This window comes from Trichoderma virens, assembly GCF_000170995.1.
Source record: "Trichoderma virens Gv29-8 chromosome Unknown TRIVIscaffold_4, whole genome shotgun sequence".
NCBI lineage: Eukaryota > Fungi > Ascomycota > Sordariomycetes > Hypocreales > Hypocreaceae > Trichoderma > Trichoderma virens.
In genome coordinates this window covers 2,249,608-2,704,584 of record NW_014013745.1, presented here as the reverse complement: position 1 = coordinate 2,704,584, position 454,977 = coordinate 2,249,608, and the positions used below count along the sequence as shown (strand labels likewise).

The 454,977-nt window shown below is 50.6% G+C and overlaps 152 protein-coding genes across 152 annotated transcripts; 69 read left to right on the top strand and 83 right to left on the bottom strand.

Moving 5' to 3' along the window:
* Nucleotides 1–2,164: 2,164 nt before the first annotated feature.
* On the top strand, nucleotides 2,165–3,598 carry TRIVIDRAFT_129829 (uncharacterized protein; the record flags this gene model as incomplete). The annotated part of the gene is made up of 3 exons (XM_014103766.1): nucleotides 2,165–2,326; nucleotides 2,453–2,795; nucleotides 3,042–3,598. Coding segments are annotated over 3 exons (1,062 nt in total), but the record flags the coding sequence as incomplete, so codon positions are not given.
* A 196-nt stretch (nucleotides 3,599–3,794) lies between these two features.
* Nucleotides 3,795–7,324, bottom strand: TRIVIDRAFT_84921 (uncharacterized protein; the record flags this gene model as incomplete). The annotated part of the gene is made up of 2 exons (XM_014103765.1): nucleotides 3,795–4,396; nucleotides 4,450–7,324. The coding sequence occupies 2 exons, from the start codon at nucleotides 7,010–7,012 to the stop codon at nucleotides 3,852–3,854; spliced, it is 3,108 nt and encodes a 1,035-aa protein (XP_013959240.1).
* Nucleotides 7,325–7,855: 531 nt separating this feature from the next.
* On the top strand, nucleotides 7,856–9,051 carry TRIVIDRAFT_29904 (uncharacterized protein; the record flags this gene model as incomplete). The annotated part of the gene is made up of 3 exons (XM_014103764.1): nucleotides 7,856–7,882; nucleotides 7,950–8,460; nucleotides 8,525–9,051. The coding sequence occupies 3 exons, from the start codon at nucleotides 7,856–7,858 to the stop codon at nucleotides 9,049–9,051; spliced, it is 1,065 nt and encodes a 354-aa protein (XP_013959239.1).
* TRIVIDRAFT_208703 (uncharacterized protein) lies at nucleotides 9,033–10,537 on the bottom strand (the record flags this gene model as incomplete). Its single annotated transcript, XM_014103763.1, has 2 exons — nucleotides 9,033–9,826; nucleotides 9,873–10,537. The coding sequence occupies 2 exons, from the start codon at nucleotides 10,487–10,489 to the stop codon at nucleotides 9,316–9,318; spliced, it is 1,128 nt and encodes a 375-aa protein (XP_013959238.1).
* A 1,340-nt stretch (nucleotides 10,538–11,877) lies between these two features.
* On the top strand, nucleotides 11,878–14,559 carry TRIVIDRAFT_230091 (uncharacterized protein; the record flags this gene model as incomplete). The annotated part of the gene is made up of 2 exons (XM_014103762.1): nucleotides 11,878–13,989; nucleotides 14,040–14,559. 2 exons carry the CDS (start codon nucleotides 11,878–11,880, stop codon nucleotides 14,244–14,246), a joined length of 2,319 nt encoding a protein of 772 aa, XP_013959237.1.
* A 311-nt stretch (nucleotides 14,560–14,870) lies between these two features.
* On the bottom strand, nucleotides 14,871–15,873 carry TRIVIDRAFT_79190 (uncharacterized protein; the record flags this gene model as incomplete). The annotated part of the gene is made up of 2 exons (XM_014103761.1): nucleotides 14,871–15,438; nucleotides 15,493–15,873. The coding sequence occupies 2 exons, from the start codon at nucleotides 15,854–15,856 to the stop codon at nucleotides 14,942–14,944; spliced, it is 861 nt and encodes a 286-aa protein (XP_013959236.1).
* A 740-nt stretch (nucleotides 15,874–16,613) lies between these two features.
* TRIVIDRAFT_208701 (uncharacterized protein) lies at nucleotides 16,614–22,087 on the top strand (the record flags this gene model as incomplete). The annotated part of the gene is made up of 6 exons (XM_014103760.1): nucleotides 16,614–16,657; nucleotides 16,718–16,784; nucleotides 16,842–16,954; nucleotides 17,005–18,734; nucleotides 18,795–19,028; nucleotides 19,677–22,087. The coding sequence occupies 6 exons, from the start codon at nucleotides 16,614–16,616 to the stop codon at nucleotides 21,968–21,970; spliced, it is 4,482 nt and encodes a 1,493-aa protein (XP_013959235.1).
* Nucleotides 22,074–26,415, bottom strand: TRIVIDRAFT_54649 (uncharacterized protein; the record flags this gene model as incomplete). Its single annotated transcript, XM_014103759.1, has 6 exons — nucleotides 22,074–22,992; nucleotides 23,050–24,197; nucleotides 24,278–25,056; nucleotides 25,109–25,160; nucleotides 25,211–26,235; nucleotides 26,298–26,415. The coding sequence occupies 6 exons, from the start codon at nucleotides 26,413–26,415 to the stop codon at nucleotides 22,074–22,076; spliced, it is 4,041 nt and encodes a 1,346-aa protein (XP_013959234.1).
* Nucleotides 26,416–27,026: 611 nt separating this feature from the next.
* TRIVIDRAFT_168854 (uncharacterized protein) lies at nucleotides 27,027–28,770 on the top strand (the record flags this gene model as incomplete). The annotated part of the gene is made up of 3 exons (XM_014103758.1): nucleotides 27,027–27,339; nucleotides 27,399–28,386; nucleotides 28,439–28,770. The coding sequence occupies 3 exons, from the start codon at nucleotides 27,037–27,039 to the stop codon at nucleotides 28,606–28,608; spliced, it is 1,461 nt and encodes a 486-aa protein (XP_013959233.1).
* Nucleotides 28,771–28,811: 41 nt separating this feature from the next.
* On the bottom strand, nucleotides 28,812–30,087 carry TRIVIDRAFT_146238 (uncharacterized protein; the record flags this gene model as incomplete). The annotated part of the gene is made up of 5 exons (XM_014103757.1): nucleotides 28,812–28,992; nucleotides 29,064–29,180; nucleotides 29,257–29,565; nucleotides 29,621–29,690; nucleotides 29,748–30,087. The coding sequence occupies 5 exons, from the start codon at nucleotides 30,085–30,087 to the stop codon at nucleotides 28,812–28,814; spliced, it is 1,017 nt and encodes a 338-aa protein (XP_013959232.1).
* Nucleotides 30,088–31,532: 1,445 nt separating this feature from the next.
* Nucleotides 31,533–41,358, top strand: TRIVIDRAFT_79187 (uncharacterized protein; the record flags this gene model as incomplete). The annotated part of the gene is made up of 8 exons (XM_014103756.1): nucleotides 31,533–31,671; nucleotides 31,730–33,795; nucleotides 33,851–39,106; nucleotides 39,163–39,705; nucleotides 40,019–40,079; nucleotides 40,151–40,286; nucleotides 40,419–40,839; nucleotides 40,914–41,358. The coding sequence occupies 8 exons, from the start codon at nucleotides 31,533–31,535 to the stop codon at nucleotides 41,058–41,060; spliced, it is 8,769 nt and encodes a 2,922-aa protein (XP_013959231.1).
* An 868-nt stretch (nucleotides 41,359–42,226) lies between these two features.
* TRIVIDRAFT_190230 (uncharacterized protein) lies at nucleotides 42,227–44,068 on the top strand (the record flags this gene model as incomplete). The annotated part of the gene is made up of 4 exons (XM_014103755.1): nucleotides 42,227–42,364; nucleotides 42,543–42,636; nucleotides 42,715–42,852; nucleotides 42,921–44,068. The coding sequence occupies 4 exons, from the start codon at nucleotides 42,227–42,229 to the stop codon at nucleotides 44,066–44,068; spliced, it is 1,518 nt and encodes a 505-aa protein (XP_013959230.1).
* A 235-nt stretch (nucleotides 44,069–44,303) lies between these two features.
* Nucleotides 44,304–46,973, bottom strand: TRIVIDRAFT_178592 (uncharacterized protein; the record flags this gene model as incomplete). Its single annotated transcript, XM_014103754.1, has 1 exon — nucleotides 44,304–46,973. The coding sequence occupies one exon, from the start codon at nucleotides 46,971–46,973 to the stop codon at nucleotides 44,445–44,447; it is 2,529 nt and encodes an 842-aa protein (XP_013959229.1).
* Nucleotides 46,974–48,077: 1,104 nt separating this feature from the next.
* On the top strand, nucleotides 48,078–53,110 carry TRIVIDRAFT_178589 (uncharacterized protein; the record flags this gene model as incomplete). The annotated part of the gene is made up of 7 exons (XM_014103753.1): nucleotides 48,078–48,819; nucleotides 48,886–49,556; nucleotides 49,671–50,219; nucleotides 50,281–50,378; nucleotides 50,434–52,458; nucleotides 52,523–52,598; nucleotides 52,676–53,110. 7 exons carry the CDS (start codon nucleotides 48,078–48,080, stop codon nucleotides 52,910–52,912), a joined length of 4,398 nt encoding a protein of 1,465 aa, XP_013959228.1.
* Nucleotides 53,111–53,192: 82 nt separating this feature from the next.
* On the bottom strand, nucleotides 53,193–56,363 carry TRIVIDRAFT_54648 (uncharacterized protein; the record flags this gene model as incomplete). The annotated part of the gene is made up of 2 exons (XM_014103752.1): nucleotides 53,193–53,737; nucleotides 53,834–56,363. 2 exons carry the CDS (start codon nucleotides 56,361–56,363, stop codon nucleotides 53,193–53,195), a joined length of 3,075 nt encoding a protein of 1,024 aa, XP_013959227.1.
* A 1,555-nt stretch (nucleotides 56,364–57,918) lies between these two features.
* On the top strand, nucleotides 57,919–58,993 carry TRIVIDRAFT_61772 (uncharacterized protein; the record flags this gene model as incomplete). The annotated part of the gene is made up of 4 exons (XM_014103782.1): nucleotides 57,919–58,005; nucleotides 58,056–58,236; nucleotides 58,290–58,564; nucleotides 58,631–58,993. 4 exons carry the CDS (start codon nucleotides 57,919–57,921, stop codon nucleotides 58,991–58,993), a joined length of 906 nt encoding a protein of 301 aa, XP_013959257.1.
* A 252-nt stretch (nucleotides 58,994–59,245) lies between these two features.
* On the bottom strand, nucleotides 59,246–60,689 carry TRIVIDRAFT_230083 (uncharacterized protein; the record flags this gene model as incomplete). The annotated part of the gene is made up of 3 exons (XM_014103751.1): nucleotides 59,246–59,601; nucleotides 59,695–60,522; nucleotides 60,602–60,689. The coding sequence occupies 3 exons, from the start codon at nucleotides 60,639–60,641 to the stop codon at nucleotides 59,462–59,464; spliced, it is 1,008 nt and encodes a 335-aa protein (XP_013959226.1).
* Nucleotides 60,690–60,878: 189 nt separating this feature from the next.
* On the top strand, nucleotides 60,879–61,633 carry TRIVIDRAFT_215741 (uncharacterized protein; the record flags this gene model as incomplete). The annotated part of the gene is made up of 4 exons (XM_014103750.1): nucleotides 60,879–60,965; nucleotides 61,059–61,101; nucleotides 61,193–61,223; nucleotides 61,290–61,633. 4 exons carry the CDS (start codon nucleotides 60,942–60,944, stop codon nucleotides 61,381–61,383), a joined length of 192 nt encoding a protein of 63 aa, XP_013959225.1.
* Nucleotides 61,634–62,037: 404 nt separating this feature from the next.
* On the bottom strand, nucleotides 62,038–62,545 carry TRIVIDRAFT_30003 (uncharacterized protein; the record flags this gene model as incomplete). Its single annotated transcript, XM_014103749.1, has 2 exons — nucleotides 62,038–62,197; nucleotides 62,319–62,545. 2 exons carry the CDS (start codon nucleotides 62,543–62,545, stop codon nucleotides 62,038–62,040), a joined length of 387 nt encoding a protein of 128 aa, XP_013959224.1.
* A 454-nt stretch (nucleotides 62,546–62,999) lies between these two features.
* On the top strand, nucleotides 63,000–63,635 carry TRIVIDRAFT_30123 (uncharacterized protein; the record flags this gene model as incomplete). The annotated part of the gene is made up of 1 exon (XM_014103748.1): nucleotides 63,000–63,635. A coding segment is annotated over one exon (636 nt), but the record flags the coding sequence as incomplete, so codon positions are not given.
* A 548-nt stretch (nucleotides 63,636–64,183) lies between these two features.
* TRIVIDRAFT_126853 (uncharacterized protein) lies at nucleotides 64,184–65,309 on the bottom strand (the record flags this gene model as incomplete). Its single annotated transcript, XM_014103747.1, has 2 exons — nucleotides 64,184–65,072; nucleotides 65,152–65,309. Coding segments are annotated over 2 exons (1,047 nt in total), but the record flags the coding sequence as incomplete, so codon positions are not given.
* Nucleotides 65,310–67,498: 2,189 nt separating this feature from the next.
* Nucleotides 67,499–68,317, bottom strand: TRIVIDRAFT_30294 (uncharacterized protein; the record flags this gene model as incomplete). The annotated part of the gene is made up of 1 exon (XM_014103746.1): nucleotides 67,499–68,317. The coding sequence occupies one exon, from the start codon at nucleotides 68,315–68,317 to the stop codon at nucleotides 67,499–67,501; it is 819 nt and encodes a 272-aa protein (XP_013959221.1).
* An 843-nt stretch (nucleotides 68,318–69,160) lies between these two features.
* TRIVIDRAFT_84896 (uncharacterized protein) lies at nucleotides 69,161–71,224 on the bottom strand (the record flags this gene model as incomplete). Its single annotated transcript, XM_014103745.1, has 4 exons — nucleotides 69,161–70,383; nucleotides 70,493–70,641; nucleotides 70,709–70,742; nucleotides 70,812–71,224. The coding sequence occupies 4 exons, from the start codon at nucleotides 70,882–70,884 to the stop codon at nucleotides 69,332–69,334; spliced, it is 1,308 nt and encodes a 435-aa protein (XP_013959220.1).
* Nucleotides 71,225–72,127: 903 nt separating this feature from the next.
* Nucleotides 72,128–74,808, top strand: TRIVIDRAFT_113534 (uncharacterized protein; the record flags this gene model as incomplete). The annotated part of the gene is made up of 2 exons (XM_014103744.1): nucleotides 72,128–72,281; nucleotides 72,488–74,808. Coding segments are annotated over 2 exons (2,475 nt in total), but the record flags the coding sequence as incomplete, so codon positions are not given.
* Nucleotides 74,809–75,319: 511 nt separating this feature from the next.
* TRIVIDRAFT_72226 (uncharacterized protein) lies at nucleotides 75,320–78,040 on the top strand (the record flags this gene model as incomplete). Its single annotated transcript, XM_014103743.1, has 2 exons — nucleotides 75,320–75,470; nucleotides 75,526–78,040. 2 exons carry the CDS (start codon nucleotides 75,344–75,346, stop codon nucleotides 77,328–77,330), a joined length of 1,932 nt encoding a protein of 643 aa, XP_013959218.1.
* A 919-nt stretch (nucleotides 78,041–78,959) lies between these two features.
* On the top strand, nucleotides 78,960–79,899 carry TRIVIDRAFT_220458 (uncharacterized protein; the record flags this gene model as incomplete). The annotated part of the gene is made up of 2 exons (XM_014103742.1): nucleotides 78,960–79,578; nucleotides 79,643–79,899. 2 exons carry the CDS (start codon nucleotides 78,960–78,962, stop codon nucleotides 79,897–79,899), a joined length of 876 nt encoding a protein of 291 aa, XP_013959217.1.
* Nucleotides 79,900–80,546: 647 nt separating this feature from the next.
* On the bottom strand, nucleotides 80,547–81,148 carry TRIVIDRAFT_30210 (uncharacterized protein; the record flags this gene model as incomplete). The annotated part of the gene is made up of 3 exons (XM_014103741.1): nucleotides 80,547–80,668; nucleotides 80,752–80,879; nucleotides 80,970–81,148. The coding sequence occupies 3 exons, from the start codon at nucleotides 81,146–81,148 to the stop codon at nucleotides 80,547–80,549; spliced, it is 429 nt and encodes a 142-aa protein (XP_013959216.1).
* Nucleotides 81,149–82,039: 891 nt separating this feature from the next.
* TRIVIDRAFT_30751 (uncharacterized protein) lies at nucleotides 82,040–82,609 on the top strand (the record flags this gene model as incomplete). Its single annotated transcript, XM_014103740.1, has 2 exons — nucleotides 82,040–82,206; nucleotides 82,267–82,609. The coding sequence occupies 2 exons, from the start codon at nucleotides 82,040–82,042 to the stop codon at nucleotides 82,607–82,609; spliced, it is 510 nt and encodes a 169-aa protein (XP_013959215.1).
* A 75-nt stretch (nucleotides 82,610–82,684) lies between these two features.
* TRIVIDRAFT_84891 (uncharacterized protein) lies at nucleotides 82,685–83,820 on the bottom strand (the record flags this gene model as incomplete). The annotated part of the gene is made up of 2 exons (XM_014103739.1): nucleotides 82,685–83,352; nucleotides 83,416–83,820. 2 exons carry the CDS (start codon nucleotides 83,704–83,706, stop codon nucleotides 82,792–82,794), a joined length of 852 nt encoding a protein of 283 aa, XP_013959214.1.
* A 410-nt stretch (nucleotides 83,821–84,230) lies between these two features.
* TRIVIDRAFT_15810 (uncharacterized protein) lies at nucleotides 84,231–85,438 on the top strand (the record flags this gene model as incomplete). Its single annotated transcript, XM_014102917.2, has 3 exons — nucleotides 84,231–84,411; nucleotides 84,476–84,749; nucleotides 84,820–85,438. The coding sequence occupies 3 exons, from the start codon at nucleotides 84,231–84,233 to the stop codon at nucleotides 85,436–85,438; spliced, it is 1,074 nt and encodes a 357-aa protein (XP_013958392.1).
* A 185-nt stretch (nucleotides 85,439–85,623) lies between these two features.
* Nucleotides 85,624–86,462, bottom strand: TRIVIDRAFT_168825 (uncharacterized protein; the record flags this gene model as incomplete). Its single annotated transcript, XM_014103738.1, has 4 exons — nucleotides 85,624–85,853; nucleotides 85,920–86,225; nucleotides 86,288–86,307; nucleotides 86,396–86,462. The coding sequence occupies 4 exons, from the start codon at nucleotides 86,460–86,462 to the stop codon at nucleotides 85,671–85,673; spliced, it is 576 nt and encodes a 191-aa protein (XP_013959213.1).
* Nucleotides 86,463–86,769: 307 nt separating this feature from the next.
* Nucleotides 86,770–87,552, top strand: TRIVIDRAFT_91696 (uncharacterized protein; the record flags this gene model as incomplete). The annotated part of the gene is made up of 1 exon (XM_014103737.1): nucleotides 86,770–87,552. The coding sequence occupies one exon, from the start codon at nucleotides 87,379–87,381 to the stop codon at nucleotides 87,544–87,546; it is 168 nt and encodes a 55-aa protein (XP_013959212.1).
* Nucleotides 87,553–87,902: 350 nt separating this feature from the next.
* Nucleotides 87,903–92,903, top strand: TRIVIDRAFT_208689 (uncharacterized protein; the record flags this gene model as incomplete). The annotated part of the gene is made up of 6 exons (XM_014103736.1): nucleotides 87,903–90,866; nucleotides 91,368–91,379; nucleotides 91,437–91,456; nucleotides 91,562–91,926; nucleotides 92,015–92,370; nucleotides 92,443–92,903. 6 exons carry the CDS (start codon nucleotides 87,903–87,905, stop codon nucleotides 92,761–92,763), a joined length of 4,038 nt encoding a protein of 1,345 aa, XP_013959211.1.
* Nucleotides 92,904–93,066: 163 nt separating this feature from the next.
* Nucleotides 93,067–94,091, top strand: TRIVIDRAFT_91694 (uncharacterized protein; the record flags this gene model as incomplete). Its single annotated transcript, XM_014103735.1, has 4 exons — nucleotides 93,067–93,457; nucleotides 93,519–93,573; nucleotides 93,642–93,724; nucleotides 93,824–94,091. 4 exons carry the CDS (start codon nucleotides 93,447–93,449, stop codon nucleotides 93,915–93,917), a joined length of 243 nt encoding a protein of 80 aa, XP_013959210.1.
* Nucleotides 94,092–95,100: 1,009 nt separating this feature from the next.
* TRIVIDRAFT_18426 (uncharacterized protein) lies at nucleotides 95,101–95,760 on the bottom strand (the record flags this gene model as incomplete). Its single annotated transcript, XM_014102920.1, has 1 exon — nucleotides 95,101–95,760. A coding segment is annotated over one exon (660 nt), but the record flags the coding sequence as incomplete, so codon positions are not given.
* An 864-nt stretch (nucleotides 95,761–96,624) lies between these two features.
* On the top strand, nucleotides 96,625–97,844 carry TRIVIDRAFT_128281 (uncharacterized protein; the record flags this gene model as incomplete). The annotated part of the gene is made up of 3 exons (XM_014103734.1): nucleotides 96,625–97,186; nucleotides 97,247–97,449; nucleotides 97,506–97,844. Coding segments are annotated over 3 exons (1,104 nt in total), but the record flags the coding sequence as incomplete, so codon positions are not given.
* A 1,260-nt stretch (nucleotides 97,845–99,104) lies between these two features.
* TRIVIDRAFT_146304 (glycoside hydrolase family 15 protein) lies at nucleotides 99,105–101,562 on the top strand (the record flags this gene model as incomplete). The annotated part of the gene is made up of 8 exons (XM_014103733.1): nucleotides 99,105–99,235; nucleotides 99,296–99,615; nucleotides 99,701–100,144; nucleotides 100,199–100,633; nucleotides 100,693–100,716; nucleotides 100,770–100,952; nucleotides 101,005–101,217; nucleotides 101,285–101,562. The coding sequence occupies 8 exons, from the start codon at nucleotides 99,105–99,107 to the stop codon at nucleotides 101,560–101,562; spliced, it is 2,028 nt and encodes a 675-aa protein (XP_013959208.1).
* An 834-nt stretch (nucleotides 101,563–102,396) lies between these two features.
* TRIVIDRAFT_29873 (uncharacterized protein) lies at nucleotides 102,397–103,242 on the bottom strand (the record flags this gene model as incomplete). The annotated part of the gene is made up of 1 exon (XM_014103732.1): nucleotides 102,397–103,242. One exon carries the CDS (start codon nucleotides 103,240–103,242, stop codon nucleotides 102,397–102,399), a length of 846 nt encoding a protein of 281 aa, XP_013959207.1.
* Nucleotides 103,243–103,926: 684 nt separating this feature from the next.
* TRIVIDRAFT_72210 (COPII component protein) lies at nucleotides 103,927–105,547 on the top strand (the record flags this gene model as incomplete). Its single annotated transcript, XM_014103731.1, has 4 exons — nucleotides 103,927–104,063; nucleotides 104,147–104,188; nucleotides 104,333–104,448; nucleotides 104,528–105,547. The coding sequence occupies 4 exons, from the start codon at nucleotides 104,061–104,063 to the stop codon at nucleotides 105,282–105,284; spliced, it is 918 nt and encodes a 305-aa protein (XP_013959206.1).
* A 471-nt stretch (nucleotides 105,548–106,018) lies between these two features.
* Nucleotides 106,019–107,027, top strand: TRIVIDRAFT_30592 (uncharacterized protein; the record flags this gene model as incomplete). The annotated part of the gene is made up of 3 exons (XM_014103730.1): nucleotides 106,019–106,363; nucleotides 106,456–106,787; nucleotides 106,862–107,027. The coding sequence occupies 3 exons, from the start codon at nucleotides 106,019–106,021 to the stop codon at nucleotides 107,025–107,027; spliced, it is 843 nt and encodes a 280-aa protein (XP_013959205.1).
* Nucleotides 107,028–107,520: 493 nt separating this feature from the next.
* On the top strand, nucleotides 107,521–108,042 carry TRIVIDRAFT_220443 (uncharacterized protein; the record flags this gene model as incomplete). Its single annotated transcript, XM_014103729.1, has 1 exon — nucleotides 107,521–108,042. One exon carries the CDS (start codon nucleotides 107,521–107,523, stop codon nucleotides 108,040–108,042), a length of 522 nt encoding a protein of 173 aa, XP_013959204.1.
* A 197-nt stretch (nucleotides 108,043–108,239) lies between these two features.
* TRIVIDRAFT_215734 (uncharacterized protein) lies at nucleotides 108,240–109,201 on the bottom strand (the record flags this gene model as incomplete). Its single annotated transcript, XM_014103728.1, has 1 exon — nucleotides 108,240–109,201. One exon carries the CDS (start codon nucleotides 109,162–109,164, stop codon nucleotides 108,382–108,384), a length of 783 nt encoding a protein of 260 aa, XP_013959203.1.
* Nucleotides 109,202–109,872: 671 nt separating this feature from the next.
* TRIVIDRAFT_220441 (uncharacterized protein) lies at nucleotides 109,873–110,226 on the bottom strand (the record flags this gene model as incomplete). The annotated part of the gene is made up of 1 exon (XM_014103727.1): nucleotides 109,873–110,226. One exon carries the CDS (start codon nucleotides 110,224–110,226, stop codon nucleotides 109,873–109,875), a length of 354 nt encoding a protein of 117 aa, XP_013959202.1.
* Nucleotides 110,227–110,933: 707 nt separating this feature from the next.
* On the bottom strand, nucleotides 110,934–112,667 carry TRIVIDRAFT_190204 (uncharacterized protein; the record flags this gene model as incomplete). Its single annotated transcript, XM_014103726.1, has 4 exons — nucleotides 110,934–110,959; nucleotides 111,181–111,468; nucleotides 111,525–112,275; nucleotides 112,374–112,667. 4 exons carry the CDS (start codon nucleotides 112,665–112,667, stop codon nucleotides 110,934–110,936), a joined length of 1,359 nt encoding a protein of 452 aa, XP_013959201.1.
* Nucleotides 112,668–113,432: 765 nt separating this feature from the next.
* Nucleotides 113,433–115,203, bottom strand: TRIVIDRAFT_54636 (glycoside hydrolase family 47 protein; the record flags this gene model as incomplete). Its single annotated transcript, XM_014103769.1, has 2 exons — nucleotides 113,433–113,564; nucleotides 113,641–115,203. The coding sequence occupies 2 exons, from the start codon at nucleotides 115,201–115,203 to the stop codon at nucleotides 113,433–113,435; spliced, it is 1,695 nt and encodes a 564-aa protein (XP_013959244.1).
* Nucleotides 115,204–116,450: 1,247 nt separating this feature from the next.
* TRIVIDRAFT_190202 (uncharacterized protein) lies at nucleotides 116,451–121,263 on the bottom strand (the record flags this gene model as incomplete). The annotated part of the gene is made up of 7 exons (XM_014103725.1): nucleotides 116,451–116,736; nucleotides 116,850–117,196; nucleotides 117,259–117,394; nucleotides 117,457–117,493; nucleotides 117,595–118,080; nucleotides 119,126–121,014; nucleotides 121,073–121,263. 7 exons carry the CDS (start codon nucleotides 121,261–121,263, stop codon nucleotides 116,451–116,453), a joined length of 3,372 nt encoding a protein of 1,123 aa, XP_013959200.1.
* Nucleotides 121,264–123,256: 1,993 nt separating this feature from the next.
* Nucleotides 123,257–126,749, top strand: TRIVIDRAFT_112776 (uncharacterized protein; the record flags this gene model as incomplete). The annotated part of the gene is made up of 3 exons (XM_014103724.2): nucleotides 123,257–123,895; nucleotides 123,981–124,611; nucleotides 124,672–126,749. Coding segments are annotated over 3 exons (3,348 nt in total), but the record flags the coding sequence as incomplete, so codon positions are not given.
* Nucleotides 126,750–128,534: 1,785 nt separating this feature from the next.
* On the top strand, nucleotides 128,535–130,109 carry TRIVIDRAFT_145450 (uncharacterized protein; the record flags this gene model as incomplete). The annotated part of the gene is made up of 6 exons (XM_014103723.1): nucleotides 128,535–128,586; nucleotides 128,642–128,770; nucleotides 128,950–129,107; nucleotides 129,385–129,461; nucleotides 129,519–129,615; nucleotides 129,687–130,109. 6 exons carry the CDS (start codon nucleotides 128,535–128,537, stop codon nucleotides 130,107–130,109), a joined length of 936 nt encoding a protein of 311 aa, XP_013959198.1.
* An 807-nt stretch (nucleotides 130,110–130,916) lies between these two features.
* On the bottom strand, nucleotides 130,917–131,684 carry TRIVIDRAFT_30323 (uncharacterized protein; the record flags this gene model as incomplete). The annotated part of the gene is made up of 2 exons (XM_014103722.1): nucleotides 130,917–131,079; nucleotides 131,143–131,684. 2 exons carry the CDS (start codon nucleotides 131,682–131,684, stop codon nucleotides 130,917–130,919), a joined length of 705 nt encoding a protein of 234 aa, XP_013959197.1.
* Nucleotides 131,685–133,171: 1,487 nt separating this feature from the next.
* Nucleotides 133,172–134,896, top strand: TRIVIDRAFT_72203 (uncharacterized protein; the record flags this gene model as incomplete). The annotated part of the gene is made up of 3 exons (XM_014103721.1): nucleotides 133,172–133,585; nucleotides 133,728–134,512; nucleotides 134,591–134,896. The coding sequence occupies 3 exons, from the start codon at nucleotides 133,485–133,487 to the stop codon at nucleotides 134,719–134,721; spliced, it is 1,017 nt and encodes a 338-aa protein (XP_013959196.1).
* Nucleotides 134,897–134,910: 14 nt separating this feature from the next.
* TRIVIDRAFT_212408 (uncharacterized protein) lies at nucleotides 134,911–136,251 on the bottom strand (the record flags this gene model as incomplete). The annotated part of the gene is made up of 4 exons (XM_014103720.1): nucleotides 134,911–135,270; nucleotides 135,343–135,682; nucleotides 135,879–136,008; nucleotides 136,042–136,251. 4 exons carry the CDS (start codon nucleotides 136,249–136,251, stop codon nucleotides 134,976–134,978), a joined length of 975 nt encoding a protein of 324 aa, XP_013959195.1.
* Nucleotides 136,252–136,748: 497 nt separating this feature from the next.
* TRIVIDRAFT_215729 (uncharacterized protein) lies at nucleotides 136,749–138,171 on the bottom strand (the record flags this gene model as incomplete). The annotated part of the gene is made up of 2 exons (XM_014103718.1): nucleotides 136,749–137,081; nucleotides 137,162–138,171. One exon carries the CDS (start codon nucleotides 138,034–138,036, stop codon nucleotides 137,659–137,661), a length of 378 nt encoding a protein of 125 aa, XP_013959193.1.
* Nucleotides 136,889–137,628, bottom strand: TRIVIDRAFT_145416 (uncharacterized protein; the record flags this gene model as incomplete). Its single annotated transcript, XM_014103719.1, has 2 exons — nucleotides 136,889–137,081; nucleotides 137,162–137,628. Coding segments are annotated over 2 exons (660 nt in total), but the record flags the coding sequence as incomplete, so codon positions are not given.
* A 1,433-nt stretch (nucleotides 138,172–139,604) lies between the features above and the next one.
* Nucleotides 139,605–140,879, bottom strand: TRIVIDRAFT_208681 (uncharacterized protein; the record flags this gene model as incomplete). Its single annotated transcript, XM_014103717.1, has 3 exons — nucleotides 139,605–139,724; nucleotides 139,788–140,365; nucleotides 140,454–140,879. 3 exons carry the CDS (start codon nucleotides 140,656–140,658, stop codon nucleotides 139,605–139,607), a joined length of 903 nt encoding a protein of 300 aa, XP_013959192.1.
* A 4,866-nt stretch (nucleotides 140,880–145,745) lies between these two features.
* TRIVIDRAFT_220430 (uncharacterized protein) lies at nucleotides 145,746–146,081 on the top strand (the record flags this gene model as incomplete). Its single annotated transcript, XM_014103716.1, has 1 exon — nucleotides 145,746–146,081. One exon carries the CDS (start codon nucleotides 145,746–145,748, stop codon nucleotides 146,079–146,081), a length of 336 nt encoding a protein of 111 aa, XP_013959191.1.
* A 9,739-nt stretch (nucleotides 146,082–155,820) lies between these two features.
* Nucleotides 155,821–156,150, top strand: TRIVIDRAFT_220429 (uncharacterized protein; the record flags this gene model as incomplete). The annotated part of the gene is made up of 1 exon (XM_014103715.1): nucleotides 155,821–156,150. One exon carries the CDS (start codon nucleotides 155,821–155,823, stop codon nucleotides 156,148–156,150), a length of 330 nt encoding a protein of 109 aa, XP_013959190.1.
* Nucleotides 156,151–157,638: 1,488 nt separating this feature from the next.
* On the bottom strand, nucleotides 157,639–158,642 carry TRIVIDRAFT_186112 (uncharacterized protein; the record flags this gene model as incomplete). The annotated part of the gene is made up of 2 exons (XM_014103714.1): nucleotides 157,639–157,851; nucleotides 157,931–158,642. The coding sequence occupies 2 exons, from the start codon at nucleotides 158,119–158,121 to the stop codon at nucleotides 157,797–157,799; spliced, it is 246 nt and encodes an 81-aa protein (XP_013959189.1).
* Nucleotides 158,643–167,311: 8,669 nt separating this feature from the next.
* On the top strand, nucleotides 167,312–169,085 carry TRIVIDRAFT_30156 (uncharacterized protein; the record flags this gene model as incomplete). Its single annotated transcript, XM_014103713.1, has 2 exons — nucleotides 167,312–167,366; nucleotides 168,346–169,085. The coding sequence occupies 2 exons, from the start codon at nucleotides 167,312–167,314 to the stop codon at nucleotides 169,083–169,085; spliced, it is 795 nt and encodes a 264-aa protein (XP_013959188.1).
* Nucleotides 169,086–173,394: 4,309 nt separating this feature from the next.
* Nucleotides 173,395–174,765, bottom strand: TRIVIDRAFT_31342 (uncharacterized protein; the record flags this gene model as incomplete). The annotated part of the gene is made up of 4 exons (XM_014103712.1): nucleotides 173,395–173,575; nucleotides 173,645–174,020; nucleotides 174,092–174,247; nucleotides 174,327–174,765. 4 exons carry the CDS (start codon nucleotides 174,763–174,765, stop codon nucleotides 173,395–173,397), a joined length of 1,152 nt encoding a protein of 383 aa, XP_013959187.1.
* Nucleotides 174,766–176,121: 1,356 nt separating this feature from the next.
* TRIVIDRAFT_212406 (uncharacterized protein) lies at nucleotides 176,122–181,170 on the bottom strand (the record flags this gene model as incomplete). Its single annotated transcript, XM_014103711.1, has 4 exons — nucleotides 176,122–179,726; nucleotides 180,264–180,725; nucleotides 180,791–180,975; nucleotides 181,028–181,170. The coding sequence occupies 4 exons, from the start codon at nucleotides 181,168–181,170 to the stop codon at nucleotides 176,122–176,124; spliced, it is 4,395 nt and encodes a 1,464-aa protein (XP_013959186.1).
* A 599-nt stretch (nucleotides 181,171–181,769) lies between these two features.
* TRIVIDRAFT_220424 (uncharacterized protein) lies at nucleotides 181,770–182,126 on the top strand (the record flags this gene model as incomplete). Its single annotated transcript, XM_014103710.1, has 2 exons — nucleotides 181,770–181,862; nucleotides 181,923–182,126. 2 exons carry the CDS (start codon nucleotides 181,770–181,772, stop codon nucleotides 182,124–182,126), a joined length of 297 nt encoding a protein of 98 aa, XP_013959185.1.
* Nucleotides 182,127–182,204: 78 nt separating this feature from the next.
* On the bottom strand, nucleotides 182,205–183,380 carry TRIVIDRAFT_29790 (uncharacterized protein; the record flags this gene model as incomplete). The annotated part of the gene is made up of 2 exons (XM_014103709.1): nucleotides 182,205–183,265; nucleotides 183,344–183,380. The coding sequence occupies 2 exons, from the start codon at nucleotides 183,378–183,380 to the stop codon at nucleotides 182,205–182,207; spliced, it is 1,098 nt and encodes a 365-aa protein (XP_013959184.1).
* A 1,364-nt stretch (nucleotides 183,381–184,744) lies between these two features.
* TRIVIDRAFT_61737 (uncharacterized protein) lies at nucleotides 184,745–185,722 on the top strand (the record flags this gene model as incomplete). The annotated part of the gene is made up of 1 exon (XM_014103708.1): nucleotides 184,745–185,722. The coding sequence occupies one exon, from the start codon at nucleotides 184,745–184,747 to the stop codon at nucleotides 185,720–185,722; it is 978 nt and encodes a 325-aa protein (XP_013959183.1).
* A 2,097-nt stretch (nucleotides 185,723–187,819) lies between these two features.
* Nucleotides 187,820–189,456, top strand: TRIVIDRAFT_110756 (uncharacterized protein; the record flags this gene model as incomplete). Its single annotated transcript, XM_014103774.1, has 2 exons — nucleotides 187,820–188,503; nucleotides 188,564–189,456. 2 exons carry the CDS (start codon nucleotides 188,488–188,490, stop codon nucleotides 189,280–189,282), a joined length of 735 nt encoding a protein of 244 aa, XP_013959249.1.
* An 82-nt stretch (nucleotides 189,457–189,538) lies between these two features.
* Nucleotides 189,539–190,306, bottom strand: TRIVIDRAFT_61735 (uncharacterized protein; the record flags this gene model as incomplete). The annotated part of the gene is made up of 3 exons (XM_014103707.1): nucleotides 189,539–189,615; nucleotides 189,677–189,690; nucleotides 189,879–190,306. 3 exons carry the CDS (start codon nucleotides 190,304–190,306, stop codon nucleotides 189,539–189,541), a joined length of 519 nt encoding a protein of 172 aa, XP_013959182.1.
* Nucleotides 190,307–192,619: 2,313 nt separating this feature from the next.
* Nucleotides 192,620–195,551, top strand: TRIVIDRAFT_61734 (uncharacterized protein; the record flags this gene model as incomplete). Its single annotated transcript, XM_014103706.1, has 5 exons — nucleotides 192,620–192,688; nucleotides 192,829–192,966; nucleotides 193,030–193,111; nucleotides 193,183–195,275; nucleotides 195,348–195,551. The coding sequence occupies 5 exons, from the start codon at nucleotides 192,620–192,622 to the stop codon at nucleotides 195,549–195,551; spliced, it is 2,586 nt and encodes an 861-aa protein (XP_013959181.1).
* A 1,584-nt stretch (nucleotides 195,552–197,135) lies between these two features.
* On the top strand, nucleotides 197,136–198,073 carry TRIVIDRAFT_110755 (uncharacterized protein; the record flags this gene model as incomplete). The annotated part of the gene is made up of 1 exon (XM_014103773.1): nucleotides 197,136–198,073. One exon carries the CDS (start codon nucleotides 197,257–197,259, stop codon nucleotides 197,926–197,928), a length of 672 nt encoding a protein of 223 aa, XP_013959248.1.
* A 2,008-nt stretch (nucleotides 198,074–200,081) lies between these two features.
* On the top strand, nucleotides 200,082–200,815 carry TRIVIDRAFT_145449 (uncharacterized protein; the record flags this gene model as incomplete). The annotated part of the gene is made up of 2 exons (XM_014103705.1): nucleotides 200,082–200,335; nucleotides 200,491–200,815. The coding sequence occupies 2 exons, from the start codon at nucleotides 200,082–200,084 to the stop codon at nucleotides 200,813–200,815; spliced, it is 579 nt and encodes a 192-aa protein (XP_013959180.1).
* Nucleotides 200,816–201,025: 210 nt separating this feature from the next.
* On the bottom strand, nucleotides 201,026–202,320 carry TRIVIDRAFT_30659 (uncharacterized protein; the record flags this gene model as incomplete). The annotated part of the gene is made up of 2 exons (XM_014103704.1): nucleotides 201,026–202,131; nucleotides 202,218–202,320. The coding sequence occupies 2 exons, from the start codon at nucleotides 202,318–202,320 to the stop codon at nucleotides 201,026–201,028; spliced, it is 1,209 nt and encodes a 402-aa protein (XP_013959179.1).
* A 458-nt stretch (nucleotides 202,321–202,778) lies between these two features.
* On the bottom strand, nucleotides 202,779–208,206 carry TRIVIDRAFT_146580 (uncharacterized protein; the record flags this gene model as incomplete). Its single annotated transcript, XM_014103703.1, has 6 exons — nucleotides 202,779–204,812; nucleotides 204,871–207,327; nucleotides 207,418–207,506; nucleotides 207,557–207,937; nucleotides 207,997–208,063; nucleotides 208,129–208,206. The coding sequence occupies 6 exons, from the start codon at nucleotides 208,204–208,206 to the stop codon at nucleotides 202,779–202,781; spliced, it is 5,106 nt and encodes a 1,701-aa protein (XP_013959178.1).
* Nucleotides 208,207–208,632: 426 nt separating this feature from the next.
* TRIVIDRAFT_186107 (uncharacterized protein) lies at nucleotides 208,633–209,458 on the bottom strand (the record flags this gene model as incomplete). Its single annotated transcript, XM_014103702.1, has 3 exons — nucleotides 208,633–209,198; nucleotides 209,252–209,354; nucleotides 209,408–209,458. The coding sequence occupies one exon, from the start codon at nucleotides 209,068–209,070 to the stop codon at nucleotides 208,885–208,887; it is 186 nt and encodes a 61-aa protein (XP_013959177.1).
* On the bottom strand, nucleotides 209,292–210,626 carry TRIVIDRAFT_146596 (uncharacterized protein; the record flags this gene model as incomplete). The annotated part of the gene is made up of 6 exons (XM_014103701.1): nucleotides 209,292–209,354; nucleotides 209,408–209,472; nucleotides 209,603–209,738; nucleotides 209,798–210,115; nucleotides 210,169–210,469; nucleotides 210,547–210,626. 6 exons carry the CDS (start codon nucleotides 210,624–210,626, stop codon nucleotides 209,292–209,294), a joined length of 963 nt encoding a protein of 320 aa, XP_013959176.1.
* An 883-nt stretch (nucleotides 210,627–211,509) lies between these two features.
* On the top strand, nucleotides 211,510–213,231 carry TRIVIDRAFT_145896 (uncharacterized protein; the record flags this gene model as incomplete). Its single annotated transcript, XM_014103700.1, has 1 exon — nucleotides 211,510–213,231. The coding sequence occupies one exon, from the start codon at nucleotides 211,510–211,512 to the stop codon at nucleotides 213,229–213,231; it is 1,722 nt and encodes a 573-aa protein (XP_013959175.1).
* Nucleotides 213,232–216,142: 2,911 nt separating this feature from the next.
* Nucleotides 216,143–220,008, top strand: TRIVIDRAFT_61728 (uncharacterized protein; the record flags this gene model as incomplete). Its single annotated transcript, XM_014103699.1, has 4 exons — nucleotides 216,143–216,283; nucleotides 216,612–216,934; nucleotides 216,972–217,308; nucleotides 217,507–220,008. The coding sequence occupies 4 exons, from the start codon at nucleotides 216,143–216,145 to the stop codon at nucleotides 220,006–220,008; spliced, it is 3,303 nt and encodes a 1,100-aa protein (XP_013959174.1).
* Nucleotides 220,009–220,562: 554 nt separating this feature from the next.
* TRIVIDRAFT_72183 (uncharacterized protein) lies at nucleotides 220,563–221,548 on the bottom strand (the record flags this gene model as incomplete). The annotated part of the gene is made up of 3 exons (XM_014103698.1): nucleotides 220,563–220,862; nucleotides 220,997–221,202; nucleotides 221,396–221,548. The coding sequence occupies 3 exons, from the start codon at nucleotides 221,546–221,548 to the stop codon at nucleotides 220,799–220,801; spliced, it is 423 nt and encodes a 140-aa protein (XP_013959173.1).
* Nucleotides 221,549–222,068: 520 nt separating this feature from the next.
* TRIVIDRAFT_79167 (uncharacterized protein) lies at nucleotides 222,069–223,548 on the top strand (the record flags this gene model as incomplete). The annotated part of the gene is made up of 2 exons (XM_014103697.1): nucleotides 222,069–222,693; nucleotides 222,765–223,548. 2 exons carry the CDS (start codon nucleotides 222,260–222,262, stop codon nucleotides 223,546–223,548), a joined length of 1,218 nt encoding a protein of 405 aa, XP_013959172.1.
* Nucleotides 223,549–224,075: 527 nt separating this feature from the next.
* TRIVIDRAFT_230059 (uncharacterized protein) lies at nucleotides 224,076–225,383 on the bottom strand (the record flags this gene model as incomplete). The annotated part of the gene is made up of 1 exon (XM_014103696.1): nucleotides 224,076–225,383. One exon carries the CDS (start codon nucleotides 225,381–225,383, stop codon nucleotides 224,334–224,336), a length of 1,050 nt encoding a protein of 349 aa, XP_013959171.1.
* Nucleotides 225,384–227,266: 1,883 nt separating this feature from the next.
* On the bottom strand, nucleotides 227,267–230,612 carry TRIVIDRAFT_190180 (uncharacterized protein; the record flags this gene model as incomplete). The annotated part of the gene is made up of 4 exons (XM_014103695.1): nucleotides 227,267–228,232; nucleotides 229,296–229,589; nucleotides 229,640–229,965; nucleotides 230,030–230,612. The coding sequence occupies 4 exons, from the start codon at nucleotides 230,610–230,612 to the stop codon at nucleotides 227,267–227,269; spliced, it is 2,169 nt and encodes a 722-aa protein (XP_013959170.1).
* Nucleotides 230,613–233,111: 2,499 nt separating this feature from the next.
* TRIVIDRAFT_110754 (glycoside hydrolase family 16 protein) lies at nucleotides 233,112–235,279 on the bottom strand (the record flags this gene model as incomplete). Its single annotated transcript, XM_014103772.1, has 3 exons — nucleotides 233,112–234,515; nucleotides 234,583–234,848; nucleotides 234,947–235,279. 3 exons carry the CDS (start codon nucleotides 235,041–235,043, stop codon nucleotides 233,682–233,684), a joined length of 1,197 nt encoding a protein of 398 aa, XP_013959247.1.
* Nucleotides 235,280–242,527: 7,248 nt separating this feature from the next.
* TRIVIDRAFT_220405 (uncharacterized protein) lies at nucleotides 242,528–242,920 on the bottom strand (the record flags this gene model as incomplete). Its single annotated transcript, XM_014103694.1, has 1 exon — nucleotides 242,528–242,920. The coding sequence occupies one exon, from the start codon at nucleotides 242,918–242,920 to the stop codon at nucleotides 242,528–242,530; it is 393 nt and encodes a 130-aa protein (XP_013959169.1).
* Nucleotides 242,921–246,228: 3,308 nt separating this feature from the next.
* Nucleotides 246,229–246,945, top strand: TRIVIDRAFT_145171 (uncharacterized protein; the record flags this gene model as incomplete). Its single annotated transcript, XM_014103693.1, has 1 exon — nucleotides 246,229–246,945. A coding segment is annotated over one exon (717 nt), but the record flags the coding sequence as incomplete, so codon positions are not given.
* Nucleotides 246,946–247,503: 558 nt separating this feature from the next.
* Nucleotides 247,504–249,226, top strand: TRIVIDRAFT_168778 (uncharacterized protein; the record flags this gene model as incomplete). The annotated part of the gene is made up of 3 exons (XM_014103692.1): nucleotides 247,504–248,261; nucleotides 248,367–248,710; nucleotides 248,794–249,226. 3 exons carry the CDS (start codon nucleotides 247,895–247,897, stop codon nucleotides 249,034–249,036), a joined length of 954 nt encoding a protein of 317 aa, XP_013959167.1.
* A 616-nt stretch (nucleotides 249,227–249,842) lies between these two features.
* Nucleotides 249,843–252,299, top strand: TRIVIDRAFT_31499 (glycoside hydrolase family 92 protein; the record flags this gene model as incomplete). Its single annotated transcript, XM_014103691.1, has 3 exons — nucleotides 249,843–250,921; nucleotides 250,988–251,668; nucleotides 251,720–252,299. 3 exons carry the CDS (start codon nucleotides 249,843–249,845, stop codon nucleotides 252,297–252,299), a joined length of 2,340 nt encoding a protein of 779 aa, XP_013959166.1.
* A 459-nt stretch (nucleotides 252,300–252,758) lies between these two features.
* TRIVIDRAFT_29779 (uncharacterized protein) lies at nucleotides 252,759–253,832 on the top strand (the record flags this gene model as incomplete). Its single annotated transcript, XM_014103690.1, has 1 exon — nucleotides 252,759–253,832. One exon carries the CDS (start codon nucleotides 252,759–252,761, stop codon nucleotides 253,830–253,832), a length of 1,074 nt encoding a protein of 357 aa, XP_013959165.1.
* Nucleotides 253,833–254,495: 663 nt separating this feature from the next.
* TRIVIDRAFT_186103 (uncharacterized protein) lies at nucleotides 254,496–255,671 on the bottom strand (the record flags this gene model as incomplete). The annotated part of the gene is made up of 5 exons (XM_014103689.1): nucleotides 254,496–254,632; nucleotides 254,716–254,897; nucleotides 254,973–255,087; nucleotides 255,155–255,185; nucleotides 255,639–255,671. 5 exons carry the CDS (start codon nucleotides 255,669–255,671, stop codon nucleotides 254,496–254,498), a joined length of 498 nt encoding a protein of 165 aa, XP_013959164.1.
* A 2,352-nt stretch (nucleotides 255,672–258,023) lies between these two features.
* TRIVIDRAFT_31433 (uncharacterized protein) lies at nucleotides 258,024–258,975 on the top strand (the record flags this gene model as incomplete). Its single annotated transcript, XM_014103688.1, has 2 exons — nucleotides 258,024–258,290; nucleotides 258,364–258,975. 2 exons carry the CDS (start codon nucleotides 258,024–258,026, stop codon nucleotides 258,973–258,975), a joined length of 879 nt encoding a protein of 292 aa, XP_013959163.1.
* A 208-nt stretch (nucleotides 258,976–259,183) lies between these two features.
* TRIVIDRAFT_27146 (uncharacterized protein) lies at nucleotides 259,184–259,635 on the bottom strand (the record flags this gene model as incomplete). Its single annotated transcript, XM_014103687.2, has 2 exons — nucleotides 259,184–259,246; nucleotides 259,318–259,635. Coding segments are annotated over 2 exons (381 nt in total), but the record flags the coding sequence as incomplete, so codon positions are not given.
* Nucleotides 259,636–260,220: 585 nt separating this feature from the next.
* TRIVIDRAFT_215720 (uncharacterized protein) lies at nucleotides 260,221–260,800 on the top strand (the record flags this gene model as incomplete). The annotated part of the gene is made up of 1 exon (XM_014103686.1): nucleotides 260,221–260,800. The coding sequence occupies one exon, from the start codon at nucleotides 260,291–260,293 to the stop codon at nucleotides 260,564–260,566; it is 276 nt and encodes a 91-aa protein (XP_013959161.1).
* Nucleotides 260,801–261,156: 356 nt separating this feature from the next.
* Nucleotides 261,157–263,217, bottom strand: TRIVIDRAFT_30266 (uncharacterized protein; the record flags this gene model as incomplete). Its single annotated transcript, XM_014103685.1, has 3 exons — nucleotides 261,157–261,294; nucleotides 261,381–262,700; nucleotides 262,768–263,217. 3 exons carry the CDS (start codon nucleotides 263,215–263,217, stop codon nucleotides 261,157–261,159), a joined length of 1,908 nt encoding a protein of 635 aa, XP_013959160.1.
* Nucleotides 263,218–265,015: 1,798 nt separating this feature from the next.
* On the top strand, nucleotides 265,016–266,636 carry TRIVIDRAFT_199523 (uncharacterized protein; the record flags this gene model as incomplete). The annotated part of the gene is made up of 2 exons (XM_014103684.1): nucleotides 265,016–265,247; nucleotides 265,360–266,636. The coding sequence occupies 2 exons, from the start codon at nucleotides 265,016–265,018 to the stop codon at nucleotides 266,634–266,636; spliced, it is 1,509 nt and encodes a 502-aa protein (XP_013959159.1).
* Nucleotides 266,637–266,866: 230 nt separating this feature from the next.
* On the bottom strand, nucleotides 266,867–267,985 carry TRIVIDRAFT_61712 (uncharacterized protein; the record flags this gene model as incomplete). Its single annotated transcript, XM_014103683.1, has 4 exons — nucleotides 266,867–267,096; nucleotides 267,500–267,553; nucleotides 267,618–267,673; nucleotides 267,789–267,985. The coding sequence occupies 4 exons, from the start codon at nucleotides 267,983–267,985 to the stop codon at nucleotides 266,867–266,869; spliced, it is 537 nt and encodes a 178-aa protein (XP_013959158.1).
* A 384-nt stretch (nucleotides 267,986–268,369) lies between these two features.
* TRIVIDRAFT_178518 (uncharacterized protein) lies at nucleotides 268,370–270,531 on the bottom strand (the record flags this gene model as incomplete). Its single annotated transcript, XM_014103682.1, has 6 exons — nucleotides 268,370–269,016; nucleotides 269,087–269,121; nucleotides 269,366–269,960; nucleotides 270,045–270,116; nucleotides 270,171–270,191; nucleotides 270,264–270,531. 6 exons carry the CDS (start codon nucleotides 270,312–270,314, stop codon nucleotides 268,816–268,818), a joined length of 975 nt encoding a protein of 324 aa, XP_013959157.1.
* A 1,143-nt stretch (nucleotides 270,532–271,674) lies between these two features.
* TRIVIDRAFT_212394 (uncharacterized protein) lies at nucleotides 271,675–272,453 on the top strand (the record flags this gene model as incomplete). The annotated part of the gene is made up of 1 exon (XM_014103681.1): nucleotides 271,675–272,453. The coding sequence occupies one exon, from the start codon at nucleotides 271,960–271,962 to the stop codon at nucleotides 272,173–272,175; it is 216 nt and encodes a 71-aa protein (XP_013959156.1).
* Nucleotides 272,454–272,681: 228 nt separating this feature from the next.
* On the bottom strand, nucleotides 272,682–274,702 carry TRIVIDRAFT_178515 (uncharacterized protein; the record flags this gene model as incomplete). Its single annotated transcript, XM_014103680.1, has 3 exons — nucleotides 272,682–273,530; nucleotides 273,598–274,405; nucleotides 274,500–274,702. The coding sequence occupies 3 exons, from the start codon at nucleotides 274,700–274,702 to the stop codon at nucleotides 273,342–273,344; spliced, it is 1,200 nt and encodes a 399-aa protein (XP_013959155.1).
* A 4,996-nt stretch (nucleotides 274,703–279,698) lies between these two features.
* Nucleotides 279,699–281,162, top strand: TRIVIDRAFT_134374 (uncharacterized protein; the record flags this gene model as incomplete). Its single annotated transcript, XM_014103679.1, has 2 exons — nucleotides 279,699–279,902; nucleotides 279,942–281,162. Coding segments are annotated over 2 exons (1,425 nt in total), but the record flags the coding sequence as incomplete, so codon positions are not given.
* A 1,002-nt stretch (nucleotides 281,163–282,164) lies between these two features.
* Nucleotides 282,165–283,635, top strand: TRIVIDRAFT_31498 (uncharacterized protein; the record flags this gene model as incomplete). Its single annotated transcript, XM_014103678.1, has 5 exons — nucleotides 282,165–282,633; nucleotides 282,693–282,910; nucleotides 282,968–283,189; nucleotides 283,239–283,295; nucleotides 283,354–283,635. 5 exons carry the CDS (start codon nucleotides 282,165–282,167, stop codon nucleotides 283,633–283,635), a joined length of 1,248 nt encoding a protein of 415 aa, XP_013959153.1.
* A 946-nt stretch (nucleotides 283,636–284,581) lies between these two features.
* TRIVIDRAFT_54615 (uncharacterized protein) lies at nucleotides 284,582–285,616 on the top strand (the record flags this gene model as incomplete). Its single annotated transcript, XM_014103677.1, has 3 exons — nucleotides 284,582–284,626; nucleotides 284,762–285,392; nucleotides 285,426–285,616. The coding sequence occupies 3 exons, from the start codon at nucleotides 284,582–284,584 to the stop codon at nucleotides 285,614–285,616; spliced, it is 867 nt and encodes a 288-aa protein (XP_013959152.1).
* A 13-nt stretch (nucleotides 285,617–285,629) lies between these two features.
* Nucleotides 285,630–288,714, bottom strand: TRIVIDRAFT_208667 (uncharacterized protein; the record flags this gene model as incomplete). Its single annotated transcript, XM_014103676.1, has 3 exons — nucleotides 285,630–288,141; nucleotides 288,209–288,526; nucleotides 288,589–288,714. The coding sequence occupies 3 exons, from the start codon at nucleotides 288,712–288,714 to the stop codon at nucleotides 285,970–285,972; spliced, it is 2,616 nt and encodes an 871-aa protein (XP_013959151.1).
* A 576-nt stretch (nucleotides 288,715–289,290) lies between these two features.
* Nucleotides 289,291–290,980, top strand: TRIVIDRAFT_72163 (uncharacterized protein; the record flags this gene model as incomplete). Its single annotated transcript, XM_014103675.1, has 3 exons — nucleotides 289,291–289,618; nucleotides 289,680–289,833; nucleotides 289,890–290,980. 3 exons carry the CDS (start codon nucleotides 289,530–289,532, stop codon nucleotides 290,901–290,903), a joined length of 1,257 nt encoding a protein of 418 aa, XP_013959150.1.
* Nucleotides 290,965–292,738, bottom strand: TRIVIDRAFT_215716 (uncharacterized protein; the record flags this gene model as incomplete). The annotated part of the gene is made up of 5 exons (XM_014103674.1): nucleotides 290,965–291,230; nucleotides 291,292–291,944; nucleotides 292,007–292,089; nucleotides 292,146–292,431; nucleotides 292,660–292,738. The coding sequence occupies 4 exons, from the start codon at nucleotides 292,366–292,368 to the stop codon at nucleotides 291,212–291,214; spliced, it is 978 nt and encodes a 325-aa protein (XP_013959149.1).
* Nucleotides 292,739–293,674: 936 nt separating this feature from the next.
* Nucleotides 293,675–294,388, bottom strand: TRIVIDRAFT_30331 (uncharacterized protein; the record flags this gene model as incomplete). The annotated part of the gene is made up of 1 exon (XM_014103673.1): nucleotides 293,675–294,388. One exon carries the CDS (start codon nucleotides 294,386–294,388, stop codon nucleotides 293,675–293,677), a length of 714 nt encoding a protein of 237 aa, XP_013959148.1.
* A 4,080-nt stretch (nucleotides 294,389–298,468) lies between these two features.
* On the top strand, nucleotides 298,469–302,482 carry TRIVIDRAFT_199513 (uncharacterized protein; the record flags this gene model as incomplete). The annotated part of the gene is made up of 5 exons (XM_014103672.1): nucleotides 298,469–298,664; nucleotides 298,727–299,007; nucleotides 299,293–299,506; nucleotides 299,703–300,316; nucleotides 300,365–302,482. 5 exons carry the CDS (start codon nucleotides 298,469–298,471, stop codon nucleotides 302,480–302,482), a joined length of 3,423 nt encoding a protein of 1,140 aa, XP_013959147.1.
* A 494-nt stretch (nucleotides 302,483–302,976) lies between these two features.
* On the bottom strand, nucleotides 302,977–303,924 carry TRIVIDRAFT_30240 (uncharacterized protein; the record flags this gene model as incomplete). Its single annotated transcript, XM_014103671.1, has 1 exon — nucleotides 302,977–303,924. One exon carries the CDS (start codon nucleotides 303,922–303,924, stop codon nucleotides 302,977–302,979), a length of 948 nt encoding a protein of 315 aa, XP_013959146.1.
* A 2,457-nt stretch (nucleotides 303,925–306,381) lies between these two features.
* On the bottom strand, nucleotides 306,382–307,440 carry TRIVIDRAFT_61701 (uncharacterized protein; the record flags this gene model as incomplete). The annotated part of the gene is made up of 1 exon (XM_014103670.1): nucleotides 306,382–307,440. The coding sequence occupies one exon, from the start codon at nucleotides 307,438–307,440 to the stop codon at nucleotides 306,382–306,384; it is 1,059 nt and encodes a 352-aa protein (XP_013959145.1).
* A 565-nt stretch (nucleotides 307,441–308,005) lies between these two features.
* Nucleotides 308,006–309,827, top strand: TRIVIDRAFT_61700 (uncharacterized protein; the record flags this gene model as incomplete). The annotated part of the gene is made up of 5 exons (XM_014103669.1): nucleotides 308,006–308,093; nucleotides 308,148–308,594; nucleotides 308,660–308,922; nucleotides 308,976–309,091; nucleotides 309,191–309,827. 5 exons carry the CDS (start codon nucleotides 308,006–308,008, stop codon nucleotides 309,825–309,827), a joined length of 1,551 nt encoding a protein of 516 aa, XP_013959144.1.
* Nucleotides 309,828–310,440: 613 nt separating this feature from the next.
* Nucleotides 310,441–313,373, bottom strand: TRIVIDRAFT_30879 (uncharacterized protein; the record flags this gene model as incomplete). The annotated part of the gene is made up of 3 exons (XM_014103668.1): nucleotides 310,441–311,043; nucleotides 311,416–313,051; nucleotides 313,111–313,373. The coding sequence occupies 3 exons, from the start codon at nucleotides 313,371–313,373 to the stop codon at nucleotides 310,441–310,443; spliced, it is 2,502 nt and encodes an 833-aa protein (XP_013959143.1).
* Nucleotides 313,374–314,408: 1,035 nt separating this feature from the next.
* Nucleotides 314,409–315,332, bottom strand: TRIVIDRAFT_30850 (uncharacterized protein; the record flags this gene model as incomplete). The annotated part of the gene is made up of 1 exon (XM_014103667.1): nucleotides 314,409–315,332. One exon carries the CDS (start codon nucleotides 315,330–315,332, stop codon nucleotides 314,409–314,411), a length of 924 nt encoding a protein of 307 aa, XP_013959142.1.
* A 1,776-nt stretch (nucleotides 315,333–317,108) lies between these two features.
* TRIVIDRAFT_29778 (uncharacterized protein) lies at nucleotides 317,109–317,923 on the bottom strand (the record flags this gene model as incomplete). The annotated part of the gene is made up of 3 exons (XM_014103666.1): nucleotides 317,109–317,280; nucleotides 317,406–317,628; nucleotides 317,680–317,923. 3 exons carry the CDS (start codon nucleotides 317,921–317,923, stop codon nucleotides 317,109–317,111), a joined length of 639 nt encoding a protein of 212 aa, XP_013959141.1.
* An 887-nt stretch (nucleotides 317,924–318,810) lies between these two features.
* TRIVIDRAFT_54611 (uncharacterized protein) lies at nucleotides 318,811–319,473 on the top strand (the record flags this gene model as incomplete). The annotated part of the gene is made up of 1 exon (XM_014103665.1): nucleotides 318,811–319,473. One exon carries the CDS (start codon nucleotides 318,811–318,813, stop codon nucleotides 319,471–319,473), a length of 663 nt encoding a protein of 220 aa, XP_013959140.1.
* A 603-nt stretch (nucleotides 319,474–320,076) lies between these two features.
* Nucleotides 320,077–322,081, bottom strand: TRIVIDRAFT_30636 (uncharacterized protein; the record flags this gene model as incomplete). Its single annotated transcript, XM_014103664.1, has 5 exons — nucleotides 320,077–320,338; nucleotides 320,395–321,463; nucleotides 321,579–321,766; nucleotides 321,822–321,955; nucleotides 322,013–322,081. The coding sequence occupies 5 exons, from the start codon at nucleotides 322,079–322,081 to the stop codon at nucleotides 320,077–320,079; spliced, it is 1,722 nt and encodes a 573-aa protein (XP_013959139.1).
* Nucleotides 322,082–323,029: 948 nt separating this feature from the next.
* On the bottom strand, nucleotides 323,030–325,120 carry TRIVIDRAFT_31057 (uncharacterized protein; the record flags this gene model as incomplete). Its single annotated transcript, XM_014103663.1, has 4 exons — nucleotides 323,030–323,423; nucleotides 323,494–323,985; nucleotides 324,295–324,597; nucleotides 324,675–325,120. 4 exons carry the CDS (start codon nucleotides 325,118–325,120, stop codon nucleotides 323,030–323,032), a joined length of 1,635 nt encoding a protein of 544 aa, XP_013959138.1.
* A 2,044-nt stretch (nucleotides 325,121–327,164) lies between these two features.
* TRIVIDRAFT_18351 (uncharacterized protein) lies at nucleotides 327,165–327,711 on the top strand (the record flags this gene model as incomplete). The annotated part of the gene is made up of 2 exons (XM_014102919.1): nucleotides 327,165–327,357; nucleotides 327,485–327,711. Coding segments are annotated over 2 exons (420 nt in total), but the record flags the coding sequence as incomplete, so codon positions are not given.
* A 2,985-nt stretch (nucleotides 327,712–330,696) lies between these two features.
* On the top strand, nucleotides 330,697–334,585 carry TRIVIDRAFT_122654 (uncharacterized protein; the record flags this gene model as incomplete). The annotated part of the gene is made up of 3 exons (XM_014103662.1): nucleotides 330,697–330,982; nucleotides 331,128–331,825; nucleotides 331,928–334,585. Coding segments are annotated over 3 exons (3,642 nt in total), but the record flags the coding sequence as incomplete, so codon positions are not given.
* A 255-nt stretch (nucleotides 334,586–334,840) lies between these two features.
* Nucleotides 334,841–335,921, bottom strand: TRIVIDRAFT_186097 (uncharacterized protein; the record flags this gene model as incomplete). Its single annotated transcript, XM_014103661.1, has 1 exon — nucleotides 334,841–335,921. One exon carries the CDS (start codon nucleotides 335,867–335,869, stop codon nucleotides 335,525–335,527), a length of 345 nt encoding a protein of 114 aa, XP_013959136.1.
* A 305-nt stretch (nucleotides 335,922–336,226) lies between these two features.
* On the top strand, nucleotides 336,227–337,837 carry TRIVIDRAFT_215714 (uncharacterized protein; the record flags this gene model as incomplete). Its single annotated transcript, XM_014103660.1, has 1 exon — nucleotides 336,227–337,837. The coding sequence occupies one exon, from the start codon at nucleotides 336,323–336,325 to the stop codon at nucleotides 337,661–337,663; it is 1,341 nt and encodes a 446-aa protein (XP_013959135.1).
* Nucleotides 337,838–337,999: 162 nt separating this feature from the next.
* TRIVIDRAFT_138206 (uncharacterized protein) lies at nucleotides 338,000–338,863 on the bottom strand (the record flags this gene model as incomplete). Its single annotated transcript, XM_014103659.2, has 3 exons — nucleotides 338,000–338,367; nucleotides 338,451–338,564; nucleotides 338,689–338,863. Coding segments are annotated over 3 exons (657 nt in total), but the record flags the coding sequence as incomplete, so codon positions are not given.
* A 1,945-nt stretch (nucleotides 338,864–340,808) lies between these two features.
* On the bottom strand, nucleotides 340,809–342,027 carry TRIVIDRAFT_61688 (uncharacterized protein; the record flags this gene model as incomplete). Its single annotated transcript, XM_014103658.1, has 2 exons — nucleotides 340,809–341,549; nucleotides 341,970–342,027. Coding segments are annotated over 2 exons (799 nt in total), but the record flags the coding sequence as incomplete, so codon positions are not given.
* A 555-nt stretch (nucleotides 342,028–342,582) lies between these two features.
* On the bottom strand, nucleotides 342,583–344,625 carry TRIVIDRAFT_72154 (uncharacterized protein; the record flags this gene model as incomplete). Its single annotated transcript, XM_014103657.1, has 5 exons — nucleotides 342,583–343,204; nucleotides 343,262–344,052; nucleotides 344,124–344,246; nucleotides 344,312–344,335; nucleotides 344,536–344,625. The coding sequence occupies 5 exons, from the start codon at nucleotides 344,545–344,547 to the stop codon at nucleotides 342,814–342,816; spliced, it is 1,341 nt and encodes a 446-aa protein (XP_013959132.1).
* Nucleotides 344,626–345,510: 885 nt separating this feature from the next.
* On the bottom strand, nucleotides 345,511–348,061 carry TRIVIDRAFT_72151 (uncharacterized protein; the record flags this gene model as incomplete). Its single annotated transcript, XM_014103656.1, has 3 exons — nucleotides 345,511–346,950; nucleotides 347,011–347,091; nucleotides 347,152–348,061. The coding sequence occupies 3 exons, from the start codon at nucleotides 347,935–347,937 to the stop codon at nucleotides 345,565–345,567; spliced, it is 2,253 nt and encodes a 750-aa protein (XP_013959131.1).
* Nucleotides 348,062–351,392: 3,331 nt separating this feature from the next.
* TRIVIDRAFT_199497 (uncharacterized protein) lies at nucleotides 351,393–352,573 on the bottom strand (the record flags this gene model as incomplete). Its single annotated transcript, XM_014103655.1, has 4 exons — nucleotides 351,393–351,795; nucleotides 351,934–352,038; nucleotides 352,272–352,294; nucleotides 352,358–352,573. The coding sequence occupies 4 exons, from the start codon at nucleotides 352,571–352,573 to the stop codon at nucleotides 351,393–351,395; spliced, it is 747 nt and encodes a 248-aa protein (XP_013959130.1).
* A 1,304-nt stretch (nucleotides 352,574–353,877) lies between these two features.
* TRIVIDRAFT_122881 (uncharacterized protein) lies at nucleotides 353,878–357,024 on the top strand (the record flags this gene model as incomplete). The annotated part of the gene is made up of 2 exons (XM_014103654.1): nucleotides 353,878–354,620; nucleotides 354,681–357,024. Coding segments are annotated over 2 exons (3,087 nt in total), but the record flags the coding sequence as incomplete, so codon positions are not given.
* Nucleotides 357,025–359,068: 2,044 nt separating this feature from the next.
* On the bottom strand, nucleotides 359,069–366,109 carry TRIVIDRAFT_61684 (uncharacterized protein; the record flags this gene model as incomplete). Its single annotated transcript, XM_014103653.1, has 4 exons — nucleotides 359,069–365,232; nucleotides 365,282–365,369; nucleotides 365,432–365,981; nucleotides 366,063–366,109. 4 exons carry the CDS (start codon nucleotides 366,107–366,109, stop codon nucleotides 359,069–359,071), a joined length of 6,849 nt encoding a protein of 2,282 aa, XP_013959128.1.
* A 2,326-nt stretch (nucleotides 366,110–368,435) lies between these two features.
* TRIVIDRAFT_178499 (uncharacterized protein) lies at nucleotides 368,436–369,382 on the top strand (the record flags this gene model as incomplete). The annotated part of the gene is made up of 1 exon (XM_014103652.1): nucleotides 368,436–369,382. The coding sequence occupies one exon, from the start codon at nucleotides 368,582–368,584 to the stop codon at nucleotides 369,380–369,382; it is 801 nt and encodes a 266-aa protein (XP_013959127.1).
* A 126-nt stretch (nucleotides 369,383–369,508) lies between these two features.
* TRIVIDRAFT_29821 (uncharacterized protein) lies at nucleotides 369,509–371,396 on the bottom strand (the record flags this gene model as incomplete). Its single annotated transcript, XM_014103651.1, has 3 exons — nucleotides 369,509–369,922; nucleotides 369,981–370,284; nucleotides 370,351–371,396. The coding sequence occupies 3 exons, from the start codon at nucleotides 371,394–371,396 to the stop codon at nucleotides 369,509–369,511; spliced, it is 1,764 nt and encodes a 587-aa protein (XP_013959126.1).
* Nucleotides 371,397–372,440: 1,044 nt separating this feature from the next.
* Nucleotides 372,441–374,812, bottom strand: TRIVIDRAFT_31547 (uncharacterized protein; the record flags this gene model as incomplete). The annotated part of the gene is made up of 2 exons (XM_014103650.1): nucleotides 372,441–374,226; nucleotides 374,460–374,812. The coding sequence occupies 2 exons, from the start codon at nucleotides 374,810–374,812 to the stop codon at nucleotides 372,441–372,443; spliced, it is 2,139 nt and encodes a 712-aa protein (XP_013959125.1).
* A 4,616-nt stretch (nucleotides 374,813–379,428) lies between these two features.
* On the bottom strand, nucleotides 379,429–380,190 carry TRIVIDRAFT_29898 (uncharacterized protein; the record flags this gene model as incomplete). The annotated part of the gene is made up of 2 exons (XM_014103649.1): nucleotides 379,429–379,703; nucleotides 379,806–380,190. The coding sequence occupies 2 exons, from the start codon at nucleotides 380,188–380,190 to the stop codon at nucleotides 379,429–379,431; spliced, it is 660 nt and encodes a 219-aa protein (XP_013959124.1).
* A 523-nt stretch (nucleotides 380,191–380,713) lies between these two features.
* TRIVIDRAFT_72149 (uncharacterized protein) lies at nucleotides 380,714–383,112 on the bottom strand (the record flags this gene model as incomplete). The annotated part of the gene is made up of 3 exons (XM_014103648.1): nucleotides 380,714–381,135; nucleotides 381,196–382,301; nucleotides 382,381–383,112. 3 exons carry the CDS (start codon nucleotides 383,110–383,112, stop codon nucleotides 380,862–380,864), a joined length of 2,112 nt encoding a protein of 703 aa, XP_013959123.1.
* Nucleotides 383,113–384,209: 1,097 nt separating this feature from the next.
* On the bottom strand, nucleotides 384,210–385,189 carry TRIVIDRAFT_72145 (myosin regulatory light chain cdc4; the record flags this gene model as incomplete). The annotated part of the gene is made up of 3 exons (XM_014103647.1): nucleotides 384,210–384,486; nucleotides 384,577–384,810; nucleotides 384,884–385,189. The coding sequence occupies 3 exons, from the start codon at nucleotides 385,062–385,064 to the stop codon at nucleotides 384,458–384,460; spliced, it is 444 nt and encodes a 147-aa protein (XP_013959122.1).
* A 1,074-nt stretch (nucleotides 385,190–386,263) lies between these two features.
* Nucleotides 386,264–386,917, top strand: TRIVIDRAFT_230042 (uncharacterized protein; the record flags this gene model as incomplete). Its single annotated transcript, XM_014103646.1, has 2 exons — nucleotides 386,264–386,435; nucleotides 386,497–386,917. The coding sequence occupies 2 exons, from the start codon at nucleotides 386,336–386,338 to the stop codon at nucleotides 386,862–386,864; spliced, it is 468 nt and encodes a 155-aa protein (XP_013959121.1).
* A 727-nt stretch (nucleotides 386,918–387,644) lies between these two features.
* TRIVIDRAFT_61676 (uncharacterized protein) lies at nucleotides 387,645–388,468 on the top strand (the record flags this gene model as incomplete). The annotated part of the gene is made up of 3 exons (XM_014103645.1): nucleotides 387,645–387,730; nucleotides 387,761–388,109; nucleotides 388,172–388,468. The coding sequence occupies 3 exons, from the start codon at nucleotides 387,645–387,647 to the stop codon at nucleotides 388,466–388,468; spliced, it is 732 nt and encodes a 243-aa protein (XP_013959120.1).
* Nucleotides 388,469–389,380: 912 nt separating this feature from the next.
* TRIVIDRAFT_61675 (uncharacterized protein) lies at nucleotides 389,381–390,644 on the top strand (the record flags this gene model as incomplete). The annotated part of the gene is made up of 2 exons (XM_014103644.1): nucleotides 389,381–390,315; nucleotides 390,419–390,644. 2 exons carry the CDS (start codon nucleotides 389,381–389,383, stop codon nucleotides 390,642–390,644), a joined length of 1,161 nt encoding a protein of 386 aa, XP_013959119.1.
* A 1,138-nt stretch (nucleotides 390,645–391,782) lies between these two features.
* TRIVIDRAFT_190140 (uncharacterized protein) lies at nucleotides 391,783–394,656 on the top strand (the record flags this gene model as incomplete). Its single annotated transcript, XM_014103643.1, has 5 exons — nucleotides 391,783–391,926; nucleotides 391,988–392,281; nucleotides 392,337–392,446; nucleotides 392,502–393,543; nucleotides 393,772–394,656. 5 exons carry the CDS (start codon nucleotides 391,783–391,785, stop codon nucleotides 394,654–394,656), a joined length of 2,475 nt encoding a protein of 824 aa, XP_013959118.1.
* A 1,834-nt stretch (nucleotides 394,657–396,490) lies between these two features.
* Nucleotides 396,491–398,842, bottom strand: TRIVIDRAFT_146496 (uncharacterized protein; the record flags this gene model as incomplete). The annotated part of the gene is made up of 2 exons (XM_014103642.1): nucleotides 396,491–397,450; nucleotides 397,583–398,842. Coding segments are annotated over 2 exons (2,220 nt in total), but the record flags the coding sequence as incomplete, so codon positions are not given.
* A 1,660-nt stretch (nucleotides 398,843–400,502) lies between these two features.
* Nucleotides 400,503–401,125, bottom strand: TRIVIDRAFT_7774 (uncharacterized protein; the record flags this gene model as incomplete). Its single annotated transcript, XM_014102909.1, has 2 exons — nucleotides 400,503–400,789; nucleotides 400,870–401,125. Coding segments are annotated over 2 exons (543 nt in total), but the record flags the coding sequence as incomplete, so codon positions are not given.
* A 1,897-nt stretch (nucleotides 401,126–403,022) lies between these two features.
* Nucleotides 403,023–403,487, top strand: TRIVIDRAFT_31364 (uncharacterized protein; the record flags this gene model as incomplete). Its single annotated transcript, XM_014103641.1, has 3 exons — nucleotides 403,023–403,060; nucleotides 403,179–403,329; nucleotides 403,413–403,487. 3 exons carry the CDS (start codon nucleotides 403,023–403,025, stop codon nucleotides 403,485–403,487), a joined length of 264 nt encoding a protein of 87 aa, XP_013959116.1.
* A 673-nt stretch (nucleotides 403,488–404,160) lies between these two features.
* Nucleotides 404,161–405,370, bottom strand: TRIVIDRAFT_215706 (uncharacterized protein; the record flags this gene model as incomplete). The annotated part of the gene is made up of 4 exons (XM_014103640.1): nucleotides 404,161–404,481; nucleotides 404,603–404,716; nucleotides 404,892–405,024; nucleotides 405,219–405,370. 4 exons carry the CDS (start codon nucleotides 405,306–405,308, stop codon nucleotides 404,417–404,419), a joined length of 402 nt encoding a protein of 133 aa, XP_013959115.1.
* A 386-nt stretch (nucleotides 405,371–405,756) lies between these two features.
* On the bottom strand, nucleotides 405,757–407,112 carry TRIVIDRAFT_72141 (uncharacterized protein; the record flags this gene model as incomplete). Its single annotated transcript, XM_014103639.1, has 2 exons — nucleotides 405,757–406,559; nucleotides 406,627–407,112. The coding sequence occupies 2 exons, from the start codon at nucleotides 406,879–406,881 to the stop codon at nucleotides 406,056–406,058; spliced, it is 759 nt and encodes a 252-aa protein (XP_013959114.1).
* A 6,676-nt stretch (nucleotides 407,113–413,788) lies between these two features.
* Nucleotides 413,789–414,653, top strand: TRIVIDRAFT_31380 (uncharacterized protein; the record flags this gene model as incomplete). The annotated part of the gene is made up of 3 exons (XM_014103638.1): nucleotides 413,789–413,980; nucleotides 414,023–414,241; nucleotides 414,387–414,653. The coding sequence occupies 3 exons, from the start codon at nucleotides 413,789–413,791 to the stop codon at nucleotides 414,651–414,653; spliced, it is 678 nt and encodes a 225-aa protein (XP_013959113.1).
* A 609-nt stretch (nucleotides 414,654–415,262) lies between these two features.
* On the bottom strand, nucleotides 415,263–417,750 carry TRIVIDRAFT_31071 (uncharacterized protein; the record flags this gene model as incomplete). The annotated part of the gene is made up of 2 exons (XM_014103637.1): nucleotides 415,263–416,196; nucleotides 416,330–417,750. The coding sequence occupies 2 exons, from the start codon at nucleotides 417,748–417,750 to the stop codon at nucleotides 415,263–415,265; spliced, it is 2,355 nt and encodes a 784-aa protein (XP_013959112.1).
* A 2,508-nt stretch (nucleotides 417,751–420,258) lies between these two features.
* TRIVIDRAFT_199479 (uncharacterized protein) lies at nucleotides 420,259–421,327 on the bottom strand (the record flags this gene model as incomplete). Its single annotated transcript, XM_014103636.1, has 3 exons — nucleotides 420,259–420,459; nucleotides 420,546–420,981; nucleotides 421,050–421,327. The coding sequence occupies 3 exons, from the start codon at nucleotides 421,325–421,327 to the stop codon at nucleotides 420,259–420,261; spliced, it is 915 nt and encodes a 304-aa protein (XP_013959111.1).
* Nucleotides 421,328–422,738: 1,411 nt separating this feature from the next.
* On the top strand, nucleotides 422,739–424,008 carry TRIVIDRAFT_29781 (uncharacterized protein; the record flags this gene model as incomplete). Its single annotated transcript, XM_014103635.1, has 3 exons — nucleotides 422,739–422,885; nucleotides 422,950–423,058; nucleotides 423,170–424,008. 3 exons carry the CDS (start codon nucleotides 422,739–422,741, stop codon nucleotides 424,006–424,008), a joined length of 1,095 nt encoding a protein of 364 aa, XP_013959110.1.
* Nucleotides 424,009–424,346: 338 nt separating this feature from the next.
* On the bottom strand, nucleotides 424,347–425,984 carry TRIVIDRAFT_30160 (uncharacterized protein; the record flags this gene model as incomplete). The annotated part of the gene is made up of 3 exons (XM_014103634.1): nucleotides 424,347–424,878; nucleotides 425,011–425,680; nucleotides 425,762–425,984. 3 exons carry the CDS (start codon nucleotides 425,982–425,984, stop codon nucleotides 424,347–424,349), a joined length of 1,425 nt encoding a protein of 474 aa, XP_013959109.1.
* A 1,020-nt stretch (nucleotides 425,985–427,004) lies between these two features.
* Nucleotides 427,005–428,961, bottom strand: TRIVIDRAFT_84807 (uncharacterized protein; the record flags this gene model as incomplete). Its single annotated transcript, XM_014103633.1, has 1 exon — nucleotides 427,005–428,961. The coding sequence occupies one exon, from the start codon at nucleotides 428,861–428,863 to the stop codon at nucleotides 427,154–427,156; it is 1,710 nt and encodes a 569-aa protein (XP_013959108.1).
* Nucleotides 428,962–429,991: 1,030 nt separating this feature from the next.
* TRIVIDRAFT_168727 (uncharacterized protein) lies at nucleotides 429,992–431,493 on the bottom strand (the record flags this gene model as incomplete). The annotated part of the gene is made up of 5 exons (XM_014103632.1): nucleotides 429,992–430,283; nucleotides 430,361–430,501; nucleotides 430,596–430,895; nucleotides 430,964–431,133; nucleotides 431,193–431,493. 5 exons carry the CDS (start codon nucleotides 431,242–431,244, stop codon nucleotides 430,164–430,166), a joined length of 783 nt encoding a protein of 260 aa, XP_013959107.1.
* On the bottom strand, nucleotides 431,236–431,709 carry TRIVIDRAFT_139061 (uncharacterized protein; the record flags this gene model as incomplete). The annotated part of the gene is made up of 2 exons (XM_014103631.1): nucleotides 431,236–431,378; nucleotides 431,439–431,709. Coding segments are annotated over 2 exons (414 nt in total), but the record flags the coding sequence as incomplete, so codon positions are not given.
* Nucleotides 431,710–432,140: 431 nt separating this feature from the next.
* TRIVIDRAFT_61661 (uncharacterized protein) lies at nucleotides 432,141–433,034 on the bottom strand (the record flags this gene model as incomplete). The annotated part of the gene is made up of 2 exons (XM_014103630.1): nucleotides 432,141–432,890; nucleotides 432,972–433,034. The coding sequence occupies 2 exons, from the start codon at nucleotides 433,032–433,034 to the stop codon at nucleotides 432,141–432,143; spliced, it is 813 nt and encodes a 270-aa protein (XP_013959105.1).
* Nucleotides 433,035–433,612: 578 nt separating this feature from the next.
* Nucleotides 433,613–435,109, bottom strand: TRIVIDRAFT_30995 (uncharacterized protein; the record flags this gene model as incomplete). Its single annotated transcript, XM_014103629.1, has 1 exon — nucleotides 433,613–435,109. The coding sequence occupies one exon, from the start codon at nucleotides 435,107–435,109 to the stop codon at nucleotides 433,613–433,615; it is 1,497 nt and encodes a 498-aa protein (XP_013959104.1).
* A 676-nt stretch (nucleotides 435,110–435,785) lies between these two features.
* bip1 (molecular chaperone bip1) lies at nucleotides 435,786–438,399 on the bottom strand (the record flags this gene model as incomplete). The annotated part of the gene is made up of 5 exons (XM_014103628.1): nucleotides 435,786–436,114; nucleotides 436,176–437,423; nucleotides 437,495–437,735; nucleotides 437,803–437,987; nucleotides 438,058–438,399. 5 exons carry the CDS (start codon nucleotides 438,193–438,195, stop codon nucleotides 435,935–435,937), a joined length of 1,992 nt encoding a protein of 663 aa, XP_013959103.1.
* A 1,487-nt stretch (nucleotides 438,400–439,886) lies between these two features.
* TRIVIDRAFT_230035 (uncharacterized protein) lies at nucleotides 439,887–441,591 on the top strand (the record flags this gene model as incomplete). Its single annotated transcript, XM_014103627.1, has 1 exon — nucleotides 439,887–441,591. One exon carries the CDS (start codon nucleotides 439,887–439,889, stop codon nucleotides 440,490–440,492), a length of 606 nt encoding a protein of 201 aa, XP_013959102.1.
* Nucleotides 440,399–443,579, bottom strand: TRIVIDRAFT_208650 (uncharacterized protein; the record flags this gene model as incomplete). Its single annotated transcript, XM_014103626.1, has 4 exons — nucleotides 440,399–442,195; nucleotides 442,272–442,472; nucleotides 442,526–443,161; nucleotides 443,306–443,579. 4 exons carry the CDS (start codon nucleotides 443,577–443,579, stop codon nucleotides 440,988–440,990), a joined length of 2,319 nt encoding a protein of 772 aa, XP_013959101.1.
* A 675-nt stretch (nucleotides 443,580–444,254) lies between these two features.
* On the top strand, nucleotides 444,255–446,240 carry TRIVIDRAFT_208649 (uncharacterized protein; the record flags this gene model as incomplete). Its single annotated transcript, XM_014103625.1, has 4 exons — nucleotides 444,255–444,264; nucleotides 444,407–444,455; nucleotides 444,509–445,625; nucleotides 445,685–446,240. The coding sequence occupies 4 exons, from the start codon at nucleotides 444,255–444,257 to the stop codon at nucleotides 446,144–446,146; spliced, it is 1,638 nt and encodes a 545-aa protein (XP_013959100.1).
* A 6,303-nt stretch (nucleotides 446,241–452,543) lies between these two features.
* Nucleotides 452,544–454,613, top strand: TRIVIDRAFT_114294 (uncharacterized protein; the record flags this gene model as incomplete). Its single annotated transcript, XM_014103624.1, has 2 exons — nucleotides 452,544–453,612; nucleotides 453,649–454,613. Coding segments are annotated over 2 exons (2,034 nt in total), but the record flags the coding sequence as incomplete, so codon positions are not given.
* Nucleotides 454,614–454,977: the final 364 nt, after the last annotated feature.

The following is a 454,977-nucleotide window of genomic DNA, read 5'->3' as shown; positions in this document are numbered from 1 at the left end:
ATATTAAAAAAATAATAAAAAATAAATATTTATAAAAAAACTTATAAAAATAATAAAAATTAAAATTATAAAAATATTATATAAGTAATTTTATATTTTAAATTATATTTTTAAAATTAAAATTTTATAAATTTAAATAATTTATTTTTTAATAAAAATATTAAAATAATATTAAACTTTAAAGTTTATAATTTTATAATAATATTTAAAAAAAATTATTTAATAACTTTTTTTATAAATAATTTATAATTTTAAATTTTAATATATAAATATATTAAATATTTAAATATAATAAATTAAAAAAAATATTATATTAAAATTAAAATTATTAATTTTTTATATTAATTTTAAATAAATATTTTAAAATTTTATAAATATTATAATAAACTTTTATTATAATTTTTATAATAATAATATTTTATATTATTAATTAAAAATATATTAATAATTAAAAATATATTAATAATTTTTTTTTAATAATTATAATAATATATATAATATTTATAAAAATAAATTTTATATAATAATTAAATATATTAAAGTAAATATTATAAAAAAGTAATTTAAAAAACTAAAATAATAATTTATATTTTAATTCCTTAATAAAACTACTGCTTATTAATTATATTATAAATAATAAAAAAATATAAATTAAATTTATTAATAACTATAAATTAAATTAACTATATAAAGTTTATAAAGCTTTTATTAAATTATAAAAATTAAATATAACTTAAATTTATAATATATTTTTTTTTTATTTTTTTTTATAAACTTTACTTTATACTTTTTAGTTTTTATTTAATTTTATAATTATATATTTTATAAACTGTAAGCTTTTATAAACCTAAAAATAAAACCTTTAATTTAAGTTTAAACTTAAAACCTTAAAAAATAAATTTAATTATAAAAAAGTAATTTAAAAAACTAAAATAATAATTAATATTTTAATTTTTTAATAAAATTATTATTTATTAATTATATTATAAATAGTAAAAAAATATAAATTAAACTTATTAATAACTATAAGTTTAATTAATTATATAAAGTGTATAAAGCTTTTATTAAATTATAAAAATTAAATATAATTTAAATTTATAATAAATATATTAAAACAAATTATTTAAAAAATTTAAAAAAAAATATATATAATATATTATTAAAATATTATAATTATTAAATTTTAATTTTAAAAATAAATATTTTTATAAAAAATTTTATAATTAATTTTATAAATATAAAAATATAAATAAATAAATTTTTATTATTAAAAAAAATAATTAAAAATATTATAAATATTATTTTTAAAAACTAAAATTATTTTATTTTATTATAAATTAAATAAAACTTATATATTAAATTACATTTTTATTATAAAATTTTAAATATTATTATATAAAAAAAATATTATATTAAATATTTAAAAATTAAAATATAAAAAAAAAAATATATATTTAATTTTTAATTATAGTTTTATTATTTAAAAATAAATATAAAAAAAAACTTTTTTATTAAATAAATATTTAAAAATAAATATAAAAAAAAAACTTTTTTATTAAATAAACATTTAAAAATAAATATAATTATTATTTTATAAAGTTTATAATTAAGTTTATATAAATTTAATTATATTAAAAAATATATTATAATAAGTATAGAAATTAACTTATATTTTTATATAAACTAATAAACTTATTTTCTTAATTATGTTAAATTCTGCCTAAATAGTAAAACGTACTGCCAATGCAACAATACTTATAATCAAAAAGCTTAACTGTTAAGATCCAAAATTAAGCTCTTTTTTAGGCATCTAGCTCACTCTTAGTAAAGTGAGTTTAAGTGAACTTAAGAAAAGCTTAAGGGACCTTATATTTCCTCTACGATAGTTCAAAATGGCTAAATATCCAATTGGTATTAAGTAATTAGAATAAATGTACTTAATAGTCTCTACAAGTTGTGTGAGAAGTTATTGCCTGAATATCCAGCCCGGCCTATCCGCCATGAACCATATCCACGGTTTGTCCCTTGGGAATCTACGTACCTCTTAACTATCTACCTGTACGATTCGTCACAATTAAGCAAAATGGCAGCACTACATCATCAAGCTCTCTCACCTGCCCATGGTCCACAGCTTCGGGATCATTCTCGATCCAGGCTCACCTCGGCATCGGCCCTGGCGAGCATTGAGAAGCGGCGTCGGGACTTTGTGAGAAGCCTGGGCCCATGTCCAAGTGGATGCCATGATCTGGATAAACATGTCCTCCTTGGGGGGCTTGAGCGTGGGAGCGTCGTTGGGATCAGTGCCGAGGACGAGGATGGAGTGGGTGTGCTGGTGAGTTGCTGTGCTTTCTACATGAGCCTATGCGTGGGAAGTCTTTCTCGCCTTTGTCTATTCTCATGCTTATCTTCTGCTTTTGTGCTTGCCTCAAGATGCTAACTTAGTGTGTGGCAGTTGGGTCTACAAGTGCTGGTGTGTTCCCTGCTGGACAAGGTGGTTCATAAGGTACAGATTATAACGCCCAAGCCTCCTAGCACTATCGTCGTATTGCTCAAGAACAGCATCACGGCGGAGCTCAGGGCAAGAGGCATCACGGCTCTTGATGGGGCTGCGGTGCAGGAAAGAGATTGCCTTAACAGAATCATGCTCTCACGTGTCTTCGACATGGATGGGCTGTGTGAGGTGCTTGCTGACTTGGACGATGCGGCTACGTCTGAGGTCCGGAGGTGTGCCCTGAATAAGCCGGAAGTGGGTGACGCACAACCGGTAGAGAAGACGGAGGCCAAGACACAGCTTGGTGCCGGCGCTGCTCTTGTAGACGTAAAGCATGAGCCTCAGGGGCCGCCTGTCGTTGCTGAGATTCAGGATAGCCAGGATGAAGATGAAACGCCGCCTCCTTCGCAATCCTCAGCGACATTGCCTCAGCTCGAGGTACTTGATGAAGGACAAAGGAACGAGGTGATTACTTCTGATACAGAATCAAGAACTGACTCGTCTGGTATCAGTAAAATCGTTGCTGTCGCCAACAGCCACAATTCAACAGCGGCAACCCCTAACATCATTCTCATCACTCACTTCTCCTCCCTCCTCACTAGCTTCTTCACACAGCGCGACAATTCGGCCGCTCACGCAACCCTCCGCCTCCTAGCATCCCGCCTACGACGCCTCTCCAGAACACTCTCCTCCAGCCCTCTCATACTTCTCATCAATTCCACAGACTCCGGTGCAACGGCATCCACACCGGCGGCCCATTTCCCAGAGTCTCACAGCTACGACATCCCGCCACCAGAGCAACCATCCAAGCGGAAACCTTCCATTGACCCAACTCTCCGCTCTATTTTCAACCCGGCCTCTCCCTCATCTGGGCATGCCAGTGGATACAAGCTGAATAAGCCGACCTTTGGCCTCGTCTTCACACAACTGCTCGACATTCATCTCCTCTGCACACGAGCTCCACGCCCTGGCAAAGCCTCTTTACCGCGTGCCCTGACTCTTATCGAGGTGCTGCTGGATGACATTGGCCTGTGGGAAGGTGAAAGGGGCCTTAGAAGGAGAAGGGAACAACGTTGGACAGTGGTGGCTCCTTACAATGGCCGAATCATCGATGCCTCTGACGGTAAGAAGCTGATAGGAAAAGAGTAAGTGATTGATTCGCCATAACAGACTTGGGGTATGCACCATCCATTTTCAACTCTCCTCCTTCACCTCCCATCTCCAACGTCAAACCCCTTTAGTTGTTGTCTTCTACGACAGCACAGGAATATTCAAATGCAACAGTTTCGAGAACCTCAATGATATTATAATTTCTAGACCAGTTAAAAATTTATTAATATAAACTATATATCGCGTCTATTTACTCGCCCTTGAGTTTGTCTTGTGTCACACTGAATGCCATTTGCAAGAAGTCCTGCTCTTCCTTGGTATGAACATTCTTCAGACCAGTTGCCACGGAGGCGCTGGGATTACGACCAGCATACATGACGTGCTTGCGGTCATGGTGTTGAGTCTGGTTCAACAGCGTCTCAATACGCGGCTGTGTGAAGCTCCAAGCTCCCGCGTTGAGAGGCTCCTCCTGTGCCCAAACAATGGTCTTGGCATTAGGGTACATATCCAGGTTCTCCTTCAGCTGCTGCCAAGGGAAGGGGTTCAGCTGCTCAATGCGGGTGAAAGCCACGTTGTCAATCTTGTTGTCGGCACGATACTTGTGCAGACTGGCCCACACCTGACCTGTGCAGAGGATGACTCGGTCAATCTCTTCGGGAGCTTTGATGGTACCGGTCTGGTGCTCTGGGTCGGGAATGATCCACTGGAATCCAGCATTGGGGCCGGTGAAGTCCTCAATGTTAGACCGTGCCAATGGGTGGCGGAGCAGTGACTTTGAGAAGAAGATGACAAGAGCTGAAGAAAGCGTTAGTTTGTCGGTAAACTAATTTTCCAGGGAGAGGACTTACGTTTTCTGAACTGTCGGTGCATTTGTCGGCGCAGAACATGGAACAAGTTAGCAGGAGTAGTCATGTAGGCAATCTGCATGTTGCAATCTTGATGCTGTCGTTGAATCTTGTCCTCGGATGGGAAAACGCGGGGATCTTCATTGCAAAGCTGCAGATACCGCTCCAGACGGCCGGAGGAGTGCTCAGGGCCCTGGCCGTCATATCCATGGGGTAGAGACATGACCAAACCGGTTCTTTGCATCCACTTGACTTCACCAGAGGCAATGAACTGGTCGATGATGCACTGTGCATTGTTGGCAAAGTCACCAAACTGCGCCTCCCACATGACAAGCGCATTAGGAGACGACAGAGAGTAACCGTATTCGAAACCCAGGGCACCAAACTCGCTTAGAGAAGAGTTGGAGATGACAAACTTTCCTTGGTCTTTGCTGATGTGTTGCAGAGGGGTGTAAGTCTCCTCAGTCTCCTCGGTTTCTTGGTCATGGAAGACAGCATGGCGTTGTGAGAATGTACCACGCTCGACATCCTGACCAGAGACTCTTACATGATAACCCTCGGTAACGAGCGAGCCAAAGGCTAGAGCCTCGGCGGTAGGGAAATCAATGTTCTTGCCTTCGATGACTGACTTTGTTCGGTTGGTCAGAATTCGCTTCAGGTTACGATGGATTTGGAAGCCTTCGGGGGCCGATCCGATGACTTCACCAATGTGGTTTAAGGTGTTCCGATCGACACTGGTGTCATTGTGGGGGAGGATTTCCGTAGCGAGCTCTTTGGGCGATTTGAAGCCATTCCAGGCTGATGTAGTCCACTCCTTTGACGTGGGTTGGTAGTCTTTTGATTTAGAAAAGCTTTCTTCGAGCATGCCCCACACCCACTGCTTGTGCTCTTCGATGTCTTCCTTGGTGAAGGTGCCTTCCTGCAGCAACTTGTTGACGTAGACGTCAATCTGAGGAACCTTTTCCTGGATGCGCTTGTACATGAGAGGCTGAGTAAACGAGGGTTGATCTGTCTCATTGTGACCGTGCTTCCGGTAGCAGATTAAGTCAATAACAACATCATGCTGGAACTCGGCTCGCCAATCGGCGGCTAGCTGGCAGACAAAGTTGACAGCTTCGACATCGTCGGCATTGACATGGAAAACAGGAGCGTCGATGGCTTTGGCAATGTCCGTGCAGTAGGCCGTTGATCGGGCGAATCGAGGATCGGTAGTAAATCCGATCTGGTTGTTGACGACGAGGTGAATAGTACCGCCGGTAGAGAAGGCAGGCAGAGAGTGGAATCCAAGACATTCATACACAATACCCTGCGCAGCAAATGCGGCATCACCGTGCAACAGGACGCTCATTGCAGTCTTGTGGTCCTTCTCATCGTTGTTATAGTGCTGAATGGCGCGAGTCTTACCGAGGACAACTGGGTCTTCGGCTTCCAAATGGGAGGGATTGGCGACGAGCGAGAGCTGCACGCGCTTTCCAGAAGGCGTGGGTCGCTCGAAGTTCATGCCTAGATGGTATTTCACATCACCAGAGCCTTCATCCCCAGCAGTCAGCGTTCCGGCAAATTCGCTAAAGATAGATTCGTTCGGCTTTCGGACGACGTTGCTCAAAACGTTCAATCGACCACGGTGAGGCATGCCGATGACGATATCCTTAACACCGTAATCGACACTGCGATCGATCAGAGCCTTCATGCCAGGGACCAGGGTCTCGCATCCCTCAAGGCCAAATCGCTTGTCGTTGGGGTATTTGGTCGCGAGGAATGATTCAAAGCTGGAGCTCCAAATTAACCGATCGAGGACACGGCGCTTCTCATCGATGGAGTACTTGAAGGGCTGGGGAACTTCGAGGCGTTCGCGCAGCCAGTCACACTTCTCGCGGTCGGGGATGTGGATGAATTCAACACCATAGGAGCCAGAGTAGATTTTTTCGCATGCAGCAATGATCTCGCGGAGGGTCATTTTGTCGCGACCTTCCCGCTTGAATCTGGGCAAGATGCCAGGTCCAAGAGTGTACTCGGTATCGAGATCCTTCTCAGTGAAGCCATAATGCTCGAGCGTCAACTCCTTGGGCTTGATATTACCAAAGCCTGCAGCGGTGTTGCGAATGCCAAGAGGGTCGATATCAGCCTTGTGGTGTCCACGAGCTTGATATGCGCGCACAAGCAGCTGGACCTTCAAATGGTTCGTGACGTCGGAGCCATCCTCAAGAGCCAGGCCGCCAGCAAGACGAGGAACACCCCCTGTCATACCGGGAACAAGGTTCGGGGGGGGCTGGAATGCCTGTGAGATGGGCATGTCGCCGCTCTCCATGTTCTTGAAGTAGACCTGCCATGAGACGTGGACGCTCTTGGGGTCTTGCTTCCACTGCATGTACATCTCATCGACATAGTTGGCAGTGCTTCCCGAGAGAAAGCTGTCGCTTGGGTTGGGGGCCGAGTACGTGGCATTAGGCGCTGTCGCCGTCGTCGCGGCGTATAGTCTCCTGGTCGTTAAGGGAAGGGCTGTAAGCCTTGTTGCCCTGGTCGCCAGGCGGGTGCCCTGGACAACCCTTAGTGAATTTCTCCACATTGTGAACAGCTTAAGCAAGAGTAATAAAGAGTTTCTTTTGTATAAATGTATACATCAGATCCTATCCGTTGACCAAATCGCGAAATGAGCGGTAGAGTGGTAAGTCGTGAGGATGTGCGGCGGCCGGATTTGGTCGAGAGAAGTTAAGTTTGGGATTTCGGACTGTCGCAGTCAATTACCTAACTGCCGCGGGCCAGCAGGAAATCGGAAGGAATTGGCCGGGACTTCCCGGAGATTTCCCGGGCGTTCCTGAGACTCTTCTTGGAAATTTCCGTTTAAAGATAGGTAGTTCAAGGAAAATATAAATTGTATTATAATTCATCTAATTATGTAAAAAGCAAGGCATCGAGAAAAATCAAAAGTTATCCCAATTAGTCGCGGCTATCGAGTGTATTTAAGGCCAGCTGGATCAATCAGGCCTGTTCAACGAAATAAACGTCATTATATTTGATCGAGGTTATTCAGTTGATTACGTTGTTAAGGCTACTCAGATAAATAGCCGTTTTGACATAAGTCGGGGGAAGGGAAAAACATATGTAGGAAGCCGCGGAAATAAAACAGTAGAGTTATAAGAAATTAAAATTTTCTAGGCCTTTGATTGGATAGAAAGAGCGGGTCATAAATTGATGTAGCCGATTAGAAGACGACTTCCCGGTTTTATTGTGGCAATGGTTGTAGTGACGTATGTAGCATTTAAACAGCGCAAACAAACATCGCTGGTGCTACTCGCACTCTGTAGTACTCATCCACTGCGCCTCCCCGTATTGCTTAATCAGCCAAGTACACTGATTATTTCAATAACCAAGTATATTCAAACCTATCACGAAGCCTGGAAATATCACTATGTGTGGCCGATACTCACTAGCACTTGTAAGTCGTGCATATTATCAAGGGTCAGCCGTTTTATATCTAGTATAGAACATTGCTAAAAGTTTAGCCTCCCTCTTTAATTCGCCAGCTGCTGGAAGATGATGGCGTTCCAATAACAGATGTTCCTGATGACGAGGGCTTTGAGGCTCCCCATCAGTCATATAACTTTGCTCCTGGGTCTAACGGCGTTGTCTGTACGGCTGATACTCCCCACCGCGATTCGCGGTCCAGATGCAATGACTCTCGCATCACTGAAGGTGAAATCCCTAGCGGAGAAAAAAACGACCCGGAGGAAGTCAAATACAAACTTCAAGTAATGAAATGGGGAATTGTGCCTTCATGGTCGAGAAAGAACACTACCCCTACCCCGAAGGCCATAAACTGTAGAGATGATTCCCTGAGGACGCCTGGTGGTATGTGGCAGACCATGAAAACCCGCAAAAGATGTATCGTTGTAGCTCAGGGATTCTTTGAATGGCTTCATGTGAGCCCCAAGGAAAAAGTTCCACATTTTGTAAAGAGAAGAGATGGCCGCTTGATGTGTTTTGCCGGCCTCTGGGACGCTATTCAGCACGAAGGTAAGGACCTGTATATTCGCGAGAAACCTGCCAGCTAACTACTGACATTAATCTATTATCAAAGCCACTGGAGACAAAAGCTATACTTATTCAATAATTACAACCAGCTCAAACCAACAGCTCCGATTTCTGCATAATCGCATGCCGGTTATCTTTGATGCTGACTCCAAGGACTTTCGAGAATGGCAAAATCCACTACAGACTCGATGGACCTATGATCTACAGTCTTCACTCAAGCCTTATGAAGGAGAACTAGAGGTGTACCCAGTATGCAAGGATGTTGGAAAAGTTGGCCGCAGCTCGCCATCTTTCATCATACCGTTGAGTAAAAAAGACAACGAGCGTGATATATCGCGCTTTTTCCCCGGCATCTCTCAGAAGTCTCAGTCAGAAGGATCAGACAAGGTAGGGAAACATGAAAATGACGGTGATCAAGAAGCGAGCATTTCCAACGCGGAGCCCAGTTCCATTGGGAGAGCAGATGCCCACAAGAAGCACAAGATTTCCAGCGGTTACAGTCCTCCACCAAAGAGGAGGCAAGTTCAGCCAGGCCCACCAGGAGTCAAAAAAATAACAGATTTCTTCGGTTGATGATTGTCGCTACAAGACTGGGAACAATGCGTGGATTTTGATAGGGACAGACCTTGAATGCATTCGTCCTGTTTCAGCGAACACCGGTTGGTTACGGACGCTTATGAGTATATGAGGCGTGTCTCTACCGCCACACCACGGCTATTTGTTGCTTGCTTCCTTCATTGGCTTGACTAGCCATTATTTGCAACACACCTAACTGGGCGACGTAATGCCTGCTGCAACGATTCAATCCTTTTGTCTAGCTTATCGGTAGGCATGCGTTCAACCCAGGTGACTGTGCGATCTCGTCGTCTCTCTGCGAAGATCCTGGTCTAACACCTGCCTATTCTCATCCCAGGCGAAAAGCGAGCCGAATGGGAAATGCTGAATGACTGGGAATTTCGATAGAACCTCGGCATTGAACATTTTGATCATACCTTTATTGATTTTACCCCATCCATCTTTTATGCCAGAAATATCAAATAACATTGGGCTGTGCTCCCAGAATGGACCCTTTTTTACGTCGTTGATGAATGCAACAGCCGAGAAGTACATGTTGGTTTGTCTCATGTCTTCGACAATGGTAGGATTGGTAACATCGCTCGGTTTTGGTGCGCCCCTTACGGAGCCTTCAGTGGGCATCGAATCAAGCTCGCTGCTAATCGGGCGCGTAAGCTGCGCAGATCCGAAAATGTATGGAATAAATGAATGATCATCTAGACCCCATACACCGTGAGAGCCTGCCGGCTCAAGAGTATATGTCGATATGAGCTGCCTTACAATATCGAGATACCTAAAGCAGTGAGTTTATGCGAGTACTTCACGATCTCGTCACTTACGGTTCCACGACCAAGAGTACAATCTCCCTCTCAATGCCGCCGCCTTGTTTGCCGTCCTTAAAATGCCCTAGCTTCCAGAGACACCCAATGAAAGCAATGAAGTTGAGTTCATGCCCTGTTCCATAGTCTAGGCGCTGTGGGCTGCCAAATGCTCCTAGCAAGTAGCTTGCTACTTCATCTTTGGCATGCCCATTGCCTATTCGTAGAGTTTCTCCAAGCAATCCATGATCGAGCAAATCATCCAGTTCGGCATTCAACAGTTGATACCATTTACGAAAGCTTACGTTTCCGAATCTTTGGGATCCAGGATCTGGTGGTGCTTTGCCTATGAGATTGCGGATGCGCGATAGTAGCGTTTGGCAAGATTGGATGGAGGCTGTAGTGGTGGAACTGGGGCCAAGGGGAAATACAGACGGAAATGATGAGCCATTTGGTTGCCGCGGGCAAAGAGCATGATTGAGCTGAAGAATGAAGAGGCCGATGTCTCGATAGGCTAAACTGACAAGGAATCTGCCCACATCATCGGTCTGATGAATGCGCTTGACAGGAGTTTGGAAGACAGGAGGGGATGACGGGTCGACAATACCAAGAGAGGTCCAATTCTGCACATGGGACATCTTAAAAGAGGTGTCTAGCTCATTGAAGTGAGTAGAGTAAAGTGCTAGGTAATACACTTTTGAAGGAAAATTGGTAGGTACTAAGATGTTACTTAGATCCCTGCCTACCTAAATACAAATAAAATGTAAAAAGTAATTTCTACATTAGATTAATATTAATAATATTAATAATTTATATAAAAATACAAAAAATATTTAACTGATTTTAGATATTTATTATACTATAGAAAATATATTAAAATAATGTAAATATTTAAATATAAAAAGTTTAAGCTTGCTATTTATATGTATTATTAGTTCAAATATTTTAAATAGCATAATTAATATTATTTAAAGTCGCAAACTTTAAATATATACAAGAGGATAACCATACTTTCTTCCCTCGTGCATGTAGTATAGGATTATCCTAGTGGATTCTAAGTAGGGATGCGATACTGTCATGTGCTTCGCATCGCCGACCTACCTATGTCTCATGTTTTAACTGTCTAAAGAAGTAACGTTTCAAGATATTCGCGTTCACGTCTAATGAATAACGGCCTCCTCCTCCCATCAACTTGTACAAATTCCGATCTCACCCTGGAAATACTCTATACAGCGTCCTCATGTGGCGGTAGACCTCGTGACGACATCCCACTCAGGAGGTGTTTACTTAGCCCACCATCTGTTGCTGGTTAATCTCCAACTTGCTACCCGCGCATCTCGCTGCCGTGACCAACTCAGAATCAAGACTTCGAGAGTTGCTATCTAGAGCTAGAGAGCATAGCTGTACCGGCTTTTGCCCGGGGGTCCCGCCGCCTCACGGCCCTCACGCCACACTCAATAATGGTATGTTCTTCAGAGTGTTTCATGCCATAATGTAGAAGACGCCACCGAGTTGGAGTTCACCCAAATGCAGAACGGGACATGTCGGTAGCATGGCCGTGGCTACAATCAATTCAAGCATAATTAGAGCAGTAGCGATCTCGATTCTGCATCCGTCGCTAATGAGATCGGCGAATTAGACATCATCTCGACTTCATGGCGAAGTTGCCGGCACCTTTTCTACACGACGTGGCCATTCAAGTCAGCTCTCAATCTCAGATCCCAGCCATCACGTAACAGAGGCAATCGGAAACCTATATGACGAAGACGATGACCTAAGTTCCGAGACGAGTCGCCCGTTGAGTTTTGTCCCTGGTTCTGCCTACCAAGAAGGAGGACCTCAGCCACAGCATCCGCGCATTGAAAAGCCTTCCTACTCAAACAAATCGTCAAATCTCTTTCTTCAACCAACCTCAGATCAGCATGCACAACCAATATCCCACGCTGACAATGGTGTTTCGAAAACTTCGCCGATACGTCTTTCGATAGGAAACAATCAATGGGGCGACCAGCTGGACCAATATACAATGCCTTTAGCATCCCCTACCCTATCACTCCGCGAGGTCCATACACAGACTCCCGGGCAGCAATTTCCCCTGACCAATATAGATAACCCAAATGATATCGCTCAGGAATTGAGCAACTTGCAAGCGCTCAGGCGTTTATCTATGGATGTGGGCAACAGTATTGATCCAGATATACCGCCAATGTCATTAGCAGCAATGCCGGCCGTAGCGCCACGAGGAGGCGACGATGAAAATGACCCGTCGAGGTTGCTTTGGGTGCCAGCTAGGGTACACCCAGAGCTTGCCCCAACTGAATTCAAGACCTTCCTGGCAAGTCGCCTTCAGTCAATTCGGAGGAGATCCGGGGATTCATTTCTTTCCGTTTCGGATGAAAAATATGGCAATGAATCAGATCCTATAAACGCCTCATCATTAAGGAGAAAGAAGTCTTTACTTTCTCGCCAAATTGACAACTCAGACGAACGAACTCCTGAAGGATTCGCCGATGGGATAGACAGATCAGAGAGACATGGTTTCAAGGATAATCAGCAAGACCGAGAACTGAGTCTAGATGAGCTAGTAAAAGACCCTTCAAAAGCAGTTCAGAGGCTTGCTCAAGAGTCCCATAGCTATTCAGGCAGTTTAGAGACTGGAATGGATGATATGCCCATCCTCCCAGTTGCACCCAGTAGCGGATTACGGAGATCAACTCGGACAACATATCGCAAAGGAGGGAGTTTACGATTCGGGGACAAAGCATCGTTTTCGAAGCGAATGGCACAACGCCAACAGAGCGGCGAAACTATAGAGGTGCCCGTTGCGGCGGCTGAAGATATCTCTCGGGGATATCCGCTGATTAAAGTCCAATCAGAGCCTGCTTCTGAGAATTTCTCAAGGCCAACGCGGCCGGATCGAAGACAAGATAGATTTTCACAAGAACCGACAGCAACGTCAACAGATCTCGACAGTTCTTCGGCCTCAAGGCCATCTCAGTTCTCTGGCCGAGCTACCAGCAACATCATTAACCCAGATAAACCAAGCGTTTCTCAAGATAATCGGCAGCCAGAAAAATTCCCACAGCGTTCTTCATCTCAGGCCAATGCCGTAACAGATGAGGCTCAGTTTGAATCTACGACGAATAATGTTAGCGATGACTCACTCAACCACTCGAATTACCACTCTCTATCCAGCAATGCCAAACTCGAAGACAACAGTTCGCCTAGCTCTGCGAAATCATCTGTTCCGATTGTGGCGCAAACTGGTACCGCTGCTGTTGTGAGCCCGGTCCCATCTGGTGCTTCAAATGGCAACGCAAATCGCACTGACATCTCAACCGGTGCCTCGGCGCATACGCGAGACGACAAAAAATCAGACAAGAGATCGAAAAGAGATAAGGACGAGGACTCTCATAATTCCACCAGGTCTGGCTCCGCATGGAAATGGCTCAAGGGTGTTGCAGATGATAGAGACAAAAAGAAAGATGAGAGCAAGAAGTCTAAGCATAAATCCACATCTGAAAAAGTCCAGGATAATGTGCGATTGGATGTGATCCAAACTTCAATTGAAAAGACTGCTACCAAGGGTCGCGAAAGTTTAGTCCTTGACCGGGAAAGCCTCGATAATAAGCTTCCAGACGAACGAAAGAAAGAGAGCCATCGCAAAAGCGACTCAAAGAAGGAAAAGGATGGGAGTTTGTTCTCTTCCATCTTTGGTGGTGGCAAGAAACGAGAAGAGAAAGAGAAGAACAAAAAGTACCAGCAGCTGTTGCATGTTCCGGAAGACATCGTGCCTTACAAGCCTTTGCAACCAGATATTGATTATAACTGGACTCGCTTTCCACTTCTGGAAGAGCGCGCTATCTATCGAATGGCACACATCAAATTAGCAAACCCTCGCCGGTCACTCCACAGCCAGGTGCTTCTGAGCAACTTCATGTACAGCTATTTGGCAATTGTCCAAGCTATGCATCCCCAGATGAATGTTCCAATATCACCCCAACAAAAGCGGCTCGAAGAGGAGGCACGCCGGAAACGAGAAGAACAAGAATACATGGCTCAGCGTGATGCACAGGACGGCGCAGATGAACAAGACCAACACCAGAGTCTTGAGCAGTACGATTTTAATTATCATCGTGTAGGTTACCCCCTTTCCTATGAACTGGAAGTATACTAAGACTCTTTTAGACGGCAGTGCAATACGCTGATTCCAGTTCCGATAAGCCGGTCGAGTATGTGGATGATGCTCAGATATATGAAGATGATCACACACACGATAATCATGGAGGTTACGGTGATGACGATTCTGGCGGCTATGGCCAGGAGGTGAAGGATTATTATCGATATCAAAATGATGTCTCAGATCGACATACTGGCCAGGATGGCGTGTGGTGATACTTGAGCCATAGGATTGACTATCCGCCCAGTTTCACAGATTATTTTCACAGTTTGTAACATTTCCGGTGCGTGTTGTGGCGCAATGGCATGTATGTCTTGTATTTTTGGAGAAGAGGGGGATTGTGGGTGGCGGAATTCTAGTATACAGCGGCGTTTAAGGAGCTTTGGTGCGTCTTGGTTCTCCCCCCATTGGGAGTTGATTGGAGAGCGTGCAAGGCTGAGATAGCGGTGTCATGGCCATTTTTCGTGGGAAATAGATTAAACGACTAGAAGTCGTGACTATTAATCAAACTGATGGATATCATTGTCGAATTACGAGATTAAGCATCCTTGGATTGGTTATCTATTTAGCTGCATTTGGGATGTATGAGCATAGTTGTGTAATCGTCTTGGCACCCACCGCATTTTACGATGTCGAATATTTTCTTATTACACAACGGCCAAACAATGAGTTTCTCAATGGCTCAAATTATCTCACTGCGGCGAAGTATGATGGGGTACATGTAGCATATGACAAGAGCGACAGCCCATATTATACGTTGACGTATGAACTGTCATGCCGACGAACTGGAAGTTAGGAATCTCATGTTATGATATCACATCATCAGGTCGAGAAAGAAACAGCTGGAAATCGTGATTTTGATATCTGATAAAGATGAGTGTCTGATTTAATGGGCTTCCAGGTAACGTATCTACTGCTTCTTCTCCTCTGGTTTGGAAGCAGGTAGTTTGAAGGTCTCAGGTTTGCGATCTTCACCTGACCCAACTTGTTCCCAAGCGCTGGATCCTCCTTCAAAATTTCGGAAGGCCTGGGTAAGTTCCAGTGGCTCGGTGACAATTCTTTTCTTCTCCTCGTCGTAGCGAATCTCGGTATATCCTGTGAGTGGGAAATCTTTCCGTAGAGGATGACCCTCGAATCCATAGTCCGTCATGATACGTCTCAAATCAGGGTGGCCTGTAAAGAAGACGCCGTATAGATCGTACACTTCGCGCTCATACCAATTAGCGCCGCCGAATAAGCTGGTGATGCTTGGCACAGGTGATGATTCGTCGGCGTAGGTTTTGACTCGGATGCGAGAGTTGTATCGAACGGACAGCAGATTGTAAACAACCTCAAAGCGATTGCTGCGTGTTGGGTAGTCGCATGCCGTAACGGTACTAACTTGAGTGAATTCTGCAGCAGTATTATCTGGAGACATAGAAGGTCAGCCTCTGCCAAAATAGTAGAGGGCGGCGTACGAACACTTCAGGAAAGAAAAGACCGGGATAACTCCAGATGGAGAAATGTAAATGGTGAGCTCATCCTTCCAGACAGAGAATTGCTGGATGTACTTTGGAAGGCACCCCATCAGCCAGGTTCCGTATCGATGAAGATTGTCCGCCTTGCTTTGGTATTTGGCTGTCGGGTTGATGATCGGCGCTTTGAGGGTTCCAATTGCGTCTCTCGGAGCTTCTCTCATGTTATGAGCCTCCTGGGGCATTGCAACCATTCGAGGAGACGAGATTGATATCGCTCGGGTGATTTGTCCGGCGCGAGCTCGCGTCAAGGCCTTTGCAGGCTCAAGAGTTGAGCTCAGAGTCGCTCTCCATGGGACCTTGCTTGCCATAGCGAATTGCTTGCCAGGATGCAATGGCTGCGAGACTTGATTGAACTGGTGGGGGACTCGATTTGTTCAACGAAGCAATTAGCTCAGATCTCCGTGGACTCTGTTTGAATATCCGGTGATTTGCCGTTGGATGTCATAGTGTGTGACGGCTCGCACAGTGCATTATTTGTATTTGGTGGGTTACTAGGTACATTAGTACTGCCTAGGTACATACTAGGCAGGCAGGTTGGCATGGAACTCACCAGTGCATTTGTATACAGTATGGATATGAGATGCGCACCACCTGTAGGTACGCAAATTACAGGGTGAGATTAGTAGGCGGTACCTGTATGAAGCGTTGCCTCCGATACCTTGAACACAGTACCTACCTGTGAAGTATCTGTGCAATGAGTAGGTACCTAGCGCCTTTTTTTGTGTAGGCAGGTACTGGGTAGTATTTCAATAAAATTCAACTGGCCAATAGGTACCTAAGTAGGTGCTGAGTCTTCTCGTAGCACCAGCTGGCGCTTTAGTCATGTATTGTTACAGTATTGCTCTGAATAAGCCATGAGTTTATACCTGTTCCTTGCAAGAGTTAGAACGGAGGCAAGAAAATCACGTGATTGTGGAGCCTGTTGAATTTGGCACCAAGCAGTTGGCTCGTCCCACACCACGTTCTGAACAAACATCATCACGTAGCAATCTACCATTTGGCCAGCACAACCACGGTTTTATATATATATATATTCGACGATAATAGCATACCCTCATCATAAACATGGCGCCACAGGATTCTTTCATAGAGGAAGACGAAGATGTCTGGTATGTGAATGTGGATGAGCATTCTCATTGGGAAGAAGTCGCCCTCTAATGCCGTCACAGCCCTCTTTGCATCGAAGAGTTTGATTTGTCCGACCGAAACTTTCGCCCTTGTCCCTGCGGCTACCAGGTAACCACCCATTTGGTCTCAAACACAAATAATGTACACCCCTAACGGCATTTATAGGTCTGTCAGTTTTGCTTTAATAACATAAAAAATAACATGAATGGTCTGTGTCCGGCATGTCGACGACCTTACGACGAGAAGACCATTCAGTGGAAAGTCGTGACACAAGAAGAGTAAGCTGTTTAACTCTTTGACCAAGATTCCTTATGTTGACTCTTTATAGGGTTGCCGAGTTCCGTGCAAATATACAAAAAAATCAACGCAAGCGAGCTCAAGAACAGCGCCAGAAGGAGGTTCAAAAACGCGAAGCTGAAAAAGAGAATCGCAAAAACCTTATCGGAGTACGTGTTGTACAGAAGAATCTGGTTTATATTACAGGTTTAGCACCCACCGTCCGCGAGGATGAACTTCTGAAGACGCTTCGGAAGCCCGAATTTTTTGGGCAGTACGGTGTTATTCAAAAGATTTCGATTAGTAATCGGAAGAGTTCGGATGGTCAACACCATTCGCTGGGCATCTATGTCACTTTTGAAAAACCTGATGAAGCGACTAGGTGTATCCAAGCTGTTCATGGGTCACAGAACGGTGACCGGATACTTAAGGCTCAATACGGCACAACTAAGTACTGTTCTGCATGGCTCAAGAACGAGAAATGCAACAATCCTGGCTGCATGTTTCTGCACGAACAAGGCGATGAAGAGGACAGCTATACTCGCCAAGATTTATCATCCATGAACAGCATCCACACACAGCGGCCGCTGCCTGGAGGAAACAACAGCTCTTTCCGCACAACCCCTCGACAGCAAGCCTCGCAGCCGACCCTAACGGCTATTTCGCAAAGTATGGCGCGTTCTTCTAGTAAAGATGGCTCAGACTATGGACCAGATGGTTCTGCTTTGCCTTCTTCAGCCAATTGGGCTCGAAATCCCCAGCGCAGCCGAAGAGGTAGCCATGCAACAAGCGGCGCTCCATCCAGCCCTGCTATTTCGGCCTCCCTGCCTACTACGACAGAAGTTGCTCAAGAAGCTGTGGAGGATACTGAATCTCCTCCATCTACGCAACCGCCGGAAGATGATAAAATCTCAAATCAAGATCCTGTTGAAGAACCACAGGTATTGCCCTCAAATGGCTCCCTCGCGACCATTCTGCGGGCGTTGCAAAGTTGTACATTTACTAGCTTCGTTACTCCGCAATTCAACGAATTGGAACCTCCGTTATTCGATATCCGGGGAGGGAAGAAGCGGAAAGCCATGCGTGAGGATGATGATGCACGAATCGGTGGGGACCAGAAGAATGCGACCGAAGGACAAAATCAGTCAGAAGGCGAGGCAGAGACAGGCGGCAGCCTTGCTCTCGGTGGTGAACCCGAAGAGCGTGACGTAGTCGGTGATGGACAGGCGTTCGAGCACCGACATCTCAACTCATTCCCTCCAATCCAAAGAAGCAATGCCGATACTCTCTTCGGTCCTGCTCTTAGTGGCGCAAATTTCAATCCAGGTACAGGTCAGATGGGCCGAGGTGTCGCCCCTCAGCAGTTAATGTCACTGCGGCCTCAATCAGGGTTCAGCGATCAGGTCCCTTCGGGCCTATCTAGCCAGGCTACATTCCAAAATCAAGGTCATAATCGTCAATCATCCCGATTCGGCTTTATGGCTGACAGCCCGCCAGCAGCAACCAATCTCAAATTTGCCGCGAATCCAAGAATCATGGGCCAGCAATCGTCCATGATACCTAGCTCGTTGCAATCCTCAGGTAGCAGCCACTTTTTTGGCAGCTCTATGCCAGCGCCACCGCCAGGACTCAAGTCTACAAATACACCACCAAATATTTTTGGTCAGGGATTTGGCGGCTCGGCATTTGGGGCTGCAACGAAAGACGCATCTGGCGACTTGCTACAGAGTTTAATTAGTAGGAGCCGAGGCGGTGGTAACCAGCCTCATGATGGTGGAAAGCGTGAGTACATGATCTCTTCTTTTTCTAATCAGTATCCACCACCCTCAACCTCTACCCCAGCTCCTACTTCTGGCCTTTTGGCATCGCTCTACGGTAACCACCCCGGAGCATTCCAAGACTTTGGCTCGAAGCAGAAGAAGAAGGGGAAGAAGCATAGACATGCTAACACTTCCTCCTCGGGGGGGAGTGGTCTAGTGGATCTTGCGGACCCGAGTATACTGCAAGCGAGGATGCAGCACCAATCGCAAAGCAACACCGGAGTCAATCAGGGAGTTTTTAGCGGCCAGAGCCAAGGTGGGTATGTCCCGAACATGATGTATAATTCCAGTTATGCCCGATGGTAGCAGTACCAAGGGCATTGCATGAAATGATGATATTCATTGCACACTTTTATGTTGTACTAGAGAGGCGCTCAAGAGGACCTGCATTTGAAGTTAGGGACATTTTTATGGATTCGCGTGGCATACCTTTATTCCAGCGGGCCATTCACGATAACGGCTGGAGGAGCACTTTTTTTTCTCCTTTTTCTTTCGGACAATTGCATTAAAGCCAGCAAGGGTGGCCCTTATTTCTTATTTCATCATTTTCTTCCTCTTCTTCTTCTCCTTCTTCTTCTTCTACTACTACTACGGACCGAGTTTTATGGTTTAATGCAAGCCGAGTATCCAGTAAGGCAAACCATCATCGTCTTCCACACAAATCCTCCTGTATGTTAACGGATTGCTCGGAGACACCAGGACTGGTGTCTCCTTGGGTCGCAATATATAATACCGAACTTCTCTACCTTCCCCTCGTTGTTCCCCGTGGAAGACGATGATGGAGGTCGTAGGATGGCTCCTTTTGCCTTTGTATTATAAAACTCCCCAATCCGTAGCCCGCTATCCCGTCACTGCCCTTGTGTTAAGCCCTTATTGTACAGCACATTGCTAATGTGTTCTTTAGACCATGACCTTAGTTTACCGGACGAAGCAGAATTATCAGTGGATGCACTGGTCTCGGATGAGTCGTTGCCGGCCCTGGCATCATCTCCATCAGCTACTAACATAGAGTCCCGTCGCTTGGCTTCTTATTTGGATAGCCAGGATGCGCCTGTTCACTCAACTGCTAAAGATATACCGATTCAGGGACAGTCACAGCGTTCGAATTTGATTCCAACTACGCCGCATATTCCAACCTTTGGAGCTGTGTATGACCCAGCCTTTACTCAGGTGCCTTCGAAACTGGATGGCCTCGATCAAGAGGCCGACATCCGCACCAAGCATCATGCGGCAAAGGACTCTTCTCCTGGTGCAATACTCGGACCTTGGCCTACTTCTGCTAAAGGATCTATACTTCAGGAAAAGGATTTTCCTGCTTTAGGTGCGCCAAGGACAAACGACACTATGAGTACCAACGCCGGTTTAGCTACTTCCAAAACCATGCTATCGAAAACCATACCGACAACCAGGAGGCAACATGATAAAATTTCCGAAACTGTGCATGTGGATCATGGAGATGACATTAACACGGATGAATCTCAATCCACAAGAGGGAGCGACGACAAATCCCTGGGTCCCATGGCTCCGGGTTCTGGAGCTATTTTCATCTCTCCATCTAAAGAAGACCCTTCAAAAGCAGATGAATTGGCGGAGATTTCTAGATTCCCACCCCTGCCTACCCCTGCAGTTACCAGTGGAGTGGCTACACCCTCACGAAGTATGCCGAAAACGTTAAGAGTGGTTCCTTCATCAATCAAGACAGAGACTCGCCCGGCGTCACCGTCACCTCTTCCAATCTCCACTGTACCTGCGGCAGGAAAGCCCGTACATTCTCACCGGCCTGGCACCCCAGCCAGCGAAATGATCAGTGATACCGCCTCTGTTACCTCATTTTCGGTTTCCATTTCTCGAGCTGGGTCACCTCCCCTCAGCAAGGTTGGCACCGCTCCAATAAGAGGCACCACAAAGAGTCAGCAACGCAAACAGCGCAAAGATGTGTTGAAACAAGAAACGAAGACCCTCGCTGAAACACCTAAGACGGAAGAAGCAGAACATGCTCCTGTCATCGGACGCAAGAAAAAACAGAAGAAGGAGAAGCCCGCTAAAGAGGTTAATGTCTTGTCTTCGGCAGCTATTCCCGCAGAACCATTAAAGGACGAAACGAGTCCCCTATCTAAAGATGTTGGAAAGCGACTGCCTGATTACAACAATGAAGAATCGAAAACAGAGAGCACGGGATATACGCACAAAGAAAAACAAGATACGAGGAATTCAGCAAAAGAGGTAATCGAGATAACGGCTTCGTCACCCACACCGTCATTGCCCAAAGCAGCTGAACCTGCAGATAAGACTCTTGAAAGACCACAGTCAAGCCCTGCATCCGTCTTTGCCGATATAAGAGAGTCGCTCTGCACTGCTGCTCCCGATAAGCTGCAACTGTTAAAGCCTGTTTCTAGCAATTCATCCAGGCCAGAGCACAGCTCATTAAACCCATTGGGCAAAAGGGGAGATTGTAAAGAGAGCTCTTGCAGATGTGGTGAGATGCAAGATGCTGATCTTGCGGCACTACGAGCGGGAAGGCCTGTGCGTAAACAATTTCATACCGACGGCAGCCGCATGCTTATCACCCCCCACGGAGATTGCATCCGTGGGCTGACACCAGAAGAAGAGGACACCTTTTTAGCCCTCCAAACTGCCATTGCTGCGACGGCAGAGAATCCTGCTGCATTTGTGGCGCCAAGACACCAGCCGAGTAGCGGAGCTTTCTCGCTCATCAAGGGTCGAGCAGTTCCGAATGGACGACCGAACATTTTCCCCTCCACTGTGCAGCCACAATCTCAGGACCCCATTGGCAAGCTTCAACGAGAGGATGCTTTAAGTTACATCAATCAGTATGTGCTACCCAGACTAAGCCTTGGGGCTACTAGTATGGGATTCCCCAAGGGGGCATCTTCTACTCGGGACTCGGCAAGTCTCAACTCTCTCGCGCCCTATTTTTACGGCCCAGATGCCGCCGCCGGAGTGGGCATTTACAGCACTCCAGAAAGCGCTCGAGCTATACAGGATTTTGCTGCTCCTGGAATGTCACTTGATGAAATTGGTAAAGGTGCAGCAGCCAGCTCAATTGGAAATATGCCCCTGATGAGCGTTGAGGACGCGGAAGCAGCGTTAACGGCGGCAAAGAGAGAGACCGAGAAGCTTGAAAAGGGCCTGAACCTTGTCATCAAGCGGAACCGTAGGCTCTTACTTGGTGCTTGATGCACTCATGCGTATGCTCTTGAACAGCGCGCTCTTAAACAAGCGTGCTCTAGAACAGCGGTTCGCAAAATTATGTATTACTAGGTATATGTAACATGTAATTTTACCTAAAGGCAGCCTTCACCTCTACCCTAGGCCATTCAAAGAACACCTCCCCGCCATAGACGTCAGTAATAATCCTACCTATCCTGCTTTCAACACTGGTGTAGAATTCTTCACACTCTTGAAGCACCCTGACGACCAAGCCCCGACTGAGGGTTGGGTCATCTGCATCACCAAAGTGCTTTTCCACGCGTTTCCGTAGAGTTTCAATCCCTTTCCGCACTTCCTTCGCGTCATACGAGCCCAGCACTTTATTGAATGCCGTCTTGTTGTTTGAGGGCTGTCGTGCAATTGCCATTGCGGACTTGCCGGTTTGTAGCTGCGCTTCGATATTCTCAATCTGCTCCAGAAGTCTCCCAAGGGGTCGCCGCATCACCGCATTTAGATATAGCGCCATGTGTTCATGATATTCAGTGTTTGCTTGTGCTTTCCAGTTCTCAAGAACCTGTAGACCGCGAGCATCAGTCTCTTCGAGGAAGTGATTCATGTTTTCAATCAGTAAAATGTGAAAGTTCAACGCCTCCTTGTCCTCTGGATCAGCTGCTCCACCGGCAACCCCAACGACGGCTGGGTGCTCACGCGCAATCACCATTAGTGACTCAAACATCGTCTTTAGAATGCGATCATACTCCCGATTAACCGTCCGTCGCAAGATTAGGTTATGATCTAACCCAGCAACCATGTTCTCGACGGCGGCCATGAATGCAGGGAATATTCGTATGAAGGATATGACGCCCTTGCGCTTCTTGATTTTGACCTTTGTTTCCTCAATGGCTCGTATCTGCTCGTCAACAAATTTTCTGAATTGGCCCTCCAATGAGGCATGCAACTTCTGGAGAAGGGCATTGAGAAAATCTTGATTAGATTGCCCCATTTCAGACAACTTTCTCTCGAGTGTGGCGAGCACTCCAACCCCTTGGCTAAATCCCAATCAGTCAGTCTTGGCCGGCTTGGATTGAACATTTATAATAACTTACAGTGGATCTTGGGCGATTGCCCACTCCATCAATCTTCGCAACTCAGCCTCAAGGAATGCAAAAATGGCCTCCATGGATCGTGTAACCCGACGAGCAAGTTCTCGGTCAGGCTCCATGAGCCTGTGACGCTTCAAATCGCCTCCACGACGGTCTCGAGGAGGAGACGCTGCAACTGCCTCTGGGAAATCTGCTTGCTCTAGCGTTGTCGCGTGGAAGAAGTCGATGATAAAATTTTGTTCCATCTCAACTAGAGGCAAAAGATCTTCCAGGACCCCAGAGAAGATTTCGTACGGTAGGCTTCTGTTATCCACGGTATTCCTTTCCGTGGTGTTCTTTTCAACGTGCGCTCTGGTGCCACCATCTGCCAATGGCGACCGCAGAGCTTTAGCCAGCGTTTGGCTACGTTTGACGGTCAACTTTCTAGCAGCTGTAGCAACACCCTCCTGCTGCTTTTCAACTTGAGACGAGAAGATAACCTCTGCTTCATCTCCCGTTAATTTTCTCGCATTTTTACGCCAAACAGTGATTACATGCTGAAATTCATGCTTATACACGGGTGAGCTCTTGTCTTGATAAATCTGCATGAGGCGATTCCAGTTTTCTAGGTCCGCGTCTCTTGCGTAGAGCATCAAGGGGCTGTACTTCCACAGAAGATCTCTTCCAATGCTGTGGTGCGCAGGATCAACCTTTTTAGAAAGAGCGCCATCCAATGCGCGCTTCGTTTCGACATAAGCTTCTGCGAATTGGCCGGTCATGAAGTCCAGTAGTCGTTTCATGAAAAACCTGCTTTCGTGCAGGTACATTTCTCTCTTCTCTTGTACAATCCTCATCTTGCCGTAATTGCTGTTTAACCCCAAGGCATGATCAGCGTCCAGGGCCGCATCCATAGACTTTCCGGTTTCATCACCTCCAAGAGAGGGGTCAATCTTGATCATGGCTCTAAACAGAGTCACAAGGGAGAGTTCGACCTCTTCCAAGCCTCGAAGATTCTCCAGGGGCGCCTGTTGAAGTGCCTGGAGGTCGTTTGATGTAATAGCGCATGTTTCAAGCAATGACTCCAGCTCTTTCCTTAGCAACTTTTGGTTGGCCGTTTGTACCTGGAGACCTTGGCCCTGGGCTTCGATATAGGCAATATCGTCTGAGAGGGTCTTGACGCTGTCAGCTAGAGATTCAAAGATAGACACAAACGAACCAACAATGGGAACAAAGGGAAAGGGGGGAGGCATACCGAGAGCTCCACTGAATATAGCGTGAGTAAGTTATCCAGCTCTTCGCATTCACCCATGGCAAGGTCGATTCCTCGTTTGATAGTATTTACCCTCTCATCTTCTTCTCGAAAGCGTGCTAGCCACCCTCCCGCCTGGACTGTGTTTAATTCTCGTTCTAGATCATTGCCTATATCGTCCATATTCAAGCAGTGCATTTGATCACCGGGAACCCAACCAAAGAAGTCCAGCCATTTGCCGAATTCTTCACTGCGATCATCAAGTATAATGGGGTCAACACCCAGCCTTTGAAGATACCTAGCATCTTGTCCAACGACCACAGGCCGACGAGAGGCCTCTTTCGGAACGGTTGCGTCCTTCTCGGTCTCATTAACCTCTTTAGTTGGTGCTTGTACATTTCCAGGGGTGCTTGACTCAGCCACCAATATTTTGACCTCCGGTATTGTCAAGTCACTAATAGCCGGCTTGGGAGGTTCAATGGTCGGAGGGTTTGCGTCGCGAGATACAGGTCTCGGCGGTGCTGGGACAACGCTTGTAATACCATCAGGGCCCTCGTTTGCCTTGGCTTGGTTTTGACGGAGACGTTCTCCAGCTCCTCCCGGTCGCGGACGGAAAGCATTTGCAGCAGATGCAGCCTTCCAAAAGGCACCGGCAACATCCCCTTTGGATATTTTGGACTTTATCATAGGACCTAAACCAGGACGAGTTTCCTCATCCGGTGAGCTTATTGTTTTTTCAAGGGTTGGAGCATCCTTTGTTCCTGATTGATCTGGGGGAGTTACTTCCACCGGTGAGGTAGCAGGTAGATCTTTCAAGTCGCTGTTAATACTAACGCTCCCTGATTTTTGTTCCACGTCCTCCAAGGGCTCCACTACACGTGGCGGGCTTCCATCATGGCTAGTTCTACCAGCAAAAGCTATCCCTGGCTGTAACACTGATGGAATTGCTGGAGAAGCAACTCGATCGATGCTCCGTGGTGGAGGCGCCACCGGCTCCCTTTTAGCTGGTGAGCTCATCAACGGGGCAGGGACCAAATCCCTATCCTGCGGTCTTGAAGGATCCATAGGGGGGCGCCTTCTTTCAGGGGGGAGTTTGCTTTCCAGGGATGGGCGAGACATTGCAGGTATGGAATCGTGAGTTGAGTCAGGAATATCTCGAGGTTCGCTCAGCCCACTAAGGCCACTCGGTCCACTCATGCCGCTACGCGAACGCGGAGGGATGCTCGACGTATCATCGCCTTTTGTTGCAGTAGAGTTGGCAATAGAGTCTTGGCTTTTGTTGTTTTGGGTTGTCCATCGGGGAACGGACCGTTCTCTGGACGCAGTAGAGTCGAAACTTCCAGCGGGAGACCTAGTTTCATTCGGTGAAGGCCGGGCAAGAGGGGAAGGCCTGGGATATCGCGGGGCCTCTCCAAGAGCACTCTTGGAAGCGGCCGAGGATGTGGCGATAGCTTGTTGGCTAGTCGCCGGGTCAATCGTTTGCTGTCGAGGTGGAGTTCCGGCTGGGCGCTTGCCTGCTCCCAGAATTTGATCCAATTCCCTTTGATCGAACCCCGATAGCTCAGGCAATTTACCTCCTGTATATTTGCCATATATCTTGATTAAACTTGCGATGAAGAATTTCTTCTCCTTTTCGGTTTGAGCTTGCCAAAAATAGGGCTTTCCCAGTGTAACAAGGAATCCAGTCTCCCCAGCCCATTCTCGCAGGTTCGGGCTTACCTTGGGCCCTGTATAGGATTCGATATGTGAGAGGTCGTCCAGGTTCCATGTCTTGCCGATTGAGAAAGATCCACTATTGTTCTCTTTGGCTTTGTGGACTCGAACCCTTCCAGATTTTCGTACTGCCACGACAATAATCCTGGGCTTCTCGGTATTCTGACCCCGGGCTTCAGGAGGTGGTGGCATCGATGAATGCGAGGAGAACTCGGTGACGCGAATATGGGTAATATAAGTTTCATGAACTATGATAAAAGGTTAGTCAAAGTAGAATTGCTATAAGACACTTCATATTTGAGAGTCTTACGCAGGCCATCGGTATCCTTTTTGTTGAAACAGCTGTCAATGATTCGACGTTTCTCATCCTCGAATCGTTCCGCCCTGTTGGCGGCCGCGCTGGAGCCAGTTGCGCTTGAATAATCCATTTTGAAATACAGAAAAGAGACCACTAATAAGACCAATAGATTAGGTTAACAACTCAAACAAGCCGCCCGGCTCCAACATTGTGTGCAAGCAATGACGCGTGCAGGATCATGAGCAATGCTCCGAATACTGAAGCTGCAAGATCAATGTCACTCGCATTGGGGGTGTGGTGCCCCACAGTTATCCATATTCTACTTCACCCATAACATTATAAAGATACGCTAATTGAATATGATACAATTTTATTTCCAAAAAAAAAAATGCTTTTTAAATAGTTATTACGTATTATATATTACTAAGTCACGAGATATATGACATAAGTAAGATTGTATATATTTTGTTACTATTTTGCAATAAATACTATAACACGATATATATTATAATAATTATAAATTTTTATGGATTTATATATAGTAATTATAAAATACTAGATTATTTAGGAAATTTTCATAAGTTTAGCACTGTATTTGGTTTTGTCCCTCTTTAAATCTCTCAAGTATGGAAACTAGGCAGCTCGCCAGCCAATCAGAAAGCTCCATTATCAAATCCAATTCCGATTCAGAGTCTTGCCAGCGCTCTTGCTCTGTCATTCTGCCACCCTGCCAATCAATCGCAACGATACCATGCTGTCTACCCGAGCAACCTCCAGAAAGGCCGTCAGTCTCTCGCGAGGCGCCACGAGAGGCCTGGCCACTGTTCAGGATGCCCCCCCTGTGCGAACATATGGTGGGCTGAAGGACCAGGACCGGATTTTCCAGAACCTGTACGGGCGATACCCGGCCAACCTTCAGAGTGCTAAGAAAATGGGCGATTGGCATAAGACAAAGGAGATTCTGTTGAAAGGTGACGATTGGATTATTAACGAAATCAAGGCCTCCGGTTTGCGCGGGCGAGGTGGCGCGGGCTTCCCCTCTGGTCTCAAGTGGGTATGTCACGATCTTCGACCTCAATATCGACCTTGATGAGTCTCTAACCCCATAAACAGTCCTTCATGAACTTCAAGGGCTGGGAAAAGGACACGAAACCGCGGTACCTTGTGGTCAATGCCGACGAGGGCGAACCTGGCACCTGCAAGGACAGAGAAATCATGAGGAAGGACCCGCATAAACTCGTTGAAGGCTGCCTTGTTGCGGGCCGAGCAATGAATGCCACCGCCGCCTACATTTATATCCGTGGCGAATTCTACCACGAAGCGGCCGTTCTCCAAAATGCGATCAACGAGGCTTATGCAGATGGCTTGATTGGCAAGAATGCCTGTGGTTCCGGATACGATTTCGACGTCTACATTCACCGTGGTGCCGGTGCCTATGTCTGTGGAGAGGAGACATCCTTGATCGAGTCTATAGAAGGAAAGCCTGGAAAGCCTCGACTCAAGCCCCCTTTCCCTGCTGCGGTCGGTGTTTTTGGATGCCCTTCAACTGTCGCTAATGTGGAAACTGTTGCCGTTGCGCCAACTATTTGTCGCCGCGGAGGAAGCTGGTTCGCTGGGTTTGGCCGTGAGCGTAACCAAGGAACCAAGCTGTTCTGCATATCAGGTCATGTGAACAACCCTTGCACAGTTGAAGAAGAAATGTCCATTCCCCTTCGCGAGCTTATTGACAAACACTGCGGTGGCGTCCGAGGCGGTTGGGATAATCTGCTAGCCGTTATTCCTGGTGGTTCCTCAACTCCAATTTTGCCCAAGAATATCTGTGACGACCAATTGATGGATTTCGATGCCTTGAAAGATAGCCAATCGGGTCTGGGCACGGCAGCAGTCATCGTCATGGACAAGAGCGCGGATGTCGTACGTGCAATTAGCCGCCTGAGCCACTTCTACCGCCACGAGAGCTGCGGCCAGTGCACGCCATGCCGTGAAGGCAGCAAGTGGACGGAGCAGATAATGAGCAGGTTTGAGAAGGGACAGGGACGAGAGAGGGAAATCGACATGCTTCAGGAGTTGACAAAGCAGGTCGAAGGTCACACTATTTGCGGTAAGCGCCCCTCGACTTCCCACTGCGTATCTTTGATTCTAACATTCCCTAGCTCTCGGCGAAGCCTTTGCATGGCCAATCCAGGGCCTCATCCGCCATTTCAGACCTGAGCTAGAAGCCAGGATGGAGAGCTACGCCAAGGCCACAGGAGGTGCTGCTCTGGCTGGCGGGTGGCAACACGATTCAAGGGCCCATGGAAAACTGGTTTCTCCTGGTCAGTGATGATGATGGCTCTTACCTATATATAGATTATCTACTAGAGTGGTGTCGCCGACGGCTTAGCCCGCACGATAATCCACCTAGCTTGATATCGGGTCTTAATATGTATAAAAAAAATTATATTTGAAAGTAGATATAATTAAAACATGTCTCATTGTTGTACGTATGTTGGGTCTCAGCCCCCGTAGCAATCACAAATCTCATACTTATGTAACGGTATAGCCACCATCAACGCGAATATCAGCACCAGTTACATAACTGCTTGCATCAGAGAGTAGAAAAGCCACAGGGCCCATGAGGTCTTGGGGTAGGCCCATCTTGCCCTGAGGAATAAGTGATACCCATTTCTGTTTCAGCTCTGGATTCTCATCCAGGATTTTCTGGGTTCTAGATGGAAGTTCAGGTCAGCTAGCCAGTCTCACAGTACAATAAAAGGCACACTAGGTTGGATAACTCACAGCGCAGTCAGCATGTATCCTGGTGAAAGACAGTTAACTCGGATGCCAGCATGGGCCCACTCAACGGCAAGGGATGCTGCTAGATGGCGAACCCCGGCCTTGGAAGCGTTATAAGGACTAGTTCATACCCTTGTTAGCTGATCGAAGCTCTTTTCTCTCCTCATCATTGGTGAATGGGATCAGCATCACTTACGCTTGAGGCTGGGGGACGTTGACAATGGATCCCGACATGCTGCCAATCATGACCATGCTGCCAGGGCTCTTCCTCTCCATGAGGTGACGAGCAACCGAGGTAGCGAACAGATATGTGCCATCTACGTTGACAGCCCAAAGCTTTCGAAGGCGATCAATTGGGTAATTGACGGCCTCGAAATTTTCAGTGAAGCCCGCCGAAGTGACCAAGTTGTCTATCTTGCCGTGCTGCTGGATAATCTCAGCTATACACTTTTCGACAGAGTCGGCATCTGCTACATCGGCGTAATGCGCCGTGACTTTGGGAATGCTGAAGATCTATTAGACACGGCGTCTAAAGACACAAACCCGCATGGAGCACTAACCGTTGCGCATTGGGGTTCTCCTTGACGAAAGCATCTACAATCAACTTTGCCTGCTTCTCAGCCTCGTCCTCTGTTGCTACGTTAGCTGTCTGGGAGTAATGCGTTTAGCAGTGGCCTGGAATCTCACTGTTCATGTCGACCAAGGCCAGATCAGCCCCGGAATAGACCATGCCCTGGCCAATCACAAGCCCCAGTCCTCTTGCACCTCCAGTGACGACGCCAACCTTTCCGTCAAGGGTGAAGCTAGGGAGCGTAGGCTTGACATATTGGCCACCAGCACCAGAGACAGGCTTGCTGCTTGGAAGCTCATGCTCAGCGGGGTATTCAAACTCGACTTCAGAATCTGTTCGAGAGTGGCTTCCGGGCTTGTCCTGTCGTGGCGGCACACTATGGAGCTTTCTTGCTGCAGCCAATGGCAGGCGGCTGGCCGGTCTGAACGCAAAGGCTCGGCTCGCCAGCCGCAGCATGGACGCGGACGATTTCAGTGTCGCCACCATGTTTGTGGGGTTGGAGAAAGATGCTTCGAGAGCTCCAAGGTGGGAGAAAGGGATAATATATATATACGCTTACCTATGTATTACCTCCTATACCTGTATATCTCCCGATGTCGCTCTTACAGTGGCCAGTGGAGGCGGCTAAGAATTCCCCGTGGAAAATGCGGATTGCCACAGCGGTTGTGCTATAGACTGCTAGCAGTAGTGGTTGTGGAGGCAAGCTTTCTGCATTGCGACCCCAGTAGAACCTTACCTACCTATCAGCCATTTGGATCCTGTCCAAGATATTGTGTGTCTGTGCAGCTCTCTGATACGCTCCGCGTGAGGGGAGGGATAGCTTCCAACCTCACCTAGGATCGTATCTTCATGTAGGGCAGCCTTTGGTCTCTTGGTGATACTGATACGTACTGATACTCACTGCCCCCAGCTACCATTCCATCCTCTACTGAACGGCCAATGACCCTTCGTATATGGTTCGATTAGCTCGGGGTACCAGGTTCGAATTTTCCTGCTGGATTCCGGTCAAGAGCTTTCAGGCATCCTCCAATTTTAGGGTGGATAGATGGGTTAGCGTGACGCTCACCCAGGGAAACGAAGCCACTGGGACATCAGGCAGCAGAATAAAAATCACCCCTCAATGGCATGAGTTGGGAACTTGATGCTAAGCACTACCACCTAACCCCATGGGTATTATCGTGGAGGCACCATGCATCTCCTTTTCATATTAGTATTTTAATTTGTCTAATATATACATGGCTCTGGGTGCCTTATCTTGCAATACCTGTCTTTGGGTACAATTGGACGAGTCTAGTGATGTGGAATGGAGTGTGCCATCGTGAGCTTGGTGTCCAATTCTCTTCCCAAGCTCTTCGCCATGTCTAGAGTCCAACCGACTGCTACGTCCCAACCCACAAAGAGTCTGAGCCAAAGGTACCATGGCAAAGTCGTCAAGGAGGAAAATTCTAGTTGTTTAATGATCTGTACTCAATAAGGCTGGTATCTTATATCAAGAGGGCAACTCCTCCTAACTCCCGGGTCCCTGTTTACGCTATAGGGTAGCCCTTGGTAGTACTTTGCCGAGAGTTGCACCGAGAACTGCCAAGAATACTGTATAGGAGCGGCATTGTGAGGTGCTTGTGCCATCTATATCGCCAGCCATCACGTACGTCTTAGCCATCCGGTGCCCGTTAAGGTCCCTGTCGTGTGGTCTAAGCAGAAAAAAAGGTACGGGCTTTAGTACCTCTTCACAATGTGGTGCGGGGCATTTCTTGTGTGGTAACTGCGGGGCATTCTGAGCTAAAGCAGCAAGCAAGGTACACGGAAGAAATACTTGCTGGCTCACTATCGACATCGACTTGTCGAAAATTCGAATAGCCCGATGACTTGTCCACCACTACCTGCCAGGGTCGTGAATCGATATGTCTGAACATGCCCCCAGCAGCAACGCTGCCGAGGGCTCTATCGATCTGTCTCTATCTGCCCAAGCTCTAGCTTCGTCGTCCCCCGCGGTGCGCATCGCTGAGCTGCAGCTTGTGAGCGAGGCAGTGGCTCGGAAAAGTACCATCCCAACTTGCTTCAATTCGATACATCCCCGGTTAGCTGACCTCTGTCTTAGCATCTGACGACGAATTTGCCTCCAAAGCTCTGCAGCTCCTCTTCAACACCCATGCCGCTTACCAGGATCGCGAGTCTCGACTGGCGGCCCAAAAATGCCTGGTATCCATCGTCACGAGAGAGGCTAGCTCCTCAACACTGCAACTATTAGTGAAAACTCTACGACAGGAGTCCTCCAAGCAGGGCATTGCTACGTCCAGCGCCTTTGTATTGGTTGAGTGGTGTAGCGTTCTGCTTCAAAATCTAGCCGAATCTTCGTGGAAAGAATTCGGAAACGAAATTCTATTGGCATATGCAGATGTGCTGGAAAAGTGTCTACGACCGTCTTCAAAGCCTACGCTGGCACATTCCGCCACGATAGTCACTCGCAGAGCATTTCGAAAGCTTTTCAATTCGCCAACTCTGGGACCTCAAAATCTCAAAGATGCTGTGACGAATTTAACATCGAAACGCAGCGCGCCATCTGCGAAAAACTCTATTATTCTGGGAATCATTGCTGGAGTTGCTGTTCGCCGGCCTGCAGTACGACCTACGCTGGAATCTCTTAAGCCATTGTACTACGAATTCTACAATCGCGAGATTCTGGGCTCAAGGACTCCGCTGTCGGGACACATCTCTGCCGGTTTGGGCGATTTCTTTTCCGGCTTTGCAATACTTGATGAATTCCAGACTCAAATTGCTCCACCTCTGGAGAAAAGCTTGCTTCGCACGCCTGAAGTTATCTTGGACGGTGTTCTCCAGAGCCTAGTGAAAGATTTGCCTGCTGAAATCGATCTCTCGGACTTGTTGACCGGCAAGCTCTTGAAACAGCTACTTTCAAACGTCAAATCTACCAATGCTTTGATACGCGCAGGGGTCCTGTCTTCCTTCCGTGCTATTATTGCAAAATGCCACAACCCGGACTCAGTCGACCAAATCATCGAGGAGATCGGGAGCCCCTTGAAAGCGGGCAAGCTGGCCTCCGCTGATCAGCGCATTCTCCATGCAGAAATGCTGGAAGCAATTCCCCTGTCTTGTCCAAACGCTCAAAATATGACTACTATTTTGGCAACTGTTGCAGGCAAGGAAGGGAACGATGTAGCGTTGGCCGCCGAGACATTGACACTCTGTCGAGCTATCAATGTATTGATTAAGGGCAACAGCGAAATTTCGCAGCCTGCCCTAAGCGCATTGCTTAAAGGATTGGCAGATAAGAAAGCGACGACCCGCAAAATTTGGCTTCTTCGCGTAGGATCTATCTTCCAGGCCATAAATGGCGTGGACCTGAACGCTGCGTTGACCTCGTTCACGGAAGCGGTTATTCCAAAATTCATCGACAACTTCCATGAAGTTGTTGCCAACCCTACGCTAACTGCCCAGAACGGGACCATAGTTGGGGCGTATATTCTCACTGCTCTATCCCCTGTTATTCAACAATGGTCCACTGGCTCGAAGATTGGATCCGATCTGCTGAAGCTGTCGACCCCATCTCCTGCTCTTGCCTCGACACAGTCCTTTCTCTTGAACCCCAAAATCTTTAACAAGATTGGAAGTGAGGAAGACCTCCATTGGTTCCGTCTTGCTTTGTCTTCTGTTGCGGCGGGACTAAGCGCCAACACCGCGAAAGAGATCGTTCTTGCGTGGTCGGAGGCGATGATATATATAGTTACAGTCTCAACTGTGCCATCAAACGTGCGACAAGAAAGCGCCAAATCCCTCTCTACCCTCTATGCTCAGAACCCTAGTATGATAGCAGATATCATTATCAATGGCCTGTGGACGTATTTGACGCAGACCATCAATGTCGGGGACAAAGATTCGGCTATGGAGACGCGCGATTTGATTAAGGTTATAAAGTCGATTTGTATCAGCTCCAAAGAGTTGGAAGCCCTCGGGGGTAGCACCTCACAAGAGATGTTGGAGCAGCAAGCTTGTTCCTTACTTATTATCTGCCGTACAGAGCTGATACCCCGAGCCAATTGGATAGACTCTTGTATTCGAATGGGAGTCGACCCTGGAAAACTTGCAACAAAGTATGCCGATACATTACTCAATGAGATCAGCGAGCGTACGTCTGTAAATCAAAAGGTATGAATGTTTTCCATCTCAACAGCGGAACCGCAGCTGATAAAGAACTTTATAGGTTGATGTCATTCGGACTGCTGCATACAATGCAGCAGCAGAGCTGGCCTTTGTTGCTCCAGAAACTATTATTCCTCGACTAAAAGATCTTATATCCCAAGATCTAGATCCACAGCCGGTGAAAGCAATTGGGCCAGTCGACGCCGCTATTTTTAGGACTCAAGAAGGAACCTGCTTCGTGGATGTACTAAGCAAAAAGGGCCAAAATGACGCTCCAAATAAGAATACCAAAGATTACGACATCGTGAAATGGGAGAAGGAACTGAGAGATCAACTTGAGAAAAAGAAGGGCCCACAACGGAAACTCACGGCCGAGGAAACGTCTAAAGTGAATGCCCAGTTGAAGAAGGAAGCTCAGATACGGGCATCAGTTCAAGCGATCGAAGCCAAACTTCTCCGCAGCATCGGGATTATACACTCCCTGGCAGTGGGACCACCCACGGATGCGACACTCTGGCTGGGCTCCGCCATCAATTCACTTCTTGCTGTTATGGAAGCTGGCGCAAATCTCATTATAGGCGATGCTGCCTCCAAAGTCTACATCACCTGTGCCGAGAAAGTGAGTTCTAGGCTAGGGTCAACTCGCCCTGCTATTGGAATTGCTACGCTCAGGCTCCGAGACCTATCTTTAGAGGGCACCTATGGGGACGAACCACTCGCCGATCTTGCGACAAGGGTGCTATATCGTCTCCGGTTTGCTGGTGAGCAACGACCGTTTGATGCGGTGTCATTAATATACATCTTCCCACTCCTCTTTTATATTTTGAGAGAGGGAGGTGTTGGAGAGACCGTAGACGATCGGGATACCCAAATTGTACTGGCCGTGGAGTTTATCTCATTTCACAGTATTGTATTTTCTGATGAATCAATACCGCGCACAGAGCTCCTGGCTGTCCTTATCCATTCAATGCAAAGCCATGCTCAACACTACAAAATCATCAAAGATTGCTTTGCTGACATCTGCCGATGCATCGCACCTAACATCACTGCTGATGAGATGCTGGTCCTTTCTCAGGGGGTCATAGTACCACAGGCTAACGTCAGAACCGCTGTTTTGCAGTCTATTAGTGCAGACATTGATATGAGCGAACTCGGCTACAGCAGCGAGATTTGGCTGGCATGTCATGAAGACATAGAAGAAAACCAAGAGCTTGGAATGGAGATATGGGAAGAAAGCGGGTTTAAGCTTAGTGCTGAGGTCCCCATGCTGATGGTACCGTTCTTGAAGAGCAAAGATGGACAACTCCGTCGGGCTGCGGCACGCTCACTTTCGAAGGCTGCGGAAGTTGACAAGGAATCTCTCCTTACCGTGATCCCAACATTGCAGTCTATCTATTTGGAGATGGCGAAGCCAAAGGTCCAACTTCTTGATGAATTTGGGATGCCAAAGAAAATGGACTTGTCTGACCCATGGGAGGCGAGGCATGGTATAGCAACCGCTATCAAGGAACTGGCCAATGTCCTAGATTCTACACAAGTTAGTCCTTTACTCGACTTCCTGATTCAGTCTGGACCTCTGGCAGACAAAAACGCCTCAGTTCGAACAGAAACACTTGATGCTGCTATCCGGGTCATCGAATTCCAAGGAAGTGGCATAATTGATGAGCTGATGAAGAAATTCGAAACCACCCTGGAGCAGCCTGACAAGAATAGCGATGAAGTGGACCGTGTCAACGAGGCAGTGGTTATTATGTATGGTGCTTTGGCTCGCCATCTCCACCCCGGGGACAAAAAGATTCCCGTTGTGATTGAGCGTCTCTTGGCAACCTTGAATACGCCGTCTGAGATGGTCCAATATGCCATTGCCGAATGCTTACCCCCTCTGATCAAGGCCTATCCGTCAAAGCTGTCCGAATATATACAGCAAATGATGAACGAGCTTCTGAATTCCAAGAAGTATGCCACCCAACGAGGAGCCGCCTACGGTCTGGCAGGGTTGATCCTTGGTAGTGGCATATCTACTATCAAGGAACTTCGAATCATGTCAGATCTTAGGGGAGCCATGGAAAATAAGAAGGATTCGCATCAACGAGAGGCTGCTCTTTTGGCGTTTGAACTGTTATCTACCATGTTGGGCCGCCTTTTTGAACCATATGTGATTCAAATAGTGCCATTGCTCCTGAGCGGATTCGGAGATGCCAATGCAGATGTCCGAGATGCTTGCTTGGCAGCCGCAAAAGCTTGCTTTGGTAAGCTGAGCTCATATGGTGTCAAGAAGATCATGCCAACGCTTTTGGAGGGACTTGATGACCAACAATGGCGTAGCAAGCGAGGTGCTTGCGATCTTCTCGGTGCAATGGCATATCTTGATCCCAACCAACTCGCGACGAGTTTACCGGATATCATTCCTCCCTTAACCGGTGTGCTTAACGATAGTCACAAGGAAGTGAGGGCGGCCGCCAACCGAAGCTTGAAGAGATTTGGCGATGTCATTAATAACCCAGAAGTAAAGAGTTTGGTGGACGTGATTCTGAAGGCTCTCAGCGACCCAACCAAATACACCGATGAGGCATTGGAATCACTGATCAAGGTCCAGTTTGTGCATTACCTTGACGCCCCCTCTCTGGCTTTGATTACACGCATCCTACAACGCGGCCTAGGCGATCGTTCCAACACCAAACGCAAGGCAGCACAGGTGATTGGCAGTCTAGCCCATCTGACGGAGAAAAAGGATATTGTCATGCACTTACCGGTCCTCGTTTCTGGGCTTAAGATTGCGGCCGTTGACCCGGTACCAACTACTCGAGCGACGGCATCTAGAGCTCTCGGCTCTTTAGTTGAAAAGCTGGGAGAGGACGCATTACCCAACCTGATTCCCGAATTGATGCAGACTTTGAAATCCGATACTGGCGCTGGTGACCGTCTGGGATCTGCACAGGCTTTGAGCGAAGTCCTAGCCGGTTTGGGCACGAGCAGACTTGAGGAAACTTTGCCAACCATTCTTCAGAATGTAGAGTCCTCTAAGCCTGCAGTCCGCGAAGGTTTTATGTCTCTCTTTATTTTCCTCCCGGTTTGTTTTGGTAATAGCTTTTCCGCATATCTGGGTCGTATAGTCCCTCCTATTCTTGCTGGTCTGGCAGATGACGTGGAATCTATTCGCGAAACCGCTCTTCGCGCTGGACGACTGCTTGTGAAGAATTTTGCAATTCGAGCTGTAGATCTTCTTCTACCAGAATTGGAGCGAGGACTGGCAGATGACAGCTACAGAATTCGTCTTAGCTCTGTTGAACTTGTTGGAGATCTTCTCTTCAACCTCACAGGTGTGAAAGCTGGTGCTGAGCCAGGAGATGAGGAAGATGAGAATGCTAAAGAAGCAAGTGCTTCCTTGAAGGAAGTACTTGGGGAAGAGAAACGAAACAAAATTTTGTCAACTCTTTATATCTGTCGATGCGACACTGCTGGAGCGGTTCGTTCCGCCGCCATTTCGGTGTGGAAAGCTCTGGTCCACAGTCCCAGAACATTGAAGGAACTGGTGCCAACTCTCACAAGTCTTTTGATTAAGCGACTTGGAAGCTCGAACATGGAGCATAAAGTCATTGCTAGCAACGCGCTTGGTGAGCTGATCCGGAAAGCTGGCGACGGTGTCCTTGCTACTCTCCTGCCCACTCTAGAGATGGGATTACAAACTTCAACGGATACGGATGCAAAGCAGGGTATATGTCTTGCTTTACGCGAGCTTATTTCATCTGCGTCACCAGAGTCTCTTGAGGATCATGACAAGACGCTCATTTCTGTTGTCCGCACTGCACTCATAGACTCAGATGCGGAGGTTAGAGAGGCTGCCGCCGAGGCTTTTGACTCCCTTCAACAGATATTCGGCAAACGGGCAGTTGACCAAGTTCTTCCGTTCCTACTTAATCTCTTGCGATCCGAGAATGAAGCAGAGAATGCTCTATCGGCACTTCTCACACTGTTAACTGAGGCTACCCGGTCCAACATCATTTTACCCAATCTCATCCCGACTCTTACAACTCCGCCGATATCAGCGTTCGATGCAAAGGCCTTGGCTTCCTTGTCTAAGGTTGCTGGCGCATCTATGAACCGTCGTCTCCCCAACATCATTCAGTCATTGATGGAGAATGAGATCAATTGTAGCGACGACGATTTACGTGAGGAGCTGGCGACATCATTCGACACAGTGATTCAGTCAATTGACGAGTACGATGGCCTCAATACTGTGATGAATGTTCTTCTCAGCCTCCTTAAGCATGAAGATCACCGGCGGAGGGCCGCCACAGCTCGACACATGGGTAATTTCTTCTCTGTGTCGAGTGTAGACTACTCTCGATATAACCAGGATATCATTCGATCGTTGTTAAACTCGTTTGATGACGGAGACGCGGATGTCGTGAAGGCTGCTTGGGCTGCTCTCACCGAATTCACGAAGAAGCTTAAAAAGGAAGAAATGGAATCACTCGTTTTGTCGACTCGGCAAACACTTCAGCGCGTTGGTGTTGCAGGTGCTAATTTGCGGGGATTCGAGCTTCCCAAGGGAATCAGTGCCGTATTACCAATCTTCCTACAGGGCCTCATCAACGGAACTGTCGAGCAAAGAGTGCAAGCGGCACTTGGTATATCCGATATCGTAGACCGTACAAGCGAAGCATCGCTAAAACCATTTGTCACTCAAATTACAGGACCGCTTATTCGTGTGGTATCAGAACGTGCTACAGACGTTAAGTCGGCTATTTTGCTCACTCTCAACAACTTGCTCGAGAAGATGCCTACGGCCCTCAAACCTTTCTTACCACAGCTCCAGCGCACTTTTGCCAAATCTTTAGCGGATACATCTAGTGAAGTTTTGAGGACCAGAGCTGCAAAGGCTTTGGGGACTTTGATCAACTACACGCCTCGAATCGATCCGTTGGTAACCGAGTTAGTTACGGGAGCAAGAACTACTGACCCAGGTGTGAGGACGGCCATGTTCAAAGCCTTGTATGAAGTTGTCAGCAGAGCTGGCGCAAACATGGGCGAATCCTCCAGATCTGCTGTCCTGTCGTTGATTGACTCGGATGCTGATGAGAGAGACGAGGCCATGGTAGTAACCAACGCAAAGCTTCTCGGTGCCCTGATTAAGAATGTGACCGAGGATGTTGCCACAAGCCTGCTCCGGAACAGAGTCATTACTCCCCAGTCAAGTCACTCATCTACCTTGGCTTTGAACTCGGTATTGGTTGAATCGCCGAGTATCTTGCAATCAAGCGGTATAATTGATGAGTTGCCAAGCTTGCTCTGTGGGGGAATGAATGATAAGAGAGTAAGTTTGCCTCCAACCCCCCTTTCATTACCCTTAATCTCATAACATTTGTGCAGACGTATATTGCGGACAACTTCATTCTAGCTACAGGCAAACTTCTACTTTCATCACCTCCCAAGTCATTCGATGACATCAAGCAGATATTCGATGCACTGGCAGTTGTCATTCAACCTGGAAATGCCCCGGACTCGCGACGGCTGGCGCTGGTGATCATTCGTACATTGAGCAGGAAAAACGCCGATTTAGTGCGGCCTCACGTATCATTGTTAGCACCGCCAATTTTCGCGAGTGTCAGGGACCCAGTGATACCCGTGAAGCTATCTGCTGAAGCAGCATTCATTGAGTTGTTCAGCGTCGCGGATGAAGAAAGTCGGATATTTGACAAGTATATGGCAGGACCGGGCAACGATCTACCCCCGAATGTCAAGAGAAGCATGAGCGACTACTTCAAACGAGTTGCCATGAGACTAGGCGTCCAGGCTAGAGAGCGGAGGGAGGCTGAAGGTGGACAAGGAAGCTTGGGCTTGTCGAATGATGAAGTTGAAGATGAGCGAGAGATATGGAGCGTGGGGAAAGTGGAAATTGATGGAGAGACTTTTGTATGAGCAGAAACATGCAAAAATAGGCCATCTATTGCCGTAATAGTAAAAAATTAAAGGAACAATTGAGATGACGTGAATTAGCTGCACATTGCATTTTGCATTCTGATCTTGTATTAAGTGAAAATTTGGAGTGGGCAGAATAGTTGGGCTATTCCTGGCTTAATAAGGGCTTATTTGTAAACTGCTCAAGTACAGAAACAGCGTATTTTGGTCCAGACCACTACAGTCCTCTTCATATCCAACCATGTATAGTCGAGTATGAGGAGAGGCTTGGCGATTGTGATATTTCATATCTACAATTCAAACTTAGGGCGGGAACGTCGAGATTACGTCAGACTTGTCCCTCCAGTCACGTGATGCGATTCATGCAAGTGTCAGGCTAGTACTCATCAGAGCCCTCGCTTAGCCCACTCTTTGAAAGTGTGCTAAATTCCGGGCCTAGTGCACGTGAACCCACAAACTTTGAGCAGAACTGCTACGAGCCTCCGGAAATTCTGGCCTCGTAAACCCTCCCCCCAAACTTCATCCAACCTCATCGCCATCGAGGGCCGGCCATCAATACCGAAATTATTCAAGATGTAAGCCTACATTCTATTGTCGCTGGATGGACAGCAACTGGGCGATGAAGACGCCAGTCCTCGATTGAGCTCAAATCGTTTGGGGAGCAAGAGATGTGGTGCTGACACAAGTTTTTCTTCTTTGCGATTTAGGGTCAACCTGCGAACTCAGAAGCGCCTTGCCGCGTCGGTCATTGGCTGCGGCAAGCGCAAGATTTGGCTTGATCCTAGCGAGCAGAGCGAGATCTCAAATGCCAACTCTCGCCAGACCATCCGAAAGCTCGTCGCCGATGGCCTCATTATCCGAAAGCCGGTGACGATGCACTCGCGATCCCGAGCCCGCGAGCTTAACCTCTCCCGAAGAGAAGGCCGACACCGTGGATTCGGTAAGAGAAAGGGTACTGCCGACGCTCGTATGCCCACTCAGGTCCTCTGGATGCGCCGCCTTCGAGTCCTCCGACGCCTTCTGGTCAAGTACCGTGCCAGCGGCAAGATCGACAAGCACCTCTACCACGAGCTCTACCACCTGAGCAAGGGTAACACATTCAAGCACAAGCGTGCTCTGGTGGAGCACGTACGTTTATTCCTCTCTTATCAAGCCTGGGCCTTTTGAGAGAAAGCTGTACTAACAATACTTTCCCTTCTTAGATCCACCGTGCCAAGGCCGAGAAGCAGCGTGAGAAGGCCCTGAAGGATGAGATGGACGCCAAGCGTGCGAAGACCAAGGCTGCCCGTGAGCGCAAGTTGGAGAGAGTGGCGGCGAAGCGAAACGCTCTGCTGGCGGATGACGAGTAAAACCATTTTGAAGGACATTCTCGGTCTGAGGGGCTGCATTTGGAGTCTACGGGTTGGGTTTTTTTTCTACGCCCTTCTGGTTTCTACAGTCGTACCGGTGGGTTTGTGGCATGTAGCATTGAAAAAAAATGAAATGGTAAATGCTCGAGGTAATTCATTCGTTCATCTGTGTTGCACCATATCGAGCATGGCCAAATTTCGTGCCTGTGATAGCATAGGCAGGTATGACTTGACGACTCTTGGGTGACACTTAGACAGGAGTGATTTGAGATATGGAATGGATGCATAGTTTCTTATGAAGATAACCGTACGATTTAGCAGCGGGTGAAACGCAGCTTGTGAATGTAAAAGGGAGATGGAAAATCACAGCATCCCAACAACCATCTGATATCTAGGTCCGAGTCCGAGTGCCGTTTCGTAGCGGGGTATCAATTCTTGGCTGATTCAGGGTCCTCCAAATGGCCCCGTTCAAGATAAGGTGGTGAAGAGCGGCAGAGCACTTCGGCATGCTCCCGTGAAGCGAGAGCGGGATTCGAATGAGCAAAAGCCAACAGTCTCATTTCCCCCGAAAAGAGAGTACTACTATGTACAGGCATGATGCGTGGACCTGATGGGGAGCTGTGGGGAGGCGGGAAAAGGATAAGCCGACGTGAATCGAAAGTTGAGCAAGCTTGGTGGTTGGGTGGTAAAGTATACTGTATCGTATATGCTGCAGCTTCGATCCTCTGAACCAGCGGTTGAACTTTGTGACCGCTTTGGCCCAAAATCCACTCAGCAGATGAGAATTGAAGACATCCAGCCTCGATTTTTCATATTTTCTACGTAAAGGAGTTGTGTGTTATGTAATGCATTCCACTATGCCACAGAAACTATTTGTAACGGTGCACGATCCTGCTGGAGTAGTGCCCGGGCTCGTATGCGGGGGATGGATGGGACGAGACTTTTTGGAGGCGGATAGCCACGGTCAGGCTACGCAGCGCCGCTTTTGAGTCGCGCCGATCGGAACTGCGTGAGCGGCAAGCATCGCCGACATATTCCACGTTTTTTAATCTGTAATAACAGCCTCGCAGACGCAACTTCTTGCTCGTCTCGTCCCGTTCCGTCTCTTGTTGTTTCTTCTCTCCCCCCTTCTCAATTGAAGGCTGGTCCATTTATCCATCGCCATCATGGCAGCCTCTTATCTGCGAAGCACGACGATTCCTCTCAGCGGCCTGAAGCGATTAGCAGTGCGACCATCTGTGGCCACAACATGCCTCGTTGCTCGACGAACAAAGGCCTCGCTCGCCCAGGATGGCCAGCAACAGGTTGGCGAGGATTCAATTGGCGGTGACAGGCGCTTAGTGCTAACTGGAACCGACAGCTTCTTGCGGCGCATCTTGAGAAAGCCGACCCGGCGGTTTTTGACATCATTGAGCGAGTCCGTATCCCTGATTAGACTTGAAAACACACAGCAATTGTTGCGCATACTGAACCTTGGAGCAGGAGAAAAACAGACAGAAGCACTTCATCAACCTCATTCCGTCAGAAAACTTCACTTCCCAAGCTGTGCTAGATGCTCTGGGGAGTGTCATGCAGAGTAAGTCGCCGAATCTCTCCCTCTCCTTCTCCCTCGAATGACCACTCAAAGCGCGAGGCTAACAAATATTTCCTGCAGACAAGTACTCTGAGGGCTATCCTGGCGCCCGCTATTACGGTGGCAACGAGTTCATCGACCAGTCCGAGAGACTTTGCCAGCAGCGAGCTCTGGAAGCATTCGGCCTGGATTCCAAGTCTTGGGGAGTCAATGTCCAAGGCAGGTTTAACCCTGATATCCCAAAATATCTCGTCTTAGCAATCGATCTAACGATTCCCCGTCTTCAGCTCTTTCTGGTGCCCCGGCCAACCTCTATGTGTACTCAGCACTTATGGATACGCATGATCGACTGATGGGCCTCGATTTGCCTCACGGTGGACATCTTTCTCACGGCTATCAGACACCAACTAAGAAAATATCCGCAGTGTCCAAATACTTTGAGACTCTACCTTATCAACTAGATGAGCGTACCGGCTACATCGATTACGATAACCTTGAAAAAATGGCCACTATCTACCGACCCAAGATCATCGTTGCCGGAACCAGCGCCTACAGCCGCTTGATTGATTACAAGCGCATCCGGGACATTTGCGACAAGGTCAACGCTTACATGGTGGCAGACATGGCGCATATCTCTGGTCTTGTCGCCGCCAAGGTGTTGCCTGGCCCCTTCCCCTTTGCTGATATCGTCACTACCACCAGCCACAAGAGTCTTCGAGGCCCCCGAGGAGCACTGATCTTCTTCCGCAAGGGCGTACGAAGGCAGAACCCAAAGACAAAGGAGGATGAAATGTACAATCTTGAGGGCCCAATCAACAACTCCGTGTTTCCGGGTCACCAGGGCGGTCCCCACAACCATACCATCACAGCTCTTGCCGTGGCATTGAAGCAGACCCAGACCACCGAATTCCACGCATACCAGTCCCAAGTGTTGGCAAATGCTAAAGCTTTTGCTAAGCGCCTCGGAGATGAGAAGGGTAAGGGCGGTCTTGGATATAGCCTTGTCAGTGGCGGTACCGATAACCACCTGGTTCTTGTTGATCTCAAACCCCACGGCATCGACGGCAGCAGGGTAGAGCGTGTTTTGGAACTGGTTGGCGTTGCCGCAAACAAGAATACCGTGCCAGGTGATCGATCAGCTCTGGTGCCTGGCGGTCTTCGGATGGGTACGCCCGCCATGACCACTCGCGGATTCCACGAGGATGACTTTGTACGAGTGGCCGATGTTGTTGACCGAGCCGTCACCATCGCGACTCGTATCAACAAGACAGTCAGAGCGGCAGCAGAGGAGCGAGGCGAAAAGTCGCCTGGTAAACTCAAGCTTTTCGTAGATCATCTTGGCAACGGGGACAGGGATCCAGAGATTGTGCAGCTGAGGAGCGAAGTTGCGGACTGGGTAGGCACGTATCCTCTCCCCTGGGACTCAGCTGAGTAGATGTAATACCAAATGGTAAATTCCTCTCTGAAGCTATATTTTCAAAAGTACTATTTCGGAGACTTGCATCTCTTATTATGGGTATACAGGCTATGAGTCGATCATTCACATGTCGCTCTTACTTGTTGTTAAACAGTAAACACTAAGGATTGCTTTGTGGAGCTACAAAAGGCATTTATAGGTAGAGACAGTGTATAAATAGGGGTGGAAAGGAGGAGGGGGAAAAGCTGGAGCGCATTGAATCCAAACGTTACCATTCGACCATTCAACAAGGTCAGGCAAAAGAAAAGGCCCAAACTACTGGGTATTCAGGAAACAAAATATCAACATACTGGGAAGCACAGAAAATATGCCTTCTCCTTGCAGGCCCAGGAAATTATCGATTTCCCACAGCCGTGGCAACAATATCCAACCGTCGAACAGTTTCATAATATGTTCGTAATCCATCTAGACCCTTGAATGCTACATCTAGGCCATATTCTTCTACGATGGAGTACAAGACGGGCCATACGACAAAGTCGGGAAGGGTCAATTTGTCTCCACAAAGATATGGAGGACGTTTGTGTTTCAAGTTGTCAGCGATGTAGTCGTCCCAAACACCAAGCTCCTGCTTCAACTTCCCAGGCAATGCTCGACTATCGGGATCCCCATCGCTCTTCAGTTGCCGCCAGGTGTATAATAGGTTCAGCCCTTGCTGCATCTGGCTGAATAGCCTCGCAAGCTTTTCTGGACCGTGAGCAGCGGATTCTGCATCGGTAGCGGAGCCGGGCCCGTAGCGGGAGTGCAGATAGAGCATGATTGCAATGTCACCCTGAACAACGGACCTAGCAGCATCGTTGTCAACGAATTTTACAGGCGGAGACCAGAACGCTGGCAGGTTGGTTTGATCGCCGCTGCGGAGATCGTTGCCAGAAGCCATGCTGCCCTTGGCAAACTTAATACCAAGCTCGGCCAACATGAGCGCAATGCGCATGTTGATTACAGGATCCTCAGAGGCAAAGAATCTTGGAGAGTTGCTGATATGCAACACGTCGAAGCCGCGGCCGTAATGCGCCTGCCAGTCAAAATCCGACGAATGGTTTTCCATACCGAACGCCTGAATCATCTTCACAGCATCAGGGCTCTGGCCATTGTTTATCGCATGTGCAGAGGCGCGAGTCTTGCCAGTTGCCCCCTGGCCCCAGATAATAATCTCATCACGATCGAGGAATGTGCCGATATGCCTGAACGTGAGAGATATACGACGGCCTGAATAAGCCAGCTCGGCAGGTGACCTATCACGGTCTGCTCGCTTGTCTCGTCGGATGGCATGCAGCCATTTCATATTTGTCTGCAAGCCCATCCTGAAGAGTGAATTGTGCGAGAGTTTAGCACGTTCGATTTTTCGCTTTCCATCATTGGACGCCTCTTCAGAAAGATCCTTTTCCAGCTTCTTAGTTCTAAGAGTCATGGTTCTTTCCGCCCCAAGACTGACGTTGGCAATGTATGACCCCTTGACAATATCCAGGGTTTTATCGCTATGCTCGGAAATATAGTCATTTCCATCGCGATAAAACTGAATGAGGACATGGTTCAGGGGGTGGCCGAGATGCTTCTCTATTTCGGCTTTGATGGCTTTGACGGTTGGAGAGAATGGAAGCAGTGGTGGAGATTCATCAGCGGGATGACGATAGACTGGCATGGTGCCATCTTCGCCCACCTCGCCTTGAACAGCGACAAGTCGGGGAACCTCACCGCCCTGGTGTGACATCCTTTGCCATTGTACCTCCTTTTCAAGCTTTTCAAAAGCTTCATCCGCTAAACTACTTGGCAGCGCATTGAGAATGACATCGGCATCGCCCTCACAAAGCTTTTGTTTGGGGGAGGAATCGCTTTTGCTTTCGTAATCAGCAAGCGTGGTAGCTGGTTTAGCATGTTCCGCCGTGCCACCCTCAGTTGTCGCTTGGCGTTCCATATCTGTCTTCTTCGTTTGCACGTTATCCTTCTCGGGATTTTGAGATTGCGTCTTAGAGGTGGGCTTCGGATTTGGTTCATTCACAGTGGTAGCAGGGCCAGGTGAGCTGGGATCGAGCTTGAGTTCCAGAAGCGACTGTACAATATCCTTATCACTACTGGCACCAGCCGCTTTTGCTCGCGGAGCGGATGGCGTATTTGGTGCTTTCTTGGAGGCTCCAATCACCGACGGAGTTGAAGGTAAAGTACTGAGAACCTCTTTCGAGGATAAAATCTCACAACCGGTCAGTTCGACGAGGCTTTTTATAGCCGCTGCCCGCCTAGATTCATGACGATAGCCACAACAGTCTTCTATGACCGTAATAGCCATCCCATGACCTGCGGCGTCCATGGCGGTGGCGTAGACGCCAATATTGGCCAGGGAGCCACAGATAAAAACTTCCATGACCATCTTGCCCTGTAATGCGCGTAGTAATTGCGTGCCATGAAACGCGGAGTAATATGACTTTGTCAATTTCATATCACTCTTTTGGACGGCCTCCGCAACGGCTAGAGGCATGCTGCACCCTGCGTGCGAAGGCTTCACACAAAGAGGCTCCCCATGACTCAGAAAGGCCTCATGATCCAGTGAGTCATCAGTAGAAGCCTCAGCTGTGACGTTTTTCCTGCGGCTTTGGGCAGGTCCGGGCCGCAATACAGGTCCCTTCTCAGATAACACTATCTGGTCGCTCTCAACTGAACGGGCTTTGTCGAACTGGGACTGAATCCAGATGACATCTCCCACCGAGCGAAAAGCGGTTGCAATCTTGGTTGCGCGATCGACAAATCCTTTTGGATGGGTGACAGGCAGCCCGCCATCAACAGGATCAAGGAAGTCGTTTTGAAAGTCAACCAGGATGAGAGCCTTACGGGTTGTGAGTTGGGGTAGTGCGGCTTGGTCGAAGGCAAACATTGTATCCAGCTGATGAACGAGTCTAGCGATGAAGCATATCAGGGGGATACGAATAGGCAGGCAGCAAGGCGGAAATAAGACGCCTCCTTTACTCGAGCAAGATCTGCCTTCAGAGGTTGGTCCGGCAAGTACTGGTAAAGAACGGGCTGTTCAGCTGAACCTTTGACGTATGAACGATGCTCTGAGCACTTTGAAGCGCCGCTCATTGATCAACAAAGCCCAACGCTGGCGGTTTGAGATAGGAGAGCAAAATGACGGCGCGGTCAGCCAGCTGAATCAAAACGTGATATGGCCAAAATTACCAAATATACCTGGGCGTCATGACCAACTGACAAGGAGGCGCAGGTGTCCAAGTATTGGCTAGGTAGGTTCGCTAGTCGACACAATTTAGTGTAGCGCCAAGTACTAGGTAGGCGTTGACAGGGAGTTTTAACACAGCCGAGATGCCATTTAAGCGCGTTGACACAATGCTTGATTCTGCGGTAAGGAATACAAATCATAACTCGATGTGGAAGTGCCGGAGCGATCATGGTGAGGTGTGCTGGGGATGAGCGCATCCGGCATTTGCTCCTTGACCTCTTTATCCGTATCCCAAGCAATTATGCATGCCAGGTACGAAAGGCCATACAACGCTGTCACATGCGACTCCACACTGTTGGTGGCTAAAAATAGCTAAATGTTGTATTCTGGTGTCATTTTTAAAGAATAAGTTTAAGAAAATTATAAAGTTTTTTTTTACATCGTATATATCAACATTACACCTCATTATCTATATACATTTACACATAGATGTAAATTACATAAAACTAAAAAAATCTAGTGCTTTTCATGGGAAGATATTTATCTCCAATAACCATGATAAACTACGTCAGAATGCTTACATAATAAATTGAACATTATCGACTTATTACCGGGTAACCATAATAAAACAAACGCAGGATCATTATTGATGCATCACTGTTGCATACATACGGAGCGAGAGGAGTGAGAGTACTCATTTGCCCTTCGAATACCCCTGCCTTTCGAGCATGTGTTTATCCACAGGCACCTGTTGATACCGATTTCCCCCCCTCCAATCGCCGACGACTCTTCCCAGGCCACCTCATGGCTGGCGCAAAGAAGAAGAAGAAGCCGGCTGCCAATCCGGCGCGAGGCTTTGCGACGACCTCTGTTGCGTCCAAGCCTCGCCTGGAAATAGTAGAGCCAGCAGGATCTCCGTCCTCTTCGGGTGTCAATACTCCCAAAACTGCTCCTCCAGCTGGATCAGAAGCTACCCCGCCACCATCGAAGCAAACCGAACAGAGTGGCGAGCAAACGACAACCAAGGAAGTCGTCCTGAGCCCCGAAGAGTTTGAACGACAGCTCGAAGAATCCGAATTACAGCTGTTTGTAGAAAAGTACTCTCAGAAAGTCAAGCGAGATGCTCAACGCCAGTGCTCCCGATTGGAGACCGATCGACGCCTGCTTCGCAGCCAGGCTGAAAATATCAACACGCAAAAATGGCTGCCTCGGGAATTGATGGATCATATCCTCGACCTAATCAAGGCGGAAAGTCGGTTCTATGCATCAAGCCTGTCCTCTGAAAATGCTGGACCTGGGAAGATGCCATCCGAAGAAGATCTGGTGTCACGCATCTGGACTTTGCAACAGACTCTCTCGGGGGCTGCCTTTTCTGATAATATCGTCGAAAGCGCTATACAGCATATCTTGGATATCACACCAAACATATCAGCTGCTCCTCGAGACTATATATGGGGTCTAGAAGAAGCTCTCGAATGGCTCGCTCGTGAATCTCCGCTTGAAGATCTCCCTACGTACAGAAATAGGACCAAAACAGTTCCCAAAGGTCAGTATCCCATAGTCGATTCCAAGGTGGATCATCGCCTCATCATTCTCTGACGTATTCTTTTAGACGCTGCTGATGGTGCATCCGGCCCTCCATCTCGCACGAGTACTCCCAAATTAAACGCAACTCAAGCCAGCCGCACTGAGAAAAGCAACGCACCGAATAGCCGCCCTGGCAAGGCCCGGGCGTCTCCAATTGCTACATTCGATGGTGAAATTGAACCAGAGGATTTGATACCGGAATACATTGCCACAAAGGCAAAATTACTCGAGTTAGGCCATCTAGAAAAAGGAGCGCAATCTAAATCCACCAAGCAGCAGACAAAGGAAAACGAGACGGACATGGCAGCAGTGGCTTACCTGGAATCGAAACTTAAAACTATAGAATCTGATGTTCTGTTTGACAAATTCTTGGCAGAGCAACAATGGAAGAAAGAGAAAGTCGTTCTGGAAAAGCAACTCGCTTTAGCTAGGAAGAATGCTGCCACTGACTCAAACGACCAGCCGCAACCTGAAGACCCCACACCCACGTCAGAAATGGACGACGATATCACTGCTATAGCTGAGAAGATGGCTAAGGATATCCTCGCCGAGGGAAATGATGACGACGACATCGTGGGTCTATTCGAATCCCTCCCACAGAGCGAGGTCGACCCGACCACTGGGAAGCTCCAGACCGTAGTCAACTCTTCGGATGGAGTACGGCTTGTTATTCGAGAATTTGCCAAGTGGACGGGAGTCAGCCCGAAACGAATCTTGGAGGAAGCCTGCCGTTCTAGGCAAGTTGAAACACCATGTCCATCACTACTCGCAGTACTAACATTGACCAGAGACCCTTCTGTCAACATCAAGTATACAGTTATTTCCGAGGCTTCGTTTGCTAATCGTCATTCAGTGGACATTTCGTGGTCAAAGCCGCAGGACCCTGCCCAGATTGTGGCCAGCGCGGATGTTGAAGCAGTGGTTGATCCTTCTCACTTCAGGTTTACTATGACCAAAGTTGCTACACCAGACACGAAGCAATCAGAGGCCTATGTTGCCACAGCAGCGCTGTTCCACATATTTAATGGCAATCCCAAGGAAGAAAAAGTGAATCTCAGACTTCCGACTGTCTGGCGAGACTTTTGGTCTGAGATGGCCGAAGCTAAAAAAGGCCATTTTGATGCGCAGGATCGATTAGCTGTGAAACAACTCAAGGCTCTTGTCCGTCAAAGGCATGATCAGGAACTTGAGGATGGTGTTGTTCTACAGGGGGCGTTCCGGGGTCGCAATAATGCCAAGGCTTCACCAGAAACTGCTGAATCAGGACATGTCGAGCGATCAAAGCACATTGAGAGTGATGACAATTTGATAAAGTTGTGGGCATCAAAGTCGAGCAGGAAGAAATATGCAGCAATGCTAGTATGTTATCAACATATGCTCCTTCTGTCGCGGCGCCACAGCCTATTGACGCATATATCAGGAATATCGAGTACAGCTTCCCATGTGGAAATTCAAAAACCATGTTCTGGATGCTGTGGATAATAATCAAGTGATAATAATCTGCGGAGAAACCGGCTGGTAAGTTGACAATTCGTTCTTCTACCAGAATTGGGTCTTGCTTACAATTCTGTAGCGGCAAAAGTACACAAGTCCCAGCGTTTTTGCTGGAGCACGAGCTGTCGCAAGGCAGGCCGTGTAAAATATATTGTACGGAGCCTCGACGGATTTCTGCAATATCCCTGGCTCGTCGAGTAAGCGAAGAGTTAGGCGATGAAAGGGGTGACTTGGGAACCTCTAGATCCCTCGTTGGCTATTCCATCCGCCTTGAATCAAACACGTCTAAAGAAACGCGGCTTGTATATGCTACTACAGGAATCGTTATGAGAATGCTTGAAGGTTCAAACGACCTTGGCGAAGTCACACACCTAGTACTCGATGAGGTCCATGAGCGCTCCATTGATAGCGATTTTCTTCTCATCGTTCTTAAACGCCTCCTGAAGCGCCGGAAAGACTTGAAGGTTATTTTGATGTCTGCTACTGTTGATGCAGAGCGGTTTTCTGCGTATCTGGGTGGTGCGCCGGTTCTAAACGTCCCAGGGAGAACATTCCCAGTCATGGTCCGCTACCTGGAAGATGCTGTTGAGCTTACTGGCTATGCTCCCAACAATTCGGAATCTGATCGGCTTGTTGATCTCGATGACGATGCAGTCGAGACCGAAGTAGAGGGCCTAAAATCAGAGATGGCACAGAGCCTCGCAGGCTATTCAACCAGAACCAAAACTGTTCTCGCTCAGATGAATGAATACCAGATCGACCTCGACCTCATTGTGGAACTGATCGCTCGAGTTTCTACAGATGAATCGCTCCAGCAGTACAGTAATGCAGTCCTGGTCTTCTTACCCGGAATTGCAGACATAAGATCATTGAATGATATGCTATTGGGAGACCCTCGATTTTCCGCGGGTTGGCTTGTTTACCCTCTACACTCTACGATCGCCATGGAGGACCAAGAGGCGGCTTTTCTTGTGCCACCTCAAGGTATGCGAAAAATCGTGTTGGCGACCAATATCGCAGAGACTGGAATTACCATTCCAGATGTTACCTGCGTCATTGACACAGGCAAACACCGCGAAATGAGATTTGACGAGAAGAAGCAGCTTTCCAGGTTAATTGATACATTCATATCAAGAGCCAATGCGAAGCAACGAAGAGGACGTGCTGGTCGTGTGCAGAATGGGCTGTGTTTCCACATGTTCTCCCGGTACAGGCACGATACTCTTATGAGCGATCAGCAAACTCCAGAGATGCTCCGGCTCTCCTTGCAAGACTTGGCCATACGAGTCAAGATCTGTAAGATAGGCGGTATCGAAGAGACTTTAGGCGACGCTTTGGACCCTCCCTCGGCAAAAAATATACGTCGAGCTGTTGACGCGCTTGTGGATGTGCGAGCCTTGACTGGTACAGAAGATCTCACCCCTCTTGGCTACCAATTGGCAAGATTACCTTTGGATGTCTTTTTGGGAAAGCTCATTCTCTTGGGGTCTGTATTCAAATGTCTGGACATGGCCATTACTGTCGCGGCGATCTTATCGTCTAAATCGCCTTTTTCCGCCCCCTTTGGACAGCAAGCGCAAGCAAATAATGCGAGAGCAGCTTTCCGCCGTGCGGATTCGGATGTCCTTACAACTTACAATGCATACCTGGCATGGAAGCGAGTATGCCAAGCGAATGGAAATCTTGGAAAAGAATTCCAATTCTGCAGAAAGAATTATCTAAATCAGCAGACGCTCACTAACATAGAAGATCTAAAGGGACAACTGTTGACGTCTCTGGCTGACTCCGGATTCCTGTCCTTGACGGAGGAAGAGCGGCGGGCTTTATTAAAGCTTCGATTTTCCTCCGGAGGTCGCGGTCGTCGTCAGCAGCAATTTGTCGAGGTACCCCAACGAGTCAATCTCAACAGCGACAACGATGTTGTGTCGACTTCCGTTATTGCATGGAGCTTCTATCCTAAGCTCCTCGTGAGAGATGCGCCTGGTTCCAAGGGGCTCCGCAATATAGGAAACAACCAATCTATCAGCCTTCACCCCAGCTCTGTCAACCGTGGACTGTTCGAGATCAAATGGCTGTCGTATTATACTATAATGCAAACCAAATCGTGAGTTACCGTCCTTTTCTGTCTGCACGCCTCTCTGCCGGAGCATATCTGATTATGAATGTAGGATTTATCGCGCACATGAAACCAGTGCCGCAGAACCCTTCGCGATAGCACTGCTGTGTGGTGACGTACGATGCGATGTAAGTCAGGGGAATTTTTATATCCGGCCTCTTGCTTGTATCACTTGAATTGCAGTACTGATGCTATTTGTTTTTAGCTGTATTCTGGCGTCATAGTGTTGGATGGTAACCGGGGTCGCTTTGCTGTTCCGGACTGGAAAACAATGCTCGTCATTAAAGTCTTACGCACGAGATTGCGAGAACTACTTACGAGAACCTTCAAGCAACCCGGCAAACTGCTCACTGCACAACAAGAAAAATGGTTTGATGTGTGGCAGCGTCTATTTTCCCAGGACTTCAATCAAGACAAGACTGTCAACACCGTCAGTCTGTAATAGACTTGGGCCTGAATAGAGAGCATTGCATTTGGAGCTGGTTCATAGAGGCTAGCCACAGAATATAGACATACTAGGGCACATACACCTGGGGCATTGGGATAGGTACAACCGCTTGGGCGAAATGGCAATTTCGGAGCAAGATAACAAGGCAATACTAGGTTTGGAACTTGATAGACTTGATTTTGTCATTTCGGTAAAAAAAAAAAAAATACTATAACTACTTGCTCATAATATATAGTAAAGTTGGAGATATCCCGAGAAAACATACGCTGAGAATTTAGTCAGTCTTCTCGGCGTTATTCTTCGGGTTGGAACCTCTCAAAAATAGCTCCTTGAAGTCCGCGTTGCTCTTCGTTGCTGGCTTTGTACTTTCACCATCGGTTTTTACATTCGACCCGGGTGTTACTCTTGGGGCAGAGAAACCGAGCCCTCGCTTTGGACCTGGTCTTCCTAAGGTAGGCCGCCTCATAACCGACGAGGGCATGAAGCTGTTCGCTGTGGTGCTAGCTGGCTTGTCTTTCTTGGCCGAACTCTGGCTACGGGGGACAATGCGATCTTCCATTCTCCTGGCCTTGGCGTGACGGAGATCATCAGGAGATCCAACCTGTAGTTTGCGGCCTTCAAACTCGACGTTGCTAAGCTGTAGACTTGCCTTGCCCGTAGCAGAAGAGTCTGCGAATTCTATCTTTGCGCCACCATGGCCTGGCTGTAGAACTAGCTTAACAATGGGCCCAAATGGCTCAACAAGCGCTCGCACTCGAGCGTCATTAATCGTGTCAGGCAGGCCCATGAGGGCGATGGTGCGTGCGGCAATGTCGGCAGCTGAAGGGTTCGACGATTTGTCGCTGACAGACGCCATGTCAACGTCAGCATCTTCAGTTACCTGGCGTGCCGGAGATGCGCCGTCCTGTGACACACTATGAGCCGTGGGCTTCACATTTGAAGCCTTTGAAATCTCGACGTGGAGTATCTGGTTAAGGAACTTGGTCTTGTTCAGTTCTGACGCAGCCTTTTCGGCTTCGTCCTTAGTTGCAAAGTCGACAAACGCAAATCCCCGGCCCTTGCCGCTTATGTTTCGGGGAACGTTTATTCTCGAAATGGTTCCGTATTTTGAGAATATTTCGCGGATTTCATCTTCTGTAGCCGAGGGGCTCAATCCCGAGACATGAACTTCTCGGCCCTCAGCAACAGCACCCTCGCGGCTTTTTTTGCGATTGGGATCCGAGTACTTAGCCAAGAGCTTATATTTGTCTTCGAGAATAGTACCTTCTTTTGCCACTGCTCTGGCAGATGCTTCACTGTCACGGAAAGACACGTAACAGAATCGGCGATGCGTATTCACCTTCAAACTGGGCCATCGAATGCTCAAAATATCTCCGCAATCCTTGAACAACCGACGAATGTATTTTTCATCAGCCGCAGGCGGGTAGTTGGTTACGTAGATGGTTAAATCATGTGCTGATTGCACATCAATCTGGGACTGCCCAAAGAACTTGCCGTCTCTGAGTAATGCAGATTGAGCTTCTTCTGGAGTACTGAATTCAATCATTGCCGTTGATGAGTGACCATCTTCTTCTCGCACCAGTGCTGTAATATTATTGATGTGACCATACTCCTTGAAGTACTGGCGGAGCTTTGTCTGCGTGACCTCGGCAGGGAGATTTGTGACGAGTACGGATGTGTTCTCTCTGTCTCTCCGTAGTCCAGACTGTGTTTCACGCAATTCGTGGTCGTTCTTTTGGCGCTTATTGTTGGTATTGTCGGGTTCTTGGGAATCCACTGGATCTTCTCGTTTTCTCTTAGACTGGCCTGGGGAGACCTCTGAAACCTCTTCGTTATGGTCTGCTGGCTGCGTGCCATAATATGCAGCATAGGCCGCAGCCTTCTCCTCTTCTTCAAGAGCGCGTCGCTTCGCAATATTCCTTTCAGCTTTCTGCACGGCATCTGCCGCTCGGCGTACGGAATGCGATTGTTCATAATCGTTGCAATGCTGCATGTAAACCTCCAACACCTTTTCGGGCCAGTCAATAGTCTGCCGGTTTACAGCACGCTGAAGGACAGCGGTGGCAAGCACTGGTATCCGGAAATTGACTCCTCCAGAGGAGGGTGTGGGACTGTTGCTCGTGCTGGTGGAAGAAAAGATGAGCATCTCCCACATATAATAGCGAAACCAAAAATCGTGACTGTCGGCGTGGATTTGGGCCTTGGCTAGCTTATTCCACTGCATTCTTGCCTCGTCTATCGCTCGCTTCTTCTCAGTCAGGTACTGGATGTAGATACGCTCAAGTCTAAACTTGGGGTCGCCCTGAAAGTCTTTGCCGTACAGTCTCTTGCCCACAACCTCAACGTCCTCGAGAGCGGCACTCAGCCCTACATCAGCCACATCGACAGCCTCATCCGTAGCGCTCGCGTCCATCGCTGTTCGTTTTAGGAAACCGCACCACGCCACATACATCTCGATCATACTCTCCATGCCGTGCTTGTAGAGCTGATTTTCGCTCGTCGCGGCATGCTTGATTGACTCCACTTCAGCAAAATCCAATTTCGCCTCTTCCGCACATAGAATTAACCTATTCCATAAGCGACCAGACCAGGGGCAATGCTGAACGGCCCGGCGGAGGGCGTTGAGTAGATATTCAGGGGCTTTTGAATCGGCGTACGAGGATGAGAGGAAGACTATATGTTGGTGCCAAACCGATTCGTCGGATGCGAATATCCCGGTCAACGCTCTGGCATAGAGTCCACAGCAGAGGTTGAAATTGATGTCAGCAATGCCTTGTCCGTCATGGGTGCGTGATGTCTCCCATTCAAGATATTCAGTCATGATTTTCTTTTGGGCCTCCGTGTCGTCCGCTCTGGACGCCTGTTGCAATTTAAGCTCAAAGGAATCCCGCTCCGCCATTAGGCGCTTTGCGTCCTGGGATAGTGCGGTGACGTCTTTCATGGATTCCTCCCATCCGGCGCGATTGTATTCCGACAAGAAACTCGAGTACATTTGCGACGTGTCGTCCCAAGTGAGATGAGGCGTCGTCAGTCGGTCACGGTACAGATGCGTGATGCGCTTAACACCCTCTGGAGTTTTCGTCTTCTCCAGCAGCTCCCTTTCTAGCGATATCCAGCGGTTCCAGAGAATATGGCTGTCGTTGATGCGATATTTGATGGCCTCGTAACCTTGCTGCCACAGATCAAGGGCAGATCCAAACGAGAAAAGCTCGCGGCCCATCATTTGTTCCTCTTCTGGCCACCCAGCAGCATCAGATTGGCTGTCCGCCCAAAGAGACCAGAAGAAATTGCAGTATGCCAGCCATATTCGCAGGCTGCCAGGCTCCGCGCCGACAGCGCGTTTGAAAAGTTCGACGACATTTACGCGCTGCTCGAGATCGGAGGCGTTGCGGGTGGTTTCGTCGAGATAGGCCAGCCAACTCTCCTCGCCTACAGGATTGGCCATGGTCGTCTTCGGTGCGGCATCACAGTGCCTGCAGCATAAAGCAAGAGTTGCCGCAGTTTTGGACGTCGATGGCAGGGAAGGGGAGATTTGGTGGAAAAAAGGGCAGATTCGGATGTCGACGGTAAGCTTGCTTTGGGCCGATGGGATCTGCAGATGCAAAAAGCTGATTGTGCTGGTGCTACGGAGTACTACCAGGTACTAATACTACCTGTTTAAGGTACCTCTACCCAATGCAAGGCCGAGCTGCCGACCTTAGCTTGATGGTGCCTAGCGATGCTGAGCGGCAGGTACCAGCTTAAGTACTCTGAGCTTTTTGGCAGCCCTACTACCTACTACCTGGTAGTACCTTACCTTAGACGTACCTAGCTACCTGTAAGAGGCAGCAATTCAGCCGCGGCTGATGGATACGAGCACATGTACCTAGGTATGATTCAAACTTATGATGGCGTTTAGGCAGCCTTCAGAGTATACCGTAGATCAGTGGATAGGATTAATTAGATACTGCCAAAAATAATATCCATACGTTCTAAGTAGGTAGTAGGCAATAATACTTAGGTACCTACCTACCAGGTAGGTTTCGCATCTGGGAAATCAGTATTGGGTCCCGTTTTAGAGTTATAAATATACAAGGTCCCTCGTAACATTCGGACATGAAATTGTTAGCAATACCATCGTGACACTAGCAAGACCAAACTAGTCCTGTTTCCGCTACCTGTTCGGCGCCTGGAAGCCACAGTAGAAGGTGGCCTGCTTGTACGGTTCCATGTTTCAGATCAACCCCCCTACTTTGCAGAATGCAGCAGGTACCCAACCGCTACGGAGCCAGGCACAGCAGCACATTTGGAGCGCGTTATTAGCGCTGGCTAGGTGCTGGAGGTGGGCCCACAGACCGGGATTGCATCCCTATCATTAATGATCTACGGAGCCCAACACGGAGCTGGGGGTTAAAGCGACCACTGCAGTACTCGTACTGGCATTCTTTCCGCTGAATTTCATCCTCCATCGTGTCTTCCTGTAGCGACTGCGATTCGGCCTTTCGTTCTTCTTTTTTCTCTCTTGATCTTTACCACGGTCTTGTATAGACCACCCACGCTCCCTACGACTCTATTGCGAATTGCACTTCTTACGCTCCTTTTCCCTCCCTTTTCGAGCCCCTTCTATGGCCATTCCATCCGCGGACCTTGACTATTCTCATTAACCCTTTCTCCCTTTACTTGCGAGATCTGCATTCCACTCCTTCAGCCTCATTCTTTTGCTCGTACATTGCGCAACCTGTTACGAGTCCGTTTTCGATTGCTGTCTGACCGTGTGTGCTGGTAACTCTCGGTCGACATTTGTCCAGATTCCCCGTTCTTTCAACCTTCTTCTTCCGGATCTTCGTGGCGTTGTATTAGAAAGAGAGGGATAGAGGGATAGAGAGAAGGAGAAAGAAAAGTCTGGTGGTTCCAGCCTATCTTTCCGATTATCTAGTTCGTTCTAGAAGACAGGGTTCAATTTCTTCTCATATTTCAATCCCAGCGTGCAGGTGACGGCACCTAAGAGCCATCCTTTCGATATGCGTTACCTTCTCCCGGCAGTGCTCGGTGCACTGAGCCTGATCTACGTCGATGGTGTTGCTGCCCAGGACGTTCCCACTTGTGTGGTAGGTCAATTCAACTGTTGGTGGTCTAGCAATATCTGACCCTGTCACAGCCTGGTTGTGCAGACACTGTCAAAGGCCAATTCCCCCAGTATGGCTGCGTTAGTGCAGATGATGCTGCCTGTCTCTGTGCAAATGCCAACTTCGGATTTGGCGTTCGAGACTGTGGTCAGAGCGGATGCGGCGCTACGGATGTCCAGATCCAGGCCTTTCTAGCTGGGTCTTTTTGTCAGGGTAAGAATACAAAATGCATGGACGAGACCAGTCGTATACTCATCCATCCATAGGTCAACAGTTGGCGTTTACGCCTACTGACGCACAAGCTCCTCCGACGTCAACGTCTGCCGGCCCACCATCGTCGACGGCTCCTCCAGGCGAAACAACCCCAATCCCAACATCACCCTCGTCCACGACTGCTCCGAACTCGGAAACAGCACCTCCGTCTTCATCCTCGACCACGGCGCCACCAACCACAACAGCACCGCCCTCAACAGCACCTCCCACTCAGACCTCTGCTCCGTTGACAGCAACCCCTCCACACCAAAACTCCACGATCCCCGTGGTATGTTTTTCTTATCCCGATCCCATGACCTTGATCTTACAATGTTGCTAACGTTAGGTAACCTAGTCTACGCCAACATCACCGCCTTCTACCACAACCTCTGTTGCCTCTTCCACCTCTGCCGCCACTACATCAAGTCCCACTGCTAGTGAAACGTCCGCAGCTGCTCCGGCTGGTGGTTTGTCTCAAGGTGCGGCCATTGGAATCGGAGTCGGTGTTGCTGGTGGTGTAATTGCAATTGCGCTTGTTGGCGCCTTCTTTTTCCTGAAAAATCGCAGCCGAACTCACGATTCCTTCGACATCTCTCAGCCTCCTCCTAGCTCGGGGCGTGGTCAAGGCGCGTTCGAAAAGTATTCGAATGATCTCGAACTGGTTTCCAACCGGTACGAAGATATGATACCTCGGCAGCAGCCAAGAGCCATGGTGTAATTGCAGCTCGTGCCTTTGATAGTCCTCAAGCGAAATAGCTATCTGTACTCTGGTAGTGGGAATAGCTCACAATTGAGGGCCAGCTTCGATCCAATTTCCATTTGTTTCAACTGTATGGGTTATGTTGCAAACTCTAATCAAGAGCTCAAAGCGACGGCCGGAGACTAACGCCTTTCTTCTCCTGGAGTAAGCCTCTGTGTAATGTATTATCCGACACCTACTACAAAATACAATCTGTGACGGGCCATCTCAAGTTAATACTGGGTGTGTGTATTCTTAATTTCTTGAGTACGGATACTGTTCAAAGAGTCTGAAGTTACATGGTGCAGGAAACCAGAACTGATCAACTCTATCCAGTTGCCCGAGTGTGTTGTTTCTTTTCATTGTACATATGTTGATACAGGTACATGCTCATTGTCATGCCAACTCTATTGCTTTCGAATTTCAACCAGCCTCAGTCTCTTGTCTCTACCAGGAATAGTACGGTCTCTGGCCATGGACCTTGCGGTTCGGTAAATGAACCCAGGGGCCCTTTTGCGCCTCCTTGGCCTTCTCCTCTTCATATTCCCGGATTCTGGTCTTTTCCTCTTTCAGAATGACTGTAAAGCCTGCATCACCACACAAGTTAGCAAATTCGAACTCGAAACATGATCATGGCCATGACAGCAAATTGAAAGAAAGAAGGGCTGAGAGTGTCTTACTGGTGCTGGGATGCTGAATGACACCCATTCTCCCTCGTCCCTTATAGTCGAGCTCCTTTCCACGCCAGGGGCCTCGCCCAACCCATGACTGCGCAACATACAGGCGCGTCGGGTCCACAATCTCCATCCATTTGCCATCCTTGGTTCGCACCTTGCGAGGCTTGTCCAGGATGTCACCGTTGACCTTTCCAAGGCCCATGCCACGCTGGACAACGGCCATGTCCCGCGCCTCCTCCAAGTGATATTTAACTTCGGCCGCAAACTTCTTTTTTGACCACTTCATTTGCTGAATAGCTTCATCGACTGGCTTGCCGGCAATCTGTCGTGCCAACATAACCAGTTTCTTGACGCTGGTTGGGAAAAAGTCGCTCTTGTGAATGAGTTCGCGCTCGGTCATTTTGATTCTCTCCTCCCTCGTCAGTTGTCCGTTTCGGCGCACTGATTGGATGACTTTTCTTCGCTGCCACCGGATACGGCTCCGAGCATCTGGATCGACTACCATTGCCAGGCTCTCCTTCGTCCTTTCCTCTGACGTCTGGGCGGCTGGAGAATCGGGTGCCGGTTTTGAGGCCTCAATCTCGTCCTGGAAAATGTTGTCTTCAACTCCACCCCGCATATTCCTTTGCAAGAACTGCTGTCGCTTCTTGGGGTCGTCCAGTTCAGAGGCGGAGGGGTCCTGGCCTTTGTCGCCAGAGTCTTTGGAACTGGATTTACCCCATCCTTTGAACACATTGATCGACCATTTGTGACGACGCTGAGTCAGTACGCCAACACTTCCGTGCAAAACTCCATTGGCCGGCGCCAGCAATGAGGTTGGAGAAGATGGGCCTATGTCAAGTTGGTGATTTTCAGTTAGCCAGTGAACATTAATACAAAATGGTGATTTCTTCAGGCAAAAAGACATTACTTGACAGCGCCAGCCGCCGAGTGGCTAGCCGTAGACTCATTGGTGCGGAGATGCAGCAGCAAGAAGACGAGTCTCAACTAACTGATCTACAGCCCATTGAAGAGAATATATGATCCAATCTTCCCAATTTACTAAACCGTCGCATAGCTGGAGACGCTCTTTTTCGCACACCCGAGAATCCGCCGGCCGCCGGCATTGTGCTATCACGTGATCTGCCTTAGCGGGATTAACATCAGACCATACCATAGCAGATTCTCCATTTCCGTTATACCGAACTCATCAAACAGCCAAACAACGCATCTCACAGCTTCAGAACAGCTTGGAAAGCTCTCTATTCAAAATGGCTATCGCACCGATCACTGGAGTACGTCCCTATCCCGACCAATGGCGTAGTGTCGCACTGGAATCGCGGCAGGTCCCGCTATAAATTCATTGGAGTAGCTAACACAGGGTGCAGATGCTGCGGCGACAGCTCATCCTTGACCTTGGCGTCGGTCTTGGTAAATACTAACCCCCGATTTTCCGCAAAGCTTGTATACAGCTGGAGGACTTGATATTTTTTCCCCCTTGCTTTGGCTCACATCTCGTTAGGATCCGGATTCATCATGGCCAACTGGTACTGGTACGGGACTTGAATCTAGCGAACCGAATTGGATTTGCAAGGGAAGACTGTCTAATAACGGGATAGGTACGGCTACCACATGCCCCGAACCAACGGCCGAGACGCCTACTACGCCAAGAAGGAGGCCGAGCGTGCTGCCGCGCTGTCACAGGCACAGTAAGGGACAATTGCATATATGGGTGGACCGAGAGGGAATGCGACATGGACAACTGTTGGTCGAATAGAAGGTGAATGACGGGGCCAACGGACTGTTCGTTGTTGCAGGAGCATGGCTGCTTGGCGGATATCAGATATCACGGAAGAAAGGCAGCCAGGCGAACCTCTACTTAGACCAATAAGTCTCGGGGCAATACGATTCTATTATCTCGCTTGGCTTAGTATATTTATTGATGTACCGATTCCCCTTTGCATTATGCTGAGAACACTGCTGGGTGGTTATTCCCTAGATGTGGGCAAATTATGTGCCATGCGAAGCCAAATCTTTGTAGCCCCTCTTTGTAACAGTTGTAAGCTTTCGTGTGCCGAGGGGCATGCAACTTCCCCATTAGCATTGAAGCTTCACAATGAACGCTCAAGATCATATGCGCACAACTCCAGTTCGCCGAGTCTCTATAGTTGCTTCGCCGAGTCGGATGGCCGCAATGTGTGGCATTGTGTGAGCGTCTGGGCCAAAGATGGAATATGCTTAGGTCATGTCCGATATTGCTCAGCCTGCCCCCTCAGGGGTCGTAAATTTGGGTCAGATGGCCAGTACAGGGTCGTTAAAGGACCTGGACTTCACTGCTGCCTTTCGCAATACAAGAAGCAGGGTGCATCATGGCGATGCTTCGTCGGCATCATGCCAGCTCGATGACCACTGATGCGGCTTGGGCGGCTCCTTTGTCTTGGTGCCTTCAGAGCTGTTGTCCACTCTAGCCCTCTCCCCTTCCCATGCCGTTGTCTCTACAGTAAACGTCCCCTGTTTGTCTTTACACCTGTTTAATTCATTGTTAGTGACGATAGTATCAATTAGGCGACTCAATGCTTCAGCCGAGGGGCAGGCAGTGACGGCGCAAAACAAATTGAGCTCCTCCTGGTGGGGGTTCCAAACTCTACCTTCGAAACAGCCGATCGACAGCAAAGCACCTGACCGGGCTTTCGCGCGACAGTGGCCGCTGAACCTCGCATTTGTACTGCAGCATCTGAAAAAGCTCGCAGGCCGACAGATCAATCTTGCGCGACACAGAGCCCGCGCCATCAAGCTTCCGGCGCCGGCCCGAGGCGTCCTGCTGGATCCGAAGAGGCAGCTCTGAGGCGGGGAATGAGCGGCAGGGAGGCGTCATTTGCAGCTGGAGTGTATGCGAGATCCTGATTTGAGACCGGGCGGATGGAGGCGGCGATAGGCGGACAGTTGCTGAGCGCTGTTGAGGAGGCCAGTTTGGAGGAGGTGAGTTTGATGAGATTCCGACACTGGCGCTGGAAAAGTTTCTGTATGCCCCGACAGGTGTGGTTGGAGATGCGAATAGCCACCAAAAATGCAAAACATCGCCACAAATTTTACAAAGATGCGTTTTTCATGATACGATGGAGATGTCGAGATCTATTTTTCAAAGGATACAAGAAAATGAAGCAGATTAAAAAAAAGAAAGAAAGAAAGAAAAAAGAAGATGCATTCATTTCCCTCTCAACCATCTGCAGGCGCGGGACGAATCCTTATTGCATCCCTTTGAACTGATGCATTCATTCACCCGCAACCTCTTGGAAATAAGCGATACTAATATTGAATACTGGCTCTAGATTCTCGATAGCTTTCGCTCATCCCTTGCCCCAGAAAAGACTCAGGCAAGCGGAACCAGCACCAGGCGAGTCAAAATCACACACTTGGATCAACTTGATCACCTCGCTGCTCGGCAATTTCGAGCCACCCAAGCGCCCACAATATCCGTGTCTGGCCGTAGTCTCCCGTTGATATATAAGGTAATATCGACGCTCGTCTCGCCGCCCCATTCCATGGCATTATTCGTCCTCGATCTTGACGGCCGCTTCGATGCCACTCGCCTCGCATGCACAGATGACGACTTGCAACACGTCTATGTCCAGCAGCCGCCCTACGACGAAAGCTCCAGCACCAACATTGAACTGATACGATCGCTCATCGCAGATGCCGAGCGCTCCATGGTCTATGAAGGCGCTTCGGCGGTGTCTCTGTCTCGTGAATTTTGGGGCTCGATTGTGCTGGGCGGGTTAGGAGCGGGTGACTTAGTTGCCGGATGGAAAGGCTGGCTTCATGTTGAGCGTGATCACGTTGCAGAGTATTCGATGAGGGTAACTATGGAGGATGCATTTGAAAGACGCTCTGATAGACAGGAGGTCGTTGATACTGCTGGTTGGGCTGCAGCATCACCCTGGGGAAAGTTTACTTTCGATGATTGATTCACGTCACTTATGAACAGCAAAGGGCGTGGATCTTTTAGTTGGTCATGCATTCCATTGAAGACAACAATAATCTATAAGTCCATAGAGAAATCTATCTAGAAGACTGTGTCTAATATCTCATTCTTGTAATGCATCTAATATCAGTGTGATAATCGCTTGGGGGTATAATAAATGGGGCATCAGTCTGGCTGATGAGAAAGAAGGTGTAAAAAGAAGAAAGAAGAAGAGGAATCTAATTATCCCCCATTGTCATGATATAACTGTTTGCCAACTCGCATATTCTGAAACCAGTCTTAAAAAGAGAAAGTGAAAAAGAAAAAAAGAAAGAAAGAGTCAGTCATGTCGCATTAGCGAACCCAAGAGTTTCGATTCCCTCTTTTTTAAACTCCATATACTCCATCTCGTAATGTCTTTCCAGAAATGTTTGCTTCGTTAAATGTTTATGCAGCGACGAGAAAGTCCTCATCAACAATAGCCGGATTGTTCTCGGTTGCAGCAAATTCTGACTGGCCCAGAACGTCTCGCTTGAGCGACGACACCACCTTCTTGCGCATCTCACGCTGAATACCGTGGTTCACGGCATCAAGCACAGTGGACACGGTAGCGCGAGGCTTGTATGTCGGCTCTGTGCCATCCTGATACACGCCCGTTTTGACTAGGATGCTGTACCAGTCGTTGTCGGCAACGTCGTTGATGGCATTGGTGCCACGGATGTCGCTCTCCGGTGTATCACCGACAAAATACACCGTCTGTGGAGGACCAGAAATGCCGTGCTCGGTGCTTCGCCAGGTTTGCATCAGCCGCTCAGCAAATTCAAACGTCGAGACTTGAGGTTTGCCGAATGCGTGTGTGTGCAGCTTGCCCTTGCCGCCGGTGAGGTCTCTAAAGGTGATTTCGAACATGCGTCGGAGAGCGCCCATGCCGAGACGGACATGCTCGTGGGCAGCAGACCAGACGACATCGTTGTGGGAGAAGTAGAATGTAGGACCCTCGTCAAAGGTCTCGCTGCGAGTCCCAAGTCGGCCTCCCTGAGACATAGCCACATCCAGCATGATCTGAATGTCACCAGCCCAGTCTCGAGAGTCGGCAAACACAAAGACGGCATCAATGACAACGTCGTCAAAATCTCGCTCACGAGAGTTGGCGAGCTCCTCGGGCGTCAGCTTCCTGAACGGAGTTGTGGCAGCATTGTGCTTGATGATGTCTCCTGGCGTGACGACGTCTTTGAAGCCGTATCCTTCGGCGACAAGGCGGCATTTCTCGCCCTCGCCTCCAATGACCAAGACTGTGCCGTATTTCTCGGCCATTTCTCTCATGGGAGTGTGTCCGCAAATGAACTGGCCGGGCTTGATCTCTCGCTGAAGTTGGCGTGATAGATCTTGGCAGCGTTCTTCTTCAGTCTTGCCACCGCCGTTGGTAAGAAAAATATGAGGTCTAAGAAAAAGGTTAACGTTAGTCATGTTCTATTAAATGATATGGGAGGTATTGCACGCATGTGAGGAAGCCAACTTACATTTTCATTCCATATTCGTTCTCTCCATCAAGTACTTTCATAGCCTCGATGGCCTCTGGGATCGGTCGCCCGCCTCGGACAAGCACGCCGTCGATATCAAATGCAAAGACGAAAGAGTCGGCAACGACCGAGGAATCGATGGGTGATATGGGAGTTGAGATGCTAGAGACACTATCCCTAGAGCTGTCTGACGATGACAACTCAGGTGAGCTGGGCAACGAGTCGGAATCCGCTACTCTCTGATCAAGATCCTTCTTGACCCTAGCGACATTCTGGTAGAACTCAGTCTGTTGCTCCTTGCTAAGAGTTGCCATGTTGACGGTTTTGGTTATCTCCCGTTACTAGTGTGATGTTTGAACGATCTTGCTAGGTATGAGAATGGTAAGAGTGACAAGGAAATAAGAACTTTTCAAGGTATAAGTGAGTGAGGTTCCTGTGGATGCAATGATTCTACCGTCACGAACGGTGAGGATATCTGGGTCTTTATAGATCTCGCCGTCTCAATCTCGCACTCGATCTCGCACCCCCCTGAGTGCGCCCAGAGTTTCTGGGCCTCTCCACGTGGTTCCACTCGAGCATTGTTGAAGCACTTTCGAGTCATTTCATTCTCCAGGTTTTCTGTCTTCATCTCTGTATTTCGTCAAAAAAGTGGCAAGCAGCGATGCGTCTCCAATTGTTTTACCCACACTCAGGTTCCACACACGTGAAGTCCGCGGGCTATAGTAATGGAAAGATGACGGCGCTGTGGAGAACTGCGCGTAGCCACTACGTAGGCAGGCTGATGAGGCTTGCGGCTTGGGGTTTGAGAAGAGCCTTGGTGAAACTAGAGAATAGCCTAGGAACGAAGAAGCCAAGGAAGCCTCACGGTGATGACAGGTGGCGCTTTGACATGTCATTGGTGGTTACTTGAGTGAACAGGTAGTGATGTTGTATTTCTTTGATTGAGATGCCATACGAAATGCACTAAATAGTTACTATTGCAGTACTTGAGCTATACTTACCCTCCCATGGTATGTATACAGCAGCCTTCGGGTGCCTTGTTATCGGCTTCACGCATGGAAATAGTGGACGTGGGATAGTTGCAGATCATTACCATCTACGTCGTAATAAACACATGCGAACGGCGCTCATAGTGGCGAACGCCAAAAACAGGAGTAACGTACAGTACAAATACGTACCATGACACTCCCTCCAATCGCTCTCCCCGGTCATCGAAAGTGGATATCCTTGGAACTGCCCAGAGGCATTTTATGTATGAGTGAGCGAATGATAGCCAAGTAGCTGATAAGAGCGCAGTGACAGCTGGCTCGGATGAGGTGAGGCAAATGAAGATCTCATCGGCGACGTCTTGCGACCCCTGGACTCGTGTAACACCTGTGGTGGGAGGGGAAGGCAGCCTATTGGCTTGGACAGAACGAAAAATTTTACGAGGAAGAGCGCAGGCTTGGCAGGGTCGGCACGATAAGCAATGCCGTGTTGTGAGATTTTACAGATCACCTTAGGCCGTAGATCTGAGCGACATCTAGGAACAGGAGGATGCACGCCTGCAGCTTCGTGATGCTGGCAGCTAAAGCTACCTGGTATGACTTGATGTCTGGGGATATCTGGGGATGCTTCGAGGTACCACACAGTACCCAAAGCTCGCCAATATTCCGCAAAGATCGTCGTAAGCCTGAGGAGTACTTGTAGACCGCTTCTACTTCGGCCTGATGAATTGTGAAGAACAAGTACCTCCTTGATTGACACATGCAAAAGAAAAAAGCGTCGAGGCTGGCGGTCCCACCGTGACGTCAATCCCGGCCCACATCTTCCGGCGCGGCAGCCTGTAGCTGCTCAAGCTCGGCTCCGGAACGGGGCTGCGGATCCCCACCGGAAACCATCGGACAAGGGTAGCCTTTCTTCCAAGTGCGAGGCCAACAATGAAGACGCAAAGACGGTACCTGTACGGCGGATTGAGGCTCGGAGCATTGCCTGTCTAGGGTGTCTGCAGCATTGCATAGTCTTGATAGTCACCGCTGGCTGTCACAGATTTCAGGGGCCGGCAGGGATGGCGACAGCAAACTGTTGTGGGCTCGAAACACCACGAGCTCCATAATGACATACGGATACTGCGCGCTTTTTCCTTGATTTAGGATTATTTGTTGCAAAAGTACCGCCGCTGTTTCGTGAGACAAACCAACTGATAGTCTACTTGCAGAGTCAAGTAGATGGGATGGATTACCGTTGATGCAGTTGCCATCTTGGGCTTGGAAATCAGATCTATACATGTGTGCAGTAATCCTCACTAACTGCCTGAAACGACGCCTAATTAATTCATAACATAACTACGCTGTACAAGAGACCCAATCTACTGCAAATTGACAAACAGCCCGCCGTCCACCAGCAGCTGCGCACCCGTCACATAACCACTCAGCTCCTCGCAAGCCAGGAAGATAGCCGGCCCCGCCAAATCCGCCGGATCGCCCGTCCGTCCAAGCGGTATCCTGCCCTCCATGTAGTTCCGCTTGGCGTCATCAGCCAGATCCTCCTCGTTCAGCTGCGTGCGAATCGTCCCCGGCAGCAGCGCGTTGCAGCGGATGCCGTATTTGCCCAGAGCCACCGCGGTGCTCTGCATCAGACTCGTCACACCAGCCTTGGTCGGTGTGTAATGCGTCTGCAGGCCGCCGCCAACCAGCGCCGAGATGGACGACATGCCGATGATGCTGCCGCCTGGAGGGCTCTGGTGCAGCGCCATCTGTCGGGCGGCCGCCTGCGTGACGTAAAAGGCTCCGTCGACATTCGTCCTAAACGTCGTCTCGAGCAGATCTGGCGACAGCGTTAGAAAGTCGGCAAAGGTGCACACTCCAGCGTTGGAGACGCAGATATCGAGGCGCTGTGCTGGGCCCGAATGCTCAACAGCCGTGGCCACCAGCTTGGCTGCTGTTGCAACTTGACGCACATCCCCAGCCTCATGAGCAAGGCGACCAGCGGCTGGGTCCTCTGCTAAGATGGCACTCGCTTCAGCTATGAGCGAGTCTAGGTGCACCTGGTCCTTTTCCAGGCCGAGATGGTTGACAACGACGTTGCATCCTTGACGAAGATAGCCGAGGCAGATGGCACGTCCTATACCGGTTGTTCCACCTGTTATAATCGCGGTTTTGCCCGCCAGAAGGCCCTTTAGCGGCATAACGACAATGGTAGTGGCGGCTGTAGTCCTGTATCGATATGAGACGAACTTGGAATTTCCAGATAGACGTCAAGTCCAAGCGGTCAAGTTTCCGTATATAGAGCTTATTTAGAATCAATGTGCCGTGAGATGAAGCCTCTAGGTCTAATAGTAATCGTTTGATGTCGTCTGGTTATGGTTCATAATGCGGGGAAGCCGTCTAATTAAGCGCGTGCAAAAGGTAGATGCGGCGGCTAATGGCCCTTCTTTGCTGGTCAATTGCTTCTTTTACAGATGCTAGATCCGTCGTGAGGCTATTCCGATGGCCTTATAAATGCGGCTACAAGTTGACGAGATCCCTTAATATACGGCAGAAATCAATCCGAGCTCTCGGGGTCTGATAGGGCGAGGAAACCCCGACTAAGCAGCCACCGTTTTGCTTGGCCCACAATACGGTGGGATGGCGAACTATCGTGAAGTTCTGGATCCTCGGAGAGCGGGTCGAAACGCTCGAGGGCCACCGTAAAACTGTTCACGATCTCCTTGAATCGAGGGGAGTGAACGCAAAAAGCGCATACATGCAATCTCAATCTGGTGGGTCACGATGCTTCTTTCGCGACTTTCCCCGAAACTTCCCCAGGTTTTAGCACGATGCAATTTTATGGAGTACTATCTGTAGTATCTGTATGCTTGCTTCTGGGCACTTTACATTCTGTAATCGAGCTTCTATCACACAAGGAATAGAGGTATTTAACCTTGTTCCTCGGCGAGACAAGCAAAACGGGGGGAAAAGAAAATATCGTGTCAATAGCAAAATTGCAATGAGAACCTGGTTTTAAACAAGCTTGTACACATGTCTGAATTCTGATACAACTTTCTTTTGTTATTTAATAGGCTATCTCATGTTGTAAAAACTATTAACAATATTTTTAGCTTTGTGCGCTCGCTTGAATCGCCTGATGGCGCATTCATTATGTACATAGGCGTTCCTAATCACCACCCTCTAAACTTCTTTTTTCTAACCTACATCTTCATTCATGCCGCTGTCGCGTGTTCCACATTGCCATTGCCATTCTGCAGTTTGGCTTCGCCATTCACTGGGGGTGCGGGCTGCTGTACAGGCGGAGGGCTAAGGAGATAGTTCGATGGAATGAGCTTGGAGCGTGCGGCGTTGTTGATGGTCAACCCGAATCCAGGCTTATCCAGGTCGCTCGTTAGAAGATAGCCTTTGGTTGGAATGGGCTCGTCGATGAACAGGTCGCCGAAGACGGGTAAAACGCTCTTGCCATCAGGAGAGTTGGCGAGATACTCTTGAAACGGCGTGTTTGGTTGCGAAATGACAAAGTGGTAGCTGTACGGACCACTGGCATGCGGAACCACAGGGATATCGTATGCCGCGGCCATGGCTGAGACCTTGAGCAGCTCCGTCATGCCGCCTAGCCACATGACATCGGGCTGAATGATGTCAAGATTGCGACCTTCGATGAGTTTTCGGAATCCATAGCGAGAGTACTCATGTTCGCCAGTCGTGAACTTTACCGTTGGGTGCGCACGCTTGATTTGCTCGAAGCCATCAGTGTCATCGGGTGACAAGCACTCTTCCCACCAGTTGATGTTGAATTCGGAACACGCCTTGACCAACTCAATGGTATAGGAGACGTTGAGGCTCATGTAACAATCCACCATGATGGGGAAATCTGGGCCAACAGATTCACGGTGCTTACGCAAAAACTCGACATTTTTGCGCAGTCCTTCGTGGCCTTCCTCTGGGCAGAAAGGAAGCGGCACTTTGGCACCCCAGAAGCCCATCTCTCTGGCTGCTGTTGGCTCGGGACCAGTGCAGTAAAAGTTGAGGCGTTCCTTGGTAGCGCCGCCAATAAGTCGATAGACAGGCTCGTTCCTGACCTTGCCTAGCAAATCCCAGAGTGCAAGGTCGATGACTGAGATAACGGCAATGGGAAGCCCCTTGCGGCCATAGAACATAGAAGCACGATACATCTGCTCAAAGAGCAGGTTTGTGTTTCGCGGGTCAGCCCCGACCAAGAATCGCTCAAAATGCTGGTGAACCAGCCAGCAAGCAGGAGGGCCTAAGAGAAGGAAGTGGGTTAACATCATAGAATCCGACATAGCTCTAGTGTTTTTAAGAGAGATTCTGAAGCGATTCGAGTCAAGAGTCAAACAGCCAGCACTTCTTACCTCCGAAACCAGTTGCAAAGCCAACAGTCCCGTCAGAAGCCTCTATCTCAACCAGAAAGGACCCAAGGACGTTGATGCCCCAGCTAGTACGCGATTTGCGGTACTGAGACCATTGTGAGCATGGCGTAGAGATGTCGCTGTCGATAAGCCTATCGGCGAGTTGGCCAGTCAGAATCGCCCAGAAGTGCAATACGTCTTCATATGAATACTACATACCAGTGGCCTCCTTTAACGTTGTGATAATCACCGCCTATTTCACATCAATGGTAAGGACATGCAGAGTGAGGCCTGAGCTGGCAACATTGAAGTCTGTACATACCAGAGCCTACGCCGCCAATGACGTAGGACCGCACGGCTTTGATCGTGGGGAATTGTCTTACGGAGCCTTGCATGATGGTTAATGGGCAAGTCGACAGAAGGAATAACTTGCAGCAACAGAAAAAGGACGAGATCTGGAGAATTTAATTTGTAGAGATGGGTTTAAGGCGGCTACTGGAGATGCGGGTAACGGTGTACAAATCACACGTGTGGGGTGCTGGTGGTGTTGACGAGCATCGGCATGAGATGACCCGAAGGCCGCCTCATTGGACTGTGACGATTTGTGCTTTGGTCGAACGATGCAGATTCGGACCAGGGACGGACGCTTTACGAGTCGTGAAGAAGAGCTACAAGCGACGTAGATGGCGAATGAGAGGATAGGTAGGTCATATTACCCTGCGAGATAGTAATGTGAGATATAGAACTGGCTGGGATTGATCCATAATGCAGTGAGAACTATCTCTTATGCTGCTGCACAACATCAAACGTTACATGGCATGTTGACAGCCTGCTACACAGCCTGAATGCATGCCTCCAAGTGCTACCGTACACGTTCGATGAATACTACAGTACACGCCTTCATCTGCTGCATCTGCTCAGCCCTACAGCTCTCTTATTGGTTATGCGGGGGGTTTCTAAGCGCTTGGAGTGAGAAAGGCCGGGCACAGTTATGAACAGCCCTATTAGTGGTGGTTTCGAAATAGGTAGTGCGTATAGGTAAGGTACTATGTAGGCATAGCAGTATCTGGTTAGAGGCAATGACGACCTGCAGCCCAGCGAAATCGGCCTCAGCATTCGACAGCCTCCCATGTACATGTACGGAGTATAATATTTCTTGTCCAAAACTTCCCCTTCTGCTCCTCCTCATCTCCCCCAAACCCCATCAGTTCATTAATCTCCACATTGTGGATTCCGCACACTAGCAACCCGCAGTAGCCAGACCTCCGGCTCTCGTCAACTTTGGAGCCACCAATGAGCTGCTCGTCAGCTCTGCCGCGGCCTGGCTGCTCCGTCTCTGCCCCAGGACAAACATCAGCTCCGCATCATCGGCATAGTACATAGTATCATTGACCCGGACGCCCAACATCCTCCCGCTCGTCTTTATCCCGAAATCACACGTGCGCGTGCTCCAAACCATTCTCGCTGCTCGCCGCTCACCGCTCGCCGTCTGTCTGCTCGCCCCGCTCGCCGGCCACCCAATCATTAGGGTTGTCGGTGTCGGATCGTCAATCCACCGAAAAAGGCTTCTTTCTGTACCTTGGGCTCACCTTGCGAGGCTCCGTCTCGTGTCAGCCTGAGGCGTCCGTCATGCGCAGCGGTAGCGAAGATAACAAACGACCGTCGCCGCCGTCCTCCACCTCCGTCGCTGATCGCCAGCCTGACCCCGACAGCGACGACCAGAGCGACAATGACGCGGATCCTACCTCTCAGACAGCCAAGCGCAAGCGGCCCATCTCTGTTTCGTACGTTTGTCGTCCCAAGTCCTCCTCGGCGTCAATGCGTGTCCTTGTGTGGAATTCAGCCCTGGCGCGAAACCCTGGTTGGAAATACGACACCATGACTTGAATGTTCCTTGAATCGAGGCTACAACAAGCTGAATCTCGCTTGATTTTGTTCCAATCGCAATCTGTTGCTAACCACTTGCTTGACAGATGCGAGTTATGCAAACAGCGCAAGGTACCATTCTTTCTTCACATCTCTCCACTCCCCAGTTACTCGAAAACTTTACTTTATCTAACGCGTTTTCTCGTATCTTACAGGTGAAATGCGATCGGGGCCAGCCCTCGTGTGGTTGGTGCAAGCGTCATGGCCAGAAATGCGAGTACAAGGAACGAAAACCGCCGGGGTTGCGGGCGGGTTTTGGAAGGTTTCTGGAGAATCGAAGCCGTGAGATGGAGCTGAGGCTGGACAAGATGGAAGAGATTCTGCGGAAACACTCTGAATTGCTCCAAACATCACCACTGCCGTCGCTCCGTCCAGAAAACTCCGAAATCGGTGGCCAGGCTGGACGCCAAAATCTTGCGAGCGATCACGATACCCAAAGCGAGGCCAGCAATAATTTGGGCTCATCAAAGCTCTATCAGACATCTCACATGAACAACAATTTGTTCTACAATTCTCATCCAAACAATGGTCCTTCTGGGCCTGGGTCTGCCGAGCAGGCCCACAACGAATATCAAGGCCGAACGCCTTTGCCTGGTGGCTCCATCTCCGGGCCCGTACCAGACCTTCCGGCTCAGCAAGGCATGGCCATGTCGACGGTTACGCCTACACCAGGCGCGGCCTTGCCTTCTACCGATGCTGATGACTTGCCGCCCTACAATCTAGTGTACAATCTAGTGGACCTGTACTTCAAGCACATCAACACTTGGTGTCCAATACTTCACCGAAGGACTACTCTGGATAATCTGTTTGGAATCTCGGATCTTCAAGAGGCGGATAGAATACTACTGCATGCCATAGTTGCGACCACTATGAGGTTCTCCAGCGACCCTAGGCTTACTGATGAGAGGCGGCAGCATTATCACCGCGTCTCAAAGCAGAAAGTCTTGCTTTACGGCATGGAAAACTCATCTGTCAAGTCACTTCTGGCATTGCTCATCCTCGCCCTAGATCTGTGCGGCAGTAGCAATGGCCCTCCAGGGTGGAATATAATGGCCCTCATCACCAGGTCGGTGGTTCAGCTGGGATTGGCCGTCGAGACCAATTCTTTTAGTGTGGCCCCTCACTATACATCGATATACACTCTTCGCGCCATGATTCTTCCCGAGCCCAAAGATTTTATAGAGGAGGAATCACGCAGGAGGCTATTCTGGATGATATATCTTCTCGATAGATACGCAACTATTGCTACTGCCTTTGAGTTTGCGCTGGCTGATACGGAGATTGACCGAATGCTTCCTTGTCGTGACGACTTGTGGATGGAAAACCAAAAAGTAGAAACGCGATGGTTCGTCACGAGCGCTCAAAGCGTTGATGAGACTCACCAGCAGACACTTGGGAGACCTGAGAATCTGGGCGCTTTCGCCTACTATATTGAAATCCTTGGAATTCTCTCCAAGATCCACAAGTTCTTGAAGCAGCCAGTTGATATCGGCAAGCTTACCGACGTCGAAAAGTGGCAACTTCGCTACAAGGAGCTTGACAAGGAACTTACATCCTGGAATTTCGCCCTTCCCGGTGAGTTTGGAAACATGGGCAAAGTTTTTCAACCAGGAAGCAGAAATCTCAACTGTAATTGGATTATGCTCCATGCGACTTATCATACGGCCGTCATTCGACTTCATTCTTCAGCCGCCTACCCAACGACCCGGTCAGCCATCTTCACGCCATCATTCAGTGCGGCACAGAGATGCCACGGCGCCGTCGAAAACATATCTGCCCTAGGGGATTTTGTTGTGAACAATGGCTTCCTACCAAAACTAGGCCCGCCATTTGCCTTCACAATTTGGGTTGCTGCACGGGTGCTTCTGGTCCATGGTTCTACGGTCGAGCATAAGCTCTCGCCCCAAATTTCCTTCTTTGTCGACATTCTGCGCGAAATGGGACGGTACTGGCCTGTAGCTGCTGGATACTCTGGGCTATTGCAACGAGTACTTGATGAGCATCGAGACAGCGAAAGACAAGGCAACGGAGTCACACCCAGCTCGGTCAAAATCTTAGCCGACATGCGTCGGACGGCCTTTGATCTAGATTTTCTAATATCGCGACAGCCCAGAAGTGGCCCGCAGAGCCACGGTCATATAGGAGGCATGACTCCCTCGAGGACACCAGCACAGAACGAATTGGAGTATCTGGACGTTTTCAACTTCTTCAACGTCCCACGGTTGCCATTTGGCGGAGAGAACCTTTCTGGAGCCTCCGAAGGCCTAATGCCAAACGCCGACATACCTACGGGAAACGCGAGTCTGGATCACCCTCAATACCAACCAAATGAGTTTAACATCACCAACTTCATGATTGATGCCAACAGCGACTGGCTCTTTAAAAATGAAGGGCCAACATTCTGATCCAAAATTAGGAGAATCAAGCTGATTCAAGGCATTATTTCTTGTCTTCGTGGTGGTTTTTCTTCTTCTTTGGCATGCATGTATATACTTGTCGCCGGACTGAGAATTTGAGATGTCCGGGCTAAATTGATACCAAAAATGGCTACATATGTAGACTTCTATTGTAATCGGGGTTTCTCAAGCATTGCTTTAGTATTATATATTATTACACCTCTGGTCCAGGAGGAAATGCTACCAGAAAATAACATGACATCCGTGTGTTTGTGCTGCCAAACGTCAAGTACCTTGGAGAGGCAAAGTGGATCCATTTTTGGGTCTCAAATAGAGGCGCTTCTGAGATAAGATAAGGCGCTTCTATTCCACTTTAGTACTCACCGCCCGGCAATATTCCAAAAAAAAAAATTATTCTACCACTAGCAGGCGGCCCATTGATATCGGATATCTAGACTTTTGAGTCTGCTTGATTGTCTCTAAATAATCAATTTCGATTGCTTGTTGTGAAACAAGCAATACGTCAATCAAAATGGCTACCAAACCCCTTACGCACAATAGCAAGAGGAAGGTTGCCTCTGACGGAAAGGAGAAAGGTGATTTCAAGAACAAGAAGCCTCGTTTGGAGGAGACATCAAATGGGAAGGCATCTGGATCAGGTATGTTTAATTCCTCTCCCGTCACATTGTTGGCTTGTTACTCATTCAGTATTAGAGCAACAAACTTCTCGAGAGTCGCATGCGAAACAGAAGCAACTTGCTCTAGAGCGAAAAGCTGCCAAACCTTTAGCCGATGAAGTTCAGCGAACCAAGAAGATCTGGGAACGATTGCGCCTCAAGTCCCACGTTCCAAAAGATGAGCGACAGCAGCTGGTGGCAGAACTATATGGAATCATCACCGGCCGCATCCGAGATTTTGTCCTGAAGCATGACGCTGTCAGAGCTGTTCAAACTGCGATCAAATACTCCACACCAGAGCAGCGAAAACAGATTGCGCAGGAGCTCCAGGGAACCTATGCGCAGCTTGCCGAAGGACGCTATGCCAAGTTTTTAATCGGAAAACTTCTCGTCCACAATGACGACGAAATCCGCGACATCATCATCCCCAACTTCTACGGCAAAGTTCGAAAGCTCATAAACCACTCCGAGGCCTCGTGGATCTTGGATGACATTTACCGGACGGTCGCGACAAAGGAACAGAAGGCCCTGTTATTGCGCGAATGGTATGGTCCCGAATTCACCCTCAAGGAGTTGACCAAGGACATCAAGGCAACTTCGGATCTGAAGCAGATCTTGGAAGATGAACCGAGCAAGCGAGGACCCATCATGAAGAGTTTGCTGGACCTCATCAACTCACTTGTCCAGAAACGAATGACCGGCTTCACTATGCTGCACGACGCAATGCTTCAGTATTACACAAATACACAGCCAGGATCCGAAGAATTCAACGAGTTTATGGAATTGATCAAGGGCGATGAGACGGGCGATTTGCTGAAGAATCTTGCCTTTACCCGTTCTGGTGCAAGAATCGTCTGCCTGCTGCTGGCGTACGGTACGGCCAAAGATCGAAAGGTCTTACTGAAAGCTTACAAAGATACCTTTACGTTGATGTCGGGAGATCAATACGGCCACCTCGTGCTCTTGACAGCCTACGATGTTATCGATGACACTAAGCTGACCTCGAAAGCTATTTTCCCGGAGCTTGTTGGAGAAAAAGAGGAGGAGGTTGCACAGAACATTGTCGCTGCTGCCAACAACGCTAATGCCAGAATTACTCTTCTCTATCTGCTCGAAGGATTTTCCAAGTCGCTGTTCCCTGCCAGCAACGCTTATGACTTGGATGTGCTGAAGGAAGTTCACGAGATCCGCAAAACCACAAGCAAGAAGGAGGATGACGTTCGACGCAAAGAACTTTCAGCAGTGCTATCGCCATCCTTGATTGATGCAATTGCCGCCTCGCCTTCTGACCTCACCTCAACGCCATTCGGCTGCCAGTTTGTCGCCGATGTTCTCCTTTCTGGAATCGGAGACAAGCAAAAGGCGCTGGAGGCCCTTGCTCAGTCTGTTAGCGGTAGCCCCAAGCAAGAGCCGTCAGAAGACGAAATTGCTCCTAGATCGCACATTGCCAATACACCTTTTGGAGGCCGAATGCTCAAATCTCTCATCCAAGGTGGCCGTTTTGACAGGGCCACTGGCAAGGTGAAGCTGGTTGAGCCGCCGTTGGGCTTTTCTAACATTCTGTACCCCGTCGTGAAGAAGCACATCATGGATTGGGCTACTGGGCCAAGTTCATTTGTCGTGGTCGCTTTACTTGAGAGTGAAGAATTCACTAGTGCAGAAGAATTGAAGAAGACACTGAAGAAGAACAAGAAGGAGTTGCAAAAGGCGGCGACCGAGCCAACCGCGGAGCAAAAGGCTGCCAAGGAGGCTAGCGAGGGTGATGAGGCTGGGAAGAAGGGCAAGAAGATGGAGGCGCCCGTGGGCAACAAGGGTAGCAAGCTGCTGTTGGAAAAGCTGTGAAGCAGTACTGTGGATCAGCCGCAGATGGTCATCATATTCCCCATATCCTCAACGGAGCATGTAGCGAGAGCCACGTCTCCTATCAGCTCTATTCTTTCATTGCAGCAGCCTAATATAATGATTTTCAAGTGTTCGCAAACCTGATAACTGCCTTGAGGTGGAATGGATATATTAACCAAGAGTGAAGAAAAGAAAGACATCCAGCAAGGCGAAAGTTATTGTCACGAGGCTGTTTGTAACACAAAGCAAAGTATAGCGGGGAGGAGGTGATGCCTCGGTTGGTTTGCGTTTTGGATGTCTGCGAGGAGCCGAGTTGTTTGTTCCATGACGAGTCGTCCCCTGGCGAGTTTGAGATGTGTATGCCAGAGAACACTAAGAATATCGACATGTACAGCACAGGTACCACTCATGATTCCACTGGGGGGGTCACACAAAGGCAAAGGACCTGATGGAGGTTGGTCGGCGAAGCAGAGTAAGGAAAGCTGGGGATCGCAGATTGGTCCGAGTTGCTGCTCACGAGTTTCCGGATGCGTTTGGTTGTTGCTGAATGAGGCGATGCAAGGAGCTCCAAGAATAGAATTGGGAGAGGGCATTGCATGTTGGTAGACGGCAAAACTCGTATATTTTCGAAATGCTCAAAGAGATGCAGAGTAGTCGCACTTAGTCAACGCGTCGTAGCACAAGAAATCAAGGCAGAAGATCAAGAAACGAGGCAACCCCAACTCCACACTTGGCATGACAGAGATGCGGCCTCGCCGTTGGGTAACAAAGAACCGTCTCTGCAAGTGATTGGGCGCCTTGTTCCCTTTCTAACAATACAATACAGTACAATACAATTCGGCCGATGGCAGAATCAGGGATCATTTTCCCGCTGTTTAGGCCCTCGTTTCGTTTGTCTCCCGCCTGACGTCTGCGATTGTTCACCCTCAAGGTTCGCACTTACAGGCCTCCAAGTGTCAATCAAACGGGTGTTTTTACTTCTTCCTCGCTCAATTTCTTCTTCTTCTTTTCAATGATTTTTATTCCATCCTGATGAACCTCCGCGTCTATTTACTATAACGCTTACCGAGCCTTTCCCGCCCCCAACCGCTGCACGACCTTGGCTTCGCTTGACTCTGCATCACTGCATCACCAAGGCATTCTTCTTCATTATTCTTTGCCTTTCTCGCCCACCTGCATTTCTCTTCTTTGGAGTGTCTTCTGCCAGCTGTTCCACACAGCTACAGGCAGGAGACTTGCCTGAGAACAAGCTCTAAGACGTCGAATGTGACCTAGATGATTCGCCAGGGTCCTGAAAGTGCCAGCACAACCTTTGCCAGCTGGCCAGCAGGCCGACTTGATTGGCTCGCCCGCTCCATCTGCGTTTGGTAAACGACATAAAGGAAGAAAGAAAGAAACGAAGAAGAGTAGAAGCAAAGTTTCCTTTTTGTTCTCTCCTGCGGGAAGAAGAAACTTAACCGTCGCCATCGCCCCTCATCCATAATGTTCCCTGGCGTCTTTGTTTCTCGTCAAGAAGACCGCTGTGAGCCCGGCACAACGTTTTACGCCTGTAGTATCAACAATTTTAGAGGATGTTGCTCTACGGATCCGTGTGCCTTGCCTTTTTGTCCAGACTTTCCTGGAACAGAGATGCGCCCCAAAGACGGCAATGAGGATGATAATTCAACAACCTCGAAGCCTGAATCTGATGAGGCGACGCCAACTCCAGCTGACGATGATCAAAGCCAAGAGACAGAGTCAGCGGCCTCGTCGGAGACATCCGTAACCATGACGGACTCTGGCATAACTCATACGATCCCAAACAACTCGATAGTCACAATCACCAGGCACACAACCATCACTACGGGCAGACCACCAACGACCTCCTCACGCTCCACCAACACCGCACCAGCGACAAGCGGCACGCCAATCTCAGTATCAAGCACAGTGTCGTTGTCGGGAGTACTACCATCCTCACCCACTGCTAACAACGCCACAGCAACCCCATCTGGGGCCCCAGGGGCAGGGTCTCTGTCGGCAAGAGCCATCGCTGGGATAGCTGTTGGCGGTGCCACTCTCATAGCCATCGCCGTGGTCCTGATACTCGTGCTAGTACGCCGCAAGAAGCGTCGCGAATTCGAGACCAACTCCATTTTCCCACAGGATAACAATCGGGATGAAGTCGTCGAGGAAAAGCACTTCCCCAATACCGTATCAACTCACACCACGGGCACCCAAGGAAGCAGTGATCCCTTTGCCGCCTTTGGAGGTGAGACTTGCTCCCGTTTGCAATCATGGCCTCGTATCCGTCTTTTCTCACTAACAAGTCCTAGGTCGAGCAGATCAACCCGAAGATCCATACCGACCAGCTAGCGGTGCGTTTGAGATGGACGGGACCAGTGCCGCCCCAGTAGAATTGCCTGCCATGAGCGCCTCGAGTCCAGGCGCGACTGCTCCCAAGGCATCTCGCCTTGAGCCCGTTCAGGAGGTCACCCCTACGGACCCTCATGCTAACCTTACATCGGTACCGGCAGATGATGGCAAGCCGTTGTATGTCAACCACTGGAATCAGTACAAGAACATGGGATAAGATGTAGAGAAACGGATCGGATAGGTGTGGAGTGGGAGTAATAAGAAACCGGCATAGCAGTGACGATGCTTCTCGAAAAAGAGAGAAGAGAAATGAAGAAGGGCTGCCCGTTAATCATGTGTGAAGAATTTCATATTGCAAATTCGGAAGGTAAATTCTGGCGTTGGTACAGCTGTGCTTCATTAAGAAGGAGCAGCAACAAGGCGAAAGGGGATCTGATACAAATCAATGTTCAAATAACAATCGTTTTCTTTGTCTTTCATACCAACTCTGCAAGTTCTAGGGCAGGCACAGAGTGTACCTAGTCGACACCATAATATAATCGAATTCGTTTTCCCACAGATTATCAGGGGTATTTAGCTGCCCGGCCGTACTTTTACAATTGTCCGCGTGAAAAACAAATTATATGACCTTCTCCCAAGCGCCCAAGTAACAGGAAAAGAGAAAAAAAAAAAGTTGGAAAAAAAAAAAGCAAAAGAGAAAGATAATGCAAGTACCTGCAGCCCTGATCCGTCTGTATCCATCCGTCTTGCGGATCCGTATATCAGCAGTCTAGTATTCTCGGCTCCTCGTGGCGCAATATATCAACGATTCATGATGGCCATATAACCAGGTAGAGAGACAAAACGTAAACCCTCCCCTCGACATCATCGGTTCTGGAGCTTCGAAATCTCATCTAGCAGGTCTTGTAGGTCCTCATCCTTGATCTTGTCCGCTAGAGACGGAATCAGCGTCTTGGCCTCGTCGGCGTTTTCGCAGCAAAGCGACCCTTGTAAGGAAACCAATTGTTAGCCATTCTGTCATATATCCCCCTTCCCTTCTCTTCTCGCCGCATTCTGGGGGGTGTGGTACCAAGCTGTGCGCGTTCGAACTTCGCCAGGTCCTTGTGCGCACTCAGCAGGCGTTCAACGGCCTCGACGTTCTCCTTCTGCGTGAAGCGCGCAAAGTGATCCAAGTAATTCAGAGTTTGGTTGAGCATCCTACAAAGGAGGTGATTCCACGGTCAGCCATCTATCAAAGAGAGCGCCTCCTCCTCCTCCAACTAAAGGAACCAATCATTCTTCACATACTCCGTCTCGTTCACGTTCTTACGATCGTTTCGGCGCTTCGCGACCAGCGCATTGAGGACAAGCGCGGCTTCTGACAGAGTAAGAGTGTCGACGTGCTGAAATTCGCCCAGGTTCAGCGTCGCAGAGGCTTCCTCGTTGCCTGGCGGAGGAGGCTTCGGACGTGACGTGCGATTCGACATGGTTCCTCTGTATGTGTCGGGAACTGTACTGCAGTCTCTAGAAACCGACGGGCGATGCGAAGGAGAGTGCAATCGGGGCCGCTCTTTACGAATTCAAAAGACTGAGCAATCCCCGGAACATGCCGCTGCACAATGAAGCTCAATGGGGTGAGACTCTCGCAAAGTTCTGGCGACCAGCCGCTTTCTAAGCCTGTGGTCCCTAGGCAACAGATACGGTTTAGTGGCAGCCTCAGGCGCGTTTAACTTTACCTCAATAGGACTAGCCCGGCCGCTGCTGTATCTCTCGCTCCGTGGTCCGTGCTATTTCTCCGTATTGCAACTGCAACTGCATGCTGATAGTTTCAAGGCGCAAAGTGTACTTGTGTGATAAGATTTGGTCAAAATATAAAGAATCTGATTGGGATCCGTACTTTATTGAGTGTAAAGTTGCTTCCACCAAACCCAATTGTTGTTTGCCTCTGGGAACTTTGATCGGAGACGATATATACGGTCTATTTCCAGGAGACGATCCCATCTCGAGCTAAAAGCAGCGACGCTCTGTTCCACGGTCGCCATCTTCCCACCAGCAACGCCGTCGCTTGAAGGTGGCTTCAAGGCAGCCCATACTCTCTTCGATCAACAGCGCACGGAGGATACGATATATAAGGCCGCCGAAGAGGAGATAACGCATCAAGACAGGCTCAGGGGTGGACACAAGGTATGCGAACCCTTGCAGGTGGAAATGTCGGCCTGCTTCGTTCAGACATGAGCACCGAACTCACTCATCCCAGGATTCATGGTCTCACCTATATGGATTCATGAGCCTGCAAGGGCCTTATAGAACACCGCATTCCGCATCTACTCATACCCCAACTCAATTTACAACATGTATGTGCACATGCCCTGATTTCCATGAGCTGGACCCCGCCAAAGCTAATTCATATCCCACGTAGGACTGTCTTCTCTCTCATCATCATCAACAAGGCCGGAGGTCTGATATACAACAAGACATTCCACGAAGGCGGCCTCAACAAAATCAGCACAAATGACTATCTCGTACTAGCCGGAACTTTTCACGGGTAAGATGTCCGCTATTGAAGACAAATCTCCTTCAGAGGCTTATTTCTCCTTGTCTCTAGTGTTCATGCTATCACCGCGCGCTTGAATCCCGTCAAACCAGTCGCAACCCCCCCTACTCCCGGCACCAATGAGCTACCGGGCCGGCCAGAGCCTTCATCTGGACTAGAGGTCTTAGAGACAGAAAACTTCCGCATGCAGTGCTTCAATACTCTGACAGGCACCAAGTTCCTGCTCTTCACCGAGACCACCCAGACTAATGTGGATGTGACCATCAAGAGGATATACGACTTGTACGCTGATTACGTCATGAAAAATCCCTTTTATTCTTTGGAGATGCCCATACGATGCGACATTTTTGACAGAAAGCTACTGTCATACATCAGAGAGATTAACAACCGGTGAGAAGGGAGTCGCTAGGGTCGGCAGCTTGCGTGGAGTGGGAGAATCGGGGCATCAAACATAGACTCAATATCCAGTCCTCAAATTAATCGTGATTATCATGTCTACCGTTCTCCTCTAAGGTTCCACTGGAGCTGGATATTTAGTATACACTTTTAGTCAAGGCACCAAGACCGTGATGCGCATTAAGAAGTATCCATCTTATCACCGCGGTCCTTGTCCTTGTCCGCACCACCTCCACTGCCACTGGCTTCGTTCTCTTCCTTGACACTTTCTAGAGACGCCTTCTTCGCTTCCTCTTCTTGTTCTTTTGCCAACTTCTCTTGCCTGGCCTTCTCTTCCTCCATGCTCATGCGCAGAGCAAGAGCCAGCTCGGGTTCAATCGCCGGATCAAATCCAAACTCGAACTCATCGTTGCCACCAGCACCGCCGGCGCCCGCTCCAGCCCCTTCGCCAAGCATAATGGGCGTCGAGATCAGCTGGTCACTCAACAGCTTGCTGCTGGGCGGGATGACCACCAAGTGTGAACCCTCGTTGCCTTTGACAGCCTCGTTGAATGCCTGAAGCTTCTTCTGCGTGGCGTCATCGTCGAGGTCACCGAACAGAACGAAATCGACGGAAATGTTGCCTTTCTTCATCTTCTTAGCTAGCTGCACTAGCTCCTTCTCCTGGTCTTCGACGGGGGAGCAAACAAATGCTATTATTCGTTGGCGCTGGGATCGGTTCTGTCGGTGCTTGAGGGCGAGCTATGGTTCCAAGTTAGCGCACACAAGTCATCACGACATGTATGTACAACGGCAACACTATACCGTCGCAATTTGGATGCCTGTCTTTAGGTGAGACGATCCACCAATCTTCTTCTTTGTCCTGTGCAGGCCTTCCAGGATCTTGCCCTGCTCTGTGGTGAGGGTGACGAGCACTTCGGGGCCTTTCCCACCCATGCTCATCAGGCCGACAGATGACTCCGGGTTGCCCTGAGTGATGCTTTGAAACAGCACATTTACGGCGTCAACTTGTGAGTCAAATCTGGTTGGCTGGTAGTCTCCATTTCGGCTGCTTTCGCTGTTGTCCACAACCACCATAACAGCCTCGAGAACCATTGTAGCTGCTGATGAGGGCGCCGGGCCACTAAATCGTTTATTTGGTGACTTTGGGTATGGTATTCACGTCCGGAGACTCGATTTGCTGTCGGAGAGAGGGGGTGGAAGTTAGGGAGTCAAGGAGAGGTAGAGAGCTAAGTTGGTAATTTGATGTTCGGCAATCTGGTGTTGGAGCTTCGAGTGTCGTAAGGCCGGTTCAGCCTGGTAGGTGCAAGATCGGTGCATGCAGAAATGCTAGTAGGTTAAGTAACTATACCTAATGCTAAGCACCATTGCGCGTAATGTTGTCCCACTATAGGTACTAATACAAAATCGCTAACAAGCCTATTATGCGGGTCATCTTGTTTTGCTTACATAACGCATAGGTCACTCATTCATTTGGTTTGTTTACTTTCAAGTCATTGTTCCACTTGACGCACGGCCTGATGCACGCATTCGCACTCCCTTATTTGCATTGCAATTCCTGATCTCCCTCTCACCACAAACACATTCAAGGAGAGGCAAATTACACACAACCAAGAGCCATGGCTCCTACACGACCAAGAAAGCAGGGCTCGACCGAGTCGAGCTCTTCGCAAAAGAAACACGCGACATCGAGCGGCTCCGATACCCCTTCAACACCACAACGAACCCCCATCAAGAAACAACAGGCGGGGATCACCTTGCAGCAGAAGCAAGCCTTGATCGAGAACCTGCGACTAGAAAGTACGCGATTCCGGCCTCCGCATGTATCAAAACACGCTGACATTTGCATTTTCTTGCCTCTCAGTCACTGAGCGAGCCCGTAGACTACGCGCCCAATATCATCTCCAAGCGCAGGGCCTCAGGTCGCGAATTGAAATACGTCTCAACCGGATACCAACTGCACTCAGGAAGGCCACTATGGGCGACCTACTCCTCAAATACGCAGATCAGGCGCAACGGGGGCCCAATCGCCCGCTACCGCTTCCCGTCAAAGATCTGCCGATACTTCCAAGTCCTCAAAAGCCTATCCACCAAACCACTCGCGCGCCACAGGTTGGACGCGCCCAGAAGCGGTTGAGGTGAATTGCGTCTAAATACGCCGTACTTGTTGTTTCTCTTTCTTTCCTTCTAGACTAACTGACCTACTAGCAATGAAATTACTATGGATAAAGAGAATGAGCTTCAAAAAGGCGAGCGTCCTAAGAAGAGAGCTCGCGGCTCAGATGCTGGGCAAGTTCGCCCAGTACAGGTGTTATCACCTACCTCGTCCAACTCTCGTTTGGCAAACCGCAGCCGCGCAACATCCCCCACCAAGTCATATCTGTATAAATCCAGCTCTCCTCTGAAGACTGGCAGCCCATCTCGACCGGCAATTGCCACAAGTATATCAGATAAAGCAGCGGGGATGCGCACTGGAGGGTTCAGAAAAGTCACTACAACGTCCAACTCAAGCTCGAGCTCTAGCGGAGCAACACCGGCAGCGGCAGCGCGGACAAAGCGCACCGCAACGGCCATACCTAGAGGCCTTCGAGCTAAAGCCGGAGCTCGAACGACACGCAGGGCTAGTGACAATACCGAATCGAGTGACGGAAGCGCAAATACAGTGCTTCAAAAGACTGCAGGGAAGGGCAGTGGTACAATTACAAGAAAACCAGTCCCGGGGAGTGCAAAGAAACCCATTTCAGGAGGGATAGCGAAGTCAACAGTGAAAGCAGGAACCGCTATGTCGACCACTGCTACGGGGAGGACACTAAGGAAGAGAGGATGAGGATATGGGTTTGAAGCTTGAGGATTTCGGGAGTGTTTGGCATCAGGAAATTTTGTGTTAGAAGCCTCGGCAGCAGGCAGCCGGTAGGCATGATTTGTGGGAAACGGTTCAAGTGTGTTCTTATTGACACGGAGGGGAAACGGAGTTTGGGCATGTAGCAACACTATGCATTGTTGGACGAAAATCAGCGGGAATCAGGCGTTTTATTTCGATTGATTGCTTATAAGGAATATCATTTCTTCTTCTTGTCATCAACTAGCTCGATGTTGTCTTCTGGTACATCCTTGTACTTCTCCAGGATGAATTCTTCTAGTTCGTCGCTTACGTCTCCCTGAACGACAATTTCTTCACCGCCGCTGGGAAGCTTTGTCACAGAGGATCCTGTTGCAAACTTCTTTCCGAAATCCTTGGCAACCTAGAGCGAAATAACGGTTAGCGCTATTCCACTGTCAAAGGACGAGGCTGTACCAAGCAAACACACCTTTTTCAGATCCAGGCCGAACGCCTCCAGACCAATGACAGCCGTGACAAACTTTTTCTTGTTTCTCTCGATTCGCTTGATGGTTACGACGCTCGTGGCCAGCTTGGTAGCCTGTTTCTGCTCTGCGGCCTCGGCTTTGGCGGCCTTCTTCTGCGCGTCCTTGGCAGCTCTCTTCTGGGCATCTATCGAGAGAGACGAGGCGGCGGCCTCTAAAGCCTCCGGGGACCATATCCTCTCATACATGGCCGGCTGGTGCTTCTCTAGCCATTCTTGGCACTTCTTGACAGTGCCTCCATACTCGCAGTACTACTTGGTTATAGTTGAGCTCGAGACATCAAAACAGCGGGACTTTGTCGATTTTTTCATACCTCTGGAGGCAGAGTACACACTGCAGCAAGAGCACGGGTTAGAACCAACAGTCATGACGATTGAGCGCCTGGGAGAAAATATTCAGGGGGCAAAGGGACCTGTCGTACCTCCGCAGTAAATCACATTTCTGCTCTGGAGCTCCACGGGCGCTTCGGGCTGTTCTGTGTCTGCCATTGTTGGTTGCAGACGCTGGCTGTTCTGGAGCTACAGGAGCAAGACGCGTGCACCCTCTCCTTGTCTTCTCGTCAAGTCACAACCAGACCCGTGGCGGGGTAAATTCAGCGATGCATGGCGGGGCTCGACTTTGCTGGCGACGTCAATTGCTAGGGGTACATGGCAAATGTACCTTCGTACCTCGCGGCGCTGCTACCGGGTTCCTCCGTACTGGTGCAGTGGCTGGACACCTGAGGCCAGAAAGCACCAAAACGTTCACGTCAATACGAACTCCTCGTACTTACACACGTATCCATCGAAGACGTGTCGCAGTGCTAGCCGCCGTGACTGTTGTACAAGTAAAATGAGGAAATCATCACTCTTTTGTGCTGTTGACGACTTTATCTTACAGCGCTAGCAGCCTCTTCACCCAGTGATGAAAAATTCCTGGTGCATACCCGCGTCAGTAGCGCTGGGCGGTCGACGGTCAGCACACTGAAGCTGGCGGGCATCTACAGCAAGTGCTGCGACAAGCTTATCTTCCAGCTTCATCGTCTACCTCAGCCACTTCATTCTGCATCAATATCCGTTGTCACTTGGTTGCGAGCAAGGTTCCCAGGCGTCAACAACAAGCGATCTCGTCTATTGGAATTGGCGTTGCAATAATGCCTCCCCAGCTGCAGCTGCACCCTGGTGACGACAAGCATGTTAGCCGCCCAGCTTAGGCGGAAGCCATCGCCATTGGTCATTTCTCACGCTCGACTCCCCACGACGGCCAGAGTGTGTGTGCAGACGCCAGCCAGTCATCGCCGTGCCAAGACGGCGGCCAGAGAAATGTCTAAATATAGCAGCAGACATCGACAGCTGATTGGGCGCTTTCTCTCAATAGTGGCTTGACCACGATCTCGCCTACGATGGACATCGTTCACATCGGGTCATGATGTCCTTCAAGCCGCCCTCTGTCGAGGCATGGATGTCAGGATCAGATGCGCTGGCGCGGCGTCATTACCTGGCACTTTGCTCTGTCGCCGTTGCTGTCCGCCGCATCACCCTGTGCCCAATACGCACCGCCTCGTCATACGAGCAAGAGCTGGGCCGTCCATAGGCGCCGAGGAACCTGTAGCCGCCCATCCCCAATCGAGCGCCATCTACGGAGTAGCTTTCTAATAAGACCCAACCTTCCCGAACCAACAGCGTCGGCATTTCTGTCTCTTTGCCTATACTTCTCCATTCTCTTCTTTGCGGCGTTGTCTGTGTGCAGTAATAGACGCTTTGTTGATCGAAGCAGCCCATCGTTCGAGCTTTTGCCTATCGTCGCCGGCCGTCGAGCGTTTTTGAGTTTAATATTTTAATTATTTTACGCCTCAACTACGATATATATTAATTGTTGATTTTCTTATCTCTTTTTTTTTTCATCCAATCTTTTGTGGCCACTATCTGGAATAGTGTCTACGTTTCACAATGGCTGAGCCAACTCATTATATACCCAACAACCGTCAACCCCGAGAGTCTTCGCTGGATCGAAGATCACGGCGGTGTCTTAATCCCATAATAGAAGAGGAAACCGAGGATGTTCATGGTCAAGCCGGTGCAAAGGGGAAGCGGGTTGATACGTCGCATCTCAACATCACAGCATGGCTATCACCGATGAGCGATCATTTTCCGACTCCAAGGGGAGTACACTATCTTGCTGCCCCGATCCTTCCATCATCGCCATCGACAGTGTCAGCCGATGAGAGTTCACCGACTTCATTCTCCAACTCGAACTCGTGGAACCGAACCAGCTCAGTTACCGATGGTACCGAATTCGATGAGCTGTACGATCTCTATGATGTATCTGACGATGAAGCGAATCGGGGTCTGCGCCGTTCATCATCCGTACGAAGATCTCGAACGGCATCCATGGTTTTCGAGCCAGTTATCAGACAACCCACCCCTCTCGTCATCCCACCCACTAGAGACGAGAATGACGAAACCTGGACTGCCGTCGATGAGCTCAAGAAGATTACCTCTCCGCTTCCGTTGACCCCATCTGCGAATCTTCCAATGTCACCCGCGCAGAAGGATTTCTTCGGCAAGCAGCAAGCTTTGGATATCCCCACAATCTCAGCACCGCCGTCTCTTGATGGAAGCCTATCATCAGAGCAACTCGCTACCATGAGTTCTCCTCCAACTCCTGTGATCGGTAACGATGAGACCACTGCGGAAACCTCCTGGACAGGTGTACATTTGCAGCCCGGTGCTCTAGCAACGTTGCATGCTTTGTCTGGTGGGGATGAAGATGAAGACTTTAAGGACGAAGATGAAGCTGCTGAGTTCAATCAGGCGCAATCCCATCAGGTTCCAGAAATGCAACAGAGTTCTCTCCGACTTGTTACCAACTTTCTATCTCAGGCAACTCGGGAGAACATCCATTCCTCTAATCTCGCTCGTCAATCTTTGGCAGGGCTTACCAGGCTCAGCATCCCATCTCCCGGTGGCTTCTTTTCTGGATTGTCACCTCGAAGCAGGAATACTTGGCATCCTAGAACCCTCTCGCCGCTCGATTTAATTCCCCCGACGTCTACGACAGCGGAGCAATTCTATCGTTGCCCTTGGAATGCCAACGCCAACGCCGATGCATCCATCCCCCCGGTACCTCAGCGCGACGATGCAGAGGACTTTTACCGAAGCGTGGGTTTGACGTCGTCTGCCCCCGTTGAGCACATTGTGGAGGTTCAAGCCGATGAGATCAATGAAGATGATTTACCCACTGCTAGGCCCATCATTAGTCTTCAGACGAATACTCAAGCAAGCGAGTCCGATAAGTCTCCTGCTTCCCCCGATGCAGAAGTCATCCCTACCGAAATCGTCGAAGATTACGATCCTAGCTATGCTCGGAAGCAACAGCTCGAAGCGCTCTCAAATCTGGACCGCACTGAGCTTTGGCTTGTGGCACAGCGAGCATATCTCAAAGGCGTAGATGACGTTGAGACTAATGGCGCTTTGGAAACAATTGAGGAAGATTTGGACGAGGAGGACGAGGAGGAGACTAAATTGGAAATCAAAACTGAGTCTGAATCCGAGCAGAAACAGGGGCAAAAGGACGCCGTGGTAAAGAAAACCGTGCGATTTTCCAACATCATCACCACAACGGCGGTGCCAAAGAGCCTCCCATCTAAGCTCCTTCGTCAAGAATCCGCCTACTACAGAGCCTTCCAAGACTACGTGGTCCGAACTCAGCAGAGCGATGTTTTTGTTTCCCAACTTGCTCGCTTCGAGGCTCTTCAAGCGCAGAGAGTTGCACTTCGTTCTACTCACCACAGCCAACTGCTGGGAAAATATCAGCTTAGTGTTGTGCCCCAGTCCGCAAAGAAGCGCCTGAGTGCTAATGTCGTACGCGGCGACGATATCCTGACTGATGATCCGGAAACGCTGCGAAAGGAGAAGGAGGCTGAGGCCATGAAGCAAATGACCATGGCTACGTGGCATGTGGCCGCATTGAAATTCCTCAATGGTGGTAAACTCATTTCCGCGCCGGTTACCAAGCGTCTAGCTCGACTCTCACGAATGGCACCTGGCAAAGATGGTGTTGCTCGTGACAGAGCCAGAATTCTGGACCTTGGCGGTCAGTCAAGCTGCGATTGGGCATGGCACTGCGCTCTCCTTTATCCCAACACCAAGGTATACACGGTTACCACAAAGGCAGTTCGCCAGCTCTCCAACTCGAACATCCGTGGCCCACCTAACCACCGTCAAGTTGCAGTGGAACGTCTGACAAAGCTTCCTTTTGCGGACAACCAGTTTGACTTGATTTCCGCTCGCGAGCTCCACAGCCTGCTTAAGTTTATTGGAGAAAACGGTGAGGATGAGTGGGAGAATTGCCTTCGGGAGTGCATGCGAGTCTTGAAGCCTGGTGGCTACCTTGAGTTTTCTCTCCTCGACTCGGATATCATGAACGCTGGTCCATTGGGCCTTGCTAAGAGCGTGGAGTTTGGCTTCACCCTCAAGACTCTCGGTTACGACCCTAGTCCAACAAAGCTGTGGCTGGGCCGACTTGCTCGTGCTGGTTTTCACGATGTTCGCCGCGCCTGGGTATGTCTTCCTGTTGGAGCCAAGCCAGTGGTCAAGCCCCCCACTCCTCCCAAGGACAACCTATCTGGAGCAGACGTTCAGGTCTGCCAGATGGACGCAATGGTAATGGGGAGCACCGACGATATTGCTAGCGTCTGCAGCATCGCTGGCGGCTGGAGCTGGGAAAGGTGGCTTCTCCGATGCGAGATGGAGAAGGTTGCAGGTGAACTGAGACTTGCAGACACCGTGACTGCTAGCCCTGCCATCAAGGAAGCGGGCAAGTGTCTGGAGGGTGTCCATGCTGTGATGGAAGAGGGACGCAACTGCAGAGCAGGCTTCCGGATGCTCAACGGATATGCCAGGAAGCCTCAGGTTACCAAGGCATGATGCCCGTCGCTCTGTGAAATTGATGCGAGAATTTAATGAGCCAGGACGCTCTTTTTGCCTGTTTCTTTTGTCTCCCCCTTTTGCCATGCATTGCTTTGGGAGGTTATATCCAAGTTTGGTGTCAAGCTACCGGTGTTATTCGGTCCCTGGCTGGACAATGTGCTCTTGGGATGGCGAGGGATACTGGGTATTCCTCTGAGAGCTAGTTGCATTTGGAGCTATCCTTGGGGGAGTAAGGGGAGAAATGTGATGGTTGCACAGAATTCAAATTATATAACTACCCACGCTTAAATAGGAAAGAAAATGAATGGAATACGAGTACATAATTCAGGAAAGGATCCTAACTTGGATGTTTATCCGCCCAGTGACTTCAGTTCAAGTGCGAGATGCTGAAGAAGCATCCTTTTTTAGTTCTTCAAGCATCTGCTACTATTGCCACCTCCTTTTAGTATTTCGTACCATCACTATTAACCTTTCTCTAGGTAGATCTGGTATCAAGTAAGTACTAAATAAGGTTAACCATATTAACCATGAAATGAATCGCAACTTATCCAGGCATTCCGGATGCTTCTAGGGTAAGCTTCGGGGCCAACGCGGGGAAGAGTGGGCGCATGCCATTCGCCGAAATTTTGGGGCTGGTGCCGCCCGAGCTAGTTCATGCAGAAGAACCATCCGACTAGGTATCCAATCGCAAACATCATCAAAAGCGCCAGCCGGTTGATGCCTCGGGACAGCAGCAGAAACCGACAGCCACGACCTTCCAACTCGAGCGCGAACCAGGGCACAGCAAGAGGGCAAATGTCGAACCCAAACAACTGGCAGGAGGAGGCGATGCGGCGTCTGCGCCAGATGCAGACGCGGGGCGGGTATCCCGGACGAGGAGGACCGCAGATGCCCAGAGGAGCAAACGGCGCCTTGATTGGAGGTGTTTTGCTGGCGGGCGGCGCCTGGCTGCTGTCGAACTCGCTGTTCAACGTGGACGGTGGTCACCGTGCGATCAAGTACCAGCGGCTAAGAGGCGTGAGCAAGGAGATTTACAGCGAAGGTAAGGATATGGAGCTGGAGCTGTTGGAGCTCAATTATTATCATATTCAATGGCAGAAAGAAGAGCTGACCATGGGGATCTTTTCTAGGAACACACATCAACATTCCTTGGTTCGAGACACCCATCATCTACGATGTACGAGCGAAGCCGCGCAACGTCGCTTCACTGACGGGCACCAAAGACTTGCAGATGGTCAACATCACCTGCCGTGTTCTGTCAAGACCGAATGTCGAAGCCCTGCCCCAGATCTATAGAACACTTGGAACCGATTACGATGAGCGGGTGCTGCCATCAATTGTGAACGAGGTTCTGAAGAGCGTTGTTGCTCAGTTTAATGCCAGCCAGCTTATTACACAGCGAGAGATGGTTGCTCGATTAGTACGGGAGAACTTGTCCCGCCGAGCGGCGCGATTCAACATTCTACTCGACGATGTGTCTCTGACGGTAAGCTCCCTATAAAGCATCTCTCTGCGCAATGTGTATTTATCATGTTCTAATATCTCGTCTCCGAAATAGCATCTTGCCTTTTCTCCAGAGTTCACAGCTGCCGTCGAAGCTAAGCAGGTTGCACAACAAGAGGCACAGCGAGCAGCCTTCGTTGTCGACAAGGCCCGACAGGAGAAGCAGGCCATGGTTGTCAAGGCGCAGGGTGAGGCTCGATCCGCCGAGCTGATTGGTGAGGCCATCAAGAAGAGCAAGGCCTACGTGGAGCTGAAGAAGATTGAGAACGCCAGACTCATTGCTCAGCAGCTGCAGGAGTCTGGGGCCAAGAACAGGCTGATGCTGGATGCTGAGGGCCTGGGTCTGAACGTGTTTGAAGAATCAGAGAAGAAATGAGGGGAAAACTGGTGAAGGTGGAAGATAATCTCCGCTGCATGCTTGTCTGTACAATGAAAACTGTATTATAAGAACTATATGGAGGCTGTAATTGGCCCAGGGCACTGGCCACTGAAATATACAGATACGAATCCTCCCTCATATTATATCAGAGCAGTATCATGTGTATTGCTTTGGTGAACCTTGGAAGGTTCCAAGGCAACGGCCATATTTGTAAGGTACCCACCTACAAGTACCTGCCTATCATATTGGTGCTTTAGGCAGGCCTGCGAATGCGTCTGCACCGGAAGCCCTCGAGGTGATCAGGCATTCTGTCATCGATCCATATCCTTTATTTTCCCTATTTCTTTTATAAATTATTGTTCTTTCCCTCGTCACATTTTTTCTGCCGGAATATTTCTTTTCCTCTGTTTGCATGCCCAACCGCACCTTCTGGGTGGCGCAAGGCGCGCAACGGCAACCCCACCAGACCAGCTCCGACATCCCACCTCCAGCTTCCGTGCCGTCACTTTCAGCCTTGTGATCCAGACTTTATCAACTTCACCAACAGCCGTCACCGCCAGGCCTCGTTTGTGCAAGTAGAGCATCAAGGCATCTAGACTTGCAGCGGATAAACGCATACACGGTTCTCTTTCTCTGGATAGTCCGATAGACAATCAGTGCATCACGATACCACCGCCAACATGTTGATCAAGTGAGAGAGCTCGTTGTATTCTCCAACGATGTATGAGGCTGACCGAGCTTGAAACCTGTAGGGTGCGAACATTGACCGGCAAGGAGATTGAACTCGACATCGAGTCCGACTACAAGGTATATACACTCACCATTTACCACGGGTCCTGCGATCGGAAACGGCGACTGAATAGTATTGTGCACAGGTCTCCCAGATCAAGGAGAAGGTGGAGGAGAAGGAGGGCATCCCGCCCGTGCAGCAGCGCCTAATCCATGGCGGCAAGCAAATGTAGGGATTCAACTCTTCTATCGAGCGATTTCTCCAAACTCCGAAGCCAGGCGGGCGAACGAGAGGAGTGACACAATAGCTTACTAATTCGGGGTGCAGGACCGATGACAAGACTGCGGCCGAGTACAACCTTGTCGCCGGTGACACTCTGCATCTCGTCCTCGCCCTTAGGGGGGGACGGCACTTTCAATGATGAGCGACGGAAGCGAAGCGAGTATGTCGACATGTCTCTAAGGGAGCCGAGAGGAGAGCGGTAGATGGGGGAAGGCAAGTGCAGAAGGCAACATTTATGGTTTGATATACGGTGCCTTGTTGTCAGTTACGCACGTACATTTGGTCATTTGATAGATTGAGCTATACAAAGCATAAAAAGCTCTTCCTGGCACGATCTCTTTTCGCCGAGCCTTCGTTTGAGATAACGTTGGCTGTGATTTGCGGCAAATGGATGCCGAATAAACATTCAGAGTTGAACTGACGGGCACACAAGCAAACTGATAACATATATCTATGATACAGGCGGAAAGCACAGCGAGACAGAGCATTTGTCACTGGACGAACGAAAGACCTTGAGTTGATTGAAGTAAATAATTTAAAGTAAGTACTGTATGAAGCACTCCCTATTTGACACCGGTTCTTCACATCTCTAATATTTATCGTACATGCAGCTGCGTCGATTTGACGAGAGTCGGCTATCGAGCCTGCACTTGTGCTTGGGAAAAACAAATTGAAATTGAATAGACAAATTCCGTACTCCTTGTTCGAACTAAAATCTCAAAGCCTCGAGGGCTGTACCAAAACTCCCTTCACCATGCAGTCGGTGTGGGCATATCTCGCCCTAGGTATCAATAGAGAGAAAGACAATGAGAGACCACAACAAATCTCAACGACAAATGAAACAATGCCCTCCCTCTTGCACTCTACATCCTCCGCTTGGGTCGCATGAAAATGTCCACAGCTTTGCGCTTGCGAGGAGCTGGGGCTGGGGCTGCCGCGGCTTGGTGTTTGGCGTCAATAGCCTCTAGGAGTTCCTCGACTGACTGAGGCGAACTTCCTTCGTCCATAGGCGGGGTGGTTCGCGTCTGGGGTAAAAGGGATGGCGAGGTTTTTTGAGGGTCTTTTGCCGGCTTCGACTCCGGTGCTCTGGTGATGGTCGCAGGCTTGACCGAAGGCTTAAAACCTCCAAACTTTCGCTGAAGGGAGCTGGTAGGCGTTTTTGGTGCGGCCTTTGCAGCGGCTTGTTTTGCTTTGGGCAGAGCATCGTGGTCGTCATCGCCGTCATCTTCTCCTTCAGAATCAGAGACAAAGGTGGCTCGTCGTTCAAACTCCTCCAAGGCAGCTTCCAGGTGCGACATCTTTGCGGGTTCCTTTGTGGCTGGTCGATATGCCGGCTGTGCAGCCCTTTTATGGTCATTGACCATGGCCACTGGAGCCTTCATGACAGGTCGCTTCGAAGGTGCTTTGATGGGCCGTGAAAGGGAGCCGTGGATGTTTGCAATTTCTTTGACTTCGCGGCGGACCTTGCGCATCACGCTTGCTCCATTGGCTGTCTTTGTGCGGCTGCCACCGCCAAATGTCAGGGCGTTGGAAGAGCCTTCGCGGGGACCGGTATATCGTCTGATGGCAAACTTTGCAGAGCTGGGAAGAGCTTTGCCGCTGACAATCTTGCTGGTGTTCTTCTCCTTGTCTTGGCGGAGGCCGGCAAGGGCGGACTTGAGTTTGTTCTCGCTCTCTTGAAGCGCAGTGTCGTGCTCATTCTTGTACTTCTCCCAGACCTTGTACCATTTCTTGGGATCCCTTGGCTGATATGCCTTGGTTTTGGATTCCAGGGGGAAATCGCGCTCGATGAGCTTCAGCCATATCTCGGCTGTTTGCCCTTCGATTTGAGGTGAGTTGAGTTCAATCTGTCGGAGTTGGGCGGCATTGTCAATCTTGACCAGAATGTCGCGGACAGTCTCATAGCTGAGGAAGCCGATGTTGTCGATATCACGGATGTTCTTGAGGCAGGCCATGATAGCGAGTTCTCTGAGTGATTTGACGAAAGACATGATGGGCAGAATGGGTGTCGGGGAAGCCGACGACTTATATAGAAAAGTAAATAAGGAAAAGTAAACAAAAAGTGAATCGAACTCTATAGGCTTTTCAAAACGAAGTCAAAAAAACATCAGTTGTTGATAAGGTAAACAACGGATGAAAGTGGTGGTGAAAAGCTAGAAGTGAGTTCAGAGTGAGGCGTCGTCGCTGCAGTAGTAGAACGTGAGATCCAGCGAGTGCCCTGGCGATTCGAGGCTTGAGTCTCTCACCCCCCTAAGCCTTTCAAGGCTGTTAATTCGACACCGTGCAAAGCATCACGATAGTTTGAAATGTAAACAAAGTCATAAATGAGTCACGGACTCTTCGGGCGTGAGAATGAGGATGTATTAATGCGCGGTAATGATAATGGCTTGCAGTTGCTATGGCATCTGACGTCTTTGGAAAGGGTCAAACCGTCAGCCTCGTGCACGGACCAACACCGGATCTGCTAGTACTAAAGCTGTTGCTGTAGTTGGCGCTGCGAGCGTAAAGTACCGACACAGTATCGCAAAGTGCGCAGAGGCAGATTGTCACTGTACACAGTGCGCAGCAGCCTTGGATGGCTCTGCAGGCACTCAGCAGTGTGATAGTGCTTAGGAGCCACTGAAGCAGCTCCAAGAGTGGGAACCTCAGGCTAGCACCAGCGCATGTACTTTGTCACTGCCAAGCTCTAGCCCACGGTGACGCCTGGTGGTTTCTTCACAACCGCACATCTCAACACACAGTAGCTCGCCAACTTGCCGCAGCTCCTGCTTGCGCCGCCCCAATCGAATCACCCAACACAAGATCTCGAACCTCTGGAGAGAAGAATCGAGATGGCTGACTCAGGGTTCGTCAAGTCCGAGTTCGTGAAGCCCGAGCCGGCGGCGTCGCCAATGGCGCTCGACGAGGACGATCTCTTCGAAGATGCCGGCGACCTGGATTTCTACGACAAGTCAACACCGGGCAACACCTTTGAGACGCTGTATCTTGCGCGCGTCCCCAAGTACATGTGGGATGCTTGGATCAAGCTGACGGAGAAGCTGGGCGACGATGATGAGATCCAGATCGGCACGCTGCGGACCTGGAACGAGCCACAGATGGACACAATGCCAGATGGAAGCCCTCGAGAGCTCACGAAGCTGCGCATGCTTCTCACGGCAAACACCCCTGAGCATCAGCTTCTGCCTCGCGAGTACGACCTGGAAATCCTCGACCAGGATGTGAACAATTCCTTCATCTTCAGCGAAGAAGATTTACCGGGCTTCAAGTCCAAGAACAAGGCACGCGCTGATGCGGCCAGTGCTGGCATACCGCTGGCCCTTTTACGGTCAAGGGGAAATGCCAATTCGGAGAGACCAACCTACGATCGAAGGAGTCGGTACCAGCCCTATTACCGCAAAGCTATTCCAAGTATGTTGGCAATCTTTTGCATGGCAGGTATCCCTGCAGGATGCTAATTCTTTTCCACAGAGAAAACAAAAATATTTGGAAAAATCAGATATGACCTACGCGTTGAACCACGAAACCTTCGAGAGGAGGAAGAGCTCTTGGCGAAACGTATTTTCGAAGTAGAAAACTCCAAATCGAAGCTTCAAATCATCAGCAGAAACAAGGCGTCTTCCATTATCAACCCTGGATCTGCGGGTTCCGTCAGCTGGGGAGGCAACTTCATCGTGCGTGTGCCTGTTCCCTGCCTTAATTTGATGTTGCTGCTAACAAACTTGAAAAGAAAAATGCTCCCTCGACCGTCAAGCCCAAGAAGGGCGAAATCCTCAAGGCAACTCGTATTCCGAAAAACCAGCTTCTCGATCTTATTTTCGATTGTTTCCGACAGTATCAGTATTGGTCAATGAAGGCACTGCGACAAAGAACTCAGCAGCCAGATTCGTACCTTCGCCAGGTCTTGGAAGAGGTTGCCGTGCTCAACAAGAGCGGCCCGTTTGCCAACCACTATTGCTTAAGTGAAGCGTACCGAGACAAGGGTGGTAACGATGCCAAGGAGGCAGCCGCGGAGGCGATGGATGATGATGGCGATGATGACGAGGGAGAAGAAATGGAGGATGTTTTGGTCATGCAATGAACATTTCATCGATATATCCTCGCCTGTATTCTTATAAGGCAGTACATGTAAGACACTGAAGGGTGTTGATATCTCAAAGGAGGAGGTAACAAAAACAGTTAATTGTGAAAACAGGGTCAACGGTTATCTACTGGTGTCGAGGCGTTTGGGACGTCGGGATCATGCCGCTTGGAGCATTTGATACCCATTATGATAGATAATCCTAGCTAAGGGTATAGAACAAATCAAAGGATTATTACTGCCATTTTACCTACAACACCCATTTACCGCTCTGTTAGTCTAATATGGAGCTTGGTGTAAGAATGGTCCCTTGTCAAATAATATTAGAGATGAGAGCGCTCCAGCAACTAACCTAACCTTGTAATTCAACTATTACCTAATAGCCATGTTTTGGTAGTTAGATAGCTTAATTGATATTGCCCGATTTACTACTGGCAATAAACCTCTTGATTGGCCAGCCAGTGCTTTTGCTGTCCCGGAAGTAGCGGCGTTTTTTCACCTACGTCATGACAGAATCGAATTGCCTGGGGTAAGCCATCAATCTTAATTACGGACTGCATGCCATCGCCATTCTAGGTTGCATCTAGATGGTCGATTCAGGGACGGGAAAACCTGATAGATTTGATACAAGGAGCCCTTTGACTTGCTTTTTTGTGTATATCATATATGCATAGGCGTCTTGAGCTCGTGAGATACACGTAATATTGTAGCATCATACGTCATCGACGAGCTTCCATCGAGACTTCCACATCAGTAAAACCATTGGGGTCAGCTTGTGCTCCTTCCTTCCCTAGCTGCCATCCTGCGAATTGCCGTTCCCAAGATAGTCGCAACCTTGAAGCCATTGGTTGCCAACCCCTCACTACCCGATACGCAACCCCAACGTACTCCGTACATCAGAATGGCCTGGTAGTTGTTAGTGTTGTGGGTGGTGTCATATCACCACTTGTTAACATGCCGGTAGTTCTTCCTACTTGGGGAGGGATGCTCGCCAAGTATTCCCTACTCGCGCGGCAGGTATTGGAGACTGGTGCTATAATAGAACGGGAAACCGCCCTTCCGGAGTGCATCTGCCCTCTCATCGAAGCTCGTCTTTTTGTGAGAGAGAATCTACCTTAGTAAACAGAGCAGAGACTCAACCCAGATCATAACGTGAACATACAGCAATACAGCAATACAGCAGCTATAACCTCTTCGCTGAGCCACTGGAACATAGTAGACTGATACTACTGACTACTGGCCTGCACAATGGCGACACCTGCACCCAGTCGCCGTACTCAGTCGGGCGGGTATCTTCCCATTGAAGACTATGGCATCGTGGGCAATATGCACACATGCGCTCTTGTTGGTCTGGATGGGAGCATCGATTTCATGTGCTGGTGAGTTATCAAAGGTCAATTCACACTGCTGCGGTCCATCTCAACTTAAATTCGATGTAGGCCAGATTTTGACTCGCCGTCTGTCTTCTGTCGCCTTCTCGATAAGAACAAGGGGGGCTATTTTGGCATCTCCCCGCCTCATGAGCTCGGCTGCACCACGAAACAGCAGTATCTGCCTTCCTCGTGCATTTTACAAACCAGATACATCCATGAGGATGGTGTCGTTGATGTGGTAGACTTCTTTCCTCGGCCAAAGAGCGCCAAAGTCATGACCAAAGGCTACAAACAGAATGCCTATCGCGAGGCCACGAGTGTGCAAGAAGAGTTGAAGAAATGGACCGTCCGGCGTGTGGAGTGCATCCGTGGATCTTTGCCCATAGGTATGTTACCCTGCCATTTCCCATGGACAAAATATCAGGAGCAATTTGGGGAACTGTAGTAGGACTGATCTAACAACTGTCGCAGATGTTGAAATATTCCCTGCTTTTGGCTATGGCTTACACCCCCATGAGACAACGCTTTTACGGGCCACACACACGTGTGAGCATCGAGAAAGCAAGATAGGGACCTTCCACAGCCAGGATGTTAAACTTCAGCTTGATGTGGCGGTTGACAAGGAAATAGGGCATAATTATCCAGACATAACCTTTCAAAAAGTCAAGAAAGAGGAAATGCTGGGCGAGGGCTTAGCATCTCGGTTTACTTTGACAGCTGGCCAGTCCGTTTCATTTATTCTCAGAAATGACCTCCCCAACCATATCACGGAAGTCATCACGGATGAAGTCCTAGACAACCAGCAGCACGATACCCAGATGTTTTGGTACAACTTCATATCTCAGTCTCGGTACAAGGGGCGATGGAGAGAGGTGGTGGCTCGGAGCCTTATGATTTTGAAGTTATTAACCTATGGTAAACTGCTATGACGAACCCCAATGTTTTTTCAGAAGACATGCTAATAAGCAGCAGAGCCAACCGGCGCCATTATTGCTGCCCCTACCTTCTCTTTACCCGAAGATATAGGCGGCGTGAGAAATTGGGATTATCGTTTCTCATGGGTCCGGGACTCGAGCTTTACTATATACATTCTTCTCCGCCTTGGTTTCAAGGCTGAGGCAGACGCCTACATGGAGTTTATCATGGAGCGCTTCACTCAATCCATAGGACCAGATGGTGGATTGCCCATCATGTTCACCATTCGTGGCGAGACTGACATTCCCGAGATCACCTTGGATCACTTTGAAGGCTATCGAGGCAGTGCCCCCGTCCGCATTGGTAATGGCGCCGCTTTCCACCTTCAATTCGATGTATATGGCGAATTAATGGACTCCATCTACTTGTATAACAAATATGGGAAGCCAGTGTCTTGGGATATTTGGTGTGCTGTTCGGCGAATGCTGGGTCTGTATCACCCATCATCTTATCACGTATTACAATTTGCTAACCTAGTTACCTGGCAGACTATGTCTTGACCATTATTGGCAGTAAGTAAACTACTACTACTGTGTTCCGAGGCAGGTGAATTGACCAAGTATAGAAACCGACATGTCCATCTGGGAAGTGCGAGGCGATAAGCAACGTTTCACCATTTCGCAAATCTTCCTCTGGGTGGCATTTGACCGCGGTCTTCGGCTTGCTGACAAGAGATGTCTCCCATGCCCCAACAGAGCAAAATGGCTGGAAGCCCGCGACAGCATCTATGAAGAGATTATGGAAAAAGGTTTGTAACTACTTCTGTCCAAGGTTAATGCTGCATGCTCACAACGCTCTAGGATACAACAAAGAGATGAAGTCGTTCATCCAGAGCTATGAATCCAACACTGTGCTGGATTCGTCCATTTTGCTTGCTCCTCTTGTGTTCTTTATTGCCCCAAGCGACCCTCGTTTTACAAACACGCTCAATCGAATTATGCTGCCACCAGAGGAAGGAGGATTAACTAGCACCGGGTTGGTGTACCGATACGACACTGATGCGTCAGATGACGGTAAGCCATGATTCAATATGAAACCTGAATGTTTGATGGAGCTGATTATTAACGTATTATTGCACAGGAGTTGGAGGCAGAGATGGAGCCTTTTCGATCTGTACTTTTTGGCTCGTTGAAGCCATGACCCGTGCAAGCATCCACGAACCCAAGTATCTTCCACGAGCTTTGAATCTTTTCCAGAACATGCTCCAGTTTTCGAACCACTTGTCCATGTTCTCGGAAGAGATTGCACGAAGCGGTGAACAGCTAGGCAACACACCACAGGCTTTCAGCCACTTGTCGCTGATCAGTGCGGCATTCAACCTTGACCGCGTGTTTGAAGGATGGCAGGATTCTCGCTGATATTTATATCTTCTCAGTGGCGGCGAGATTTTCAATGCTTATTTAGTTATTGTGTATTCTTCTTTTTCTTTTTTTGAAGCTTGATTAAAGGCCCAAATGATAATTTCAGTATCTATATGTCTGTGCACGTGTCGATGATGTTCTAAACGCGATGTCGCATGTTGTTTACTTTGAACAATAGGACAAAGAAAATGAAACAAAAAAACTGCCCAAGTCTCTCTACCTAGCTTTCTCATTCTCAGTGTGATCTCACTCCTTCTTCTAACCCTGTACTCATGCTCATGACTCCTCTAAGATTGTAGATAGCCGTCGTTGGTGATAGATGGGAACGTCATGCTTGGCCGCACTATGCCCCCAATCGTTCAACTCTAGGTAGCGTCTGCAAAGAATTTCACGACTTTCGTTGGAATTAGTCATATTCAGGGTGATGTTATAGCGCAACGTGACACACCATTCGCATCTTCGAAGCGAACTTCTTGAGTGAAGGTGACGGTAGGGAGCCTCGATCTCAGCCTGGTCATTGTTGCTGCATGGCTTGAGGCGCTGATCCCGGGCTTTAATCTTGTGACCAGGTGATGTCAGTATGTAGACAGTCATTGTGCCTGTAAATTCCGCGTAGAGTGAGATTCCGAATAACAAAGGTCTCGATAATGATTGACGATGCCAAGGTAGAGAGCGGCGGGCAGATGTAGGAAGGGGGATGGCTTGACAGGCAGGATGTCGTCAGCCTTGAGAAGACTCGGAATATCTCTGTGTACGTAGTTGTAGACTCCGTTTTGGCTACTCGCTTGATTCAGATGGTGCTCAATCGCGAGGTCAACGTTGCTTCATAAATCATGGGCCTTTGGAAATGCGATCCAGCGTCTGGCTCTCCAAAATCTCGCGAAAGTCTCGTGCCCAAAAGATGTTTGCTCCGTCATCGGGGCTGCCGACGTGCGGGACGCGGATGCCGACTCGCTCGAGTGTTTGCATGAGCGACGACTTGGCGTCGGCAGATATGACAATGCCGTGGTGGGCAAGGAGGCATTCCATGTCGGTAGTTGAGTCGCCAAAGTAGACGGTTGGATGAGAGGAGTGCTCTTGTCTGGAGATGAGTTGGTTCAGAGAATTGGCCTTGTCGCGCGAGGTAGTTAGTCTGACGCCGTCGTTGAATTCGTCGGGGCCTTGGATTGTGCCATCAGCGGAGATGTTGTTGGTGATGATTGGGATGTTATGAGGATGAAGCACGCCCTCTATAAACGCCCTGGACCAATTCACGGAGATGACAGCAACATGCCACCCATTCTCACGCGCCATCTCAAGCATCTCGACGAAGCCCTCTCTAACGACAATGGATCCGCCGCAAACTTGGTCCCTGCCCATCTGAAACAAGTCCTGGGCCGTCAATCCTCTGAACAAACCCGACTCGTCGACTCTATCCAGCGACGCATTCTCCGTGTCCTTGAGGCTAGAGAGATAGGCGAGTTCCTGGCCTGGCGAGCGGCGCTCGTGTGAAGCCGGCGTAAAGGCGTTTGCAAAGGCCGTGTGGTCGTCGCCGTACGCTTTGACGATGTGGTCCCATGATGCTTGTAGATGTTTGCCGTCGTTGCGCTGGGACTGGACGGAGATTGCGGATTGGGCAAGCTGGAAGATCGTGTCTTTGACGGTGATTGTGCCGTCGAAGTCGAAGATGAGATTCATGGCGCTTTGGCTAGGTGGGGATGCTTGTGCGGCTGGGAGGAAGATTTTTGCAGATGTCGCTGGTCGTATTTGATGATAAATTATATTGAAATGTATACCGAGTTTGGATTGGTAATAAAGTTTGTGATTGCATGGGCGAAGATGAAGCGGAGGAGAGCGGTGGATCTGCAATGGCATCAAGATCCGTTGAGAGCCGGCGTATAGAGAGGTCACATGTTGTCCCATATTGCTTCTTGTCTGACCGTCTTCCACTCCTCTGTGTGTTGGTTGACAGCCCTTTTCCGAGCCACTCGGCGTATAATTGACGAGCTCATTTCAATTATTTGTTGCTTGCTGTTACTACTATTAGGTACATTTTAATACACTGGTCAACCAGGGTCCACGATGGCATACATGCATGACTAGACATCTATATTTCTCATATCTTGGGTAATGCATTGCTTTACGTCGTTTGCCTTGGCTTCACTGTCGTATAGTATATCGACCAATCAATCATCATTACTGAAAATTAGTTTCTTTTTATATATATAGTCGTCATGTTTGCTGCGATGCCCATTTACAAGGCACTGGCAACTCTGTAACAAACCACCCCTGCACATGTCCCGTCACGTGCACCGGCCAAAGCTCCCACTAGCCTTGTCGGTACCTTGTCAACTTGTCCATCTCCAATCGCAGTGGCGCTATACGTATCGGATCGTAGCTTGCTGGCAGGAAAGCAGCACAGGCCAGATTCGCCAGATCGCATTTGTCTCGTTTCTTGCTCCCGCAACCCCAATTCTCCCTCTATATTTCAGCATATTCGCAGTTGCACCTTCAAGATGGTAAGATGCGCAGCTCTTTGCAGCTCCTCCTTCCCCCCCATTGCGCAATTCTCGAGGTGGCTAATCAGGACATGTTCATCCAGGCGGCGCAGGTCATCTCCAACTCCGGCCATGATGATATGATTGTATGTTCGACCTCTACCATTGTTCACCTCGACTTAGCTTTGAAATCGCTATGCAATGCGCTTCAAACCTTTGCCGTGCTCTCTCTTTACGGCCGAACGACAAGCAGCAAAGGGTGCGCCTTGGCTAACTAGAATCCAATCTAGCATGATGCCGTTCTCGACTACTACGGACGAAAGCTGGCGACCTGCTCAAGCGACCGAACAATCAAGATCTTCGAGATTGAGGGCGAGACACAACGCCTGGTTGAGACTTTGAAGGGGTGAGACGACGCCTTGTCTTATATATGCCGACATTATACCCTCCCGCCAACATAGTCACTAACACGACATCTCCTTTAGTCACGAAGGTGCTGTATGGTGCGTTGCCTGGGCGCATCCCAAGTATGGCAACATTCTGGCATCGGCTGGTTACGATGGCAAGGTCTTTATCTGGAAAGAACAGGGCGCCCAGAACAGCCAGTGGCAGCGAATCTACGACTTCCCCCTGCACAAGGCCTCGGTCAACATTGTCTCCTGGTCTCCTCATGAGGCCGGCTGCCTCCTCGCCTGCGCATCTTCTGACGGCAACGTCAGCGTCCTCGAATTCAAGGACAACAGCGTCGACCATGTCACATTCCAAGCCCACGGCCTCGGCGTCAACTCTGTCTCCTGGGCACCAGCCACCTCACCTGGCAGCATCGTTAGCAGCGCCCCAGGCCCTGGCGCCACTGGTAACCGACGGTTCGTCACTGGTGGTTCTGACAACTTGATCAAGATCTGGGCGTTCGACCCTGCCACACAGTCATACAAGCAGGAGGGTGAAGCGTTGACGGGCCACAGCGACTGGGTTCGCGATGTTGCGTGGTCTCCCACCGTCTTGCAAAAGTCATACATCGCATCGGCTTCCCAGGATAAGACAGTCCGTATCTGGACGTCAGATCAATCCAGCGGCGGCCAGTGGGCAAGCAAGGTGCTCACCTTTGAGGCCCCTGTTTGGCGTGTTAGCTGGTCCCTGAGCGGCAACGTCCTCGCTGTTAGCTGCGCGGACAACAAGGTGTCCCTGTGGCAAGAGAACCTGCGTGGCGAATGGGAGTGCGTCAAGTCGATTGAGGAGTAAAGCAAGGAGAAGACAAGAGACAAAGGAATATGAAATTTTTGATATCATGACTTGGCGTTTGTTGGTGAGCTTGGTGTCCAAAGCAAGACGAGACAAAAAAAGAGAGGAAGCAATTATGGATAGGATAAAGTCGATTTACTATCCGTGCCCTATTCAGTGGAGAGAACGCAGCACTGCGGAAACGATGCCAGTGCCTAATGGCAAATTAGTCACGTTAGATGGAATCATTATGGCTACATACAATAATTCTTTGGAGAGCCTTTACATAGATGGTTAAGCACCGCTTTTCACTTTGAGCCAAGAGATATAATGAGTTTAACATGGCCACGATGCTAAGATCTCCTTATCCTTACTTGGTTTTGCTGATTGCTGACTGTTCAGTGAGTGTTGACAATTATGTGCTTTGTCCAGCATCGCCACTGAACTGACTTCGTCTGAACATCTATGGGCCAAGGCGATCTAGAACGTTCAAAAGCCATTTATAGCGAATGCGTTCAACGAAGAGAAACAGCAAGGGATTGAGGGACAGTTATGAAAGCCGCCAAGATGGTGTCCAACGTCAGAAATGAATGTGCATTCATATCTCGAAATGTTTAAGGCTTCGAACCAGTATAAATCCAGTCGAGTTGGCATATCCCAGTTGCCCTTTTAATTATTCGTCTTCTCAAATCCTACTACTATCACCTCCTCCATCTTACTCGCGCTTCATTCTCTCCTGAACAGCCAAGATGGTAATGTCCGCACCATACATCTCCATTCCAGGAGTGCCCAACTTTCGCGACATCGGTGGCACTCCCATCGCCTCGCAGCCAGGAAAGGAGGTTCGGCGCAATATCGTCTTTCGCTCAGCCAGGCCTACCATGGCGACACCTAGAGGACGAGCAAAACTCCAGATGCTTGCCATTACTCACACGTATGATCTCCGCTCAACGCAGGAACTTTCTTCACAATACTACGACCAACGCAAGGTGATTTGGGCGGGCATAACAACTCGAGCGTCAGTGCCAGTGTTCCGGCCTGAGGAATACGCTCCAGACGCTGTTGTTGCGAGGTTCGAAAAACACGGGGCAAGTTGCGAGGTACGTCCCGTCTCTCTACTTGGATGCTGAAGAAGATGCCACTTTCTACATTGAAACTTACCTGTTACTATTATACTGACCAACTCCAAAAGGGATTTGCCCAGGCCTTCTCAGAGATCCTCTTCTCGGCAAGCCATGTCCAGAATAAAGCGCGCCCATTCGCAACAATTCTTGAGCATCTATCCTCTGATACTAATGAACCGACTCCCATGCTGATTCATTGCGACCTAGGAAAAGACAGGACGGGCGTCATCTGCGCCTTGATTCTATCCCTCTGCAGCGTGAGCGACGAGGCCGTGGCCAAGAACTATTCCCTCTCAGACGAAGAATTGGCTCCGCATCTTCCGTCACTTGCTGATAAAATTTCAGGGAATCCAGCTTTTAAAGGCACTCGCAACGATGCAGAGATTTTGGTCCGATCACGGTACGTAGCTGTTCCCTCTTATAAATGCGAAAAGCGTCATGCGGACTTTTAGCTGACTGAAGGTTTTGTTGCAGAAAGGAGAATATGCTGTGCTTCTTGATGAAGCTTCGACAGAGGTACGGTTCGATTGAGAAGTGTGTTATCAAGCACAATTTGCTCCAGGCTGATAGCATTGCTCGACTGAGGCGCAATATGATTGTCGATGCCTCTACGAACCACTCGATCGTCGGTAAGCTATGAAGTTCTAAACCCCATCTTTTAATTTGCGCTGAATTCTGCTAATACTAGTCAATTGGGGAAGATGCGTGGGATGAGGCAGATTTTGTGTGATGGTCTGGTCTGTTGCCCAAGGAGCTGGATATATACTACGATCTGTGGTGTTTTGCGCCTAATTGATAACATGTAAACTAGATTACAAGATGCTAAATAGAGGTGTGTTTGGTTATCATATAATACATCGACAGCAATAAGATGATGTAGTATCAAGATATGCAAACTTCCGACTGCTGTTTGGCCGTCTAAGAACTAGCCCATTTGTATGCGCTTATTTGTATGTCCCCCCAAATGAGACAGATTGCTGCCTGCGCACGACAACTAGAGAGACAAAGACTTCAACGTTGCATATACCCTCTTCACTTTGTTTCTTCTCCTTTCTCACAGCTCATTCCTTCCGTATAGATAAAGTATTTTGTGTGAGAATTGTTTTGCCGTTCTCATCTCTCTTCATAATCCCATGGCAACTGCAAACAGCAATGCGCCAAATCACAAAATCATCGGCACCAGAGACCCAACCAAATCCTACACAGACCGCAAATCTACTCGCGTCGTGGCCCTCAAGCCCTCAGGTGAAATCGCAATAATCTACGTCAAAGAAGGAAACTACTACAAACTCCCCGGCGGCGGCGTCGAGGCAGACGAGAGTCACGCCGACGCCGCCCTGCGCGAAGTCAAGGAGGAAACCGGCGCAATAGTCGCTCTACGGAGCACCGGCTGCTTTGCCACGACTGAAGAATTTCGCTTCCATCAGCATCAGATTTCGTATTGCTATCTGGCTGATGTTGTTGATGATACGGGGGAGCCGAGTTTGACGGAAGAGGAGCTTGCGGATGGGTTTGTTCATCAGTGGATGACGGTTGATCGGGCCTTGGAAGCCATGTCTGCGGCCGAGCCAACGACGGAGTTTGGCCGTTTCGTTAAGGAGCGGGATGTCTATGTTTTGTCCAAGGCCATAGGGTATATCGAGGCATCAAGTTAGATCGTAAAAGAGTATTATGAAGGACTGCAGGAAAAGATGCCTCATGTCAAAGTTGCAATTCACGAGAACATTGCCTACCTTGATATATGATCAGTGGAAGACTTCCATCTCCTCTTGCTTATAGTTGGGTGTAATTGCTATGGGGCTTGTAAAAATTAGGATCATCACAGCCTTGATACATATGTGTGTGTGTGATTGTCGTGTCAGAATGATCTATTCCCAGATCCTAAACTTAGTCGGTGTCTGCTGTTACCAGTATGAACTATATAACATCAAAGTTCCTCATAGCAGAGCAGAGTGTCGCATTATTAGCGGTGAATTGCCATGTGCCCCATCCATTCAAGATCTCCAGCGTTTCCATAGTCGGGAGAAATCAAATATGGAGTAAGACCTCGTTTCCCCCCGCTCCATTGACACCATAAGTTTTCGCATCAGCGCTGAATCAGTGCCACTGGGATGGATTCCATAGACCGCCTCCGCCAGCATTCGCAGTTGCATTGGAAAGAGACGATCCCCGTAGTGCTCGATAATGTCGCTCTTCTCAACCGCGTATTGCAGACTTGACCATTGCGATGCCTCCATCCCCAAACGCACACAGGCTGCTTTTTTCTCCTTATTCCACCATGGGGGCAACAGGCCCGGGATAGTGCCAGCTTTTCGCAAAAACTTTTGAAAGCCGCGTAACCCACTCTTTTGATTGGCATAGAGGCTGTCCTCCATCAACTCTCCTTGGAAAACATAAGTATCCTCAACACGAAGACGGTAGGCGTCGATGAGAATCTTATATACGTCAGTTTCGGGGCGGTTGTGAAGCCATGTACCTTCATCAAGGCGAGTGAAGGGCATGGAGATGGGCTGCTCGAGCCCTTTCGGGGGAGATAGATGGGGGTTTTCCGAGTTCGACGATCCAGATGATGATTTTGATGATTGAGTCTTGCCGCGGGAACTTGTAGCATAGTTGCTAAGCGTCTGGCAGGTGTTAAGTGCGTATGCCACTTGAGGCATTCGCTTTGAACCTGGCCAGGGAAACCCCTTTGTTGGCCAATAACTACCTCGGCCGGCGCCCTGCCAATACCGTCCAGCCCTTGATGCTAAATTAAAGCCTCCCCTACGGATAGCCATTCTCTTTTCTGCTGGGTTCTGATTGTATTTGCAGATGCGATACACGGGAATGAGAAGAAAACTTGATAGCACCGCGTACAGAGCCGGAAACCAATATCCAAAAGGGCTGGTAGGATAGGAGTGAACCGAAGAAGCTGAATTGTGCAGGAGTTGAATTGGTCGTGCGTGGGAGGCCAACAACCTGGCAGGTAGGAAGGCTGAGCCTCAGATGTGAATCCTATGCGGCCCGCGATGTTTATTGGCCGAGCTCACATGTACACTGCATGTATCCTTGCCATGTGGCACCAATGAGCCGCGTTTGAGTCAGTGACAAGCGGATTACGTGTTTAGGGAGGTGTTTACACGGATATATCTAAACGGTTATAGTTCATCGGGAGGCGACTTTATTTGCATCGTCACTAGCTTCATGCGATTCACCCATTGTCTCACGACGCAATACATTATTCCATGGAAACCATCTTAAGCAAACTATTAGCCAATTCAATTAACAGTATTCTTGAAATCTCCAACAGATAAACAAATAACCAGTAGTTACTTATTCAGTGATTGTGTATGAATACGGTTGATAATACACAAATAGTGCCTTCCTCCCCTGACATGCTTCGTTATTCACCAGCAGCAAGCCGAAAATGATAACAATCCTGTTTCGCAACCGATCAAACAAACACTCAAGATTTAGCGGTCAAAACACGAACTTAACATGCCTCATCACCCAATAAACGGCACACTTCGTTGTTTCTCACTCTTCTTCGCAGCAAAATCGGCACGCTCAGCATCCGTCATAGGGGCAAGACTCAACGATTTCCGTCTAGCATCCTCCTGAGGACAGTCCGGGCACTCGCAGTCCGATTCGGTACCCAAATTTTCGCAGCACTTTGTGAACACGCCAATCTTATCGAAAATATCGCCGTCGCAGTTGCCATTGTTGAAGATTCCGCCGGTGTAGGTGCAGCAAGCGTGGGTGTACTCCGAGACGTGTCTTCCGTACGAGTTCCAGCATTTGCAGGCTTCAGCAGTAGAGAAGAGGGTGATGACAGCGAATATGGCAGAGTAGAGCTTCATTTTGACTGTATATGTTGAAAGAAGCCGGTTAAAGGATGATTCTTTAATTTGTGTAGATATTGGCAACAGGGAAATGGGTGCTGTTGAGTAAAAGGTGCTTGCTTTGGACAGCTTTTGAGGGGGCTTTTATAGTTCTTATTATTAAAATTCTTTTGGCGGAGACCCAGAACCCTTGAATTTTCATGTACACGACTTTATTTGTCTCCTGACTAGGTTTATGTGTCATGCCTCAGAGAGCACGGCGAGGCGGTAAGACATCTACGTTCTTAATCCATACCATTAGATCAAGAGAATATGCGTATTACACCCGATTTGAGACATCTCATGTAAATTAGAGTAGATGATCCAAAGAATGTGCACATGGGCCAGGTCTCGTTCAACGGCATGTTAAAAGTATCCCTAACCAAAACGTCATGTACATACCAACTCAAGATCTCTTGTCCTTGTGATGCTCATCAGAACCTTGGCCACCCGTCATTTTGGCTCCGCATGAATCAACTAAGTCCTTATTGCCTCAAGCTCTTGTCCAAAACTTGAACTCCGAATTCCTCGCCCCGACAACGTGGTGATCACGGCCAATCTATATTCATCACCATACGATCGCCCATATTGTTCAAGCTCTAGGATTAGGTGATTGTATCCTGAAATATTTTTACCGAACAGGCATCTGTTCAAATGATAAAAGAAGCAGATATAATAAGTTCATCTTACAACTCTGGAGGGTGCAAGAAGACTGTTTCCCAATCATTTATGTACTATTGACAGTATAATAAAAAGAGCGGAATACCTGTGAATCTCTCACAAGAGAAAAAGTGTAAACACACCCCAAGCCCATAAAAGCAGTTAAATATAACTAGAAAAAGTCGTCCACTACCTTACTTCAAGTAAGCAACAAACCTGCCAATACAGCCGCCTGGGCAACAGCCATAGTGCCAGGTCTCTCTGAGATTAAACCTCCCGCGGCATTGTTGCCATCGCCAGAAGATGCGCCACCAGCTCCGGTACTATTCGTTCGTTCGAGGACAAAGATCTCTCCAGTGGCATCAGACGAGAACCACAGGCGGCCAGAAGAGTCCCAAGCTAGTCCTACAGGACGGAAGCATTGATTAGGGCAGTTCGAAAGATCTGGGTTAGTAATGATGTCGGTAACAGCGCCAGTGCTATTCTGCAGAGCGGTGGGCTGGCCATCAGAGTCAAAGGCAACGGAGACAATGCGGTAGCCTGTAGGATCATTTCGGTTCCCTTTATTGAGTCAGTCAGCATTGGCATGCTTATAAATAACACAAATGATAACTTACAACTGCCGTGAAAGCTCACAAACGCCTCCGAGGCATTAGGACTGAATTTGATGTCCAAGGGAGCCGAATGCGCCTGGAAAGCAATCCGAGGAGCAACGAAATCAGCGTTGCAGCTTTGGTCTGTCACATTAGATGGCGCTCCATCGTCAGCAAACTGGTCTCCAACTTGGAGATCCCCTAGGTCAGGAAACCCAGATGTCGACCAGACGGTATAGCAGTCAGGATAGCCATAATTGCCTCCCTGGTGATCGCTAGAACCCAAAACACCATGGTAGTTGAGCTCTTCGCCGGGATTATCTTGGTGAATGTCCTGGTCGTGGCGTTGAAGCTGGTCGACGGAGTTTTCGACAGACCAAATACCTCCAGAAGAAGGATGCTCAGCAACGCCAACGGAATTCCTCAACCCCCAGCCAATGAGATCGCCATCGAGAAAGTCGAATGGCGAATCCCCAGGCCCGATCTTGGTAATGTTGTAGCTACGGATCTGAGAATGCCCGCTTGTGATATCACGAGCATCGTCATCTTCGTTGGAGTTGCTACCGCGGGAAACGAGAAGTGTATCTGGCTGTTTCTTGGATACGAGCAGCGTACGAGTCGTGTGATCCGAGTTACTCATGTTAGTAACAAGAGTGAGATTAGAAGACAGGTCGACAGAGATGGCCTGGCTATCATATGCGAAGGAATAGACACTCTCGGCCGTGGAGACGTAGACGGTCTTGCCACTGCCCGAGAGAGCAAGCCCATGGTTGAGCTGATGTTTCGTTGATTAGCGTAGCCCGACAACTCGTTGGATTTTGGACAAGCTCCATCCAGTCTCATGCTATAAAGGACCTGACACCCATCACTTACATTCTGATTCGCAATCAGCGTCTTGTTGCTCTTCACCGTCAAACAAGTCCCGCCCTCATCATTCAGCGTCAAATGCGTCAATCCAACCCCCGATTCCACAACCAAAAGCCCCCCAGCATCATCAAAGGCAATCCCCCTGGGCCTCTCCAGGCCATTCGCAACAAGCCGAAACTCCCAGCCACTCGCCGCCACCGGCGCGGGGTACGTAACGTTGAGTGTATTGGAGCATGTCTGCGCCCAAGTGCCCTGTTGGAGCACCTGCAGCAGCATCAATATCGGCAAGAATTTCGCCATCATGGCCGTGATCAACGGAAACAATGGTCAGAGCCTCGTCCGTAAAGGTTGTCGAGTTGAAACTACAACGGCAGCATTCTGAGGTTATGGGATATACATCAATGATGGCATCGCAGGAAGGGCACGGAGGGTTTGAAAGACCCGAGACACGCGTTCGCCTCGGACTAAAAGCAGTAGCTACGGGCCATTTTTCACCCTTTCCTACGCCTAAAATACATCCATCATTCCGTGGTTAATAACCCGGCAAGAGAGATCGCCGTCGCAGCGTCCAAAACAAGGGAGAGGGGAAAGCTGAAGGGATTGGAATTGTTGTCAATACAGGTAGCCAAGCTTTTGAGATCCCTGGATAGCCGCCAGCGGAGTGGGGTTTGCCCCAGATTTGGGCTAAATAGAGTTGCGGAATAAGCTGTTTAATATGCGTTAAGCATATAATGCAACCATCATAATGTGATAAATCATCGAATCAAACATTCTCCTTGGTCCATGTGCGCATTCGCAATGCTTGGGACACAAGTTCAAATACGTGCAAAAACTTAGAAAGCCCGATGAGGAGAGAGAAAAACAATATGTACTTAGCCAGTGTCTATGTGTTTGTTAACCAACATCATATAACAGCACATTTATACTTCATTTCTCATCAGTAAAAGCTCATCCTCAGCACAGCAAAGAGACATCTCTTCCTCAATATGTGGGTAGTAGTATAGAAAATTGCCAAGCCTAACAAAAGTCCAATCTCCTCATTCATTCCTACCTTCCCTCCCCGCTTCATCGCAACTCTACCCTCGGCCTCTTCAGCGGATGTGCTTCGGTATTGAACACATATTCATCCAGGCTGATAACGTCAGGAGGCGAAAAAATGAGGTAAAAATACTTGAGCGTCTCGGCCAGCCAAAAACTCTAGAAAGGATGGAACCACACATTAGTCAACGTTGTTCCCAAAGTAAAAAGTTCGTCCCAACAGCACAAAACTCACCTCCATCGAATCAAGCTTCTTCGTCGGCCCTAAAACAGTCACGTCCTCTATCGCAGAGTTCGCCAGCTCCGTCTCCGTCGCCTTCATGATGGCCTCAAACATGTCCCACGCAGTGTCCTGCAGATCCGCCTTGCCCGTGATGCGATACAGCACAAACAGGCTCTCAATCGCCTCCGGCCGTAAAATGTACCGCGTGTCCCGCGCGTGCTTAAACCCCTTGGGCATCATCCTGCCGCCCTCTTTCTTCCAGCGCGCCTCGTCCCACTCACACTTGTCCAATGTCTTGCACGGCACCATGCCGAAGATCTCGGGCATGATGCCCGTGGGAAACTGGCCATATGCCCAGCCGCACCCGCGCGCGAGACGCTCTCCGATATCGACGTGACCATCAATGTCAAAGAGCTTCCCGCCGAGGGCAAACATGCCTCCGACGAAGCATGTAAGGTGCTGGCTGTCGGCATCAAGCCCGCCGCCAGCACGGAACTCGCCGCTGAACAAGATGTCGTCTTGATCTGGCAGCATGGGCCTAAAGAGGAGATTCTTCACTGCCGCGTCCATGGCCGGGCGGTACAACTTCTCATAGACGTCGTCCACGCCCCCCAGCAGTGCGTGCATCTTGGGCAGATACTCGTACAGCGAGTCAGCCAATGCACCCAGCGTAAAGCTGCTATCGACAGCCGTCTCTGCTCTGAAGTTGAGCGTCGTCGGCCACATGCCCGGCAGCATCGTGTCGTTCTGGATCTTCTCCAGAAAGCGAGTCACACGATCGGTCGCATCGTAGTACTTGCTGTCGCCAGTCAGCTGCGACAGCCTCGTAAACTCCATGCTCAGCGAGCATGGCGACGCCGACGGATCATTGGTCCCAGCAACCAGCTTCCCCGACTTGGCCTTTTCAAAGTCGAGCCAGAAGCCGGGCATCCTGTTGGGCGTGTCGAAGCCCATATACAGCATCTCGCCCAGCTCAACAGCCTTGCGCAGCAGCACTCGCTCGCCGCTCAGGTCGTAGGCGCTCAGCAGCCCTCCCAGATGGCGGATCGTCGTCTCAAACATGTTGGCCGCCGTCGAGTCCGTCACCGACCAATCGAGCGTGCCCACAGCTCCCGCAGCCTCGGCGAACTCGTCCTTGAAGCCCATGATCCACATCGTATCAAGAGCGTCGACCAGCGTCGCGGCCCAGCCGCCAAACGGGTCCTTGGCCGATCCAGACACAGGCGTGAGTTCGTCCCTCATCCAGGCGTGCTTCTTGTAGGCATCGTAGCTGCGCTTGAAGGCACTCCGCACCGCACCGCGGCGCTTCTCATTGACCGCAGAACGGCCAAAGAGTCCGGCTTCCGCCTGGATTCGAGGAAGCGCCGCTGGCTTGCCCGTGGGCAGCGGCTTGATGTCCTTGACGCCGTGATGCTGCTGCACCGTCGACCAATTGAATGAGCTCGCCACGAAGACGGGCTGCGGTGTCCTGGCCGACGTCAGGTAGTACACAACCAGCGCGGTCAGCAGAATGGCGCTGAAGAGCACCAGACGCCCAATCCTCCGCGGCAAGCTTAGACCATTGATTATCCCCATCATGAGTCGATGCTGCTCTTCATCTCGACTGCAATTTGCCTCGAAAGAAGGAATGGAAGGAGAAGAAGGCAAAAAGAGATGCCAACCACTGCCAGTTTAGACGCACAACAAGGGAAAAGACGCCCGCGGTTCATATGCTGCTGTGCAGGTGTAATAATTCCAGTCAGCCAAACCCCAATTCAATCACGGCGCCGATCCCTAGTGTTTAAGGGGGGCAACCGGCCGAATCGAATCCGTGCCACATGTAGAGGGTGGATTCCCCACAGCGCATTCTGCCTGTACTTTACAGTATGTTTGCTTGTAAGCTTCGTTGAACGGCCTGAGTCAATAGTGCGGCATTAGCCTATATCAAATAAGGTACTCCGTAGTTTATGTATATGGCAACTGTATTTAGCCCGTCTGGACTGGCCCCCAGACAAGCAGATCAACTCAAGCAGAATAATATTTATAATTTTCTTGGTTTTTTATAAATAAAACATGAATATCAAGAAGAGAGAGAGAGAGAGAGAGAATTGAAAAAGAAGAAGAGGGGTAAAAAATCATCAGTACGTACTAGGATAGGGCCAATAAAGTCAGGAACATATGCATACAGTCAGGCTACTTCAGATAAAAATGCTAGGCAATAAAGAACAAGAAAATCGATGAAAGAGCGAAAAGGAAAAGACAAGAAAAAAATCCAAATTTGATGCTTTCCTTGTTCAGCACCAAGATTTGGTTACCACCTGCGGGACACCCGCAATCTCAGGATTCCATCTAGTATCATCTCAATATTCGCCATTACTCAACAGTTGATGAATTAATTCTTTGAGTTTCGCGCATTCCAATGCAGCTTGTATAGGTAATACGAGTACATAGTATGGAAATGCCAGATGCTAGATACCACCTGTATACAACAAAGACAGAGGAAACTCTTTAGAGAGGCTAGGGAGATGTGAAACAGGAAGAGAGACATGAGAGAATTGCCAAATTAAAGAAAAGCAAAACAAAACACAGCAAAACAAAACAAAAATTCATATAATCCCCTATAAAGCACACAAAATCAAAGGGTAGCTATATAAAAAGGGAATAAAAAGAAAGAAGCAACATGTAGCCCAGGCGTTCTGCGCTGGAATCGACACCAATCCGGATCTGTTGTATACCCTGACGCCCGTCAACAAGAAAAGAACAGAAAAGAGAACAAAAAAAAAATGCCAACAGCAGCAATCGCTTTTTCAATGAATTCTCAATTCCCCCTCCGAGCCCCGCTATCAGCGGAGCCCAATCACACTCATCTCCAGCGTCCACACTCGTCGAATCCAGACTTTGAGCTTGCCCTCGACGCCCTCAACGTTGTCCAGCTCGATGCCCTCCCACCAGCATCGTCTGGCCGGTTTCCGCCAGAACAAGAGCAGCTTCTGCGCCATGCCGACGGCATTGTTGCCCATTTCATTGCCGCGAATGTCGCTGCGCAATCGAGCTAGTGCCAGGCTGCAAATAACGGCCTTGTTAGGTTCGCCAGCCCGATGGCCCCAGCAATCATCGTGGTTAAAGCCACTGTGTAATACAAAGTTAGCCGACATCCTCCCTTTGACCAAATCAAGCTACAAGAAGAGCGTGGCTCCAAGGCGGGGGAAGGGTGAGGGGGGGATAATCCAATAATAACATACCCTGCCGTCAGCATCTCAATCAGGTGAGCTTCAGTCGTTCCGGGTTCATCGCTTCGTTTCAATCCAGAAAAGATGCCATCCTGCTTGAGCAACGCACGTGCCGCTGCGCGCTTGACTTCAATCATGTCAGGCTGGCTAATATCTGACTTGGGCGGGATAGCATAGAAGTCAAGATCTTCTCTTAGGACGATGATGCCGGCCCTCTTTGAGGTATCCTCTCGGGAGCCCATTGGATCCAGTGGAACAATTTCCCCGTCTTGAGACGTGCCGGGCGATGATTCGGTGGGGATTGACTGAGCAACAGTCCGGAAGAAGTCTAACATGTATTGCAGAGATGCAGGGTCGTACTGTGTTGCCGTTAGTAAGTGTGTCACTTCGATCAGCAATCTGAGATTGGTGGTTTACGAACATCAACCTGCACCGCATCGCTATCGGGAAACCCGCTCATGTGGCCTTCTGGAAATAGCCCGTTGGGAAAGAGGGATAACAGCACAAACTCAGGCAAAGTGAGTAGCTCGTCACGCGAAAGAACGAATCTGGTACCCCTGTTCTCGTTTGTTAGGCGCTTTGTCGCATGTCTTCTTCCGTTTCAAAAATTGCCACTTACCGTAGGTCCATCGTAATTGTCTCATCAGCGCCGACATCTAGGATACTGTTAACAAATTTGCTCTATTTGTTGGTTTCGCCTATCCCCTTCTTCCTTTCTTTTGGAATATTGAGATAAAGACTTGACAAGATAACTCACCTCCAATTGCATTGATAGGTGGTCCACCCTGCTGCACCTGAGTAATAATACTCGAAGCTCCTCCGGCGGCCGCCATTACGTATGAGAATGTGTGGAGAGGACTGTCCCCCTCAGAATATGCGGGCGGTGGTTCGGCGTCGTCGTCCTTACGACTTGACTCTCCCTTGGTGTCTCTGGGAAGCGCACGCTTGGTCTCGGCGACAGGGTCTTGAAAGGCGCGCGCAGCAGCTTGATCGGGGTCAAAGGGCTCCGGGGCGCGAGAGTCGTAGCCGTAAGCTGGCGCAGCGACAGATGCAGAAGCGCTTCCTTCGGGAACAACAGCAGGAAATTTCCCAAAGGGTTCACCACTGAGATGGTCCTGGACCGACGAGAAGAGCGACGAGAATGGCGGAGGGCGGGAAGATGAAGCCTCCGAGATGGGGTACTGTGGCGGCGGCGACTGCTCGGCCTCGTGGGCAGCACTCTCGTTCTCTGCGGCGTCGCGATCTAGGTCGAGATCCAGTTGTTGTTGTTGTCGGGCAGCGGTGGCCGTAGCGGCGTGCTTGTGATGCACCTTGGCCTCGATCAGCTCCGGGGACTCAGACGGTCCGGTTCCAGATTCTTCCGTCTCAGACAACGTGGCGGATTGTTCTTGACAGCAGAGGAGCTCGTCTCGGCGAGGTAGCGGTGATGGTGACGGCGATGGGGGCTGACAAGGGAGATTGACTCGGGCGGGTCAGTGCATCTGGCTCTATCACCGGCAAGAGATTGATGCTGCTAGTAGGCGTGCGGAAAGGAGGCGGGCATTCGCGTGCGAACAAAGGCTTCGCGGCGGTACGATCCAGCGGCTGAAGATGAATTTCCGTCTTCTTTCAGGGCCGAACTAAGTGCTGTGAGCCCGCTGATTGATGGTGCAGATTGGTCTGGTCGATTGATATGTTGACGATGGAGTTGCCGCTGATGAGATGATGGTTTGGGTGGAGACGAACAAGTCAACGCCATAGGCTGTCCACCGAACCAGTCCAGTGCATGATGCTCGTACCCAGCCCGGCGTTGGCCAGCGATGTTCCAGCATCCTTTTAGGGGCTCCTCTGCCAAATACAGGCGGGTTAGCCTCTCATCAAATGGTCATAAGCCCCACTGCAGATGGAACAGACAGCTAAATTGGGCACACTCGCCAGCCAATGGCAGAGCTCCAGCCACACCAAGCTTCACATTAGCCGCCAGAGCCAACAGTGATTGGGAAAAAGCTACAGAGCACCTGCGGAACCACCAATGAAAACGGGCAGGACGGCTCAAGGTACATCTGAAAGAGTATAGGGGCCAATTTCACGCCTGAAATTTTCCTCATTTTACCTGATCCGCTAGGACGAGGCTGATGAGCAAGATGCATCCAGATGTCAAGCCACAACTGCTACCTGCCCGTGCAAGTGCATTTAATACTCCATGTCATACTCCGTACTGTAACTCCATACTATAATTCTAATCCCATAAAACTCCAGTGCCTTGGCTGAATCAATGTCTTTTCTTTACCCGCTTCATTCGCTATCACTATCACCAAAAATAGCCCGTAGGACTGCGGCATTGGCCGTCTTTCCCTCAACAGCCTCATTGCGGTCTGGATTCACTTGGCTTTCGATTATGGGACTCTGCTTGCGCGGCTCCGTTGCTGTTGCAGCTGCTGTGTCCACGCCCACAGGAGATTCGTCCCGAGTTCGAGATGCCGAGAGCAAGGCCATCTGTACGTCTTCCATGGGACTGTCATAAGCCGGCCTCGCACTCGGGCCCGGGGCTGCTTTACCAACTTCGGGCTCATCGTCTCGGCGAGCGTGTGACGGCGGTTTGACATTGAAGCGCTTGCAGAGTAGTCGCGTAGGGTAGAAATCTTCCACCGATCTCGTCATTTTGCCAAACATGCCCATCTTGGCAGCCTCTTCTGCCGGGTCTGGAAGCTTTGGCTCGGGCACAGAGATCAATTCCTTCTCCTGGGCTGGGTCAGCCGAAATGCTATGCGGCGCTTTGGCCGTCGTAAACCTTGATGCCATGAAGCCAGTCATTGGTTTGAATATCCTCGCGCAATTATGGAACTCTGTCATCTCTCGAAGAAACTCGTCATCCGACATTCCCCTGGGCTTATCCGGAAGTGACAATTTGGGATTCGTATGGTGTTCCAGATAGCGTTTGTAACGAGCCCTTTTAGACTCATCGTCTGCGTACGGTCCTCGCAATCCCCTCGCAATGGCCGCTATTGCCGTTTCACGGTCGAGCTTGGGAACTTGCTCCCATAGCATTGTTTGCCTTTCTTCTTCTGACATTGCGAATTTCTCTGGGATCTCGCCTCGGCCGGGGGGCAAATCTGCTCTTCCTGACGCCACAGCCAGCTTCTCTCTGGAAGCGGCAGATATATAGTCAAACACGGATTTCCCAGGAAGGGCCGTTTCTCCAAGGATGGCGGCCCGAGATTTCGCATCGAGGGTGGACGACTTAGCTGCCTCGGCAGTGGAAACAAATGTGGTAGCTCGATCTTCAGCATTAGTGAGCTTAGATGACATCCAGCCGGGAGGAACTGGCGGTGGTGCATATTTGGCCATGGTAATTGTCAAATCTTGCATGGCATTTGCCAAGACAAACCCGTCCAGAGGAAGCCGTCCGTCCTGGCATTTCCGCAAGTTGCTACCAACTCTGGAAGTTTTTGGTATAAATGTCGGAACATTTTTTAGCGACGGGTTCGATGCGGCGGATAACTTCTTTCCTTTCTTCTTCTTTTCGCCTCCAACAACGCGATTATACCTAATCTTAGGTCCAATTTCGTAAGGGTCTTCGTCATCAGAGCCATTGTCATTGAGTATGCCGATTCCTATACCGCCACGCTGAGGCTTCTTCTTGGCGTCTCCCCGAGATAATATCGACAACGTGCTGTCGCGAGAATCAACTTCCTCGTCACTGTCCGCTTTGCTTTCACGGCGTAGTGAAGAAAGCTTTCCCTGCCCATTATGTCCCAGGCCCATACGATCTGTCTTGCGGACGAATCGCAGGACCTCGGCATTATCAGGTGCAAAGAGATGAGTTTCGCCATCTGCCGCATTAGACTTTCCGCCCAGGTCCAGGCGTGCACCTCGTCGCACTTTGGGTCCAATGCCCTGACCGTCTTTCCAGCCCATTCTCCGCAACAACTTTAGGCCCATTGTATCTCCGTCGGCTCTGAAAAGACCCATCAGCCCCCCGGCACGGAGTTCCGCCTGGGTGGACGACCCCAGCCCAGCAAATGCCTGGGTAGTCTTGAGCGTCTGGGCTTCCGCGGCATCCGCAAGGTCCTCTTCATCCATATAATCTTCGGCGCGCTGTTGGGAGTGACCAGCTTCATCTTTGCGGCGATTCGAGCGGCTCGACACAAAGGCAGACGGAGTCCATCCTTCCTTGGATCCGACCGTGTTGAAATAGCTTTCTTGATGGTCAGACGTTAGTGATCTAGGTTGGGGTCGAGAGAGCTGTGACTTACCCTGCGCTCCAGCCACCTGTAAAGGCTCCATGCAGTCTCCGCCTACCCTTTTCATCCCTCACCTCCTGCTTCCACAAGGGAAGATATGAGCCATCGTCGCGTTCGCCCTCCTCAGGCAAAGGGGTGCCGAAGATGGCGTAAGGCGCATGGAGGTCGGCCTCGAAAGTCGCCCGCGATCGTTTGTAGGACATAGGCTTTCGTATTCGGTTAAGTGCCGTGCAAGTGTCTGTGGCATTAGGGGAATTCGAGGCAGCTCAGATCATGGCGTATGCGCGTCAATCGGCGCTTCTGTGATGAGGCGGTCGAAGGGATGGCGATGTCGGTCGTGGGACGAATGAACAGGTCAAGTGTCGGGACAGTTCAGGAACAAGCTTGTCATAGATGCGCTATCGATAAAGTTGAAGAAATCCGACATACATAGAGGTACCAAGGTACCTACTAGCCCGCCAGCTGCCGACTGGTGACCCACTACAGCCAAGACAGAGTCCCAACTCGAGGATGACGGCACTCAGCTCCCTAGGTATGTCATTGCCTGTTGGGTACTAAGGTACTTGCTGCTGAGTGCTTTCAGCTGCTCCAGTGAAGTACTTGAATGGATCTAATCTAAAGCCAGTGCCCTCTTGTGTGTTATTTCCGTTTCCGGCTTTCTTTTGAGTTTGCTCAAGTGAAATCATCCACGATGCAAAGAAGAGGATGACCAATGTTTGCAAAACCCACTGCGCATGCTCTGGCCCTTGTGATACCTCACTCGTCAGCTTACGTGTCAGTGAGGCATCCGTTGTTCTTAGTGATGGTTATGGAGATGTGGTTCCAAGGCGGGTGATTCTGCGCCTAGTTGGAGCTATCGATGCCCTTTTGATTTGCGGGCTGCTAAGGCCACACGAGTCGCGTTTAGTGCAATTAGCTTTCAGCTCCCTAATACGATATAAGTGGTCTGCAATAGGGGGGCTTTTCTGCTGACAGCCCGGGCAGTTGATAACGCATTATCATCATACTGGTGGAAGTAGAAATTGGACGCCCAGCCACCTCGAGCACAATGATGAAATAGGGCAGAGGACGGGGTAAGACACAGACAAAAAGGGAGTCAGGAGCGCACAAAAAAGGGTGAACAATGGGCCAAGACAAAAAGAAAAAAACGGAAAAGGAAAAAAGAGCCCGGTGCATTGATGTTTCAAGTCATGTTTATCAGCGACAGGACGGACAGGGAGCGTGCTGGCATCCTCCGGACACTCAATGGGCCTTGTGGTGGGACGACAGCCAGCTGCAGCACAGATGCCCAAATGCCAGCTCAGGCGTGGACAAACAAACCTTCAGGTTCAATGACCCCATTCGAACGAACATGTGCTGTGGAGCCTACAGCCGTGACGGCGCTGAGGGGATGCCTTAGTAGATGAGCTGGCCCCAGCCCCCATCCAACCACTGAGCGATTCACGGCCCCTGGTGTGCTAGTTCCAGCGAGCCAGGTTGAGCCACGAGCCCTGCAGGCCCTGATGGAACAAGCTGGGCGAAAGGCGTCGAGTGTCGTGCTGTGTTGTGTTGTGAATGTCTACGGGTGTTTTTCTTTGTTCGTACGAGGGGCGTGGTACTGTAGCTGATGTACCTACCTTGGCCCTTGTACATACATGCTGAGTCGGGGCTGCTGTCTGCACAGGTCCTCACACGCAGGTACGAAGTACCGCCGTGGTGGATTCGCAGCGCTGGCTCGAGGTTAATGGATAGCACTGCGGAGCACCAGCTGCCGTACCCAGCCGTGCCAAATCTCGCCCATCTCGCCCATCTCTCCGTGTCTCCGTGCTGGCAGTACCTCTGGCAGTACCTCTGGCAGTACCTCTGGCACTGCCGCTCCGTGATATCTCGATACCTCGTGAGATACAGCCCCCCGGCGCTGCGTTACCTCATCCATCCTACCTGTACCCATTCTCACCCTGTTCTCCCCCAGCCCTCGCCCTGACAACGCGTGGATCTTCTCCTTTTTTATCTCGCAGCAGAGGAGGGACATTGATGCTTCCGTGACGCACGCGGGCCTTGCTTAATCTCGCCTCGCCCAGCGTTCGACGGCCTCTGTGAGCCTTTTTGCAGCCCGAGGCCGGCCCTGGCATCCCAAGCACTGCTTGACCACTTTGACCGCTCGCCATGACAACCACAGCGTCTCAAGGCTCCGACTTCTCCCACACCTCCCCCTCGCGAGCCCCATCCCGGTCATATTCCACACGCTCCTCCCGCCCCCCTCCCGTGCCAGTATCCTCTTCTGGCGGCGCGGCTACTCCGTCTCCCAACTCCAACTCCACGTACCATCACCATCACCATTACCAACCCCAAGCTCAAGCCCAGAGCCAGAGCCAGAGCCAACCTCAGCAGGCGCAGCAACAGCAGCAGCCTCGCCACCATCGCCGCAGCTCCTCATCGTCCCGCCCAGCTCAGGAGCCTCCGTCGGCTCAAAATGACTACGAAACTTCGCAACTAGCCGCATCCCAGTCCAAGCGCAGCTCCAGCCGAGATCGCCCACCGCTCTCCTCTAATAACAGGGCAGCGGACGCCTCTCGATCCCATCGAAGGAGCACCAGCATCCGTTCCGCACACACTCGTCAAGGCCACTCCGAAATGCCTCCCTCGGCCGTCGCCAACAATGGCAGCGCTGCCGCTGCGTCGCACAGCGCTTCACATGGCGCCGCCGACGCGACTCACGCCTCGTCCAGCGCCAAGCAGTCGAGGTCGCGCACCACCATTCCCACGCAGTCTGGCAAGTGGATCTTGGGCAAGACCATCGGCGCTGGCAGCATGGGCAAGGTGAAGCTGGCTCGCAAAGAAGATGGGAGTGAACAGGTTCGCGGCTACCCCCTTTGCTTATATTAAGCTTGATATACTTGGTTTATGACGTCGTCTGCTAACGCTGTTGGCTGTTTCAAAGGTTGCCTGCAAAATCATCCCTCGTGGCTCTACCGATGATGGCCACCAGAGTCGGGCGGAAAAGGAGCGCGCAGATCAGTCCAAAGAAATCCGAACTGCTCGTGAAGCTGCTATCGTCACCCTTCTCCACCACCCTCACATTTGTGGGATGCGGGATGTGGTCCGCACAAATTACCATTGGTACATGCTCTTTGAGTATGTCAACGGTGGTCAGATGCTCGACTACATCATTTCCCACGGCAAACTCAAGGAGAAGCAGGCCCGTAAATTCAGCCGTCAGATAGCCAGTGCTCTTGACTATTGTCACCGGAACAGCATCGTGCATCGCGATTTAAAAATCGAAAACATCCTCATCAGCAAGACTGGCGACATCAAAATCATCGATTTTGGTCTTAGCAATCTGTTCTCGCCTCGCGGCCATCTCAAGACCTTCTGCGGCAGTCTTTACTTCGCCGCCCCCGAGCTGCTGCAAGCAAGAGCATACACGGGACCTGAGGTTGACGTGTGGAGTTTTGGTATCGTCCTCTACGTTCTCGTTTGCGGCAAGGTGCCTTTCGACGATCAGAGCATGCCTGCTCTTCATGCAAAGATCAAAAAGGGACTTGTCGACTACCCAAGCTGGCTTTCAAATGGTGAGCACCCATAAATCCCCTGACATACAATGGAGTACCAGCTAACATTGATTTCTCTAGAATGCAAGCATCTCATGTCCCGAATGTTGGTTACCGATCCCAAGCAGCGAGCCACCATGCAAGAAGTTATGAACCACCCATGGATGGTTAAGGGATTCAGTGGGCCTCCAGACAATTATCTTCCAGTCCGAGAGCCACTTACCGCAGACCTCGAGCCAGAAGTCATCCATGCCATGCAGGGATTCAACTTCGGTTCGCCCGAAACCATACGCGCCCAGCTTACAAAGGTCATCGAGTCTGAGGATTATCAACAGGCCGTCAAGGCATACCAAAGAGAAAAGGATCAGCCGCAGCCCACCAAAGACAGCGAGAAGAAGCGCGGATTTGGCTTTGACTTTTACAAGAGGAGAAACTCCAACAGTCGTGATACCCTTAGCGGGCCGAGCTCCGAGGCGTTACAAATTGGCGCTGACCCCCTTAATGCGTTCAACCCGCTCACCTCCATCTATTATCTCGTCAAGGAGAAGCAAGATCGTGAACATGCGGAGATGAGCCCACCCCCGGCTACGGCACGTGACAAGGAAAAAGAAAAGGAACGCGAAAGAGAAAGAGAGCGCGAGCGCGAGCGAGAACGTGAACGGGAGAGGGAACGAGAACGTGAAAAGGAGAAAGAAAGGGAGCGCGAGCGCGAACGTGAGCGCGAGCGCGAACGTGAGCGTGAGCGTGAAAAACTACCAGAGCCCGTGCCAGATTTGGTACCCCCCCAAGCAGCCCATACTAATGCTGCAGCGTATGAAATGCCGGGCGAGAGACCTACAGGCGGGCGAACTCGACCTAGAGCTCGTACTCACGGCGAAGATGATGCGCCGGATTTGGTGAAGCAGCAGCATGTGCCTGTCGCACCCGAGACAAAGGCCGAACAGCTACAGAAGAAAGAGAGCACCACTGCCGGCATACTGCGGCGCTTCAGCACTCGAAAACGCAGGGAGCCTGCGGAAAAGGAGAGGGACCGCTCCCACCCACCTGTGGTGCATGTTCACTCGCCCCCCGAAGGTGCTCCTACAGCGCCTAGAAAGAGTTTCAGCATCCGACGTGGTCGGCGAGAGCGTGACGACCAAGGTCGCATCGCACTACCATCTGGCGGCAGCCAGCCGCAACATAGTGAGCTTCTGAGCCCCCCTCTATCAGCTGGCGGCGTTCGTGGGTCGCGGAAATCGGGTCTTGGACGATCGACCAGCGTAAATTCAGCAGACCTTCGTCGACGAGACAATGGCAGTATGTCAACGAGAGAGCCACCGTTGACGAGCGGTTCGGACCAATCCGTTTCAAACGACCAGTCCTCAACAGTACAAAGGAGCCATGGGCACTCGCAGTCGGTGGCAATGAGAGCCAAATCACTGGGACACGCACGTCGTGAGAGCGTTCAGCAACGTCGACTTCGTAGAGAAGCTGCCCAAGAGTCTAATGTACCTGAAGAAACGGACTTGGAGCAAGAGCAAAGCGGTGTTTCCACTGATAGATTAGACAGCGCTGAGTTAGCGAAACCGGTATACCTCAAGGGTCTTTTCAGTGTTTCAACCACCTCGGGCAAGTCGGTTCCGGCCATCCGTGCTGATATTCGAAGGGTCTTGAGACAGCTCAATGTCGACTATATCGAAATTCGAGGAGGCTTCAGCTGCAAGTACACGCCAAGCATCGACTTAAACAGGGTTCATGATGCACCGAGCAGCCCGCCATCTCAAACCCCGGGGCACCGCCGTCGCTTTAGCTTTGGTGGCCTCATGCGAGGCGAGGACCGTGATCGCGACGACATCCCCCAGATGGAACGATCTCCCGTAACGCCAAGAACTCCGGGACGACAGGATCGCGATCGCAACCGTGATCACAGCTACTCCAACTCCGAAGAGTCGGTGGATAGCATCCCCCGAAGGAGCGGAGGAGCATCGAGACGCGTGCCCGGAGAGACGACAACGCAGGTGCAAAGCGATCTGGGAGGCAGCATGGTGATGGAATTTGAGATATTCATTGTCAAGGTTCCTCTACTTTCTCTACACGGCATCCAGTTCAAGAGAATGACTGGGAACACGTGGCAGTACAAGAACATGGCAGAGCAAATCCTCAAGGAGCTGAGGCTTTGATTTGTTTTCTCTCTCAGGTCCTTTTAAAAAAAAAAAGCAAAAGCAAGGAAAATGGCGCATATTTTGGGCTAGCGATGTTGTTGGTGGACGCATGGAACAGCTGACTTGAGGTGGAGGCAAGGGGAGGAAGAAAAGAGGTATGGGAAAGGGATCCTCCATCTATTGCTACGAAGGGGAGTCTCTTTCGCCATATCGGCGAGTAATGACAATTATTGAAAAATAGAAGGAGAGGGCGCCTTTGTATATGGCATGTTGCGGCATTTCACGTACGTAGCCGGAGTTTTCTTTTCTTTCTTTCGTTTTGCACTTTTCATTTCTACCCTTGATAGTGTGAGGATTTCGGGACTGGCAGTCGGACGAGCGCCAGCGAAGGGATGAGAACTGTTTGGGGTGGCGCTTTAATCATCACATTGGGGAGCACATGAGGCATACATCTTGGTTACTTATCAACGCTTAGATTACGTACTAATAAATAGCAATATGATTCGCGATATGGGAGCCTTGCCTTTTACCTTTTTCCTGTTCATTTGGTTTTTTAATTGTAGCCATTGGAGTCAAGTTGAGTGTTGATGGGTGTAAATTACCTTACCCATGATGTGGAATTTGGTGATGGTTGCCAGTCATTGTCGAGAGGTATCAATGTTTCATGCAACGTGAGTTGCGCTAACATTTACAGAGTAGCACGGATGATATAATACCTGTACCGTCTGTACTACCAAGGTTTGTTTCACCCCGAAACACTGTTTGCCTGTGTTTCTCATTTGTCCATTGTTTGCGTATGGCATGAATGCCAAACAAGCCTCTTAGTGCTCCGTGCCATCCAGGTCGGTTATTTAGTAGAACATCATGCAGGTTGGCCATGTCAATTGGTAGGGGTAACGAGGGCTATGAAACCCTAGGAAGAGATGCTCGTACAGCAGAACCGCTGTTGGTTGTCTCATGCTATGCGTGCTTTTTCGACCATCAATTTGGATCTGCAAGGGAAGACTGAGACAAAGATACCATGTAAGTACCTCGCCAGGTACTACTCGCAGTCAGTAATAAAGCACTCATGAGGTACTTGGCAACAGGGCTCTAGCGCGGGCTGGATAAGGCAACTGCAGCCCAGGACAAGGTATACCAGGTAGTGCGAAGTACGTGTATGCGCGTGTAATTGGAAGCGACCTTGGACGGCACTCCATTGGTACTTTTCCCAGCGCCGCATGCACACCATCGCGCTCCGTACCTCCCACCTACGTAATCGGGTCCTCGCCTACCAGGTCGCCTACAGGCAAGGCAAGGTAAGGCAAGGCAAGGCACGGCAAGAGCATGCGGGTCTCGATTTGCATGGTCACCTGCGTCGCCGCGAGTGCACGCGGACGGCAGAAAAAAGGCCCGGCAGGTGCAGCGTTGTGACCCTCTTTTGCTCTTGCTCGTGCCTCTGTTTTTGCCTCTTTGCCGCTAGACACTCCAAACGCGGGGCCTGCTATGCTGCTTTCGGCGATTCTGCCGCCTCTGACCGTCCACGCAACCTGCAGCCGCCAGCCTCTTTCGCTCTTCCTCTCTCGCTTGATAGCAGCTTTGGCCTCGATTCTCAGCTCCTCACACTAGCCGCCGTCCGTTTCTTCATCCCTCAGTCGGCTCGGCCTCTGTGCTTGTTATTTCGCTCACCTGCCCTGTTCCTTGGACGATTCACCGGACTGCTGAAGAAAAAGGAACCCAGAACCAGATCCCTGGCCCAGTGCTCACGAGAAAGCACGAGATTCCGGACTCTACTACCAGAACGCGGACTCTAGGTTGCCCGCCATGACTGAGGTTTCATCCACCAGGCTGTACTTGGGAAACCTCCCTCGACATGGTCCATCTCCATTGCTTCCCGCTCCCCGTGGCTACCACTAACTGGCTTCCCGCAGCTACCAAGGCCGATGTCGAGGCTCACTTTGCGACCCACGGTACCGGAGAGATTACCGAAGTAAAGCTGATGAATGGCTTCGGCTTCATCGAGTACAAGGACGCAATGGACGCCCGCGATGTCGTCCCAGGTTCGCCCGCCCCGTCCAATCAACGCTTGCTATGGGGTCCATCGTTGCTAACCAGTCGCGCTTTCTTGCCGCCGTCGAATAGCCTTTCGTATGTCATCGCCCTAACATTTCTTCTTTCCCCGTCCAAAACCCCCGTCGCCTTCATTCCGCTCGGGTGCTAATTCGCGATTGAAATAAAGATGGATCCGATTTTATGGGAGAACGCCTCACCGTTCAGTTTGCCCGTGGAACTCGACACCGAGAGGGCGGTATGGGGCACGAGCGTGCTCCGCCGCGACCGCGTAGAACTCCTCATCGAATGCAGATCACAGGACTTCCGAATGATACCAGTTGGCAGGTCTGTTCCCTCTCCCAGTTTATTGCTCCTGGACTCCACGGGAATTGCGTGCCTTTTCTATCATATACTTGGAGCGTTTTGGTTTGCTATGCCTTGCTTTGGGTCGGCGCATGCACCCCGCATCGTCCTTCCCTCCCCCTTCGTTCTGGACTGGCGACTCCGGCCTGGCATCCCTGGTTCCTGACTTGATGGATTTTTTGGCTTGCCGATACGTGGACTTTTTTTTCTCGAGGCTTTTCTCCTCCTTGGCAACGACTTACATGGATTCTGCGAATAGGACCTTAAAGATTTCGCCCGTCAGTCAAGCCTTGACGTGGTGTACTCTGAGACTGGCCGTGACTCTAATGGTCGAGGGTGAGTTTTCATCAGCTGTTCAACTCATACGATTGCTGCTAACAAAATGACCCTTAGCTTTGTCGAGTTCGAGACTGCAGCAGATCTGAGAACAGCTGTCGAAAAGCTGGATGGCCGCGAGTTCAAGGGAAGTCGCGTCCAGTGCCTCGTCGACGTAAGTTGCTGCCACGACAGCCTCAGCCATGCCCCTCACACGGGCCAATTGCTTACCCATGTACACTTCAGACTCAACCCGACATGCCACCTGGGCCACGGGATCGTGGCCGATCCCGCTCGCCAGGGCGCCGGCCATACCCGCCTCCAGCATTTGATAACTATGACCGCCGAGGACCGCCTCACCGAGGATACAGTCGCGAGGCCGGCCCGTCGTATGGCTACCGTGATCGAAGCCCTCGTCGCGAGTATTACGATGACAGAGCACCCCGCTATCGTTCGCCCCCCCGAAGACCGGTGGAAGATTACCCGCCGCCTCGAGGACGTTATGAAGAGCCTTACCGCCGTGATTATCCGCCCCCTCCCGACCCTTACGCAAACGGAGGTCGACCGGCGTATGACCGGCCACCAAGAGAATTCCCCCCAAGAGAGCCAGCATACCCCAGAGAGGGTGGGTATGCGCGTGACTACGATCGTGGCGGGCGCTACTGGTAAATTCATTCTCTATTCCATCTCTTGTCTCAGAGCACACATCGTATAGCTTTTACTTCACCTCCCCTACCGCCCGAATTCTTTCTTCTTTTCGTGTCTCTTATGTATACACTCGCTCCCTTGGCGGAATTGGCCTTGACCAAAGGTGATAGATGACCACGGATTTTTTTCTCAATTCGAAAAGTTGGCCGCCTGGCCTGGAGAGACTGGTTCTTACGGGTTCGTAGCTAGTGCGGGGGGTGGGAGTTTTTGGACTTATCAATAGGTCAAACAGCCTGCTATTTGCTATTTCGATAGGAATGGATACCGGAGGAGGAATATCAGGACCGAAGCTCTTGAGGAGCAGAATGAACATGGGACTGCTAACCGGCTGGAGGGAGGAAACCTCCGGAACACATGATATCACATGGGAGGCAAGAGAGTCAGGCTGTACGATTTAACGGGATTTATGCAGGGTTCTATTTGGTCTTTTTCCTTTACACTTGATTTGCTTTTTTTTTATTTATTGTTTCTATCATACTTTGACACTTTTGCAACCAAAGATATGTTGACTCAGGCACGTGCTAGTCGAACAGTATATAAACAAAAAAACGTAAAAGATCCAAATATTTGACATGGACATGGTGAAACGCGATATAAAAATCCACAAATGACCGGTCAGTTCAGTTAACAATGCTCTCAACAGGAGAACTGGTCGTTGGTATTATACACAGGCCTTGTTTCTGTTTCGCTCCATTCTATCCGAGGATGGGCGCTGCTAGTACGGCAAACATGTATGAGAAGCTCCTTATTTGTCTCGAATGGGCCCGTCTAGGCAGTCTTCTTCCATTGAGAGTAGACGCCGATCGCGCTGCTGACAGTTCCGGCCAGGCCGACGAAGCCGTCATCGAAGCCTACCCAGCCGAGGGCCGCAGAGGGAATGGTCAAGTCGCAAACGTCGGAGATGAGTTGCAGATGGCTGGCGGCTCGCTCCCTAGAGGGATTACACACATTAGCTGGGGTTTTCTACAGGGATGATGTTTGGCGGGGAACTCACTTGAGGATCTGCTTGCTCTCGACGACGCCCTCGCCGTCCTTGCGGTCGATCTTGGCCTCGCGCTGCTTGAGGCGGTACAGTGTGTATGCCTGGCCGGCAATGCTGAAGATGAGGCCCATGGCCCAGAAGCGGTATGCATGCTGCTGCAGCGTCTTGGCCGCGTGCCACTTGCGAATGCCAGCGGCGTCGCCCACGGTCAGGGCATCGAAGGAGAGATATCCGGCATAGCCAATCTGGCGGCCGACGGCGGCGTAGCGCAGGAAGGGCTCGATGGCCTTTGCGTCGGCGGCCTGGGCGGCGGCCTTGATGTGCTCGACGTTCTTGCCGACGCGCATGATCTTGCGGGCGAGGCCGAACTGCTTCTTGATGGCGTTCCAGGGGGCCATCTGCGAGGGAGAGCCATTCGTGCGGAGGAGGTACCAGGCGAAGAAGCGGGCGAAGTACTGGAGGGTGCGGAGGATCTTGTCGCGGCCGACGGTGGTGGCGACGAAGCGCAGGTAATGGGCCACCGTGGGGTGGTAGACGAGGGTGTCGGCAACCATGTTGGAAGGTTTGGAGGGTTTTGAATGAAGTCTTGAAGTTTTAGGTGAGGTGGATGGAGCACGCGCTCATCAGACAATGGCTGCGCGATGGGGACTCGATGACGTCTCTTTTCTCCTAAAGTGAAAAAAAGAGAATATTAAAGAAAAAGGCGGTATCAAATTGAAGCAAACAGAAAAAAGTATGCAAATAAAAAAAGCAGAGGAAGTAAAAAAAATAAGAATCTCTGGTGAGGAAAGTTGGAGAGAAGGGTGATGGTTTAGCCGCGACTCTTCGTTGGAGTCGCAAAGCCGACGGCAGTGGTGTGGTGTGAAGGCCACATGCCGAGGTAACTTGGAAACTCGAGAAAAGAGATTCCCCCACAAAAGGCAAGGCCAGAGAGAGATTTGAGCCTTGGGGAATTTTTTCTGGGACGAAAAGCCGGGGCTGGGGTAAAACCGGGTTCCGGAGTAGACCCGCCCACAAACGGACGAGATTTAACACGTGAAACTAGATTGCTTATGTAAGTGAATATGGCTTATGTAAGGGGGTGAGCTTATGTAAAGAGCTGAGCTTATGTAAACTCGACCTCTGGACACGTGCTCCACGGAATTATACCGGATAAATTGCTGTGCCCCAGCCTTCTTCGCTTTTGCCCAGCTCAGCTCAGCTCAGCTCTAACAAAGTGGGCGCCTTATTAGCTAATCGCTCTCTTCTCCCTCTCTCTTACCCCCCCCATCTCGGCACCGCTCGGCTCCCCATCCCGAGCTGCAGCAGCCCAACTCACGTGGACCCTCTTCCGCCACAGCCCCGAAACGGGAAACTTTTTAGCTCAAGTCCTCCCCCTTCCTGTTCTTCCCGGGAAATCCTCTTACAAGTACAAACAAACAACTTTCGTTGGGCCCTTTCGGCAGTCTGGGCAACGAACGGGCTTAGCCGGGCGAGGGAGAGGGAAAAAGACTGACCCTTTTTCCGTCTGAGTGGGGGGAAGGGGGAACGATGTGAGTAGCAGAGAGAGATAGAGAGAGATAGAGAAGCTCCAAAGGGTCCGAACGAAGAGAGAAGGAAAAAAGCTCCCCTCATCCGGCGAATACCGTACGGGGGCCAAGTTCCGTGCCGGGTGGTCCCTTCGGTATAGTCGGTTAAGCATGACCACTGCTGTGTAAGTAGTTTGTCAACTGATAGGAGAGAACAAGGAAACCAAAAGTAAATGCCCAGAGACCCCTGGGGGCAAAAACAAAGGCCTAGAGTAGCCGCTCCCGTCAAACGAGCGCACAAGCCCCCAAAGGAACTTATCCTGGCCAACCCGGAGGAGGGGGACCTGCGTTTTTCAATGTACCTAGTCGTTCCGGCCGGATGGCAGCGCGCGGGTTTACGCGATCGCTTTTTTCGATTTTCGGCGTCTTGTGATCAACGTCCGTAGTCAGGGACCTTTTTTATTTTGGCCCCTTTTTTCTACTTCTTCTTCCTCTTCTTCTTTTATATGAAGTGTAGTTCCCCCCAAATCGTGCCCTCTTGAAACTCTCTCCAACAAAAACCCCACGATATACCCCGCGTCATCGCTTTGTATTGCCGAACTGTACCAGTGCTAGCCGCTACCTCACGGCAGACGTCCCTTTTTCTCCAACAAATCCCCAACCCTTTCCTCAAAGTCTCAATCCCCTTCAATTCGATTCATTCAATCCAATTGCTCCTCATAACCCCCCACGTCACCGAGATTTCCATCCAGGGACACGCAATAACCACTGCGAATCAAAGCTCCTCAGCTGCTATAGCCAAGCTCTCTTCCCCCAATTACATCATCGCCATACAAAACCGTCACCATGTCCGAGTCGGGCGAGAAAGTCAACACCCACATCATCACACTCACCCGCTTCCTCACCGAGGAGCAGATTAAGCACAAGGAAGCCACTGGTGACTTTACGTATGTCCAATTCCATCCACCCGCTGACTTATTGCACGAGCATTGAATAATACAATCCTTGCGCCGCACTGCACTGCACTGCCGCTGCTCCTCCACACAAAGAAGCAGAACAAGACTAACATCCAATGTTGAAATTGAAAAGATTGCTTTGCCATGCTCTCCAATTCTCCTTCAAGTCCATCGCCTACTACATCCGCCGCGCCACCCTAGTCAACCTGACGGGTCTGGCCGGCTCCTCCAACACCACCGGCGACGAGCAGAAGAAGCTCGACGTCATCTCCAACGACCTCTTCATCGAGGCCATGCGCTCCTGCGGCAAGGTCGCCCTGCTGGTGTCCGAAGAGGAGGAGACCGAGATCTACTTCCCCAATGCCGTTGGCGCCCGCTACATCGTCTCCTGCGACCCCATTGACGGCTCCTCCAACCTCGACGCCGGAGTCTCCGTCGGCACCATCTTCGCCATCCACAAGATCCCCGACGGCATTGACATCGCCCGGAAAGAAGACATCCTCAAACCCGGCACGGAGCTCGTCGCCGCCGGCTTCACAATGTACGGCGCCTCCGCTCAGCTCGTCATGACCATGAAGGGAAGCACCGTCAACGGCTTCACGCTGGACAATGGCGTCGGCGAGTTCATCCTGTCCCACCCCAACATGCGCATTCCCAAGTCGCGTGCCATCTACTCCGTCAACGAGGGTAACTCCCTGTACTGGGAGGACAAGACCATCAACTACTTCAACTCCCTCAAGCAGGCCCAGGCCAACGGCAAGCCCTACAGCGCTCGTTACATCGGTAGCATGGTTGCCGATGCCTACCGTACGCTTCTGTACGGAGGCATCTTCGCCTACCCGGCGGACAAGAAGAGCCCCAAGGGCAAGCTTCGTATCCTTTATGAGTGTGCGCCCATGGCCATGGTTTTTGAGAATGGTGAGTCGTCACATCATTCCCGCTTTCCCCTCCCCCCCTTTGTGTATTTGACCTGGAGCTAACTTTGGCATGTGATAGCTGGCGGCCAAGCTGTTGACAGCACAATGAACAGAATGTTGGAGGTTGTACCAGAGCACATCCACGACAGGTCAGGTATCTTCATGGGCAGTTATGATGAGATTGAAAAGGTCAAGTCCTTTTACAAATAAATAACACAATCAAAGGTAGCGGGTGAAAATGAGAATAGAGTGTGAAAGCATGACATGAGGAATTTGCATCATGGTCCATTGATTTGCACCAAGCATGACGTATATGTCTCCATCTCTTCTAGACGGGACCAAATCATATAAACTTATATAATTGTACAAATCTCAAATTATAACCATCTGCTTTTCTCTCCAAGTGCCCAGTCTCCAGGGAAGAGACTCCAAGGAGTTAAGGGGGTGAAACTCACCTGACGGGCTTACCAAAGTCTAGGTATCAGTCTCGGTGTATTCTTCTTCCACTCTTGATAGTCTTTTCTATCTCCATACCGCTTGTCATACTTTCCCTCGGAGAGGGGTATGCCAGACACCTTGAGGAGCAAAAATGCTGCAAAGGCTGGACTGACGAATGACAAGGTAGTGGTCGTGAGGATGCCCAGGGCACCTCCAGATAGACCAAGAGCTTGTTGGATGGGTGACCGGGAGAGAACACCGGCAGTTGCAGTGGCAAGACCAGTCCAGAGTGTGATTTCTCCAAAGTAGTTGGGGAACCGACTATCAAGTCATCCTTGTTAGATTCATGCTTTGTGCCCAACCAGGTTTTCAACTCATAGATTCTATACATGCCTCTTTGAGAAAAGCCCGCGCGCCATAAACTCTTCATCATGTAGCTTAAGCTTCTTCTCCTTTTGCCACTGGCTCTTCTGCACATCTGCCAGTACCTCGTACGCAAAGCCTGCCAGCCAGAGCGACAGGCCAAGCACGTCTGTGGCAACAATCGTTGGGAGAGCAGATGCCAACACTGCCGCAGGGACGGCGTTGAGCATAATCACTGGCATAAGCTCAAGTGAGACCCAAACGGCCTGGAAAAAGAAAGCTCGAGAAAAGCGAGCGGGCTTGTGGCGGATGGAATTGAATCTGGAATCATGGCCGGTGGTAAGAATGCGGTGGAAAAGGAACGAGCCAACTTTTTTTTGGTGGTGGAAGAGCAATTAGTTTCAAGCTTTTTTTTGTTTTTCAACCTAACAGATAAGGGGAGGGAGGGAGAGAGAGAACAGTGTGTGTCTTGTTGGAAGGAGGATGACAATGGGAGGGGGGAAGTAAATCGAACCTCCTCGGCTTTGAGGAACTTCGGGATTAAGAGATGGAGAAGGAGAGCTCACGCCGCACAGCCCAGGCCGCTGTCATTCCCGTCACGATGAGCTGCCTCCAGCTCAGCAATCCCGCAGTGACATCCGCACCCGCACCCGCACCCCCCCTCAGCAAGTCCAGCAGGCCCGGCAGGCCAGGAAGCTTCGCGCCGGCGGCATAAGCAGCAGCACGAGCTCGCAGGGCGGGGAGATATAAGCTTAGCGCGCCGACAGCCAGGAAGGTCGCGGACCCGGACACGTCAAAGAAACGCTCCGATCCGGCAAGCACTGAGGGGATCGCCACGGCGCCTTGGACAGCAAAGGCGGTGGCGATGCAGGGTGCCAAGGACCGCAGGAGGGGGGAGTGGAAGTCGGTGATGTGAAGGATGAAGCTGAGAAGTGGCATGGCTGCTGAGGCGATTAGAGTCTGACTGTGCTGCGTAGTACCGGATCGGATTATACCTAGTATTATAGTATTATAGTATTATAGTATTATTAGAGTGTTGTACTATTGCCGTAAGGTGGGCGCTGCTTGCGTGGCAGTGGTGAGAATTGCAAATCAACAAGCAGCCATAGAGTCGTAGATGCCTAGGTATAATCAAGTCAGAAGTGAGTGAGGCTTTAAAATGGGTTTGCCTTGGCAGCATTGCTGTGAGGAGGAAGGGCGTGCAATTTATCCGATACTGCGATGCGACATGGCGTTGGGAAGTTCAGGTTCGTTTGGGAAGGAGCTGAGCTGGGTTGCGCCTAAGTGGTGACGACATCGATGTGCTGCAAGCGCTGCGATCCAGCTGCAGGAGGTTTTTAACGCGCATCTGCTCATTGGGTGGACAATCTTGCATTTGGGATGGAGATGTTGCATTCAGAGCACGAGATAGTGCATTCAATGATTCAACAGGCGTTGATTAGCAGTGCAGTGTCTGTCTGTTTGATGTATAAGTTCCATGTTGTCGTAAGCCGTATACTCCGGCAACTTGGAAACTGTAGATTATATCCTTCATTATTTTCACTTGCCCCTCATCGATTCAATCGAAGCAGCTCCTTCAAATCAACCCGCATAGCAACCGTCGCAACCAACTTCGACGAGTCTGCGGCTTCTTCAACGCTGCAGCTTCCACAGCAGCAGCCTTGGGGTCATCGGCTTCCTCTTCCTCTTCCTCCTCCTCTTCAATCTCCCTCCTCGCCGCAATGGCGTGGATTTCGATGGAGAAATCTCCCTCTTGATCTCCAAAGAAACTATTAATCTCACCCCGTCAGTTACTGAATCTGCCACGCAACGAGCCATTTCATAAAGACCAAACTCTGGTCCTCCTCACCTTCGCATCATCAAACCAACTCGCTTGACATTGGACAGGTCCAACGGCTTCGCATCCGGCTTCGGCCTGCCTCGATACGTCGGCTTAAACGCACTCCACGGCAAAAAGACCGTCTTCAAGTCGTAATCCGATCTGCCCTGCGAAACCGTGAATTCGGCCTCCCAACTAATACCGGCCTCTTCACGCCCGTCGCCCCTCTTCGGAGGTATCTCGTCCTTGAGCGTCAGCGCGTAGCGTTTGCCATCGGCTTCGGCTACCGCAATGACGATGCCCTCGTAGCCGGAAAGGTCCCAGTCCAGCACGCCCAAGCTGTGCTGCGATGCGAAGCCGGCACCACCAAGCGTCTGGGTATCGAGATGGCCGTAGAAGCGGGCCTTTTCGGGGTTTATCACGGAGAGGTGGGACTGGCTGGCGCCTCCGCGGACACGATCATCTGAAGTGACCCATAGTGAGGAATCCCAGGGCCTTTTGGTGGTCGGGACCCCAAGGGGCGGGTTTCAGTTAGCCTCGAGATGCTTCCCTTTTTTTTTTTGGCCCGGACGCTCGCTCGCGTGCTCAAGTGGCTTCATCTTCCCCTTTCCCCAAGTCATGCATGCTCCCCCAAGGGGTGTGCTGCGTCTCCAAGAAAAGAACAAAGCAAGAATACCAAGCCACCGTCGCGGTCTAGATTTCTGATTCGCGTCCAACTCATTCCCAATCGAGCCAATGATCAAATTAGGGCAACGCAAGCTCCCACAGTGTGTATATCGTGAAGAATAGGTAGAGGGGTGAGGGGAAAAAAACAACGAGGTCATCACGGCGCAGGCAATGGATACAAGGCGGATAGAAACCAGCACAAACTGAGGGAGGGGGAGTCTCTTACTGGTCTCCACCATACAGATAGAGCAATTGCTGCCAACGAGTCGTGTTGTGCATCGTGGTCCTTTGCAAAGACAATGGGCGGGGGGCGGCGATTTCCTGTCGATATGGCATTATTAATGGCAAGCAGGAGATGGCGAGTTTCAATTGCTTCAGTCGAGCTGTAGCCTCGCCAGCAGTAGCCTTGTTTGGTCAAGAGTCGAGGCTGCAGCGAGTAAGTTGGCTCGGCTAGGCGTTAATAGCGGATACTCCAATCGGGCGAGGCCGCCTCCGCGGAGTATTCTTACTCCGGCATCTGGTCGGATCCCTTAGTAATTCTTGCAAACTCCCGAAATGGCCAACGGAGATAGAGTAAAGCCAGAGTGACAAACCTGTCAAACGGGTTGGGGGGGCGTTGCGTAGGCCAGCAAGTCCGATCAAGCCACGAGCCCACGAGCCACGAGCCAGCAAAAGCCAAAAAGGATGCCAAATGGGCGCGAATGAGCTCATCAACGCCTCCATTCCCACGTGCTTGATGGGTGACGGGGGTGGCTGTTCCTAGAAACAAAGGAAGCGTTAGTAGCAAATCCTCCCCACGCAATGGCAAAACAAGAAAATGCCACTTCGAGGCCAAAGAAAGCCTCCGCTTTTCCGGGCCAATTCTCCCCGCAAAACTTTCCGCAGACAAGCAAAAGAATATAGGGACAAAAGCAACGAGCCTTCGCTTGCGTTCCAAGCGCCGGGCACATGTGGCGCTACTATTTTTACCGCTGCGGCCGCAAACAAACTATCTCGAGGTGGCGTGGCCCGTCCACATGGCAGTTGGGCAGTGAACCAAGCCATTCAGTAGCGTCGCCGGTTCGTCCGTCGACTCGGACTTCAGATCACCAGTTACTTCTCTTTGTAGCCATGTAGTCACGATGCAGAGGAGAAGATGGTGTAAGAACAATGTGTTTTTGAATTTTGAGCACGCTTCTAGTGCCCGATCCGTAAAGTATTCCGGCGGGGATATCTAGTATAATCCAAAATGGAAAATGAAGTAAAAAAGAGAAAACACCAAAAAGCTGTATCCAACAAACCTGTGCTGAGCATCAGGTTAGAGTACATGTACCCAATAGACCAAGCCAGATGAGATGCTAATCACATCAATCCGTTGCTCCTTGGAACGCCCGCCAACCAAACCCATCTTTCAAGTCATCCCAATTTCCACTTCGTAAAGAACAAAGAAAAGAACAATAAAATATAAAAAAGGTGGTAACACAAATATTGAGCTCAACCAAGGCTCCCCAAGAAGAATGAACGAGACCCACAATCGCCATGCTATTTGTCCTCATAAAAAACCCTTTGCGCACTGCTAGTGCTGTAAAACCCCTTGCATAAAACCAGAAATCATTTTTCGTGATGTCAAATCACCACCTTGTTGAGCCCGATGATCGGACTCGATGAAGAGGCGGGATGAGTAGTTGTTTTGTGACTAGGTGGTGTATATGTACGTCGGTGTGTAGACGGAAGGATGGAAGGGTGATGTATTGTATGAAATCTGGTGCTTTTTTTCTTTTTGCGTGTTTTTTTCTTTGTTTTGCTTTTCTGTTTTTTTGCTTCCACTTTAATGCTGGTGCTGCATCATGGCCGGGGATCCAGGCATGGACAGCGGGGTTGTAGGGTACTCGAAGCCAGTCTCGGAGCAGGCAGCCGAGTGGTCGTATGAGTGCGACAGAGGAGGAGTCTGTGGCATTCCGAATCAGCAACGCAGATCCCGAGAGTAGGAGAGATGCCTAGCCGAACTCACCAGAGGGTTGGATGGGTCGTAGGGAGTGGGCATGCCCATGTCGTGAGTGGGCATGAAGCCATAGCCGATGTAGGGGCTGATAACGTTGTCGGGATACAGGTCCCGCTTGATGGGCTCGCTGTAGTGGCCCAGAGGCGGCAGCGAAGCTGGCATGGCAGTGGCCGTCAGGTAGTTGGGGTAGGCCTCAGCGGTGGTCATGGTGGGATAGGCGTGGGCAGATCCATAAGGGTTGATGAGCAGCTCATCGGGAGCTGGGTAGGTTGTGTAGGAGAAGACGGGCGGCGTGTTGGATCGCTCGCGCTCGTCGTGGTGGTGGTAGGCGGGAGGGGCAAAGGCAAGCTCCTCGTGCGACTCCATGGGAGGAGTGAATTGGCCCTGGGAGACGATGGCCTTGGGAGGAGTCGGCAGGCGAACGGGAGCAGACTGGTGAGCCTTGTGTGCCTTGGAGATGGACTGGCGCTTGGTGACCTTGTTGGGGCTGGCGGTGGACTGCACTGGGGAGGGCTGCTTCTCAGCATCACCCTCTTCGGATCCAGCGCGGCGCTCAAGGTCCTCCAGACGGCGCTTAAGCTTCTTGCCTGCAAATGAGTGTTAGAGGGAGAAAAGAAAGAAGAAGAAAAAATTGCGCTCCCAATTCCAAAGAGGGAATGTGAGGAAGAGACATACGGTAGTTGCGCTGAGCGATGCGGTTCTGTATTCTCCTGCGCTCGGCAAGATCTGAGATCTTGGTCCAATCCTCGTCAGGGTGGGCAGAGCTGCTAAAGGCGCTGCTGGTGCCGTGGTTTGAGCAGTGCCTGGGAGGAGGAGGAGCCGGTGCCGCAACTTGGGCGTAGGCGTAGGGGTGTTGTTGTGAGATGGCGTACATGGCCATTGTGATGTTGTGTTGTGTTGTGGTGGTGTTGTGTGTAGAGAGATAATGAGCCGATAATGGCTGTTTGGAGGGGTGCAGAGCAAGGCGGACTTGGGTGTAGTAGGCAAAGAGTAAGAGAAGCCTTTGAAATGAGATGTTGGGCGTGAAGAGTAAAGATGAAGATGGATGATTGGGATGAGATGTCGATTGGTATTATATAGCAGATGTGAGTCTGAGCAATTGTTGGATCGGAATGGTCATAACGGGCTGGAGCAGATGGGAGGATGACGAGAGTTAAATACTAGATGCCTCGACTTATCTGCCTGTGTCAGTCCAAAGCTCAGTGTGTATGCGACGAGACCCTGGACGGACGCTGCAGGGCTGCATGGGGCAGGCTTGAAGCCCGCCCAGCAAGGCTTTGTACTATGTAATTAGCGTTGTTCTGGAGGTAGTTGGAGGGGGTGGGGAGTGTGAAAGCTGTGACAGGCTCATCCCGTCCACTCGAGCAAGGTCGATCTGAGCCGGGCGTGGCGGTAACACGTCCAGCGTCCAGACACGAGGTCTTGGGCTGCGTGGAGCGGATCTGGCTGTGTTCTGGCTGCTTGACAGGGGGTGCGGCAGGAGTGGCCTTTGCTGCACTTGCTGCAGTAGGCACTTGTACATTCTATGTGGTACTGGTTGACTGGCACTGGTGGCAGGGGGGGTGTGGCCAGCACATCGATGCAGTGCCTGTAGGCGATGGTGTGGGAGACTGCAGTCGAACTTGCGAGTGGGATAGAGCGGATAGAGCGGGGGGGCCAAAGGTAGCCAGAGCAGCCAGAGCAAAGGCAACAAGGGGGGCGTGGCGCTACTGCCGCCTGTCGGGAGGCGTGAGGTAGAGCCTGTCTGTCTCTAGCTTTAGGGACGCGGACAGGGACTCCCGGGAGGTACTTTTCTTAGTGTCAGTGCTGCCCCCCCTCCCAATACGTGCCTAGCGCCTGTTTGCTGTTGTGCCGCTACTAATTGTAGCACCACATGGCTTTGGCTTTGCTGTGGTTTTTGTCATGAGCCAAATTTGCCCGGTTTTTTGACGCTGCACATCCCATCCCATCCAGTGCCCCATCCGGCAAGCATTCATTCATTCATTCAATGCTGTCTGTCTGTCTGTCTCCCTTGCCTTGCCTGGTATGGCATGGCATGGCCTCACTGCCACCAACTCTTGCCGCGAGTCCCAGAACAAGTACCAAAGCCAGCCAGCACAGGCCAGTCCGCCTCTCCCGCCTTTTCCCCCTACATGACTGCCCTCACCTGGCAGGTACACGCGCCGCCACTCATGTGCTGCCTGGTACAAGCCCGACTGCCACCCTCAGGTACTCGCACCTTACATAGTACTACTGTAGAGCATGATGAGCAGGATGCGACAGCCGGGGCTCCAGGCCGTGCGCCGGGGCAATTGTTGGGCCCTCTCCGCCTCTACGCCCGACGAATACCCGCTGGCTGTCGGCACCTCGTACTCGCCCAGGCGGACGCTGTTTCGCAACTCGCACCAGCATGGCCTCGTACCGCCATGTCCTAGGCATGATATGACACGATACGATGTGATGTGATGTGAAAGCTGCAAAGTTGCGGCATTGGGACTGTCGGTCTGCTAGGTTACCGACAGGCAGGCAAGTAAGGTACAAGTGGCCGGACTAGGATGCAGAGCCAACGCTGTGCCGTCGTCGTCATAGGGCTGCGCTGACATGGCTCTAATGCCATTCGATGCTCAGAATGCTAGCAGGCGCAAGCCTTGGGCTTCTCCTATCCTACTACATACAGTACAGCACTTTGGGGCATGGTCGGCGTCTGCTAGGCCCAAGCCATTGCTAGCCATTGCTCCTAGTCGGGGGGCCTTCTAGACGTCGAGACGTTGCATTCGAAACATTGCGCCCAGAAAGGAACACGCATGGCTGAGGCACCGGCCATTCCTTTTTGCTGTGCTAACGCTGTGGAAGGATCTTCGGACGAAATCGCATTCTGGCGTTCCACGCCTCGCATTGGCCAATCCGCCTTGGGAGGAAGGGCTTGCCGCCACCTGGTGGAAGAAGGGAATGCTCTGGCGGGACTTTTCCCGCGGCGGCCGTTCTCCGACCGGATGCCTGTGAATAGATACAGTACGGCAGTCCGAGGGAGCAGAAATGCCTCTCTCTGTTCGTGACCATTGCTACAGTATCTGCGAGCACAAATGGTCTTTTGCGTCCCACAGCCCGCTCTGGCACGCATGCATGGACGGCGCCGGTGTACTTTAGGCTTTCTACCGGGTCCCGGTAAAATCGGCAAATATGAAAACGTGCTGCTCAAAAGGCAAAAAAGTATAACGGTGCGGACTGGATACTGTGCCTGCCCCAAAATCGCTCTCACTCCCTCCGATACTGTACTCGTACTACTGTACGGTTATGGTAAACCCCGTCGCCGCCGTAGAACGAGTTATTCTTGTCCTGTTTACTGCCGTTCGCCGCTTCGGAGTTCGAATCGCAACTTGTCGCTGCTTAACCCGAGCCAAAGGATTGGGGCTCAAGTGCTCGAATCGGCCAAGGGGGGCGGCCTGGCTCCGATGCGGCCCCCCCTTCCAATCTTGTCCTTGTCAATCAATGCATGTCCCGCTCTTTTGCCCATGACTCGAAACAGCTTCCAAAACAGCGGCAGCACGAATAACAGCTGCTGTTTCTCCGGCATCTTCAAAGAGGGCCGTCTAAAAGGCATGTCTTTTTTTTTTTTTTTTTTTTTCTTAATCGTTAAGGGCAAGTGGTGGATGCGCGCACTGTAATCATGAGTGCAATGCCGGGCAGCTCCGTACAAATATGGCTCTGCGTGGGAAAAAGGTACAAAGCATCCATTCAAATCAAATCAAATTAAATCAAATCAGATCACTATCGCCAGGCGGGTGTGTCGTGGCTGCTCCACGTTTCCCTATCGCGGCCAACCTTTTTGCCGTCCTGGTGGCGAGCTTGTTTGTTGTCTCCCCCTCAAAATAAGAGCCAACAGCCCAACAAAAGCATGTATCCGTACCTTACTTTCTCCGGTGGCGTCGCTGTAGGGCTCATGCTGCTCCGCCCGTAGGGCCAATGGCTCAGGCGGCACATCACGATGGCTACGAGTACCGGACGGACGTAAGTTTTAGGTTGCGGCATCAGACAGAAAAAGTATGGAGAAGAGGTGACGGGCGTGCGACTGTGACCTTTTGCACGGTTATCGCTGTGAGCAGCCAGAACTGTGTCTTGCACATGTAATCAAGTCAAACGGTAACGCCCCTGGCGGCGTGGCGTTTCTTTCATCCCGAGACAACGGCCGACGTCAAATGAGAATCGTGGTTTGCAACAGCCATGGCGCGCCATGATAGGCGAATCTTGGCCAAACGTCAACGGTGACGCAGGATAGCCTCGTAAGGCGGCAGCTAGCAGCACGACAACGACTTGGAACAGCGGCCGGCTGTCGCCAAGAGAGAGCACCGCCCGTCCCCAAATCTCAAATCCTTCCCCCCATGTTCATGTTCACAAGTCCAGTGCAGTCCCCTTCACTGCTCGCTGTACTCCTACTCGTACACAGCACTGTACTGTAAATAGAGGAGCCAACTAATCACCAACTAACCAACGAACCAACTATACACCTGCCAATGCTAATGCTAATCAGGAGCTTTCTGGCGGGGAGGGGCGTGCGTGGCCACCTTGACCTTGGATTTGAGTTGAGGGAAAGCTTGGGCTCAGCCTTCACCGGAGACTCTCGTTGCCGGCCGGCGGTGTCCCAGACCTTTGCAAAGGGCGCCGCCACCAGGAGGTTGAATTCAGCCTAACCCGTGGCAGCACACGTGCTTGTGTAAGGGCAGCTATTTTTGGCCCGCCCATGACGACCATTACCAAAGCCATGCCAAAGAAACGGATCGGTAGTGGTCGGGCCTGTGATTGGCCTCGTCCGGACCTTGATGCGACTCCAAGCCCCCTCTCATCCCAAGCATCCCAATCATCCCCATCCCCCCCCCCCCCTGCCTGGCACCTCTTGCGCCTACGACTAACTTAGTACACTGGCGATATTGGGAACAGCGCGCGTTGCTTCCAACACCTGGCAATGGTCCTCCAAAAAGAGCCGCGGACAAGCGCCGAGCACCCCCAATCACGCCCAGTCCTACACGCGGACGACCTGGGAAGTTTTTCGCTAGCTCTTCTAATCCGCCGAGTCTAGCAAGCGAGGTGGGAATACTTTACTTGCGAGCATTGCCGGCTCAAAAGCTTCACGCTGACGCCCTCGTCGATGATCTCGTCACTGGTTCCTATGTATAGCAATTTCAAAAGAGCCTCTATCGCGTCCTCTGGGTTTCTGCAACGTTGGAGAGACTCCCCTCCCCACCCCCGGGGGGAGCCTCTTCATTTGCAGCACATGGCGATTTCATGGCACCACTGTCAGCGCCCAACCGTGCCGTCCCAACCACACCTTCCCCCATTCACGGTTTGCCAGTTGTTACAGAAGTACGGAGCACAGCATGCGTGCGAGATGCGCGTTGTCTAACCCGATCCGCCTACAACAAGCGCAAGCAGAGGTCCCCCCCCAACCCCCGTTCTCCCCGTGGGATGTCTGCTCTGCTTTGTCTGCTGGCGAGTCGAGCCCCATGGAGCCGCGCGGGGGATTGCTGTGTTGTACGAATGCCCGTATTGCTTGTATGGAGCTCTCCATATGTGCTTCTGCCAGACTTGCCTGGCCCCAATTAGACGACCCTGCTATCTGGGTCAGGTGGCCGCCCACACGTATATTGAAGCAATACTGCACGTACACGTACTTGTACTCCGTACCCAGCACAGAAATGGCTGGTCAAAGTGGATAGACCGGTGACTAATCCCCGTTGTCTGTGCGTGTACGGAGTACTCTGTAATCACGGTTTCCCCAACTGGCATCTGATACGCGGCTAGCGGCACATCTGCCTGCGAGAAGCGCAGCACGAGAGCCCTACGGTATAAAGTGTGAAGTAAAGAGGCCCAAAGCATCCACATCACATCTCAAATCCAGCCCCCGGGCCAAGAGGGGAGGAATGAGAAATGATTCGCATCGCCTCTTGCATCTAGAAAGCAAAGCAAACAGGAGACCAAAGAAAAAAAAATGACATGCTGCTGCTGCGAAAATCGATGCCATCTCCAGCAGGGCCACCAGCCAAATCTCCTCCCCCCCGGGAGGCAAGGGGCCAGAGCATCAGCATCATCATCATCGTGAGCACCCCTTTCATTAACTTTGGAGGTATTATGGGTCCGGTGTGCCGTGCCATGTGTGAGCATGTTGTGGTGGTTGGGCTGTGGTCATCCCACGTCCACCGCGGCAGCCCGGGAGGCTCTCCAAAAGATCCCGACCCCGGCTCGAATGGCCGTCGCAACAGACGACGGAGGTTGGGAGAGGACGGCGTATACCAGCAACGCCGGAACAACTCTGGCCACAGCACAAAGTAGCGGCGGCCGATCCCTTGCCTGAGCAGGGCCTTAGATCACTGGTGACCTCTTCTGTCATCATCCAAGCTCAGGGGTGTGGGGGCCCCGAGCCCAGCCAATGGGTCGTCTTCCCTAGCCGTCGGGACGCCATCTGCCACATGTCAACGTCTGCCGAGCCTCCCTCTCAGCCCTACTATCCCAACGCTGTGGATAGGCAAAAGCCCGGTTGGTTCTCATGCTGTCGTCAACGGGAAGAGGGGGGGGGGGATCGTAATCCCTTGGATCTGGTTCGCCCTATGAGACGCTCTTGTGCAGAGCTCAGCTCCTTAATTCTTACCACAACCGGCCATAAGAATCGGCGAGCTTCCCCCCTGAGTCTAAATAAAGCCTGCAAACAAATATGCAGGGTCGCGGGCTAGAGAAGCAGAATCGAACAAGAGGAAGAATAGAATAGCCGAGAAGAGACGACGGAAGCAAAAGGTGTCGCCGATAGCTTGTGATTCCATAATCGTCTCTCGTGTCTGCAATTTTAAAAAAGCCGCTCCCACCATCTCGAAACTGTCTGCCTAATATGGAATCCGGACTTAAGTCGTCCGGACTAATAATGTTCAAGTACGGGGTAGGAGATTGGAGATTGAAGATTGCCTAAGTGCCGTTCCAGTTTCCAGTAGTGGCGCCACCACACGCAGACGCTACCAGCCACAAAGCTGCGCACTGCCGCCTTTTTAAGTTGGCCAAGGTGCAGAAAACGGACGATGATGAAACGCGTCTAAGCAGAAGCTTTTGTTTCTACTACTACTACATACTACTACTGTAGTTTGACAAATGCAAATCAATGACGGAAATACGGGGTCCGTCGCTCTGCCTCATGGCAAATCTCGACAGCCGCGGATTCGCGGGCGCAAATCCCTCTGCATGGATTTCCAAGTAAAAGCTAGTTTTCTTTGTATTCTTTTTGCCCATTGATGAGGGGCGGTTTAAGATTTGATTTGGAAGAGGGGGATCGTCAAGCTACGACAGAGTGCCACTACCAAAAGCACGTACCTCTCTCTCTTTTGTCTCACGCCCATCACATGGGGGGCAAAAATGAAAGGGAAAAAAAGGGTCGTATCTGATACAGACGTCAAAGACATCGCTTAAGGTCGTTCAGAATGGCCCCCAAATTTCGCCATGTGAGCGAGAACCATATCACACGCATGGCCTGTAGAGTTGCCAAAAAGCAGGTTCGGTGTGCGCCCGCAGAGCCGGCTAGCTGCCCATGCGCAAAGCAAGAAAAGTAACATGTAACAACGGGCGAGGCGAGGCAAGGCAAGGCAAGGCGAGGCAAGCGAGAGCGAGAGAGAATTAGAGCGGGTGGGGGGAGGGTGTCCCGACAGAAGGGAACGATGAGATCGATGACCCAACGTAGAATTTCGTATGAGAGAGATTACAAAAGGGTTGTGGTTTCATGGGGGTGCTACTTTGGAATCGGGCCACGGCGGCGAATTTTTTTTTTTTTTTTCCCCTTTCTAACTTAACCCTTGCCTCTCTATTCTTGATCAAGACTGCAAACTAAAAAAAATTCAAGTTGCAATATCCCAGGTTTGATAACAGGACAGGGACGGGGCCCAGGCGTCCTAAACGAAAACGGCGCACATCAAACCCTAACCAGCCCGCCGGGAAGCTCAAGCATTGCCCGTTTAGGTAAGCCAAACGCCCTCTCTTTTCCTCTCTCGCAACTCTGTCTTGAGCCAGCAACAATTGGCGGATAACCGGCATTTTTGGCACGATCCACTCCCGGTGGACTGGATCCGTACGACTGGGACCCCTTGAGGGCGCGAGCAAGGGGAGGTGGATTTGAAGACAATACTATGTAGACGGCTGCCCCAATCGGGGGGATGGGCAGCGAGCTTTTGCCTTGCGACGATGGGCTATACTGTTGTTACAAGGCGTAGGCTGCGACTTTGCAATCTCCTGGGCGCTAGTGTGACGCAAATTGTCGATGCAAAGGCGCTGCCGAGCATGATGTGTACATCGGTAAGCTGCCAAGCAAGAACATGTTATCATAGCTACATGGGTGGTGACGACAAGGCTGTAGTTTGCGAGAGTCAGTCAATCAACACCAAAGGAGCCTTTACAGTAATAAAAAACAATATTAAATGAATAAATAAAATAAAGGCAAATAATTCGATAAATTCAAGAGGATTGAGGCATACGCGTTGCTTGTTCCTATCTCCGTTGCCACCTTCACAAGCCAAAACTCCCAAACTCCTAAAACACCAAACACCACAAAATCTTGCCGCAAAGTACCCTCAAAGTCGCTCTCCAGGCACATCACCACCAAACATCAACCTCCCAGATACACCAAAAACCCCCCCCTTGCGGCGCGCGCGGCCATCCGGCGGCATGAAATTGTGCGCCGGGCGAATCTTGCTCCGTGCGGGTGGAGTTTTCGCAGCGTCTCCAAACGGGGCTGCTTTGGCAATCGCTCGCCTGTCTCTAACACTGATTGGCCGGGCGGCTTTTTCCCGCGGCACAAATGGGCACTTGGACGTGAATTGATATGAGGTCGGGATCTCCATGCTCCACAGCGGTAGAAGAGGCCCAATCACAGCGCCAAGCGACAGCCGTTGGGTTGCTCTCGAGCCTGTTTCTGGTGCTGGGCTCTGTTCGGGACTCCGATACCCAGGCTGCTGTTCTTCATGTTGATTAATCTGCTGTCGAGCTTCATTTTGGAGTCTACGGAGCACGGCATCCGTACCGAGTACAGGAACCGACAATCTCTCTCTTGTACGAGTATTTGATTTTACTTTTTTTTCTTCAATAGCAGGGGGTTACCAGCCTTTTGGTTTAGTCCTGTCAGTGGCTCTAGCTTCATCAGGACAAAGCGTGCGGAAATGTTTGTTTCGACGTGTGCCCATTTTCCCACTTCCCCTCTCTCTTTTTTTCTTTGGCCCAGACGCCAGCGCCTCTTCGGGTTTCCGATCCTGGCAGCTTCCTCGTCTCTTTTGGGGGGGTGGAGGCTACCGGGGAGCGAGCTTGGGCTCCTCATATCCATGTCCGGCAGCTTGGAATCTATTTACGGACGGGGACGAGCTATTAGCTAGCTAAAAAAAAAAAAAAAAAAAAAAAAAGCAAAACAAAGAAGAAGGGCAAAAAACCAGTCTTTATCCGTAACAGCGCCCCTAGTATGAAGTCGTACGATTTTTGGAACACACTACCGTCCCGTGCGGCCTGTGTATTTTTTATTTTCTTTCCATAATGGCACTTCATTTATTTCGTGTGCCATTCCGGGATCGTGACAGGGCATGGCGCTTCTTTGTCGTGCAGGTTAGCGGTGCCCAGGATCATGTAAGTCAGTCAGTTGCTCGGGTCGCTCCACCCAATATTGAGTCAAGGGTCACGGCTTTACAAGGTAACGACACCTGCTCGCATCTCCGTGCAGTCCACGCAATGAGCATACGACAAGGCACGGTATGTCTTCCCAGGCAGCAGGGAGGTTTGAACGGAGTATACGGAGTGTACGGAGCTCCAGAAAGCCGGAATGCTCGCAGTATCGCCTCCCAACACTCCGTTGACCTTGCGTACTCCGAAGCCCAGCCTTTGGTTTGGCCCTTGATCGCCCACGAGCGTTTCCCCACAGGGCCTTATCGGGGAGCAAAGGGCAACAACCGACACAGCCTTATTCCCGACAGAGCGTTTCTCGCTGCCACTTGCGAGTGCCGCGGGCTTATTCGAGATGTGACAGATTGACACTTTGGACTTTTTGCTTTTGGATCCAGAAAGCCAAAAAGTCAAAACTCCGCATCTCGCTCGGTTTCCGTCTGACTTGGGTATCTCGTGCCGCGCAAATCAATCTTTTGGTGTACTTTGAGCCGTCCCGTTCAAATGTGCGCAAAAGGCCGCACGAAATCGGATATTTCGCGCTCCGTAACCTACACCATTTTCCCATCTCCCGCCCATCAAAAGCAGGCTAACTCGGGAATAAAGGCGACAGACTCGACTTAGTCAGAACTTCCCTCTCCCGTACCCGACCGACAGCCATACCATAAAGCTCCAATTTGCGCTCGGGAGATGGCCGAGTTCCAATTTACCCCTCCCCCTCTGGCCTCTTTTTAAGCTGCTCCAGGGCTTTTGATTGGTTCCCACACGCCCCCGTCTGTGTCCAATTGGAGAGGCGAACCCCCCGCGTTTGGCTCTCTCAGTTTGGTTTTTTGCCCTACTTTTTTGGGGCCCGGTTAGTCAGTGCTTGCTAAACCGATTCCGGCATTTACACATCGAGCTGCTAGCCAACCTTGCCTGCCCTGCGCCTTTCTCGCCCCCCACCTCCCGCTTCGATTTGCCGCCAACCTTGGGGGTTCTCCATAATTGGGGCTCGTGTTTTTTGGGCCTTGCAAATGAGGTCAATCAAAATTCCCCAAAGCAAATCTGCCGCACAGCAAAAAAGCCCAAAGTGCGTATAGCACAAAGCGTCCCCACTTTCGTCCGTCTGGGACTCCGTCTGGGACGCGGCTCGTCTTGTAAGTCCTTTGTATCTTTTTTAGATGGATGGGACTGGGCTCCATAACTCCATAACATTAACCTCGCTTCCGTCTCAGTGCCATGATACGTACCTGCGGCTACCGCTGTAGTGAGAGTCTTTTAAGTGGCGCCATTTAACTGTATGTACTGTATGTAGGTACGGAGAACTGTTGCCGAATACTATCGAGACACATACGGGAATACCCTGGAGTTGCCAAACTGGCGATGTGGTTTTTGCGGGTAGTTGTGTCATCACCGTCACCCTCGCTTAGGACAATTAACGGTGAACGACGTATCGATCAAATCAAAAAGGGATGACAGGTGGCACGCTGTTGCAGTGCTGATTAATACCAGGGGATGATTACAATTCAGCATCTCATCTCTGCATGGCCTCAGGGCTGATCTGTGTCCAATTTGGTCCGGTTCATCAACTTGCCATGGGGTTCGGCGTTCCAATGGGGAAATTATACTCTCGAGAAGGTACCAAAAGGCATCTGAGACATTCGTGTTCCAGGTCGTCGGAAGCGGCAAGCGACGGGAAGGGCATCACACACCACCCCCCCTCGCTTCTACAACGTGCTACGCGGGCAAACAGCAACGCTCCATTAATCTATTTGCCTTTGGGCTTTGTTCGCTTTAGGAAACAGGTTGCAACTTGCATGTCCGCAACCAGTTCCGGGGAACTCAAGAGCTTCAAGGCTGGCAGCTTGTAAGAAAAGAAACGCCGCCAATGAACGAGCTTCACTCGTACAAAACAGCAGATTGGCAGCATCCAGGCCCCCCTCTCTCCGTGGCATGCCGTGCTAAGCCTTGTCAGTGGTGCATCAGCACCAAGCTGGTTTTTAAGCCGCACGCCAAGTGCTTGCGCGCGCGCGCGCGTCTACAAGGTTTAAAGGTGAAGGGTAGGTAGGTAGGTACATAGTAGCAACGAATACAGTCCAGTACCTGTAAGAGTACATTTGTATAGTTACCTCGGACGCGATAATGGGATAAATGGGGGTGTGCGTCGTCGTTGGCGTCGAAATTGCATGGTTACGGTAATCAATCCTCGGGACTTGTTTCCCCCGGAAGCCAGATTCAAACGACCAGGCGCCGAAACGGGAAATTTGGAATTGGAAAGGTTAAAGCCAATAGATGGCATTCAAGATTTGGAATTGCGGCGACAGGCGGCCGCTGTAAGTGCACACAGCCTGGCTTTTTTTAGGGACTACCAAGACTACCTTGCTAGTAGGTGGGTTAGCAATTGGGACAAAATCAAGGTCCGAAAGCGTGCATGGACGATAGCCGTATAGCCAAGTACTCGTTACCCTCGCCGCTCGGCTACTCAACGCCAGAGCAGAGAGTCACTGATGACTTTGATATACAACATTCCGTCCCTATCCGTGTAGCCGTGTTGCCAAACAAGCAAGACAGACAGACAGACTGACAAGAAACAGAACCCACTCCCCTTTTTTGCGCGCCCTAAATGTACATGTCGTTCTCGCTTGCACACCAACTTTTGCTGTCTGTTCCACCCCCGTCATCCGGCTACCTTCTTTTACAACCTAGGTGCCACCTTTCATGGGGACATGGACATGGCATGAACGTGACATTTCTACCTAGGTATTTAGGTATTACAGTATCTTATCTTTTGCCTCAACGTGCGGCAGCGGCACTTCGCACCAACCGTGTGCCTAGTGCCTGGCAGAAGGCGCCCAAAACTGTCAACGTCTTGTAGTAATTTGCGGGTGTGTCTGTGTGTTCTGCTACTGCAGCTGCCGGCGCGCATCTCAGCCTTACCACGTCGTCCGGCACTGCCGTCCTAAAACAGCGCCAAAGAATGACAGCATCGTCATCAAACACCTCCTTTTCTGACTTGCATCTTTCCCCGAATGGCAAGTTTATAAGGTTCTCACGCGGATGATTGGCTGCTCTCCCTTTCCCCCTTACCATCTGATCACCCTCTGGAACGTTTCCCGTCCTTGGCAGAGCTGCATCGAACCATGGATGTTGTACCTACAGTACAAGTACAGGATGGGGGGGAAAGAGTGAAGTCTCATCACCAAAAAGAAAAAAGAAAAAAAAGAGATATCTACCTACGTAGTCAAGTATACGAAGCGGGCGCTGTGCTCTCCTCTCGTGCCGTGCTTCCCAAGCGAAGAGCTTAAAACAAAGAAATCAAGCACAGGACAAAAAGGGCGCAGTACATACACGGGAAGGGGAGGCCTGCCTGGAACGAAGCACTTCAAGGTGCTGCTAAACTAGACTGGTGACATCTCTCTCTTGGCGAGTGCGACAAGGAGGTGGCAGAATGGTCCAGAGTTCGAAAGGCCTTCACCTTGCCGCATCCGGTCACTACTGTCGCATGGTTGGCCCCCACGCCCGGGGAATCAATTGATGCTGTACTGCTTTGAGCTCGTACCGCACAGTACTGCCGCGGAAGCTTCAGATGGCCCACCGGAGGCAAGATGGGATGGAGAGATGGCCAGAGACAGCGCCCGTTTCACGCTGTTGGGTGCAAAGCCAAAATCTGGGAAATGTGGTGATGCAAGGAGTCGCAATGGAGTTTCCAGGGACACACAAACCCTCCGGCCTGGATATGCAGACCCGACGCTGCGGGCTTGGGACACTTTCCATGTCCCTTTTGGTTTAATTTTTTTTCTTTCTTTATTTTCCCCGGCCAACGGTTCATCTCTTCTTCTGTTCGGTAGGTCTTTCCCTCCGTGGCCGCGGCCGCGGGACCCCCCTCGCACGCACTGGTTAGATCTCGGTGATGCCATTAGAGAACTCGATCATCAACAGCCATGATGCCAAGCCCGGAGTCAATGCTTCTACTCCCCGAACGCTGCCCCTGCTGCAAGGGGGCCGCCAGCGCTTGCACCGTACGAATTCTCGCGCACTGGACCTGCCGAACATCGCTGTGAGCGAAGAGTATCACGGGTTCGTAATCTTGTCAGGAGGGAGTATGCCTCGGCCACAAGGCGTTCGCCGTCCATCTTGTCAACGGCTGGTTTAAGGTTCTTTTGTCCCCAGGGGGTTCGAGACCGCCTGGCAGGATTTGAGGCTGAAGCTTGTGCAGTCTCTGCTCTTCTTAATGCGGTGCCATTATTCATTCGTTCATACAGCTAATTTCCAAGGGCCATTGTCGTGGCCCTATCAGTCCCTTCGCTTTCGCGTCGACACAGTTTTATTAGCAGCACGAGCAGTGCTAGCAGTATCAACAAGACCCTCGTTTTGGGGGCTAGTTTGACGGGGTGGGGCCGGCTGCCCTCTTCCTTTGGCCTGGGAGAGGCGGGTAGATGAGGAGCAGCTTCTTGGTGACGGCACAGAGTTGCGAGTACTTGGTTGTTGCTGCCTTTCAATGTAGCTGGGTAAGTATTGAGTACTTATTTTTGGCAGCTGGCTCTCGCAAGCTTGTTCCAAAACAGCAAACCGTATTCAGGGCGGAGCCTGATTGGCGGCTCCAGAAATTGTGGGCTAAATCTTGCACGTCTTCCCAGGGCCGATCACGTGAGCCGCCAATTCCCCACGCCCATGGGGAGGGGTGGGTGCAACGCCTGATGCTTCTTCTCTCCTGCAGACGCCGCAGACGCAATCATGCTACTTTACGGAGTCCCAGACCCCCTCGTCAAGAATGCAGATTTGATCGACGAGGAGGCTCCCCCGTCGTACGATTTGAGAAACAGCTCATTGGCGCTGCTGCAGCTGCTGCAGCCCATCTGCTTCAGCCAGAGACCCTGCCATTGCAGCCTGTCGCTGTTCGACAACGCATCGTGGTGCCCTCCAAACAGACCGACACCACGGGGAGAAGGAGGAAAAGGGAAATAAAGTTAAAAAAAGGCAATACAACAAAGAGCGTCACTGAAATCACAAAGCAATCAGGTAAATGAGGGGGCCCCGTTTGCAAAAAAAGATGCTTTTGCTCTTTGTCTTTCGGGGAGCTAATCAAAGGGGAGAGCAGCTCACCGAGCATCGGATTAGTCGTCGTGCCTGTCGCGCCGTCAGGCTCACTCACACCGGTTCATCTGTCTGCCTGACCCAGAGTGTCGGTCGGTACTTGATTTCGGGCTGTAGGGCTGGGTGAGCAGAGATGCAACAATCTGGACCGTGGCCATAGCTCTTGGACGCCAGGTTGACTTTGCTACCCGATATAGTGCAGTGCCACGACAGAGATGCGGCCCCCAGCTCAAACTCACCCATTCTCTGTTGTTCCAGCGGTGAGTCTAGCAATTAATTCAACGTCTCTTCGGGGATGCCGAGCGGGACGCTGTGCAGCGGGCGTACGCGGTGCGGGAGGTCTGGGCAGGGATGTTGTTGGCCAGCAGAAGACCAGGGCTCCGTCCGAGGCCGCCTATTGGCTGCCCTGGCTGCATCCTGGCATCGCCCTGTGCTGTCTGCTGGGATGCGGTGCTGGTTCAGCCCTACGTTCTGTGCACTCCCCTCCCCTTCACCTGGTTGCCCCATGATCCTTGCCGTCGCATCTGTGCTAACCTCGTTTAGACGCGCCCCCCTCGCAAGGGTTCTTTTGGAACGGAGGCGCCAGAGCCCATTCAATGATCCAATGATCTGCCTCCGCTCCCCTCCCCGAACCCCTCTCCCGGGAAGCAGACAAGGTGCTGCGAGACCGTTTGGTTTCCATCTGCGGGCCAGGACAAGACGTGGCGTTTCCCCTGCCACTGGCCGCGTTACAACGGGTCGCCGTCTCGAAATCGGTGGTGCAGTGCCAGAGATTCGGCGAGCAACCAGGGGAAACTCTCCCCAGCCCGTTGGGTTTCCCACAGCACAGCTTTTTTTGCTCTGCTCAGATCCCCCGAAACAGGTATCGCGTCATGGCTGTCGCTGGACATTAGAGATGGCAGTTTGGGCTGTTTCGAGTCGCCGACATCCAGCTCCTACCGGCAATGGATGCCTTCCATTTAATTGTTTTATTTTATTTTATTCATTTTGCTTCTTGCTACCTTAAACGCTAGTAGGGGAATGGGGAGCCATCTTGAAGCTTTGTCCAGGGACTACGAAAGAGTAGGAAACGCTGCTACTACTGGTTTACTTGCTCGCATGGAGCTATTACATAGCATATTGCTAGCCATGTTGGCATCTCGGCTCCTGTAACACAGGACGGACACCGCCAGGTAGAGCAAAACAGCTCGCCGTCTTCCCTGGGACCGAGACTGGATTGCGTACGCAGCCCGGCGGCGATTGTTATTTCCGCCCCCCTTCCTAGCATTGCTTCTGCTCCGATGCTTGTCTGCTGGCTGTCCATCGCTCGCTCGTCGTCGTCGTCATGGCTCAAGGACCACCCCCAGCACCGAAAGGCGGCGTCGAAGCTTGTTCGACGACGACGACAGCTCGTGCCCAGTGCGCTCATGCCGTGCAACCCGTTCACGGTGCGTCAATGGTGCCCTGTCTGGCACCCCCGGCCACCATTGGTGGACTTTGGCCAGCCGGCCCCATCCTGACTCTCGTCGACTGCTCCCTGGTCGACCGCCCTTTTTCAGTGCGGGAGCTTCAGTTTTGCGGGAGAAAAGGCGGGATGGGCACCGCCGCAGCGGGCACGCCTCGTGCGCTGCGGTGCAACACACAGCACAGCACTGCATATGTGGGTTTTGCCTGAAGGTATGGAGCCCGTGACAATGCACACAAACTTTGGGAGCTGGTGTGGGCCTCCGACCACAGCGAGAGGCAGACGGACTGGCCACGGCAACAAGGGAACAAGCTGGCTGCATGCAACTTCTGCAGTGTCCACGTTTCCCTAAAGCTTCTTGCCTCCCCGGAATGCAGCTTCAGTCGCAGCAGCCTGCAGCGTACAGGGAGGTCCTCGACTAGTCTTGTGGAGGATGCCAACAACGCCTGGTGATCGGTGTCTCGCCGAGGCTAGGAGCATACCGTCTAATTTTGCTGGTGCTGCTTTGCGTCTCTAGTTATTCTTGCGGTCACTGCACTCCAGATGGCATCGTGATATCACAAATGATAACAACACCGCCTTCAGTAGCGGCAACCAGGCTGGCTATGTTTCATCAAGATGCTGCACGCTCTGCAGTGCTAGCCATGCATTTTGCCCCCCTCCCCAAGTCGTTGGCATAATACTATCCGTACTCCCGTACGGAGTACCGTGCCATCGCAGTCCCTTGTTGTTACAACCACTGCTCCCACTCCACTCGAGGAGGCAGATAGCAGTACCGTGCACAGAGCATCCAATCTTCTTCTGATACCGGGCAACTGGGAATAACACGCACAGTACTGACTGGCACTGCCGCCCGGAAGCTGGGGGACAGAGAGAGTCTGGCGAGTGCCGGGGAGAGCACGGCTCGGGTCTCACCTCACACAGTGTCATTGTCGAGACCACTTTATTATTATTTTTTTTGGCTCCAATGCCGACGACTCGACTCATCTATATCAGAGAACCCTGTCCGTTCCTTCTTGTGCTGCCTGAGATGTCGCCAAATTCATGTCGCTTTCTGCAGCTGCTTCTACTATCTGCCGCCCCAAATGCGAGTGCGAGCCAGTCAATGGGCGCCATTGCTCCTTTGCAGGACGCAACAGATGAGGTAATGGCTTTGTCCCTATCATTACTCAACACGTGCTGGCCTCTCCTCTAACCACGGCGACGCCGTATGCACCTGCCAGGAGCATCTTGCATACAGCGTTGCATACAGCATTGCATCCAGCGTCACATTCCGGCCCCTTTGGGCAACATTGACGATGTATTTAGATTGTACCTTTAGGCAGCGTCCACCGTCTTCGGAGCCGCAACTTTTACTCCCTGATACCTCCTTACTCTACCTCGCACTCTACATCGACCCATCGTCTTCCCACCTCTTCGTCTCTCTTTGTCTCTACTTCATACACGCCAGAAACATGTGGGAATGGGCTAGCCAGCGCCTCTTTTCCCCCTCACAGGCTTTCTCTCCATTTTTTCCCTCGGCACCGAGCAAGACCACATGATGTGGCGCTCAATGGACTGTTTCTCTTCAGGCAGCCACCAAACTAGCCATCAGATAAGGCCCTGGTTTTTTTTTTTTTTTTTTTTTTTTTTTCTTTTTTTACCCGTGCTCTTCTTTTTCCCTTCTTTTTAGGGGCCCGGCAGCTCCCCATCCCTAGTCAAAACAGAAACATTGGGGGATGGCCCAAGCCCACGAATGACAGGCGAAACTAGTCCCAGAAGCAAAACTAACCAGCTAGGTTGGGCTTCGGTGGCAGAAATAGTCCCGCCTGGCTACAGCAAAGACGGTCTCGAAATGTTAGGCACAAATGTCAAGCTTAATCGAACTCTCTTTTTTTGGGCGGGTTTTTGTGCGAGGTGGGGGAGTACGAGGTAAAAGCAGCGAGGGAGATCAAACCACGTTGTCCCCCCTTGGGCGAATCGAATGCAAGCTGAACTAATGCTGGATTAGACGTCTTTTGTTCCTCCCGACGGCACGCATCGGACTCGGAATGATTGCTTCTGTGATTGATGATCGACGGCGCGCGATCGTAAAGGTATACGATTGACTGAAAAGGGAATCTCGACAAGTCGCTTACCCCGGCGACGGATCATACGAAGGCACATCCACATCTCCGATGATGCCCCCGAAACGCTAACCATGGTTATTTGCCGGCCTACTATGTACGCCAATGGTCCTACGTACCGAACGGCCTAATTGACTATTCCTGCTCCGTCGCGTGCTAGCCTCATTCACGCTGATAGGATGGTAGGTTGCTACGTCCCGTGTTTTGGCGTGTTTCTGCTTCATGCGCTGGCGTTTTTCCATTCGACTTCTTTTTCCTTCTCCTTGCCTGCCACCCTGAAAATTGCGCCCTTTGTAACCTGTTGAAGCGTCCGGGTTGCGTTGGGATGCCCTAGTGCTGTCAAGGTTACCGATGCCTGGTCTTTTTTTTTTTTTTCCTTGGCCCTGGAACCCATGTTTTCATGCATGCAGTGATGGGCCAATCCTATATCATGTGTTCTGGGGTGTATGTGGTTTGTAAACGTAGTTTACGTTTTTCTGGCCATTGACCTAGTGTCAATTTTGGGGGGGGTTTCTGCCTGCCGAAAAGAGACATGTTACGTGACAAATGAAGAGTTGAGAAGACAACTAATCAGTGGCCGGGGAGGTTATTCTGTTCACAAAACAGGCGCGCGGGTCCTCCTTGCCTGTCAAGTGAAACTATCTTTGTCCATTGACACGGCATATAACCTCAGGGAGTCTCTTCATGAATCATGTTGCCGGGATGGAGTTGAAGCGAGTGTTGAATGCCGTTTCCTGTCTTGTTGCGGGGCCCAATTGTCGAGTCAGACTGTCAGAACCATATCTAAAACAGGCACGACAGGCGACTCATAGGCGGAAGACAAACAGCCGGCTGCCGCCGCGATATCCGGCAAGGTAAGGTCTATGCTTCAAGGAGTAGAGAGTAACAGTTGTATTCTTGTAGCAAAAACTCCGTAGTAGTATGGAGTATGTAATGAAATGTGGGCTGGCGAACTTGTGTTCCACTGGGCTCGCCCACGGTGGCAGCATGGGGACTGGTTTCCAGAAAGAGTCTCATGCATGGACATGGCACCTTGATGCTCGATTGTACACGGGCTGTGTCAAGGTGAAGTCGCCGATGTCAGTGAAGCGGCATCAAGGAGAAAGACGCCGTATCTACTGTAGGACTATCAGCAGCCAGTAATTCCCGGATAGGTCGGCGATGGCTGGGATGGTCGTGAGCATGGGGGTCGGGGAGCCGCAACCAGGGGCCCTGTCCTCTCTACGATACTAGTTGACGCGTTACTGCACGAAAGTCTTGAGCCAGTAAGGGTCAACTCAAGTGTCGGACCAATATGGAGCATTGGTACACACCATTTGCTCCCGAGAGAGATTTGGAGGGTTGGCAGAGCACGTGGTAATATGCAACGGCAGCGAGCCTAGTCGCCGGCTGGAGATTCTCTCACCAGGTTGACAAGGACGAGCAAGTATTTGCTGTACTCACTCGCACATGCCTGTTCTCGTTTAGTACAGTATGGTATTACAGTATGGTACGCGTATATGTGCAAGCTTGACGCCGAATAGACATGGGCTTCACCCATGGCAACCGTATTCCATGGAGAGAGACGAGGCTCGTGACCCAGTTCTAGCAATGACAGAACTGCCTCGTGGAACAATGCTACCGTGTCTTCGAGATGCACGCATACTGAGCTGAAAGAGCCGGCATGGTCGAATGGCATTCTCCAGAAGCCCCAGGGGTAAGACTGGCTAATCCAGGTACCAGTCGTGTTTAGTAAGGTAGTAAGAAAAGGGCTCGAGAGAGGGTGGCACTACTCTAGAGAACGTGGCAGCAGCGTGGGAGGGGATTTGAAGGATTAGATCCCCCCGAGCGCTTGCAGATGTGCGATGCGACTCTGTGTTAGCACGGCGAGTGAATTCGTGCACGGATGGATCTTGGCCCTTTTCTGAGGCTAACTGCACGGGAGTAAATGTGCGAAGTATTACATGCCTTCCAACTTAGTACGCGAGGAGGGAGGTGGCGCGCGATGCAACGTCGTGGGCCAGTTTGAAGGCTTCGTGGTGTATGTGCCGGGGCAGTGTCAACGCTCAAGACGGCATGTCGAAAGGCGATGGTGGCAGGCATTGAGGACTCGCGCGCGTCGCAGAGAATCCATTCCATGGGGAGTGTGCGTTGATTTGAGCCCGTCACGGCGGGTCGTTTGAGCTGAAGATTCAGACAGGACAAGGAGGTATGTCATGATCTCATTCTTGCTCTTCCTTTTTTGCTTGTTCATGGGGGGGTATGCGGATGCTGGATACGAGGCCAAATTGCAAAATGGCCATCTCTTGAGCTTAGAAAGGCGGTTTGACGAGGACCCCCATATTGGGTGATGAGATGGATGATGCCCCCATGTCTGCCGCGTCTCTGCCGGCTCGGCCTCATTCTAGACTCAACTAACATGCTGGCCTTTTTTCTCTCTCTCTCTATCAATTAGCATAAACTGGGAGGGACTTTTCTGCTGTACTCGTACCTGTCAGAGCATCGTGCCGTCATCAATTTTGCGGTAATTGCCTTACGCGGGACAGCAAGGTCTCCATAAACTCGCCAGGCCCTTTTTTGCTTGGTGGCTTACATGGGAGCCACGTACATTAGAGGCACAGGTAATCGCTGCATGGTGGATCGCATCGTATGTGCAAAGGGCTCAATTTGCCACCTTGTTTTGGGCGAGTTCGATTCTCGAGATATTGCACTAGATGTGCCAAGCCACCGGGAGTAGAACCGCGGAGAAGGGATGGGCAGGTAGGAGCAGGACTCGAGACTCCACGAGGAGCATCTTGTGATGTGTGGATCATGGATGGGTATCTGGCCCATGCTTTGGGGACCTGGGAGTGGTGCGAGTAGTTTTGGTCACTCTGTCGACATGGCCTGGTTGATTGATGGGAAGGTGGTCCGTGAGATGAAGAGGTCTGGAGAGAGGAGGAAAAAGAAGGGGGAGGAGAGAGGGATACCCCAGAATCCAGCTGTGATGGTGGTCTGTTGAAGTTTGCCTTTTTTCTTTTCTTTTTCTTTTCAATCTTGTATTTTCTTTGTTTTTTTCCCCAATTGAGGCTGCCTCTGTTTCTTGTGACATTGATTCCTCACCCCCTCTCATTATCTGTCTGATGCTGGCCAAAATGACCATGTGCTTACTAGCATTTCCCACGCTCAGCGGATCGTCGTCGTCCCTGGTCATCCTGCCAAGTAGCACTAGCATTTGGAGGGGACAGAACCAGACGAAAGAAGAGCAAAAAAAAAAAAAAAAAGGGCCAGACCAATGCCTGGTTTCGGTCATTTTGTTCCAAGGAAGTAAAATAAATTGCCCAGGATAGGCTCAACAAGATCGGACAGGGGTCACGCCACGTCCTGCCAGAGTTTCCCTTTGCAGAGAGCGTGGCATTACCTGTAGCGCACTAATTAATGTATGTATACGGGGATGAGGATTTGCCGGAACTGACAGGCAAGTGGGCTCCTTTGCGAATGGGCTGGTTCGAACAAGGTGCCGGCATTGCAAGCCGCTGCACAGGAATGAGTCTGGCGCCTTGATTGGAGGAGTGGCCCTGTCAGGGCGCCGGTTAGAGTTGATGGCACCTCATCTGGGGCTCGTGCGTCGTGGGCACTAGCAGTCGCATCATCTGCCCGTTCCGTCCGTATTCATCGTCGGGCGTGGAGTGGGATGAAAGATGGAGATGCGGGAGGGGAGACATGGGGGCGTGGAGGCTGATGAGAAGCACGCAGAGAATGAGAGAGAAAGAGAGAGGGAGAGGAAGCGAGCCGGGGCACGGCACGACTTGGCCAAGATGGCCGGTCAGACAGATTGCATCGAGCAGACAAATGGAGCAAGATGGAGATGGACGGCGAGGTGAATCCTTCCGAGGGGCATTTGGGAAGAATTCATGACATGGGAGGGGGGGGATGGGACAAGGCAAGGGGAGAAAAACCGCGCCAGTCTGATCCAAGACGACGACACCATGCCGCTTTTCTCTTGCTGCGTTCTCTCTGCTTGCCGTTGACGACGGCCTTGTGCTTCCTTCACGCCCTCCATGAGGGACCCTAATGCCACGTTCTTGCACGTTTCAGGGCAGCATTAGCGACCTGTGCCTTGTGCCTGGGGACGCCGGTTCGCGGCCGGCTTGTGTTGTCGGTATTGCCTCTCTGAGCTTTTGTGTCTGGTGTATTACATCTTGAAGGGGGGGAAGGGTTGCGAAGGGTTGCAGCGGAAGAGGGAACCCCGTGAGATTACCAGGAAATCTGGGTGTCAAAGCTCTTGGGAAGAACGCGTGATCTTTTGGACGGCGATTTGCCAGCTCTGCAAGGTTTCCTGGAGTGATATTGTCTCGCTAGAGTTGCTCTTTTCGAGCAAAGATCATGGATATGCAGCAACAGCGCCTGTTCGCTCGGGATCTGCGGGGAAAAAGGACAGTCAGAGATTGACTCTACTCTCCCCCTTCCTTCCTTCCCTTGCCTTGATTTTTTTGCCATGTGTAATTTTCTGCAAGATGAATCAACTCGGGGGAGGTCCGAACAACGGCCCCCCCTTCCCTCAATTCCTTCAATTCGCAATACGCAAGTAAAAAACTCAGCGGCAGGAAAAGTACGCAAGTCGATGCTCGACACACCACACACACCTCTCTGACGGACACGGAGCATGTCCTCCTACCCCATCTCATCCCGCCTGCGACGAACCCAAAGAAGAAGCAAAGAAGCAGCCGCAGAAGCAGCCGCGGGAGCAGAAGCACGGCAAAATGCGCAATGACATACGTTGTACCTACATGAGGTTCGTTCTACCGTAGGAGGATCAGAAGGCGGCCAATGAGGGCTGCTGGAGATCTGGCGATTATGCCCTTTGATAGGTAGCGACCACACTAGCTGATCCTTCGAGATGCGTGATTCGCTTCGCTTCGCTTCCCCTCCCCTCCCACTCACACACTCCCCTTGGGGGGTTCCTTTGGCACTTCCATTCCATGTCTCGCTTCTTTTCTGTGCGTGAGAAGCAATTGTTCTAGAAAACTCGGCTGCAGGAATCTACTGTACTGCGGCCGTCTTTGCTCACTTGCAGGGCTTTGAGCTGAGCTTGGGCTACATTTTCAGCTTCCTGTGCATTGTGCTACATTGAAAGAAACCAAGTGCTGGAAGCGAGGTTCAGGTGAGCTATAGGATGGGTGTGAAGGATCAGATGGAACGTGATTTGCCAAGGCAAGCAGCGACGGCATGTCCGTAACCCGCCTCTTCTCAATCTCAGAGGTCCAGGTCAATCTCGTACATCTCGCAAGGATCACCACAGTTAGCCCAGTACAAGCCCCGCTTTGTTGCATAAGTTAGTGCGCAAGTTCCTGTAGGTACTAAATTGTGTGTAAAGTAACAAAGTAACTAGCAATTGACACGAAACTACGTATTATCAGGAAAAGAAAAAATAAAGTTCCTTATGTATGTTATTTATCACACCAGAGCTTGACGTCTTTTTATTTTAGCTTATCCTGCTGATACAAATTACGATATAATGGGAGCAAGTTGTCGATTTGTCTTGTTACTCTACTACCTAATTTATAGGCAGTAAGCAAAGAATAGCGACTTAATGCATTACGACCCACCGCATGCAATAAAACGCGGCTTGGACCAAACTAACCTGTGATCCTTGTGGGATGTACGTACCTATGATAATATATCCTCGGGTGTATCTATATCTGTATCTGTATCTGTATCTGCATCTGCATCGCAAGTCCAGAAAGGCAAAACGGCAATTGACGGGCTGCCGGACTTGGTTATTCGCCGACGGCGACAGATGGATGGCCGGGGTGTTTTTCCCTCTTCGCTTTTCACTTCTCTTGTACCATCTGCTTTATCTCGTCGCAAGGGAAAAAAAGACGTGGAAAAATAAGCCCCAGATGGGAAAACGGACATCGGAAGTCGCGTGAGACGATTCCCGCGCCGAGGCCGCTTTCGCACAGCGGCACATGTCATGCCGAAGACCCAAAGAAGAATGCACAAGTACCGCAAGATAAAGGGCCAAGGCGAGGCAAATGGCAAAGACAAGACAAGACGAGCACACAATGGGGGAGGTAAGCTAAAGCAAGGTGCAGTTGAGGAAGAAACGGAAGGGATCCGATGGAGGGGCGTGTGTTGACGATGGGATTTGATGCATCTACTATCTGCACATGGGAGCATGGAAGAGAGGAACAAGTAGTACTACTGTAGAGAAATAAAAAATAATGGAATAATAACTAAAGCGCTGGGGCGGTATGTCTGGATTGAGACACGTGCGGAGGGTGCAGGATTGGGATGGACAAGGGCGGCAAGGCCACGTTTTTCAGTGACTCTTGGGGGTTTGATGCTCTACATTTTCGTTTTTGGCTTCTTCTTTCAGAATGCTCTTCTGTTGCAGTGAGAGATGAGATGAGTAAGTCATGTGCGGTTGGTTGGGTTACATCAGATTGGTTTTACATGAACCACTGGCACAAGCTCGCGCCGTACCATGGCAATGGGAAGGCATCATAATGAGTAGCAAGATTGTGAATCTACCGGTACATCAGGATGGAGTATATCGTGGCCATGGAGTAAGATATGGAGTACTACTACGGAGTACTATGTAAGTGCAAGAGGACATCAATGATACGACTTACTCTATTCGTCGACGGACAGGCCCACGCCGTGCCTTGTCTTGTCTTGATCTCTCCAAGCGCCAGGGGTGTGTTGAGTCTGTCTAGGTACTTACCTAGTAGCTACTGCATCTTACAGGCCTAGTGTAGTGCAAGCAGGGTCCAGCCCAGTCCTGTACTCGTAATAGGCAGAAAAGAGAGCGTGATTCGAGGGAGGGTATGTAGGACTTTGTTTGATCGCCCGTCAGCGCGTTTACTAGGTATTCTAGCGGGGGGGGGGGGGGGGGGGGGTTTCGGTCCCCCAGGATGTCTTTTCGGCACTCATCGTGCGAGTTTTGTTAGTCTCGTTACTGCGCCTCCTCTCGCCTATCCAAAAATACCTGATACGCCAATACGCCTGGCGCTGCCTACTATACTACCAGGTAGTCGCTTTTATCTTTAGAAACGAGCGTCAACATTCCAAATCCAATTGTCCTACGAGTATTTGCAATCGTCGTTTTTTTGTTACCTTTTTTTTTTTGGGATTCCCCCGGGTTCGTCCGGGGGAAATGGGGGAGTGCCGCTTTCATTGGCGAGTGTGTTTTGGATGTAACCTCGCTGCGACGCTGTGTGCAGGCAGAACGACGCCGATTGCCGCTGTGGGTGGAACGAGTTGAGTTGCATCAAGAATCAAGTTCCAAAAGGCCATGTAAGATGGGACGCCGTATCAAGTACTGTACTGTACAGTAGAATGCAGTGCTATCAAGTAATGGTAGTAGATGCAGATACGTGGACTTATCGAGCGCTTGCGGCAATGTATGAATGCATACGAGCCATGCACGGCGACCGACGTGGTCGGCCCTATGCGAAACTAGGAATGTCGAAACCAACGTGCTACAACTCTGTATCTTTGCTGTCTGTCCCGGTGATGAGGCACTGGGATGGGAGGGCCATGCAATGTGACTGTGCCAATCAACCAACCTCAACGTCCAGCCAAAACAAAACTTGGGAACGAACGCGAGGCCATTGCGTCGATGCAGACAAAACTCAAGCATCAAATCAACCGTGAACATGGGATAGGTGTTGGCGTCCCATCCAGAAGCAGGAGCAAGCATCTGTGCTCACTCCCCTTGTCTCTGTCTGTCTTTTGCCTCTTTTTGCCTCTTTTTGCCTCTTCGCTTTTGGCCCTGTCATTGCATCACAGGCCCTTGTCCTGCCTCCCTCCCTTTTTTTGTTTCTTGTTTCTACCTTCTCTCTTTTCAGTTCAGTCTTGTTTCTATTTTTTGCCTTGTTGCGTGCACGTCCCCCTCGTCTGATGAGCATCGTAGTGTAGTATTCGAGCAGGGCAGCAGCAGCAGCGGTGCATGTAGTTGTAGGTTATCACAATTTTACGGGGAAGCGGATAGTCGCCTCGCGCTGCCCTTTTCCCCTCATGAAGGAGAACCCATGCCATGCCATGCCATGTCATATCATGCGATATCCGGCGACTCAATTGATTCACCGGCGGGATTTGCCAAGTGCCGGGGACGGCCACGGGGTAATGGAAAGACGATCAAACCACCCGTTGGACAATGGATGCAGAGATAGACAAGATAGACAAGATGGACAAGATGGACAAGACGGATGGTTTGAACTTGACTAGCCTCTCTGTCGATTACCCCCCCCCCCCCCCCCCTTTCTCTCAACCCTGGACGTGTTGCCATGAAACTGTCTGCCGGCTTATACGTGTACTATACCTGTAGCAGAGAGAAGACGCGCGCGTGTTATTAATGCATTGATAGCGTCCGATGCACCTCTTGCAGAACGGGAATAGGCTCGTGCAATGATGCCCAGAGCCCAACTACAACGAATCAACACCAACTATGATTTACATCATACATATGCGTACAGCGAATATGCTGCCTGGTACTCCGTAGTATTCCAAGTACTGAGTATAACCAAAATACAGTAGCCTCTCGTAAGCATCCTCAAATCACCATTGCACGCAGTCTCGTTGCCACGTGGAGTCTCGTCCGCAACTGTGTTTATCAAAATACAACCAGCAGATACTGTAGTTACTCCGTAGGTACATGCGCACTGCAACCTCCGTGGAAAAGCACCTCTCTGGAGGCTGATTAATCCAAACGGCGGGCGCGCGCGGCAAAGGTAGTTGCTTGTGCTGTGCTGGAGTGCCCGGAGATGCTCCTGGTTATGTAAGTCGGGCGGCTGCTCGCTGCTGCTGATGTGTAATGTGTACAAGTAATCACTGTACCTAGGTACTCTGTAATGCCACCATCGATGCCCCTCCCTGACAAATACGGGAGATGCCGTTGCAACAGCTCGAAGCTTGAGGGCATTACGTAGGCGTGAATACCGGAGCTGATAGGCCAGAGCTGCTGCTTGATTGCTTGACTACTGCAGACCTCGATTCTGATCGGGCAAAGGCATGGAGGGGTGAAAAGAAGAAATAGCGAGAGGCTGAGAGTACTTATTAATCGATACTTGCCTCTCTTTTTTAGGTAGGTACCTAGGTAGTTCTGCTCCTCAATGACGACTCGACAGCTTCTCTCTCCTCTCCTCTTCTTCTTCATCTTTACCTTCAGCTCGCTCTTCAGCCTCGCCTCTTGCCGCTTACAATCACAACTGCAGGAGCAACAACCGCAACAACCGCAACAACCGCAACACTTCCTATTCGCTACTGCATCGCCTCAATCCATATCCATAAGCACAGCTGCAATGGCGCGTCCAACTGGTCTCATTGCCACAAAGGGCATCGAGCTCTTGACCTGGAGTAAGCACTCGCCTTCTCCACCAGGGTAGCCACCGCTTTTGTGCGCCTCCATTACTCGTGTCTCTTCATCCTTCACCCTTTCACCTGCCCATCTGCATCTACATCTACATTGCATCTGCATCTGCATCTGCACATCATTGGGTATACAGACAGCACAGTACAGCACAGCACAGTGCTAGCACTTTTGTACATCTACATCTACATCCACTGTACTGTACTGTACTGTTTGGTATCATGCTCTTCTTTGTCATCCATTCCTTTTTCACCGAAATCTCCAAAGGCCGGTCATCGCAAGCTATTCCTGCCCGGCTCTGGCCTGGCCCCTTGGCCTTGATACCAGCCCCCGGCGCCTGCATTGAGCCCGGCGGTTTTGAATACCCGTAAAGATGACAATGCTGGCGACTAGCTGGCCGCTACAGTACAAGGACAAGCATCGATGGCCAAGAAGCGCCCTGATGACGTACTCGAAGGGAGCATGCTGCTGTGATCTTCATCATGAGGCTAAGCGACTATCCACGCCCAAGCACCGGTCAAGGAGGGAGTCAAGGAGGGAGTCTAGAAGTAGAGTCCTGGTAGATGTGCAATGCAAATATGCAACGCAAATCAAACCGGCGCCTTCTTCTCCAAGCATCCTGGCAGCCTAGCTTTCAAAGGGCAGATGCCATTGACATTCTTTGGTCATTTCGCCACGGGTCCCGGCCAAGTGGTCAAACCCGTCACATGGCTCTTTTCCAGCCATAACCTTGTCTCGCCACGAGGAGAAATCAAAAAGTTCCTGCCAGGCCAAGACGCCCTCGTCAACTTCCCGTCGCTTCCGCCCCCAATGATAACAGTAGCGCATGCTTGTTCACGGGAAAAATATCCAATAGTCCCGGGGAAATACAAGATCCCCCCCCCGGCCCTCCTTGTTCGCGTGCACATCACAACCCCCTTCCTCGAGGATCAATTGTCACTGACCAGGGACTCTGTCCACGTACAGGCACCCCCAACGGCCACAAGGCCAACATTGTGCTCGAGGAGCTCAAGGAGGCATACGGGCTCGACTACACCTTCCAGGGCATCAACATTGGGCAAAATGTCCAAAAGGAACCATGGTTCACTGCCGTCAACCCCAACGGCCGTATCCCCGCCATTGTGGACCACGACAACAACGACCTGGCCGTATTCGAGGGCAATGCCATCCTAGGATACTTGGCGCGTCGCTATGATACCAAGAACCTCTTCTCGTTCCCAGTCGATTCAGATGACTACACACGCTCCGAGGCATGGATCGGCTGGCAGCACGGCGGCATTGGTCCCATGCAGGGCCAAGCCAACCACTTTGTGCGCTTCAGCAAGGAAAAGGTCCCATATGCCATGCAGCGCTACGTAGGAGAGACGGAGCGCCTCTATGGCATCCTCAACGGCCGGCTGGCCGACCGTGACTATGTCGTTGGCCCAGGCCGCGGCAAGTACAGCATCGCAGACATTGCCCTGGTCGGCTGGGTCAACGACCTGGAGCTCATCACTGCGTCATATGACCAGTTTCCCAACGTCAAGGCGTGGCTGCTCCGGCTCTGGAACCGGCCTGCCGTGCAGAAAGGATTCTCCCTCACTTCGGCTTCGTCTTATGACCCTAGAAAGGGCCGGAGTGCTGAGCAGGCCGCCAAGGTGGCCGAGAACAAGAAGATTGTCGATGCCGCGAAGGAGCAATACGGATACAAGTACCAGTCCCCATAGAATATCGAGACCAGACTGTAATGAAAAATGAAAAGCCGTTGATTTGACCTTTCCCACGTGTGCCCCTCTCTCCCCCGCCGCGGTGTCTCGCTTATAGCAGGGCACGCTGAAGTGCTCATGCTTCGTATTCTCACTATCTGTTGTACTTGACGCTGCATCTGTGACTTCTTCTTTGCTTTCTAGTGCAATACAGTCGGAATTTAAGGATTTGGTAGCCGTCGACTAGCTCGCGGCCGGCAATTGAGGGCTCCTCATCTGGGTACTCGTATGACGTGCAAAGGCACATGCTGTGATGGATGACACGTGTTGGGCGTTGGCTGTTGGGCGTTGGCTGTTGGGCGTTGGCTTCTTTCCTCTTTCCCCCTTCCCATTCATGAAATGGATGCTGCACATGTATGTAGGATGACGAGAGAGAAACGAGCTGGCCAATGGTAGCTCTTCGAAACGACATCTGGTCGAAGGATTTCGTCGCAGACGATTTGATCCCCTGCCGCCGCCATGTTGTTCCGCCGTATCTGTAGGGAAGAATACGGACCTGAGCTAGTCGAGACACTGAATCTCGCTCGTCTCATCTCCGCCCGAGCCTAGCAAGATGCCTGCTCTGATCATGACGCTAGCACGCACCGCATCGCTCTAGTGATGTGCCGGACGCGCGAAAAATAGCGGCCAATTTCAACGTGCATTGGGGTTTGCTCGTTCTTTTGTAGCTCTGGATTTGAAGCGTGGCGGGCCGATAGGAGATGCAGTTTTTAGGAGGATTCGAGGGCGGTGATGGCGAAGGGGAAGGGAAAAAATTGGGGGGGCAGAGGGCCGGTCTTTGTTAGTGCATTGGATGTGCAAAGCAAGTACCTGAAGCAGCAATTTTGAGACAATCGGTACCTGAGGACACGAGACTCCGGATTAAGGTCGCAGCCGATGCGATGCGATGCGATGCGATGCTACCATTCTAACCGCTATCGTCCACATCGTCCACCCTAACAAACAAACGTCCTTGAATCTGTTGGTGGCGCTTTTTGCTGCCTGTTTGCTGTACTCGTAGGCATCCCATTCCTTCAATCCTTCTTGTTTTAATTTCCGGCATCCCGCGAGATTTACCCGAGCGCCACTGCCTTTATTCCGTCTGCCTTTTGAGGGCGCAGAAAATCAACAGACTTGGTTAGCATCTACTCCGTACTGCAACCTAGGTATATATCCCTTATATATTATCCTCTGTGAAGGAAGGAGGAGGCCGTATTGCAATAGCACCACGGCTACGGCGCTATTATAACGCAGAAAATTAGTGAGGCACGGAATACGGAGCCCAAACATAGCATGGAGAAACGGAGCTTGGAAAATGGAAAATGGAGACTGGAGACTGGAGAAACGGGGTCCCTCCCTCCCTCCCATCCCATGTCAGGCCAGGCCAGGCAAGGCCACTTCGTATCTTGCATCGCCCGAGCTTCGTTGCGCGAAATCCTTCCGTATCAGCTCGCCCACGAACCAATTGCCGAGTCACGACCTGGAGCAGCGCGCATATACTGTACCATGTAGATAGGCTAATCCCTATTTCATCACGCCGTTTTGGCTCTTCTCGGTTTCGTTTCGGGTCGGTTCGCTGTGCGCCGAGCGTTAGTACAGGTAGCATCCATGGTTACTTTTCACATGGGATCGCATCTTCTTTCCTTTTGCCGGCTGGACGAGTGCCCTGGATGCATCTCTCTGCATGAGACAGACAGACAGATACCCTGATGGGCGAAAAAAAAAAGAGAATTGCATACGCCCCCCCTCCCCCTCTCCTCTCCTCTTCCCCCCTGGTGGCAAAACGAGATGAATCAAGAAATCGCAGCCAAGGCAAACAAAAGAACGCAGCGCACCAAATGATTCCTAAAGCAGATGGGCAAATACGGAAAATGCTATAGCCAGGTATGCAGCAGAAAAACTACAGGGAAATGCAATGAGATAGTGCCCGCGCACACACACCCCCCATTCCATAATTTTCCCACAGTTCGTATACTTGTACACGGGCTTCTCCATATCAAGGTAGTACCTCTATCTAGTACATACATCCAGTAAGGTAAGGTAGCTAGTATTTGTCAAAAATTAAAGATGGGTAACCCCAAAGCATACGCAGCAGCTTGCTCTTTTTGCGCAGGCGAGAGATTCCGAGATTCCGAACGCATTTCCAATTCAACGTGTATTCCTCATTGCCTCCGAGCTGTTTTTTGCCTCTCTCAGCAGCCCAAAAAATGTTAGGGCTCCTCAGGTAATCAGAATTGCCGTATCGGGAATATACCGAATAGGAAAAGTCTACCTCGCCGACTCTAACCACTCTTCGGCACTGATATATCCAGTATTGTAGACACCAAACCAAAGTCCCAAGACGGCTTAAAAACAAAAATAAATATACAACTAAAAACCGTAAAATCACGACAGGGGACGCTTGATTCAAGATTCCACCGAGCCAAAGAGAAAAAAGTAAATCAAAACACCCCCTTGCCCTAAATCTCGTCCCTATTTGCCTTACACCCCTCCTCCTCTTTCGCGGAGAGTTGCCCTCCCCGAGTCCTCTTTTTTTTTGCTATCCGCCCTCAAACTCGAGTCCATGCTTTTTGCCTCCTCGAAACTTGGTCCATCTCCATTATTTTTCTTTTCTTACCTCTCGCCACCCCCTCTTTCTTTCCTCGTCCGTCAACATACCTGCCTAGGCAAGGCACACGCCCCCCTTACCCACCTCATCAACGAGATCTGGATAGATGCTGTGGCCCTGAGCTTCTTGATGCTTGGTTCTTGGCTCTTAGCCTTGGCCTCGACGTCCTCAACGCACTGACCTGCCTTCAAAAGATCCAAAACACTCACACACCCTCCCCCTCCCCCCCCTTTCCCCCATCTACCCGCCCCCTCTAGCTAAAGAGCTCAAAAAAGAGAGGCGTGAGGGTTATCACAAAAGCTCATCGAACAAAAAGTCCCGGCATAGTGACCGCGGCCCGCCCACACCTCCCTTAAACACGCTCATCGTATCACATTTCGTCTGTGTCATCTTGCAGCTTCGGACTCTTGCCGGCAGGTACAGCCAACGAAAGAGGAAACATTCAGAAAGGCGCGGCAGTCTGGGCAAAACGGAGAAACATAGTCAGTCAGTCAGCCTCGGCTTGAAAGAGAAAAACACATAAGAAAATAGAAGCAGAGCGCCATGCCGTTCTGCTGTAATAAGCACGGATGAGGAGGACGGCATATGGAAATCTGACTTCGGCACGCGAGATAAAGTGATGAGCCTTATTTTCCTGCCAATAACCCGGCGCCAATTGTGACGTACGTGCGTTCGAATCCAGCTTGGCTGTCCCAATTGAGCCTGTCAGTCAGATCATCTGTAGACGAAATCAGTAAAACCTGCAGCTGTGCGCACATCAAGGCCCAAAACACACATGAGGCTGTAAGACAATACAGTTACATTCCCCTACCCATACATACAGACACTCGTACACACACACCTATCTACTCCCACAGTACTCCATTCTCGTCAAAGTCTCCCCAACTCCCGCTCACCTTTTTTCTTTTGGCCATGTCAAAAAAACCACACTATTCCACCCCTGCCCCTTTGCTAACCAACGCCTTGACCTTGACGCCTTCCAGGGCGAGTCTTCTCTCGCCGTCCAAGAGCAGTAACCTAGCGCGAGCCCAGATAACCGTGCCAGCAATCAACAGATCAACGCAAAGCTCATGTTTGCTGCTGACTGGAATCCTTCCTGCCAAGAATATCTTCGCGGTCCAAGAAGAGTCATGTGCTGCAAGCCCCTAGAATATGCAAACTTTTCCCCGCTAATATACGTTGTTATCTTCCTCCGTGTAAAAAGCGTAGAGAGAAGCGAGAAAAGGGACAAATAAAAACAATATAGCAAAAAAAATCACGAGGGAGAAAAAAAAAAAGGACGGGCACTGATCACAGTGCATACATCAGCCACCTCACCCTGGCTGTGAGGAAATGGTACATTCAAGACCTAGGGTTTGTCTAGATCTCTTTAGAGTAGGAATCCCGCACTCTTTGTGATATACCGAGGCAGAGGACGATGTCGAGCGCCTCGGAAGAAGATGGAGAGAAATATGCTGCGGTGAGATGTGTCGAGCAGCTGCGGGTATCAATAATGCAGATTACTTTTTGGGTCAACTGGTTCTTTTGCCGTCCGTAATGTCGTGAAAACCATTCGTCTAAACTTCCGTAAATCTCTCCCATCAATGCAAATTATGGTGTCCACTAATTCTGCGCGTCTCGTCTCCTATCTTCTGTTTTTTTCTGCTTTTTTTGGTTTCTTCTTACTTTCATTTTCATCTTCGCCTAAAGCGCAGATACGGCAGAATTAGGGTCCACAACATTGTCGGAGAGATTAATCAGAAGTTGAGCAAGGCATCTCTTAGTGGCTGCATCATCACGGAGGACAGACGAAAAGGTGGCATCCCGTAGAGGCTCTGGGAGACATTGTCGAAGAGCTTCACGTGCTCTAGCGTTGTCACTCAATCTGCATCGTTTTCATGTCAGTATAACTTGCCCCTTTAAGCACTTCTCTGTTGAGTTTGGGAAATCTTACCGAAGAAAGCATCTCACCACGTGCTTAAGCAGGCGAGCAGTCTGAGATTCGACGAGCTGAGCAACCATATTGCTCAGGACAGTGCCGACAGCATAGAAACGCTCATAGGTGGCGCAGATGTAATTGAGGCCATTGTCATCTAGCAGTATCTTCTGAACAATGAAGATGGCAACGGTCTTGCTGAGCTCCGATCCCGTCTCCATGATACGAAGGCAGAGAGGGATGATCTCGGTCGTGAGGAGGAAGTTGATGACCTCGGATGAGTCGTTCTTAACTAGGGCCCCGATGACGCCTAGGCTTGTCAGGCGGAGGTACTCAAACGGTCGCGACTTGGACGTCGTGTTCAGGAAAGGGTAGAGAAAGAGAGGGATGTGCGCTGTTGGAGGTCAGTAAGTCATCTGCAGCCCGATTTGCCATGTACCGGGGAGATTGTAGATTTGGGCTTACCGTTCAGGAACAGGGTCCGCGTATCGTTGTGGGATGCCACACACTGGAGGAGAGCTAGCGCGTTGCACACCCTGTTTGATGCAGCCGCCGTGAGCTGCGAAGGGTTGAGAAGCGTATATACAGAGATAATCTCTTGCAAAAGAGACGTCATGACGCCTGCACATAATCTCGGTCAGTACCGCCTCCGAAATAGCAGATATTGGTGTTTAGGAGGCATAATAGAGAAATTCCATACCAAACGAGTGCCATAATATCAGAGCCAACTCAGGCACCTGTTCTCTCTTCTTGCTGAGCTCCAACAAGGCCGCCTCTCTGGTATTCTCGCTCAAAAGGTCCGCAATATACGCCATTGTCCGTCGATTGTCCTCCGAGATGTTATCATGTCCGCCATCCTGCCCGTGAGACGCCGCAATGCTATTGTTGACGTTGGCGTGGCCGCCAGGCATACGTCCATAGTGAGGCTGCTGCTGCTGTTGAGCCTGCTGCTGAGCCTGTTGGGCTTGCTGCTGCTGATGCTGTTGCTGCTGGGCCTGCTGCTGTTGTTGAGCGGCGGCCGCGGCCGCAGCAGCTTGGTGGGCGTGTTGCTGGTGATGGCCCGCCTGCTGGTGCATCCAGGACGAATCCGCCTGGGGATTAAACTGGTGGTGGCCGTAGACGTGCGCGGATGGCATCATCCTGGCGGTTTCGGGGGCTGCGTAATGGACCAACAGTGGCTGGAGGAGTATTTTGGAAGCAAAATTGAACAGACGAACAGTCTCCTTGACGGCAGCGGGGGATGTTTATCTACTGCGAGAGATATTCTGCTCGAGGAATCCGTCGTCACCGTTCCCAAGGCGAGTCAAGGGAGAGAGAGGGTGTCGAGCAGGTCGCGGGTAAAGGCCGGGATTGCAAGGCTGAGGCACCAGGCTATGGCGGGAAGACAGGCAGCAGGTGGTGCCCCTTTGGCGAATGGCGTCCACGATTGTCGACCAGAGAGCCGAGAAGCAGGTGACCGGAAAGCAGGTGAAATAGAGATGCGTGTGGTTCTCGACGCAGCTTTGCTGGCAGATGCTGGTAAATGGCTGACGGCTCAAGCAGCCAGGAAACCCCCACCGCCCAAGACTTGCGAAGCCCACACGGATCGGGATTAATCAATCTCCGGTACCTGGGCAAGGCACGCATGAGGCTCTTGACGGGCTGAATAAGGCACTGTATCTATACATCTATACACGTACGGCAAATCAGATCTGCTGGTTTTGTTTTAATTGGCCAGCAGCAGATTTTATCACATTTCTTGATCTAGATTGTTGACAAACCCGGATGCTGCTGTGGTTATCTACATATTGGTGCGACGTAGACCCGGCAACTCGGGATGTGCCGAAAGGGCTTGCAATTTGCTAAAGCTGGGGTTACATGAGCGTGTATTGCGCCGATATGTCTCTTTCGTGGCAGATTTATCGTCTTTATTCTATAATATAATTGAAGATCATTGAGAGGCTTTACATCAGTTCATAATAGGTCTCATCTCGGCGTCATGAGATGAAACATAACAAACTTTACGTTGTACCAATATCTAAGTACAAAACACTCTCTATTGCAAAGACGGGCAATAATCTGAATCTGCATTAATTAAACAGCCAACCTTTTTGCATGTGCCTCCAAACAAATCGTCACACGTATCCCAATCACTAATAACAACATTCATCATACCGCTTCCTACCAACCGCTTCCAAATAAGCAAGCTCAGTGATGCCACACAAAATGTACCGGGGTCCAACAAGAGAAGGACGACGAGAGGAGGTGGCAAGGAGCATACGGGGATTGAACTAAACTGGAATACGCCCACGCCATGCTTCGTTAATGCTCAAAATGCCAAGCCAACATACGCAACGGATGCTCAGACAACTCTTCAAGCCTCTTCAAAGAGGACCGAGACAATCTCATCAAGTATCGTAAACACCAGATGAGAACTACACATTCGCTGATTAGAATACAACCTTTTATATACAAAGATAAAGGGTGTGAGAAGGAGGGGGGAAGGTAAGAGCATCTTACTTGAGCCTGGAGTTGTTAAACGTTGCAAAGAGGCGTCGGCTTGCCGCCTGAGCATTGACCCGCCCTACAACATTTCCCGCAAGGTCCGGAACCAGAGTTGCCAGCATTAGGCTGGCTTCCGTCCGCGTCTTCTTCTTCTCCGCCGTGGTACGTGGTTTTCGATCTCGAGCCAGCTCATCATCTGGCCACAGTGCGTTTCGTAGCATGGTCACATATCGCACCAGCGAGTCCTCCTGCACCGCCATCTTGATGTTTTCTCGAACCCTCTTCTCAATCGTCCCACCAAGCAGCTGCTGCAACACCACCACAACTGCCCTTCCCCGCAGCCAATTGTTCCCCTTGTTGAGCTCAAAGACTTCGAGGAATATGTCGCAAATGGGTTTGATGAACGGCTCTAGCTCCTTATTCTCAAAGGCGTCGAGCTCCGCCTCTGCCTCCGCAGCAGGAAATGCTTCTTCACTAACGTTGAGCGGCATCGTGTTGAGCTGATTGGTCGCAGCAGCAATGAGGCTCTGTCCCGCGACCGAGATTTGATCTAGCACCGGGATGTTGCCGAGGATATCCTCCATGCCGTCAGCTACCGAGTCGTACAAGCGGGTCATCATATCCTTCTTGTTCTCTCGGCCCATCGGGTCCTCGCCTTGCGCAATGGCACTCTGCGATAGAAACGCTCGCAGTTCGCGGCTGCGGCACACATCGGGTATAAGCAGGAGCTCCCGCAGATACTTCTCCAGCGCTGTACGCCTTTTGCGAAGGAAATCACTTTGGAATTTCATCACCACACGGCGACGGGGGAAATCGAGATTCCGCACTGAAGGATACATCGAGCGGAGCTTTTGGTGCAGCTCGTGAAACTCGCTATATCTTCTCATCACCGCCCAGGATGACGCTGGCATCTGCTCACCTGCGTTCCTCTGGACTTCAATGACATACAGAGCAAACTCTCGACCATCATCTTCTCTCCCCACCTGAATGGATTTGATCCTGATTTCTGATCTTCCATAGAGGCTGTTATCGCTTTCCTGTATCACGTATTGTTGCCGCTGCAGTTCCTTGCGCCTAATCTCCCTTTGTAGACTCGTCCTAGACTTTTTTAGAATTCGTAGCTCTGCCGCGTTGTTTGTAAGCTCTGCCTTCTTTGTCAGAGATTCTATAACCGCATCTTGTGCCACCAAGCGATCAATGTCGTTCGTCAGCGCCGTGATGGCTTCTGCCAGCCCAAGATCTCCAGGGGCAGCTTCGTGTATTTCATCCTCCTCGTCGGATTGCGCCTCTTCATCTACATCGTCACTTTCGTCTGGGAGATACTTGTCTTCATCTCCAAAGAGGTCGTCATCTACGAACACGCCGATTCGAGAGGCGGCGCTGACGAGGCCCAGCGACGACAGAGTGGGCTTACCAGCCTCTTTTGCCGTAATCAGAGGTTTGCCAGCGTCAAACGAACCTCGATTAGAGTCATTATCGTTACCAAACAAGCTCGACATGTTGTCTTCATTATCGAACAGAGAGGCTCGCAGATCCTCCGCGGTCTGTGGCCTGTCGTCCTCCAAGATATTGGTTAATGCCTGCTCTACGGCTTGAACAACTTGCTTGTCGGGTGTTTGCTGCCTCGACAGGTCTTGGTCTAAGCTCTGCACCGAATCCATCATCCCATAGTTATCCAGTTCATCATCGTCAAAAAGAGGGTTCGCAGATCGATCGTCATCAAGAGACCTCCGTGAGGCGGTCAGCGGATCCGAGCCATTACCATTAGTGTGAACGGATCTGAGATCTGAAATCGAACCAGAGAGTCGCCTGGACGGCCCGGCGGTCAACGGAGCGAACCGTGGCGCAGGCTTGGGCTTGGACTGATATGAGTGAGTCCTGGTTGATACTGAAGGGCTTTGGTGAGAGGGGGGCGGCGGTGACATGGTAGCACGCGACATCTCCTGCGATGCGAGGCATTTGTAGAACAAGTCTGATTTTTTGAATCCCTCAAAGTATTGAGAGCGCATCGTTTCCAGAACTCCACTTTGAGCCCTCAGAATGGCTCTCCTGGCTTTGTAATACTCAGCAGGCGTAGCAGACATACCGGCTTGGAGAAACTCCTTGACAGCCTTCTTAGCTATGTCCGGTACGTTAAGATCCGGCTTGGACAAATATGCTTGGTGAATCTGAAGCAAGTCTAGGCGATCCGAGTCTGTCCACATGGGCAAAGTAGAGGGAAGCTCGTCATCCTGGCCATCATCTTCCAGAGGGTTACGGAAGCCATCAACGACTAGCCAGAACTGAACCAAGGGCATCAAACGCTGGCGGTCCATGTATTCCATAAAGTATGATAAACCTGCCGGATCTCGCAACAGCTCTACGAGGGAGGCGTTTTCGAGCTTCGAAGTGGAAACGGGCGGCGCGGAGGGAGCTGGCAGAGGCGAATGGCGATTCCCTCCGGCAGCCAAATGATGTACCCTCTCATCGAGTAGCCGCTTTCCCATTTCCAGTCGGCGAAGATAGACTGGATCTTGGTTCTCCTGCAGAGAATCACGCTTGAGCTGACTAGCAACTTCGCTGCGGAACCGCCTTGCGTCAGATAGGTTATTGACCCTGCGGATGGCTCGAATGAACTTTTCAAACTTGCGCTCGTTATCCCCAGGCGCCAACCGCGGTGCTGTGGCTAGCTTGTTGGATCTTGGAGTAGGAGAAGCGTGCTGGTCCAGTGCTGCCCTGAGCTTGCGAACAGTAGATCTATCCTGAAGCATTGAGCGACCAAGGTTCTCAATCAACTGATTCCACATGTCGGGGTCGCCCAGCAGCTGAACGACGGGGAACAAGACCGCACAGCCCACAATCTCCCGCACTATGATAGAGACGGCCCGGCTGGAAAGCATCTTTTTGGGAAGGATCTTGGACAGAAGTCGTCCTACCAACGACCGTAAGTAGTCTTGCTGAACCATTTTGGTGTCCGGAAAGGACAGCGAAGCCGCGGGATGTAGCCGGCCATCTCTGAATTTGGACGCAATTGCAAGATCAAGCTCTTCAGACTCTGTGACGGATCGGTTCAGCTTCCTCCCTCGCACTGATTTCTCGGCTTCGTAAAAGTCGTGGAAATGGGCCGTCAAGATGGGCACAAACCGGCTCGTGACGAGATCAGCCAGGTCTTTGTTGCGGAGGGAGCCCAGGAGGCTTAACAGCGCCTGTCGAATGGTCTTGTCCACCTCGTTCTCGAATGACGGGTTCTGGCTGATGTGGGAATACCACGAGCGTACAAAGTCGCGGAAGATCAGATCCAGGACCTCATCGAGAGCTTGAGATGCCTGGGGGAAGCTGGGATCGAGGGGCTCCTTGTGGTAAGTCTGCCGTTGCCGCAGAGCTTCCGCTTCGGTGCGCCATCTCTGAGAGCTCAGAAACGAGACCCTGGCCGGCCGCGCCTGTCGATCGCCGCGAGGGGGTTGTGTGATTAAAACCAGAGCCGCGATAAGCGAGAGGAAGCTGATGACGATACCGCCTACGAACGCATATCCGACCCATCGCAGCGCAGAGAAGCAGCTGACGGCATAGCCCCACGCAATGAAGTAGGCCACTCCAGCAAGGACTACATCTCTACGCTTCAGGGCCATAGTCGCCTCTTGAGCATCATTGTTGAAAGACACGGTGAGCGAGGGTATCGTAGTGGTATATATATGGGGTGTAGCTTCGCGGTTGCGACGCTCTAAACAGGTGCGGTTGCAAGCCCCCCTCGTTATCGATTAGCCGCAGGTCCACCATTACGTAGCGACATGCAAGCACTCCATTCATAGCTGGAGTCCGTTTGTACCTCTATCCACAGCTTACAGGCCTTGAAAAGACGGAGACGAGCGCATGATGCTGCTGCACATGAGCCGACTTTCACCTGATATGCCATTTCCATCTGATTCGTCAATGGGATAGCATTTGTACATATTATCTGTATGTGTAGATACTATGATATGGGGTACAGCTCCACAGAGGCGCACCACACAGGTGGCTGGCTTTTGTAATTAGTAGGTAGTATTCCCTATTGACATTTCCAATCCTGCCTGCTCCATTCTGCATTCTGTAAGCCGATGATGGGCTTCAAAGGGTATTCATTCTTTCATGTGGCTTGCCTCAAATTCATCCAATTACCATGGGGGATCTTCCATACGGCGGAATAAGGCTACAAATTTATGTCCCTTGTTTCGTTCCACCTTTTTGCCCTCCTCCGTCTCGTTCAACATAACCTTGACGCACTCGTCGTTTTCCTCTTCTTCTTTGCTCACCCGCTCAAAGGATGGATGGGCGTCGAGATGCTCCACCATCCACTCGTGCAATGCCTCGACATCGGTGATGGTATAGACAATGCCGCCGGGCCGTAGAGCGTATGCGTATTCAGAATTGAGAGTTGTTGAAACAATTCGCGCCTTGTGCTTCTTCGTTTTAAAGTGTGGATCAGGGAAGCATATGAATATCTTGCTCAGCTGGCTCTTCTTGAAAAAGTTGGGCAGGAACTTCATGGTGTTTGCGCGGATACAGGCAGCATTCTGATAAAGCTTTTCAGAGCTTTGTGCACGTAAGGCCCATATCCTTTCCTGCACAAACTGTGTTACTGTAGTACGGATCTCCAAGCCTAGCAAGATGTCAGTTATATATCCTCGTGGCCCAATGGCGAATGACAGGAGAGGAATGACTCACCAAGAATGAGCTTGTCTGGTAAAATAGGTGCGAGGCCGACGAGGAGACCTCCGAAGCCACATCCAATGTCGACAATCTCAACATCTTGCTTCATTCGCGGAGGCTTGGACTCATCCCGTGACGCTTCTTCATCCACATAAGAAGGATAATAGGATGACCAATCCATATGCTCAGGCGATAGTGGGCTGTTAGCAAGTTAGCAAAATTGTATAGAACCCCCCAGAGAGGTAGACGTACTACTCTAGCATGTGGTCTGAGAAAGGGTTTGCATGAGCTCTCTGACGATAAAGCTTTTTCCGGGGCAGCAAAACGACGCCATCTTGGCCTCTTCTTTCTCTAAACCTGTCTCGCCTTTCTTTCTTATTTGCCTGGTTGCCCATTATTCTGGTTCAAAATCTTTGGCGGCAATTCGTGTTGAGCCTTGAGAGACAGCAGACTGAATTTTGTTGATGAGATTCGATATCTGACTTTGGTTGGCGAGGAAAGTTTGGTAGAGGCGAAATAGGAAAGCGGTCAAGCGCGGTGAGTGCATGCAATTTACGGCACAAAGCTACATTGGGTTTAGTCGCAGGATTGCCCACCTCGACAGCTTCAACTCAATCAGGTACCAGTGACTACAGTATCTGGCAACTTGGTCACCCCCTGAGAATGTAACATCTTCACATGTCAACCCGATATGAAGGCACAATCGGCTTCCCGCCAATGTCAGCTCACTGGTATGGAAGTCTAAGGCAATAGCGGTCTAAAGTGGCGAGATTTAGGTGGTGAGACCGGAGCTCCTGGAAAGCAAACCTGGTACGAAGCATAAAGTACCGAGTACTTATAGTGTTGCGACGGGACGGTTGCGAAAGCCAGCCTAAAAAAATACCTTAGCTGAGACAGCTCCTGAGCATCTCTTTGCTTTTGTTGTGCTCGCTCGGCAATGAACCCTTGGCTTTCTTTTCCATCATCGCGACGTCTTCTTCCATAGTTCTGCGCCATGGCCGTGCTACTCTGGGATGTCTCCGGCATGCTGGCATATCTGTCGTTCCCTGGCTCGGCGTTTCTCGTCAGCACCATCTCGTGGATTAGCGTGAGTACTGGCCGAGATGCCTCCTTTTTCTCGTCCCTTGTATCTGACTTCCAGGGATAGCTGGCCCTGGGCCTTATTTTCATTGTACCTTCTCTTCTTGCAGTCGTTTTCGATATTCTGCTATGGATCTGGAGAACGTTTTGCTCAGCCCAGAGTGCGCCAGATGCGCGGATCCCCGCCGCAGCCGGCTCGGCAGCAGCAATAGTCACTGCAACAACAACAATCGGTTCCGAACATGGCGATCAGCGAGCGAGACGACGATAAGCGATCATGACTCATAAACACTTGGTCTTTTTTTATTCTCGGATATATATAAGTCACATAGATATCATGGATATGGTTCTAAGCGATTTGCGAAAGCACCTTGATGAGGTCTCCTGTCACACCCATAGCCGTCACGTCTCCGCCGGCACCCGCGCCCTGGATAATCAGAGGATTGCTGCCGTACCTCTCGGTATAGAAGCTGATGATGTTGTCACTGCCCTTAAGGGAGGCAATGGGGTGTGAGCGATCAAATTGCTCCAGCCCAACCTTGACCTGCTGGGTAGCCACGTCAATACTGCCAACAAATCGAACAACTTTTCCGGCCTTTTCGGCGGCAGCTTTGGTGTCTTCCATCTGCTGGTCAAAGGCAGGCAGCTTGTCGAGGAATTCATCTCCGGTCGAACAGGTCTCCAATTCCTTGGGAATAAGGCTCTGGACAGGGAAAGATGTTGGCGATTCGACAGGCAGACCTGCCAAACGGGCCAAAATAGTCAGCTTGCGAGCGACATCAAGACCATTGAGGTCATCTCTCGGGTCTGGCTCGGTATAGCCGAGAGCCTTTGCTTTCTTCACTTCCTCAGACCACTTGCCACCCTGACCCTCGGTCGGCGCAAACGAATTGAAGAGGAACGACATTGTGCCACTGAAGACACCCTCGATCTTTGTCACCTTGTCTCCAGTGTCGACCAGATCCTTCAACGTGGAGATGACTGGCAGGCCAGCGCCGACCGAAGACTCATGATAGACCTTGGCGCCGGAGGTGGCCGATGCCGTGAAAATATCCTGCCACAACTTGTATGAGCCGGAAAAGGCCTTTTTGTTGGGCGTCACGATGCTGAGACCTCGACTCAAGGCCAGGGGATAAGCATCGGCGACATCCTGTGAGCTGGTGTTGTCGACCAAGACCACCTTGGCCGGGGCGGAGGCCAAATAATCAATCACTTGTGGCAGAGGAGGAGGGGCCTGTGTGGATGCAGCGAGGCTTTCGGTGACGCCCTCCAGGCTCACGGGGGAGTAATCGACATTGTATAAGGCCTTGCGACTTGTCGAGATATAGCAGAGGCTCAGCTTGGGGGACGGTTTGCGAGCAGCGAGCGCTTGCAATTGTGAGAGGAAGCATTTGCCGACACCACCGGCGCCTATTGTATAATCATGAGTTAGTTGAATCAATTGATCAAAACTACACCGAATATATCAAGAAACCCGGGAGCATGTACCGATGATGGCGATGTAAACTTGATTGACTGCAGCCATTTTTATCTTGAGGGTGAACGAAAGCTGCGAAAATAGCTTGGATGGAAGATGATGGGTTGCAGTTCCGATAGCGGGGTGATGTGATTGATGGTGGGGGCTTGCAAGCTCCCTGCTGTATCAAGTTAGGCTATGACCTAACCTGTAGTATTGATAAAAGAGGTTTCCTGTGTTCCAGAAAGTATTGATAGATGATATGTATGCCGATGTGTAAAATCTGCTCCATGGTGGATGCGGATCCTGCATATAGGCTCATATTGTGTTCATCCCGTTGATATGGGATGTGGTTGATCTATTCCTCATGCTGAGGCTGGTGCTATGAAGTCGTTAGACGCGCTACATTTTTACCTACTACTATTAATGCTCTCAGAGACATATTGTGGAACCCTCACCATTATTCGAGGCTCTCAAAAGTGATATAGATGGTAAAACTCATTCTGAATGAAGCTTGATGAACGATAAGACCTTGAGGTTCTTGCTCACTTGGGCAGTAACTTAACTTCCATTGTATAGTCCCACCAAAACTCATATCCATCGTACGTAGAGGGACAAGAATAATTTCCCTGTAGCAAAAAACACAGCGAAAGTTGCAAGATACAGATACAGATGCTAGTTGGTATCTAGAAGGAGCAAAAAGACTGGAGAATAGGGGATTTGAACCCCTGACCTTTTACAGACTTGCACTCAGACTGAACAAATGCAAAGCAAACGCGATACCCCTACACCAATTCCCCGAATCTTGGATTTTGGCCGAGCGCTATTCGACTGAAAGAGGTTCGAAAGGAGAGGCTTTTCCATAGATGGGAAATGGATCATTGGAACAACGGAGTGGCCAAAATATTGATAGTATAAGATTGATGAGATGCATGCTATGAAGCTGCATACGAACTGGATCTTGTGCTTTGAACGCTGCGGCAAGTGTGAGATTGATTGGACCCTGGCTTCCGATCCGACATTACATCCTTTTTTAACGAAAAAAAGATAAAAATAATAAAATTATATTCACACTTCAATATTCTCTCGCGGTGTCGCTGAGAAAACATTGCAGCCATCATATCTAGGTCGAGATGTTTGTTCTTGAACTCCGTAGGAATCAACAAAGACGCTTAGTCACCTAGACCCGTTGCTTTGGCGAGTGACGTCCAGCTTCCTGGTAGCGTGGCGGCGATAAGATCAATTTCTGGGCTTCATTTATTTGATGTCTGGAAATCAAACCATCCATCACGGTCTCTACGGCAAAAGTTTTGCTACCTAGCACTATACCCTGGAGAAAAACCCTCATTTTTGGGAATTGAATACGGCCTCTGGAAGTGCATATATGGGAGCCGCGGGAAAAGAAAGCTGCATCTGAAAAAAAATACCACATTATGCCCCAAGATCCGAATCTCTACGGCCAGAGGCCGCAAAAGCGACACAAACGAGAGGCGTTATCGTCGTCATTAGATTTTACTGCCCAGCTCGCGTCACTTATATCAAATGCCACTCCTCAGGGGTCAACATCAACAGCGTCTGGACGTGTGAGGCCGAAACAGGCTAAAGACGACATATTCCGCGGCACCAGCAAGTCAAAAAGGACAACCAAGGAGCGAGATGCCAAGTCAGACAAGCTAGTGCTCAAAGAGGTGGCTGGAACAGAGGAAGAGACGCAGGAACTCGAGCGCGCAAAGCGCAAGATGGAGAGCAAGGCACGGCTCTACGCCGCGATGAAACGCGGAGACTACGTGCCCAAGGAGAACGAGGCGGCACCGCTGGTGGACTTTGACCGCAAGTGGGCTGAAACGGTGGAAGGCAAAGACGACTACGAGACCAGCTCGGACGAGGATGCGGGTGGCAGCGACGGCGAGGAGATGGTGGAGTACGAGGACGAGTTTGGGCGCACACGGCGAGGCACGCGAGCCGACAAGGAAAAGATGGAACGTCGCATACGGCGAGGGCTGCTGGGCGCCGAGGAACTGGAGCGCATGTCAGCCCGGCCTAGCGCTCCAAGCAACCTCATTTACGGCGACGCGATTCAAGCAATGGCGTTTACGCCGGATGACCCGGACAAGATGGCGGAGCTGGCAAGCAGGCGGGATAGAAGCGCAACACCGCCTGAGATGAAGCACTACGATGCCGACCACGAGATTCGCACCAAGGGCGTCGGCTTCTACAAGTTCAGCAAGGACGAGGAGACGCGGATAAAGGAGATGAAGTCGCTGGAGGAGGAGAGGCTTAGGACCGAGGAACAGCGCAAGCAGCGAGAGGAGCAACGTGAGGCACGACGGCGCGAAATCGAACAGCGCCGCAAGGATATGGGGGAGCGGCGGGCCAAGAGGCAGGCCGACAGCTTCCTGGATGGGCTGTAAGAGACGGGAGGAAGTTGGTCCTAGAGGGACAAAGCACAAAGAACACCTAGTCCTCGTACCGTAGTCCAATGGTACAAGGCAGTACTCGTAGTCCTTTGTAGTGCCATTACGGAGTAGGCAGTAGGACTAACACTTGGTTGCATTTGATTCGGGGCACTTCTTGGTGCGTGCTCTGTATTGTGATTTGATTGAGCGGTGCTGTACATGGACCGGCGTGTCCAAAAGGCCAGGCACCTCCAACCAGAATTCTCATAGCCTGAGACGATAGTGTTGAAAGCAGCGCGCCATCGCTTCAGCCACACGGGTCAGACTCCATCGCGGGCTGGTAGCGGCAAAGAGGCTTTTCTTTTCAATTTTTTTCTCTTCTTCTTTTGTCTGAATATTTTCCCCTCGTCCCATTTAGCCATGGTTCTCACCCCGCTGATTGGCCGGGGTCAAGTTGGATGGGAGGCTGGACTGCAAGGAGCCAATGGAAGGCCTTCATGGTGCCGACGACGACGAGGAAAAGGAAGGGCAAAAACGAAGACATGTAACCTGCTCGTCTATCTAGTCCCAGCAGGGAGGAAGCGCTAGGGAATGTGAGGCGTCTGGTCGTATTTGTCGTCGTATAACAACCAGGAACAAGAGCATTCCAAGCCGCACAGTTGGTGGACGCGACAATCCATACGGAGTAATTTCAAACGAGGCCTTTTGCGGACAATTCTCCATGTGACGGCCTGCTTCCCCTTTGATTGCCGTGCAATGTGTCGTCGTCACAGCTTGCGTGCGCTCTGGGCCATTCAATGCGTGAGGCTACAGGGCATGTGCTCTCGGGCTCCGAAGGGCTGCATCGGCACCAGAGGATTTCCATCGTCCGGGGTTGCACCGCGAAGCAGGTTTTGCTGTGCCTCGTGCTGCGTCTCCCCCGAATGGCAGGCGAGCGTGGTTTTTGGTTTCTGCTTACTGAGACATCCTCAAACGGATGTTAATCTTACTGTGCTCATCCAGATCCAAAGAGTAAGATGAGACATGAGTCTGCGCCTCGGCGCTGGGCATTCAGACGGGCTTTCCCCATGTCGCTGTAAAATTGCAGCCGGTGCTCTTCGTCCTTGGTAATTCTGGCTCGTATGCAGAAGGCAGTGGTAATACGTATACGAGTCGGGTAACGTGCGTTGAAGCTGAAACTGTTGTGGTTTACGTGTTATCACGGGAAGCGTATCCTGTTGAGATCTACTCCGTAATATTGTCGACCATACAGTAAGCCATCTCACTGTACCGGCACAAGAGCACGGTGTACAAGGCAAGGCTTGGTTTCTGTATGGAGAAATTCGAGTAGGATTCGCGCTTGGCTTTGGAACTAGAGAACTAGCGAAAGGCGGCATGAAAGATTGCTAATCCACACAAAACACCAAAGAAGCGATTTTAGTACGATGGATTCTTGGTAGCGAGCGAGACTTGTTGCTTCAGTTTTTCTTTTCGTCTCGTTTCGTCTTTGTCTCTGCGCCCTTTGTCTGTATCGAGAGCCGTTATTAGTATCACATGTGAAATTGATGCGCTCAATTGGCATCAATCCGAATCAGCAAACGTGACATGTATGACTGTATAAACTGGTCGAATTAATGCCGGCAGAACGGTGCATGCAGCTGCATCGCGCAAGATGAGGCACTGAATTGGACAGTATGGCTCTGCACTGTGAGGCGCTCGCTGCAATCAACTTGGATCGGCTGGGGAAGACACAAAAGGCGTGGTGGCACCAACTGGGGCTGGCGCTGTTCCGGCCAGGCCAGAAGCGGCTTGGTGCCAGAAAGTGTGAGTCACCGGCGGGGCCTAGAGCGCTGGCAAGGGCGCCTGCCAACTGCGCAGCGCCCTCTACGTGCCTGTACTTGGTCGCCAGTGGTCCGCTCAGCAGGTGCCTAACAGCCTGGCAGGCTGCCTGGCGCCGTGCATTGTTAGGGCTGCACAAGCCCCCAGAGCCCTCGCCTTGTACCGCAGCCCGTGCCGCCCGGGTACGTACCGGCTGGTGCGCCGCTACGAGTTGCTGCCTGAGAAATACATAACCGCCACGGCCACATTTTTTTTTTGCCTTTTTTTCTTTCCTTTCTCCTCCACCCCCAAGCTTTCATATCACCTATTATACACAGCGTTAGAAGCCTCAGGCTGCCTTCAAGATGATCTAAACAAACCTCTCCCCGAGTGTTTCTTCCCCCTCCGTCAAAATTCAGTCCCAGGACATAAACAACATTCTCCCCACTCAATCTTCCCGTTCAGCTCACCATTCGGTCGACCTGAACTTCAGCACTGCTTTGAATAGCATCAGCACGAGTTCCCTCCTCACCGCCAACATTTCAGCTCAAGACTTTCCAGTCTTCACCACGGATTCCCAGTCAACATGGCTTCCCAACTCAGCTTCCGCCCTGCCGGCACCATCCGAGCACCTGTCCCTGAACCCCGTCGAGAATCCCCAGCAGGACTTTGTTCTGTTCGACAACCCTCAGCCTCGTCAACATAGTAGGAGTATTCCTCTTTCTAGCCAACGTCGTCACTCTTGTCACACCCGTCGCGAGAAGCACGCTTCACACGCAGTCCAAAATCAACGAGTGGCCCAGATACTCCAGGCTATTGGGCACCCATCTCTGTCTTCTGCTTACGGCAATCGTTTATCGAATCAGTTCTACGCATCCTCTGCTCCATCTTCAACTGTCTCTTTGAATCGGTCTTCTCGCACTACACGGCCACCAGTACCCCTGTTTAATCAGAACACTGGTAATCAAAATCAAGCCGCCAAGATGATGAACGCTGCAGGTTTGTGCAACCCTTCTAATTCGCTCCAGCTTGTTCACTCTTGCTCACGCCTCTCAATAGACGTCGATTTGGACGACTTCACCTTCTTTGAAGGAGGCGCCTCTACGGCCTTCTCTTCTCCGGCAGTCGCTTCCAGCTTTGACTTCAGCAGCGGCGCTTCTAGCGCTGCTTCTAATCTTGGCACCGTGTCTCCTCAGGATCTCTTGATCCAGGAGCCCTTCATGTCGGCGCCCAACTCTGCGGCGCTGACTGCCCTCACCTCTCCTTCGCTGTACAATGGCAGCCCCGAGTTTGATTCATATGATGTTTCTCCCAACTTTGGCACTGCTGAATTTGAGAACGGTCCTAGCGACCCCTGGTACCCACTGTTTCCTTCTGATGCAAGCGGCCAAGAGTTTGCCAACGCAAACGAGTCGCCTGCTCAGAAGCCTTTGGAATCAGAGCCTATGTACCGATCATCATCTTCTGGCAGTGGCAGTGGTAGCGGAAGCGGCAGGAAGAAGTCGTCTGGTGGCTCCCCTACGGGCTCCACCCGACACTCTTCCGTCTCCGGTGTTAACTCTCGCCGACGAGACAAGCCTCTGCCTCCTATCATTGTTGAGGACGCCAATGACACCGTTGCCATGAAGCGAGCTCGCAATACCTTGGCTGCTCGAAAGTCGCGTGAGCGAAAGGCTCAGCGATTTGAAGAGCTCGAGGATCGTATTGCGAAGCTGGAGGCAGAGCGTGATCACTGGAAGAGGATTGCACTGTCGCAATCTGGAGCATTGACGGAGTGAAGAAGTAATTAAGACGGAAGTTGTTTCACTTTCCTTATTCGCTATAATGTTTGACTAAAAACGGTTCCGAGGGAAGATTTGTACTGTTCGCAATGTTGCGCATCTGATACTACTAAAGTAGTTTTCTTTTTTCTTTTCAGATAGTAAATGTTCATTATTTCATTTGACATTGCTAAATTGCTTGTGCTCTGTGTTTGCGAACTTGAACTTGTTACTGTGTATTGGTGCTATTGATTGAATTACAACCCAAGTACCCTCAATCCCCCTGTAGCAGCGACGCTGGCCAACGCTGCATGTAGACCTGGAACCTTTCTAGAGAGGGTTCGAGCATGACTACACGTAGTCATGTAGGATCTGATGCAGTTAGACTGTGTTATCCTATCTACCTACACACCAACCATGGTATACCTATTGATGCCTTGTACTTCTAACCCATTTATATAGAATAAACAGGGTGAAAGAGTGTCGTTATCCATGATAGATCATCCTCTTCAAGCTCGTCAGTTGTATCTTATTTGTTCTGGGAAAAGCTCCTTGCTGAACTTGGGACATTGCATTTGTAGGTCTGGTCGTGTCATAATATCAAGTACACACACCCAAGTTTCGCACAAAATGTCCAAAGAACCCAGTCAGTCATAAACTGAGCCGTTGCCGCATTCACCCAAGCCGCAGCCAGCCAAACACGAGCAAACATGGCGGCGAATTCCATGGATGGGTTGGCCCTTCTAGTTAAAGGACGAAGTATCGATCCAAGAGTGTTTGAGCCGTCAAAATAGCGATCCGAAGAGATGAAACTGGGTATGAATAGCATGGTGATCAAAACATAGCTATATGCTATGCTCGTGGGGTAGTCGTGGCCGGGGACGATGTCTGCTGGAGGAAACATGCGAAAACTCGTCGATGTGGGCAGGCCGAGCATCCAGAAGATGAGGCTCTCGGCCCAGAAACCAGGCATGGCTATATAGCCCAGGATGCTGAAAAGAAATCTTAAAAAAGATTCAATCTGGCCAATCTGGTCCTCCATTTTTGCATTGCCGTGAAGTGTAGCAGATGGAACAGAATTTGGGTAGGTGGAAAGGATTGAAGGCGTTTTTAATAATTACCTAGGTACGATGGAGGTGCAATGATGTGTTCTGTATTTGCCTTTTATTCTTGGTTAGTACTAGATGGTTAAACCTACTCAGTATATCCTTTGCTAGGAAGTTTGAGAAAAGTTAATCGCCGGTTGGCGTGAAGTATTATAGTAATTACAAAGAGAGGCTTTGACCTGGGGTTCTGCCTGGAGGAGTAGAACTCTAACACCATTTACGGAGTACAGTATTATCTTGAAATATGCTCTAGCCAGACTATCGGGTATCTTAATGAGCTTATTAGACGCCATGGCTGATGATGGGAGCACGGACCACAGTTTGTTTCCAAAGAGTCTGTTTACTTGCTTGATGCTTCAAACTTTCTCGTCTCACAATACCTGCTATCCTTGTACTTAATTAGTTCATGTCGCCGACCTGGCATAAGGCGCTATCAAAAGAGGTTCTATGGAGATACCAAGTAACTCTATGTGGCTTGGTGATTCATCCCTTGGGGCTTCGAATGTTGAAGCCGACGGGCAGGGATCAAAGATAAGCATCTATCCACCCATGACTCTACCCAGTCATCCACTCAGCAATCACCCATCCCTTGCTTGCATTCCCCACGAAGGCGAATCATCTTACTAATGTATGGAATATCGCCAGGTAAAAAGGAAGTGGGCAATAGCACCAGACGAGACCTACAAGGGAGACACGCGCCTTGACCAGCTCTACGTCGGCCGTAGCTCTCCAACGCCTGGTATCGCCTGGCCGTCCGTGGCGAAGCTTGTCCCTCCCCAGTCTCGGAAAAGCTGGACTGGCTTCGACATGGAACATACCAGCATGGCCCCAAAAGTTCCCTTCTCTCCCGATGTGATATGTGCGTAGCCATACTCTATCTGACCGGCTGGTGTCTTACAAATGTACAAAAGGTGGAGCAAGGAAGATGATATCCCTAGCTGTGTTACGGCCGATAATTACGATATGAAATTGAGACACACGGCGACTGATACTTTTTCTTTTTTTAGTGTTATTTGCCCATGGTAATGTTCGAGACTGCTCCAAGTTTCATGCCGCCTCTATCTCTGAATAGTAGGTGGGCCATCGCACAAAAGAAACCTTCCCCATCGTCTCATAGAAAGTTCAGAGGCGTCCGCTTGCAATCTCCACGGGGGTCCCATGATTGGGTATCGAAATAAATCCCTCTCTGTATCTATTTCTCCGGCTTGTGGTAGAGGAGGTCATCTTGTCTCGGCTTGTGTTCCCGTCCAAATGTCCTGTGGTCCATGATTGACGCCTGGTATTGACATCAATATCTCTTGACACTATACTCTAGACATCCATTCCCAGGCATTCTTCTACCTTTTCTTATGTTATGTTTGATGCCTATTGGATATGAGGGGAACTACTATATCTGGACAACTAACTAGTACGGATGGAAATACAAAAAGTGTAAGCATATAACCCCAGATCAGAGCACCGGCGCTGCAATAGCCATCTATGAACTATTTATCATCCACCAGTGAATTTCGCTGATAGCAGATGGACTTTGGAACACCAAGTAAAAGTCCTGAGCATTCTAACCCCCAGGTCTCAGATAGGATAGCACGGCATCATTAATCTTTTACAAAAGGCCCCTCATGCTAAAACATCAATGTACTTTTTGTTTCTACCATCTGGCTGCGACTTTTTGCCACCCAGGCTGGTCCGCCCTTTGCCAATGACGAACACATTGACTCTTCTATTATAACGGCGATATCTCGGTTCACTTCCTCTGCATGCAGGATTGGGCTTTTATCTGTAGTACGGAGTACCAGTACCTACTATGTGTTGAACTACCCACTTGCTACCTCGTATTACTAGATAGATGCTATATTACTGTGTCGACCCAAACTTCCGGAGGATCACGAACTCTAAGTCATGTCTTAGACCAATACCAAATTGTGTGACACGGATATGGAGAAGGCAGCCCGAGAAAGGGGCAAAATATTGCCGCGTTTCAGCTTGCTTGTAGACTTTCTCTGCAATTCACCCCACGCCCGTGGCCATCTCCAGTGTAACCCTTGTTAATATCGGGTGTTTGTCTTCCCCATTACACTGCCTGGGGATCTCTATGCTGGCCCTACTTGCGCCTCGATTCAGACAGAAATCGCCAAAAGGTTGTCTGCGGCGGAACAGAGATAAAAAGTCGATTATGTCCCGTCTCACACAAATCTTTCACACACTGCTCGCCAAATGTCAAGCCATTGGAATCTCAAAGAGCCGCAGTTATGCCCGAGGAAGTCGAGAATACTGTCGTCCCAGAAACAATAGGTGGTGTTCTTGGTGAGAAGAGCGACGTATGTATCTCTTATGCTTCTATAATTCTATACTTCTATTATCACTGACATCATCACTTGCTTTCCCCTTCTTTTTCCCCATTACCCACCTATATAGCACATACCTTGAGACGATTAACCAACATCTCTTACTTTAATAGGCTTACAACGATTCCAATGAAGTCCCGTGTCTTACAGGCGAGGATCAAGCTGCAGAGCGTGACCTCCATGTCACCGATGATGACTTGCTAGAGGCTAAAGAGCTTGCAGCAACATACAATCTTGAAGAAGTGCGAGATGTAGGTGACCCATCATGCGATATTATTACTTTACGAAGCATTGACCTAACTCTGTTTGATTAGATCCTCAACACCTTTTATCGTCTTCACAAAAGAGACCCTAATTTCCCCTTGGATGTCATTGAGAAAATTGAAGATTTTCTTCGTAAGTTGCTATAATACCTTCTCTCTGTCCACATTTACCCTGTGACGCAACTTCTAAGTCGTTGCGTTTAGAAAATGATGGGATCTTTGCACAGCCTGAAAAGTACGAGCAGCAAATCTCTGAAATGAAGATCCAAGCTGCTCTCATCGTCAACAATAGCCCTTACGCCGAAGTCAGGAGCGTTGTTTCCCCTCACGATGACCCGACGATGCCATGTTCGACAATTCGAGCTTGGGTCCTGGGGATTCTGTTTTCTGGTGGCATTGCATTTATCAACGGCTTCTTTGGCATACGACAGCCTGCCATTATCGTCACGTCCAATGTCCCCCAGTTATTGGCGTATCCCCTAGGAAAACTACTGGAATGGTTACTGCCTGATGTAGGCATCACGCTATTCGGGGTCCGGCACAGCTTAAACCCCGGACCTTTCAATAAGAAGGAGCATATGCTCGTCACATTGATGGCCAGTATTGCAAAAAGCTCACCATACACTGACCACATCATCTGGATCCAAATTCTCCCGCAATTCTTCAATCAGCCTTGGGCCATCAATTATGGCTACCGAATTCTTATTGCCCTGTCGAGTAACTTCATCGGCTACAGTCTTGCTGGAATCTGCCGAAGGTTTCTGGTGTATCCATCATATTGTGTATGGCCGCAGGCTCTTGTTACCATTGCCCTGAATAGTGCTTTCCACGACGAGGGAAATTCCGCCGTTCTAGGTCCATTCGGCAAAATATGGCGAATGTCGAGATTCAAATTCTTCCTCTATGCATTCATATTCATGTTCATCTACTTTTGGTTCCCCAACTACATCTTCGGAGCTCTTAGCCTTTTCAGCTGGATGACTTGGATCGCCCCGAATAATGCCAGATTGAATCACATCACGGGTGCGGTCAACGGCCTCGGCATCAACCCCGTGACTACCTTTGACTGGAATGTCATGACGTCTAATATCGATCCTCTTATGGTACCGTTCTTCAGTACTTTCAATCTTTTCATGGGCATGTTTTTATCCATGTTTATCATTATCGCAATGTATTACACAAACACGTACAACACTGCTTATCTACCAATCAACTCGAACCAGCCATACGATCACTTTGGTAAGCGATATAACGTTACTTCCATCCTCGATGAGCGTGGTATAATCGACACCGAGAAGTATCAAGCGTATTCACCGCCATACCTGTCTGCTAGCAACATCACAATTTACATGTTCTACTTTAGCACCTATACCGCCGCTTTAGTCTACGGCTTCCTCTACCACCGAATGGAGATTATGATAGGGCTCAAAGACATTTTTAACAGCTTCCGCCCTTCTAAAAAGGGTAAAGTTGAAAAGTCACAGGTCCTTGATGTTCATAACCGTCTGATGAAGAAGTACCGGGAAGTTCCAGAGTGGTGGTACATGATTGTGCTTGTTATATCCTGTGCTCTTGGCTGTGCGGCAATTGCTCACTGGCCAACCCATACGAGCCCTGTTGTTGTATTCTACGGCATCGCTCTATGTCTAGTGTTCATGGTCCCTACCGGAATTATTTACGCCATGACTGGCGTTGAGATAACGTTGAATGTTCTGGCCGAGTTGATTGGTGGATCGTTTGTGCAAGGCAATGCCCTTGCCATGTGTTTCTTCAAGACATACGGCTACGTTACCTGTTCTCACGCTTTATCCTTTAGCAACGACCTCAAGATTGCCCATTACGTCAAAATACCGCCTCGATTCACCTTCTTTGCACAGATGGTGCCGACACTGGTCTCGACATTTGTCTGCGTCGGCATAGTCTCGTACCAAGTCCACCTGAAGGACATCTGTACCGACCAGGCACCGTTCAAACTCACATGCCCCTTTGAAAACTCATTCTTCACTGCTGCCGTTCTCTGGGGTACTGTCGGCCCCAAAAGACTCTGGGGCGTGGGCGGCCAATACTCGGAGACACTCATTGGATTCCCGCTTGGTATCGCCGTGGTGGTAATATTCTGGCTCTTGGGCAAGTATTTCCCCAGAAACCGCGTGATTCGCGCGACACATCCCGTCGCTCTTTTGAATGGAGCCCTTTACTGGGCGCCATACAATCTTTGCTATACTTGGCCGGCTGTGCCCGTTGCGTATATCTCCTGGATCTATGTCAAGAAGCGATTCTTGGCTCTGTGGTCCAAGGTAAGCAAGACACTTGTCATATCCCCATGCCGCGCGCTACATAGAGCTTGCTAACTATCCATCTTTTTGTAGTACAACTTTGTTCTATCTGCCGCCTTCTCTGCCGGCGTCGCCATCTCGGCCACCATCCAATTCTTCTCACTCACGTACCAGGGCATCACGCTCGACTGGTGGGGAAATAGTGCGGTATACATGGGGTGCGAAGGCACAGCCTGCCCTCTTAAAAAGCTGCCTGAGGGACAGTTTTTTGGACCTGCACCTGGCCATTACAACTGAGTTGTTTTGCTCTGGTCAAAAGGGAAGAAGGGGAAGAAGTTCCAGAGAGACGAGGATTTCTCGCCTTATTTTTCTTGAAGAATTTTATAGTGATATCCCTGGTTTCCACAGCTAATGAATTTATATATAGGGAGCACCCCAAGTTTGCTATCCACAATCCCGCGTCTCAAATTGGAAGATACTTGATAGGAAACGATGATAGCAGATACTAGAGGATAAAATTGGAAGATACTTGATAGGAAACGATGAAAGCAGATACTAGAGGAATATGTCCATAGTAGCAGAAAGTAGCGATAATAGCAGAAAGTAGCGATAATAGCAGAAAGTAGCGATAATAGCAGAAAGTAGCGATAATAGCAGAAAGTAGCGATAATAGCAGAAAGTAGCGATAATAGCAGAAAGTAGCGATAATAGCAGAGAGTAGCGATGGTAGTATAGCAACGTATGTATACATAGTTTGATATATAAACAATTATTGCATTCAAAATGCCATTTCGCCCGGTCAAAGGAAAAAAAACATCGTAATCCTCACTCAACTCAACTGAATTCGTCATCAACGGATCCTGGCTCCCACCAAACAAAATTCCCAAGTATGGGGTCAGACACTCGCCGTTGTTGGTCTGCTGTTACATTCTGCGAGATTCCCATGAGAGTAGCCATGCGAACCAACATCATGTCCGGCATCTGCCGAGGTTCCAAACAGGGGTTGACATGCATGATACGCCTAATGTTTGGAGCAATTACGGAGTAGACAGACCCTCAATGACTCGCCACTAACAGACCAAAAAAAAACCCCGAAGCTGCATATTAGCGTAATTACGGATGCTGACTCTTTTGAACAAACGAACATGGTTGATTTTACAGAGCGAGTTACATGCATGTTTAAGCATAGCATTACATTCAAATAACCTTGATTTTACTTCTCGGTGTATTAATATCCCGCGAGTTTCTTGGTCATGGGCAGAGTTTACTTTTGGACGGGCGCTTCGCAGCTTGAGTCGTGCTAGCTCCGGGTTTAGGTCTCATCGTTACTCCACGCACGATTCTACAGGTTTTTCCTTTTCCCTTCTCTCTTTTCATGTATTGCCTTTTATGGCCTGACGGTTCATGGTATATTGTAATTGATTTGTGCTCACGGCGAGCTTTCAAGTCACAGTGACATTTAAAGAGCAGTAGAAGAGCAAGTGGCAAAAGATGCGGGACTGTTTCGGACTGCGCCATGTCAAGCAATAGCGCCGTAACACAGCCAGCCCAGAAAAGGGGCACAAGTCGTGATAGATGTTCGTAAAGCAGGCAATGTCATCAAGTCGCCCAGGAGAGGCAAATACTGTACCAAATCAGGCAGCGAGTAGGCCATTTTCGAGGTCCCTGAGCCCAACCGTCCACTGAATCCAGGGCCCCGTGGCTCGGCGATTGCCTGAATGGGCTCGAGTTAGTGCCGTCTCATCTTGGGACCCGGAGGCGACGGACAAACTGGAGCCACTTGGCCCAGGCCTTGGGTTTGGTTAAAAAAGGGCGCCGTCACCGTTGGAAAACGCGCTTCTGGATTTTTGCCAGACAACTCCTCGTTGCCAGTCGCTCGCTCAATCGTCAAGATCGCTCCCGTGATCGTCCATTCTTTCGTTTGCCGCTAAAACTCAGGCCAGGCCATTGAATCCATTGTCAGCATCAATTTCCCTTGAAGTTCAATCCTCAAAGTCCCACCATGGCTGTTCGATCTCTTGTCGCGACTCTCCTTTTGGCCTCCGCGGCCTTGGGCAAGACTGACCTTGCCGGCTGCACTTACACCGACATCGTCGTCAGGCCCACTGACCGACCTGCCTACGATGCCTATGCCAGCCGCATCTGGTACGTTCCCGGCACTGGCGAGCTCTGCGACTTCCTGGACTGCGGTGGCGGCCGAGCTCCCCCCAAGACCGATGTCCCCGGCTGCCCTCTGTACTCCGGCACCGCGACCTACTCGCCCAGCTACCTCAACCTCCAGACCAAGGCTGCGGCTGCTGGTGAGGGTCAGGCCACTGCCACCGGCTCATCTGGCGCCACAACTACCGGCGAGTCCCAGGTGACGAGCAAGGCCACTACCGCCCCGGCCACGACCGCTCCGGCCACGACCTTGGAGACGACTGTGTCCAAGACGGCCTCTGAGACCGAGTCGGCTGCTCAGACCACCGCCGCCCCCGTCAAGTCGAGCGCCTCAAGCTCATCCACAGTGACCGCTTCCCAGGGCCTGACCACCGGTGCCCCTGGCCGTAACGGCACCGTCACTGGCGCTCACCCAACCAGCACATTTACCACCAACGGCGCCGCTCCCACTGCTGTTGCCATTCTTGGATCCTGCCTGATTGCTGGTGTTGCGGCCTGTGTTGGAATGCTGTAAGGAGATGGCATGTGTTGTCTGCTTGTGAAGGAAATTCCATCACGAGGGCCAAGTCATGTAGAGAAGGAGATGGAGATGGAGGTAGAGATGGATGGGATGGGAATCAATATTCAAGGAAACCCTTCCGTGGGGACTGTTTGACAATATCTGCCTTGCCCTGCACTTGGAAGTGACGCCAATGCAAATGTGCACCAGTGATGTATCGATGTGGTTATGACGTGTAGGTCTGTGTATGTGTTTGAATGCCTGTGAATGAAATCAGCCAATGAATGCGAGTTGCTGTCATCAATGCAAATCGTGATGCAAGTACCTCGTATTTCGTAGTAACAACAGCAAAACCGGAATTATGGATAAACCGAGACATTATGTAAGACAGCATCACGCGCTCCCAATAAGGCTAGCCCCATCACATCACACCAGCTACTGCGCAGTAGATGAGATCTCCCTTTTGAATCTCCCGAGCTGCTCCTCTGCTAAACCACAAGAGGCGCATCTCGTGCAAAGTATCGAAGCGGTGACTGTTAGGGGCTGCGACAAGCCATGCCGTCATACATATCGTCGGAAGAAGAGGCCGCATCCAATTAAGGGGCTGTCGCTGCCTTATCGCGCTGGCAGGTCGTGCAAATAACATTCATACGAGTAACAAACATGCATCTGCAGCTTCAGCTCACCGACCTTCTCAACCCTGAGCAAGGGGCCAGCACAAGGACGCGAGACGAGACAGCAAACACGGACGAAAGCGACAGATAGGTACTCGTACTCGTAGGTCCCTTGCGATATTAAAACCCGTGCGGGCCATCCTCTGTCAAGTCCCGAGGCTTCTCGACCAAGCAAAAGAAGCAAACCAAATCCATGCAGCTTTCTGCGACATCTTATCAACTCGCTCCCCTCACGCCGACAGCCGTATGCGTCGCTAGCCTCTCATTTTCTACCGTTAATCCCCCCTTCCGGTATCTATTCAGTGGTGTCCACCCATGCCGTCAGACCGGTTCGGTAACGCGGTGAAACCCCACACTCCAGCCGGCGTCATCCGCCACCCAAAAGTCCAAGATGCTTGGAGCTTGTGCTGCCAACGACACACCATGAGTATGTAATTATTGCCTAAGAGTTACCCTGTCAGGAAACCATGGCGGTCATGCTACTGGCGGTTGGAGATGCGCGATCTTGTCACGCCTGGTTTGCGAGGCCAGAGTGCCGGGCTCGCCAATGGGCGGTCCGCTGGCTCATCCGGGGGCGGTGTCCATGTGCTGGCTAGCAAACTGAATCGGAGAAGAGAAGTAGAGAAGAAAAGAAGAACAAAGGGCAGAAGAAGGATTCACACGTAATTTCGTATGAGCAACAGGGTCGTCAATCGCAGTACCAGGGCAGTATGCCGTCTCTCGTCTATCGGCCGGAGCAACAGCATCATCACAGGCACAGAGTCCGGAACTACCGCGACCTTCCTCATCCGACTCCGTGCGACCCGCTTCTCCGCCGTTTGACTTGTTTTGCAGCTTGTCTTGAGAATTAAACGCGATCGCCAGCCAGTTAGTGCCAGGCCCACGCAACACGCATCCAATGGGCCCAGAGCCGCCGTCCGAAGCAGTAAGTGCGTGCGTTGCGTGCGCCGCGACGGCTCCGGCGCTGTGCACCTGACCTCGTTCGTTGGGCACTCGTCAATAACACCGTAAAAGAGAGACAATCAATGGATAACGTAAAGGTCCAGATGACACCCTGGTCCATCGCTCCAAAGGGCCGTAGCTAACCGGCTAGTAAACGCCACAGGATTGGCTCGCGATGGAGGTAGCATGTATGGGTCATGGAGCTCCCCCGTGTTTCTAATCTTGGCCATCTATCTAGGTGCTGGCTGGGGGGAATAAAAGAAGCAGGGTGGAAGGCGGGAAGACGGGGAATCTGAAAGCGCCAGGGGGTCCATTGAGAAATAGGATGAGCCGGGGTCAAACTCTCGTCCGCCCAAGTAGACATATATCGTACTCCTGCCGCGCTGCCATCTCCCCCGTCTCCTTCCCACCTTGACCCTCGAAACATCTGTACGCTGTTGAAGAAGAAAAGAAGCAGAAAAGAACAAGTATCAGTACATAAACTACCCAGCCTAGCAAACCCAAGAAGCAAAAGACACACAGACAGCAACCATGGGCTCTCTCGTTTCCTCAATGGGTTCCCAATCCTCAAAGAGCTCCAAGGCCACCAATCCCGAGGGCAAGCCACGGTACTGGTACCGAGACAACTTCTTCCTCACAAACGACAAGGCGTATCTCGAGCCCCAGGCCGTCAATGCCGTCTTCGAATCAGACCTCATGTGGTGGAACGACCCGCTGCCAGAGCAGCAGATGCGCAAGATGCTGTCCAATTGCATGACGATGAGCATATATCATGTCCCCGAGTCGGAGAAACAGATGCAGAGTTCGTCACCCCCATTCTATTTGCCATTCCAGTTGGATGAAATCGTCGCTCGTGGATGAAACACACGGAACCATTTCTTCCACCACTCTCCTGTAGAGTAGAGTATTCAAGCTAACGGCCTCTTCTTTCAACGTGAACAGACAACGGAGCTCCGCGAAGACCATATGGCTCCGATGTAAAACTCGTCGGCCTTGCTCGTGTCGTAACCGACTACGTCACATTCGCCTATCTCACCGACGTCTTCATCATCGAGGAGTTCCAGAGACGCGGACTCGCCAGTTGGATGATGCAAGGCCTCAAAGAAATCGTCGACGAATGGCCCAACCTGCGAGGCCTCGTCCTCATGACACATGACCAGTCCGCCGCCAAAATGTACCAGCGCGAGCTGAAAGCCCTTGACTGGGACCAAGGTCCATCTGCGGGCTTGGTGCTGCTGGAGATGCCGGGCGGCGGAGTCAAGGACATCCCAGAGGATCACAAATGAGACTAGAGCTTCTTACTTTGTCTTGTCTTGTTTCCCCCATTCTTCTTCTTCTTTTTTTTTTTTTTTTATTGTCGCGTGTTTCAGCATTGCATAGTCTCGATCGACAGTCATCGACGAGGCACGGTTAGCTTTTGCATCTTGGGTTTTCTGGGATATTATTGGTTTTTTCTTTCTTTCTTCTCTCTCTTTTATACCTCCCCATGTGTGTCTCTACCTGGTAGTTTTAGATTGGCCAGCCCGCATCTCGAGAGCTCTCTTGTAAGGCGGCGCAATAGGAGGCTGGACGGGATCTAGCGAGACATAGTCTTCAGGCAACTGGTAGGAAGCGTCGGAGTCAAAAGCTGATAGATCGCCGCAAGCGATAAAAGGTGCAATCCATCTTGCTCCATTCTCCTTATGGTTGCCCTCCGTCTCGTCGTAAACTTCCACCTCTGTGATTCCGCCCTCGTGTGATGTCGCTGGCGCTGATTTGACGCTGCAGTCCCATGTCCCCCTGTTTGACTGCATGGTTGCTTCAGCGACAATGGGTAGCTGCATATCCCGCTCCTTCACCAGCCTATCCAATCGCTGCCCTACCCCGAGCGGCTCCTCCAGGCTTGCATGGAAACCCGCCGGCGGCCGGAAGTTCAGGCACACGATGAACGCCTCGACACTGCTCGCCCTGCTACTCCTGGGCTTCGCCACAATGACCTTTTCGAAGAATATCTTGAGTTGCGCGTATAGGATGTCCACGTTCCTTCCCCGGAAGATCTTGGCGACAAACTTGCCGCCCGGCTTCAGCACGCAAAGCGCAAGATTAAGCGCCGCGAAGAGGAGCTGTGATTGGACATAAATATCGAGGTCGTGCAGGCCCGTGACGTCGGGGGCGCCATCGCTGAGGACGAGGTCGACAGGGTGCTGCGCCTGTGTCCCTGCTGCGGTTGCAGGATCGTAAGACGGGTCGAGGGCAGAGAGGAGGAGAGGGACCGTTGCAGGATGCGTAATGTCTGCTCTAAGAGTTGTGATTCCCGCGAGGGGAGAAATAGGCTGGAGATCGATGGAGACGATTTTGACGTCTGGGTTGGCTGCTGTTGTTTCCACTCCGTTTTGCGCGGCATCATGGCTCGTCTCTTTTTCTATAGCCTCCTTCTGCTCAGCTGTGAAGGCCTCGGGGAAGACGCCGAGCATCTGCTGGCGGACTTTGGCGTCGCGATCCTGCCATGCCGAGCGGCCAAACTTCTCGCCCTTGATGAGCACGCGCGAGAGGACTTGCGACCAGGAGCCCGGGGCGGCGCAAAGATCGACGACGCGGGAGACGTTTGAGAAGAGGTCGAATTCTATGACACGAAGCTTGTTTCAGCGTCACGGCCCACGCAATTGGGAGTCTTGTACTCCCAAGGATGAAGGGATCGAGGGGCAGTACCTTCGTCAAGCTGCAGAAGCTTGAACGCACTTCTTGCGCGCCAGCCTTGCTCTTTGGCGAGCCGGTAGTAGGCGTCGCGCTTGTCTTTGGAGGATTTTCCCATTACAGGTATATGTATTATTTCTCTTCTTCTTTTTTGAAACTGAGAAGAATATGGGACGTGGTTGGAGAATCTTTATGCAGACGAAATATTGGATGTGCAACTTTTTTCTGCCCCGCGATGTCACTTTTTGGTGTACCTTTGTGGCATGGTGGGGGTGGATCTTTCCTGGCATGTGAGTGTGAGTCTACCCTGTATCAGGAGAAGAAAATCCCATCATAGTTCCTCATAAAGAGAATAAACCTATAGCCATCTGTTACTTAAATTAAAACGAATATTTTATAACTTAATCTTCTATCACCATTCTATCTAGTAGCCGAGCAGCACAACAATGATAGATGAGCACTTGTCTTCCCGTCATGGTGAGATGACCAACCGCTAAAACTAGTATTAATCGCAGAACTCTTGCATCTATTATGATAAAAGCACCCCTAAACGCTATAACGAAGCTCTTTCATCTTCTAAACAACTCCAAATTCGCCCCCAACAACGTCCAAAGCCTCCCTCAAAAGCGCCAGGACCTTTTCGTCGCCCTGCACCCTCAGTGCCTTCACAATCAAGGGGTACAGCCTCAGCAAGTGTTTTCTGGCTTCGCTTTGTGCCCCCTCAAGAGGGGGTATCGCCTCGCTCAGGCTCTGCAGACTAACCAGCTTTTGCAACGTCCAGAGCAATTCCTTCCTCTGGCTCAGAGGCTGCGGCATCTTGCCTCGGAGCGGCTGATCAGATACATACGCCCGAAGCGTCAACGCACATCGCAGAATCAGGAATGGGGCTGCGGTGCACGCAATGCGAGTTCTTGAAGCAGAATGATCCTCCATGGGCTTGGCAGCAGACGGCTTATGGGCAGCCGGCACGTCTGTTGAGATGAGCAAGAAAAGCTCCTCGAAGGCGACGTAGGCCATCTTTGTACGCTGCGTCGGTGGGACGGAAATTGTGAGTCCGGTCCGTGGCTGGTAAAGCTTAGAAAGACCGGCTCCTCCATCGTGAATGACGGCATTGTCGGCCGATGGAGGTTCATGAATGATTGATGTCTTGAACAGACTCCTAGTATATGCGCCTCGAGTCTCCTCCTTTACCTTTTCTGATCCCATTGACGGGATAATCAGTTCTACCAACTTGTGGAGCCATGCAATATCTGCCGCTTCATCTTCCGCAATGCTTGTTCCAGGGGGTGGATTGCCGCAATCTGCACTCATAATACCATCCGCAATCTCGGCAATTAGCTGCCAAATGCCTTGGATTGTATCCGTGGGTATGTTTAGATCGTCAAGCTTTGACAAAGTCGCCTCTATGATTACCAAAGCTGTTGAGGTCGCTAGCTTCCAGGGTTGGACTGACCTCGTAGTAATGGGGAACTGATATTTGAGAGCAATAGGTCTGAGAAGGGCAGATAAAGCTGCGCTAATTGACCCGCTCGTATAGATATCAGTATCGGTTGAGTGGCTCACCACGAGGCCCTCCAACATTTGCATACTGGCTTTCGACATTGCAACATATGTCCTTTTTGAAGGAGGCTGAGATTCATAATCTTGGTCGTAAGCCAAAGTAACAAACTCAGAGACCTGCTTGATCAATGCCGATGGAACGCCGCCAATGTCAGTTCGAATCATTTTCACGGCATCCAACACCTGTGACTGAAGCTGCGTCAGATTGTCAATATCTGTAGCATAACTTCCCACGGATGCTTCCTCAACGGTATGACGCAGTAAGCCAAGGATTCGCTGGACTCTCTCCACCGTTATATCAGACTTGATTAGCCTGTAAACTTCACGAAGAGCGGCCACGTAGGCAGTTAGACAATTTTGGTTGTCTTGAGCTTTTCCGCTGAGGGATTTTGTGATTGGGATACCTCGGGACCACAAGTCCCACGCGAACCTGACTGTTGTCTCGTTGAAGATGGGCTTTTCCTCATTTCCTGACTGAGATAGCACATGCCCTAAGGTCTTAAAAGTTGCCGTATTGATATCAAGGACCTTGAAATCAAGCAACGTAGCTAGATGCCCAAGCAGCTCATTCCAGAGCTCGTTAAAAGATGAGTGCGCTGTAAGTACTTCAAGGTTGTTCCCGAGCAAAGTTGATATGCCATTCAGCACAACGACTGCAGTATCATGCCACTCAGTCCTATCGCTTTCATCCACTTCTTCGTCCTGAGTGGTTCTCAGCTCTTCTTCAAGAGAGGCCAACAGCTTGAAAACCACAGATTTGATGCATATTGACCATGCTTCAGGGCTGAGCCTCTCGCCGTAGGCATCAAAGATGCGGAGGAGAGTTTGAATCGCCGTGTTACGAAGCTCAACTCTGTCATCAGAAGCGACAGCCGTGAGCCTTAATAGCAACAGCATCCACAACGCTGCGTCGGATCCTCGGCTGCCGTGATCTGCTGCCAGGTGCTCTAGCGCGTCTACTTCAGCATCTTGGAACAAGTCGATCGTAATATCAAGCGACTTGTCCTTGCCAGATAGAAAGTCGGAAAGAGCCCAGAAAAAGGTCACGGTCTAAGATAAAGTTCCCATTAGCAATATGATCAATGAGCTCTAATAAGCCAAGTCTTACCGTCAGTGCAATGTTGAGATCGTCATCTTGAGAGCAGAATTTGTAAAGCGTGTCGACCAAAATTAAGAAACAAGAGTTGGGTAATGAAGGTAGGAAATCCGAGCAGATCAGCTGAAGTGAGCTAAAAGAAGACCGTACAAGCTTCGACGATCGTGTACCGAGGTTTCGAGCACTGATGGTTGATTCGTGATCCTCCAAATCAGTTTCTTTTGTTGTAAAAACGCTTCCAATAATGTCAAACGTTACGTCCCAGCCGCTGACGAGAGTTTGCCCGCAGTCCTCGATAACGCCTCGCAAACCGTCAAGAATAATTCTATGAATATCAATATCGGTCGTAGCATTTGCAACAGAGATGTCCCGACCACCCTTCTGTAAAGGTTTCAACGAGTCTCGAAGGGCACCCAATAACCGAAGTTGAATCGTTCCGCGAATATCGGGTGGGAGGGTACCTGCAGCGTTAGCCGCTTCGAGCACCAGCTTAGCCAGGATCTCAGAGGCTCTTGTTCTGACTGATGCACTGATAGGACTCGAGTCTAACATCTGAATTAGCTTGTTCACCAACAGATCCCAGCCTGACTCCTTCGGATCATATGCCAACAGCCGCTCTAGATTAATCATGGCAATTTCTCCAAGTTTTGCTAGCGCAAACTGAAGTTCTTGATTGGATGCTGTCGACTGGCCAGAGAAGCTAAGTACCCGCCGATGTTGACCAGATGAGCTTCTCGCGTGCTGGCCCTGCCTTGTTTGCTCTTTGTTGTCTGTATTAGAATTTGCCTCGCCTTCATCTGGTAGCAAGCCGCATATGGCCTGAACCACTTCCACGAAAGACTCATTGGGGAAGTCAATGCTACTTTCAATTAGTCTGGACGCAGCTGTTTCAACAGATCGGACTTCGCTGCCGAAATTGGCCATGAGGGAATTCGCTTCTGATTCACTTTGATAATCCTGCCCGCCGCGACTTATAGATTGGGTTCTCCCGGGAGCCTTCCCCGTAACATAGAGCACAAAGTCTGCCTGTTGTAAAGTCTCAAGTATGATGCCCCAAGCAAGTCCAAGCGTCGGACCAAGGGCAATACCTAGATTAAGCAGGGCTCGCAGACAGAGGAGGTTCCGTGTATTTAGAGTTATCGATGCATCCATAGGCCCTTGCCGCTGTCTTTCCGTAGGGCTAGACACTTGCGTCAAGTTTTCGACGCTCAAGAGGCCTCGAGCATTGCTGAAAACGCTATTCGATGTTTCCGTCGGAGTAGTGGCTATAGATCGCGACTGCCCAGCGTTGAAGCACGCACTTAAAACATTGGGAGGCACTGCAGCTTTTCCAAGAGTAGACAAAAAGGCGTCTCGTGGCGTTGGGAGTTGCAATAATCCTGCCACATGAGCAAATCTCTGGAATGCTCGAACCAAGCCGTGGTAATACTCTGAATCCAAGGCAGCATATAAAAAGGTTGAGCAAGTTGCCAGGATAGCTGGCCAACACTCATTGACGATGTTAGAACACACCTTGACTTCGGAATAGGCAGGGTGATCTTCCAGTTCCAATGGATTGATTGGTACAGGGTTCTTCTTAAATGAGGCTGACCGCTCTCGCAAACCTCCGTGAGAAGGACCTTCAGCCTCCAGCTGAGATGGAGCAGGTGAGCTACGCCCCATATCCTGCTTTGAGGCCTTTTTCCGAGCTCGAGTCTCATTAGGGACTGTGAGCGGTAGAATAAACTTGGCAAGCCCATCTGATAGAGATGATAGACAAGCCAATATCAAACTGTAAATGTACGACTCAGGAATCGCTGGGGCCTCTGCTTTGTCCAGCTGATCTATACACGGAACTCGAACGGAGCTCCACGTTACGCTGATGCCAATATTGGAGGTCTCTGACCCAACAGAGCTGCTGATGATTCCAGTCACACTAGAAGCTTCGATCAATGCTTGGTCTGTAGACAAGCCAGAGCTACCAGATGGATCTGCGACCGGTATTGTAGATTGGTGACCTAGGCCAATGACTGCGGGCTTCTCAGTGCTGAGTCGAACGAAAGTCGCAATAAGTGTTTTAATGATGTCCTTCTCGCCCTCCTTTGCGTCGTACATGGCGAATATGCGACGCACAAGAGCATGTTCGGCAAATATGCCACGAAATACCTCCATGCATAACGCCCGCTTCCAGATGGTGGTATCTTGGTCCAAGAGGATTGTAAGAAGCGAAAGTGCATCACCACACTCTGAAGGTAAGATGCTGATATGGCGGCGCAATAGGGTATAGAGGATGCGAACGAGCCTCACAGTTGTGGCGAATGACGGTTTGCCCTTGAGTGCGCTCATCAAAAGAGGCATCACGCGATCGCGAAGAATATGGGCTTGTTCAGGGTGGCTGATAAAGACACTCGCGTGGTTTGTGATGACCGACTCAATGAGCTCTAGCCCGAATGTTTGTTGTAAGCCAGAGAAACGCAGGAATTCGGACCGCTGATTTTCTGTCAGGAGACATAGGTCATTGAATATCTAGCACTGTTAGCTTCAACGCTCAATGCATTTCTGGATGGATAAGTTGCTAACACGATAGGCATCTAACGCGGCTGCGCGGAGTTCTACTTTGCCGTCGGCCGATGGTGCCTCGCCTGCGATAGGGGCATCACCTCCATTCTCTATACAAGCGTCAGGATATGCATGCTGATGGCCGTATGAAAGAACTCACTATCTTCAGCGACTACTTTGTCAAAAACCGAAACGACAAGCTGCTGGAGAGTGGCAGCTGAGGTATTATTCACAATGGCATTCTTGCTACTTTGCAGGATGAAGCAGATATTCAGAGCAGTCACAAGAAGATTGCCATTCAAATCTGCAGAGTAGTTTTGCAACAGCGAAGGCAACGCTTGCAATATCTTTAATTGCACGTCAAGCCCAGCCGAGGATGCTTGCATCAACGCCTCCAAGACCTGGTTGAGCTTTGATCTGGGCAGCGCCTTGGCAACAATAAGCCTCTGCAGACAGACGATTGCAATGCCGGTGAACTTTGCATTCTTGGTGCCACACGCGATGATGAAGGGATTCACAAAGCTGGGCTTTTGCGAGAGCACTGGGGATTCAATGTCAACGAGATGTCACTTGGTCTTAGAAGGATCCACTGGCGCATACACTCAGGAGCTGCCGTTTCGGAGACATTGCCAAGGCTCTTCAGCTCTTCCAAAGATCTTTCGGCCGCCTAGAAGAGACAAGGAAGTGAGTTGATGCGCAAACAAAGGTCCCGGCTGAAGAATGAGTGCGTACTTGTCGAAGGTCATTGTGCTTCCTCTTGCTCTCCTGAATGAGATTAGCTAGCTCCGTGGCCAGAAGCTGCGTCGTCATCTTGGGTCCAGCCGAATAATCTGCCCATGGGCAATTAACGTACGGGCGCCGTTTATATCGCTTTCATACAGCTTCAGCGTCGTAATGATGAGGGAACACCGCGGTTTCATACTCCTCGCTCCAATCAGATCTCATTCATGACCGAGGACAGCGCATCAATAGTGTGTATAGGTGTTATGCTTGGTGCAGCATCAAGCCGGCAGAACTGGCTCACCGCCTTTCCGCTTATTGCCAGTTTAGTACTAGTTGCATGGGGACTAGCGCACGGGATACTCTTCTGGGCTATCGATGTATTAGATAGGTATTATACGGAGTACGGAGTACGGCTGCCTTCAATCCTCTTTGTGTACTGAAAATGTCATGCTGAAATATATATAATTAATTCAAATATCTTCTTATTTTTCCCCTTCCAGCTTAAATAGCTATAGCTTTATAATAATAGAATTTCCTGAATCATATAGCTGGTCATGTTATATACATGTACATATTGGTACCTACACGGAGAGAGCAGCCGTGAGTCACCCGCCAAGAATTTGCCTCATGTGTACATATTGCTCTCTGTCTTTTTATTGTGCTAAATATTCAAACATCGCAGTGTGCCCCTTGCGCCCAATATATTTCGTTTTCTGTAACCATAAGTCATCCAATCATCCCCTCGTCCGCTCCCTCAATCAAGTCTTATTGCAGCACTTGGTAGTTGCAGCATCGTTTGTGTGGGTTAGCCTGGTATGAAATACTCCCTCCAGCACTGAGACGCGCAGATCTGAGGCAGAACCTGCTCTGCGTAAAGGGCCTCAGCAGTTTAAGCAATGAAGAAGCTTCTGGTTGTACCCTAGATAGCCAGGACTTGTGTCGAATACCCATACGGAGATCAATCTAACCATCCTTGACAATTCGAAAAATACTTTCTCTCAAAAAAGGAATTTGGTGCACCTAATTATCCCAAGCATCGGTTGGTCGAGTATCCAATCGTCGCCATCCAAGACAAACAGCTTCAAAAAATATTAGCAGAGCTTTCAGAATCCGAAAATGTGCCTTCACATACTAAAGTGCTAAACCAATCAAATAATATCCATCTAGTCATTTTAGACGGGAACATTGGTGAAAAGGTATGACACCGATTCGCCATTGTGGGTTCGTCGAATAGCCTAAGAGAAGTTAACATCTATAAAAAAGGCGTATTCAGTAGAGATGAGCGTACCTCAGCAAGCGTGCCAGACACATCGATGACTTTGAGCTTAGGGCATCGCTCAGTTTTGTCGCCAACTACATCACATATGGTTAGGCTATAGATAATTGCACGAGGGGAATTTGATAAGACCTACGAGGGACAGCTAATTACATGTCAGTAATGCATTCATCAGAATAGAGAACAGTTTCATTCAAGGTCACTTACTGTTGGTGACGACAAGACCGGACAAATGAGAGTTGTTAATTGTGTCAATGGCAGTCCCGCTGAGGATGCCATGGGTGACAATAGCGAACACTTGGCGAGCACCGTGGTTGTTGAGGGTTTCCGCCGCCTTAGCCAGCTATTGTAACACCATTAGTTGCATGATTATGAGATTGGGAGATTGGTATAGTCACTTACAGTTCCACAGGTGTCGGCCATGTCATCCACAAGGATAGCCACCTTGTCCTGAACATCACCGACAAGCACCATGCGACCAACAACATTAGGTCGCGGGCGCTCCTTGTGGATCAGAGCAAATCCGGTGTTGAGACGGTCTGCAAGCGAGGTGGCGCGCTTCGCACCGCCAGCATCAGGAGAGACGATGACGCAGTTCTCAACGTCCAGATTCTCACTGATCCACCGCAGGACGGATGGCTCAGCATACAGGTTATCTACAGGAACATTGAAGAACCCCTGGATCTGTGAGGCATGCAGGTCCATAGTTATGATATGGTTCTAGCGCATGTTAGCTTCTTGATCAGAATCAAAAAGAGGCTGGTTTAACGCACGCAGCCGGACACCTGCAGCATGTTTGCAATCAGCCTAGCGCTGATGGGCGCACGGGACTTGTCCTTCTTGTCCTGGCGAGCGTAGGGGTAATTGGGAATGACGGCCGTGATACGTCTAGCAGAGGCAGTGCGGCAGGCGTGAATCATGATGAGCAGCTCCATGAGGCCATCGTTGACATCACCCGGCGCCGTCGACTGAAGGATGAAGACGTCTTCGTCTCTCACGGACTCTCCAATAGAAACACTAGTCTCCTGGTTGGAGTAGTTGAGGCTCATGGTGTTGGCGATATTGATGCCAAGTCTGCCGCAGAATCAGTCAAGTGACGATTGGCGCTATTTGTCTCATATCTCGTTCAACGACCATCTTGCGAGACATACCGACTAGCCACCAGAGCACTGAGCTCTGGGTGGGAGCTCCCAGAGATAAGCTTGATCTCGTTTGCCATTTGGTCCAGCATTGTTAATGAGGATATCAGAAGTCCCTTCTGCAGGAGAGAGAAAAAAAGTAAGAGAAAAAAAAAAGAGTGGGGACGAGGAGGATTGGGTGGTGTGCAGAGAAAAGAAGGATGAGTCTTAATTCTCGATATGATAGAATTAAAGAAGAAGCAAAATATGCTCGCTGCCGATGGTAGAAGGCGCCGTTATATGGGGTTTGAAGTTGAAATCTGTATGCCTCCCTGCTAAATTGACTTTTTTCGATGAAAGTTTGCACAGCTGAGACCGGTACCCAGTACCCAGTACATGAGTTACCTAACGCAAGAGTCATGACGCTTGGGGCAGTCATGTGACAGCCGGTTACGCCTCATTTGCACTGTACGAATTGCCGAGCGCCACTATAGAGATTGAGTGCGGAGTTTGAGCCTATCACGTAAATTAACCGCACAGTTACATCGACGATAACGAAGCTTCCTTTGAACCGCGAAATTCGGAAACATTCTTACCGGGGTGACGGAGACTAATGATGTGATAATTGATATTTCTCCTGAATTTTTTTTACAAGATCCTTCTCGTTTTATGATCTTTGACTCTGTAGACAACAGCAACTCGATGAGAAATATAAGATGCAAGCTGCAATTCGGAGCATGCCGTGAGATGTTCGGCAAAGATTCCATGACGGCACCGAATTGAATCCATCAAGAGTCAAATGACAGGCCAATTCATCGATGCTAGCTTTGGCTTTATCAGTTGAATATACAGTACTATTTACAGTGCTACGCAGGAGTATACAAGATATCTATATGTGCCTTTCTATTTTACAGGGCATAGTGTGTTGTCATAATTGCGTCTTTCGTCATGCAGTCTCAATCTCATCAACCTCCGCGGCCCAGCGCTACTGACATGATGGCTTGCTTTTCTCTACGCGAAGATTCACTGGATAGTCGCCCGTTGAGGATGCTCATCACGGCCACGGGCACGCGGCATTCGTCTTGGGCTCAACCGCTCGTGGTGCGGCTTTCCAAAGACCGTCGTATAGAGATGAGAGCGGTGGTTGATGATCCATCACCAAGGTTAAATCAGCTCATTATTACCATCCAAAATTCGCCCATAGCCCAGGAACAAGCCGGCCCAGAAGATGTATCTTCTAGGCGAACTGGGCTAAACATACACGACCTGGTCGAATGGGCCGATCTCTTAGTTTGTGTGCCGCTGGATGTCAAAAAAATTGAAGCTCTGTTAGCCGGCGAAGGTGACACTTTTCTTGATGACCTCCTGAGGAGCTGGAATGAGGGTCAGAAAGGTTGTATCATGGTTCCTGGAATGGACGACAACGCATGGTTAAATCCTCTAGTCCAGCAGCAATTGGGCGAAGTTCAGAGAAAGTGGCCCTGTATCCGTGTGATGCAGCCTATACTATGGCACTACGAAGATGCAGCGCATCCGCAGCAAGCAACGAACTGGAGTGGATTCAGAGACTTGCTAGATCTTATCCAAAATCAGGCCGATCTATTAAATCTCGGTCGGGATGGGGAGGCCACTACGGGGGTCATTGCCATATCCGACGATGATGCGCGAGCATCGCCAGGGCTACCATTCGAGTTATGGAGCAAAGTGTTAAGTTTCACGGGTGATTGGGAGCTGGCTGCTGCACTGGGTATCAGCACCAGTCTGCCCGTACCAACAGAATGGAATACCCGAGCCGAAGATTTGAGTGATCCTTTACTCATCTACTCACATGAGCTCGAGCGGACGGTCCTCACATGCAACACGGCTGCTATTTGTCGAAAGTTATCACAGGCACCAGCAGATTTTCAGATTTTACCAGTTCTGGTTGTGAAACTCGTCACACGATTCGCGTTAGTTGAAGTGCTCACTTTCCTCGAGAGCCACCATCCTCAGCTGTTCAAAGCATTTGATGGGGCTTTTCTTCCAACTAAAGCGTCTGCATATTATCCTCAGGTCAAAGTCTTAGACTATTGGAAGAATAGTCCTCATTTTCAAAGTCGGCATGTTTACGATACCGAGGCGATAGATGGCGCATCAAAGAATGGCCACGTGCATATACTACAGTGGTGGAAGCAATCGGAGTTACCGTTATTATATACCAAGGTCTCACTTGAACAAGCGAGCGGCAATGGCCTCATTTCGGTCCTTGAATGGTGGCGCGATGCTGCCGCCTTAGACCACAACATTGTCTTGAAGCCTGGCAGGTCGCTGTTATGGGCTGCGACGAAAGGCCAGCCAGATGTGCTGCGATGGTGGCATGCTTCTGGTATTCAAATGGGATACAGTGGTGGCGTGGCTTTTACAGCTAGTCGGTGGGGACATGTCCATGTCTTGGAGACCTGGCGAAAGCTGCAAGGCGATGACAATGTCGTATTTGATGCCGAGGAAGTCATATTCATCGCAACAGCTCGCCAGCACGTGGAAGCCCTCGAGTGGTGGCGCCAGTTTGCCCGGGGTATGCTCGATGGCATGAATGGGCGAGGAGTCAAAGTCAAGTTTCGAACGCGAAGAATCCAAGAGGCTGTTGAATCTGCTCCCAAGGCTCAAGAATGGTGGTTTCGTTATAGACTAAGTATTGGGAAGGATCAGGATTGGTGGCCTCTTTTCTTGCGTTTCTGAACATTACGACGGGTTACACCAGCATGATATCCTATTTAAACCATAATGGTGGACTTCAAAAAAATTTTTTTAAATTTTTTTTTAAATTTTTTTTTTAAATTTTTTTTTCATTTTTTTCATAAATGCTCTTATATGAAGACGTCGGGGGTAGTATCAGCACAAGGGGCATCGAGCCAGATTTTTAGGGGGTTTGTTGATCAAAGCGTTTGAGAGAGAGAGCTCAGACATGTAAGTACATGTATACCGCCGGTAGTAATGAAACTTGATGTTACCCCAGGACTTGTGATTTCGGATATTATAGCGCTGTTGTCTGTCAAAATTTTATGATTCCCCATTTTATCACATATCCTGGCATGTAACAGCTGTCAGATGTAGAACTAATGAGTCGAGGCACCTCGGTTTGTGGCGAGCGAGGACGCAAATAATGGACCAATTCCCACCGTAGCGGCCTCCACTCTGGGATTGAGTCATTCACGCAATGAATGCCCTGCACTCCGTACAGTATTCTGGCTTCCCTAAGACATCAGGCTACTAGAAATTAAAATGAGCTCGAGGGGCTAAGCTGTGGCTGACTGAGACTTGAGACCACACTGATCACATTGAACTCATGGCACAGTCTAAGGATCGTATAGACTAGCACTCTCCTCCGGATTTGTACAAGTACAGCAACAAAACAGAAAAGAAAAACAGGGCGAGTCCGACAAAAGGGAAAGACAGACAAAGATGCATGTTGTGAACGGACCAGTCAAAGGTACGTGCAGCAATAGATCGATCCCATTCCGGCAAGTCAGCGGGCTCCGCATTGAGCCGTAATTATTTGGACATGGATAAGGGGACGAATCACGCGCACGAACAGACAAGGAAAAAGAAAATGACGTCGGAGATGTACGAGTACGCGGTAGTGTCGGTGATAGACGACCAGATTGTTTTACTTTTGTTGCTGTCTTGTGGCAACGACTGAGATTCATGTCGATACAAGTGTTGACACAGATCCTGGGAGGTAGAATGAACCACGCCACACCTTTTCCCTTGAGGCGATGTCACCGGATTTTAAATTGGAGGCTTGGGTTGTAGAATGCTAGTACAAAACAATGAATGTTTCCTGTTTCAGTCGAACGGCAAAGGAAACGGGGTTAACGGCGGACAACCCGATCGTAGCGGGCTGAGGTTTGCGGGATGAAACATTGAACATTCAACTTACCAGGACAAACAAGCAGCCTCAACAATTGATGATGATGATGATGCATATATTTAGCATCAGCAATGCTTATCACGGCAGCCAGCAAGCGCTGACTATGTCATATCTTAGGCAGCTTGGCACCTGGTTGATGCATTTGATCCTTTATGTTGTCGGGGGACTTGGCCATCTTCCACAAGAGGACTGGCGATCTGCCGTGTTCCCTTGCCCTGTGAGGATCAAGCTTGCGTTTCCCTGCATATAACACACATTTATCGAATGTTCCCTGTACTGAACCCTAGGTACGTACGTGTTTGCAGGCATTTCTGCCTCGTATTGCGAGGAGTATGTCATACCTCGCTAGCAGACAAAGGAACAGCAATTTATTAGCCCAACACATCCCGGCGGCCATCGTTAATCTCATCGGGCGAGATTATTGACTCCACGAACAGGTACGGAGTAAACTTACCTAATTCGAACAATGGGGCAGACGGAATATGATTATCACAGCCACTACAGTTCAGTACGCCAACTTTGCGGTTGGTGAGATTGACGGAACTGCCGATACGGCAATTGACGGACGGGCATTAAAGGCATGGACCCAATGAGACGCTGAGCCACGAGAGCTGATGCTCCATTCCTACTGCCAACCGGATAGCTTACACGGATGGGGAGAGACACGTGGGCGCCCCAGACTCAAGGCAGGCGGACGAGGGGGCATGCCTGTATTCAATTTCCCTGCAGAAGCAGGAGGATGAATGATGTTTGCGGTGAGATGTCTCAGTTTTTGTTATCGTGTGAATCAGATGGCGTAATCAGCGTCAGATACATGAAGTACATGCGAAGTACTGCGTGTAAAACTGGCGGTATGTGTACAGACATGGGCATCTGTTGGGAGGAGCCGAGTCAATATCAGACAGCTCCGCAACAGCTGATTTGGGGGCGGCATCCCTCTTCTTGTATCTTGTGTGCGTGTACCAGATAAAGTACTGCGGGTATAGGTATAGGTACGATACAGATAAAGCCGGGCAATCATCGCGAGAAGTTGCAGCGGTGAGGTTCCAACGCATGAGAGACAAGGTCATTTGACTGGAATTGCTGATTGATCAAACAAACTTTGGCCATCTTCCAGTGGCTTTCAGCGGTTCTTCTAGGCTTTTCGGCGCGCCAAGGCCCTGGCAGTAGCCCCTACCTGCCCATGAACGGCCCGTGCAGGGGATGTCCGCCGACCTCAGGCCCAAGGACGGGCCTAAGAAGGGGAACCCCTGCTTGTCGCTGGTCTTGACTTCATTTCTCATTTCCCATTTCTGCGCTGCTCGCTCGTTGCCACCAACCGAGAGTCATCACATTGCTCGCCATGTGTCGCATCGCACTGCAGAAAGGCTGAGAAGCTCCAGCCAGCCCCCAAAGACGGGTCCCCGCGGAAATTAGACAGCCAATGCCTGGTCAGCAGGCGACACCGACTCGATCGACTGGGATGCAATCGCGTGCACAGTCGCGGGCCGAGAGGAAGAAGCAGACAGATGGGCCAAGCAAGCCTAGACGCACAGTGGTGATACGAGCCGATTTCACGCCTTCAAGTCATTGCGTGCTTGCTTTGATTGCCTTCGCTCCAAGTCACCACAGCCGCACAGGAAACTCTGCAAGCCCACGGTGCCCGGACCAGGTGGTGACAGGGAGACAGAGACTGCATGGGTCTGCTGCCGTGGAGATCGTGGCTAGCGTCACCCCAACATGGCCTCAGTCCGAGATGATTTGAGAGGTGGCCGCTTCGGCTTCACAGGCGCCAAGTACGAGTACCGACGCAAAGCATTGATGGAATGCACAAGCCCGTGCTGCCCCAAGGAGCTGTTGCTCCCGACGAGGGGGATTCAGGTGAGCTGAATGGCCACGTCCCAGAAGTTCTTACACGTCCTTAGCACCGAACCGAAAAGCAGACGCTACTCCAGTAGTACGGAGTCCAGCAGCAGCACCGCGGATGTGGTTGTAGTGCAAAGTACTTGCATGCTGGTACTCCGTACAGGTGGTATCACCACTGCAGTACTGCCGGTCAATTGCCTTCCAGCCTGCAGCGGGAAGCAGTAGCTCGACAAACCCTTGCCTTTGAGGAGACGATGGTGTTGCATCCAAGTCGGTGATCCGTCGCCAGGCCCTGCAAGGTTGTCGACATCGTCTGAGACTCCCATATTGCTGTCGACGGCAGCGCTATTTCCCTCCCCTCGTGATTCAGCCATGCCTGCTTCTCTCGCTTGTTCTTCCTATTGCGACGAAGGGAAACAGAAGAAGAAGAAGAACAGCGAAAGGCCCACTGTCGGCCGCCGGCTTCAACCTTCACCCGCAATCGCATCATTTCCCGAACCGTTTCTCTTTGCTCTATCAGCCGGAGCACGTACCTCCAACTAAGTGCTATGTATATGACAAGCACGCACGGCCAGACGAGCTTGACAATTACCCACGGCCTTATCCTCACATCTTGCTCGCCCTGGTCATTTTGATCGGCTGGTCGCATTGGCTATATTGCTCCAGGTAATTAGACTGTGGAGACTGGCTGCGGATTCTGCAGTGGCCTAATCCAGCATGGCAGAACACTAGACCTCGCTTCACCACATCCCAGGCGGTACCCGCAGCTTTTGTTCATTTACACGAGAGCCCCCATTCCCGATCTTGCTTGTCTCTTTTACAAACTTGCATCTTTCCCCGCCATTACCACGCGCCTCCCAGCCAGAGAAATCGTGTGCTCTGCTGCGTCGTCTTCTTTGCTTCTTCGCCTTGCGGTGTCTCCCACGGCCAAAGCAAGGCGAAAATACGCGATAAACGACCGGGGTTCACTGGCAAGCGGAATACGCGAACGACAAAATCATCGCCAGAGTTCCGTTTTCTGCGATTGCGAATTCACCGACGTAACCACTTCACACTCTCGACGTTTCAACCGAATTCCTGGTATCCTTGTGGATTAGAATACAGCTGCACAACTCAATTCGGCTCTTACATACGTTATTTAAAACATATTGTCAGATGACGGAGTAATAGTGTTTCAATTACCAGGGTTGGGACGGAACTTTTTTTTTTTTTTTTTCTTCTTTCCTTTTTTTATCCAGGCGCTTTGGGGGAAATCTTACAGGATGAGGAAGTTCAACTTTTCCAGGCCGGCACGTAAGAAGCCGCAGGAGCCTCCGCCGCCAATGCCCGCGATGCCTATGAGCAAAGCCCATAAAATCTTGGGTTCAACGCCGCTCAGCATCGACCCTTCTTCAATTCATGACGCCCCGCCGCCAACCGTGAGTGTTGGTATGTACGAAGACAATACCCTAAACGATATGGATTTGAATCTACGGCAAACAAGGATGACAAGAGCTGATGATGATCGGAGAAAAGAGCGCGGACCGTCCCCATCAAATCTGAGGCTGAGTGCCCTTACCGATAACATGAACTTTGGGGGAAAGCATTCGTCCGGTACTCTCAAGAAAGCCCAGTCGTCTTCTACTATCAAATCTTGGCACGACAAGTCAAAGCACTCCCGTTCTCTTTCCCGACAGGCCTCGATCCCGCTCATGAATACTGCCCTTTCATCAAACCCACATACTTTTTCAGATGTCGACGATACTGCCAAGCTAAGGAAGAAGCCCCCGAAACTCGACTTTGCGGCAATGGGACCGTCTCCCCGGGTGTCAAGAAAAGAGCCGGAGGCATTCAATCCCAGTGCATCTAACAATTCGATCAAGACCCCGACGGTATCGTCTCCATATTCCACCGCGTCCCATCGGCAGAGTGATCTACGGGGCATGTTCAAACGACGAACAAAGGACAGTTTCCGGTCTTTTGTGCATGATGCCTCGCCATCAAATGCTGCAGAAGCCCGTCGAATGACGACACAGCTTTCAGACAACGGGCTTTCTACGTTATATGACCACTATGAGCAGATGACCTTCCGACATGCTATTGACGATGACCCCGACGTCATGAGTAGCCCTGTCTACAAGAAGGGCCCAACTGACGGCCACAGCCAGGGTGAATCTGAATGGCGGGAACCACAGGGACGACAGAATCTCGATTGGCTTCACAAGCCGCTCAACGAATCGCACGAGTCGAAGGCAGTGGCCCATTCGGAATACTCATCATCTCCAGGTGATGGTGCTAGAAGTGTTTCAAGCAGACATACCCGAACTTCTAGGGCGTCTAGGCAGACCGACAGCGGCCTCCTCCAGGAAGCTGACTTCCATGACAAAAGCGTGTTGCTTTTGTCGTCCGACTCGGAAGAGGACGACGACGACGAGAAGTCCTCGACTAGAGACCACGTCCCTCTTCCCACGCGGCCATTACCAGAACCACCAAGTCAGAGACAATCGAGATCGTCACGATCACGACAGGTTTCAGGGCATGAATCGGGTGCTCTGCAGAACAAGAAGACGAGCTTCGCGCCATCCAACACCTATATCGCTATCCCCAGCGCCGAGAGAAAACGACTGTCACCATCTCCTTCTCGGCTGCACCCGCCTTTTAGAGACGGCTCCCGCTCTTCCTCGCCCAAGCCCTCAGTTGGATCTACGAACTCGACACGGTCCGGTTTAACTAGCCAAATCGGTTACGGCGCAGAAGACTCCGTTCCTACGACAGTTTTGCCGGCTCGCCGCCCATCCCAAGCGGAATTGGATCGGCAAAAGGCATTGGCAGCACTAACCAGTGGCTCTGGTCCTTCGTTGCGCCGGGTATCTGCAGCAACGTCATCAGACCAGCCCGATCAAGAACCAACACCACCACTGAGTCCCTCCTCGGTCAACTTTTATCTACGATCCGCCCGATCATCTATCGATGATTCCAATAGCCAAGGCCGCATCATGGCCCTTACTCGTCAAGAGGAGATGCTGATATCAGCCCTCCGCAAGAAAACACAAGCAATGCGTGAAAAATCGCAGCTTGGTTCTGCAAACAAATCCCAGTCGGATAGCCGTCCAGGCCGAAGACATGTCTCAAGTCCATCTCAAGTAATGGTGACGGATTCGATGCTCGACTTCGACTTCCCCGCGCCCCCATCTCACGGGTCGAGGAATCGGCAATCTGGGGCAAGTTCGATGTTGAGTGCACCCATTACGGAGCACCATTTTGGTGAAGATGAGCCCTACCGAGCACCTTCTCGTTTGACCGCGGACACTGGATCCGAAAGAGCGTCTTTCGTCTCTTCCATTCGTGGTCCAGAAGAGTTCGGTGAACAGCAGGATGTCCTGGTGTATCTTGACCAAAGCAAGCACGCCAGCGGTCAATGGAGTCAGACTGGAGGCGACGGTCAGGCTCTTGATGAGGCAGCCATGTCGTCAGGCTTTCACGCCGTTTCGTGGGATTACCCAGAGGACAAACGCACATCCAAGCTCAAGGGTAGAGCAACATCACGGCAGCAAATGCAAGCCGAGTGCATGTCCCCTTCCAAGCTTACCAGGCTCTCCGAGGATGGCGGCGAAGACGTACCCCGACCAGACAGCCCGATATCCAACGACACATTCCAACCGCGGCAGCAGCGCCGTGCTGTGCTCAATACAGCCCGTCTGAGTGCCGTCGGATTCGTGCGAAAAGATCCTGAGTTGGGGTGGTGGGGAGATGACGACTGAACGAACTCTTCGCAACCTCGCCTTCACTCTCCTATGTGCGATTATGCATTCTGCTTTTCGAGATTATGAACTGTTTCGTATTATCACAAACTACAACAAAGTATCTTCCGATTCATTACTACGCCACACAATTTTTACTATCTGCTACACCCTTTTAATATCATTTTTTCCTTTTATGTCGAACATTGCTATATAATATGGGTTGGTTGTCACTATCTTGCCGGCAAACACAGGCAAACTGATACCTGGAGCAAACTGCGTTATTGGGGAGAATCATCCTTCGTGTTCATCCTTTTTCCCTTTTCATTTTCTTTTCATTTTCCATCTTTCTTATCTATTTATATATGCATGACAGGGGATAGAATGGAGCGAAACAAAAGAAATACTGGTTGGATTAATGGTTGGAGCAAGCGGGAAGGAAGGTTGAGAAAACGGTATGGAATGAATGGGTGTCTGTGGAGAGTACGGGATTTCATGTGTTTGCTCATATAACGTCAACATATGGTCTGCTCATGTGCAACTATTTTAACTACCCGAGGAAGAAGTTGACGATTGGAATGAGAAATATGATTTTCGTGCTTCCCAAACTTTGAACAATATTGTGGATGAGATTTTGCGCTTGAAAGAAGATGCGCTACGTGATTCTTCGTGATTGACGGCGTGTGGTGGAACCATGTATTGTTGGCTGAAAGAGAGGTTCCACGTGTGTCTGTTTACCCTGTTTGCTTTTCCATCTACGAACGCCCCTCCTCTCCCTGACTTATGCGGCCCCCGGTATTGCCATTGGTGATTATGAGTATGTAGAGCCTTCGGGGGGCTGGGGGATCTTCTTGTTGGCGGGAGCGGCCATATATCTATGATGTCAAGTTAGTTTTGGCGGTCAAAAGCAGAGGTGCAAAATAGCTCAAGTGCCACATCATCCACTCATCCAGCCTCACCAAGACGGCAAAGATGGTTATTCGGGAAGAAGCAAGACATGTAAACCCACCTTCGCAGCTCAATCAAGACCATCTCCATGGTGTTCTCACGCTTCCACTGAGCCAGGCAGGGCAGCTGCTTGGGGTCGACGACGCCGTTGTGGGGGTTGACGCAGGGGAGGTTGACCTGGCTGACGAACTGGATGGACGGGGGCTCGTCAGGGTACTTCTCGCCGCAGTGCATTTTGAGGCTGTAGATGCGGTTTTCGTGGGCAGACTGTGGTCATGTTTGGTTAGCTTTTCTGTGCATGATTGAACTGGAGGAAAGCGTATTTGCATCCTGGACATCGGCGTCGGGAGGTGAAATCCAGCTATCCATACAACTACCAGAATCTGCAGTGCCGGACGCGTATAAGACGACGACAAGGGCGTTTGTGGAAGCAAAAGCAGATGCAGTGAGTCAGCCTTACATGAGGAGGTCCCAGGATGGTTCCGTTCCAGTTGGACATGAGCAAGTCCTCTCCGTCTTCTAAGCCGTAGCTGCAGGCCTCAGCTCCGAGACCCTTTTCGCCCTTTTCGAGCTCCTCTAGCAGGCGGAAGTTGCGCGGGACCTTGGCAGACATGGTTGCTATTTGATGCTCCCCTTCTTTCTCGTCTCGATGCGTTGCGTGCGATGCTGCTCGTAGTTGCGTGGCGCAGTAACCACCGGCGACTCTTGTCTATATGTGTAGATTCCGATTCTGTTGTCTTCGATCGAGCGGATCTAAAGCCAAAACGGAGGATATGTCGAATTATCGTGGTGTATCCGTACTGTCTGTCGCAGGTGCTGTCCAATATGGGATCACCGCAGCGCAGCTATCTATTCCTGGCGCGGGGCAGTTTTTGTATGCCGAGTCACTGTTATGGAGACCAGACAGTGAGTGATATGACGGAATGGCTCGGGGGTACCTTGCCTGAGGTACCCTGTCTGCGGCGCTACGGATTGTTAGTGCTTGTTGTGCGGCTGCCGCAGGACGGGTAAATGGCGGGTATCCGCGGGGGAGCACCGAAGCTCTCTGAGAAGCTGCACCTGCAAGCATTTCCCGAAGCGACAAATCATAGCCATCTACGACTCTACACCACTTGGTTCCTCGTACGACAGCACACGTTTTTCCTTTTGTTTTCTCTTCTGTTGGCCAGCTGCGACCCCCCCTGATCTTTTGCAGCTCAATTCGGCATTTGGGATACGCAGGCACACAAGTATAAGCTGCAAAGCAACGGCAAACCAGGGAGTAACTCGCAACTCTCGGCAGCCAAGCAGGCACACGCATACACGCAGCCACACATTCTCCACGATGCCCTCATTGCCACCCAGAGCCGCCCTCCGAGCGGGCAGGACAACCACGGCTCTCCTCCTGCGGCCACAATCGCACCTCTCCTTCTCCTCGTCCTCACGCACTCTCCTCCCCGCCACCTTCACCAACACCAGTGGCAGCTTCGGTGGCCCTTTGCCCTCATATTTCCAGAAGCCTCGGCTGCCCGCCAACACCATTGTGCGCTTTGTGCCGCAACAGACAGCATGGATTGTCGAGCGAATGGGCAAGTTCAGCCGCATCCTGGAGCCCGGATTGGCAATCCTGGCGCCTGTCATTGACCGGATTGCCTATGTCAAGAGCTTGAAGGAGGTGGCCATTGAGATTCCTAGTCAGAGTGCCATTACGGCGGACAATGTGACGCTGGAGCTGGACGGTGTTTTGTTTACAAGAGTGTTTGATGCTTACAAGGCTAGGTGAGTTGCACACTCCTTTATCACAGATCTACTGAGAGCAACGCCCGTATTAACGAAAAGTGCGTTTCCAGCTACGGCGTTGAAGATGCCGAATATGCCATCTCCCAGCTCGCCCAGACCACGATGCGATCCGAAATTGGCCAGCTGACTCTCGACCACGTCCTCAAAGAGCGTGCTGCTCTCAATACCAACATCACCGCCGCAATCAATGAGGCCGCTCAAGCTTGGGGCGTCACCTGCCTTCGATATGAGATTCGGGATATCCATGCTCCAGGAGCCGTCGTGGAGGCCATGCACCGCCAAGTCACCGCCGAGCGCTCCAAGCGTGCCGAGATTCTCGAGTCTGAAGGTCAGCGACAGAGTGCCATCAACATTGCCGAGGGTAAGAAGCAGAGTGTCATCCTCGCCTCAGAGGCTTTGCGTGCCGAGCGCATCAACGAAGCTGATGGTGAGGCCGAGGCTATCTTGCTCAAGGCCAAGGCCACTGCCGAGGGAATTGATGCCGTAGCTGCAAGCATTCTCAAGGGCTCTCACGGAGCCCAGGGCGCCATGAGCTTGACGGTGGCTGAGAAGTACGTCGAGGCCTTTAGCAAACTTGCCAAGGAGAGCACGGCCGTGGTGGTTCCTGGAAACGTTGGCGACATTAGCGGCATGATTGCCACTGGTCTCAACGTCTACGGCAAAGTCAGCGAGGCTCAGGCAAAGGTCTTGGCCAAGCAACTCGTCTCATCGTCTCCCAGCGGCGAAGCCGAGAGCGTCGCAGCGACGCCCACGGAAGAGTTTGCCAACGAAAACAAGGGCGATCTCAAGGACAAGGTGCTGGAGAGCTTCAACCAGGTTGCGGAGAAGAAATAAGGAAAGAGAGAAACGCCAAGCCATATAACTGAAAACACGAAACTATTTCTACAGATATAACGCATGGGCCAAATAGGGGCCACAGGATTACTTTATGGACATGCTATGGGGAGAGGGAGAGAGAAGGAGACTAGGAGTATGGAAAGGCGTTGTTGGCCCACGTCACGACTGCACTATAGGGAAAGCGAAGATTTGGGCAGACACGGCGTTTTTAATGCGCGTTTGTTCGCATGTGTGTGATTTTTCTTTTTTCTTCTTTTCTTTCTTTTTCCCCCCTCCCCCTGTAAAAAAATATCATCATACTACTATCATATTCTGCCTTTGCTGTTGCTTTTGCTTTTTTATTTCCCTTAGCTTGTAAAACTACAATGATAAAAGGGGGGCGGTGGAAAGAGAGACATATACGACGTTTGTATGAATAGGCGAATACCACTTTCTGTACGAAAGAGACTGCTGAAATTGAAAATGTCGATTCATTACGTGGAGAGGCAGAAACTGGACTCATAGAAAGGGAACACATATGAGTACGTGAGAGGTAATTAATGCATTAGAATCGTGTATATATCTAATGGCTATCCGAGGCGTCATATATCTGAACAGCCTGTCGGTTTCTCCCAAATATATAAGAAAAGAAAAAAGGTATCATTTCAATTTCCAATCCACCACCATTGTATTCCATTATTAATCATTACCAGATCATGTCCTTCAATATCAAGCATCGGCACATATATGCCAATGCTGGCTGCGTATATGATGCCCTTGAGCACCACAATGAAGAAGCAAGTTTATAGAACAAAGGGAACGAGGGCAAGGAGGCCGACGAGGAAGCTAGGAGTGTTGATTGTGCCACTGCTGCCTCCGTTGCCGCCGCCGCTGGAGCTGCCGCCGGAGCCTCCATTGCTGCCTCCATTGCTACCACCGTTGCTACCACCGTTGCTGCCGCCGTTGCTGCCGCCGTTGCTGCCTCCATTGCTGCCTCCATTGCTGCCTCCACTGCCGCCATTGTTTCCACCATTGTTGCCACCGTTGCTACCGCCGTTGCCACCGCTGCTGCTGCTGCTGCTGCTGCTAGTAGGGCTGGCAGGAGGAAAGGTAGGCTCAACAGGGCTTGATTCAGGAGTGGTGGTAGGACTATCACCGCCAAAGGGGTTCGACTCGGTCGAAGTAGGAGGCTCAGTAGGCTCAGGGTTGGGCGAGAGGCTGTATGTAGTAGGAGAACCGCCAGAACCGCCGGATCCTCCTTGGGAAGTCTGGCCACCGCCGCTGCCACCGCTGCCACCGCCTCCACCACCACCACCACCGATTCGGCATCGGAAATCGGTCGTACACGTTTGTCCGGCATCACAGTGGTAGCCGTTGTGGCAGCAGACACTGCCAGTGGGCATACACTCGTCGTCGCAGGGTTCGTATCCGGTTGGGCATCCGCCGCTGCCACCTCCGCTGCCACCTCCGCCACCACCTCCACCGCTTGAGCATGTGCCCTTGGGCACACAGAACTCGCCGCAGAGATCACGATCTCCCTCGCATCCTGTGGGCGGTCCAGTACAGACCTTGCCAACAGGACAACATCCGTCGCTCTCGCAAGTATAGCCAATGTCACAGTAAGCGCCGTTGCCCAGACCACAGCAGATGCCGGAAAGAGGCATGCAGTTGGAGTCACAGGTGGTCATTCCAAGACCACAGCCATCGGTGGCCGAGTGAACGCCAAAGGCCGAAGAACCAATGCCGGCGACGGTTACGCCTCGACCACTGGCCTCTCCGAGGTTCATGGCCGCCAGGTTATCAGCGGCGACGAGCCCGGCCGCAGCCAGGAGAAGAGCAGAGTAAACAGGCATAGTGGAGAAAAGAAAGCTGATGGTCGTGATGAAGAAAGACGACACACGCTGTTGCTAGGAAAAGGGATTCCTTTGGACCCCGAGAGTGTTCGATGGTGAAAAACGGGCAACAACCGGAGACCGGAGTGAAGCAGGCTCTCAGTGGCCTTTATATGCAGCTGCGCAAAGCTGCAAAAAGGGACTCTCAACAATTTCCGTTTTGAAAATTCCTGCAGTGGCCTGGGCTTCTCATACACGCATTGGGCTCCCCAAGAAGCCATCACAGGCTAGCAGGCCATCCTGTCCAGGGGTCAAAAACAAGCGACACACCATCCAGTCTTGATTGGCGAAGTACATGGACGGCTTGGAGTCATGGAAGGCCCATGCCGGCACTAATCCTTCAGCCCATTTCGCCAAGTATTCCTAGTAGGGCAGTGGGAGCCTCATGCCAGTGCGTCTCGGCCAAACGGTGGCTTGAGCTACTGCACATATTCATGCAGTCCAGTGAAATGGCTTCATGTGGCATTGCTTAGCCATTGAGTTATTGCCAATAACACCAACAATGAGGGGGGTTGGATGGCTGAATCTTCCCGTTCTCTTCCCAATGAGGCGGTCAGGTCAGCCTTGATGCGGTATGTTCGCCAGTAACAACAGAAGTCGCGGTGACCAAGAATATCGATTGCCTGCCATGATGGGGCCCAAAGTAGGAGGGAAAATATAGAGAGCGGGGTCGATTCTTTCAGCTCGCAGGGACCATGTGGACGGGATGAGCAATTCTGGGAATAGTGCGAGGCAACAGTTGGATGTTACAGTAGGATGTGAGACATGGGATTGCTCTAGCTCATTATAATGCCAGCGATAGCCAACTCTTGACCAGGGCTGGACCAGACCATTGCAGATGATCTTCCTGGAAAGCAGCCCAATGCCTTGTGGATATACCCCAGCTTGCCCAGCAATGGCAACGGCAGTCGCATCGTCAAAAGTCTAGGCCTTGGCGGGTATTCACCGACAATCCGTCTCTCGATCTTGTTGCCTGTAGCAGTCATTGTTCGCCTCTGAGTCTGGATGGGCAAACATCGGGCTGGTGACTCAGATTTTCGCCGTTCACTTGGGCCGCTTCCATTGAGATCATCGGCAGTAAAGAGTCGGATGTCGCAGTGGAGCCGCACTTAAGCTTAGCTACAAGACTAAGGCCAGCACAAGCCTCAGCCGACAAGTTCTCGCCAACTAAATCGTATATCGTATTTGTGCCAGTTGTGAAGGGGTGCCCATGAGACTTGTTTTCCAGTGGCAACCAAGAGTAGCCATGGGGCTGAAATGCTCCTTGTGCATCGACTGCTGGGTAAAACTCCATCGGGCTGAATCAGGCTCCGGTCTAGTAAACTGTGGCCCCTGGGCCGAGAGTCTCGGTTGAGTCTCTTCTTCTTGAATAGTTTCGATGTTATTTTTCAACTGCAAGCGAAGAATTGCGTTTGACTTGCTCCTTTCTGAATTTGTCTGCTTCATTGTTTCCTATTCCTCTTCTCTTTGCCCTTCTCTTGGCTCGGCACGTAGTTCCTCCTCCCTTACGGAGGGGCTAGTCAGGATAATTGCGGCTGAAATTAGTCTGTTTGTGTGTTGTCAGCGACAATGAGGTCGGGGGAGTCTGCCTTGCATCTGCGCTAACAGCAAAGGTAGGTTGGGTCATTGCATTGGTTTCAACGGCTGCAGGCCACCATGGTGAAAATCTCCTTCTAATTTCCACTGATCACAGCTCTCTATCGTTCAGTCATCCGCATTGGCTATTTCGTAAAGTTATTAATATATCGGTACTTTGTTCGACACAGAGATGAAGGAGTGGTGCGAGCTAACCTGCCAATTCGAGATGCAAGTCTGGTTGGTATACATGCGACTAGTAGTAGGTTTTAGACGGTCAGTGTAAATCGTACGAGAGTTCCTACAATCCCTTCACAAGCAAGGGTAGCCTTGATGCTCTCTCCCTTTTTGGCATCTAGCCGGACGAACATGACCTTGGTGCTCTCCATCCTTTTCACGTTTCCCCTCCAGAACCACAGGAGCCGACCATCATCCCCTTCAATCACCAAGGTTGCCCATGGACTCCGTTTGCACCAGGTCGGCAAGGTGTCATTGCTATACCCCAATACAACTCTGGTCACCCAAGACTGACGGAACACCGGCATGCTAGCGTCCTGGTTGCCATTCTGGGCAGGAGTGTAATTAGATATCACAGAAACCTGCATGTGTAGCAGTGGGAATCCCGACAGCTGATTTAACATCTGATGCCCAAAGGGTGGATTTCTGCTGAGCAACCGTTCGATGTGATAAAACTCGAGCCCAGCGAGTTGTTTGATGGTCTTGATGTTCGCATCGGTAAGGCGCTTCATCTTTGCCGCACCAATGCCTTCGACTTGTAGCAATTCCATTTCGGTGCCTTCCCATACTTTTGCATTGACACTCCTGAGAACATCCAAGGTGACAGTGACCCCCCTTCCGTCTTCCCTCTCGCCAAGGATGTCGGCAAGGCATCTCAATACACGATCCATCACAGTGTAAATGCGGGCGCTCTCTCGCATAAGCTCTTTACGACCATTTGCAGATATCTTGTTGGGCCATCCTCCTCGCAAGAGATCAATTTGGATGAGCAAAAACACCTTGTGCCACGGTTCAGTGGCAGGTCCGGTAATTGGATATGGAATTCCAGTATGATCGTTGATTTCTCGAAACAGATTCTTTTCCGCTTGACTTATTGGGAAAGATCGAAACTCTGCCGCGAGACACGCAGTCTGGAGAACCTTTCGTCGATCGGGCGCTTTGTCAATTGCAGAAAGCGACCTGAGGGTGGGCAGTGAGAGTTGGTATCGAAGACGGATCTCGTTGTGTTTTGGCGATTCCGGTTTTCCAGCTGTCAAGGGGGACGATTGATGGGGCTTTCCTGGTTGCGGCTCACCTACTGGAGCAGAAAGCGGTGCCTTTTGACTGATATTGCGGTTGAATGGCGTAAATGAAGAAGCCATTGTTCTACTCCTCGACCTTGTGACAGCCAAGATGACCCAGCTGCGTGCAGCGCTCCAATGATGGGCAGACGAATTGCCAATGAAATGTGGTCAATGTCACTAAAGGACGGGAAATCTTGAGTCTAGGAGAAAAGAAGAAGAATCGCCAGAAATTAGAAACGCGGCGACGTGCAGATCTTTTTTTTTTTTTTTTTTTTTTTTTTTTTGGCTGCAGTATCAGTGCTCAATGGCAGGCAGGCAGCTCCTTCCAAGAGTTCAGCCTCTTCTGATGCTCTATCCATCTGAGCCTTCCGCTCCTTCCCTCTGCCTCTCAGACGCAGCCCTATCTTATCTCTGGTCTGATACTCGACAATGGCTGTGTCCATCCATAATGTGGTAGCTCATCATCTAAGACCTCCTCAGGGCCAACTCTGGATCTCCTCACAACTCTGACACCCTTGATATTCAGGGAACACTTCACTGCGAAACGCAAACACCTCATCGACATCATGATTCAGAATCGACGTCGAGCCGTGTTTCTCCGCACACTCATCCATTTGTTTCCGCCTACAGCCTTCGCCATTTATCACAATGGCTAAGTCGATACAAAGGTCCTTAATTGAGTATCTGCTGCTGTCGCTACTATCGCTACCTTCTGCTACTATCTGTATATTCCTCCAAGAGCGATGTCTTCCTGTAGTAGCAATATCTTTCTCAAGTATCTGCTATTATTACTGTTAGGCAGCTCTAAATTTAAGACACGGAATCCTGTAAGCATGTTGAAAAGAACATCATTTCACACAACAATTTCGATTTGGTCAGCTACAAACTAGGTAGGCGCTGAAGAAGACGTCCTAGGGGAAATCGTAACAAGACATGAAAGTGTCTAGAGGATAACACACCAGCCACCTGGGCTCTTCTTCTAGATGCCCTTGCGCACGCCAACATCGTCCCAAGCCTTCCGAACCGTCTTGGCCACATCGTCGTCAAACTCCTTCTTGGCGATATTGACAGTGGCATCCGCAAACTGGAGAAACGTGCTGTTCTCGGACAACTTGCCACTCCGCAGTGTCTGCCACCAAATCTGGCCAGCCTTCTCCCACGAATAGCCGCCAAATGCCTTGGCCGCCAGGTAAAAAGCCTTGTTGGGGATGCCGGAGTAGATGTGGACGCCACCGTTGTCCTCGTACATTTCTACATAGTCCTTCATGTTGCCAACTTGAGGATCTTTGCCCTAGGGGACTGGTCAGTCTCGAGCCATCTAACTCAATAACTGTAACTCACAAAACGAGGATCGTCGTATGCAGTTCCAGGAGCTTTCATGTTTCGAAGGGCAACACCCTTGACGCCAGGAAGAATGCAGTCTTCACCGATGAGCCAGTCGGCATCTTCTGCCTTTTCATCCTGGACCTTTTGCTTTATCATGATGCCAAAAACATCAGAAATATGCTCATTCAAGGCACCGGGCTGTCCCTGATAGCTGAAGGCGCTGGTGTGCTCAGTCACTGCGTGCGTCAACTCGTGTCCAATAACGTCGACACAGCCAGCAAAGTTGCTGAGGAACTCGCCACCGTCTCCAAACACCATCTGCCGTTCTTCCGAGTCCCAAACTGCTCACATGTTAGCAAGTGTAATTGTTCAGGGTGGAATCAGGGCTGCCAATCAAACACTTACAAGCATTTTCATACTGTTCGCCAAAATGAACAGAGCTCATGACATCCATGTTCATGTTGTCGATGGAGTTCCACTTAAACGTATCTTTATAAAAGTCCAAAACGGTTCCGACATTGTCATACGCCTCATTGACAGCCTTGTCATTGGTCTCCTTGTCGCCCTCGGCGCGAACCAGTTTACCAGGCAACCGCCTCTCGCTTGTGGTATGCCCTGCATCATAGATCGATCGGCGTGGGGCTTCCTTTGGAGGTTTTCCTACATCAGCCGCAAGCTGGGTTTCTGCTGTTAGGGCAAGGTCATGTTCCAGGGTTTTTGCGGCGTTCGCCCTCACTTCCTGGGTCACATGCTCAGAGTGTGACACATGACGAAGGACATGGGTGGGAACAAAAGGACTTGCTTGCTGGGCACGGCTGCTCCGTCGACTCTGTATCACTTGTTCGATATGGTTCTTGCGTTTGGCGGCGAAAGCTTGATGAGAGCCAAGGGCTGCTAGAGCAGCGCGACGGATGCTATCGGAGTTGTGAGAGGACTCGGAAATGGCTTTCAGGAGGTGAGGAGGGACGATATAGCAGCGATAAGGCATGGTGAAGGTGTTGACTGTTTGATAGAAATGCTGTAAAAGGTTGACGGCGGTAAAGATGTGGTGTGTTGAAGAATCTGGATGCAAGTTGGAGTTGGGAAATCGAAAGTTAGAATCAAGAAGCTGAGGCTCTCTTTCCCTTTTTATCTTTTCAATCATGGCGAGAGATAGTTATGCCTGCCGCAGTTGACGAGATGCCGGATCAATCATGTGGCGTCATTGTGTAAAGGCAAGAGGCAAGTCAAACACTCGCAGCATTCTAATCGAGTTTCTCGTAGCCAGGTCTCTTTAGAGTAGAGTCCCCGAGGAGGTTGAACAGGGTACATGTATCATCGTCACCTTGTGTGTACACGTGCGAGCACTCAGACACTACAACGAGGTGATGATAGTAGATACTAGAGGAGTATATCGATAGCAGCAGAGAGCAGCGATAGTAGCAGAAAGTAGCCGTAGTAGCAGAGAGTAGCGACAGTGGCGACAGTATTGTAAAATATCTAATAACCATAGTAATGACAGTAGCAGATATCTTAAAACCTGCATTTACTTAAATAACAATACTAAATGATTTGTTTTCTACGACTTGATATAACTGTTAAACTGCACCTAGTCGCCGGGATGCTAGATAGCCGAGTTGGGGTGCTGAATAGCCCTTCCACCCTATATATGGGCTTATAACTCTTTTCCAGATCACATGTTGCCTTAAAAAAAAAAAAAAAGACGAGGTGTAACCATCACCGTAAGAACAAGTCCCGTTACTCAAAATCGCTATGTGCAACTTGCTCGGTTCACAGAGTTCACAACGACATAACACTTTCCACTGCCGAAAAGGAAATACAGAAACAAAATGTGTACCTATAGTAAACAGACCCCATTCTAGGAAACCAATAGCGAGGGACAAAAAAGCCAAGCCTCTTTCAATGGCTCTCCGCGTCCTAAGAACACAGCTGAAAAGCTCCATGACTCACGTCACGTCACGTCTCTATGCGCCCATTCGGCGTAACTGTCCCAATGCTTCGGCTACTAGTGGGAAGCTGCTAGTTCGCTTAATTGCTTGAAGAAAAAAAAATAGTAGTATTGGAAGGCATTGATTGAGGCCAAGCCGGATTCGGGCCATCAGCTCATGCGAAACGCCGAGCTCAAGGTAGAATGAAGGGTAAGATAGCATGAGGAATGTACCTACTGTACTATCGTGTGTAGTGGCTAGAGGCAAAGCACGGCGTTCTCCGTACAACGTAGCACGGCAATGGAGATAACAGGTACTGATACCAGCTGCATTGGCGGAATAAATGCCTCTTATCATCGGGCCTGATCTCATCTCGCGTTATCTTGTCTTGGGTAGGTGCATGTAATAATAGCACCAATGTACTGTACTTAATACTAAGGTACTTGGCAGTAAGATGTACCTTGATTTCCTCGTAACACAGCTAAAGCCCGCTCAATTAAAAAGAAGAAGAGCAGAAAAGAAGATAATTCCACCATCAATGACATCAGGTCTCCATTCCATTAGCAGCATCAAATAAAGCACCCAATTCATGCAACACCTAATAGAAAGAAAGAAGAAGAAAAAAAAAAAACTTCTTCCCACGCGCCGCATCGCCCATAAACCGCGCTACCCTCATTTCCGCCTAGCACCACCATAGACACAACATCAACTCGATGCTACTAATAGCTTCCTCTCCCATTTCTCTTGCCCGATACAGCCAAGTACGCGTTTAGCCCATGGAAGGAAAAAAAAAAAAAAAGGAGGTGGTCTGACGGAAGCTGTTGTTGCATTGATTTGTCGTAGGTAAAGAAAAAGAGAGAGAGAGAGAAATAGTTGTCAGCATAGTCTTACTCGTATTAATCGCGAGGCGAAAAAGGAAATTCGGGTCTGCATGTTTCATTCTTCATGTACGTAATTTACTACTCAGCCGTTGAACCCAGACCAAGACAACTCACACAACGAGCATGATGAATTGGTGTCCTCTCTCATTCTCATCGTCATCTCCCCATCTATTATTACCTCTTCCAGTTCAATTGAATCCAAATCAAATCCACTCGCTCGCTCGCTCGCTTGCTCGCTTGCTCACCTCATCCCCCATACCCATACCCTCGTATCGTATTACTCGATCATCACGCACAGGCCCTTCAACGGCCATGCCTCTCCTCCTGTCACGAACCATCCCCATCCCATGCAAGCTCGAAAGCCCCAAAAGCCCCAAAAGCCGCAAACGCCTCCCAACCTTGGCAGGCACCGAAAGGAAATGAGAGCCTCCCAGACCCTTGCATCACATCGTCCGCTTCGGGCCTAACGACTGCGCCTATGCGCGGGGAGGCAAGACTAGCAACCACTAGCTGCGTTTGGGTGTAATTAATCTCCATCGCCCGTACTGTACCCCGTATTCACACATTCGACAGCAGATGGCAATTTGACAAGAGTATGGGGGATGGAGAGCCAAGAGACGAGAAAGTAACGGTCTTTACTGCCAAGTCATGAACATGCACATGGGAACAGGCAAGGGTAAGATTAATCAAGATTCTCTTGTTTTTTGTAACATCCTTCTACATACAGGCAATGACCCAATCGGGCATGCGCCGGAAATACATGGTTCAAACAGGCAAAAAACAAACATCAAGGAGGATATCAAGCCAAAAACAAAAACACCAACGGCAAAAACAAAAAGAGTTCAATCATCGATCCTGTTCTCTTCATCAATCCAAGCAAACGTCATTACCCGAAATCGGCTCGGCGGGAAGAAGAGCAGACCTCCCCCATTAAAAAATCATTATAGGCGTTTTCGTCCAGAAGCAATTGCAGTGACTGGGTAAGAAAAAATAGTGAAAGGAAATTGTGTGGAATATATCGGTCGAGGAATACGACTCGCCACAGATTTGGTGTCCGTTGCCAAAGATGTACAAGTGAACAAGAAAAGGGCGGCTTGTGGTAAAACTCGAATTTGTATAGTATTAGCTTGGTCCGCTCTCTTCTCCGCACGCAAACGCTCTGCCCCATCTACATGCTTTTCATGCCCGCAACAATAAGTACATTCCTAAAAAGCAAAACAAAAGGGGGTTGTGGCTTGAGGGTCCCGTTTACAGAAGGAACTGAGCAAGGGCAAGACCAGCACCAACAGCGAAGACGCTGCCAAGGGTGGCGGCAGCGCGGGAACCAGCGTTGCCGGGGACGGTGGGAGGCTTGGTGGGCTGGACAGATCCGGTAGAGGAGACAGTGCCGTTGCCAGCGCTGCCGCTGCCACCAGTGCTCTTGGTGGGAGCAGCAGGAGTGGAAGTAGCGGAAGCCAGGGTGGTCTGCTCGGCGGAGGTGGTGGTCTGCTCAGCAGCGGAGGTGGTGGAGGCAGGGGCCTTGGTGGAGGAAGCAGCAGAAGAAACCTTGGTGGAAGAGTGGGCAGCAGAGCTGGAAGAAGAAGAGTCGCTGCTGTCGTCGCTGCCGTCACCGAGGACGACCTTGATGCTCTGCCAAGAACCGGTGTGGTCGCCGTAGATGTACTCCTTGACGCTCTTGGAGGTAGGGGCGTCGGCACCGGCATAGTCGACAATGGAGATGCTCTTGTAGTAGCCGAGGAAGGGAGCCTTGGAGAAATCGGTGTAGCCACCGGCCCACTCGACGGTGCCCTGGGGAGCATCCTTGCGGCCAGCAACCCAGGTTCCGAGCTTGACCTGCATGGGGGTCTGGGGAAGGCCGGCAGCGCCGCCCTCGGCGTTGGCAGCAGTGAGAGTACGGACGACGTTGTTGTCGATCAACCAGGTAACACCAGCAGAGGTCCACTCAACGGAGTAGGTGTGGAAAGAGCCCAGAGGGTTGGAAACAGCGTGGAAAGCACCACGGTCGTAAGTAGCGGTGTTACCCTTGCTGAAGTAGTTGGTCTGAGCCTGGGCGTTGTCACCGCCAACCCACTCCCAGTCGATCTAGTTCATCCCAGTTAGTCATGCTGTCAGATTTTGACACATTGGAAGCGAAAGGAAAAAGACATACCTCGTCGAGATCATCGGACTGGAGAACGGCGGAGGTCACGATACCGGCACCGGCAGCGGCCTGGACAACGACATCGATGCGGCCGAAGAAGATGTACTTGCCAGTGCGGATGGTAGGGGCCTCCTTCTCGGTGCTGATGGAGAAGACAGCACCGTTGCCGTTGTACTTGAGGGTGGTTCCGGGAAGAGACTCGAAGTTACCACAGGCGCCCTTGGTGAAGTCGCAGTCGCCGTTGTTCTTTCCGAAGCCAGGGTCAGCAGGGCAGGCTGTGTTTGTCTGGTTAGTGACTGTTTGTTTGAATAAAGATGTCGAGATATCATGTTTGTGTATTTGTCATGATTCTCATAATTCATCATTCACTTACTCTTCTCGAGAGGGTTGCAGTCGGTGGAGGTCTGGGCAGACACCAGGGTAGAGGCGGCAAGAGCCAGAGCAGCAGTGGTGAAGGTCTTGGAGAGCATGGTTGCTGTTGATTATACGATAGCGACGGCTTGTCGAAGAATAAATAACCGGATTGACGAGAAAAAATGTGCGAGTATAAAACGGTCGACAGATATTATTAACCTTAACGATAGAGGTCGTCAAATCCAGTACAGTAAAGCGAGAGACTGGCGCAAAGAAAAGACGCGGGAGGGACTCGAGGAAATTGAGGAAGCTCGAGAGGCTTTTGACGAGAAAGTGTGATGACGATTAAAAGGGACGAGAGAGAAAGAGGAAAAAAGAGAAGGGAAGGCTAGGCCGGTGGTGAGATGAGTGTCTTATTATGTGCGAGAGCGAGACATGACAAGAGGCAGACAGACGCCGAGAGGCTTGTGGAGGAGCCGAATCTGGTCGAGGCAAAGCAAGGGTCCCCACCCCCTGTCGGAAATCCCTGCAGGGCCAAGACTCGGGCTGCGAGGAACACCCCTGTCGATTCCCTCGAGTTAGGTACTGTACCTGTGTATCCTGTGTATCGCGCCCAGACGCCCTTGGACCCCCCCTGTCGCCGGTTCTTCTCTTGTCGACCCCCTGCCCTTTCATGACGCTGCGGCGGTGGCCAACCAGCGACTCGAGGCCAGTGAGACGCCCAACCAAGCCTACAGCAGCAGCCTGACACAGCAACAAACAGTGCCGCCCAGCACAGCAACAGCAGCAGCAGCAGCACAGCACAGAAACGAACCGCCCCCCCAGCCCCAGCCCCTCGGCTCGCATAGAGTCCGGCCAGTGGAGCGACAGGGTCGAGAACGGTGGACGAGGGCCTTGGCTCGTGTTGTGGCGTTGAACTGCCTGCTATTGGCGTTTAGCTGCTTTGACAGCCAGCCATGTACGAGGTACCGCTACCCGGCGGCTCGACCTTTGTCGCCTTCATCGCCCTTCATCGCCATCATCGCCCGTGTACTTGTACTCCGCATCGTATTGCTCAGTTGATGCCATTTCCGACTTGCCGGTAGCCTAAATGGGCCTCGTGTGCGCTCCATGGCCAGCCGCCCATTTTTTGCCCGCCAGAGGCTGCATGGCGCTCAGCCAGTCGCCAGATCCAACGTGGCGGCGTTTCCCCGTTATCGTGCCATGGAGCCTGTGCTGTGCTGTGCTGTGCGAGTACTCGTAGCAGTACCTCTACCTGCCCAGACTCAGACGCTCAGGCTCACGCTCATACGAGTACTTGCCCATGTACGCGTAACGAGTGGTGCATCTGCAACGGCACCCACACATTAAACTCGTATTTTAAATCAGCTTCCGTAGCTGAACGGATGGATGACTCGACTCTGTCTGTCTGTGAAGTACTGTACCTACTCGTACTCTACAGTACGTCACAATGAAAATTGACAGGTTCATTCATTCACTGTAAAGCGCCATGACGCGCAACACAGGATCGATCCATGACAAACAAACCCGCTCCGTCAGCTCACACGGCGCCCTGTGCTGTTTCGGTCCGTTGGCTGTCAATCACGATTATCACAAAGAAGGATTTGCACAGTTTCGAAACCGCCGTTGCGATCGCTGCCCCAAGGGACCTGCTGCTTTAGGGAGGTTACATGTACTCGTAACGTACCGTACCTACCTACAGCCTGACCCTGAAGCCCTGGGCAAATCGGCTGGAGTCGCTCACTCGCTGCGCTCTCGTACCGCTACCTCTACTGTACGAGGTACAAGCCTCTCACTGGACCCTGGCAGGCGACCAACGTCATTGGTGGGCGGATTTACCCCTGATGGACGGGCATCGAGCTGCAGGGTGGCCATGCATGTTTTCGGCCTAGGGGGTCAGAGCTCGTACAACAGAGAGACAGAAAAGAGCACATGCGGCGTGTTACAGTGTCCGAGATGGAACGAGATGGATGTGACGGATCGTCAGGAAGAGAGAAAAAAAGGAGCTGCGGGTTGAGCTTGTTGCCACCGCATCTTCCATCTCCAGAACACCGTCCGGGCTGAGATCGAGTATACCGTGCCTCGCCGCCGCAGCCCGTACCGCAGACACCAACAACACATAGCGACAGTACACGGCAACAGGCTTTTGCTCCGTACCGATCACCCGCAAAAAGTACTCGTACAGGTACCGCTGCCTGTAAGCTGCTTGGCTCGAACCCTCGTTGTTCCGAGACCCCGCCGAAGAGAGTAACCAGCCTGATAAGGGCAAGCCTCTCGGCACGGTGATCCCACTCTGTCCACTCTGTCCACCAGCCCACCAGCCCACCCCCAAGATGCCATCAATCAAAGCACTTTCCTCTCCAGACGTGGGTGAGCCCTTTGTGTGCCGTAATACACCAATCTACCCAAATCTACGAGTACTCCGTATATACATCTCATATCTTTGGCCTCTAATGCAAGTCTGTCGTCTTCATGCATGTGCCGCTGTGTCACCAACGCTAAGCCCAGCCTCCTCTTCTGCCTATTCTTCGACTCGCCTTCTTTTTGATCTGATCCCGATCCCCTTGAGCCCCTCAGGAGCCCTTTTTTTTTTCTGTGCTCCGCCGGGCTGCCAAAGCGTCATGTCACTAGCAACAGTAAAACGCCTTGGCTGAGATCCCCTCGCCATGTTGATGGACAAGTGCCAGTTACTGCCTGTGCTTGTAACACGGTCTGGGGCCAGCCCCAAAAGTCTCACAAAGATTGAAAGCCCAGATGACTCAATCGGAAACTCGTCCTCCACAGCGTCAATCCCATCCAACCTCGTCCAATCTCAGACATCCAGCGGAGAGCACAAGCCCTGCGTCTATAGATGCTACGAGTTGTATCGTACTAGCCTTACAGCTTACAGCAGCTGGCCCCAACCTCTCTCTCTCCCAGCCCCCTCCACACCCTTTTTTTTTTTTTTGTTCCTTTCCCTTTTTCCTTTTGTTCCGTCTTGTTCTTTTTTTACTCTACCGAGTATGGGACTCACACGAGCAGCCCGCAAACACGAGCCGTAGGTGCTTGGCGTCTGTACTTGTACATGTACCCGCGGAGGTACCTGCAGGTGTCGTTGCCGGGGGACAATGTACTCGTACTTGTACCAGCATCCATGATGGAGAGCATCACGGACCAGAAACAACGGCCAGAAAAGCCAAGCCCAGGGCCCAGGTAGCGAGCCTCGTCCCCGTGACCTTGGCTCAGAGCTTCTGTGCCGACTTCCTCAGTTGCTGGCTGGTGACGGCACCACGGCACCTCACCGTGCTAGCACCGGGGATGGGGCGCTTCGTATTCACACGTATACCTACAGTATCCGTCCTTGCGTCCGGGAGTTGGTACGGAGTACGGAGTACAGTACTTGCTATCTATCAGTTCTCCCGCTCTCTTCTTCTTCTTCTTCAATCAAAAAAGAGCACTACTGTACAATAAACTCGGGTGGGTTTTGCCGCGGGGGGCTGTGCTTGCGAGTCCCCGTCCAATGCCATGCGGTGCTTTGTGTGACCCCCGGCGCGGCGACTACCTCATTCGGTCATGCCAGAGCGTCTATTGTCTGTTGTTTTTAAAATTGCCTGCTTGGCGGTGTTGCGTCTTTCGTCTCGCGACACTCTTGGCCCTTTGAGTTTTGACGCCGGGTGAGTGATCATGACATCCAGCACCTCATGCTTCAAGGGGCGAAACCCTCTTTTTCCTTCCCTTCTTTTGTTATTCTTCTTCTTTTCTCTTTTTTCTTAGGTAAGCAGCTCCCCTTTGTTAGTGTTTGGTGTTTATTTTCTAGTCTCCCGACCCATCTTCGGAGTATGCCGTAGTTGTGCCACATGCACTTACTCGGTGCTGCTCATCTGATGGTCTCAAAATTTCCACCTCCGAGCACTTGCATCTAAGCCAACTCACCTAGCCTACAATGCGATCCTGGCATTGACACGAGATCGTCGAGGCAAAAAAGAAGAGAAGAAAAAAAAATTAGAGAGAGAGATACGGGGAAACCCGCTGCGCTAGGCCAGTCTTTGTTTGCCTCATGAGTTTCTATATTTACCTCTCTGCAGAAGCAGTAGCATCACGTTCGTGGCCCGGCTAGGCTGCAAAGGGACTCTCGCTGCTAAGCTTCTCTCCCTGCAGCCAAATCTCCGGAGACATGTGAGCCTTTTCTGCTGACCAAGTCGTTGTATAAGCATCCGCATTGGCACCAGACTTGCATGTACGGAGCACTACTCGTATGAGGTACATATGTGTAGGGCGCGTCTTATCATTTCAACCCGTTAAAAACACCACCAGCACATCCTAATGTCATTGGCACCTTCACCACCTCACTTGCCTGTGACAGGTGCTATACGGGCGTTTCGGTTGCCTTCTCGTATTCATTTCCAATACGGCCTCACCGCTGGGGGCCCGGGCATTGACGTTGGAACACGGCTTACTCCCACCTACGGGGTGACAGGTCGACCTGCTTTGCACGGTCGGGTCGGGCATGGCCGCATAAGGCATGTTCCGGTGCACTGTTCCCACAACTTTGCGTTGGCAGCGGCTCTTTTCCAATGAAGGGGGAACGGAACAAAGAAGAAGAAAAGAAGGGGAAGAAGAAAAAAAAAGCCCGTCCGCCCTGCCAATGTTTCGCGACGATCATTCTAAAACAGTGGCTCGACAGCGCAAGGGACCTATCTGGCCGCGTTTCAGACAAATTTTGCGCTCACACGAAACAGATATCGAGAGCCCCCAGTTTCCCAATCAGTCAACCAATCACTCCGTGCTCATGTAAGTAGTAAAGGGCAAAGAAGGAAGAATACTGTAACTATTTGCTCTACTGTGCAAAACACATGGAGCGTTTCCTAGTCAACTAGTTCTTGCTCCTGCAGGGCGGATGAGACTGGTGTAGGACGCCTCTCTCTCCCGGCCAGTTGCCTGCGACAAAGGAGCATCTAGAACTCGGCCAGCTTGTAACCGCCGTATCAAATGAGGGGTAGCGGAACGTGCATTGCTCGTACAGTAGGGTCTCGTAAAAAGTACTCGTAACTTGAAGTAGGATGCTCGTGATGGCGGGTTCCGGGATGCCTCCCAAGGGGATACGGAGTCGTATTCTCCCACCTCCCGCCCGAGCTCTTTCCCTCGGATCAGCTGTCTTGGTCATGATAAAGAACATAGGCTAGTAACTTGACATGTTCCAGTTTCTGCTGCTAGACGAACGCACGCCATCCCTTGGGGAACTTGTTTTGGCGGGTTTCGGGCGGAGTGTCTCAGCCCTTGTTTCGCTTTAATATAGCAAGACTCTTTGTTGTTGTTTTGTTGTTGTTTTCCCCCAACCCTTGTGGTCTCTACATAGATTAATGATAATTAACCTTTGCGATTGAGTTGTCAATGGCGGGGAGGGCCGCTATCTGTATCACGTAGCACGGCTTTGGCTTTGAGCATCTGGGGTACAGAGTATCAATCGAGCACATGTGAGTAGGTATGTAGTGGCACTGTCTGGTTACTCATGGTACCACGACCTATGCTCAGGTACTTGTACATATGTGAATGCCGAATGATATAGGTTAGGTGTTTACGCAATTTAATGGCGGCTGTCATGAAGTCCAGTGATCAGGTGTCAACAGCATATGGCATACCAGTCAGTCACAGGACAGGAAAAGACTCTATTTTGTTTGTTTTCTTGGCATCTTAGATTCATTGACTGCTAGCACCTAGGTGTTAGTATCTGTTTTCATAACGCCATCAATTGTCAGGCTCTCGGGTAGCGCAGCGAGCAACCAAACAAGATGGCGTATATGCGCTCATGTTTACATTCTTGACATATTTGCTAATTTATTGTTGGTATGGCAAATGTATTTCTTGTTGGACGGTTATATGATGCACCAACAGCGGTACTATGTATGCCACGGTACGCAGTGCGTTCCTTAGAGTGTTGAATGTTTGCGTCTATGTGATCCGCTTGTTTACATGTTTTATCTCCTCGACGCATCTCAATAAACTGATCGCCCCAAAAGATACATAGGTAATCCGTACTCCGTATGACATTACGAGTACGCTTAGTATTATATAAGTAAGCAGCTATCTATAAAGGGACCCCAAGTTACTAGGTAGCTATGCAGCATCTCATGTCTCAAGTTTAGAAGCATCAGATAGGTATAGGTAGGTAATAATGATAGCAGATACTAGAGGAATATATCGATAGCAGCAGAGAGTAGTAGCCCGTGTATTTACTTAAGTAATACTAATAAGAAGATCCTTCCCCTGCGTCCCCTTACGACGGTTGAACTACACGTAGTCGCTGGGATGCTAGTTAGCCGACCTGGGGCGCCGCATAGCCTTAACCTGTATACAAGTAATATCTCACATGTAGCCACCGTCCAGAAAAAAATAAGACTGATCAACATTCAATTATAGCAAGGGAATTGCACTGCGCTTTGATGTTGATTCGTCCGCTTAGCAGATATATAAGCCCATGGTATACGAATGTATGGAACAAATGGGCGATACTATGGTTAGGTACTTTTTAGACGTGCGAGAGTGATGTCATGGAGGTGGTTACACATCTTACTGAATGGTACGACTCGAGTATAGATAGGGTTTGTCAAAGCTGACCCACCAAATAAGGGAAAAAAGGAGAAGAAGAAGAAAGTGAAGGGAAGAAAATAAGGAAAAAAAATCCCGCCGAGTCTATGAAGTATACAACTTTTAAAGTTTGGCCACGGCTATAATTAGAAAATGGCTGGGAGTTAGATCCATCTTACATTAACGACAGATCTCTTTTGCGATTTAACTTATGGGAGACCGGATATTGAGAGTTACAGGCATTGGCCTGTCTTTCAGAAGTGTTCATCGTCCCGTCATCTAGAACATGATTAAGTTATTTGGCGGCAATAAACTACATCGTAGGAGTTGAAACCTTGTGTGCACCCGTGGGGGGGATTTCGTGTGCGAGAGACACAGGACGGTGAAGGTTCCTCACTTACTGATGCCCGTGTTGAAGCTCTTCGTCGATGGTCGTTTCCACAATCGCTAAAACAACTGGAGATATATTGCTCAGTCACGAACTAGATACGCAATTATATCCCGATTTATGCCTAGAAATTTGCGCCTCTGCTGGCAATACAAAGCCGCCCATCAGACACACTCGAGCAAACAGTAGATTCATGCCAGGAATCTGTACCTGCACAACCCCGTCATGATCAAAGTAATGGGTGGACGCATTTCTGTCATCGTGAGCTCAAGTCTGGCAAATCGTGCGACCAATCGTTTGTCCTCTATCAAGTAAATCCCTTAGTTGACATCTAGGTGACTCTCACAGCTGCTGACATTGAACAACGTCGTGAATAGTATGCGGAACTATCTCGTCTCCCAGAACCATCGTCGCCGCAAAATACAACTTGTGTCGCCGAATTTGGTGGCATGTCATGAGTTTTGAAGAAATACTGGGGAGGCAAAGGGAACGGAGAAACAGTTCCTAGTCCATGAAGAATGGTCTTGACTTGAGAATACTCAGTAAAAGGTTTGAACTTCGGAGTTATGAAATCTATTGCAGCTACTTTGATGTAAAGCGGGAAAAGAATAATCGGGCGCTTAGACAACACATTAACTTCCTTGTAGATTATGTTGACGCCACGGAGGATATAATAGTTCTGTTGATGTTGATGCCCTCGGTGCCAATCATGCTGCCAAAATCCAATAACGAGGGGTTCGCTGTTATCTTGGCTGGGTATTGCGAGTCGGGGTTGACCCGACTCGCGAACCCCTTCTGGGTGGCCGCCCTCTTGCGGCTTGAAGACTCAAGGTTATTGGGGGGGTTGATGAAGGGGAAATATACAGGTATATACAGTGGCCTAGAGAGGAGCGACCATTCGTGTCTCTCATCTCTCTCTCGTCGGCCTGCTACATCTCTATCATCTGCTGCCTCTCTCATATCTCCTGCTCCAGCATTTCCAGCATTTCCAGCATTTCCAGCAACTCCTCTATCTCTTCCTCCTCCTCCATCTTCTTGCATTGTCTGCATCTCCTCCCACTGATAGATGCAGCGACATGTGTAGCAATGACACGGATTCTATTACACATCAGAATGGAAATTGTTGGCGAAATGCGACATGCACTTACATGGATCATAACGCAAGAAGATCTCTCACTGTGGATTCAGACAAACCCAGCCGATGCACCGCAGTACACAGTCAGACCCACGAATGGGGAGGACCTGGTAATGCTCGATTGGGAATGTACTTGCTACCTCACCGCCTTGGGCACAAAGCAGAGCGCTCTTCCAACCCGAGAGTGAATCAGAGGCATTGTTGCGAGAGAGGAAGGGGAAGAAGACGAGGGCAAAGGGCCGATGGTAGAGGGGAAGGGAGGGGACTAGATGTAGGATCCCTCAACCAATGATTCCGGAATCACGACGGATTGGTTCATTTCCAGTAGATCCTAGAATTTCTTTGCGTGACAAGGCAGAGACGCAAATGGTCCATACCAAGCACGAATCAAGGACAACCTATAAGGTTCGGCTGGTCGAGAGTCCTAGGCGTACCGGGGAAGTGTACGACACAGTCTCAACAACCCACGTATAAGACCAAGTATCCCAAAATACAGGGCCACCAAGATTAATAAAGAATAGTTCTTTTCGTAATATCCGATATCGCTTTTCGTAGGGTGACTGCCTTAAGGTAGGAGCCACCTCCCTTCTTTCAAGGTTCTCAGCCAGCTTGCCAACTATTTTCAGTAGCTCTCAGCCCTTGGCAGTACTCGACGAATATTGGGCCATCTCAGTGTGGCTGCGGCTCAGTCCCATTCTCCTAACTTACTTCTATCTCTGTGTCTGAGTGGTTAAGTTACTAAGGTCTCTCCATAAGGGCCAACTGCTCTCTCCGGTGATGAGACATGGGCAGCGGTTCAGCGGCAATACTAAAACGCGCGGCATGGAACCAGGCAGGTTATTTTGACGTTGAACGACTCAACTGTTTCCATCCATAGTAGCAGAAAGTACTGGGTAGTTCTTGCGGGTCTCGAGCTTCTACAGATCAATGTTGATGGTGATACCACGCTCAACGCCAGTAATAGTAACAGTTAACGGTCCTGGAAATGATGCCTCGATTGGGGCCGGGCCCATGGACTGTTGGGAAACCATTCCAAGGTTACTTCCACTCGGGCAGTGTCGCCGCATGCGACCCCAACGGCCATATTTATGGGGTCTGCGGGGGGAGTACAGGTCTGACCAAGTCAAATAGCAGTTAAAGCACTCGTTCTACTTAGTGATGCCAATTAACCTGGCTCGACGGACAACGCATGGGTAAGGTGGTCTCACAGGAGGCAGTTCAATGAGTAGCGCTTGGACCAAGGAGAATGAGCTCACCGAGATTGGACTCCATGAGCCCGGTGGAAGTGGATAGATATGCCAAATCGCGTCAAGCCCCGTCCCATATTGGTCGATGCCACTCAGCCCAAGAGAAATGTCAGCCACTTCAGAGAATTGATACCAGCTAGTGATGCTTTCTCTGCCTCCACGCCTGGCCGCACCCTCCCTCAAGCCGGAGGTGTCCCGCATCGCGCCGGACGAGGCCCGTGACCCACCCGCTCCCCGAAAGGCCGGATGGGCCCCTACGCCAGCCTGCACCGGTGTCATAATGGAAAACAGGCAAACAAACCCACCGTTATTATGAATGTAGGAGATGGGGTCACGTGTATAAGCATTGTCCAAAGAAATGCAATCAGGTCATAGTTTTTCCGGCACGCTCAACTACCAAGATGGCCATTCCTCGCCTCATCAAGCATCTAGAAGTCAGTAATCTAAGCCACACCCTCCATTGACGTCATTTGCATTATACGTAAAGCCTGTATATACTCAACGTTATTATGCGAAGAAGTGACTGTTATGTTTACTGTCTATTTTCGCATTAACTGATGAATTGCTATATGGGTTTGTCAAAGCGGAATGCATACCGAGAGGAAGGCCGTGCAATACCTGTTGTCGGCAGTTGCCCGCGTCTGGCCGGTTGCATACTTGTTACGCTCTGTGCCTTGAATGTACACTTTCAATATTGAATAATAAATCGCGATGACACTAAATAGAACTTTTATAAACTAAACTGATGGTGCATTATATAACCACATAATAAAAGCTTATTATATTCGAAGACAGCGAAGACGCGCATACACGATGACAGGTATCACAGATTCATGAACTATTCGAGCCATTTGTGACAGTGACGATCTCATCCAGTGTTAAGGGTACCATACTACCTGATTAGCTACTGGAAACCAATGTATACATACATATGACAAACCAACAGCAACCGATGCCAAAGCCAAAAATTGAGAACTGAATATTTGTATTTGATGTTAAATCTGTTCTGCATGTTACTTTACGTGGCTGTCTTCAAAACCTTAAAATAGTCTAATGGGACTATATTATTATGGGTACTCTTTGTGTAATGACGCCTGCAGAGTTTGTTACATGAGTCTATATTATAGAAGGCGCTCTTGCCCAGGTCAAGGGCTGCTAGCTCTTAACCGCGATATGTAAATTATCGACTATACTAAGATAAAGAAAGAAATCCGCCCATACCGACTCGCAACCATTATGAGATTTCCACAAAGCACTCTGTTAACTCATGTTGATTTATACCATCAATTCTCCGACAAAGGTGTCATCTGCCTCACCGATATTAAACTTCAGTGAATCGCCGACAAAGGTGTCATCTGCCTCACCGATAGAGACGTTCAGTGGCCTGCTGACGAAAGTCTCAACTCTCTCACCGATAGAGACCTTCAGCGAATCAGTGAATCACTGACATTGTGTCAATAAGGAATCGTGAATTGGGGACTCCGTGTGATAGTGAGCGAAAGGTATTCTTCTATAAATTGTAAGGCTTCCCCCTGCTCTTCTCTCTCTTCTTCTTCTCTTCTCTTCTCTTTCCTTTACTTATAACACATACTCTTTCGCTCTCGCTCTCGCTCTCGCTCTCTCTCGCTCTCTCTCTCTCTATATATAGCACACACACACACACACACACACACACAGCATTGCCTTCACAATGGGTTCGACACAGAGAGAAACTCTAACTCCCCAAGCAGCACCAGGGCCATTGTCGTCCAAGTCCGCCAGAGGAATACCACGCCCAATGGTTCAAGACGCGCGAGCAGCTGAGTCGATGCCGACTATTCGATTTACCAATCTTGCAGATTTGCTCAGAGCAATTGCTGCTGCGCCGGGAGATGCGTTGCGTGTCACAGGTATGTTTAAACCATTGTCATTAGCTTGCCCGTCTCTAACTCTGTTAAGATGTGTCTCCTACGGTTTTTAAGAGGCTAGACGAAGACTATGAGAGGCACAGGATCCGCCTCTCTATGTACACCGAAGACACTCGATGCTTGATCATCACAATTACCACGGGAGCACACGAAGTAGCTCACAGGCGACTGAATAAAGAGGCTGTCTCCCAGATCGATCGCATGGGCCTAGATGCCAACTGGGAAGATTATGGAAATAAGACTTTCTATTTTGAACGACGCCGCCCCGGCGACGGGGGTGGAGGAGGAGGTGGCGGCGGAGGAAAGCAAGCAGACTCATGCGGAAAACCTGTGCCAGAACGTCGCCGAGGGTTTCCAACCCTTGTGATTGAGTCTGGATATTCCCAGACTTTACCAGCAGTGCGGGAAAAGATCAAAAGTTGGTTTCAAGACTCGAATCATGAGATCAAGATTATTATCTTGGCAAAACTCTTTCCGACTGAACGCAGAATACTGATAGAAAGATGGCAAGAGAGACAGCAGGGGGGCCCTCGCGCAGGAGCCTCAACCCGATGGGCGAGCACACTAATACCCGACTGTCATCAGACAATCAATATCACCGAAACTTCGACAACCCCACCAACATATCAAGTCGCTAGTAACGACTTGGTGCTGGACTTTCGACTGTTGTTCTTGAGAAATCCACGCCAGGGAGAGGGGGATGTGGTTATCACTGTCGCCTGGCTGCAGCAGTATGCGCAAAGAGTTTGGGAGGCCTATGATGAGGAGATGGAGTAATCTGGCTTTTGGAGAACGATTGGGAGGATGGGTATTCAATTGCTTCTTCGGATGGCTCATCATGAAAGTCTTGCACCTCCATGGAAAGATGCAGATATTGTATAATTACAGGTATACAGTACGTCCTAGTGTAATCCCTGAAGAGCTCCTCCTAACGCATCAAATCGAGTCTCAATTGTCATTTCGGATAGTGTTTGGAGCAATCAATTAGAGAGACCCTTAATGGCTCGCCGGTAACAAACCAGAAAATTCCGAAGCCATATTTGCATATTGATCAATCTCAATTTTTTGGTGATAACTGTATGACACTCTGGTCTGGAATTAATTAACAGACACAAACAGCGCGCGGCCCATGACGTACTGTACCCCCCCCCCCCCCCCCCCCCCCCCCCCCCCCACGGCGCAGGTCGCAGCAACAGGTTTGGAGCTGCAGACGAGACTGTTATAATTAGGTCGCTGGTACTGCAGCTTAGGTAGATAGAGCTGGACTCGCGCGTGCATTTTTTTTTTCCGACGCCGCATCCCGTCCAATTGCTCATTCTGTTCACCTCTTTCTGTCTCGTGCCCAATTCAACGACGCTCGTTTGAAGAACCCAATTTGGCATCCTGCAAGCCTCGCAATACAGCCTTGCCGCCTTTTTCTTCTCGTTCCCTGCTGCTGGTGCGCGCGCCGAGCTCGACGGAACCAAAGGCTGCTTTCACCCTGAGCCTTGCGCTGCAGCAGCCTGTTTCTGCTGTGTTTCTGCCTCTTGCAGCCTTTCCCCTCCTTTGTGTCCCCTCTCTCTCACCTTGCTTTTGTCGCTCTCTGTCGCCTCTTTTCTGAGCCATTTCCTCCATCGCTCGTTATTCTTCTCGACGACCGTTTCTTCCCCTCAGTGGTCTGACCCAGTCACTCGATTTTCTGTTCAAAAGGAGGGGGAGAAAGGGGGCTTCTGCTGGTCACGACGCAATGGAATCGACATCACCAAACGCAGACACCAACACAACGAACCACCCCATGGCACCTCACAACGACATCGAAGCCTTCCACCAAGTGCTGCGGTCCAGCCGTCGAATCCTCGCTCTTTTGGGCGCAGGGCTTTCGGCGGACTCAGGTTTGCCTACATTTAGGGGGCCTGGTGGCTATTGGAGAAACTACGATGCCACACAGCTAGCGACGGTGAGGGCCTTCAAGATGGACCCTGGCATATCGTGGCTTTTTTATGCGTACCGCCGACACCTGGGGCTCAAAGCAGAGCCGAATTTGGGGCACAAGGCGTTGGCCGCGTTGGCCAGGCGGAACATGGACTTTTTGTGCCTGACGCAGAATGTCGACAGTAAGTGGCTGGACCGGCTTCAAGTTTACGTCTGATGGGAGTTTGATGGGAGTGACATTTCCTTTGTCCTCATTGGCTAACCACGGTGGTTGCTCAACCGCTTAGACCTCTCGCAGCGAGCAGAACATCCTTCTTCACAGCTCAAGTGTCTCCACGGCTCCCTCTATGACATCAAGTGCTCAAACGAGAGCTGCGACTGGATCCAAAAAGGAAATTTTGACGACCCCTTTTGCGCCGTGCTCGCTCCCGCTTCCGTAGACATGCCCAATGGTGAGCCATTGCCGTTGCTGGACCCGTATCACCGTATCAAACACATCACCGAGGATGAGTTGCCAAAGTGCCCTCAATGCAACAAAGGTCTGCAGCGGCCGGGCGTGGTCTGGTTTGGGGAGGATCTGGATGCGACTATGATGATGGACATCTCGGCATGGATACGTGCTGAGCCGATAGTAAGTCAACTTACCACACACCTTTCTCTCTTCCATCTCTTAGGTCTTGGCTTGGCTAATTATTATTCACTTGTTTTCAAAAGGACCTCATGTTCGTCATTGGCACTTCGGCGCAGGTTTATCCTGCTGCCGGCTACATTGAAAAGGCAAGGAAGCGAGGCGCGCGCATCGTCACCATCAACCCCGAAGCGGAAGACGAGGCGGAAATGTACAAGATAAAGCCGGGCGACTTTGCCTTTGGCAGGAATGCGGCTGAATGTCTACCGATTCTCCTGGAACCTGTTATTGGCAAGCCGGATGAGGATGGCGAGTTTGAGATGCCCTGATTTGCTCGACCAGGTATCATATACGCTGTTATTGGGTCTCTCGTCTTTTGCTGCTAAATGTCTCTGGGTGTTTTTGGTTTTGGATCTCTTCCCTCCTTTCTCTCTATCTTGATGAAAATATGATGATTTGTCTTGGGTAGCTATATAACACACATGGGTTATGGAATCATGAAATATGGTTTGTTATGGGCTCGCATATCAACCGGATTGGTGCATGGAGAGCCGCGGTGCTCCGGATTCTTCTGGGTTTGGCCATAGTCTACATGAATGATGACGACGCGATGGTTTTGGATTCTGTTTGCAATGGTCATAGTTGCCTTCTGTTAATTTGCTTCTTATCAAGCTATGCATCCATACAACCCTGGTCCCCAACTCCAACACAACGCCTTTGCCCCCGGCTCTTTGGTTGCTAGCTTATCTACAATAGGCAACTGACTTCCCACAGTCGCTCAAGGCGGGGGTCACGAAAGCTTCACGGTCTAATCATCATCACCATTGTCCGCAGCGAGTGGGGACTCTGGGTCGATGATAGAGTCCAACCGTCGGCAGAATTGCATTGCGAGTTGGAGATGTGCCTTTTAACAGCAAGGAACATGCGTCTTTCTGCAGATCGGTGACGTCTTTGTTCGCCTGATTGAGGCGGCCACGCCTGACTGCAGGGCTTTTTGTACATTGTTTCTGAGAAGTCGCATTGGGTCTCGGCCAATGTCTCCCCACGTCTTGTCGTACAAATAAAGGGCGCCTCTGGCTTGTTTCTCCCTGCTGACGCCTCCTTGCCATATGTATCCATTTGGCTTCTTGTCAAGATGCGTGCGAGTGTCGAGCTCCTCGCCCTGCTTGGTGCCGTGCCAGGGATTACCGCGTCGCCTGCAACCCAGAAGTCGGGCCTCTCTTACATCAACCCGCTGATCGGAACTACCAACGGCGGCAATGTCTTTGCCGGAGCAACGCTTCCGTACGGCCTCGCAAAGGCATCTGCCGATGTAGATGGCCAAAATACAGGAGGCTTTGGGCTTGACGGTAGTAATGTGGTTGGCTTCTCGAGCGTCCACGACAGCGGCACCGGCGGTAATCCCAGCTTGGGCAACTTCCCGCTGTTCCCGCAGGTTTGCCCCGACGATGAGCTCAACAACTGCAAGTTCCGGATTGGCGACCGGAAGCTTCACTATGTCAATGGCTCAGTGGTGGCCCAGCCGGGCCACTTTGGGCTTCAGCTCAAGTCTGGCATTGCGGCAAACATGACCGTGGCTCAACATTCCGCTCTGTATCGCTTCGCATTCCCGAAGAGCGCGAAGCACCCACTGGTTCTACTAGATTTAACGGATTTGTGGCAGAGCCGACAGAATGCCTCGATCCAGGTCGACGAAAAGTCTGGCCGCATGACAGGCAACGGCACGTTTTTGCCCAGCTTCGGCGCCGGATCGTATGTGATGCATTTTTGCGCCGATTTCTTCGGATCGAGCATCTACGAGACTGGTGTCTGGGTCAACAACCGCGCTGGCACCGACCCCAAGCACGTCTTCCTCACGCGAGGCTTCAACCTGTTCTTCCTGGAGGGTGGCGGTTTTGTGCGTCTGAACCCCCCGAGCGACGGCGTCGTGACAGTCCGCATGGGTATCAGCTACATCAGCAGCCAGCAGGCTTGTCGAAACGCCGAGAAGGAGATCCCGAGCCCGTTGAAGGACTTTGGCCGACTTGTCGACGGTGCACAGAAGGCTTGGACGGAGAAGCTGAGTCCCATATCCATCAAGAGCGGTGGTGCGACAGAGGACCTTTTGACCAGCTTTTGGAGCGGCGTGTACCGCAACATGATTTCACCGCAGAATTATACGGGCGAGAACCCGCTCTGGCATAGCGATAAGCCCTACTTTGATTCGTTTTACTGGTGAGAATAGTTATTCCTAGTTTATCTCTCTTGCGTGAGTAAACTAATCGTGGAATATGTATACAGCATTTGGGATAGCTTCCGTGTCCAGCACCCTCTGTTGACCATTCTTGATCCCCGCGCTCAGACGCAGATGGTGGAAGCCCTATTAGACATATACAAGCACGAAGGATGGATGCCCGACTGCCGCATGTCTCTCTGCAAGGGCTGGACCCAAGGAGGCTCCAACGCCGACGTTGTCATTGCGGATGCCTTTGCCAAGAATCTCAGCAGCACCATTGACTGGGAGCTCGCCTTAGAAGCAGTCATGGCAGATGCTGAGAACGAGCCATTGGAGTGGTCATACCACGGTCGAGGAGGTCTCCATAGCTGGAAGCAGCTCAATTACATCCCTTACCTGGACTTTGATCCGTACGGCTTCGGAACCAACTCACGCAGCATTTCGCGGACGCTGGAATATGCCTACGATGACTACTGCCTTTCAGAGCTGTCTGGGGGGCTGGGCAGACGTGATTTGCAGACCAAGTACCAGAAGCGGGCCATGAACTGGAAGAACCTGTGGAAGGCCGACCAGACGTCATTCATCAACGGAACTGACACTGGGTTCAAAGGCTTTTTCCAACCCAAGTATCAGAACGGGACTTGGGGTTTCCAAGACCCGATTGCGTGCTCTGCGCTCGCGGGATTCTGTTCACTGACGACCAATCCGAGCGAGACGTTTGAAGCCAGCATATGGCAATATCTCTTGTAAGTCGCCAAAGAAAATACAAGTCATCAAAAAACTAACCCTATGCCAAGCTACGTCCCTCACTCCGTCTCATCTCTCATTTCCCTCCTCGGAGGTGACGACGCAATGATCTCGCGTCTCGACTTCTTCCACAGCTCGGGCCTGGCAGACATTTCCAATGAGCCCGTCTTCTTCACCGTCTTCCTGTACCACTACACGGGCAGACCGGGCCTCTCGACCGAGCGAATCCACCAGTACGTCCCTTCGGACTTCAACTCGTCCCCCGGCGGCCTTCCAGGCAACGATGACTCCGGAGCCATGGGCGCGTTCCTCGTCTTCTCCGTCATGGGCCTGTTCCCCGTTGCGGGACAGAACGTGTACTTGATTTCGCCACCGTTTGTCGAGGAGATTAGCATCAAGCATCCCGTGACGGGCAAGACTGCGACGGTGAGGAATATTGGATTCGATGCTTCGTATAAGAATATTTATGTGCAGAGCGCCAAGGTGAATGGTAAGCCGTGGACGAAGTCGTGGATTGGGCATGAGTTTTTCACGGAGGGGTGGACGCTGGAGCTGGTGCTGGGGGCGAAGGAGTCGAGCTGGGGGAAGGCATTGAAGGACAGGCCGCCGAGTTGGACTCTGGGTAGTTAGGTTATGGAGATATAATATATATGTTATGAATTATGTCGAGTGATGTGTCTGGGTAGTAGTGTGAGGCAATCGTATGAGAGCAGCATTGGCACACTTTATAAGTGGTTGGCAACAATTTCAATTATTTTTCAGCATTACCTATTGAATATAAGATGCTCTGCTAGTCTTTTCCTCACCAATAATCTCATATATAACATATATTGCTTGACAGAACGTAGAAAAAGAAGAAGGTATAAGACGGGTCTGGGGCACTTATACAGAGAGCATGTACCTTTCCGCGAAGTGGCGTGCCCCACTCCCATTTCCAGGGTCCTTTTCCCAGCGACCAAGTGACGTATCGCTATCAAATCAAACTCTCCACAACCTCATCTTCAAAGCAGCCTCGACCTCGACAAACGAAAAACAACACAAAACAAAAACAAACCACAGTATCGCCATCCTCACCACAAACCGCCCACCATGCAGGGCTTCAACATGGGACGCTACGTCCCGCCGGACCTCGAAGGCACCACATCAGGCAACAAGCTCAACAAGAAGCATCCCCTCGGCAACCGCGCCTCCAAGCTGGCGTCGCACGGCATCCTGACCGTGCGCTTCGAGATGCCCTTCCCCGTCTGGTGCGCGCACTGCCCCAAGCCCACAATCATCGGCCAGGGCGTGCGCTTCAACGCCGAGAAGAAGCGCGCGGGCAACTACTACACGACGCCGATATGGAGCTTCCGGTTCCGCCATACCGAGTGCGGCGGGTGGATTGAGATGCGCACCGATCCGAAGAACACGGCGTATGTTGTTGTTGAGGGGGGCACGAAGCGGGATACTGGTGGTGGTGATGGTCATGATGCGGATGGGCCTATCTTGACGGATCGCGAGAGAGAGGAGTTGCGCAAGAATGCGTTTGCGAGCTTGGAGAAGACGATTGCGGATCGGAAGCAGCTTGAGATGGCGGCAGAGCGGCTCGACGACTTGGAGGATCTGTCACGACGGCACTGGGACGATCCGTATGCGCAGAATCAGAGGCTGAGAAAGGCATTTCGCGTCGGTCGCAAGGAGAGGGAGAAGTTGGCCGCCGCGACGGAGGATCTTAAAGACAGGATGGGGTTGGGGATAGACTTGCTGCCGGAGAGGGAGGAAGATGCGCAGAGAGCTGCGCTGGTGGACTTTGGGTCCCGGCCGGATGATGGGGGCGAGGAGGACAAGGCGCTCTCTAAGCCTCTATTTGCATCGACGACGAAGACGACGGCTTCTTCACGGGCCAAGACACAGAAACCATCATTGACTACGAGAGATACCAGACTCAAGGCTGAAAAGGAAGCGTCGAGGAGAAAAGAGTCGTTTGTCGCAGACGTCATCTCCAACACGCGAGCGGCGCAAGATCCGTTCCTTATGCAGTCCAACAACGACAAGCCGGCAAACAGCAGGCCATCCCTCGGCATCGTCAAGAAGAGGAAGCGGATAGACGGAGAGTTGGACGACAGACCCGAAACTAAAGCTGCGATGCCGGCCGTGGGACTGGTGCAGTATGATTCCGATTGAATGCCATTAGCGACGACTTCTTTTGGGGGGGTTTCTCCTCACTTTTTATATGGTTTCAATGGCGCATAGAACTTGGCATTTATAAAAGGGAAACCGGTTCCCAAGAGAGAAAGAGATGGAATTACACGATATAGTCCAGATATGATACCCCCTGTTGTTAGAGTTGAATTGGATTTGGCGTTGGCTCAATAGCCGCGCCTCTTTTGACTTAATCAAGATGAATTGAAAACTATTCGCATCTTCCGCACTTTCTAACGGAAATCCTATTCAACATACTCATCCCACTCATTACTTGAGTTTTCTCCTCCACGCTGCCTTCCATTCAAATAACTAGGTACCTAACTCCAGAACACATGAGGCCCCCAAATGCAGTCGTCTCTTCTTCCTACCCAGAGGCAGGTAAGTGAAACGCTGGAAACACACAAAGTATAAGGTAGAAAGGGGATGATTGGTGCGATTCCTCCATCTTGGTTTATTTCAAGGGCTGGAAAAAAAAAAAAGGTCAAGAAAAAAAAAAACTCCCATTGCTGTGTGGCTGGCCTGTTGACGAATTAATCCCATTGTGACGCCGCTGGTTGTGTCTGGATTGCAGTGGTTTTGTTCAAATCGAGCGCTGTGGCAGATGCGTGTCTACCATGGCCAAAAGAATAGCGAAAAACATTCCTATACGTCATCCATCTGGCCAGCCGGTTCCTCGTCATCGTCGTCGAAACTCGCCACCGAGGACATATCGTCCTCATCTTCGCTCTCGGCACCGGCCTCGTCCACGACATCCTTGTTGGCATACTTTTGGACGTATTCTGTTGGACCAACAAGTCAGCCTTCCTTGTTCTCCTTGTATTCCAACATTTCAACCTCCATCTGACAATCCAAGGATGCGCACCTTTAACTTTTGCATCATAGCTCTTGGGCTCCCTAATTAGTAGAGCAGCTGCTTCGCCGTTGAGAGGGTCTGTCGGGTTCGGGTATCGAAGAAGCTGCGGCAGGAAGACCTCGAAGATGTTGATCATATCGAACATGGGGGACCATGTCTGGTTGATGACGTCCAGACACACAGACCCGGACCTATTTTCCGATTCGCTACGTCTTAGCACAACCGTTCACCACGTTCCCCTGCCCCCGCTTCCCGTGTAGACTCACAGCTCATCGATGTTTGGGTGGAAAATGCGATTCACGAAGCCAATACTAGGGGACTTATACGGATACGTATCGGGAAGTTCGACATGTACTTTCCATAGACCTCCTTCAAACGGAGCTGTCAAGGCGTGTTAGCTGTGGTGACACAAACTCGCCGCGTCCGCCCCCTCCGTTTGGCAACTCACTTTCTGCCGGGCCCTTGAATCGGACAAAGAACTCTTGCCTACAAAACGAAAAAAGACATTGTAAATATTTCATTGTTGATATTGCGAATCGGTCGGCTCGAGGACAGAAGGGAGTAAGGGTGTAGCTGGTGATGATGATGCTTACACTGCAGCGAATCAGTCAGTCAGTAACCTTGGGCTTTGGTTGAATAGTATCGATCAGGCTGTTGCTTACTGTTGTCATTGACTAGTGTCACCTCATAGTCACTCATCAACCTGGATCACAGCCATGTTAGTTGGGCCAGGGTAGGCGTTGTTGGGAGTGGCGGTTCGTACATCCTGTGAGGTTGTTAGCCAAACACTTGTCTTGCTTCTCGTTCCACTTCCAGAGTGAGGCCAAAAGAGACGACTTACTTCATGACCTAAGCGTCCCAAAACAAAAAGCAATTGATTAGCCCTATGCCTTTTGTTCCCACCGATTGGATGCCGCATCGTCATGACTTACATCAGTCTCAATTCGACGGCGTGGGCTGCTCATGATGGGCGACCGTCAAGGGACCTGTGGCCCGGAAAGGCAATAAAAAAAAAAGATGTGGAGATGAGATGCTGAGTATGTCTGAGCCTCTCGAGGTGTGTGGCTCCCGGCGTCGCCAGAGTGCGTCGTCAGTTGCAGTAGCGTCTCTCGTGGCTATAAGGCTTGCAGCAGCAGGGGGATCGTCGATGTCGATTCGGAGGTGTCGTCGACTCGGAACAACGGAAGCGAAGGCAGAGGCAGAACAGAAAGAAGGAGAGCAAGAAGAAGAAGCAGAAGAAAAGGGGGGAGACGGGCGAGTGGTTTGGTTGCGAGGAAGCAGCAGTGAGTCAGTCGATGGTTGGGCCGAGTTTCCTGGTGATGCGATGCAATGCAGTGAAGAGAAACAGGTTTGAGTTGAGCCGGACGGGTTGGACATCGAATTGTCATGTCACTCCTCCACCAAAAACAGCCCCTCCCTCCCCGCTGGAAGAGTCACGAGGAGGCGCTGGCTAACAGCTAACAATTTTGGCCTTCCAGCGGGCGGCAGCGCTGAGGCCGCCGAGGATTTAGCGGAAAGGCGCCGGCGTTACAGCACTTGGCGATGGCGATTACAAGTACATGGATTGACGTGACGGCATTTCCCGGCTGGGGGGGTTGGGATTGGGGGAGGGGATTGGGGGCAGTATGCTTTGCGCTATGCACGGTTTTGGCTGGTGGTTCTATTTTGTCTTGCCGTGTTGAGGGCGAATTGTCAGCTTGGGGGGCCAGGATCAAGGTTTCGTCTTTTTGAGTAAGGCGTATGGTCAGGTTGGAATGAGGGCTCAATAATCAATAATAGTCTTGAGGGTGATCAACTTATATATTCAATGACACCATCTGTCTCATTCTGCACGGCTGAGGCTGGTTTGCCTATCTAGGTACTAATGTAATGGATATTTACCTGCCTCTATACATGTACTATAATTCTTCAACAGAAACTACTAGACTAGATACTTGCAGTCACCAGCTACACAATTAGAATCATCACAGCAGCCACTACCAGCTGATGCGCATATACAGTCGCCGTCATAATGAACAACGACGTCAGTCCAACCACAGCCTTATCCGGATGGACCCTTTAAACCGCTACAATGAACCTCCACAGCCACATCCATGTAAGCCACACTCCCATTCAAACCATACAACCGCAGCCACAGCAAGACATTCAATCATCGATGCAATCTGAATCATGTATTATTCTCTGCGGACCCAACGCAAGGCTGTGCGTTTTCCCGCCTTTTAACCACTATCATCGTCATCATGATTCCTACCTTGCATATGCACCTATACTTTTCTATTGCATCGTGCCTTATCCTCTCTATTTTTTTTTCTTTCTTTCTTTTTTCTCTTTTGAAATACACACCTCTCGTAAGGCTGCAGCCCGCGGCTACGGCGAACCCGCATTGTCCGTACCTCGGTTCCGTTAGGCCGTAAACAGCTTCTCGCACCGTGCTGCCTTGCCGCAAACAGTTCTGTAATTTATCCAAAGGAGGTACCTCCAAGGCAATGAGAGTATACTTCATAACATCTTCAAGAGAGAGAGAGAAAAGCAGCAGACAAGTTAACAACCGCTTATTTGCCTCATATAATAACACGTAACACGACTAATAGAATAATAACAAAATAATAAAAATTACAACCATCTGGAATGGCCGAACCCTGTGGTTGCGCAACATGTAGTAATACCACTAAACCGGCCAAGTACCTCGTACTCTTACTCTGCCGTACTCGTACCAGTGATGCTGACAAGTGCCCCGGGCCTTTTGCTTCCAAGATACTCAATTCTACATCGTAAAATCCAGCATGCCTCTCTTCAACTATTAAAAAAAGCGCCTCGTCCGCCACTTTTGGGTTTTCTCTTGATCCATTTCCCTAACATGAATCACTGCTATAATCTCTTCTCTTCTCAACAGAGTTTTTCCCACATTTCTGTGCCCATCTAATACATCTTCCCTCTCCCGCCTTTCCCTCCATCCTCCAACCCGCCTTGCATCCCTCGTTCCCACCCTTCACCCCAAGGTACCCCACTAGTACCGGTCACACACAAATCTGCGCTGCAGAGTACCTGCACGGAACCTCTCCCATCCCCATAACACTACATAATTTCCGAGTTGGGAAAAAATGTTCCCGATCGGAGCCTCGGCCAGATCGTGTGTGGCTCTCACACGCAGCAGCACGCGACTCAACACCAGCCTCAAACACACTGCTGCTGCCGTCGCTGCACCTTTGTCTTCATCTTTTTCTTCATCAACACACTCTATCCTGTCTCGTGCCCCCTCAGCCACCGTCTCACATGTCTCGCCATGTCATCAGAAGAGATACAGCTCTCACTCCCCCATGGGCTCTCAGTCCGGGCCTGCTCGCAAAAAGGTCACCATGAGCACCATCAAGTCGCTGTATCAAAAGGGAGAGCCCATCGCCATGATCACTGCTCATGACTTCCCCAGCGCTTACGTTGCCGACCAAAATGGCATGGACATGATTCTGGTGGGCGACAGCTTGGCCATGGTGGCGCTAGGCATGGAAGACACGAACGAAGTAGAGGTGGAAGACATGCTGCTCCACTGTCGATCAGTAGCACGGGCTGCCAAGAGTGCCTTCACTGTAAGTATATTATCAGATCATCCTCTCTATTCACATGTTCAGGATATGAACTTTGACTGACAACACATTGCAGGTTGGAGATCTTCCCATGGGATCATATGAAATCTCTCCCGAACAAGCCCTAGCCACAGCCATCCGCTTCGTCAAGCAAGGCAAGGCGCAGAGCGTCAAGCTCGAGGGCGGCAAGGAGTTCGCCCCAACCATTCGCAAAATCACCACCGCTGGCATCCCAGTTCTTGCCCACATCGGCCTCACTCCTCAGCGCCAGAACGCTCTTGGGGGGTTCCGCGTCCAGGGCAAAACCACTGCCAGTGCCATGAGAGTCTTGGAAGACGCCCTCGCCGTGCAGGAGGCAGGCGCCTTTGCCGTCGTTCTAGAGGCTGTCCCCGCAGAAGTTGCTACCCTGATTACTCAAAAGCTATCCATCCCTACCATCGGAATTGGCGCTGGCAACGGCTGCTCAGGCCAGGTGCTTGTCCAGATCGACTTGACTGGCAACTTTCCCCCCGGCAGATTCATGCCCAAGTTTGTCAAGAAGTTTGGTGACATCTGGAGCGAGTCTGCCAAGGCTGTGGTGGCCTATCGTGACGAGGTCAAGAGCAAGCAGTTTCCTGCTCCAGAGCATACCTATCCAATGCCTGCAGAGGAATTTGAGGCCTTTGCCAAGGTCGTAAAGGACCTGTAAAGAACCTGTCAAGGGGGAAGGGGAACGTAGGCATGAGAGCATGAAGCGGTAGCGTTGTTTGCTTTATTAGATTGTGTATTTCATTGTTTGTGCATGAGCATGAGGGGGGCGTTGTAATGATATTCCTGAGCGAGGGTTGGAGAACTGGATGGATGATATAGAAAGATACCGCCGCGTTTGGTTGTCTCGGTTCTCATGTTGGCCCATTTCATCCAAACGCTGGAGTGATAGAGTAGGCCACAACAAGCTGATCATGAGCATTCTTGAAGCACTGCACATTGCCCGTCCCGTTAGTCTCACCCAACTGTGTGAAATACCATCCATCTCATAAAAAGAGCTCACCTGGTGTAAATTGCCCACCACCTCGTCCAGCGACGGCGCAAACGCGCTATTCACGTAGAGGAACACGCTATCCGTATCGCTGCACCGCAGCTTGCGCCGCAGGTAGCGCACCACCTCCTCGAACTTGCGAGCCGCCGAAATCTTGCACACGTCCTGCTGCAGCGCCGGCGCCGACCCCACGGCCTTGAACTTAACCACCACCTTGAGCTGCGGAGGAAACCCCCCCGCGCTGGCCAGCGCCGCCGTCGCGTCTCGTGGCAGGTCCGCCAGCATCACCGAAGCGCTGAGCGTCAGCGGGATCTCGGGCGAGGCCGTGCCGCTGCCTCTGTTGTTGTTCATGTCCGAGTCTGTGTCCGGCATGGGCGAGTCGGGGGATGGAGATGGCGGGGGAAGCAGGTCGGGATCCATGGCTGTGTTGATTGTACTGTAATCTAGCTGGTGTTTGGCTTATAGTATAAAAGTAAGTGGTCGAGGAGTGGCCAAATAGGTGAGTACAAGGGAAGGCAGCTGAGATAGCAGGGTCAGGAGTTGAGATGTTTCTTGAATTTATGCGGATGACATGTCAAGAGTGAGGCTACGGCTGTATGTAGGCAGCTGCGTCGTACAGTGCGTAGACAGTGCGAGATCCTCAATACCAACTTCATCAACCCCCAAAGCTGCGCGCAAGTTCAAGTAAGAAAACAATCTCCCTAAGCAAATAGACACAGCACTACAATGTAGACATACACGAGATATATCTAAATAATACTCGAATATTAAGCAAAGCCAAAATATTGAGAACCAACATGTTAAGGCTTATACCCCTCTGTCGTCTAAGAACAGCAGGCCGACATGCCGATGCTTTGGAGGGAGTTGGGTAAAAATACAAGCTCACCACGTTCCGAGACAAAACACAAGCAAAACCTCATTCAACACCTTAGAATTAATTCCGTATCCTGATCTGCTGTTACCGCTACCTATATCTATCATCAAAATGCTATCTCAAGTCATAAATACCAGTCCGTCCCGTGCACCAAATAGACGCCCCCGGACCTTCCTTTACTTATACACTTTCGTGAATTGTAACATGCCAGCTACAATATACATAATTTTTTTCTTCTTTAAACATGACAAACCCCATCAACCCCCGGTTGAGCATCTTGCTCCACCAAGCATCACATACCACCGCCTCTCTCTCCTCTTCCTCTCTCTCTCTCTTTCCTGTTTCTCGTCGGCCACCTATGTCGTCCCATCCAAATCCCTTCATTAAGACCGATTCTGCATCAGCATGCAGAGCATCCCAGTATCCTCTATCAGATAATCCAGACCACATTCAACTTCTCCTTTACTAGAAATCTTCTCGGCCACCAAAATATCCATCCATCAGTAAAACGAGAGCAAAAAAGAGCCGAACTTGTAAATAACGCCTCCTGCTATGTATGCGGGTTCAAAATGCCAAACCATGCCGGCAGTGGTACCAAACAAAATTCCACATGCTGTTTCGTTATAGCCGAAAGAGAGATGAGAAAAGAACCCTGAAAGAAAGAACAAGAAAAGGACCAAAAAAGGGTATAGCTCAATCAGAGACGTATTGACAAAGGTGCCTTCTGCGCTATGCCGCGCAAATCTGATTGAGATGCAAAAGAAAATTCAAAGCCTGGCACTTGATTCCCTTGACCGGGGTCCCAGGATGTAAGTTGATGGTTGTGGTGACCGAAGATTTTTGCAAAGTGTTGAGAAGTATCATAATGAATGCGATAGCCAACGCAATCGGAAGAAGAAAAGAATGAGATCCAAATGCGCGGCGCCATAAAATCTCTAGTTGGACAAGATCAACCCAAGAAGAATAACGCCATGTCGTTACCACTCTCCTTCTGATTCATCAGAAGGAGCAGCTGAGAACTTTGGTATGCGCTTTAGCTGTGTAAGAAGAGCATCCAGCTCTATCCAGTTCTCGTCATTTTCCGCAAACTTGCGGTGCTTGCGAGATAAGATGTGCTATTTAGAGAGAAAAGAAAACATGTCAGTTGAATGTTCTTGGCAAGTAAGAGCAAGGGGTGTTGGAAGTTGGATATATCTCTTACCTCATCAAAGTCGCGGAACTTGTCTTGGCAGTTCTCACAGTAGCCTGGCTTCAAGTCTCGCTTGCTCTTCAGGTGCTGCGCAGGTGCCTTCTTCTCCGCTTTTTGGCCATCTTCCTCCTGACCCTGGATCGTCTTAGACGTGGTTCGGGTCAGTGTTGTCGACCGGCTAGACGCGACGTCCGCAGGGATTTCTGCAAGGCGGCGCGAGCTAGCATCGTGCGAAGCCGGCTGGGCCATCTGCAGAACTTTCCTCTGCAGCCCATGAACCTCCTTGCTGGTTCCGGCCTTTGCGCCGTTGATGCCAGATGTCGACGAGATCATCTGGGAACGGATTGCCGAAGTTATAGTGTTTTGAATGCCGGAGGCCACAGGCTCTCCTGCAAACATACGGCCACCCTCGGCTCGACTAGTAAAGGCATTCTGAGCCGGTACTGCCGACGGCCTGGAGAATGTGACCTTTACCGGCTGGATCGTCTCCGCCGACACACTGGCACGAGCTCGGTTATGAGCATCTTCCATCTCTGTCAAAGTGCGCTTTCCGGTCACGGGTTTCATGGGAGGGACCTCGGGGGCTTTGAGAATCTGAACAGATTCTTCCTTCTTAGCCAAGCGCGCCTTTTCCCGCTCTCGTGCCTTTCGGTAGTCCTTTTCAGCAGCGTCCACTTCCTCAACAAAGGGGCAGCGTCCGTTCCCAACACTGCGAAACTGGGGCCATTCGCCGTCGGTTTTATTCGCAACCTTGGCATATTCACGAACCATGATGGGTTTCTGCTTCTCATCCATATCCCAGATATAGACATACGGACCCTTGAAATACGTCAACTCCCGACTGATTGCAGTTGGGTCACGATCGGAGGGTCCATTTATACGCTCATTGTGAAGAAGCTGGAACAAATTGGGCTCGTGAGAGCCCTTAGTGCCGTAGTGACTCCTCGTGCTCGCAGATCGAGAGCTATAGCTTTGGTTTTCTGACTCGAGAAGGACAGCAAGCATGCTCTGGAACTTATCAAGAGACCAGATTTTCTTGCCCATGTCTCGAGCCTTGGTTAGAACATCGTTGTTACGAATCGTCTTGTTGCGTCTCGCAAGACCGTCCAACTGGGAGGGCACCGAAGAAGCTTGACGAAAATCAAAGAGCAACCTTCGCCTGGCGGCGGTGTTCCTGTCAAGAAGAGATGGGTTGATGGTTTGGGGCTGCTCCTCGGGCTGTTGTTCCTCAGACACCTCAACTTCGGCTTCCCCAGCCTCTGGTTTTTCGGGAGGGATAGCTCGCGTTGTGATGACATGGGTAACGTCAATTGAGAAGAAGGGCTCTTGGCGCTATTTTCCGGTTGTGGCAAGTTAGCGGCATTCATTCATGGGGGAATTCAACATCGAAGCAACATACAGCACCAAGGTATGTGACCCTCTTGGTCAACTTTGCCCGAACGTCATCTGGTATACTCTCAAAGTAAAAGACCATTTTGGGGAACTTGGCCCGGTGGTGCTTCTTCCACGCCTCCCTTTCAACATCTTGCGTAGCTCTTGTTTCCGTAGCGGTGGCCGTTCTAGCAGTTCTTTCTCTCGCAACGGGGCGTGGGACAGCACTCGAGTTGCGAGGGACTACAATGTGTGCTGGGGCGCGGGCCAATGGCTTCGACGGCGATCGGACGGCCCGTTGGGCGCCATTTTCGAGAGCTTGCTTCTTCACCGGCGGAGGCTGTCCGTACGGCTCTTCGCGCTGGACCGTAGCAAAGGACCGCTTTGGCTTGGCATAACCGGCCAGGATTGAGGGTGCGCGTAGAGGCGAGTTGGCGACATTGGGATTGCTGGCGAGAGGCGCTCGCTTAGAGGCCATGGCGGGAGCCGGCGCCTTGGAGGATGCAGACAGAGACACGGAGACTGTGGCCATGTACGAGAGCTGTTGCCTCTGGGATCAGCATGCCCTGGTGCAAGTGCTGAGCAGGTCGAGATGCAGCCGGACAGGGAGCACCAAAGAGGGGCTGGGGAGGAGGGAGGTGAGAAGCACGCGACGTGCAGGGACGCAGCACCGACTCGGAGGCGGAGGCGAAGAGGGGTGACAGGTAAAGGATGCTACGCGGACATTGAAGGTCCAGAGGCCTTTGGGGGACGAGACCAGGCTGGCTGGAGAGCTTGTCGAGCCTGTCGAGGGCTTTTTGGACGATGGAGAAATCAGCGGTTTTGCGTGTGTGCGGAAAGAATTGGCTGAGGCGTGCCATGAGGTGTTGATGGAGCCTTCGCGCCTGGCACAACAGCGCTATGCCTGGTTGGGCCTCCCTGCCAAAAACATGCACGGGCCCGCCCGGCGCACCAGCAACCGCTAATTCGCGGGTGCCATTGTGAGTTGTAGCATGAAAATGTGCGGCAACTTTTAGTATCAAAATACAGTAATAGGGTAGGTAGACAGCTTTTTGATGGATGATGAAGATGATGAGAGGATATCCTTTGTAGGGCTTTGCAGGATCGATTATTGTGCATCCAATATTCTACATGACATTCGATTCGACGTATCAAAACATCATTGCCACTGACGGCGGATTGGGTTTCGCTACATGGAGCTCGGGCTGTTATCGTACACAAGTGGAAAACCCCCAATTCTCTCAGGATTACTGTAGTTACTACATGGATAGATGCAGCATTACTACTATCGGTTCCATGCAGCAACTCTACCCCATAACAGCAGCCTTAGCGCAGCCACTCTCTGGTGGAAAAAAACAACAAAGCCGGGTTGGTTAGTATACACACAACAATACAGAGCTACTATACACAGAAGAACAAGTGCAGCATGATTGTCTCTGCATTGAACAATCAATACGAACTGAGTCAACTCATTAAAGCTGCAGATTCCCACATGCGAGCGTCGCATCCCTCACATACTGGATCAGCACTGTATAGTACTCACACACTGACAACCTACTAGACCCTGACATGTGCGCTGTATTTTTTTCTTGGACGCCGTTGCTGGAGCCCAATTAGCACCGTAAACACGACGCGGTCAAAGCGGGAACAGATGGCGGGGCGCTCGCAAAAGGAAGAAGCCCCGTACATGCAAAGTAGCAGCAGTAGCACCACTTGGTGTTAGTGCCCAGCAACAGCGGCGCCTGCAATGCAAGACGCGCTTCTAGGGCGCCTCTCTGGTGCGCACATGATGGATTGCGGTACTCTCGAGGTACATTCAGCCACCGGGTCGAGGTACGTACCTCTGTCTGTGCAAAAGCTGTGCGGACTGTGCACAACATCGACGTCCTTGCATTAACCATTTATGCTGAGTTGAATGCTTGCCACCGTCTGCTTACATATGCAAGTACAGACTCAGGCCATTATCACAACCAACACCAAGCAGTTGACTCGAGGCCACTGCTCCGTTTCTCTCTGTTATATATCTCGCTCTTTATATACACTATTTATTTTATTTTTTTCATTCCGATTTGCAGAGACTGAATCAATTCCCTCCTAGCCCATAACCACCATCGAATACTACTTGTACGAAACCCATAGTGGATCACCTACCATTGGAAAAAAAAAAGAGGTTAAAAAAAAGGTAAAGACACATCCAGTGGAACCCCCTCCATTCAGACAATCATGAGCCCGGCCCTCAATTGCTTCAGAAATCTCGTGTACCCTGCGTCTATAAAATGAGGCTCCCTCGGCCTTCATTCCGGAGTCTCGGGCTGCCCTCTCGGAGGCTTCCCTTGCAGCAGCAACAGCGCGGCATCTCTCACATCTCACAATCCGCCCTCAAATGCCAGAGACCGGCTTACATCTTCTCCCCTCGGCGGACCTACAGCTCAGTGATATCGGCTGCCGATTTGCAGTTTGGGCAGCCTGTCCATGAGACACATCCCCACATCCTCAAGGCTGGCGAAGGTGGGTCTCATCTTTGATATTGATATCCCCCGTGTTATTGCTGGTCTGCAGTGCACGCACTCGAGCCAAGAGCTGTGAACTTGATCCTCTGCTAACCACGAAACTACATCAGTCACTCCCGGCATCAGCGCTCAAGAATATGCTGATCGTCGGGCCGCTCTGGCCGAGGCCATGCCCGAGGGCGGCGTCGCTATCCTGCACGCTGCGCCTCTCGTGTACAAGTCTGGCGCCGTCTTCCATCCCTACAGGCAGGAGACCAACTTCCTGTGGCTGACGGGATGGGACGAGCCTGATGCCATGGCCATCATCGAGAAGACTGGCCCCAAGTGGGGAGACTACCTCTTCCGCATGTTTGTCAAGGCCAAAAACCCCAGGGAGGAGCAGTGGTCGGGCTATCGTAACGGCGTCCAGGCCGCTCAGGACGTGTGGAATGCAGACGAAGCTTGGTCAATGGACAAAATCGACTCGGTGCTGCCCAAGCTGCTCGACTCGGCCAAAATCATCTATACCGACGTTGAGTCGGCCAAGGCTACCAACAGTTCTCTATGGCGCTTCATCACCGGCAATCCAGCCGGCAGTGGTCCTGCAAAGACGCCGCTGTACCCCATCATGAACAAGCTCCGGGTCATCAAGAGCCCGGCCGAAGTGACCAACATGCGGATGGCTGGTCAAATCTCCGGCCGTGCCATCACCAATGCCATGCGGCGATCCTGGGTCAAGGAGAAGGACCTACACGCCTTTCTCGACTACGAATTCACCATCAATGGCTGCGACGGGCCTGCCTACATTCCTGTCATCGCAGGCGGCCCACGCGCAAACTGCATCCACTACACGGTTAACAACAACGTCTTCCGCAACGACGAGTTCATCCTCGTCGACGCCGGCGGCCAGTACGGCACCTACATCACCGACATATCCCGAACGTGGCCCGCATCCGGCAAATTCACCGCGGCCCAGCGCGACCTCTACGAAGCCGTGCTCAAGGTCCAGCGCTCCAGCGTGTCCCTCTGCCGCGAATCCGCCCGCATGTCCCTCGAGGACATCCACGGCGTCACGGTCCGCGGCCTGCTCGACCAGCTCAAGAGCATCGGCTTCACCAACCTCACCATGAGCAACATCGACCAGCTGTTCCCCCACCACGTGGGCCACTACATCGGCCTGGACGTGCATGACTGCCCAGGGTACAGTAGGAGAGAGATTCTGCGGAGGGGCCACTGCGTTACCATCGAGCCGGGCGTCTACGTTCCGGACGATGAGCGCTGGCCCGCTCATTTCAGGGGCATGGGCATTCGCATCGAGGACAGCATCTGTGTGGACGAGGACGCGCCCTACATACTCACCACCGAGGCCGTCAAGGAAGTTGCGGATATCGAAGCGTTGCGGGATTGATTAGCGGGCAATCTTATTTTTTGTAGTATAAGATGTAAATAATATAGTTAAATACAAGAAAAAGACAGCTTTAATAAGGTTATATTAATTTACTTAATAAATTATTAGTAAATTCATAATGCCTTAGATATATTCTTAAATATAAAACTAATAAAATTGATAGAAGATATATATATATATATATATTAGTTATAAAAATATTTAATTTAAATATCTCTTAGGTACTATATCTAGATAGCAAAACTACCCATGTCCGAATAGCAAGACTCAGTCCGAGCACGTCGAGAACGCCTGCGGCCAAGGGGCACAGCTTCTACAGCTGCGTCAGGTGTGGCAGGGGAGCTTTGGGTCTTTAGTGAACGCACAGGATCGGGCACGGGTTGTTCAGGAGCAAGGAGGGCAGCAAATTGATTGAAGAGGTATTGACTAAGGCAATGTACATGTATGCATTGCGCCGTAACTTGAGATTCCAGTAGATCCCGTCAACTATTAACGATACTAGCTATTGGACTCTTTATGCTATGCTTACATGTATGCAACTTTTGCATTCATTTACCTTCAAACTGTGCTATTCTTGAAATTTTCATCATCGCAGTAACTATCAGCCTTAAAAATATAACCTTTTGGATGCCTCCAGCTGGCGCAGTCCCAGAGTACGCCAGACAAGAGAAGCAGCAGGAGCAACTTGTCTCGCAGCCATAATATTCCTCCCCAGGTAATCGAAGAACAACCTCACATGTCAAGCTTCACCGGTCCGTCAAGCAATGAACTAATATTAATACTGTCTGACGCTGAGAGCGGGTTGGATATAGACGATACGGATGGTGATAATGGCTGTCGAGGCTGGTACTCGGATAACACACTCCTATCGGCCGATGCCTTTGCGCCGTCTCTTGCCACGTCCTCACCTGATGATACTAGTCGTAGTAGTAGGTTTATATTATACGTGGATTTCGAGCCTCAGGTGTCGCTAATACATACAAAAGACACATTCGATTGCGAATTTGACTACCTCTCCAATGACATACCGATAGACCCTGAACTCGTGGGTAGTACGTCTGTGGTTGCAAGCGACGACATACCGGAAGGTTCCCTTACACATCCGCCCTCTCTGAAGGGATCACATGAAAAGGACCTCTGTAATCCAATTACAGCGTCCGAACCCAGTAGAGCAACATCGACTTGCCTATTCCCGAGGGACCAACGATAGCAGTAGTCTTGCCCGCGGGAAATTCTAGGTCCAGATTCTCGAACACAACTTTCCCGCTAAAGTTGATCTTGACTGGGTTAAAATCCACGTTGCGTTGGTCCCAAAGCATATTCGTCGGCAGCACTGCGGTCAAAGTCATATTACCACTGGTCTTCGTCTATCGCGGACAGGGGAGGCCTTGCTTCCATTCTCACCTGTCCGGCCCATGCCAGGCGCCAGGAGACCCGTGCTATTAATAGTCTAGTATGTAGAACAACTTGATATTTACAGGCAGTCCTTATTATCTTAGCAAACATTTCTTCAGTCCATGCCGGTTTAGCCTAGTAGCCCCAGATAAGTCTTTTTCCAGAGTACAGAATATCAGCAGGGACTTGGATTGAGATGGGTCATCACACGCGGTGGGTTCTGCCACTTCCCGATAGAAGGATAGAATGACCACTTCAAAGCACACTGACTTGGTATACAGCAGGTTTACCACCAGTCATGGTCAGCCTTGCCATCACTGACCCAAATGACGCAAACTGCGATAATGACTTTTTTTTCTCAACCCCCCTTTTCTGAGTGCTATATGCTAAAGGACATATCCATCGAACTGGTTTATCCAAAACAACCCAATCCAACCATCTTGTTGCTTTGTACGGGGTACATTTCCCCTCCACTTCCCTGTTTCTGCATAGTTTTTAATTCCAAGTTTTCTTTTCAACCCTCTTTGTCATTTCTCAGACGGCTTCAACCTCGCAGCTGATTTTTGTCTGCCCCTTTTCTGCCAAGCCCTTTTTTCATCAACACTTTTCAGCGTCAACCAATCTCTTCTCAACCACTTTTCTGTCAACCACTATTTTCTTCCACCACTTCTTTTCTCGACTCATTTCGCTTCCCATCCACTATTTCCTTCAAATCTTCCACCCCCTCTATCCCCATTTCCCCCTTTCAACCTCTCTGTCCATTCTTCTTTTCGCGTGAGACATCTCACGCCTTGAGAATCTTGACCAGCTCAGCAACGATGACATCTCCTGCTTCTGCGGTGCCCGTGCTGCCGCCCATGTCCTTGGTTCTCAGCCCGGCGTCAATGGCAGCGCGAACCGCGTCCTCGACGACTTTAGCCTCGTGGGCGAGATTCAGAGAGTACCGGAACATCATGGCTACGGAAAGAATGGTGCCAATGGGATTCTAGAAATGATGTCAGCTCTGTACTTATAGCGGATAGATAGGAATCGCCCGAAACGGGGTCTTAACGTACGACAATCCCTTTCCCTGATATGTCCGGCGCGCTACCTGTCATCTACGTTAGTGACTGATGTCTACATAAAGGCTCGAGTGGAGGATAGGAGTCTCACCATGAATCGGTTCATAGATGGAACGCACTGCAGAGCTCGAGCCCGAGCCCGGAATCCCGCAGAGACTCGCGCTCGGGAGGAGTCCTATGCTTCCAGCTATGGCGCTCGCCTCGTCGCTGAGAATATCCCCTGAAAACTCGTTAGCTAAACCGCCTTCGAGGTGGACGAGGGACCTCGCTCACCTGCCAAGTTGGGCGCTAGTATAACGCCATTCAGCTGCGTCGGGTTCTTGACCATGATCATGGCCGCACTGTCAATAAGCTGATGCTCGATCTTTAAATCGGGGAACTCGTTTTTGTAGACCTCCTCAACCACCTGACGCCAGAGTCTGCTTGTCGCTAGCACGTTCGCCTTGTCTAGCGAGATGACTCGCGAGTCTCCCCTAGTCCTGGCTAGGTAGCCACCTAGCCGCGCGATACGCTCGATTTCTGGTTTTGTGTAAACAGTAGTGTCGAACGCATTATGCCCATCGTACTCTTTTCGCTCTCCGAAATACAGGCCTGAGGTTAGCTCCCGGACTAACATCATGTCGATGCCGCGGCAGACGGACGCCTTCAGGGGGGAGGACTCGACGAGGGCGTCGGAGGCGAAGAAGCAGGGACGGAGGTTTCCATAGGCGCACATCTCACTGCGTAGCTTCAGGAGGCCCTGCTCCGGGCGGACGGCGCCGGTGCCCCATTTGGGGCCGCCAATGGCGCCGAGCAGCACGGCGTCGGCGGCTTTGGCGGCGGCGAGGGCCTCGTCTGTGAGGGGGGTGCCGGTCTGGTCGATGGAGCACTGGAGAGAAACGCCGAGGTTAGCAGAGACTTCTCTCGTGAATGTCTTTGGGCCCGTGTAATCCGTCGTCGGGGGACGACTTACCCCTCCGAGCAGGTGCTCCTGCAGATTGAATTTGCCAGCAGTCGGGCTTAGCTCCTCAACCGTCTTGATAACCTGAATCCTGCGTCAGACGTGCTCAACTGCAGGTCGCAAATACCAGACTCGTACCTTGATTGCCTCAGCAATAACCTGTCAAATAACCAAAGTCAGCCTCTCTCCGTCCAGAGTCCAGGGTGGGAAAGCTCGGGGGTAGTTAGTTACCTCTGGGCCGCAGTGGTCGCCCGCAAAAACAACAATGTTGTGTTCCGCCATGATTGTAATACTTGTCCGATGGAGTTCGTCCAAGGAGGGGTCGGTCTTATGTGACGAAGCACGAGAATAAGTCGAAGACGAGGTGGAAGGTGGGAGGTCCGATGGAGAAAGTCAGAAGTTTAGAGTTATGACGAAGGAGGCTTGCGTTTCTTCAAAGACGGACGTGTTCGTATCAACCTCACTAATAAGCAAATATGTTCAAAAAATGAACAATGAGGGATATCGTAGGAAGGGAGATTGGAAAAGGAATTGAAGAAGGAATTGAAGAATATATTCGACAAGATGTATGGCAGAGCGAAGTTGGGGACGGCTTGTTCGTCCGAAACGGCATGCTTTCGCTGGCAAACCTGCCGAGATCGGAGAGGGAGGAAGCTTTAGCCCGCTTCAGGCCCTGATGTATAGGTGACGCCCTCTCCAGTCAGGCAAGCTAAAAGAAGGGATTTTCTATCCAGCACCACAAGGTACTTAACCTTATTATGGTGCGCGTATATAAATATCAAGTGCCTCATTGACTGATGACTCAGCGAGTTCGTGAATGACTAAGCAAAATGTTCCCCACAACGCGCTTGAGAAGTACGACCTCAAAGCAAGTAGCCATGATCAGATATGCGAGGGCAAATCTTGCACCAAACCTGGCTTCGGCGGCTCAAGATTTTGCAAAGATCACCTCTCTGCATGGCGCGACCCAAACCCTCTTGAAACAGACCTCCAGCAACTTCAAAAACTACGAGAGCATGTCTCTCCGTTTTTGCAAGTCAAGTGGTCCAACGAACCTGCTATAGGGAAAGTCCTGGGGCTTATGGACTCTATTGGGGCCGGGAAGTCGCCTGCCTCGGCGCTCAGATTCGTCGATCTTGAGTATAACATTTTCACGGGGAGAGTATTCGAAATTGGCATGTGAGATGCTTATGGAACTAAGACAATGGATTGCCGGACCTTGTATGGATCCAGAGCCCTCCGAGCAATCGGTCAAAAAAGCTCCACTGCTGATTGCAACATGGATCGCATGATGATGAACTCGATCCAAGCACATTACTGTACTCAAGGCTCAAGGACTGCAAAGCAGATTGCAGACGAGCTGAGGCGGCAGGGCATCTCGCAAGAGACTTATTTCGTGGTCTGGCACCTTCACACAGATGACCTGTCACGATTGCGCGGGTGGTTAGAGTCAGAGGGGGAGTATGGGGTACTCCCCCCTGACTCCCAGTGCATCCCATTGATCCCTTACTTTCAGAGGAACCTTCGAGGAGCCAAACTACCGGACGGCAAGCGGTTCCCGTTGACCTTGTCGACCATCTTTCCCATCATGATGGGCACGAATCACGTACTGGCCGGGAAGAATCACCACGCCCTCGTGGATGCGCAGCAGCTGCAGTGTATGATGGCCATCTTTCGGGTGCTATGTCTGTCTCCTCAGAATCGTCCGGATGGTTGGTTGGAGCAGCTCCGTCAGGACCCTTCCTCACACCGAACGGGCCTTCGCCAGGCCATGTTAGAGTCGTTCTGAAAGGGTTCTTGAGTCGGGGGCCTGCTGCCGCGGTTTGGGAATGCGAATGTTGTATTTAGTTGCTTTCGGATGGCAAAACTTTTTAGGGATTGATTGCTTCGCACCTCTATAAGCTTTTTTCCTCGCGGCAATTCGAGAATGTCTTCGTCCCTGGCGTTGAAAACACGGATGAAGAATGCATTAAGCCGCTATAAGGACACTGTTTGGGGCCAACTGCTACGTAGCGCGATCAGCGGCCAGGCAATGCAGTCGACAAGAGATTGTGGTATTGAATACCGATCCTCTGGGCAGATTGCCACCTTTGACTCCTGTTCTAAAGAAGAAGTCACAGAGAGAGTGTGGAAAGGGGACTAGGTGACACAACCGACCCGCGGGGCGATAGCAAGTCTGCCGGCTGTGGTTTCACGAAGCTTCACCAGCTGCCCAAAAGGATGTTCTGTTGGGTCGCGCCGACCAATATATCGTCCGAGTTGATGATGAGCAACTTTCCCGAGCGGATAACCCTGGTCATTCAGAAATCTTTCAATGTACTGATATTGCACATCATAGACTCCGCCTGCCACTCATTGTATAAGGAGAGTCACTAGCAGAGCAGAGCAGGAAGATGGCACCCAAGCTCGAGATTCTCATAGTGTTGCCTATTTTGTTCCCCTTTGGCCCCCGTCTTATCTGCATTAAACAGGAAAAGCACCTCGCATATTAAACGGATGCGATGCAGTAGCATCGCCCCTCCTGCATATGTGTCTAGGGTATCACTGCCGTTATTTTCTCACCATGAGGCCATGAATCCCTAGACCCAAGCATTTCATTAAAAGGCCACAAAAGAAAAAAAAAAGAAAGGTGGGACTTTGTATGCTGTTACGGGTTTCAAATCAAGGCAAAAAGGCGCCTCATGTGCTCTTGTATTATTCACAATCCCCGAACATTTTTCGTTCTCTCTTCTGTCTGTAAAGCCAAGAAAACAAGGGCTCCCGCCTCTATCAACCAATTGGCCGCCAAATATATTCCCTTTCATAGAATAAAGCTCTCTTTTGCCCTTCCCAATTCGCTTCGTCGATAAATGCTACCGCTCCGTTTTTTTCTTTCAGAGATGTCCTCTTTCGTAAAGTCCCTTCTTTCCACTCCCAGACCCACATTGCCTTGATAAATTTCCCCCTTTCATCTCGTTCCGTTTCCTTTGAATAAATTCTCAAGAGACCGCCCATGCCGAGTTATATATCCTTTCTGGGTTTTCATGCCATGTTTGTAAAGAAAATAAAATAAAAAATCAAAATAATCCACCTTAACGCCGAAAAGTAGTGAGTTAAGTAGTGGCAGAAGGCCAAAGTAGAAACTGTAAGATGGCGAAAGAAATAGAAAGAAAGAATAAACATGAAATGCCTGCTTGTAGGAAGAAGCTCATTGAAATGCTTTTCACTAAAAGGAAAAAAAAAAAAGAAAAACAAGTGTCCGTCATTTTTTTTTCTCATGCAGTCGTCAAAAATTGGTTTGTAAATCATGGAGAATATTGATACAGTAAATCAACAGAATCCTCTGGGGTCGAAGAGCGTCATGCTATGGCTGGGCATGATGTCGACTCTCATTGAGTTGTTGAGGAGTGCTTCGAATGCTTGAAGTCTTCGCATGAGTTGCTTATGTTCTGTCATGATGTCTTTGTTGCGTTGCTCTAGTTGGTGGATATATTCAGTCGCCTTGGTCAACACAGTGCCCTGTAACGATTTGGGTTAGCAGTGTCATCTCGCAAGCGTATTCAAATTGAGGTAAATTGCCACTAACCTTGCTCACTTTGGCGTTGCCCTGCCCGTTGTCCTGATCACCCTCGGCGACTTGCTGCAGCGCTGGCACCGCATTGCGCAGCTCGGTGATCTTGTCCTTAAGGTTGGTGCGATATTTCCGCTCGACGTCGTTGTGCGCCATGCGGTCGGCGGACTTTGTCTTTTCTTTGCCGATGCTGCTGGTCTCCGATAGAGTGCTTGGTCGTTTCGTAGGCACTGTTTTGGGCGGCGTCTCATTCTTAGGCTGCTTGTGTTTCAGATCCCGGTTTGGCTGCGAGAGCCCAGAGGTAGTTGTGTCGGTAGAATTGTTTCTCTGGAACATTCCCACATGGTTCAGCCCCTGTTTCGGGCCACCAAAGCCATAGCCGAATTCTTGAGTTAGGCTGGGCTGCATTGTAGATCCGAATCCGAGGTTGAATCGGTTGGGGGAAACATAGGCCGACATTCTGCTGGGGCCCATGGCGATTTCGAGAAGCCGGCGGCGCTCCTCTGGAGTAAGAGTGTAGTTGGTGCCTTGCGGAATCGGGTCCCAGGCATCGCTGCCCATGCGCCTTGGGATCTCATCAGCCATTGAGATGGTGCTAGGCTGAATGCCCTGCTGAGGCTTCTCCCAGCCCAGTGACGGCGTGGAGTAGAGGCTTCTGGATGACTGGGGCTCGGTCGAAGGCAGCGTGTCAATCTTGGACAGCTGGTCATTCAGGTTGACGGTATCAAACAAATCGTCGTCCTCGGACAGAGAATGATCAAAGGCGCTATCATCGAGGAAGTCTTCTTCCCTGAACGGGGCGGTGGGATTGGCGTAGAGGCCGCTACCCAATCCTGGCGTCATATTTGTTGCAGGTCTTGATGCGCAAATGTCAGATCGTGAAAGGGACTAAGAACAGCACACCGGGGCCGACTCACCTTGGCTGGTTGGCCGTGTTGTACTGCTTTGAAAAGTCAATCTCGAAGCTGCCGAATTTGTCGGCCTCTTCGTCGAATTGAAGCCAGGAATCGATCGAGTCGAGGGCCGAGTGCGGCGACTCGACCTTTATCCGCTTGGCCTCATGCTCTTTGCCCTGCGACAGGACCGACTGTAGTGGGTTGCGGGCGGGATACTGCGGCATCTGAGAGAAGCTCATGTCGCCGCCTAGGCCGCTGCCGCTGGCGTTACCGGCGGGGGCATATGAGGGGACAGCTGAAGACGAGGCTGCGGATGTGAAGTTGAACATGTCCATGGCGGGAGGAAGAGATGGTGATGTCCAGGAGCGCTGGACGGCTGAGGCTGAGGAGCTAATGTGTCGCTCAGGTAGATTGGCGACGCGGCCGTTGGTTACTGGCTGTGAAGAGTAGTCGAGGGCTCGTTCCATGCCCAGCGCAGCAGCCGGCTGCAAACACAGGGTTGATGCGATTTGCTGGGATTAAAGGGGACCCTACAGGTGGCGTGAGGGAGGTGCGCGCCAAAAGCCAATGGCATCCACAGATCGGTTCGGTAGAATTGGATGCTTCAGGAGGAAGAGGAGGGGCGTAGTGACAGGTGAAGAAGAGGGTTGAGGATGGAGGGAAGGGGAGAAAAAAAATAAATTGCGAAAGAGAGAGACCACGTTTGATTATCAAGAGTAATGCGTCGCTCAGGCGGACGGATGGAGGATGCAGTGGTTCGGAGCGGGATAGACGGGCAGCTCCGCCGAGGTGAGTGCAACTGTATGATGCGTAGGTACTTTGTACGGGTAGATGCAAATGCAAATGCGAATGCAAATGCAAATGGAAATTTGACGTGTGTAGATGTGGAATGTAGATGTAGATGTAGATGTAGATGTAGATGTACCGTAGATAAAGAGTCAACGGGATAGGCAGGGTTGGTACAGGGAAGAGGTACTTGGAGGAGTACCTGAAGATATGGTACCTTGGGATGGCGTCGATATTGGCAAGACTCGAGAGCTGGCCCCCATGCGGTGCCAGAGCATCACAGGTAATATACGGGGTCGGGAGTTTAGTTTCAGCATCAGCATTACACCAGTAACCCTCCAGGGCAGTTAGCAAAGATGCAGGCCCAGCTCCGGGTGACAGGTCGGGCAACGCCGCGACGGATGCGATCCCGAAGCCTGAGCGAACGGCGCTGCATCCAGACGGCACAGCAGCAGCAGCACAGCACAGCTACGAAGACGAGGATGCCGCTCCAGGAACCGGTGCTATCCAAGCAAGGCCCCGGCGCTAGGACCCGCGGTTGGCAGCGGTGGATCGCAGCCAGTCATGCCATGCAAGCGAGGGAAAAACGCTTGCATGCCCACGGCTCTGCTCTGCCTGTCTCTGCCTCTGCCACTGCCTCTGGCTCAAGATGAGTCGCAACTCTCGACTTCTGTGCTCCGTCCCGCACGAGGCTTCGGTCGGCGAGAGCCGGGATCGAGGCGTTGGGGGGAGGCGTCCGTGAGCCAGACATGACCTGTCATTGCCGTGGGTATCAGCAAGGCGCAATGGCGAATTGCAGGCGCGCAGCGAGAAAATTCGAGGGATAGCCTTTTACCAGCGCTGTGTCGATGATGAAAATGGCCTGACTTTTTCTCGCGGAGCCATTCCGGGCCCCTGCGAATGCGTAAAGGGCTGCCACCGGCCACAGAGGCCAAAGAGGCGCCGGGCGGTCTCGAAGGGCTTTTGGGGCCTCGGAGGCGCTGGAGGGGGGGGGACCCTGCGCCATGGATGCCATGCATGTGGGAAGAAAGAAAAATTGCTGTTCAAATATCGTATGATTCGCAAGGTTGCTCAAGGTCCAAGACAGCTGAGGCGCCGCTGATTGGCCAGGCCGCTTCCCGCTCTCGGCGCCTCGGTAACGAGCTTATTGCTACCCCGTTAGGAAGGGGGATGGGGCGACTTTTGCTCTTCGGGAAATAAAAAAAAAAGTGGCCGCATTGTCAGGAGATAGTGACGCTGCGGGCGACGGCATCTTGCAACAACCTCCGGACGGCTCCTGCCTCCACGATTTCTCTGCCATCTCCATGACTACGGGGAAGCTGCTTCTTAAGTATTTTTCGTCGCGATGTTGACAAGTGCTCTGACATCGCCAGGTCTCGCCACCATCGAATAGGAAGATGCAAGATTAAGGATGGCATCAGTCGCTATTATGGGCCCATCCACTGCTGGCACTGCGCAAATGCAAACGCGACCAACGAACCCTGGGGAGAGAAGCGAGCAGGGCCTTGCATACAGGACTAAGTTCATTTTAATGCTAAGAATGCAATTGGGAAACAAGACAACCCAAAACCCCCCCCCAGAAAAACGGCCCAAATCACCAGCTCGCTTCTCATGATCCGCCTCCAGCGTCCTCCGTGGCGACAACCAAGAGGGCAATCACACAATCCAGGGCGACGGGCAGCAGCAGGACCTGAGTCTACCTTGCCTTGACTGGTATCCGATGCTGGGCCATGTGACGCTCTTTGTGAGGCAAACTATCGATGCAGTCTTCTCCCTCTTTTCATTTTTCATGCACCGTCCCATCCCATGGCATCTCCGAGCTTCCTCGATCTCGTCCAAGTACACACGGCTACTGGTCGGTGGCAACCCAGAGCCAACCAAAACCCGTCGGATATGTGTCTCGATGCGGCTTGATACATGGCCTGGCGTGCTGTCCTTCGACTGCGGAAATAGGCACAATTGACATTAGTTACCAGTCACTCTCCACAACACCATTCCGAACGGCCGAGAACCGCGCGAATCGCGTATATGTGGCTGCCTCTCTTATCGCCCGGCTTCGATGTAGTAGGTGGCACATTCGCGCTGCGTCTGAAGGGATTGGCCAAAGATCATCCCCGCAATATACGGATTACGCGAGTATATTGGTGTCCTAATTACCAGCCGTTGCCACATCGATGCTGCATAGGATTCTGCTCAAGATGCGATGTGTCGAGTATACATCGATACTACTCTTGTACCTCTCAGCTAACCACCCCGGATTACTTTGTTTCCATGAAAATACCATTGGACCGGCGACAGGCGGCTCACATAATCTCCATACGGAATCCTTTTTCTGTACAAGACCATCTCCATGACTAAATATCAAAGACAGTGGCAAATAGCCCCCCACGAGCTTACCCCTGAACAAGGCAAAGTCCAGACGCAAGCCATCAGAATCCGGTTTTTGTTGGCACGTACTACCGAATAGCACATGAAGTATAGTAGACAAGTTGCCGTCCATTTCCCCGAATCGCGGCTGCGGGCCTTGAATGTGCTTCGGGCCGCCCCAAGTTTGCAACCGGGCAAAACAGACAGGAAGCCCGGTTTGTGAACTAGCTGTCATCTGAAACAAAATGAATTATCTGTTGCGTAACCTGGCAACAGGAATATCTATCATCTTTAGTAACTAAAGGCTGGAGAAGCAGATTGCGTAAAGCAAAGACATTTGCCACTCCCAGCTCCAAAAATGCTGGTTTGTCACATCGATATTTCCAATCGTTGGCTGCCAGATCTTCTCAAGCTGGCATTTTGAACTGATTTCCTTTCCCTCCCCACCATCTGCAAGCTGAACCTCAGAGGGTCACCTGCGTAGTCCAATGGTCGTGATAACTTGGCCATCTTTGAAATTGAGTCTCAATCCAGAGCTGAGATTGCAAGAAAGAAACCACTTAGAGCCGTTAATCATCCCGAGTAAAGCTCACTTGGAAGTGAAAGGCTTGGGGAGCGTTTTGCGGCGTTCGCAGTCGCTGCATTCTTGCGGTACGTAGATGATGTCGTGGGCAGCTGACGTCCCTTTGCATCCCTTGAACAACTTGTCACACCACCGGATCTGGAAGTAACCGACATGGCCGCACGACCACATCTTGTCCACCTGCACACACATAATTCTCCGTGATCCCGCCTCCGTCCCGGCACCTGGCCGTGCCCCCGGGGCGGAGCAGTATGGCCTCAGCTCCGAATTTCTCCAGGGGTGGAGTGATCTTGAGCTTCGGCCCTAAATCGAGCTTTGTTTCTCGTCTGCGGCCCTAGGGGGTGAACCGGGAATAATCATGGAATTGGCGTTTTCGCGGTTTCACATGAGCCTCGTCCGCCGAAACGACGAGATTCGGTATCCTTTCTTTGTTTACCGCAGAGATGCTCTCGTGATGGCGGCCTTGTTCATATTTTGATAGGCCTGGGCTGGTTTATACAAGTGGTCCCGCGGGTAGAGCCGGTGTCCCTAAACGGCAGGCTCTCCCAACAACAGCAGCGCTTTACCCACCCGATGCCGAGATATCTGGCCTTTTCTAGGGCCAAGGGTAGCCGTCAACGCCGGGCACGCCACCCGAAGATGAGCAACAGCGAGAGAATAAGAAAGAGAAGAGTCAGAAAAGAGACAAAGCGCGAAGGTGGAGAGACAATTCGGTGAGGCCAGGGTTTACCAGCATGCCTCGGAGACTATGACTATCAGGGCTTCGCCCAACCTCCACTTTGAGGCGGCATCGAATCGAATATCCCACCCCACTTATCCCAGTGACCAGTCATTCCCGTCTTGAATGCGGATACGTCGTATAGAGAAAATATTGACAGCATGGCGTGACATGTGTCCCAGACGCCGCCTCTTGGCTTGTTGAGAGAGGAACACGCGCCAAGGTGCCTCGGAAGTTTGGCAGTTGGCCAGCGACGGTTGAGCAAAACCTCCGACCGAGCCTCATTTCTGGAATAGCATCCATCTCCCCGGGTCACTCATCACTACACCTGTCGATTACAGGGGGATCAACGGTAAAGGTGAGCTCTGTCAGCTCTCCAAAAAAATTCATTGGCTAGGAAGCGTCCCGCCTGACCACTCTGTAGTAAGAATGCGCCATTGACCAATTGGGGCTCGACGAGACGTCCCAAAGCCGTAACGATCCTGCAGGATCAAACCCCGCCTTGCATCTCGACCGCGACGTCTATCCATCATCAACTGTGAGTTTGAGACAGGATTTATATGTGAAATTCATAAATATTCATATTCTGTGAGAGATTGTAGATTCTCATTGTTATTTCGATTTATTTGAGCTCCTCTCCGGGCTGCTGCCTCATAAGCAACTGGCACCATTGTCATATCGTCTCATGAAGGATATATATCACAGTGTCGGCTCAGCGCTGGTATGAGTGATGGCGCTGTTTGATATTGAGGCTTGGCCATTAAATTTAACCACAGTCATAATTGGCTTGCTGAGTTTGACATTTGCTCTTCGCTATACGTCAGGAAAAAAGGTGCATCCAAGCGAGCCAACCGTGGTTCAGCCATGGATTCCTCTCATAGGTCACTTGTTGGGCATGGCGGTGCATGGCGGCCGCTATATCAAGCGTCTTGGGTTAGAATGGGCTCTCGATTCTGATACATTGTGCGACGTTGGACTAACGCCTCTTAGGCTGTCTTACTCTGATGAGCCGATTCTGACTCTACCCGTCCCGGGGTCTCGTATATATGTCGTTACGGAGCCGTCATTGGCCGCCAGCGTTCAGCGCAATACCAAGACATTGTCAATGTCTCCTCTGCTGCCGGATATAACCAAGCGCGTCCTCGGATTGGATGAGACAACGTATCGCGTAATTGGCCAAAACCTGGATCCAGAACCGGGGGAGCCACGGGGATTTTTTGCCGACATCCATGACTGGGTTTATTCTTCCTTTGGACCGGGTGAATATGTGAATACATTAAGCTGTGAAGCCGCACAAGAATTGTGCTTCCAGCTCTCTCGAGCACTTGCCCCCCCTGATGATACGACCCGTGCCCCTGAGTCTGTTGATCTTTTGGCTTGGGTTCGTGGTATGGTTACTGTTGGCACCGCAAAGTTCCTTTTTGGACCTAATAATCCTATCTCAGAGGAGCCTGCCTTGGAGCATGATTTCTGGGCATTCGACCACGGCCTTGGTGGGTTGCTTATTGGAATCTTGCCATCTCTCACGGTTCCCAAAGCATACAAGGGCCGAGAGAAGTTGACGGCTGCGTTCCGCAAGTATTTAGAAGCCGGCCATCTAGATTCAGCGGCGTTGATTGTTAGGGGTAGAGCGCGGATCGAGAAGGAATATGGCATGAGTACGGATATGACAGCCCGCTCGGCTTTGTCGTTCCTTTTTGCAGGGATTGTAAACGCGACGACTACAACTTTCTGGGTAATATTGAGAATCTTTGCAGACCAACAACTGCTTGACATAGTGCGCCAAGAGATTCGTCAAGCGCTTGAACTTAGTAACCAGCGCTCTGGGCCGAATTCGCTGAGCACTGGAGTAGTCAAAGAAACCTGCAAAACGCTATCTGCCGTCTACAGAGAGTCTCTACGAGTCGGATCGGAGAATTTCTCTGTTCGGATGATCAAAGAGGACACGATGCTGGCAGACCGATACTTCCTGAAAAAAGGCGCTGTTGTTCAGATATCCGGCGGAGCTATTCATGCTATGAGCAACATCTGGGGCCCGGACGTTGACGAGTTTAACCCTGGCAGATTTCTCAAGGACAAAGGCAAGAGTGATGGCTTTCATCCAGCAGCGTTTCGGAGCTTTGGTGGTGGCAAGACTCTATGCCCTGGTCGTGACTTTGCCACTAATGAGATTCTGATGTTTGCCGCCATGATTATCCATGCGGTTGACATCGTTGCCCCAGATGGGGGCGCCATTTCCGTTCCCGAGAAAGACGATCGAATCATGCCGGTCCACATTCTGGAGCCTGTAACAAGCCCCAAGGGAATCATCAAACCTAGAATAGAAGAAGCGAAGATATTGAGTCGGCTTCAAGCGGTGATGTAAAGGCGATAGAGCGCAGTTGGTCATGAGTTTGTATTCCTTGGCAAGAGGAGTTCTGATGTTGCTTGATGATTAGTAGCAATGCCAGATATCGCGTTTGTGTTTTTGCTGCACAATTCATTGATTGTAAGCGCTATTAATTCCGTGAATGGCGTGAATGGCATCATTTTAACAGTGAAAAGGAGCCCTTCGAAAAAATATATATGGAGGAGGTGCCGGGCCGTTGTGCACCCGCTTGCTTGCGGCAGGTGCGACTGGCACCGCCGATAACCTGCAGGCACGAGCTCGGTCAGTCACCTTTGCCAAAGTTCTCCATGTTTGCCCTCCAGCTCTTTGTTTCCACCATGTTTTGCGCAAGAAATCAGAGATGCCAAACACGCAATCGGAACCAGTTGAGAGAAATATAGCCGCCCGAGCCCATGCGCAAACAAAACAAGTCAACAGCTGCCCATCCGTGCACCACTTCTCTGCCGCCATAAAATTATCTGCTACAACCACCTTCGCAGCATTTTACTGAAACACTACAACTACATCGAAGCTAGGGATTTGACAAGAAACGTTACCGGAGCCTGGATGAAAGACAGAAGCTTTGTGGACAGGCATCCTTCTCGATCGTTCATACCCTGCAACTCTTAGAAGCTCACGACTCTTGGCTCCTTAAGATGATAGCAGTCCCGACGCTCATTTTCTGGAGCTTTCAAATCACTCTACTGCTCTCCAATGGTGTTTTCGGCTTCTCATGGGGAGGAGGTAGGGGGGCGGGCAGTGAGTCTTCTATATCTTATTCACGCTACTCCTCCTTCACACAAGATACAAACTGTTGCTGACCAGTTCCTAGGGCTTAGCCATTCTGCCAACTTGCCGCCGTCTATGAGCCGTTCTACTAGCACCTCTAGATTTGACGCTTCAATACTGCCTGCTATGTATGCCACTGCGCTCAACGAGCTGCAGGAGCTGGAATCGGAGCCCTTGTGCCACCGTACTGCGGCCCGCCTGTTGATTCACAACTGTCAACTACTCGACGGCAGAGATGATGCAACAATTTTGACTGATAGTGGAAGGGCTGCTCGCGATTTTGTTGATTCATATGCCGCAAGTTTAGCTATATGCGACTTGGAAAGGGGCAGCTTTACTATCCCTTCCTCCTGCTCCAAGTTTCAGGAGTCAGTCCTCGCCCGTATGTCTCCACCGACCAAACCACAATTACACGTAACAACATCCGAGATTGATGGCTGCCTCGAGGGCCTGGCGCAGTCGGATTCCGCTTGGAATACTTGGGTGAGCTATCGCCATAAGACGTTGCGATTTTGCGAAGCAGCTCGCGCGGACAACGAGAAAGGTTCATAGCTTGTGCTATCCCATTACACAAGAAAGGGGACTCAGCTAAACTGACTTTAGATGAAAACATCCGGCTCCATCAGAGACTGACCACTATCCTTGCGAAGTTGACATCGCAGCTCGAAGAAGAGATGGAGGCACGGTTTCGATCAATGAATCGAATGTTCGAAGAAGCTGGAGCCACTGTGGAGAATCTAAAGCCTCGGATGAATCATCTCAAAAGCAGCATCACAGAAGTAGATGCGTTATTCAAGGATCACATAGTTCAAAACGTACAAGTAAGGATATATGTCTCAAGCAATGACTCTCAGTCTTCGTGCTAACACTGCTCGCAGCAATCAGCGAGCTTCGTCGCTCATGGACTCGACGATGCAAGACAGTTACAAGCACTTTTATCTATGATGGTCGACGTGACGCAGAATCAGAGTCATGACTTGACAACTTTTCATGAGTCTGCCTTACAAGAGGCTACACGACGAATCACCAGTGAAATTGATGTCATTTTGGCAGCGCTTGCCGCAGCAATTGCCTCGTCCACATCTTTGCATCGAGAGATTGTGAGTTACCTTTGCACATGGCATATTTCCTCCCCTGACCTTTGGTTAGGAAATCTCGCAGTCTGCGGCTGCAGCAGTTGCCTTAAGGCAGGAGAGGATAGAAATGGTATGTTAGCTGTATTGATTCCTGTTCAAAGCACAAATAGCTGATGCACACTTAACAGGGCATGAAGAAGCTCGAGAGCTTAGCCGATTCCCTGCTGGTTCAGCACAAAGGCCACCAGGAACAGCTTGTTTCTGCCCAGCAAACAGCTTCGGATCTGATAGATATTCTGGATTCAGCTTCATCCTCAGCCGTTACCCTTCGAAGCTCTATTTACAGTGGTTTTGGATGGGGCTCTTGGTGGCCGTATGTGTTTTGCCCACTCACGTCTTTGGTTGTTGGCTCGTATGGGCTGCCACCTTCGGCAACAAGAAACATTGTGCTCATCAGCTTAGGTGAGTGATGCCGAGTAGATCTATCGCTATTGGTGAGAAATACTAACAATGGCTCAAAACATAGGAGAGATGGCTGGATTTGGGATATCCCTTGCCAAGCAATATGGAAACGATATTCACACAGTATTTACGACTTATGGCAAGGTGCCCCCCGGAGCAAACTCGACACCATCATTTGATGAGGATATTTATTCGAATACTAATCTTGCACGCAACAACCTTTACCAATTTAAACTCAACGAGGCTGTTCAAGGGTAACAACGAGAAGCCGTTGGGTTGTTTTCCACGTTAGCATGGGACAATGGGATATGGTGTTTGGGACATTTATACTCTGGCGCTGGCGTTTTCATTTTACTATCGGTTCCGGGAGATTCTATAGATATGGGTACCGCCAATTTATTCGACCAGGAGTTTTATGGGTTTTGAGATACGCCAGCAGGTATCGAGATTAGTTATGGGTGTGTGGTCTTGGCTCACTGGGCAGCACTGCTTAGATCGCTCTAAAAGCTGACCGCTAAGCAGACTTCCGATCTGTTCCGTATACATATGGTGGCCCTCGTGGCCTTCTGAGCGACAGTTTCTACTAGCATTATGTGGAATATGGGGAATAGTAGCATGGAGTAGCCTATTAGCCGTGAACCTGACTCGAGGTTCGGTGAGGATTTGATAACAGAAACGTCGAGTCCAACTAGCGACCGAATTCGCGGGGTTCAGCCGTGGCCGTGCAATTGGACAGATCCGGCGCCCTCTCCGCAGTCTATGTCATCTCTTCGCCGGTTTTCGGTCGCTCTTCCGGGGACAGGTTTCAAGCTGGTTTACCCCATATGGAGTTTGGCATTTATAATTGACTCTGTCTCGGCCGGGGCGGTTCGCTAGAAAAACATCTCTTGGCATTTAAATTCGTTCTTTTCACGGTGCACTTTGACTTGTGGTAGCATATTGATTTCTGGGAAAATGGCGTCGAATTTGAAGATTGCGCTGGTTCAGCTGTACTCCAAGGTGAGTTTGCATTCCTGAACTGGCTGCCTTGGCATTCTTCTCCCGTGTGCCACCAACAACCCCTGCTGCAGCTGCCTCTACCCTGTTCTTCTCAGTTCTGAGGAAGCGATCATGAAGGCTGACTTTCAACTTTAGCCGCTCGACGTAGCTGGCAACTTTGCTCGTGCAGAGTCATACATCCGCAAAGCCGCCTCCCAGGGCGCGAACCTGGTCGTTCTTCCCGAATACCATCTCTCCTCATGGAAGCCCGACACCAAAATCCTCCTCGCCGCGGCCAAGGAGCAGGTGCCATACCTTGCAAAATATCAGGCCATTGCTAAGGAGCTCGGCATTGCCATTGCGCCGGGTACGATCCTCGAGCCCATCCCTGCGGCGGAAGGCGAAGGAATTGCGAATGCGGCATACTTCATCGGTCCAGACGGCGCAGTGCTGGGTCGTTACCAGAAGAAGAACTTGTGGCACCCCGAGAGAGAGCACCTGACTGCCGATGGATTGACACCGCACAGGGCATTTGATACTCCGTGGGGTCGTGTCGGGCTTATCATCTGCTGGGACTTGGCCTTCCCTGAGGCGTGCCGTGCGCTGGTTGCCGACGGAGCCAAGTTTGTTGTGTGCCCTACCTTTTGGCTCAACAGCGACGGAGGCGATATCGGTGCTGAGGTCAACCCGGAATGCGAGCGGCTGTTCCTGGAGAACGTGGCTGTGGCCCGAGCATTTGAGAACACGTGCGGCTTTGTGTTCTGCAACACAGGCGCACCTTTGGGAAGTGGAACGAGTGGCAAGGATGAAGAGGGCACAGAGTTCATTGGGCTGACGCAAGTGGCGATGCCGCTGCAGGGAGCTTTGGGCAAGCTGGGCGTTGAGGAAGCGATGACTGTGGTCGACGTCGACATGAAGGTCCTGGACATTGCAGAGGAGGTGTACAAGGTTAGGGCTGATATCGCTCTCGAGGGATGGCATTACGGGCACACTCTGCAGCGTAGAGAGTGAAATGGGCGAGCGGTTGGGTTTAGGGGTGATGGAATTGCTATATTCAGTATATAAGTATATATATATAAGTATATACGTGGGACAGAAAGGAAAAAGCAACAAATAAAGTAAAACGCTCATACTACAAATGCTTCTGCCTCGCCCTGCCTTGCCTTTTGTATAATTCCAAGGTGGCGTGTTGAGAGCACTTGGTCATTTCATTCCCGATAAACATTCTTTTCACAAAAGAAAACCCAGTCCATTTCCCATTCAGCATCCCCTTTTACCCTTTTCCTTGTGATGACCAAAGAGAGAGAAAAGAAAATAGCAATCGCAGAGCATCCTTTCGAACGTAACAAAATGCAAAATCATCATTATTCCTGCCTCTCCCTCTGCTGCCTGTCTCTTTGCCGCCTATCCCTCTCCGCCAATGCGATCGCCCGATGGAACTTCCTCCGTAGCTTGACCCTGAACTCGTCATGTTTGAACAGGAGCCGGTCGAGCATCTTCTGCGCCTTCTCCTTGCGCCGCCGCGTGTCGCCGCTGTCTCCGGACGCGCGCCGCAGATCCCCGACGCGGACGACGTATTTCAGCTGGGCGTCGTCGCGGTCCGTCCAGATGCCCTCGTGGTTGGAGGGGATGCCCTGGCCGTCCCTGAGGCTCGTCAGGACGGCCTCCATGGCTTCGCCGGGGGTCATTGTTGTGCGGCGCATGGCTTCGATGATCATTTCCTCGGAGAAGCCCTGGTCGAGGTAGTGTTTCTTCCAGGAGACGAACTGTTCCTGGCTCTGCTGGACGACTTCTGGGTCGGTTTCGCTCGAGTCGGCTGCGTCTTGATGCCACCGCTGCCGCTGTAGTTCCTGCTCTTTCTCCTGTTCCTGCTCTTTCTGCTGCTGTTCTTCTTCTTGTTGCTCTTCTCGCCGCCTTTCTTCCTGGCGTAGCTCTTGCTGCTGATGCTCTTCCAGTCGTTGCTGCTGTCGCTGATGTTGCCGTTGTCGTCGGTCTTGTTCCAGTTGCCGCCTCTTTTCTCGCCTCTCTTCAAGCTGCATATATCGAGGTTCTCGAGGTTGTTGAAAGGAGGCCGGTAGCTCGCGTTTCTTAGACCTGGGCTTTGTCGGGGTAGACGTAGTTGAGTCTTCCTCTTGGATTGTTTCAAGTTGTCTGTCGTTCCTGTGGGGATAAGCTGCTGCTGTCGGACTATAATAGAGGGTCGGAGTCCCTGGCTCAATAGGTTCGGGACTCGCAACCGAATTACTCTCGCTTCGTAGTTGTTGGGAGGGAGTCATATCTGGCTCGTCGGGCGATTGCTGCCGTTGTTGATTCCGCCATGAAGTCCTTTGCAGCAGTTCGTCCATGTCTGGCAGGTCTTCGTCTTCGTCTGCGATGCTTTGTAGGTTACCTGGTGCTGATGCTGGTGCAGACAGGCGCCTTCCGGTTCTTTGCTTGTCTTCGGGGGTCATTGGGATCTCAGTATGCACCGTTCGCCTTCGCTTAGACAATTTGGTTGGCGTCGTAAGCTGCCCATCTGGTAACCTTTTCCCTGATTTTGCGTTGTCGTTATTGCTTAATAATGTAGATGCTACGCCGCTTGTCTGTGACGCCCGTGGTGTCCTTGATTCCGCGGCAGTTTCTCCATCTCTTATGACAGTTTCCTCGCCTTCAGCAATGTCCTCCTCAGGATCCTCCTCGTTCTCTTCAAAGCTCATCATGGCCTCTACGAAGTCTGCGAGATGACGATCGTAGCTCGATTTCAATAAGGCAACGATGACCTCGCTGTCTCGCGCCCACCCGAGTCCCACCTGTTCTGCCACTTGTCTCCAGTCCAGCTCATCTGGTGGTAGATCTTGCGCGCTAACTGCACAAAACAATTCCCACAGGTCTACTTCATTATTCCCAATAATACACCGTGTATCAAGCTCCCTGTCAGTTGCCTCACAGTAGTCCTGAAGATCGTTGAGGAACTGCTCTCTCTCTGAGAAAGAAGATAGACCTTCATCAGCACTAACTTCATCGTGGGTGTCGTCGTTTTCAGTGTCTCGTTCCGCACTTCTGTCTCTTTCTTCTCCTAGTTCGCCCCCTGGCTCTGCTCTGGCATCTTCCTTTTGCTCATTTTCCTGTTCTTCTTCGTTCTCAGTCTCTTTGTCGGGGGCTGACTTCTCTCCATCAGCCACATCGTGGTAGATAGTCGCATCCCCTTCTTCATTGTTATCGTCCGGCTCAGAGGCAGCGTCATCTGTGGTGTTTCTTCTGTTGCGATCAGACGATACCGCCTCTCGGGACTGAGTTTGTTCATTTCTGGATACTCTGGGCGACGGCCTGTTGTGGTTTTGAGAATTTCCGGCGCTACTACTGGCAACAGCGTTGTTCTTAGGCGCCTGTGGCCAGTCTTCTCTTGTGTGCTTCCTGATAATATGTTTCGCAGTAATTGGTGCATTGTCCACATCCACGTCGGCCAATTTTGCTAGGCGATCTATCTCTTGGTTAGACCTTAATGACAAGACCTTGACCCATCGGTTCCTCCATGACTGCCAAGGATGATGGGGGTACTAGACATGGTCAGGATATGAACTTGTAGCCGTAATAGGACCAGAGGGGCAAATGATGCAAACATACTTCGTCTTCTAGCTCCATGTACATTTTATTCCCAGCCGTATTGATCCCATGTTTGAGAATCCACTTAGCAACAATGGCATCGTCCTGTTCTGAGAAAGGGGTCCGAGTTTTCTTCGCATGTGCGCCTGTGAGCACCGACCGACGTTGATTGGGCGGGGGTCCTATGAGATATTTGTCCTCGACCTGGATAATGCCAGCGTTTACAGACTCAGTGATGAACTTCCAAGAGAATGACCCCAGTGGCGCATCTTTTCTTGCGTGGTCTGCGATGAGCATGTCGGCATCCTTCTCCAGAGCGACGATAACACCCGAGTTGCTCTGAAAATATGTTAGAAAAAAAAATTTAAAAAAATAGGAGACTTGTAAAATTACCAGCATACCTGAATCTTGTCGAGAATACTGTCTCTTTGAGGAACCCTTCTGGAAACCCAGAACTTCATGTCTTTGAAGATGTTGCCACCCGTCGCTGCGCCTGTAACCCCATCATACGTAACGTGCGATGCCATTGCATACAGCTGTTGCGCAATCCACTGTCGCGTGCGGTTTTAAGCGTAAAATCAATAGCGATGCTCCTCAGCTGTACGATTTTCCAAGGCGTCCAACAGATTCATGCTCATTGAGATGATTGAGATGAAGAGCGTTGTCGCGCTGGCAGGCTTTGACTGACCGCAAAGTGAGTGGGTGAAGGAGTCTCGGCTCCGTCGTATCAATAAAGGGAAAGCAGAGATAAAGGGCAGAAAGACGCCCCCAACAGCGCAGCGCGAACTCGAATTCGGCGTCGATTTTTGATAGAAATAAATCCCACGCCCTCTCTCGCGCTCATTTCTCTCCTCTCTATGCTTTTTTGCTCATATTTTATCTCTCAGACTCATTCACCCAACGCATGAGACGCGTGATGAAGGTCGCGAGATCACGTGATGCATGTAGTTCATTCCTTTGACCTGCAGCCCAGGCTATTATCGGGGGTCTAGGCAGAAAAGAGAAGCCCCGCGATAAGGATAATAAACACCATTCTTTTGCTTGCGATGCAGCTGGTGACAGCTGTTGTCCAGTCATCCAGCTCAGCCACGTTTCTAATAATACTCTTGCCTGTTTGTTTCATTTTGCTTTTCTTGAGCGCGCTGCAGCATAGGAGCTTTTCTTACATCAAATTTCTCTTGTTTCTTTTCTTTTTTCTTTTTTCTTTCCTTCCGCACATCAGAGAGATTTTGGTCACTCAGCGATAGGTTTTGAATCGTACATATATATACGACAATAGTGCCCCTCGCTCTACCTAACCCCAGATGCATCGTTCTCCTGTCAGCTCGACCCGTCTGTCACAATGGACACTCTAAAGAAGATTCTCATTGCAATTCTGGCCATATCTTTTATGGTATTCATCACCTTTTTCGGCAGACTTCCTGCTTTAAGGTGAGTTGGAGCTTCATCCGAGTACAAGAGGGGTTTTGTACTAAACTCAAGAAACACATAGGAAAACGCCCATCGCCTGGCTGCACAGGTTGTTATGGATTCATTTTCCCAACCTGGTGGTGAGTATAGATCAGAGACTCACTGGCGGGAGGGTGACTGGATCGCTGTCATGGATTTATAATCGCCTCATGTATGACCGTCATCCAACTATCGTGGTATGTAGCTACAATGTTTCTCTTCTTGTGCTCCACGACTTACACATACCTTCTAGATCTTCTTTTTATTGATCATGACGGTGTCCGAGTACATGTATCTCCCTAACATCTGGCCCAAGATCGGCCTCTTCACAAAATTCACCGCTTCCATCGCCGTCATCATGCCCTACGTATTCCTCTACCTCGCTTGCTCCGCAGATCCAGGATACATCACCCGCGAGAATCATGCGTATCATATGTCTCTCTACCCATATGACTACACCCTCTTCCACCCCGGCAACGAATGCCGCACCTGTCGGTTTCTCAAGCCCGCAAGGTCCAAGCACTGCGATGTTTGTAAACGCTGCATCGCCAGGGCCGATCATCACTGCGTCTTCATCAACTCGTGTGTGGGCTACGGCAATCATCACTGGTTCCTTCTCCTCCTTTTATCGACGTGCGTCTTGGCCACCTACGGCGGCATACTAGGTCTCTACCTGATGACATCGAAAATAAAGGAGGATTACCCAATGTGGACCATCTGGCCAGCCAAGGATTTGGAATTCAGCGACTATCTCGCTGTTTGGGGTTGGGGCATCCAGGGGGACATCAGCGTTGGTGCTGCCACTCTCCTTGCTCTCCTCACCTCTCCTCTGATCTGGGCTCTCTTCCTTTATACCCTCTTCCTCATCTACTGCGGAACCACGACCAACGAATCCATGAAATGGACAGACTACAAAGAGGACATGAGAGATGGCTATGCTTTTCGACGTCCTTTGGCGCCCAATCGACCGCGCGACTTGCGTTTGGAGCCACTGTGTCCTCGGTGGCCCTCGTCGCCAGAGCACATCATATTGGCCACCCAAGACGCTCAGCCGCCAGGTAACGACAGGAATTACCCAGGTGAGGGCGAGTGGGAAAATGTATGGGACCTGAAGAGCGTCGACAACTTGTATGATATGGGATTCTGGCATAACCTTGGCGATGTCTTCTTTTCCGATTATACAGTTGATGATGGGACAGGGGAGCCCCCAGCTGAGCGTCGGCCGCGAGGGAGAAGTATATCTACCAAGTCTGGATATCCTCAATAGAGAGCAGTGAATGCCCTTGTAATATATACCTGTGGAATTGGAAAGAAACCAGTTCGTAAATAAAGTTGAAATAATGGATTTTATTTTTATTTTCCTTCTTTTTTTCTTCTTTAAGACATCTTCGTATCATCATTCATATTCGTCGTATCTACACGCATCTAGGTCTTGCGTAGACCTGTCAAGACTAATAAAGTATATACCCATCCGCCACCAATGGTAGAGATGCCGACCCCTTGTCTCTACCCTCATCTAGAGCGCTTTGATTATAAAAGAAAGTGTTTATATTTCCAATTGGTTTGTTGTGGAGATTATAGAATGGTACCAAATCTAATTCCACATCAGTTAGTAACGCTCCGGACGATTGTGACATCTTGTATGTGCAACTTACCCAAAGGTCTGCTTGATGCTTCGCACATAGTACTCGCCCCAGTTACGCTTGGTCACGTCTTCTTGGCCAACAGGAACGCCCTCCCAAGTGACACGCATGACGGTGACGTGGTCGATATCGTTCTGGTCGAACTCAATGTTGAGCTTCGAGTAGTGACCGGCCGGCCACTGGTTCAATCTCCAGCTCTGGACAATCTTCTTGGGCTTTTCCAGCTCAAGATATTCTCCTGAGACGTTGCCGTCAAAGAGCTCAAACTTGCCTCCAGGATTTGCTCCCTCAAACACCTTTGGCGGGGCCCTGGTGAAGGCGGCCAACCGTTGAGGGTCAACGAAGGTCTGATACAACTCTTCAGCAGTGGTGCGGAATTCCTGGTCGTCACGCACTGTTACCGTGTTGACGACGCCGGAGCTGCTAGTTTGGGAAGTTGTGGGTTGAGCCGCAGTCTTTGATGCGGCCTGGGGGAGGGTTCGGGGGGTAGAGAAGCCGCTGGAAGGGTTGGAGCCGGGGGCATGCTGAATGTCCTTTCCGTGCTCAGTGATCAAGGCATCGGCAAGTTTCTGAAACTCCTTCCGGAGCTGAGGAACAAGCTTTGATCGCACAAGATCCTTGACGGGCTGTTTCTCCTTTGACTCTGAGAAGATGTCAATCTCGAACTGGTTACGGTTTGTTAGCAATGCGGGAAGAGAGAAGAAGGGTTAGAGACACCTATACATACCACGTACTCGTCCTCTTCCGTGTCGTGGGCAATTTCGGGGACAGTAATGTTACCTGAGACCTCGTCGACCTCGGCAGTGGACCCTAGGGGGAGAGTCAGCCCCAGACGCTCTCATCATGAACGTTGACGTCTACCATACCAGAGTACTCCAACACTAGCTTAACATCGAAGATGGTGATGACTTTCCCCTTGCGTTGGCTGACGTCAACGTCACCACTCATGCTCTGGATCTTGGTAACCTTGGCCTTGACGTCTCCATTCTCGGCCTCAAGCTTGGTCAAGTTTTCCTCGAACCATTCTTTTGCCCAGGCAGACGCATCCTTGTTCACCCAGTGCCAGTTGTTGGGGTTGTGCAGAACCATTTTGACAGGCAGGCTCAGAGATTAGAAAAAAATTTTACCGGTCGTCCGCGCAGCGGGTAGGTCCTGCTCGATCCAGTGGTTAGCCTCAATGTCAAATCCAGGTCGAGCAGAAGAACAAGGCAGAATTTTGAGTTTGCAAACAAGGGTTCAGAAGTGGTCTTGGACCACAGCATTCTGGTCATCACTGAAAGGGAGTACAAATCACTCTATGACTGGTGCCAGCTGGTATCTCATCATGTAGGGGTTGCGCAATGGAGGGAAGCAGTGTGGGAAGCTTTGGACTCAACATACCGTATTGATTAGAGTTGATAGAAGACAAAGATTATAGCGCGAGGGTGAAATGGTGGTTTGAAGCAGAGAAGGAGAGAATTGGCGGGCTGCTTGAAGAAAGGAAGAGAGAGAGAGGTCTTCAGAATCCTCTAGAATTTTATGAGCCTTGTTCCCCACTTGATATTAGTGGTTATTGGCTGGCCAACGCAGCCTCACGGCATAATCGTATTACATAAGCAATATACTGCAACCTAATTCGTGAATGGGCTCAAGCACGTCTACAGGACACATGTGCACTGCATTGGCTGTGCGACCAGCAGCATCAATATTTACGTATGGATATTTAGGCGGGTAGGATATGATGGCAATAACTTGAGGACGGGAGAGAGATAATTTAAAAGCCCGAAGTGCTCTCGCTCTACTTGTGCTGTTTCTCGCCTCTCTAGTTAGCTTTGGTACATTGAAACGCCAACTTGACAGCTACTAATAAGGAGCTGCTCCGATTGGCCATGAGCTTTCATAAACAAAACGCAAAAGGGCACGCCCATGTTATCCGGAACATCCGCTACAAGCCCATAGCTCTGCCGTGTAAGTAAAGTGAGGACTTCAAGTAAGCATGAAAGCGGCCAAACTTTGTGGTGCTTGCTGAGCCATTCCCGTGGTCAAAGAATGATTAGGCCTTTGACATATGTATCCTCAGCCAACAAACACACTGAAATGCTAGGTTCTACCCCATCAATACTTGTGGATATTGTACGGCTTTGACCATTTCCTAGACTTCAAAGATTTCCGTTTCCGGCATTGGTTCTTTGTTCAGAGTTACATAATGCCGTTGACAAAAGATAATGAACCAGCGCCCGGGCCACGATACAGATAGGTCACATAATCTACAGCTGTAATCTGAAGATCGAATTTGCAGCTTCATGTTATTGGTTCTGAAAAGGCATATCTACTAATGCTCTTCAAATCTTTCTCTTTGACCAACGTGCGTTATACCCTTCTCCAGGATTTAAAACAGCTAAACTGCCCCCAAAATTTATTCGTAGTTGACAGTCAACGAGCTGCCAGAGACTGATGTTGATGTGATGATATCTCCACTTGCATCTTCCAAGTCAATAATAACCGCAGACCCGCTACCTGGTGTAACAGTTGCTCCGTTAACGACAGCGCTTGCTCCGGTGAAGGTAACAGATCCAAAGTTGGCAAATGGAACCAATGAACTGCCAGAGGTAAAGTCCTCGACAATCCACTCAGCACTTGTACCGGGCAAGCTTGAGCTTTCTCTGGAAAACGTATGTGATACAGTCTTCCCACCGCTTGTCAATGTCGTGACTCCACTGTTGGTGCCAGTTTTCGTAGCAGTAACGGTAACAACCGACCCAGCAGTTACAGAAATCCCTGAGTATGCGACCAATGAGGCAGGGAGATACTCATACCAAGCCTCGTACAAGAACTGGCCACCTTCGACGCACCAGAGGACGCCAGTCTGGATGAGATCGGCATTAGAATAGCCATCAATTCCCACCCATGCAGCACCGCAATACTCGGTGCGAGAACTGCCACCAGCTGGGATGCTGGGCTTGGGGACCGTGAAGGTACCGGAGACCTCAGTAACGCCTGATGTTGTAAGAGCGGCGCCTGCCCAGTTGTGGGATTCCACATCGGCAGTTCCATTGACATTGTTGGAATTGGAGCCGGCTAGAAATCTGTTGGAACGACGGACAGCATTCCTAGCACGGATAGCATCCATAGCCGCCTGCTTGCGAGCGGCGAGAGGGGATGCCAAGGCAGCATTGACCGCCAAAAGGACGTTTGCGACAAAGGCGAGGGACTTCATTCTGAATGGCTGCAGATGAAGTCAGTGAGCTGAGATCAATGAAGGCTATACAATGTATACGGAGAATGTTATCAATCGAGATGTCAGTAGATTATGAAGTATTGTATGAACTGTTGCTTGTGGACGGATCTGAGTGAAACAGGTTTCAAGAGGGACTTTATATATTTACAATCTCATCAGTATACACTGCACCGACTTATCCGCAGGTTCTCTCATATCTCCAAACAATGACTCGAAGATGCAATCGGGGGTGGTAATCGAAATAGGAATGTACGATCTGTCCTTGAACCGAGAGGCCTTTTGTGTAAACTTGAAGATGCCTTTCCCATAGTTACACACCATTAGTTGCTGGATCGAATCAAGAAGACAATGCTCTTGAAAAAAGGACCACTATCGCAAGACTTGAGAGTGTTCTGTCCTGCAACCTGCCTATTATAGAGAACATCTCCGATAAGAGTGTGGCTAATGACGTGCTCAGTACTTGAAGCATCACATGAAAACAGAGACAACAGGCTCGAGAATGGGCGAACTTTGTTAGTGGGGGCTGGAATAAATATGCATGCTTTTTTAGTTAATTTTGTGCCCAAATTGGCTAGCAATTCAGCGCTGTGTTATAATATATAGAAAAACAGCTAGTGGGCTTCATGGTTGGCATATATTCTTTAACTTATATAAGAGATTTGTTACATCTTCTACACGCCTTTGTTGCAGTCTACTGCCGGGATATGTATTGTAGGCTGCGGGCCTGTCTATGTGGCATAAAGCCGTTATATACCCATATGGCTAGTCATCAAGATCAAGACATGCTCTTTTGCTGTTTTAAAGCAATCGGCAACAAGTTCAACCACTGCCGGAATTCCGCAGGAATTAGACAGTTCTATCTCTAACCTTCATCAAGTAAGGCTGTAATGCAATGCAAAGGTAAATGAAGTGTAGCTTCCTATTTTGCTTCTTTAATAAGAGAAAATGCCAACACCAACTCCAAGTTGTCTTCAAGGGCATTTCTACAGCTGCTTTTTTGAGTAGTACCTTTGCTTTATCCGTATAAACGGCTTTATATAATGATGATATTTCATTTTTCCTTTACTGAATAGAGCAAAGCTCATCTTTCCATGTTTCAATGTTGCTTAACTCGGGGCACTTCAACGAGCTAACGCCACTGTAGAGCTGAGTAACGCAATTACAAAGTGGGGTAAGTAATGCCAAGGAGGATGCTCTAGTTACAATGGCACGGAGATAACATGTGCAATGCTACCCCATAATCAAGTTTAGCCCGATACATCTCTTCCGACTTGCATGAATCTAAGCACAATAGCCGTCTTCCATATTGAGGAGAAGCTGGCTCCTTCCCGTTGCACTCCAAGGCCGATCCACGTGCATCATCATGGTTGGCTGCATGGGGGCTTGGGGAACGAAGAAAGGGGCCAAATCTCTTGTTCCCATCGTTCGGGTACTTGGCGATAAACGGGACTTTGATCCAAGTGTGGGTAGCTTGTATTCGTATACCAGCTTTTTATTAACCTCAACGTTCGATATTCTATAGAGATCTACAAAAGGGTATAAGACTCGTTACTTTTCTATGATCATCTCTTGGTATATTTCCTTCCATTAAACAAGTCGGGGTTTTGTATGTGAAAAATGAGTTTATCCTCCTAACATCTTTGTCTTCCAACGTTTCTCTTGCTTTAGGTTGAGATGAATCGTTGTTTTTACTTGAATGCAAATACCTGAGGGCTATCTAGTAGTCTCCTTCCTTATCTAGATCATAAATCCTTGCACTTGATTGCAGCAAGCTAAATGTCCTGTCTGCATAGTGTGGCCCACTGGCCGGCATATCCCTCCGTCTTGGACAGTTTCAACGGATCAGTCGGCATGTTATAAGTGCACTATCAATCTGAACCTTCCCCCCCCGATGAGGTCGTTTAAGCGAAGAGAATGAGGGGTCGCCCGCTTTAGGCGGGCTTTGAGAAGAGTGTTGATACCTTTCTTTCTCTTCGAGGGAACCTGAGGGAAAAGTGCCTCAGATTGCCATTCAGGTCCTTGATATCATCAACGGCAAGCTTAACGATACCACATGTGTCAGCCCGAGACCAAGAGCTCTACTCTAGCACACATCGGCTGTTATACGCTTCTCTGCCTCTTCAATGTAATTGTTTATCTTGAGAACTTGAACAGTTCAGGCAGATGCGATTCATGAAAGTGGTGTGACCAAAGAGTCGGCAGTCAGACCTCAGAATCTTTATTTTGGAAACATCTTTCACCAATGATACTTCACGATTGGATAATGGTATCCATCTAGAGTTCGAGGATGCTAAGAGATGCTATTGTGGAATAGATAAGTGGAGAACCAGATTACTGTATTGTTGTGCCAACGAAGTTTATTGATTGAGAAGGCCTTCATGCAAACTTCTGAGGACTCGAAAACTTCAGCAATCAGACTATTCGTGATTGGCGTTGATGCTTTAATTACTAACAACATGGCACCGATGAGGATCGACTAGTTTCATTAATCAAAATAGGATTTGTTTACCTACTCTTACATGTCTGTCGCCAATCTCCATCTCCATTCATAGACGAAGAGCTAACATCTTAACTTCGGTGGACTCCAATACGACACATTGAGTGATGCTGCTTCTTTCAATTGCAGAGCAATATCGGCATTTCAATTGATTAAGGACCGGTATACTCGGTACCTACTACCTGTCTTGATTGGCGTGAGCCTATCTTGTAACGTTTATGTTGTCACGATCGTGGCGGCACTGACCCAAAGCTTCAATATTACATTAATCGGAGGAAGCCACTAATGCATGAGGACTCGCAGGAGCTTCGACCGCAGTTCTTCCTTTTCTCAACGCAGTAGTCTGAAAACGTTCCTTACAGCGAAAGCGAAATTATTGTTACTAATGAGAGCATGTGCATGGCACCGTCCAAGGGAGTTATAGGAGTACTTTCACATTTCGTGAATAACAATAGAACTAGTTTTTAGGATTGACTATGCTGGAATGCAATGGTAGGTATATTATTTCTTGCGCTTTGATTTGGCCATTGGACTTAATTTATTCCGTTCTGCTTAAAGGTCACATCAGGCTGTGATTATTATATTTCAAGCTGTGGTTGGGCTGCAATGTATATCCGCTGGATTCTCTTTTGATCTTCACTTCTGTTCAATTGTAACAATTTTAAAAGTTATACACATCTTATGTGCAAGACATGCAATAGATCGAAATAAATACACGGTTGGTTGGATATGTGCTGTCACCGAAGAGTTTGTTGCTGCGCAAGCTTTCTTCGACGAGAAATATGACCCCCGCAAGACCTCGACCTAAATGACTCAAATACCTATGCATTAGGCAAAATTTGCAATCACCTTGTTGCTATCGCTTGCTTGCCCCTAGGTGAATACGGCAAAGCTTCCGCTGCAGATGTTGCCATCAATTTGATACGAAGCTTTCCCAATATCCGCATTGGCCTGATGGTGGGTATTGGGGGAGGTGCCCCAACCAACAAGCACGATATTCGACTCGGAGATATTGTTGTAAGCACACTGGGTGGTGGTATTGGGGGAGTATACCAGTACGGCTTCGGTAAAACAATACAAGAAAGAGACTTTGTCGAGACCGGTTTCTTAAACCAACCGCCAGTGGTCTTGCGGACAGCACTGCAAGCTCTTAAGACCGACTACCAGCTAGACGGCCATACTCTCGTCGACGAAGTGGATAAAATTCTTCAGGGCAAACCGAGGTTGCGGAGCAAATTTTGTCGCCCAAAATTTGACGTTCGATTGTATAAATCAACATTCATGCATTCGATTACGTCAGAAGATTGTCAATCATGTGGTGACGATTCTTCTAATGCAATACTACGGCGTCCGCGTGGGCAAGATGAAGACGACCCAGCTATACATTACGGGCTGATTGCTTCCGGAGACCAGCTTATGAAAGATGCAGTGTTACGCGATAAACTTGCAAATAAAAGAGATATTTTATGTTTGAGATGGAGGCCGCAGGTCTGATGAACCGATTCCCTTGCCTTGTGATTCGAGGAATATATGACTATTCCGATACACACAAGAACGACGAATGGCAAGGGTACGCAGCAATGATGGCAGCGGCATTTGCAAAAGATCTTTTACGCCGACTTGTCCACGCGCAAGTGATGGCAGGAAAAAATGCTAACGAACTTTTACTCGGTTAGTTTTAGATTCTAGATTAAATATTTAAGTGTTAACTAATCTAACACTGGTCTTCGCAGGAATTCATAATCAACTTGACACCCTGACGCACACCACAAAGAAAGTCAGCTATAAGCTTGATTTAGCGAAATTATCAATTGCTCATGGAGCTGAGCTAGATTCGTATGCAACTCAGCATGCCGATGAATGTCTACCAGGCACGAGGGTTGAAATCCTCCATCGCGTTACGGAATGGGCAACTTCATTACGAGGAAAATGCATATTCTGGTTAAGCGGCATGGCTGGGACGGGGAAATCTACGATTAGCCGAACTTTGGCGAAGGATTTCGAAAAGAAAAAAGTACTTGGCGCTACCTTTTTCTTTAAAAGAGGCGAAGCGGACCGAGGAAATGCTGCTAAATTCTTCACAACTATTGCCAAGCAACTGCACCAAAGAATTCCAGAGATCAATTTAAGGAAGATTATTGAGGGAGATCCCGACATATCGAATAAATCTCTTGCGGTGTAATTCGAGAAACTTATCCTTCAACCGTTGTCAGACTTGCATTCAACGAGTAGCGACACTCCGTTTATAGTGATTGTAATTGACGCATTGGATGAATGTGAGGGTGACAATGATATTCAGGCCATAATTCATCTTCTCCCACAAGTACAAGCATCTGGCTTTATCCGAATTCGAGTATTCATTACCAGTCGGCCCGAGTTGCCCATTCGGTTGGGCTTCGAAGACATTGAGGGGGATTATCAAGATCTGGTCCTTCATTGTATCCCTAGGGCCGACATTGAGCGTGATATCTCCCTTTCATGCATCATAAGCTTGATGTCATTCGAAAATACAGGTCCTTGGCTGAAGATTGGCCTGGAGGAGCTAAAATTCGGATGCTTATTACTCTATCTGTTCCGCTATTCATTTTTGCCGCTACCATATGCCGCATGTTTCAAGATTATGATCTGGACCCTGAGCAGAGCCTAGAAGACATTTCAAATATGAAGCTGAAGAATCTAAGCTGGATGCTTTATATCTTCCAATTTTAGACCGTCTGTATTCCAAATATGGCGAAGACAAGAGACGGGAGCATTTTGAGGAAGTCCGAAAGGTGGTTAGTGTGATTGTTCTTCTTCAGAACCCTTTATCAATGCTGTCACTCTCGAAGCTTACTGGCATTCCAACTCGTACAATCAAGTCAAAGCTGAATTCATTACACTCAGTCCTGAACATCCCAATTGACGAGACTACGCCGGTAAGGTTATTACATCTATCATTTCGCGATTTTCTCCTCGATCATGGAACTCGTAAAAAGACCGCACTTTGGATAGATGAGAAGGAAACACACAAAAAACTCACCATCCAATGCATTGACCAGATGCTTGAGGGATTAAAAGAGAACATTTGCCAGCTTTCAGATTATGACACTGAGCCAGGAGAGATAGATCCTGATACTATTGCTCAGTGTATACCACCAGAATTGCAGTATTCGTGTCGCTATTGGGTATACCATTTGGAAAGAAGCCAAAATCCAGCAACCCTAATCAATGATGCATTGCTATTTCTTCAAAAACGGTTGCTTCATTGGATAGAAGCCATGAGCTGGTTGGATTTTATACCAGATGTCATCAGCGCTATCAAAAGTTTGCAATCAGTTGCAGAGGTACGCTATTTCATACCTCTCTTAATATCTCTTCTCTGACTATTTTAGGATGGTCGAAATTCCGATGTGACGGAACTGCTTGACGATGCCAGGCGGTTCATCCTGAAATTTAGCTATATTATAGGTTCTGCGCCTCGCCAGCTTTACATTTCTGGCCTCGTATTTTCTCCCACCGGTTCAATATTGAGAAAGCTTTTCTTCAAAGAAAAGCCAGATTGGATATCCGTGTCAGGGAATATCGAGAATTCTTGGGGCAAGCAAATACAGACACTTGAAGGGCATGAAGGAAGGCTTGAATCTATCGCCTTTTCTCCGAATGGACTCCTATTAACTTCTAGTGCTAAGGACAAAACTGTAAAAGTTTGGAATCTTGCAACAGGTACCTTGCGACAGACCTTTACAGGTTATTCGAATCCAGTTATATGCATGGCATTTACATCAGATAGTCAGGTTTTGGTATCTGTCTCTCAGGATATCACAATCAAACTCTGGGATGTTACCACAGGCGTCTTACAGCAAACTATAAAGAACAAATATAGTACTTTTTCCATGGTTGCGGCTATTTCCCCCGATGGCAGATGGGTGGCATCCCGGAGCACCGACAGTAGTATTGTAATATTCGATCGCGCCTTGGGAACTTGGAACTATACGTCTTCCAAACCTTCAGAAATGACTTCGCCTCTAGCTTTCTCAGCGAATGGTTTGCTGCTGGCTGCTGCCTCTGGTGCTGATATAATAATTTGGGATACTATCACGTGCACCTTGCGACAAACGTTGCAAGACCATTATGAACGGGAGATTGTTGATTCCGTGGCATTCTCACCTGATGGCCAGACGTTAGCATCTAGCCACAACGGGTCCGAGGTAAAGCTTTGGGATGTCATTAATGGCACTACCAAGTATCATTTCACAAATCGTTTGGTTGGAAATACAGTAGCATTTTCGCCAGACAGCCAGCTCCTGGCAGTCGGCCATTCTATAGGCATGATTATTTGGAATATCTCCACAGGCCAAATACACAGAAAGATTTCCAAGCCAGCGAGGATTATTGCTTTCTCTTCGGATGGTAAGATGCTGCCATCCAATTTCGGCAGAACCATCGAGCTCTGGGATCTTACTGTGGAATGTTTGGAGCAATTCACTCCGTCACAGCTAACAAAAGATATCGAATTCTTCTTGGATGGTCAAATGGCCATCTCCACCTGCTGCGTCTTCCCCGAGTTCTATGACAATAGTGAACGTGTCGATGTCTGGAAACCTATTGAAGGAACTCGGTTGAAGAGCCTAGGAGATTATAACCCTGGTAGAGGTTATATGTGTGGGAACGGTTTTATAGCTGTCTCCACAGACTGCCAATTACTGGCGTATCTTTCTGATTTCGGCCGCTCCGTTAAGATATGGGATATTACAACGGGCATCCAATGGTCCATCTGCATGATTAGTGAGGCGAGCGGAGCATATAAGAAGATTGTTTTTACACCAGACAGCCAACAGTTAGTAACTGGTAATAGAGTAGGAATCTCTTTCTGGGTTCATGCTGGAGAAGGCGATGGATGTTGGGTTTCGCAACGAACCTTGGAATACAAAGGAGATGGGGTGGAGTCAATTTCGTTTTCACCTGACAGCCGACTCCTATCCATCTGTTTCTTCACGCGTTTAGAAGATGAAGCGACGCCCTATAGGTTTGCCGTCGACATTTGGGATTGGACTACGGGATTATTGGTACAGACCCTTGAAACCTGCCGAAGGCAACTTACATCTGTGGCTTTCTCCACAAATGGTCAACTCCTAGCACGCGAAAAATGGACAGGAGCTATGGATTGTGAAAACTACATGGAGTATGGTCCCATAATCGAACCTTGGGACCTAAGCACAGGCAAGCTGCATCCGAACCTTGCAGTCGAGGGCCATTACGATTACAGAGGCGGTGTTGTAACCAGCCTTCCGCCAATCAGCGATTTGAAATTTCACGCCCTTTACAGTCGGTATGCCGAAACCAAGAAGATTACACTTTCCCAAGAGCAATGGGTGTGTTTCCAGGGCCGTAAGGTCCTGTGGCTTCCCCCTAGGTATCGACCAACTTGCTACGCTGCAAATGATGATATTCTTGCTTTTGTGGATGGAGAGGGAGAAGTTACATTTGTCAAATTCTCGTTCTCTACTTGATACATGTATCAATGTCTAATCTTTGCGTTTTCAAACTTTTGGCCCCGAACCTATATAGTGTTAGAAACATGCTAAGTACCTAGGTAGGTAATGTAGTTCAGTTTATGTGGTAAATCTTGTACGTTGCGTAGAGCTTAATACATATACTACACCGCTCTCGATGCACGTATTCCTCAAAAGATACATATTGAATCTACAGACATCAACCTCGAGAATACTTTTATTTGCCAATACTCCTAATATTCGTTCTAAATGTCAACCACAGCGCGAGGACGGGCAAGCAATGGTATTTCTTTGTGTTCCGTCGCCACAATACAAGCAGGAATTTTCTGCTGACTGTGGCAGAGATGTAATAAAGAAAAGTTAGGCAGCTTGGACCAGACAATTTTTATGGAAAAATTTGTTGAAAGTAAATGGTCTGCGGGTCCCGGGGGGGCGTAGTCCATTTGGTGAAATGTCATATGTCAAATGGTGCCATTTGCGTGGATGCCGTTCTACATGTATATGTTTGTATCGTCGTCAACATGCAATTTGTTGCAATTATTTCCATATTTGCATTTTCCAATCCGATAAAAGTGGCAAATCTTACGTTCACCTGCCTCGGAATAGTCGAAATAACTTAGGGTTGCTGATGGAGTCACCGTGGCAGCAGTTTTGGTCGAGGTAGAGCTGGAACGAGGAGACTGGTAAACGGATGTTGCGCCTAGCGATGTTGGGTGGAACACCCCAGGAAACTCCTCAATCCCCAAGCCCAGTTTGACATATTCATCGTGAAATTTTATACCAGGCGAGGTAATGAGCGTGAATCTCTCGTTGTTGCCGATATGCGTCGTCAGATCGGAAATGTATCCAACGTCATGACAAGCCGCAAAGTAGATGTGTTTGCACTGAGTGTTCTCTGCATACAGGTTGAGCATGGCGCGCAGCTTAAAGTCTGCATTCTCTTTCCACTCGCCAGCATCAGCGAAGTCAAAGAGGCCGTACGACCTATTGAAGCTAGCGACAAAGGGAGAAAGGGAGCGCTTCTCAGGGCCAGCGAGACCTGCTTTGTGGAGCGTCTTTGATAAGCCGGCAAGATTCGCCCAAACGCGTACCATGATTTGACAGTGGTCGAGGCCCTTGGTCCGGAGACTGGTCTTGATGGCCTCGTTGAGTAGTTGCGCTGCACTACGGCCCCCCTCGACACCGGTGCTCACTAGGTTCCCGTTGAAGACGTAGCCATCGCCATCAATCAAGACGAGCACAAAGGGATTGCGCTCCTGGCCTTTAGCAATCTGCTTGTACTTTTCCCTCGAGTCCCGCTCCTCCTCGTAATCGCTCTTCAGGCGCCTGTAATCCGCTATCAAGGCGGTGTACCGATCTAATATGTCTGGAAGCGTATTGTCTGTGCGAAAGTTGGCGAGTTGCTTTGCTGCTCTTTCAAGCTCATCGTCATTGACCATTTCGTCGGTGAAGCGATGAGCTGTTTCAAACACCAATATGAGGGGTTTGGATTGATAGCAGGTTGACTTGAGACTATTGAGAGTACCTCTTCCTTGACAACAAGATTCTCATGCGTGAAACCCTACGGAAGAATCTACCAACCTCCTTAATCCACAAGAGTCTTGATCAGGTGAGGTTCTGCCTGTTACGGGTTTTCCGCGAGCGGCCGTAGAAGTGCGTCAGCGTTTAACCCCACCACTGATGGAGTTACCCATGCTACCATCAGCCACTAACCCTAGAGCAGGGGTCAAATATCGAATAGTATTAGATATTGGGCGTCCATACCCAAGGTATTGAGTTAAATTCCAATCCAAACCATTGCATATATCATGGGTACTGGCTGGAGCTCTACCCCGGCCCATTTCTAAAGCTAAAATCTAGCAACTTTTGGGCACCACGAGCCTTGTAAACTAAAATTACCCCTACTACACTGACAATACATATTTTAACAACAGCCAGGCAACACTGCTACTTCCAAAATTAGCAGAATGCTGCTCGATTAAAATGACGTTGTGCCACATCGCAATCTTTCCTGCATCCCTGGACTTGCCCCCCCCGGATTAAAGTGCAAGTTTAGCAGCATCAACATCAAGTTAATAGAAGACTGCTGTGTACATGTATCTTATTTCTGATGTGAATTAGTGTCCTTAGTGTGCTCAAGCACGATAGTAACTGTCTACCCTACATACGACCATGTTTTGGCTTCGACTTTTTTGCAGTAACTTTCTTATAAGTTAGTATAGTGGAAGACGTATAAGACTTTATATAAGCGGTAGGATCTTCAAGTTTTTGACATTTATGCCTATATTTGTAATTATGATAATTGTAAGACCTGGATCCTTTTTTTAATGCGTCTTTATACGCACCTGGTTTATCTCTACAGATCAACACATACCATGCTATTTCATGTTTATGACGTTGCTATGTTGTACTGCATCGTAGATATGTTCTTAGCCCAAATTATTGTACTATTCAAACTTTTATATAGATCCTATAGCAATAAAGCCTCTACTTATATAATAAGGGAACAATGACGATAGCTTGACGACCTTTGTCCTATGGTACAGGGACAGAGGAAACGCGTTAAGGCGAGGATGCATCGTGATAAGTCTTAGAGGAAGGACAAGGCTGCACAGTTTCGCAATTATCGGCTGTGGCTTTGACAAAATTGTTGTGCCGGTACAGAGACGGTTTGGCAAAATACTTGTCCACATCGAAAGTGAGTGTCCAAGGTTTTGCGGGCGTCTATTTCGGGAAACCCGTCGCTCCGCCTGTTCCCGCCACCCTTTTGCGCATCCTTCAGCCACTGCAGAGTATCATGGTATCCTAGTGTTTTCCAATCGAAATATAGCATCTCTAACTCTTCGATCCCGGAAATAGAGCATAGCGACGAGATGCCAACATTGTTATCGAGAACTTGGCTTGGTAGATCGGCTACAATGGAACTCATAAGCCTAGGCGGTAGCAGTTTCAGTCTCTTATACTGCATGAGAAGCTGGACATAGGTAGGAATATGTAGTGACCTGAGCTTTAATTGGGCTCCTTAATGTGCAGAGAATTGTGTTGGCCATACTCGAGATCAATTTGACTCTCCCATAAGCATTCCAAGCATTCGGTATTGTCACGGCCAATGGAGCTGACTGCAAGAAGGAGTCGTGTGAGATTATTTAAATGAGCCAAATGAAACATTGTTTGGCGGCATACCAGGGCTTGGACTGGGAATTCCACTTCTGGTTTTAACTATCTGGGTTCTTTGGTACTTTGGGAAGCACCGTCGTGGCGCCGTGGGACATCCTGGGAGCGGTTTGGGATTTGAGCTTAATGCACAGGTCATGCCTTACGCATACAAGCCTGAACTTAAGACAACAGAACGACCGTTGGGGATGGACGCATCTCGAAGGACACCAAACCCATAGTCGGTAAGTCGTTTTTACGACGACTTTCTGCGAGGTAGTTCAATTGGCAGCCCCCGAAACTATTGGCATTCTATTCGTCGTTCTGCATGCTTACGGTTATACTAACGACGGCCGCGAGTAATTACCACAACTTTTTTTAGTGGCCGAGTTTGGAGGCGAGGCGGGGGGTTTGGACAGAACGACTCTGCCAGCTCAATGGGTTCGGCATCGACCGCAAACTTCGCAGACGTTATGATGGAACTGGTGGTGAATTCGTCTGTACTAGATTTTGTGATGCCTAAGATGCAATCTATGCCAAGCATGGCTCAACAGAGTCGTTTGGCTTGACGATTGAGGATCCCGATTTAACATTGATCAAACTTGCTTCGACGATGACATGAAGCGGCATGCACGAATGCCCATGCAACTCCAGAATTCAGACGCTATGTGTGAGATGTCTCGTATATTCAGCGGACACATTGCTATTTCATACTTCTAACCAACGCTGCTATCAATCGACCTCTACAATCTGTAAACCAACTTCTTACCACTGACCTTGTTCGCCTTTAAGGCTTGCAGGCCATCCGGGATTCCTTCAAGCCCTTGGCCGACCTGAATCGGCGACGCCTTCAGTTTCCCAGCATTGAAGAGTTCCCGCGACAGATCCCAAAATTTCACGGCGTAGTGAAAGTCCTCTTCCTTGGCGGGCATGGGCTGACCACCAAGAGTAAAAGCCTCTCCAATTGCGGTGTATGCCAGAGAGTAAGTTGCCTTGACGTCAGTTCGAGAAATCTTTACCTGCAGGAGCGAGTGGTATTTTAGAGTAGTTTCAGGCGAGGGAGATGACGATAGTGCCTCCTCGCAAATTTTGGCAGAATCAGGGAGCGAAATGGTGTCCCATGCGATGGTCAGGCTGTTATTTGTGTACTCTCGGATCTTGGCGGCGCAGTCAGGGTCATTGTAGTTGAAGACAGCATCGGCGCCCAGCGACTTGACTAGGTCGTTGTTGTGGGGGGAACATGTGGTGAGGACCTTGTAGCCCGACAATTTGGCGTATTGAATACCGAGAATACCGGTCGCAGTGCTGCCTCCGTAGATGAGAATTGGAGTAGCATCAGTTGAGGGCGCCGTGGGGAGCGCGAGATCAAGAAACTGGTACAAGCTCTGGCCAACAGTTGAAACGCTGACGCCGAGGGTAGCAGCCTCCTCAAAAGTCATGTTGTCGGGAATTTTAATTTGCAAATCGCCCTTTGCAACAATGTATTCTGCAAAGGTGCCGTCCTCTGGCTGGACAACATTTGAGCCGTGCGCCACTCCACAGACACGGTCTCCCTTCTTGAATGACTTGGTCACCGCTGGCCCAACGGCTTCAACAATTCCGGCGTAATCACAGCCAATCAATGGGCCTCCCTCCTTCACCAGGAAATCGACATGCTTCCAGTCGGTGGGGTTCAAGCCAACGGCGACTGTTTTCACAAGGATGTAGTCGTCGCGGAGCTTGGGGATAGGTCGGTCAGTAACCAGCTTGCTGACCCCCAGGCTCTGAACAATGACCGCTTTTTGCGTAGCAGGGAGAGCCATTCTGAAAATTTGATTTAGAAGTTGTTATAGAGAAGTGGTTTGGATAGGCGGTGCGTGTGAATCTGTTGAGCTGGATCAACGTTCGGGACATGACGCAACTTTAAATAGTTGACTATAACAAACGCGAATTTGGTCTTGTTTACTCATCGTTACTTGGTATTATAAATCGACACAGTCCATTGAGTTTCTGTTGTCGTCTTAGATCGGAGATTTGACCTCGGCAGCAACCGATGCAGGTGGAACTGTAGATCTCAAAGGGGAACACTTCAATGGGGAATGTGAAAAATTACCCAAAGCAGTAAACAGTAAGGTGGGGCGAGCATAAATATGATGCTGACTGGCCCCTGTTTCAATGATATTGATACAACAGCTGACAAAGCCTAGTGTTGTCTTCAGTTCCACTTAACTCGGCATTGACAACTGACTTCAAAATTATCCTTATTTGCTCCTGACTCAAGTAGTTGCGCATGCACAACGAGTTGGTCATGCCATGCTATTGAGCCTTTGTGACAGGGGCTGAAGAAATCAAGGGATTGGCTTGCCTACATGAACCACTGTGGACATTATGATTACAAATTTTTCAACGCGGGCGTCCCCAGCGCTGCCTGTCACTCTGGAGACAAACAGAGTTGCTGATGCAGGCTGCAATAATGGTGAGTGTCGTACATGTAGTCACCTGTGTATCAATGCCCTTCTAATTGCCCCAGACATGTCACTTCCCGAGAAAGGCTCAGATCATTTGCCGCAAGGGCCAGGCAAACAACACTTTATGTTTGTCACTGTGGGCGAGCCGTCGATAGGAGGATGTCATAACAAAAGACAAATCCCAAAGACGGTTAGAGCGCAAGTGATGCGAGACTATGTTTGGAAAAGAGACCTCCAGATATCTGGGCCCGATGACAAACGACCGCCTAGTAACAACGCAATTAAGCCGGCAGACCTGAAAGGGCGTTTCCGATTAAACACGTCAGCCCGAAAAACGGGCAATCGGACCAAAATCAAGCCGCGATCGGGGAAAGCGGTCATAAACTTGCCAAATTCACGCAGTTTGAGAGCGACGAATAGCCCTCTCACAGTATTAGGGGTATCATATGACCCGTTCGATGCATTCATGTTGAGGCTTGGCCCAGAGAGTATGCGATTGATTCACCATTGTGAGTACAAGCATAGAACATGTTTTAACGTCAAGTGATATTGGGATATCTGCTGACTAACACAGACTATCGCGGCTGCTCAATGAGCTTGGTAGCATACAATATAGGCGAACGGGAATGCCTGACCAATGCGAGAGGGAGCCTAGCGTTATTTCACTCCATATTATACGTCGTCTCGTTGGTTTATAACCTCGATCATAGTCCAAAAGATCAATTGGGGTCATTATTTCACTCCATTGAAGCCTTCCGAGCTATTAATGTTGACCTTGAAGCGGGATCTTACACCGACATGACTATTGCTGCAGTGGCCCTAATGGCCACGAAAGAGGTACTGACCAGCGACGCATTGTCAGTATCGAGGCTAACTCCCCTTGATTTTAGACTCTTGAAGGAAATTTCGCAAGCGCAACGGTGCACATGGACGGCTTGCAAATAATGATCAAGAATCGCGGTGGTATTCTAAATTTGACATGCCGCAACGGCAAAGCCGCCTTGTGGTGCGTATCATTGTTTCAAGTGCGCTTTGCTAAACCAAAGTCTCACCATCGCACCAGGTCCGATTTGTGTTACGCTACTATGTGGAACTGTCCACCTAGGTTTACTCCGCGATCGGTGACGATGCATATTCAAAACCCCCCTCACAGCGAGGACGCCTTTCTCGTCCCCGCAGATACATTCGGTCCCGATTCGGGCATTATTCCCGTTATCAAATTCCTTCGGAATGTGACATTGTCGATGAATACCACACCGAATTTTGACCTGCGGCATCTCAACACCAGCCAGGACCTCTACAACATGGAGTACCAACTACACTCGTGCAGAGCTAACCTGGAGTCTGCTACTTTCGCGAAACGTGTTATGTTACTAAGTCTTGCCATGCACCTGTATCTGTATCTTGTCATCAGACATATCCCCACGCGATCAAAACTCGTCATTACACTCGTTCAACGACTGATGACTGCTATCGATGAGGAGGCTACTGGTGATTGGGAAGATGTAGAGAATGGTCATGTCTGGCTGCTCTGGATTCTTTTCGTAGGATTCGGAGGATCGTCACAAGATGCCGATAGCGGCTGGTTTGTTGAAAGAATACAAGCCTGGCGTACTAATCATCCGGACTGTGACCCTTATGCCGGACTAGACAGCCAGCTAAGGAGAGTACTTTGGCACAATGTGTGGTGTGGTGAGCAACTCGAGCAGTTATATAACCGGTTGCTAAAGCTTGTGAAATAGGGGACTTTTGTACTATCAGCGTTTTCTATTAAAATACCCTCATCGCTATCGGAGCGGGTGCAATAGTTGTCTTGGGTTGCTCTGGGAGGCGTGAAAGTCAACAGGAGTATGCATTAAGGTACTAATTCCACTGTAGTAATATGTAACTATGTACTTTATGCCTCTGGACAGGCTAAACAGCTACTTATGTAGTTATTTTTAATAATAGTAAGAGCATTAGCTATTACCGCCATTAAAGTAGCCGTCGTATAGTCAGTAGCCGTAATAACATACGTCTGAGTAATACTCTTGTCATCTATCAGGGTGTTAGTTATATCAGTCGTCTTTGTTATAGTAGCATCAAGAATCTGCATTATAGTTAAGGGTATAACGTTAATCGTAGTAGCAGGGATTATATCTGTAAAGAACAGAGTAACAGTTACAGCATAAACATTATTTATACATTTAAAATCCCCAGCTCATGGACTTTGCTCCATTCTGCAGTGGCAGCCAATATGGAGCTTGCAGCCTGATCTTCGTCGTCCATTCAAGAATAGCGGAAAGACATTCTGATACGCAGATATACATATCTCAACAACAACCCCGATACATTCAACCACGAAATCCTTGCACTTCAGAAATTAATCCAGTAGTAGAGAATAAGGGCGGTAAAAGGAAGAAGGAAAGAGAATACAAAAAACAGCCTGTATTCACTAGTTGTTGTCGACTCGGCTGCTGGCTGGCCAGCCAGTTGCTGACGATCGATGCTGGCGGCTGCGACCGCTGGAGGGCTTGAAGAAAGAGATCTCAGGTTCGATAAACTCGCGAAGACGTTCGTTTGCATAGCCCCGTACTCGCCATGTCCACCAGAGTGGAACAGTGTAGGTAGATTATTAGAAGAGCTGAAATTCAACGAAAACGGCCTACCTAAAATCTTTGAATAGAGGGACAGCACTTTATTTTTTATATCCTGCGACTCATCGCTGCGCTCCTGGCTCCAGTATATCGCTGCGAGCAATATCATACTGTCAAGCGTGTAAGGATGCTCCTCTCCAATTGCATCTTGGAAGAACTTAACGACCTTGACTTGTAATGTTTCGGCCTCGCTGTACCGACCCAAGTCGTGAAGTAGATTGGCGAGATACTGCATTTTTGTGATTGTCTTGTAGTGGTTCTCACCAAGGGTCCTCCAATAGTGTTCCACCACCTTGACTTGCATACTCGCGACTACGAGACGCTTGTCAGGAATGCTGTTCACCCACTCCATTACATCAGTCGGGAATAGCCTGCCAGTCTGGCTACGGCTCTCCAAGACCTTCATTTGTAAGCCCACAACGTCGAGATACTTCCCCATGGCAGCGGTTACCAGTACCTGCAACTCAATACGAGACACCTCATCAAGATGCGCCTGTCTCTCAATTCCCTTGCAAATTTCTGACACTAGGTCCTGGATGAGGGCAGCTGCTTCAAATTGGACGTTCCCTTGTACCGCCTGAGTTTGGCCCCTGAACACAAGTGCACGTTCCGCCACCGTGATGTACCAGTGACAGCGGGCTCCCTCAAGGTTATCTCGACAGTGGGTTAAGGATTTAATGCAGACATCCCTAACCTTGTCAAACTTTTTTTGGCCGTAGTATGCGCGTGCAAGACAGTGCAAACTCTCAGCCATAAGCTCCGCGACACGCTCGTCTGCAACCTTCTCTAGAAGATTTATCGCATGTGTCTGGAGCTTTTCAGCCTGCTCAAACTGAAAGACTTTGCACATAATATCGGCTACGTGGTGCAATGCCCGAAGAGTGAAAAAGTCTTCCTCCCCAACAGAGGTTCTGAGGTTCTTAAAGACTCTTACCGCAACTTCTGCAGCTTCTTGGTAGCGATGTTGTTTGTCGTAGTTTTCCGCGATGGATTGTTCGCAGAGTATCGTATCAAGATGATTGGGGCCGAAGAGATGCAAATGAAGGGCCAAGATTCGACCATCCACCGACTCCTTTTCTTTCCATCTCTGACGAGAACGTAGATAAGCTGAAACTCGACAGAGAAGGGCGCACACCGTGTTCTCTTGATTAGATATCTCTACCCAGTCTGCAACTTGAATTGCATGGGCAAAGTATTTTTCGCCGGGTGTCAGCATATCCAGAAACTTGTCCCCCTCTCCATCCTTTTCTTCTGATGGATTCGGAAATAAATTGTCAACAACCTGAACGGCGATTCTAGCAAAGTAGGTCGTGTCCCATTTCGAGTTGACACCCTGTTCCATCGGCTTAATCGTAGAAACAGCGTACCGAGTTGCTTCCTGTACAAGTTTGTGCATCTCGTAGCTCTGGCTGCCATTTTCTCCTTTACGAAGACTGATGAAGGAAAACTCCTTGAGTCGGATGATGGCTCTTTTTACATCCATGTTAGACAATTTAGTCGTGCTGATGGATCGAGCGGCGTCGTCGATCATACCATGAGGGATATCTCGATTGTCAAAGTATGCCATGACACGAAGCATCTCCGAAGCCAGCATATTCTCCTGCTCGATGCGAGCAACTGAGATGCTCCAGGTCTTGAGAATACTATTAGGGACATCGCGCTTTCGATGGAGGTCAAACTGTTCCTCCTTAAGGAGTGGCCATCTTTCCTCGTTGTTGGAGAGCATTGCCAAATATTCTCGAACGGTCGTCTCAGCCCTTCTCATGTAAGCTCCGGCTTGTGAGATTGCGAGGGGAAGCCACTGAAGCTCTTCAAGAAGTTGATCAATGTCTCTGTCTTCATCATTGTCATCATTACCAGCGTCGTCGTCAGAATCTTTGCCTCGTGATATGGTAAGAAGCTCTCTCGCTTCAATAGAGGTCATATGCGAAACTTTGATTGCCCGGTGCGATGGGCGCACCAGTGAGCCAGCAATCTGTCCGTCGCGGCTCGTCCATAGAACAGTTCCCACGGATCCTACCGCGGTTCCCTTTGGAACGAAATCGAAAAGGTTACCTGATGTCTCTTGAGCTTCCCCAACGCCAAATAATGAGAGATTGTCAGCATTATCAAGAACAAGCAGCCACCGGGGTTCGGATTGGATACGGTTGTTAACAGCTCTAAGCAGCTCCAACTCAGGACCGTCGAGGATTCCTTCCAATCCAAACAGTTCTGCAATATTCTTGTAGTCGTGTGTAAATGCAGCTTTCGTATCTGCGTGCACCCAGAACACCGAACACTGTGGGTTTTCACACCGGCGGTAGGCGTACTCGAGTGCAATCTGGGTTTTTCTTCAGCGGTATTGGATCAGCTTTTGCTCGATTTACGGTGATTATTCAATGTCATTTACCCAGAGCCGCCCAACCCCCAAAGGGCGGCGTCATTGAAGGACTCGGAATCTTGAGGTAAGAGGCCATTCAGTTTATCGACAAGATCCGGTCGATTCACGAGCTCTTTGTTCCGGAGATATGGGATGAGCCGGATCGGCTTCCAGGGTTGAGGGGGCGCCGGAACGTGATGATGATGTACATCGCCTTGGTTGATGATCACATGGTCGCCAAAGTTGTTATCCGTGATACTGCGATTGTGAACCTTGAATTGCTCCTCCTGCATTTCCATCGACGGTTATCCGGAAAGTTTTAGCCAGAGGATAGAGATGCCTGAAGATGCGAAACTGCAGCCCGTGAAAGCAAAGAGGCTGCATAGAGGTTGGGCCCGCTTAGGCTTCAATGATACCATGAGACGATGCTCATTCGCCAGCCTCATGACAGGGTGGGCATCCTGTCGGTTGCACCATTTTCAACTGTCTTGAAAGCATACCCTACTTATGAAAACAATTCTCTTCACGAGTCACGTCAGCCTCCTCGAATCCTGCCTGTCTAGATAACCAAATTTCCCCGGCCTATCCAACGGCGGGAGTTTGTGTGAAGAATGTAGTTCATTAAGCCTAGGGATCGATACGTTCCTGCCACCGAAGCCTACCAACAGCGGCCTTGCGGGTTTCTTGAAAACTCCGTTTGACGCTATAGGACTGCATCGCCTAGAACTGGGATACATGGACGAATCTACCGTGGGCCCTTCGTGCATTCCATCCCCGGCCGCTCTTCCTTAATGCATATATCATTCCATCTGTAGCACCATCTGTACTCAGTAGATGCACAAGTGTTCTGATCGTGGATCCTATTCTAGATCGTACCATGGAATATAGCAGAATCAGTATGACACCCCAATTCAAAAGAGGTAACTGGAGTAAAAAGCTTGTCAACTTAATAAGCATAGGGAAACGCACAAGATAAGAAAATATAACACCTTATGCTACGACATACCTTATCAGTAACCGTACTCCTAAAATTATCTCTCTTAATATAACTCTATTCTAGACTTATAGTACCCAAGTCGCCTTCCCATTGGATCTCGTCCTCAATATCACCTGCAAAGAATGCATTTCTGCTGAAGCGATGCTGATTTCTGACCAAATTTCCCACAGCCTCCAGTTCTCTCTGAACCCGCGTGTCTGTTTTCTCAACCTGGGTCAACATGCGTTCCATGGTATCTGTTGAAAATAGGGGCACCAACATAGAAAGTATCAGTACCTAGGCGTACAGGGGTCATTCCGGTTACTAGGCATAAGTAGAGAGGCTACGCCGACTATGTAATTGGTAGTGATAAGAGCCAATTGACATACATTTCAACAGTATCCAAGACACTCTTAGCAAGAGTGTCTTCGCCCGCTCGTTTTGCTTCTTCTTTGATCTCCTCTAGTCTTTTCAACCAATACATCCATCGCCAGGGACTAAATGCCGCTGATGATCTGCGACCTAGCTCCGATTGGGTGAAGGTAGTTTCGTCCTGCCGGACGGCAGCGAGGTTGTTCCACAATTTGTCTGAGAGTTGGATGATTTTGTAACTCGCGCTATGCAGCCAAGCCTGTGCGGCCGGAAGTAAAGCGGCAATCGTGAGGTCATGTAAAGCCCTGTGGGGATTCTCGTTACTCTGATCGGCGAGGCTGCCCAGTGAACGAACAGTTTCAAAAGCGTCATTAAAAACCAACAGGGCGATTCCGCATAGATTATCGTCTACCCCGGTGGACGCGAGCTTAGCAAGAAAGTGGGAGAAATTAACGCGTTGGATAGCACTCATAGTTGCACAATCCTTCACCCAGAAGTCCGTCATGTCCGCAGTGAAGAAGGGCAGGTCCTCCCAAATAATGCCAGCGGATGTTGTGGCAGTCTCAAGCTTGTTGATGCTGCTATCGCCGTCGTCAACATTATGGCTGCTCTGTGCTTGGCGTGTCAAATTCCCTTGCCCTTGAACCTGAAGAATATGCAGAACCCATTTATCTTGTTCGGGACTTGAACAGGGAACATTTTTGGCCACTTGGTAGTAGAGGTACCAAAGATTCTGCAGAATGGGCTTGAACGCCTTAGCACGCCTCCCAGCGCGAGAAAATCCCTCGTTGATGAAAGATATCTTGTTGTGAGCGGAGCCCTCCAGACCATCGAAGTCTTTCTGTCGAATTGCTGCATCAATCGACTTCCGATCGCTTTCAGAAAACCATTGCAGCTGGGCCATGAAATCAATCAGGGCGGGTGGCTCCACAAAGTCGGTTGGGGCGTCTTGCATGATGAAGTTGTTGCACTGCGGTATTGTGACGGCTGGCAAATGGGCGTCACTGTGATGGACGTTGAGAGAGGAGTAGGAGATTGCAAGAGGCTCGTTGAGGACTGAAAAATCACTCGCAGACCCGACACAGCTACCCAAATATAGCCAATGCAGTGGACGTCAATAGATGTTGGTTGTAGATGCCAGCTGCAAGCTAGATGTGGTCTGGCAACTGGTGACTGGTGTTGGGTCGACGTCTTGGCACGACCTCACGCAGCATACCACCAATAATAAGAACACCGTGACATTTTCTTGGTTATTCCACCGACTTTCTCTGCCTTTTCGAGCTCAGCTAATGCTCTCTTTTTCTATAGACACGATGGTGAGGTTCATTTCTATCATCATGATACTCTAAAGAAGGTCCGTGGTAAAGGCGCTGTTGCCTTTGCCCAGCAGCAAACAGCAATCTACAGCTAAAATTTCCCCTATAAAACCTGATTGAGTGGATAGCAATGAAGACACTAGAGAACGGTAAATAGCAAACGAAACTTGTTAGCATTAAGAATGTTTGAACTTACCAAGTATCCTCAAAAGTGTCCATAGAAGCCTCAGCCTCGATGAAGACTGGAGCGTCCAAGGGCGTAGGCGTTGCTCTTGTAAACAATAGTGTTGACCTTGCTGTTGACACGATTATGAAGTTTGGTGACTTCGGAATGCGGATCAGGTCGACAATGAGCCCGAGCTCACCTGCTGTTATCCAAAATATGCGCGCGCATGGCGTGTCCGGTTGGCTGTGCACGTTGTTGTCCAGAGGGTTTGTCGACTTGAAAATAAAACAACATGCACCGAGGTGGCTCAAGCGTGAAACTAAGCGCAATCCGTGCCTCTGTCAACTTTCTTTGCAAGCCTTGTCGTGTCAAGTCGATATCATCTGAAGAGTGGCTCTCTGTGATAGACTTGTAAAAACCAAGCCTACGGGGCCTATAGGTGAAGACGTTAAGCACGTGTAAGCTACTAAAAGTAGAGCGAACAGGAATCAGCCTGGGAAGCCCTTGTTCGCCAAACATTTCTTGAAAGAGCGAACGGGGGCCCATCAGGCAACGGTACACTGTCTTTGAGAGATATCCCTTTCCATCGGGTGGCGGGTTTTATGCCGCCGAGCAATCGGATCTATGTTCAGAGAGTCTTGCAAGTTGCCACTCGCGTCGCTTCTTCATGACCAACACTGGATTCATTGGGCTAGGTCCGGAGGAGACTCATATTGGAGACGACATCTATGCAAGTGTCGGAGCCAGAATATAGCTCGTACTCCGAGAAATCAACAATGGTTCCAATCAGCAGGAGACAAGTCGGTTTCGACTTGTTGGAGAGTGCTTTTTAGAGAGCAGAGTGTAGGGGGAACTTAGAAACGAGCCACAGCATCTCGAAATTATATAGTATGCTAGCCATGTAGAGCGTGGATAGTACATCTCCTGATGATGAAGAGCAATAGTGACTTGTTTGAAGATGGCCGCAGCATTGCGGCTGGTACTATAAATTGACGATAATTTAAGACAGGCCTTAAGAATACCTAAGCTTGTTCCTACAATCAAGCCCATTTTGACCCCTGAAAAGGCAGATAGGCATTGATCTGACTGTGGCCATTGTTGACTTGGGATTTTGATACCTGCTCTTAGATCAGAGCGCCCTTAGGCATAACAAGCGTCAGCTTAACATCCTGTATATCGAGTAGCGCCTGCGACAACACTATAGTCGATAGGGGCTGAAGTCCTTATATCCCGCGCCCTTGACGAAGGTTTGCAACCAAGGACCCTGCGTCTTGGCCTCAGCGAGCTCGCAGAAGAGCTTTGCATGTGCCTCTCCATCGATCTTGAAAGCGGCAGAGCCATCTACCTTTCGCTCGTCAACATAGTAAAATCTACGCAACTGTCAGTCACATCCAACATCCACTCGGGCCATGAAAGGACGGTGTGGGTGGCATACTTGAATCCTTTCTCTTTGTATTCAGCGGCAGCAGCCATCATCATGTGCGCAGATGCCGACTTGCCAGCGCCGGATTCTAGGAACTGCGGGAGCGGCCTGACGTTTAGGATGTTGCCCGTAAACGCGAATACCCTTGGCGCATCGGCAGGGAGCTCTGCGAAGCCGAGGACGGCTTGCTGGGCAGCGACAAAAACACTAGTGTTGTTGACGGTCATGTCCCGCTTGAAGGCATCCAACGGGATCGCAAACGGGTCGTTTGGGGGAGAGAATGTCGCGGCGCCGGCTACGAACGCTCAGTAGACATTCAGCTAGAGTCCTTGATGATAATACATACCGTTGTAAATGACTACGCTTGGGATTCCCAGCTCCCTCTTAACCTTTACGAAGGCATTGACAACATCGTCGGGGTTGGCGAAGTCGCTTTTGATGTTAAGCTGACTGTCTATGCTGTCTGCCTCGTTCAGTGACCGGGCTGCGACTGCAACCTTGTAGCCTTTCGAAGCAAAGGCCTTCGCAGTTGGCAGGCCGACTTTAGGCCCTGCACCGAGAATAAGAACGACAGGAGATATTACGGGCATGGTTTAGGATGCAGGGAACATAGTCAGAGCTTGTGCAGCCGAGCAAGAGGGCGGGGAGCCTTTATCTACATATGTACTTTATGTGTGCTTCCATATTTTCTCATTAAGGCAAAGAAGGGCACAGCTATTAGCAATGCCCAATTGGTCAAGGTGATCTGGGGCGGCGAGATTTCTGCTAGTGTTGTTTATGATCGAAGTCATCGCGGAGCCAGACCGAGCCTAGATGCCTATTGGGGTAATGAGTGGGCTATCGCCGTGACCCGGACCCGGACCCTTCGGAAGGTCCGAACTCGAATATTACATATACACTAATGTAGTAGTCAGTTCTTCGAGCAGCGGGGATATCTACATGCTGCCCCAAACTCCTATCCTTCCATCCATTACTAATTTTTCACTTATACGTCAATATTGCGATTGCCTTTAATACACGAAGTTGCTCGTTTCGCTTCCTACCGTGCAAGGAAATTTAGAAGCGGGGCATGCTATCGTGGATTACATATCAAGTGAGAAGAGGGCTTTGAGATCAATATTGTTCTGTCTACGGGTCCTCCGCTCCGGCTGACTTTCTTGCCTTGTAGTTGCGTAAGCTTGTATATTCTCTATCCCTTCGCTACTTCGGTGCATTGGGTTGAGTTGGAATGTTGTAGTATTGTTGTCAACATTTGTCAGCTTGCTACTCTTTCATGATTGGTGTTGAATCAGGTAGGACTCCTAAGGCAAGGAGAAGGAAGTGATGTATTTAAAGGAGACCAGAAATCCGTGATACCAGTTCCATTTTGCGCGCTACCATCTACTGGATCTTTCATCATTAGCCAAGATTTTATTTAATTCGCAAGCTCTCCAGCCTACAATCAATTTTTCGGATAACTCGAGACACCTTCATCTAAATGGTGGAAATGGAGGCGATCAAAGTATTAGGAATCCACGGGCCCAACGCTGGCAAAGTTATTCTCCTCTGTGAGGAGCTAGGGCTGCCATATGAAACCGAATTGATCCCACTTACCGACGTCAAGAATCCCAAGTATGTCGCCATCAACCCGAACGGGCGGCTGCCGTCTATCCAGGACCCAAACACAGACCTCACGCTGTGGGAGTCGGGCGCTATTATCGAGTATTTGACAGAGAAATACGACATCGACCACAAGCTAAGCTTCGTGCCGGGCACGGTTGAGGCGTACCACGCTCGTCAATGGCTCTTCTACCAGACCACTGGCCAGGGACCGTATTATGGGCAAGCGATGTGGTTTATTATATATCAGCCACTTCCCGAGGCACGCGAGCGCTACGTTAAGGAGGTTAACCGCGTAACCGGAGTACTAGAGGGACACCTGGCAAAGCAGAAGCCCGACGCGGACGGCAACTCTTGGTTCGTAGGTGGCCGCCTCTCCTACGTGGACATCGCCTTCTTTACGTGGCAGCACACAGCCGAGCCGCGAATTCCGAATGAGGAGTTCAACCAGGATAACTACCCGCACGTCAAGAAGTGGCTTGACAACATGCTCGCGCGCCCGAGTGTGAACAAGCTCCTGAAGCTCCAAGAAGCCAAATAGGCTGTGGCAAGGGGGGAGGTGGTCTCTACCTTACACAAGTGAGTCACCGCTGTGAGGGTAGGTGGAGATGAAGACAGATCATGTTATAACCGGATGATGAATAAATACTCTTGCCTTGTGCGCCTCTTGTCTGATCTCGTGTGTTATTCTATTCTTTTAGGGGCACAGGTTGAACCTCAAAAAGATTTCCCAGGTCTTGGTGATTGCCTGGGGTGCATGAACGCCCGCCCAACCATATTGAACGTCCTTCGAGACCGGCCTAGCTAGATAGACATGTATGCTTATCAATTAATAGCTAGAGGCGTAAACCCTTGTTCGCTACATTTCTCGCAACGAAGGAAAAGCGGTTTCTTTACAACTGCAATAGCTATTACTGAGGGCCTAGAATGCCTAACCGTTGTGTCTTCACAAGCCGAGGCTTGCTTATTGGTTGTGTGTCTCATGGGAAGGTTAGTGACCCTGGTCGGGTTCAAACCGACGGCTTTAGGCGATGAGCACACATAAAGCCCACCAGACGCTTGGCCACTGCGTCGCAGGGGCTGCTGCTGTAGGTGAGATAGGTTATTAATAAAGTTTCATCAAAAGCTGTTCATGCTTAAATGATCATGTCAAGGTGGCCGGAGACCTTAAACTGAAAAGCTGAACAGCCTCTTTTGCTTCGAGGTTTAAGCTGTTGCAAGTGCGACGCATTCGCACCAGTTCCTCGGACCGTGAGAGTGTGCTTGGATCCCTGGCAAGTGTCTCCAACAGGCGTAGAAATGGCTCGACGAGATCGAGATCTGAAATTGCGTTTGGCGACATAGGATTTTGTGTTAAATTATAGAGCATACTGCTGGCTGCAGCAAAGAAAGCGTGAAGAAGCATCCTAGAGTGAGTCAGACAAAGAATTCAGTAACGTTTTGCTTTTTGGAGTTCATTTACCAGACACAGGAGCAGTCTCCTTGAGGGATGGCTTCAACGAGACGGATCGCTTTGCGTGACTCAGCGATGCATAGACTGCCTGGGGGCGATAATTTTTCAGACCGGCTGAGCTCTTGGTTCGATGAAGATTGCGGCATTGGGCGCAAATGGCGATCAATCATTGTGAGGCAATGAATATACGTGAGTCGCAGAACCACCTTGTGGATCATCTCGCCTGATAGTTGGAGCCCTGAAGATATCGTGGAGTCCTCTGGTAGTTCCAGCTGCGCGCTAAACTTCCAGTACGATAATAAAGAACTCAACTCTTGTGCCGCAATCGCTCTCTGTGCCGCCGTTTGTCGTCCAGCTTGTACCGAGTACAATTGTTTATACACCTGCCCCTGAACAAGCGCAAGCCCTATGCGACAGTTGAAGAGGTCCAGGTTGCCTGGCTCAAGACTTGCGTTTGAGGGCAGACGTACATCCATGTCATCATCATCTTGACCAAAGGGTCGGCCCGTCCGTAGACTAATATCCTTGTCAAGAATGTACACCTTCCAAAACACCCGCCTCCGTTTCTCGGCTTGTGAGTCCGTGAGTCCTGGACTGGAACATTCTCTGTGCAGATTCATAGCCTGTGCCAAGCGTAGAGCGGCGGCAACGAGCATTGCGGCAGGCTCCGGATCCGGTGTGCCCTGGAGAATGCAAGCCATACCCGCCAGAGCCTGGACAGCAGAGAGGCTGCGGTCAGAGACGTTGAGCTCGGAGACGACACTTAGGGCGTTTTGTACATAACCACTAGCTAGAATGTGCTCCTGTGTCGGGTCTAATGCTCGTATGGCGCGGAGACGATGAGCTATCGACAGCACAACATTGAGGCATGCCCACCAACCAGCATCTCCAGGATTAGAAGTCGAGTACTTGAGTTGAAATTCTCTCAAGAAGTCCTCTTCATCAAAAAGTGGAAGGAACCTATTATAGTTGTTGAAAGTTTCCTGAATCAACTCCAGAGCAACTGTCTTTGTGGGAAGCCGCTGGCGCGCTGGTAGAGAAACTGAGCGTAAATCTGGAGCGTAATGAGGCCACATACCTAGTATGGTCAGTTATACAATCTCCAAGCGTAGACATATCAGGTTCGTTAGTCGTGTACCGAAATGTAACTCCAAGGTTAAACCCTTGATTGCTCGTTTATTCGGGTGACTCACTCTCTGGCATCCACGGATTACTTCCATTAGAAGATTTGATCAATGCCGCTGTGTCAAGTAATGCTACGGGTGTTGTCCGCTCTTTACGCGAACTGATTTCAGGTACAGTTGGCTTTTCCAAGGACCTGTCTCCTAGCAAAGCCTCTACTCCTAAAAGTCTTTGCTCGAGCTGTGCGATGTATTTGAAGCTGCGGAACATTTAACAAAGGCAAACTCCGTGGACTGGAGTAATAGCATACTGACCCAGCTGGTCTGCGAGGCTTCCTCTTCATTGCAATTGGCGTAAAATGACACTTGGTGCCATATTTGGTGCAAGGCCTGCATCCTTGCGTCGTAGGCTCGCAGCGGATTTTTTTCTTCCGGCACATGTCGCAAGCCTTACATTTGAGCGTCAACAGAGGCAGAATAGCATTGAATATATCGGTCTAACTCACACGAACGACGACTGGCCGCTCCTCTTCCCTGAAGCCTGGTTGGGCCCTGAAACCCGTTTGTGACTCCATGACCTGCTTTCGAAGATCGCCCCAGATTGAAAGGGGTTAAGGTGAGTACTTCAAGAAGCCTAGGCCTAATTTCTTCTCTGCTTAAGCGATTTCCAAGATCCTCAGGAAATAAAATCTTGCAAACGGGCACTTGATCAGTTCCAGCATATTCATCAGCCCTCTTGTCGTGATCTGACAAGAGATGGATTATAAATCAGACTCCTTCTGCTGGCGGTCCTCAAGCCCCACATTCTCTCTTACGCTGATTTGTTCCACCTCGTTGCTTTTTGTTCCTCGACAGACCCGCAGTCAATTGCCCTCTTTACTCGATATAATGCCGCGCTTCATTTGGGCCCGTATCAAAAAAACAACTGGGAATAAGAAGCCCTCAACATCTTCCAGACTTCATTCATCAGTATGAGGGGCGGTGAAGTTCACCCTTCAGAGGCACTCGCTTTTAAAATTTATTTAAACCTTAAACTACCATATGATAGTTATGCTTGTAAGAGGCAGGCATAGGTTATAAGTCCGATTGCTACAACTATAAGCACATACGACCATAGGTAGTGGAAAATCCGGGGTCCCATCATGCTCTTTTCTTACGTTTGATATCTTCCACTTTTCGCTCCCCGAGACTCCAAATTTGGGGTCGCATAGTTCCGTTTTTAGCAGGCAATGAACCCCATGCTAAAGAAATTTATCACTTAAGTCACCCGACGTAGCCCACAAAACAGCGCTTGCACTAATCGTTTCATACACGGCGGCAGTTCCAATATTGGTGGTGTTGCAGGCATCCCGACATTTACGAGCTAGTCATCGTGAATCCTTCTCGAAATCGAGTTTGTAAAAGCTTGACAGTTTCCAACTTTGCATTTCTTAAATAACATTATCCTAACCAATAGGGTGGCCATTGTGCTATAGCTTCATCTAAGCAACCTCTTTCTTTCTTTCCATCACAAGAGAAATGATCTAATAATAAGGAACTCCTTTTTGCAGCGGCACAATCTGATCCGAGAGGCCAAATCCCACCCTTCGCATTGCTTCTTCCTCGCCGACCTCTTCATCAACATTCCGCAGGAACCCCAATTGAAGTTTAGTTGACTGAATAGAATCCCTTAGAGGCATAGCACCCATAGAGCTTCCAGCTGTTAACTCGTCTAACCGATAGTTTCTCGTTGTTGACATGAATGCTGAAAAGGACACTTGGTGGCTAACGCCGTTTTGGAAATAAGCAGCGCCTCCGATGAGCAACGCAATCAACGTGCCAGAAAAGACGACGACATATGTGATGATGAGAACTCTTCGGTTATATGAGTAGACGTTGACATCAGAGGAAATTTTGACCATTGTGTCGTTCTGGTATCTGCAGCGATAACATGTCATGTTAGATGCCCATTGTGTCATAATTTCTACAGGGTTGCCTCTTTGCTTACAGTATCTGATCGGCACTGAACAAACTCAACGTGATGTTTCGCGAAAGCTCCTCTATGAGCTCGCCCACAGTCTTGTTCCGGGCCAAAGCTCTAGCCTCCGGTGCTAGCGATTTGGGCAAGAGGCCAGAACTAGGATTGTCCGTTGAGTCAACCTTGAGAGCACCAAAGACGGCTGTGTCTGCAACGCGTGTTTTATATGACATAACGCCTTTCAAAAAGACGCGCACAGCTCCTCCAAGCAGAGTTGAAAGTGCATCGGCAACGTAAAAATAATTGCCATATAAATCTTCTTCAGTCCACTTAAAGCCGTATTCGGGATCAATACGCTGCACTTGCTCGGATGCAGAATAGAAGAAGCGCGTGCTGTATTCGGTGTCGGTTAAAACACAATCATACGTTATGTTTTGAGCCCAAACCCAGAGCCTGCCATGGTTGTATTGTGAATAACCCTCCAAGGATGACACATTTTGCAGAGGAATTGTATAATTTGTACTTCCACCAGGTGCGCCCGTGATACCCTCGCAGAGAGGCAGAGTGTCGAAGTGCGGAAGGGTTAAGTGCCCCATAGCCGGCTGTGTAATGCATGAAACTGCGTAAGCTAGAAACCACTTCCACTGTTCTCCGAGTGGCGTCTTGTCCGCATCGGCTAGTATAGACATTATCACAGAAGTTGGCGGAAATGCTAGCCAGGCCATGGAGGGGAAAGCCCCTTCAGCAATGGTTTGCTCTATGGTGGTTTCAGAAGAGATATACCAGGTAGCATTGAGAGTCATATAAATAGCTTCTGCTATCACTGGAGACGGCTCTCGGCAGCGGAAAGACGGGCCGTGGAAGGTTAAATTATATGTCGAGTTAGCAAGAGCAATATTCATCGGCAAGATTTGTGATGAGGTGGCTGTTGACGAAATAAGACGTGATAAGTATGGAGTGATTCCATTACTAGTTGATTGACCATCGTTTCCAACGACACTGGAATAATAGTCGTACAGAGGCTGAACCTGAGAGAAGTTGACGGCAGGAACGGGGAAAGACTTGGAAGTTGATAGAGTTGTAGGTACCACTATGAGCGTGCCAGGAGTGATGACGGCTGCAAGTGGAATACACCTGTGTGATATATCAGCCGTCTTCATCTATTCATGACACGCGTGATGAAATCAACATAGAGATGGAGATAGACTTACCATACAAGGAGAGCCATGATAGCTCCCGCTTTAGCTTTACGCAAAAAGTCCAGGCTAAAGAAACTCAGCGGGTTCTGAGCTGCTGAAAACATTGCGTCTAGGCCAGAAACCGTAACAGCCTTGTTTCTAGCCGTGAGCCAAGCACGCTGTTCATAAGCAACAATGACGGAGGCAGCGAACATGGCCTTGGCCAGGAATGCGAGTCCTGCCCCGAATCGCAGTTTCCATTCTTGGCTATCGCGCACAGCTTGTAGAGTCCATTCGTTTCGTACAATGACAACTTCTGCCCCGTTTATGCTATCATAGTACAAGTGGTGAGCAACGGCGGCGCAAGTAGCCCCTACGAACAAGCCGATCATCGATGTCGGAGACCGCCAATGAATGCGCCATATGCCGCTATTTTTTTGAGCTTCGGGCTCGTCCGATTGTGGCTGGTGGTTGTTCATGGCTCCTTGAAAACCAGTAGCTTCTCCACCTTGGGGCAATATGTCGTAATTAGACGCCATAGTGTAAGAAATGAAGCAACTGGAACTCGTCCAAACGCTTCAAAGTGAGATGCTTGATAAAGGATAAAACGGCCATACATAATAAATCAGCGCCATGCATCGACAGCCTTGTCACAAATTATGTTTTGTCAGTCAGCCTAATCTGCCATGCCAAGGAATGGCAGGATGTTTTGCTAGCCGCCGCCTGCAGTTAGGCGGCAGAAATTATTACTATTATTGGACTTCTGGATTGCTGCTCTTCTCCAAAATTTCAGCCTGTTCAAGGCCTCGCAGCTCATAGGTTGAGAAAAAGATCCTTATGGCGCTATGGATCATAGACTAAACAAAAGAAGACAACAGTCTTGGCTAGGGAATCCTGCTGCAATACAGGAGGGGTTTAATTCACGGATCAGCCTAGGTTGCACGACGTGTCTCACTTCATGTGTCGTGTATGTCACAGGGGGGCTACGTCTTTGTAGCTAATAGCTGGCAAAGTACGGAGTACATGTCCACTATTATAGCCGTATCCCGTTATAGCGATTGATAGGTGCGTCCTTGCTGCTTGGCTTCTTACCAATACAGCGATTTTGTGTACTCCTGACCCATAGCATTATTATATGCTATATTGTCGCGTGTAGGCGTAATTGAACCCATTCCGTCAAATTGATCGGGATTTTCTTGGGCATTTATGCACACCTTTTTTGACTCTTGTCCCTTGGCGAAATATTTGCGACCACTAAAGCGCTGCATTTCATCACCTAGTACGAACAGATTGGGTCAGGGCATTTTTGAATGATATCAATGAGATTTGGTGTTTTCTAGCATAATAGCCAGCACTCCGATGTAGCGTTCCGATTTAGCGTCTGGCTATTAACCTACCTATGAAAATGACAAGGTTTGAGATAGGTGATGACACAAAACCAGCCGATATGCGATTACGCTTCCTTTTTAGTCGAATGCAGCTTGCTCCGCCATTATAAACACGGACATGTGTTATACGACGCCACAGTAACTATATCGATACTCTGATATAAGAAGTAGGTATAGATCTGCTGCATGTTCTAATGGTGGTTTGCAACAATGTCAACCGGAATGAGTCAATGCGTATGTTACCTACGTATACCTATGAAAAGTTTCTTTCATACCTATTTTATGGTAATAGTGAACACTAGGTAGTAAAGCGCTCGATGTACTCACTAAGAGCACTTTCACTACCTAACATTAGACGGTTCGGCTATCAGAGAGGCATATAGTATTGAGTACCTAGGTAGTCGCGGGTTATTAGCGACCCGGCTAATCCAGTGCTCCCCAGGTTATCGCTCGAAGATGAGACGGCATCCCGAGCTCCTTGCTCCCAATGATTATATATTCCAACTGCAAATATAGAGTTAGCACAACACTGCTCTTTGAATCCATAGTGTTCCTCACGTGGTGGGTTCCTAATGGTTCCTGGAGACCAAGTCCACAGCTAACGCAGTTAAATTCGAGGCGCTCATATCGGACAGCAAATGCGTGTTGGTTGTAAGTTCGTATGCATGTTGGTTATAAGTCGCAGGCTCCCTTGTTTCTTGCACTAAATATCGCAACCGAAGCGTCTCGACTATGGCCAACTTGTGGTGGTTCAACATACCCTTTCCGTTGTGCCGGCAAGGCCTCGGAAACCATTTCTGTAACATCCAAGGTCTAACGGTGCCGATTATGAGATATTTTAAGTGCGGAGGTAGCAGCTAGCATCTGCCTCTGCCATCATCTGCCTCTGGTGCCAACTCGAAAAATAACATATGCAATGGCAAGGCTCCTTTAATCATTACTTGCTTTCATGACAGTCTTTATACTGCTGCAGTATTTTTTCTCTCAATCACAGGCGCAAGCAATGGTGGAGGATGACGTTTGCGATGAAGACACCACAGACTATGGCGAGGCGATAGTGGGGAAACCGCAACCAGGAATGGAACCAGAATACTCAGAATATCTGAAAAAGCTCTATGGATGGCGCCTCGAGTTGAGGTCCGAGTTCGCCCGGGGCCCGGGAGGCTTCGTGAGGGGATGGCCATCCAAGGGCGGTTTCTATGTCTTGGGACCTTGCTTTGGCGTTGAACTGGAATTTCTAGGACTGGACCGATTCCATAATACCCCTCGCCCATCTATATCTAATCCCACCGCCGCTGCTGATGAAGAAGAGATGCATTGCAATAAAAGTAAGTACCCGATGGATTTTGCTAGAGAATCTCTTTTGGAAAATAAGAAAAACCAATCCAAAGAAAAAGGAGGTTCTACAATAGAGGCTTTAAATATAAAAGACGATATGCTAATTTAGATATGCAGTGCGACAGCTAGGTGCTACTTGGTGGAAGAACGAATATGAGTATATGAAGAATGCTATTGAACCCGAGTCGACCGACGGCATTGTCTTAACAGTCGGCTGGCCAGCGGGAGGTGGAGTATGGGTTCTAGCAGTGCCACCAATAAGGGCTAGAGTAATAGGTGCTGCTATCATTCATAATGCTTACAATATGGAAGAACGGTGCAAGGTAATTGAGCAGTTGGGGGGGGGGGGGGGTTCTTTTATGAGAATCCGAAAGAGTGTCGATTTCTGGATCTGCCTTGAGCATTATGAATATACTCCCTTAAGCATAATTATACGCAGTTTTATACTAGTTACTTAAGGGGTATTAGATATAAAACTTTTGCTACTTGGGTTATTTACAGACTGGTCTAAGATAATGTCCCTCCATCGTATATTAAGACGAATATAATCTGGCTGACCTTCCTGAAACAAACATGCCTGTCTGCTCCCCCATGGTCGGGCCACTAACCGGTAGATTAGTACGTTGAGTGGCAGACCATCAGCGAACACCGGCTGTTGTATGTTTTTGCTTTTTGCCCTTTTTTTGCTGTCTGTATTCGACTTGTGAAGTTACGCTGTGATCAAGCACATATACGGCCATATCTGTCACGGTGCCCCCTACCCTGTAGCAGGAGGGTTGCAACCAAGCGCCTGTCAACCACATGCTCAAGGGCGGCTTGTATTCGTTAGTGGTAAATAGCCGCTTCAATAGTCGCCAAGCGTGATTACTTTTCGCTTATGGTATCAACACCAGGTTGAGCAACTCGTTCGAGTTAGCCGTCTCCCACCTCTCCCACCTCAGCCGTTTACCAACAGGGCGTGCTTATTTGCCCGCCCGGCCTCATTCTCAGCAATAAGCTCAGCGAGAGGCGGGGCTAGTGCCCATGAAGCTGAATCGGGCAGCAGATTCCAAAAGTCAGATTAGTAGAGCGGCCGAGTGCCGGGTCAGCGAGGCTGCACGCTATTTGAGTCTGGCGCCGTTATCATGACAAACGACCTCGAAATACAGTTGCCAAAAATTAACAACATGCCAGCGGCCCCATGTAATACTCCTTACAGGCCGTTGGTGAGCCTGTCGTAGGGGGGAAATCTGACAACCCCTTTATAGCAGATTCTAAATCGTGAAGGGTTATTGCTTGCTATTTTTTGCTTTTCGGCCATTTTGCAAAGGGGAATATGGGAGGACAAGGATGATTATGCACCGAATTGCCGGCGGTTATAAGCCCCACCAACTGCCGAGAGAGCGAGCAGGGCCCAAGAGGGATGAATTGCTGTGCTCTTGTGGGCGCCTGAGCATGTAGTTGGTGCTGTAGAATGAAAAAAAAAAAAAAAAAAAGGATGAACAGATGGGAGGTGAAAAATGATGCAACATTCTCAGAAAGCAAAAGCGAGCAGATTACGCGGTATCGGACGTGTTTCCAGTCGCCCATCCAGCAGTTCCTTTTTCTCGCTCAACGGTGCAGAGTTCTAGTCTACTGTAAGGTGGGAGAGCCGATCTATTCTTGGAGCCTTGGAGATGGATCCCCAGCTGCAGCTCTGATTGGCAGCTATATTAGGAACACATGTGGTTCAATGGCTGCCGGCGCTTAGTAGCGCATTGTTTCTTCCAGCCAACAGGAGCCGGTTCTCGATAATAAACTTGCGTCGAAAGCAGAAGAAAAAAAAAAAAAGGCGCGATCCACGCAGGGGCGGTCGCATGCCTAGTGGCAGACGCTTTCGTACCGGGTACTTGGTCGAATGTACCCCGTACCGGCGCTGGATTTTTTTTCTTCAATGCACGCACTTGGCGATAGCCTCGTCTGCCTAAGGTAGGTTTTCATTTCTCAGGCCACATCACATGTCTGCGACGCCGTTTTGGCACTCCTTATCTGTGCTTGCTTGACGAGTGCAAGTTGAACCACGCCGCATTGGAAAGGTGCTGTACAGTAGAGACGAGCCCTGGGAAATGCCAGTTTCATGCCCTCATGCAGCCTAAATCCCCAATCAACCTGTAACCAACAGTTGCATGCAGGCATGGTTGATAAGGAGATAGAGCGAGCGCACGTTCGGCTTGGTTCTTGGAAGAGCAGCGGCCCGCTCACCTAGTCGTCACATCCCATCACACACTACGCCGTCCCTGGCATCTCATGGAGTGCCCGGGTGTGCGCTTTAGGCAATCCAGATGCTGGCTTGAGTCGACGGCGGGAATCCTTCAGCAAATCCTCCTTTTCTGCACTGCTGAAACGACCAGACGTCAAGCTGCAGTGAGTGCGTGGTTCACTAACCTACTGAATGCTACTACTACTGTAGGTAGGGGAGCTCAAACACACGTGCAGGTGCATGTAACTAAAACAGCGGGTACAAAAGATCCCTGGTACCTGTACAAGGGATTTGCGCACTGGCGCCACAGGCTGGTCGCCTCGTCCCAGCACGGTTAGCGCGCCGCTTGCACAGGGACCGCCAAACTCGCGCTCAGCCAAGCAGATCTCGCCATCACCACCAAACGGCCCCTCAATGCGCTGCCATGCGTGCTGCCATGCTACCTCTTCTGCCTTGCTGCGTGCCTCTCAACAGGTAGCTCGTGTCTGGCGACGGTGTTAGTGCCCGCGCCGGTACGAGTACATAGTACAGTACGTCCAGGCCAAGCCAAAGCCCAGCCGCGTCGAATGTACTCGTACCTCAGCCGCGGCTCGCTCCTTTTCCCACTACGGGATGCCGTGCGACTCGCCATGTTTGATCGCCTGCCTCAATCCCTCGCTTCCCGCCCGCCCATACTCGCGTCAAGTGCCTGACCAGAGTACTGTACGAGTACAGGGAACATCTCGTGCCTGTACCCCTCCTCGGCCGCTTCTCGCCAATCCGAGCACTCCCCGTCGACCGGCCTCTATCCGCCACCTGAAGTCGATGCTCTGGGTGGATCCAGGGATGCCAGACGAGACCTGCAAATAGAACGAAACACAGACTCTTCTGGCATACCGCTTCCGAGTTGGTGTGGAGTGCGCTGCCGCCGATAGTTCTGACATCAGGCCCGACCTGGGGGCCCATCTCCAGATCCAATCTTCCACCTGCCTTCCAAGTCGCATCACTCGGCAGCCTCAGCACTCTGCAGCAAGCCTCTGTGCACCCCCCCTAGGTCAAGGGTTACCGACTTGGGAGACCGTGGGCGGTTGGGCCTCTGGGAGCTTGAGCCAATATGTCTTCCTCCTCTCCCCGTGATCCCACGCGTCTTCGCCATGCACTTCATCCGCTCTCAACCACGTCCTTAGCGGGCTACGGTAACCAGCTCGTCTCGCCCATATCTGCTGTGTCCATGGCTTCCTCTCATGTGCAGACGATACACACGCCTGGCAGCGCCATCCTGCCGTATAATCCGCAGGAATGGGTAGCGTCGCCAGCAGTCATGGCGGCGACAGAGCGACCTCTGCCGTTTGTGGGCAGCGAAGCACAGGGTGGGGATTCTTTTCATTCTTCCTCGTTGATACTATTCCTAGACAGCTGTTTTTAGAAACCTTTGTTATATCTCTCCTTAGTCTCTCCTCGATCTCTCCTAGACCTCTCCTCTATCCATCTCTCTTCGACCACCCACCAAAATGGACAACGATAGTGTGCTGACCAGATTCCCAATGACAGCTTCACCCGCAGCTCCCCCTCCCCCGCCGCCATACACTCCCAGGAGAAACATGCAGCAGCCTCGTCCCGTCAGTATGGCTTTCGACTACGCTCCGGCGCAAGTGGCCGCTACTCCTCCTTCGCGCTTCTCTAACATGCTGGGTCACCGGCCTTCTCCCGAGCCACCGGCTGCTGCTACCCGCTCATTTCCTCCTCCGCCCGGTGCGAGTGGTAGGGGAAGTTCTCGAGAGCGCCTCTTTGCGCTGGCATCCTTAGGGAGACGGAGAGACACCGATTCAGCCAACTCCCCAGAGCCGGCTCACCATATCCCCGGGTCTAGACGGAGCGTTGGACCTGCTTTGTTCCATGCTCTAGAGCAAGAACGAGCCGCAGCTACATCTGCCATCAGTGTTGACCCATTTCCCCCGGCATCCCGTAGAGCTGCCTCCACAGGCGCCATCGATACGCCAACATCTGCTCGCTCACGGTCTACTTCTCAGACGAGATGGGAGCCTGGCATGCCACTTCCTCCGCCCCCGCCTGGCCCACCTCCGCCTTCGTCGAGCAGATCGCAAAGCGTACAGAGCATGGACAGAAACAGCGTGCCCATTATTTCTCCACCAACTCGCAGGCCTCCCCCTTCTGGTATATCATCTCTGGGACCCGTTCCCCCAACACCTGCCGACTGGGTTGACAGTGACACGCCACCTTCCGCTCGGCCTCAGACCCAAGTATCCTCAACACAGCTACACCCTCTCGCGTCCATTCAGACCGGCGAGTCGTCGCGACAACTGCAGCTACCACAGCTACCGCAGCTACCGCAGCCCACTCAGCCGGTAAAAGGCCGATCTCCCAACCTGACAATTGATACAACGAGCGCGAGCAATCCTAGCGAACCCATAGAACCGCCCCTGAATTCTTCGGGCAGCGCAAGTGGTTTGAACCGCGCCAAGGCCGTGCGTCACGACAAGACCATCTTACAGAGGAGAAGCGAGAGCCGCTCTCGACATGAATCGCGGGGATCCATTGACAGCACGTTGCAGGGACAGCATATTGCCGACATTGTTGTACCCCCCGCCGGTGGTCTAGCTCGTAAGCTTACTATTGGCAAGACAACTCCCCGGAGCGCTGGGAAAGCCCCTATGGACCAGCCTCTTACCGGAGAATCATCAATCCAGCATGACTCCCGCAATTCGACGCCTCGGGCACCAGATTCGGCCACATTGTTGCACCGCGAGGCAGCCACGCCACCGTTTTCGCCAACACCGGCCAAGACCTACCGGCAGCTCGGCGCAAGCCAAGGTGCTGTGCCAAAATCTCTCCCGACTCCTCCACCTCAGACCAGATCTGCCTCTGGGTCAATGATTGCTGAAGCATCTCGCCTTTCTTCGTCCATGGCGGCATCGCCATCCAAAGAAGTTATTGTAAACCAGAGCGCCGCGGAATTCGCAACTGGCTCTATCGAACGGTTCCGGTCATTTGCGATCAAAGAGGCCTCAGCCGCAACAGACGCAGACCGAGTACGTCTCTTCTCCGATTTCATAGTCACCGAGTCCAGAATTCGACGCGAGAGATACTCGTCAGCTATTGGGGCCATGGGATCCGAAATCTTTGATTTGAGCCGTGATTTATTCCGCCCGATGAACTCCGCCCGACGAGAGTCGATTAATTCCCAGTCCCTAGGTGACTGGACTCCAGAGTCTTCGGAACCAAATCGATCTCACCGGGGTTCTGTCAGCTCTGTCCACCCTGCTGAAGACTCATCGAGCTCAGCACCAGCATCTGGCAGTCTCCCACCGTCTCCAGGGATAAAGCAACCTCTCAACTGGGCCGGTACTGCAAACTACATGCCCTCACTATCTCCCATTCTTAGCATGAGCGTGAGTGACAATCATGAGAATAGCTCACGTGGAAGACCCCCCAGCCGATGGTGGGAGACGGATTCAAACGGAGACCCGAACCGTGGTGGATTTGAAAGATCTAAACGCGAGTCCAAATACATGGGTGTTCCCAAGGACCAGTGGATCGAAGATGAGCAGAGTACTCCACACTATGCGCCTGTAAGCGACCAAGGCTCTTCGTCAGAGTATCCCCCGGAGAAGACGGGTTGGCATGATCAGGGAGAGGCAGTATGGACCCCTCAACCGTCGAACACTTCTGTGGCCTCTACCCCGTCGACTGCGACAAACCGACATGGGCTTTTGGATGTTTCCCGATTGGTCACAATGCCACCGCCATACCCAAGGCATCATCCAGCAGTGAATAATAACCACCCTGAGCTAACATCAATTCGCACATCTGTACGGTCTTTGAGCGAACTGGCTGATATTGACGGATCAAAAGAGAGATTTGCTTCGAGCAGCCTCCGGCGCCGAGAGGAGGCTTCCAAGGCGGCAGGAGAGCGTCGCCTCGCGCTGAGGTCCAACCTGCAGAAAGAAATCAACTTGGGAAATTTGGGTTACGCTGATGCCGCAGCGATTGAATCTGACTTTAACGAACAGGAGAAGGATAAGAAGAAGGAGACGGAGAAGCTGGAATACGAGCACTTCCAGAACCAAGTGGTATTGCCGCTGAACGACATTCTGACGGAGCGAATTTCTCGAGCGACAGAGCTATTCGACGACTTGGCACGTCACTTATTCGACAGTAGCGAAATCGATGCCGACATGCCCCAAGAAGAAGGAGACGACAAGCCGGAGCTGTTGGAGAAACTGACGCTCCTCAAATGGATCTTTGAGCAGCGCGAGTCTTTGCACCGGGCCATTTACGACTTGCTATCGGATCGCAATGCTCGCTATCGTGACGTCGTGCTGACACCGTATCGACTGTCTGGCAACACTGAGAAGCTCAAGTCGGCCGAGGGATTTTTCAAAGAGGACGCAGAGAAGCGAGAATACGCATTTGCAAACGAGGTGCTGAATCGGGCGCGTGAATTCAGGTCCGTGATGGAAGAGGCAGTTGCGCGTGGTATCGAGCTACAGCTTTCGGCGTTTTGGGACATTGCACCGCCGCTTTGCGGTCTTTTGGACACCATCCCGATGGATCTAGAGGATTTTGGTGTCCATATCCCGGCGTCAGAGTACGAGGAGAACCCGGCATATCACGATCACCCGCTGCAGTATCTTTACAGTCTGCTACTCCATGCCGAAAAGAGCACCTATCAGTTCATTGAGGCGCACACAAACCAGCTGTGCCTTCTGCATGAGGTTAAGGAGGCGGTTGTCAATGCCAAGGCTCGCGTGCTTGCGACACAGCTTACTGAAGTGGATGGCACACCCATCCGACCTGAGGATCGAGAGCTGCGAGCCAAGCAGATGCGCGAGGTGGAGAATCGCCGGCTGACGGAGGATCTCAAAGAAAAAGTACGAGTCGTACAGGACCAGTGGAACAGCTCACTGGGAACAGCCATGGCGGCAGTTAAGCAGCGGACTGGCGAGTGGCTGCTGCAGACGGGGGGATGGGACGAGTCCCTGGAAGATAACGGAGTTGGCGTGGCGTAAGCGTGCATTTGACTGATTTTCTATGCGTTTTCCTTCTCTCCCCCTTTTTCTTATTCATTTCATTTCGTTTCATTCGTTTTATATGAACAGCACCTTAACGACGACTTCAACGATGATGCAAAGAGATGAAAAAAAAGGCGAGCTTTTCACGACATCTGATAATTGGCAAGCGAAGAGTTGGAATTGGCACACATGCTTGGTGCCTGATTTTTGATACCCCATCGAGGAATTTATACCTGGCCTAGAGCTTTGGCATTTTTGGATATTTCATTGTATATAAGTATATATATACACCAGGTAGATATGTATGGCCGAACACAGCGCATATATACATATATAAAAACATGAGCGGATATTTTGATGCGGATATATCTTTGTAGAGTCTCTTCATCTTGAGATGGTCAGTTGTTAGTAAAGTGACCGTTTTTTTACATGTCCTCGCCTTGCCAGACACAGTGCACAGAGTTGGGCCTGGACAAGACAAATTCCTGACACCCTCACCCTCCCATTCTTCCCGATCCTGTGCGGGCCCTGTGTCCCATTTGGTGTTGTGGTATCTCCCCCCTTTTGTATGTATACATGTGCGCGTCATTGTGGCGCACTGAGTTGAAACTCACACGGTTGCTTTGTCCGTGGATATTCTCCGTTTGAACGCTCGTTGCCGTAGAGCGCCAAAAGTGTTCCGATGTGATTGGTAAAAGAGCCGCGCACTGCTACACGGCATTGGCTTCTCCAGCGTGTCCATCCCCTCCTGCGCCGTTTCGCAGGAAACGTCTTTATATAATTGCGTGTGATGGGTCACACGACAGCATCCCTCCCAAATCAGGTATAAAAAAAAGACAAGAGTTGAATGGCAGAACAAAACCAAAAAGAAACAAAAAAAGAGAAAGAAGAAGAAAATTCATCTCCTCGCAACGAGCTCGCGCGCGCTCACTGCGTCTTCTTCTTCTGCACCGAGGGAAGATCCATGCCGACTCTCCGGGCGGTTAAGCGGATGCGCTCGTCCTGGCCCATCTCCATGCCGGGATTATAGCGCTCGATGAGGGTGACGTACATGCGCTGGGCGCGGAGGTAGGCGACGAGCTGATGGGCGAGCTGGGCCTGGTGATCTGAGGTATGCGAGGATGAGGAGGATGCGGCAGAGGAGGAGTCGACAAAGGAGGAGCGGATGCGGTGGTGGAGAGGAGTTCGCGGAGAGGAGAGGATGGGGCGGGGCGGAAGCTCGCGGAGGAGGGAGCGGTAGAGGGAGCGGAGGTTGGCGGGGGAGGAGGCCATTGCGAAGGAGGCGGGATGGCTGGCGAGCTGGTGGTGCTGTAGAAAAGGGCTGGAGGGAGGAGGGGAGAGGGAGAGGGAGAGGAGAGAGAGTCGTGATTGAGGCTGGAGTCCGAGGCTATTAGTTAGCACGAGTAGGTATGTTGCATTTCCATCTGATGTGATTAGATATGGCCTTTTTTTTTTTCTGGGCTCGGAAAATTGGGTGGCCGGAGCGCCGGGGAGCCCCGCCGTGAGGGGAGCTGGTACAGCGGGACAGGCGGCGGGACATCGGGAGTTTTGCGGGGTAGCAGCAGCGAATTTAGCAGGCAAGCAGGGCAGCAGCTCAGTAAAGTGACGGGCCGTCGGGGGGTTGAGTCAAGTTACACATGTCATCACGATTGGCAGTATCCTTTACCTACCTAATTCATCTACAGCTACCTGCACCCAATAATAGTCGTCGTCTGACTGGGTTGAATGTCCTCTCCATCTCCACATAAACTCCTGCCGTCAGCCTGCAGTCCATCGCCAGCCTCTCCCTCTTCCTCCCGAAAGCTTCGTCTCATCCTCTTCCTCTTCCTCCCCGCCATAGTCCTCATCTTGTCTCTCCTCTTCCCCTCCACAGGCGCTGCCACGGCTTCTCTATCGCTCTTCATCGGCCGCCTCGTCCACCAACCCGGACAGCTATCCTCCATCCTCCGTCAAACTCGCTTCTTCTCCCAGCACACCCCAGCCGCAACGATGCGTTTGGACAAGTACGAAAAGGAGCTTCAAATCGCCCAGCTCGCCGTCCAGCGCGCCTCCATCCTCACCAAGCGCGTCTTCCACGAAAAGGCAAAGGGAACCGTCGACAAGAACGACAAGTCCCCCGTCACAATCGGCGACTTTGGCGCGCAGGCGCTCATCATCGCTGCCCTGCAGCACAACTTCCCGGGCGATGCCATTGTCGCCGAGGAGGAGTCTGCGAAGCTGAAGGAGGATGCTAACCTGAAGAGCACCATTTGGGATTTGGTCAAGGATATCAAGCTAGACGATGCTGCTGCCGAGGAGCTGCTCGGTGGACCTATCAAGGATGTTGATGCCATGGTTGAGCTCATCGACAAGGGAAACAGCCCTGGCGGCTCTCAGGGACGCATCTGGGCCATTGATCCTATTGACGGCACAAAGGGTTTCCTCCGTGGAGGCCAGTACGCCGTTTGTCTCGCTCTCATGGTTGATGGCGATGTCAAAGTTGGTGCCCTGGGATGCCCCAACCTCCCCATCGACGACTCTGCTCGTCTCACTACCGGCATTGGCGAGAACCAGACCGACGAGGGTCACGGCGTGCTCTTCTCTGCCGTCCAAGGCCACGGCGCTATGAGCCGCGCGCTCGCGACGGTCAATCTCGATGTCGAGGCCGGCACACCCATTTCTATGCGTGCCATTGATGATTTGACCAAGGCCAACTTCTGCGAGAGCGTCGAGGCTGGACACTCGTCCCACGGAGATCAGGCGGCCATCTCACAGAAGCTGGGCATCACTGCGCCAAGCGTTCGCATGGACAGCCAGGCCAAGTACGGCTCTATTGCCCGTGGTGCGGGAGACATCTACTTGCGTCTCCCCGTGAGTGCGACCTACCAGGAGAAGATCTGGGACCACGCTGCAGGCGATCTCATTGTGAGAGAATCAGGCGGCCAGGTTACGGACATTCATGGCAAGAGGCTAGACTTTAGCATCGGACGGACGCTCGCCGGCAACAAGGGTGTTGTGGCGGCGCCTTTGGCAGTGCATGGGAAGGTATTGGAAGTGGTTCAAGAAGTGTTGAGTGCCAAGTTGTAAGACGTCTGCATAAGCGGTGATAGTTGGAAAAGTAAAAATACAATCCTGAGGAACTGGATAAACTTACATCTACATGATTGACTCTCAAATGGTTGTTGGTAATATACAGATATGGTATATATAGGTATATATATGTGTTTGTCTAAATACCTCGCAAAAGAGGCCCTTTTTTTTCAACTGATGATAATACAAGTCTCTGTCCAACACCCATATCAAAGACCACATATTGTACATTTGTCGTTTCTCCCCACACTCCTTTTAATTCACAGCCGTCACATCATCATGACCAAGCCATTCCCTCCTCCTCCCCCCCTTTTTCATGTCATATCACGTCATTTATTTAATCTTCTTCTGCTTCAACTTGATCGTCTGGTCATTGATAAACACGCCCTTGCCCTTATACGGCTCCGGCGGCCTCCACTTCCTGACCTTGCCGGCGAAGCTCATGAGCACCTCACGGTCAGGCCCCTCGAGCAGGATGCGCGTCAGCGACGGCGTCGTGACGGTGACGCCCTTGGGGATGCCGACCTCGACGGGGTGCGTGAAGCCGAGCTTGAGGCAGAGGAACTTTTGGCCGGGGTATTCTTCCTTGGCGCCGCGCTGCTCAACGCTGGCACGGTAGCCGACGCCGACGAGGCGGAGGATGGCCGTGTGGCCTTCGGAGACGCCTGTGATGTGGTTGCTGAGGTAGGACCATGATGTGCCTGTGGTTCAAAATCAGACGGAGGTTAGCAGTGCTCAAGACTAACTCTCCGGTAAAGGAAAGGAATGCAAATTGACAACATACCCCACATCTCCTTCTGCTCTTTTTCATTCGGATCCCTCACGCTCAGCGTCGCAGTCTTGTCCTCTTCGCTCTGTACCAGGTCCACAAACTCGGGCACATCCAGATTCAATGTTGCTACATCGCACGCACTCGTTAGCCTAACGCACTTGTTGCAATCCACAAAAGCAAAATCCTTCATATCAAGAAAAGTCTTCCAATAAGTGCAACAACAATAGACGGTAGAAAAAAAGCTACACACCCAGAGGTCCCTTGACAGTAATCGTCTTCTTCACAACGGGCTTATACGACGTCGCGGACCTCAACGTCCTCGGCTCGCCCATAACAACCTCGACCCCCGGAGGAATCGACAGCGGCGTCCTCCCCAGCTTCGATCCCCGGGCGTGTGTCGTCGAAAACGGTCGTCGCGCGGAAGGCCATGTGCTGGGGCCGACGGTCGATGATGCCGGGAGGAGCGAAGGGAGCGGGCATGGCGAGGCTGCCGCCGCAGACAAGGCCTGGCTGAGGGCCTTGCCGCGACGGGGAGCTAGAATTGCGGCCATTGGGCGTTGGAGAGGCTGGGCCGGGAGGCTGGCACAGTCAATGGCTGGGTTGTCGTTCTTTTTGAGGTGGGCAGGTTGGTGATGGCGCTGGACTGGGTTGAACTTTTTGCTGAGTCAGCAGATGGGGTGGTGGGCTTGTCGTGTTATGCGCACTGTATCATGTACCTGTAGTTGAACTTCAACTGATAATTCTCAGCGTCAACTTCAATTCTCATCATTTACAACGTTGCTATCTGGGTTTACTATATGGACAATTTCCTCTTTTCCACCTCCCAAAACTTTTTATACCTTTCTACAGCTGCTCGCCCATGTTCTTTCCGGACCTCGGCTAGCCAATCCTCGTCTAACTCATCCCGCCAGTAAAAGTCTGGCTTCGCACCATTCTCGAGCAATATCTTAACGATATTCCAGTGCCCCATGATAGCGGCAGCGTTTAATGCGCTTCCATACTTACCGCCTCTTACGTTGACATGAGCTCCTTTCGCGATAATGAGCTTGATCGATTCCGCCTGGCCAGACCATGCCGCCGCCTGCAGGGCTGAGCCACACTCTCCACCTTGCACATTCACATCAATCTCTGGGCAAATCTCAAGAAGCAGAGCCGTTGTCCTATCATGTTCATAGAAATCAGAAAGGTTCGTTAGAGCTGCGCATATCCAATGGAGGGGAGAGCCACATTCTCCAGCCACAAGATGGACATCGGCGCCATGTTCGATGAGAAGCCGCATCCTGCTCGGCTTTGTGTCTCTGCTGTCGAATCGCATTCGCAGCAGGCAGTGCAAGGCAGTTCTACCGCGCTCATCTACCTGGTTGATGTCGGCGCCCAGATTCAGCAGTCGTAGCAATACGGAATTGTCTTTTATCCCGTTGGATGAAGCAGCAGCGTGCAAAATGGGCCCGGAGGAAACCCCAGGAACACGAACATAGGCACCGTGATCGAGCAGAAGATGAACTATGCCATCATTGCTGCGAGTGGAGGAGCATGCAGTCAGAAGCGCGGTCCCGGTCCTGCGCCCAATCTTGGGGACCAGTATGTTCACATCTGCGCCGTTGTCAAGGAGAAAGCGCGCGACTTCGGTATGGCCCCATTGGCAGGCAGCCTGGAGTGCAGAGCCATACCCACCACCCTGCAAGTTTGGATTTGCGCCGTGATCGAGGAGGAGGCGGACTATCTTCATATTCCCAACTGCGCAGGCGGCCTGAAGTGCTGTTCCAAATACCTTCCTTTTGGCTGTGGCATTAACATCAGCCCCGTGGTCCAGCAGCAGCTGTACCATCTTGACATCTCCATCTTTTCCCTCCTTGGGCCTTGTGAAACAAGCAGCGTGGAGCGCAGTTGTAAAGGTGCCGCCTTGGGCATTAACGTCTGCTCCCCAGGCCAGGAGCAGCGGCACAAGGTCTGAATTACCAATATGACACGCTACTTGAAGAGCGTTGGCATATGGTCCTCCTTGGGCATTCACGTCGGCGTCGTTTTTGAGGAGCAATTCCACCATGTTGTACCAGCAGACACCCTCTTTGCCTCTAGACGCACAAGCGTTTTTCAACGCACTGTCATGCTCTCCTCCTTGAGCGCCGACGTCGACGCCACGGGCTAGGAGAAGCTTTGCAACTTTGATACAGGTATCCTCATCCCTGCCGGAATAGGAATAACATACTGCTTGCAAGGCCGTCCCGTGCTCTCCCCCTTGGATGCTGGGATCTGCGCCTAAGCTGAGCAAGTATTCGATTCGTGATTCATCAATATCATGGGCTGCGCACGCAATGTGAAGTGGATTGCCCCAACGGCTTCCCAGGGCATTAATATCGGCCCCTTTACTTAGCAGCAGCTCGAATGCCTTCCAATTTCCTTTGAATGCTGCTGCACAGAGTGCCCCTTCCTTTGTAATGCCGTTGCTGTTGTCGAGTAGAAACTGTAAGCATTCTAATAATACCGCCTCGTCTCTAGATGATCCCGCAACTGCTTCGAGAGTAGATTCGTCAACCTCGGTTCCGTTACGGACAAGCATCTCTATGATGTCGAAATGATCTCCCCCGGCTGCAGCATTCATGGCCGATTTGCACACAGCGCCATCGTTCAGCGCTGCAGATGTTGCTTCACTCTCAAGGAGGAATCGAACAATTTCTATGTGGCCGCCTTCTGCAGCTTCTCTTAAAGGATTGCGATACGTCGCGTTTTCTGGGTCGACACCGGCGCCTTTAGCAAGGAGGAGGTGGATGGTTTCTAGTTTTCCCGCTGAGCTTGCGTTTAACAAGGCTTCATCCAGGTCCCATTGAGTAATGTACTCGTGCATGTCGAGGCCCTCCGAGATTAACATGTCAGTGAGCTGGGTTGCGCCCAAGTAAGCAGTGTAGATCAGGGGATTCGTCCATGCATCGGTACAGAGGAATGGACGGATATTGAGCGAGTCTATCATGCTGCATAGGCTCGGGCTGCGAACAGCGAGGGCACGATTCGCGGTTTGAGCAGTCTCGAGTGGCCATGATAGGCGAGGGACCACTTCAAGGTGTAGAGGCCAGTTCCGAGCGGCGTAGTTCTTGAGATTGGGGGTATTTTGATCTTCGTTTTCAGGAGTGTTTGAAAGATCCAGGGCATTACATCGGAGGTGATGTATCAAGCTGGACTGAGCAATGTATAGGTGGGCTTCCGTCTCTGTAAACGAAAAAGCAGATGAAGAACTGTGCCTGATTCGTTCGGAAGTAAGATACTCCTTGATAGAAGAATCAGCCAGCCAAACATAACGCTCATCATCAGCAACCAAGCCAGACAAGATTTCCAAGACAGTCTGCGTAGAAATCGGCCCCTCTGATTCGTCAAAATAGGCACTCTTGTCTGGGTGCAGAGCGAAGATCTCGGCGAGCAAATCGATGGCGAGAACACCATCGAATGAGAAAGAGAGCCATTTGAGCGAGTTTACGACCCGAGATTGGAGGTTCTTGTCGATTTTCAGCAATAATTCGTCGAAAGTTGCGTCTAGACTACCGGGGCCATCGCGGAGTGTAGGATCTTTAGGGTTAGACGTTGGCGTTTCTTCCATCGTGTCCATTCAATGCAGCTGTATGCAAATATTCTTGTTAAAAACCGAAAAAAAAAAAAAAAAAAAATGAGGAAGGCCGCTGTCAATTTCACAGAATTCAAAAGCATGCTATATAACCACATCTCTCGAATCTGACGTATATCACGGCGGTAGTTTCCGGGTTTCCAAGTGCCCTTGTTTAGTAAGGCTGCCTAGTATCTGTCCTGCTCTTCAGAATGCCTTGTATTTTACGACATCTGATGCTATTGGGCGGAGGCATTTTCTAATCATTAGACTAGCTTGAGCTTTGTTGATCGATTCTGACAGAGTGTGGAGACCAGGCAAACTTGGACGAGCGACGATTTACGAGGCATTGAATGTTGTTCTTGGTGCTGCAAAGGCAATCTCAAGGTCCAATGGATATTCGCAAGTAAAGCGAAAAAAAAAAAAGGAACTCTTTCCTCCAACATATGGCCAACCCTAGAGTGGATTTACAGAGCAAAGTCTACGGTTAATTGTGCCTCGTCTGGCTTCATCAAAACATGCACGCGGACAAATCGGGACCAGCCACTCAATCTGCGTTACAGTACCGTAATCGTACTCGTTTTATTTTCATTAGGTTTGCAAACACTTGCCATCTGACCGACAGTCATATCGCGCGTGGATATCAAAATGGTCGTCCAATCATCTAAACAGACCCCCGTATGGCAAGTCCTACAGCGTTAATCAAGGGTAACACACGAATAATGCACCCCCAAGAATTTAAAGTGAAAAAGAAAGATAAGCCCGCTTGTGCTAAGGGAGCATTTACTCCTCGTGCTCAGCAGGGGCCTCCTCCTCGTACTCCTCCTCCTCGTCAATACCAGCCTCCTGGTATTGCTGGTACTCAGACACCAAGTCGTTCATGTTGGACTCGGCCTCAGTGAACTCCATCTCGTCCATACCCTCACCAGTGTACCAGTGCAAGAAAGCCTTGCGACGGAACATGGCGCTGAACTGCTCACCGACACGCTTGAACAGCTCCTGGATGGAGGTGGAGTTACCGATGAAGGTGGATGACATCTTCAGGCCACGGGGAGGGATGGCGCAAAGGGCAGTCTGGATGTTGTTGGGGATCCACTCAACGAAGTAGGTGGAGTTCTTGTTCTGCACGTTTCGCATCTGGTCCTCAACCTCCTTCATGGCGACCTTGCCACGGCTAGACATGTTTGTTAGCACCGCGTCTTGGTATTTCTCGGACAGCTTCATTACTTACAAGATGGAGCAGCAGGTCAGGTAACGACCGTTGCGGAAGTCGGAAGCAGCCATCATGTTCTTGGGGTCGAACATCTGCTGGGTGAGCTCCGGCACGGTGACGGCACGGAACGAGTGAGCACCGGGGCTGGTCAGGGGAGCGAAACCGACCATGAAGAAGTGGAGACGAGGGAAAGGAACCATGTTGACAGCCAGCTTGCGCAGATCAGAGTTAAGCTGACCGGGGAATCGCAGACAGGTGGTGATGCCAGACATGACGGCGGAGACGAGGTAGTTCAGGTCACCGTAAGCAGGGTTGGACAGCTTCAGGGTGCGCATGCAGATGTCGTAGAGAGCCTCGTTGTCAATGCAGAAGGTCTCGTCGGAGTTCTCGACCAGCTGGTGGACGGAGAGGGTGGCGTTGTAGGGCTCAACGACGGTGTCGGACACCTTGGGGGATGGCACGACGGAGAAGGTGGCCATCATTCGGTCGGGGAATTCCTCGCGGATCTTGGAGATCAAAAGAGTACCCATACCGGATCCGGTACCACCACCAAGGGAGTGTGTGATCTGAAAGCCCTGGAGGCAGTCGCAGCCTTCGGCCTCACGGCGGATCACATCAAGGACGTTGTCGACGAGCTCAGCGCCCTCAGTGTAGTGGCCCTTGGCCCAGTTGTTTCCGGCAGAGGACTGGCCGAAGATGAAGTTGTCGGGTCGGAAGAGCTGACCGAAAGGACCGGCACGGACGGCATCCATGGTACCGGGCTCAAGATCGACGAGGACAGCGCGAGGAACATACTTGTTGTTGTTGGCCTGCAGTACCCGAGGGTCAGAATAGGGGGCTCCTCAAGCGTCCGCGTCGGGTAGGCAAAGAAAACACGTACCTCGTTGAAATAGACGTTCATGCGCTCCAGCTGGAGCTCGGAAGAGCCTCCATAGATACCATTGCTGTCGAGGCCGTGCTCGCCAGAGATGGTCTGCCAAAAGGCGGCACCGATTTGGTTACCCTGTCAAAGAGTGTAAGCTCCTGGCCGCGGATTCGGGAGGGCATCGTGGAGGGAAGTCAACTTACGCACTGGCCGGTCTGGATGTGAACCTATTCATCGAAAAAGAATCAACAATTAGCAAACGGCAACCTCAGGACATCACGACACGCCTCAATCGCGCTGAATTGCTGCGCAGAAAACGCCAAAGTGTTCGTTTTGTCGTGGTTGGCGGGGTATAATTTCAGGGGCTCCAGTGCGCCAAACGCGTGGCGGGAGCCCAAGAAAGTAAACAACAAGAGGGGGAACTTACAATCTCACGCATGGTGGCTAGTGATGATGCTGGGGGAAATTAGGATTGAGGCAGAAAGAGACGCAAAAGAGAGCGAGCTATGGTGAGCCGTGGCGGGTTTGCAGGACAAGAGCTTGGGCTCGAGGAGCTGGTGGTTTTTGTTTGAGTTGGGAAGCAGGTGGAGATGAAATGGTTCACCGCCATGGCCCCATCACCAGGCGGGGCGTGGCCGGGGAAGGAGAGCCAGTGGCTGCTTGGAAGCTCGCTGAAGGCTAGGTGATGTTGGTGCTAGTACTACCTGTAGTTAGTACATGTAGAGGTCCTCCCCCCGAATAGGGGAAAACATCAAGCAAAGACTGGGTGCTGGGGGACCAGCTCTCTGTCTCTTTTGTTCTTTCAAGGACAATAGATAGTATTTTCTGACGTGCAAATGGCCATATACAACTCCATAATACTCAATTCGTATTGAACTGTACGATACAATTGATCCAATCAAACATGAACCCTTTCCATCACAGAGAGGGTTGACAGCAATCAATCAATACCAGCATCAGGCACTGGTAACCTGTACTTCTCCAGAGGCCCATCGCTCCGCCAAATAGCCATGTAGCGAGAACATGCAGGCACGCTAGGCAGTTTTGATGCCTGGTCCCTTGGGCTTGTTGGTGCCATTGTCTCCTGTCCCCCCCCCCCAAAGAGAGCGAGAATAAACAGACTGCCAGTCCCCTTTACCGCAACACCAAGTCTTTTTGGGGTCTCCATCTCATGCAGCGCCAGCTCACGAGCCGAGATGAGAGCTGGCGGCCCCCACATTTTGGCCGCATTCAAGCGGGGATCCGGCAAAGCTGCATGTATACGAATACAGGTGGCTACAGATAGTATCGACGACACGACAACAGCGACGATGATGACAGGCCCAGGTATATCTACTGCTACCAAGGTATTACAACATGTAGGTTAGGCACTAGGTAGGTAGGTAGTTTGGCACTGGTCAATGAGAGTGGCTGACACGCCAATTGATATCAATTTGATTAAACATCAATCCCCTCTTTAATGCGCCTTGACAACGCCCGCAGCGTCTGCCTGAGCCGCAATCTTCTTCTTGTACTGCTGCACCGTGCCGTCAAACTTCTCAACCGTACCGCCGTCGCACACCCACAGCGATGTACACACCGTCTGCAGCATTGTCACGTCGTGGGAAACCATCAGCACGCCTCCCTGGTATTCGTTCAGCGCCTCGGCCAGCGCATCCATAGCCTCGATATCCAGATGGTTAGACGGCTCGTCCAGCACGAGAATGTGCGGCTGCGTCAGTGCCAAGCAGGCGAATGCCACTCTCGACTTCTGACCTCCGGAAAGCTGCGCCATCTTTTGTAGACCGGTTGTGCCCGTAATGCCAAAGGCTCCCAACTGGCGTCGATATTCCTCGTCCGTTTTTCCGGGATACGCCTTGGCCATGAAGCTGACGGCACTCATAGTGAGGTCGAGCGAGTCTACGTGGTGCTGCGCGAAAAATCCGATGCGGAGTCTGGGGTGCGATGTGACGAGACCCTTTGATGCTTCAAGCTTGCTAACAAGGAGCTTCAAGACCGTCGTCTTACCAGCACCGTTGGGTCCGACAATACCGATACGGGAATCCAGCTGAACATCGAGATCTACGTTGCTCAGCAGCGGCTTGTCAGGAGTGTACCCAAAGCTGACTCCTGACATCTGGATGATGGGAGGTGACAGCTTTTCCACTTCGGGGAATTGGAATTTGACATCGTATTCCTTCTCCGGTGGCTCCAACACGGGCATCTTCTCGAGCTTCTTGATACGGGATTGAGCTTCTGACGATTTGGCCGCATTGTATCGGAACTTGTCGATAAAGGCCTGCAGATGCGCTCGCTCTGCCATCTGCTTCTCGTATTCTCTCTTGGCCACCTTCTTGCGCTCCTCGCGCGTAGCGTAGAAGGACTCGAAGTTGGCTCCGCGGTAGTAGTCGAGTCGCTGAGAGTGCTGGTGCACAATGTCTGTCGCGACTTCGTTGAGGAATGCTCTGTCGTGAGAGACGACAAGAACTGTGCTGGGGTAGTCTTGGAGATAATTTGAAAGGAAAGTAATCGAAGGAACGTCCAACATGTTGGACGGTTCGTCGAGCAACAACAGATCAGGCTCACAGAACAGAGCACGCGCCAGCGCCAGACGCATACGCCAACCACCAGAGAAGGTCTTGGTTGCAAATTGCTGTCTCTCGGGCGAGAAACCAAGACCGGCCAGAATACTGGCGGCACGAGACTCTGCCTTGTCAGATTCCATTTCGGCCAGCTTAGCTTGAACATCGCCCAGCTTGGTGTCCATGGTCTCCTTTTCTAGATCCAGTCTGGCAGCATCTGCCGAAGTATCGGCCAATGGAGCGCGCTTGACCTCCAACTCTGCCAACCTAGTCGTGAGATCCTATAAAATCAAGTCAGATGATGTGCTTTTAGGAAACTGGCGTCACCAAGGTTGCCTTACGTCTTGTTCCCTGATAAGAACTTTTCTCCAGACATCGGCATCAAGAACTGCTTGTAGAGCCGGAGTATCGTCACCCGTAATCTAGCAGGGACAAGTTAGTAATTGCACGAAAACACATACGGGTAAGATGATATAGTTCACCTCCTGCTCGACGTGTAGAATAGAAATGTGTGTCGGAATGGCAACTTCTCTCCTGGAGAGAGCTCTGAGCAGTGTGGATTTACCAACACCGTTGTTACCAACAAGACCGTAGCGATGACCGTATGCCAACGTAAGAGTGGTGTCGGTAAGAATGCGGTTAGCACCAATGGACACGTCAATGTTATCCAGCTTGATATCCTTCGTCTTGTTGGCTCCTGACGAACCCAGCTGAAGAGGGTTGACGGCCATGTAGAACTCTTCGTACGACTGCGCATCCTCGGGCTGGTCAAGCAATCTCGAGGCCTCATATTCGACCGTCTTAAACGTCTTCTTCTGCTGCTTGGCGGCAATCTTTCTCTCGGCCTTTTCGAGCTTCTTGCGGTCGACTTTGGACTCGACCTTTCTGACATTGGCAGATTCCAGGTCGACGGCACCTCCGGCGACAGCCAAGGTGGACGACATGTTCCGCTGAGAGCTGACCTGGATCGTTTGATCTAGCCTCCTGATGGCGGAGGGCCCCCGTCGCTCACCTCCATTCGCCTCGGCGTACTTGTCGACCCATTTCTCCACGAGCTGCTTGATCTTTTCCTCTTGGGCGGGATCTGCGCCTCCGGAGGCAGAGAGAAGCAATTCGGTAATTGTCGAAGCAGCTTCGTTGAGAGGAGAGATTTGCGCCTCGTTCTCTTCGTCTGTCCAGGCGGTGGAAGCGTGCGTCAGGTATCCAACCGAGTAGTCAGATAGCACCGGGTCGATGTTGGGGAGGACGGCCCTGATCTCGGACTCCATGATTGCAGGCGAATATGCAGCCTTGCGGGAGCGGAACCTGTTTGGTGTCTGATTCCAGACAAATCGTCGGCGGCCTCGATTCGGAATCTAGGGCGAAGAAGCTCCGGCCGATTGTCTGTATAGCTTGCCCGCTTTGGAGATGTTCGCATCTACGAGCTTCAATCTTGAAATTCTCTGGGCTGCCGTGTGCCCCGCCATGATTGGTGACGTTTGGGTGAGCGGGCCGAAACGGTCCGGCAGAGCTCTTTTTGCAGCTGGCAGAGCAGAAGCCGGCGTTAACCCCGATAATTCGATATTATGCTATAAACCAATACCTCCAAAGAGCTCTACTAATAGTAGGTTACCTTAGCTCATGATGTCAGCAAAGAGCTGTCGTGAAGCTTCTTGCCATTGGGGAATATTCTAGACGAAGTGTAATTCCAAAATCAGACAACGGCGCAATAGAGGCGCCCTTCTCCCATCTGAATCCGTCAAACGGAGCTCCCAGAACAGTAATTGACGCTCACTTCAACGGTAACGGGAACACCGTTCAAACTATCTCGCCATGGCGCCCGCGGTTCGGGGCGCTTCTTCAAAAATGCCAACGTTTCGAGTGTCCCAATCAGGGCATAACTCTCAAAGGACGCCGAAGCCCCAGGCCCTCGAATTTCCATGCCGCAAGCTGTGAACTCTATAAGCTGACAAGGGACGGCTGGTCTGTTTCGATGTGCCAAATCCAGCTGCGAAACTCGGGCTAATGCCGCACAGCAGCCAATAGGCTTGCGCAAACCTAAACTGAGCACCCTTGTCGAAATCCCAAGGGCGTCTTCGCGCGAGAACAACGCGTTACTGACGCTGGGGGCTAGAAAAGCAAGATTTCGGGATGGACAACCCGATCCAATCATGGCCTATCGGAGGCATCTTGGCCGCTCAATATCAAATTTCCCGTCTTGTTTTTCGCGCCTTCTTTCGAGCCGCTACTACAAAATAGTTACATGGTGCTGTTTGGTGTGTGTGACATCGTAAAGGAAGCGCCGCCGTTTTGGAGGGCCGGAGAATTTTCTTATTGCCTTTGCATACGTGTATAGCGCAGGCAGTGGCTGTGCAACTTGGATCTCAGCAGCAAATCTCGGTGTGTTTGATTCCGAGTTGCTGCTGTCGCACATTGATACGTCTAATCTCGCCTTGCAGGAAGGGTACACCACATGATAACTCCCTTTTGCAGTGTACGTACAGCATTGCTGCTGGGGTGATGTAGGCAATTGACGTCTTCCGCAAATCTCTCGATACCGGACTAAACGACGCATGTGTTACTTTGCAATTACATCAGTCACATTGTCCAGCGTACAAGTAGTGCTACCTCCTTGCTTGGTTGCTTAGTGGATCGGCACTGGGGAAGAAAAAGCAGCAGGGAAGTCATTGCCTTGCTTCACATGTGTCAGACATGCTCGCCATGGGACGGAGATGAAAAAGAACAATGCAGTTCATGACTGCGGCTCGCCCATGATGAAGAGCTGCAAGCTCGTAGCTGTCAGGGATAGCTGGCAAGCCCTTTTGACACTGCCATTGCTTCCGTAGAATTGGAGCCGCGGGGCCGTCTCCGCAGAATAACAGGGAGCAAGATCTTAGCAGGTTTACCATACGTTGTGAGCAGCGAGTCAGAGAAGCCGGATGAGCTCATCTAGCGAAATTGCACATATGCGGTGAGAGCTCAGAAAAAGCAAAGCCCTCGGAATTGTGATGGGCTTTTGTGCAACATGGCCGAGTGATATTTTCACATGGGACCTGAAACGCTAGAGAGATGGTCATGATAAATTTCCCTGCATATTACATTGTGAAAGTGGGCGCTGTTTTACTGCTAAGCTGGATTAGTTGAATACGAGCACCGTTCGGCACGCTGATTAGAAAAAGAAGTCACAATCCTACCGTGTAAGACGGGAAGAAGACTTGAATGTTCCGTAAATCCCCGCGGGTTGCCCAGAAACGAGCTCGTCCCCCGGGGTAACTACTGTGAATCCCTTGATGACTTGTCCGTTGGATGCTAAAGGCGGTACGAAAGGGTCGAGAAGGCTCTATTGTGTGTGCGTCCGAGTTGCATGTTTGCTACAAGAAATGAGTGTCTTGGAGACGAGTTGTCCTTGGCTTGCAGGGAGTGAAATGTCTCGCCATGTGTTGAAGCAACTGACTCAATGTTAGCAGAGCCGCAACTAAGAACAACAGACCCAACCTCATCGGAGGAGATCCGATGGAAGCCCTGATCGAAACTTGGATGATGATGCAAGCAAACCTGTCGCTAGTAAAATCAATGCGGTTTCAGGTCCGTCATTGAGGGGCGGGCTAGCAGACCAATGCATGTAAGGCGACGATTGCCGCTCATTGGCTGGTTCCAGAAGCTGCCCAACAACCATGACAGGCCAATTGGCTCATGAGAGCTGAATATTTATGAATCCTGATGCTGCATCGAGTCTATTCGCCCTGATCACCTCCACAATAGAGGGGTTTTGGAGATGAGGATCAGATTGATCGTCGATTCAGGCTGTATCGCAAAGAGGAGCGAGCGGACAATGGTTCTAAAAACAGCACCGCCCGCGATCGGCACGATCAACGCGACAGTAGCCGCATCAAGTGGCATGATTTCATGCTGAGTAGCAGCAGCCTTGGAAACTATCGAGAAATGAGCGGGATTGCGTCGAGCTGACGTTCCAACTTGCCCGAAGCTAGGTCGCCAGCTGAGGGCTGGCCTCATGCCGGGCCCAGCGGTTAGCAAATACTAGTAGCCTAGTAGAATCGCGATCCATCCATTAATGCAGCATAGCGCTCGTTGGCGCCGACAGCAAGGCCCGCCTCCAATGGCATTGGAGAGAGGGCGGAGAGGGAAAACACTGCTGGAGAGAGAGTTGCAAAACTGCATGTGTCGGGCCCGTCCATTGGCCGATGGCTGCGTCTGTGCTTCTCATGTGCGCATGGCTCATGGCTCATGGCAGATACGCGCAAACAACAGCTCTCTGTTGCTTTCGGCACCGAGCAGAGAGAGGACTCTGCGCTTCAATGGAATTCTATCTTGGCGAGCCCACGTTCTCCGGGAAACCACATGCCAGGGGCGACGAGACAGCCAGCCAACGCACGAGGGAGGGAAATTCGTTACAGACAGGACGAAGATGTTGCGGCATGCACTGGGCCTGTGGTAATATGATGAGGGCCACGGATCGAGGCTAAAAATATTTGCGTACAACGTGCAGCACACGGACATGCCTCGAGCGCATGTGGCCGCCGCTCGTTTGTTGGCGAGGGCCAGGCACGAAGCGAGATGCTGTCTCACAGCGGAGATCTGTCGAGTTGGGTGATGCCATCCACAGATTTCGAGATGCGATGCGGTGGGCTCATGGGCTCGAGGGGGGGGGGGGGGGGGGGGGAGCTGGTGAGACAACAGAGCACTCCTTGGGCTGGTACCTGGAATAACTGGTGCCACGTCCATTTCATTCATTTGAAGTTTGATGAAGTTGATGGGCACGCACGAGTATGAACTCCGTATTCAGGCAGTACTTGTACTTGATTAATGCGGTAATGGCATCCATCTTATCCATCTTAGTACTCGCCGACCTGGGAAAAAGATTTGTGACAAACTCAAAAACACGCAAAAAGAGGACTCGTGACGGCCTCCGCTTTGGGTCCCGTGCCTGTCTCGTTGCTGTCTGAAGCTGCCACGGGCTAATTTCAGAGGGCGACACGGCGTCAAAGGCAGGGCAACAGAGTTTTGGCCTAGCTCGACATGATTCGATGGGCCCGTCTTGAGCGTCTGACAGAGATATGCTGGCGCTCTTGTTTGCGGCACCCGGCGGCAGCAGGAGGCCTAAACGGGCTTGTGCTGGCAACCAGAAACTGCGGTGTGGCACGTCCAGATATAGATAGAGTTTGTCTATGCACCCATTGGGAAATTGGAATTCATTGCTTGGCTCGTAATGGATGCTGCGCGTGTTGAAGCCTAAAGGCCGCGGCAAAGAGGCCCAGCCAGCGTACCTGATGTTGGCCGTGGTGGTGGGTTTGAGGTGGACGGCGATGGAGGCGGATGATAGGCCAGGCCATTGCTCGGCCCTGGAGCTTAGACAAGAGCAGTATGGAGTACTGGAACACAAGATAGTACTCATCACAAATTACATTTGAACCATAGACGCAAAATGCTCCGGGCAGACAGACGTGATGATATCGTGTACCTGGGCATGCATGTGGCCAGGCACTGTACATTAGACCCGCCCCCACAGCCGGGATGCGACATTCTTGCTGAGATGTGCCGGTGCCCAAGACGAGCCGGGCAAAAGAGGATGAGACCCAGAAAAAAAAAAAAAAAGGAAACTTACAGTAGTCCGTCTTTGTTGTTTACCTTTGTTGTTGTTGTCGTTGTTGTTGTTGCCGCCCTGAGAACATGCACCTACCTGTAGCTCACCCATGCTAAGCCCTGCCAGGCGAGCAACAACATAGACAAGGGCGCATCTTCAACGACCCGGCGCCGAAATTGCTGCTCCGTTTTGCTCGGTGTAGACCGAGTGGCTTCTGTGCCGCTTTGGGAGATAATAGTAGGAATTAGCATCAGCAACGGCACGGCGTGGCTGTGAGCCAACTCCTGGCGGCCACTGTCACAAGCGCCATCCGTTCCCTTCATGGCTTCAAGGTTCGCTTCAAGGGGGGCCCCCGTTCAAAACGGGAGGCGGTACGTACCCACGACAGCCCGTTTCAGCGGGGGGGCCCAGCTGGTCTCAGCCGCCCACCAGCGGCGTGTTTCGCACCTAAGCTTCAGCGCCGAGCATCAGCGGGCTCCGCTACTGTAATTAGCCCATGATCGAGCCGCTAAGATTGCAGTCTCCAGTCTCCAGACTTGCTGCAGCTGCAGCGTCAATCAAACAGGCGCCAGTGCTGTTTACAGTTGAGTTCCAGTAGTGCTGCAGCATGAGAGTTGTGTGGTGTCTACTGGGCTGTACAGGTACCTACATGTGTGTCACTGGGCTGCCCGGCATCTCTCTCCCATCCCAGTCCAGCCCATGCCTCTTCCCATTAATCCCATTTGGATCCCATCTTTGATTCTCTTCCCGCTCGCTCGCTCACCTCACTGCCCGCAAGCAGGGACCATAAGGCAGGAAATAGCCTCCTCATTTCCTGTCCCCTTCTTCTCGTTTTCCACCTCTTTTCATTTCGTTACCCCCTTCTCCCTTCTCCCTCTCCCTGGCCAGTCGCCTGTTATCTACCCTCCGCCTCCCCCCGGGCTGTGGGCTCGCAGTCCCAAAACAACCGCCTTATTTTTTCCGGCGGCGCGCGTCTCGAGTTCCAGTCCAGCCAAGGGAAGCTGACCCAACTAACGTTTGCAACGGACAAAACAAAACCGACGACTCAACCTTGCCCTTCTCCTGCGCCCAGGGAGACTCACCCTCTCCAACAGCGCCTGAGGCTGTCCATTGACTTGACGATGCGCCTGCTGCTCAGCTCTGTTTTGCTCTGCCGGCTCGTCTGTTCAATTCGAGGGTGGTCGCCTCGCCAGTAATCATGCAGACGGTTCCCAGTGTAAGTTCCATTTGCTGCCCTTTGGAAACGGCACAAGTCAGCCCAACCGTCTGGCAAGGCAGCCATTGTGCCGCCCAGCGCTGCGGGAAGGAAATGGTGCAGGAACATGAGCATTTGGGCCTGGACAGGCGCAGATTGTAAATGCTTGGACTTTGTCTAACGATTCGTTTACTGTAGCTTATTGGGACCGGCACTGCCATTGCTGCAGCGGCCAGCGGCTTGGTGTTTGGCCAGCCTGTCGAGCCAGCTCCCCCGAAGAAGCGACAGAGCCAGCTGAGAAAGGAAATCTCGTTTGATCGCGAACTGCCAGTGACTGCCCCGGCGGGTGTTTTGTCTCCCCTACGATACCAAGCCGACTTCGATGCGCCATCAATAGAAGCCGAGTACCCGCAGCAGGACGCAGTGTCCAGCCCCATCACCGTGTCTCGCCCTCCTCTGTCGCGCTACCAGAGGCCGTCACATCAACCTGTTGCATCGCCCAAGGCAACCGCTGACAGGCGGTCGTTGTTGAGAGAGGCTTCAGCATCACCGACGCCAGAGGGACCTAGGGATTCCACCTCGTCGAGCGGATCTTGGATTAGGAGGCTCTCGATCCGTCGCCCCCCGTTGTCGCGTCAGGGAAGCGTGAGGTCGAGATCCAGCGTTGGGCCGGATTCGCCCTCAATGTCCCAGTCATACACCTCGTCAGCCCCGATTCTATCCAGGCCGAATACTGCCGGCAACCCTCTATCGCCCAACAAGCTTGTGAAGCGCTCTCCATCAGTCAAGGCCGGAGACGTTCCCACGCCGACACGCGCCCGAGCTAAATCGCATCTATCTATCCTGCGCCGACCTGCGACGAGCCACCAGAGATCTGCCACGCTCCATCATTTCCGTCAGAGTGCAGATTTAACGAACCTGCCATCACCTGCTTTTTCCTTCGACCAGTCATCATCACTGCAAGAAAATCTTCTTGCGCCCATACAACCCCAGAGCACACGAAAGATTAGCTGGGTATCCTTCTTTCATTCGCGCACTAGGAACACAGGCAGTGGTGGTAGCATTGCGAGTCGTCTAGGAGAGGCCACCCCAGGTGGACGGAATCTGTCTGGAAAGCGCATTGCCCCAGGGGGTCAAGATCGCCAAAAAGTGCATCTCGTCAAGCCCAGGATGGTGTCGGCTGCCTCAGCGCCTCCAATTACGCCATTCCCCGTGGATCGACGACAGGAACTCAGCCAAGTCCGAGATGAGACAGATGTTCACGTGGTCGATCGCTCGGTTTCCCCCGAGAATACGCCTGCCGGCAAGGCAGCACGACCTCAATCTATGCCTTTTCCCCCGGTCAGCAATTGGATTCCAGGAACGTCGGGAAGCCTTCGACGGCCAAAACGGGGGGCTGAGCCGGATGGTGTGAGCGACAGGCGGCACGTGTCAGCCCCCAGCAATAGCGGCGCGCAAATCACCGTGGAGCTCGACTCTAAGGCGCCGGCGCAATCATCGATCCCACCCAACTCTTTAGCACGGCAGGGGCCGACGCTGGATTCAGCAGCCAAAGTTCAGCTAACAATGCATAAAAGAAGCCATTCCTCCCCACTTCTCCCCGCTCCTAGAAACTCGAGTTTTCAAATCGAAGTCCCACGCTTAGGATCGCCTGGCGGGGCGGTCTCTCACCCAACACGGCAGCACCAGCCCTCGGGGAGCTCGACAAGCTCCGCAGCCATGTCGCAGCTAACAACGTCGCCATTGCACGAGGGCTTCGCCGTCGCCGAAAGCTTCGAAAGCGACGCCCGTGGCTTCACGTCAGGGGATGAGGACGACGCCGACTACAGGAGTGACACCGTGTTCGACTCGTTGCGCACGGCAGCTTCCAGTCGCACAAGGGCCGTGGAGACGCCCTTGGATTCTATTTATGACGACTCCCCCCCGAGCACCGCAGGAAATAATGGTAGGACCAAACGCCTCTCAATACAGGAAATCTTGGGTCATACCTGGGGCGGTGACACAGACATCATGGAGGAGGACGAAAGTACGGTGATGCCCACGGGAGTCGAGTCGGTCGGTGCCAGGGCGAGATACTCTAGCCGCCATGTCCTCACCCTACCTCGCATCAGCTCAGAGTCGTCCCAGAACGGCGTATCGCTCTATGCGAAAGACTTTGGTCGCATTTCTCTCGACGACGACTTTGACGAAGACTGGGCCGGTGACGACGACGCCCATTTCAACCCACTCTCTCCCCCTTCCAAAGGAAGCTCGCTCAACTCGCGACACATTAACCCCAATGTCAGGATTGCGCTGGCGAATCTGAGCCTCGACCACATGTCTGATATGGACCACGATGATCGGCCTCTAAACAACCTGTTCGACTGGAGTGAAACTTCCTTTCATGACCGGGGCAACTCGGGCGGTGTTCCCTTACGTCCCAAGACGTCTTACGAAAAGCAGGAACTCGACGCCAGGGGCGGACGTTCCGTTATTCGCAACCCTGTCCCAGCGCACATACGGAGCCAGAGCGTTCCTCTCTCGCACGCTATGGATGAGGCTAAATCTTCCAACGGTGCCAAGTACGGCACTTGGGGACTGGGCTCAAAGGGAGTCAGTGAGGATTGGGACGAGGATTTCGAGTTTGATGGCGGTGCCAATGAAAACGATGGCACAACTGATGACAAGTTATTCTCAGTACCTGAATCCATCCGTGCATCCCAGCCTAGTGTGAAAGCGCATTCGGGACAAATCCGCGAACTGTCATTACTCGTCAACGATCTCAAGCGACTGTGTCGCCACGGGCGCGATATGGATATGCTCGATGGCCCACAGAAGACTTTGTGGAAAGAGGCCGAGGGTGTCATTGCCCTCGCCTCGCCCGATGAGGAGGAATCAGTAGACGGAGAAATTGACGGCAACTCCACCGACACCATGGACGAATTCGACAACAACGATGGATTTTCCGACGACGATGACGACGACGACGATGTTTTCGCTGATATCTCGTTCACCAAATTCGACATGGCCTTCGATATCAAGGAGCCCATGTCAAAGACGGCTGTAGTTCGTGAGCGTCATTCTCCGAAACGACGATCTGTCTTTTCCCCCGACGATGACATCTTTGGTGGGAATTGGCCATTGGTTGATGACACCTTGCCTTTGGAACGTCCTACTCTCTCTCGGACACCCGAATTGCGAGCCGATAAGCAGCAAGAAGCCGCCAACGGCGCTCGCTCGGTAATGGAAGCCATGCATCGTTCTGCCCCCAACCAAGAATCTCAGCCTCGTTCAGATACCAAGATGCATTTCGATACAAACAGCTTGAGAGTCCTGGTCAAGAGAGCAGGAGAGCTACGTGATTCCTTGTCAGATGTTGTTCGTCGGGCCGAGCAAATAACGCAGAGCCCTGCCGGAACTCCAAGGCGTGATCGTCAAAGCGACTCCAGTCCTGCTTTCACGCGAATGTTTGATGACCCAGGCTCAAGCCAGTCTCGTCGCACCATCCGGCATCGTGGTGACCTTTCTTCTTTACTGGATTCATCGTCACCAGAAAACTCAACCTCATCTTCACCAATGAATAGACGCATACAGACGGTGATTGCCAGCTAGACTATTACTGTTCTGATGTCGATATTCATGGTCTGCATCACCCCAACTCCCCTTATTCCATCTGCACCACCTGATGGGATCTTCTGTACAGAAAAAAAATGATCTTGCGTGTTTGTTCTATTTGCATAGCGACGGTTCCGGGTTACCATTTATTCGATTAATGCTCCATGATAATGCCTAGCACGCTTACCAATTCGATGAACCCCCTTCTCAATTTAGATCAGTGCGATCGACGAAGCCGTCCAAACATCTTTGGTTTTGCCGCATAATCCTGTTTCGCCAGGAATTGACAGCAATCACACGGCAGTCTGATTGCATTCTGCTCACGCTCACCACCTTTCATACGCATCAGATTTCACGATTCCATTTGAACGGAAATCCATGAAATCCATCGCGTATAATACAAGTCCGGTTAGGACATATTGACAGATCGCCCACCTGTTCTTGCAACAGCAAGTAGGGCAGTGTGACAGTTTTACAAGCTGTCAAGGAGATGTGAAGTGGTTTTCCTTTGTCTTTCATGACCTTTTTAGTATGAGTTGTTGGCCATGTCACACTTGGCAAGCCGACGAGCTACGAAAAGATAATGAACTTGTGGGTAAAGAGGGAGAGAGAAGGGGTAGGGGTAGCTCAAAAGGCTACTATCTCTTTTCTCGCCTCCTCTACTGCCCTCTATACCAAAAAAACAACAAAATATCAAACTTTTAACGACTCTAATTAACGAGCTCCGACACAGAGAGGATTGAGCAAGCCGATACAGAAGCTCATCCCCTTAATGACCACGACGGCATCAGCAGCAGCACCTTCGCTTGTGAAGCAAGAAGAAAACATGCTCTCGACGCCCAATTAAAAAAACTACCAAAAAAACGACTAAAAAAGAAAAAAAATAGGGCATACAAGCTTGAAGTGGCAACAAAATAAAAGAAAAAACAAATCAAAAGGGAGGGAGGGAATGTTCGGATCGGAATACACAGGATATATACACAGTGGTCGGCAAACGAAAGCATTGGATCTGGTGTTTGAAAACATTTTCTGTAAGCATCGGCGCAAAAAACTCTTTGCGCGTATCTGGTGGTTTTCTTTCTTCCCCCTTTTTTTTTATCCCCATTCCGCGAATTTTTTTTCTCTTCCCTGAAGCCCTTTTTTTGTTTTCTTTTTTTCCCGCTTTAGCTTAACGAGATGCATGGATAGAGAGCTCTGAATGGCCATGACATGACAATGACTTGGTGCATGAAATGTTTTGCTTCCTGCTGGTTTCACGTGAAGGGTGATTGTTAGTGAGTGAGTGAGCGAGCGAGCGAGCGAGTGAATGTCTGATTGTGTTTGATGTTGGTTTTGTGTCCTTTCACTTCCAGTATATACTTTGGCTTCTTCTCTTCACACCGGACTCGGATTTCTTTTACACTGGACTGGATTTTCTCACACCGGACTGGACCTTTTTCTTTCTTCCAAGATTTCGTGGCTACGGGTATGGTTATGGTTTGGTTGGTTAGGATACTGATAGATGCTGATACCTGTGTGTATTGATTGTTTCTGAATATATACTTTATACGAACGACTTCCACCACATTACCATCCTCCATCAACACAAACATATAGAGAAGAAAAAATAAAAAGCTCCTACAACACCCCATCCAACAAAAGGGTATATCCCTCCTCACCAAAACGTACACACTTGAACCTACTCAATAGAGTAGCATAGTCCCTATTTTTTTCTTCTCCCATAATACCAGAAGCCCTGCGCTTTTTCATCTCGATTGATAACACCGTATTAGGACTGGAGCCCTTCCCCCCGCCCAAAATCTCTCATCCAATTGCTTCCCCCCAGCTCAGCCCTGAAACCAGTGGAGAATGTAATATCAACAACGCTGATCAATCCTCCTGCCAGCACCAGCACGGTTCATCAATGTGCAGGGAAGAGGCTTTTCTCCAAATCAAGACGAAATGCACGTCAGCGCGCTTCGCTGACAGGGGGGCAAGGGCCTTGCCACATGGAAGCCAAATCAGCGGGATGCGGGAGTCCAAAGAGAGCTTAGATCAGAGAGGGTGTGGCTGGCTGAGAAGGCTCTGCATTAGGAAGGCTTGCCGAAGGGCTCTCAGAAGCCTTGCGGCTGGGCGGCAAGAAGGAGATGCTCTTTGATCGGCCGAGGGCCTGGTTAGGGGAAGGCAGTTCGGAGATGAGGGCCATGACGGAGGGATCGAAGACTGGGCGGCCGTTCTTGACTGATTGAGAGCGATTCAGCCTGGTGGGACGGGGCCTGGAGGCATGATTCGACGGAGCCGCCGCCACGGAGTCCTTTTGCACGTCTTGAGAGATTCTCTTGAATGCCAGCTTCCACTGTTCTTGCGTCATCAAGACTGGTGTGGAAGTACGGAGGCCGGCTGCACGTGCAGCAATGGCAGGGACAGGGCTCTCGTCTGCGGCCGAAGACGCGGCCGAGCTGAGCGTTGCCACTGAGCGAATTGCAGTTTGAACTGTTGGGCGCTTCTTTTCAGCTCGCGTCGTGCTCGGGCGCCAAAGATAGCCAGAAGCGGCCTGCTTGATAGGCGGGAGACGCCATAGTGCTTGGCTTTCGATTGAAGCAATCTCCGAGGTCAAGACTCTGCGCAAGGTAGAGCGGGTCATGGGCGGAATGTATGATTCCCATGCTTTGGAATCTGGCTGAGGTAGGCCGATTGAAGCCTTTGTAGCGACGGGCAGAGTCCACAGCGAGCCTGTGTTTGCCTTGGCAGACTTTAGGGTCGCCTTCTTCTCTTGAGTGCTTGACAGCTCTGACTTAGACTTCCACACGCCATCCGACTGAGTCTCAATGGTCGACGCGGGCGACCACAAGGACGTGCTTGAGATTGTAATAACCCTAGGAACATACGCACTTCGATGGCTACGACCGGCCGGAACGAGGTAAGCAGTCCAGAACTTGGCATCTGGCTGCGGCAAGCCAAAAGAAACCGTCTTTGCGGGTGATGAAGACCATAGCAAATCCACCACCACTGCGGCGGGTTTAACATTAGGTACCTGAGATGGCTTCGCTACTTCACTCTTGGGGGGCAGTGACTTTGGCTTCCACACGCCACCTGAGGGAGACTCGGTGTATGGTGCAGGTGCCCACAAAGATGTGCTGGTGATCATGATGGGCTTGGGCACATAAGCGGTTCGATGGCTACGGCTTGCTGGGAGGAGATACATGCTCCAGGCCATGGCATCCGGCTGCGGCAACCCGACGGAAGGCGTCTTTGTAGATGATACAGACCACAGGAGATCCTTAACCACCTTCAAAGAGAAATCAGAGCGAGAATCACGGGTTTGCTCGACGGGTAGTGATTTTGCCTTCCATACGCCTCCTGACTGAGAAACAACAACAGGGGAAGGTTGCCATAATGATGTGCTCATGATGGTCTCATATTTGAAGAAATTGGTCTTGTGGCGAATTGAACGACTTGGCAGAACAATGTAAGTGCTCCAAGTCTTCTCATCAGGCTGAGGGAGACCGATGCGAGCACCCTTCAAGGTAGAAGGCGCCCAAAGCAAGGTCATCGACTTCAAACCCCACAGCTTTGTAGAGATCAACTCAATGGCCCTCCGAGGCTCAGCAGACCACATAGTAACGCTTTGGGTCGCGAGCTGCTGCTGCTTCCGAGAGGTTCGGCGGGCAACGCGGCTTTCAGGCTGGATGTATGCATTCCACTCCTGGATATCCGGCTGTGGAAGTCCCAGCGCACCGTTGCGAGTGACAGAAATTGGCGACCACAGTGAGGGAACGATAGCCAAGGTAGCAAGGCTCATTACCTCGATTGTAGTCTCCTTGGGTGCTGGGCTCCATACACCAGTTGATGCGGTGGGTTTGGCGGTAGACTTGAGTCTCCACAGCGATGTCGATGCAACCACTGCAGGCTGAGGCATCCGAGATGATTTACGAGCAGTGCGGACCACTGGCGAAATGTATGAGTTCCATACATTAGCATCGGGCTGGGGCAGTCCAATTTTGGTTCCTTTGGCGGGAGAGAGCGGCAACCACACTGAAGCAAAAGCAACCTTTCGCAGCTTGGCCTCTACTTTGCTCACTGGAGACCACACGCCATTTGACTTGCTAGTCTTTACAGTGGGCTTCAATGTCCACAGCGATGTTGATACGATTGTCGCGGGTCGAGGCATCTGAGTTGTCCTGCGGACGCTGCGTGCCTCTTGGGGGATATATGCCTTCCAAAGTCTTATATCAGGCTGGGGCAGGCCCAGGCCAGGGACCTTTGTAGCGCTCGGTGGTGACCAGACCAGAGTCTTAACAGCTTTTAGAGAAGCCTTGGCAGCCTTCGTCTCCTTCTCTTCCCCACGGTGAGCTGTAGGCGCACACCACAGACCACTTGTGTACATAGAAGCACCAGGTGAAGCAGCCATCCACAAGTGGCTGCTTGACAGCTGAGCCGGCTCCTCCATCATCCGAGGAATGGTACGCGCGGACCTAGGAGCAGCGGTAAAGTATTGCCATGCTCCCTCGGCAGCCTGCGGCAGGCCCAAAAATTTTGTCGTCTGGGCCTTCATATGGCTTGTCCAGAGAGTGGGCACTAGTAGGGGAGCATCAGAAGAGTTTGCAGAAGTTAGAGTAACAGGGATGACATCAAATACTTCTTCCTTTGCACTCTCGGAAACCTCCTCAACCGGAGACGCAGCAGATGGAATTTCGTCAACCACAGACACTTGATCCTCCCAGTTCTCCTCCTCACCAACCATGAAGAGATCGTCACGGGATCCATCCAGATCGCTTTCCAGCAAGCTGGCAATCTCCCAGAGCGTAGCTTCGTCAAAGCCATCATCGTAATCCTCATCTTCGTAATTGTCCAGGCCGTTATCCATTTCATCATAATCAAGGAAACTCTGAGCGGGTGCTGGAGGGTAATCGGTCTGTCTCTCCTGAACCGAGCTCAGGAGCACTGCCGGAGGGTTCATCCGAGCACGACCGCTGGACATGGTGCCGGAAATGCCAGTCATCCGGGGAGGGACTCTGGCAGAGTCTGACTTTTCGCCCCATGCAAACTGGAAGATACCGAGAGATCCTGTCTTACCGGCAAGCGGCTCAGGGTTCTCAACGATGTCTGGGAGCGCACTAATGCGCTTGCTCTGTCGGGGAGGTCGTCGGGTGACTGATCGCGGTCGTGGCGCAGGTTTTTCCAAGTCTGCTAGGCTAAACCGGATGGTTTCAGGCTCAGCTGGTTTGGCAGGTTTGGCACTCTCAAACTTGGGCTCTTCTGGTTGCGGGTGCACCAAAGGAGGTTGGGCCTTGGGGGTTATCAGAGAAACGTCTTCAAACTCGACTGGAACATCTAGCTTGCTCTGAACATCCTCAGTCGAGCTGTTCAGCACTTCATCCAAGGCCAAAAAGCTTGTAACTGTAGATACTTGGCTTCTTGGCATCAGCGCCGTAGACAAGTCTTTGGCTGAGCCGGTACCTTCCACCATGCTATCATTATCGCTATCCTCACCCGACTCATCAGTATCTGGGGGAGTAGGGCTACTGATGAAGGATAATTGGTTGGTAACGGAGATGAGGCTCATTCTCCCTGAAGCTGAGAGGGATCGGCGATTGAATTTATCATCTCCAGATTCAGACGTTTCCTCCTTGACTGATTGATCCGCCGATACCTCTTCCTTCAGTGCCACGATCAAATCGCCAGCACTCGCATTGAGCTTGGTGATGGGAACCATCTCAAATTTACTGATATCGACGCTGCTGCGCAAAGAGTTGATGCCTGGCGAAGAGACAATGGTCGACGGGGAACTTGGGCCAAGGTCGACCTTGAGCATCTGCCATTGAGACTCTTGTGCACCCATTTCAGACTCTAGGTTGGCCAAGATGGTCATTCGCTGCTGCTCGCTGATGGTTGCACGCGAGTCTCCATTCTCCACGTCGAATTTTTTGAGCTGCTCGTGTATTCTATCGAGAGCCTCCTGGTCGGGTTCCACAGGTGACGGCTCAGCTTCAATAACGACAGTTACATTGGCTGGCCTGTACAGGGCCAAGGGTTTTGGCACCAAGAGCTTTCGGTTTCTCCGGTACTTCAGTTGGGATGAGAATGAAGGAAGCTCTTCCCCAACGCGATGGTGCCATGACACCAACTGTTTGGGAGTCGATTTGTACCCAGTTTCCGAGGCCGTTGATGACTCATACTTAGACATATCAAGCACAAAGGGGACTTCGGCCATCTTGTCATCTTCTTCGGTGACTCGGTTCTCGATAGGGGCAGTTTTCGGTGGCACCGGAGCATTTCTCAGCATCATAGAGAATTCAGAATCGACACTCTCGTGCTTCAAGGGGCGCTCACTGAGGGAGTTGACCAATGTTGAAACTGCCGTAGGCTTGAATTCCGAAGCAAACACGACTGACGAGTTTCGACCAATGGTTTCCTCGTAAGATGACTGAGTGTTGACTGACATTCGACTATGGTAAGACGAACGAGAATCTTCAGCGGTCAAGGAAGTGTCTACGCTGAATTTTGAAACGCATAGGGCACGCTGTGTCTTTTTGTCAGAGCTAGGCATTTGGAATCCTTGGTCATTTGGAACGACTGTCCAGACGCTTGTTCCCGCCACATCAACAGCAGCATCTTCCAAGATTTTCGGCTGCTGACCCTGATATTCTACAGGAACAGCAGGCAAATCGGGAACGAGGGATGTTCTTCTGACAGTCTTGCGTCTAGTGAGAGATCCAGGCGATGTCGCACCGTAAGAACTTTGCGACAGAGTTTTCACACCCACAGGAGAGATCAAAGGGAGATTCGGCGTTGAGAGGATGGTGAAGTCATCCTGAAGAGGGAGCACAGAAATGCCCAGTAGCTCGGACGCGGAAGCTGTCGATTTTCGAGGAATTGGTCTCGGTCGGTGAATCATGGATTTCCGTGATGGAGACTCGACCTCCTCTTCTGGTGCAGGCACAACCAAAACAGAAGCACTCTCCTCTTCATTATTCATGAACATGATTTGTCGATCGTGGGAATCACCTCGTTCCCCAGTGAACATCCTAGTCGCTCGGGCCCTTGGATTCTGCGGCAGTCCTACTGTTGCCATTCGCTGAAGAGGTGTTTTTGTTTCCTTCACTTCTTCTTCTACAGGAGGCGACGGAGGCGCACGCCGAGATGGCCGAATGTTGTTCTTGACCGAATTGCTTCGAGGTAGGGACGCTGTTCGAGGATCCACCCAAATCTCCTCGACGGGTATCGGGGGCGCTACAAATGTTTGACGAGGCGGAGGCACTGCTTTCGCTAACTTTTGCTCCTGGGGACTAAACATTGACGACGTAATCCGTGCAGTCATGGGATCCATTGTGCTGACGCTAAAGCGAGAGACAGCGGGCAATGCGTTGATATCTTTGGTTGCCCTTGACTGCAATGGCTTGATGGGAGGCGGTCTCTTGGTAGATCTTGGCGGTGGAACCAGCACTGTTGTCGCAGCTTGAAGGGGAGCTGATTTTGGCGTTCGGGCCTCATCCTTGGATGGGACAATTGGCGGAGAAGGTGAGGGACCGTCAGCTTGATAGGGCTGTTGAGGGGACCGTCTCCGTGTTTCTTCTACACCGGGGGAGAGCTGCACAGCTGAGGTCATGGCAACTGAGGGCTCTTCGACAGAAAGGAGGTTTCGACTGTTCTTCGGGGATGTAGATTGAGGGACCGGTTTCCGCTTGGATGTCTGCAACTTGTCCATCATTTCTCTAGTAGATAAGGCTCCGTCAAGCGCGGCGTCGATATTTGAGAAAGGGAGAGGTCTCAGCTCGCGGCGCTCTCGCTCTTTCATGGCGGCAGTGGCCAAATCGATGGTCGGAATATGGTCGAAGGTGCTCGGTTCGGTGCCTGCCGGCACAATCGGTTGCGAGATGACAACCTTACCTCCATTGAAGGCCTTATCCGACATCTGCTTCTTGTGGTGCACTCTGGGAGCCGCAGCCTGAGGTCGCATTGGGGGGAACAACTCACCCTCAACAGGAAGCCCGCCGATACCCCTGGTAGCTTGGCCGGAAGGTGGCTGGCTGATAATGGGCAGGACGCCGCCCACTCTAGTCGTCATACTCTGAGGGGGGAATGGCTGGGCAGAGATATTGCGGGTTGGCTCCTCGATTTGTGTTGTGGATTCAAAGGACACAGTTTTCTGGATCTTCAGAGTAGAAGCCGATGGCAACGACACGAAATTCTTCATGGAAAGAGCCACAACGCCTGTTTGCAGTGAGTATATACACATGAGCGTTCAGTCGTTGTCACATACCAATTAAAATTAAAAGCCCAATAGCAGGTAGTATTGTTCTGACGGCCAAGCCAGAAGACTTCAGTCCGAGAAAGAGAGGGATACTCAACTACAGGCGTAATAGTTAGCTTTCTTTCTTTTTTATCAAGCTTTAGTATCGGGGCCACTCACTCCGGTCCAGATGCCAAGTCCGGCAGTAACAAAGATCAAGGCATTACTCCGAGACAGTTCTGGCCTAAGAGTGTTGTCTTTCTTCGCAAGGACAATCTTGGTTGAGAGAGCCGCAACCATGGCTACATCAGTCACCATGACGATGACGCCGATAGGGAGGACCAGGTTACTGGCGACACAAACTGGCTCGAACTGAGGGCGTTGGACTCCCACGAAAATAGCGCCAAGAATAAACCTCACGAGAAGAGATCCCTGCATAGCAAGCGACAGCTTGGTGACCTTGATACCGCCATTGACTGCCCAGAGCAAGAACTGTTCCACCGAAACGCGAGCGACTTGATCGAAAACGGCCGCGAATGAGATGACGGTCTGGCATGCCGAGGGAGCATTTTGGTGGACGAGCGTTGCAGCGAAATCGAGTACTCCCCAGAGTGCCGAAGACGCCAGGAAGAACGAGAGGGCCAGCCTCAGCTCGTCTCGAAAGAGAGGCGATCTACTGGCTTTAACAAAGAAAAATATGGCCGCGGAGGCGGCTAGAACAACAAGACCACTGGGTTTCGCGAATTATACATGTCAGCACATCAAGACTCCACCCCGTCCTCGCGATTCTATCAATGTCGGGGTGACGAACAAAACGAAAGTCGCGACCAAAGCCGGGGCGCTGCTGGAGCCGGCCATTGCAGCGGCACCAGATGGTAAGTTGAATTAGAGGTCGAAAAGAAGCAAAAAAGACCCAGTCAATGGGCTATGAGGAATGGCTTAAAGAGAGAAAAGGGGTGGAATGAAGCGAAGAAAAAAGAAAGGTATCAGCACAAGAACAGAACTAAACCATAGCGAAGGTCCGACAACTCCTCACAACTCCAATGAGACACGAAAATCTCCAGCGCAGCAGAGAAATGCGTGAGTTGGAAAAGAAGGAAGAGAAAGAAGCCCAAAACGAGGCACCATGCAAAGACTATCTCGAATTCTAGGGCGGATCCGTGGGGACTGGGGGCACGAGAAGATGCGACGCCGTGGCCGGGATTGCGTCTAGTTCAGCAAAGCTACAGGCAATTTTTCACACTCGAGCTGCCAAGAAGCGCAGACATCAAACTTGACACACGGCAGCGGTCGAGGTGAGAAGACACAGAAGCTGGATTGGGCTAAGAAGAGGAGTCTCCGGGGTGGTGCCGTTTCACTTGAAACCTCCAACGTCGGGAGACTCGCATGGGGGCGCAAAGATGCTACACGAGAAGCTCCTTGTTCTAGCGGGCAAACGAAACGACGACGGGGCAAGCAAGCGGCTGCTGGCACATGATGGCCCGAAGCGAGGGACAAGGCGAGCAAGACGAAAAGTTTGTCGCGTTTTTTCTTGTCGTTTTTGATCCTGCCAGCTGGTGTTTCGACTGACGCTGTTGATGCATTGGCTCCACGACCAAAGAGGCGGCGGCTTTTAGCAGCGCTGGTGGAGCAGCAAGATTAGATCTCAATGCACAGAGATCTGCAGCGTAGTCCGGACCTGGCTTAGATAACATGAGATTAAGCACATAATGCGCCGCTCGGCTAGGAAATGATGGCAAAGGCCGCAAGACGGGGGGACTGGAAATAATAACGTTGGAAGAGAGGGAAGATTTTCGGGCTAGGAGTCAGCCCCTGTACCCTGGCGGTTTTGAGGGAAGCAGCCACAGGGCCTGCAGCACCGCCACAGGCAGCAAACGACCTAATAAGGTACATGTAGTTAGTATTAGGTATGAACATCAGATTGTTGTTTCCTTGCCAAACTGAATTCGGATCGCCCTCCCGAGGTTCTGCGCCTTGGATCTACACATTGCAGGAATTCTCTTAGTCGGTGGCTTATGGAAAGGAGGAAACGGAATGGCTATAGCTTCAACCCAACAGAGCCATCCACAGACGCCTTGTATCTACTATAACAAGTATTATATAAAGAAAGAGTTTGTCATGACATCTCTTTTGAAAGTAATAGGCTGGTTCCATCATGATATACATCTATATGTAATAATGGCAACACCAAGACTACCTATCTGATGGTAACCGGAACACCCTAGACCTGCACCACTCTTGACCGATACATCAACAATAACCAAGCGCTATCTTAATAACTCGTAACCAAAACGAATCGCAATCATCTTCAGCAATCAGCTGCTTCATCGTATTACTGATCCAGCCCTAGTTGCATCCCATATCAAACGCCCACCATCCAAGTCAAGACTCTTCCCGCACACGCAGATCAAATCTCGATATGTCCAGTCACTCGCCGCCCTGCTCCTCCGGATTGATGCCCGACAATAACCACATCGCCAAAAGTTCGTCAAAAGCAGGCATCTGATTAACAAATCCTCTAGCTGCTCTCAGCAGTAGTGTGCGCCGACTCGTCCAATTATTAGCTAAAAACAACACTTCAGATGACAGACGCCATTTAGTCTTCACGTCCCAAGCCTCGTCTAATCTTTTACCCGCCACAGACAAACCGTTCACTTTACTCCAACTTACAACTTGATATCAAAAGCAACACTATTACATACATGCACATGCAACTCTCCAGCTAGTCTGGCCCGGGCCGGTATGTCTCCTCACCCGGGCCGGTGCATTTTCTCCAAATCCAGGCTGCCGAATACCTCAGCCTGCATGTAACATACCCTACAAGCTCTTTTATATCTGTACATTCGTATTCCTCTTAGTCCTCCAAAGCCACTCCCCCCACACTTCCTTCAAAAGGGCAATTCCGCCCACATCGCATCTTGACGTGCATAGCCAACTAAGGTTGATAGAAACCCTCCCGCAGCTACCTAGTCAAAAAGACCCAGCCAATTGTCGTCTTCTGGTAAGTAATCAACCCAACTCCGGGCCCGGAGGCGGTTCTTGCATCCGGCATGCATTTACATGGCGCCCACATTGCCGCTTTGGGGCAATAAGATTCATTTCTTGAATCTTTGACGCTCCAGCTATCTGCCAAAAGAGTCACGTTTCATTTCTTGACTCACCTATCATGAGATTAAAGATGTTCCTTTGTTACTTGCTTAGTATATAAAGTCCCCGACAGCCATAGTGTTGAGCTCACTCATTCTGATAAAGACATCGACCAGTAACCTAGATAATCTCATCTTCAACATCTCAACTTACACATAAACACAACCACACAAATCCATTACCATGGGCCGCCACACCCTCGAATATCCCAAAACAAAGGACAACACCGTCCGTCGCCACAACGAGCGCGCAATCTACGCCCTCGAGACAATCCACCGCCTCATCAACTCCTCCCAGCTCCTCGATGTCTCCTTCAACCCCCCAGACTCCCCCTTCCCCGTCATCCTCCCCATGATCGGCCAGATGGGCTCCTTCGATCGTCCCAGCGCTGACCTCGGCGACCCCATGGACCTCTATCTCCACGGCTACGTCTCCTCCCGCATGATGAACGTCGCCCGCGCCACCGACAAGGACAAGCCCGAGGGCGGCGATAAGCAGCAAGGCCTCCCCGTCTGCATCGCCGCCTCCCACGTCGACGCCCTCATCCTCGCCACTTCCGCCTTCAACCACTCCTACAACTACCGCTCCGTCGTCCTCTTCGGTTACGCCACCCTCGTCGAGGATGAAGCCGAAAAGATGTACGCAATGGAAATCATCACTAACGGCGTCGTTCACGACCGCTGGAAAACCTCCCGCCAGCCCCCCACCAAGGCCGAGATGCAGAGCACCAGCATCCTCAAAGTCTCAATCACCTCGGGTAGCGCAAAGTTCCGCGACGGAGGCGTCTCCGACGACAAGCACGATTTGCAAAATGAGGAGGCTCAGAACTCGGTCTGGACGGGCGTGCTGCCCGTCTTCTCCAGCATCGGCGAGCCGCTGCCGACGACGTACAACAAGGTCGAGGTTCCGGCCAATGTGACCAACTTTATCAAGGACTATAATAACGAGAATAAAGAGTATGTTCTTTCAGCTGTAAAGAAATAGATCAAAAATGGGCTTGGAGTTTGCTAGAATTTATGTCTATGTTACATGAGAGGTTTGTGGGATATAAGACGGGGAGATGAACAAATATAAGAAGACAAAAAAATATTCAAAGATGAAACTTCGTTTCTACCACCTTTCCCAAAAGGTAGCCGGAAGTGTATTCCTCATGACGGCCCAGTGTCCAGCTGCGTTAGGATGCTGACCTTCTTTGACCTTATCTGTACCATTTCTAAACAGGAAACCCTCTTCACCACCTTTGCCATAAGAGAATATATCTCCGGGCAAAACCTCGTTCTGGGGCTTCAAGAAGTTGTGTCTAGAAGGACTGTTCAAGTAGTCCGCTTGCACCGGGTCACGAAACGTCAGTTCTCCATTGGCTTTGCGACAGAAGATTATCATATTGGTGAAATCCGAACCCATCTGGGCAATAGCTTTGTCGTCGGGTGGATTCTCCCGAAATAGGCGACATGTTGGAAAGTTTTGCAGGATAGTCCGCACGATAGATTTGGGATTTGGCAGCATCAGATCGCCCGCATAGTTCTAGTCTCTGAATTAGCCAACTCAGGTGTTTATAAAGGATAAAGCAAAAGATACGCACAATAGCAATGACTCCATCAGGCTTTAGCAGAGTGTAAAGGTTCTGGAAGAATTCAAAGGTGAACAAATCGATAGGCTCTACACCTCCCGTAAAAACATCATGAATAATGTAGTCATATATTTCCTTGGTTTCGTTGGCGGCTCTGTTGGTATACTTGATAGCATCTTCGATAACCGGTGGGTGGTTCTCCCTGAGCTGGAAATACTTTTGAGCAAATTCGTAAACTACAGGGTCAATCTCCACAAAGGTAGTCTCAATCCCATGAGACACGAGTGCAGATGGCGCTGTACCAATACCGAGACCACTAGCCACGAATGTAAGTCTCGTTGAGTGAACCATCAAACCAGGGTATAGAGGAAGCAACACTTACATAACCAGTGCCTTAGCATCGGCATCCGCAACTGGCACCTCTCTCTCAACTAGACGCACTGCTTCTAGCGTAACAAAGACAGCGTAGACAGGCTCGGTTACTTGATTGCCACGCCATTCCACCCAGTCGCCTCCCAGCAGGCTATGGTCAACTCGTAAAACTCGCATCTTGCTCTTCGTCTGCTCGACTACCGATATGTATCCTGTAATAGACTCCCTCCGGTCTAGAATCATCCAGTCATCGGCCATCAGGGTGGTGTTCAACAGCGCCGTTGCTGTTGGTGTAGACACATGGGGGTTGAACATGGCCGTATGTACCAATGCCGGGATTGCAAGGGCTAGATACTTGGAGGGCGCAAACACCGTATACGACCCAGCCAGGAGAATCTCCATGCCCATCCGCGTGTACCAAAACACTGTCCCAACATGCTTTTGCAAGAGCTTCTCAGCTATATGCTCTACCAGCTTGAACGTTCCCCAAGATCCAACGCCAGGAACAGCGTCTCCCAGGACCTTGGGCATCGAGCTCAGATCCACACCCTCCAGATTGTCCGCAACAGAAGCAGCCGTTAGGATTGCCAGTGGAACCAGAGTGATCCCTTCAGTCACGAGAGGACCATAGTCGGGCCCCAAAGTCTGACTGAACTGATACAAGAAGAACTGCATGACAGGCACATAAAGCGCCACCAAGGGGAGAAGCTGCTCCGTCTTCATGGGAAGCAACTGACGAAACGCCAGGTTGCCCGCCCAGCCAATGAAGCAGCCGGCCATCAACACCTTGGAATGCCATGTCGCCGCCGGTACCGAGCCATAGACGGGCGACAGTGCAAGCTGCGATGCGTTCGAGTACACGCCCAACAATGTCAGCAGCACCAGCGTCTTGACATAGAGCACCACCTGGCCAAGCACGCGATTGCTCCACGTGTCATTCTTGGCCTTGGACGCCAGATCCTTCAGCTCCCGCTCAAACCTCTCCGGCGTGAAACCCATTGACGTGTCTGTGGCATTGTCTCGAGGCGCCTGTTTGGCTTGTTTTAGGCGCGCCATCTTTGGCCTGTGAGATGAATGACCAATTGGCCAGATATAAAGAAATGGAAACTGGATTAAAGGTAGAAAGCGTAAGCAATGAGAAATAAGCAAGGGAAAAAAGCAAAGCAGCTTCAGATGGCCTGCATCTGAAGTGAATAATCGAATAGTACTGGCAATGGCTGTAGGCGTAAAATGAGGGTTTACGTCTCAACTGATGCCACCTGCCTCATGTAAAACATCTTGGGAGAACAAGGGGGTGCTTGGCGCTGTGGCGGTGCATATCGACTGACTGCATGGAACTGTGGCGCAACACCACCCTATTCGGGACAAGGAGCAACTCCGCTATAATACCAGGGCCGTGAGCAACCAAGAGAGATCTCGGGAGATCTAAGAGCAAGTAGCCTGAGCTTAATTATACGTCTGCATTATTACCTGGTTATGGAATGACTGTAATATTCATATTCTGAATAGTCCTTTACCGGAATGTCAGATAGAAAGCACATCAGATTGGGCGCATAGCACAAATGTCACGTCATCTTGCAGCAGGCGAGCACGCCATATTCGCATAAAATTGAAAGAAAAATGCCATCTTTAATAGACCATCACTCGTCCAGCAACCTCGTCAATCCGATTGCTTCATCCTAGCTTTGCAAAATCCATTCCATCACTTCCCTTTAAACGCCTTAGTTAAACACGTTCGGATCCCCGCTGGCCTCCGAGCGGGTATCTCCTCTACCGGCTCCCGTCAATGACATTATGCCGAAATAAACTTGTGAAAGAAAATAGACAAGACAGGTAAGAAAAAGTCAAGTATAAAAGAGGGGGAACAAGAAGAGAACCGTCAAACATAAAAGTCATCAAACTCCTCTATCGCGTCAGTGTGGGGAGGAAATGCAACACTAATACCAGAAGTGCCCACACACGACTGATGCCAAAATCATTCATTCGTTTCCAAATCGCATATTTCAAGCCGAAATGAGAAAAAGAAAAACAAGAAGAAAGGGGAAAGAGAGCAAAAAAATCGAAAATATATGCAATGTTGGCAACGCCTCTTCCAACTTTTTACATCGGTGTGGCATAATCGTCGTCCCCCATACCCTCGTCACTGCTCTCTGATTCACTACGGGGGCTCTGGGCATTGCTGACGTCTGTACTGGGCAAGTTGCTGAAGCTGCCCAAAATGTTGACTCCACCAGAATATGAGCTAGGCATAGACATGGCAGAGAAGTCTGCCATGCTGCCGGTGCGACTCATGGATGGCTTTTCCGGAAGCTGCTTCAAAAGACCGGTCGAAATATCCAACATCGTCATGGCGAATTCCGTCAGGCCTTTGCTCTGGCCCGGTTTGGAGCTGACCGACAGCGTCCAGCGATATTCACCGAGTCGACGCCTATACCACTCCGCCTCCTCTCGGCCCGGCGATGTCGCCCATAGCAAAGATCCAAACGTTCCGATGAGGGCAAAGTTGGTTTTCGAGGCGAAATACCAAAACGACTGGATGTGGTTTGGCATCAGTCGATTGACAAAATCCATGGCGGAAATCAAACGAGCCTTGGCGGCACTGCGGCAGATGTGCTGCACGTACGAGTCGACCGACGATGTGTTGGATGCTAGCGATCGAATAATGCGTCTATGGAGGGTAATTTCAGTTGCAAAGTACCCCAGGTGAAGATAGCCGATGCACGACAGCCTCGATGACATTTTGCTTGCCGAGTACGAATCCAACCGAATATTGGTAGGCAGCCCGCCATACCACTCCTTGAGCTTAAGCTGGATAGGTTTTGCCAGGGACAAGACCAGCTGTGTCCCTCCGTTGCCCGCGTTGGAGACAGTCTGCATGGCTTGCAGAGTATAAAAGGTGTCGAGGATCACAGAAAGAATCTCGGAGAGCTGCACGAATCGTGTAAAGACTAAGCGGCCTTTTTCTATGTCCTGGCGCTCCTCCTGGTCGTTCTCATCCCACTCAACATCGGGAAAGTCGTTGGCACGCAACGGTCGGACGGCCCAGTTGGAAGGGAAAATGTGAGACGGCCTTCCGTGGACGAGAGCACCCCATTTATCCTGCATGTACAGGGCCCAAGCCAGCCGCCTTCGCAGCCCCTTTTCCCACGGCGGAATCTTCCAGCCTGAGCAGTCCAGGTGGAGGCCAAGCTCTTGAGCAATGGCAACCAACTGCGCAGTAGGAGCCCACTGGTCACCCTCGGGTCGCTGTGAAAGAAGCAACCCGGCCTGGACTGTCGACAGCTTCGGTCGGTACATGGCGTCTTCGAGCGTAGTTCGGACGAGTCGTTCCAGCTCGCGCACGTCTGGGCGGGGAAGCTTGGACAGGTCATCGTGGTGATCCCACCAGTTGATGGCGAGGATATAGACGGCGGCGAGGATAGGTGGTGAGAATTCGCGATAGGATCGCTCATACTTTTCCATGAAGACGGTCTTCTGGATGATGGGCATTCCCGGGTGAACGACCCGGAAATACAGGTCAATGAGCTTGCGGCCATGGGGCGCCACAATGGCCTCGATGGCGTCTAGATCCTCAATTACATGGTCGTATCCGGGCGTGCTATGGTCTGGCAGCATGAGAAAGGTGTCCGAGTCGCTGACCTTGCGGAGGGTGCCGCGGGCCAGAAGGCTCTCGTCATGCGTGTCAAACGGAGAGAGGTTAATGAGAGAGGGCTCGAAATCTGTCGTGGGGCCGATATACTGGCTGTATCGGTCGTCCTGAAGACCTAGCGTCCGCTTGAGCATGGTGGGGCCACCGACATTGGCCATGTCTTCCAAGAAAGAACTGCTGGCAGCGGTGCTGGAGAGGCTCGAGTTGTGATTTCTGCGGCTGGGGATACCGGGGGAGCTAAAAAACCAATCATGTGTCAGATGGCTATGCAACGTGGGACGGTCTTTTGGCTGCGAGGAACAGGACAGGGCGGGATCATGTGGTGGAACGAGTCGAAGCGAGACAATCCGGCACGGGGGGGAAGAAGGAGAAGCAGAGCAAAAACAGAGCAAAGCAGAGCAAGGCAAGGCAAAACAAGGCAAGGCAAAGCAAAACAAGGCAAGGCAAAAAGGCACAAGATCAATACTGACCCTCTCTTGACGCTTTCATCGGCAGAGTCCCCGTTAAGCTTCCTCTTACGGGTCTGAGGGCTCGGCGACACTAGCGAGCATTCAGTGCCGTTGAGCTGACAGGGCATACAGCCATCGTCATCCTCGGCCACGGTACACCTGGTGCCAGAGAATCGACAGGCCTGGCACGGGGGAGCGGCAGCCCCAAGAAACGAGCCGGAGTCGATGGAGCCCCTGCCATGCAGGCTCGCGGGGCCTATCTCGAACCTGTGGGAGCTGTTCTGGCGGCGTGGGAGTGGGAGTGGCTCCGGCCGAGGAGGTTTGGGAGCGATGGCGATTGGCGCCGTGCGCTGGATAGGAGCGTCATGGGCCATGGCTGGGCCAGTTAGGATGAGCACCGGCTGGTGCTCGTGCGGATGGGTATGCGCGTGTAGTATGATAGATTAGCGATAGATACTACTAAGGTCTGTATGCAGATACTCCGTAGCAGGTATTGTATTATGCGCTGCGTATAGGTAAGTCAACGCTGGAGATAAGTAAAGGCAGATACGAAAACGCCTCTCCAGGGCTTGCTAATCTTCAAGATGGATAGATAGCAGCCGTAAACTGGGGGAAGCGGGGGATAAGAAACAAGAGCTTGCGGGAGGCTGCGTGACAAAACAGCCCCCGGAGATGCAAAAGTGATGCTATTCGCTGCCCCAAGACTGGACGAAGGAGGCTCCCCACGCCTGGCAACTCGGGTATGACGCAACACGTCAAAGGCTGAAGCTTGAGTCCAATGCTGGATGAGGACGGACGAGTGTCTCTCGGGTCGCCCGATAACGGAAACGGCGGAGAGATAAGGGGATGGTAAAGCCAAAGCAGCGGTTGGTCAACTGTAACAGATCGGCCCTTGTTGCTTTTTTTGTGGGTGTCCGTGATAAGGTTGCTGAAAAAGGGCGTGGCGCTACTGTTTAGTCCGAAGCAGATAAGGAGCACGAGCAAGACTGGTCGACGACCCGGTCGCTGGTACCCGCCAAAGACGGCCTTTTTCGAGCAGCAGGATGGGATTGGGGGAGGAAGTAAACAGATGACAGCCAGATTAGGAGGAGATACGCGTTTGGGGAACTTGAGTTCAGGTGATGATGGTGGCCAGGATGAGATAGGCTTTGGTTATCGGCGTCATTTGAACCGGGGGTACCGAGTATAAAGCTGGAGAAAGCACCACCTCGCAGGCCTTTTTTTTTTCTGTTCCCTTCCTAGATCGACTTCATCAAGCTGATGTTCTTAGGATTCTGGCGGAGAGCATCAGGCCAAGTTTGGACCAGCCAAGATACGTAGAGGGTGGCGGTGGTATCAGCAGATGCCTTAGCTATGTGCGAAGGATATGACAGATGATAGACAGGCCAAGAGCAGCAGCTGAACGGACGGGCCGGGAGAAAGGCGAGATCTAAGAGGCTGAATAGCCACGCCGCAGCTCGTTTCTTGAGTCTTCCTTGTCGTGTCTGTGGCTTCCGAAAACGACCGATGACTAGCTGAGGGAAAAGATAAGTGAGAGGGTGAGAGAGTTCTAAGAATGAGCGAGAAGAAGGACGTAAAGATGAGGATAGACAAATGACATGTGCTTCCCCAGACCAGGGCTACCCTTTTTACCGGAACGGACCCAGTGTGGATGGATTGTCACACAAGCGATGGGACGCTTTAGGCCGGTCCCTCGCCGATGCTAGTGAGAGACTTCGGCTTGAGCCAACCCAACCACGGCGGTTTGTAAAATGGCGTTTGCTTGGCGATCTCGAGCCCGGAAGGCGGACTAGGCAAAGGGGCCTCTTTTTCGTTCAATAAAGGGCGCCGCCACCGACCAGCCGTGGCTAGAGCAGGCAGCTACCAAAACGTAAGAATGATGATGCTCGAAGCTGATTTGGTTGAGCGTCGAGTGATAAGAATGCAGAATGCAGCCAGCCCGGGTAAGACGAGACAAGCATCAGCAGCAATTCAACGCGATGCAATGCAATGGATGGCTCGATGCTCGCCCAAGTACGGAGTACCTGAGATATCGCTCGCTAATCGCGCTGCTGGCGGGTCACTATTACTCAACGTCTTACCTTGCTGCCCAGGTACTCAGTACATACAGGTGCTGAGCTAGCAAGCAGTGCTGAGGCTAGATTCATGTGGATGGGATGGGATCCGTCGCTGTGTGGGATGCAATACTACAGACTCGACTCACATGTACGAGGCATGCTTACAAAGTACGACGTCCAAAACTTTGTACGGAAAATGCTCAACAGGAATCCCGGTGGCACAGCAGCATCCTCAATGCTTGGCACAATTAAAACTCAAATTGTTTAATTCTCAGTGTCACACCACGCATACAGTAGAAGCATTGAGAAGTCAATCTTCTAGGGTCACCTGCAGCTACCGTGAAAACTGAGATAGAATGAAACATATGCTATTCACTTCATCCCCCTTTTTCCAGCATCCGACTCAAAGAAATCGAGGTGCCTGGAGCCCACAAAAGTGTCTCGGTGGCATTTTGTGAGTGTTTCCGAACGCCTGGTTTCAGGTCCTGAGCTTTTTGTGTTTCTCCCCGAGAGCCTAGTGCTTGCACGGAGTATTATCCCTATGCCTAGCATAAGAACGGGGTATCCCAAGAGGCCAACGGAGATGGGCCCATCCGAAGGCCATCCGAAGACCACTTGTAATAATGAATGCTAATACTCCGTACGAGTACACGTACAGTACCAAAGTACTCTATACAAAGCACGCATGAGATGAGATGCGATGCGATGCAACGCATTGATTTGCTCTGCCCGTGATTGGTACCAGGTACGAGCACCCGTGCAGTGCAGAGCAGCAGCTTCCAATGTCTCAGTCTCATTGCTTTAGTCACCCCGAATAAATCAGGGTCCAAATGCATCCGTCTGTCGTTGCGAGTGGGGACGGGCGCAGGTATGCGATACCGACGCCGTTTCTGCTAGTTAATCGGGCCTGCAACCTTGTCTTATCTGTGACGGATCAAAATTAATAACGGCTGGAGATAAAGCTGCGCTTGGCGCTGTATGTACAGGGTACGGCCGAGAAAGAGCGCTAGAGTAATATTTCCGTGTTGCATGTACGTCACCGCCGTGCATTTTAGCCCGTTTGGATGCCTCCCCACCAAACTGGAGATCAGATTTGGTGGGCATTGAGTCAAGCAAGATGTGTTTTTGCGTTGTCGCCGGCCCAAACAGGCAGCTTCGGGAAAGAGGGCGTCGGGACCGTCTAGTGTTAATGATGGATACAGGAACTAGGTAATTAGGTAGATATTATTACCGAGTTATTTGTACCTGGGAGGCTGCATTGGCCAACGACCGTCGACGTTTTTCAAAGCATGAATGAAGCAGCAGCCTTGTCGTTGTCAGCTGCTGATCTACCTACCTATCTTTGGGCCGAATCAATCAACGCGTGCCTGATAATAAGCCCGAAAAAAATAAATAATAAGCAATAAGCAATAAAGGCAGCATTGCATTGGTTCCGCTAGCAACAAACACAAATTGAAAACAAGCTGCGGCTCGTGCTATTACCAAATGGAAAACCACTCGTGCTGCAGGCCCTGAATACCTCTCACGTAATGGCCACGGCTCGCGTTCAGCCCCCCGGGCCATCTCAGGTGGCATGTCACCACCACTCCATTCACGTCGGCATCTGCTACTGCATCTTGATTCAGCCTCATTGGGTGGTTTTGGCAGCATATCTCGTGCCAGTGGCGCCCGCCTCGTACAGACAGAGGCACAGGCGCCAAGGCACGTTAGCCGAGCTCCGGAGGTTGCAATTTGCGAGAATTATTATACAAGTATTTGTATTCTTGTCTTGTCTTGTCTTCATCAGACGAAGCTCGCTCTGCTGCTGTGTATTTCTCTCCCCCCCTGCTCTCCCCGTTCCTCATCACTTCATGCAACGAGACGCCGGAACGAACGAGCAACGAAAATAGCTCGGCTCGTCGCCCCAAACCCCCTGCCCGCGCAATACACGTGCCCCCCACACAATCATCGAAACTCCCCGTTTTGCGGCCTTTTTGGCTCTGGCATATCCAATCGAGCGCGCCAACCGTCACGCTTTCTAATATCGCAAGGCCGCAGAGAACACGTAACAAAATGTTTACAAGCCGTGCTAGCGAACCCGCGCGGCCAAACTTTTTTTTTTTTTTTCATTATTGCTTTTATTTCTCCTTGGTCCGTCTTCGGTCGTCTCCGCGAACCTTTTTTAGTCCACGTAGCAACGGCCCGTTCTTGTTTCAACCCGGCTCCAATCGTGCCCATCGCAAAGTTCCCTCCGTGCAGCGTTGGATCGCCGCTCCCAAGCTCAAGCGAGGGGCCGTCGAGGGCGTCCAAGTGACTCAGTAGACGTCATATGCATGAGGATGTGCTCGATCAAGACAAATGTTTCAGTCGACAAAAGTGCTGCTTGGCTTTTTTTTCTCGCAGACGCATTGGCATGCATCTTTTCGGTGCTGCTCCCCTCCCTCACGCGATCTAGGAAGCGGCCCGCAGCTATGATGAGATGACACTACGTAACGAGATTTGGCTCTCCCGCGCTCGTCTGCTGATTTGGAGAGCCCAGACCGCACGTTTGACGTGATTAAACACGGCCGTTTGGATTGCAATTATCCCGATCCCGGAATCGACATTCTCCGTTCCCTCGGTTCATCGCCATCCATCTGTAGCATCGAGGCCACGACTCAGTCAGTGTTAGATGCCTTCAGCTGAACATGCCATTCCCCCGTGGAGAAGATCGATACGTGTAGACAGGTTCCCCCAATCAGGCTATATGCCACGTGCATGTGGGGATTCCGCCAATGATGCAACTCGTGAGATGCTGTGCTTTCCAGCCGTGTAAGCTTGATGCTGATCTATCAAAGAATCGATAAGACAGGTATCAAGCCACAAGATGAGAGTCCTTCCCTTCTATAATTTGGCAACATACATTTCAACACTTCTATTTCACACTTACAGCCTTGTACAATTAAACCTCCCCTTCACGACGCTGCCACTGCGCCCTTCGGCGGCACCCACACCATGCACTTCTCTTCATAAAATTCCGTAGGCTCGCTCGACCCTCGAGGCGGCAGCATCATCGACAGCTCATCTTTAATCTCAAACCCCATCTTTTGGTAAAATGTCACGGCATTCATCGTAGCCTCCAACACAAGAGGGAGACCGTCTGCCGCGGCAAGGTCCTGAACCTTGCGCAGAAGCAATGACGCAGCGCCGCGCCCAGCCCAGCGAGGATCCGTGCAGAGATATGTTGGATCTATCGAAACCTTATTGTTAGCAGCCGATCAAATCAAAGCATTTCTGCTCTTCCCCCAATATGCCCAAGTAAAATAGCAATGAAATCAGAAAATAAACTCACGGTAATATGCCGCTTCCTCTCCAACAGCCCTATTCCTCACCCTCTCCGTCAACGCTGCATACGGATCCAAATACTCCCCCCTCGCAACATCCGGCCACTCCTCCTCAACTTGATGCTGCTGCTCCCCCTCGCCAGGCCTATGAACCAGCCACTTGACAAAACTCACCACCTCCCCCGTCTCCCCGTCCTTCGCAACCAGTACCCCCTTGTCCCCGTCTCGCAGATGCTCCAGCGTGTTCCTCTCCAGCCAGGAGTGGAAAAACTGCAGGCCCTCGGGACTCGGGAACTGTGCGTGCGTAAGGAGGTTTTCGTCCATGGCCCTCAGATGCACCGTTGATACCGCAGGGGCTTCGGCTTCGGACGGCGCGCAGATTATAAGTGACATTGTGATTGTGCTTTTTTTCCTCTTTTGGCGGGATTATGTTATCGATGCATTGATTCGTCCATTCATCGGTTTATCCCAACGCTCATCACAGCCCCTTCATGCAAACAAAACACCGTATAGCAAGAACACAGACATTGAATATCACGACTGCAACATGTGGAAACTTCTTCATCCAATCAACAGAGAAAGGTACGTACTCACGATCCACCTGAATGGCAGAGCTGCACGTGCTCCCTCCCAAAAATACGCCTCCTTCCAAATCTCCACTTCTTTGAACCCCCACGATCCAAGCCATCTTCCCACAAATCTCACAGCCTGTATAATATGAAAAATCCCGCTGCTATTTTAACCAATGGATTGCGACCTTAGCTCAGCTGGGAGAGCGTCAGACTGAAGTTCCAACTTCAATCACCTGATATCTGAAGGTCGTGTGTTCGATCCACACAGGTCGCAATTTTTTGTCTTTTTGGCACTCGATCAAGCTGAGATCACTGCGAATAAGGTCAAAAAGAAGCGGTCGGTTAATGAAATGAATGATCTATATATATATATATATATTAGGGTGATGATATATATAGTCCTCATTGTTTTGCCAGTGTATGTGTCTTGCCTTCTTTTGTATTTGTATAATACGAATGCCAACTATCTAGGTAGCATCTAGTGTGCAACACTTATTTGACAGCAATGCCCAATTCTTCGTAAAACGCCTCGGTGCTAGGCTCTCTGCCCAAAAACTCCTTCAAAAACTCCATCTCTTCGATGCTGCCGCCACGTTCCAGCACAGTGCTGCGGTATCGTCGGCCTTCTTTACCGTCCATTGGGTTCTTCTTGAAGAAGGAGTGGAACATGTCCAACGAGAAAACTTCAGAATAGAGGTAGCCATAGTAGCCGGCGTCATAACCGCCAAGGAAGTGGCCAATGGTGGCATATCGGTTGCCCCATTCCCTATCACAAGTTAGTTATGAGCCACGCAATCGAGTGGAAAAGAGGAGGGGGGGGTCATACATATTTTCACCGGCATCCTCCGGGCCCTTGATGCCCGAAATATCGTGACGAAGCTGGTTCCAAAGCTTGCCGTAGTGCGTAGTCTTGGCTTCCTCGTTGCTCTTCGGTCCATGGACGGTCATGTCAAAGGTACCGATAACGAGCTGAGACAGCGCGCCGATTGCCGAGTTGAGATGCTTGGTCTTGACCAGCTTCTCTACAAGCTCGTCGGGGATGCTTTCACCCGTCTCCCAGTGCTTTGACAGCGACTTCAAGACACTTGGTGTCCAGCACCAGTTCTCAAGCATCTGAGAGGGTGCTTCAACGAAATCGGCCACTGTGGCGGTTCCGTGGGTATAGCTGAAACGAGATCGGCCAGCGAGGTCATGGATACCGTGGCCAAGTTCATGGAAGAAGGTAACGACTTCATGGTGCTTGAGCAGCGACGGCTTGGTTGCCGTTGGCTTGCTAAAATTGCACACCAGGGAGGTCGATGGGTAGCTTCTCTTTCCATCGACGGTAAGGAAGCCCGGCTCGATTCCAAAGTTTGCATAATGCCCGTACTTGTTGTCTCTGGGGAAGAGATCAAGGTACAGGTAGCCGCAGAATTCACCACCCTTGGCTGGCTCATCCCAAACGCTGTAGACGATGACGTCTTCATGCCAGGAGATGTCTTCAGCTTTGCCACTTGGGCTCAGCCGCGCTCGATCTTCCGGTCCGAGCTCAACAAAGACAAAGCCAAAGATTTCTTCAAAAATCTTTAGCATGCCGGCGAATGTTGATTCTGCTGGGTAATACTGTGAGATTGCGACCTCGTCTACGCTGTACTCCTTCTCCTTCATGATCCTCGAGTAGTAAGCGGTATCCCACATATAAAAGTTGCCGTCAAAGGGGATGCCGCGCTCTTCGTAGTCCCGCTTCTTGTATTCCAGGAGCTTCTGGACTTCCTTCTCACCACCAGGGGCCAGGCGAGTTCGCAGGTCGCCCAAAAACTCGTTTACACGTGCCGGTGACTTGGCCATCTTCTCCTCAATCCGGAGGCTGGCATGGTTCGGGTAGCCCAAAAGTCGAGCAGCTTCATCTCGAAGGTCCATGATTTGGGAGAAAATCTCAACATTGTTGTTTACCTAGACACGCCGCGTCAGTAAAAGGTTCATCGATAGTCACAGCCCTTGTAGGGGGAAAAGTGATGTGCTATGCTCATACCTTGTTGGCCTCTGCAATAACATATCTCCGTCTGGTATTTTCGTGTATGGCATATTTACCCAGGGGGGTAAAGTGGTTGTATTTGAAAGTAACCTTCACCTTTCCTTCGTTTTCGCCGGTTCCTTTTTCGAGTGTGTCGACATCAATGTCATCCTTGGGCACTCCCTCGAGCTCCTGGGGGGTAAACCAGACTCCACCCTTTTCCTCGTTGAGATTCTTCTTTCCCTGGATACAGAGTTGACTAAGACGCTTCTGGATCTCCTTGAAGCGGTCTCTCTTCTCGCCGGCTGGAAGAAGCAGGCCATTGCGGATGTATTTTTGACGTTCCTTCTCCAGGATATGGAGCGACTCTTTGTCCAAGTTTTGGGAGGCTCGCGTGGCATAAGCCGCGTCCACTAGCTTGAACACATCCTCTCGCATCTTTGCCTCAATATAGAAATCGTTCAGGAGCTCTTCCGCCTTGGTGGAAGCTTCTCGGAGGGACTCGTTTGTCGATACATGCTGATAAAAGGTCAGGATGTTCTGGGGGCCCGAGGAATCGTTGCCATCAATGAGGATGGGCTTCAGAGTGTTGTCGAAGGTGGCAGTCTCGGGGGTCACGCTGGCAACGATTTGATCCAAAACACTCTTGCTCTGCTCAGCGCTCTTCTTGGCATCGGCCAGGATGGACTCAGCCGTGGCCGTAAACACAGGCGGTCGCTGCGGCGGAGTTCGATACTGCTCGGGAGCCATGCTGCTGGTGGTCAAGAGGCGACGATATGACGGAAGTCGAGTTATTCCTTGCAGCCGTACGTGACTCGCAAGAGAGTTGAGGCGCAGAAGAGCTCGTTGGGAAGCCAGGGTTGCGGCGAGAAGGAGCACGAGGAGAGAGAGGAGGAGAAGGAGGGGCTTTATGGCACGAGGTCGCTCCAGCTCGATGACGGGCGGTTCTTACGTACGAAGTACAAGCTGGCCGGAGATTCTGTCCCAAATTGGCCCGCTTGGACTGCAGGACGTATGACAGCGTGATGTTGGCTCAGCCTACCAGAACGGCGGAAATTGAGTGCTGGTGAGGGGTAGGTAGAGTGATGCCCAGAGACGAGACCGTTGACGCGGCAGGACGCGGCTCTCGCTGGAACAGTGTGAATTGAGCGCCCAGATCGAAAACGTCAATTGTGCTGGTTGTATTATTGCATTGTGCTACGTTTGTATGTACTGTTATGTTATATTGTTTTGCATTGTCTTGTTTCTTTAGCGCCGGTAAATGACTGCTTGTTTCGGCAGCCATGGGGAATATGGCGTCAATCTCGTAGCCATTATACTTTACAGAAGGCCATCAATGAGACTAAGATACCTAGTAGAAGGTAGCTTAGTAGATTCTAACGGCCCCGATCAAAGCTAAATTTACAGAGGGAAAAGTTGCCGAGACAGTAAAGAACCAAAGTAGAAGGTAATTTCAGTGTTGTTTATTCTGTTCTGAATTGCCACCTATTGTATGCACTTACTGACGAGGGCAATTGAATTCAGCTTAGGCAGTGTTATTACCACATGCCAATAAGCTCTGCTGTCTTGGAGTGACCTTATCCGGCAGGTGGTGAGCCGCTAAACCCAACCGCATCGCGGGGTTGCTCCGCCAGGGAAAAGGATCGAGGGGAAATCCATTAGCTTTGCAAGCGGACTATTACTACATGCAAGTTCTAATGGTTGCAACAATATTGATAGATACCCAGGTAGCTGCATATATTACTAATGGGTAGGGAATAGCTTTAGAGCTGCCTACGTCGTCAACATGTATGAAACAATCGCCCACTACCTGTCCAGGTAGCGGCCACCTTCAAATCGAGTAAAATGCGCAGATAACATGGAATGATTCAAGAAGCTTGCTCGGCCGACTCACGGTGCCCTCCAAGCACCAATACATATCCATATAGCTACGGTAGCAAACAAAGCCTACGGCCATCCCGTACAAAAGAAAAATTCATCAATCCCAAGCATGCCCAATTCCACTGCCATAATCAAAACAAACACATAGCAACGCCATCCCGTTCGCAGATGCAAGAAGATGCCACCGGGTTAGGTTCTTCATACAAGGGGAATCTTAGTTGGCGAGAATAGTTCGGACAAGATCTGCGGATAAACAAGCGCACGGTCAGCAAGCCGGATGTGATAAAGGGAGAGAGATATGTAGGTGAAAATGCAATGCCAGCGATGGCTCACCTGTGTAGTTGATCTGGCCAGAGCTGGTGTCCACAGCCTTGAGCAGCTCGTCGACCTCCTCCTCCGTCATCTTCTCGCCCAGGTTGGTCAGGATGTACTTGAGCTGGCCGACGCCGATAAAGCCCGTCATGTCTTTGTCAAACACTTGGAAGCCACGGCAGTATTCTTCGGGCTCGCCAGGGTCGCGGAAGCCGCCTGGTCGGTTCAGGATGCGCTGGAAGGCCTCAAAGTCAACTATAGGGGGGGAACACAAGTCAGCACAACTGCGCATTCGGACAAACGGCGACGGGAGAAGTGCGAAACCTACATTCACTTCCAAGGCCCTTCTCGAGCTCCTGGATCTCGGCCAGCGTGGGGTTCTGGCCGCATGCTCGCAGCAGGTCGCCGAGCGAGTCGATGGCACAGCGACCGTTGCCGCGCTTGTCGAACAGGGCGAAAGCCTCCTTGTAGTTGGTCGAGGCCTGGGAGTCAAACTGGTTAGAAGCCATGTTTTTTTCCTTTTTCTGCTTCGTTTTTTCTCGCTTAAAGTGTGCAAATGCCGGGCTGAAGCGCAAGTCTATCGAATGCGACCGAGTGGTGTAGCTTCTCTCGCAGCAGGAAACGGGGGAAAGCAGTTTGTTTTGGGGATATTTGGCTTTCGAGTTGCGCGCAAAACGGGAAGCAACAGGTGCTGGCGAATCATGTGCGGCGCCAGCACCCAGACAAACTCGGGCCGGCCTTGTTTACATCGAGCGGTGCTGGGGCAACTCACCATTGTGATTGGTGTCTTAGTGCTTTGTCAGATGGGACTGTCTCTGTGTTGCTGTCGCAAAGTCGGTTCAGCACGCGTCTTCCAAAAACGTCGGCAATGATGTCTTTCGGACTCAACAATGATGCAAAGACGAAAATGACAACAAGAGGTCGGCGTCTCCTGACATTGATGCCCCACTGGGTCCCCTTGCCTGGTTCTGACGGGGCAACGAGTCAATAGTCGGCATCGCAGCCAATCGACCTGTCGCTTGTCGGGAGGCGGTCTGTATAATTAGGCGGCGTAGTGGACGGATGATTTGCTTGGCTTATGCCGTGCATTGCGTCTCATAACACGCTATGCTCTGGTTATGCATCCATTTTGCATGTATAGCCGCAGATTACCAAGAACAGCACAGGACCAGGGTTTTCAAACAGACGTCGTCTCACTATCGCAGGCGCCTACACTCGAGAGTGCTGCAATTTCTCTTTAGAACCCAAGAGCGGGCATCAGGCCAAGGATAACAACACGCAGATAGCAAGCTCGTGGGAATTTCACAGGGCATTATAAACACAGGGCCCTCCTCGTTCCTTCATATCCAACTCGCAATTGAATATATTCCACACGAGAAATAACATGGCCGTAATGATCCATCACCAACTCTGCGCTTCTAACCCTGTAGCTGCCTACCCTGTAGTTGAATGTGTCCTCTCGAGCGCCGCAGAATCGTCTCGAATCAACAGCAAACGACTCGTCTAACCACCAACTTTACCCAAACAAGATAGTTAATTACGGTCTCAATAGATTGTTATCTATGCCGTTCACCCGCCGATGCTACCATGGAGTGCCATCCCGATAAACCTCAAAAATGTCATGTTCCGACAATCAACCGATGAGGACTTCTTGTGAAGAATCACGTCAGCTAGTCGGGCCCGGTGCTTAGAAATATTCTCATGAAGAATAATCACTCTCAACCGAATTAATTCACAAGGAAACACCTCTCTTCGACCAAATCACACAGTTACAGAAACCATGGCTGCAGTTACTGAGGCCACAGCGAAGCGCTTCTTCTCGTCCCCCTTCTTCGCAGTTGTGGGAGCTAGCTCCAACCCCGCCAAATTTGGTCACAAAGGTCCAACACAAGCCCCTCCTTTGATATCAGGACAACTCTCTGACTGGTGATTGTCTTATAGTTCATGCCTGGTATCTGAACCATGACCTGCCCGTCACTGCCATCAACCCAGCATCCAAGACAGTCACGGTGAATGACGAGGATTATCCCACAGTGCCGGATGTCAAGTCGCTGCCGAAGCCGACGGAAACGTCCGTTTCCATCATTACTCACCCCGGCATCACCCTCAATGTCCTTAAGGAAGCCAAGAGCGTCGGCATCCCTGCAATCTGGCTGCAGCCCGGCACTTTTGACAAGGAAGTTCTAGATTTCGCCCTGGCAGACGGAACTTTTGAGGCTGTCGTCTACGGAGAAGGAGGGCGAGGCTCTGAGGGTTGGTGCGTCCTTGTTGATGGCGGAAAGGCTTTGAAGGATGCTGGAAAGTTGTAGTGTAGCATGGTAATTGAGATGGATCCTTTCTAATTGAATCGCTATCTGTTGTCATTATGCCTGCCCTCTGTTGAACTCACGTTGGTGCTACTATTTTGGTGGACTGAATGAAACTAGAGAAGAGGTGACTCTGAAGGCGCCTCATCTGGTTATTTTCGATGACTACATAGAATATCGAAAACAACCATCAATCTGCCAATGAAATCAAAACAAACTCAAGCAGGTAGGTACTATACCAAAACTACATGAACCAATGGTCAGTCATTCGACATTACAGACCTGCCTCTTCGACGGACCAGAGAAGGTACTTTAAGTATACCTTATCCTCCGAGCAAATCCAACCCAGACTAAGTATCTTATAAGTACCTGAAGATTACATAAGCGAATTCTGCAAGTCTTTTAGCACTCAACGCGCCGTCTCACCCAGCGCGTCACACTTAAACGTGCTAACCTTCATACAATGTGAACGGCACTGAACAATGTCAAACTGTGCCATCATGAATTGCTGTTCGCCGCGCTCTCATATCTCTATTCCTGCTCCCACCACAACCGAAGTTTCTCCAGTATCTTCTGATACTTTATCTATCCGGCGAATCGCACGCCTTTACGCTGGGGAACAGATTCTGGTCTCTCCGATTTGTTGGACTAGTCGCCATCTTGAGCTTCTCGGATTCTCTTTTCAAGATCCCATCCTCGCGCCTTCAAATACCAACCTCAGATTCTCTCAAGAGCATGATGGAAATCTTTATGTAAAAGAATATCTAAGAAACTGGTGGAAATATGGCTGTCGGCTTCATAATATCCAGAAACTTCTTGCTGCACCAGAATGTCCACTGCGTTCTCGGTTCGTCATCAGCTCTCTGCAAGTTTGTAGTCTGTCTACTCACCTCTTTTAGTTCTGGCGGAGCGCTGCATTTTGATCGTTTAAAGAAGAAGCTTAGTTGCACGCTTCTTTATCATCAAGATGAAGAGAGTGTTTCGAACACATCCGAATGGCCAGTAGCCGCGTTTGTTGATCTTGGGGAGCTTGAAAGCTTGCGAAAAGACACGCTGCGATGCTACAGGACTGCACGATATAATCCTCCCGGTCAAGCTATTTGGCAACATAAATGGAAAAGACTCAATCCACCTGAGCCGCTGCAAGATCCATATATTGTTGCACTATTGATTGCTGTAGCCCAGAAAAAGCGGCAACATTTGGACAAAGCCGGCTCTATGCAGGAAGCCGAAGGGGGATTCTTCTCGGTGTGCCCATTTGATTTCCAAACTATAGTGGTTGTGATGCTAATGTGTTGAATGCTCGATAGTCTCAGGTTCTATGCTCGTTCAAGTCTAAAGATTATCTTTACCTTTACACGGCGAGCATTTCTTCCTTCTTGTTGGATATGTTTGATGATTCGTCTATATCACCGCCAACACCCATATGCACTTCAGTTGAGGTCCATGAAGTACCTATTTCGCCACCCCAGACGCTCCGCGCTCGTCTCTTAACACTCCTTTGCCCATCAATGTCTACCCCGGATATCAAGCGGAATCTGGACAATAAGGCTCCAGATACGTCACTGCCAACGACAGTTGGATGTATCAATCTTGATCAGATGTGAGGTAATTCTATTAAGTGGTGGGGCTTGCGTTTTTTTTTTTTTTTTATTGAGTGCATGGTGTTCTGGGTGTTTTGATATTGTGTATCAATGGAGCACATAGTTAGGTGTCCCCGGTTTGCTTTAGTAGTTATGGAATGTATGCGATGGCATAATGTAGTGTATATAGAAGGACGAGGTCCATGGATTAGAGCAACTGTTAGATAGAACATGTACGATAATAGAGAGCAGTGGCTCGAACTGGGCTATAGTAATGTATGCGAATACAAATGGAGGATACGTCGGGGTTTCCAGATGTCTTCGCCATAATGTGAGCCATGAGATCGAATATACCTGCCGCCACCTTGTCTGGGCCTTTTACCCAGGTATCTATTCACGAAGCTTAACGCTCTCATGCAGCCCCACGTTTACATTCAGGCACACACAATATGGCCATGTCACCGAAGTACATTTTCTAAGCGCCCTGTTTCTCCAATTACGAGGCATTATATTTATAGCCATATTTTGGCCAACCAACACATTGGTGGTTGTAACACAGGATTGGGTTTCGCGTATGTTTATTGACTGGGCTAATGTTTGGAAACTGGTTTAGGAAATCACCGAGCGATTATGTGCAGCCGGACTCTTAGGGGCATTGCGTTGGGTGACACACTGCGGATACGCAACCAGCTTGGAAGTTATAAAGAGGTGATAATTTGCATGTATATACCGTCGTGACCCTGTTTCCCCTCAATGCTTTTAATACCTATCTATCATATCCCCTGGTTTCTATTGCATCATCTGCCCTCCATAATACCACCTGATTTCTACTGCTATCTCTACTATCGGCCACTGTCTTTACTATCATCTACCTTCTCTACTATCGTCTACTCTTCATTGTAACCCTTGATATCTCTCATATTATTCTTCATCGGCATGTCTTCCTACTACGACACTGTGAGATACCCTTCTGTTTTCCTTCAGAGAGCTAAAGACTATGCCAATTTTGTCACTCTTAGCCAGTCTCCTGGCTTCCAGAGCGGTGCTAGCAATTGGGATGTGCGATATCTTTTCGCGAGCCGAGTCATCTGCACTGCCCCGGAATGGCATCTTTTATTTCTTGATGGATTCTTTCCCGAACACCTGATGGAGGTTCACCCTTGCATCCAGGACCTCATTTCCGGACCGTTGGACCTCCAGCTTGCTGAGCTGTGGGAGCCACAGATCGTGCAGCTGTGCCAGCCAGATAGTCTGGGCTATGTTTGGGCAGCTTTGGCACCATTTGTGAGAGCTGAGAGAACGCGCGCAGTCGAAAGAGGCAATTCTGAGGAGGGAGATTCCACTGAAGGAGAGCTCCCATCGACTCCCGAAAGGCCTAGACGTGAAAGGACGCAGGCTGTCTATGACCACTTCGTCCCCTCAGATAGCTTTGTAATTGGGAGCTCTTCACCTAATCGTCCACCCACATCTTCAGGGGCCTCTGAACACAGCATAGGTTATAGAGGGAAAGTTTATGCTCCTCTCCTAGAAGATGCTACCATACGTCTAGCCAGCTCCTTTGTTCGATGTGTGCTTAACTACGCACAGCCAATAAACAAGGCCGGGCCGTTCGTTCACTTCCGCGATGTACGACTAACTCATCGCTATCAAACTAGCATTGAAAACGTGACGGTTGAGGCTATAGATGACGGAGGACTTCAATTACTCGGAAGGAATGGCGCACTCCTTCAGGTCGCTCTCCTAGAAGGGAAACGGGCGTTCCAAACGATCGTTGATGGAAAGCCCAGAATCTCTGACGAGCTGCTTGCTCAGCTTGTCGGAGAGGCACTGGCTCTGAGTCAAAGCGAAACAAGTTTAGCTCTCTCGACGGAGTAAGTAAATACATACTCGCATTCTAAGCCTGGTATTATACCAATCTGTCACCCTTAACTTGGAATGTACGTCATCTTACCTCGCGCTGACTTTTTATCCTAGTGTCATGTCGATTCTTGCAGTTTCAGATTGTGTCAAATTTTTTCGGTTCAAATTCTCACCAGAGTTTATCCAAAATTACGAGACAGTCCCTATGCTTGACAATATGGAGGATAACTTCTTGCAGGTTGACTCTACAGAGTGGCTGAGTATCAAAACGCCGGACCACCGAGAACTAATTGTATCTCATCTGCTAGCCATTATATCATGGGCAGATACTTTGGTGTGAATCACGATTTTATCAGCTACAGATAGATAGAGTATCGCTACTAGATAGAGTATCTCTACGAAATATAGCATATTACAAGTATCTATACCGGTGAGAATCGCAATTAGGCCCCATACTGGCCCTCACATATTCACAACCTAGGTAGATTGCGAGTTTGGCCCAAGTCACAGGCCGGCACCTCTTTCTTTCTTAAGTATAACAGTGCTATTATGCGATTCGATACTTTAATTCGTTTGCGAGAGTGTTCGCCATTCTTATGCTTTAGCTATACTTTGTGCTTCTGTGTCCCTGTCGAACTGTTTGATATAAAGACTTTCCCTGCCACAGCTTTCAACTTGAGAATGCGCAGCCACTCATCTCTTTGTTATCACCCTCATGCAAACCGTTAATATGAAATACATGTAAGTTTCTACAAGGTTTTTTTCTCTCTCTCTCATAGGAGCTTCCCTCCCCTACCATGTTCGACGAAACCGTCCCAAACTCTTGATCATCGTCCCAGCTATTGAGGTCTACCTTAATATGGATTATAAAAAGAAAAGAAAGAAAAGAAAATGAGCTATAGCTATTAGTTGCAATGTAAATCCAGCAGCAGACTCAACTTATTTCAGTCCCCTATCTGATGGATTACATGGACAGTACCCCGTAAATTACAATTGATGTCCCTCTCCCTAGTGTGGCGCTTCCAGGGGCTTCCAGGGAGCCAAGCGCTGTAAGTTCAGTGGCTGAACCCGCGCCCCACCCGGCGAGGGAAGTAAACAAACGCGGTCGCGGACCCACGTCACGATGCAGCGTCAAACAAACAATCAACTGTTGTCTCAGCTGCTGATTTTGCGGTGTTCCATTCTCACAGGTCAAGTCTCGACTCCCCAATCGAGGCCGGAACGCACAGATCACCCTTTTGACGGGTTTCGACAGACTACGATACGGCCACCTCACGATTACGTCTCGCAAACCGCCGATATACAGCCAGTTGATGCTTCCTGAGATGCTGCTCTTGCGCCTCTGATTGTTGGTTAAGAGCATTGCGCCCCTCGTGCCTGCGGTGTCTCTTGTTTACGCCGTCTCGACCCAGAGCCGATATACACAACAACAAGCCCCCAGCTGCAAACCATAGCCTATGCTTGAGGCGATCCTCAACATGGCCACAGAATTTGATCAGTATTTTACCTACGAAGCCCGCCTGGCCTCCTTTCAGAAGACCACCAGGAAGCGCGGATCAACAACCGGCGGCCGAGCAGCCAAGGCTCTCAACTGGCCCCATAGACAGATTTCTATCACCAGCGTACGCTCCCTATCCCTGCAAGATGGCGCCTCGATGGGAGACGTACTGACCTCTTCTGCAGCTTGCCAGAGCCGGGTTTGTATTCAGACCCAGCCCCGATAGCCCGGATAATACCGTTTGTTTTCTATGCGAAAAGGGGCTGGATGGGTGGGAGGCCGGCGATGACCCGATCTACGAGCACGTCAAACATGCGCCCCATTGCGGCTGGGCAGTAGTTGCTGCCATCGAGGCCGACATTGGTGATTACGGCCGAGAGGATCCCAACGACCCTGAAATGATCGAAGCTCGTAGAGCAACTTTTGCGGACCGATGGCCTCACGAAAACAAAAAAGGTTGGAAGTGCAAGACTAAGCAGGTTTGTCGCCGCTCGATTGGAGGAAGCCTAGGGTATCATGTTGACGTTTTGCTAGCTGGTAGATGCTGGGTGGAAGTATACTCCGACCAAGGAATCGGACGACATGGCCACGTGTGCATACTGTCAATTGGCACTTGATGGATGGGAGCAAGGTGACAAACCTTTGTGAGACTTGATCATCTGCCTCTGGGTTCGCACAGAATAACTAACCGTCATCCAGAGACGAGCATTACAACCGCTCTCCTGACTGTCCTTTCTTCTCCCTGGTGAGTCAATATAGGGCGCTAGGAAAAAGCTCTGGCCGTGGAAAAGCATCCCGCAACTCCGCATCGTCCGTTCAGTCATATGGGACAGCTGCAGCCGACGTTTCAAATGCTAGTGATGTGAGCGTAGGGCCCGATGACAGTGTTCTTACAGCTGCGTCTTCGGCTTCACAACTGGGCACGAAGAAACTTAGAGCAAAGAGGGGGGCGGCGAAAGCTGGTAGAAAGAAGATCAAGAGAGATGATGAGCAGTCTGAGCTTGACCAGAGCAGCCAGATGGAAGAAGAGTCACAGCCGCCAAAGTCTAGGCGAGGCAAGAAGAGGTCGAGCGACGCAGTGGAAGAATCGATGCTGAGCTCAACAGATGGGCCCATATCAAAGAAACGAGCGTCAGAAACCCCTGACAACGACACCATTGATGGCGTTGCTGTTCACGGAGATGATTCCGAGATGACTGATGTCTCCAAGGCTTCTTACAAAAAGAAGGCAGCACTGTCTACTTCAAAGGCGGGGCGCAAAGGCGCCCCAAAGCTGCACTCGCACGCATCCATGGCGTCTTTACGGGCTCCCGGCGGGTTTCTAAACGATGATGAGATTGAACGCCAACTGGAGGTTGATCTGGATCGCCAATTCACTGATGATGAGGAGATTTCATACGACTCTGACTCGTTGCGAAATAAGACCAAGGCAAATAGAACAGTGACAGACTCGGAAAGTGAGGCTCTTCGACCAACAAAGCCAAGGTCACCCGAGTATGCCATGTTTGATTCAGTGGCACCCGAGCCTGGCGAGGATGAGATCGATGATGAGCTTAAAGCCTTACGGGCTGAGATGGAGGTTAACGAAGCAGAGCAACCAACCCAATCTAAGAGAGGTCGCAAAGCTGGTGTACGGAAAGGAGCAAAGCAAGTCGACGCTCCAAAGATCGAGCGAGAGACTGAATCCGAATTCCCAGAGTCACAGCAGGAAGAAGAAGGAGTGGGATCAGCTGATGTTAGTGTGAGCAGCACTAGAAGTGTTGTGAAGAAACCAACCTTGCCCCCTGCAGCTGGAAAACGAGGGCGTGGACGACCAAGGACCTCGCTCACATCACAGGATGAGTCTGTCACTCTTGATGTTGCTGAGTCGTCACAACAGTCAATCAAACGTGGGCCAGGTCGACCGCCGTCTAGGTTATCACTGGCATCCCTATTGTCTGCTGAGCCTGGTGATGACCATCTTGCCGAGGCCCCCATAAAACGAGGTCGTGGTCACCCTTCAAATGCGTCATTGGAATCACTGGAATCAACGGGGCCGGATGAGGACATCCTGGCTGCCCCCGCTCCGGCCCCAAAACGTAGGGGACGACCGTCTAAAACTACTGCCGCAATACAGGGTCCCCGTGATTTTGCGGCTATCGAGAAAAGCAAAGAGGTTCTTGCTCCTGGGAAGCGCGGACGTGGAAGACCGGCTAAGAAATTGGTCGAAGCGAGGCCCGCAGAGCCGGTTGAGACGGAAGCCGAGGAGGACTTTGTTGAAGCCCAAGAATCGGTGGAAGAGCCTGTTCGACTGCCCAGGCAATCGCCAGTCAGAGCCATTTTCTCGCCAAATGGAGCAGTTGCATCCCTGGCACCGCTGCCCGACACTCCGTCCAAGAGACTCTCACCCGTCCCCTCGGCCAGGCAGCCGGTGCTGTCACCTTCCCAGTCTCCTCAGTCGTCAGACGCAGAGAACCAGCCGCCTTCCTCTCTCACTGCCAGGACTGGCGCCGCCAAGCGTCTTGTGCTGGCTCCAGTAGTGTCAACTCCCACCCATGGATCACCTTCAAAGCGCAACGTTATGGCCGGAGTACGAAGCACAATGCCATGGGCAACTGCGACTCTAGAGGCGATTTTTGAGTCGCCGGTCGGTAGTCCAGGCAAGGAGAATGAAGTAGATCGTTTTTTGAAGCGAGGCAATGAACTGACTAGTCCGGAGAGACGGATGACTGTGGAGGAATGGATTTACTTTAACGCAGCTGAGGCAGAGAAGAAGCTCAAGTTCGAGTGCGAATCTTTGGTTAACCGATTCGAGATGGAGGGCACAAGAGCTATCAAAGTCTTGGAAGGCTTGGAGGTGGACGAAACCAGCTAACTGACGCACGAGCCAATGTGTAACGCGTTGTATATGATGGCGTGCATGGGACAAGCATCATGGGAGGAGTTTTGTTCTTCTTTTTTTTGATTTAAGAAATGGATACATGATGGACACAAAAGATGATATGGCGATTGAGTCTTGGCTTTTTTGCATTTGGGATTAGAATTGGGCGTTGGGCTATATGGGAGTCGAATCGGTGACGGTAGGAGGTTACTACAATGTAGACCTGCAATGAGGAGACATTTTCAAAGCTGATCATGGGTCACACTGTTGCCTTTACTTGTGATTTGAGTTGGTCGAATACGCCAATATGCATGACTATTAGATGACCTTGGAAGATCCGACATTGAGTACTCCGTGCCGTGAGGTGATTATGCTCTGGGATTTGTCTGTCAAGTAATGGCCTCGTATTCCCCCGCTCCGAGTGGTTCAGCTTTGCGTGTCGAGGAGTCTCAGGACTTTCGCTTTGGTTGGAATGATGCTGTAGCATGCCTCTCTGGCTTGATTTAGCGCGTGGCGACTGAAGGTTTGTTTCAAGACGGCTGATCAACAAGCTTTCATGCCCGATTAATTGTCACGAATCGATGAGGGAGCAATAATTTGTTTCCATGGCGGATATCTCAGAGGTAGTACAAGGAGTAGTGTCTCGTGATTCAGCAGAAAGAGATGCTATCTAAATAGACATGTTTCTTTATAAGCCGTGCTATGAGGCGTGAGATATACCTTGCTATCTTGATGGATTAAGTCTGTCAGCTGGATGATGCTAGTCAAATCAGGCGTTGTCGATGGTTCTGGAGGGGGTTTGGAATGGCGCGCTGGAATGGAGACTTTGTCTTTTCTGGAGTATTTGTGTAAGCTGAAACAGGTCGACGTAATATCTATTATTCCTTCGTAAGGCTGATTCGTCTCTCCTCTTAATATCTATATAGCATTCACGAACTACATCTTTTGAACAAAAGTAAATAACTCTGTAACATAAACGAAGAGCACACGAGAAACATAAAACAACAGCAAAAACATGATCGGATTGTCCTACACGGGATTCATCGTCCCGATCCCCACTGCAGACAAATACAACGACTTCGTAACGACCCTCCCGCTCTCCCCGTCCGTCAAACGAAGGCTCTCCACATCAAGCAGCAGCAGCATGTCTCTTGCAGCACCGCCCGGGCAAGACCTTGAGCGGCCGGGCGTGATGAAGAGGGTGCGGGTTTTGGTGGATGAAAGGATTCGTTTGAGGAGGGGATATGTGTTTCTGCAGCGAGAGTGAGGCTGTTGTGCTTCTTTTACTTATATATATATGTATGTGGATTTGACAGTGAGATGTGGACGTGATTGGGACGACTGATTGAGTGTTGTAGACGAAATCATTTAACGCGATTCAATTCTATGCGACGACCTGAGCTCTTTGAAGGGGAATATTGCATGTTGACTTGAAGAATGATTAACAACTTCTTATCATGGTAAATTAGGTGATGGATAATGAACAAACAGAGGAGGGGAACACCATCAACATAATCATGCCATCGATATCAGCTGCCAGTGGTTTCTATTTTTTCAACCATTTCGTTGATACCACGTACATACAGCTACTATGCATACCATTCATTGCATCAATATAAGCCTATCTGAGCCCTTGCGCAACATTTTGTGTAAACCTTCCCGTTTCCCTCCCAATACTCCGTGGTCATATAGCAGGCATGCCATCCTGCAGCCGTGTCGATACATCATAAAAAACATATATGACAAAGTAAGTTGCCTCGTAGATCATATCTAGCTGCATGCGCGTAAACACGCACAGCAACAAGTCGAAAATAAAAAGGCCTAAAGCCTAAATCTCAAGCTTCTCCAAACCCTCCCCAGCCTCATCGACTTTGGTAATAGCACCCTCGGCACCAGTCCCCGTCCTCTTGGTGCGCTTTTTGCGTTTTGCCGTGCCAGTAACAACAGGAGCTTCCTGCACCCATCGCGCAATCGCACTGGCGCGTTCCGTCATGATGGGATAGTCCTTACCGTCGTCAGCGGACCAGCGGCGCGACATGATATCGATATCACCGACATCCTCTCCGTGTATGTGTAAATGTTTCGTCTTGTTTGTACCATTCATGGCAAATGGCGCGTTTGGACCGTTTGGGCTTATGCTTGTTCCCGGGCTTTGTTTAGGCGTCGTGGTGGTGCCGTTAGAAGGCTTCCCTAAAGAGACAGTGCCGATAGAAGGCTTCCCTGAAGAGACAGTGCCGATAGAAGGCTTCCCTGAAGAGACAGTGCCGATAGAAGGCTTCCCTGAAGAGACAGTGCCGTTAGAAGGCTTCCCTGAAGAGACAGTGTCATTTCGCTGAGCACGTTTCTCGTGGGCCTCAATGGCTGCGCGGAACGATGCTTCGTCAGTAACGCGTTCATCATCAAGGGCATCCAATATGGCCTGTTCGCGGATGAGCTCTCGTCGCCGCCGTTCCTCTTCGCCGGCAGCGTCAGAGGAGATGTCATTGATGAGTGCTGCTGCAGCGGAGGCGGCCCTGCCAGCAGACAAGACAGCCTTGTGGACGTGATTGTGATTGTGGATACATGTATGATGGCCGCAGTGCTCATCGTCGTATATGGGCAGCGGCGCAGGTGTGCACAACGTGTCCCACGAGGAACTGAGACAAAGCCAGTTTTCAGTGCGATGGATGACCTCAGCCCAATCAGCTCGCGCAGGGGACCTGTTGGCTTGAAAGATTGGATATCCGTCGGCAAGCCTGACAAGGCGAGCAACCATGTAAGCATGTCGTTGGATCTCTTTGCCGGAGGTCTGAGCGAGGCAGTGGGCCAAGAGAAGAGAGTGTAATGCGTCGGTGAGTAGCGGATGGTATGTCACCCACTCACATGTAGCTGCGTCCTTCGATGGCGGCTGCGACGGCGACCGGTGTGAGTCGTGCTTCACCACGGCCTGAGATGGATACGGCGGGAGGTCAGTAGGAGGAACAGAGCGAAAGAGGTCAGATAAGGGGTAGACAGTGTGTGACTCTGTCCAGCTGCTCGAGTCAATGGCCCTTGAGCTGCGCATGCCGTGCGCGACTAGGTTGATGCGGTCGTTGAACTCCTTGGCTACTTTGACAGGTAGATTAGGTGAATAATGGTAGTTTGAGATGAATGAGAGAAAGTCCTTGATAGCGCGCTTAGCAAATGTCTTGACCAATTTCCGTGCCTCGGCCTGCTTTCTCGTGCTCTCTTTGTCTGGATCGGGAGATCTTTTACCACTGGCTTCTGCTCCCGCATCTCCATCATCTGCTTCCACTGCCACAGGTTGCTCATTGACCTGACTAGATGGCGGGGTTGGTATGCTGTCTAGAACATGGTCGGACGCCATTGTTAGATAGATCGAAGCTCTCTGGAAATATAGCTGCGCCTCAAGGCTGCTCGGTTGATCCTTCTCTGACAATATGATATCATGAGGTCGTCTCCTGGCGGTGCGTTGCGTCTCTCCAACTTGCGTATCCTCCTGGCTAGAAGTATGCGACCTGCGAATGAATTGTGATATAGACAGGGCGTGTGTCAGATCAAAAATGGCGCCGTCGAAATCCTCCTTGAATACCTTGACGGTTGCACGGGTTCGCAGCACTTCTGGTTCTCCAGGCCGGTCCTCAATGATGTCCGTCAGAGGCTGCAGACTCGTAGACTCGGCCATTTTCCTCGACGGAATCTTTTCATGGAAAAAGTGGACATATTTGGCATCGGAATCCTTGGGACTGCGCTGCAACACAAGGCTGCCAACATCTTCCAGCGGCGACGCGCCCTGCATCATCGCAACGCTGCAGACGATTTCGTCCAAGCGATACGCCCGTCCCAGCTTTTGGCTAGCCTGCTCTCTCATTCGGAATTTCCTTTCTCTGCTCAGTTTCCCGCCATGGCCGCCATGGCCTGGCGCACCCATCCCATGCGAGCCCATGGCCGACGATATGCTCGGAAAGCCGCCATTGACGTTGGTCAGCGTTGGTGAGGCGATGTCGCTAGCAGCCCTCACGGCAAGATTGGTGGCCTCGTCGACGAGCCGTCGCACCTTGACAAGATCGAAGAAGGAGGCGGCATCAATGGGTCGTGGCAGGGGAGTATTGTAATTGATATTGGCAAGGGTCTCAAGCAGCTCGAAGGGCATTTGTAGCCATGGTCCGTGATAGGAAGAGATGTGACGCCAATGCCTGTGTACCAAACCAATGTCAGCGAAAGAGCCGGCCAAAAACAAGCGATGGGAAAATCATTACAATAAAAAACGGTTGCCATACACATACTTATTGCGACATATGACGAGCGATTGTGGAATAGCCGTCGTTGGAGCCGCATGGGAAATTCTAGACCTCTGCTTAGGACTTGAACTTGACGATGCCTGAGACGCTTGCGCCGTGGCCGTAGACACAGACGGTGAATTTCCACTCCCATTGCCTAGCGAGGCCTCTTCACCCAATGTCTGTCTCACCTTCTTCTTCGCCATGATGATGATTTTTTTTTTGGGTCCCGAAAGTGCTACCCCCTCGGCATCATCGAGCGCCTCGTGCAATCTCCAAATGGATACTGGCAGAAAGTCAACAAAACGTGGGGTGGTGGAGTAGCTAGGAAGAGATCGAGAGGAACCGATTGGCGATGCTAGAAAGAGGATGCTGGTGTTTGATTAAAGCTATTAGTAGGAGAAGAAAAAAAAAGCCGGAAGATCATGCGTTGCAACAGAAGGTCCAATACCAGAACTTTTATAGCATAAACTCAGAAGGGGGAAGAAAAAGAAAAGAAAAGGAAAAAAAAAGCTGCTATGATGACAATGCAAAACGCATGTGCCGTTGGTGGCTGCCAGTGGTCGGAATCCCAATCACGTGAAGCCAGCCGTAGAGTTGCGATGAGTTGAGCTGAGCTTGTTTACAATAATCTGAACACTTTAATCACCTCTACTCGTTTCATTTCTTTTACTTGGCTGCTCAGTAGGTTTGAGGCAACGCAATTTATAATTCTTAACATGGTCATTCGTATACTTTTGCTCCGTTGAGCGGTCCAAAAAAGCGGCCTTCGCTACTGTTTTATGAGCTGTCACTGCATGTGCGCTTCCGAAGCAAGGAGAAAGGCATCAAACGAAACTATTGGCAGTTGGTTATCGTTTGCCTGCATGGGGGGCGCTGCAAGGCCAGCCAGCCTCATTTTACCAGTTGCCCTGCCTTTACGGACCAATGAAGCCGGCAGAGGGAGATTAAAAATGTAACCATGATATTAGTGAATTCCTTTTTCCCTTGCTTGCTGCTGTTCAGCCGCTTCCCGCTAACCCGCAGCTTGCAACATTTTCCCACCCCTCCGAAAAGGGAAATGAAACCCTGGTGTCTACCTGAAAGAGCCGGCTCAAAAGCAAACATTCATCTATCATTAAATGTGTATGAGAAGAGAAAAGAAGAAGAGAGAAGACGCCCGCACCCAGCCCCGTGCCCGCTCGCTCTTGTATCTGGCCCATCCCTTCCGGTGTCTCACAGGGAGAAGAACATGACGGTAACAACTCCACTTAGCAGAGAGAGCATGGACACTCTATTGCCCGAGGCAGCTCCTGGGAAAGGAACAACAGATGACGTGGCACTTGCACTACCTTCAGCAGGGACGGTAGTGAAGCTGGTCGAAGTGATAGTGACGACGCCAGTTGGAATGCCAGCACTCGTAGAAGAGATATCTGTGGTGTGGTGAGAACCAGTGGTATAATAAGGGCCCGTGGGATGGTGGTGGCTTGTGGTGTTATGAGGATAATGAGCACCCGTAGCAACGGGACCATGGATGGCCGTATGATGAGAGCTGGTGGTCGTGTGGGCCTTTGTGGCAGTACTAGACACCGGCAGCTTGGCAAAGTTGGCGCATGTCAGCCGCGTTTTGTTTGCGTAATGGACGACGATCGATCGATTGCCAAAGAAGGCTGGACTGCCGGGCTGGAGAGAGGTGTACAGGTCAAAGTACTCGGCCACGAAGGGGTCCGAGGTGATCTTGCCGTACTTTCCACTCAGATCGCCGACCTGGCAAGTCTCGGGCTTGGAAGAATCGCAGGCAGGCGTCTCGCCACGATGATACGGGTCCAGATGCGCCAGGGTTGATGTACAGTTGCCATTGGTAGCTGGCTCCTCGTGGATGTGGTACACTGCATACGAAGGGGGTTGGTTAGCCACTATGATGCCGCCACATCGCCAATTGACTGGGGAAGAAAAGAGAGCAACTCACTAAAGGGGCCGCCGCTTTTGGGGAAGTTTTCGAATTGGACGCTGAACCTGACGCCCTTGCCACCGGGAGCAGCTACGGCAGAAACATAGCCCTTGACATTGCCCGCTAGAGCAGCATCGGCGAAGAAGGGCTTCTTGGGCAGAGTGGCCTTGTATTCGACACTGCTAGGATTGCCGGTTACGACGGGGGCATCTTTCTCTGCGACACTGCCCGACACGGCGAGAGAAAGGACAGCCAGGATCCCAGAAACTCGCATTTTAAAGACGGGGAGAGAATAACCGAGATAACTTGGTACTGTAAACCGTGTAAGTCTGATGCGATATGTGAAAGAGAAAACAAAAGGATGAAGTTGTAAGACGGCTAGGTGGAAATGGAGAAATTATATGTTTGAACAAAGAAGAAAATGAATGAACATAGAACCAACATCAAAGCGAGGCAAAAAAGACAGACGACTCAGAGACATCTAGGGCATCCCATTCTCACAGAATCCATGCACGTACCTGGCTTCGAGTCCAAGCTCTTCTTCTTCTTCCCACCCTCGGTAGCAAATACTAATAGCTAGGTTACTTGGAGGCGGGATTGTAGCGAAGTGAGACAGCAACAGATGGCTTCGTTCTCGCTTTGTGGTCGATCAATAGGGCTGTTTGCGTGCTTCATATACTCCCATATGGCCCGACTTTGTGACTCGATTTCTTCTCGTCGAAAAAGGAAAAAAAGCGAAACTGTTTGTTTGTTTGTTTGTTCAAATCTGTAGGTAGCCGCCTCCCACAGAAACACGCAACACATCCACAAGAGAAATAGAACAAAAAAGGGACCTTGCAGTAGCAGCAAAAGAGAACAAAGGCCCGTTGCATTCTACCACCCCACTCCCTTTTATATTCCCAGGCCGTCCTCCAGCAGTGGCCCTTGTTTCACGCCCCGTCAAAGCAGATTACATGGCTCGGGCTGCCGGCTTTCCAGTCTGCACCCACAGCCTGCCATTGAAAATAGTACACGACGCCGAAACTTTTTTGCGAGGCCATGACGGCTGGTTGGGCGGGCGAGGGCTGCCGATGCGACTCGAGATCCGCGCAAGGGAGGACCCCTGGTTGGATGAGATTGATAGGCGGCCAGCCGAGCCGTGATGCGACATTGGGTGGGCCGGCTCAGCCTAAAAATGCTTCCTTTAGACAGGGATGGATGAGTGCGCAAGTGCATGTACTCTACTCGTTACTTGGCAGTATAAGTACCAAACGAGTGGCTGGGGCCTGCTGTCATGGCTCAGAGCAAAAGCACGTCTTGCGTTGTCAAAGGCGTGCACTTACATCAATCCAATGTAAGACGGATCTCGCCGCCGTGCTAAAGGATGTCGTGAACACTCTGTACATCTCGCCTCGTCCACCTTGTGAAACGTTCAAAATGCTGCTTCGCCACTAAGCCTTGCTAAACACCAGCCTCTTTCCAATGCCTCTATGGATTCTGTACGACAAAAGCCTGGTATCATATCCTTCTCAGCCCCGTCAGAGCCGTGAATCCCATCGCCTACCAGTAGCCAAGCCTCTTCCTCTCCGTCTCATCCACCCACTTCCATGCAAAACCCAGCCAATAAAAGAATCATCAAATAGTCCGGCAGATCAAAACGATGCATGCAAATCTGCCGCTAAACAGAAACACCCCGTTTCAAAGTGCCGCATCTCCGAAAAAAAAGAGCAAAGCAAACACGGTCTTATATACGAGAAGCACGAGTATGTACGTACCTTCGTCCCATCTAAGCGCCAGGCCCATTTCCGCGCGCCTAACCAACGGAGTCCAGTAAAGCAGCCCGAAAACTCGCCGCCTGACATCCAAGGCCGCGAAGCCCGCCCTCAGCACCGCGCCGGCGTTTTCTCGGGTAGCTCCCGTGCTAGCACTTTTGGTAGGTACCCTCTTAAGGTAAGTTGCGCCATTGGCATTCTCTCGGAGGTGCGAAGCTACGCAACTCTGCATATCCCGTTTTCTTCGCCCAGCCCTTTCGGAGATCACAACAAACCACGGAGCTTACACGGGCCTTTTTTTGCTTCTCTTCTCCGTCTTGTTTTGCTCCTCTTCGATTCGTTTTTCTTTCTTCCGGAGGGAATTCGCTCAATCCTACGTCCCCCGTCTCTCGATTCGCGTTCTTCACTCGCACGCCCATCATGAAGCCCGTCGTTAGTGCTATGCAGGCATGGTCGTGGTACGTCAAAACACCTCGGCATCCCGTTGCCGTCTCTCGCGAAGCAACACATAGAGAAAACAGTAAGAAGCTTGTCAGAAAAGGGCTCAAGCTAACGATTGTCTCGTGGCTCCGGCAGCACCGTCCTCTCCGTCTTCGCAATCCTCATCCTCAGCGTCCTCGCTCTCCTCTACCGCTCCGGCCACGAGCAGCTCATGGGTAGCATCAACGACCCTGCCGATGGCAAAGCTGTTTCTCGCACCGTCTTCACCGCCGTCTTCGTTTACATCGTGCGTTTAGACCCCCCCTCAGCTTCGACTGTTTACATGGCGGGATTGCCCAAGGTCTCTTTGCTAACCTGCTCCGTGTTCAGGGATTCTTTGTGTTTTGCGGTCTACAGGGCATGCTCCACGTCCGGGAGAATAGAAGGGGCGCGATTTCTTTGTGAAACCGAGGGTTCGGCGGATATACGATGAGAGCGGCAAACAGGCGTTTTGGAAGTCTTTTCTTTTTCTTTTCATTTGGTGATTCTATGTTTGCTTCTGACCTGAGGCGAGTGTTTTTCAACTGGCGGATGATTGCATTGCGCTACAATTGTACGGTACGAGGCTGAGCAGCACAGCTTGCCGGTGTAACATGATAGGGGAAAATGAATATGTTGATGTTCATGCCATTAGATTATATGGGGGTCTTCTCAGCTGATTAATCTATGAAACCAGCTTCTTGTTGATCGGGTCGCTTTATATAATATTGATGTTTGAGAATGTCATCGTGCATACTTTAAGCACGAGCCTACTTTTGACTTTATTGCTACATTTAGTAAGTCAAGTGATGGAGTGCCTTTTTCAAACGTAGTCAAAGTAGCTGGGCAAAATCAACACATCAGCTCAGCACTCAATGGCAGCTGCCAAAGTGAGTATATGCAAAAGTGAGCGAGCAGTTTACAATGTAGCTGCGCCGGCACGACACATGAAAAAGACCTGAGTGCAACGGCGGTGTTGCTCTTTACAATAGCACAAAGTCAAGCCATTGACTGAAACCACAATTGAGTTGTGAAACTGGTCGGTATCGTGGAAAAATAGTAGCATCACAAAGTGAGAAAAAAGACCATCAGACCAAAACAACCAAGAGAGAAAAATTCTATTTTCATGGCTCGCTGAGCGTAAGATTACACACAGGGCAGCTCCGCCGAGATGGCAAAGCTGCTGTAGTTGTCGTTGACCATCAGAAGAGTTGATCATATAATGAACCTGCATACCCCCAACACGGTAATTGAGCCTTTTTGCCCGCTACGTCGACATCCTTTTTTTTTAACCCCTTCCTTGCTTTCGAGCATGCTTCGTCGGGGTGTATGGTTCATTTTGTTTCAAGGAACATTTATTTCAGCTTGGACCACAGCTTAGGGGCGGCGCATGCGGAGGCGCAGTGAGCCAGGTGGAAGACTAAAGAGCTCAAGTTAGCAGACGGACCATGGAAATCAAGCAGCACGAATGATTGATCAAGTCGCCGGGTAGCATTATTGCTACCCATGGCAAACAACAGGGGAAATAGCGAGCCACGTACACTCCTCAACACAATCCTCCTTGGCCTCGCCCTCGCTCTCCTGCTGGTGGACTCGCTCAACGCACTCGTCGAAGTGGTGCTTGGCGGGGGAGCACTGGGGGGAGTTCTTGCACTCTGGAAACAGCTCATGTCAGCAAATAGCGCCCGTGGGAAAATCAATTGTCGCCGGCATCCTGATGCACATGAGAAGCGGAAATGCCTCGCCCCGCACCGTGGTCGGATGAGGCACACAGCTTCTCTCAGACGGCATGCGCAAAAAAGAACTCGATGGGACATGGCAATGACGAACCTTCCTCGAGCTCCTCCTTGGGGTCCTTGATCTCCTCCTCGTCCTCCTCTTCCTCTTCCTCCTCCTCTTCCTCGGCGGCGGGTTCCTCCTCAGGCTCTTCCTTGGTCTCCTCTACCTGGGCCTCGGGAGCCTCCTGTGATGTCAATCAGCCTTCCAGATCCATTGAAAACAAGACAGCAAAGCTCTCATGCAGGAATGAGACTGCACTCCGACAGCGCAGAGCATTTGACCGCTCATCCAGCTTGTCACAAAGAGACAAGAGACGAATGGCTGCAGAGCTGCCCAAGGGTATTTTTTTTCGTCCCCCATGCCACACATCCCACCTACCTTGGGTTCCTCAGCCGGAGCCTCGGCCTCCACAACACTCCATGGCGTCACCGCCTCAACAATTTCGGAGAAAGTGTCCCAGATACCCATTGCGATGGTTGGCGAGTGGTCGTATCGCCGTGTGATCGGTTTCCGTGTGCGGTATCGTACGGTTTTGGATGAGCGTATTGGCAGATCGGGAGCTGTCGGTCAAATTCGCGAAAAGCTGACCCGGAATTGAGGCATTTTGATTGGCCCGGCCCAACCGACTGTGGTCACGGGATATGTCACATTACTTTTGTCTTTGTCAGCCAAATCCAGACAAGCTAGCTCTGGTAGCGTCGGGAGGTTATTGGCAGAGCTGGGGTTGCCCTTTTTGGCTGATCCTCACTCAAGGACTGGGGGGGTTTGAGATCTCCGATCAGCTGGGGGCTGTATCACCCCCTTACCTCCACAGTCAGAACAACGGAAGGCCAGACGCTGTGTGCAAGGTGGAACGCGGACGAGACGAGAGGCAATCACACAAGGGTGGGACAATCGACGGCTTCAAGTAGTGAATCCCAAAAAAACAAAAACTGGCATTTCATCAAACCAGGCCCTCCAAAAGTAGGGCCTGGCGGGCTCTAATAAAAAAACCCCTTGTCCATCTGTAATAAACCCATGGTTCGAATATAGTTCTTGTACTTCCGGCGCCATCCAAATCCATCCAAAAGCAACATATTACGGCGACTAGACCGAGCTGGCAAAGTTGGTCCATTCCATAGAGAAGCAAGCGCAAAATCACAACAGAGATTGTTCGTAGTCTCATTAATCGTTTCACCCAGGCTTGGCTTCGCTACGGAGCACACATTATTCCGTCTACTCTTCTTCGGCACCACGGTCAACCTCGCCACGAATGTGGTCTTCCAGCCGGTTGCTGAGCTGCTGGGCTTGCGCCTCGTCGTAGTTTGGCGGCGGCTCGTTGGGAGCACGGCGGCTCGCGGAACTGTCTGAGCGGTTAGGGGGTGGGACGGTCAACTGCTCTGATGAAGTCGGGCCCTGTTGCTCGTAGGCAGGCAAATCTTCGTCTGGGACGCTGCCGTCCAGCTCCCTGCGCATTTCCTGGTACTGGAAGAGGCGCTCTCGCAGGCCAATGTAAGCCTCATTGAACTCCATCATGCCGCCATCCGAGAAAGTGAACTTGACCTCAACGCGAGGCAGCTCCGGCGGAATTCCGCCGCCTGACACGGGGATACAGTCTGATTTCCAAACCCATCCCCACCACATGGACGAGGAGGTCGTTGAGTCCTGGAACTTTAGGATGGGAGCGCTGAAGGACTCGAACTTTGGCTCCTGGGTTGGCTTTGCGGGGAGGTAGATGATCTGCCAGGCACGTTAGCATACACAGGCGCCAGGCCATACGGAGGTGTTTCTCAAAGGCTTAACCAACCCGCTTGCTGGTCAGGAAAAGCGCTCCCTTGTCACTCTTGCGCTGGAACGGGACGCAGCGAGCTCTAAGCTCCTGGGGGACAGACAGTTCGCATGATATGCGCGAATCGAGCTTGTACAGGATTGATTCGTTTTGCAGCTTTACAAATCCGCCCTGGTTGAGCATCACCCAACTATCGGCACTGTTAGGATCGATCGGCCGCGGGGGAGGCGCGCTCGGGGCGCTCGAGATAAGATAGTCATGAGGATTGTTCATCTTGGGGCGGGGCCCAGGCACATGGTTCCATGAACCTCTGGGCTCGATAGCGGGGCAGACGCCGTGGCCAGAACAACTCTCTGGCAGGCGAACAAAGGCAAACGATGTAGAACAGACGAGATGGGGGAAGCAGACAGGCAGGCAGGCAGGCAGGCAGGCAGGCAGGCAGGCAGGCGAGGCGAGGCAAGGCAAGGCAAAGCAAAGCAGATGCTCAGCAGAAGAGAGAGAGGACTGGAGACGTATAGGAAGGCAGACGGACAAGAATAAGAAGAGAGAAGGAGGAGACGAGAGAGGAAGGAGAGTGATGAGGAATTAAATAGTCTGGAGGACTCGAGCCAGGCGACGTGAAGCCGCGCCAGCTGCAATGATTGGGAGGCAGGCACAACAAGATAGAAAGGGGACAGTGAACAAGAGATGCGGCGGGACGGGGACAAGGGAAGGGGAGAAAAGAGACGGGACGACGGCGGCTCGCGAAGGAGGCTTACTTTATTGACATTGTTTTTTTTTTCTCTCTCCGACAAGGGTTTCGAGCAAACCCTAGCTCCTATCCGGATCGCTGGGCTAGAGCAGCTCGATGGACCGTCCACGTACAGGCACGCCGTGCAGCAGCAGTGCAGCCGGTGTGTTCTGTGTCTGTCGGGGTCTGTCTGGGTCTGTCTGGGAGGTGCTGGTACTAGCAGGAGATCTCGCAAGCGTGTCGACAGACCCTGTTGCCAGTGTGGTGGGGCCGGCGCAGGCGCTCAACGTTGGGCGGCCCAAACGGGGGAGCAGAAGGCGACAGGACCAAAAGAGGAGAAAGGGAAAAAAGAGTGGCTGGGGGTGTGGGCGTCGAAGCGTTGTGACGAGGACCAGAAGCAAAAAAAAAGACGAGGAGTGAGGAGAAAGGCAAAAGACGGAGCCAGCGAGGGGTGTGGGGGGGAGAAACTGACTGCGCTGCACAGCGCGCCTGGGCCGTGGATGCTGCTGTGTAAGGTGATCTGTCAGGCGGCATGTTGGAGAGGACGGGCGTATGTAATCCGCCGCGCAGGCAGTTGATGCTAAATTCGGGCACAAAGCAGTTGAGCCGTTTAGTGAGGTACAAAGTACCCAAGGTACCTAAACAACCTTGAAGTGTGTACTCGTACGAGTACCATGTACGTACTGGAAACATGGAAGTGAACTGAACCGAATCAGACAGCGTTAGGGGCCCAGCACAAGTCATTGACGGATGGATTGCAATTGTCTGAGCTATCCACAAAAGATGCACACGGAGAACGGCGCAGCTAAGTACGGCAAGCATCTTGGCGGATTCTCGCTGGCACTAGCACCAAAGGGTTATGACCAGCAGTGTTAGCCTTGTTGCTGTCTTGGTTGACATGGAACTTGAAGATTCAACGCCAGCAGGGAGAGTCCCAGGTACCTGGGACTTTAATCGCCACAAAGTGCTTGGTGCCCTCCTAATCCCAAGACACTTAGCACCCAGGTTCTGTATTGTAGAGAGTACGGGAACCCTGACTTGACTAATGCCTCAGTGTACCTACCCAGACGTCGATTCATTGCGTCCAACCCAGCAGCATCAGCCACCAGACAAATAGGCAAATGGATGCCGGGCTCTGCTGTACAGTAGCTCGCCTGCCTGTCGCAAACAATCGATGAGACGACTCGACTTGGCCATGGGTGCTACCCAGGCCCAGGTCCAGGTCCAGGTACAGGTACGGGCACAGGCCAGGGTAGGCCACCTTACCGCCTCCACTTCTTTAATAGCGGCTGAGAGGGTCCTAGCCTTAGTGCCATCGAACCTTGCGGTGTTCCACCGACTTGTGTCTTCCTTGCTGGACCGTACAGCACAGTAATTGCTTCTCCGTAACACTAGCAGGCAGATGGATCACCAATCCAATCAATTGACACTTAGTACATGGCTATTCCCCCGAAAGGACGCCGCTCGCCTGCTGCCGTCGCGACAAGAAGCGGCCGGCCGTGGACTCGCTCAATCGGGCGATAAGATGCTGCGCCGGCAGTGACTTGGCGTGTGTGACTCTGGATGTGACTCTGGATGTGATATTTGATCTGCTGCTCTCCAACTCGGCCAGCAGCGGCCCATTCAACCCTGAGAGGAACTGGTCAATATGCCCATCCCGTCGCACAGCATACCAAAGTGCAAAACGGCACGGAGCAGTTGACATGTAATAAAATATGGACAAAGGACCCATCGTTGCCCACCTATCGGCAGTGTGTACCACCTCACAATGCCTTGGCTGCTCCATCGCCATGACTCAGCAACAGCCAAGATGGACAATGTCGAAAGACTCAGAAGCAAGGTGCTCCATACGGAAGCTGTACTAGTAATGCTCAATGTTCTGTATAAAGCATAGCCCTGACAGCTCAGACTGCCTGACACAGCGAGCGGCTGCATGTGGTCAGCTCCCCTAAACAACTCGGCCCTGGTTCCTACTTCGTACCTTTGCTAGCAGATTAGCGCCTGCAGGACAGCCACGCTTCGATAGGCCAGGGCCGGCCCCATAGCTCGTTTCTGCCCGCCACTATAATGGCTGGGGACTGCTGATCAGTCGATATGCTTGCACAACCTTAATTCAGTTCTCGTCATCAACGACACGCGCCCATCGAAAACCAGCTCGTTGGGCATCTCTCCTCACCGGTTGAGCCAGGTTGCCCACGATGGGCCTCTACACGCCCCCCCTTCCTGACTCGCCTCAGTCAGGCAATCTCACCACGGCCAGCGCCTTGTGCAGTCGCGGCCGGCCGTCTCCACGGCGCAGAAGCCTGCATCATCTGGCTCGATGCGCGCCAGCTAAGACTGGAGAACCGCGCGGGAGCTAACAGGTGAACACGCAGCTTGTGCAGTCGATACAAGGATTCTTGTCCTGACAATTGGTCGACTTGCGAGATGGGGGTGGGAGCCATCGCGTGGCCAATGGCGACTGGTCCTGGCCCTGCAAACCATGCCCTCTGGAGTGGTGTCGAGCTTACCCCGTATGTACTCCTTGCATCGCCTAGAGCCTCTCTTTGATTATTGTCACTTGAGATGTTCGAATCGGGGATTTACCTTGGGCGATGGCGATTACTCCGAAAGGTTAGTCAACTACCTATTCAGGGGATGATGAGGCGGGGGGGAAGGGGGGCGTTTGCGGCAGTCTGGGGAGACGATCACACATGGCATCGCCCAGGCAGGACGGAGTAAAAGCACAATGGTTGACGGACCCGACTCGCCGGCTCTGCGGCCCATGGGCTCCATTCTGCTCGTGACAGTGACAGCACGGCTCTCTGTGCAAAGCGCCCGGTAATACATGCCACCCAGATCGGGGGTATGAGTAACGGTGGCAGCACTCTGCGATGCTTGCATATGCATGTACAGCTATGAGGCATCCATCGAGTGTCCTCGTCATATTCCTGTGCTGTGCGTTCATCACCTTGCCAATCGTTGTGGATGCCACTCGGGCATTCATATCCACAAAGGGCGAACTGCATAAAAAACACATCGAATGAGCACCACCAGGCTTCGGTGATGGGATGGAGGGGGATAATAATAGCAACAATGGCTGGGGATTGGACACGAGATGCGAACTGACATCCAGTGTATCCTCAAAATCCTGATTTGGGCTGCATGTGCTTTCGCTGCCCTGGCTAGCTGGCGACGGGGGCACACAGCTCCATACAATCCGCAGATTTGTTTACAGTACGAGATGCTGTGCATGGCCCGCGTTACCACCAATGTGTGCCCCGCGCGTAACAGTGAGCGTGCATGAGCATGAGCATGAGCACAAAGGCGCCCACGGACTTACTTCCTGGATCCCGGTAAGATGTAGGTGACGTACTATAAGTGTGCAGTTGAGCTTCAGTTGGGGCGAATGGAAAGATGGAAAGTGTCCGGAGCAGCCAACGGCGAGAGTCGGTGGCTTGACGGTGTATGCGGCTTTGCGTCGTTGAAGTGACGGAGGGGGTCAGAGGAGAAAAGGGGGGCCCGCGGGGGCGGGAGACAGAAAGACTGGAGGCACACGCCATGGCCAAATCGGTCATCGATCTAATCCATACCTAATAGCCACGCAGCCTTTTGGGGGGGTGACGATGCTGCTGTCGAGTTGTGAGAACTGCTCAGACGATGTATAGGTATGTTACCTTAGTAGTTCCGCTTGTAGTTGATGTCCACTACCTATCCATTAAGGTACATGTATTGAATTCGCCGTCTTCCTCTTGGGGCCAATTGACCTGCTCTCGTCTCTGCCGCCAGGCGTACAGCTGACCATTTCTCCAGATTGCAACATGATGCCGCGACTTGGCCATGGGGTTGGCTGGATCTGCAGTTACATTAAAGGCATCCATGTCATGTCTGCTAGCCTGCTAGGCCGACCCTGGTATCGGCTGCGCAAGGGTAAGCGAGGGCCCCAGCAGCCAGCCATTCGGTCATGTTTATTTTCATTTTTTGCTTTCTCAGTCTCGTCGCTGTCATTGTGGCAGGCTGTGATTCGCATTCGGGGCCCCTGTCGCATATGACGAGTTCAGCACAGCAGAGTCTTGCCTTGCCTCTTCTGTAAAGTCGTGCTTCTACCCCTCTGGCGCCAGGTCGGAGGAGCTCCGACTGGCCCACGAATCCCCAAAAGTCAGACGATATAATGGGCGAGATGCTCACCTCGTATATACAGGCACAAGTATTTGCTGCACCGTCGATCAAGATGCCAGAGTTTCAATAGTTCCAATGTCGACCTTGACACCTCATCATCACCGGCTTGTCGCGGCACCGGCATCACCAATGTGCGACTCGGCCGCCCGCACGACCGGTTTCACACAGATCCAGCCCTCAGCCCGCCACCATCTCCAACGCACATGCTGCTAGCTCACCGGTCACAATAGGGCGCCCTTCACCCGTCGCTCCCGTCCCCCAGGAGGGTTTGCTTGTCGCCTTGGCCTTCAGCCGACCCTCCTTTACCCCTTGCCCTGGCCTCGACTCTGGACGCTGGCTGCAGCGGAGAGAGACGTCGTAGCAAATCGGGGGAGTCGCTCGCGTCCAGCCTCACCATGCATGTCTAGGATCCTTCACGCAGTTCTCGTATTAGCTTTTTCCCTGGCATTCGCCTGCCCTCCTCTTGTCGTTTACTGCTGCTTCTGCTCTCGCCTAATGTTCGCCTTCCAGGGAGGGAAATGCACGATCCTGCGATTAGCGCCATCCACGCCGGCTCCCAGGCAATTGGTGCGAGAAGCTCCTTGCCAGGGGCAAGATGCCTCAGGTGGTAGTCATCTGGTCGCCACAGTACGAGGGCCAGAGAAGCGAGTTACTACCTAGGTATACAGAGTACGGAGTATACATACATAGGTGTTCATATTGTATACTACGAAGCCCCACGAGCAAAGGCCTTCCATCCCACGCCCAGGCAATTCAGGCACAAACTGTGATGCACCTCCCATGGGGCCAACAGGAGCCGATGTGGCATCATTTGCAGGGCCGATTGCCCGACTCTCTCTCCAGGCCTATCGAACCCCCTTCTTCCACCGAATTCTGCCAGAGGGGATGCAGAGATGCTTGTACATGCTGGCCCAGCAGGACGTACGGGATGGGACGGGGCCTGATTGGACGGCCCGGGCTATTACGGCGGCTCCCGTTTCTGCTCCTCCGGTCAGGATGAGAGAGAAAAAAAGAAGCCCCACCGCTGCAACCCCCACCATGGACGGCCGCTGGTATCTTCTAGCTTCTAGTAGGGGTATTGCCTATGTAGGTTTTTGTTTCTCTTCTGGGTTCTTTGTTATTCTCTTCGTTTATTCTGCAGGCACTGTAGGCCCAGAGACTGGGGGAATTGGAAAACGGGGACAAGGCCTAGAAGCACGGCTATTCTGAGTGACTGGGCATGCTGTCCTGTCCTCTCCGTGCTGTCTCAGCCATCCCACTAGATGCCGATGGCTGGCTGCTGTGCAACTCGACTGCTCGTGCGAGTACATGAATGCTACCTGCGACTTGTACATCCATAGTATACTCGTACCTAGGCATCCAGCCAGCCAGCCAGCCGTACTGGATGGACGCCACATGCAAATGGGACTGGCTTATCCACAGCTCCATCTGGTCAAGTCAACAACTGACGTAGCTCCAATTGGCACATGCGCCTGGCGACGACAATCAGTCGGCATTGCCCACGACTCGGCTCGGCTCTGCTTTGCTCGACTTATTACATTGAAGCTGCTACCTACAGGTACCTCTTACCGATACCTTCCAGTTTACCTGTACGCGTACCAACTTGGAAGTTAGCATTCGTAAAGGTACGCCTCAGCGCTTCATGCAGCTGCCGCCGCCGTTTCTCCTTCCAGCTGCTTCCCTCCAGCCCTCCATCGCTCCCCCCCGACCTGTCATTGTTTGCCTACCTGCTTGCCGACCTGCTTGCCTACCTGCCCATAGCACCTGCCTGCCTGTCTAGCTCGCCAAACCGGCCGCCTGAGGCATCGTCCAGCCCCGAGCCACGAATCATTTGCGCCGCAGCCCTGGTCTGTGGCGACTCGGCCAAGGTAACCTGGCCTGGCCCAGCCTCAACTGTCCACTTCCACTTCTCCTTCGCATCACCACCGGCCTCACACACCCTGGGCCCTTGAGTTGGCTGCGCTCACCGACTTATTCTCGCCCCCAAGTGCTCCCATCCGTGCGTCTGCGCTCCGATAACTCGGCCGACTCACCCCGACCACGGCGAGAGGACGACACACCACACGACACCACCCGGCGCAAAGAGGTGGCCGCAGGAGAGCTCGCTCATCAGCAAGGCCACTGTAAATAGCACCCAGTGCTGCATATCCCCGACCCGTAGCAGTGCCGGCAGAAACCTCCGCCGGTCCATCGGCTGGCCCTTTGATAATTTGGGCGACTTTGGTGTTACACGCCAACCTGAGATCAAAACATCTCGATAGAAACCAAATACCGGCATCAATAGTCCGCGCCATGGCTCAATCACCACCGCTTTCCAGCAGCATCATTGCGCAGCTCGAAAAGTACTCTGCGTGTGATATCTCGGATGCCCTGCTGAAGCTCAAAGTCCCCGGCGCAGGCTACATTGCCGACCTCGTAGCATACAGCCCGCAGCAAGCGAGCCAAGCCACTCAGTCACGAGTCACCGTCGCTCCTGTATTCACAGTCTTGTTTGCTCCAAAGGGGCAGCCTGCCGGCGTTAGCGAGGGCGGTGGTAGCCTCCCGCCGCAAAATATCCCCAAGGACGTCCATTGGGCTGATTTGGCCGAACCTGGCACCTTTGCCGTGCTGAAGCAACCTCCAGGCCAGACAAACGCTGTCTGCGGTGGCATCATGGCCCTCAGGATGAAAGTACGCCGGGTAACAGGTATCATTGTTGCCGGAAGAGTGAGAGACCTAGACGAGTTGAGAAGCACCAATCTGCCTGTAAGAACCCCTCACCATCTTCCCCCCCTACCCCCTGCAACCTGATGTGAGCACCCCCCTCCTCCTTCTCCTCTTGGCACTTTCCAACTCTTGACACACCTCCCCCCCTTGGACGAGCTCTTTTTCACCAGCCTAAGCTTTGCAGATCTGGGGCTACGGCACCTCCACCGTAGGATCTGGCGGCGGCAGCGTGCCCTGGGCGACCCAGGTGACGGTCCAGGTCAATGGGGTTGACATCAACCCGGGCGACGTTGCTTTCAGCGACCCAGACAACGGAGTTGTGATTATTCCCCGAGATAAGATCGACCAGGTTTTGGAGCTGCTACCTGGCCTTGTTGCTGCGGACGACAAGGTCAAGGAGGAAGTTCTCAAGGGCATGTCAGTCTATGAAGCGTTCAAACTACATCGGTGAGCGTGAGACGTACAATAAGCCAGCGGGCCCAGAGCGAAGGCAAGGTAAGTCCTCTGAAACGATATAGACTATTCAGAGCCCCATCCTTGCCACCTCTCTCCACCGTTGGCCACGTCCTGTTTTGGATTTACATGGTCACGAACAATTTATATGTCTATCTCATGGGTTTGGGAGCAAAACTTGTAAGCTCAAATCTCGTTAATACCTATAGATGAAGTGGCCCGCAGGCTTAGTCGTGTCATTAATTCATGAACATGCAATCATACAGAAGAACCCATGCCCCAATGTTTCAACAAAAGGAAAGAACCAAAAAAAAAAAAAAAAAAAAAAAAAAAGGACAACCCTTGCCACTACCCAATGTTTCTCCTTCTCAACCGGACTTGTTTGTCCCATGAGTTCAGGGAGAGAAGGGTGAGACGCCAGCAAATAAAAAAAATACCCCCATTGGCAATCTTCTGATTTGTTTACAATTTTTTTTTCTTGTTTTCTTGTTTTCTTTGTCCTTGAAAGTGATGTTTTTTTTTTCTTTTTCCCGTCGTCGAAAGTATAGAGCCAAATGTCGCAGGTGGGCTTCTATTTCCGAATACGTAAAAGTTACCATCTTTTCTCTCATATCCAGCCATCCCTTGGAGGCGGCTGTGTCTTATTTGAGCTAAAGTCGAGTTTGGGCATGTCGAGCTTTGGCGCATCCTCAACCTTCTTTCGCTGGGCAGTCTTGACCGGGGATCGGGCATCAGCAGGCGGCCCGTACCTCACGTCCTTGACGTCCCATCCATCCTCTGCGGCGGCGGCGACCCAGGTCCTCAGGCCGGTGTGGACGCTGCCGTAGAACTTCTCCTTGCACAGCCGCAAGCTGCCGCCCATGCACCGCTCCCAGCCCGAGATGCGAAGGTCGGCTCGCAGGCGGTTCCTCTCGTCGAGCGACAGAGTGCAGGCCAGGATGGCATTCATCAGGTCCAGGTGAGACGCGAGGTAATTGGTCGCGTCCCACTCCACGCCGCCCACATAAGGGGCAGCGGGCACCGGGGCCTTTTCTTGGGGGAAATGGCGGCGCATGTATGCATACTGCTCGTCGTTGTTGGTAAGACGGCCCATGCCTGCATCGCCTGAGCTGTCCGGGTCGGCCGTCAGCGCCACCACGTTGAGGTGATGGAGAAAGATCCAGAAGACTTCCTTGGTCACGCTGACTACCTCCTTGCACCAGACGCGGTAAGGCCGCTCTTGTCTCATTTCCAAGACGAAGGGAAGCGGTCGAGCTGACTCCTCCGGCTCTGGGTCCCGCAGGTGTCTCAGGACGCTCCTGGCTCTGATGACGCGCTCGGCGGATGAGGCGGACTCGATGTACGTATACAGCACTGACGTGACAATATTGCGCGTAGTAAACTCGCTGGGGCCCTTCTTCTCGGGGTCGAAGAGTAGGTGTAGTAACTTGGGGAAGAGGTCTGCCTGGACCGAGTGGAGATACTCCATGGCCTTTGCCGTGGTGGACAGGGCCTTGAGACAGAGGAGGTTCTCGTGGAGGAGAGCATCTTCGTGCTCCTCTCTATTTTATCAAGTTAAACCAGACCTCACACAACTCAACGGGGTGAGAGGGCAGAGGGAAGAGGTCAAGGAGAAAAGAAAAGAAGGAAAAAAAAAAAACAAGATATAATACGTGACGGGATATGGCAGCTTACCTCCATTCCACCTCCATGATGCGGTTCAGCAACCCGACAATTTCCTTCATCCCCCCGTGCTGGATAAACTCTTCGATCCAGGCAACGGTCTCATTCCGCAACAGCAGCCTTAGTTTGTGAAGTTTGCCCACCTCGACCTGCTGCGGTTGGCGCACCTTTCTAAGGTACGCGACATAGTCGGCCGGCCCCTGCTGGAGCTTGATCTTGGATAGCAGCGTGCTCCCTGCAGATGAGTTGCCGCTCGAAATCGGCCGGTCGCTGGCTACACTGTCGGCCGACTTGTTTCTGAAGTGACGGCCCAGAGTGCTCTCTCCCTTTGTGGACTTTTTTGATGATGATCGGCCTTTTGACGTCGAGCGGCCCTGCGTCGAGCGGCCCTGCTGCTGCTCCTTCTCCTTCTTCGCACGAGAGAATGTGAAACTTCTGCCGCGATTCCGCTTCGGCTTTTCCTCTTCCCCATCGGAAACAACGGCGGAGTCGGCTGCAGCAGCGGCGGACGAGGAGGAAGCCGTGGCAGCGGTGCCATTAGTGCTGTTCATGCTGGTTCGGGGACGATCCGGTTTGCGCTCCAGCTTGGCAGCTCGCATCTCGGCCCAGTCTTGTCTGATAAACTCCAGTTTGATGGTGTCGCTCAGATTCCGCATCTTGTAGCGCTGATTTTCGGGAATGTTTCGGCGATCCAGGAGCGCCTCGAGCTGCTTGTTGATGTCCTTCAAGTCAAGGGTGTGACCTGCCGTCGTGGGCGAGCCGCCTCGGGGAGTCGACGTCTCCGACTTGGATCGGCCATGACCGAAGCTGGCAAAGGCGCCAAAGACCTTGCCTCGTTCGCGAATGGACTTGCCCTTTGACGATGCTGCTGATTTTGACCCACTGGGCGAGTCCGACTTGATGGATGACTTCTTAATGTCTTGCTGCGACCTGGTGGGATGCATGTAAGTGCGCGGTCGTTCCTTGGCCATCGAGCGTCTCTCAGAGGAATTCCTCGAACTTCTAGTCGGGCTGGGGGGCGCAAGAGAGTTTGACGACTCGTTGCTGACGAATTGGGCATAAACTGGCAGGGTAGCACTGCGCGGCTCATCCGGCGTTCTATTTTCCTTATCCTTTCCCGGCTGTATTTCCTCGCCGTCCGTCACCAGCCTATGTAAACTCTTAATCGTCTTGGGTCGGCCGAGAAGACCGGTGAGCTTCTCTCCCGACTTTGCCTTCTTAGGACTCTTGGTCGGAGACGAGTCGCGCGACTTGGTCATGCTGAGGAACAGGCTCTTCTTGGTAGGCGATTCGTCGCGGGCGGCGGGCTCGACATCTGGTCGGCGTTCGTCTCGCGACTTGCGGGGAGAGGGTCGAGGGGCTTGCTCTTGCTGGTTATGCTGCAGCTCGCCGAGCGCGCCAGGGTGGTTCCTGGAGAAGTTGCCGACGGGCATGACGTTTGTGAACTGAGCCTCCAGGGGCGAGGCCTTGGCGTCGTTGGCGGACTGCTCACGGCGGTGGATGAACTTTAGGACGGAGGGCTTCGATCGGTGCCGTGGAGGGCTGAAGTTGGCCGTGGGATTGTAGACGCCATTGCTCGAGGCCATGGCACCCGGCTCGCTGCGTCGAGCAGACCCGGCTCTCTATTTCTCGTCGTCTTTTTATTCCTTTTTTCCCCCCTTTGTTCTCTCCGTCTTGGGTGCGTGTGTCGGCTTCCGCGTTGCACAACCAGGTCGCTTTTGCGAAAGCTGCTTGTTACACAACAACAAGACAGGAATTGGATTGTCTCGGACTGACTGGGAGGGGAGGAGGGGGGAAGAAGTAGAAGAAGGAGAAGAAGAATGGCGGAACAGATACAGGAAGGTATAGCCGGTTAGTAGTATGAAGATGATGTGAAACGCGACAAAGCCAAGAAGAAAGAAAAGGAAAAAGTAAAGGAAGCCCTCTGACGGGCCAGAAAGGGGATCTGGTGATGCTTTGATGAGATGGATGACGGAAGCACAAGCAAAAAAGAAGCGCGCCAAAAAGGGATGCCTCGAGCTACGAAAGGCAACGCGGCATTGCAGAACTGCGAAAGGGAAGGAAGGCTTGCTGCTCTGATCTCGGGGTGACCCTTTTTTTGACCAACCTTGCGCCTACATGTTCTTTTGCAAGAGTACAGGTATTGCGTCAAGTGGAGATTGTTCCTTTAGGGGAGCGCTGACCTTTCAGGGAGTCGCGCTGTCGGATTTCTGGGCTGGCAAGCTGGGGGGGGGTTGGAAGTGGCGGGCTGTTGTTGATGTGGGGGAGGCGGTTGCCGGGGGAACGGGCAGAGGCGGACCGGGGTTTATTGGTGGGCATGCAAGCATTTTGGGAATTTCAGGGCCAGGGGGGGATATGTCTTGTGCTAGCCCAGCCAATGTGCAGTAGCATGGCTGCATGTGCATGTGCGTAGGGACCTTTTATTGCACCGGTCTGGACAAGTTTCTACGGCTTTTGCAGGTTTCTATTCCTGTCTGTTCTGTGCTGTTCTGTGCTGTGCTGTACCTGCGAATTTGTATGGAGCATCGCAGCTTTTGTATGTACTGGACTCGTACTAGAACACGCGGAACCGGGGGCGGTGCTTGGGCCGGGGGCTTGTGGGTGGGCTTTGCTTTTTCCCTGGGCGGTTTTTTTTTGGCGTTGCGGCGCGTGGCGGCGAGAGGGTGAGTGAGTGAGACATGCAGCAAGATGTGCCGGTTTCTGGGGAAAAGAAAAAGGGACGGTAACTTTTTTTTTTTGTTTTGTTTGAGGGTGGTGTGGAGAGAAGTTGAATGAGGTCTTTTTTTTTTAATTGATCTCGAAAACTCTCTTGACATGTGGTGTGTGGATGTGACCAGTCGGATGATGGCGGTATCAAGAGCCGGTTTTTGACTTCTACGCTGTTTAATTTTTTGGCGGGCTGTGATGGTCGTGGGCCGGGAAGTCGAGAGGCTGGTGAGAGGCTGGGACGAGGCGAGTGGAATATCCCTGCTTGGTTTTTGTCGTCGATGAGAGTCCAGGCTTTTGTTGGGGGTGGCTGGAAGAGAAAGAAGGAAAAAAGAAGGAAGCGGATCAGGTGTGATTGTGACGAGATTGAGAGCGGCATGGTCTTTCGTCACATGGCGGGGCGGGCTGTGTTTATCTTTGCGTCAAGTTGAGGTTGGCGAGGCGAGGCGGTTGGTGAGGATGGATGGCGTGCATCGTGAGTTGGCGGTTGGTCAATTGGCGGGCCTTTGCGGGAGGACCAATCCAATCGGGGCGTTTTGTTCGTTTCGATGACGGGACGGGAGGACCTTGAGAGGTTTGATGGCGTGTTCCATGTACGTGTGTATGTATGTAAGTATGTTGCAATGTATGTATGTTGTATGTATGTTATATGTTATACCGCATGTATGTATGTATGTACGTGTGGTATGAGATAAGAGGGGGGCGGATGCGGATGCTCGGCGGCCGTCCGTGCAAGGGAGAAAAGCAAGGCATACATTACGAATGCCTGAGTCAAGTTGAGCGCACGTGTGAGTTGCCGTTGCTGGGTTTTTTGCAGGGGTGTGAAGGGGGGATGAGAGAATGAGTTGTGCCGACGTGACATGAGATGCTTTGGGTGAGAGAGACAATGAGTGAGTGAGAGTGAGAAAGAAGAGGTGAGTTGTGAGTTGGAGTATCATCCGTGAAATGCGTCAAAACTCAGAAAATGGAATTAATTTGTCAATTGCAGTCTATGCGCCTCTGCAGGTTTACCCAGGTAGGTAGGTGATAATGCTAGCCTCCATACATAATACACATGATGTCCTCCCAGCTCGTTTTCTTTCTTCTTTACATCCCATAATCCAGCAAGGCCGTTCATAATACATGGCAATACTCATCAAACAAAAAAAAAAAGAAAGAAAAAAGAAAAAAAAAAAAAAAATACATCGCTAAACAGTCTCTTTCTCTTCATCTTGTCCTGTCTTGTCTTGTTCCCTTTAAAACTGCTTGCCCTTGTATCCCTTGGGCGCCAGCACGACGTTGTACTCGAGATCCAGCTCGGCCTTGTCGTCGCCCTTGAGCGGCTTAAAGTCGATGATGAGGTCGTCCTTGACAGCGAAGACGGTGTCGGTGGCCAACCAGGGGTCGTCCTTGGGGTAGAGCTGCGTGGTGCAGCCCTTGTACTCGGGGTGGGTGACCTTTGACGACTCGTGTTAGTCTCCCGCATCATCGCTTTGTTTTTTTTTTTTTTTTTGACTTGTCAAGCTGGATCTGTTTTACTCACCATGATGTGGATGTGGGCAGGGCGCATGGGATGTCTGTCCATGAGCGACAGCAGCTTATACGCAGGCCCATCGGTGGGCAGCGAGTACGCCGTGGGATGGTAGCAGTAGAACCAATACTTGCCGTTCTCGTCGGCCCTGAACTTGCCGCGCAGGTTGTTGGGCGTCTGGTTCTCCGGGTCCTGGAAGTCGTACTTGCCGTTGGCGCTGGCCTGCCAGATGTCGAAGACGGCGTTGGGGATGGGCTTGCCGGTCAGCAGGTCGGTGATGGTGCCGTGCATGAGGGCGACGCGGCCCGAGGGGTTCGGGTCCTGGATGATGGAGGCGCCGTTTTCGCGGAAGGGGGCGTTGGGGGACCAGAAGGGGCCGAGGATGGAGGACGAGGTAGGATCGATGTCGCCCTCGGCCACGATCTTGTTGGCGATTTCATCGACGAGGCTGTTTGGGTTGTTGGTGTTAGTTGTGGGTTGAGAAAGAGTTGAGGAAGAGTTGAAGAAAAGACTTACGACTCCAGGCCCAGGACATCAGACACGCGGTGCGCCTCGTTGCGCGTCTTGGTCGAGATCTGGCCCACGGCGTTGATAAAGTGCACGCCCGTCATCCACTCGTCGACCGTCAGCTCGACCTCGCGCGCAAAGTCGTGCAGATGCCGCAGCAGCGAGCTCATGACCTCGCGGTTGCGGGGGGTCATGTTGGGGCCCATGGTCTCGATGACGCGCTGCGTAAAGGTTGGGTCGAAGCGGCTGCTCTGGCCATTGGTGCCGTTGGTGCCGTTGGTGGCCATTTTGCTGGTATTGATGTGATGTGGGTGTATATGAGATGAGATTGGAATGAGTGAGGATGAAGTTATACCAAGGTATCAATCAGAGTCTGTATGTGTGTGTGTGTGTGTGTGTGTGTGTCTTTGGAGGTTGAGGTGTGAGATGAGATGGGATGAGGAGATGCAGACAGATAGACAGACAGACAGACGTCCAGAGATATATATATAATCGATGCGAGTATACATACGTAGCACATAAGAATTTCATTAGTGTCCAAACCCTATGTAATAGCCACTATACTCGTACTAATCCATCCTCTTCCATGCCTTCGATTCACATGCCCATCATCCCCAGCGGATAAAGGCTTTGTCTGGCTTCTGTCAGCGCCACCCCGTCGTCAGTGGAACCAGCTAAACCCGCCTCTAGCCCCCCTGCCTCGACTCACGGAAACGAGGTCCGGGAGCTGAAGTCGGGACTCGTAGCGACCGACAGACACGCGGGACAGCCGCGCGCCGGAGCTGCTGGGCTTGTTGGTATCTTCTGGGGCTCTTGGATACTACCGTGGGAGCTGCAGGGGGTAGCCAGATGGAATCATATAGATAACACATTACGACATTTCGACTCTATCTTTGCTTTTTCTCTTCAGTCTCTCATCATAACAACTACTAATACACAATTACATATAAACACATCAATTCCTCCATTTACTGTAATTACCACCTCTCGTTCTCAGCAACTTAAACAAAAAAAAGAAAAAGAAAAAACCTCCCCCGGATTCCCTTTCCGGAGCTCACGGCTACATGCTCTAACTACCCGGAGTCGCCCAATTACCGAACCTACAAACCGGCGGCAAAAGCCCCTCACTTCTCACCCATTTAGCGCCTCCCCCACATTTCTGCTTCCCAATTTTGCCCCGCGATTTTCTGCTTCTGGATTCTCCGGATCCAGGGCGCGGCAAGGGCTCTCTATCTCTCTCGCGCTCTCTCTCTCCCAGCCAATGCCCGTCATTCCAATACCGGTAAATCAAATCAGGCCTTCTTCTCCTTGTGGCATGTTTTTTTTTTCCGCTTCGGATATGGCGGCGCTAGTTTTGGGGGGGCGCCGGCACTAGCTTCGGGATGGGGGGGGGGTTTACTTGGAGTAGCAGAGCAATGATGTAGGTACGGGGTAAAGGAATATCCAGCTTGCCAATACAACAGTAGCAGTATTGATTTCGGTTTCAATCCATCTCGACTTGCATCGTCAACGTCACGCCATTTTCAGATGAACAGATCATGCTCCTTTCGCTTTTGTCATCGTAATTTCGGCTTGTACCCACGGTTCCTCCGCAATCCCACCTCCAATCAAGCAGTCTCCGTCTCCATCCAACGACTCCAATTCTCCTCACATCTCACAAACCAAGCTCAGCAACAACAACACGGAAAGCCGCCAAAGATGCCAATCCACCACCTCATGGTCGGCACTTGGACGCCGCCGGGCGCAATCTTCACTTTTGCGTTTGACGACGAGGCTCTGACCCTGAAACTCGTCGCGCGCACCGAGATTGCCCAGGATGAGCCCATCTCGTGGATGGCGTTTGACGTGAGTGCAGCTTCCTCCAATCTATTTCACGAGAATAATACTGACAATGCGATTTTCATAACAGCATGAGAAAAAAGCCATCTACGGCGCCGCCATGAAGAAGTGGTCCAGCTTCAAGGTCAATTCTCCCACAGACATCGTCCACCAAGTGTCTCACCCCATGCTTCACCACCGTGAGTCTCTCTTCACCCCATCTCTCACATATATACACATTTCATGATATATACCTATATACAAACCATCTAATATCCGCCTTCTAACACAAACAAACAAAAAAAAAACAGCCCTTGCCGCTTCCGCCGAAACAAACACCCGCGCCATCTTCCTCCTCCCCGCGCGCAAGCCCCCCTTCGCAGTCTACTGCAACCCCTTTTACAAACACGCCGGCCACGGCTCCGTCTTCACCACCGACCCTTCCTCCGGCGCCCTCACTTCCAACGTCCAAAACTACGAGTACCAGCCAAACAGCGGCATCCACGGCATGGTCTTTGACCCGACAGAGACGTACCTCTACTCCGCCGACCTCACAGCCAACAAGCTCTGGGTCCACAAGAAGCTCGACGCCTCATCGCCCGAGCTCCAGCTCGTCGGATCCGTCGACTGCCCCGACCCGCGCGACCACCCGCGCTGGGTCGCCATCCACCCCTCGGGATCCTACCTCTACGCCCTCATGGAAAAGGGCAACCGCATCTGCGAGTACCTCATCGATCCCGCCACCCACATGCCCGTCTTCACCCACCGCCACTACCCCCTCATCCCGCCCGGCATCCCCAACCGCTGGACCCAGTACCGTGCCGACGTCTGCGCCCTCTCCCACTCGGGGCGGTACCTCTTCGCCTCGTCCCGCGCAAACAGCTTCGACCTGACGGGCTACGTCGCCGCCTTCAAGCTGTCCGACAGCGGCGCCATTGAGCGCCAGATTTGCTTGAATCCCACGCCCACCAGCGGCGGCCACAGCAATGCTGTCGCGCCTAGCGATTGGTCTGACGAGTGGGTTGCCATAACCGATGATCAGGAGGGCTGGCTGGAGATTTACCGGTGGCAGGACGAGTTCTTGGCGCGCGTTGCGAGAGTACGCGTCCCGGAGCCAGGATTCGGCATGAATGCTATTTGGTATGATTAGACATGAGAGAAAAAGAAAAGAGTTGGACAATTTCAAGGTAATAGAATAATAGAGTCCAGACCAAGAAAAAAAAAGACGTAGAGCATATAAAAGACACGTAATATTGAAATAAAAGAAAACAAGGGCATGTCTTCTCCGTAATTTGGAGCAGCACCCTAATCCTTCAAGACGCTTATAACATAGAAAAGTGAAAATGGAGACAACACTTTTGCGGTCCAGTAACCCGCATAAGATTTTTGTTTTCATCTGTTCCCCCTTTCTTTTTTGTATCATCCATACTCCGCCATATTTCCTCCTATTCCATGCACACTCGGAGTCCGTACTTCATCTCGCCCCCACTAGCTTGCACCGTTCTGGCCCTTACCCAGTAATGGCGTATGTTCATTGTGCTCCTCTGCAGCTTCTGCGTCGATAACAGTCGTCTTTGCGTCAGGGGTTGTGGTTGTCACCACCGTCGTTCCCAAGCCTTGCTTAATCTTGAATACACTTCCTCGTGTGCTGCTCAACGGGTTCGCCGCGCGGTTCGCAGGGCCGAGCTTCAGCTGCTGTCGCATCTCGTCGAGCGAAGCTTTCACAGGCACGGGGTTTTTCCCGATGCGACCGTCGGGTCCTGCTGAGTGTTGGCGCTTCATAAACACGGCTGTTTTGGGAGGGCGCTCAAGGTGGCCCGAGTCGCTCTTGAAAGAGCCAACTTCCACCTCCTGACCTTCTGAAGGTTTATGGTTGCTGCCCGCATTCTCCGGTGCTTTCCTGACTGCCACGCCTGCGCCTGGCACGTCGCTATGTCTGCGGTGGGCTCGGGGAGCCGGGGTCAGACGCCGAATGGCCTTGTGTACGTCGACGTAGACATCCGATTCGTCCACAATTTCCCTGTATATCTCACATTAGTAACTAGAAGTACGCCGCAAGTGCGTGAAAAAGAGTAGAACAAGGGCAGAACAAGGAGAAGGCCAAAAAAAAGGTAAAAGAGAAAAAGAAGGGAATCCCAATTGGTCTACTCACTCTCCAATGAGCTCTTCGATAACATCTTCCAGAGTAACGACACCGAGAGCACCGTGGTTAGCACCGGGATATTCAGACACTAGCACCATGTGTGATTTGCCTTCTTGGAAAAAGTTGATAATGTCGAGGCAGCTCGTCTCGGGTCGCGTTTCTACAACAGCTCCCAATTGCACATCTCTAACCGGGATCCGGTCTTCGGGATCGTATGTGATGAGCGTCTTGACAAGTAGCATGCCCACGAAGTCGGTTGGTTTGCCTGCGCGGTAGATGGGAATTCTCGAGTATCCGGAAGACAGAATCATGTCCATGGTGGCCTCATCCAGGATGTGGTCCTCGGCAAGAGTAAACACGTCGTCCATGGGCGTCATGACTTCCGATACGGGCTTGTCCTTGAGGTCCAAAACGGCAGTAATGATGGTGACCTCATCCTGGTTCAGTCGCTCCGACACTTCGCCAAGTGACTTGTGTAGCGTAACGAGCGTCTTGAGGCCGCTCTTCTTGTATAATGTGCCGTGATCCTCTCCGAGAATCCAATCGAGGAGCTTCGCGGTGGGCCATGCTACCGGCCCCAAAAGATACATGAGAATCAAGACGGGGGTGGACATGTATCCGCCAATAGGTAGGCCGTATCTCACACACACCGATTGAGGCACGATTTCGCCAAAGATGACTACGCTCCAGGTTAGTCTTAGGACACGCGGCAACGGAAGCAAACGAAAACTAGGGACAAGGATAGGCCAAGGGTGCTCACCGATAAGAATTGTACTACCCACAACAGCGGCAACACCGCCACCCAAGAAGCGGTCCAGCACGACGGGAAGCGATTCGTTGACGATGACGTTGGCGAGAAGGAGGGTGACGAGCACCCAATGCTTTCCGCGATTGAGTAGTCGGAGGACTCTCTCCGCGTTTTTGTGTTGTGGTTCGTTGGGATCGCCGGATAGGACCTGGAGGTAGATGGAGTCTTGGCCCATCAATCTGTGGCAATGTCAGTTTCTCGCCAGCCGCGATTCCGAGTTCGGACAACGTACGCGATAGTCAAGCCTGCAAAAGCACCGCCCAGCAGAACCAGCGTCATCGACGAGACAGCCAGCACCCACACGGGAGTGTTTGAGTGGTCGTCATTGTGGTCGTGCTGCGACACGGACACTGGCGCTGCTGAAGCTGTCAAGCAGAGGCCGAGCACTCGCCCCAGGCCCAGGACAGCAGGGCGGAAGCTGGCAAGCCCTCCGGTCGTGCTTCTCCTCGGCATAGCAGGATTATTCTTTGGCTAATTTCGATCCAGTGACCAAGGCGTAGACCGCCGCTGCGGAGGCTGAAAACGGCCGATCAATTGCTCTGGCGAGGCACGTCTCTGGTGTTGCGATCGAGAAAAGAGGACCCGCAGTCACTGGCTGCTGACGGTCTGGTAGCGTGCGATGTCTCCAGAAACGCGAGCTGACGACAGCGAAGAGATGGAGGAATCAAGAAGTGAGAAGAAGCAGGAAAGTGAAGACGGAAACTCGTCTGTTCAGGGCCGATGTCGATGCCTCGGGATCCAAAGCCCTGCGCAACCTCGAGAGGTTTGAGGTTTTAGGTTTTACCACGTAGCAAAGTTTCCTCTCGGGAGCTCAAGCCAGACAAAGCACAAGTACCTACGTAGTACTGGGGACGTCAGGAAGCTTTTGGGACGCTCGAGCCCTGTGGGCCGCCTGGAAGGCTAGCGGCTTTGGTGGAATCCAGTGGACCGTGCGCCATGACGACTGGTCTGGTTCCTGCGCCAAAGCGGCCCCACGCTCGGCAGTACGGCCGCATGTGCTGGTGAGCGCACTACGCCGGATGCACTATCCAATTCTGCATGCTGGATTTACAGCGACAGTTACAGTGCACCTCGACTTTTGGATTATGGATTGATGTTTCTGGTGCTTGAAACAACAGCTCGCTCCATTCCATCCATGGCCAAGGATCGCATTGTTTGCACCTGATTCAGGGCAAGAGCCACTAAATAGAGTTTTAAGCTTGATCCGCGCTGTTATTCTCCAATGTCTCTCTCTGGCGAGGTATGCAGAACCACGCAGAAAATGGTGGACGTACAGTGGTCATTCATACCAAGGTACTAATATATACGGCTCAATGATTGATAAGATACATACATATATCGCCATCACAGCTGCACCAACACCACGTCCAGCACTCCCTCTGACCTACGCAGTCCCTCCATCACCTCCTCGTCGACCGGCCTGTCTATTCCCAAAATCATCAGAGCCTCGTTCTCCCTTCTCACCGCGTCTGTTTCAGCTTGCTTCGAGTCTTCGTCTAAGCTGGCGACCTGCATGAATCTGATGTTGATCCCGTGAGACCCCAACACCATGCCGACGCCTCCAATCTTTCCCGGTTCGTCATAGTTGTGCAGGATGATCATCGTGCCCTCGGGATTGAACGTTGCATTGAAGCGGTCCAGCTTGGAGATGTACAGCCGTTTACCGGACGCGTACCCTTCAATGATCTGCTGGCCTCTGCCGTCCTCTGCGCGGGCTCTGAGTGTCACCAGGTTCGCGTACGTCAGCTCGCCCGCTTGGTGCGAGTGCGTCTCGCTTATCTTGATGCCCTTTTCCTTGGCAATCAGCGTTGCATTGACAATGTTGACGTGAGAGTCGCTGAACGATGCAACCAGCCCCTTTACCAGTGCGGCGTACAGCGGCTTCGTGTTGGACATGTCCGCCAAGTCGCCGTGGTAGATCAGCTCGAAGTTGCGTCCGCCAACCAGACCTCCCTTGGTCCGGACGAAGTGTTGCGTATAAAGACGCCCCATCTTCTCAATCAGCTGCACAAAGGGTTGCAGCTTGCGATACTCTTCGGGCAGAATGATTGGCGCGTTGACGGCGCTGGTGGGAAGGCCGCCTTGAAGGATCTCGAGCACTTGTGTGCACACGTCTATTGATACGTTCTCTTGGGCCTCAATCGTGGAGGCTCCTAAGTGAGGCGTGGCCACCACTTTGGGATGCTTGGCTATCTGACTAGCCGCCGTGTCTGCCTTTGGAGGTTCAGATGTGAAGACGTCGATGCCAGCCCCGGCAATCCATCCCTCGTCAAGAGCCTTCACCAACGCCGCTTCGTTATACACTCCTCCCCTTGCGACATTGAGCACTCGCGCAGTCTTCTTCATCAACTTGAACTCTTCTTCGCCGACAAGATCAAGTGTTGTTGCTAGCAGTGGCGTATGGATAGTGAGAAAGTCCACAGTAGGTAGGATGTCCTTCAGGCTGGACGCCAGGTCAACACCCGCCTGGCGTGCCATGTCTGGGTTGGCATACGGATCAACAGCAATGACTTGCATGCCAAGGCCCTTTGCCATTCGTGCCACATTCATGCCGACCTTGCCCAACCCAACGATGCCTAGGACTTTTCGTCCCACCTCGATTCCGACGAGCTTGCTCCGTTCCCAGCCTCCCTGCTTTAAACTTCCATCTGCCTTGCCAATATTCCTAGCAGTAGCAAGCAGCAAGGCTATCGTATGCTCCGCAGCGGCGAGGATATTCCCCGAAGGCGAGTTGACGACAATGACGCCCCGTGAAGTTGCCGCTGGTACGTCGATATTATCAACACCGACGCCCGCCCTTGCCACCACTCTGAGCTTTTTACCAGCAGTAAGAACCTCTTCCGTTACTTTGGTCTCGGAACGGACAATTAGGCCATGGTACCCCGGAATCTGAGAGATGAGTTCCGCAGGTGTCAGGCCTAGCTTGACGTCCACATCAAAGTGTGGCTCCAGCATTGCCATGCCATCTGGTGAAACCTTTTCTGGGATGAGGATACGAGGCCGGCCTTCAGCAACACCTCTGGCTGTGCCATTGCTTGTTGCGATTGGGGTCATTTTAAGTTTCTTTTTTTCTTTTTAACAAAAGATTATGTTCAATCAAAGGCCGATGATTTCAATCACCGGACGGCAGCACATGTGTATTATCAAAATTTGGACATCAACTCAGCATTTGGGTGTAAATGAAGAAAGCAGACGAGACGGAATACGAGCTTTATAAAAGAAACAACTTCAAACCTCGTTTTTCACGAGAGGAAACTCTCAAATTTCCTATATGACGTTTAGCCACGCACAGCAACCCCTCAGTAAGCCGTGTCTCTGGCTGCATTCGTTCGTCCACGCCAGACGCCGCCACGCGCACAGTCATTTGCACCACTAACGGATAAGAAACTCTCCAATCCTGGCGTCTGCCGGGCTTGAACGTGGCTGTGGCTGAACCAGGGCACGACATCGTGTGATGAGCGTGCCAATTCAGGGACACAGATGTAACCTTAAAACTCGCAGGCGACGAATCCAAGACAACCAGGACGACGTCGTTATGTCATGCGATTTGGTTCTTATCGTCGGAGTCCCCCCACGAATTGCAAGACAAAGATCGTAGGCGACGCCACCCTCCAAATAATGTATGTACATTGGCGGCTAATAACTCGTGTGGCCTATAACCTCTCTCAGCAACACCGTTCGAAGATCAACCGGAGATGCGGAGAGACAGGCGATCGATCTTGGGGAAGCGGGGGGGAGGGGGGCACCACCACATTTGGGGGCTGTCCATTGTTTGCCATTGGACAGTCCTGGGACAGTCCTGGGACAGAACACGGCCCGTTTTGCCGGCCCCTTTCGGCGACTTCCTTCATGCTCTGCGTGAGCTTGGGTGGCATCGTCCCACTGGTTGCGACTCGGTGTCAGATGTCAGATGTCGCCTGCTTTCTGAGCGTGTCGGACCCCCCACTGAGTGACGCTTGCGGTCTCACGCATTTCGGGAGTTTTTGGCTGCCATGAGGAGGGAAGGAAATGCGGTGAAATCGGTGTGATTTTTATGTCAGCATACCATCCACAACCCGCCGTGCTGTGCGGTATCGCATAATGGCTTTGATTTGAACTGGTAGCTGTTCCCATGTTCTCACCCATGTCGGGAGGAAGCTTGGCCGGTGAGATTTTGACAGGGATTGTACACAGTAGAAAGATGAATTGCCCGGTTTGTTGCTTAGACAACATGCAGCTTGTCAGATTGAGTCATCTACCCAATTGCCTCTAAGATATAAATGCAGCGTCATCCCTGCATTTGAACATGTATGATACATCACTTCCCCAAATGATAGGTATCCAAGCCGCAGAACTCAACAGCCACTCGGACTCATTATTCGTCTTCTTCTTCACCACCGCTATGCTCATCCTCGCCCCCGTCGCCGTCTTCGTCGTCGCTCTCGTCGTCATCGAGATTAGGATCAGGCATAACAATGCTATTAAGAAAATTAACCTGTTGCGCCACAGTTAGCATGGATTCCAAATCGTATAGAGAGAGGTAGACCAATGTAGTAAATAGAAAAGACATACAAAAGGGGACAGGCCTCTCAGTATCTCCTTGAGTTTCGCTTGCGCATCGTCACCAGTCAACAATCCGTGGTCAATCTTGGTCCCGACAGTGTAATTTCGGAGCTTGAGGAGTTCAATATCGCGATGTGTGACTTCGTAGCCCTAGTCAATCATCCAGTCAGCTAGACGATTCCTCTAATGAGACTGAGATGCGGATAGATGCAACAAAAATGAAATGATAGTAACCAAAACATACCATTGGCTTCTTCTTCAGAGCATTTTCTTGATTCTTCCCCACAAAAGCATTAACCACGCCCTCGACCCCATCCTTGGCCTTTACCGCAGGGAAAAACTCCTTCTTGAAGAGCGCATCGTTAAAGGCTCGTCGCCACCTCTCGGGCGTCTCGTCGATGCTCTGCCGCAGCTTTGCCACGTGCGCCGCCTCAGGATGCCAGAGACCGCCGCCGATGAAGGTCGCCTTGGGCTCGCAGTGGATGTAATACACCGCGTAGGGGCCTTTACGACCTGTGCGGGACCAAGCAGCGGAGAAGTGAGGCTATATTCGGATTGAGAGTGAGAAGAGAGAGTCTTTGCGAGGATGGTGGGATGAGGAGGAATGCGTACCTTGTACGGGGTAGGATCTTTGCTGAAGCGAATATCACGGTGAATGCGAAAGATGACGTCCTTTGCGGGCAATTCAGGGATAGTCTCATCGACCTCGATGAGAGTCTGCGTTGTTGTTTCGACAAACGACTGCCAGTCTTTCAACGCTCTCCTGTACTCTCCATCGTGTGCTGCAGCAATTTCCGTCAGCCGACATAGAGCTTAAGGCTGGAGTATTCGGATCGCTCACCTTTCAGCCACGGCCTCTTGTTGTTCGCCTTCAAGTCCCGCAGAAACAGCATGGTGTTGTTGTGCACCTTGTGATCTTCGTATTCTACGCCTCCCGTATCTCTCAGCTTCTCCAACGGGATGATCTCAACTTTTCTTGGTCCGTCATCGTCATCATCTTCATCCTCATCGTCCTTATCGTCTTCATCTTCAGGTACATCCTTGTACTGGTCTTCATCGGATTCCTCTTTGGCCTTCTTAGAAGGACGTCCACGGGACTTCTTTTTCGGCTGTACTTCTGCTTCCTCTTCCGACTCTTCTTTGTATTGCTCTCCGTCAGATTCGCTCTCTGCTTGTCTGGCTCTCTTCTTTGGTTGAGTTGCACGCTTCTTGCGTCCAGAAACTGCTTTTTCTTTTTCCTCCTCCTCGTCACTTGAACCCTCAAAATAGGCGCTCTTTACTTGTGTGCTAGATAAGCGGCCAGATCGCCGGCGCGTTCCGGCGGACTCCTGTTTAGGAGCAGATCGTTTAGCAGCAGGCATAACTGGATATTCAAAAACTGTAAGCGCTATTTGGAAGAATCAATGGCCTGCTATGATGAGGAAGAAAGAAAAAAGAAATGCTCTTTGTTCCTACCGCCCTTGTAAAGAGCTGACTTGATGTCGTCATCCATGGCGCGACAGCGCGTCGTAGATATGAGCGGGCTCCGCGCTATCACGTGACAGAATTCTGTATAACAGGATAGCTGCAATGAATTCAAACAGAGGACAGCTTTGGTGAATGAGAGTGGGAGAAAGGGGTTTTTTTTTTTTTTTTCTATTTCGACTACCACTTAATTTTGATAGTAGAATTTCCTCTGATTACTCTCTCCAGCACATCGACAGGCCAGATTCTAGCCGCCATCGCCCTGATGCCAAAATTGCCGTATAAATCCTGCAAATCACTAAAGTCGTTGGCCATTCCCCATAGCTTAGCCCTGCCTCTCCCAAGGCATCTCCGTCTGCTCAAACCCAGAGGCTTTAAATGTGTTTCGCATCGAGTGAAACATCTTCTTCAAGAACTCAAGATCCCTCACCTTTGCACTAATCCACTTCTCCGCCCGGGCATCCGTAACCTCGCCGTCTGGCCCCATGGCCTGGGCAACAGTAGCACAAACCCTCGCCACACTGCGCATTCTCTCGAATTCCTCTTTGGGGATCGCTTCCAATTCTTCGGGCAGATAGATGATCTCCATGACCTTGTAGAGGCGCTGAGGGAACTCCATGTTGATGATGAGCTCGGATTCGCAGAATTTAATGAGCTTCTTCTTGTACGACGCCCAGTTGGTGGCGGGTATGGCCGATAGCTCTGAGGTGAGATAGATGAACAAGCCCTCGAGGCGCTCACGGCGGCTGTTGGCAATGGATGGGTTGAATGAGACCTTGGGTGGTTGCTGGTCTTGGAGGTCCTTGAGACGATACAAGGTGCTCGTTATCTTGTCTTGTTGAGAGGCCAAGTCATCTGGAGTAGCACCTGCGACCATGTCGAGGAGTTCCATCACCAGTTGCTCCTGGCTATCGTTTTCTTGATCTTCTGTACATCCGGTAGCCATCTTGGTGTCAGTATTCCTTCTACGCCGGGTCTTTGGGGCTGTCACAGTTGGGCTATCAACGGTCATGGTATCAGGAGTCTCGCTGTAGATGGAACCCTGCTGCAAGCTGATTGTACTCGCTCGACTAGGCTGCAATCGTAATCTCTGGTAAGCAATCACTTCGTGGAATAAGTTTGCATGGAATCAGGGTAGAGAAGTAGTCCAACTTACTGCGCGTGATGCGGATCTCTCATCTGGAGCAAAAGGATTGTTGCTCTGCGTAGCATCGGCCATGTTGCCTGCTTTCGTAGTCAAGCTGTGTAAAGGAATATTCTGTGTGCAGCTTCCTATCTCGCTCGCTCGCTCTTGGTGAATGTCGTCTTTGAGTTACCAGAATAATCACCCCCAAAGTCGTCGATTGTGTTAGCTGGCTCAATAGGGCAAAAGCGGTGCTTCGTTCGTGAAAAGACTTGATTGTAAGGGTTGGAAAGCTTGAGAGCCTTGGTAGATATGTGGCAGTTGTGCCTTTGTTCAGATCAAGTGACGGAGTTCCAGAGCACTTCGATTTCTGTTGCTCATATACTCTCTCTTCTTCCACGTACTCCTCAAATTCTTCTCAACAGCTGTAGGAGACTGAAAACTTCTTCCTCATGCACACTCCAAAGGTTTGTCTTGGACCACAAATTGCCCTGAAATTGGCCGTGGTGGAAGATAAACAAGTTCCAGCTGCCTGCCACCTGGCTGCTCAAAGATATACGTGACGTACATGCACCTCTTGAGCAGGCGTCTGTGTAACCTGCAGGCACCATGACATTAGCAAAAATTGAGTGGAATATGACTTGTAGATAGTAATATAATATTTATTAACTGCTTCATAGATGCTCTAAAACATACACGAGAAGTACTTTATTATTCCATCTTGTGTGTGAGAAGCATAAATTGAGAGCTAGAGCTGCTGTATATCTACCCCAGGCCATTGCGACCTCAAGCGAGATCCGACCTAGACAAGACATGGATAAGAATGGCGCATAACATTGCCATCTATGCAACATGTGGAATATTCGATGTCCAAGTAGAAACATATGAGCCAGGGGGAGAAAGCAAAGTGTCCGAAACATCTCAACAAGAATAAAAAGCCTCGCAACGATGTATATGCATGAAAGTGAATAGAGAGCACCTACATCAAAAATAGATATCATTTTATTGAAGTGCCTGTTTGTTTTGATATGATCGTGTGTGATAGAGTAGATCCAGATGAAGGCTAAAATGGCGAAAAGAGGGGCTGTAGCCGTGTAAATGCTCGCACATCTCCAAAGAATCAACTCGACCCTTGATGGAAAAGCAAAGTTCCACGCAACAATATGAATGTCTCCAAACAGAGCCGCACCAACGGTTGAAATAATCGTAGATATGGCTCCCCCGAAGCCCCCTACAGCCCTTTGAGAGTCGATGCTTATCGGTGCGCCACTTAGAGGTTCATCAAACCTCAGCAGCTGGGTAAAACCCCTGTAATGACGTGTATATCCGAAATTTCGGAACACTTCTTCTGGTATGGGTTTATCACCATATTGCAGAATGGTTTGAGGGACACCCACACGCTGAGGCTTATTCCAATAAAGACAATGTATAATGATTGCACAGACAGCAAAAGCCACAACACCAACCTCGAGCGGTGAAACAGGGAGCCTTCTAGCAGCCCGTGCAATTATCTGAGCGACAGACCAAAGTATCTGTCCAACTGCGATTACCTTAACAAACATATCGCCTTTGGACTTGTCTTTAATTTCTTCCTCCTTTATATCAGGCAATTCCGAAATAACTTCCTTCTGCAGAAGCTTAAGGATGCTTTTACAGTCGAGATGATATGGATCGTTGTAGCTCTGTTTGCTCGTTGGCGTGCTTCGTATAACGAACCCTCCCATATTTGCATAATAGATGTGGCTCAAGCTCCAAGTACATGTACCTTCGTCTTTTACAACGAACTCATGTATTCCTTTATAATCTTGGCGTGCCTCTAACATGTCAAGAGAAGCCATAGCCATTATCAGCTCGGGAGCAATAATTGTCACAAGCATCCGCAATATGCTCCTGCAGAGACCATTCAAATCCCATTTGAGATCCCCAAACCACCCAGGGTCACGTCCATCGCGTTGTTCGGGAATATTAGGGTGTTGAAGGGCCCATGTGCAGGAAAAAATGGTGAAGAGAGAACTCCATAATATGTCGAGAGTGCCTCGAGTGTTAGGTGCCGACACATAATTCGACAAAGTGGTGGGGGCAGAACAGTTTGTTTCGAATATGTGGTATGCTTGAACGAGTGGAATTAAACAGAAGACAAGGAACTGGCTGGACCATCGTGGTAATGCCATTTGTAGTGATGAGTATCTTGTTACTGATAGAAATGAGTATGCCAAGAATGTTCAGGTAGGCTTTGCTTAGAATCTCATTAAATGCGGAAGGGAAGCGGCATTTTGGGCGACTGACTTGCTACCCAAAGATGAATTCATCTTGCCACGCCAGCTTATACGTTGTCCCCATCCGATTGGTTTGGCGATAGCATCTTTATATTATAACTCTCCCATTGGGTTGTTTAGCTTCTTCGGTGAGGCTGCGGAGGGGTTGGATGCAAGAGAGACAAGTTTTGTTGTCATTTGATTGGTACTATTTAGCCGTGCTGAACTCGCTGATGTATTGGCCCAAACGATGACCACGTATTAGTCAAAGTGTCTACACTTTACAAGGTTATGAAGATAATGAAAGCTGTATTCCTATTATCAGACAATATCTGCTCGTGCTCCATCATGACAATGCAGAGTGCAAAATGCAGATGGTTACATGGAAGTGGGGATGGAGCTTTTCGGTAATACGCTTCCGGGCGATTTAATTACGTTGGCCGGTAGCTATACGATTATACAAGTTCACAATGAGTGCTTCAATGCCTTCTGCTTGAAAAGAGATGCTAGGTCAAATCCACCAAGTCCTAATAACCATGATTGCCACATGATATCGACACAACTCTCTTCACAAACACAAGCACGATATGTTAGATCAAGATTCAATTTATGCATTTTCTTTACATTTGCAAAGTTGCATTCATATTTTTATAAGACTAAAAACATATCCGCGTCATAACCGACGATAACACCAGGGAACTTCTTTGGTTCCTCTAAAAGATAAACATCTATGCAATTTTTTTACAGTTCGTCGTGGAAGTCACCATCGTCCTCAGAGCCACCAGCACCCTGGTACATCTTGGAGGTGATGGGGTAGGCGACGTTGGACAGCTTCTCCTTCTGCTCCTCAAAGTCCTCGGTGGTGGCGTCAGCGCCGTTCTCCTCGAGCCACTCGGTAGCCTCCTTAACAGCGTCAAGGATCTAATTGCATGTTAGCAGCTGGTAATCATGAAAGAAAGATGATGGATTAGGTTCAACTTACAGTTTCCTTGTCCTCCTCGTCAATCTTGCCACCAAGGCCATCCTCATCGTTGACCTGGTTCTTCAGGCTGAAAGCGTAGTTCTCAAGACCGTTACGGGCCTCAATGCGCTCACGGGTAGCCTTGTCCTCCTCGGCAAACTTCTCAGCCTCGGCAACCATGCGGTCAATCTCCTCCTGGGTGAGACGGCCCTTGTCGTTGGTGATGGTGATGGACTCCTGCTTGCCGGTGCCCTTGTCGTGGGCGGAGACCTTGAGGATGCCGTTGGCATCAAGCTCGAAGGAAACCTCGATCTGGGGAACACCACGGGGAGCGGGGGGAATGCCGGTAAGCTCGAACTTGCCCAGGATGTTGTTGTCCTTGGTCATGGAACGCTCACCCTCGAAGACCTGGATCAGGACAACGGGCTGGTTATCAGCAGCAGTCGAGAAGATCTGGCTCTTGCGGGTAGGGATGGGGGTGTTGCGGGGGATGAGCTTGGTCATGACTCCGCCAGTGGTCTCGATACCGAGGGTCAGGGGGTTGACGTCCATGAGGACAATCTCCTCAGTACCCTTCTCTCCGGAGAGAACACCAGCCTGGACAGCGGCACCGAAAGCGACAGCCTCATCGGGGTTGATACCCTTGGAAGCCTTCTTGCCACCAAAGTACTCCTCGATGAGAGACTGGACCTTGGGGATACGAGTGGAACCACCGACCAGAACGATGTCGTCGACCTCGCTCTTCTTGACGTTGGCGTCCTTGAGGACCTGCTCAACAGGCTTCAGGGTCTTCTTGAAGAGATCGTTGTTGAGCTCCTCAAATTTGGCTCGGGTAAGAGTCTCGGAGAAGTCGTTGCCCTCGAAGAAAGCCTCAATCTCAATACGGGTGCTCATCTGGGAAGAGAGAGTTCGCTTAGCCTTTTCGGCCTCACGCTTCAACTTGCCCATGGCCTTGAGATCCTTGGTGATGTCGACGCTGTTCTTCTTGTTGTAGGCCTTGGCCAGGTAGTTGATGATTCTCTGGTCAAAGTCCTCACCACCAAGGTGGGTGTCACCGGCGGTAGCCAAGACCTCGAAGACACCGTTGTCAATGGACAGGAGAGAAACATCAAAGGTACCACCACCGAGATCGTAGACAATGATCTGGCGCTCGCCATCAGTCTTGTCCAGACCGTAGGCAATAGCGGCCGCAGTGGGCTCGTTGACGATTCGGAGGACGTTCAAACCGGCAATGATACCGGCGTCCTTGGTAGCCTGACGTTGGTTGTCCTACAAAGCCGTTAGCAAAAAGCTTTTTTTTTTTTTTTCTTCTGCGGCGCAGACACTAGAGGAAAACTTACGTTGAAGTAGGCAGGGACAGTAACGACGGCGTGGGTGACCTTCTTGCCCAAGTAGGACTCGGCAACCTCCTTCATCTTGCCGAGAATCATGGCAGAAACCTCCTCAGGAGTGAACTGCTTCTTCTCGCCGTTGACCTGAACCTGGACAATGGGCTTTCCATCCTTGTCAATGACCTTGTAGGGGAAGTGCTTGATGTCGGCCTGGATCTCCTTCTCGTTGAACTTGCGGCCAATCAGTCGCCTGCGCAACAGTTAGCAATTTCTTCATTTAGATGGATGGTTATAGTTGTTAAAGGGCGCAAACTGACTTGACATCGTAGACAGTGTTGGTGGGGTTGGCGGCGGCCTGGTTCTTGGCAGAGTCGCCAACCAGTCGCTCCTCATCGGTAAAGGCCACGTAGGAAGGAGTAATTCGGTTACCCTGGTCGTTGACGAGAATCTCAACCTTGCCCTTCTGCATCACACCGACACAGCTGTAGGTAGTACCAAGATCCTAGGAGAAGAGAAAACGTGTTAACACCACAATCGCAAACACCAATGGATTGGCGGGGTTGTCGACTTACAATTCCGATAACAGTTCCATAGTCGACTTCGTCGCTGGCGGCATTGGCCTTTCCGACAAATGCCAGAGGAGCGAAGAGAAGAGTAATCCAGCAGAGCAGGCCCAGCCCCAAGGCCAGGGAGCTCCGTGAACGAGCCATTGTTGTGAAGATGTGTGAAGAGGATCAAGATGCCCCGCGCAATGTATAAGCCCGGTAGTTGACAAGAGGAAAGGGAAAAGGGAAAAGAAAATGCGCAGCGATCTAACGCAGCGAGCTCTATTTGTCCTCGAACCGGCTTGTGAACCTGGTGAGGGGGTATCTTTGCTGGAGAGAAGAGAAAAAAAAATGGGTTGAAGACGAGAGGTGACGATCAGCCACTTTATGAATTGCCCCAGAAAAAGTTGAGGTGTCCAGAAGGCTCAAAAAGGCCAGATTTCAGGTAAGTTCAAGGCACGGGTCCCTGTGCGAACCAAACAGGGCCCCCGGAGCATTCAGCCCCACGTGACAGGGGTCTTAATTTTGGGCGATCGGACACTGTCTGCAGTATTTGCACTGTGAATGGGTGCCTGATTTCAGTAGCAAAGTACGGTGTGAATAACACAACTGCCGTAGTACGTGATGCGCCGTTGACAGCGCCCAGCGGCCGGGCCAAACAACCTCCCTAACTCGGCGGCTCTGTAAACGGCCAACGCCATCTATTTCCCCATTTTGCCCCTCCAAAGGCAAATCTGGCCTCTCGCTCTTGTCGCACTACGCCTCGCTGACGGAAGAAATTCGATGCTATTCCGAGAACGTGACTCAGAGCTAGTAGTAACAGATTTGCTTCGGCCGTGAATAATGGAGACCGGGCGGCTGACTTCCAGGTTATTAGGCACAATGCGGCAACCGAAAAGGAAGCTGTTCTAGCAAACCGTTATGGCCACGTTGTGCTATGGCTGCGGTATGCTTACTGGTATACTCTTTTTACTCTTTTTTTTGCCTCTGGCAGACGTCGGCAGGGCGTCTATTCATGCTCGAATAGCCGGCGGCAGCCCGGGTGGATACCGGCTTAGAACCGGGTAGAGCCCGGTGGAATCATGCCATGGCGGCTCGCCACGTAGTTTTGCCACAGCGAGGCTGAAGTCTCCATGTATACAGTATCAACAAGATGACATTCACTATCATGATCATGACTATCTGGCAAGAATAATTGGGAGGTGCTTGTAATACAGCCTGGAATTGCTGCCTACATTCTGAGGAATCACCTGCAGGTCGTCGAGCCACAGTCGCCAGCACCTCTGGCATTTACTTGGGAGGAGGTGCTGTATACAGGAAGGCCTCAATGAGAGCATCTTAGTAGGCCCAAGACGGCAGTGTCTCTTTATTATTTGCTTGTGCACGTAAATAGGTATTTCTGTTATGGGGAGCTTGGGCATAGGATTTTGATCCAGTTGTGTCTCGAAGTGACACCTGAGGCGCACAATCATGGGGTCACGGATGCAGCTTGGAGAGCAGCGAAGCATTCCTGCAAGCGTCGTCGCTCCGGTAACTTGAAGAAGCCCATCGCAATAGCCACTGTCTCAGAGCTGAAAACAACACTTTACGTGCTTGTTTGCCGTTTCAAGGTGAATTCCCATATCTTACGCCGAAAACACAAATATTGGCACCACAGGTGTATATAAGTCAACACAACCCACGACAGGTGCTGAACATGTTCGACCTCGCTCTTCAAATATGGGCTCACAACAAAACCCAAACGAATAATCAAATACACAATCATCGACCTGCATCTCCTGGGATAATTAGAACTACCCTACCTAATCTTCATCCCATTATACGCTGCCTTTGGAATCGAGAGACAAGCAATAGCCATGAAAGCCCCTTTGGGAGATCAACCGACACGGCAACAAGAGGACGACCTCGTGTCCATGAGTTCAGATTATGCAATTCAGTTCTCCGACATAGACTCTGATGCCCGTGGTCATGGCCAAAGCAAACGCATCTTTATCCAACCTCCAGTGACAATCAATCTATTCGGCGCTGGGGCAGGGCCTGCTGCTGCTACCACTTTCAGCAATACCGGCATATCCGGTAGCAGTGATCCCATTATTTCGCGCCTGGAGAGCCAAATCGCAGTTCTATCATCCAAAGTTGAGCAGCTTGCTTCACAGGTCAACTCAGCGCAGCCTAGACTTCAGGTTGATGGCGGGGAGTGGAGCACACAGAATATCCAATGCAGTTACCCCAGGGGTCCAACACAGCACCGCATCACCTTTGAGAAGAGGTTTAAGTCGGCGCCGAGGGTCGTAGTAAGCATGAACAGTGCTGATATAGATAATAGCGAGAACTTTAGGCTCATAGTGTATGCAACGGACATCGATGTGGAAGGATTCACCGTTCATTTAGAACCTTGGCATAATACATACCTATACGATTGCGGGGTCTCATGGATAGCTATAGGAGATGAAAAGGAATAAGTTACACTAGGGTACATATCAAATGTCAAGAATTCATTCCTTCAGATGTCAACTTCTGGTATCATTTCCCCTTTACTGTAAGCCCTATTTCGAAGTGTGAAGATATTCCTATCAAATGACAAGAAGTGCACAATGCTTCAACCCCACCTGCCCAATCAGGAAAATTCTCTATTGTATGAACAACGTCTGAACCTGGACTTGGCTGCAATTACTAAGACGACAACGAAGTAATAATCCGTTCTCGGTAGGGAATAAACGGCAATGGCCGCTACATTACCAATAGGGCAGGTTGGCAGGGAATAGGCGCCAGGTATCGCGCATCTAAATCACCTGCCGAATACAACCATATGAAACTGACCAGCCGCCTGGGAGCAAAATTGCGTTCCCAATTCAGCACATGGATTTGGTACATTCCGTCTATCAATGTTCATTTGTTTTACTCATCCAATATACCCAGTCTATCGCTTATTCCACATAGCTACAGCCCTGATGCTTTTACTCTAATAAACCAGCGGCTATGGTCTCACCTCCGCTTCTGATAACAACCCGCTGTCCAGGCTCCAACGGCACCTTTGCCTCCAACTTGATCAAGATGCGAGCAACTCCCCCGGGCTGTACTACCTTGGGCTTCTTCTTGATGATTTCGCCAGTGGCTTTGTCGAGGATAGCTGCTATTGATTGAATCTGGCCTGCTGCGTGAAGTCTGCCACGGTGGAGGTCCACCGGCATGGGCATCAGATGCTCAAATGCCATGGCCTTCATGGTAAACGTGTCACCAATATCGATGGGATCCGTCGTGTGGCAAATTATGTCACCAATCTTGATGTGAATTGGGTCAATGTTTGTCAAGGCAACACTGACGTTCTGGCCGGCCACGGCCCAGTCCTTGGCCTCAGTATCAAGCATGATGGACTTGATGTACGCTGATTCCCCGCTGGGTTGCACCAACAGAGCATCTCCAACCTGAATCGTTCCAGAATCGATGCGACCAGCAAGAGTCGTAGTCCCTTGCTGTGAGCGGAAAATTTCAGAAATCGCCATTCGGAAAGGCTTCTTCAGAGACCGCACGGTGGACGGCCCAGATGCCTCTAGGCCATCTATCAGAGTAGGCCCCTGGTACCAAGCTCCGGCGGCATCCTCTGTTCTCTTGACAATGTTGTCTCCGTTCAACCCCGATATGGGGATGAATGTGACGGACTTTTCTTGAAATCCCAGACCTGTTAGGAAGCCGGAGACTTCCTCTGATATTTCTTTAAATCTATCCTGGGACCATCCAACCATGTCGAGCTTGTTAACGGCAACTATCAGTCGTTGTACGCCTAAACTTCGTAGGAGCAAAACATGCTCTCGTGTTTGTCCTTTCAGCCCCTTTTCGTAAGCTCCAGTATTGGCGTCGATAACCAGGATGGCAAAATCTGCCTGACTAGCACCAGCAATCATATTGGGCACAAAGTCTCGATGCCCTGGCGCATCTAGAATCGTAAACTTGGTTGATTCGGTTTCGAAATGGTTTGTAGCGATATCTATTGTCACTCCTCGGTCTCTCTCTTCGCTTCTCTGGTCCATAACCCATGCCAAGGCAAAGGATTGCTTTCCAGTTTTCTCGGCCTGCCGGCGGTACTTATCCACCGTACGCTCTTCCACAAGCTTAAGCTCCAGAAGAAGTCGACCCATTAATGTACTCTTGCCGGCATCGACGTGGCCTTGTGTGACTTATGTTCAGCGAGATTGTTCCCAAACAAATATCAATTTCTACAGTATGGGTATTGGCAAACCTACCGACTACTACAAAACTTGCGTTCTTCTTGCTATCGCTCTGCTCAAATTCTTTGATAACATCGAGGCCTTTGCTCTTAGGCGGCGGGGCGTCGCTAACTTTGAGACTTGAGACGCTGCTCGCAAGCCCGCCTTCTTTAGACGCTTCTTCACTCTTCTGGGACTTCTTGGGAGCTTTCGCTGTTGTTGGAGCTTTCTTTCCAGCTGGATCAAAAAATTAGAATTAGCCCATCATTTCGCCTTAGCAAAATTCGAACCTTTCGCCCGAGCTGCGAGCACAATATCGTCTGGGCTGGGTTCGGAGAAAGCGTTTGCTAGAAAGGAAGGTGATTGGGTATAGGGCATTGCGAAAACATCCCGCCTGCGCGTTTCGTCTGCCTCTGAAACCGACCCGAAAAGCGTCCGCGCAAATGCAGAAGGGGCATGACTGTGACCAACCACCGTCTTTGCCTCTTCGGTTTTGGCATCGGTATCGGGTTTGTATTCAGTGATGGCTGGCAAGTTGATGTCTTCCCCCAGAGAATTGCCGGTGTTGTCTGGCGTTGTCTCTCCCTTCTGCGCTTGTAAAGTGGAAGCCACAGTCGACGAGGGTTGTGAGCTTTGGCCTTTGAGCTTCGAGATGAGGCCAATATTTTCTTTGTTTGTATCAGAAATAGAAAGCTTTGTTACTTCGCTTTCCAGAGGAACAGCTTTTTCTTGAGCTTTCTTCTCTTCGGTCTTTTTTTTCCGCAGTGCAGCCAGAGCTTGAAGCTTAGACACCTTGGGAGCGGCACCAGTACCTCCCATGAGCCCACCACGAGGAAGCGGCGGTTCAATAAACACGGTTTCTCTGTCCCTTGGTATGTCTAACCATGGCATATCGTCGAAAAAGGTCGGGGATATCTGAGGCTTCTCTATAATGGGAAACGCGCACGCGAGACGAGGGATGTCGCAATTGGTGGTGGAATATGCATTGTGCCCAAGTGATATGTCGTCTTCTCCAAAGGGTCGCAAAAACAAGGCCTGCTGGGCAGGTAAAGAGAACGCGCCGAGCTTACCTTCAGGTGCCTTCTTTGGCGCTGGTTTTGGAGCTGGCGCAATAAAGGTCTTTGTCAAATAGGCGACAGACTTGTCGATGTCGTAATAGTAATGCCATAGTGCCTCCTGTATTTGCGCGACTGTGACCTTGCCTGCTTCCGTCCCAAGAGCCTTGCGCACTTCTGCTGTCCCATTTTGCATGGCGATCTTGTCCTCGGGGCTCAGCTCTTCCTCCTCTTCAAGGTCATCGTACTGGTCGACGAAATCGTCGTCGTCATACGTTGGAGGCGCCATTGCGATCGTGCCCACGGGAAGTTTGTCGGGTGTTGCTTGAGCTTGGGTGTTGAAAGATGGTAAATATTCGTGGCGAGTTTGCAGGGAGAGGTGAGGAATGCCTGCGATTTCCCGGCACTAGTTGCTCTTCATGTGACGAAATGTTCGGGGTTGACTCATGGGCTTAGGCAGACGTCGCCGCTTCTTTTGCTTTGCGCCTCGCAGTTGCGACGAAAGTTTGTCGGCAATACTAAACTCAAGATCCAAAGTCAAAGAAACAGAAAGAACAACGATGAGAGGAAACGCTGAAAAGCGACTGACCACCTCAACCTTAATCGTTGCAGAAGCAGATGTCTAGCTCCATCAGTTTATTGTCAGAGGGGCATTTACTGTACATAGTGCCTGTACTAATAAGTGTCGTACCTCCTTGATTAAGTCATGGAGGGGCATTTTTAGGAGAGCTTGATAATATGGCGGGGTGACCGGTGCGGACTTTTCTTAGTCCGTGTCCCGCACACCTTCGTAGTGGGAGTTGTAGGCATCTCCCCCCCAAACAGTCGAAAAATTCGGGCACGATCGTGGGAAGCTTGAAGCTATACTCTGTCGCCAAATCACGGGGGTTTATTCTTTTGGTGCCGAGATTGATCGATTCCTGCTTGCTTGTGTAAATTCGACCACAAGTTTCCCCCAGCCAAAATGTCGCTGAGTATGTCGAGATCCAGTCCAACGATGGTCAGGGGTGAGGCGTCGAGACTAACAGATACGTAATTTAGATCTAGATGTTTCCAACGGTAAATCGATGCTGGCCCGACGATGATTTCGAGACCACAGCTAATATCAACGCGCAGCGGCGGTGATGAAGGATGAGCAAGGTCGGCCCTTCATTGTCGTCAGAGAGTAAGTTGCAGGACGTCGTGTGTGCAGATCGACATCGTCTAACAGCGGTCTAGTCAGGGGAAGAAGAAGCGCCAGTTTGGCAACGAAGCTGTCAAGTCACACATCCTCGCCGCCCGAACAGTTGCCAACATCGTCAAGACGTCCCTTGGCCCTCGCGGTCTCGACAAGATCCTAATCTCTCCGGACGGCGACATCACGGTCACGAACGATGGAGCTACCATTCTCCAACAGATGGAAGTCAGCAACCACGTTGCCAAACTGCTGGTGGAGCTTTCAAAATCACAAGACGAGGAGATTGGCGACGGCACGACTGGTGTTGTCGTCCTGGCGGGCGCCCTCCTCGAGCAGGCCGCCGACCTCATCGACAAGGGCATCCACCCTATCCGCATCGCCGACGGCTACGACCAGGCCTGCGACATTGCTGTTGCCGAGTTGGACAAGATCTCAGATACCATCGAGTTTACAAAGGAGGAGACTTCTAACCTACTCAAGGTGGCGCGGACGAGTTTGGGAAGCAAGATTGTCTCCAAGGCTCATGACCAGTTTGCCAACATTGCCGTTGACGCCGTTCTGTCCGTGGCCGACCTCGAGCGGAAAGACGTGGACTTTGATTTGATCAAGGTCGATGGCAAGGTCGGTGGCGCTCTCGAGGACACCATCCTCGTCAAGGGCGTCATCATCGACAAGGATTTCTCTCATCCCCAGATGCCCTCAGAGGTCAAGGATGCCAAGATTGCCATCCTGACATGTGCTTTCGAGCCCCCCAAGCCCAAGACCAAGCACCACCTCGATATTACAAGTGTGGAGGAGTTCAAGAAGCTGCAAAACTACGAGAAGGAGAAGTTTGTCGAGATGATCCAGCAGATCAAGGACACTGGTGCAAACCTGGCCATCTGCCAGTGGGGTTTTGACGACGAGGCGAACCACCTGCTGCTCCAGAACCAGCTCCCCGCTGTTCGATGGGTCGGTGGCCCTGAGATTGAATTGATTGCTATTGCAACCAACGGCAGGATAGTACCTCGCTTTGAGGATCTGAAGCCAGAGAAGCTGGGTTCCGCTGGCATTGTCAGAGAAATGTCGTTTGGCACTACAAGAGAGAAGATGTTGGTCATTGAGGAGTGCGCCAACACCCGAGCTGTGACTGTTTTCGTGCGAGGAAGCAACAAGATGGTATGACCGCATGTTTGAACGCTTATCGAGTTTTGTTTTAGCTGACAAGGGATGTCTAGATCATTGATGAGGCCAAGCGTTCACTACACGATGCGCTCTGCGTCGTAAGGAACCTTGTAAGAGACAACCGAGTCGTCTACGGAGGTGGTGCTGCCGAGATTGCTTGCTCTCTAGCAGTTGAGGATGCCGCAGGCAAGACTCCTGGCTTGGAGCAGTACGCCATGCGTGCGTTCGCCGAAGCCCTGGATGCCGTCCCCATGGCCCTGGCCGAGAACAGCGGTCTCAACTCCATCTCAACCTTGGCGGAAGTGAAGAGCCAGCAGGTCAAGGCAGGACCAAGCGGCAGAGGAAAGCTCGGTGTTGACTGCATGGGACGTGGCGACAACGATATGAAGGCCGCCTTTGTCATTGACCCGCTTATTAGCAAGAAGCAGCAGCTCCAGCTGGCAACACAGCTGTGCCGCATGGTTCTCAAGGTTAACAATGTCATTGTGTCTGGCTCTGACGAGAATGATTTTTAAGGGAGCTTGAATCTGAACATAGATAAGGGGACATACAAAAAGCCTGGTTGGTCAAATAGAAACCATTTTGCTCGTCGCTGCGAGTTGATAATCTAAATCAATCTACAAAGTTTACAAGGACTCTTTGCCTACATGTTATCAGCGCACCAGTAATCGCCTCGGCCGTCTGCTCTTGGGTGAAAGAAGCTTTGGTTTAGACGGTATGGTGGCCCAATAGGCCGCGAGAGTTGGTTCAGCGAAAGGCAATAAAATGCAGGGTTATACTGTGAGCACCAAGAAGCTATTCTGCGTAGATGATTATGAAGATTCTCCTCTAAAGGACGAGAGCAGGACACCCGTTCAAGAAATAACTCTGGTGACCCTCGTAATCGTGCTCGCATCTCATGATCCACACTTCGGATTTAGCTTTGCGAAGGCTTCTCTAGGGTTTGAAGACTATGTCTTCTAGGGGTACGAGGCGTTCTGATGGCAGAATCCGCAAAGTAAGAGATGCCAATGCTCAAAAGCCAATATATATTCCCGACTCAAAAGATTCGACGCAAGACTCATTATCTGTTAGTCTATAGGACCGAGCAATAAGGTTCCACGATTCAACTGAAAAATGCTTATAGGATGTCTGACGGATTATTCTGCTGAACTATAACAGGCATGATAGTCTTTCTTAATCCGTTGTAGATCGCACTCACTACAGGGCTCATCAGGTCAATACATCGAGATTGACCGGTACCATCTTACTACACGAATTTGACAATTCCAAGCAATCGGTGCTATCGTAGAAGGAGTCCATTCAGCAGTTCCTATATAACTCAACATCTCGCCACAAGCATCTAACATAGACTAGGGGCGTGAAGAACGAAGACCGGCACGGATAAGAAACATAGTAGCAGGGCTTAATGGTCTTGCCCGCAGGGTCAACGCTGCTGGACATCAAGCAGTACCCGAGATCTTTGATACATTGTGCATGGTTTTCTTCATCCTATATACCGCGCAGTTATCTTATTACGCGCTTAATCATATCAGATATTCTTCCTCTCACTATCTTTACAATCATTGATCCTTGCACTGACTTGGATATTAGCGACGCTCACATAACTAGGCAAGAGTTGCGCTCGAATATCTACTATCTCATCTTTATCTTGGGAGTTTTACTGTATGTATATGAAAGATGTCACATCTTGGGGACGGCATAGGCAAAGTCGAAATGAGAATAGTTAGGGACACAAGTCATCTCTCAAGACGGAACTTGAGCATCTTGTCGAGGGTTCTAGTTCAGATAGCTATAAAGGGTATAAGTGTTGGGTACAATTTGACGAGCTTATTTACAAGCATCAACTCTACTTGGTCAATTAAACTTGTAGGAAGTAACGGAGGCTCCCTATGAGTAGCTTATGGGAAGAAGAGTGGGTAAACCAAAACGAGAACCGTTTTCGTCCGTTGTCCTTACATAAAACCCGAGTACGGTTGGGCATATTTATTTGAATAATAATTTATCATTTATTAATTATTCGTTTAATACCCCAATGATTAAATCCATTGAAGCCCAATATTACATTCCGTATCACAGTGGCCCGCTCAAGGCCATCACATACAGCATTTTCATCCCAACACAACGCATCAACCGCTCCACGCCCAAAACAGTACACGTTGGTCAAGCCACTTTTTTTTTAATCAAGTGGCTTTCTTACCTATATTTAGAAATAGAAAGTTGCGGTCTGAAGGCATTGATCCTTGTTGAGATGTGCTTGGGTCTCTCTTGGAAGCGTACAAGACTTTTTTTTTTTTTTTTTTTTCCTTTTTTTCAGCTGCGGCTGATGCAACCGGTGAACGGAAGATCCCTGAACGGAGAAGGGAAGATGCAGCCCATGTTTTACAAGACGGATTGTCTCATTACAGAAACGGAAATGCGGTGACCAATGCGAGACAAGAGTCGGTAAGATCAAGTCAAGTAAACATGACGTCTCGGAAGAGCGATAAACAATGTGCACGACATGCAGGTCGATAATAGAGGTATGGTGTTGCAAGATAAGCACGGGAAGAAAAAACTTGATTCAAAAGCGCCAAGGCCATCCCTCTGATAAAAAGTGCAGTGGCACCAAATCGAGATGGAGGCGCCGTTCACATTGCGCAACGAACTCGAATGAAACCACAGAGGCGGTCGTGTAATGTGACGACAAGTGACCGGTGTGACGGCATCCGGATCCGTGAAGTAAGTGGCTCTGGAGATTCATCGAATGGGATTACAACAATTTCCCTGCCGCCTCGAGCCTTGACCGTTTACGAAGGAGAGGCGCCAAAACATTGAAATGGTCCAGCCAGTCGGAGGACGAAAGCTGGCGCCCGTGTCCAGAGCAGATGAAGTGATCGGCTGGGTGGCTATTGTAACGCTGCTTTCAATGCTTGGGCAGCTCTTTACACCCTACCTACATGTCTATTTTCTTGCCCATTCACTCGAGGACACAACAGATTGGATGATAGGAAGACTGGGTGTGATAACCGGGTCGGCAAGCATTCGGGCAGATGGTGATAGCATCCAAAGCTCATGCTGATAACATAGTTTGCCACCTGAGATGGGCGAACAAATAAATTATGCTGCAGATGCAATTAATTTGCATAAGTGCCAAGACCAGCATCCGTGTCTGAGTCTGCGAATACTATTGATGCGTGTCTCGTGTGAGTGCGACCTCCTCTGAGCACAAGGTAGCACACCAAGCTTGTACAAGGAGTCTTGGTACAGGTACCGTTGCGACCTGGATGGTCCAGCCGGCAGCCTCGTACAGGTTAGCTGTGCTGCCGGTGATGGGGTACGGAGCACATGCAGATGCTATGCGTGATGCGATGTGTGAATAATGCTTGGCCGGGCGGAGGTGTGTCTCTGTACGTTGTGTCCGTGCATGCGTCAGAGTGTGTCAAGTGTCTGTGATGTGATGGACGAAGTTGATGCATGTACAGACAGCTGTACGCACATACATGTACATTAGCATGCGGCCCTTCAGGCGGCCAGGAACACATGCTCCGTCTTGCATGGCGAGAATCGAACGAGCGCCGTCAGATGGGGCTTTCGTGTGATTCAGCCATGGCCGTTTTTGACGCCCAAGGGGAGACCTCAGCAAGAGTTGCGGGGAAAGGCTCAAAAGTCTGCCTGACTGCGGCGGATTGCGCACGCACGCGAGTCCCATGGCAATGGCTTAGCCAAAGAGAGTTCAGGGAAAAGGAAAAAAAAAAAGGCAGAGCATGATGGACAGGGGCCTGAGATATACGAGGGGCTGTTCGGGGATTCCTACAGTCCTGTCCAGCTAAAGCAGTGAGAGAGAGTGCTTCACAGTTACACACACACGCTTGTAAGACACCCTATTTAATGGTCTTGGGCAGAGAGACAACCACTACAGATGCAACGGAAAAGCAAGCCGGGGAATTTGAGGCTTGAAGGATCAAAACGGGATGGGATAAGATGAGGTGTGAGTCAAGTAGGTACAGTAAGGAAAGTGGAAGAATCGGAGTGGTGGTGCTTGTACAGGAGGTAGGTACATAGTTACCTTCATAGAAGCAGAACGCAGGCCAACATGGGTTGTACATGTAAGCTGAAGATGGCCAAGTACTCTGAGCGCAGTATCTGGGAGGTTGAATACAAGAGGAAGGGCGCACAGCTTGTCAAAGTGAGCTCTGCATTGTGGTGGGAATGGAGATGGAGCTTTGTTGAGCTGCGAGGCTGCTTGCTTGTCGATACCCAAACGGCGCCGGGGGGGTGGAAAACAACGTCGACAAGGGTCGCGGAAAGAAAACGAGACGAAAATTCAAATTTAATGTCAAGAATAATCATGGCATAATTATTTTTTATTAGTTTTATTTTATTTTTTATTTTTTTGGCTCGCGGAAGCCAATAGCGAGATGCATCTATTCTTATATTGCGGGTGGTGTCAGACCCCACCAGATGTTTCTCCCAAGAATGTTTCTCGTTTCTCCCCCTTCTCCTCCCAGCATGAAAATGAAACCACGGCCTCAGCTCAGGGATTCCTCTTACGGCATGATGAGGCCAGAGTCCGAATCCTGCCCTGCAACCCTTGGTTTGGCCTCTCTCACCGCCCCCCAGGCGCTGATGCAGCCGCCATCCCGCATCCAAGGTCATCTGCCTGACAATTGCTGAGCTGGCAGACCTCCACGACCAAGCCATTCGTCCAGCTGCAAATTACTCCGGCACCAAGCATCTGCTGCCCCCCTCCTTTTTTGGCTCTATTCCTTTTTCTCCGTCCTTTTTTTTTATTCCCATTTTTATTTTCCTAATTTTCTCATGCCTTTCCTTCACATCCATTGCATTGCCCCATGTGCGCCTTGTGCTTCTTTCGTGGGGCGTTGAATCTGCTTGCGAATGGGCATAGGCTATAGCAACATGGAATCCATAGCGGAGGCTCATGTTGGCTCCTCACATCGCAATGCAACATGCAAATGCTCAAGCTGTATAGGTACGGAGTATGTCTACATACTAAAATACGGGTTATTCGGAGTCCGTCAATGCTCTTGTCTCGCGGATATGCTCAGGTCATCCCCGAAACTCTAGATGGGGGCTGTGTGCCTGTCTGATCACGGTGAGCAAGCAGGCGGCAGCCCGACATGATCTCTCCCTACATTGTCTGTCTGTCTGTGTGTGTCTGAGTGTGTCTGAGTGCCCTCTGCCGTTGTGTGTCTCTCCATGTCTCTGCTGCTTGGTGTCTCATGCTTCTCCCCGGATCACACTGCCGGGCGTGCTTGTATGTGGCAGGCCGTACGTGCATTTCATGTACATGTAAACGTGATGCAGGGTGTTGTGATGGTATCTGCCACGAAAAAGACCGACCAAGCAAACGGCTCCGCATTGTCTAACTCAGGCTGCGTTTATGCATTTATTTTATTTTATTTTTTATTTTATTTTTTATCTTATTCTATTTTCTTTATTTTATCCCACTCTGAGCTGCCTCCTTTTCCCCTTCTTCGCGATTAAGCCCACCCAGGTGTTCAGATAGCCAAGTGCCTACGCATGCGCAGCTGCATGTCCATCCACCAGAAAGCTCCGCGGGTAGTCATTCTGTCGACAAGGTCACCATCAGGCAAATAGGATCATTGTCCTCTTTCCCCGGATAAACGAGCAGAGGGGGACAAGAGGGAAAAGATTTTCGTCCTGTTATTTCCTTTTTGCCGAGGCACAATTGAGATGTCTCGCAGCCGCAGCTCTACCGGCTGCAATATACGCCTGCGAATTGCTCCCTGCGTCTGTAAATTTTCGTTGGGCACCCCTCCTTGTACTTTGTGCTTAAATTACACATTAGGATATTCCGTGATACATATATCGGCACATATACGAGTACACGACGCTGTTGCAAGGATTGAGGAGTCTGAGCTGCACGCATGCACGTCTATTGCCGATACGAACAAGATTAAGCATCTTGTGATGGGTAGATGCCTATACAGACGTGGAAACAACCAACCAGAGCCAGGGCAACTCATTCAAATGCCAAGTGCCTCTACAGACTCTTTTTACTACCAATTAAAGTGCTCAACGTGCTCAGATGGCATGCTGCTGTGAGGTTATGGCATATTTGTAATGGATGCAATATTCCGAGAAGACTCCGTCAGATACACCGGCCGATGATATGATTAGCGCTCTGCTCCCCTACCAAGAATATGCGGAGTAGTGCTCAATATGGACGCGCAATGCTAAATGAGTACTCCGTACTCCGTACTAGGTAGAGTATTGAGAAAATTCCATCTCGTGAGAGGCAGAGGAGAATCAATGGATGACAAAGGCATGTTACTGTCTCGTGTACTCGTAACTGCTAACCTATAGGGGATAATTTCTTCAAACGGTTAGGTCCAAAGTGACTCACTACCTAATGACTACAGAAGGTGACGGAGTTAAAATTTGTCCCCTATAATCAGTGCAAAGCCTCAAAATGAAGGGATCCAAATCTGAAAAACCTGGAGATGCCGCGCAAGTTCTGCTCCAACAGATTTGGCAGGAGAGATTGGTAGATTGCTGTTAGTGCACTACCGCTGAAGCGTTGGCTGACCAACTCGCTACAGGTTAGTAGTGACTCATAGGCAGAGAAGCAGTCATTGAACCCCACCTGCCGTCGAATCCATCTGCAACGGATGCTTTGCCCCACCTGAGCTTCTGAAGATTGAATATCGCCTCTTTGCCTCCCGAGCGTCAACTTCAAGCTAAATACAGGCGGAATCTCACCAGTCTTGATCCTTTTTTTACTCATTCGGAATCACATAGAGCCTTGGAATTCGTTTTGTTTTACTGTTCCTGATTTTGGCGTTGCGGCTTTCTTTTGTCTGTACAACTATCTGTCACCCTCGTGACACTTGTCCAACAATTATCAACTCAGCCATATTGGATTCACTTGATTCAACGCCTTTAACCATGATTGCACTCAAGACACAGCCTGATGGATCCCCTCTGGACCGCAGGCAGGCCATAACAGACACCCCTGGTGCGCGAGTCGTGCCCAAGCCCGTGCCAGAAGCTCAGGTTCAGGACCCGCGCGGCTATCACATCGAACAGCTTAAGAGGAGATTCTCGCCCAAGGAGTCCACAACTGCGGCGGGAGAGACTTCGCTGGTATTCAAGCTGAAGCCTTCGGATCCAGATTTTCCCTTTGAGTTACCCTACTTGGATTGCGATGTCCGCGTCCCTGAAGATTATCCGGAAGAGAGGCCGGTGCTCTTAGTCAGGAATAAGGATATCCCTAAGGGGTTCAGCATCAATGTTGAGAGGGGCTGGGATAAGCTCGCCGAGGAGAAGAAGGGTTCGACTCTACTAGCACTGGTCTATGCCTTGGACAGGAATCTGGAACGATTCTTGTCGGAGCAGAAAGTTGAAACGATAAAACTAGTATCGTTCAAAGACACGAGGCATCTCGATCAAGCAGCAGAACAGAAACAGTCGGCTGCTATCGAGCCTCCTACAGTGGAAAAGCAGGCCAGCCCTCCTCCAAGACGATATATCCCGGAACCATCATACACCAGAGAGCAGATCGCCGAGGCAAAGGCAAGGCGAGCTCAGGAGATCCGACAACTCGAGGCGAGAATGGGAAGGATGGCTCAGTTCCGCCGTTCTGCTGATGGTGTCATTTTCACGCTACCAATTGAGCCAAAACGTCGTGGAGAGCTCCCTTCTGGTTTGCACTCGGTGAACAGCATTCATCTCATCATTCCGCTCTTATATCCGCTACAGCAGCTGCGCGTGCAGCTAAATGAAGCGAACGCTGAAGATGCAGAACCCATAGAGGACCTCTTTGCAGAAAAGGTTGCGGATCAGAAGCACATGACGCTCATGAGCCATGTCAATTATTTGGCCCAGAACCTCCATAATCTTGCAAAGCAGGCGCATGAACTGGCATCAAAGGCTGAGAAGGAGCAGGCGGCCGCCGCAGCCGCAGCTGCAGCAGTCGCAATACAAGAGCAGCAGTCGCAGCCACAAAATAATGGAGGTGTTTCGGCTGGCCCATCGCAACCTCTTGTCAAAGGAAAAGGTCACCTTCAGGTCATTCCTCGGCCCCCTGAGTGGAGCGTTGGCCATGGGGAAGACGAATCAGAAGAAGATAGCTACGACGACTCGGATGATGCCGAAGACGGCGGGGCTATATTGGGAAATGAAAGTGATGCGGCAGCACCACCACCCAGTGACGCGGTTGAACACGGCACCATGATCTCATTTCCAAACATTGAACTTCACAGCGTTGAAATTTTGCAGATATCAATCCTGAGTCTGAGTGTCAAGTGTGAAAGATGCAAGACGCTGAATGACATGACAGGGCTCAAGCCAGGAGTCGAAAAGGCGTCAAGTTGCAAGAAGTGTGCGACGCCTCTCGCTGCCAAGTTTAACCAGCAGCTTGTTCATGAGAATTCGGCAAGGGCTGGATTCATTGATCTCTCGGGATGCAAGGTGGCAGACATGCTGCCGAGCACATTTGTGCCTACCTGCGCCAAGTGCTCGACTCCCAGCCAAGGGCTCGTTTCTGTAAGAGGCGAGACTACGACCAATGTCTGCCGCGACTGCCACAGCAAGTTTACCTTCAAAATCCCCGAGATCAAGTTCCTCTTTGTCTCTCCAGGGTCGCTTCCTCCACCCTCTTCATCTGGCCTTCGGCGGAAGCAAGAGAAGCTTGGATTACATGCTGGCGACCAGCTCCCTGATAGGGGTACCTGTTCCCACTACCGCAAGTCCTACCGCTGGTTCCGCTTCTCATGCTGCAATCGCGTGCACAAGTGCGACAAGTGCCACGACCAGGCTGAGGATCACATCAACGAATGGGCAAATAGAATGATTTGCGGTTTCTGCAGCCGTGAGCAAAACTACGCCGTAGAAGCGTGTCGATTCTGTGGTCGTAGCGTGATTGGCAGGCGAGGTAAGGGATTCTGGGAGGGCGGCAAAGGAAACAGAGACAAGACGACGATGAGAAAGAATGACACGAGAAAGTACAAGAGGATTGGCGGGTCTGCGCCAAAGAAGGATTGAGTGAGACGTGTCGAATGAAATGTCTTGGGTTGATAAGCAGATTAGGGGGCGCCTTACTTGGAGAGTGTTTGCAGAGTACAACAGTAAATGCTCTATTAGCTAGTCAATACATGAAGGCGGGTTGCTGAACTATTGAGAATCTACTTTCTACGTGTATCATCTTAGAAATGGCGGATAAGCAACCCAACCAGATTCGTGTTGCTTCAATTTTTTTAAACGAGGTGATACCCAATATAGAGAAGACATATTTACGAATCTTACACATCATAACAGAGGACAGACAGAAGCGTGCCAATAGTATGTCAAGCATGGATTTGGTGATTTTGACTATGCACAA